Source organism: Bombina bombina, chromosome 1, assembly GCF_027579735.1.
Source record: "Bombina bombina isolate aBomBom1 chromosome 1, aBomBom1.pri, whole genome shotgun sequence".
In the NCBI taxonomy this organism is placed as follows: Eukaryota; Metazoa; Chordata; class Amphibia; order Anura; family Bombinatoridae; genus Bombina; species Bombina bombina.
The window spans coordinates 1,149,392,867-1,149,917,570 of NC_069499.1; the positions used below are offsets into that span (position 1 = coordinate 1,149,392,867).

General features: G+C 39.0%; 4 protein-coding genes across 4 annotated transcripts in view; 2 read left to right on the forward strand and 2 right to left on the reverse strand.

The window, feature by feature from the left end:
- Nucleotides 1-137,320, forward strand: part of WNK4 (WNK lysine deficient protein kinase 4) — a 247,970-nt gene extending 110,650 nt beyond the window's left edge. Inside the window, exons 2-21 of the mRNA XM_053699477.1 lie at nt 35,408-35,580; nt 41,476-41,696; nt 42,010-42,167; nt 67,887-67,975; nt 69,780-69,999; nt 72,871-73,228; nt 74,212-74,351; nt 74,569-74,645; nt 81,631-81,772; nt 82,661-82,777; nt 87,536-87,712; nt 95,280-95,334; nt 96,574-96,729; nt 100,194-101,113; nt 111,586-111,667; nt 117,273-117,972; nt 118,636-118,838; nt 119,348-119,445; nt 130,194-130,253; nt 132,289-137,320. Of these exons, the coding sequence (XP_053555452.1) occupies nt 35,408-35,580; nt 41,476-41,696; nt 42,010-42,167; nt 67,887-67,975; nt 69,780-69,999; nt 72,871-73,228; nt 74,212-74,351; nt 74,569-74,645; nt 81,631-81,772; nt 82,661-82,777; nt 87,536-87,712; nt 95,280-95,334; nt 96,574-96,729; nt 100,194-101,113; nt 111,586-111,667; nt 117,273-117,972; nt 118,636-118,838; nt 119,348-119,445; nt 130,194-130,253; nt 132,289-132,291 (4,149 nt within the window). The 3' untranslated portion in view covers nt 132,292-137,320. The remainder of the gene's footprint in view (nt 1-35,407; nt 35,581-41,475; nt 41,697-42,009; nt 42,168-67,886; nt 67,976-69,779; nt 70,000-72,870; nt 73,229-74,211; nt 74,352-74,568; nt 74,646-81,630; nt 81,773-82,660; nt 82,778-87,535; nt 87,713-95,279; nt 95,335-96,573; nt 96,730-100,193; nt 101,114-111,585; nt 111,668-117,272; nt 117,973-118,635; nt 118,839-119,347; nt 119,446-130,193; nt 130,254-132,288) is intronic.
- Nucleotides 137,321-227,542: 90,222 nt separating this feature from the next.
- Nucleotides 227,543-230,237, reverse strand: LOC128641662 (cytochrome c oxidase assembly factor 3 homolog, mitochondrial). The gene is made up of 2 exons (XM_053694197.1): nt 230,005-230,237; nt 227,543-227,860 (listed from the first exon to the last, which is right to left on the reverse strand). Exons 1-2 carry the CDS (start codon nt 230,201-230,203, stop codon nt 227,757-227,759), a joined length of 303 nt encoding a protein of 100 aa, XP_053550172.1. The 5' UTR covers nt 230,204-230,237; the 3' UTR covers nt 227,543-227,756.
- Nucleotides 230,238-247,220: 16,983 nt separating this feature from the next.
- Nucleotides 247,221-486,218, forward strand: CNTD1 (cyclin N-terminal domain containing 1). The gene is made up of 7 exons (XM_053717997.1): nt 247,221-247,386; nt 290,024-290,099; nt 295,883-296,057; nt 325,269-325,431; nt 389,577-389,721; nt 454,068-454,164; nt 486,050-486,218. Exons 1-7 carry the CDS (start codon nt 247,221-247,223, stop codon nt 486,155-486,157), a joined length of 930 nt encoding a protein of 309 aa, XP_053573972.1. The 3' UTR covers nt 486,158-486,218.
- Nucleotides 486,219-520,024: 33,806 nt separating this feature from the next.
- The window catches only part of BECN1 (beclin 1), a 59,032-nt gene continuing 54,352 nt past the window's right edge, over nt 520,025-524,704 (reverse strand). The window contains exon 12 of the mRNA XM_053699489.1: nt 520,025-520,889. Within this exon, the coding sequence (XP_053555464.1) occupies nt 520,721-520,889 (169 nt within the window). The 3' untranslated portion in view covers nt 520,025-520,720. The remainder of the gene's footprint in view (nt 520,890-524,704) is intronic.

The window sequence follows — 524,704 nt, forward strand, 5'->3', positions numbered from 1 at the left end:
GTGCCCAGTATATATGTACTGTATATTGGCTGTCACATGATACAGGGCAAGGAAATTTGAATTAACTTTGAAATTTGCTAGAAAATATTCTACTGCTCAAATCAAAATTCAAAGTCTTTTTATTGTATTTGTCAATTATTCAATGCTATTGTATTTAGTGATCCTTTAATTTCCTCTTTTTCTCTCTAACATTCCCCATCCCCCTCTCCCCTTGACTCACATTTTGCTGACTTTTTCTTTATAAACTTTCCCTTTCCTTTCCCCTTATCTAGTTGTTGTCACTCTCCTTCTTTCTGTTTCTCAATATGTCCCTTTAAAGGGACACAAAACACTAAATAAATGTTAGATGTATTCAGAGCAAAGGTTGCCCTAGGAATAATAAGCAGACACAGGTTATAATAAATATATATGGTTTAGATATTGAAGTAATGGGTTCCCTCACATGGAAACCCAGGTTACCCTTATCTTATCTCCTCTGCTTCCCTTTATTTCACTCCTTGTTTTAAAGTTTGTCACATTCATTAAAAAAAATGATAGTGACGCTGACAGAATCCCTGTCTTTCAGTACTTCATGGGATTAACATTTACTTGACCATGGCACATGACGGTTACAGCTGTTATGGCTATCAGGAGATAACAAGATAGGGACAGCACAAAGAAGCGTAACAATTACAAGAATGGGAAACATATCACAAAGACCTAGTCTGACCATACACTTTGTATAATAATAATTTAGTATAATGAGAATCAGGAGCAGGATGGTACAAGCTAAGTCCTAGGTTCATTGTTAATTATTAAAGGGACAGTTAATGCAAATTGTACATGTTCTAATTCTTTAGAGTATGTGATTTTTACATTACTGACCCCATCTAACTATGTGTTACCTTAGCAAGTTAAACATGCTGGTAAAACACTGCTTGACACTTGATTGGTGAATCATGTAACTGCTGCTGTTGATTGGCTCAGTGGAGGTTTACTGTACGTATTGCATCGCCTGACTGCAACTTTGACTATGTGTTTAACCCATTTGTAAAATGGAAGTAAAATGTATTCTCTATCTGAATAATGAAAGAACAATTCTGTTTCATGTTCCTTTAATATATTATGCTGTGTATTATAGTGCTAGTAGATGTAATAGATGACAGGGCTCTATAAGTCTGCAGTATTCTATCATAGGTCAGCTAATAATAGAGAGCAGTGTATATTTAGTCCTCTTGGTATGAATAACCATAGTGTATTTCTTACATGGGTGCCTCCTGTAGGAAGCTTGATACCTAAAGTGTTGCATAAAAGAATATTCAGTGCTGCACTTCTGTTTTTAGTATGTTATGCCTATGAACTGGGTCCTGTAACAGTACTATAACAATTCTAGTTCATTTATCTCCTTGCACAAAGGTTCTATCGTTCTATGTCTAAATATAACTTTATATTGACAATTATAATGTATATAACAAATGCAAAAGGCCAGAAAGTGTCCTCAAATTCAAAGTACACCTACAACCAAGCTGTAGGTTATTTATGCACCAGTTACCTTTTAACCCATCTTTCCACAGTCAGATATTGTGACAGGTTCCTTCATCTTATGAAGTAAAGCATTATCATAGACTCAAATTAAACACACAAATAAAGATATGTTCAGTCCCTGCAAAGGGGCTTACCTAGGTACACTTCTCAACACAGAATACCAAGAGAAAATATGATAATAGACGTAAAATAAAAAGTCTCTTAAAATTGCATACTTTGCCCCACAAGGCAGTGAACTTGTCTACTCGCTCTCACTGACAGTGATGTGTAATCCTGCCCACTGCTCTCGCACAACAAATTGCACAAGAACAGAGGTTATCAGTCACCCAGACTGGCATCAATTAAATCCACTACCTCAGAGGTTCCTTAAAATTGCATGTTGTATCTGAATCATGAAATAAAAAAAAATGGGTTTTAATATCCATTTAATAAAGAGTGAACAAAAGTTCAAATCCCACAAGCTATGAAACTTTTAAGCAAATTAAATGTACTCATTTCACATGTTCATTTCTGATTGCAATTAATTGTTTCGGGCATTTAAAAAAAATATATATATATATTAAAGAGACGTGAAAAATAAACGTTTTATTCATTGTTCGGAGACAGAATATAATTTTAAATAACTTTCCAATTTACTTCTATTATTTATATTGCTTCATTCTTTTGGTATTATTTGTTAAAGAAGTAGCAAAGCACTACTGGGCGTTAGCTCAGTGTATTGGGAGAGCCAATACAATGAGGCATATATGCGCAGCCACCAATCAGCAGCTACTGAGTTTACCTAGGACTAAATTTCAACGAAGGATATAAAGACAACAAACAAATGAGATAATTGAAGTAAATTTGAAAGTTGTTTAGAATCACATGCTCTATCTGAATCATGAAAGAAATAAATTAGGGTTTATGTCCCTTTCATTAAAAATAAAGCAGAATTTTATGAAATCACACCCACATCATGAAGTAATATTTTTGGTTAGGTGAAAAAGTTAACCCCTTAATGAAGAGCAACATACCCTGTACGTTGCTAGTCTTTCTATGGGGGTGTCACTTTCTATAGAGCGGTCTCGCCACCAGCAGTGAGACCGCGCTATTTTAGCAAGCCTTCCTGAGGGAGGTTCCAATAGTGTGGCAAGACCCGCACTATTATAGCCACATAATTCCTTAACGACCAGCGAAGCACAGGGTACATCGTGGTTGTTAAGGGGTTAAGGATATCTCTACATATTATCTGGTACTGTGGATATGTCAGTGCATGTGAAGCTGGTGTACTTAGTGTATGTACAATTTCTATGGTCTTACTAACAAGTGTTTATAGTACTGGGGGGGGGTCTGTGTTTTTCCATGTTCACATAATCAATTTACACTTCCACCTTTATATACAAAATAATGAAAAATAATGAAAAATAATGCATTATATTAGAGGACCAATTGACAAACAAAATAATATTGGTGATTACTTAATTGACCTCTCTGTGACTTCTTTACTGATCAGGTTTCCCAGAATAACACAAACATACAATTATGCAGATACGCACGTGAGTGAAGTTGTTATACTGAAATATCAACACCATTAACAATGATTATCACAGTTCATTGCTGTCTGTAATCTTTACATCTTTCCAGGTGGAGAAGGTTTTTACAAAGGGTGTAGTAAACTTACACCTACTCATGCAGTCCTAAACATCCTCCCCGATAAATGTCTACTGTTTCCTTTGTGTTTGGTTGATGTATTTCTAATAAATCTAAAGTAAGAATGAAACTTAAAATACAGTCATAAACATTTCAAGTTTGACTATTATGTCCCTTTAAAGGGAAAGTAAAGTCAAAATTAAACTTCATGATTTGGATAAAGCATGCTATTTTAAAAAAAACTTTTCCAACTTCTATGATGATATCTACCTTGTTCATTATGGTATCCTTTCTTGAAGAGTAAATCAAAGTAGGCTGATAGGAGCTTAGGAGAGTGTATGCATCTTTAACAATCTATAGCAACTGTGTTTGCAACTATGTATAACATTGCTATAAACATTGTTGCAAACGCTCCTGCTAAATGGCTAAAGACATGCGCACACTGCTGATCTCACCTAGGTTTACTTTTTAACAAAGGAAAACAAGAAAACAAAAAATTGATAATAGAAGTAAATTGGAAAATTGTTTAAAATCATATATATTTCATTTTGGTTTTACCATCCCTTTAATCTAGTACAAACATTTTTTGTTTTCTTGCATGCATTGGAGACTGTTCTATTTCATTTTAGCCGCTTTTAAATGACATTATCATCATAGCTACACAATTCTCATAAACACAATTGTTTCCTGGTTTATAAAATAATAATAATTGCAATTAACTGTTTGGCCAATAAAAAGTTGTTATAACTGATATTAATTTAAAAATGCATGTGTGATGAATTATTATTAATGGTAAATAAAAAAATAATGATCAATATTTAATTAATTAGCCATCACTTTGTGCTTTTGCTTTGGGCATCTTTTTCTTCTGCAAAGATTTGTGAAACACTAGTTTTTTTATATATATATATTTTTCTCCATATTCACAATTTTGATAGCTTGACATTCAAATAGAGTAGAAAATGATGCCTCAAGTTATTGATTAAGCATATCATGTTTTCTCAAGGCAAAATCATATCATTTAAAATGGGGCTAATATTTGCTGCCCTTTTCTCACTGAGAGATGAGATCAAATGCAGGTTTTGCCTCACTGTCATAATAGGAGGGTCTAATTTCCACTATTGGATCCACGTGAGAGGGTGTGGAATACCTCCCTTTAAACATGTTTGTCTTGGATTGCTGTAAATCTCATGTGTTCACTCCATTGTTTAAATTATATCAACATTGTAATTTATATTACAGAGAGCATATATAGAACTGGTGCTCAGGGCTTCCTTGTGCCTCGTGAGAGACACATAATGGTCTGTAGCAATGGGACATATTTTGTTGGCTTGTGATGGCTTGTTGCTATTGTTAGTGAGACCAAAGAAAACATTCTATTAAATCGAATGAAATGAAAGAAGTTTCTTCACAGTAAATAAATTGCAATGAGCATACAACAATAGTGTACCCCAGATGACAGCTATTGATACACAGGTTTTTGAAAGGATTTCCAAAATTTGTGAAATGACACAAAAGTCAAAAATAGTTAATATTTACTAGTACTCTGACATTGCAGAGCAGGGGTCAGGAACCTTGGCACCCCAGATGTTTTGCAACTACATTTCCCATGATACTCAGCCAGCCTAAAGTGTCTGAGCATCATGGGAAATGTAGTTCCAAAACATCTGTGGTGCCAAGGTTGCTGATCTTTGTTGTAGAGGGATAAACTAATCAGAGCAACCAGTAAAAAAACAAACACATTTATACTGCATTTCAGATCAGCTAAGATATTATTTGATATTAAAAAGGTGAAAATCTACTGTCATGAGTGTAAATTATCTGAGCCTACTCTCTTAGTGCCTTGAGTAAATGTCTATGATATCATATAGATGTAACCATTCTGAGTGAGCACACATTCACTGCCCAAACAGCCATAATTCATTTTATGTGGCATTATCTTGGAATCAAGCAAGCAGCAAAGTAATAATTCAGTATAGCTACTTGTTCAGTACTTTTCTTGACAGTATATAACAGCCAATCAGGGCATGGTTTCAGGTCTTCACGTATGTGAGAGCACACACGCACATACACACAAACACACACACACGCACATATACACACACAAACACACGCACATACACACACACAAACACACACATGCACATACACAAACACACACACGCACATACACACAAACACACACGCACATACACACAAACACACACATGCACATATACACACACAAACACACACATGCACATACACACAAACACACGCACATACACACACACACACGCACATACACACACAAACACACACATGCACATACACACATGCACATACACACAAACAATCACAAACACACATGCACATACACACATGCACATAAGCACATACACACACACAAACACACACATGCACATATGCACATATACACACATACACACACAAACACACATGCACATACACACATGCACATACACGCACATACACACACACAAACACACGCACATAAACACAAACAATCACAAACACACACATGCACATACGCACATGCACACACACAGACACACGCACATACACGCACATACACACAATCACAAACACACACATGCACATACACACATACACACAAACAATCACAAACACACACATACACACATGCACATACGCACATACACACACACAAACACATGCACATACACACACAAACACACACACGTACATACACACAATCACAAACACACACATGCACATACGTACATACACGCACAAACACACACATGCACATACACACATACAATCACAAACACACATACACAAACACACACACATACAAACACACACATGCACATACACACAAACAATCACAAACACACACACGCACATACACACAAACAATCACAAACACACATGTACATACACACATGCACACATACAAACACACACATGCACATACACACGCACATACACACAAACAATCACAAACACACACATACACATACACACATGCACACACACAAACACACACATAAACACACACACAAACACTCGCACATACAAACACACACACGCACATACACACGCACATACAAACACACACATGCACATACACACACAAACACATACACACAAAGACATAAAACCCCCAAAAGATCCTCTTTCGTGATGCAGATAAAGCACACAATTTTAAACAACTTTGTAATTTACTTCTATTCTCATATTTTCTTTGTTTTCTTGTTATCCTTTGTTGAAAAACAGATAGGTAAGTTCAGGAGCATGCTCATGTCTGCAGTACTATATGGCAGCAGTTTTGCAACAATGTAGTACATTAGCAAGAGCACTAGATGGCAGCACTATTTCCTGTCATGTAGTGCTTCAGGCATGTACACGCTACCTACCTAGGTATCTCTTTAACAAAGAATAACAAGAAAATGAAGCAAATTTAATAACAAAAGTAAAGTGGAAACTTTTTTTTAAATTGTATTTTCTATCTGAATAATGAAAGAACAATTTTTGGGTTTCAAGTCCCTTTAATGTGTGCTGGTTACTAGTTGGAAAAAAAAATCTGCGGCTTGAGTTGTCAATTTTTTACTATTTATTTCTTAGTTCCATTGGATTAAAATTTTTGTTCTGAGTTTTCATTTGTATTTTCCTGGGATAATGCCATGTTGGGTTCCAGGTCCTCAAAAAAAAACCCATCTGTAATGTTTAAAACTGTTTGCAATGTCTATATTTCCCTATTAACATTTAAAATAGTATGAAAAAGTGCAATTAATCCCATTATTGTTCCAAAACCTTGAACATTCTTCAAATCCTAACAATCTGCCCATACAAGTCTTTCTTAAAGTAATTTAACTTCATTGCCTCTTCACAAAAATGCTCCCAATTATAACTTAATTTACAGATGTTTCATTGCAAAATAAGAGTTAATACACTGTTATGCATAGTGATATTAAGTGAACCACACAAAATTAATGTATTATTATCTTTCTATGGAAAATGTCAAAGACTGAATATGAACGGAGGATATGCTAGATTTGACTAGTTAAATTATGTTGTTTGTTCGCAGTTGAAGATGAAATAAAGAAACAAAACACAGGAAATGTATATAGGAAGCAGTTAGATGTATGCCTATGTACGTAGTAGAATGTTGAGACATGCAGTAGAGTTCAAAAATCAAACTATACTAAAATAGTGAAGGAGCACTTTCTCAGTACATTAGGCAAAACATCTTAACTAATCAAAATTAGTACATTTATGGCTAAATTACTTTTAAAATGTATGTGTATCACAATAGAAGCATTCTTTCTTTTTTTCTTTTTTTTAATATGGTAAGTATGAACCAGTGAGTCTGACAACATCAGTAGGAAAATAGAAACATTAGAGAAGTTAATATAATAATCTTATTATAAATAACGCAGGGTGGAATAAAATTGTCAGTATGCAAATTATCCTAAGATTGAAGAATCTCCAATATTTGAGGCTACAACAGGTAGGAAAATGGTGTTTCAAGCAGGTCTTCTCTGCCTACATCTTCAGTGTTTCTAAATTACCTTACTCTACACTTAAGGATTATTTGTAATTGTCACTTGGGATGATAATGCCATAGGTGAGGGAAGGCAGCCTTTATCCCTTCCAAAATCATCCTAAACAAGTGCCAGTTCCCACTTCAGATTCAAGTATCAGAAAAGGACAAAACATTCTGTCTCTTCTATCTATAAATCAAGTATTTCCATGGTAGCATTTGATGCCAACATGTTGTGTTCTAGGCCCCCCTCGAAGTTTTAATTAACTCTGTACTTACAAAAGTAAAACATTATAGGATCTATTTATTAAAGCCTAAATAGAAGTGCCACACAAAGGCCTTTTCTATGTAATGAGAATTATTTTGGAACAATGATTCCTCTCTACAGTATCCTCAAGTATTTCTTTGTTGCAGCCATTTTATTTATAATAGGTTTTATTGTCATAAAAAAAAGATAAATCACTTTCACCTAGATTACGAGTCTTGCACTAAACAGGGTGCAAAACGAACGCAGCAAAAGTTGTGTTATTTCACCCTCCATAGCACTGCCATTACAAGTTTCTGAAAAGCCTCCTTGTGCGTGCGATATGGTGGCATTAAGCTCCATACTGCACAAAAGCCAAGGGCTGCTTTGATGTGTTCGTGCACGCTTTCCCCCATAGACATCAATGGGGGGAGAGTGTTAGAAAAAAACCCTGAAGTGCGGAATGGCGATTGCCGTAACGCAACCCCATTGATGTCTATAGGGAAAAGAAAGTTACATTTAAACCTAACATCCTAACATAAACCCCTAGTCTAAACACCCCTAATCTGCTGCCCCGACATTGCTGCCACTATAATAAAGTTATTAACCTCTAATCTGCCGCCCCCGACATTGCCGGCACTAATAAAAGTTGCTAACCCCTATTCTGCCACTCCCGACATCGCCACCACTAAATAAAGTTTTTAACCCCTAAACCTCCGGCCTCCCACATCTCTGCAACTAAATAAACCTATTAACCCCTAAACCGCTGGTCCCCACATTGCAAAACACTAAATTAAACTATTAACCCCTACACCTAACACCCCCTTACTTTAAATTAAAATGACAATATAACTCTATTTAAATTTAATAAAAACTTACCTGTGAAATAAATATAGACCTTACATTAAACTATAAATTAACCTATAATAACTAATGTAATAAAATAAAAAATACTACCAATTAAAAAATCTAAATGACAAATTTAAAATACCTAACATGAAAAAAATTTAAAAAAATCTAAATTGCAACTAAAAAAAACAAATCCTACGAAAAATGTAAAAAATCTAAGTTTGCCAAAAATAATTAACACTAAAATCACGAAAAATAAAAAACTAAGATTACAAAAAAAATAAACAAAATTATCAAAAATAAAAGAAATACACCTAATCTAATAGCCCTATAAAAATACCCCCCCCCAAAAAAAAAAACCCTAGCCTACAATAAACTACTAATAGCCCTTAAAAGGGCCTTTTGTAGGACATTGCCCTAAAGAAATCAGCTCTTTTACGTGTAAAAAAATACAAAGACCCCCCAACAGTAAAACCCACCACCCAACCAACCCCCCAAAATAAAAAAACCTAACTATAAAAAAAAAAAACTAAGCTACCCATTGTCCCTAAAGTGGCATTTGTATGGGCATTGCCCTTAAAAGGGCATTCAGCTCTTTTACAAAGCCCAAAGCCCTATTCTAAAAAAAAAAAAACACCCAAAAAAAACAAAAAAAAAAGCTTAACACTAACCCCAGAAGATCTACTCACGGTTTCTGAAGTCCGGACATCCATCTCCATCCAGACGGCGAGGTCTTCATCCATTCCGGGACGTCTTCTATCTTCAACCCGGTGGTGCGGAGCCATCCTGGAAGCCAATGCCATCCTGTGCGGAGTGAGTGTTCTCTTCATACGGTCGCCACCGTACACTGAGGTGGAATGCAAGGTAGCCGTTTCAAAATGGTGTACCTTGTATTCCTATTGGCTGATTTGATTCTTCAAATTCAAGTCAGTCAATAGGATGAGAGCTAATGAAACCCTATTGGTTGTTCAAATCAGCCAATAGGATTCCAGTAGGTCTCATCCTATTGGCTGTTGTGAACAGTCAATATGATTTCAGAAGCTCTGATCCTATTAGCTGATTTGAATTTGAAGAATCAAATCAGCCAATAGGAATGCAAGGTACGCCATTTTGAAACGGCTACCTTGCATTCAACTTCAGTGTACGACGGCGACCATATAAAGAGGACGCTCCGCGCAGGATGACATCAGCTTCCAGGATGGCTTTGCTCCGCGCCACCGGGATGAAGATAGAAGACGCCCCCGGTATGGATAAAGACCTTGCCGCCTGGATGAAGACCTCGCCGCCTGGATGGAGATGGATGTTCAGACTTCAGAAACCATGAGTAGATCTTCTGGGGTTAGTGTTATTTTTTTTTAAATTTTGGGTGTTTTTTGTTTTTTTTTAGATTAGGGCTTTGGGCTTTGAAAAAAAACAGAATGCCCTTTTAAAGGCAATGCAAAAGAGCTAAATGCCCTTTTAAGGGCAATGCTCGTGAAAGTACCCCTTTAGGGGCAATGGGTAGCTTAGGTTTTTTTTAGAGTTAAGTTTTTTATTTTGGGGGGATTGGTTGGGTGGTGGGTTTTAATGTTGGGGGGACTTTGTATTTTTTTACAGATAAAAGAGCAGATTTCTTTAGGGCAATGCCTTACAAAAGGCCCTTTTAAGGGCTATTGGTAGTTTATTGTAGGCTAGGGGTGTTTTTATTTTGGGGGGGCTTTTTATTTTTATAGGGCTTTTAGATTAGCTGTTATTGTTTTTATTTTTGATAATTTATTTTTTTGTACTCAGTGTTTTTTATTTTTCATGATTTTAGTGTTAATTATTTTTGGTAAACTTAGATTTTTTTAATTTTTCATAGGGTTTTTTTTTTTTTAGTTGTAATTTATATTTTTTTATTTTTTTTTTCGTAGTGTTAGGTTTTTTTAAATTTGGAATTTAGATTTTTTAATTGGTAGTATTTTTTATTTTATTAGAGTAGTTATGTAAGGTTAATTTATAATTTAATGTTAGGTTTATATTTCTTTCACAGGTAAGTTTTTATTTATTTAAATAGAGTTATATTGTAATTTTAATTTAAAGTTAAGGGGTGTTAGGTTTAGGGGTTAATAGTTTAATGTAGTGTTCTGCAATTTGGGGGCTGGCAATTTAGGGGTTGATAGGTTTATTTAGTGGCGGAGATGTGGGAGGCCCAAGGTTTAGGGGTTAATAACTTTATTTAGTGGCAGGGATGTCAAGGAGCGGCGGAATAGAGTTTAACAACTTTATTATAGTGGCGGCGATGTCGGGGTGAGGGGGAATAGGGGTTCATTTATTATAATACTGTTGGTGATGTGGGTGGGCGGCAGATATGGGGTTAATAACTTTATTGAATAGTAGCGATGTGGGTGGGCGGCAGATTAGGGGTTAATAGGTTTAATATAGTGTTTGCAATGCGGGAGGGCGAAGGTTTAGGGGTTAATAGGTAGATTATGGGTGTTAGTGTACTTTGTAACAGTTTAGTTATGAGTTTTGTGAAACATTTTTGTTACACAAAATCCATAACTACTGCTCTCAGATGGCGGTATGGATCGTGTCGGTATAGGCTATAACGCAAGCTTTTTAGCCTCACCGCACAACCTGTAATACCGGCGCTATGGAAATCCCACACAAAAATGACATTTTTTGGAGTGTGGGATTGACATTGTGTTACAGGCTACAATGCTTGCGGTACAGCTATACCGACACGACTCCCAATAGTGCATTACTGATTTTACACTGAAATTGCCATTTTTTCAGCTTTAAAAGCTGCAACGCAGAACTCGTAATCTAGGTGTTTAGAAAGCCACTTAATTAAAGACAATTAAACTATTTTGTAGGAGTTACATTTGAAATTTTCCACTTTAAATGGATATGAAATCAAAATGTTTTCTTTTTTAATTCAGGCAGTGCAGTTATTAACTTTTCTTCATTCCCATGATATTCTTTGTTCAAGAGATACCTAGGTAGGTGTCTGGAGCACAACAGGAAATAGTGCTGCCATCTAATGCTCTTTTAAATGTATAACATTCTTGCAAAGGTGCTGCCATATAGTGCTCCAGAAATATGAAGGCTCCTGAGCTTACATCCCTGCTTTTCAACAAAAGATACCAAAAAAAGTGAAGAAAAATTGATAATAGAAGTAACTTAGAAAGTTGTTTAAAATTGCATGCTCTATCTAAATCATGAAAGGATTTTTTGGGGTTTCATATCCCTTTAAATGAACCTTTTCCTATTTTGAAGCTGTGCTTCATCTCAATAACAGTCAAATAACAGCATTTTACATAAGCATTACATTCTTAAGCTAAGATTTTATATATAAATAGTTCAATTGTTAAAGGGATGTTGTACTAGAAAGATAAAAATCTATATTAACATTATAACAATTTGTGAATAAATAAATTGTATATAAAATGATTTGCACCAAAACACATCAATATAAGTGATACATATGTTTCAAAGTCCCCTCACAGATCCAGTAGATAGCAGAGTATGTATAAACATTTCTACCATGAACCAATGGTGTAGGAATCATGACTATTACATTGTAAACTCATTTGGATAATGTCATGGAAATTTTGTAAACATTTATTGTCAATATATATATATGTAGAAGTTCACAAAGTTATATATTTGCAGTATTTCAATAAGACCGTCAGATTTTAAACAACTGATATATAAAACATACATGAATACCGTATTGTGTGTATTAAAGTAAGCTATGAGTTTAGACCAGGAAAAAAGCTTTGTCGCCCCTGATTTTAAGAGAGTCGCTGTTTCTACCAGAGATTTCAGGACCTTTACAGGTGCAGCCTGTGATTGGCTGTGTTTTCACATCTGAAAATGCACCATTGTAAAATGAATTGTAACTGTAAGTTAAAGGGACACTAAACCCAAATATTTTCTTTCATGATTCAAGTAGAGAATACAATTTTAAACAACATTCCAATTTACTTCTATTATCTAATTTGCTTCATTCTTTAGATATCCTTTATTGAAGAAATAGCAATGCACATGGGGGAGCCAATCACACAAGGCATCTATGTGCAGCAACCAATCAGCAGCTACTGAGCCTATCTAGATATGCTTTTCAGCAAAGGATAGAAAGAGAATTAAGCAAATGAGATAATAGAAGTAAATTACAAAGTTGTTTAAAATGGCATACTCTTTTTAAATCACAAAAGAAAAGATTTGGGTTTCGTGTCCCTTTAAAACAAGATTAAGGGACTGATTTATCAAGCTCCGTGTGGAGCTTGATGCCCCTTGTTTCTGTCGAGCCTTCAGTTATGAAGCAGCGGTCTCAAGACCGCTGCTCCATGGGGTCAATTTATGAAGCAGCGGAAGCTGCTTCCGACCCACTCCGCTTCAGTTCCTAAGACCACTGCTCCTTAACTCATCCACCACCTCTGAGTTGGCGGACAGCAATCAGCCCGATCAAATATGATTGGGTTGATTGACACCCCTGCTACCCCTGCTAGCGGCCGATTGGCCGCGAATCTGCAGGGGGCGGCATTGCACCAGCAGTTCACCAGAACCGCTGGTGCAATGATAAATGCCGCTCGCACTATAATAAATATACCCCTACAACTCAAACATCCTTAGAAGATTGATATATTTTGCTGGATTTATATATTTAGGCTTCACTGCACCAATGCTCCTATGAGGACGTGCTGTGCCTTGCTCCTGTGATTATCGCTCCATGTATTTATATGGAAGTTTGCTATCTTATTTCTATACTACAACCTCTGCTGATCCCATGTGTATATGAATTTGTAGTCTCCATGTACCTGGCTGCGTCATGCTGAATATGCCTAGATTCATTATGATTCCAGAGACTCTAAGGTAAGAAAAAGATCTATAGTTCCTACCATGTTCCATTGAAGCTGTGTTACAAAGGTTTGTAGCAAAACCCTTCTGAAAGTGTGTGCCCAAACAGACAATGATAAAAATACAATCACAGTCAGTATATCACTAGCCTAGGGGTGGCAATACATGCTGCATGGCAATGGATTTCTTAAAGGGACAGTGAAGTAAAAATTAAAGTTTCATGATTTGGATAGAGCATTTGATTTTAAACAACTTTCCAGTTTTCTTCTGTTATCAAATTTGCATTGTTCTCTTGGTATCATGTATTGAAGAGTAAAACTAGGTAGACTCGTGCACACTCTTAAACTCTTATGAGCCTGCCTAGTTTTACTCTTCAATAAAAGATTCCAAAAGAACACAGTCAATTTGATAACAGAAGTTTGAATCATGAAAGATACATTTTGACTTTACTGTCCCTTTAACATGCCACCTTGGGAAATGTACAGAGTTTGCATATTTGCCTTAGCTAATCAGTTCTATAGTAAAGCATTTGAACTGGAAGGACGTTTAGCAATGGAGAGAAATTTGAATACATAATGAATCTAATCATATACTTTTTACTTTTCCTTTATTTTGGAGCTCCTAGTCTTTGTTGGCTATTGAACCTCTATCAAGCACCTGCCTCAGTCAGATAAAGAGTTTCCTGCAGCTGGGATTGTCTTCCAAGCCAAAGTGTTTGTGTATTTATCAGTTACAGCAGCACACTCCTCTGCTGTGGATTAAATGTGCCAAATGTGCCATGCTTATAAGCAAACCCTGCTTATTCTTTTAATAATGAATCATTTGTTTTTGTACTTATTTAAGGAAGACTTTGTAGAAATTACAATTTTGGAAACAAACAAGTTAATTTACATATATGAAGATAACCCATTTGTTTGAGTAACTTAGAGAAAAATGTTGTTTGTGTGAGTTAAAAAATAAATAAGCATTCTGACACAGAAATGTTGCTGCATATCAGATCTCACTAAATCCCTTCTCATTAATTTATATAAATTTAGTTTTGTTCTGTGTTCTTCAAAAATACATATCATGACATTTGAATAACACTACAGGTGCCCTTTAGCAGACAGGGAAATAATTATAAAGAATGATGCAGCTTTCCAAGCTCCAAAGATTCTCTTATCAAAGTGTATTGTAGCGTTGTTGAAGAGAGGTGATCATTAGATAAGATGAACTGGCTTAATTCTGATGATATTGTCAAATTCAGAATCATTATGGTCAGCGCAGGTTACCATTCTGTCATGAATTGAATATTTTGAATATGTTGTTTTAAAATACAATATTTAGATATGTTTTTATTGCATAAATTGATATAGAAAAAGCAACATGTGTTTAAACATGAATATAAGCGTATTCATATGTTATTGTGTTTCAATCCTTTACCATTTGTAAATTATATTTACATTCACAAACCTGTGGTTTCATGTTGCTATAAGCTGCATTAAAGGGACAGGAAACCCCAACATTTTCTTTCATGATTTGGATAGAGCATTCAATTTTAAACAACTTTCCAATTTGCTTCCATTATCAAATTTGCTTCATTCTCTTGTTATCCTTTGCTGAAGGAGCAGCATTGCACTACTGGCAGCAAGATGAACACATCTAGTCAACCAATCACAAAATACAAATGTGTGCAGTCACCAATTAGCAGCAGCTCCCACTAGTGTAGGATATGTGCATATTCTTTTTCAACAAGGGATGCCAAGAGAACAAAGCACATTTGAAAATAGAAGTTCATTTAAAAGTGTCTTAAAATTACATGCTTTATCGGAATCATGCACATTTAATTTTGACTTTCCTATCCCTTTAAATGTCACAATAAATTTGCTTTGTATACAGCTGTGTAACAAAAAAAACAACATTATGAAGATGCAAATTTAGCAGTGCAGCTGCATCTAATTAAAATCCATGTCAACAGTGCCCCAGTGCATAAACAACTCATATGTCAGGTTATGATGTCTGCCATATTAGAAGCAGAATCATAAAACAAACTGAGCAATGTATGATACTGTGCTGCATGATTTTTTTCACAAGCTATAAATAGATTATTAATTAGAATGTAAACTGTTTGGGGTAGGGATTTATTATTCACTCACTTTGTACTATTTGTTCTTTCCATATTAAAATATTATTTGTATTTTCACATACATCACAAGTGACAACTTTATATGGAACTTAAATTTAAGGTCAATTTTCATGTGAAAGTGCCTGTTTTTTTAAAAAAAATATTAAAAACAGGGGCACTTTCATTCATGAAAATTGACATTGCACCGGATTTTAAAAATACTTAGCTTTTTCTTCTGAAACGCCGGATCGCCATTCTGAAGCTTTGCCCTGTCTGCATCTTACTCAGCAATGACGAAACCGGCTTCCTCCAATCATGGCGTTGCCTCAGGCAATGATTCCCCGGGGGGGGGGGGCGTGATTGGAGGATGCCGGAATCGTCATTGCGGACGTATGAAGAGGCTTGCGATGGGCTGGTGAAGCACTGGAGCGGCTTCAAGAAGAAAAGGTAAGTATATTTTAAGAAAACGGGTGAAATGTCAATTTTCATGAATGAAAGTGCCCCTGTTTAATAGTTTTTTTTTAAACCGGGCACTTTCACATGAAAATTGACCTTCACTTTAAATGACAGAATATTGAGAAACCAATTATGCATTTTTTTAAGGAGCCAGGGAAGAATTACACTCTCAAACCCTTGTTTCTCAACTTGTGGTTTGTGTACCCTGGGGGTACCTTGAGCATTGGTAAGGGGTATTCCAGCCCTGGGCCTTTCATTAGTTTAGCCGTGATGCAGGTAATGTAAACATTTCATATATCACAGAAATCAGTGTTTGTTAGTTCTACCATTTAAGCACCCCTGACATGCTAGATTCTAATTTTCTGCCTGGGATAATCAGCTGCTAACTGACTGACTCACCTGTACTCAAAAAGGAAAAACCTTAGAATGTAACCACTTAGTGATTGCTCTGCATCATGCACAAATAATAATGCTGGTGACTGGTAGGAGCCAAGGCAACAGGCTCCCAAACCACAACTGGTCCGGGCAAATGCCATGTATGTCCTATGCTTAGTACGGAAAATCTGATTTTGAGGTGGGCACATACATGGGCAGGACAGGCAAAAAGGTGGGTTTGGAAAAAGCTGGGGAGACATAGGGCAAAAGACAGGAATGATTGATAGGGCAAGATAAGGGAAGACATTATCTGCAAATATGGGCATAAAGAAGGACAGTGGGAGAGAAAACAGAAGAGGAAGGTAGACAGAGAACATTGGAAGGGATATACAAACAAACAACAGGAAAGAGATATTGAAAGTGGAAATAGTGGAAACTATTAAACTGTGCAAGGAATGAAAAATGAAAAAGAATGAGAAAATCTAACTTCTACTAATCCAGTTGCTGAATGGGACGATTCTGCAGGTATATTAGTGTTTTTCTCTATGTGTGCTTACGTTCTACTTAAACCTTTATATGAGAAGTATTTCCTGTTTGTTGACTCAGGGCTCAGGAAGACTGAGGGTGTTTAGAGAAGAGATCTAGAGTAGAAATGTTCTGTTTATTTATGTATTAAACATGGGTACAGGTTAGTGTCACCTAGAGGCCACTAAAACCTTGTGCTGCCAGATGGCAGAAGCGTGACCAGGGAGGACACATACAGAGATATTTATTTTTCATGTTGTATGGTGACAATAAGAAAATAGTCTACTTGCCATGATTTACAGAATAGCTTTTTATTAATCAGTGTGCCTGATGCACGGTGACAGACATGCATACCAGTAAAATGGATCTCACAATACCAGTGTGAGCAGAGTAAGGAGCCTCTTTAGGTCTGCTTGAAGTATTTCAATAAATGGACATTAAAAACATCCTTTAAATATGTGGATATTAGTATATGTCTGCAATTAAGCATTACATTGTAAAATGTTTTATAAGCATTAAAAAGTTTATTTTTTCATTTGCAGTTTTGCTGTCATAGAGTAGCCTAGGTCAGGGCCAAACCCTTTGAGCATTCTCTGAATATGTTTGTGCTATATGTTGTGCTACTGTCAATCAGAGCCAGTTACTAAGCAACTGCACTGATCAAGCAATCACTGTGCTGTATTACCAGCAAGGCCGAAACCTACAGGATATACTCCAGCCTGTCTTGGAGAAGTGGAAAAACATATTTTTCCAAAGTACTTTTTTTTTCTTTGCTTCATTTAATATTTTATATGTATTTAACTTTCAGATTTGGCTCTTAAATGCCTTTTTTATTCTTTAAGGCTATCTGATCTGTTTCATAATTTATGTCCCAAATTATCTAAAAGTACAATATACATTCCTTAAATGACTTGGGGGGAAAAGTCTATGCCTAACTAGAATATTATCTTGAGTGCTAATACTAAAATACCAGAATACTAATACTATGATTAGAATACTAGCATTGCATTACATCATTTAATTAATGTGAACCATGTCCAAGATGTAGCTTTACAATGAGCCTCATTTATTTAAAGTAAAAGTAGCTGACAGAGTCCTCAACTTTTAAACCATTGTTAGTGAATCCTCTAACTCTATTGTAACCCTGTAAGTGTTGCTGAATTAATTTAACCTACATGATCCATTTTTTAACTCCCAACAGCTGTGATCAAAAACAATTGTCACGGATAAATGCTATCACAGAAGGTGAAAGCAATATTCCAGCAGAATGGTTCATACTGAACACTGCCTGACATAAAGATAATATATATCATTTACAAAAATTACACTAAATAGAATCCTTGCAGATGTTGTGGACAAAAATAACAGTACAGAAATTTCAGACACATGCCTTTTCTTGAGGAATAGTTGAAATTAGTATTAGGTAGGAAGTGAGCGCATTGTGCTTGCAGGGACATGAAACCCACGATTCAGATAGAGCACATAATTTTAAACAAATTTAATTTACTTTTATTATCTAATTTGTTGTCTTGGTATCCTTTGTTGAAAAGCATTCCTAGGTAAGCCCGGGAGCTGCTGATTGGTGGCTTCACATATTTTTCTCATGTTATTGGCTCACCCATATGCATTGCTGTTTCTTCAACAAAGGATACAAAGAAAATAAAGCAAATTAGATAATAGAAGTAAATTGGAAAGTTGTTTAAAATTGTATTCTCTATCTGAAGCATGAAAGAAAAAGTTTGGGATTCATGTCTCTTTAACTATATACTGAGTCAACCTTATAAATATACAACTTAACAAAGAAGAAGAATATTATTATTATTATACTTTATTTATGAAGCTCTAACATATTCCGCAGTGCTGTCCATGGATACAATTAATTTAAATAAAACAATGATATAAAACTTGTAAGAGACACTTTACTATGCTCCCTTCACTTGACAACTCGACAGGGAAAACATATATTAATACCAAAACACTTAAAGCTAATTGTGCGGCCCTAGACACTTTAACCCTATTTGATACTTGGAGAATAGCACACCCTACGCAGAAAGATTATACGTTTTTCTCGCACCCACAACGCTCCTATTCTAGGCTGGATTATGTTATGTGTGGCCAAATGCTCTTAACTCAGTTGAAACAGTCTAAAATCACCCACACCCCATGGTCGGATCATAGCATGGTATTGACGGTCTTTAATTGGCCTACTAGACCCAGGAACACATTGAATTGGAGACTTGATGAGTCCATCTTGACTAACCAGACAACCTTAGAAGGTCTGATTCAAGCATCCAATGAGTTTTTCTTGCTGAATAAACCATAAGATACTTCAGTGGTAAATAACTGGGAGGCGTATAAGTGCTTTATTAGGGGCCACCTGATACAACACACCGCAGCCCTTAGAAAGATGGGAGCGGCTACACTCCTATCCTTGACTGATACATTAAGTACTGCAGATAGAAGACATAAAAGAGACCCGACTTCAGAGCAGGCACTTGCAGATCTTACCTTAGCGAGGGAATGCCTGAATAACTACCTGACACAGAAAGCACACTTGAGAGCTCTCACCACTAAGGCAAAGTTTTTTGCCGAGGGCAACAAAGCAGGGAAGCTATTGGCTAGGATGCTTAAAAAACAAAAATATACTTCCTTTATAAAGTCCATTATACACCCCTCGGGTAAACTAGTCAGTACACATGAGGATATAGCAGACACCTTCGTTTCCTATTATTCCAAACTCTATAATCTTCACCCTAACATATCCCAGGAGAAAGTCACTAATATAACGAATTATCTCTCTACCGTTAAAACCCCGAGAATTTCGGAAGACGATAGGCACAAGTTAGATTCACCAATAACATTACAAGAAATCCAGAACATTATTAAAGAACTCCCCAGTGGCAAATCGCCCGGACCAGATGGCCTAACAGCCAAATTCTATCAATTATTACAGCCTCAATTGAGTACACCATTGCATAAGTTATTCATTTCGATAGATGAGGGTGGGAGCTTTACTAGTTCCTTATTAGAGGCAGTTATTACGGTCATACCCAAGGCTGATAAATCGAGTACTCTGGCGGGTAACTATAGACCTATCTCACTCTTAAATTTAGACGTGAAAATATATGCTAAAATATTAGCTAATCGTTTAAACACCATTTTGCCTAAAATTATACACCCAGATCAGGTGGGGTTTGTTAGAGGACGGGAAGCGAAAGATAATACCATCAGAGTCCTATATTCTTTACAAGCAGCGCATAATAATAAAACACCCCTAACACTCTTGTCAACTGACGCCGAGAAGGCTTTTGACAGGGTCAACTGGCATTTTATGTGGGAGACCCTGTCGAAATTCGGCTTTCCCGCTGCGTTCATATCCAAGATTCAAGCACTGTACTCGAGCCCACAAGCTAGGGTCCGGGTAAATGGGACTATCTCACAGCCGTTCCACATAACTAATGGTACCCGCCAGGGTTGCCCGTTGTCGCCACTCTTATTCGCAATCACTATTGAGATTCTTGCTACTAAAATCAGGGATAACATGGACATAATAGGTTTACAATATAATCATATCACCCAAAAATGCTTGCTGTTTGCAGATGATATCTTTACGCTACAATCACCTTCCTCTACTATCCCTGCACTAATACAGACTCTGGACGAGTACGGACAGGTTTCCGACTTCTCTGTTAATATGGAGAAGTCGGGATTACTACTGGTAAACACACCTCAACAGGATAATGACTATATAAGATCACACACAAAGTTTCGGGTTACGGATAAGCTTAAATATCTAGGTCTGACAATCCCATGCAATTATCTAGATCTATTTAAAGTTAACTATATTAGTCTCCAAGGCTCGGTGAAAAATCTTCTAGAGGGTTGACATAGACAAGGCCATTTATCATGGAGAGGGAGGATAAATACAGCTAAAATGATGGTGATCGAAGTATTTGTTTCTGTTTCAGACGCTACCAATGGCTGTGCCTAACTCCTACTTAAGATCCCAACAAAGAATGATTAATTCATTCATCTGGTCATATAAGAGACCCAGGGTTTCCCAGAGCACTCTCTACTTGCGGAGAGAGGACGGTGGACTGGGCGCACCAGATATTATGAACTACTACAGAGCTGTTCATATGACTAGAGTGATCTCCTGGTCTCATGCTTGTCATTCGGCTCTATGGGTACAAATTGAAAGCTCGCTGCTCCAGACTGACTATATGAGAGATCTTGCTTGGTTGCCCAAAAATCAGAGGCCGATACTTGCTTACCAAAATAGCTATATCCAGGCCACATTGGATGTGTGGGATTACGTGATCACGCATTCTTCAGGAATTTCCTCTCCGATCTCACCCTTGACCCCATTATTGGGGAATCAGATTTTTTTTCAAGACGTGACTTTGGATCATACTAATGACAAGGAACATTTAAGTAGTATACCCGTGTACTTAGTGTTGGAATCAGGTGAAATCAAAGATAGATCAGTATTATGTGAGGAGTTGGGAACTCCTTTTCAGAACTGGTACGCGTACTTTCAAATACGTCACGCACTTTACAAAAGTACACATAGAAATATTGTGTCAAGACAACTGACGGCATTTGAACGACTGTGTATAAACCCAGATATTAAAAAAGCACATCTTTCAATATCCTACAAATTACTTAGAGGCTCTTTTCCAGACAAACAACCTGCTTTTGTAGAGAGATGGTCTTCGGAGCTATCAGAGACTATTACTGACGATGACTGGAAGCTTTGCTTCAAGATGACACACTCAGCTTCTCCATCTTTGTTTCTGTCCGAAATGAACTATAAAATCCTTGCACGTTGGTACCTGACACCTCACCGTCTTAGGTGCATTTTCCCCTCAGCTTCTTCTGCATGTTGGAGGCGGTGCGGTGGGACGGGTACTTTACTACACATATGGTGGGAATGCCCCCTTTTGACTGCGTACTGGACACAAATAGAACACACCATTTATAAGATCATAGGCCTCCACGTAGTTCTTAGCCCCAAACTTATCTTACTGAATATCACACCGCCTATATTTTGCTCCTACCGCAAGAAACTACTTCAATTAATGCTTACATGCGCAAAGAGACTAATCCCAAGGCTTTGGAAGACACAAAAAATCCCCACTCACTCACAATGGATCGCTGACATTAAACACATCTTGACTTTAGAAAAGCAACACTACTGCTACTTAGGCAAACAGGAATATTTTGCGGACTTACTCTTTATCTGGGAGCAAGGTCTAGTACAACTTGAATAAGTGGACCTGTTATAAAATAAGAACCTTCGATTCACCCTATATACTCTCCCCTTTTTCTTCTTTTCTCTCCCCCCCCCCCCCCTTTTCTTCTCCTCTTCTCTTCTTTACTTTCTTTCTCTCTTCTTTTCAAATCTTGATTAAAAATTTTGGGCAATATATTAGGAAATTAGCTATTAGTTTAAACTTAATAAAAATAAAATTGTTTGGGATCATTTGAAATATTCATATAATTATACTGTCATTTTCTGATCGTATCTTTGTCAATGACTATGGATGTTTTACTGTTATATATTGCAATTGAAACCCAATAAAAATTATTGAATCAAAAAACTTGTAAGAGACAGGACAACCGTTACAAACACATACAGGAGGAATTGAGGGCCCTATATCCATGGGAACTTACACCTTAAATTGTCCTACATATTATTTGAATATACAGGATAACCATTAGCAAATGGTGATATATCTAGGCTCCAGTTTTCTTGTGGCAAAATGTGCCTTATGGCTTTTAACCCTATTGGTATAATTCTGTGACCTTTTTGGTAGCTGAAATAATGTAAGAATTTCTTGTGTGAATACACAGTGCCATTTACTGTATTGCTTTTTATATAAAAAAAAAGCGGGAAAATGTAAAGAAGGGTATATCACTGAGCAATTTAAACACATTACATATTTACAAGAAGATTTTGATTTATTCTCTTTTTCACATTTCAAGCAAGAAAAACATGTCCCACTCACTTTTCACTCTTAATAAATGAGGGTGTGTATCCAATTTAGCTTACTATTGAGGTCAGAATTACACTTGTATTTGTATCAACTTCATCTTCAGTTTTTTTTGTGAATTTCATTTTGTACTGGGCTATGGGATTTGGCATCAATATTATGGAAACTATTGGGCGCCACCATTGCTATTAAAGTGTACCTAAAACAAGATCCATTTAGTTGGCCACTGGCAGCTGTGTTGGCCTTGGCAGCTGGCTGTCACCTAGGTGCCTCTTGATACCTCTTCCAAAAGAACAGGGCATTCCAAGAGAATTGGACACCATTACAATGAGTCTTGTGTAGGTATACTGTTGTGTAATGAGGAATTGGAAACATTGATTGCTTCCTGCTGACAGACGTTGTTCGTCATACTCTACCTCATTGCTCGAGATAAATGACAAAAGTCTTTATTTTAAAGGAAAGGTAATTGTGAATTGTAAATGAAACTCATTATTATGGATTAATTTTAAAGTAGCTCTTTAAAAACAAAAGAAATCACTATGATTGAGAACATCACATTTTTGTTTTGTGCAGGTGCAAATTATGGAAGTATGTTAATATATGGCATGTTGTAATTTATGTCTACTGTTCTTCATCATAAGTGCAATTAAATAAAGACATTGTACGTACATTTAAAGGAACATGGAACCCAACATTTTTCTTTCCAAGTTACTTCTATTATCTAATTGGCTTCATTCTTTAGATATCCTTTGTTGAAGAAATAGCAATACACATGGTTGAGCCAATCACACAAGGCATCTATGTGCAGCCACCAATTAGCAGCTATTGGGAATATAGATGAAGCAAATTCGATAATAGCAGTAAATTGGAAAGTTGTTTAAAATTGCATGCTCTTTCTAAATAAATGAAAGAAAGAAAATTGGGTTTCTGTCCCTTTAATTTGAATGTTAAAGTAATGATAAACTTTCCCCTTTGTATAAACAGATTTGGAATGTTAGCAATATTTTAGATGGAGTTTAATTAATCAGATGTAGATAAATTTTAACTTACTTTGTAATGTAGCACTGAAATTCTAATACCCTGCACTCTGGCTGCCCACTTCAAAAGTATGTTTTTTTTCTGAGCTAATGGTTTGAACTGTTCTCCAATCGGAATTCTAGCTACAAAAAAAAATTGTGTGAGTACCGTATGGCTAGAGCGCTGATTGAAGAACAGTTCAAACTGTTAGCTCATAGAAAGAAATTACTTTTGAAGTGCCGAAGCATAGCGTATTTGAATTTCAACATTACATTAAAAAGTAAGTTATTGCTCATCCTCATTACAACTGAGGAATTACACAACTTACACAATTGTAACCTATAATCTTTTTCAAGTGGCATTTCAAAAAGTTGTGTTTGTATGTCACAATTTATTTGTATTAGGTTGCCTCTGTGTGCTAATGTGTTGAGTATCTGTCAGTCTGTTTGTGTAGTATTGATAATTATTCTCTAATGTTTCTTAAAGCAATATGATCTGAACACCAGACAGTATACCATCTTGTAGAGCTCTCTGTAGATTGTAAATCTCCTCACTATAGTATGCAAGGATGGCATTGTTCAAGGTATCTGCTCATCATTGTCAGGTTATAGGTGTGAGCAAAACTATCAAGTCAGAATATAATATAATGGGCTACACTATTTGAGTCTATTATATAGAGAAATCTATGGATAAGCTTACACACTTATAACATGGACATTAGATATCAAAATACTGTCTACTTATTAAGTGGTTCTATCACAATCCCTTATTAAATATATTAAAATGTGCAGAATTACTATATGTTTTGAAGTGTGGCTATTTGACATGAAATGTTTGGTTGGGATTAAACACTGAATGCATAAATAAATCATGACAGTGATGTCACCAAGACCCCAGTGTGGCAGTAGCAATGACCATGAAACATGAATATCACAGGCAACGTTGCCTCCAGGTAGCAAATGTCCAATAAACCCTTGAAAGCCAGAAAGAAAGATGCTTTTGGCACCAAAAGGATAACTCTTATTCCCAATCTGTAACGCTAAGCATAAACATAACCTTGATGATGTATATATATAAATATATCATACCATATGTGTGTCTATATTTCGTATGATGAAGGTGTTCATTGGGGTGTCCCAATATATTTCAGTTTTTGCATATACCAGTGTGTTTTTGCGTATAACTATATGTTTAAAGGGGATCATATATTTCTCTGTTTCTCTATCATGTTTATTACACTGCATATGTCTCTATTAATCTGACTATAAAACTCTTTGTATGTATATGGCCAGGTTTGTCATTAGACAGAGTATAGGCTGCTGCCTAATCGCATTTCGCTAAGAAAGACTACTGCCTGACTATTTACAACACACTGCTTATTTCCCTATGCATTGTGGGCTATGTAGTTGCCAGTTGGCTTCTAAGTAGAGAGAATTAGAGGCTGCTCTATGCAATTTACAACCCACAACCAATAACCCATGGGTACAAGTGAGGAGAAATACCAGAGATGGAAACCTGAGATGAATAATTGTCTACCTACATGCATTAATATCATTACCATGTGTATAATTATGCTACTGTGTGCTACTGTCTGATATCAGTGTGTCCATGTGCGTATCAGTGCATCTTTTCTGTTTCAGTTTGTTTTCCTGTTCTAGGGGGTCTGACTTCATACTTTTATATATGCATATTTCTTTAAATTCATATGTCTGTATTTTTGCTAGTGTATGTGTCATAGCAGTCATAGCAGTGGACTATAAAGGACTATAAAGGATATTAATATCTTTCTGTCAATCTATTTTGAAGTGTTCTGGTGCCAATGTCTTTGTGTTGTTTCCCTGCAAGTTTATTTTATTTCTCTGTGCACAGGTACTGAAGATTGTTTTCATGTATCCTGTGATCTGCCTCCCTTTTTCTTGATTGCTGATCTTGTTTTTTCCTTCCGTATGAAGAATCATTGCCAGAATACTGGAAGGTTAATGTTCCACCTTAATGCCATGACTCCTTTTGGAACATACTAACAATACCTACAGAGATCGTTCCTTAGAAGAGAGTCCAATGCCTACGGCAAACATAGTTACTGGCATGTGATTTTTTTCTTGTCGGATTATCAAAATTGTTATATAGTTTGAAGCTCATTCACAAACTTACAAACTCCATATTCAAACCACAAAACATGAAAACATCAAGTTGCGTCTTAAATATCATTGACAGTGACAGTGACCTAATAAAATGTAACAGAACCTAAATTTCCACGGAGGGCAAAAAGATTTAGAATTTCAGAAATAGCATTGTTTGTAAAAAAAAAAATGTAACCGTTGATTAAAAAAAAAAAACTGCTAAAAGTAATAAACAAACTAAATGTCCACTAAAAACTATTGCATTGGCTGCAAGATGTAATAAAGATCATTTGTTAAAAGCTGCTATTTTAAATAATAATTTGCATTTGCCAAAATAATACAATTACATTTTGGGCTAGATTACAAGTAGTTAGCACATGTGTAATATTAAAATATCGTGCCCGCTTTAACTTGCACACGTATTACAAGTTGAAAGTAGACACGACCGCACAAGCGCAACTAAATTTGCACTAGCCGCGTTAGCTTGAATGAAGATCTTGCAATAAACACTACATAAATAAATTCAATTTAACAGTTGCACTCATATATACACTATCTAATAAAATTATTCACATATTATTAAAAAAAAATGATAATGGGGGAACTTCCGGGCAGCGGCAATGTACAGTCGCATAGCTGCATGCTGCTACAGCTTTTCTCTGATAATTTTAAAAAATCTACCCTTCTGCAGATCAATCCATGTAACTATTTACAAGAACTGTTTTATATCTTGGAAGCCACAACTTTTTATACCTAAAGTTATAGGAATCGTCTGGAGCTGTTATAAGAACTCTGCCTTTTCTATACCCCCGGCGAGGCGCCCTCGGCCCTGTCATTAAGCTGCACTGAGTGTGCTTTACTGAATATATACTGCATCTAATCTGCCTGACTACAGTTTTATGTGGAAGACCATGGAGTGCGCTATTGATATTTTGAGGGAGCTGAGTCACCTACTAGCGGAACATCACGCTGCATTTGAGAACATTTTACACACAGCATTCAAGCTCAAGGGCAACCACCTGTCCCATGCAGTCACCCAACTTGAGCCTGTTCTAACGGAACGAGAGAGTGATAGCATTTTGGGACCCCAGCACTCCACTTGCACTCAGAACAGCAGCGAGAGACCAATAGAACCCAGCACCAAGCTGCCCGTAGTGAAATATGGGAAGATAGTCAATGCGCACATCAGTGTTTCTGTGAGCATTGCTGCCGTATCATGGATCATTCACAGCGATGTAGTTGTAAACCAACAAACCATTTCATCTAATCAGAGAACTGAACTATATACACTCAGAGGAACCCCGATTGCACACCGCCTCCAAGGCCAAAGAGCGTCATGGCCACAATCGATCCTGCCTTCAAATGTGTCTTTACCCATGGAACTATTGCAATTCAAATGGAAGACAGGCATCGTATTGACCGCACTGGGGAACTATTTTCCTATGTTACCTGCCGGCGTGGGGTAGATATGGAATGCACTTCATGGGGCTCTTACTTATTCCCTGCTCTGTTAGAGTGTTCTGATATAAGTTCAGTTTGTGTTAAATAATCACATAACTGCCTGTTTCTTATTGTTTTATAATCTCCCACTGGGACATGCTCATACTTTACATATAGCCCTGCTCTTTTAACGTTCACAGCAATAAGCTTCTACAGTCGCTTTTTTTACTTATACCCTGGAGTACAGGATAGCCTCTAAGCTCTACTAATATTCCTAGAGCTCTAGTTTAGCATTTTGAACTGACGAGTGTTGCCAGCGGCTGGGGCAGCATGATGTCTACTCTTTTTGCCAATAAAGTTCGATACTGGAGCTTTGGAAATAGCCTTTACACTTTAACAAACTCTAAAGTCCGCACCTATAAGCTTTACATCTTCTTTTATGAACATCTAAGGTATAACATTATTGTATTGTCTGTAGCTAATCCTGTACTGTGGTATGATTGTAATATCCTGTAGAAGACTATTTAACCCCCTCTGTGCTGGTGGCAGATGAGTCTCTCATACTATAAATGTGATTCTTCTACTTGGTTGGGCCCCTTCCATGTTGCCTCTGACTCCCTTATATGCCTTTTAACTCCTGTAGTTAACTCTCTTATTCCAAGTGCCTCTCCACTCCATATTAAGCATTAAAAAGTTTTTTTTAGCTAACATAGCAGAGCCCTATGTATAACCTCTTAAATTACTTGTTGCAATGTTACCTTGTTTACACAATTTATAAAACACAAAAAATGTCTTCTTGGGGACCCAAGAGTGGTCTCTCTTATTTCAGACATACCTACTTTAGCATTGTAGATCAGACTATGTCGGGGGGTCCAAGAGTGGTCTCATGAGTTTATTTTGTAGGTATACAGGAATATTTGGCAAATAACATTTTTATTTCTCTTGTCTTATGTCATATAAATGTGCAATGTATATCGCTTTTGTTTTAGATAAGCTGTTAGCTTTGAAGTCACTTTTTTAACATTTCTTCTTTATCCAGTGCATTATGACATTCAATATTTGTATGCCTTGAATTAAACCACAAAAAAAATAATAAAAAAATTATAATAGTTCAAAGGTATATGGTATATGACAAGGTGTTTGAATGGAAAGGGCTATAACTGATATATACATACCTATATGTATGTATATATTATATGTGTATATATGTTTATATGTGTTTACATGTATATACATATATACAAAAATAAACATATATATATATATATATATATATATGCACACATATGTCCCTTTTTACTCAAATACCTGAAAACATATATATATATAACACTATCAAAATCCTTAATATTCTGTTAAAAGTGTGCTAAAATGCCTCATTTCATAACAATTAAATAAAATTATTCTAGGGTCAACCAAACTTCTGGCATTATCTTGTTGTGAGAGATCAAATTTAAATTTGCTACACAGAGCATATGTTTGTGTCAGGTGTGTGTGCACGTGACATACCTGTATATGCAATGGGAGCATTCTTTTACCAGAAGCGCTTTTGCAAACAAAATGTATTGCACAAATGCTTCTTTTATGTCCCTAGACCTGGACTTGCATAACATTTCTTTACCTCTTTTAATTATTACACTGGAAATTATAGTTAAAACTATTTCATACATTTATTTTGTTAGTTACTTAGGGTGTCAACCCCACATCTAGCTGAGCTGAACAACTCTACAAAGTCTACTAATTCCTATGATCATACTATAACACCCATCATTATAAGTTTTATAAGCAAACTTAACGTCAGCGTGTTCCGCAAGATACATAATGGTTTAAGCATTATGTAATTATGCATTTCCTTTTTTTTTGTTAAGTTGTCATATTGCAGTGAAGCCCTGGCTTGTTCATTGTTAGATTGATTTATGGGTTTTAATTACATACACCAGTTGTTTAACATGTTGAAATGCTAATTCTGCCTTCATAGTTTTTTAATTAACTTTCAGAGTTGTAACCTAAATTTCCTTGGATCTAAAGTTTATTAAAAAAATTCTACTAGAGATATTTTCATTCATAGGGGCCAATTTATCAAGCTTCGTATGAAGCTAAAGACCGCTGCTCGTTAACTTGTTCACCTGCACTGAGGCCACGGACAGAAATCAACCTGATCTAATACAATTGGGTTGATTGAGACCCCCTGCTAGCGCCTGATTGGCTGCGAATCGGCAGGGGGCGGCATTGCACAAGGAGTTAACAAGAACTGCTGGTGCAATGAAAAATTTATCAATGTGCAGCGGACATGATACGCTACATCGTATCATGTCCGCTCGCACTATGATAAATCTACCCCATAGACACCATAGGCTAGATAGCAAAATTATTACTGCTATTGTGCGCTAACATCACTCAGTTAAATTAATCATTTTTGCACTCCTATTACAAGTTGAAAGAAATATATTCACTCTCGAGCAAAAATCTAGGTGCGCTAAAATCTGGATGACAATTAGTGCACTAAATTTCTCACCTATTAGACTACTAAGAGGGGGTGCTAATAAAATTCATGTTGGGTATCGCTCAAGCCCTAAGATGAAGGTGCACTAAACCAAAGATCAAATAGTTGAGTCCTTTATTTACTATTAAACTATGATATTGTATTTAAATATATGTTTAAAACACTGCACACATAAATACATGCATATGTACACACACAATATATATATATATATATATATATATATATATATATATATATATATATATATATATATATATATATATATATATATATATATATACATAATACACACATAATCACATTGTCTGTCCAATACATGGCTGCCATGTCATCACAATGCTAGTACTGCAGCTTTCTTTTTCACAGATTCATTGGTCCATCCTTTGACTGACTCTTTTTTGTTCTAGGATTGCATATGATGTAAACATTTTTATAACTAGGATTTCTACAATGTAAAATGACAAAATCAGCTTGTTGATATTTAGTGTAGAAACTCAAATGAAAGTTGTATAAATATTTCATTAAACATATGCCAAAAGCATATTTACAAATACTTATAATACAATCAGGGCACACTAAGTTAAAGGACCAGTCAACACAGTAGATTTGCATAATCAACAAATGCAAGATAACAAGACAATGCAATAGCACTTAGTCTTAACTTCAAATGAGTAGTAGATTTTTTTTTTCTGACAATTTTTAAAGTTATGTCTTTTTCCACTCCCCTGTACCATGTGACAGCCATCAGCCAATCACAAATGCATATACGTACCATGTGACAGCCATCAGCCATTCACAAATGCATACATACTTATTCTTGCACATGCTCAGTAGGAGCTGGTGACTCAAAATGTTTAAATATAAAAAGACTGTGCACATTTTGTTAATGGAAGTAAATTGGAAAGTTGTTTAAAATGGCATGCTCTATCTTAATAATGAAAGTTTCATTTTGATTGAGTGCCCCTTTAAATACACAAGACGATCATTTATTGTGTAAAAAAATATTGTTTATGTTGCCCAAGGCCTAAATGAATTTACAAACTCCTCTCAATTATAAGCTCTCATTCACCACAAAGGTCTTTGTGGTATAATGCTTGTCTGAAATACAGTACTTCTTTACCTGATAAACAAGGCCTCACATAACTCATATAGGGCTAGATTACAATTGGCGCACTAACGTTAGCATGGGCGTGTGTGTGTATGTATGTAATGTATGTATATATATATGTGTGTGTGTGTATGTGTATGTGGGCATATATATAGATATATGTATATTTACATGTGTATTTATGTATATATATATATATATATATATATATATATATACATACATACAAGCACATATAAATACATATATACACATTTTGGAGCCCTTGCCACTCAAATACATTAAACTGCCAAAAGCATTTTTAAATAAATATTATATTTCATAATGTGTTTTAACTATGTATTTAATGTACATATTTCACATTTCAATGTTCTTCACATACAGGAAAATGTTCTTTGTATATTTAAATAGATACTCCTATATATATGTATGTAAACCTATACCTGTATATATTCATATAGATATATACGTATAAATATATATTTTACATTAACATAATCAGATATGTATTGAAATATATATTTAAAATAAAAAATAAAATGTTCTTGTATATGAAGAACATTGAAATGTGAAATTTTAATAACTACTGTTAGCTATAGCACTGTAGATTTAATATGGTGTTTTTTCTTCTGCGCTCTCCATTGAAATCATTGAAGAACATTGAAATGTGAAATATGCATAACTCACTTTGAGTTAGCACTGTAGGTCTAACACCGCATTGGGTTAGCGCACATGAAGAATTAGTTATCTTAAGGCACGTTATGTAAATATTGACTATAAAATATTGAAAAAAAATATTAATAATAATTATTAAATAGTTAATGAAAAAATATACATATACAATATATTCAAATTATTTTTTAGAATTTTTAAGAACATCTATAATAATTGTTTACATTAAATATAAATATTTTTCAATATTTTATATTTAACAAAGACATAACACACCATAATATAACTCATGTTGGGTTAGCGCACATGAAGAATTAATGTACTCCTGTTGGGTTTCTGTGCGCATAAAAATTATTTAAAAATATTAATAATTATTGTAAATGATTCATTATTATAGATGTTTTTAAAAATTCTAAAAAAATTATTTGAATATATGTATATTTTTCAGTAACTTTAATAATTATTAATTATTATTAATATTTTTCAATATTTTAAATTTAATATTTACATAACACGCCTTAAGATGACTAATTCTTCATGTACGCTAACCTGACACCATGTTAGACCTGTACAGCGCAAAACCCAAAGCGTGTTATGAATATTTTACAGTACATGTTCTTCACATAGAAAAAAATGTCATTTTTATTTTTAAATATATATTTCTAAATATATAAATATATGTTATGATGTTAATGTAAAATATTTATCTATATGAATATATATACAAGTATAGGTATATATAGATATATATAAAAATATCTATTTAAAATAAAAATAACATTTTCCTGTATGTGAAGAATATTGGAATGTGAAATGTTAATAACGCCTGTCAGGTATAGCACTGTAGATTTCATAAGGTGTCAGGTTAGCGCATGATCAATAACTGTACATCCTTTTTTCTTTTGCGCTCTCTATTAAAGTCTATGGGGAGAATAAGTTAACACGGTCACAATATCCGAAGTCCTTTAGTTAGCGCAAACCAGGTTTCACTTGGGTGCAAAATTTTAACTTTTTATTTGTAATGTAAGCGCTAACTTGTGAGCACAAAAAAATTACTTCTACCGATGTTAGCTGTAAAATTGTAATCTAGCCCATAATGATTATAACCTGATTAAAAGTTGTTGTTTTTTCTAACAATTGTTTATCAGAGAAAAATACAATGAAAATATATTAAATGCTTGTGCTTAGGAGAAAGAATGTGTCATTGGTTAAAAATTGTAAATCTGGTGCCTGTTGTCCAAGATTATTATTGTTTAAGAAGGGAAGAGGGGGTCCTCACATAGTAAATCTTACAAAATCTTGGTACAGTGACATTTCATGAGTGTTAAAGGCAAAATAATATATAATAAATGTGACCCGTGTGATGTCTGCTGTGATAGTAGTATAGATTAAAGCTGAGTAACAAAAAAGAGGGTGAGGCCTATCAATGTGACAATAGTTCAACACATAAAACAGATGTTACTCACCAAGACAGCAACATCTACAGATATATGTAGAATACACACATATGCTACAGGAAATGCTCACTCATAGCCTCAATGTGCAGAAACACTCATGGTGATTCAAATGTATTACAGGACAGGCACACTCCTGACCTCACATAGTATACTGTACATCAAACATAATTTTGACCTCTATATTGCACATTATACTGTAGATCAGACAGACTCCTGACCTTTATATACACATACTATAATGCAGATCTGTACATACATAGTATACTGCAGTTCAGACACACTCCTGACCTCTATATGCACGTAGTATACTGCAGATCAGATACACTCCTGACCTCTATATAGACATAGTATACTGCAGATCAGACACACTCCTGACCTCTATATAAACATAGTATACTGCAGATCAGATACACTCCTGACCTCTATATTGACATAGTATACTGTACATCAAACATAATTTTGACCTCTATATTGCATATTATACTGTAGATCAGACAGACTCCTGACCTTTATATACACATACTATAATGCAGATCTGTACATACATAGTATACTGCAGTTCAGACACACTCCTGACCTCTATATGCACGTAGTATACTGCAGATCAGATACACTCCTGACCTCTATATAGACATAATATACTGCAGATCAGACACACTCCTGACCTCTATATACACCCCTGACCTCAGTATACACATAGTATACTACAGATCAGACACACTCCTGACCTCTATATACACATAGTATACTGCAGATCAGACACACTCCTGACCTCTATATAAACATAGTATACTGCAGATCAGATACACTCCCAACCTCTATATACACCCCTGACCTCAGTATACACATAGTATACTGCGGATCAGACACACTCCGAGCCCTGACCTCAGTATACACATAGTATTCTGCAGATAAGACATACCTGACCTCTTTATATACATATTTTTGTCTAGACCAACTAGGTTTGTTCCTAAGGCAGCAGGATTTAGGGGTGGAGCAGTAAGTTTAGTGGGGGAGTTCTATGGCATGATGCCTTCTTCACACTCTTATGCACTCCAAATATTTAATGTATTGATCAATTTATTACAGATCAATAATTACCCAAAATTGTTGGGGTTAGGGCTATTTTGGTTTCCCAGTGCCTATGGCAGCACAAAAATCAACTACACCACTATGTCCATGACTACTCTTCATGTTCTCCTAAATTGTGCAGAACAAGCACACTCCAGGACTAATACTTCCTTCTGTATAAAAATATCTAATGCAAAACACACACAGCTGTAATTTGCTCTATAAACAGATTTAGCACAGAACAGACACAAAAATCATTATATGTATCTAAATACAGACACATGTACTACTGAGCCTAGACACTAGTCACTCCTTCAGAAGCTCTTAGAGTATAACAGTATAAAGAATAAAGTAAGATGGTTGAATGTCACCAGCTAGGGGGGTTCTAATTTAAAGTTTACTGTCCATTCATAGAGGACTGGCTGTATAATTGGACCAGGTGGGACAAATAGACCCTGGTGTCATCTTTGAGACTGCTGACTATGGCCTGGTATGAGTTGAACCTCATATCCAAAAGAGTGATATTAGAATTTTAGAGGTTATGGATACTTTTATCATTTGACATGTTTAACAACAGTCCTATAAGAATTGAACAGACTGATGAAAGTGAGGAATTTTATATAAATGAAAAAAATCAGATCATGTCCATATAATCAGAAGAAAGGTATTGTGGCTGATGTTAATATAGTGATCCTAAAGATATATAGTTCTTTGTAATGTTCGTAACAGTGAGATCATATGGAAAAAGTTAATCTCAAATTAGGTGGAAATTGATAGTTTTGAAAATGTGTAAACTGAGGGGTTCCAAATCTATTCAAGTTGTCCTGCTTCATTGCCCAGTAGGGATAACCCTAAAACCAAGAATGTGGGTAAGAATTGGGCTTTCTTATTTTATAAGGAGACTTTTAGTTTTAATGATTAATAGGGAATAATGTGAAATAATCAGATTCCAATCTCTTTTTTTAAATTTTTGTCTACAGACACGGAAGTTAACAAAAGCAGAGCGTCAGCGGTTTAGTGAGGAAGTGGAAATGCTGAAAGGACTTCAACACCCAAACATTGTCAGATTTTATGATTCCTGGAAATGTTTAGTGAAGGGCCAAATCTGCATAGTACTGGTCACCGAACTCATGACGTCAGGCACACTGAAGACGTAAGTAAAGCCTTATCTCTAAAATGTTTGGTCCTAAAGTTTGTTGTAATGTTGAATAGCTAGTATTGACCCACTGTTCATTTTCAAAGAAAGTTATGGTGATACAAAAATATCATCCCTGGATTTTAGAATCAGTGCTTTAAAACTATTTTGTGATATATATTGGTCAAATACTCTAAAATCTGACAGTATGACCTGATCCATTATGACATATGTTTAAGAGACACTAACTTTAGCTGTACAAAGGTTTACCTTGACATCTAGTAAAATCCTCTGATTGTAATCTTCAGAGAAATACCTCTCTGGTCGACACAGAAAGGCTGATGGACAAGTGTAAATCTATGGACTATAGACGGTCATAAAATGAAAATGAAGATGTCCATGTTTAAAGGATTCTACAAAAAAAGGTCTTTAGTAATATTTAAACCATTAAGGTACTAGATATTTTATTTTATCAATACAGGATTAAAAAAAATGCTAACAATTTCTAATAATTGTGACCCCACATTTCTAAGTCATTCTTTGAAACGATCCACCAATAAAAACAACACACCAACTGATTGGGATAGAAAAGGCAGCAGCTTATATATTAAACCAAACCATTAACAGCTTAACATTTTAACTTTTCAACACTTAACACCTCAGTGCTTGTTTTACATCAATCTTCCTTTCTGTTAGACCACCAAGTACCAGCCATTATCCATCAGGCGTAAGCCTCAACAGACCATAGTAAGCACCCCGCCACTGCTGCAACAAAATTTCCCACCTTAGCTAATACTTAGGGAGGGAGGGCGGGAAACTCTTCCTACTGTGCTGCTCCTGAACAAACTACTGACGTTATTTCCTGCCAGGGGTTTTTAAACCCCCCCCCCTCTAACCCCCACTCCTTGTCCTACCATTCACCTCCTGAACTCCTATCAAGTGGAGTCATATGTGACCTCTTTCCATTGCTGTCATCCGGGCTTTTCTTTACAGATGGCCTCTTTATGGTACACTGGCAATCCTGACATCTGTCTTGATTTTATTTTTTATTTCACAGATAAATACGTATTTAATATTTAACCCTCATTTCCGTATTCTTGAGGTGAAGACCTATATTTCTGGGGTTTATGATACACCCATGTAGTGATTGTATTTTAAAGTCTTTTCAACACTTTAATGAACAAAAGCCTTATTAACCTTCCTAACAAATTTGTATTCAGCTTTACCGTTTAAGACTTGTGTCCCATGTGGTTCATGAAACCCTCATATACGTATAATCATAGTAGATATGACCTCTTAGTAGTGGATGTGATTCCTCACTATCCACAGGTTAAAGGGATACTAAACTCAATTTTTCTTGCTTTCATGATTCAGATAGAGCAGGCAATTTTTAGCAACTTTCTAATTTACTTCTGTTATCAATTTTTCTTCATTCTCTTGCTATCTTTATTTAAAAAGCAATAATATAAAGCTTAGAAGCCAGCCCATTTTAGGTTCAGCGCCCTGGCTAGCACTTGCTTATTGGTGGCTACATATCCCTGCCTGTGTGTGTGTATCTGCCTATTACTGCCTGAGTGTGTGTGCCTATCTATCCCTGCCTGTGTGTGTATGCCTATCTATCCCTGCCTGTGTGTGCATGTCTCTGTCTATTACTGCCTGTGTGTGCATGTCTCTGTCTATTACTGCCTGTGTGTGTATGCCTATCTATCCCTGCCTGTGTGTATATGCCTATCTATCCCTGCCTGTGTGTGCATTTCTCTGTCTATTACTGCCTGTGTGGGCATGTCTCTGTCTATTACTGCCTGTGTGTGTGTGTGTGTGTGTGTATGCCTATCTATCCCTGCCTGTGTGTATATGCCTATCTATCCCTGCCTGTGTGTGCATTTCTCTGTCTATTACTGCCTGTGTGGGCATGTCTCTGTCTATTTCTGCCTGTGTGTGCATGTCTCTGTCTATTACTGTCTGTGTGTGCATATCTCTGTCTATTACTGCCTGTGAGTGCATGTCTTGGTCTGTTACTGCCTGTGTATGCATGTCTCTGTCTATAACTGTCTGTGTGTGCACGTCTCTGTCTATTACTGTCTGTGTGTGCATATCTCTGTCTGTTACTGTCTATGTGTGCATGTCTCTGTCTATTACTGCTTGTGAGCGCATGTCTCTGTCTATTACTGCCTGTGAATGCATGTCTCTGTCTATTACTGTCTGTGCATGTCTCTGTCTATTACTGCCTGGGAGTGCATGTCTCTGTCTATTACTGTCTGTGAGTGCATGTCTCAGTCTATTACTGTCTGTGAGTGCATATCTCTGTATTACTGTCTGTGTGTGCATGTCTGTCTATTACTGCCTGTGTGTATAGTATATTTGAAAAATGAACAAACAGCTATTACAGCTGTGCAAAAAATCTCATAGACTTTAATAGTAAATTTTGTAAAAAAAAAATTCTTATAACTTTTCTAAATAATTGTAATAGACCCCTAAATATGTTACAAATACACCCAGTGACATATTGCAATCCTTTAGAAAATATTACCTGATGACTTTTCTGCAAAGTTCATCTTTAAAGTCTATTGGAAGTTTTGTAGATACATTTTGGATAAGAATTTAAAGGGATTGATATGCATTAAACAAATAAATATGCATAGCTATAAGAAAAGTATAAATATAATGGCAATTAGTAAAAGATATAAAGATATTTTTTATATAATATCAATATATTTGGAAAAAACATTTTAGTAGAAAAATGACACATTTAAACGGACAGGAAAGTCAAAATTAAACTTTTATAATTCAGGATACACCAAAAAATGTTAAGACAATTCTATTATTCTTGTTCTCTTGGTATCCATTGTTGAAAAGCATATGTACATATCCTTAGCAGCAGCAATGCACTACTAGGAGGTAACTGCTGGTTGGCTGTAACACACATTTTTCTCTTGTCATTTGCTCACCAGATGTGTTCAGCTAGGTCCCAGTAGTGCACTGCTACTTTGGAGCTGACCTCTAAATGACAGAGTGACATGCAAGGTCTAGGAGGGGGACTTTAGAATCTGTGAGGGGGCGCATTTTGGAATTTTGCCCTGGGAGCCAGATTCTCTAGAAACGGCCCTGCCTTTAAGTTCTACTTTTATCTTTTATTTGGGAGTCATTTAATGTTGCCAGCTGTGCTACACAAATATAATAGTGTGGGATCATGCTCAGAACAAATGGCCCCGCAGCTCCTATCATGTGGCCATATCAGACCTCAGATCAGACCTCTTTTGCCTTCAGCTCCTGTCAGTTATATCCCCATATAACCTCAGAGCAGGCCCTATTAATAAACAGTCCGGTTTGTTTATATAACTTTTACTTGACTGGCACTTACAATACTGGGTTGCCCATTTAAATTAGCATTGGTCAATTGCCTTAAACATGAGGAGCAGTAGATCAATATTACAGAAGCTTTATGGGCCACATGTAATTTATTGGCTATTAAACGCACCGATAAGCATATATTTCCTAAAGATGTCTAGTGAGGCCCGGCCAGGTTTAGATAAAGCTGGCACTATTTTTTTGCCCATACAGCAGAATTCACCAGAGCACACATTCTTAGTTCTGCTTGTTCCCAGGAGCCTAAAACACTAGAGGGCCATGTGTAGCACATAGGCCACCAGTTGGCCATACCTGAGTTAAATCATGGATACCTAGCAACCGGGCTCTTGTTCACCTGATGAGGCCTATAAAGGGATCTGGGAGACAGGGTGTTGACGCTTAGGATGGGCTTGGGAGACAGGGTGTTGACGCTTAGGATGGGCTTGGGAGACAGGGTGTTGACGCTTAGGATGGGCTTGGGAGACAGGGTGTTGACGCTTAGGATGGGCTTGGGAGACAGGGTGTTGACGCTTAGGATGGGCTTGGGAGACAGGGTGTTGACGCTTAGGATGGGCTTGGGAGACAGGGTGTTGACGCTTAGGATGGGCTTGGGAGACAGGGTGTTGACGCTTAGGATGGGCTTGGGAGACAGGGTGTTGACGCTTAGGGTGGGCTTGGGAGACAGGGTGTTGACGCTTAGGATGGGCTTGGATCCTCACTGCAATATTCAGTGCCCCCAGTGTTAAAACCCTTAGCAATACTGGTAATGTAATTGCATATTTGCCAGTTTTATATCAGGCAATATAAAGTGAGGACTGAGGATTTACAATATAATTTACCCATTAGAACTTAATAAGCTAAATGTGCTAAATAGGGATCAGGGTATTGTTTGTTTATGTTAATAAAATATTTATCACAAATTAGTTCATTGAGATTTAAACATTTTTTTTTATTTATTGACAAATTACACATGCGAGAAAGCTACAAGCAGAATAATGTAACTATTTTAACTGGTCTACGCTTATTTTGTACAATTAAGGATGAAATAATTGTTAACAATTCCACCTGAAATACAATAATTGCGGTGATTTTACACACTATACAGGAAAATAAAAAAAATGGACAAGTTCATTTTAATAATATTGATCACATTAACACTTTACCCACACATTTATTTATTTTTTCCAATTAATTTTTATTAGTAGTTTAACATAATTATACAGACATTTACTTTGTCATAATTCATACAATGTTTATCCAGGTATATTTGTGCAAACAAAGGAAACAGATAGAAGGAAAAAGAAAGTGCATTATCAATAATCAAACCATAAACAATATTTTATATCGGAGGAGTTGGTACCTTTTCCTTCCTTTCCCCTAACTTTCTTTCCCCTTCCCCTTATACATTCATATCCATTCTTCTCTGAGCCTACTTTCCATTATATACAGTGTATTTTCAAACCTTGTAATAAGCTCTCTCTGGAACTCTCTATCTTGGTTCTTAATCCAGAATTTCCATTTTTCAAAAAACCTGCTAACATTTACCTCAACATTATCCCAAATATCATTTTGCTCAATCAAGAATTGCTTCTGTACTATATTTTTCAATATTTTAAGTGAGGGTGCCCTTTCGCTTTTCCACCCTTTTAAAATCAAATTTCTACTTAGAATTATAAGCATTACTATAAATGTTTTACATTCTATTACTTCTGTTTTCTTAAAACTTAAGAATATAACATGTTCTGCTTGTAGTAACAACTGCATTTTGCAAATTTTGTTAGCCCAGAATGAAACCATTCTCCAAAATCTTTGTAATTTGGGGCATAACCATAAGCAGTGAATTAAATTAGCCTTGTCCTTTTTGCATTTCTCACAGTTCATTGAGATTTAAAAAAAAAAGGGAAAACCCTCCATCATAAGTACAAATTAAGAAACTAATTGATTTTAAAGCCTATTCAAATATCCAAAATTTCACAGGAACTGCTCTGCTACAGTTTCTTGCATCCATCTATTTATACATTAAAGGGACATGAAACCCAAAGTTTTTCTTACATGATTCAGACAGAGAAAACATTTTTTTAAAAGATTCCAATTTACTTCTATGATGAAATTTGTTTTGTTCTGTTGTTATTCTTTGTTGAATATATATCTAGATAGGTAGTAGTGTGCACATGTCTGGAGCACTACATGACAGGAAATAGTGCTACCATCTAGTGCTCTTGCTAATGTATAACATTGTTGCAAAACTGCTGCCATAAAGTACTGAAGACACGTGCTTCCTGCTTTTCAACAAAGGATAGAAGTAAATTGGAAAGTTGTTTAACATTGTATGCTCTATCTCAATCATGAAAGAAAAATTTGTGGTTTAATGTCCCTTTAATTTTCATAAACATATGCGCTGATATTTAGGTGTTTTTGTTTATAGCATTAGGTAGCTGGAGTCTATATTTATGACATTACCTAATTTGTACCCACACTGTGCTTTCTGGATATAAACAAATCATTTTACTCAAATTTTTTTTAAAAAAAAGCCTTTTTTAAAATTGCATGTTTCTTATTCAACAGCTACTTAAAGAGGTTCAAAGAGATGAAATTAAAAGTTTTACAGAGGTGGAGCCGCCAAATCTTAAAAGGCCTGCACTTTCTCCACACGCGTAGCCCTCCTATTATCCATCGAGACCTCAAATGCGACAACATTTTCATCACCGGACCCACCGGCTTTGTGAAGATTGGTGACCTGGGTTTGGCTACTCTAAAAAGTGCTTCCTTTGCAAAGAGTGTTATAGGTACGGCCTATGGTCAGACTGTGCAATTAGCAATAACTCAGCAGACAGAATAGATATTGTATAGGGTCAGTAAGTGGGGGATATCACCACAGACAGTTTGTATATTATAATATCTGGAGGAGAATATGATTCCAGGCAAGAGTACGTAGTTACTGATAAAGTTAAACTGTGTTAGTATAATTATATGATAAACAGAGTTAGTATTTAATAGATTTCTTTTCATATTGTTTGCGGAAATATATGGACTGAAGATTCCTGTCTACTCTTGAGTTTTGTGGTACTAAATATTTGCTTTTTCTTGGTTCTTTTTTAGGTACACCAGAGTTTATGGCCCCAGAGATGTACGAGGAGAAATATGATGAAGCTGTGGATGTTTACGCTTTTGGAATGTGCATGCTTGAAATGGCTACATCTGAATATCCGTACTCTGAATGTCAGAACGCTGCTCAAATCTACCGCAAAGTGACCTCGGTAGGTTTTAATCTATACATGTATTATGGAAGCTTCATCTTTATAAACAGTATAAACCACAGGTTACTTTTGGCTTTGATTTCTATCAACCACATAAGAATAGCTGCTGTTTGAAACATAGAAATAAAGGTGTCCATTTATCATTGTGCGGATGGACATGATCCGCTATAGCGAACCATGTCCGCCGCACATCGATAAATGCCGACAGCATACGCTGTTGGCATTTATCATTGCACCAGCAGTTCTTGTGAAATGCTGATGCAATGCCGCCCCCTGCAGATTTGCGGCCAATCGGGGGTGTCAATTAGCCCAATCGTACATGATCAGGCGGATTGCTATACGCCGCCTCAGAGGCGGCGTATGAGTTAAGGAGCAGCGGTCTTAAGACCGCTGCTTCTTAACTCCTGTTTCTGGCCAGTCTGAAGGCTTGCGCGGAAACAAGGGGAACAGGGGACATTCGTCCCTTGTTAAATAGACTCCAAAGATTTAAACGGCAGATAAAAGCCATATGCAGAATAAGTCTGCCCACAATTTCCTAAAAGTTAGTAAAACCACCCAATTAGATGCACTTCATAGATTTATGTGATGTTTTTATGATTTTATGTATGTGAGGGTGAGGCATACATTACAATAGGAATCACAAAAAAATTATTTTTAAAATTTTTATAAAATGAATAAATGAAATACTGAAATAAAAAACTTATTATAATAATAATAATAAAAAAAATGTTTTGTTTAATCACATTAAAAATCGTAAGAAATTTGTTCTGCAAAAACTTTATTTTATAAGAAAAATGTAAATTTCTATTGAATTTGTGCAGGAAAGAAATGATTTTACACGCACAGTAGAAATTGTAATAAAACTACACTGCACATGCAAAAAGCTCTGTGAAATTTGTGTATACAACATGAAATTCATGGTGTATTATTTTCCTTATTGTAAAATGAGTTTCCATGCCTCTGCTAGTGGGCTGAACAGGGGCGTTCTTTGGCTGAAATTTCTCCTCCAGGTCTGGCATATTCTATAAATAATTGCCCCCTGCACATCTCACTATTTTTTCAGAAAAAATAAAAAGTAGCAAGATTGTGTCAAAATACACAAAGACTATACTACTTCTATTTTAAGGGGAAAACAATTTTACAGTACACCATCCCTTTAAGAGGCACACACTATGATTCTGTGTACAATAATGTAAGATATAAAGTCATCACCCCACAGGAATAAGTGTATAGTTTTGTGATGAAAACAGTTTTAGAATTTTGCCCGGTTTTGAGGAATGCTGAAGTCCAGACACGTGTTGTACAGGTTAGCAGTACTGAAAATCATGTACATTCCCATAAATATATGCGTAAGGGTTCTTGGAAAAACATATGTGACCACGTACACTACCGGCCAGTTTTCACACCACTTTTATGTTGTAGTACTGAATTAGAACAACAACTAAAACAAGACTCTTGTATGAGTCAGCTTTTCCTATGTAACATAAAAAGACTGTACAATGCTAAGTATAGAATAAAATAAAATATATATTCATTGAGCAAATTTAATCAAGTAAATAATTTGTACTGGTAAATTATTTTTTACTTGTTTCTGAAACTGTGTTGCAAACTCTGCAGTCATAGAGCAGCAATTGGAGCTAATAATTGTTGCCAGCAGATATATGCCTCTTGTCATTGGTTCAGCTTGTTCCCAATAGTGCAATGCTTCTCCATCAACAAAGAATAGAGAGAGAATAAAGCAAATTAAATAATAGAAGTAAAGTGCAAAGTTGTTAAAAATTGAATGCTCCATCTGAATCACAAAATAAAAAAATGTAGGTTTCATGTCCCTGTAAAGGGCCATTTTAGTGATAAAATGACATACTCTAATTTGTTAGCAATGCTGTGTTTAAACTGCCACTGATCCAAGCAGCAACGCTACTCACCTTACCCAGCTGAACAACTAGCACGGCTGATTGGATCAGTGGCAGTTTCAACTCTGGACAAGCAGTGCTCTGTAGCTCCTTTGTGGTACATTACCTATGTGTTTAAACCATTTGCAGGGGTTAAACACATAGGGCTTGATTACAAGTGGAGCACAAAAATATTAGCATTATTGAGCACTAACACCGTCCAAGTTAAATCAATAGTGATCCTATTTTTTTTTTTTTGCTCATATTACTAGTTAAAAGTAAAATGTTCTGGAGGACAGATAGTGTGGTAGTGATTCTCCTCATGGACTTCAATGGGGTGAGCTACAAAACCCTGTTCTGGCTTTTGCTTGTGCACTAACCCGAAGGTACGCTAAGCCAAGTGCACTAAAGCCAAAGGTGGGTTAAATACTGGAAATAGTATTGTTATTTTTATTAAAAATGCGGTATATACATCTATCTATATTTAAAATACATATATCTATAGCTATATAGCTCTATATATATAAAATGTTCTTCTGAGTGAAGAACAATGCTATGTCAAGTATTTCTATTATAAAAAACAAAAAAATGGTGTTAACATTGTTTTAAAGGAATATGGTATATGACAAAGGAATGGCTCAAATGTGTATATATATATATATATATATATATATACACATATGTGTGTGTTTGCATGCGTGTATAAATGTGTATGTGTAAAACAATAAAGTAATCAGATGTAGAGGGATGGAATGTCTGCAATTAACTAGCGCAGTGTGATTTTTAGTCTTGCTACATATTCTGTGTTAAGCACGTTCTTGTCCTTGGGATAATGTGCTCAAATGCAGGACTAATTTTCTTGCAGTTCAGTTTTATATTGTTACTGGAAAAGCCATTTCATAGGTCATTCTCTGATGAGAGTTTGCCATAAGAAACGTATTTGTTCCCAGAATACTGTAGAACTCATTATGTTCATATTAATTAAGTCAGGAGAAAAATGGCTGCTTAATCACAAGAATAAATAGTTGAAATACAATGTTAAAGATCATGGCCACCCTTAGCATTTGCCTGGGCCTTGGACAAGAAATTTGTGGGGCCCCTATACCAATTTCCTAATTCCCCTCCTCCTGTATATCCTGCTGCCTCTTCCAACATTCAGTTTGTCCTATATAAAAGCATAACACTATATATTACCTCTCCGGATACCATAAACACTTCTTCCTAAACTAAATGCTGGGTGCGTGTACATTTCAGCTTCTTCTACCTTCACCACTCGTGACAGTGCAGGGTCTGGTGCCCCTCTTGCCCTGCCCGAAGGGAAGGCCTGTTAAAGGGACAGTAAACTAATTTAAGGCCAGATTACGAGTTTTGCGCAGTCGATATCAGGGTTATCGCGGCTGTTTGTGTGCGGCGTATCACAAGTTGAAAGGGATTGCGAACTCGTGAGGGCAATCAGAATTTATGCTACAATAATTAAAAAATATTTTAAAAAATATTGCTTAAAAAAGTTATTAGGGCTCAAAGATATGAGGTCTTAGGTGTTAGAGGCTTTAACATATAGATACATACAGTACATGTCTAAATATGTATGTGTATATATATTTATATGTGTCTACATTGCGTGCGTTGGTATTACGAGTTGAGCGCAAATATCGCGCTGTGAAAGCGCAATTTAGCACTCCTCTTGTCATCTGGCCCTTAGTGTCCTGTTATTGATCAACTCAGAGCCTTCACCTCATTGCCCCCACTAAATCCAGATTACAATTGATCTATTTTTATTCCATCTACTCAGGATGCTTCTCCAATCAAAGAGCTTGTGATTGCAAGAGATCAGAGCATGGTTCTGCAGCGCATAGCCCAGGCCAGACACTCTTCTGACTATTATCTGATTACAGAGGTCTCTGATTATATTAGCTGCCCTTACTGAATATTTACAGAGGCCATGCTGAGGCTGATTATACAAGCACACTAATTTTTTACAGAAAATGAGGACAAGCTTCTTTTTACCCTCTTGAACTTTCAGAGCAAAATTTGCTCCATGCAATGAAGTATCTTTTGGTAAACATCTGACTGCAGATACCCTTAGACATACACAATATTTCATGCAACTATAAATTTGCTACTAGACCACCAGATTGCAACTGGGTCCATGGAAGCCAGGGCTTAGGGTTCAACATTGGGTAAGAAGAGTTAAAGGGACAGTCTACTTGAAAATTGTTATTGTTTAAAAAGATAGATAATCCATTTATTCCCCATTCCCCAGATTTGTATAACTAGCACTGTTATATTAATATACTTGTTTCCTCTATGATTACCTGTATCTAAGTCCCTGAAGACTTCCCCTTATCTCAGTGCTTTTTACAATCTTGCATTTAGTCAATCAGTGCTGGTTTTTGTATAACCGTTATCATTCTCCATGAGAATGACCACAATGTTATCTAAATGACAATCAGGCCATGTTTATGATGACTGAATAAATACCAGATACTGCACAAGTAAGGGGTATTGGACTTTTTCGAGGAACAATCGGGTCTTAAATGGACATGAAACACAAACATGTTCTTTCATAATTCAGATAGAGAATACAATTTTAAAACAAAAATTCCAATTTGCTTTATTCTTTTAGTATCCTTTGTTGAAGACATAGTGATGCACATGGATGAGCCAATAACATGAGTCATCTATGTGCAGCCACCAATCAGCAGTTCCTGAGCCTATTTAGAATGATGCAAATTAGATAATAGAAGTGAATTGAAAAGTTGTTTAAGATTGCATGCTATTTCTTAAAGTGAAGGTAAACTTTGATGAATGAAAGCCCGGTTTTTAAAAATACTATTAAAAACAGGGGCACTTTCATTCATCAAAGTTTAGAAAGCAGCCGTTTTGTTTAAAAACTTACCTTTCTTCTTTTCATAGCCGGAGCAGCTTCCCCCACACAGAGATCATCTCTTCACACGCCAGCAATGACTAATCCGGCTTCCTCCAATCATGGCATGGCCTTAGGCAATGATTCCCCTGGGGGAAAGCAGTGATTGGAGGAAGCCGGATTAGTCATTGCTAACGTGTGAAGAGAGGATCTCCGGGTGGGGGAAGCTGCTCCGGCTGTGAAAAGAAGAAAGGTAAGTTTTTAAACAAAATGTCTGCTTTCAAAACTTTGATGAATGAAAGTGCCCCTGTTTTTAATAGTATTTTTAAAAGCTGGGCTTTCATTCATCAAAGTTTACCTTCACTTTAACTATGAAAGAAAATATTTAGGTTTTATGTCCTCTTAAGGAGCAGGTGCACTTACTGTTTGTTTCAAAAAACAATTGGGGAAACTTTTTTTAAATAACCAGAGGTCTGATCTCTGGTTAATTGCGCTTAGCGCAATGTGCTCTGGCGAGATCGCAGGAGCATTAACCAGCTACTTCTAATGGCTGGTTGTTTAACGTGCATCCGTAAACGGGCAAATTTGCCCCTTTTCAGACGCACGTTAAAATATCTCTCCATTTGTAATCTATCCTTAAATAGTGATCTTTCATAAAGCTTTGTGTCCCTTTAAGTGAGTGGGAGATGCAGACTGACAGAGGGGGAAATGGAGTTAAAGGAAAAATGAATGTCAGACTTGACAAAAAATAGATTCGAGCAAGGCTTATAGGGTATTTAATACTGAGATACACCATGTAAATGAAGAAAGAGGCAAGCAGGGCAAAGGCAGGTGAGCAGGGCAAGGATTATTATTATTACTATTATCAGGTATTTGTAGAGCGCCAGCAGATTCCGCAGTGATAGAGTGATAGATCAAGCATAGACCAGACAGTCAAGCAAGCAAAAGAGAGAGCTAGATAGGAGAAAGTGAGAAGATAAAGTCAGCTAGGAGTTTAGCAGTAGATAGATATGGGAAGTATCTCCCTATTGTGACCTATCACAAGGTTATGTACCCAGATTAATTCATTGTCGGAAAAAAACATATGTTGCCTTTATAGACTGGAATGACACCTTATCTTGCATAATTCTTCATTTACGTTTTCATCAGTTATGTATTTCTTTTGCAATATTTATATTGGTTGCACCACTTTAGTACATGTAGGTAAATATTGTTTTTATCCTTCTTTTCCATATAATTTATCTGCAGGTCTGAACATTTCCACCAAGTAAACATTTATTCATGTTTTGATGTAAAACACTGGTGGACAAGTGAATTCTGCCCCCTGGTAATATTTTTCCAGAGCTGCCTCTCTGGCCCACAAAGAGGTCCCACAGTCAGTCTCACATTTGATTTTCTCAAAGGCTTTTCCAAAACATTCATGCCTCAGGCAGTAATGTAATTGCTTTTTAATGGAATGGAAACTTCAAGACTATGTATTTCGATGTAATCAGTTTAATAGCTTGCAGTATGTAGAGGACGCAGATCCATGAGGTTGCCGGGCGCTTGAAGGAAAGTGGCGAGGACCAGTTTCATGCTGATCCTGAATGGAGCTGGCAAAGTCACAAAATAACCTCTGTAAGCAGTTTAGATATTCTACTTTGTGGCTCCTGAGAATCACAGGGCTGAGCCAGTTCTGTGTGTAATTGTTTGTGTGTCACAAGACTGAGGTGTACTGTGGAACAGTGTGAAACACAAAGACCTGGGAAGACGCTATGGATAATCCCTTAAAGGGACAATCTACTCCAGAATTTTTATTGTTGTAAAGATAGATAATCCCTTTATTACCCATTTCCCAATTTTGCATAACCAACAATATTAATATACTTTTTACCTCCGTCATTACTGTACCTTGTATCTAAGCCTCTGCAGACTGCCCCCTTATTTCAGTTCTTTTGACAGACTTGCATTTTATCAGTGCGTTCTCATAAGTAACTCCATGGGCACGAGCACAATGTTATCTATATGGCACACATAAACTAATGCCCTCTAGCTGTGAACAACTGTCAAATGCTTTGAAATAAGCACGGACTTAGAAATTAGCACATGAGCCTACCTAGGTTTAGCTTTCAACAAAGAATACCAAGAGAACAAAGCAAATTTGATGATATAAGTGAATTGGAAAGTTGTATAAAATTGCTTGAATCATAAAAGTTTAATTTTGACTAAACTGTCACTTTAATAGTCTACTGAATGAATATGAGGATTTAAAAAAAAACAAAAAAAACAGGAGACTCATAGTAGGAATCGAGTAAATAATTTTCTTAAGATTAGTGGTGAGAATAAGAAAGAGTTATGACGAGGGCAGACTGACCAGCATGCAATTGCTTTTAGTAAATATTGGTTCTACGTAGAATTGATACCTTTTAACATGTTGCTCAGTATTTTCTCTAAACTGTTGAGATTGTTGAGGTTTAAATGTATGAGTTTAAATTAGCTAAAAGGCATTACATTAGCTAAACATTAAATAGTATTCACTAAAGGGACCTGAAACTCAACATTTTTCTTTCATGATCAAGATAATGGGGCAAATGTATCAAGCTCTGCAGTTATGAAGCAGCGGTCACAAAGACCGCTGCTCCATAACCTGTCCGCCTGCTCTGAGCAGACGGACACACATCGCCGGAAATAAACCCAATCGAGTACGATCGGGTTGATTGGCACCCCCCTGCTGGCGGCCTATTGGCCGCGAGTCAGCAGGGGGCGGCGTTGCACCAGCAGCTCTTGTGAGCTGCTGGTGCAATGCTGAATATGGCGAGCATATTGCTCGCCGTATTCAGCAAGGTCTGGCGGACCTGATCCGCAGTGTCGGATCAGGTCCGCCAGCCCTTGATAAATAGGGGCCAAAGTGTACAATTTTAAATAACTTTACAATTTACTTCTGTTACTTTTGTACAAATTTGCTTAGTTCTCTTGTATCCTTTGTTGAAAAGCATACCCAGGTAGACTCAGGAGCAGCAATGCACTACTGAGAGGTAGCTGGTGATTGGTGGCTTTACACCTATGCCTCTTTTCATTGGCTCACAAGATTGAGCTAGATCCAAGTAGTGCATTGCTGTGCTCGAAATAAGCAAATAAAAAGGGCATAAAACAAATGTGGTTGACCCCACGGTGCCTAAATGGCGGATAAGGTACTCACACTTTCCGAAGCACAAACAAGTGCTATTCACACAGGCAGGGCTATTGTAGTGGCCCTGCTCACTAAACATCCAGCAGATGGTATTGGAATAATAAAAGCGACTCCAAAAATGCTCAAAATGTATGTTTAAAAAAGTATATATTTGTTACAAAACAAGTTGAACAAAATAAGAACAATGAATAAAAACATTAATAGCACATAGAATGCAACGCGTTTCTCAGGGTCTACTGCGCTGTTTGCTCAGACATTACTGTGCTCGAGCTGACTTTAACTAAAGGATACCCAGAGAACGAAGTCTCTTAAAATGACATGCTCTATCTAAATAACAAAAGTTTAATTTTAACTTTTGTGTCCCTTTAAGTATGTTTCTTTGGCTTTTGCATTATAGGGAAAATGTCCCTTCTGATCTTGCAAAATACATGTTATGGTCACAGTCTAATAAAATGATGGCTTATGTGGAGAAAGAGTACATTATAAGGTAGTGATAGAGCAGAGGTGAGGGAACTTATAGCAGCAGTGGCCAATATGGTATTTAAAGGGACAGTCTAAAGATAGATAATGCCTTTATTACCCATTCCTCATTTTTGCATAACCAACACTTTTATATTAATATACTTTTAACCTCTGTGATTACCTTGTGTCTAAGCCTCTACTGACAGACCCCTTATCACATGGCTATTTATTTATTATCTATTGACTTGCATTTTAGCCAATTAGTGCAGTGCCCTGCACATTTCCACAGGCGTGAGCACAACGTTATCTATATGGCACACATGATTAGCAGTATCTTGCTGTGAAAAGCAAATAAAAAAGCATGTGATAAGAGGCTGTCTGTAGTGGCTTAGAAACAAGCAGACATTTAGAGGTTTAAATGTTATAACTTATAAGTATATTAATATAACCATGTTGGTTGTGCAAAGCTGGGGAATGGGTAGTAAAGGCGTTATCTATCTTTTTAAACAATAAGAATTTTGGTGTAGACTGTCCACTCAAGGACCATTTATTCTACATCTGTGCCCTCCATACTGATTGGCTTCATTTGGCCACAACTACAGTGTTTACATTTATTTTTTCTTATTAATTCAGGCTATGTATCAGTACATCTTTTGTTGTTATGTATCAGTACATGAATTGATATAAATGACAGGTTAAAAAGAAAAACTAATTATAAAGGGACAGTAAATACTTGCAACTCCTGAGTGGGATTTGAACTATCTTTATAATAAGCTTGAGTCAGTAATGCAACAACAAAAAAACACAAAGAAAAATTGATCAACCAATATATTCTGATAAAATTCTTATCCCTACCAACCACAAGAAGAAGCTATATGTTCTAAAATAGGTTTTGATACTCAAATGGCAGAACAAACATAATACGTTTTGAGATTTAGAAGGTTCTGCACAAATAAAGAAGAGAGCTGGAATGATATAAACACATGGATAAAACAAATATCTGTGAGGCTTGTAACACTCTATACACATGAAGGGGAGCCCATAAAGTGTTTAGATAACTGCTGCTGCTGATGAAAATGATACACGTGATATCTGGAAAGCTCTGATTTGTGACAGGGAGACCTTTGTGTCTTGAATATGGTTGGTAAAAGAAGAAGAGTTTCTGAAGATCTGGAAGTTATTTGTATTGTTCATTGTTCTTTGTTATGGCCTGATAGGTTTAGAATGTTCTGTGCAGGTTAAAAAGAGATATGACATTTGAAAAGTTCTGTACATCTGGAGAGCTCTGTAAATATCAAAAATAGATAACTGAGGTTAGGGAATAACTGAACAGGCTGAATTAAAGGGACACTGAACCCAAATTTTTTTCTTTCATGATTCAGATAGAGCATGCAATTTTAAGCAACTTTCTAATTTACTCCTATTATCAAATTGTCTTCATTCTCTTGGTATCTTTATTTGAAAAGCAAGAATTTAAGTTTAGATGCCGGCCCATTTTTGGTGAACAACCTGGGTTGTTCTTGCTGATTGGTGGATAGATTCACCCTCCAATTAAGCAAGCTCTGTCCAGTGTTCTGAACCTAAAATTGTCTGGCTCCTTAGCTTAGATGCCTTCTTTTTCAAATAAAGATAGCAAGAGAACGAAGACAAATTGATAATAGGAGTAAATTAGAAAGTTGCTTAAAACTGCATGCTCTTTCTGAATCATGAAATTTTTTTTTGGATTCAGTGTCCCTTTAAACCAGAGTATGTATAATGCTGTTCAGTATTGAAAAAGAAACCTGTAGTCAATTAAAGGGATATTAAACAGTCTGTTTCATTGTTGTAATAAAAAAAGCACTAAGCAGTCGCTTATACCTAATAGAAATTGTTGCAATATTCATCTATTTAAATGGATTGTACCTTTTATTTATTTTTCTAAACTTCCCTTTTTCCATGTACATTGCTTCCAGTCATAGCCCTAGAAGGAGGCTGTGGTCTGCACAGGAAGCTTATCATGCATGATATCATAAAACTTCCCAAGTTGGTTTAGCATTAAGTGAATAGTGAGATTTTCTCATGCTCAGAACTGGCAGAATGAAACTTAAGTTTCAAAAATGTCTCCTCTATTATCACACTAAGGTTAGGGGCTACAGTGAGAAATTCTAAGTGCTTATTTTTCCTTTGATTTAACATATTTGTTTTTGTTTAATAACACTTTAATGGAAGATCATAAGATTTAGAAATTTGATTAAACAGAAAAGAGTGTTTTATAATTGCTGAGAAAACATATTAAGTTTGGAAAGTTACATACAAACAGATAAGAAACATTTTGGCCTAGATAACAAGTGGAGCACAAAAATATTAACGTTAATATCGCTCAATCTGTAGTGGTTCTTCTTTATTGTTCAAGCGATAGGCTAAGATGTGCTAACACCTACATGTCAGATAGCGCATGTGCAGTAAATTCCTCACATAATAGACTTCTATGGGGGCACGTAGGAAAATAAATGTTAGATATCGCTCAAGCGCTAAGCAGTTGGTATAATAAGCAGAAGGTGTGCAAATACAGTTCTTCTAATATAAATACTATTAATAATAATGTTTTACAGAGGTATTTTGCATTGAACAGGAACATCACACACAATTCACCACTTGTAAGAAGAAAGCAATGAGTATAGAAAGAGTTAAATAAAGTTTTAATTGTGTTAAAATTCTTTGGCTAAAAAAAATGAACTATCCACTTATAATACTAGATTTTTTGCACTATGTCTCAAAAATGTTATGTGCACAAGACGAATATAATTCTTAGTATTTGATGCTATTCAAAAGAAAAGATTTGGATTTCAACTCCCGGTAAGATAAAAACAGTAGTCTTTATTCAAGCAAGTTAAAAAGGCATTATAGTAGAGGCTTCAGCTGAAAGAGCATAAAGCGGATCTTACGCGTTTCGGCCGTTGGCCGTAATCATAGATCTGATCCTCCTTACTGGAGGTATGCTTTTAAGGGGGTATTAGCCCCTCCTATTTTTAAAAAAGATGAATTAAAAACAAAAGGTTAACATTTCTATATAGGTGCTCATCTAGTAAATATACAGACAAAAAAGCCGAAAATTAATTCATGGTACAAAGTTCACATTTCATTATAAATATGGAAATGTTGGTAATGATGGTATCAACTGCTTGTCGTTAGAACCACTAAAACTTACTTGTATTAATAGGGTTGATTAAATCATAGATTTAAAGGAGTAAAAGTATCCAATATGTGTATAAAAATACAATCATGAGTTCAATCACTATGGGGTACAATTAATGAGCGTTGTGCATATCTTACCCCAAGCACGGTCTCTCTATATATATATATTTATTGGATATCACTTTGTGCCTTCAAATATATTCTAACAAATCTAGCACTTTCCCTAGCTAAGACTTTAGAGGATTTCCTCAAGGTTAATGATGTGGCTAAGTGAGCAGATAATTTATTAAGTGGGCTCTAAAGCAGTAGCCTTGCTTATAGTATATAAGTGAGGAAACGCCAAAGGTTACACATATATATGTAATAGTTAAGTGTAGAAAAGATAAAGTAGCTAGATACTTAAGTAGTAACCAGAGGACAAGCAATTGAATGGATGTAAAGGAAATATAAGTTAAACATAAAATATAGAAAAGGGATAGATCAAAAGAAATCACTCCCAATAATTGATTATGTCAAATTGTGAGTTAAAGCCCTGGGGTACCAGTGTTTGCAGTTTGTATATTCAATACACTTCCTGGCGCCCCAAGAGTGTGTTCCTATTCCCCCCTCTAACTGGAGTGGGTACAACTTCTATGGCTTTCCACTTAAAAGTGTCAACCCTTTGTTGATGTTCACAAATGAAGTGTTCAGCGAGGGCGGAGCAATTTTGTTTATTTTTTATATAACCAAGGTGTTCCCTTACTCTTGTACGGACATCCCTGGTGGTGAGACCTACATATTGTTTGAGGCATAAATTGCAGATAACAAAATTACTGGAACATTTAACGCACCCTTTGGTGGGGAACATTTCATTTGTTACATGGGACTGAAAATGAGAGCCTTGAATGATGTAATCACACGCTTTGCAGCGTGGATGTCCACATCTGTATGTTCCTGAACATTGTAGCCATGTACTATTGCTGGTAATTTTAGGGAGCATACTAGGTGAAATCATATTGGCTAAAGTAAGGTTTTTAGCATAGATAAAATTACATCCTTCATCTATCACTGATTTAAGCGTATCATCCCCATATAAAATGGGGAGATATTTTTTGATAATATCACAAATTTTGTAAAATTGGTTTGAGTATTTGGTTACAAAATTTAAACTAATTTTTTGTTTCTGTTTGCCTATGTGATCATCAAGGAGACTGGTCCTGTTCACATTTGCTATATCAATTCTTGCTTTCTCTATAATTTCTTTAGAGTATCCTCTATCAACAAAACGTCTGCTCAGTATCTCAGCTTCTTGTTCAAAATCGGATTGTTCTGAGCAGTTTCGTCTTATTCTCAGCATCTGTCCCTTTACTATGCCTTTAAACACGTGTTGTGGATGATTACTATCGGCATGAAGTAGCTGGTTTCCTGAAAAGGGTTTCCTATATAGTTTAGAGACTACACGCTTTGTAGAAGAGTTAGTAGAGAGGATCAGATCTAGAAAGACGACCTCATCCTTATCCCAAATATGGGTGAATGATATACCTTTATCGTTTTTGTTTAGGTAGCTTACAAATAGTTTTGCACTTTCTTGATCGCCCCTCCAAATCATAATCAAGTCGTCAATGAATTTTCTGTTAAAAACTATTCTCTCCTCGAAGGGACCCCCACCCGAATAGACATGGGACAGCTCCCACCAACCCATAAATAGGTTTACGTAGGAGGGGGCAAACTTAGCTTGTGGTTGTAATAAGGACCACAACATTATTGTCGTGAGATTTCAAATGTAGCCCCTGGACACCCATCTTGACACAGGTGAGACATTGCAGTTAGGGCGAGAGTAAGATCTGGTATTAGCCTTAGAGTTAGGGCTAGGACAAAGCAACATTGCAGGCCTCTCTGGCACCTAGAAGTGTTGACAGGATTTGCCCAGTGCCCACAGTATTGATGCGCAGCGGTAACATTATATTACTGCTGACATTGAGACCTCAGTAATATCTTAGCCATATTACTATTATTATGCTATTGTCTAGTTTGGGAATCTGTGTACAAAGGAAGAGCTAAACTCTACAGTTTCACAGACTTTTTTCTAGGTGAGGAGACCTATAAGGTTCTAATGAATATGTACACAAGAAGAACATACTTGATGTACGTAAGATGTAGATACTCAACAGCTGTGCCATCTTAGTAGAACTGTGAGGTTTTATGTATATTGATAGAATAGCGCAAAACACATGAGTGGAAAAATGCAGAGCTGCAGAGAGAAAATGGCATTCTTTTGTTTCATAAGCTTTAAATTATTCCCATGTGTCCTGCGCACCTGGATGTTGAGTTCCTATAAATTGCAGCTGTGATTCCTCTGCTGTTTGCTGTACTTACAGATTTGCCTGTTTTGCAGAACCAACACAAAATGTAATACAGTCATTTGTCAAAAAAAAAAAAAAGAAGAAAAAAAAAGTGGATTGAATTCAAATGCATTGTTAAATCTTAAAATAAATTATTTCTCTGAGCCAACAAAATTAAAAATATGTATGCAGTTAACTCTCTTAAAGCAGTAAAAGAAATATTTGTCAGCCTTTTATTTTAAATTATTATTCTTATAGTTTATGTGTAAAGCTCGTAAATCTGTATCATTTTAAAAATCATGAAAAGGGCAAGCTATGCACAAAATATTGTTCTTTATAGTCGGATTAATTAATTAAACATCTAATATTTACAGTCTGGTTATGGAAGACACTGAAAACTTAATCATACCTTCATACACTTTGTACTTAAAGGGACATTAAACACTAAGGTCCAGATTATGATTGATGCGCTAATAGTTGCGCGGAAGCAAAAAGGGGGTTATTGTGTGTGTTTGCGCACATCAGGTGAAGCGCTTGTATTACAAGTTGAAAGTAAACGTGAGCGATTGATCATAATTGAATTTAACGCGCAACGGGAGACCTCTGGTTAACTGTTTCGTGAAACAAAAAAGTGCCACAAAGCACATCAATAATACAGTACAAAGTACAGTTACAATCATAATAACACTGTCTGATTAAAATTATTTGTTTTTAAAAATTGCTCAAAAAAAAAGTTATAAAGGCTCAAAGATATGAGGCAGAAGAAAAATAAGGCAGACAAAGGGCTTTAACATAGAGATACATACATATACATGCCGCAAACATAAGTTAAAGGGACACTGAACCCAAAAATTATCTTTTGTGATTCAGATAGGGCATGCAATTTTATGCAACTTTCTAATTTACTCCTATTATCAATTTTTCTTCGTTCTATTGCTATCTTTATTTGAAAAAGAAGGCATCTAAGATAATTTGGACAACACTTGTTTATTGGTGGGTGAATTTATCCACCAATCAGCAAGAACAACCCAGGTTGTTCACTAAAAATGGCCCGGCATCTAAACTTACATTCTTGCTTTTCAAATAAAGATACCAAGAGAATGAAGACAATTTGATAATAGGAGTAAATTAGAAAGTTGCTTGAAATAGAATGCTTTATCTGAATCACAAAAGAAAAAATTTGGGTTCAGTGTCCCTTTAAGAAGCAAATCATCCACCACCTCTGAGGTGGCGGACTGCAATCATCCCGATCAGATATGATCGGGATAATTGCCATCCCCTGCTAGCGGCCGATTGGCCGCAAATGTGCATGGGGCGGCATTGCACAAGCATTTCACCAGAAATCCTTGTGTAATGTTAAATGCAGACAGCGTTTGTTGCTGGCATTTAGCAATGTCAGGCGTAGCGGATTATGTCCGCCCGACATTTAATAAATCTACCCCTATGTATGTATGTATATATTTATATATATGTAAATATGTGTGTACATATGTATTTATAATATGTGTATGTATGTATTTACTGACATATATACACATAAACACATAAATACATATTTACACATATATAGACATATATATAAGTGCATTGAAGCCCTTTGCAAAAAAAAGGCATATTTATGCAATATTTAGATTTAATAAAGTGTTATACTGTGTATTTACTGTAAATATTTCATAGTCCAATGTTCTGTATATAGCAGAATATGTTCTAAGTATTTTTAAATAGATATTGCTATATATATATGTATATATCTATACCTATATATAATCATCTATATATATATAGGTATACATATTTATTTTACCAAAATACCATCATATATATTTAGAAATATGTATTTAAGAATAAATAGAACATATTCTGCTATGTGAAGAACATTGGAATGTGAAATAATAATATTTCTATATCGGGTTAGCACACTTGAGAATATGTGATCGGGTTTGCACGTGAGAAGGGTGTTAGTTTTTTTCCCACCTTTTTTGCTCCATTGACTTCTAGGGGCGATACGTTAACACGATCACGATAATCTAAGTTCGGCTTTTTGGCATTGGGTCAGCGCACAAGCGAAACCTTTTTACTTTCAAATTCCACCCCCCCCCCTGTATTATGTGATCATCATCAGTAAATCACACACTCAGACGCAGACATTAGCACATACATATGAATAGATGCTTTTTTGCAATACATTTTTATTAGCAGAAGTGCTTAAAGTAAAATGTATCACTATTCCTGTGAATGTTTTTAATGCACACAATGGATACAAAGTATATTTCTGTTCCTGCTATCAGATAAGGTGATAAAGCAATTTGAGTTACTGATAGCTTTTACTGTGCATGGGGCATAGGGAGCATACTTTTGTATGCCCTGTTCTTTCACGTACACACACTGTACCTGCTCATGAAGCAACATGTATTGTGTGGGTAATGATACAAGTTGCACCATTGCTAAAGTAATAAGCATCACCACCAGCTATGTGAGGGCATGCACAGTGATTTATTGCATGGGTCATACGTATGTTTTATTATAATTCAGACAGGAATGCCCCTTTGATTGTCATTACAGTCACTGTCATTAGTAAGCTTTGGTCATAGAAGCCTGGTCCTTCACATGTTACTGTTATTGCTAATGCTTAATTCTGTACATGTCACATTAGGACTCTTCAGTTATAGAAAAGACTTGTCCCCTAAATGAAATCACTACCATTGAGCACATTCATTATGGGAGAGATTATTCCATTATACATGGCGCTTTCTTTAGTACGCATTGGATATAGGAGAGACAGGTCCCCTAAACATGTTGCTCCAGGTAATAGATTTCATTGCTAAGAGGAAAATACTCTTAAAGGGACATTAAACAGCTTTTGTTTTTCCTGTTTAAATTGTGCTTTGCGCCCCCCTCCCTAATTATGCAGCCTAGCTTTTCAAAGTGCCACACATAGCCTAATCCAGCTATTTCATGTGCACCTTTTGGAAATCAAGGTTCCAGAATTTGCCTTTTGGCCTCTCTAGGGAGCATGGTATATTATTATTTTTTTACACAAGTACAAGAGCTTTTGAATGTCCCTTTAAATTGGTCACCTTAGAACAGTACTAATTAGCAAATCCTAATCCTAAGTATTATTTATTTTTCATCACACGGTATCACTGTTATTGCATAACCATAAATCATTTTTTTTTACAAGGCTATAAAGAATTCATTTAAATTAACATTAAGCATTTTTTTAATAAAGATAATTGTCACAGGGTCACTAATTTTCTAAGAGTAAGGTTAGCTAATGTCTCTGTATTGGGATATTGCATCAAATAGTGGGCAGCGGGAGAACACGCCCTGCTGCTCTCCAATGATCTCCTGCTTCAGCATCCATGAACTACACTATTAACCGCTTGAACACAAGCTGTGCATTCATCCTGAGTCTGAGAGTGCCAGAAAAAACAAACCAGCAAGCAGGACGAAAAATATTGTTTACAGGCCCATACAGACTGTGCTGTTCTGAGAATTAGTAGAGGCCAAGTGAGGTGCGGAGAGTTTTGAAATAATTTGTAATTGGATCGTTAAGCATCTTATAGAGGCAAAAGCGTCAGAACTCTTTCTCAATCAAAATAATGTATTTAAAAATGGAAGAATTTTGCACATTCTGCATTACCTCAAAAATATGTTTATGTGACTTGTAATATATGACGCTTGACTTTCCTTTTATTTGAAGTAAATATGCAGAAATGAAACACTCTTTGATATTTAATTGTACATTTTCTTTTCTTTTTTTTCTTTCTTTTTTTAAATAAAAGTGTTGTTAAATATGTTTTTATTATAAATGCCCACCTTTTGTGTTGCGGCCTGCCCCTCTTGGCAATACCACCATTGAAGGCATGCTGTCAAGTCTTGGTAATGCCGACTAACAGACCGCACACTGTATATCTAGCCATCTACACATTTCTTTTGCAGTCGAACTTCACATGCAGTGTGTCTGCCTTTCCCTCTGAGGCTGTTAGAGTGTCGCAAAGAACATGGGTACTTATTACTAGAAGGAAAATTTGCTGAGAAATAAAACATTTTGGGCTAGATTACAAGTGGAGCAGTACTTAGCGCTCCTGCTTAAACGTAAATAAACATTTATATATATATGTCTAAGGTTTAATTATTTACATGAATTATTAATGGGTTTCAATATTTTATATTCAGTAAATACATAACGTACCTTAATATGACTCATGTCAGATTAGTGCATATGAAGAGTTAGTTATCTTAAGGCACGTTATTGAAATATTAAATATGAAACACTGATATAAATATTAATAATAATTAGTAATTACTATAGATACTGTAAAAATATATATATTTATATATATTCAATGTATTTTTTAGAATATTTTAGCACATGTAATAATTGTTTACATGCATTATTAATATATTTCAATATTTTATATTTAATAAATGCATAACTCGCCTTAAGATAGCTCATGTCAGATTAGCACACATGAAGAATTAGTGTACTCCTGTCGGGTTATCGCACATAAGTCTGACATGAGTACACTAATTCTTCATGTGCGCTAACCCGACAAGAGTCATATTATGGTACCTTTTGTATTCATTAAATATAAAATATTGAAAACCATTAATAATTAATGTAAATAATTATTCTAGATGTACTAAAATATTCTAAAAATACATAGAATATACAGTATATATATATATATATATAACTGTATCTATAATTATTAATAATTATTATTCATATTTTCTTCAATATTTACTATATATAGTATTTCAATTCTGTGCCTTAAGATAACTGCATTAAACCTAAAGCGTGAAAACCCAAAATGCGTTATAATTGCGTTAAACCTAAAGCGTTAAAACCCGAAACGCGTTACGCATATTTTACTTTAATATGTTCTTTATATAGAAAAAAAATTAATTTATATTTTTAAATATATATTTCAATTTGTATATCTGATAATAGTAATGTAAAATACATATCTGTATATCTGTATGAATAGATATATAGGGATAGATAGATAAATAGATAGATAGATCAATAGATAGATGTATTTTTTAAAATAAAAATAACATTTTCCTGCATGAGAAGAACATTGTAATGTGAAAATGTTACAGTAAATACACAGTAAAACACATAATTAAATATATAATTATTATTTATTTATTATTATATTGCTTGCGTGCAAACGTTAGAGCACCACTTGTAGTCTAACTTTTATTAACTTTTGTAATTTGACTTTGTTTTGTTTTTTCATTTATTTAAAAAAAAAAAAAAAAAAGCATAAATACCATTTAGGCAAAATATAGATTAAGATGCAACTCTTCAGAAATACTTTCTTTTATCTTCAGTCTTTAGATTGTAAGCTCTTTTGATCAGGTTCCTCCTCCTCTTGTGTTTGTGTTGTGTAATTAATTTTATGTATCCCAGTACAACATAATTATAAAAAAATATAATATTAATAATATCGTTATGTTCTCACAACTTAGCAGAGCTCTCAAACTTATTAGAGAAGGAACATAGGTCTACGTTTGTAGGTGCCATAGCTTATGTGAGATCTGGTGTTACTGTCACCTTCTATAACCAACTCCTGTTACTGTAAACACATGGTTTCTATATCTTCATCTCTGAGTAGCAAAGGTTTGCTGAAGCTGTTGCTTGTTGGTATTATTTAAGGTCTGGAGCATTTATTTGCTTAATTGCTTGGATCATCCAAACTGCCTGGAGCATCAGATTTCCCTATTGCAGATCCTCCAATAACCTTGGAACTTGATAGGTCACATATGATTCTAACTGACTATCCCTCTGTAGTGCTATCACCCCCGTGTAGTGTGTACAGGCACAACTGCATCTTTACCCCTTGTGTAAAAGTTAAAAAATCAGGGGCAGCATATGTATGTAGCCACCGATCATCAGGTTTGTTCACCTTAGCAGTGGAAGTGCATTGTTGTTCTAGAGTTGACTTTAGCTGAATGTTTAACCCCTTTGCACGGGTTAAACAAATAGTAATAGCCAAACAATAGTGCAATTATTAAAGGGGCAGTGCACTGTAAATATTTTCCCTTTTTTTATGTAACCTACAATCTATTTTACCTATGCAGTGTATTAAATTGCTTACAAATAACTAATTTATCTTTATTTTGTAATTTAAAATAGTTGATTTTCCTTTTGAATCCTCCACCTTTACTAAGAATTTCAATACTAAAGTAATGGCTAAAGAAAAGCTATGTAAACAAAATTATTCAGAAGAAATTAACCTCCCAATGTGGGTGAGAGAGAGAGCCCTTATCTGCTGCTTTCCTGAGTATACTGTCCTTTTAAATGTGATAACACATTCAATTTTATTATTCCCCATAAGTTCTTCTCTGTGAAAAGAAGCTGCACCCAGGTGGTAAATCGCCATAGAACAAGTAAACAAGTTATTGAGCGGGTTGTTCGTTCCTGAGATCGCGCTTCTCTCTGTGTGTAATATATCTATCTCCCTTTAAACTATTGTTATATACCCAGAAATACAATGTGCATTTTACAGAATGTCTATTTATTTTCATATGGTTCAGTTCTGTAACATGTCATTTTATATTCAGTTATTGCTAGAAAACACAACTAACTATTTCCCTGTAGCCAAACCATAACTCAGTGTCATGTTGTATCTGATTATTGAATAAAGTTTTATTTGTTCCCTAAACATTTAAGCACAGTGCACACTAGACAAGTACATGCCAAAATTCTGTCTGTTAATCTTTTTGACAGAGGGTGCAAACTAAAATAATCCCAATTAATACAGAGAGATGGTATTTTCCTGCTACCAAATTGGTGATACAAATCCATTTAGCTATGCTTGGTCCTGATGATGCTGTCTGCCTGCGGTTTCTGGGCAGTTTTAAACCTTTCCGCAATGAAATAATTGAGATAATATAAATCAATTTTGGAGCTAACAGCTGCTTGCATTTGTTTTTAGAGCCTGTAGTCTTAGTTACTGTGCAGATAAAATACATTTGTCACAGGAAGCGTGTGTCCAATCTGCAATATGCTAGGGGACCTGGGTGAAGGGATTTCAAGTTCAGAGCTGTACTTATTAAACTTGAAGCAGTAGGACAGGAAGAAATGTGGACATTTATGGTCGTGTGGAAGTATAGTGGTTTGAAAGGGCAAAAAAGACAGAGGACAGCATTGATTATAGTTTGAAAGAACCCCATGGAGAAACACATCTATCCAATTCTTCTTTTTCCCTATGCTACTGATTTACTAAATTTTGAAAAGCTCCCATACATCTTGGTAAATCAGCTCTATAGGCTAGAATAGGAATATGGGGGATTTGCATTACCATATACCTTTTAAAGAACCACTAAATACAGTAGAATTGCATAATTAACAAGTGCATAATAACAAGGCAATGCAATTACACTTAGGGGTCAATTTAATAAAGTCTTGCGGACATGATATGCTGTAGTGTATCATGTCCACCAGACATCATACGCTGTCCGTATTCTGCACTGCACAAGCAGTTCTAGTGAACTACTTGTGCAATACCGCCACCTGCAGATTCGCGACCAATCGGCCGCTAGCAGGGGGTGTCAATCAGCCGGATCATATAGGATCAGGCGGATTGCTGTACGCAGACTCAGAGGTGGCGTATGAGTTAAAGAGCAGCGGTCTATAGACCGCTGCTTCTTAACTCCTGTGTCCAGCGAGCCTAAAGGCTCACGCGGAAACAGGGTGAATTGGCCCAATTCGGCCAATAATAAATTGACCCCTTACTCTGAATTTCATAAAAGCAGTAGATTTTTTTCTGACAAATAAATGTTTTCTCCCATTTGCCAGCCCCCTGCATCGTGTGACAGATATCAGCCAATCACAGACTAGTATGCGTATACCCTGTGAGCTTGTGCACATGCTCAGTAGGAGTTGGTGCCTCAAAAAGTGTACCTATAAAAAGATTGTGCAAAATTTGATAATTTAAGTAAATCGGAAAGATTCTGAAAATTATGTGCTCTTTCTGAATCATGAAAGTTTAATTTTGACTTGAGTGTCCCTTTAGTTGATATAGACAAGTGGTTCATACCACATATATAGGGGGATATCTATCAAGCCATCAACTTTGTTGTATTTGACGGCACCAATACGCTTGCCTAACCTTGCCTAACATCGCTGCAGCGGACCGGAATACGATCTCCTTATTTATAAAAAAAGCCGGCAAAAAGCCGCGCACCAAGTACGGGGCGATGAGCAGCGGACTGTTGTTAACTAACAGTTATCGATCTCGCTGCTATTCGGCTTTTTACCAACTTTATTTATATCCTGTCACTAAACGCTGCCACTAGACCCCACTGCAACTAAATAAAAGTATTAACACCTATCCCGCTGCTATCTTATAATAAATTTAAACTTACCTGTAGAATTAAATTAAACTATATTAAACTATTCATTAACCTACCCTAACTATTATACTAAAATTACATTAAACTACCAATTAAATGAACTATATTACATATTAAAAATACCCTAAACCTACTCAAATTATTTAAATTTACAATTAAAAATTACTAAATTACCACAAAAAAAACGCTGTTACAAAAAATTTAAAAAAAAACACAGTATCAAAAATAAAAAAGAATTACACCTAATCTAATAGCCCTATCAAAATAAAAAAGCTGCAGAGACCGTATTGAAGAGGAGCTCCTCGTCAGATGTCTTCAAGATGGACCCGCTCCGTACCGGATGTCTTCTGGATGGACCTGCTCCGTGCCGGATGGATGAAGATAGAAGAGGCCGCATGGATGAAGACTTCGCCGGCTGGATAAAGATGGAAGAGGCCGTCCGGATGAAGACTTCTTGCCGCCCGGATGAAGACTTCTTGCCGGCTGGATGGATCCTTCAAGCGGAACTTTAAAAACTGTAAGTGGATCGTCGGGGGTTAGTGTTTTTTAAGGGTTTTTTGGGTGGGTTTTATTTTTAGAGTAGGGTCTGGGCAAGTAAAAGAGCTAAATGCCCTTTTAAGGGCAATGCCTATACAAATGCCCTTTTCAGGGCAATGGGGAGCTTAGATTTTTTAGATAGGGTTTTTATTTGGGGGGGGGGTTGGTTGGTTGGGTGGTGGGTTTTACTGTTGGGGGGTGTTTGTATTTTTCTTTACAGGTAAAAGAGCTGATTTCTTTGGGGCAATGCCCTGCAAAAGGCCCTTTTAAGGGCCATTGGTAGTTTATTGTAGGCTAGGGTTTTTTTTATTTTGGAGGGCTTTTTTATTTTGATAGGGTTATTAGATTAGGTGTAATTATTTTTTATTTTTGATAATGTGGTTTGTTTTTTTCTGTAATTTAGTGTTTTTTTATTTTTTGTAACTTAGCGTTTATTTTTTGGTAATTTAGTAATTTTTAACTGTAAATTTAAATAATTTGAGTAGGGTTAGGGTATTTTTAATATGTAATATAGTTCATTTAATTGGTAGTTTAATGTAATTTTAGTATAATAGTTAGGGTAGGTTAATTAATAGTTTAATATAGTTTAATTTAATTCTAGAGTTAAGTTTAAATTTATTATAAGATAGGGATGTTGTAATTTTAATGTAAAGTTAGCGGGTTGTTAGGTTTAGGGGTTAATAGCTTAATTTAGTTTATGGTGATGTGGGGGTCTGGCGGTTTAGGGGTTAATAGGTTTAGTTAGTGATAGTGATTTGGGAGGCCAGGGGTTTAGGGGTTAATACGTTTATTTAGTTGCGGTGGGGTCCGGGAGCGGCGGAATAGGGGTTAATACGTTTATTTAGTTGCGGTGGGGTCCGGGAGTGGTGGGATAGGGGTTAATAACTTTATTTAGTTGTGGTAGGGTCAGGGAGCGGTGGAATAGGGGTTAATAAATTTTATGTAGGTTGTGGCGATGTCGGGGCAGCAGATTAGGGGTGTTTAGACTCAGGGCTTATGTTAGGGTGTTAGGTGTAAATGTTACTGGTTTTCTACCATAGAAATCAATGGGATATCTGGCAGCATCGAACATAAGCTTTCGCTGCTTTTAGACTCCCATTGATTTCTATGGCATCCGTGGCCTCCAGGGTGGCGGATTGAAAACCAGGTACGCTGGGCCGGAATAGCCACGAGTGTACAGGTTAACTATTTTATAACTTTTAAAAAGTGTCAAATAGTGTCGAATGTGTATTCGGAACATCTGTAATGACATAAGCATCGATCTGTGTCGGATTGAGACCGGCGGATCGTATGTTAGGTCACAGATTTCAACGTTTGCCGGTCTGTAGGATTTGATAACTAGGTTGAATCAAGCTCGGCACAATTACACTGTGGAATTCCAGTGTATTTGCGGTTGACGGCTTGATAGATATCCCCCATAGACACTACATACACACACTATTCAGCATGTTAGCATCCTTAAAATCTCCCTAGTTTTATAAATTGCTAGGATGCGCACAGTTTAACCCTTTGCAATGCTGGAAGCATTGTATTTACCTTTAGTCTCATGCAATACTGGAACATGTCACGTAGGTAGGTGTCATTAACCCCTTGCAATGCACTTGAATTTGGAAAGTGGCTTTAACCCCCTGAAACAGTTGAAGTCTTGAATTTGGTGTCTGTAACCTGTTGGTACATTGAAATTAGTCAGCAAGTAATTCACTACAGATTTGGACTATTTGAAATTATCAAGTTGTTTTAACCAAATTCTATAAAGTCAATGTGTGGCTTTAACACCTTGAAACGCTTATGCCCTACAGCAGCAAATGCTTACTGTTTACCTAAATGTAACCCTGTTTTAGGCAGATGTTGCACCCAATATACACTGCAGCTGGGTTATAGGTTGAAACAAACACAAAAAAAGTAACACATTTCACACGAATATGCACATACTCATGTCCTGCACAAAATAAATGAACAAAGGTGAGATTGCACACAAGACATAAGTGAACTTCTGTGAGGAATCAAATTTCTTGCTGAATGTTTTTTTGCCTAAAAGTACCTTATAAGGCGTGTAACTCATCTATATACCTAATAAAACATGAGCTACTGCTTGCATTTAACTATGTGTTTAACCCCTCCAGAGGCGTTAAACATATATATATAAAGTCAGTTCCAGAGCAGCAGTGCACTACTGGGACCTAGCTGAACCTATCTTTTGAGTCAATGACAAGAGGAATATGTGTGGAGCCACCAATCACCAGCCAAATCTCAGTAGTCTGTTGTATAGCTCTTAAGCCTACCTAGGTATGCTTTTCTACCAAGGATACAAAGAGAACAAAGTAAATTTGATTATATAAGTAAATTGAAAAGTCTCTTAAAATGTTCTCCTTTGTATGAACCATAGAAGTACAGTTTTGACATTCATTCCCCTTTAACAGAAAAAAACGTTGCCATGTGACCCTCAGTTATTTAGCTATATTCAGTTTAAAGGCCATACAAGTTGCATTTACCACAGGCAGCAAGACTTACATTTCACTTTATGCCTTTGCAAGAACCATGGGCCTGCTTCATGTATCATGTTACTTACTGCAAGCTCTAGCATATGCACATATGCAGACACTCGCATACATACATATATATACACACAGACACACATAAGGAATTTGTTTATATTACTATATATGTGTATGTATGTGTATATATATATATATATATATATATATATACACATACAAATAACTATCTATGTATCTAAAATTAGGTTTAGCTGTAAATAGATGTGTATATCTGTTACTAATAATCCTGTGTTTTGATAGTGGGACCCATAATGCCCTAGCACATCAGTGTCTGTGAGAGGAACGCAGGGCGAGTTGTTGTTCCAGGCCAGCTGCCCAGCCAGGTTAAACCACCATGTCCTAACTCTCTGCTTATTTTCATTCTTTGCAGGGCATGAAGCCAGACAGCTTTTATAAAGTTAAAGTCCCGGAACTTAAAGAGATCATTGAGGGCTGTATACGCATGAACAAAAATGAAAGGTAAACCAGTCTTATCTGTAGCTCAGCCTGAGCTTGTTCCTAGGGAAGATGTATAATATAGTAGTTATAGAATCACATACATTTATGCACATGAACTTATTATGTCTTAGAAAGTGCATAAAATACAATCTATAACTTAAAGGGACATAATACTCATATGCTAAATCACTTGAAACTGATGCAGTATAACTGTAAAAAGCTGAGAGGAAAATATCACCTGAGCATCTCTATGTAAAAAAGGAAGATATTTTACCTCACAATTTCCTCAGCTCACCAGAGTAAGTTCTGTGTAAAAAGTTATACTTCACCTGCTCCTAGCTGCAGGTAAAAAAATTTAAAAAAATGAAGAAATGAACAGCAGCCAATCAGCATCAGCAGTGCTGAGGTCATGAACTCTTACTGTGATCTCATGAGATTTGACTTAACTCTCATGAGATTTCTTAGTAAGCTTCCTTTACCTGATTGGTGAAATAATATGAGAGTGCACGATGCTCATCCCTTCAGATGTCCCAGGACAGACATACTAATATGCTGCTTAGAAATCCTTTACAATGGGAGGTGGCTACTGAGAAACTTTTGATGTAAAATATCTTTCTCTTTTTCATAGAGATGTTCAGGTGATATTTTCTAATCAGCTTTTTACAGCTATGCTGCATCACTTTCAAGTGTTTAAACATTTGGGTATTATGGCCCTTTAAGTCAAGGACTTCTTTTCATTCTTTACTTATCGAATGCTGCTTGTCAATTGACTCACAATGATGTATAGCTTTGTCTAACTTAACCCTACAGTTTAAATGTCCAATAAATAAATCCAGATTTATCAAACGGACCAGAATTTTAGTTTTTTTTTTTGTTTGATAATGTGATTATAAGTGATAGCACAATTGCATTCATTTAACTAACCCCTGAAAGGCACTAAGCATATATTGTTAAAGAGCCAGTAAAATAGATTGTTATAGAAAATATTTAGTTATGCGTAGTAAAATAACTTTGCAATATACTATATTTATTTTTACCCCTTTTCATGTAATTTAGCTCTGAAAATTGTGCATTTTCTAATTCTCAGAAATTGAAATGAACGCTGCTGACTTCCCAAGGCTACATATCTTTGCATAAGTGTTTGGCTATTGAAAACAATTGCAGTAAAAAGGATGTTAATTTTAAAAGGGACAGTAAAGTTAGAATTAAGTCTTCATTATTGAAATAGAACATGCAATTTTCAACAACTTTCAAATTTACTTCTATTATACAATTTGTTCTCTTGGTATCCTTTGTTGAAGAGTAAATCTTGATAGGCTGAAAGGACTGAAAGGGTTGTGCAAATGTCTTTAGTAGTCTATGGCAGCAGTGTTTGCAACTGTGTATTAACATTTTTTATAAATATTACAGAAACCACTGCTTCCAGATAGCAAAAGAAACGTGCACGCTCCTGAGCTCACCTAGGATTACTCTTTACGTTGGAAAGGAGTTTAAAAATGCATGATCTGGGTTAATTTTGACTTTACTGTCCCTTTATATTCAGTTCCAGAGTTGCAATGCACTTCTAGGACCTAGCTAAATACATCTGATAACTAATGACAAAAGGCAACACCAGCTAGCTCCCAGTAGTGCATTGCAGCTTCCTAAGCCAACGTAGGTATGCTTTTTAACAAATGATACCAAGTGAACAAAGTATATTTGATAATAGAAGTAAATTGAAAAGTCTCCTAAATTGTATGTTCTATCAGAGTAATTAAAGTGTAATATCGATTTTGTGTCCCTTTACCAGTAATAAGAGCTGACATAACATTAATGAAACCTATAGGTACACTATCCAGGACCTCCTGGAACATTCCTTCTTTCAAGAGGACACCGGAGTCCATGTTGAACTGGCTGAAGAAGACGATGGAATCAAACCAGCCTTAAAACTGTGGCTGAGGATGGACGATACAAAGAAACTTCATGGAAAATATAAAGATAATAATGCCATTGAGTTTCTCTTTGAGTTGTGCAAGGACATTGCGGAAGAGGTAGCTCAGGAGATGGTAAGTGTAACTGACTGATAGACATTGACCAAACTACTGCCCATACATATTACTCTTTCATGGAAATGTCTGAACTAAGCTATCATGGGAACAGTTGCTAACATATATACACAATAAAAAATAATGATATGTGGTCCTTTTGGTCTGGTCAGATTTTGAACACATATGGATTACTCTTTTTGATACAGTTTCATTCAAAGCTTCCTTGAAAAATTTAGATTTTTCCTAATTTTGTACCAGCAAAACAATGAATTCTATTAACATTCACTTGCATAAAGTCAGTCAGTAACATTTTAAAGAAGAGTACACCTGGGATTTTGCTGATTTCAAGGCTGCTTTATGTTATCTACAATGGATTGGTTTTGTATTAACACTTCGCTTCCAGCATCCTATTGATGTGATATGAGTCTAGCAGTTCCTCATTGTTGAGAAGAATAGTTATTGATTTAATGTTATCTATCAAGTTCCACACAAGCTATGATTACAAATATTAAAGCATTGAAATCTTACAAGTCTTAAAGGCACATTGAACTATAGATTCAGGTTCATTTTTCATTCATTTTTCCTGTTTAATTAATGTGATTCTGTCAACTGTGTTTACTTAAATCAGTGCAGGATCTCATTTACATCTGACTCTTAAGGAGTGCTCTAAAATACCATACTCTGCATAACCAATAAATGTTTTTTAAGTTTTTAAAGAATCATGTGTTGGAGAACCCAGATTGTTCATATTAAAAGAACATGAAACAATTTTTTTTCATTTAAAGGGACAGTCTATACCAGAATTTTTATTGTTTTAAAGGACAGATAATCCCTTTATTAACCATTCCCCAGTTTTGCACACCCAACATGGTTATATTAATATACTTTTAACTGCTGTGATTACCTTGTATCTAAACATCTTTTGACAGCCCCCTTATCACATTACTTTTTATTTATTTATTGTCTATTGACTTGCATTTTAGCCAATTAGTGCTGTGTTGTGCTGACTCTTAAATAACTCCACAGGCATGAGCACACTGTTATCTATATGTTCCACATGAACTAGCAATCTCCTGTTGTAAAAATAAAATAAAAAAGCATATGATGAGAGGCTGTCTCTAGTGGCTTAGAAACAGGCAGAAATTTAGAGGTTTAAATGTTATAAAGTATATTAATACCTGTATAACAATGTTGGTTGTGCAAAGCTGGGGAATGGGTAGTAAAGGTATTATCTATCTTTTTAAACAATATCAATTTTGGTGTTGACTGTCCCTTTAATGATTCAGAGGGAGAACACAATTTTAAACAACTTTCCAGTTGACTTACTTTATCTAATTTGTTTTGTTCTCTTGCTATCCTTTGTTCAAAAACATACCTAGGTAGGCTCGGGAACTGCTGATTGGTGGCTGCACATATATGCCACATGTTATTGGCACACCTATGTACATTGATGTTTTCATCACAAAGTTGTTTAAAATCGTATTCTCTATCTGAATCATGAAATAATTTTTTTAGGTTTCATGCCCCTTTAACAGTGCATATAATAAAATTGCCTTTAAAGTGATGGTAAAGTCATCTGTTGTGCAGTACATTATCCTTTTTCTTTTACCTTAACTAGCACATCGATGTGCTTATATAAATAAAAAACAATTTATTCACTCTGTAATGATGATTTTATTTCCCCTCCGTAGATTTTTTTAAACAGCCTCTCTATAATTTTTTCACCGGTGCAGCTTTGATTGACAACGCTTTTAGCCAATCATCAGCTCACCATGCGCCCTATGTAAAATATGAACCGCACGCTCCCGGCATCTACACTAACTCTTTGCTACTTACTGCGCATGCGCACTTCTTACGCTAACTGCGCATTGCTATCTGAGAATACTCAGCTCCTGGTTTTAGCCGATGTAAGTAAACAGTAAATCATTCCTTTCGTAATGATTCACTGTTTGCTTTCATTTCTCTCATCAGCCAGATATTTTTCGATGTCTATATGTTTCAATGTTTGCTTTAATTTCTACCATCAATAATTTCTCTCTTCATATATAAAATAATTGTAAGTATTTTTTGCCCAAAAAATACTTACAATTATTTTATATATGAAGAGAGAAATTATTGATGGTAGAAATTAAAGCAAACATTGAAACATATAGACATCGAAAAATATCTGGCTGATGAGAGAAATGAAAGCAAACAGTGAATCATTACGAAAGGAATGATTTACTGTTTACTTACATCGGCTAAAACCAGGAGCTGAGTATTCTCAGATAGCAATGCGCAGTTAGCGTAAGAAGTGCGCATGCGCAGTAAGTAGCAAAGAGTTAGTGTAGATGCCGGGAGCGTGCGGTTCATATTTTACATAGGGCGCATGGTGAGCTGATGATTGGCTAAAAGCGTTGTCAATCAAAGCTGCACCGGTGAAAAAATTATAGAGAGGCTGTTTAAAAAACTCTACGGAGGGGAAATAAAATCATCATTACAGAGTGAATAAATTGTTTTTTATTTATATAAGCACATCGATGTGCTAGTTAAGGTAAAAGAAAAAGGATTATGTACTGCACAACAGATGACTTTACCATCACTTTAATGTCACTTTAAGTGGAACCTTATCTTATGGGCATAACACTGAAATGTCATTAATTTGTTCAGTTCATGTGATCAGACAAGCATAACTCAGGGGTGGAAAATCACAGCCTGATTTTATTTTTAAGAACATGGACCTCTAATGTGTTTACCTATATCTCCTGTATTATTTTTTTCTTCTAAATATATAATGGATCCCTACAATGGCTCCTTTGTATTAGGTATTTGTGTCTACCTGGCATTTAAGGAAGTTAGTATTAGAACTCATACCTTATATATAACAGACTTGTTTTGTGGAATGTTTAGGTGGTGTTGAACTTTGTGTGTGAAGCTGACTATAAGCTGGTTGCTAAGGCCATTCGTGATCGTGTAATGTCCATAAAAAGGAAGCGAGAGAAAGTGAGAAGAGCCCAGGAAGAGCTGAATAAAAAAGAGGAAGAGAAACAACAGAACATCCTTAAACTTCTTGAGCAGCTCAGAGATGCTCAGAGCACCTCTTTGACCTCTACCTCGGATACAGCTGCCACAGCCTCCTCCTTCCCTGCAAACTCTGACTCTGCTGATTCTGTATCCATTGGGGCTTTCCTCCCTGAGCCAGAGGAACCAGAGGCTGATCAGCATCACCCCTTCAACTTCAGGCACACATGCTACTCATCTGCCACATGTAAGCACTAACATGTGGGGGGGGGATAAATATATATATCCTTAGTTAGATTATAAGATAAGTATACGTTTCTTGACAGTGATTTTTTTTTCTAGATTATTTAAATGTTAATATTGATGGACATAGTAGAATAATCCAGTTGGAGGAAATGTGAAGTGCTACACTTGGGGGGGAACCGAGCAGCATAGTAAGAGCTGATCTGTACATGAGGTGTAGTTGAAAGCATTAATACCTTCTTCAACTTAAAGGGACAGTCTAGTATTAATTAAACTTTCATTATTCAGATAGGACTTTTAATTTTAATCAACTTTCCAATTTACTTTTATCATCAAATTTGCTTTTTTCTCTTGGTATTCTTAGTTTAAACTAAACATAGGCTAATTTCTAAGCCTTTGAGGGCTGCCTCTTATCACAGGCTTTTTAAATCTCTTTTCAACACAAAGAGACACAAAGTACACGTGGGCCATATAGATAACACTGTGTTCAGGCACAGAAAGTTATTTAAGATCTAGCACAATACAATGCTAAATTTAAGACAATAGATAATAAACAGTCCCAGTCATGTGATCAGGGGGCTGGAAGAAGGTTCCTAGATGCAAGGTAATCACAGAGGTAAAAAGTATATTAATATAACTGTGTTGGTTATGCAAAACTGGGGAATGGGCAATAAAGGGATTATCTATCTTTTAAAACAATAACAATTCGATGGTAGACTGTCCCTTTAACCTAAGGTTGTCCTTGACCCATATTTGTAAAGGACCAGATATTTATTATTCTATAACCAGCAAGAAACACATTAGCTTGTTGAGTTCCATTTTTCTTATTGTTGTATCTTATAGATCACTATGGTAATTGAAGCATAAATATTGTTCCCATTGCTTATGACAGTGTTTCTCAATTCCACCACAGTGTTAGAACTGAGAATTATAAGCTCAATAAACAGCTTGTGGATGCTTTGTAACTGGTTAAATGTTTCCCTCCAGCTGACTGTGAGACAGATGGATACCTCAGCTCCTCTGGATTTATGGAATCTATGGATGGATCTCAAAGACCCTCAAATGATGTCTCATTTGAGGATCCCAACAGCCCCCCCAGCACCCAGCCAGAAATCTGCTTTCCTGGGGTAAGTAGACAAAAGGGAATACTCTCTAGATTTGTATTTTATCCCTTTATCTAACAAAGAGGAAAACAGTGCTTAGGTTGTCAGTATTTATTACAATTAGAGATAGATGTTATATTACCAACATGACATTTTATCAGGATTATTCTGTGGTTGGTGGATGTAACAGGATATCTAGATACTAGTTATATTCATGTTATTTTTTTGTTTGTTTATTCAGAGTATTGCTGTGACTGTGAATCCAGAGCAGCTGCCATCTTCTGGGTTACCCAGTGATGTCATCTCACCTGTGGACAGGTGAGCAAAGCAACTCCCCAATGCATCAGCAACAGAGCTTTAAACCATCATGCATTGCCAATACAATACTCCCCCACTGCTTTATTCCATAATGCATTGGTACCATGTCTGAGGTAAACTCTATTTTTGTTGAAAAGCTTGTCAATAGCTTTTTATTCAAAGTAATAAACGTCTTTGTTACTGACCAACAGCAAAAGAAAATTGTTAAGGCTATGTATTATATCACCTGTCGTTATATTATCTTTACTGGCCACGATTACCCATATTTACACTCAAACACACATGAATAAGCACGTGATTTACACTCACACACACATGAATAAGCACGTGATTTACACTCACACACATGAATAAGCACGTGATTTACACTCACACACACATGAATAAGCATGTGATTTACACTCACACACACATGAATAAGCACGTGATTTACACTCACACACACATGAATAAGCACGTGATTTACACTCACACACACATGAATAAGCACGTGATTTACACTCACACACACATGAATAAGCACATGATTTACACTCACACACACATGAATAAGCACGTGATTTACACACACACACACATGAATAAGCACGTGATTTACATACACACACACATGAATAAGCACGTGATTTACACTTACACACACACATGAATAAGCACGTGATTTACACTCACACACACATGAATAAGCACGTGATTTACACTCACACACACACATGAATAAGCACGTGATTTACACTCACACACACACATGAATAAGCACGTGATTTACACTCACACACACATGAATAAGCATGTGATTTACACTCACACACACACATGAATAAGCACGTGATTTACACTCACACACACATGAATAAGCATGTGATTTACACTCACACACACATGAATAAGCATGTGATTTACACTCACACACACATGAATAAGCACGTGATTTACACTCACATACACATGAATAAGCACGTGATTTACACTCACACACACACATGAATAAGCATGTGATTTACACTCACACACACACATGAATAAGCACGTGATTTACACTCACACACACACATGAATAAGCACGTGATTTACACTCACACACACATGAATAAGCACGTGATTTACACTCACACACACACATGAATAAGCATGTGATTTACACTCACACACACACATGAATAAGCACGTGATTTACACTCACACACACACATGAATAAGCACGTGATTTACACTCACACACACACATGAATAAGCACGTGATTTACACTCACACACACACATGAATAAGCACGTGATTTACACTCACACACACACATGAATAAGCACGTGATTTACACTCACACACACATGAATAAGCACGTGATTTACACTCACACACATGAATAAGCACGTGATTTACACTCACACACACATGAATAAGCACGTGATTTACACTCACACACACACATGAATAAGCATGTGATTTACACTCACACACACACATGAATAAGCACGTGATTTACATACACACACACATGAATAAGCACGTGATTTACACACACACACACATGAATAAGCACGTGATTTACACTCACACACACACATGAATAAGCACGTGATTTACACTCACACACACATGAATAAGCACGTGATTTACACTCACACACATGAATAAGCACGTGATTTACACTCACACACACATGAATAAGCACGTGATTTACACTCACACACACACATGAATAAGCATGTGATTTACACTCACACACACACATGAATAAGCACGTGATTTACATACACACACACATGAATAAGCACGTGATTTACACACACACACACATGAATAAGCACGTGATTTACACTCACACACACACATGAATAAGCACGTGATTTACACTCACACACACATGAATAAGCACGTGATTTACACACACACACACATGAATAAGCACGTGATTTACACACACACACACACACGAATAAGCATGTGATTTACACTCACACACACACATGAATAAGCACGTGATTTACACTCACACACACATGAATAAGCACGTGATTTACACTCACACACACATGAATAAGCACGTGATTTACACTCACACACACATGAATAAGCACGTGATTTACACTCACACACACACATGAATAAGCACGTGATTTACACTCACACACACATGAATAAGCATGTGATTTACACTCACACATGAATAAGCACGTGATTTACACTTACACACACATGAATAAGCACGTGATTTACACTCACACACACATGAATAAGCACGTGATTTACACTCACACACACATGAATAAGCACGTGATTTACACACACACACATGAATAAGCACGTGATTTACACACACACACACACGAATAAGCACGTGATTTACACACACACACACGAATAAGCACGTGATTTACACTCACACACACACATGAATAAGCACGTGATTTACACTCACACACACATGAATAAGCACGTGATTTACACTCACACACACATGAATAAGCACGTGATTTACACTCACACACACATGAATAAGCACGTGATTTACACTCACACACACACATGAATAAGCACGTGATTTACACTCACACACACATGAATAAGCACGTGATTTACACTCACACACACATGAATAAGCACGTGATTTACACTCACACATGAATAAGCACGTGATTTACACTTACACACACATGAATAAGCACGTGATTTACACTCACACATGAATAAGCACGTGATTTACACTCACACACACATGAATAAGCACATGATTTACACTCACACACACACATGAATAAGCACGTGATTTACACTCACACTCACACATGAATAAGGACGTAATTTACACTCACACACACACATGAATAAGCACGTGATTTACACTCACACACACATGAATAGCACGTGATTTACACTCACACACACACATGAATAAGCACGTGATTTACACTCACACACATGAATAAGCATGTGATTTACACTCACACACACATGAATAAGCACGTGATTTACACTCACACACACACATGAATAAGCACGTGATTTACACTCACACACACATGAATAAGCATGTGATTTACACTCACACACACACATGAATAAGCACATGATTTACACTCACACTCACACATGAATAAGCACGTGATTTACACTCACACACACACATGAATAAGCATGTGATTTACACTCACACACACATGAATAAGCACGTGATTTACACTCACACACACATGAATAAGCATGTGATTTACACTCACACACACATGAATAAGCACGTGATTTACACACACACACACATGAATAAGCACGTGATTTACACACACACACACATGAATAAGCATGTGATTTACATACACACACACATGAATAAGCATGTGATTTACACTCACACACACATGAATAAGCATGTGATTTACACTCACACACACATGAATAAGCACGTGATTTACACACACACACACATGAATAAGCACGTGATTTACACTCACACACACATGAATAAGCACGTGATTTACACTCACACACACACATGAATAAGCACGTGATTTACACTCACACACACACACATGAATAAGCACGTGATTTACACTCACACACACACATGAATAAGCACGTGATTTACACTCACACACACACATGAATAAGCACGTGATTTACACTCACACACACATGAATAAGCATGTGATTTACACTCACACACACACATGAATAAGCACGTGATTTACACTCACACACACACGAATAAGCACGTGATTTACACTCACACACACATGAATAAGCATGTGATTTACACTCACCCATGAATAAGCACGTGATTTACACTCACACACACATGAATAAGCACGTGATTTACACTCACACACACACATGAATAAGCACGTGATTTACACTCACACACACATGAATAAGCATGTGATTTACACTCACACACACACATGAATAAGCACGTGATTTACACTCACACACACACATGAATAAGCACGTGATTTACACTCACACACACATGAATAAGCACGTGATTTACACTCACACACACATGAATAAGCATGTGATTTACACTCACACACACACATGAATAAGCACGTGATTTACACTCACACACACACATGAATAAGCACGTGATTTACACTTACACACACACATGAATAAGCATGTGATTTACACTCACACACACACATGAATAAGCACGTGATTTACACTTACACACACACATGAATAAGCACGTGATTTACACTCACACACACATGAATAAGCATGTGATTTACACTCACACACACACATGAATAAGCACGTGATTTACACTCACACACACATGAATAAGCATGTGATTTACACTCACACACACAGATGAATAAGCACGTGATTTACACTCACACACACATGAATAAGCACGTGATTTACACTCACACACACACATGAATAAGCACGTGATTTACACTCACACACACATGAATAAGCACGTGATTTACACTCACACACACACATGAATAAGCACGTGATTTACACTCACACACACATGAATAAGCACGTGATTTACACTCACACACACACGAATAAGCACGTGATTTACACTCACACACACATGAATAAGCACGTGATTTACACTCACACACACACGAATAAGCACGTGATTTACACTCACACACACACATGAATAAGCACGTGATTTACACACACACACACACACGAATAAGCATGTGATTTACACTCACACACACACATGAATAAGCACGTGATTTACACTCACACACACACGAATAAGCACGTGATTTACACTCACACACACATGAATAAGCACGTGATTTACACTCACACACACATGAATAAGCACGTGACTTACACTCACGCACACACATGAATAAGCACATGATTTACACTCACACACACATGAATAAGCATGTGATTTACACTCACACACACACATGAATAAGCACGTGATTTACACTCACACACACACATGAATAAGCACGTGATTTACACTCACACACACATGAATAAGCATGTGATTTACACTCACACACACATGAATAAGCATGTGATTTACACTCACACACACACATGAATAAGCACGTGATTTACACTCACACACACATGAATAAGCATGTGATTTACACTCACACACACACATGAATAAGCACGTGATTTACACTCACACACACATGAATAAGCATGTGATTTACACTCACACACACACATGAATAAGCACGTGATTTACACACACACACACACATGAATAAGCACGTGATTTACACACACACACACATGAATAAGCACGTGATTTACACTCACACACACACATGAATAAGCACGTGATTTACACTCACACACACACATGAATAAGCACGTGATTTACACTCACACACACATGAATAAGCACGTGATTTACACTCACACACACATGAATAAGCATGTGATTTACACTCACACACACACATGAATAAGCACGTGATTTACACTTACACACACACATGAATAAGCACGTGATTTACACTTACACACACACACATGAATAAGCACGTGATTTACACTCACACACACATGAATAAGCACGTGATTTACACTCACACACACACATGAATAAGCACGTGATTTACACTCACACTCACACATGAATAAGCACGTGATTTACACTCACACACACACATGAATAAGCACGTGATTTACACTCACACACACATGAATAAGCACGTGATTTACATACACACACACATGAATAAGCACGTGATTTACACTCACACACACACATGAATAAGCACGTGATTTACACTCACACACACACATGAATAAGCACGTGATTTACACTCACACACACACATGAATAAGCACGTGATTTACACTCACACACACATGAATAAGCACGTGATTTACACTCACACACATGAATAAGCACGTGATTTACACTCACACACACATGAATAAGCACGTGATTTACACTCACACACACACATGAATAAGCACGTGATTTACACTCACACACACACATGAATAAGCACGTGATTTACACTCACACACACATGAATAAGCACGTGATTTACACTCACACACACATGAATAAGCATGTGATTTACACTCACACACACACATGAATAAGCACGTGATTTACACTCACACACACATGAATAAGCACGTGATTTACACTCACACACACACATGAATAAGCACGTGATTTACACTCACACACACACATGAATAAGCACGTGATTTACACTCACACACACATGAATAAGCACGTGATTTACACTCACACACACACATGAATAAGCGCTACAGCATATGTTTTACTACCATGCAGTAATTGCAGCATATAATGCATCACACGTGCTGTATCTGAATATAGTTTGTCACTAGCACAGTGTCAAACTTTTGAACTCGCCTATGTGCATTTGATTTAGTCTGTAAATAAAATTAAAAAAAGCTGGGACACATTATTTTCTTTAGTGATGCAAGGATGTGAGCAGTTCTGTATAAACCAGCTTTGCTTTGTAACTAATTTAATATTACAATTTCTTGTTTGTCTTGTTATATAAAGAATTTATAGTTTAAAGGAACATAAACCCCCCAAAAACTATTTCATGATTCAGATCAGAACATACACTTTTAACAACTTTCCAATTTACTTCTATTATCAAATGTTCTTATTATCTTTTAATGAAGAGCAGGAAGGTAAGTTTGAGAGTTTGCTCGTGTCTGCAGTACTTTATGGCAGCAGTTTTGTAACAATGTTATACATTAGCAAGAGCACTATTTCCTGTCATGAAGTGCACCCTAACTATCTAGATATCTCTTCAACAAGGAATAACAAGAAAACTAAGCACATTTGATAATAGAAGTAAATTGGATTTTTTTAATTGTATTCTTTATCTGAATCATGAAAGAATAATTTTGGTCTTAACGCCCCTTTAATCAGTGAAATAGAGAGCTAGGTTTTTTTTTTCTAATGCTTTATTAATCAGCTTTTGCATTTCAAGTCAGGTTCTGTGATTGAATGACATAAATAGTATTCATATTTCTTTGACACCCCAGCTATGCCTCGGATGTGGCATCGGGTCAAAGTGATGGCTATGATGGTCTTTCAGCTGGAGAGCGAAGTGTTAAGTCACCTGTTAAGAGAACAGCTGCCAAACTCCTCCGGCGTAAAGCAAGATCCAGACTTCGTATTATCAACGTAAGTGCATTCCCACTTCTGAGACACTATTTTTCATTGCTGAGAACAAAGCTCCACAGAATTACTGTGAAACTGCGATCAAAAGCCTCAGTAATTCACAGAAACACTGTTAGCTGGCTTACAGTCATATTTACCTGGAAACATATCAAGTGTTCTCTGCTAAAATAGACGCGGTACAAAAGGGAAAGGTCTTAAATTATGAATTAAGTGTACTTATGGTGCTGACATGTTTATGGGGTTGTTCCCTCCATGGACCACACTGTACTGAATGCAGTGACATATTAAGCGCGCTAGTTTACTTTAGGGCCAAAGTATTTAAACAGCAGTGACATGTTTGTAATCAGTATCTTATAGCTGCACTATTTCATGCAGTCTTGTGTAACAGCTGGTTTTATTATTATTATGGATATAACTTTACATTGATGCATTTAATCCCACGCTTTACCATAACCCTGTCTATGTCAGCAGGTGACATTCTAAATGATGCTGTTTTCAGGTTGATATTAATATTATGTCAAAAACTGAAATAGTCGCTCTTTGGAACAGTGACATTTCAAGGCTCCAATATTGCAGCAGTCGTGGCCTTTAAAAAGGTCATTGTCACTGGGAACCTTTCGGTTTTTCTTTTTAGGAATGTCAACCCATTGGTTATATTGTGGCAATAACGTGGCTGCAGAGATTTTGCCTGTGCAGGGTAAATTCCAGCTATTATCTAAGGGGTTAACAGTAACCATCATCCCTAACTCCAAACCTAACCTTAGATCAAAATCATCATGTGCAGTGAATTCTCAGTGTACTTGATATTACAGCCAATAGCACAACGCCAAACTGCATTTTGCTTCTAATATAAAAATGAACAATGTTCTTCTTTCCCTCTGATTCCTTTAGATTTCAGATAAAAGTGATCGAGTTGTGGAGTGCCAGCTGCAAACTTATAACAACAAGATGGTAACATTTAAATTTGACCTGGATGGAGATAACCCAGAGGACATTGCTGCAGTAATGGTAAGTATGGGTCATGTGATCACAATGTACATGGTAATAATATTGTCTCACAGCAAATCAATAGCTTGCAATTCATTACTACACTGTCTGTGAGACTTACATAAACTTGCAAACTGTTGGCATGCCCAGCATGGAACCTGCTGCTGTTGTGATGCTGACTGTACCAAGATCCTGCTGGCACTGACATGCTGGTGCAAGACTTTTGAGGTTCACAATCACGACTGAAGGATAAAAGGCTATTAAGTAGACAAATGACATGCTGTAATTTGTTACAAAATGTCATTTTAAGACTAGCAGCCCTGCAATGCTATGTTTAACCCCCACAAATGGCTTTAAAGTGAATGTAAATTTTGATGTTTAAGTGCCCGGTTTTTAAAACTTTGATTAAAAACAGGGGCACTTGAATTCATCAAAATTTACATTTTACTCCTGTTGTGACAAAAAACTTGCCTTTTAAACTTCACAGCACCTCCAGCTTCCTCCGGTCTCACAAGCCATTTCTGATGTCAGAAATGATTGATAGGTCATCCTCCAATCACAGATTCCCCCCCGGGGGATTCAGTGTCTGATTCACTGCTGTGATTGGAGGAAGCCAGATACCTCATTTTAGACCCAGGAAGAGGCTTTGAAACAGGTGGAGGAAGCTGGAGCTGCTGTGAAGATTAAAAAGTAAGTTTATTTTCACAACAGGAGTGAAATGAAAATATTGATGAATTAAAGTGACTCTGTTTTTAATCAAAGTTTTAAAAACCAGGCACTTTAGCATCAAAATTTACATTCACTTTAACATATAGTAGAGCAGATCACTGCTGGTCCAGAGCAGAAACCGCCGCTGATCCAGTCAGCAGCGGGAATTAAACACATAGCACTGCAGGGTTGCTGGTCTTAAAATGGCATACTCTAATGAATCACAGCATGTCATTTTTTTTTACTATAATGGCCTTTTAATGGGATTTTACAAAGTACAAGATTGTAATATAAAATGTTTAATTATGTTTAGTTAAAAAAAAACTTAAAACAATATACTTTCATTATGTATTTTGGCTCCTTTTCCTGTAATTTAAGTCTGAAGATTGTTAGTTTGCCGTATTCCACTGACTTTCCATAAAGTAATCGGCAATGCCATGTTTAACTTAGGTTTTACCTTATCTATCTTTCCTGTTGAGGACAATAAGAGATAGATATAAAACAGGCAATAAAAGAGACTGTTCAAACAAGGCTGTGTGGAACATAGGATCATCTAAATTGTTTCTACACAGTCTTATTTGCACAAACAAAGATAAATAGAAAACTAGTTCACACATGGCAATGCACATTACTTTATAGAAACTAAATTAAAGTACTTTATTGAAACAAAACCTTTACCTGAAACCTGAAACAAAACCTTTACACTTATATTATCAATATTTATACAGCTAATATTATTGTCAAAATGCATCTACATATTATTCTAAGGCTAATCTATGCTTTGAATACATCATTATTTCTAGCATGTGTTTACTGTTTAATATCCCTTTAAAGGGACATTAAACATTAACAAGCATTATTAAATTACTAGAATCATTTTTTTGCATAAAATAAAATGTAAAACTCTTAGTTTTAATCTAACTAGGTTTAAAGTTAGAGTTAGGGTACATGCTAGGGTTAGGTTTAGGGTTAGAGTTAGGGTCAGAGCTAGGGTTAGAGTTAGGATCAGAGCTTGGGTTAGATTTAGGGATAGAGTTTGTCTTAAAGTTGGGTAAGCTTTAGGGATAGGGTTAGGTTTAGGGATATAGTTTGTCACAGAGCTGGGTTAGGTTTAGGGATAGAGTTTGTCTCAAAGTTGGGTAAGCTTTAGGGATTGGGTTAGGTTTTGGGATAGAGTTTGTCTCAGAGCTGGGTTAGGTTTAGGGATAGTTTGTCTCAGAGTTGGGTTAGGTTTAGGGATAGAGTTTGTTTTAGAGTTGGGTTAGGTTTAGGGATAGAGTTTGTCACAGAGCTGGGTTAGGTTTAGGGATAGAGTTTGTCTCAGAGCTGGGTTAGGTATAGGGATTGGGTTAGGTTTAGAGATAGAGTTTGTCTCAGAGCTGGGTTAGGTTTAGGGATAGTTTGTCTCAGAGCTGGGTTAGGTTTAGGGATAGAGTTTGTCTCAGAGTTGGGTTAGGTTTAGGGATAGAGTTTGTCTCAGAGCTGGGTTAGGTTTAGGGATAGAGTTTGTCTCAGAGCTGGGTTAGGTTTAGGGATAGTTTGTCTCTGGGCTGGGTTAGGTTTAGGGATAGAGTTTGTCTCAGAGCTGGGTTAGGTTTAGGGATAGTTTATCTCAGAGCTGGGTTAGGTTTAGGGATAGAGTTTGTCTCAGAGTTGGGTTAGGTTTAGGGATAGAGTTTGTCTCAGAGCTGGGTTAGGTTTAGGGATAGAGTTTGTATAAGAGCTGGGTTAGGTTTAGGGATAGTTTGTCTCAGAGTTGGGTTAGGTTTAGGGATAGAGTTTGTCTCAGAGTTGGGTTAGGTTTAGGGATAGAGTTTGTCTCAGAGCTCGGTTAGGTTTAGGGATAGTTTGTCTCAGAGTTGGGTTAGGTTTAGGGATAGAATTTGTCTCAGAGCTGGGTTAGGTTTAGGGATATATTTTGTGTCAGAGCTGGGTTAGGTTTAGGGATATTTTGTCTCAGAGTTGGGTTAGGTTTAGGGATAGAGTTTGTCTCAAAGTTGGGTTAGGTTTAGGGATAGAGTTTGTCTCAGAGCTGGGTTAGGTTTAGGGATAGTTTGTCTGAGAGTTGGGTTAGGTTTAGGGATAGAGTTTGTTTTAGAGTTGGGTTAGGTTTAGGGATAGAGTTTATCACAGAGCTGGGTTAGGTTTAGAGATAGAATTTGTCTCAAAGTTGGGTTAGGTATAGGGATTGAGTTAGGTTTAGAGATAGAGTTTGTCTCAGAGCTAGATTAGGTTTAGTGATCACCGGGGCTTCCCGTTACATACGGTGACGTCACGCGCAATGATGTGATGACATCACCACACAACTTTATTTAAAATTGTCAATACAAAGTGTAGGGAAAGGGGGCATGCTGCTTAGAAACCTGTATCTCAGTTAGGATCAGAGCTTGGGTTAGATTTAGGGATAGAGTTTGTCTTAAAGTTGGGTAAGCTTTAGGGATTGGGTTAGGTTTAGGGATATAGTTTGTCACAGAGCTGGGTTAGGTTTAGGGATAGAGTTTGTCTCAAAGTTGGGTAAGCTTTAGGGATTGGGTTAGGTTTAGGGATAGAGTTTGTCTCAGAGCTGGGTTAGGTTTAGGGATAGTTTGTCTCAGAGTTGGGTTAGGTTTAGGGATAGAGTTTGTTTTAGAGTTGGGTTAGGTTTAGGGATAGAGTTTGTCACAGAGCTGGGTTAGGTTTAGGGATAGAGTTTGTCTCAGAGCTGGGTTAGGTATAGGGATTGGGTTAGGTTTAGAGATAGAGTTTGTCTCAGAGCTGGGTTAGGTTTAGGGATAGTTTGTCTCAGAGCTGGGTTAGGTTTAGGGATAGAGTTTGTCTCAGAGTTGGGTTAGGTTTAGGGATAGAGTTTGTCTCAGAGTTGGGTTAGGTTTAGGGATAGAGTTTGGCTCAGAGCTGGGTTAGGTTTAGGGATAGTTTGTCTCAGGGCTGGGTTAGGTTTAGGGATAGAGTTTGTCTCAGAGCTGGGTTAGGTTTAGGGATAGTTTGTCTGAGAGTTGGGTTAGGTTTAGGGATAGAGTTTGTTTTAGAGTTGGGTTAGGTTTAGGGATAGAGTTTGTCACAGAGCTGGGTTAGGTTTAGAGATAGAATTTGTCTCAAAGTTGGGTTAGGTATAGGGATTGAGTTAGGTTTAGAAATAGAGTTTGTCTCAGAGCTAGATTAGGTTTAGTGATCACCGGGGCTTCCCGTTACATACGGTGACGTCACGCGCAATGATGTGATGACATCACCACACAACTTTATTTAAAATTGTCAATACAAAGTGTAGGGAAAGGGGGCATGCTGCTTAGAAACCTGTATCTCAGGGATCTAAGCAGCTACAGATCACCTAACCTTTCCAATGGTATAAGTCTTGGGGATCTGGAAAAATAAAAAAGTTTAAAAAAAAGTTTTTGAAAATAGTAAAAAACAATAAAATATTAAATTCAGCTTAGCACTCAATAGGTTAAGAGTTGGGTTAGGTTTAGGGATAGAGTTTGTCTCAGAGCCAGGGTTAGGTGTAGCATTATATCTACGTCAGAGCTACAGTTACATTTAGGGATAGAGATTGTCTCAGAGTTAGGGTTAGGGTCAGAGCTAGGGTTAAGTTTAGGGTTAGATTTTGTTTTAGAGCTAGCGTTAGGTTTAGGGTTAGAGTTTTGGATGGAGCTAGTGTTAGGTTTAAGGATAGAGTTTGTCTCAGAGCTAGGGTTAGGTTTAGGGTTAGAGTTTTGGTTGGGGCTAGGGTTAGGTTTAAGGATAGCATTAGGTTAAGAGCTATTGTTAGATTTGGGTTTAGAGTTAGGGCCAGAGATTGGGTAAGGTTTAGTGCTGGGTTGAAGGTTGCAATTGCCTCGGGGATCCAAAAGATTAATAGGAGTTTGCACCCTATTAGCAATTTTTCTTGCTAAGTTAATGCAGACATGCTGTGTTCAATGTAAAATTGTGCTTGTAGAATTTATGGCAGCCTTGATATTGTCTTTGGGGTAGATCACAGATGAAAACCTGCTCAGTTATCCTACCAAAATTATCCTAATGTTCTGCTGCATATAGATGTATCTTATAGTTTCTTCTCAATCTCCTTGTTATTCCCAGGTAAACAATGAGTTTATTATGCAGTCTGAAAGAGAGAGCTTTACCAACAGGATTAAGGACATTATCCACAGGGTGGAAACTCTGCTTAAGAAAGAGCCCAATGAGAACAAGGATGAAGAAGATGGAGAGGAGTTGGCTGATAGTCCTTCAATGTCTTCAGTTCCTCCTAACCTCCAGGTATGACTTTTACCGATCTAGTAAGTGTAATGGCATGAGAGATGCTATTTATTATGATTCAACAGATACATATTTTTATCCCATGACCAACTTTAGGAGCATTTTAAAGAGAAATTGTATGTAACGGTTTTCTATCATGTACAATATATGAAAGAGCAACAATTAAAGTATAATAATTATTGCTTGCATTAAAGGAACAGTTATAATTTAAAAAAAAAAATAATATAGAAGGAAATGCATGTTTCTCCAACATAGGTGTGTCCGGTCCACGGCGTCATCCTTACTTGTGAGATATTCTCTTCCCCAACAGGAAATGGCAAAGAGCCCAGCAAAGCTGGTCACATGATCCCTCCTAGGCTCCGCCTACCCCAGTCATTCTCTTTGCCGTTGTACAGGCAACATCTCCACGGAGATGGCTTAGAGTTTTTTAGTGTTTAACTGTAGTTTTTATTATTCAATCAAGAGTTTGTTATTTTGAAATAGTGCTGGTATGTACTATTTACTCAGAAACAGAAAAGAGATGAAGATTTCTGTTTGTATGAGGAAAATGATTTTAGCAACCGTCACTAAAATCCATGGCTGTTCCACACAGGACTGTTGAGAGCAATTAACTTCAGTTGGGGGAACAGTGAGCAGTCTCTTGCTGCTCGAGGTATGACACATTCTAACAAGACGATGTAATGCTGGAAGCTGTCATTTTCCCTCTGGGATCCGGTAAGCCATGTTTATTACGATTGTAAATAAGGGCTTCAAAAAAGGGCTTATTAAGACTGTAGACTTTTTTTGGGCTAAATCGATTGATTATTAACACATATTTAGCCTTGAGGAATCATTTTATCTGGGTATTTTGATATAATAATATCGGCAGGCACTGTTTTAGACACCTTATTCTTTAGGGGCTTTCCCAAAGCATAGGCAGAGCCTCATTTTCGCGCCGGTGTTGCGCACTTGTTTTTGAGAGGCATGGCATGCAGTCGCATGTGAGAGTTAAAGCTTCCAAATTTGGTGTGCAATACTTTTAAGGCTTTAAGACACTGTGGTGAAAATTTGGTGAATTTTGTACAATTCCTTCATGTTTTTTCGCATTTGCAGTAATAAAGTGTGTTCAGTTTAAAATTTAAAGTGACAGTAACGGTTTTATTTTAAAACGTTTTTTGTACTTGTTATCAAGTTTATGCCTGTTTAACATGTCTGAACTACCAGATAGACTGTGTTCTGAATGTGGGGAAGCCAGAATTCCTATTCATTTAAATAAATGTGATTTATGTGATAATGACAATGATGCCCAAGATGATTCCTCAAGTGAGGGGAGTAAGCATGGTACTGCATCATTCCCTCCTTCGTCTACACGAGTCTTGCCCACTCAGGAGGCCCCTAGTACATCTAGCGCGCCAATACTCCTTACTATGCAACAATTAACGGCTGTAATGGATAATTCTGTCAAAAACATTTTAGCCAAAATGAACACTTATCAGCGTAAGCGCGACTGCTCTGTTTTAGATACTGAAGAGCATGACGACGCTGATATTAACATTTCTGAAGGGCCCCTAACTCTGTCTGATGGGGCCAGGGAGGTTTTGTCTGAGGGAGAAATTACTGATTCAGGGAACATTTCTCAACAAGCTGAACCTGATGTGATTGCATTTAAATTTAAGTTGGAACATCTCCGCATTCTGCTTAAGGAGGTATTATCCACTCTGGATGATTGTGACAAGTTGGTCATCCCAGAGAAACTATGTAAAATGGACAAGTTCCTAGAGGTGCCGGGGCTCCCAGAAGCTTTTCCTATACCCAAGCGGGTGGCGGACATTGTTAATAAAGAATGGGAAAGGCCCGGTATTCCTTTCGTCCCTCCCCCCATATTTAAAAAATTGTTTCCTATGGTCGACCCCAGAAAGGACTTATGGCAGACAGTCCCCAAGGTCGAGGGAGCGGTTTCCACTTTAAACAAACGCACCACTATACCCATAGAGGATAGTTGTGCTTTCAAAGATCCTATGGATAAAAAATTAGAAGGTTTGCTTAAAAAGATGTTTGTTCAGCAGGGTTTCCTTCTACAACCAATTTCATGCATTGTCCCTGTCGCTACAGCCGCATGTTTCTGGTTCGATGAGCTGATAAAGGCGGTCGACAGTGATTCTCCTCCTTATGAGGAGATTTTGGACAGAATCAATGCTCTCAAATTGGCTAATTCTTTCACCCTAGACGCCACTTTGCAATTGGCTAGGTTAGCGGCTAAGAATTCTGGGTTTGCTATTGTGGCGCGCAGAGCGCTTTGGTTGAAATCTTGGTCGGCTGATGCGTCTTCCAAGAACAAGCTACTTAACATTCCTTTCAAGGGGAAAACGCTGTTTGGCCCTGACTTGAAAGAGATTATCTCGGATATCACTGGGGGTAAGGGCCACGCCCTTCCTCAGGATCGGCCTTTCAAGGCAAAAAATAAACCTAATTTTCGTCCCTTTCGTAGAAACGGACCAGCCCAAAGTGCTACGTCCTCTAAGCAAGAGGGTAATACTTCTCAAGCCAAGCCAGCTTGGAGACCAATGCAAGGCTGGAACAAGGGAAAGCAGGCCAAGAAACCTGCCACTGCTACCAAGACAGCATGAAATGTTGGCCCCCGATCCGGGACCGGATCTGGTGGGGGGCAGACTCTCTCTCTTCGCTCAGGCTTGGGCAAGAGATGTTCTGGATCCTTGGGCGCTAGAAATAGTCTCCCAAGGTTATCTTCTGGAATTCAAGGGACTTCCCCCAAGGGGGAGGTTCCACAGGTCTCAGTTGTCTTCAGACCACATAAAAAGACAGGCATTCTTACATTGTGTAGAAGACCTGTTAAAAATGGGAGTGATTCATCCCGTTCCATTAAGAGAACAAGGGATGGGGTTCTACTCCAATCTGTTTATAGTTCCCAAAAAAGAGGGAACGTTCAGACCAATCTTAGATCTCAAGATCTTAAACAAGTTTCTCAAGGTTCCATCGTTCAAGATGGAAACCATTCGAACTATTCTTCCTTCCATCCAGGAAGGTCAATTCATGACCACGGTGGATTTAAAGGATGCGTATCTACATATTCCTATCCACAAGGAACATCATCGGTTCCTGAGGTTCGCATTCCTGGACAAACATTACCAGTTCGTGGCGCTTCCTTTCGGATTAGCCACTGCTCCAAGGATTTTCACAAAGGTACTAGGGTCCCTTCTAGCTGTGCTAAGACCAAGGGGCATTGCTGTAGTACCTTACTTGGACGACATTCTGATTCAAGCGTCGTCCCTTCCTCAAGCAAAGGCTCACACGGACATTGTCCTGGCCTTTCTCAGATCTCACGGATGGAAAGTGAACGTGGAAAAGAGTTCTCTATCTCCGTCAACAAGGGTTCCCTTCTTGGGAACAATAATAGACTCCTTAGAAATGAGGATTTTTCTGACAGAGGCCAGAAAAACAAAACTTCTAGACTCTTGTCGGATACTTCATTCCGTTCCTCTTCCTTCCATAGCTCAGTGCATGGAAGTGATCGGGTTGATGGTAGCGGCAATGGACATAGTTCCTTTTGCACGCATTCATCTAAGACCATTACAACTGTGCATGCTCAGTCAGTGGATTGGGGACTATACAGACTTGTCTCCGAAGATACAAGTAAATCAGAGGACCAGAGACTCACTCCGTTGGTGGCTGTCCCTGGACAACCTGTCACGAGGGATGACATTCCGCAGACCAGAGTGGGTCATTGTCACGACCGACGCCAGTCTGATGGGCTGGGGCGCGGTCTGGGGATCCCTGAAAGCTCAGGGTCTTTGGTCTCGGGAAGAATCTCTTCTACCGATAAATATTCTGGAACTGAGAGCGATATTCAATGCTCTCAAGGCTTGGCCTCAGCTAGCGAGGGCCAAGTTCATACGGTTTCAATCAGACAACATGACAACTGTTGCGTACATCAACCATCAGGGGGGAACAAGGAGTTCCCTGGCGATGGAAGAAGTGACCAAAATCATTCTATGGGCGGAGTCTCACTCCTGCCACCTGTCTGCTATCCACATCCCAGGAGTGGAAAATTGGGAAGCGGATTTTCTGAGTCGTCAGACATTGCATCCGGGGGAGTGGGAACTCCATCCGGAAATCTTTGCCCAAGTCACTCAGCTGTGGGGCATTCCAGACATGGATCTGATGGCCTCTCGGCAGAACTTCAAAGTTCCTTGCTACGGGTCCAGATCCAGGGATCCCAAGGCGGCTCTAGTGGATGCACTAGTAGCACCTTGGACCTTCAAACTAGCTTATGTGTTCCCGCCGTTTCCTCTCATCTCCAGGCTGGTAGCCAGGATCAATCAGGAGAGGGCGTCGGTGATTTTGATAGCTCCTGCGTGGCCACGCAGGACTTGGTATGCAGATCTGGTGAATATGTCATCGGCTCCTCCTTGGAAGCTACCTTTGAGACGAGACCTTCTTGTTCAGGGTCTGTTCGAACATCCGAATCTGGTTTCACTCCAGCTGACTGCTTGGAGATTGAACGCTTGATCTTATCGAAGCGAGGATTCTCAGATTCTGTTATCGATACTCTTGTTCAGGCCAGAAAGCCTGTAACTAGAAAGATTTACCACAAAATTTGGAAAAAATGTATCTGTTGGTGTGAATCTAAAGGATTCCCTTGGGACAAGGTTAAGATTCCTAGGATTCTATCCTTCCTTCAAGAAGGATTGGAAAAAGGATTATCTGCAAGTTCCCTGAAGGGACAGATTTCTGCCTTGTCTGTGTTACTTCACAAAAAGCTGGCCGCTGTGCCAGATGTTCAAGCCTTTGTTCAGGCTCTGGTTAGAATTAAGCCTGTTTACAAACCTTTGACTCCTCCTTGGAGTCTCAATTTAGTTCTTTCAGTTCTTCAGGGGGTTCCGTTTGAACCCTTGCTTTCCGTTGATATTAAGTTATTATCTTGGAAAGTTTTGTTTTTAGTTGCAATTTCTTCTGCTAGAAGAGTTTCAGAATTATCTGCCCTGCAGTGTTCTCCTCCTTATCTGGTGTTCCATGCAGATAAGGTGGTTTTACGTACTAAACCTGGTTTTCTTCCAAAAGTTGTTTCTAACAAAAACATTAACCAGGAGATTATCGTACCTTCTCTGTGTCCGAAACCAGTTTCAAAGAAGGAACGTTTGTTGCACAATTTGGATGTTGTTCGCGCTCTAAAATTCTATTTAGATGCTACAAAGGATTTTAGACAAACATCTTCCTTGTTTGTTGTTTATTCCGGTAAAAGGAGAGGTCAAAAAGCAACTTCTACCTCTCTCTCTTTTTGGATTAAAAGCATCATCAGATTGGCTTACGAGACTGCCGGACGGCAGCCTCCCGAAAGAATCACAGCTCATTCCACTAGGGCTGTGGCTTCCACATGGGCCTTCAAGAACGAGGCTTCTGTTGATCAGATATGTAGGGCAGCGACTTGGTCTTCACTGCACACTTTTACCAAATTTTACAAGTCTGATACTTTTGCTTCTTCTGAGGCTATTTTTGGGAGAAAGGTTTTGCAAGCCGTGGTGCCTTCCATTTAGGTGACCTGATTTGCTCCCTCCCTTCATCCGTGTCCTAAAGCTTTGGTATTGGTTCCCACAAGTAAGGATGACGCCGTGGACCGGACACACCTATGTTGGAGAAAACAGAATTTATGTTTACCTGATAAATTACTTTCTCCAACGGTGTGTCCGGTCCACGGCCCGCCCTGGTTTTTTTAATCAGGTCTGATAATTTTTTTCTTTAACTACAGTCACCACGGTACCATATGGTTTCTCCTATGCAAATATTCCTCCTTAACGTCGGTCGAATGACTGGGGTAGGCGGAGCCTAGGAGGGATCATGTGACCAGCTTTGCTGGGCTCTTTGCCATTTCCTGTTGGGGAAGAGAATATCCCACAAGTAAGGATGACGCCGTGGACCGGACACACCGTTGGAGAAAGTAATTTATCAGGTAAACATAAATTCTGTTTTTTGCACCATTTGGTAAATGTGAAATGATTGAAATTTGAATTTAATTCATTTTGTAGTTCTATTAAAGGGACAGTCAAGTCCAAAAAAAGTTCATGATTCAAATTGGGAATGTAATTTAAAACAACTTTCCAATTTACTTTTATCACCAATTTTGCTTTGTTCTCTTGGTATTCTTAGTTGAAAGCTAAACCTAGGAGATTCATATGCTAATTTCTTGTACCTTGAAGGATACCTCTAATCTAAATGCATTTTGACAGTTTTTCACCACTAGAGGTTGTTAGTTCATGTGTTTCATATAGATAACATTGAGCTCATGCATGTGAATTTACCGACGAGTAAGCACTCAATGGCCTCTATTTATCAAGGTCTGTCGGACCTGATCCGACAGTGCGGATCAGGTCCAACAGACCTCGCTGAATACAGCGAGCAATACGCTCACCATATTCAGCATTGCACCAGCAGCTCACAAGAACTGCTGGTGCAATGCCGTCCCCTGCAGACTCACGGCCAATAGGCCGCCAGCAGGGGGGTGTCAATCAACCCGATCGGGTTGATCTCCGGCGATGTCTGTCCGCCTGCTCAGAGCAGGCGGACAGGTTATGGAGCAGTGGTCTTTGTGACCGCTGCTTCATAACTGCTGTTTCTGGCGAGCCTGCAGGCTCGCCAGAAACACGGGGCATCAAGCTCCATTCGGAGCTTGATAAATATGCCCCATTGGCTAAAATGCAAGTCTGTCAAAAGAACTGAAATAAGGGTGCAGTCTGCTGAGACTTTGATACAAGGTAATTGTAGAGGTAAAACCTGCATTATTATAACTGTGTCGGTTATGCAAAACTGGGGAATGGGTAATTAAGGGATTATCTATCTTTTAAATCAACAAAAATTCTGGTGTTGACTGTCCCTTTAATGCACAAATGCTTCTAGACCATATAAATAACAAAAATACTATCAAGACAGTGTTGTATGAATTGCAAAATAAAATACTGATTAGCAGAAAACCTAGATTTTGATTTGTGTTGTCTTTTCTGCAATTGTTTGGGAGAAACATTTCCAGCACTTGTTAGTTGTAATATATTAGTATAATTACCATCAGTACTCATTGCGGGTAAAGAGAATAACTCATTGTTATAGCTACAGTAGTTGGGGTTGAGGTCAGATAAAAGGATAATTAAAGATACTATATTTTATATTAAAGTTTCTAAAGTCATAAAAGAATCTTACAATGTGATGTGTTTCAGACTTGCATCTGGTTTTAAAGTTAAAGGGACGTGTTTTTTTTTTATATTTTTTTTTACAGCATTTTCTTATTACACAAATACCTAAAGGTAACTGTGTGTCTAAACCCCACTAAAGAGTTAAACACATAACTAAGCTCCCATGATATATTGAGAGGATTTAAACTGTGTGCTTTATTTTTTTCCACGGCTAAAAGTATAGTTTTTACCTGTAGTGCAATAATAATAATAATAATGAATATATATTTGTATTAATATGTGCCTTTTTGTAAGCCTGTCCTCCAAACTATTGTAATTAAAACTATAACAATTAATTTATTTTTTTTCTTGCATTGAAGTGTTTCAACCCATTCTCTCTCACTTTTCAGGCTGACCTTCAGCTTCAAGAGTTATCTCGCTCTTTCTCCTCCTCATCTCTGAGTGGTAAGTACAAGGGCGATCAGCCGGATTCTGCTGGTTGCAGGCTCTGAAGGTCTATAATGGCAAATTATTTCTTACAGCAGAAATAGGTTATAGTCATAAAAGCAATGAAGTTAAAGTCAATTTAGATAAAGATCACTTTATAGAACAAACTGCAGATTTTAATCAGAGATTGTAAGCTATAACATCAGGTGTGAATGTTAGTGATATATTTACTAACAACAAATTGTACTACAGAAGTAAAGGAATCAATAACCTATAGTGTCACCTTCAGTAATACAAAATGTTTGACACTGAGTATACAGTGAGGTAGCAGAAACATAGATTAGAGTGATTCAGAAGCAAACACACACATAAAATATCATATGTACACTAATGTACACAGATACACTCAAATGCCATTATGCATGGTCACACATATGCACTCACATTCACAAACTCAGAACATATGCTTGTAAAGGTATACTAAAGCCACATTTTTTTTTCTTACATGATTCAGATAGAGCATGCAATTTTAAGCAACTTTCTAATTTACTCCTTTTATCTATTTTTCTTCGTTCTCTTGCTATCTTTATTTAAAAAGAAAAACTGCAAAGCTTAAGAGTCGGACCATTTTTGTTTCAGAACATGGGTTATGCTTGCTTATTGGTAGCTAAATGTAGCCACTAATAAGCAAGCTCTAAAAGGAGTAAATTAGAAAATTGCTTAAAATCGTATGCTCTACTGAATCATGAAAGAAAGAAAATGGGTTTAGTATCCCTTTAAGTACCCACACTGATGTGCATAAACATACACAAACACACAATAATGCACACAAGCGCATAATGATACACATAAACACACAATGATACAAATGTACACAAAACATACATTGTTGCACATAAATATACACTGATACTCACAAATACACACTCCCCGAAACAGAATCTTCATAACTGCACTCACTATTTTAGAATAAATATATAAAAAAAAAAACACTAAAGGTTCAGTCACACAGTGAATGTACATTTCAGTATGGGGAATTTTACCACAGTATATATGTAATATGAATTTCCTGTGTGCTTAGCATGAGCCTTAGTGATTCCTATAGTAACTTGGTGCTAAAGTTGTTGCTGTAGGACTGAAAGCCTTCTCATTTTTTGTTGAACAGTACAAGTTATGTGATGGTCATTTAAGGGTCACTTATGTTTGAGATGATGCTCTCTAATAACTTTAGTATTAATATTTATTTTTTTCTCTAAGATCTCGTCAGTACAAGCCCTAACAAAGGAATCCATTCCCCAGGTCAGAACTACCAGAGCAGCCCTGTTCTTGACAATGAAGTGTTTGGCTCATCTGGACCTTTACACATGGCACCTGATCTTGGGTCTACAACTCATCTACCACCTATGTCCATAGGTACAGTATAGCTGCTCACTCATTTCATTGGTTAAGTCAGCAGGGTCAGACCACCATAGAACCAAACTGACAGTGACATGTTTAATGACTTTATCTGCCTTAGTACCACATACCTGTTAAGGCTGTCCCCCATGACATCCCAACTGCAGAATGCCATCCCAAAGGAATCCCAGTCTAAACCTCCTGAACATAAGAATTCTCATCAACGCAAGGCACCAACCCATCTAAATGGATCCTGCATCCATACATTTCCCTATCTAAATTGGTAGCTGATGCTAATGAATAAGTTTTCACTGATTTAGATTCCATCATTAGAAAAACATTCCAAATGCTATGGAAAAACTCTGCAACACTTGAATAGTTAAAGGGACAGTAAAATCCATTTTGCATGTTTATGATTCAGAGCATGCAGTTTTAGTAGATTTTCTATTATACTTTGATTATCAAATTTTTATATGCACACTATCTGAGGCACCAGATACTACTGAGCATGTGCGAGAGCTCACAGTGTATACGTATATAAGTCTGTGATTGGTTGGTGGCTTTCACATGATACATGGGGCCAACAAATTGAAGTAAATTTTGACATTTTTCAGAAAACAATCCAATGTGCATTTCAACTTCAGAGAAATTGATATTGCATTGTCTGTATAATATGCAATTGATGAATATGCAGTTTTACTGTATTTAATGGTCCTTTAAATTGGAGACACTCAAAATGTCACCTGTAGACTAGGCAAACCCTACACCTATCCCATCCCCTAATATTTTGACTGTGGCATTTTTATAGTGAGAACAAGATTATATCACAAATAGAATCTTCATTGTGAACATAAGAAAATATATAACATAATTTGTGATTATCCTTGTTCTCTTAGAGGTATATGATTTACTCTGTGTTTGTAAATACTTTTCTTATCAATAGACTTTTGCTGTCGTAAAAGTATCCTACATATTAAATAGTAAAAGCTGAACAAAGCTAATATTGTTTCCTATGTTTTCCTCCCTACTTGGGCAGATGATCAGGTGCATGTGACTTGCAGGTAACTGGTGACCATCCCATGTGACTTGCGTTTTATATATAATGTAATCAATTTTAATCTTATGCCAGGTCACAATGTCAGCCTTGCTTGTCCCATGACAAGGAGCTGGAAATCTCCCCATATACATAATGTACTTAGCTTAATGGGACAAAACTTTTTCATTCAGCTTACTAGCAGCATTATTTATCTTATGACATAATCAAAAGACATCGAGCCAGCACATTGGTAATAGGATTCAGGATGTTTCTCAGTCAGCTGTTTTAATTGGTGGTGGCAAACACTGTAAAGGTAAATGCTTATGTATCATTTTTACCCATAGATCTATGTCACTGAATCTGTATATGAAAGAAGTTGGAATCGAATATTTGTTAATTAGATATGTTTTACACACTGACATAAAGAACTGACCTGCTAACAACAAATAGATAATCCCTACAGTTACAGCTTCCTCTTATTTTTTACAGAACAGAAAACTGTACTACAAATACCCCTAATTCCCTTTATATTTGGTATATCTATTTGTTTATTGTGATAGTTAAGGATTTATGCAGTCCATCAGAAAGCATTTCCAGTTTGTATGGTTTGGGAACGTATCTATTTCACTAGTCTTGATAGTCCAATGAGAAAAGCATGTTTAATACATGTTTACCCAATCTAGGTGTAATGAACCTTGATTTTACACTTATATTCCTTATGCAATTTGATCGGTTTAACTAATGCAACTACCTAAATCATATACAAAGTTTTGCATTGGAAATTATAATGGTTTGAAATTGGGTCGGGAATGGCCAAAAGTGCTTTAAACTAGGGTTGCACCAATACCATTTTTTTATGACTGAGTACAAGTACCGATACTTGTTTTTTTTAAATACTCGCCGATACCAATTACAGATACTTTTTTTTAATGTCATGTGACAGTTTACCAAGCACAATACAGACTAATTATTTAAGATTCCTTCTTTTAAATTATAAAGGACTGTAATTCAAAAGACATTATAAAATAATAAAACAGTTTTATTTGTCACAAAGTTCACTGAACAGGTTTATAAATAAAAAATATTACAATAAAATATTACATTTAAAGGGGTGATGCAATTGGGTTGTAGGGCTGTTATATAACATCAATCTTACATTTGTATGGAGGTTGAACAGTCTTTCACTTTCCACACTACTGCATGGTGCAGAAAGATATTTTTGGGCCATTTTAGCCAGAGCTGGAAATCTCAGAATATTAACTGCCCAGTACTTCAGGGGTTTGTCTGATCTCTCCTATAATAATACAAATAACAGCAATTTGTATTGGCAGAACAGTAGTAAACAATTTTTAGTTTAGTCTCCACTCCAGCTTAAAATGAAATGGGAACATGCAGTTTGAAAAAAACGCCACAAAATAGTATATGGGTAGGAAGTGGAGGTATCGGTTTAAGTATCGGAGCATTTGCACAAGTACAAGTACTCATGCAAATACTTGGTATCGGTACCGATACCGATACTAGTATCGATATCGGTGCATCCCTACTTTAAACAGATAAAAGTTTTAAATAAAAATGAAAAAAAAAAATGCAAAACTCATGGGAAAGTTGTTTTGTGAGATCTTGATATACCGTTGTTAGAGAGTTTAATGGAAACTATATCATGGGTAAAGGTGGTGTGATATATACTAGAACTCCCTGTTGTCTAATGTTTTGAAACATTAGACAACACTTTAATAATACTTTGCTTTCCCCTAGGGAATCCACAGTCATCACATTTACAGAGTTTAAGTTCTTATTCAAGTGTTGAAAAGCCAGAAAATCATAAGAACAACCCCCCCCCCCCCCCTTTGGAAGATGTTTTTTGTTATCATCACCTCACTAATGAAATAACTCATTACAATAAAATCATTAATCTCCTTATTTCTGACATTATACAAAATCACCCACAACATATTTATTATCAAATGTGCCATGTCATTCATTGTGCACTGCAATAACAAGATCTATAGTCTCTAATAGTCCACTAATAAAGGTATATTGTATTATATGTATATTTGCAACAAACTACTATTTGCTGTTACATGTTATAAATAGGAACAATTGCTTCACACTGCAGTTACTCACCATCAGAACGTCACTGATACCCATGTACTAACCCAAGGAAAAATACCCCAGTATCTGCTTCTTCTAGCTACCATCAAAATCAAATGCTACCACCAAGTTTATTTATACCTATCTATTAATACTTTAGAAACATAGAATCAGCCAGTGGAACGTGGCCTTCTCTCACTATAATTGTATATAACATGAATTACCCACAAAAAGGTGTAGGTCCAGCTTTGAACTTTGTGATAAGAAATCGTTTTCAGTGTCTCATTTTTGAATGGTTTTACAGGCAGAAGACCTGCACGCTATGCTGTCTAATCTGTATCTGTTTCTTGTGTAGGTTCACCTTCATCAGCCAGCAGAACGTGGCCTTCTTTTGGAACAGCCTCCAGTCAAGCAGTACCATTTTCAACCAGCTATTCTTTGCCAAGCTCACAAACCTTTCCACCCATGGCCTTCAGTTCCATACAGTCTAGCAACTACCTCTCTTCTCTCCCCCAGCACATGATGCCTACTTCTTCAGCAGGAACTATGAACTCCCACAATCTTGTGTATCCTAACTTAATGAGCTCTTCAATGAATCACCAGAATCATTTTCAACAAATGCTCAACAGTGGGATGGTGCCTCAAAATATGAACAATTCAGTGCCTGGTCATGCAGCTTCTGCTCAGTCAGGAAACCAGTGGTCTGCCAATGCGCCTATGTTCTCCTTGGCCAATGTCCTTTCCTTGGCTATGAGCATGGCACAGACATTGTTACCAGTGGCATCTCCTTCCACTACTCAAACACAAGGAATTCCACCTGGAGGACCCATTTTTCCACAAGCAATTCCTGGTCATGTTCAATCTCCTTTAATGTATCCAACAAGTTATTCTCAGCCTCAGAGTCCAGTTAAACCTTCACATGGTCCTTGCCCTTTCTTATACCCTGGCTCCACACACTCCAGTGCTATGTTCAGTCAGAACATGCCTGTCCAAACATTTTCCAACAATAGTGGCACCTACTCTCAGCCCTTCTCCAACCAGGACTCTGCTCAATACAGTGGATTTTTTGCTCAGCAAATGCCACCTACAGGAACACCAGGATACCCACTGCCTCCTGCTCAGCAGATGACGCTGCCACCTTCTCCAGGACTTGCCCGGGACATGCCAGAGTTGCAGCCTATGCTAGGAGGATTCACCGAGGTGTCTCCTGCTTCTCTAGGAAATCAGACTTCTGAGGCTGCAGGATCTGTCGTGGGACAGTCTATGAACAAACCTGTAAGCATTAGCTTTTAATCTGTTAGGGATTAGCAAAGGTAAAATGTGATTAGTTCAAACAAACTGTAGATCTTCCCTAATCAAACTGTCCTAAAAGTATAGTCCCATCAAAAAAAAAATCCCTTATAGGTGTCACTATCATTAGTACAATTTAACTTAAAGAGGCACTAAGCCTTCAAATATGTCACTTTGGTCGAAAGAGACACCGACCCTAAATTTGACTGCCATTAAGACATTTTGCCAATTTAAGCAATAGCCCATAAAAGATGTGATTGTCATTAGTATACTTTAAACCGCTGTTTATTAATCCCAGTCCTCAAGGAGTACATGTTGAGTGAACTACTGAATAGCCCAAGAAGATAAATATTTTAAATCTGACCTGTTAAGGTTCCTTGAGGGCTGGAATTAATAAACATTGTTCTAATCATATCCTGCACTTAGAACGCTTTGGCCTAAAAAAGGGAATCACCCTTATGTGATTAGAATAATTACTTCTTGGTCCTAGGAGACACTGTTATCCTAAATATTTTACAGCCAATTGGGAGAGGACAGTGGGATTTTAACCATTATACATTTTACTGATATTTTATAACGTGTATAAATATTGCTGCTTAAATATACAGTAACTTTGTTATTCATCTCTGCAAGCTTTCTATTAAAATCCAGTTAGTATAAATAGTAGCCTTTATGACATATAACTATTAAATAATGTAGAAAAAAAGGTAGACATGGTAAAATTATTAAAATATAGTGACTATTTCTAAATATATGTATATTTTTTCATACCAATAAGAGATATAAAAATATAAGAGTTTACATAATATATTAAAACATAAGTAAATATACATATATTTGTGTAATGTTATGTTTATTTTTTTAAGGAGAAACATATTTTACAGTATGTTTAACTTCTTTAACCCTTTACCATATCCTGGGGTAGCAGAGAACAAAATAATGGAACACTAACAGATCAGGATAATTGTAGGATAATTTTCTTATAAGTAATATAGTATGGTCAAGCTTTTACTCACTTGAAATTAATTTCTTTACTCAGTCCATTAACTTATTTGCCTCACAAATTATTGCCAGATACATGTTATTTCCGTGTGTTAAAGGGACAGTATACTTCAAAATGTTTATAGTTTAAAAAATATAGATAATCCCTTTATCACCCATTATCTAGTTTTTCATAACCAACATTGTTATATTAATACACTTTTTGCCTCTGTGATTACATTGTATCTAGCTGACTGCCCCCTTTATCTCAGTACTTTTTACAAACTTGCATTTTTGCTGGTTCCTGCATAACTCCATAGGAGTGAACACAATAGTATCTATATGGCATGGCACACATGAACTAGCACTGTATGGCTGTAAAAAGGTAATAACATGCATTTATATAATAGATAGCCTGCAGTGACTTAGAGATAGGCAGCATTAGATGTTTAAAGGTTATACAATATATTAATATAACAATGTTGTTTGTGCAAAGCTGGGGAATGGGTAGTAAAGGCGTTATATATCTTTTTAAACAATAAACAAAATCAAGTAGACTGTCCCTTTAAGTGTGTGAGAGCAGCTCATTTTATGGAGGAAAGCCTAATCTCTTCAACATTATCATATTTATCAGGTTTGTACCATATGGATCTAATCTGTTATCTCGGCCAGTGTTGATGATGTCATAATTGTGTAATTTAAGGTAAGGCACATTTAGCCTTGCAGCTATTGAATGCTGAATTCCTCCATGACTGAGAGCTACTTTTCAGTATTGTTTTCCGCATTTTTAGTACAAAAAGTTTATAAAACATTTATATTTAATAAAGGTTAAGACGTATTAAGGGAACATGGAAGTGAAAAACATTTTAATGAACTTTAGAGTCAAGGGTGTCTGTAAAACAATGTAACATATATATAAAACATTGTATTCAGAATTTCATATATTCCTTCTTGACAAATATATTCATTAATATAAATGAACCCACAAATAGATGATTTTATTATGAAAGCATAAATTACATTTGTGAAAAATATCAACAAATGTGTAGTGGTGATACATTTTGTAGCAATAGGGGAAGCTATTTTAAAGCTTTTAGAACATCAAGTCCCCAGAGGGCTACCCTTAGTATCTGTGGGGTCCTAGGCAAGACAAATTTGTGGGGCCCCTCAGCCCAGTGCCCTTATTCTCATCCCTCTGTATGCCCTGCCCCCCTGTATGGCCCACCCCTATCCCAACATTCAGTGTTACTTATATAAAGAATCAATAGAGATTATACAATTTTAGGAGCTAGTAAATCATTTTCTATAGGAATGTATATAAAGGAATCCAAACTGTCTGAATTCGAGCCTTGAGTTACAGGATGATAAAATGCCTCATTTAAAAGATAGGACTCTCCTCTTTTAAATGAGAGGTCTTGTGTCTATTTTTCCAAGAAACACATTTTAATTTGTTACTTCATATTATGATTAAAGACAATCAGGCCCATTTATCAAGCTCCGTATGGAGCTTGAAGGGCCGTGTTTCTGGCGAGTCTTCAGACTCGCCAGAAACACAAGTTATGAAGCAGCGGTCTAAAGACCGCTGCTTCATAACCCTGTCCGCCTGCTCTGAGCAGGCGGACAGGAACCGCCGGAAATCAACCCGATCGAATACGATCGGGTTGATTGACAGCTCCCTGCTGGCGGCCGATTGGCCGCGAGTCAGCAGGGGGCGGCGTTGCACCAGCAGCTCTTGTGAGCTGCTGGTGCAATGTTAAATGTGGAGAGCGTATTGCTCTCCGCATTTAGCGAGGTCTTGCGGACCTGATCCGCAGTGTCGGATCAGGTCCGCAAGCCCTTTGATAAATGGGCCCCAATAACTGTAAGTATATTTTTGGACATGCGATACATTTTTAGCACCCTCCCTTGTGGGTTAATATTGGCCACGTTAAAAGGGCAATTAAGTCAAAATTAAACTTTTCAATCATCCAGATGGGCATGCAAATTCAAAAAACTTTCCACTTTACTTCCATTGTCTAATTATTTTTTGTTGTCTTGGTATCCTTTGTTGAAAAGCATACCTAGATAGACTCAGTAGCAGCAATGTACTACTGGGAGCTTGCTGCTGATTGCTGCCTGCACGTACATGCCTCCTATCCCAGTAATACATTGCTGCTCCTTTAACAAAGGATACCAAGAGAATAAAGCTAATTTGATAATAGAAGTACATTGGAAAGTTGCTTAAAATGGTATGTTCTGTCTGAATCATGATAGAAATCTTTTGGGTCTCATGACCCACTTGAAAGTGGCCACTCCTCTGTAAAATAAAAGGTTTGATAGGTGTCTGAATTCAGTTTTAGCAAACAGAAAGAGGCAGAGCTTTAGTATTCCTCCTTTGTAATATATAATGGTATATAATGGAGACTTTCTCCTCAGTGTTCTTCACAGAAAATGTTGCCAGCCGAGTGGCATTACAAAGTAGCTAGGTAGGGGCAGTGTAATACTTACAAATATATCCAAAGCACAAAATAATTGCATAATGTAACAATACTTTATTTAATGACTCTTTGTGCAATAAATAAATATTGAAACATTTGAATATTAGCTCATTTTAGCTTAATATTGGCTAAAATTTTAGCCGGGTTCTCTGTAAAATCAGCTGGGAGGTGCACCCATTAAATAGGCCTGAGAAGAACACTGCTCGCTTTTCCAAAGACTGGCGCTCCTATAGTGTGCAAGGGACTGAGGTAAGACTCAGATTAAATAAAAACTATATGTTTCAATTGTCTGAGGCCGTAGCTATTGGGAGTTTGTATTGTGAGCTTTTAGTGAGATAATTTGTGTGTCAAATCTTCTTAGTAACATGTATGTGCGCTGTATTGTTATGTCTTACGTCGTATGCTAACCACATTTTTCATTCTCTTGCCCTTTGGAAATAATTTCTTAAAGTACTAGAAAGGTCAAAATTTTAATGTGTATAAATGTGTTTTAATTTAATATAGAAGCATTTTTGCAAAATACTTCCATTAGCAAAAATGCCTCCAGTAAAAATAACTGTTTTTCTGTGGCATATGCAGATACCCTGTGAGGGCCTTGCACCAGTATTCAACCCCAGAGAGCTGACAGGGGTGTGTATTTCTTCTGTGAGGACATCATTAGTGTCATACAAGCCACCACTGACTCTCTGAGAACGTGTGATGTTTAAATATTGGAGCACGGCCCTCACAGGATATGTGTGTATGCCGCAGAAAAAAATGGAAATAACTTTTACCAGAAGCATTTTTGCTAATGGAAATATATTGCAAAAATGCTTCTATTTTACATTGAATTGCACCTATGCACATTTCAATTTTGACCTTTCTATCCCTTTAAGTATAGAAAAAACACTAAGAAAGTAACAATTCTAAAACAAGGAGGCAAGCAGACACTTTTGCTAAACAAATACAGCTCAGTAACCCCCTATACTATGATTCAAGCCCTTAGAGATATTTTTGGCGGATAGCTTTAATTTGGCATAAAGATTCATTTTCCCCAAGATGGAATCAATTTCCAAAATGTAAAAAACTGGGGGAAAAAATGAAAAACAGAACAGATATAATGTTTGCACAAATGATGTTTTATTCACTTCCATGTCCTTTGATTAACACATATATGTTTTTCCAATATCTTTTGTCAATGTCTCTTTATTAACCTGTCATTAAAGGGATAGAAAGGTCCAAATGAAATGTGCATGGGTGCATTTTAATTTGAAATATAAGCATTTTGCAATATAGTTCCATTAGCAAAAATGCTTTTGATAAAAGTTATTGCTGTTTTTCTGCAGCATATGCACATATCCAGTGCAGTGTGAACCAATATTCAACACCAGAGAGCTGGCAGTAGTCTGTATTGCTTCTGAAGACTTCATTTGTGTCATACAAGCCACTGCTGAGTCTCTGAGAAGGTGTATTGTGTGAATACTGGTGCACGGGCCCTTACGGGATATGTGCATATGCTGCAGAAAAACAGTAAGAACCTTTACTGGAAGCATTTTTGCTAATAGAAGAATATTGCAACAATTCTTCTATTTCACATTGAAGTACACCCATGCACATTTCATTTTGGACCTTTTTATCCCTTTAAGAGCAAATTTTCTAAGTGTTACAATGTACCAAAGACATCTGTTTTTATTTGCAACAAGTTCAAAAGCATTCCTCTTGTATTTGTATGTATGTTCAATGTTGCTTCTTTTTATCTCTTTATAACAGACTAAGTATGCTGGAAGGGGGCACTGCTGCTGCTATGGTGTTTAGGTTTAGGCGTAAGAATATGGGCAGTTGGAAAAAATGAAAACATTAGATTGTAAGCTCTTTGGAGCAAGGAGCCATGGGACGAATTTTATCTATCTGTCTATCTGTCTGTATGTCTGTCTGTCTATCTAATTCATATAAATGAACAAGTATTATTTAAAATGTTAAAAGTATTATTTTTACAAGGAAATACAACTCCCTAATTCACTGGATTTGCCCTCTTCCAGATACATTACATCCTTAGGCACTCTTTTTGTAAGTGGGCGTGGTTGAATAACGGGCAGTGCAGTGGCTGCTGCAATCTCTCTTCTAAATTTCATAACCAGTGTTTGTGATTGGCAGTGTTGCCTATATACTTTATTATTTATTATATCTAATTTTTCAATATGACATATTTTGTTCTTTTTTATATATATTTTATTTAGACCAAGATCTTACATCAATTATGCCTATAACTTGCCCACTTATCTTAAAAAGTGACTAAGTGAACTGCATTGGCTATATTTAAAAGAATGTCATTTTGACACTGTTGTTTGGACTGAAATATAACTTTATTAAAATGGAATCATTGATAGAGGTTACTTTTTCCGACAAATCCTTTTTTTTTATACAAATAAAAGATAAAAATATGCCAGTTGTGGCCTTTGTTTAATATTATGTATATCTCATAAGTGGGCATTTAATATGCACAACAATGTCAGTTATATATGACATCATAAAAATAATGTTTTATAGATATGTATATATATATATAAATATATATACATGCATACATTATTTCTACTAAATATATATATTCTATAGTAAATATCATAATTATTTATGACCTGAAGTTGTGAAATGTTAAAATTGAAAGATAGAGCCCCTCCTGATAATCTAATATCATCATTTATTGGAAAATAGATTCCCTTAACTTAATATTAACAACAATATGAGCCTGTTGTTTTTGTGTACAACAAAAAGTGCCCAGTGACCTAGAGAGAGGCCATAAAACAAAATCTGCAACTTAGGTTTTCAAAATGCCTAAACCAGTTATTTGATATGAAGCATTTGCTGTTGCAGAATTTGCTTTTTGCGTTTTAAAACCACTGGTAAAGTAATAGCTTGATAACAGCCCTAATTTTAAAGAGTTTGGAAAAGCTAACCAGCTCCTGTGTACTCCATGTGATCTTTTTAATCTTCAGCCTGTATATCCTGAGATTAATATGGCTTTAGAGGTTTTCCCCCACTGGAATGTTCTTATGTCAGTGAGCACAAGTCACTCACAGAGAGGTCTGTCCAGCTTCTTGGGCCTCTCTAATTTTCTTTTTTATTCTAAGCAGCTGATTGACCAAAACTCTGTTCTTGAATCAGCATAAGGACTAGTGACTTTATAAAGGCTGTGCCCAGTGATATAGATTATGTTTATAGGTACTTTAATATGGGTTATTAATGAATGATTATTCTGGTAACATGGCTCCTAATGTCTACAGGTGACCTTAGATGAATGGATCTCAGGGCTTAACAAATTTGTGAGTCAGGGAGCCAAACTCGCAGAATTAAATTTTTTGGCCTTAAAGGGATATGAAACCCAAAGTTTTTCTTTCATGATTCAGATAGAGAATGCCATTTTAATTAACTTCTTAATTTACTTCTATTATGATTTTTTCTTTGTTCTCATGGTATAGTTTGTTGAAAAGCAGGGATGTGAGCTTAGGAGCCAACCCATTTCTGGAACACTATATGGCAGCAGTTTTGCAAGAATGTTATCCATTTGCAAGAGGACTAGATGGCAGCACTATTTCCTGCCATGTAGGGCTCCAGGTGCCCACCTAGGTATCTCTTCACAAAGAATATCATTGGAAAGAAGCAAATTTGTTAATAGAAGTAAATTGAAAATGTATTTAAAATGATATGCTCTGTCTGAATCACAAAAGAAAATGTTTTTGGGTTTCATATCCCTTTAACTGTCTGTTAACTCTGTATACAAATCTTACTTCTGAAATGTGTTTCTGCTATAAATATATCAACCACGTATTAAGCTCTCATATCAATAGCCTTTAACCCATTGGCTGCTTTAGATGGCTGTAAAGTTTTGTCACATGTAATGATCTCTGGTCAAATGACACACTATTAATAAAACCAGGCCTTTTATCCTATGGCGACCCCTAAAGAGCACTACTAAAGACTCTCTATTATACATCAAGACACTTTACAAATGAATAAGTCACAGACCATCAAGACCTTAAGAGACAAATGCATTAAACATCACAGGAGACGCATATTCCTGCTAGGTTTTGGTCTTATTCTACTCTCAACAATATGAGATGTATCAGTCATTAAAAATACCTCAAACCTGGCTACTCCTAAAATTTACAGATTCTCCTCTTTTTCTGTAAATGAATCAATAAAACACACAGCAAAATAGGAGAGCGCTCTAAGAATAGCCTGACGCTAGTTAAAGTGCGGAATGAGAAGGTGAAGGAGTGTATTATTATTATTATTATTAATATACTTTATTTATGAAGCGCCAACATATTCCGCAGCCCTGCCCATGGATACAATTCATTTAAATAAAACAATACAAGACTTGTAAGAGACAGGATAACATTTACAAACACATACAGGAGGGATTGAGGGCCCTATTCCCGTGGGAACTTACAATCTAGATATATAAATATAATTATAAGTATAATGGAGGGAATAAAAAAACAATATAATAATTAGATGCAAAAAGGAGATAACATATGTTAATAAAATTGAATTTGGTCTTGTTCTACCACAGACTATCAGTTTTCACAGTGATGATTTAGGCTCTCACTTAAAGGGATACTAAACCCATAGTTTTACTTTCATGATTCAGATAGAGCATGCCATTCTAAGCAACCTTCTAATTTACTCCTATTATCAATTGTTATTTGTTCTCCTGCTATCTTTATTTGAAAAAGCAGGTATCTAAGCTAAGGAGCTGGACGATTTTTGGTTCAGCACCCTGGATAACACTTGCTGATTGGTGGCTACATTTAGCCACCAATTAGCAAGCACAACCCAGGTGCTTTACCAAAAATTGGCCGACTCCTAAGCCTACATGCTTGCTTTTTCAAAAAAAGATAGCAAGAGAATCAAACAAAAATGATAATAGGAGTAAATTACAAAGATGCTTAAAATTGCATGCTCTAACTGAATCAAGAAAGAAATAATGTGGGTTTAGTGTCCCTTTAAGAATTATGGTTGCAGGATTCCTTAATAAGAATTATGAAAATCTGATAATCCATTTTAAAAGGGGCTGCATTAGGATTCTGTACTTTTTATGTTTATCTGTGTTAAAGGGATAATCTAGTGAAAATGAAACTTTCATGATTCACATAGAGCATGCAATTTTAAGCAACTTTCTAATTTACCCTTATTATAATTTTTTCTTCATTCTCTTGGTATCTTTATTTAAATGTAAACTTAGGAACCAGCCCATTTTTGGTTCAGAACCAGGGTAGTGCTTGCTGATTAGTGGCTACATTTAGACGCCAATCAGAAAGTGCTACCCAGGTGCTGGACCAAAAATGGGTTGGCTCCTAAGCTTACATTCCTGCATTTTCAATTAAAGATAGCAAGAGAACAAAGAAACAATTGATAATAGGAGTAATTTAGAAAGTTGCTTAAAATTTCATGCTCTCTCTGAATCATGAAAGTTTAATTTTGACTAGACTATTCCTTTAAGCAATTATTGAGACATCCCAAGTCTATCATGCTCCAAATAACCTTCAGAATCCATATAAAAGTCAAAATCTATTGTGAGAGATCTGATTCTCATTAGTGGATTGCTGGTATTGTAAGTAAAAATAAATGCTGAACAAATTATTAAAATCGAATACACAGATTCTCTTTTTTGCACTAATGTCCCTCTTATGGGTTAAACACATAGCTAAAGCCCCAATGAGGAACCACAACTCATTGCATCTCCAGAACAAGACGCGGTTGGTGATTTCCAGCTACATGTGTATGCCCCTTCTAATGGGCTTTCTGATTGTGAGTTAAAGACATAGCAGGGGACATTAGTGAAAAAAATGACATACTCAAATGAATTAGACAATTTCACATTCTTACTACTGACATCAGCATTGGCAGTTGTAACACTAGCTGCAGTGAATTCCAATAAATAGGCACAACCTGAAAATGTACAAATCCTTTCAATTTGTAAGTGCAAAAAAGAATACAGTTTTTCATGTTTGCTAAAGGTTGTTTTTTAAAAAAAGATACAGAAGATGCTACAGATATAACAGCAGAATACTACTCAAACATACTCTGTATAACATTAGGAGATCCTTACATACCAAATGGATACGACGAAGAGAAGATGTGAAGAAAGAAGGAAGGACTGGTGCTACAAGAGATGAACAGTACAAAATGATGCATCTGAAAAAACAATTACAAACATACAAATGACAGCCGAACTCTGGGAAAAGTTTGGTTCTTTATGTATATGCTTTTGGCCCTGTGTTTATATATAGGTTTGTGCACTTGTGTAAGCCTAAGAAATGGGTTATATTTGGCAAAAACATTACTTGCTTGTTATTTTGTTTTAATCAACATAAAAAATAAATTCCAATGTCAATGCTCACATGAAAACTCAACCATTTTCTAGAATGAAGCAGGAAACCTGCTCTGAAGTAGTTAGTTACAGTCTTAAATTGGTGTAGCTGCTGAGCATTTAGAATATATATATAAATAGACTTGAACCTGGGACATACATATTCAAGAGCTTATATGTTTTAAAATGATACAAAAATTGACGTTTAACTGTTTTGACACAACAATATGCAAATGTGAATCCTAACATAGAATGGAAGAGGTCAGCTAATTAGTCTTTGTGTGAGAATATCACAGGTTCTGAGGACAAACAAATTGTTTTATGTAACCAATAGCTCTCAAGACAAGAGTGGTATCAATACAAGTTCTTTAGCCTGTTCATTTGTCATCTTACTATAATTTGTGGACATTAAACCTAGGTGTTAGTTGTGATACATAAGCATGGCACAAAGTGGTAATTGATAGTAGAAAAAAAAGTTTTTGCCATAGCTCAAAGGGATATATATCTCTGTATTATCACGCAGAGTGGTTATTGATGGCACATATACTCTAATCGGAAAGGCTGTGGTTGTCTAATTTGCAAGTCCATGACTATATTCTGCATTTTAGTGATTTATGGATTTATTTCTGTGTCTGTCTTTCAAGGTGCAACCTGTAGCATCTGAATCCAGCCTTCTGCCACCTGTATCCCCAACCAAGGCCATGCCAGCCAGTGTCATCACCAACAGTAAGTCATTGTACAGCACTGGGTATGTAGAACATCAATCTGTGGATGTGTTGTGGTGATATGCAGCACATATGGTAGTAGCCACATTCTTTGGGGTCAATTTATCAAGCTCCGTACAGAGCTTGATGCCCCGTGTTTCTGGCGAGCCTTTAGGCTCCCAGAAACAGAAGTAATGAAGCAGCGGTCTAAAGACCGCTGCTCCATAACCTGTCCGCCTGCTCTGAGGCGGCATACAGAAATCAACCCAATCGAATATGATCGGGTTGATTGACACCCCATTCTAGCAGCTGGTTGGCTGCGAATCTGCAGGGGCGGCATTGCACCAGCAGTTCACAAGAACTGCTGGTGCAATGATAAATGCACCTGTCTGCATTTATCGATGTACGGTGGACATGATCCGCTACTTCGTATCATGTCTGTCCGCACTTTAATAAATATACCCCATAATCTCTATTAACTGTACAGATCTGAAAAACAATTAAGAGACCACTGCAAAATTATATCAGTTTCTCTGGTTTTACTATTTATAAGGATGTGTTGAGTAAAATGAACATTTTAGTTTTATTCTATAAACTACTGACAGCATTTCTACCAAATTCCAAATAAAAATATTATCATTTAGAGCATTTATTTGCAGAAAATGACAACTGGTCAAAATAACAAAAAAGATAAAAAAAAATCAGACCTCGAATAACAAGTTCATATTTATTTTAAACAACACAATACTAATGTTTTAACTTAGCAATATTTGGTGGAATAACCCTGATTTTCAATCACAGCTTTGATGCTCTCCACTAGTTTCTGACATTGCTGTTGGGTGACTTTATGCTACTCTTAGCTCAAACATTCAAGGAGCTTGGCTTTGTTTGATGGCTTGTGACATCCATCTTCCTCTTGATCACATACCAGAGGTTTTCATTGGGGTTTAGATCTGAAGATTGGGCTGGCCATGACTGGGTCTTGATCTGAGGGTCCCCCCTCCACACCCTGATTGACCTGGCTGTGTGGCAGGGAGCATTGTCCTGCTGGAAAAAAAACAATCATCAGAGTTGTGGAACATTGTCAGAGCAGAAGAAAGCTTTCTTCCAGGATAACCTTGTACGTGACTTGATTCATGTGTCCTTCACAAAGACAAATTAATAACAATCTTTTTTTTTTTTTTTTTTGGAATTTGGGAAAAATGTTGTCAGTAGTTTATAGAATAAAACAAAACTGTTCATTTTACTCAAACTCATACTTATAAATAATAAAAAACAGAGAAACTGCTCATTTTCCAGAGCTGTATCTCAACAAAGGATTCAATATAAAATGGGGGTAATATATCAGTTTTGATGTAGATATAATGAATTAAAGAGATATCAGCCTACAGAAAATATTTCTCAAATGGTGTAAAACTGAAATGTGAATAAACATGTTCCGTAGCATGACACAAATACATTTAAATGATTATATCTGCTTTAAAGGGACATAAAACAATTTTTTTCCTTTCATTATTCAGGTAGAGCATGCAATTTTTAAAAGCTTTCTAATTTACTTCTATTATCAAAATTTCTTCATTCTCTTGGTATCTTTTTTGAAAAACAGTGACGTAAGCTCAGAATGTTCCATTTGCAAAAGCACTAGATGGCAGCACTATTTTCTGCCATGTAGTGCTCTAGAGACCTACCTAGGTATCTCTTCATCAAAGAACACCATGAGAACAAAGCAAATTTGATAATAATTAAAGGGACAGTAAAGTCACAAAAAATCTTTCATGATTTAAATAGGGCATGTAATTTTAACCCCTTAATGACCGAGGATGTGCAGGGTACGTCCTCAAAAAAAAGGCAGTTAACGCCTGAGGACGTACCCTGCACGTCCTCGGTGTGGAAAGCAGCTGGAAGCGATCCTGCTCGCTTCCAGCTGCTTTCCGGTTATTGCAGTGATGCCTCGATATGGAGGCATCCTGCAATAACCTGACATGGCCATCCGATGCAGAGAGAGCCACTCTGTGGCCCTCTCTGCACCGGACATCGATGGCCGGTATCGTTGGTGGGTGGGAGCCGACTTGGGAGGCGGGTGGGCGGCCATCGGTGTGCCGTGTGACGTTGAGGGGGGCGGGATCGGGGGCGGGACCGTCGGGGGCGCGCACGGACGCGCGTGCACGGAGGGTGGCGGGCGGGCGCGTGCACGGGGCGGGAGCGGGTGGGAACCGCTACACTACGGAAAATGAATTAAAAGTTAAAAGTAGCATAAGCACAACAAAAAAAAAACACAAAAAGAGATCGTGGAGGGGTGGGGGGTTGGTTTTTGTGTGGGGGGAAGCTACACTACAGAAACGTTAAAAAAATGTACAACAAAAACATTTTTTCTTATAAACTGGGTACTGGCAGACAGCTGCCAGTACCCAAGATGGCGCCAATTAAGTTAGAGTGGGAGGGTTATAGAGCTGTTTGGGGGGGATCAGTGAGGTTGGGGGCTAAGGGGGGACTTTTACACAGCAGCATATTTAAATATGCTTTTAAAAATACCACCAAAAAACAAATATAGCTTTTATTTTAGTACTGGCAGACTTTCTGCCAGTACTTAAGATGGCGGGGACAATTGTGGGGTGGGGGAGGGAAGAGAGCTGTTTGGGAGGGATCAGGGGGTCTGATGTTTCAGGTGGGAGGCTGAGCTCTACACTAAATCTAATATTAACCCTGCAAGCTCTCTACAAGCTACCTAATTAACCCCTTCACTGCTAGCCATAATACACGTGTGATGCGCAGCGGCATTTAGCGGCCTTCAAAATACCAAAAAGCAATGCCAAAGCCATATATGTCTGCTATTTCTGAACAAAGGGGATCCCAGAGAAGCATTTACAACCATTTGTGCCATAACTGCACAAGCTGTTTGTAAATGATTTCAGTGAGAAACCTAAAATTGTGAAAAATTTAACGTTTTTTTTAATTTGATCGCATTTAGCGGTGAAATGGTGGCATGAAATATACCAAAATGGGCCTAGATCAATACTTGGGGTTGTCTACTACACTACACTAAAGCTAAAATTACCCCAAAAAGCTCCCTACATGCTCCCTAATTAACCCCTTCACTGCTGGGCATAATACACGTGTGGTGCGCAGTGGCATTTAGTGGCATTCTAATTACCAAAAAGCAACACCAAAGCCATATAAGTCTGCTATTTCTGAACAAAGGGGATCCCAGAGAAGAATTTACAACCATTTGTGCCATAATTGCACAAGCTGTTTGTAAATAATTTCAGTGAGAAACCTAAAGTTTATGAAAAAATTTGTGAAAAAGTGAACGATTTTTTTTATTTGATCGCATTTGGCGGTGAAATGGTTGCATGAAATATACCAAAATGGGCCTAGATCAATACTTTGGGTTGTCTACTAAAAAAAAATATAGACATGTCAATGGATATTCAGAGATTCCTGAAAGATATCAGTGTTCTAATGTAACTAGCGCTAATTTTGAAAAATAATGGCTTGGAAATAGCAAAGTGCTACTTGTATTTATTGCCCTATAACTTGCAAAAAAAGCAAAGAACATGTAAACATTAGGTATTTCTAAACTCAGGACAATATTTAGAAACTATTTAGCATAGGTGTTTTTTGGTGGTTGTAGATATGTAACAGATTTTGGGGGTCAAAGTTAGAAAAAGTGGGGTTTTTTTCAATTTTTCCTCATATTTTATAATTTTTTTTATAGTAAATTATAAGATATGATGAAAATAATGGTATCTTTAGAAAGTCCATTTAATGGCAAGAAAAACGGTATATAATATGTGTGGGTACAGTAAATGAGTAAGAAGAAAATTACAGCTAAACACAAACACAGCAGAAATGTAAAAATAGCCTTGGTCCCAAACGGACAGAAAATGGAAAAGTGCTGTGGTCATTAAGGGGTTAAACAACTTTCCAATTTACTTTTATTACCAATTTTGCTTTGTTCTCTTGATATTCTTAGTTGAAAGCTAAATCTAGGAGGTTCATGTGCTAATTTCTTAGACTTTGAAGACTGCCTCTAATCTGAAAGCATTTTGACAGTTTTTCACCACTAGAGGGCGTTAGTTCACGTGTTTCATATAGATAACATTGAGCTCCGGCACGTGAAGCTTCTAAGAGCAAGCACTGATTGGCTAAAAATGCATGTCTGTCAAAAGAACTGAAATAAGGGGGGCAGTTTGCAAAAGGCATAGATACAAGGTAATCACAGAGGTAAAAAATATATTAATATAACAATGTTGGTTATGCAAAACTGGGGAATGGGTAATAAAGGGATTATCTACCTTTTTAAACAACAAAAATTCTGGTGTTTAGTGTCCCTTTAAGTAATTTGGAATTTTGTTAAAAAAGTGTATGCTCTGTCTGAATCACGAAAGAACATTTTTGGGTTTCATATCCATTTAAATTCTAAATTATTAACCCCAAAGCAATATGCAGCTGTCCTCTCTGGCAGCCAGTGGGTTGATAGTCACAGGTCCCTCTATACTCTGCATGGCATGATACATCAAATTAAGTGAAACAAATTTTTTAACTGCCAAAACATGGATGAGATTTTAAATTGTATTTAATGGAATGTTTTAACTCCAATTTAAATCATGTGATCACATGTAATCACCATCTTTATGTTGTGTAGTAAACATTACTGGAACTACATGACCCCAGAAGTACCCCTAGTTTTTTAGAGAATCCCAAGGAGATGTAATCTCATTCACTGTAAGAAAACAGTAGAGGAACTTCAAGCACATTCTGAAACATGCTATTCCCCTTTTTGTCATATAGCATAATAAATGTAACAATACCTATGTTTGCTAGTTGGTAGAGTTCAAATTTAGCTCCATATGTTGATAAATTGGTTACAGTAAAATAAATGGTCTGTTACTATACAGACTGACTGCCTCATGTACCCAATGCAAAATGTCAGGATTGTAATGTTACAGGCAAATAATTTATTCATGTTTAGAATTACATATAATTTAGCTGTTAGGGAGTTTATCACTGATGGTAGTTATTCCAAATGGCAAAGAAAATGTTCTACTGAATTTCTTAATAAATGCATTTATTTCAGTGTAGTGTTTTATTATGATATGCATTTATAAATATAATAGTTTCAAATAAATTAAATAAGAAATTAAATAAAATGATATGTTCATGTGAAATTAACTTCTTGAATTTCACCCGAGGTTATAAAATTGTTAATGTCTTATGACCACTCTCATCGGCGCCAATATTCTTCTTGCTGTGTTTTAGCCCAAGGTTATAGGATTTTTTTTTATTTGCTGCATCAAAGGTTTGTGCCTAGGGCTGGCATCAAAACCTAAAGGGTGGAAGTGGTAGTTTTCCACCATTTCAGGCTCTCAACATATTGAGATTGCCCTACTTGGCCTTTCAGTGGTAAATTATGGGTAAAGTCGTCATGTGACACCATAGTACGAAAGACTACTATTCAGATGCAATAGCACTAGTATTTAAATATGCTAAAAAATGTGAATTAACAGTAAACTGGAGACAAGAACTGAAGAACTAATTCAATGTGACATTTACAACAGTTATCACCTTTTGTTTACATTGTATCCCAAGAATGTTTTAAGTTTTCCCTTTTCTCTTTCATTCCACAGATAGTCAATCAAAGGTCGTAGGAAGGTTTCAAGTAACAATGTCCAAAGAACCCAGTGAAAGTAACAAAGAGTTAAACAACAGTCCTGAAACATCCCAGACATCAGATAAAACTTCTTTAGACACGTCTGAGATGTATGAGACTGCATCCTCTGACACAGACATCACTACCGATGAAGATACAGAGGAAAATGACTTCTCAGAACCTGAGATCGCAACCCCCAGTGCCTTGGATGTGGCTGTAGAGGATAATTATAGGCAAGACAGCGGTTCTGAATCTGAGACCTATAAGCAGGATTGGCCTGAAAATTATGGTGATGATAAGAGAAATGGATTCACCACTGCTAGAAACAGCCTAGAAACAGAAGAAATAAACATGTGTGTTCTTAACAACAATTCCACCACAACAAACGGTGACATTCAGCACTGCAGCAACTCCAGGAAAGAGTCTCATAGTAACTCTAGTTTGATGGTGAATGGAGAGGTCACAGAAGACAAAAACAAAGTAGCTGCCATATTTGATGGAAAGGATATGGACAGCAAGTCTTCAAGTGACGGGGAAAACACAGAGAAGACACCTCAACAGATCTCCACAGTCCAGGTCTGGTTGCATTATACAAGAGGTATCGCCTACCTTAGCAGCGATGACACTGAGAGTGAAGATGAGGAGATATTTGAGGAGCTACAGCAACTCAGACAAAAGTAAGCTTGGGTTGAAACTTTTTTTTCTGGATTAAAACTAGATAGATAGATTTTTCTACATTCTGACTTTTATCTCATTATTAAAATTGTAGAATCTCACAGAAGTTGTTTTTTTTAAGCTAGGTATAAGTCTGACATCCATAAATACGTTGCATGTACTTTTTGTGTTTTGTTCCTTGCAGGAAATGATTTTATTATAACAGGACATCTTTATAATACAAAGTAATAAAATTAATATGGTTAAGATTGCTATGACTTATTTACAGTAAATTAACAGTAAAGTGATTTTGTTTTCTTTATTGCATTTTTGTTTAGGTACTAATTTTATGTAGTAATTTCACTGTTTACTAATAAGGCAATGGGAATTCTCAGCCAGTAACTGAAATGTGCCCAACTGTGTGTTTCTATGTAAAGAAAAAACTTTATCTTTTTTCATATTTTTTATTGTAATGTCCTTTTGAGTATAAGCATTCTACAATTACAGTATGAAGAAGATCTATGCACACAGGTTTCGTGGGGAGTTATGAATTGTTATAAAACAGCAGTACACAAGCTTATTATGTAGCAATAATTAATAAATGCCACAGTGCTAAACTCGTTATGAGTGACAATCCATACAGCTGTACAGAGAGTGATCTATAGATGTTTTGTCCTCCTGTGCAGGCACATGTCTGAGGTGCAGCTGTTACAGGCTCTACAAAAGAAGGAGATTGAAGAACTGTATTGTAGGATGGGCAAGGTGCCTCCTCCAGGGATTGTGTCTCCAGCAGCCATGTTGTCCAGCCGACAGCGGCGCCTCTCCAAAGGCAGCTTCAACCCTTCCAGGAGGAACAGCCTGCAAAGACTGGAGCTTGTGCCAGCGTCAGGTACAACTAGATGGCACCTATTTGAAGACAAGATTACGTTTTCTGATAAAAGTAACTTTTGCAACAATGGTTCATACAACTAGTCTTTACTTATTAGAGCAGCCAACTCCGGTTGCTTTAATATTTAGCATATATACCCTATTAGCTCACAGTGCATTCCATACAGTGTAATATCAGACTGCTAGGAGCTCCTCACGTTGCTTCAAGGTATTATGTGATTCTGTAGACCACATTTACTAAATAATGGGGATGTGAGGTTTAGTGAATTGGTTTTGTAAAATAATATACTAGATGAAGAGGCAGGAGAGGTTTTTAATGCATTGTCCTCAAAAACCTACACCTAGTAACTTAATTTGCAAGGCAGTGGCATCTAGCTGGTTATTGGTGCCTGCATACATTTGTCTCTTGTGATTGGCTAACTAAATGTGTAAAAAAATTCTAAGCTTCTAGCTCAACTGTGCAAACTAAATTCTGATGTCTAATATAATCTCCATATTTTGTATTCTCAGGAATTATAAGGAAGAATTCAGTTGGCGGCAGTAGCACTGGTTCGCAAGAGCAACGTTCCAACAAAGGGGTCATGTTCTCTGGAGACGTTACAAGAATGGTGAGGAAGATGAGAACAGGTGCAGTGAGCTTAATTCAAAAACTGGCACAGTTTAAATCACAGTGGCATGTGTATAGAAAGGAAAACTGTGATGTTATATTTCTGCAATAAACATGGTTAATGCTTCCATACCTTAGAATTAAACATGTGTAGCCAATCAAAACCAGGAACAGGACACTATAGATGTAGCTGGCATTCACCTAGATTACGAGTTTTGCGCTAAACAGGGTGTGAAATGAACGCAACAAAAGTTGCGTTATTTCACCCCCCATATCGTTGCCATTACGAGTTTCTGAAAAGCCTCCTTGTGTGTGTGATATGGTGGTGTTAAGCTCCATACCGCACAAAAGCCAAGGGCTGCTTTGACGTGCTCGTGCATGCTTTCCCCCATAGATATCAATGGGGAGAGAGTGTCAGAAAAAAAACTAACACCTGAAGTGCGGATTGAAAAATCTCCGCAACGCAACCCCATTGATGTCTGTGGGGAAAAAAAGTTATGTTTAAACCTAACACCCTAACATAAACCCCCGAGCCTAAACACCCCTAATCTGCTGCCTCCGACGTCCCCGACACCTAAATAAAGTTATTAACCCCTAATCCACTGCTACCCAACATCGCAGACACTAATAAACATTATTAACCCCTATTCCGCCGCTCCCCAACATCGCCGGCACTATAATAAATTAACCTCTATTCTGCTGCTCTCGACATCGCAACACCTAAATAAAGTTATTAACCCCTAATCTGCTGCTCCCGACATTGCCGCCACTAATAAAAGTTATAATAAATATATTAATCCCTATTCTGCTGCTCCCAACATCGCAACACCTAAATAAAGTTATTAACCCCTAATCTGCCGCTCCCGACATCGCCACCACTAATAAACATTATTAACCCCTATTCTGCCGCTCCCCGGCATCGCTGCCACTATAATAAAGTTATTAACCCCTAAACCTCCGGCCTTCCACATCTCCGCCACTAAATATACCTATTAACCCCTAAACTGCCAGACCCCCACATTGCAAAACACTAAATTAACCTATTAACCCCTAAACCTAACACCCTCCTAACTTTAAATTAAAATTACAATATAATTCTATTTAAATAAATATAAACTTACCTGTGAAATAAAAAAAAACTTACATTAAACTATAAATTAACCTAACATAACTATTCTAATAAAATTTAAAAAAAAATACCAATTAAAATATCTAAATTACAAATTTTAAAAACCTAACACTATGAAAAAAAAAAAAAATCTAAATTACAACTAAAAAAAGACAAATCCTACGAAAAATTTAAAAAATCTGTTTACAAAAGAAATCAGCTCTTTTACCTGTAAAAAAATACAAACTCCACCCAACAGTAGAACCCACCACCCAACCAACCCCCCAAAATAAAAAACCTAACTCTTTAAAAAAAACCTTAGCTACCCATTGCCCCTAAAGGGGCATTTGTTTGGGCATTGCCCTTAAAAGGGCATTTAGCTCTTTTGCATTTCCCTTAAAATGGCATTTAGCTCTTTTTCAAAGCCCAAACCCTAATCTAAAAAAAAAACCACCACAAAAAATTAAAAAAAAACTAGCACTAACCCCAGAAGATCTACTCACGGTTTCTGAAGTCCGGACATCCATCTCCATCCAGGCGGCGAGGTCTTCATCCATCCCGAGGGCGTCTTCTATCTTCATAACAGCGGCGCAGAGTGGAGCCATCCTGGAAGCCGATCCCATCCTGCACGGAGCGTCCTCTTCATATGGTCATAGCCGTACACTGAAGTTGAATGCAAGGTAGCCATTTCAAAATGGCGTACCTCGCATTCCTATTGGCTGATTTGATTCTTTCATCGACTCCATCAGAAACTAAATAAGCTCTCAACATACTTCCATTCTCTCACCCCCTCAAACGCTCGTAATCAACCACAACCCACATAGCCATAAATTTACCTCTTTCACCCCTGTTACTGAGGAAGAAGTTCCGGCACTTATACTGAGCTCTCACCTCACTACCTGTCCTCTTGACCCTATCCCCTCAAAGATGCACCCCTCCATCTCTTCTACCCTTACCCCTATACTCACGCATATTTTCAACCTCTCCCTCAGCACCGGTATATTTCCTTCATCTCTGAAACATGCACTGGTCACACCTATCCTCAAAAAACATAATTTATGCTTACCTGATAAATTTATTTCTCTTGTAGTGTATCCAGTCCACGGATCATCCATTACTTATGGAATATATTCTCCTTCCCAACAGGAAGTTGCAAGAGTCCACCCACAGCAAAGCTGCTATATAGCTCCTCCCCTAACTGCCATATTCAGTCATTCGACCGAAAACATGCAGAGAAAGGAAAAACCATAGGGTGCAGTGGTGACTGTAGTTCAAATGAAAAAATTACCTGCCTTAAAGTGACAGGGCGGGCCGTGGACTGGATACACTACAAGAGAAATAAATTTATCAGGTAAGCATAAATTATGTTTTCTCTTGTTAAGTGTATCCAGTCCACGGATCATCCATTACTTATGGAATACCAATACCAAAGCTAAAGTACACGGATGATGGGAGGGACAAGGCAGGTACTTAAACGGAAGTTACCACTGCCTGTAAAAAACCCTTTCTCCCAAAAATAGCCTCCGAAGAAGCAAGGTATCAAATTTGTTAAATTTGAAAAGTATGAAGCGCAGACCAAGACTCCGTCTTGTAAATCTGTTCAACAGAAGCCACATTTAAAAAAAGGCCCAAGTGAAAACCACAGCTCTAGTAGAATGAGCTGTAATCCCTTCAGGAGGCTGCTGTCCAGCAGTCTCATAAGCTAAATGAATTATGCTTTTTAACCAAAAAGACAGAGAGGCTGCTGAAGTCTTTTGACCTCTCCTCTGTCCAGAATAGACAACAAACAAGGTGAACGTTTGATGAAAACTGTAGTAGCTTGTAAGTAAAACTTTAAAGCACAAACCACATCCAATATTGTGTAATAGACGTTCCTTCTTTGAGGAAGGATTAGGATACAAGCATGGAACAACTATCTCTTGAGTGATGTACTTGTTAGATACCACCTTAGGAAAAAACCCAGGTTGGTACGCAGGACTACCTTATCCGTACGAAGGACCAGATAAGGAGAATCACATTGTAACACAGATAACTTGGAGACTCTACGAGTCGAGGAATTAGCTACCCAAAAGGAACTTTCCAAGATAAAGATTGATATCTATGGAACAAAAAAGGTTCAAACGGAACTTCTTGAAGAACCTTAAGAATCAGGTTTAAGCTCCATGGCGGAGCAACAGTTTTAAACACAGGCTTGGATCTAACCAAAGCCTGACCAAATGCCTGAACGTCTAGAATACCTGCCAGACGCTTGTGCAAAAAAATAGACAGAGTAAAAATCTGTCCCCTTTTAAGGAATTAGCTGACAACCCTTTTCTCAAAAACATCTTGGAGAAAAGATAATATCCTGGGAATCCAGACTTTACTCCATGAGTAACCCTTGGATTCATAACAATCAGATATTTACACCATATCTATGTTCAATTTTCCTAGAGACAGGCTTTCATGTCTGTATTAAGGTATCAATGACTGACTCGGAGAAGCCATGCTTTGATAACATCAAGCGTTCAGTCTCCAGGCAGTCCATCTCAGATTGATTCTATTTAGATGGTTGAAAGGACCCTGAGGTAGAGGGACCTGTCTCAGAAGCAGAGACCGTGATGGAAAGGATGACATGTCCACCAGATCTGCATACCAGGTCCTGCGTGGCTACGCAGGCGCTGTCAAAAACACCAAAGCCCTCTCCTGCTTGGTCTTGACCTCCGGAGGAAATCCCACTCCCCCGGAAGAAAAGTCTGACGACTTAGAAAATCCACCTCCCAGTTCTCAACACCTGGGATATGGATAGCTGATAGACAAGAGTGAGTCTCTGTCCAGTGAATTATTGTAAGACTTCTAACATTGCTAGGGAACTTCTGTTCCCCCTTGATGGCTGATGTAAGCCACAGTCGTGTATATTGTCCGACTGAGTATGATGTACCTCAGAGTTGCTAACTGAGGCCAAGTCTGAAGAGCATGGAATATCACTCCCAGTTCCAGAATATTTATTAGAAGGAGGGTCTCCTCCTAAGTCCACTATCCCTGAGCCTTCAGGGAGTTCCAGACTGCATCCCAACCTAAAAGGCTGGCATCTATTGTAACAATTGTCCCATCTGACCTGCGGAAGGTCATACCCTTGGACAGATGGACCCTACATAGTCACCAGAGAAGAGAATCTCTGGTCTCTTGGTCCAGGTTTAACAGGGGGACAAATCTGTGTAATCCCCGTTCCTCTGACTGAGCATGCATAGTTGCAGCGGTCTGAAATGTAGACGTGCAAACGGTACTATGTCCCTTGCCGCTACCATTAAGCCGATTTCATTCATGTACTGAGCCACCGAAGGGCGCGGATGGGATGAAAAAACACGGCAGAAATTTAGAAACTTTGACAACCTGGACTCCGTTAGGTAAATTTTCATTTCTACAGAATCTATCAGAGTCCCTAGGAGGGAAACCCTTGAGATTGGGGATAGAGAACTCTTTCCTTGTTCACTTTCCACCCATGTGATCTCAGAAATGCCAGTACTACGTCCGTATGAGACTGGGCAATTTGGATGTTTGACGCCTGTATCAGGATGTCGTCTAAATAAGGGGCCACTTCTATGCCCCGCGGTCTAAGGACCGCCAAAGCGACCCCAGAACCTCCATAAAGATTCTTGGGGCTGTAGATATCCCAAAGGAAAGAGCTACAAACTGGTAATGCCTGTCTAGAAAGGCAAACCTGAAAAACGATGGTGATCTTTATGCATCACAATGTGAGGATAAGCATCCTTCAAATCCATTGTAGTCCTCTATTGACTCTCCTGGATCATAGTTAAGATGGTACGAATAGTTTCCATCTTAAATGACGGAATTCTGAGGAATTTGTTTAAGATCTTTAGATCCAAAATAGGTCTGAAGGTTCCCTCTCCTTGGGAACCACAAACAGATTTGAGTAAAAACTCTGTCCCTGTTCATCTCTTGGAACTGGATGGATCTCGTACACAATGTAAGAATGCCTCCTTCTTTATCTGGTTTGCAGATAATTGTGAAAGGCGAAATCTCCCCTTTTTTGGGGGGGGAATCTTTGAAATCCAGAAGATATCTCTGGGATATAAATTCCAATGCCTAGGGATCCTGGGCATCTCTTGCCCACGCCTGGGCGAAGAATGAAAGTCTGCCCCCTATAGGATCCGTTACCGGATAGGGGTCCGTTCCTTCATGCTGCCTTAGAGGCAGCAGCAGGCTCCTTGGCCTGCTTATCTTTGTTCCAGGTCCGATTGTCTCCAGACCGCCTTGGACTGAGCAAAAATTCCCTCTTGTTTTGCCTTAGAGGAAGAGGATGCCACACCTGCCCTGAAGTTTTTAAAAGGCACGAAAATTAGACATTTTTTTTTTTTTTTTTTTTTTTTTTTTGGCCCTTGATTTGGACCTATCCTGAGGAAGGGCATGACCTTTTCCTCCAGTGATATAAGCAATAATCTCCTTCAAACCAGGCCCGAATAGGGTCTGCCCCTTGAAGGGAAGTTAAGTAGCTTATTTATTAAAGTCACGACAGCTGACCATGATATAAGCCATAGCGCTCTGCGCGCCAGTATAGTAAAAAACAGAATTCTTAGCCGTTAGTCTAGTCAAATGAACAAGGCATCAGAAAACAAAGGAATTGGCTAGCATAAGCTTGTCAAATATATTCATCCAATGGAGTCGCTTAACTGTAAAGCCTCATCAAGAGACTCAACCCAGAACGCCGCAGCAGCAGTGACAGAAGCAATGTATGCAAGGGGCTGCAGGATAAAACCCTGTTGAATAAACATTTTTTATCCATTGGATCTAAAAAGCACAACTGTCCTCGTCAGAGGTAGTGGTACGCTTAGCTAGAGTAGAAACTCTTCTCTCCACCTTAGGAACTGTCTGCCAGAAGTCCCGTGTGGTGGTAACTATTAGAAAACATTCTTCTAAAAAATAGGAGGGGAAGAGAACAGCACACCTGGTCTATCCCATTCCTTATTAAAAAAATTTTAGTAAACCTCTTTAGGTATTGGAAAAACATCAGTACACACCGGCACTGCATATTATTTATCCAGTCTACACAATTTCTCTGGCCCTGCGATTGTACACATTCATTCAGAGCAGCCAAAGCCTCCCTGAGCAACAAGTGGAGGTTCTCAAGCATAAATTTTAAATGTAGAAATATCAGAATCAGGTTAAATCATCTTCCCTGAGTCAAAAAAAAAAAATCACCCACAGACTAAGCATATTGTGAGGTAGTATCATACATGGTTCTTAAAGCGTCTGTATGCTCTGTATCTACCCCCAGAGCTAACTGCTTTCCTTTAATTTCAGGTAGTCTGACTAATACTGCTGCCAGAATATTATTCACCACCTTTGCCATGTCTTGTAAAATAAACGCTATGGGCGCCCTTGATGTACTTGGCGCCATTTGAGCGTGAGTCCCTGAAGCGGGAGTCGAAGGGTCTGACACGTGGGGAGAGTTAGTCGGCATAACTTTCCCCTCGACAGAATCCCCTGGTAAAAGAAACGCTATGGGTGCCCTTGATGTACTTGGCGCCATTTGAGCATGAGTCCCTAAAGCGGGAGTCAAAAGGTCTGACACGTGGGGAGAGTTAGTCGGCATAACTACCCCCACGACAGAATCCTCTGGTGATAATGTTTTTAAAGACAAAAAATGATCTTTATTGTTTAACATGAAATCAGTACATCTGGTACACATTCTAAGATGGGGTTCCACCATGGCTTTAAAACATAATGAACACAGAGCTTCCTCTACGTCAGACATGTTAGAACAGACTAATAATGAGACTAGTAAGCTTGGAAAACACTTTAAATCAAGTTAACAAGCAAATATATAAAACGTTACTGTGCCTTTAAGAGAAACAAATTTTGTCAAAATTTGAAAAACAGTGAAAAAAAGGCAGTAAAACAAACGAAATTTTTACAGTACATGTAATAAGGTAACAGAGCATTGCACCCACTTGCAAATGGATGATTAACCCCTTAATGCAAAAAACAGATAAAAAAAAACGACATAGACGTTTTAAAAAAAACAGACACAACAAACTGCCACAGCCAACAGTGGGAAGCTTCAGTTAACTGTTTCTATGCAAAATTTAAGCCAGCCATGTGGAAAAAACTTAGGCCCCAATAAGTTTTATCACCAAACATATGTATCTCTATTAATAAGCCTGATACCAGTCGCTTTTACTGCATTTAAGGCTATACCAACATTACAGTGTTATCACCAATGTACGTTAAAAAACGATTAAACATGCCAGCAAACGTTTTAAAACACATTTTTATAAGAGTATGTATCTCTATTAATAAGCCTGATACCAGTCGCTATCGCTGCATTTAAGGCTTTACTTACATTACTTCGGTATCAGCAGTATTTTCTTAGTCAATTCCATTCCTATAAAAATATTTTACTGCACATACCTTATCTGCAGGAAAACCTGCACACCATTCCCCCTCTGAAGTACCTCACTCCTCAGAATGTGTGAGAACAGCAAATGGATCTTAGTTACGTCTGCTAAGATCATAGAAAAACGCAGGCAGATTCTTCTTCCAAATACTGCCTGAGATAAACAGCACACTCCGGTGCCATTTAAAAATAACAAACTTTTGATTGAAGAATAAACTAAGTAGAAAGCACCACAGACTCTCACGACCTCCTATCTATGTTGAGGCTTGCAAGAGAATGACTGAATATGGCAGTTAGGGGAGGAGCTATATAGCAGCTTTGCTGTGGGTGGACTCTTGCAACTTCCTGTTGGGAAGGAGAATATATTCCATAAGTAATGGATGATACGTGGACTGGATACACTTAACAAGAGAAAAACCTTCTCTTGATCCAACCTCTCCATCCAACTACCACCCTATTTCCCTACTCCCTCTTGCCTCAAAGCTTCTTGAAAAGCTAGTATATGCACGCCTATCCCATTTCCTTACATTAAATTCCTTCCTCGACCCACTGCAATCTGGATTTCGTCCCCATCACTCCACAGAGACAGCAATCGTTAAAGTTACCAACAACCTACTTACAGCAAAATCAAAAGGCCACTTCTCTCTGCTTATCCTCCTTGATCTGTCCGCAGCCTTTGATACTGTTGACCACCCTCTTCTGCTCCAAACCCTCCACTCCTTCGGCATTTGTGACACAGCCCTCTCATGGTTCTCTTCCTACCTGTTAAACCGTACCTTTAGTGTAGCCTTCTCTGGTGCCTTCTCTGCCCCATCACCACTTTCTGTTGGGGTAGCACAAGGCTCTGTCCTCGGTCCCCTTCTCTTCTCAATCTACACGTCATCATTAGGTTTCCTAATAAAGTCCCATGGGTTCCAATATCATTTGTATGCAGACGACACCCAAATCTACTTCTCTGCACCAGACCTATCTCCTTCCTTGCTAACCCGTGTCACTGTCTTTCTCACATCTCTTCCTGGATGTCTCTCACTACCTCAAGCTAAATCTCTCCAAAACTGTGCTCCTTATTTTCCCTCCTTCTTCCAAAATCTCCACCCCCAATGTCTCTATAACTGTCAACAATGCCCTCATTACGACAACTCCCTCATTACCCCTACCCTGCATGCCCGATGTCTTGGGGTCACACTTGACTCAGATCTTTCTTTCACTCCTCACATTCAGTCCTTGGCTAAATCCTGCCGCTTCCACCTTAAAAACATCTCTAAAATTAGACATTTCCTTACACAAGACACAACTAAGTTTTTAATCCACTCTCTCATCCTTTCCTGCCTCGATTACGGCAAATCTGTCCTCTCTGGTCTCCCCAGCTGCCGCCTAGCTCCTTTACAATCCATAATGAATGCCTCTGCCAGGCTTATCTTCCTTACACGTCGCTCTTCATCTGCTGCACCTCTCTGCCAATCCCTTCACTGGCTTCCTCTTGCCTCCAGGACTAAACACAAAATTCTCACTCTGACATACAAAGCCCTCAACTGCACTGCTCCCCCCCTATATCTCAGACCTTGTCTCCATATACTCTCCCACCCGTCTCCTTCGCCCTCCGCTCATGACCACCTACTCTCCTCCTCTCTTGTTACCTACTCACACTCCCGCTTACAGGACTTCTCCAGACTGGCTCCCATCTTGTGGAACTCTCTGCCTTGCTCCACAAGACTCTCCCCTAGTTTTGAAAGCTTCAAGCGCTCCCTAAAGACTCTACTGTTCAGGGATGCATACAACCTACACTAACCTTTCTTTATACCAGTTCCTCTCCTCCATTGCTATCCCCTTGAACACCCTTAGCATGTAAGCCTAAGAGCCATGCTGTTTGTAGCTCACCTTCTTTAGAAGTGACTACAACAGAGCGACTCTTGGCAGGGCCCTCTACCCGTCTGATCCCTATAAATGTTTCCTTGTATTCCGCTTATGTTTATACCACTGCCAAATCTGTTGGTGCTCTAAAAATAACTGATAATAATAATAATTTCGTTTATTTTTTTTGTAATCTTAGTGTTTTTTATTTTTTGTGATTTTAGTGTTAATTATTTTTGGTAAACTTAGATTTTTAAAATTTTTTGTAGGATTTGTTTTTTTTAGTTGTAATATAGATTATTTTTTTTTTCGTAGTGTTAGGTTTTTTTAATTTTTTTTATTTAGCTATTTTAATTGGTAGTTTTTTTAATTTTATTAGAATGGTTTTGTTAGGTTAATTTATAGTTTAATGTTAGGTTAATTTATAGTTTAATGTTAGGTTTATTTTTTTTTCCCAGGTAAGTTTTTATATTGTAATTTTAATTGAAAGTTTGGGGGTGTTAGGTTTAGGGGTTAATAGTTTAATTTAGTGTTTTGTGATGTGGGGGCTGGCAGTTTAGGGGTTAATAGGTTTATTTAGTGGCGGAGATGTGGTAGGCCAGAGGTTTGGGGTCAATAACTTTATTTAGTGGCAGCAATGTCGGGGAGTGGTGGAATAGGGGTTAATAACTTTATTTAGTGGTGGCGATGTCGGGGTGCGGGGGAATATAGGGGTTAATATATTTAAATAGTGTTGGCGATGTGGGTGGGATGCAGATTAGGGGTTAATAACTTTATTGAATAGTTGCAATGTGGGTGGGCGGCAGATAAGGGGTTGATAGGTTTAATATAGTGTTTGTGATGCAGGAGGGCGGCGGTTTAGGGGTTAATAGGTAGTTTATGGGTGTTAGTGTACTTTGTAACATTTTAGTTATGAGTTTTGTGAAACATTTTCGTTACACAAAACTCATAACTACTGGTCTCAGATGGCGGTATGGATCATGTCAGTATAGGCTGTAATGCAAGCATTTTAGCCTCACCGCACAACCTGTAATACAGGCGCTATGGAAATCCCACGCAAAAACTTAAATTTTTTTAGTGTGCGGGATTGACGTTGCATTACAAGCTAAAATGCTTGCAGTATAGCTATACCGACACAACTCGTAATATGCGTTCCTGGCCATTACGCTGAAATTGCCATTTTTTAAGCGTTAAAAGCCGCAACGCAAACCTCGTAATCTAGGTGAATGTTAGATATGGGTGTTTTAAGTTTGCTGAAGAATGTATGTTGCTACAGCTTTTATAGTAATGCAGTTCATCTAGGACTAATTTGACTTTGGAAAACATCTATAGCTTCTATGATGAAAAGAAATGTACTATGTTTAAATATTTCTTCTGGGTTTTTTTTCTCACCTAGATTACTACAGGAGGTTTTCACAGTGATGTTTGTGATCAGGATGAAAAGGGAAAAGTTAAGGTAATTAATAGAATGCAGTTTACCATAGCTGTTTTACAAAGTAATATGTACCAATATTTTATACTCTCATTGAGTAGTGGGGAGAGAGTGGAAGCATTGAGACAAGTGGAAAATCAAATTAAAAGAATATGGAGCTTAGATAAATTTAGAATGCTATTGCTCAATTCCGTGCTCATGGATTTTAAACCACTTTAGCCTGTATCTCAGTCCTTTCATATACCTATTTGAAACAGGAGAAATACATATCTGTGGGCAAAAATAGTTACCCAAATCCCCATAGCAAAAGGTCACAAAAAATTGTGCGTTCTGTTCCTTTCAACGTGGCATGAAAATTTGGTCACAATTACACTTGCCTTGAGGGTGCACAGTCGTCCTTATACCAGCCACAAAGCAGGATAATAGGTTCAACAGATTAAATATTAATCAAGTACTGCCATGGATTTAGCATCGGTACCCTATGTTATATAATATTTGGTTTTGAGTACGTTAGAGAGATCCTGTCTTCCAACATATATATACCCCAAACATAGTAAACTTTAATCACAAACCTCACTATGCACTAAACACATATAGCGAACCCTATATAGCAATTTAGTTTAATTGTGCACCCTAACCAAACCCACTACATAACATCATCAGCCTCGTCTATGCACAAAAAGAGTTCCTCCCTTCTCACTACTGTCAGTATAGTGCTTTTCCTGTGTTCTCAATGCTCTTAAACAAATATGATGGTTTAATAGATGTTGTGGGATGATTGTCAAGACTGTGTCCACTCTTTTGAGGGAGAGTTATGTAGGGAAGCCACAGTAACCATTGTTAGGGTTAATTATGGAGGAAGAACGCAGGAATTTATACTTATTGGGTAGTAACACTGTTAGCTATATAATGGTACTACTATTATTGTGGCTATAGTGAGAATTACCTTACATGCAATTAGCAAGCTGTTAAATAATTACAGTGTGACTATGATGTTATCATTTATGTTGACCCAACTGAAATAGAGTGACGCTTAAGCCAATCACTGTTGGAACACATAAAATTGCAACCAATAAAGGGCTGTAGTTGGCAATCAAAGGAGAGGCAGAGTTGTCATTAGTTTTAAATAAAATTGGCAGAATTTAGGGGAAATGAAATCACACTTTCTAACCATAGATCTAATCATGAAAAGTGTATATTTTTGAAACCATTTTGAGGCTTCAAAGTTTTCAGCTTTGATGTTGTTTTTCTGCAATTGTACATGTGACATCACCAGCACTAACTAGTCATAAAAAAATAATGTCTGCTATGCTAAAAAAAGAGCCCTAAACTGTTCTTAATCCTCAATATAGTTAAAAAAACAAAAACTGGGCTAATACCTAAATAAAAATATTGTAATAAAGATACAACATAAAAAATAAAAACAAATAGTGTTTAAAATGACAATAAAAATATGTAGGTAATTCTGAGAAAATGGACCTTCGAAAGTCTCTTAAAGGCAATGTAGTAAAGTAGCAATGTATCTCTCTGGAGGCTCCTTCCTCCTCTAAGGTCAGATAAAACCAGGAAAAACGTTTACATCTGTAGGTAATAAAAGGAGTGCCATATAGTGTGATACTGTAACAAGTAACTGAAAAATACAGGCAAATCTGCACAGTGTACTCACAAGGGAGTTGACACTAGATTTGAATGAGTGCAATATAGACAAGCTGGTATTCTCCAGCTGACTGCAATCACGGTTTAGCTGCTGCACTCAACAAATCATCTGTGCAGTAGCTAAATTGGGATTGCAGTCAGCTGTTACAGTATCACACTATATGGCGCTCCTTTTATTAGATACTAACTGGCCATGCATGAGAGCTTGATTGACAGGGGACAGTACTACAAAGGATGTAGAGGTCAGTAATTTGTGAGGCTTAAATGCAAAAAAGGTACTTTTATTTATTTATTGTTCATTAATAGATTTATGGGGAAATAATGTCCTATTAGTATGTAATTTAAATGATCATTATATAGGCTTTCAACTAAATCTTTTTCTTTCTTCCTTTCTTTTTCTTAGTAAAGCCTTCAAAGAACAAAACACTTGAAAATAAGTAATAACTGAACTACCTCAGCGGACTTATTTCTGCCAAATGATGATACCCAAGGGAACTTGCAAGGACAGTGGCTTAGTGAGCAAAGTATATGGCAAGATCTGTTTTCTAGGGCTGTATGTAACGCACTGAGAGCCAATGGTGTTTATATACATACTATTATGGGTAGGAGAAGCTGTATCCTGGACATTTGAATAGAATGGACAGTTTTAGAAGATACGTTCTTGTGCCAACTATTTGTGTCCAGTTTTAAGAAGCTATCTAGATATCTTCAATAATAACAATGGCAGAGGGAGATTGTCAGTGACAATATTAAGCCTTTGACAGCCAACAGCTTATTATCTTTCATTAGAAGCTCTGTAATTATAGTCAGTGGGTATAGCTTTCATGCACTTTGGACTTCTTTAGTAGAAATCTGGAAAGTAATTTTATACCTGCCAACATCATCTGCCTTTTCCATGTGAATCTACCATTAACTTGAGCTTGTATTGAACTATAAAGCTTTATTAAGTTGAACACAAGAAACTTAAGAGATGTGGCCTGGCCTATTATAGGCTGAAAATGATGACTGTGAAATGGAGCAGCAGTTCTCAGATCTTCATGGATGAAAAACACGCCAGCAAGGCCTGTTTGGGGGATTATTTTATTCTGCAGCTGAGAGCAAAAACATTTTCATACTTTGGTTCAGGTCTCTACAGTTTGTAAAGATACCAAATATGATAAAGGGGTTTGATGATAAGTTGTTTGCTTGATCATGCAGCTGTAAGTAGCACTGCTAAGCAATGTGAAAAAATTAGGTTGAGCAATATAAAGTTGCCTTTTATATATATATATATAATATTTATAGTTTTACAAGGCCCAACCATATTGTGTCTTGTTGACTCATCCATTTAGCGGATGACATAGGCTGCATTTAATATGCAGGAAGCCCATAATGTTCAAAAGCATCATGTATATGGAGATGGGTATATGATTGTCAAAAGCTGGACTCATAACTTCTGGAGAACCATTTTATACATGATTGTGATAAATTAATGTGCACAATTCATCATACATATCAGACATATGTCAATATTTGTGGAAAATGCATATATTGTCCTTAAGTAGAGAAATAGGTGTTTTAGCCTTACGAATTGAAAACAAAATGCCTTCACAGTGGATGATGGTGGGTTGCATGCCTAGCAGCCCACTGTGACTTATTATTAACCATTGTATGTTCCAATGTACCAAACCCCCGGAAATTAGATTTATGAGAAATGTATGTTTCAAAATGCTTTGTGATGACAAATCACTGTATATACTTGAATATTATATTATTTTCCCCTAATTTTTAGCAACTGAAAAAATGTATTGTCACATCGAAAATCTCATCTTATTTATCTTAGCACATTATTGTGTTTTGCACAGGTGGGGCCTTGGGGTTACACTTTTTATAGTTTTGGTAGCGGTAGTGCACAGTCAGGGTACAAGTCTGGGTGGTATATTTAAAGGGACAGACTTTTAATAGATAAAATTTAAATATGTTTGATTTCTGTTTTTTAAAATATGTAGACATGCAAAGTTTCATAGATATTTTAATTGTACTATTAAGAGGTTTCAATTTTAAGGAGGTAGGTACCCCCAACAGAAGGTGCAGCAAAACCTTTTTTTATTATTTATTTTTATTAGAAGATAACATTGATTGAAACATTATTGTCACAGTCACTGGTAATGAAATATCTGACATAGGTTACGGCAGGTGCAGAAAAATGTTATTAGAACTTGCTCTCAGATAATATGATACTTTATTCAATAAAATAATAATAATTTTTATATAAATATATATATATTCTAGTTAAAAAACGATTAAATATTGATTATTAAAGGGATATAAAAGTGCAAAAATATAATGCTCTAATATGTTGGAGTATGCTTATTGCAATATTGCTTGTATATTATTGTGTGTTTATCCCTGCAAAGGGATTAAACACATAGTTAAAGTGAGCTTCAGAGCAGTAATGCACTACTAGGAGCTAGCTAAAAACATCTGGTGAGCCAAATAGTGTAGCCACCAATTAGCAGCTATTTTCCAGTAGTGTAGGATATGTACATATTATCTTTGAACAAAGGATACTAAGAGTACAAAGTAAATGTGAAAAAAATGACATGCTCTATCTGAATCATGCAAGTTTAATTTTGACTCTCCTATCCCTTTGAACTAACTTACATGCAAAACCCTTATAAGGGTTAAACAATGAGATCTAAAATAACCATGTTGCTTATTGCTAAAATATATGTCCTAAAAAAATATAGAATATCTATGAAACATTGCATCAATAAAAAGGGTAAAATACTGACTTTGTGCCCTTTTAATATTAGAAGATGGCAATGCTGCTCAAATGATAGCCATGAAGATAGTATTCCTGTATGACAGAAAAGAGAGGGACAGAATAAATGTGGTACAAATGTGATTGAGAAGAGTTGAAAAGAAGAGGGAGGAGGGAAGCACATGCTGAAAAGGTAGGAAACAGAACAAAATGATAGGGAGCAGGGAAGGTGAGTGTGGGGAGAGGAAGAGGAGGAACGATACAGAGAGAGCAAAATATGACAGAAGCTGGACACGTAGCTAGAAAGCAATACAAGTAATATATGTTTACTTGATTTCATTAGTGAAAGCCAACACTAGTAATAGTGAAAGGGTTGGCTGCTTTCAACCATCTACTTGTGAATTATGTCTTGAGAGTGTTCAGGAACTGTTCTTATGCAAGGGACAGCGCTTAAGCAAGAGAGAAGAAGATGACAATTTATCAATGCAAGTGCACAAAATGTCTTCAAACACCTTCAGAACACACATTTTATTTATTCACCTTCTGATACAACTAAACATCTAATGAGGTCATGATGGTATCAGCTATGGCAGAAATACATCTAAATCCTCCCTATCATCAACACATCTACACTTGGGTCCTTGGACCTTTAATCATATCTAATCCTGAAATTATTCCTTAAAGAAATTGCAATAGGACTTAAAGCAGAGGAAAGAGACATGATTAATAATTGATTTCAGGACTTACAGCAGCGTTTTTATGTTATTTCCTATATCTAACATCTACAATTAAACCAATTTTCAGGATTCTTTGTGTGTCCAAAGTCTTGGTGCTTCTCTTCTCCAGGTTAAAGGGATATTAAACAGTATGAGATTATAATACAAAATGTTTAATTATGTGTATACAATCATTTATTTTGTCACCTTTTCCTGTAATTTACCGTTGAAAATGGTTGATTTTCGGAATTCTACTGAGTTTCCATAAAGTAATGGGTGCCGCCGTATTTCCCTGTATCTCACCTGCTGGGGACAATTAGGGGCCGATTTATCAATGTCTGTCCGACATGATACGCTGTAGCGTATCATGTCCGACAGACATCGCTGAATGTCGACAGCATATATCATTTCACAAGCATTTCTAGTGAACTGCTTGTGCAATGCCGCCCCCTGCAGATTTGCGGCCAATTAGCAGCTAGTAGGGGGTGTCAATCAGCCGATCGTATAGTATCGGGCGTATTGATGTCTTAAGACCGCTGCTTCATAACTGCAGATTCCGGCAAGCCTGAAGGCTGGCACGAAAAAAGGGGCATCTGATATAAAGCACACAATAAAAGAGACTGCCCATACAAGGCTGTAAAGGAACATAGTATCTGAAAGGCCTTGTTTGCACATAGACAAATAGAAAACGAGTGCAAACATGGCAGCGCACATCACTCTATAGAAACTAAAGTACTTTATAAACACTAAACCTATGTATCTAAATTTACGTATCATTCTTAAGCTAATATTTGATTTAAATACATCATTATGTCTAGCATGTACTGTTTAACATCCCTTTAAGTATCACAGAAAGGGACCTTATCTGGGATCAGCCAGGGCTTGCAATTTTATACAGGTCCTTTCTGAGGTTTTCACTGTAAACTATCAGCAATCACTGTCATTAACTAACTATTGCCCCACACTAGAAAGTAAAAAAGGGACACGCATGTTTACTGGCGCTAATCTGTGGGCTTTACAAAAGAGGGCTTCAATAATAGGGGAAATGTTTGAAGTTATAATTAAGAGAAAAAAAAATCACCACTCAGTTGATTGTGTAGAAATGCCTATTTCTAGAGGTTGAAATGTAGGTATAGACATTATTACTTTCATATCAGAAAAAACAAGACAATATTCTTACAAATGCCATAAGTTCACAACAGACGAGAGCACGGATAAAACACTTTTACAATCAATAAATTAACAAAAGATCATTTATACCACTGACTGGTAAACGCTAAAGTGGTTGTGATTTAATTATTTGAAAAAATATGAATATCCATCCAACATATTGAAAGGTGACAAAATCTACATTGTGGAAAAGAAGGGGCAGGCATGTCTGCAAACATAAAAATCCTACCACAAATAATATGATCAGAAGAGAATTAGCAATAACATTCTAAGATAACTTCATGCATTTCACATCCACAATGTTTATGTGGTTTCCAGGATTTGCCAAGCCCTGATATGGCTGTATTTCTGTTAATAATGGGTCATGTGACCCTCAATACAAAACCACATCACTGTCATTTCACTTCAGTTTTAGATGGAATTGACATTGTTTATTACACAAATTCACTGTCATTTAGTCATTTTCTGTCTGTGACTGCAACTGGAATTTAATTTAAAAATGAATATAACTTAAGACATGTTGCTGTATGTTTAAAAATTAGTCACCATGTACACAATTTTAGCTTTAGCACTGTAACGTGTAACCAAGGCTGCTCATGTATTGTATAAATGTATTGAAAAATATATAAAACAATGAATAAATATTTTACACATGCAAAAATGTATTTTTATGTAATTTTAGCAACTCAGATGCTTGTAACTGGATAGTTTTAATTTGTATAATTAAAAATAGAATATATCAAAATGTTTTGGGTAAATTACGTTAGAATATTTTGTTTTATTAAAGACAGGTCATACATTTTAAAGAGTTGATGTGTTTTTTTTTATATGTTTTCATACATATTGGGCTAGATTACAAGTGGTGCGCTAACATTTGCGAGTGAGTGACCTCAGAATATAGCTTGCGTGTTAATTTGCACACGTATTACAAGTTGAAAGTAAATGCTCAAACGCAATCAAATTAAATGTACATTGGGTTGGCGCATCTGAAGATTTTGCATAAAGGATAAGTGCTAAAAAACAGTTGCACCAAACGAAACATAAATCTATGAAACTATACTGTAACACTCATAAACACTATCTGATGATTCATATAAATTTTAATTAAAAAAGTTATAAGGGTTCAAAGGTATATGACCATGTATGTGATTGCAAATATATATCTATACTAGTCCTAAAGCCTGTGTACGGGGGGCCAAAATCTCCATCCACTTGGATCCCCTCTCCCTCCTTCCCCTTCCTTGCCATTCGCAACTTTTTTTTTTCTGTAGTGCAGCGGATTTTAGGTCTAAAGCGGTGTCAGGTTAGCGCACATGCATCATTAGTTATCTTAAGGTACGTCATTGAAATATTAAATATAAAATATTTTTTAAATAAATATTAATAATAATTAATAATTATTATAGATAATGTAATATATATATATATATATGTGTATTTTTTAGAATATTTTAGGCGCATTTAGTATTTATTAAATATAAAATATTGAAAAATATTAATAATTAATGTAAATAATTATTATAGATGTACTAAAATACTCTAAAAAATATGTAGAATATATAAATATTACAGTATCTATAAAAGTAATTAATATAAGTCCTGAAGTCAGCGCACTTGTAAAACGTGATCTAACCAGCACGTGCAAAAAGATTACTTCTAGCGGTGTTTACGCACAAGTGGGAACACTACATACCGCTCCACTTGTATTTTGTAATGAAGAAGTTTAATATTTGCCTTCACACTACCAGGACCACAATTTCTGTCTGTCCTTCAGGGACAGCAAGAAATTTAGCTTTGTAGAGAGGAGGAATTATGATGTCCAGGGATTTTTTAGCATTTGTCTAGAACAGGGGTCGCCAACCTTTCAGGCCTCAGGCACCACTAAACTCACAATTTTGAATCCCGTGGACCACTATTTTTTTTAAAAGGTACAAACCTCTATAATGTTTATATATATATATATATATATATATATATATATATATATATACAGTATATATATATTAAGCAGTATATATACAGTATATATATATATATTAAGCAGTATATATACAGTATATATATATATATATATATATATTAAGCAGTATATATACAGTATATATATATATATATATATATATATTAAGCAGTATATATACAGTATATATATATATATTAAGCAGTATATATACAGTATATATATATATATATTAAGCAGTATATATACAGTATATATATATATATATATATATATATATATATATATATATATATATATTAAGCAGTATATATACAGTATATATATATATATATTAAGCAGTATATATACAGTATATATATTAAGCAGTATATATACAGTATATATATATATTAAGCAGTATATATACAGTATATATATATATTAAGCAGTATATATACAGTATATATATATATATTAAGCAGTATATATACAGTATATATATATATTAAGCAGTATATATACAGTATATATATATTAAGCAGTATATATACTGTATATATATATATATATATTAAGCAGTATATATACAGTATATATATATATATTAAGCAGTATATATACAGTATATATATATATATATATATATATATATATATATATTAAGCAGTATATATACAGTGTATATATATATATATATATATATTAAGCAGTATATATACAGTATATATAAATATATATATTAAGCAGTATATATACAGTATATATATATATATATATATTAAGCAGTATATATACAGTATATATATATTAAGCAGTATATATACAGTATATATATATATATATATTAAGCAGTATATATACAGTATATATATATATATATATATATATTAAGCAGTATATATACAGTATATATATATATATATATATTAAGCAGTATATATACAGTATATACAGTATATATATATATATATTTAGCAGTATATATACAGTATATATATATATTAAGCAGTATATATACAGTATATATATATATATATATATATATATTAAGCAGTATATATACAGTATATATATATATATATATATATATATATATATTAAGCAGTATAACCATAGCTAAGTTTACATTATGAGGCCCATTTATCAAGCTCCATATGGAGCTTGTGGGCCCATGTTTCTGGTGAGTCTTCAGACTCTCCAGAAACAGCAGTTATGAAGTAGCGGTCTAAAGATTGCTGCTCCATAACCCTGTCCGCCTGCTCTGAGCAGGCGGACAGGAATTGCCACAATTCAGCGAGTATGAGTGGGTTGATTTTCACCTCCCTGTTGGCGGCCCATTAGCCGCGAGTCTGCAGGGGGCGGCGTTGCACCAGCAGCTCTTGTGAGCTGCTGGTGCAATGCTGAATACGGAGAGCGTACTGCTCTCCGCATTCAGCAATGTCTGTCGGACCTGATACGCACTTTTGGATCAGGTCCGACAGACATTTGATAAATAGGCCTCTATGTTTATATTTACACATTTAAGAATACCTACAGCAATCTTTAGACTGCTGCTTCATAACTGCTGTTTCTGGCGAGCCTGCAGGCCCATCCGGAGCTTGATAAATGGGCCCCAAACAGTCCAGCTGAAACAAGGCATATAGTTAGTGAGTCCACAAACAGTGCACAAAGTGTAGGTATACAGCAACTTACAAGTTATCTCACATAAAAGAAAATATATATTAGGCTAGAATGACAATCCTGCAGCACAAATGGAGCTGGTATAGGTATAATAATTATCTTTTGGCAACAGAATTACAATTAAAATTAATTTTGTTTAGAATCACTGAATAATAGAAGCTTTTTATGTTAATCTGTTCTTGCAATTTAAATAGCTGGCTTTACTCTTTGAAACCACCAGACATAATGTTAGTACCTAAGTATTGGCTTTTATGTTTATAGAGAGATAAGATAAATAGATGTGCTCTTCCTGCTTGATCAGCTTCTTTGGGGCCACTGCGCCCCATACAGTAAATACATTAGGTAGGTGATTGTCATTGTTACCTACTAATGACAGGGGTATAAAGCCCCACATTGGATAGGAGGGTGCCCCACTTCTAAAGTAAGATTTCATACCCCTCTGTGTTTTATGGGGGGATGAGGGCTCTAAAAGTGCCTCCTCCTCTAACACTGTGCGGGTGTAAACTTGGGGCAAAATTTGAAGGGGTTGTTACTGCTCATTTAAAAGAGGGTATTTCCCCTATTTCACATAAGGGATCTGATACCCCTTTAATTAAATCAGAGGGGGGATAAGTGATCTGTAGTAGCCCTTTCCTAATCACTAGATATCACTTTGTTTCTATTGGGCCAGGTGATCATTGTATATAGGGGATTTTTTTAGAGCAAAAATGCAACAAACAAATATCAGAACAAATACAGGTATTTGTGCATTACCCTTTTATTGTCTAAGACCGTGGCCATTTCAGCATTTGTTTGCATATCCCCAGTATGTAGAGGAATTATTTGATACCCCGTGCTATTGTGCCAAGAGAGAAAAAAAGCTTTTTTGAAACCACATTCGATCCATTGGCACAATAGTAATAAGCTTGAAACAATACCCAAATGTCCTTCAATTATCAGGCATGGACAGGGATTGCCATCTCCTGATATAAAATAATCAGTAAATCAGTCTATCCATTAATCTTCATAAAACTGACCTTCACTCACCCAGCTGGGTCCTTAAAAAATTCAACAATTGGTTCTTAATCAAGGGGATTCCCTTGAGAAAGCCATAAGTAATTGGAGATACGTATGTTTAGAGTGATACTATCTCACGAAGGCACTGATGATAGAAAGTGCTACGAGGCGGCAAAATATTCCAAGGGATCCACCACTATGTCGAGCGAGCCTGTCAAAATATTCTAAGCTCCCAACATAGCGGCATCACAGAGGCATTTACTATGTATGCCATATGTCGGCGATGCTGGCTTTAGATAACACCCAGCATCGCCGCCTACATTGCGATGTATAGTAAAGGATCCCTGGAATATAAACCTCCACAACCCCAAACGCAATCTAACCCTTTTCTAACTTACACCTAACACCTTACACCTGGTTATTTGAGGCTATACATAATCTTTCAAGTTGTTTTTTGTTTTTTTATTGAGGTCATACGCACAAACATAAAAGCGATTCATATAAATTAGTTCAAAGTTGTATATATGAAAAGATACATAAAAAATGTTAAACAAATATATCAAGTATTTTCATGTAAATTAAGAGCTGACAAACCTCAAAAGAAAAGAAAAAAGGAAAGCCTACAACCATACGAGTAGTGAAGTAAGGTTGCCTGGAATGGGTTCACATCTGTAATATCTAACCAATCTCACTGACGCTCCAGGTCTACGATGAAATCAAATGCTCAGAGTATATTTCCATGTTTTGCTCCGACTTAAAGGGACAGTCAAGTCAAAATTAAACTTTTATAATTCAGATAGGGCATGTAATTTTAAACAACTTTCCCATTAACTTTTATCATCAAATTTGCTTTGTTCCCTGAGTTGGATTTTTGAAAAGCTAAACCTAGCTAGGCTTAAACTGATTTCTAAACCGTTAAAAACCGCCTCTTAGCTCAGAGCATTTTGAAAGCTTTTCACAGTTAGACAGTACTAGTTCATGTGTGTCATATAGATAATATTGTGCTCACTCCCGTGGAGTTATTTAGGAGTATACACTGATTGGCTAAACGGCATGCGTGTCAAAAGCACTGAGATAAGGGGGCAGTCTCCAGAGGCTTAGATACAAGGTAATCACAGGGGTAAAAAGTATATTAATATAACAGTGTTAGTTGTGCAAAACTGAGTAATGGGTAATAAAGGGATTATCTATCTTTTTAAACAATAAAAATTCTGATGTAGACTGTCCCTTTAATGTTGGGTAGTTCTAGTACAGCTGGCAAGCTTCTCAACTCCATTTCCAGAATCCAGTTTCATGCAGAACTGTGCGTAGAAGTCTTTTAGTAGACTCTCTATCTCATCAAGAAGTGTAGGAGCAGTGGTCGCTTAAACTTAAATCTGGAAATAAACTTCTTATCTGAGGTTTGTTTAAATATTCAGATACTATAAAGCGAGTCTTATATATCTGGACAGTAATGCAGCATGTTTCACTGCCAATAACCCAGAATCTTCTCAATCCTTGGAGGGGTGTGGCAGCCCAAACAGCACCAGTGAGCAGACAGGCCTCCCTGTCTCGTGGTCAGTCCCCATGCAGCTTAGCGGAAGAGAACATCCACCTTCGTGATATATACTCACAAACTCTCCTGGGGTTTCTCAGGGCCCCTCAGCTAAAAACCCTGCTATATTAAGAAATGTTAAAAGGGAGACAACCCCTAAAAGCCCATATAGAATAAGGAGCTTCAAACAAACACATCCTTCCTCATCAGCTATAGGCTCCACCCCTTTTTCAAGTCAAGTTTTAATAAATATATATTAAGACTATATAGCGCCTATACAGTTTTACTGGAAACTAAATATGTGCATAGCAAAACATTTGTTTTTCCAAAAGATTTGGTTTGGATTTTTCAGGCAATTCTGGTCACTCATTCTTTTTCAACTCCATCATGATACCCACTTTCCTCATTTTCTCACACACCTGCTCCATACAAGTTTGTAGTTAATAGGTATCCTTGGAGACTCAATTTAGAAAAGGACAGGAGCAGTAGAGGTGGTGGCATCAGACTTATTGAGCTAGGTAGGCCTTCTGATACACAACCCCTAAAAATATACCTCCAAGGGAGGAGGGGGACAAACACGTTCCTAGAGTCCTTTGGACACAGCAGCCAGCATTTCCTTAAGGATTAGTCATTGAGGGATAATGAGCACTACAGAGTAGGAGTGGCAGCAGAGTTACTGAACTAGGCAGGCCTCACAGTACATAAACTTCAAAAATACACATTCAAGGATGAGGAGAAAGACATGCATAAAGTAGTTTGGACACAGCAGCCAGAAGTTCCCTACGGATTTGGCATTGATGGATGATGAAGAAGATGAAAAAAGTGTGTTACTGTTGTGCAGAAAACAACGATCTGCTAAAGGTCCTGATAAAATACTTTTAATAAATATGTGCATACATACACAAAGATTTTAAATAAATCCAAAATATAAAATACAAATGCAATTGTAAAGATGTGTGTCTATTGTAAAGGTGGGAGGGAATTTGGATCTTTGTTCTAATCTTCAAAGGACTCGTAAGGTACATGTAGAGAGATAAGCAAACAACATGTGCAGATAAAACAAACAAGGTGCCCTGGCCACCCGGAATATGCATTTACTGGGACACTTGAATTTAAAACCAAGTTTACTTCTCCTGACGGCATAGTCATTACTCTGTCTCCTACAGATCCATAGAACCAAGGACCCCAACCAAAGAATAAACAACCTCCTTATGTAACGGTACATAGTTCTCTGCTTCTGACGTATCAAAGCATAAAAGTGTATATTAAAGTTTAAAAATGCTTTTCTGAGCAGTAAATACATTGATGGATGATGACCACCACAAAGCAAGTAAGGCAATAGCAGTAGTGGTAGCAGCAGCAGCAGTTGACTTACTGTACTAGGCGAGCCTCACAGTACATAAACCTCAAAAATACACCTCCATGGGAGGAGGACAAACACATGCCTAGAGTTCATTGGACACAGTGGCCAGCAATTCCCTAAGGAGTTGGCACAAAATATCATGACCACCAAAGAGCAGGCAGGTGCAGTAGTGGATAACATTTCAAAATCAATCATTGTCAAAGCTGAGGGCAGGGTAACATAGCTTTGGAATGTTAAATTAGAGAAAAGCCATTTGCTTCATGAGCTGCTGTGACAATTGTGTTCGCTGAGGGTTCAGTATATTGCCAGTTAATGAAAACACTCGGTCACTTTACACGCTGGTAGGGGGACAAAAAAGAAGCTCCAGAGCTACTATAGCCAGTGCAGGCCACACAATCCTCTTGTCATCCCTGTAGCTCAGAGGGTCTGCTGTAGGGGAAAAGGGAGGTTTGCCAAGCCTTTGCCATTTCTGAGGCAATCGTACTCCCTTTTCCTGAGGGGGCTTCAGTGGACTGACTACTGCCTCTAACCAAAATGCAGGTACTCCACTCCAGCAATGTTGTGCTGCTGCATCTGCTGGATGAAAAAATATATATCTGTCTCCTGCTGTTGCACTTCTACCTCAGAAAGAATGCCCCCCCCCCCTTTAGTTGACCACACAGATCCTGTAAATTATTTAAACAAATTAAATAATCAAGAATTAGTGAGTAATTTAAGGGGTGATTGTGCCCTTATCCAGTAAAAAAAACAAAAGCAAAACAACATCCTGAAGCTCTTTAGTTATTTAATAACTACGCTATTTATTCTAATTTCCTTTCTTTATGCCCTATGATGGGAGTCTGTTTCTTGCAGTTTTAAATATTAAATCTTTGTCCTTACATTTCTGGAATCTGATAATCACATGCCTCATAATTGTCTTAGCGTTTAGTACTATACGCTCTTTATATTTATGAGGTTTATAGGTTTTTTTTAAATATATTTAAAGAGGTTTTGTAAAAATTCAAATAACTGTTCATTTGGATTACATTGGTATTCCTTTAATCCTCAGGTTCATTCTTCTGGATCTGTCTACTAAGTCTGACAGTTTATTTTGTGTATATGTTATAGTTTTTTTTGTAGTTTAAAGGGACATAATAGCGAGAGGGGGACCCCCAAGCGCCTACCAAACTGGAGGCAGAGGAAATAGCACTACGAGTAAATATACTAAAATATTTAATAACAATATCTAAAAACAATGTAAATTATGGATCCATGAAGAGCAATAAAAACAGTAAACAAATTAAAAACAATGTGCAAAGAAAAATGGTCGAGAGTAGATATTCAGCAGTAGATAATCAACAACAGACAATTGTCACGTATCCAAAAAAATGTGTAGAAGTGTAGAAAAATTACAAATATAAAATAAAAAATACAGAATCAAAAAATCATCGTGAAAAAATGTCTCAAAAGAGAAAAAAGAAAAATAGTGTCTTGGTGAAAACAGTCCAGTGTATTCAATGCTGTGAATTGCAATTCAGTGAAAAAATTGAGAAAGTTGAATATCTACTGTCGACCATTTTTCTTTGCACATTGTTTTTAATTTGTTTACTGTTTTTATTGCTCTTCATGGAGCCATGATTTACATTGTTTTTAGATATTGTTATTAAATATTTTAGTATATTTACTCGTAGTGCTATTTCCTCTGCCTCCAGTTTGGTAGGCGCTTGGGGGTCCCCCTCTCGCTATCTGACTCTTATTGGTGGTTACTAGGTACACCCCTCCCCCAAGCTAAGGGTAATAGAGTAGGCGCTAGTCCCATCCCTTCTACACTCTAAAGGGACATAATACTCATATGCTAAATCACTTGAAACTGAAGCAGTATAACTGTAAAAAGCTGACAGGAAAATATCACCTGAACATCTCTATGTAAAAAAGGAAGATATTTTACCTCACAACTTCAAGTTATACTTAGCTGCTGCCCAGCTGCAGGTAAAAAATAAATAAATGAAGAAATGAACATCAGCCAATCAGCATCAACAGTGCTGAGGTCATGAACTCTTTTACTGTGATCTCATAAGATTTCACTTAAAGGGACAGTCTACACCAGAATTTTTATTGTTTTAAAAGATAGATAATCCCTTTATTACCCATTTCCCAGTTTTGCATAACTTACACAGTTATAATAATATACTTTTAACCTCTGTGATTATCTTGTATCTAAGCCTCTGCAAACTGCCCCTTTTTTCAGTTCTTTTGACAGACTTGCAGTCTAGCCAATCAGTGCCTGCTCCCAGATAACTTTTCGTGCACGAGCACAGTGTTATCTATATGAAATACGTGAACTAACACCCTCTAGTGGTGAAAAACTGTTAAAATGCAATCTGAAAGAGGTGGGCTTCAAGGTCTAAGAAATTAGCATATGAACCTCCTAGGTTAAGCTTTCAACTAAGAATACCAAGAGAACAAAGCAAAATTGGTGATAAAAGTAAATTGGAAAATTGTTTAAAATTGAATGCTCTATCTGAATCATGAAAGTTTATGTTGGCCTAGACTGTCCCTTTAACTCTCATGAGTGTTCATACTGATTTGCTGCTTAGAAATCCTTTACAATGGGATGTGGCTACTGAGGAATTTTTTAGGTAAAATATCTTTCTTTTATACATAGAGATGTTCAGGTGATATTTTCTAGTCAGTTTTTTACAGATATGCTGCATCACTTTCAAGTGTTTCAACATGTGGGTATCATGGCCCTTAAATTTGATGTTTAAGAGTTTCCATATCTGTTCTCAATTTATCATTTATTTCCTCTAAATCATTAACTCTGCTTTCAATTTCATTTATTTATTTTTTAAAGGTAGCAATCTAATTTTTAATGCAGTCTTTTATTGAGATTATATCCTCCTTAGTTGGAAGTTTGCTTATATCTGTTTTTGTAAATAATATATCTGTCTCTTTTTTCAGCATTGTCTTTCTCCATATAGGAGTCGTTCGAGTCATCATTATGTATTCCTTCTTTTCCTATGACGCCCCAGCTTTGAAAAAAGGCATTCAACTTTACATTAGGAGATTTGTTATGTTTAGAGGTTTTATTTGGCTTTTGGGCCTTTTTAAACGCCATTTTATTACATCTAGACCTTTCCTTCTCCCTTTTCTTTCTCTTCCTTTCTTTTTCGTTCCCCCTTTCTTATCTTTTTATTAATAAGCTATAGGGTAGAGCTTCAGTAATGCTTTGCTGTTTTAAATATTCCTAAAATTCGATAAAATGGGGTACTGTATATATATATATATATATATATATATATATATATATATATACACATACACACAGTATATATATATATATATATATATATATATATATATTTACGTATATACACAGTACTGTGCAAAAGTCTACCATTAGATTTGTTGTTTTAGCAAAGTTTTAATGACCATCCATATTTATGTTGTGGTCCCTTTATTAAGATACTGTAACATATCTCAGCCTAATGTCACTATCCCTTTAAGACTTCCTTCTCTGACTGCTGCATTTGGGCAGTATATACATTCAGCTTGCCTGCCTGATTAATCATTCATGCACCTGATTACCTCAGCCTCTTTTTAAGCCTTCTCAGGTCTAATGTGCTTTGCATTAACATTGAAGTGTGATCCTGAACAACAGAGGCTTGTGTCAGTTTCCTGCTTGAACTTACCAACTATTCCAAGATACAGCAATTTCTTTTACCTATGCTAAATATCATCAAACCGCAAGTATCAAAAATATCTCCATTCTGTTTCCTGGACACAGCTACTTAACAATCTCTGAACTTTATTATAAATCAACTATGCTTTTGCTTACCATCACTCTCTAATTACAATAACATCATCTTACTCAGAACTTTATAACTATTTCTGTGCTTCTAGTTGTCATTGCTGAAATAACCTGCAACAAACCTAGTTTGATCAAACAGTAATTAATGCCTGAGACTTGTAACTTGTCTATCACTTGTGCTGCTCTGATTATACTGATATACAGCTTTACATAATATAATGAACTGTGAACCTGCAACAAACCTTGGTTTGCATTTATATGCACAAAACAGTAATTAATGCCTAAGACTTGCAACCTGTTTATCACTTGTGCTGCTGTGTTTAACCCTGACATACAACCTTATAAAACATTATGTACTGGGAACCTACAACAAACCTTAGTTTGCCTCTAAGTATCAAACTTCTACCTGTTTACTTTGGAGCCTGAACATTGCTATATATTTCTCTCATTGAATCCTGCAGCTACTCCTGTTAACTAATTATAACTCACAGTGAAGCCAGAATATATTGTAAACAGATATTGCACTCTCCATTAATTCTTCAGTGACTTCTAGCAACTATGAATCACAGAATATCATCTATCCATGTCCAGGATACTCTTCCCCGGGTCAGGGGTCGGTGTGACCTCCCTTGGCACTAAGCACATCTTGAACTCTTTTCTGGAGACTGTCCTGCAGTTATCTTCTGGTATATTATACCAGGCTTCTTTCAGCACTTTCCAGAGTTCTTTTATAGATTTAGGTTGTCTCCCATACTGCCTCTATAATATTCAGGTCTGGACTCTGTGGAGTCCAGTCCATGACTGTCAGTGTTTTATCAGGTGTTTTTTTCTCCAAATATGATTTCACTGCATTAGCATTGTGCTTGGGATCGTTATCATGCTGAAAAATAATACTATTCCCAATAAGTCACTTTCCAGAAGGAATGGCATGATGAATTAAAACCTGCCTGTACTTTTCAGCATTCATGATACCATCAATTCGAAAAATATTGCCAAAACCACTGGCAGAAATGCAGCCCCAAACCTGGACAGACCCTCCACCATGTTTCACTGAAGGCCAAAAATCATCCATGTCTCTCCAACTCTTCTCACATATTGTCGATGATTGGACCCACAAATTTAAAATTTAGATTCATCACTCTATAATACTCTTTTTCACTGATCTTCATTTCAGTCTTTGTGAGCTTTAGCATATCTTAGCCTTTTCACCCTGTTCCCCTTCCAAAAAGTGGTTTCTTGGCTGCTACTCTTCCACAAAGACCAATCCTTTTTCAAGCTTCTTCGGATTGTAGAATGGTTAACTTGGGATCCTGATAAAGCTGCCAGATGCTGAGCAAGGTCCTTGCTGGACTTCTTCTAGTCTCTAAAAGAAACTCCGAAAAACTTCTCATAAGATTTTGAAAGTTTTTTTGGTTTTCAAGTACTTTTTTTTCCCTTGACCTCTCCTGATTCTTCAAAATTCTTTAAACAACTTGAATACCACATTTTGAGTATCCAGTTTGTTTGCTGATTTCCCTTTGAGAGTGGCCTTGTTGATGCAAAACTATGATTTTATGTCTGTCAAATTCTGTGATATTTGGCATTTTGAATGGTATAATATGATTGAAATTTAGTCTTATTAGTTAGCTTCCAATTAATTAAAATCATACCACATGTGTATGTAATGCTCAAGCATGTCTTGCACAAACCTGGTTTAATAGACATTTTACACAGCAGTCATTTTGACATGAAATATTAGGACAAATACAGGTGTAAGAAATGACATTAATTAGGGTTCCATTCCATTTAGGTTTACGAGAGCCAGGTTCCTGCTATTGCTAAAGTGTAAGGGGAGGTCAACATTTTTCTGTTTTTTAATACTGCATACAGATATCTAGTATGTTCTGGTCATATTGTAATAAAGAGACTGAGAAATAATTATATATGATCATTTTAAAATTGCTAAAACAACAAAACTAATGGTGGCCTAAGACTTTTGCACAGACAGTACTATGGATAATTAAAAGTTATGTTTTACCTTTAAGTCCAGTGGGTGCTGGCTTTTTTGGATCTCTGCATTTTTTTGACATATGCACTCTGGCAGATGCAAATTTGTAGGCAAGGAGTGCAATTCCTAGCTGGACATTATATATATATATATATATATATATATATATATATATATATATATATATATATATACAGCATATATAGTGGATATAAAAAGTCTACACACCCCTTTTAAAATGGCAGGTTTCTGTGATGTAAAAAAAATGAGTCAAAGATAAATCATTTTTCCACTTTTAATGTGACCTATAAACTATGCAACTCAATTGAAAAACAAACTGAAATCTTTTAGGTGAAGGGAAGTAAAAATAAAAAAATAAAATAATATGGTTCCATACTTTGTTTGAGCACCTTTTGATTTTATTACAGCACACAGTCTTTTTGGGTATGAGTCTATCAGCATGGCACATCTTGACCTGGCAAGATGTGCCCACTCTTCTTTGCAAAAACACTCTAAATCTGTCAGATTGCGAGGGCATCTCCTGTGCACAGCCCTCTTCAGATCACCCCACAGATTTTCGATTGGATTCAGGTCTGGGCTCTGGCTGGGCCATTCCAAAACTTTGGAATTGGAACTGTTCATAATTCCCTCTACCTTGAATAAGGCCCCAGTTCCAGCTTAAGAAAAACAGACCCAAAGCATGATGCTACCACCACCATGCTTCACTGTGGGTATGGTGTTTTTTGGTGATATGCAGTGTTGTTTTTGCGCCAAACATATATTTTAGAATTATTGCCAAAAAGTTCAACCTTGGTTTTATCAGAACAAAACACCTTTTCTCACATGCTTTTTGGAGACTTCAGATGTGTTTTTGCTAAATTTAGCTGGGCTTGGATGTTTTTCTTCGTAAGAAAAGGCCGTCTACCCCAAAGCCCAAACATATGAAGAATACGAGAGATTGTTTTTACATGTACTACACAGCCAGTACTTGCCAGATATTCCTGCAGCTCATTTAATGTTGCTGTAGGCCTCTTGGTAGCCTCCCAGACCAGTTTTCTTCTCGTCTTTTCATCAATTTTGGAGGGACATCCAGTTCTTGGTAATATCATTGTTGTGCCATATGTTCTCCACTTGATGATGGCTGTCTTAACTGTGTTCCATGGTATATCTAATGCCTTGGAAATTCTTTTGTACCATTCTCCTTACTGATACCTTTTAACAATGAGATCCCTCTGATGCTTTGGAAGCTCTCTGCGGACCATGGCTTTTGTGTAGGACGAGACTAAGAAAATGTCAGGAAAGACCTACTAGAACAGCTGAACTTTATTCAGGGTTAATCAGAGGCACTTTAAATTATGGCAGGTATGTGATGACTCTTATTTAACATGGTTTTGAATATGATTGCTTAATTCTGAACACAGCTACATCCCCACTTATGCAACCACATTATTTTAGGTTTTTTTTGTTTACTTCCCTCCACCTTAAAGATTTCAGTTTGTTTTTCAATTAAGTTGTGTAGTTTATAGGTCACATTAAAGGTGGAAAAAGTTCTAAAAATGATTTATCTTTGTCTAATTTTTTTACATCACAGAAACCTGACATTTTAAAAGGGGTGTGTAGACTTTTTTTTTTTTTATATAAATTTTATTGAGGCTTTCAACAGGTACAGAAATATGCTGATGTACATCAAATATTAGAAGTGACAGTATGCTAATTACTACATCATGAAATTAACTAAACAGTAAGAAAATTAGAACAGCAAGTATGTTATTGTACAAAACAAAGTTAAAACCTCTTTCTCCAACATAGGTGTGTCCGGTCCACGGCATCATCCTTACTTGTGGGATATTCTCTTCCCCAACAGGAAATGGCAAAGAGCCCAGCAAAGCTGGTCACATGATCCCTCCTAGGCTCCGCCTACCCCAGTCATTCTCTTTGCCGTTGCACAGGCAACATCTCCACGGAGATGGCTAAGAGTTTTTTTGGCCAAGACAAAATTGCTTAACATCCCTTTCAAGGGCAAAACACTGTTTGGGCCTGATTTGAAAGAGATTATTTCAGACATCACCGGAGGAAAGGGCCACGCCCTTCCTCAGGATAGGTCATTTAAGGCTAGAAATAAGCCTAATTTTCGTCCCTTTCGCAGAAACGGACCAGCCTCTACTTCTACATCCTCTAAGCAAGAGGGTAATACTTCTCAACCCATACCAGCCTGGAGACCGATGCAAGGCTGGAACAAGGGTAAGCAGGCCAAGAAGCCTGCCACTGCTACCAAAACAGCATGAAGGGATGGCCCCCGATCCGGGACCGGATCTGGTGGGGGGCAGACTTTCTCTCTTTGCTCAGGCCTGGGCAAGAGATGTTCAGGATCCTTGGGCACTAGAAATAGTTTCTCAAGGTTATCTCCTGGAATTCAAGGAACTACCCCCAAGGGGAAGGTTCCACAGGTCTCAATTATCTTTAAACCAAATAAAAAGACAGGCATTCTTACATTGTGTAGAAGACCTGTTAAGTATGGGAGTAATTCATCCAGTTCCAATAAGAGAACAAGGGATGGGGTTTTACTCCAACCTGTTCATAGTTCCCAAAAAAGAGGGAACGTTCAGACCAATTCTAGATCTCAAGATCCTAAACAAATTTCTCAGGGTTCCATCGTTCAAAATGGAAACCATTCGAACGATCCTTCCTACCATCCAGGAAGGTCAATTCATGACCACGGTGGATTTAAAGGATGCGTAACTCCATATTCCTATCCACAAGGAACATCATCAGTTCCTAAGGTTCGCTTTTCTGGACAAGCATTACCAGTTTGTGGCACTTCCATTCGGATTAGCCACTGCTCCGAGAATTTTCACAAAGGTACTAGGGTCCCTTCTAGCGGTTCTAAGACCAAGGGTCATTGCAGTAGTACCGTACTTGGACAACATCCTGATTCAAGCGTCGACTCTGTCAAAAGCAAAGGCTCATACGGACATCGTCCTAGCCTTTCTCAGATCTCACGGATGGAAAGTAAACATAGAAAAGAGTTCTCTTTCCCCGTCAACAAGAGTTCCCTTCTTGGGAACAATAATAGACTCCTTAGAAATGAGAATTTTTCTGACAGAGGTCAGAAAATCAAAACTTCTAAGCTCTTGTCAAGTTCTTCATTCTGTTCTTCGTCCTTCCATAGCGAAGTGCATGGAAGTAATAGGATTGATGGTTGCAGCAATGGAGATAGTTCCTTTTGCACAAATTCATCTAAGACCATTACAACTGTGCATGCTCAGACAGTGGAATGGGGATTATACAGACTTGTCTCCGACGATTCAAGTAGATCAAAGGACCAGAGATTCACTCCGTTGGTGGCTAATCCTGGACAATCTGTCACAGGGAATGAGCTTCCGCAGACCAGAGTGGGTCATTGTCACGACCGACGCCAGTCTGGTGGGCTGGGGCGCGGTCTGGGAACCCCTGAAAGCTCAGGGTCTATGGTCTCGGGAAGAATCTCTTCTCCCGATAAACATTCTGGAACTGAGAGCGATATTCAATGCTCTCAAAGCTTGGCCTCAACTAGCAAAGGCCAAATTCATAAGGTTTCAATCAGACAACATGACGACTGTTGCATATATCAACCATCAGGGGGGAACAAGGAGTTCCCTGGCGATGGAGGAAGTGACCAAGATAATTCAATGGGCGGAGGATCACTCCTGCCACTTGTCTGCAATCCACATCCCAGGAGTGGAAAATTGGGAAGCGGATTTTCTGAGTCGTCAGACATTCCATCCGGGGGAGTGGGAACTCCATCCGGAAATCTTTGCCCAAATAACTCAATTATGGGGCATTCCAGACATGGATCTGATGGCCTCTCGTCAGAACTTCAAGGTTCCTTGCTACGGGTCCAGATCCAGGGATCCCAAGGCGACTCTAGTAGATGCACTAGTAGCACCTTGGACCTTCAACCTAGCTTATGTATTCCCACCGTTTCCTCTCATTCCCAGGCTGGTAGCCAGGATCAATCAGGAGAGGGCTTCGGTGATCTTGATAGCTCCTGCGTGGCCACGCAGGACTTGGTATGCAGACCTGGTGAATATGTCATCGGCTCCACCATGGAAGCTACCTTTGAGACAGGACCTTCTTGTTCAAGGTCCATTCGAACATCCGAATCTGGTTTCCCTCCAACTGACTGCTTGGAGATTGAACGCTTGATTTTATCAAAGCGTGGGTTTTCAGATTCTGTAATAGATACTCTGATTCAGGCTAGAAAGCCTGTAACTAGAAAAATTTAACATAAAATATGGAAAAAATATATCTGTTGGTGTGAATCTATAGGATTCCCATGGAACAAGATAAAAATTCCTAAGATTCTATCCTTTCTACAAGAAGGTTTGGAGAAAGGATTATCTGCAAGTTCTCTGAAGGGACAGATCTCTGCTTTATCTGTTTTACTTCACAAAAGGCTGGCAGCTGTGCCAGACGTTCAAGCGTTTGTTCAGGCTCTGGTTAGAATCAAGCCTGTTTACAGACCTTTGACTCCTCCCTGGAGTCTTAATCTAGTTCTTTCAGTTCTTCAAGGGGTTCCGTTTGAACCCTTACATTCCGTAGATATTAAGTTATTATCTTGGAAAGTTTTTGTTTTTGGTTGCAATTTCTTCTGCTAGAAGAGTTTCTGAGTTATCTGCTCTGCAGTGTTCTCCGCCCTATCTGGTGTTCCATGCAGATAAGGTGGTTTTGCGTACTAAGCCTGGTTTTCTTCCGAAAGTTGTTTCCAACAAAAATATTAACCAGGAGATAGTTGTACCTTCTTTGTGTCCGAATCCAGTTTCAAAGAAGGAACGTTTGTTACACAATTTGGACGTAGTCCGTGCTCTAAAATTCTATTTAGAGGCCACTAAAGATTTCAGACAAACATCTTCTTTGTTTGTTGTTTATTCTGGTAAAAGGAGAGGTCAAAAAGCAACTTCTACCTCTCTTTCTTTTTGGTTTAAAAGCATTATCCGATTGGCTTATGAGACTGCCGGACGGCAGCCTCCTGAAAGAATCACAGCTCACTCCACTAGGGCTGTGGCTTCCACATGGGCCTTCAAGAACGAGGCTTCTGTTGACCAGATATGTAAGGCAGCGACTTGGTCTTCACTGCACACTTTTGCCAAATTTTACAAATTTGATACTTTTGCTTCTTCTGAGGCTATTTTTGGGAGAAAGGTTTTGCAAGCCGTGGTGCCTTCCATTTAGGTGACCTGATTTGCTCCCTCCCTTCATCCGTGTCCTAAAGCTTTGGTATTGGTTCCCACAAGTAAGGATGACGCCGTGGACCGGACACACCTATGTTGGAGAAAACAGAATTTATGCTTACCTGATAAATTACTTTCTCCAACGGTGTGTCCGGTCCACGGCCCGCCCTGGTTTTTTTTAATCAGGTCTGATGAATTATTTTCTTTAACTACAGTCACCACGGTATCATATGGTTTTTCCTATGCATATTTCCTCCTGTACGTCGGTCGAATGACTGGGGTAGGCAGAGCCTAGGAGGGATCATGTGACCAGCTTTGCTGGGCTCTTTGCCATTTCCTGTTGGGGAAGAGAATATCCCACAAGTAAGGATGACGCCGTGGACCGGACACACCGTTGGAGAAAGTAATTTATCAGGTAAGCATAAATTCTGTTTTTTATAACAAGTACTTTCCCATACATGAGTAATATGATAAGATATGTAGGGATGTTACATAAGATTCAAAAGCTTGCAACTAAAGAAAACTGCAGAATGTACTCACAAAGGAAATGGTTAAGGTGCGGCATAGGCAAGAGAAACCGCATGGTTAGCCCTCCTAGTGTAGGAGGTACATTATGTTATATCGGTGGGGGAGGTAGTTTTTGGAGCGCAGCAGGTACCCTATAAACTAATTATATATTGGGTTGATGTTATATCTATTACAAGAGATTACCAAGCTCTGTATTCATATGGCTGGCATAGCTTATAGAGCTTATTTGATATGTGTTGCATAATGAGACCATAAATAATAATAGCAATGCAGTTCCAGCCTGCACTAAATACATTGTCAGAGACTTCAAAATGGTACTATATGTCCCAGTATGTCTATGTCCTCACCGGCAGGTTATGAAGTTACTCACTACGCCTCATATTATGACGTCCTAACACTCGATAGGATACTTATAAACTAAGTAGCTAAACCTATTAGCAAATGGAATGTAACTTCTCCCAGTAGTAGACATACCAACTTGGATTGTTTAGCAAATATAATGAGCACTATATTGTGTCACTAGATGTACTGTGCAAGCAACACATACAGTCTGGTTAGTCTAAGATATGGTAGATTACCATAAATAGGCGAGCTATAGGTATAAATAAAAATGGGCTATGTGAATTGGGATGGGATTTTTGTAATATAAAACACACTTAACTATAAGAGACTGCTCCTAGAGTGCTATGAGACTTTGTGACTTGGGTTGGTGTGGGAGCAGATGACACACGCTATATAAATTAGATGACAACACTGGGGAAACATCATTACCATAAGGGGACGAAACAATTAACCCTTATGTAACAACTATATTGCTAGACATAATAATTGTTAAGGCGCAGCCCCGGCCGCTGGCTACACCTGTACTATAGGGGTATAAGACTCAACAATCAGAGTATAGAGTCCCCAAATGAGTTCTGGTAGGTATTAGTAAAAATATGGGGATAATGAGTGTTTAACACGAGTGGCAATGCTATTAACCCATCATTTATCTATAAGAGGAGGCAAGTTGCCGAAAGAAAAGCATTATGTGAATACTAAAGGGAACAGAGCCTCAAACAAAGAAAAGTAAAACAATGCAAACAGTTGTACATATAAACTGGTGTCCATTACTTAGTACGATATCAAGCGTTTCAATTGGAAAGGGAAATCCCAATGAAGGCAGGAAAATTTCAAAATAAGTTCTAGATCCGTCTAGATGATATGTTTTCAACAAACTGCAACTGTGGAAGAATATCCAGGAAGAAAAGGAAAAGGAAATACATTTTTTTTATAAACACAGACCTTAGGGAAATCTGACTTGCTGGCCTACTAGATACTGGGAAGTTCGTGATCATTGCGACAATAATTAGTGTGGCAACCAAATAAATATTTCCAACCTAAGATTATCATGAATTGGTTGTCACAATATGAAACAGTCAATATAAATGTCCCAAGCAAACATTGATCTTCCAGGGAACAATGTCTCTAAGCCAATGTATCCAATTCCTCTCTTTTGATGTAGGCTAGAAATCATACACCGAGGCTTCAATATTTCAGGGCAAGTAAAGCTTAGTAAAGATATCAGGGCACTTTTCATCTTGTTTTTTATGTGGCAGTTCCAAGTATACTATTAACTCGACAGTTTCTTGGCCATGCTTTCTGGTAGGGTGCAGGACATCTTCGAGCATAGACTGTCTACTCGGGGAATGTCAGAGGCAAAATGGGTAAAGCACTGTCCATCTCTCCTAAGTCTAGCTTCTGTTTTTTCGGTTGGCGTGGATGTTCAGAAGTATAGTCCTCCAACCTGATGTCTAGGTATTGGGGTGTGATTGGGAATGAGGTGTGCATTTGTCGTGCCGAGTCGCAAGCAGCCGCTGTTAACTCAGAAGCACTATGGGAGTCAGGGCTCAGTATCGGGTACTGTTCTGTGTTCCAGTCATAGGCAGTTGTAGAAGGCACCGGGGGTAAGTGTAGTATAGATCTAAGGTTGCTCTCCAACCTGAGGAACTGCTGCGTAGTTAGCGCCAAAATAGCTGATTCCCAAGCTGCAACTGCCTCCATGCTGTGTGGCTATGGTATGTAGTTTCTCCAACAGTCTCGTTCCAAAGAGTTCCCGTGGCAGCTGAGAGGGCTGCGTGTCTCTATATAGTCCCTAGTCCCCGCATTTAGGCCCCCTCCAGAGAAAGTGGCTGTGATAGGGTAGGTCTTAAATTGGAAAATGTACCTTCTTGAAGAGACTGAATTGTAGGCCCGCTTCCACTGAGAGTAGGATCTGTTCATCCAAGGGATTCTCTGCTCTTTTACTCCAGATGCTGAAGTCTCCAGAGTCTTTGGGTCACCCAAATTATTAAAGTATAGGAATCTGAATGGTCAAAAAAAAATATTTTTCCAAGAAATATAGTCGGAGCTAACATGATATGCGACCGTTCAGCTCCAAAGTTGGCTCCGCCCCCCGGGTGTGTAGACTTTTTATATCCACTGTATGTCAAGCTAGGAATTGCACTCCTTGTCTACAACTTTGCATCTGCCGGGGTGCATATGTCAAAAAAATGCAGAGATCCAAGAAAGCCAGCACTCACTGGACTTAAAGGTAAAAAAATAACTTTTAATTATCCATAGTTAAAAATGGGGGATAGTCATGACATTTTGATGCTGTACTAGCATCTTTATCAAATATCCCAAGGTGAAGAGGGTGATGCTTCAGGGTAGGTGCACCATCAGCGTGATGCCCCAAGGAAGATATGTTTGAACTGGCAGTGCTGCCACAATTTATAGCCCCTTCTGTATGAGCAGTCTAATTAGGATTGTTACAGCTGATTGCGTATCCTGTTCGCGCTATAGCGTGAGACATCCACCACGTTGGTAGTTACAGCTGATTGGAGTGTTGTATTTTGATCCCCGCCAATTGTTGCAGCATAAGTGCCTCATGGCTAATTAGCATATGAATCATTGTGACCATAGGTCTATGCCCCATGGCGTGCGTCAGACGAATCAGATGTCTCTATCGATCAATGAGAATGTGTATAGATATTACACACAAACTCTTATGTCCCTGCCATTGCTGGGAGACTGTATTCTGGGATAGTGTTCCACATCTTGCGGAGTGTTCCGTTAATCATTACACTTTCCTCTTTATTACGTTGATCCTAGTCTGTATATATGGTTAGACAGAGTACTTTTGTCAGTCTGCAGGAAATAGAAGGATAGACACTGGTGATACACACAAACTCTGGTAATCCTGTCACTTGACGAAGAATATAATTCCAGTTCGTGCCCCACATCTAGTAGATTCTTCCATTGGTCTAATCTCATAGTCCATATTTGATATTGAATGGTGGATGTCAAGCTATGTAGAGCGCAATGTCCAGTGTAGAATGCTCAAGACGGAGGGCTAGTGCCACTGTATATGAGAAGAGGGGAGAAAAATATAAAAACATTTATAAAAACATGTGAATGTCCCCCTGCACCTAATAGGAGAAAGATGAATAATCAGGAGAAAAAAGTAATCATACAATCTTTGAGGAGTACTTCTGGCTCATAAATCCTTATTTAACCAATAAATGGCCCAAAGTCAAGTTTTATGTCTGGACTCCAATTGTAGAAGCATCCTGGCATGATCACCCCCCCCCCCCTCTTCTGTGGCGGGGCATGATCAATCACCATGCAGCGCAAACTAGACAGGTTGTGTTTGTGTGTAACACTTTGTTGTGTGTAACAAAGTGCCGTGCCACTGGGAGGTCGGATTTGCCTTTCTTTATGGCCTCTTTGATCGAAAATCTATGGTTCGCCATCCTGTCCTTGAATGGGGTGATGATTTTGCCCACATAGAACAGGGAACATGGGCAGATCAATATGTAAATGACAAAAGTGCTATTTCATGTAAGGCAATGCCGTATAAAAAAAGTTTGTTTTTATGCAGATATTGTGGGGGGGGGGGGTGAAAATTTTTTTTCTTTATTGTGGCTTTTAATCTCCACTAATCATAAAAAAATCATAATTTATGTAGGAACTTTACTGATAAATTCAATTCCTTCAGATTGGCTAGAGTCCATGAGCTAGTAACCTGTGGGATATACAATCCTACCAGGAGGGGCAAAGTTTCCCAAACCTCTAAATGCCTATAAATACACCCCTCACCACACCCACAATTCAGTTTAATGAATAGCCAAGTAGTAGGGTGATAAAAAAATGAGTAAAAAAGCATACAAAAAAGAGGAACTGGAAAAAATAAAAAATCATAATCACCAGAAACAGGGTGGGTCTCATGGACTCTTGCCAATATGAAAGAAATTAATTTATCAGGTAAGTTCTTACATAAATTATGTTTTTTTTCATGTAATTGGCAAGAGTCCATGAGCTAGTGATGTATGGGATAGAAATACCCAAGATGTGGAAGTCCACAGAACAGTCACTAGAAATGGAGGGATAAAATAAAAACAGCTATTTTCCGCTGAAAAAAATAAATCCACAAAAAATTAATTTTTCTCAAAAATAGAAAGGAAAAAAATTAAAACATTAGCAGAAGAATCAAACTGAAACAATTGCCTGAAGAACTTTTCTACCAAAGACTGCTTCAGAAGAAGCAAATACATCAAAATGGTAAAATTTAGTAAATGTATGCAAAGAAGACCAAGTTGCTGCTTTGCAAATCTGATCAACTGAAGCTTTATTCTTAAAAGCCCAAGAAGTGAAGACTGATCTAGTAGATTGAGCTGTGATCCTCTGAGGTGGGGAATGTCCTGCCTCAAAATAAGCTTTATGAATCAAAAGCTTCAACCAAGATGCCAAAGAAGTGGCATATGCTTTCTGACCTTTCCTAGAACCAGAGAAGACAACAAATAGACTAGAAGTCTTCCTGAAATATTTAGTAGCTGCAGCATAATATTTCAAAGCTCTTACAACATCCAAAGAATGCAAAGATTTTTCAAGAGCATTCTTGGGATTAGTACACAAGGAAGGAATAACAATTTCCCTACTAATGTTGTTAGATCTCACAACCATAGGAAGAAATGTAAACGAAGCCCGCAAAACAGCCTTATACTGATGGAAAATCACAAAATGAGACTCACAAGAGAGAGCAGACAATTCGGAAACTCTTCTAGCTGAAGAGATAGCTAAAAGAAACAACACTTTCCAAGAACGTAGTTTAATATCCAAATCATGCATAGGCTCAAAAGGAGGAGAGATTGATTTTATTACAAGACCAGAGACTTCATATTTGCATAACTTTCTTTTACTACTTGTGTGCAGCTTTAAAAGTACATAGAACACATAAACAGTTAAAATAATACAGAGAAAAGAGAGTCTATATAGCTAGCCAATGAGAATGCTAGGTTAGAGACTAGAGAAAAAATGGACCAATCAGAGGACCCATATTGACCATAAACAGACCAATGTGCACCCCATCTTCCTCTTTCTTTTGATGCTCAGCAACAAGATAAGTGTGCATTATTATTCTCTGATATACATAATAATATTGTGGTCATTATTTATATTTATGTTTTCCTTTATTATCCCTTTTTCCTGTTTCCTTTTACACACTCCATTTCCCTTTTTTCCTTATAAATCCGTTTTATTTTTATTTTAGTTTTTTCTGCATTTTATTCTCCTGTAAACAGTTTTTTCCCTCTGCTCATTTTTCACCTCCCTCAATCCGCCCACTTCTGTTATTATTATTATTATATTTTCCTCATCCGTTTTTAATTTCCTCAGTTTTCTCTCTCTTTACTTGCCTTAGTCCCCCTTTGCTCTGTGTCTCTACGTCCGACGCCATCTTGTGGGCGTTCGTTTCGGGATGTCACAGCCCATCCTCTTCTTCACCTCAGAAGAGCTGTCGATGCCTCCTCCATCACCGGCTTATGTAAATTCTGGCTACTTGCCTTAGTTTCAGTTTCTGTTTCTGTGTTTCTGAATAGCTAATTTCGTTATCCATTTTTTTTCTAGGTTTCTACTGCCCTCCGGTGGTCTCTTTACATATCAACCTTCAAAAACATTTTAAACATTTTTCTGTCAGAAAAGTTTCTTTGTTAGAAAACGTTTATTCAGTTAAATAAGAAACATTTTCTAGAATATTAAATTATTAATTTTTTTTTTTTTTTTAAAGTAATTTTTATTAGATTTTTCATATGAGATAAAGAAGTACAACATTAGTACGACCAAAGCGCACTATTTCAGTAATAATGACAAAAGAAATGGATACATAAGATAAACACAGTGTATACATTAATAGATTAACTAAACATCTGTAACCTCAGTACCTGAGGTAAGGGTATGACAAAATTGTTCACTTATGTCAGAAGTAACTGAAGAGAGGGAGAATGGGAAAAGGAAAGAAGAAGAGAGAGAAAGAAAAAAGGGGGGGGGGATCATCCTTAAAAGAGGAGAGGGGGGGGGGGTGGGGATACATCCATGAGAGAGGGGAGGGAGAGGGGGAAGGATAGGGTCTAAGGCCATGGGAACAGACCTGTCATGATCACCAAATAGACCTAGATAGGTGTGGGATGATGTACCGACATTATTGAGTGAGGGTTTAATAAGCTAAGTCTTAAAGCTAGGGAGCCAAGTCGTGTCAAATCTATCTTTCCATTCTGCCCAAATCAGTTCGAAGAGGTCAACTTGACCCCTGGAATAATAGATAGGTTTTTCCATGGCGTAAATGTAGGCCATGGTTTGGGTGATGTCAGACCAGGATGGGGGGCTAGTTCTTTTCCAAGCTTTAGCTATATTAAGTTTGATAGCTGAAAATAAATATATGCTCAGGGAAGCATAGTGTCTAGGGAGCTTGCAGGTACCTATGTGTAGTAAGGCGACTTCTGGTGTATTGGGAAGGGAGATGCCCATAGTCCTAAGAGTTGAGAAACACTTATTCCAAGTGGGCCTCAATTTGGAGCAAGTCCACCAAATATGTGTCATGTCTCCTACTCTACCGCAATCTCTCCAACAGACAGGAGATGAACCAGGGAAAATTGTGGCTAGCCTAGCAGGCACAAAGTACCATTGTGTGAGGAGTTTGATATAGTTCTCATGCATAGTGACACAGTGGAGAGTTTTGTTTGTGAGGAGTAATGTACGGTGCCACTCTTTGGTGGGGGCACAGAACTCGAGTTTTCGTTCCCATTTAGTGACATGGGTAGCTTTGTCTGTAGGAGATGCGCCTTCCATAATGGAATAGTGGAAAGATAGCGGCTTACCCAGTCTCAATCCCTGTTGCCATCTGGCTTCCCAGATGGTTAGTGGTCTAGAGAGAGATGATTTAAAGCCCCAGCTAGTCAGAAAGCTGAGGACTCTTGTATATTCGAAGCGCATATAGCGCGGGGGGGGGTGCTGAACCGCCAATGTGGGAAAAGGATATAAACGAGTCTTGGGAAGATGAGGACCATAGGTCAGCCACCTTCGCAACACCAAGTCTCAGCCACGTTGAGGAATGGGAGTCTGGGAGGCCAGATAATAGGCCAGTTAATGAAGTGATAGGGGATGGGTGGGGGGCCACCTGGGAATAATGTCTCAGGAGTTCCCAGGAGGCTAGGCATTCTCGGACCACCTGATTCTCAATGCCTAAGGTTTTTCGGCAGTGTGGAGGGGTCCAGATCAGGTCCCTCAGGGTAAGATCGAAGGGTAGGGAGGCCTGTTCGATTGACCTCCATTTGCTATCAGAATCTTTTATACCCCATTGGGAAATGTGCGTGAGCATGGCGGCCTCATAGTATCTAAGTATGGACGGGGAGGCCACTCCTCCATGCATTCTGGGGTATTGTAGGAGTCTGTGAGCTACCCGCGGAGGTTTGTTTTGCCATATATACTTGGTACATGCGCCCTGAAACTGAGTGAGCAGGGCTCTGGGTACTCTAATAGGGAGGCAGCGCATGATGTATGTTAATTTTGGAAGAAAGCTCATTTTAAGGGCTGTTATCCGACCTAGCCAAGATATGGAGCGGAAATTCCATTTATTGGACAGAGTGTGCAATTCGGTTAAAAGGGGCTTATAATTATTTAAGATGAGGTTGGGGATGGAGTTGGAGAGTTTAACTCCTAAGTGGGAGACATACGTATTGTTGATAACAAATTTGTATGTGTCTCTTAGCGAATTAGTGACAGATTCCGGGAAACCTTGAGTGTAAAGTACGGTTTTAGATTGATTTAGCCTATAAAAGGATAGGCTACTGAATGCATCTAGTGTAGATAAAAGTTTAGGAATCTCACTGAGGGGGTTTGCGGAGAGTATGGTGGTGTCATCTGCGAACAGAGCCACTTTGTGGACCGTTCCGTGTAAGATAACTCCAGATATCTCTTTGTCAGCTCTAATGGCAGCAGCGAGCGGTTCAATGACCAGCGCAAATAGGATGGGCGATAAAGGGCAACCTTGCCGGGTGCCATTTGAAATAGGAAAGGGGGAGGAATGGAATCCTAGGCCCTTAACTGAGGCCGTAGGGGCCGAGTACAAAGCTTGTATTGCTTGAATGATGGAGGTCGGGAAGCGAAAGATCTTTAGAACTTCCCATAGGAAGTCCCATCTGACCCGGTCAAATGCTTTCTCAGCATCGAGAGAAAGCACTGCAATTGGTTTGTTGAGTCTTTTGGCTTCCAGAAGGATATTAAGGATCCTTCTCGTATTGTCGGGACCTTCTCTTCCAGGGATGAAGCCAACCTGGTCAGGGTTAATGAGTGAGGGGAGGAGTCTTGCGAGTCTATTCGCGAAGATTTTTGCATATATTTTAACATCGGTATTAATCAGAGATATGGGCCTATAGCTAGTGCAGAGTGTTGGGTCTTTGTTGGGTTTGAGAATTGTGGTGATGGAGGCCTCTAGGAACTCTTTTTTAAATTGTCCTTCGTCTCTAGCCAGGTTGAAGAACCTGGTCAGGATGGGGACAATCTCCCGGAGGTATGTTTTATAGAATATTGCGGTAAAGCCGTCTGGTCCAGGGGCTTTCAGGGGCTTTAGATTTTTAATAACGAATTTAATCTCTTGGGACGTGACCGGGCCATCTAAGCTATCAGTGGAAGCTTCATCTAGTGTGGGTAATCCAAGGGAGCGTAGGAAAGGGCCTATAGCCTCTGGTGGGGCTGGGTGGAGTGAGGTATCCTTTTGGATGTTATATAGTGTTGAGTAATACTTATTAAACTGCTGGCCTATCTGTGACGGAAGTTTGTAGGATTGAGCGTCTTGTTTGATTTCATGAATGCGAGAGTTACTAGTGCGGTGTCTTAATTTATTCGCTAAGATTGTGTCAGCTTTATTACCTTTAGTGTAGAAAAGCTGTTTCAGTTTGAGCAAATTATTTTGGGTTTTGGTGTATTCTAGCTTGCATATATGTCTCCTTACATTTCTGATCTCCTCCATGATTTGTATGTTATCTGCTGTATGCCTCTGGGATTCAAGATCCCGGAGTTTATGATGGGCTTGAGACATAGAAAGGCCTGCCTGTTTCCTCAAATGGGCTTGTTTTTGAATAAAGAAGCCTCTAGTGGTGGCCTTAAAGGCTCCCCACAGAGTATCTTCCCGGATTCCGGGCGTGTCGTTAGTTCGCAGAGTGAAGTTTATCTCTTTCCTAAGCTCCTCTCTAAGGGGGATGTCGGAGAGAAGGGTGTGGGGTAGTCTCCAGTTGGGTCTGGACCTAATGGTGTTCTGTGACTCTATGTCCATTAAAACCATGTCATGATCTGACCATGGGCACGTACAGATCGTTGTGCGAGAAATAATGTCTAAGGAGTCTGGGTGACAAAACATGTAGTCTAATCTAGAGTGTGTGGAGTGGGGTATAGAATAGTGAGTATAATCTCTGTCCCGAGGATGTAGAGATCTCCAAACATCAAAGAAATTAAATTGTGACATGAGCTCTCGGAATCTGCGACTAACAGTCTCTGGGCAAGAGGGCCTTTTTTTAGACGGTTTTGTTTGTCTGTCAAGGCCACCATCCCACACCATGTTCATGTCACCCGCCACTATCACTCTGCCCTGTCTCACTAGGTCAACTTTATGCAAGATTTTCTTCAGATATCTGGGCTGGAGGGTATTAGGTAAATATACAGATACTAAGGTGTAAGTGACATGGTCTAGGTTGCATATCAGGATAAGGAATCTTGCTTGTGGATCTCTGAATTCATAAATCGGTTCGAAAGCCACTCCTTTGTTAATGAGGATGGCGACACCTCTGGCTTTCTTAGAGTAAGAGGCTGTTTTTACTACGGGATAATCCCGAAATGACGGGCCAGGGGAGACATCTCCTAAAAGGTGCGTTTCCTGAAGAAAGGCGACATCCGCCTTATGAAATTTTAGTGTTCTAACCAGTAAACTGCGTTTACCAACAGTGTTTAGACCCCTAACATTCAGTGTTAGAAACCTGAGGGGTGCCATTTGTGCACTCTAAAGCTCGTAAGGATGGGGTAGATGGGGAAATCGGTAAAGGAGATAAGGAGTATGAAAGGGAAAGTAAGAGAAAGGGGACTGGTGGAAATAGTCCACCTAAGTGGGACCCAAGCGTGGGTTCCAAAGTCTGGGGGGGGAGCTAAACCAAATCAACAAAATGGGCTATTGAACATATAGCCCCGCTCTCCAAGAGAATGCAGGGAGGCTAGTCGTCTGCCCGGACCGCCACAACATGCATGGAAATTTTCCATGTGGGCGCTGGTCAATTTCAAATCTGGCGGTCTAACCAGAGGCCAGCCAACCTGCATTGTTCTGAACAAGTTAACACAAACATTTGTATATAGATAATAAGTGTTAGCAAAAACTGATTAGCATATGAGCATGAGTCCAGTGGGGTATCAGGTAGGTGAGGCTTGAGGCCTCGGGATGTGGTCAGGTGGATTAGGTTTTTGACGTTTGGGTCTCTGCTCTTTAACAGACCAAATTGGGGCTGAGACACGAAGCTTGGATTGGGTAGCTGCCTGAGGTTCAGCAGCAGGTTGTAGTCCCCAGTTAGCTAGAAGTGCACTGCCTAACGAAGGAGAGGAGACAACATGAGATTGATTGTCCTTTGTCACTATTAATTTAGTGGGGAATCCCCATCTATATTTGATGTTGGCCTTCCTAAGTTGTGTAGTGACAGGAGCATACAATTTGCGCTGTTGTAGCGTATGCGATGAGAGATCAGGCAGGAGTTGAATATCTTTGAAATCATCGGGTAGGCTGGGTTTGCCATAAGATGCCTGCATCAATCGATCTTTGAATTTGAAGTTATGGAAGCAGACCACCACATCTCTCGGTTTGTCAGAAGACATTGATCTCGGCCTCAGGGCCCTGTGAGCTCGCTCCATGTTGTGACTATCCCCCTCCAGGGGGCCAAGCAAAGCAGTGAAGAGGTTTGTGAGAAACTCATGTAAGTTCCCCGGCAAGACTGACTCGGGTATACCTCTGAATCGTATATTATTTCTTCTGGCCCTATCTTCTACATCTGCCAGCTTTAACTCGAGTTGGGAGATTTGTTCTGCAAGGTTCTCAGCATATGCAAGGATGTTGGAGTTGTCTGTGGCTAGGTCATCATGTTGTCTCTCTAAGGTGTCGATCCTGTCACCCATCTCTCCGATATCCTTCCTGAGTTCAGCTGAGCTCCTCTGAATTTCAGCTGTGATGGATTTGGTTTGGGCTGCTAGCATCTTTTGTAGTGTGCTCTCTGTAATGTAGTGATTTAAGTGGGCTCCAGAGTGGGAGCTTGACTGGGAGTCCTCATCTTGGGATTCTGGGTCACTCATTTCCTTCCGCAAAGGGAGAGAGTCTTTAGGGGGTTGAGAGAAATGGTCGAGCACCGTTTTCTTGAGTGCAGCGGGAGTTCTAGGGTTTCTTTTAGATGCATGAGGCATGGCTAGTGTTTCTTTGGGGAGTAATTGTTGATTTGAATGGTAGACCACTTTGACCACCTTGACCACTGTGGGACCTGAGAGAAAAGTTGCTAACACATAGGAACTGACTCGGAAGAGTTACAATCACAAAGGAATAGTGTTTCAATACTGTAATACATTAGTGAGATAGAGAGAGCGGGGCCAGGTACAACCCATAGGAGTTATTCACACTTAATACATGACAGTGATTGTCTAAGCAAGCTGTTTAGAATAAATTAGTTCAGTAGCCTCCTAGAGGAGATGAAAAAGGGGGGGGAAGGGGGAAGGCCCCAGGATTCCCCCACGCACCTCAGGGAGTGGGATACGACCAAAAGGAAGGGAGAGGGGTATGGGAGATGACCAATCCAGACAAGCTGGATCGGAGCGGGTGAGGTGCGATAGGGGAGCCAGAAAAAACAGACCCTATCCCCCGCCCCCCCTGTATCAGTGTGCCTAAGTCAGAGGTTATAAATCTAATCAACTAATAATAGTACAGTGGCAACACAGCGTTTTTATGTAGAGACAAATAAAATCAGATAGTATAATTTCTAACCTGTAAATTGCAGATAGCAGATTTACTGCTGCGGGTAGGACCTATAGGAAAAAATGGTGGTTAAACAGACAGTTAAATAGAATAACACTCCACTTTGAGCTAAAAGCCCAAAGGCACACAGGCTGGCGCAGCAGCAATAGTTTTGCACAATAGTGGGACAAGTTGTCACAGCGGGATGGATATTGAAGTCTCACTGAGGATATGTTGTTTAAAAGTATCTGCTGAGAAACCAACAAACAATGACAGCAGGGTCAGAGAGGCAGACTATCTAGATATACGGTAAATACCAATCCAATATAGCTCTTGATGGAATAACTCCCTATGAGATAGAATCCTCGGAGTGCTTTAATGTCTTACATATGGGGTATGCTGGTAGAGTTCTTATTAGACCCTTTTTTGTTCCCAGTGTTCATGAGGGATATAAGTAGTTAGCACCAGAATAATAAAGGTTAGGCCCAGAGTATGATGAACTGAGCAGTTCTGACTTCAATCTGCGGTCTGCTTATGTTGGCATGTATTTTGAGATTGTAAATCTTGAATTAGTTGGTTGATAGCAGCCAAAATAAATTGGTGTCTCTTGGTTTAGATGGATATTTATGTAGGTCTGAACATAAACTTGTCGAGGGGCGTAAGGTTTAAACCCTCGCTATTATGGTGAGAAGGCAGTAGTTCCCAAATATTTTAAGAGTCTAGAGGCACACGGCAGAATTGTGTTATATATATATCTGATGCCTAGCTTTTATGTTGTACTGAGAAGGCACTTATTTACTTCACTGCCAAAAAGCAATCTTAGAGTATACTGCCTGAGCCTGGCCTGGGTTAATAAGGCAGGTTTAATTCTGGCTTCAAATGCTCAGCGCACTCAGACCCTATGTGAGAGCAGAATTGACAGGTGATGAATGCCCTAATGGGTCCTGTGTGAGATGCTTCGATATTTAAAGAGAGTAGTTCTGCTGTGTGTGTTACTGTCACTTCCCCTGAGAGGGGTATCGCATGCAGAGAAGGCTGTATCGGCCACAAAAACAATAATGGGGTATTGGTAACTCACACACCTCCAGTAGGCTTTCACCCCAGGCTGTGCATTAAAACATTACATATAAAGGCCCCCAAGCATTAAGTCAGAGAATGTGGAGTGTGTAAAGGTGCGGTCTCACCAATTTATGAGGGGCAGCTGTTTGGTAAATCCTCCTCAGCAAAGTCCACAGTCCAGCCACCGGGGTCAGATGAGAGAAGGGTGCATCCGGTGTAACACAGGGCCTGAAGTGCGTCCCAGGCACACACAAAGAGCCGGTATGCCACCCGCTTCCCAGCTGCTTCAGTCCAGTGACTCCACAGAGAGTCAATTGAGGGGAGTTCCTCTGTTGCGGTGTATCCAAAGCGTATGGGCCTCAGGAATCTAACAGGCCCCGTGGATGGATGGTGCGAAGGCCCAAAATGGCCGCCGTTCGCGCCCTTCTGGGCTGCCTTACCGGGTGAGTAATCCTCAAACTGCACTCGGAGGTGAAGCTGGTTTCCCGACACTTCTCTTACTATGCTGCCGCCTCCTCACAGCGGCAGGTCACATCAGCCAGGCTCCGTAGCGCCCTCAGGTCTCAGTTCGGGCCTCTCGCCCTCCCACGTGTAGCACCTCCTGGAGTCCCTCTAAGCAGGTAAGTAAGAGTCACTCAGTATCCGACAGACACCGATCAAGAGGTAGGTGCTCCGGAGCGGGTCCCCGTCCCTCCGGAGCAAGGTGAAGTGCAAAGCTGGAGGCAAGGCAGGGTCATCCAGGGCGGGCTATATCTTGAAGCAGAGGATACCCAGGAGCCGGTCTTTATATTCCGGCCAAGTTGATGAGGGTTATGGCCCTTTCCTAGATCTCCTGTTGGAAGTAGTTGCTAGCCCTCCGGAGCGGAGCCCCGACCCTCCGGAGAGCAGATCCTCCCTCTGTCACAGTCAGAAGCGCCTTAGGCCAGGAGGCGATGAAGTGTGAGGGCTGCAAGTAAAAAGCCCGCATAAACTTTTAGTAAAGTCCTGAGTGTTCAAAGTTGGTAGGGTTAATAATGGAAGAATAAAACCAGAAATTTCAGTTTTATCTGTTAGGTAATTAAAGTTAACTATTTTTCTGGACAGAGCTTCTAGCAAACACGTCTTATCCCTGCAGTGGCTAGCTCCGCCCCCCTAAATTATTAATTTTATTGTATTGCTTAAAGGTTCAAGTCTTTATTATTTATTTTTTTAAATTAATTCCTTTTCATTTTTTCAAGTGTTTTTTTCACTCAATTATTTCATTATGTCTCTTGACAATTCTTCCCCTATTCCCCTAACAGAGCAATTTGTGCAGAAAACGATTGATAATTCCTTAGGAAAATTAATGTCTCATATGACTTCTCTTATGGCAAAAACCTCTGCAAAAAAGCAGTTAAAAGAAAAGTTCCTTCTAGCGCTGTACAAATAAGCAAAAAACTTGTGAGTAAATCCAAACATACTCTTGCAGAATCCAATCTTCCTTGCGGTAAAGGAAGTAAAACATCCGCCAAACGACCACTTAGTCCCAACGGGCATAAAAAGGGAGTTTTAATCCAAAAATCCAAACTCACTTCTAAAGACAAAGTTTCAGATTCCTCCATCTCATGTAATTCTGATCATTTTTCTGAGGACTCAGATAATTCCACATCTAATAATTATGAATCAGACTCTTCTTCTGATTCTGAACCTAAATGTAAAATATTTAAAAAACATTAAAAAAAATTTAAACACTTAGATGAAGATGATTTTAATTTCACAGATGCCCTAGGCAACCCCAGTTTTAATGCAGATACTTAGCATCACCCTCGGTCCTCTGAGTGGTTTCCCCCCATGGAAATTGCAACCTTTGTGGATTTACAACTTAAAAAAACCTAAAGAAAAGGGCTAGAAACAATATGAGAGCTGAATGCCCTAGACCTTTACTCCCCCAAAATTGTAACGTTACCCCAGATATAGATCCTAAAATTCTTAAGTTTATTGGATCCCCAGGATATAAAATTAAGAAAGGCTTAGATAAAGCCTGGAGGAATTGCCAAGACAAACTCCTTGATTCTATTGGCCCTATTACCAAACTTTTTGAACTATCTGAAGAGGCCGTGTTAAAAGAATCCCCTATGGATCCTTCTCTCGTAAGGGAGTGGGTTCAATGTATTATTTCTTTTGTTGGCAACACCAACTCTGCTATAATTGTTGAACGAAGAAAAAACATTCTTCAGAAAATTGATTCAAAATTTTTTGATTTTGCGCTCAATGAACTTCAGTCTGACAAAGATGGTCTCCTCTTTGGGGATGCCTTTTTGAAAGACTTGAACCTTTATTCTAATACCTTCTCAACTCTCAATAAAGTTAAAATATCTATGAGAAAAATTATGTATTCCCAAAATTTCTCTGACAGGGCCAGGAAAGGTAGAGGTCGCTTTCCCGGCCGTACCACACATTTATCCAGAGCTCACTTTCAGCAAAATTATTCCCCTCAATTCCAATCTACCAGATATACCAGCGAAGCCAACTCCGCTTACAATTTTTTCCCACAACATTCCAGACCATGGCATCAAAGAGGTCAACGCATCCGATCACAATCTGGCCCTCCTACAGGTAAAATTTCCTCTTTTCCCTTCTCCTCCTTCTTTCCCACTAAAAGTTGGTGGAAGAATAGCTTTCCTTGCTCACAATTGGAATCTCATAACTTCAGATCCTTGGATCTTAAAGACAGTTCAGGGGGTTCAAATATACTTCATATCTCCTCCTGTCCAAATATAATTTCCAAAACCTATTCATTTCTCTCAAAAAGACAAACTTTTGGTTGAAAAAGAGATAGAAAATCTTTATCAAAAAGAAGCAATCTCTCAAAACTCAGATCCTCACCTCGCTTATTTCAGCAACATATTTCTAGTAAAAAAGAAAAACGGTCAGTTCAGACCTGTTCTAAATCTAAGAAATCTCAATGCCTATGTTGTTTACAACCACTTCAAACTAGAAGGGATTCATCTTCTAAGAGACTGCCTTTTGGACAACGATTGGCTTGTCAGGTTAGATCTTTTGGATGCCTATCTCACAGTTCCTATAGCTCCGGAACATTGGAAATATCTGACTTTTTCTTGGGAAGAAAAAATCTGGAGTTTCAATTGTCTTCCTTTTGGCCTATCCTCCGCTCTATGGATTTTTACAAAACTTCTCAAACCAGTAGTTTCCTTTCTGAGACTCAGAGGAATTTGTTTAATCATCTACCTGGACGATATTCTTCTGATGAATCAGAATTTTATTTCTCTTCAAACCAAATTATCCATGACAATAAATCTCTTAGAAAATTTAGGTTTCCTTGTAAACAAAGAAAAATCAATCCTATCTCCTTCCAAATCTCTAATTTTTCTTGGTTTTCTTATAGATACAACGAAGGCCACTTTAAGTTTGCCCCTCTCAAAAATAAAAAAAAATCAAGAAAGAAATTTCCAAAACTCTCAACAAACAATTTGTCTCAGTCAGACAGATAGCCAGGATAGTTGGGTTACTTTCATTCTCTATTCAGGCTATCTTTCCGGCCCCCCTTCATTATCGCGAACTCCAAAGGTTAAAAATCTCTTATCTTCAGAAAGGTTTTTCTTATTCTCACCTCATTCCATTACCCTTGGAAACCATAGAGGAGCTTTCATGGTGGCTTTCCCACATGGAAGCCTGGAATGGGAGAGCTATTTTTGGGAAATCCCCAGACTTAGTCATAGAGTCCGATGCCAGCCTATCGGGCTGGGGTGCTCGTTGCGGTTCATCCATTATCGGAGGGAAATGGTCCGCAGAGAAGAAAGGTCTTCATATAAATTGTTTGGAACTTTTAGCCGGATCTTTTGCAGTAAAAAGCTTTGTAAAATCCCTAACTCCTACTTCTATTCTTCTCCGGATGGACAACATTTCAGCGGTGAGATATCTCAATCGATTAGGTGGCACAAAATTGAGAAATCTTTCAAATATTACCAAGGATTTTATACATCTTTGTCTAGACAAGAATATCTCTATCAAGGCAGAGTATATTCCAGGTCTTTCCAATTCAGCGGCAGACTGGGGTTCTCGTTTTCTCAAAGATTCCAGTGATTGGAGAATTCTCAGGAACATTTTCCTTTCTATTCAAACCCTTCGTGGTCCTTTTTCTTTGGACATTTTTGCTTCTAGTCTCAACCGACAACTTCCCCTCTATTTCAGTTGGCGTCCAGATCCCGATGCATTGGCAATAGATGCTTTCCTTCAAAACTGGCCGAATCAAGGAGCTTATGCTTTTCCCCCCTTTTCCCTGATTGCTCGGATGATTTCTGTGGTTCGCAGGAACCTTCTATCTCTAACTCTCATAACTCCTCTGTGGCAAACTCAAGCTTGGTATCCTTCTCTTCTAGAGATGTCCTTCAAGCCTCCTCTTCTCCTCCCTGTTCTTCCAGATCTTCTTCTAGACCCAGAAGGCAATCCACACCATCTCATTCTTAATCAATCTCTCAAATTAATAACTTGGTCGATTACGGGGAACTCAGAAATCTCCTCAAACTTTCGGACTCAGCTAAAGCTCTCATGCGGGATTCATGGGCCCCAGGAACCCACAAATCTTATCTTTCTGCATGGTCCAGATGGTCTGGCTTGTGCATTCTTAGGGGTCTGGATCCCTTCAGCCCTTCTAACTCAAATTCTTAATTTTCTATCTCATCTCTTCGACCTAGGCCTTGCATTTAGGACTATTAATCTTTCTAGATCTGCTATTTCTGCTAGACATGACTTTATTAATAATCTTCCAGTTGGAAAGAATAATTTAATATGTCATCTTCTCAAATCTATTAGATTAAAAAGACACCCGCCCCAAAACATAATTCCTTTTGGGATGTAGATGTAATCTTTTCTCTTTTTAAATCTTGGCCTTCTAATGATCTTCTTTCATTAAAACAAATGTCAGCTAAACTAGCTACTCTTCTTTGCCTTATCTCTTTTCGCAGGGTTTCTTATGTTTGGGCTCTTGATTTCAACTCTAAATCCTTTTCTCCTGAAGGTGTTACTTTCCTCATTTCCCGCAGAACTAAGACCTTATCCTTGTCTATCTTATATACTTGCTTTCCTAATGAACCCTCTCTTTGTGTTGTGTCTTGTCTCAAAACTTATGAAGCTAAAACTTCTTCTCTTAGAGATTCTTCTAACAACCAACTTTTACTATCCTTTGTCCCTCCTCATGCTCCTGTCTCTCCTACCTCTATTGCTAGGCGGATTAAATGGGTTATGTCTGAGGCTGGAATTGATCTTTCCTTCACTGCTCATTCAGTTAGAGGATCAGCCGCTTCTAAAGCCCTTTTAAAATCTGCTCCTTTACAAGAAATTTTGAAGGCAGCAGACTGGTCCTCCGACTCTACTTTCAAACATTTCTACTTTAAACCCATTCAACATGCTTCGCTAAATCTTTTACAATAATTGCTTTAAACATGCAAATATGAAGTCTCTGGTCTTGTAGTAAAATTTAGATTATCCTAGCTTTGTGAAGGAATAATCTAGATTTTATTAAAGACACAGAGACGAATATTTCCCACCACTTCTTCTATCTTCTCCCAACCCATACTGTTATTTCACCTGTATATCTAATGTTATATATATTTTAGTTACCAACTACTCAAACATCCCTAATTATAAACTCTCTTTTCTCTGTATTATTAACTGTTTATGTGTTTTATGTACGTTTAAAGCTACACACGAGTAGTAAAATAAAGTTATGCAAATATTCGTCTCTGTGTCTTTAATAAAATCTAGATTATTCCTTCACAAAGCTAGGATAATCGGAATTTAACCAAATTAAGATTCCAAGCAGGAGAGATTGATTTAATAACAGGCTTGATACGAACCAAATCCTGAACAAAACAGTGAATATCAGGAAGCTTAGCAATATTTCTATAAAATAAAACAGAAAGAGCAGAGATTTGTCCCTTCAAACTACTTGCAGACAAACCTTTATCCAAACCATACTGAAGAAACTGTAACATTCTAGGAATTTTAAAAGAATTCCAGGAGAATTTATGAGAAGAACACCATAAAATATAGGTCTTCCAAACTCTATAATAAATCTTTCTTGAAACAGACTTATGAGCCTGTAGCATAGTATTAATCACAGAATCAGAGAAACCTCTATGACTAAGCACTAAGCGTTCAATTTCCATAGCTTCAAATTTAACAATTTGAGATCCTGATGGAAAAAACGGCACTTGAGACAGAAGTCAGGTCTTAGAGGAAGTGGCCAAGGCTGGCAACTGGACATCCGAACAAGATCCGCAAACCAAAACCTGTGAGACCACGCTGGTGCTATCAGAAACACATACAATTGTTCCATAATGATCTTGGAGATCACTTTTGGAAGAATAACTAGAGGCGGAAAGATATAGGCAGGTTGGTAAAACCAAGGAACTGCAAACGCATCCACCACTTCCGCCTGAGGATCCCTGGACCTGGACAGGTACCTGGGAAGTTTCTTGTTTAGATGTGAAGCTATCAGATCTATTTCTGGAAGACTCCACATCTGTACAATCTGACAAAATACATCTGGATGGAGAGACCACTCCCCCGGATGTAAGGCCTGATGGCTGAGATAATCCGCTTCCCAACTGTCTACACCTGGGATATGCACCGCAAGAAATTAGACAAGAGCTGGATTCTGCCCAAGAAAGTATCCGAGATACGTCTTTCATTGCTAGGGGACTGCGAGTCCCACCCTGATGATTGACATATGCCACAGCTGTGATATTGTCTGTCTGAAAACAAATGAAGGGTTCTCTCTTTAACAGAGGCCAAATCTGAAGAGCCCTGAAAATAGCACAGAGTTCAAAAATATTGATTGGTAACCTCACCTCTTGAGGTTTTCAAACCCCTTGTGCTCCCTAACCTTGAAGACTTGAATCTGTTGTGATAACAGTCCAGGTAGGACGAACAAAAGAGGCCCCCTGAATTAAACAATGATGGTCTAACCACCAAGTCAGAGAGATTTGAATGTTGGGATTTAAGTATATCAATTGAGATATCCGAGTATAATTCCTGCACTATTGATTCAGCATACAAAGCTGTAGAGGTCTCATGTGAAAACGAGCAAAGGGGATCGCGTCCAATGCTGCAGTCATGAGACCTAAAACTTCCATGCACATAGCCACTGAAGGGAATGATTGAGACTGAAGGTTTCGACAAGCTGAAACAAATTTCATTTGTATCTTGTCTGTTAAGGACAGAGTCATGGACACTGAATCTATCTGGAAACCTAAAAAGGTGACCCTTGTCTGAGGAATCAAGAAACTCTTTGGTAAAATGATCCTCCAACTATGTCTTTGAAGAAGCAACACTAGTTGATTTGTGTGAGATTCGGCTAAATGTAAAGACTGAGCTAGAACCAAGATATCGTCCAAATAAGGAAACACCACAATACCCTGTCCTCTGATTACAGATAGAAGGTCACCATGAACCTTCGAAAAGATCCTTGGAGCTGTTGCTAGGCCAAATGGAAGAGCGACAAATTGGTAATGCTTGTCTAGAAAAGAGAATCTCAGAAACCAATAGTGGTCTGGATGAATCGTAATGTGAAGATATGCATCCTGTAAGTCTATCGTGGACATATAATGACCTTGCTAAACAAAAGGCAAAATAGTCCTTACAGTAACCATCTTGAAAGTTTGGACTCTAACAAAACGATTCAACAACTTCAGATCCAGAACTGGCCTGAATGAATTTTCTTTCTTTGGGACAATAAATAGATTTGAATAAAACCCCAGCCCCTGTTCCTGAAACGGAACTGCTATTATTACCCCTGAAAGCTCTAGATCTGAAACACACTTCAGAAAAGCCTGAGCCTTCACCGGATTTGCTGGAACGTGAGAAAGAATCTTCTCACAGGAGGTCTTACTCTGAATCATATTCAATACCCTTGAGAGACAATACTCGGAATCCACTGATTTTGAACAGAATCTGCCCAAATGTCTTGGAATAATTTCAATCTGCCCCCCACCAGCTGAACTGGATCGAGGGCCGCACCTTCATGCAGACTTAGGGGCTGGTTTTGGTTTCTTAAAAGGCTTGATTTATTCCAACTTGAAGAAGGTTTCCAATTGGAAGCAGAGTCTTTAGGGGAAAGTTTTGTTTTCTGTTCCTTGTTCTATCGAAAAGAACGAAAACAATTAGAAGCTTTAGCTTTACCCTTAGATCTTTTATCCTGAGGCAAAAAACTCCCTTTTCTATAGTGATAGTTGAAATAATTGAATCCAACTGAGAACTGAATAAATTGTTACCTTGGAAAGAAAGAGATAGTAATCTAGACTTAGATACCATGTCAGCATTCCAAGATTTGAGACATAAAGCTCTTCTAGCTAAAATAGCTAAAGACATAGATTTAACATCAATTTTGATGATATCAAAAATAGCATCACAGAGAAAATTATTAGCATGTTGAAGCAATCGAACAATGCTAGACAAATCAGGATCTGTTTCCTGTTGTGCTAAGCTATCCAACCAAAAGGTTGATGCAGCCACAACATCAGCCATAGCAATGGCAGTCCTGAGAAGATTCAAGTTTCCTATCTAAAGGATCTTTAAAAGAAGTACTGTCTTCCACAGGAATAGTAGTACGTTTGGCAAGAGTAGAAATAGCCCCATCAACTTTGGGGAGTTTTTCCCAAAACTCTAATCTAGCCACTGGCAAAGGGTACAACTTTTTAAACCTAGAAGAAGGAATGAAAGAAGTACCAGGAATAATCCATTCCTTAGCATTCACATCAGAAATAGCATCAGGAACTGGAAAAACCTCAGGAGTAGCCACAGGAGGTTTATAAACAGAATTTAAATGTTTACTAGTTTTGATATCAAGAGGACTAGACTCCTCAATGTCCAAAGTAACCAACAATTCTTTCAATATGGAACGAATATACTCAATCTTGAAAAGATAAGTAGATTTGTCAGTGTCAATGTCTGAGGTAGGATCTTCTGAATCAGAGAGATCCTCATCAGAGGAGGATATTTCAGTATGTTGTCGTCATTAGAAATTTCATCAAATTTATGAGAAGTTTTAAAAGACCTTTTACGCTTATTAAAAAGGTGGAATAGCAGACAAAGCCTTCTGTATCGCATCAGCAATATAATTTTTCATATCAACAGGGATATCATGTACAGTACATTAGATGTTGAAGGTACAACAGAAACTGTACTAGTACTGATGGAAACATTTTCTGTGTGCAAAAGCTTATCATGGCAACTGTTACATACTACAGCTGGAGATATAATTTCAGCTAATTTACAACAGATACACTTAGCTTTAGTAGAACTGTGACCAGGCAGCATGGTTCCAACAGTTGCTTCTGAGACAGGATCAGATTGAGACATCTTGCAAAATGTAAAAGAAAAAACAACATTAAAGCAAAATTTACAATTTCCTTATATGGCAGTTTCAGGAATGGGAAAAAATGCAAACAGCATGGCCCTCTGAGTATATAGAAGGCAAGAGGCATATAGGAAGTGGGGTTAAAAATAAACTAAATTTTTAGAAATGACGCAACATAACAGACGCAACCTCGTGCAAGGAAAACCTGGCGTCAACTAAGACGCCGGAAATGACAAACTTGCGTCATCAAAGACTTACCTTCGCGACAAACAATTCTCGCGCCCAGAATGACGCAATAAATAACAGCATTGTGCGCCCTCACAAGCCTAATTTTACCCACAAAAGAAAAAACAGTCCATTTGAAAAAAAAAAGCACTATACCCCAGGTAAGACAAATAACTTCCTAAACATGCTTCCCAAACCGAAACTGACAGTCTGCAAAAGGAAATATACATAGACCTGACTCATGGCAAATATAATTAAAATACATATATTTAAAACTTTATATAAATACATAAAGCGCCAAACCATAGCTGCGAGTATCTTAAATAAGAAAAAACATACTTACCGAAAGACACCCATCCACATATAGCAGATAGCCAAACCAGTACTGAAAAAGTATCAGCAGAGGTAATGGTATATAAGAGTATATCATTGATCTGAAAAGGGAGGTAGGAGATGAATCCCTACTACTGATAACAGAGAACCTTTGAAAAGATTTCCCGTGAGGAAAACCATAACATCAATAGGCGATACTCCCTTCACATCCCTCTGACAAACACTGTACTCTGAGAGCATTAATCCGCCCTTTTTTATTTATTTAATATCTTCTGAGATTGTTTATATGACTTTTTGGCTATTCTATTTATCATGTTATTAATTGGTGGATCTTTATTCATTTTCTTTTTAAGTAAGCCACTAGTAACTGGGGCTCACTGCATTGGCCTTTTCCTACTCCAGCTACTCTGCGCCCCTTTGCATGCTCCAGTGGCGCCTTCAAGCATCTATGGTACTGGACTGTCATTGTGAGGCAAACAGGTCCCACTCCTATCCCTGTGCTACCACCAGACAAACCTCTCTGGTCCGACCCACCTGTGCAACCAAGACCAAAAACCTCCCAGTCTACGCCGCCTCGACATTCACCATAAATGCCTACTCTCACGAGGTAAGGTATTAACCGTGCTTATCCATGTCTGTCTTGTGTTGCTTTTTTGGGGTTGCAGCTCTCCCTAGTGTGGCCTGACTGCTAGGTTACAAAGAGCTAAAAAACCCGAAAAATCTCTCTTTCTTTACAAATAAATTAATCTTGTAAAGACTGTAAATTATAAAAAGACCTACCTTGTGTCTGTGGCATATCCCAGGACATACTTTACATTTTTTATAAATAAATGGTCCACTCAACTCTGCCTAATTGACTACCAATGCCAATGTATTAACTGGAAGCCATAACATGGATAGCCCTCTGCTTCTACAAGATATGTTCCACCATATGCAAAGTCGGTTCTGAATATGGAAGAAGGCGGCTGCTCATGGCATTGAACTCTTTTCAGAGCAGTATCTTTCTGATTTTTTACACAGGATCATGAGTATTATTAGCTTATTCCACCATACATAACTTATGAAAAAGTAAAGAAATATAAATTAATTTATTGCAACAGTCTACGCGTATTGAACAAACAGGTTAATGTCAAAAGCTGTATTTAAACCTTTTGGTAAACTAGATTGTAAACAAAAAATGCAAAAAAAATACCACGATGACTCAATTTAGCTAGTCTGTCAACTCCTCTCCTTAGTACAGGTATATGATCTATACCCTGAATAGTTAAAAATGTAGAAAAAGCAGTGAAGGGCAAAGCATAACAGCAACAAGCAACCAGGGGCGGAAACGGGTATTATCGAACAGGGGCAGATCCCAGAGGCAGGGGAAATACATATGAATAATGTAATTAATCTCTTATCTAACAGCTTTCTGAAGATGAGACTGATGTCCTTTCAAAAGCATTACATTTTGAGCCAGTGAAGTGAACCATTTTAATCTTTTCAATACTATATTAGACATAAAAAGATTTGTTGGTAACCTTGCATTGAGAAAACATTTTTATAATATGGACATAGAAGATTCTCAAGTCCCTGGTGATTCTATGCCAAATGAGTAATGATCAGGAGCAAGATATTTTTGATAATTTGGATGATAGGAGTATTGATTTGGGTAGATTTAGACAAAAACAATTCTTTCTATCCTGTTTTTTATTTGATGTTATTAAAGTTTTTTTGTGTACTGTTCTTCAAGCTATAATCCATTCATTCCTCTTGTTTATACAAGAGCTTATTCTGTGGAGGGTTCTTGATTGCTAGGAGATCAGTTTGCTGGACAACTTTGAGATTCCAGACAGCCTTTATTGCACCTGGAGGTGCTTATTGTTTGTGAGTACCTTTATCATCTTAATCTTATTAGATCTTTTTTGACTGTACTAGGCCATTATGGCACCCTTGTTAATTTATTGGAGAATCTTCCATCAAGGTTTGGCCATGACCTTATACAAGGCGCTGCCTCTACGTGAGAACTAAAGCAAAACTTTTTTTGGCTAGTTTACAATACTATCATTTGTTGTGATTTTAGAGATCTTTTATGGATTTGTTTATAATATCACTAATTGCCTTTAAAATTCTGGTCAATCCACCTGGATCAGCCTATGGGGGTGAAACGCGCGTAGGCGGTGGCTATGGTTTGCCGTTGGAAATGTGACTTTGTTTACATGTGAACACTTTGAGGGGAGCCCTTCACTGTGGATGTGGATGTGGAGATGTACCTTTCATTGGAGCCGCAGCACACTACTTACAAGCACATCTATGACCTCCGAGGAAAGGTATACTTAAATACAGAGGAGATTTAACTGGGCTGTTGAATTCTCTGAGCTCTGCTGAGCTTTCACTTCTGCCTCTTGCCAGGATTTGCCTTATAACTGTACGGCTTGTCTCTTTGCTGGACCTGGCTTGCACATGCTTACAAGCTTTGCCTGCTTTTTCGCATCTCCTTCTGTGTGCTGTTTCTCTTTGCAGGGGTGTGTGGATTTCCCCTACTCCGTATCTCATATATAGGAAATGGCTCCAATCTTCTATATCTGTTCTGCTGCTTTGCTCCACATTTTTATGGGACTCTGCTGTGGTAGTGTTCATACATCCCCAAGTTCCCCTACCCAGACGATGCCTGTATGATGCAGGGTCTGGTGTAGCAGGGTGTTGAACACTTCTACTTTTACTTGGAGTCTACTTGAAATATTTGATTTTTATGTATTTTGTACTTATATATTTCGGGATATGTGTGTTATGTTGATGGCAGAGTTCACCGATTCTTTTTTCCAATTTGTGTAATAAAATATGTTTAAAGTTTTTTTATCATCACACATTGTTGTGTACTGTTCTTCAAGCTATAATCCATTCATTCCTCTTGTTTATACAAGAGGAATGTAGGTACTTGTAGTTAATTGATTTAATTTATTTATTGATAGTGTAGTGTTAGGTTTAATTGTAACTTAGGTTAGGATTTATTTTACAGGTAATTTTTTAATTATTTTAACTAGGTAGCTATTAAATAGTAAATAACTATTTAATAGCTATTGTACCTAGTTAAAATAAATACAAAGTTGCCTGTAAAATAAATATAAATCCTAAAATAGCTACAATGTAATTATTCGTTATATTGTAGCTATATTAGGGTTTATTTTAGAGGTAAGTATTTAGTTTTAAATAGGAAGACTTTAGTTTAATATTTAATTTATTTTGTTAGATTAAAATTATATTTAACTTAGAGGGGTGTTAGGGTTAGGGTTAGACTTAGCTTTAGGGGTTAATACATTTATTAGAGTAGCTGCGAGGTCCGGTCGGCAGATTAGGGGTTAATACTTGAAGTTAGGTGTCGGCGATATTAGGGAGGGTAGATTAGGGTTTAATACTATTTATTATAGGGTTTTTGAGGCGGGAGTGAGGCGGTTTAGGGATTAATACATTTATTAGAGTAGTGGCGAGGTCCGGTCAGCAGATTAGGGGTTAATAAGTATAGGTAGGTGTTGGTGACGTTGGGGGGGGCAGATTAGGGGTTAATAAATATTATGTAGGTGTCGGAGATGTTAGGGGCAGCAGATTAGGGGTACATAGGGATAATGTAGGTGGCGGCGGTGTGCGTTTGGCAGATTAGGGGTTAAAAATATTTATTAGAGTAGGGGAGACCTCGGTTTAGGGGATCATAGGTAGTTTATGGGTGTTAGTGTACTTTAGAGCACAGTAGTCAAGAGCTTTATAAACCGGCGTTAGCCCAGAAAGCTCTTAACTACTGACTTTTTTCTGCGGATGGAGTCTTGTCGGTAGAGGCTCTACCGCTCACTTCAGCCAAGACTCTAAATACCAGCGTTAGGAAGATCCCATTGAAAAGATAGGATACGCAATTGGCGTAAGGGGATCTGCGGTATGGAAAAGTCGCGGCTTGGAAGTGAGCGTTAGACCCTTTCCTGACTGACTCTAAATACCAGCGGGCGGTAAAAAGCAGCGTTAGGAGCCCTTAATGCTGCTTTTGACGGCTAACGCAGAACTCTAAATCTAGGCGTATGTGTTTTTTTTTTTTTTATTATAATTTTTATTGAGGTAAAAGATGGCATACAGAAATATCAACAAAACATACCATTAATGTCATCACTATAGACATAGTGTAAAACTGGATATACAAGGAATGCAATAGAAATGTTAGCATTAATAATAACATCAACTAGCAAGATGACCAACAAAGGGATCACTGAGAATACTATACAGAATCATAATACAGTTATGCCGATATAAATTGAAGCCTTCTCTTCTAATCAAGGGTCATGTTTGGACCCCCTTACCAATTGGGGTTTTTAGCAGTAATAGGAGGCTACCTGAAATAAGGAAGACCACTTATGGGTCTAACACTCTTTACCTCAAATTTTGAACTATTTGAATTCTAGCCTCTCAGCTGCTAGAGTAAAGAATAAAATAGGCAAGTGAGATTAAGAGGCTCTTTTTACCAATCTTTCGCATGGCTATGTTACGAGGTGAAATATATAGGTATGCTGCAATGTATTATGGCGAGTCTGGTTAGGATGCGGTATTGGCGAGAAAAACCGCGTAGTTAACCCTCCTGTTGTAGGAAGTATATTATGTGGGGGGGGGGGGGGAGGTGGTGAATTAGAAAGTTAGGGGTCAAATAATTAACCTAAAGAGTGCACGTATAGCAAAAAGGAGTAAGCTAGGTGTGTACTGGTCTAGTGTAGATTCTCATATACAGAAGTGCCCAATCTGGAGTACTCAAATTGCACTATTGCAGGCAATTTAGTTCCTACACGACACATACTACAGCCCCATGTTACATGATAAACGCAGGACCAGCCTGCCCTAAGCATATACATTAGTCTGGATTAACAATAGGGTGACTATAGAATATTGAGTGAGGATCGCTACAAATATGGGAGTGATCTCTCTCCGGATAAGCTATGAATCTGAGATGGCTAATGTAGTTTCTAATAGAGTAGGCGTAGATCAGTATATAGTGAAACTAGAGCTATGGTGAAAAGTAAATAACCTTCCACATTCCTAATGTAACCTATCTCCACCACCTGGGCACGGGCCCTATGTCCAGGCGGCGGACAGAACTCTTAAAGTAGTCTAGTAACAGAGTAACAATCATTAGTAGTATTGTAGAATTGCTTGTAAAAAAAAAGAGTACAGTTGTTCATTGGTAACCAGAAATCAAGCAGTAGATTCATTATCATGCGTAATGCTGCAATAGCACATAATATGTATTTGAATATGTATGCAGTATAATAGAGTTCAAGCCCTGTGTCCTAATTGCCAGGAACATAACAAAGGAACCAAGTTTAACTGGAAAAATGGCAAAAAGCTGGATAAACCAATTATTATATGCCGTGTATGCTGAACATGCTAAGGAGTCTTTTGTAGGGAGAAATACACTAGCCTAAACTTTCCAGAGAAGTGCAGTAATGTGCCAGCCTTCAGAATAAACAAGTAGCTATTATCACAGTATACTACAATATTCTCTAAAATAGAAAATTATTTTGAAAGACACTAAGGTGCCATACAGTAAAGGGATTATAGTCCCAGAGGCAGAGTGTGGGGAAACAAAGGATATTGAGCACAAAGCATTTTAGTAACCAGACTGTGGTTAAACCATCTGGTGATATAAAATGGCTATTACTTCAATTGCCTTGGAGTGTTAGTGTAAAGCCAAGTTCTGCATTGTTGTTTGTCTAAACATATAAAGCACAGCTGATATAGGTTTGTGTAGTATAAATCAGATATAGAGATAGTGATTCTGAGTAATTTTAGAAAAAACACGGTGGAACATATAAGCAGAATATCATTGACAATGTTGTGCTGGGAATATAAGCACTTAGTGCAGCATTATGTTCAGTGACATACAAATTGTTTCTGAAATCTAAAGGTTAGCAAGCCGACACACAGACAGTAACATATAGTAAGAATAATGTGGTTGATAGACAATAAGGAGCTAGTAAATACATTATAATAAGGTGTACAAACGTTGCTGTCAACTTACAAGATAAACTAATTGGCATATATTAGAACAGAGTTTGGTGCGTCAGCTGAGTATCATATAGACATAAATACCTAAACAAACTGCGAAAGAAAGTATGTCCGTAGCATGTAAACCTGAGTATGCCCATGTCCATCACACAAGTATGCCGCTTATATGGTGATTAGACAAATGCAGTTCCACAATTATTTTTAAATCCTGTGAAAAAAAAAAGATAAACTAAAAAACAAATGGTAAAGCATAGACAAAACAAACGTGGCAAATAAGACAACAGTGCCTCTCAACTTGTAAGCTGTATCTAATGACAGGATAGGCAGAAAATAATGGAGAGTAAATTTAGCAGTAGCGATAGTTTTGTTTTTAGCCAACTCCGACTCTAGATATTTGTACTGAAAGCTACAGAGACAGTCACCCCACTCCAAGTCTGCTGGTGACCTGAGACCAAGCAATACGGTCTGAAGCTTTGCCTCCAGGGTCCCATCTTAATGTCAGTATGTGCATACAGCGATGATATCTAATGTGTTCAGCGGGTTGTAATGCAATATAGCCAGAACTCTGCTCCGAGATCTCCACGGCAGAAATATTTGCAGACCGGATAGACCGCTGCAGATGCGACTTTGTCTCCCTCTGATCTCGAAAAAGAACCATGGCCTGAACTCTCTTAGATGTTTGAACCCCCCCTGCAGGGCCCAATGTAGGGATTAGCTGTTCAACGGCGTCACCAGTATCTCTGATCTTCAGTAGGTCGGTATTGTTTAAAGTTGAACTCGTGGTCACAAGGTTTACTTCCACCACATCGGGCTTCAAAACAGTAGGAGACAAATCTGTTGACCGATCGGTATAATTACTTGGACGCTGGGGATCCGCAGCGCAATCACCCACAGCATCTGCCAAAGACAGATCAGGGAGTAGGTTCAATGGAGGTGTACAGGCGTCGCTAAATTTGAATGCCCCATAAAGCGAAAGTTCCAGTGCGGCATGGTGTTCCGCGAGTATACAACGTAGGGCTTCTATTAGGCTTTTAGCTCTCTCCATAATGATCTCAGGTAACAGGCCTCTAGGGTATCACAAGGTGGGGTATTTGGCTTCAATGTGCAGTATAGGCCCAAAGCATCTAGAGTTGCTAGACTTCAAAGATGGCCGCTGTATATGCAATAGGAGAACAAGCTTCAGTTCTTGGTGCGGCACAGCTGCAACGGAAAATACGTTTAGTGCTTCCCAGACATCAAGAAGGGGTTTAGAAAGGCTTCATGGGTTTGTGTAAGGCTTAGCTGGATTCCAAATGTCCTACAGGATTGATTATAAATTTGGTATTGCCGGAGCCATGTAAATGTGCGACCGCTCCTGTGAGCTGCTGGCTCCGCCCCCTATGTTTTTTTTTTTAATTGTAACAGTATTTTTTTTATTTTATGTAATTGGGGTTAATTTAGGGGGTGTTAGGTTAGGGGGCTTAGTAATTAAATTAGTTATTTGCGTTGCAGGGGGTTTGCGGTTTAGGGGTTAGTAGGTTAATTAGGTTTATTGTGATGTGGTGGGTTTAGGGGTTAGTAGGTTAATTAGGTTTATTGCGATGTGGTGGGTTGGCGGTTTAGGGGTTAGTAGGTTAATTAGGTTTATTGCGATGTGGTGGGTTGGCGGTTTTGGGGTTTATATGTTAATTAGGTTTATTGCGATGTGGGGGGTTGGTGGTTTAGGGGTTTATATGTTAATTAGGTTTATTGCGATGTGGGGGTTGGCAGTTCAGGTGTTTGTTAACATTTCTTGAGTGCGTTTAGGTGATTTTTTTGTTAATACTTCGTACGGGGGTTAGTTTCTTTTGTTAATACTTCGTGCAGGCGGTTAGCTTTTTTTTTGTTAATACTTTGTACGGGCGGTTAGTTTTTTTTGTTATTTCGTGCGGGCACTTAGGTGTTTTTTTTCTTCCTTTTTGCTTTATTTGGCTATGCTGCATCTAGGTGGATTCTTTTGGATGCGCGCGCAGCCAACATTCACTTGGATGCGTGCACAACTGACAACGTTACAAACTCGACGGACGCATTACAAACGCGATTATAGTATAGATATATACACACACATATACTGTACATACACACACACGTATAATATATATATATTTCTATTGTGTATTAACTAGGAAAAAAATTCATTAAAAAATAATGCAGTAATGTGCAGTGTGGTGCACTCAATGCTAGAAAAATAAATAAATTTAATTAAAACTTTGCTTTTCCCAACAAATGCAGATGTCAGACAGGAGCCCTTTATGTCCAGCAACGCCCCAACTGCAATATAAAATGATACAACTCTTCAACACTAAACAATTACAGAAAAATGATAAATCCCTGCTCCCTTGAGTACAAAAAAAATAAATAATGCAGTATGTGCTGTTAAACACAAAAAATTGGATCCTACGCACAAAGGGTTTATTTCCTAAGGAAAAAAACAGCACACACAATGAGGCCCATTTATCAAGCTCCGTACGGAGCTTGAGGGCCCGTGTTTCTGGAAAGTCTTCAGACTCGCCAGAAACACAAGTTATGAAGACAGCTGCTCCATAACCCTGTCCGCCTGCTCTGATGAGGCGGACAGGAATTGCCACAATTCAACCCGATCGTGTATGATCGGGTTGATTGACACCTCCCTGCTGGCGGCCGATTGCCCACGAATCTGCAGGGGGCAGCGTTGCACCAGCAGCTCTTGTGAGCTGCTGGTGCAATGCTGATTACGGAGAGCGTATTGCTCTCCGCATTCAGCGATGTCTGTCGGACCTGATCCGCACTGTCGGATCAGGTCCGACCAATGGCGGATCCAGGGGGGGGGCAACGGGGCAATTGCCCCCCCCCCCGAGAATATGAGAGAGGGCTTCTATTCCGCCGGCTCATACCCGCAGTCCCGCACCCACTATCTATTGATAGTGCTCCCTCTGCCCCAATGATTACTTCTTAGTGCCAAATTGCCAAAGCGAGAGTCAGCAGTGCACCCTGACCCAATGGCAATAAACTAACACGGCCCAGGCAGCTACCAGTCCAGAACTCCACAGAATATACTAAGTACAGCAGCTGCTGCCGGGCTGCCCTGAGCTGCTCATGATGCTCAGATAACGCGCAGTCACCTGCCAAGCGCTCACGCTGATTGGTCACGACTCAGAACAGGGAGTACCAATTGATTCGCCAATCAGGTTGCGCGCCTGTTCTGCAGACCCACGTCACTCACACAAGACAAGAGCAGCACTAAATGAACGCCCGCCGCCGCGGCCCTATTATAAATTCAGGTACTTTAGTTTAAATGGCTGTAAATTTAGCCACTGATTTATCTTTCAAACGATGAGATTTTAGTGAGGCTCTGGGTTTTAAAAGGGAATCAGGGGAAAAAATATGGTCCTCCTGACGACGTATGATGATACAGAAGTGCTTAGGGATAGTGTAATGTTTTAAACACAGTAGCAAATACTAAATGCCCCCTCACTCTTAAAGACTTAAATGGCTCTTGTTTCTCATCTTTCTGTAAAATTATTTCATATGCATCTGTCTTGTGAAAAGATTTGTGGGTCCATTTTTTTCTCTTTCCCCTTAACTAAGACAAATTAAAGCTTAGCAGAAATGACAATAAAATTTACATTTTTCCAGTTTGATGAGATACATGATGTATCTCATCAAACTGGAAAAATGTAAATTTTATTGTCATTTCTGCTAAGCTTTAATTTGTCTTAGTTAAGGGGAAAGAGAAAAAAAATGGACCCACAAATCTTTTCACAAGACAGATGCATATGAAATAATTTTACAGAAAGATGAGAAACAAGAGCCATTTAAAGGATTACTTTCTGTTATAATTTTTAAGCTAAACAACTAACATATTAAAGTTAATAAACATTAATTAAAACCTACTGACCTATATTTTCTCCAAAACGAAGTTTCATAACGTTCTAAAAGTTATATCTTTTATTCGCCGATGATGTCACGTTATCCTGCCCACTATTTTCAGCACTGCATGTTCAAAATACTTAAACCAATAACTTTGTGTTTAAAGCGCCATTTTGAAACCTAGCTATTGTAAGCGGATTGGTACAGAGCAAAGGATACCCACGGAGTGGGTTTGGAAAACAATTAAATTTGCAGACAAGATTTCTGATATACGGTAGAGATATGTTAATGAAATGCTATTGATAAAAAGCGTATTTGGGGTAGTTAGTTAGTAACAGGCATAGAAAATATTTACTTACAGTGGCCCTTTAAGTCTTTAAGAGTGAGGGGGCATTTAGTATTTGCTCTACTGTGTTTAAAACATTACACTATTGATCCCTAAGCACTTCTGAACACTTGGCATTTTTAATGGCAGCTAATTGCTTTATATAAAATAATAATTATGCTATACTAAACTAAAGCTGGATTATATATTTGCAGTGCACAATAATGTATACAGCGCATGGTTCGCAACACAGGTGTGACCACTATATCAGCATTTAGCTTTTAGTTCACTTCTTTCGGTAACTGCTAGGACATTGTTGAAAATCTTTATTCATATTTCTGTGGGTGCTAAAATACATTCTTCACTTGACTCTCCAGGGGCTACATTTTTGCATCTGTTTGCTTATTCTCAAGAGAAAATGAATATACATTTAGCCTTTAGTTATCAAATGTTGCTCTGCATTTACGTAATGATTACTTGGTTTACTTCATGGCTGATTTCTTGTAAAGCGTGTGTCTCCTGTGCACTGTTTCCATAAGCATTTGAATTGTTTTATCTGTAGCTGAGTTAGCTCTATACCTGTGTCTTAGTGTAAATTCATAACCTTAACAATAACTTGTAATATTCTTAATTATTTATACATTTAGAATTGAGCATGTCTTATATTCACAATACTAGATCAAAAATACAGTCAGCAAATGGTTCATAACACTGGAATTAATTTAAAGAATGAATGCTATATTTTACAATGTATAATATATGCAGCACAAATGCTTTTATATATATATATATATATATATATATATATATATATATATATATATATATATATATATATATATAATATCACTTTAGTATAGTGTTGCAGTGATGTCCTCTAATTATTCTGTGATGCCATAACTATAAAAAAGGATGTTACATACTGTGGTTAAAGGGACACTGGATTCAATTTTTTTCTTTTGTGATTCAGATAGAGCATAACATTTTAAGCAACTTTCTAATGTACTCCTATTATCACATGTTCTTCATTCTCTTGGTATCTTTATTTGAAAAGCAAGAATGCCATTTTTGGTGAACAACCTGGGTTGTCCTTTCTTATTGGACAGCAGCAATAAACAAGTGCTGTCCAAGTCTGAACCAAAATTTTCATTTCTCTAACTATCTTTTGTATCCATTCTTCCCCTCATTGTAAACTCTCCATTTGTCACCACCTCATCCTGTCTTGGTGCCCAATAAAAACTTGCTTCCATATAGAATAATCACTCATCATATTGTGTGATTTTATTTTTTTTAAAGCTTATAAGGTAATACAGGAGTCTCTCACATACATAACCCTTCATGGTGAGATAAACATCTCTCAAGGTAAAATATGTGTTTATAAAATTCTTTGAGGGACCTCCTCAAACAGACATCACTTCTTAGATCATCTGACTTGAGCAGGGAGCTTTAAATAATCGAGCCCTAAATATTAATTACATTGACAATAACATTTAACCCTCCTATGTGATTTATTTATATATGGTGCTATATAGCGCTGTCTGTTTTTTGCTTATATTCTATATTCTCTGTTATCACTCTATACTGTAGTGTCCAGACTGCCAAGTAACAGCAATTATGCAATACTGTTTATTTGGGCATTCGTCTGGAACAATTTATTTAAGATTATGACCCTGCTTTTATTATTTGATTTGAATCCTATATATTGTTTGTGGCGGCGGACAGAAAATAATGAGTGCTTATAGAACAGACTATTTTATTTAACCTATCGTACAGCTCTAACCTTATTTAAAAACAGTCACATTTGTCTTTCCAAATTATGGATTTAAAAAATTAGAAACAGGTGACATTAAACCACATATAACTTTATTATTTAACAGTTTTGTAGACTTTTTTATCAGGAGTTTGTATACTGATTATAGAAGAGAATATTCACAGACAAAATCGTAACAAACCATACACAATTATGGTCCATAGGAAAGCATTGAGAAACCGCTGATGTCGAACGGGGAGGAGAGGTCACCAGTGCCAATCGAGCCCGGCGCTGGATTAAGGTAAGTTACTGAAGGGGTTTTAACCCCTTCAGCACCACGGTGGGGGCACACTCAGGGCATTATAGTGTCAGGAAAACCGCTTTGGTTTTCTGACACTATAGTGATCCTTTAATTACATTAGAAGGCTAGCTCTATTGTGCTTTAAACAAGGTGCTGTTGCATTTAAGTATCATGATATAACATAATGGATGTGGGCATGATGTCCTAGCAAACCAATTTTTTTACATGTGTTATTTTGTGCTTTATTTGTAGAAAGTGCAAAATGAGCCAGAAAAGGGTGAATAGCAGGACTATTGATTCCTTCTTCAGTACTAGTGCAAAAAAGTCAACAGGAGCACAGCCTGTACTAGAAAGCACTTCAACTATAGAAACTGACACTAGCTTCCCTTCGTGTTCTGGTACACACGTAGAGCCAATACCTTGTCAAACTGATTCTGTGTTGCCACTGTCTGTTGATACCCCACCTCAAACTGGCAGTATCCTAATGAATGACATTGGCACACATCTTGGGAAAACAATTGATGATTTCACCAAATGCATGTTACTGGAAAATCCATGGCAACCTCCTCCTGGATATGAGCTACCTTTCTCTGTTCAGAACATAACTTCCAAAAATGGAGAAACTCGGACAATCAAACGATACTTGTCAAAACAACATATTGACAGTTTTCCATGGCTCGTATATTCAGCTGTTAAGAAGGGTTTGTTTTGCAAGTACTGTGCGTTATTTGCACAACATCGCAAAGGTGGTCATAACAAAGGCATGGCACTTGGAAAATTGGTAACTGAGCCCCTTACAAATTTTAAAAAGCTTAAGGGTAAGGAAGGAGATTTGGAAGTCCATGCAAGACTTGTTTATCACCAGGAGAGTGTAATCGAAGGAAAAGCATTTTTAAAAACCTACCATTCCCCTGACAATGAAATAGTCAATCAAATAAATTCTCATCGTCTTCAGAAGGTGAAGGAGAACCAAGAGCGAATTCGTCCTATCATTGAGTCCATTATATTCTTGGGTAGACAAAATATACCTCTGCGTGGCCACCGAGATGATGGTGCATTAATGGATGACTCCACCCCGGACGTGAATGAAGGGAACTTTCGGGAATTGCTGAGATACCGCGTTTCATCTGGAGACAAAATGTTAGAGAAGCACCTCCTTACTGCATCTTCACGTGCTACGTACATTTCAAAATCCACACAAAATGATTTAATCAAGTGTTGTGGTGATGAAATCTGCAATATCATTGTTGGTAGAATTAAAGAGGCTTGCTATTTTAGTGTAATATTTGATGAAACTACAGATATTTCACATATAGAACAACTTTCACTTAACTTTAGATATGTCTACAATGGATCTATTCGTGAAGATTTCATAAAATTCGTAGATGCCTATGAATTTGCAACTCAGAGTGAGTCAGGATTGGATAATTCAGATTCAGAACTAAGGCTTACAGGACAGGTTTTAGGCCAGATGGTAATTCAACTAATCAAAGACCTCTCCCTGGACATCACTCATTGTGTTGGCATTGGAACAGACAGTTGCAGTGTTATGTCTTCAGAGGTGGCTGGTGCTGTTTCAGAAATTATTAGATCAGCACCCAACAGTTGCAGATGTCCTTGCTACAACCATTCTCTGAACAATTTAATTTCAAAGTCATCACAAGTTTCAGAAGTTCGCAACGCAGTAGCAGTGGTCAAATCAACCATTTCATTTTTTAATCAATCAGCAAAGCGTCATTTTGTTTTAAAGCAGGAGTTAGGCTCTCAACTGACCAGTCTTTGTGAAACTAGATGGGTGGAGCGCCATGATTCTCTAATAAGATTTCGGGATGGACTAGTTAAAGTGGTGAGTGCACTATCAGCAATATCTCAATGGAAATGCTCAAGCTCTAGTTCATCAGCCTCTTCTCTCATCCATTCTCTGTGCAGTGCAGAATTTATCTTTTCCTTGATTTCACTTATCAATGTTCTGAAAGTAACCCTACCTCTGAGTCGTTTTCTTCAATCTCCAACACTTGATTTGACAAGCGCATCTGAATGTCTGAATGTCACCATGAGAACCCTGGAGAATATGCGATGTAACGCTGATCATACTTTTTCCACTTTGCATATGGAGGCTACAGAATTGGCCTCAGAACTTGGAGTGGAACTAAAATTGCCATGTCTTGTAGGAAAACAAGTGCACAGATCAAATTACAATGCAGGATCAACTGAAGAATTCTACAGGAAATCTTTGTATATTCCTTTGCTGGATAACATTATTAACGATTTAAAAGCTCGTTTGCCAGAAAACTCGATGCAGTGTTTCCAGATTCAAATATTGATGCCATCAGTACTTGTAAAAAACAAAATCGAAACCATGGATCCTGTTGCTATCCACTCATTATCAAACCGTTTCCACCCTCTTCTAGCTGATGGTAGCCAGAGGATAGTGGAGACATTACTTCAGGGAGAAATTTGTCTCTGGCTCACAAAGTGGAAAAGCGAGTTATCCCAAAAAAAGGAAATTCCACAAACAGTCCTTGAAGTTTTAGATGTGTGTGACCAGGACCTCTTTCCAACCATCAGAAGTTTACTTCTGGTCTTGGCAACTCTACCTGTAAGTGTGGCCTCTGCAGAGAGATCATTCTCAACCCTCCGTCGTGTTAAAACATGGCTTCGGTCACGAATGTCAGAAGACAGATTAAATGGTGTCAGCCTGTGGAAGATAATCTCACCCCTGTAAAGGAGAGAGGGAATTTTTAGGACCACAACTGCAGGCTTAGGAGTGTTGTGAAAGTATCAGTGATTCTGTGTAGGTGAGGGAAGGCAGCAAGGTTCAGAATCATTAGATACAGTTCACTTTTATTATAAGGATAGGTGTGACAATGGCTGAGACCTCAGAGCGTATAGCCCCACTCAGTATTGACAAACTGGTTCCCACATATAACAACATGCAATTGCAAGTTAAAGTTTTAGACAGACCATATCTAATCATAATTGGCAGCAGACATAGTGTACAACTTTAAGGCAACAAATAGAGCTAATGAGATATAGGCAGCAGTTAGGTATTGAGACTGAACAATTAAGAATATAGGTAGAATAGAGCGTTTTCGTAAGTTACTGCGGTATGAGTATGAAGGAAGCGCTTTTGAGACTTACTAGTAGTAGTAATGGGTGAGGTCTGTCCGGACAGAGCGAAGTTCCCCTGCAGAGTTTGGGGAAATTGCAGCGTGTGCGATGGCGTGTGACGTCACCGCTTGCCGGTTCCGGTCCTGTGTTTGGTAGAGAGGTGAGCAGCGTCTGTCTCAAAGGTTGCAAGGAGGTTAGAGGGTGAGAAGCTGGATTCAACAATCAAGCAATTTGGTATGAGTAGGAGGGAAATTTAAACTGCTTGTTGGGGAGGAGTTATGTAAGTGTGAAAAGACACAGCTATACAAAGGATAAGGCAAAGAACTTAGGCAGTTATGACAGGACCCCCCCCCCAATGATCAACTCCGGGGATCGAGTCCAGGACGATCAGGATAACGTTCATGGAACCTGGCCACCAATCGGGGGGCAGAGAGATTGGAAGCCGGTTCCCAGGAGTCCTCCGAATCAGGGTAGCCCTTCCAATGGACCAGATACTGAAGCTGCCCACGAAAACGTCGGGAGTCCAAGACATCTTGTACCTCATACTCCAGGGTGGCATCCTGTAGATGAGGAAGTAGAGGAATAGAAGGATCATGGTGACGAAGTTGTCTATAAGGCTTGAGGAGAGACACATGAAAGGTAGGATGGGATTTCAGATTTGCTGGTAATGCGAGGGTAACAGCGTTCATATTCACAATTTTTATGATGGGAAATGGTCCAATGAAGCTGGAAGATAATTTCCTGGAAGGAAGGGGTAAATGTAGATTACGTGTTGATAACCAAACGTAGTCACCTACTCTATATTTAGGCGAGGAAATCCTTTTTTTATCAAAATGGAATTTATAGCGATCCTTGGCGATGCGAATATTTTCAGCAGTTAGTGAAAAAGATTCACTAATAGTGTTGATGAGGTCATTCACAACAGGACAGCTGTTGCTGTCCATAGAATCCCATTCAAAAGAAGGATGGAAACCATAATTAATGAAGAACGGTGTGAACTTTGTAGAGGAATGGATGGAATTGTTGAAGGCGAATTCTGCGTATGGTAGTAGTTGGGTCCAGGTATCTTGTTTAGCTGAAATGAAACATCTCAAATATTGTTCAATGCACTGGTTTGTCCTTTCAGTCTGGCCATTAGTTTGGGGATGGAAAGAGGTACTGAGACGTCTAGAAATACCCAATGAGTGACAAAGTTGTTTCCAGAATTGGCTGGTGAATTGAGTTCCCCTATCTGAGGTGATACTATTCGGGAGTCCGTGATACTTGAATATATGATGTATCATTAAGGAAATGGTTTCAGAAGAAGTTGGCAGCTTATGGTAGGGCACGAAATGTGCCATTTTACTAAATAGGTCTACGACTACTAATATGGTGTTATTCCCTTCAGAAATAGGTAGGTCGACTATGTAGTCGATTGCTATGTCCTTCCAAGGACGGTCAGGAGTCGGTAATGGGATCAATTTTCCGTAAGGGGGAGTCCTCCCTTTTTTTGTAGTTTCGCAGATTAAGCAGGTTTTAACGTAATCCTCAACATCAGAGAGGCAGGTAGGCCACCAAAAGAATCTGGAGACTAATTCTTGAGTTTTCTTTATGCCCATGTGTCCAGCAGATGGAGAATCATGTAAAGTTTTTAAGACTGTTGCTCTGAGACTGTTGGGTACATAGATTTGTTGTTGATAATAATACAACCCATCCGAGTGTAAATCCAAGACCTGTAATGGTTTATTTGAGTCAGCCTGTTGTGCTGATTTGAACTGAATGTTTTGTTCTGTAGTTAAAGCTAGGAATCTGTCAAGAGGAATTAGAGGTGAAAGGTTTGGATGTGACACTTGGTCCACCAAGTGTCTTGAAAGGGCATCAGCCTTCTTGTTCTTGTTTGCAGGACGGTAGGTGATAAGATAATTAAATCTAGCCAAGAATAGGTTCCATCGGACCTGTCGTGCGCTAAGAGTCCTATTAGATTGTAGGTATTCTAGATTTTTGTGATCCGTGTAAATCAAGATTGGAAGAAGGGTCCCTTCTAGAAGGTGTCTCCATTGTTCCAATGATGTTTTGATTGCTAACAGTTCTTTATCACCTATTGGGTAGTTTATTTCAGCTGAATTAAGAATACGTGAATAGAAGGCAACAGGATGCAGAGGATCTTTTGGAGTCTGCCTCTGTGAGAGGATTGCTCCTAAAGCATAATTAGATGCATCCACTTCCAAGATGTACTGCAACTCAGAATTAGGGAATTGGAGGATAGGGGCCGTAGTGAAAGCTTTTTTTAAGAAGTTGAATATTTCTTCTAAATCATCGTTCCATCTGAAGTGTGTGTCAGATTTGGTCAAGTTAGTTAATGGTCTAGTCAAGTCAGCAAAATTTTTAATAAACTTTCTGTAGAAATTGGCGAAACCCATGAACCTTTGTATATCCTTTTTACTTTTTGGGGAAGGCCAATTTTGAATTACCGATATCTTATCATTATCCATCTGGATACCTTGGGGTGATACAATATAACCTAGAAATTTAATTTCTTTGGAGTGAAATAAGCATTTTTCTAGTTTAACATAAAGAGAGTTCTCTCGTAACCGTGTTAATACTAGGGTGACATGTTTGATGTGTTCAGTAAGTGAGGTAGAGAATATGAGTATGTCATCCAAATATATTACCATAAATAAATCCAAAAAATCCTTGAAAATATCATTTATGAAGTACTGAAAGGTAGCCGGGGCATTACAGAGGCCAAATGGCATCACAGTATATTCAAAAAGGCCGTAACGAGTACGGAATGCTGTAAGCCATTCATGACCCTCCTTTATTCGTACCAAGTTGTAAGCCTCTCTTAGATCCAATTTAGTGTATATAGTAGCATTTTGTAATCTATCAAGGAGTTGAGGAATTAAAGGCAGTGGATAGCGGTTTTTTATCGTACGCTTGTTTAACTCTCTGTAATCAATAATGGGTCTTAGGGATTGATCTTTATTTTTAACAAAAAAGATACCAGCCCCAGCTGGGGAGGTGGAAGGACGTATAAAGCCTTTCTTCAAATTATCTGCCAAATAAGTTTTTAGATGTTGTAACTCAGGATCAGAGAGGGGAAATATATGGCCGTAAGGTATATCAACACCTGGTAGGAGATCTATAGGGCAGTCATAAACCCTATGAGGGGGTAGATTCTCTGATTCTTTTTTGTCAAAGACATCAGCGAATGTTATGTATTCCTTGGGGATTTGTAAAGGAACATCAAGTAAAATTTGTTCATGATGGAGACACAAATTTTTACAATAAGGAGAATCAAAGATGACATGTGAAGTTGACCATTGTATAGTGGGATCGTGTTGTTTAAACCAACTGATACCAAGTATAATGGGATATAGAGGTGAGGGTATAACATCAAAAGTAAGAAACTCTGTGTGTTGGTCATGTGTGGTGAGCCTTAAAGGTATGGTGTGGTATAAGATGGGTCCTGATGTAATTTCATTACCATCAATAAAACGAAGTACACTAGGCACCATTTTCTTAACTAGTGGAATTTTATTTACAGTAGTGAATTGGTAATCTATATAATTGTGGCTGGCACCAGAGTCAAGGATTGCTTGTGAGTTGAGTCTTTGCTGATCCCACTGTAATAAGATAGGAAGGGAGCAATGATTAGATTGTGTTTGTTTAGCAGATAAACATATACTTGTGGTGTTCATCTTACCCTTCCTACGCTGTAATTGAGAGCAGTCCTTTACAGAGTGATCGATCCCTCCACAATACATACAGAGATCTAAAGCTTTTCTTCTTAATTTTTCCTGTAGAGTTAATGGACCTCTGATGAAACCGAGTTCCATAGGGATTTCAGAGGCTTTTGTAGTTGTCTTAGGTGGATGCAGAGTAGTAACTGTTTGTTTAGTGGATGTTTCTAAGTGTGACTTTTCTGAGCGTCTCTCTCTGATGCGTCTATCTAATGTGATGCTAGCATCTATTAGGAGTTCTAAAGTCTCTGGGAGGGGTTGTCTGGCTAGCTCATCCTTGAGAGTATCTGAGAGGCCTAGGCGGAATTGATTGCGCAAGGAAAGGTCATTCCACTGTGTATCAGGGGACCATTTCTTAAACTCTGCGATGTAGTCCTCCACAGGCCTTTTATGTTGTCTCAGAGACCTCATTGCTGTCTCAGCAGACAGCTGTTTGTAGGGATCATCATAAAGCTGTCCCATTGCTTTAAAAAACTGATCAAATGAGTACAGCAATGGGTCATTGGTCTCAAAAAACAAATTTGCCCATATACGTGGTTCGCCACGCAGATAGGAGATTGTGGTGAGAACCTTCAAATGATCATTGAAGTATGTTTTGGGTTTTAATTGGAAATATAAGGAACATGAGTTTTTGAATTCCCTAAATTCTGAACGAATACCACTAAATGTTTGTGGAGGATTAGGTTGGGGTTCACTAGAACTAATACGTGTAGTGAGGGTATCAATTTTTTCATTGATGTATTGCTTTAGGGCAGAGTTTTCTAATTGTAGTGTATTTAACCCTGTTGTAAGGTTATCTACAGTTTGAGTTAATTTCTCTACATGAGATAATAAGGCTGCTGGGTCCATAGTATAGGCTTGATTGTTATTGTCAGCCTGTGGAAGATAATCTCACCCCTGTAAAGGAGAGAGGGAATTTTTAGGACCACAACTGCAGGCTTAGGAGTGTTGTGAAAGTATCAGTGATTCTGTGTAGGTGAGGGAAGGCAGCAAGGTTCAGAATCATTAGATACAGTTCACTTTTATTATAAGGATAGGTGTGACAATGGCTGAGACCTCAGAGAGTATAGCCCCACTCAGTATTGACAAACTGGTTCCCACATATAACAACATGCAATTGCAAGTTAAAGTTTTAGACAGACCATATCTAATCATAATTGGCAGCAGACATAGTGTACAACTTTAAGGCAACAAATAGAGCTAATGAGATATAGGCAGTAGTTAGGTATTGAGACTGAACAATTAAGAATATAGGTAGAATAGAGCGTTTTCGTAAGTTACTGCGGTATGAGTATGAAGGAAGCGCTTTTGAGACTTACTAGTAGTAGTAATGGGTGAGGTCTGTCCGGACAGAGCGAAGTTCCCCTGCAGAGTTTGGGGAAATTGCAGCGTGTGCGATGGCGTGTGACGTCACCGCTTGCCGGTTCCGGTCCTGTGTTTGGTAGAGAGGTGAGCAGCGTCTGTCTCAAAGGTTGCAAGGAGGTTAGAGGGTGAGAAGCTGGATTCAACAATCAAGCAATTTGGTATGAGTAGGAGGGAAATTTAAACTGCTTGTTGGGGAGGAGTTATGTAAGTGTGAAAAGACACAGCTATACAAAGGATAAGGCAAAGAACTTAGGCAGTTATGACAAATGGTTTGAGTTTGCTTTACATTCACAGAGATGTTCCTGTGAATACTGACCGAATCATTGAGCTGTTTGCAAAGCAAGGAAAACGAAGACTTGAGCTAATTCTGTAATTTGTTATTTAATGTAAAAATGTTATGTGTCTGTTGCTTTTAGTGTTTGGAAAGTGACACTGTTATCAGTATATTTCTACCTTTTTGCACATAATTGTGTATGGTTTGTTACCATTTTGTCTGTGAATATTCTGTTCTATAATCAGTATACAAACTCCTGATAAAAAAGTCTACAAAACTGTTAAATAATAAAGTTATATGTGGTTAAATGTCACCTGTTTCTAATTTTTTAAATCCATAATTTGGAAAGACAAATGTGACTGTTTTTAAATAAGGTTAGAGCTGTACAATAGGTTAAATAAAATAGTCTGTTCTATAAGCACTCATTATTCTCTGTCTGCCACCACAAAAAAATCTGGAAGTGCCCCTCCCGAGACCAGGCTCTGGATCCGCCACTGGGTCCGACAGACATTTGATAATTGGGCCTCAATGAGAAATAGCTGACAGAGCACACACAACTGCAATGCCCAAAAGCTGAAGTGAAAGTGATTAGAGATGGTTTAGGCTCCCCTAGGTTATAAGTCTATTGCACAAGCCTGTTTGGCATTTAATGCCTGACTTGCCGTCCCTCACATTAATCATTTAGTAATGCTCTGTCAGGATTGGATAGGGGAAGCTGTACACATAAATGGTCAGACCCCTGTACATCACTGCAAAGGAATGAGTTCATTTGTTAAACAATCTCAGCTCCTTCCCTAAGTTCTCTGCACCTTTTTTTGGCGCAGAAAGTGCCAAATGAAAAACTAAACAAAAGGAAGTAACAAACATGAAAATGTTTGTTACTCACCCATTTCGGTCCCCCAAGTTCCATTTTAGACATTATGCAGAGGACTAGGCCAAAACTCGGACAAATATGTATTCATTTGCAACTGAATGCACATCTACTGGAAACACGTGGAAACCTAAGCCTGTCAACATTAAAGGGACATGAAAACCAACATTTTTCTTTCACGATTCAGTTAGAGAATACAATTTTAAACAACATTCCAATTTACTTCTGTAGAATAAAAAGCAATGCACATAGAAGAGCCAATCCCATGAGGCATCTATGTGCAGCCACCAATCAGCAGCTACAAAGCCTATTTACATATGTTTTTAAACAAAGGATATCAAAAGAATTAAGCAAATTAGATAAAAGAAGTAACTTGGAAAGTTGTTTAAAATTGTATGCTTTTTCTAAATCCTGAAAGTAAAAATGTGGGTTTCACGTCCCTTAAGTACAGGCCTGCATACTTAATAGAGCTGAGAAGAGCTCTATCTAGAGTGAGTATTGAATTGACAAAGGATATAGGGGCCAATTTATCAATGTCCGCCAGACATCGCTGAATGCCGACAGCATACGCTGTTAGCATTTAACATTGCACAAGAAGTTCTGGTGAACTGCTTGTGCAATGCCGCCCCCTGCAGATTTGCGGCCAATCAGCCACTAGCAGGGGGTGTCAATCAACCCAATCGTACACGATCAGACAGATTGATGTCTGCAGACTCAGAGGCGAAGGACCAGTTAAGGAGCAGCGGTCTTAAAGGACCAGTAAACACAGCAGATTTGCATAATCAACAAATGCAAGATAACAAGACAATACAATAGCATTTACTCTGAATTTCAAATGAGTAGTAGATTCTTTTCTAACACATTTCAAAGTTATGTATATTTCCACTCCCCCTGTACCATGTGATAGCAATCAGCCAATCACAAATGCATACACGTATAGTCTGAGTTCTTGCACATGCTCAGTAGGAGCTGGTGACTCAAAAAAAACTGTAAATATAAAAGACTGTGCACATTTTTTTTAATGGAAGCAAATTGCAAAGTTGTTTACAATTACATGCTGTATCTGAATCATGAAAATGTAATAAAACCTGAGTGTCCCTTTAAGACCGCTGCTTCATAACTGCTGCTTCCGGCGAGCCCTTGATAAATCGGCCCCATAGGGGTCAATTTATTAAAGTACAGTTTGACACGATTTAGCATATCGTGTCCGCTGCACATCGATAAATGCTGACAGCATACGCTGTCGGCATTTATCATTGCACCAGCAGTTCTTGTGAACTGCTGGTGCAATGCCGCCCCCTGCAGATTCGTGGCCATAAACCTATGTCTGATGATTTAGCTACATTTCTGATGGTTCAGTTTCCCATTAGGCTAATAATTTATATAATAAAAAAAAAACACATAAAGAAATTTGAAGACCACAAGCTAGGCCAATAAAAGTGGGCAATGATTCCATATTATGAAATACAGCACTATTTTTGGACAAGATTTTGCAGCCATTGGTTTTAAAGTCAGAATTCTATTTGAAAGATCAATATTTTATATCAAAATTAAAAACATGGCATTCTATTCTCATTAGATGTTACTAGCTTATATACCTCTATAAAACATAATTCTGGGATTGGTTTAGTTGAGAAATTGTTGCATCAAGATACCAAGTATAGTGAACAACAGATAAAATCTATCGGCTAGATTTGGAGTTTTGTCGGTAAAGACCCGCGTAGCTAACGCCGGCTTTTTTCTGGCCGCACCATAAAAATAACTCTGGTATTGAGAGTCCACATAAAGGCTGCGTTAGGCTCCAAAAAAGGAGCGTAGAGCATATTTAACGCAGCTTCAACTCTCGATACCAGAGTTGCTTACTCAAGCGGGCAGCCTCAAAAACGTGCTCGTGCACGATTCTCCCATAGAAAACAATGGGGCTGTTTGAGCTGAAAAAAAACCTAACACCTGCAAAAAAGCCGCGTTCAGCTCCTAACGCAGCCCCATTGTTTGCTATGGGGAAACACTTCCTACGTCTGCACCTAACACCCTAACATGTACCCCGAGTCTAAACACCCCTAACCTTACACTTATTAACCCCTAATCTGCTGACCCCGCTATCGCTGACCCCTGCATATTATTATTAACCCCTAATCTGCCGCTCCGTAAACCGCCGCTACTTACATTATCCCTATGTACCCCTAATCTGCTGCCCTAACATCGCCGACCCCTATATTATATTTATTAACCCCTAATCTGCCCCCCACAACGTCACCTCCACCTGCCTACACTTATTAACTCCTAATCTGCCGACCGGACCTGAGCGCTACTATAATAAAGTTATTAACCCCTAATCCGCCTCACTAACCCTATAATAAATAGTATTAACCCCTAATCTGCCCTCCCTAACATCGCCGACACCTAACTTCAATTATAAACCCCTAATCTGCCGACTGGAGCTCACCGCTATTCTAATAAATGTATTAACCCCTAAAGCTAAGTCTAACCCTAACACTAACACCCCCCTAAGTTAAATATAATTTACATCTAACGAAATTAATTATCTCTTATTAAATAAATTATTCCTATTTAAAGATAAATACTTACCTGTAAAATAAATCCTAATATAGCTACAATATAAATTATAATTATATTATAGCTATTTTAGGATTAATATTTATTTGACAGGCAACTTTGTAATTATTTTAACCAGGTACAATAGCTATTAAATAGTTAAGAACTATTTAATAGCTACCTAGTTAAAATAATTACAAAATTACCTGTAAAATAAATCCTAACCTAAATTACAATTAAACCTAACACTATACTATCATTAAATTAATTAAATAAACTACCTACAATTACCTACAATTAACCTAACACTACACTATCAATAAATTAATTAAATACAATTCCTACAAATAAATACAATTAAATAAACTAGCTATAGTACAAAAAATAAAAAAGAACTAAGTTACAAAAAATAAAAAAATATTTACAAACATAAGAAAAATATTACAACAATTTTAAACTAATTACACCTACTCTAAGCCCCCTAATAAAATAACAAAGACCCCCAAAATAAAAAATGCCGTACCCTATTCTAAATTACTAAAGTTCAAAGCTCTTTTACCTTACCAGCCCTGAACAGGGCCCTTTGCGGGGCATGCCCCAAGAAGTTCAGCTCTTTTGCCTGTAAAAAAAAAACATACAATACCCCCCCCAACATTACAACCCACCACCCACATACCCCTAATATAACCCAACCCCCCCTTAAATAAACCTAACACTAAGCCCCTGAAGATCTTCCTACCTTATCTTCACCATACCAGGTTCACCGATCTGTCCTGAAGAGCTCCTCCGATGTCCTGATCCAAGCCCAAGCGGGGGGCTGAAGAGGTCCATGATCCGGCTGAAGTCTTCATCCAAGCAGGAGCTGAAGAGGTCCATGATCCAAATGAAGTCTTCATCCAAGCGGGAGCTGAAGAGGTCCATGATCCGGATGAAGTCTTCTATCAACGGCATCTTCAATCTTCTTTCTTCCGGATCCATCTTGCAGACCTCCGACGCGGAACATCCTCTTCTCCCGACGCCTACTAGCCGAATGACGGTTCCTTTAAGGGACGTCATCCAAGATGGCGTCCCTCGAATTCCGATTGGCTGATAGGATTCTATCAGCCAATCGGAATTAAGGTAGGAATATTCTGATTGGCTGATGGAATCAGCCAATCAGAATCAAGTTCAATCCAATTGGCTGATCCAATCAGCCAATCAGATTGAGCTCACATTCTATTGGCTGTTCCGATCAGCCAATAGAATGTGAGCTCAATCTGATTGGCTGATTGGATCAGCCAATCGGATTGAACTTGATTCTGATTGGCTGATTCCATCAGCCAATCAGAATATTCCTACCTTAATTCCGATTGGCTGATAGAATCCTATCAGCCAATCGGAATTCGAGGGACGCCATCTTGGATGACGTCCCTTAAAGGAACCGTCATTCGGCTAGTAGGCGTCGGGAGAAGAGGATGTTCCGCGTCGGAGGTCTGCAAGATGGATCCGGAAGAAAGAAGATTGAAGATGCCGTTGATAGAAGACTTCATCCGGATCATGGACCTCTTCAGCTCCCGCTTGGATGAAGACTTCATCCGGATCATGGACCTCTTCAGCTCCCGCTTGGATGAAGACTTCAGCCGGATCATGGACCTCTTCAGCCCCCTGCTTGGGCTTGGATCAGGACATCAGAGGAGCTCTTCCGGATGGATCGGTGAACCTGGTATGGTGAAGATAAGGTAGGAAGATCTTCAGGGGCTTAGTGTTAGGTTTATTTAAGGGGGGTTTGGGTTAGATTAGGGGTATGTGGGTGGTGGGTTGTAATGTTGGGGGGGGGGTATTGTATGTTTTTTTTTTACAGGCAAAAGAGCTGAACTTCTTGGGGCATGCCCCGCAAAGGGCCCTGTTCAGGGCTGGTAAGGTAAAAGAGCTTTGAACTTTAGTAATTTAGAATAGGGTACGGCATTTTTTATTTTGGGGGTCTTTGTTATTTTATTAGGGGGCTTAGAGTAGGTGTAATTAGTTTAAAATTGTTGTAATATTTTTCTTATGTTTGTAAATATTTTTTTATTTTTTGTAACTTAGTTCTTTTTTATTTTTTTATACTTTAGCTAGTTTATTTAATTGTATTTATTTGTAGGAATTGTATTTAATTAATTTATTGATAGTGTAGTGTTAGGTTAATTGTAGGTTATTGTAGGTAGTTTATTTAATTAATTTAATGATAGTATAGTGTTAGGTTTAATTGTAACTTAGGTTAGGATTTATTTTACAGGTAATTTTGTTACTATTTTAACTAGGTAGCTATTAAATAGTTCTTAACTATTTAATAGCTATTGTACCTGGTTAAAATAATTACAAAGTTGCCTGTCAAATAAATATTAATCCTTAAATAGCTACAATGTAATTATAATTTATATTGTAGCTATATTAGGATTTATTTTACAGGTAAGTATTTATCTTTAAATAGGAATAATTTATTTAATAAGAATTAATTAATTTCGTTAGATTAAAATTACATTTAATTTAGGGGGGTGTTAGTGTTAGGGTTAGACTTAGCTTTAGGGGTTAATACATTTATTAGAATAGCGGTGAGCTCCGGTCGGCAGATTAGGGGTTAATAAGTGTAGGCAGGTGGAGGCGACGTTGTGGGGGGCAGATTAGGGGTTAATAAATATAATATAGGGGTCGGCTGTGTTAGGGGCAGCAGATTAGGGGTACATAAGGATAACGTAGGTGGCGGCGCTTTGCGGTCGGCAGATTAGGGGTTAATAAGTGTAGGTAGGTGGTGGCGACGTTGTGGGGGGCAGGTTAGGGGTTAATAAATATAATACAGGGGTCGGCGGTGTTAGGGGCAGCAGAATAGGGGTACATAAGGATAACGTAGGTGGCGGTCGGCAGATTAGGGGTTAAAAAAATTTAATCGAGTGGCAGCGATGTGGGGGGACCTCGGTTTAGGGGTACATAGGTAGTTTATGGGTGTTAGTGTACTTTAGAGCACAGTAGTTAAGAGCTTTATAAACCGGCGTTAGCCCAGAAAGCTCTTAACTACTGACTTTTTTCCTGCGGCTGGAGTTTTGTCGTTAGATGTCTAACGCTCACTTCAGACACGACTCTAAATACCGGAGTTAGAAAGATCCCATTGAAAAGATAGGATACGCAATTTACGTAAGGGGATCTGCGGTATGGAAAAGTCGCGGCTGAAAAGTGAGCGTTAGACCCTATTTTGAGTGACTCCAAATACCGGAGTTAGCCTAAAACCAGCGTTAGGAGCCTCTAACGCTGGTTTTCACGGCTAACGCCAAACTCCAAATCTAGGCCTATGTTTGGATTTATTAAACATTGTATTCAGGTGAAAAATATTTATGAAAGGGATTCTTTTTTTTACAGTATGATGCCACCCGGTGGTGATAGATAGATGACATGTTTGGCATTTGGTATGACAACATTGTAAATGAACTCAAAAATTCAGTAGACGGATTCAAATTTACACTAACGTTTGAGCCCTGATATTAAAAGCATCATGATAATAGCAATATTTTTAAAAAGGGATCAGTCTTGCGATTGACAGTGAAATTTTATAAATGATTGAAATGGGTGTTTAAATGCAGCCTCACCAAGAGGCATTATATTATACATTTCTGAGGGAAGCAATGCTTCTCTGACACTGGCAAAAAATGTAAAAGCAACATTGCTACATGCAATTGAAGGTATTGAATGGCAATACAATATACAAATTTCAACCAAAACTAAAGGCAGCCACCTATTAGCAAGCGCTATCCAGGGTGCTGAAACAAAGATGGGCCAGCCACCTATTAGCAAGCGCTATCCAGGGTCCTGAACCAAAGATGGGCCAGCTCTTAAGCTTACATTCCAGCTTTTTCAAATAAAGATACCAAGAGAACAAAGAAAATTTGATAATAGGAGAAAATTAGAAAATTGCATACTCTATCTGAATCATGAAAGAAAAAAACTGGGTTCAGTATCAATAAAAATGTCCTGTACACAAAATCTTTTTCATAAAAAAAGCCAAAAAATAAAAACATGTTTATTTAAAACACTAAAGTACTTTAAATACATATGATTATGATAGTATGTTCTAGTATAATGCATACATATAATAAACTGCATACATGTGTACAATATGCCCACAACCCCACAGCTCATATAGGATGATTATTAAGGGTCTTTTTTTTGTTTTTTATTAAGAGGACAGTCTACTCCAAAAAAATTGTATGGTTCAAAAAGATAGATAATCCCTTTATTACCTCTCCCCCAGTTTTGCACAGCCAACATGGTTATATTAATACACTTTTTACCTCTGTGATTACCTTGTAAGACTGCCCCTTATCTCAGTGCTATTTACAGACTTGCATTTTAGCCAACAAGTACTGACTCATGAGTGACTCCACGGGAGTCAGCACAAAATTATCTATATGGCACACATAAACTAGTACTGTCTTGCTGTGAAAAGCTATAAAAATGTACTGAGATAAAGGTGGCCTGCAGAGGCTTAGAAACAGGCAGAGATTTAGTGGCTTAAAGGTTATAAAGTGTATTAATATAACAATGTTGTTTGTACAAAGCTGGGGAACGGGAAGTAAAGGCGTTATCTATCTTTTTAAACAATAACAATTTTTGAGTAGACTGACCCTTTATCAAATGTTATTGCATACATAGAGAATATATAGGTGTTCCAGGGGAGTTACCTGTATTTTAATGGGGAAACATTAGGTGCACCTTTTCACTCACACCTCTCGTCAGCCTTTCAGTGGCAAGAGTTGCAACTGTAAGAAATCTACTGAATGTACAGTAATACTTAGTTTACATATGTCTTACTTGAATTGTTACTACACAGAAACCATTTTAACTTCAATTGAACACAGACATCTCCACACAGTACCTTTCACTGCATTCCTTCACCCCCCTCTCTTTCCTCATCTTTTGAAGTTCATGCTATCTGCCTCTTCTCCACTGTAGCTCTTCGTATTGCAGTTATCTATCGGTCTCCTGGACCAGTATCACAATTTCTGGACCACTTTGAAGCCTGGCTTCCACATTTTCTCTCTTTTAATGTCCCTTCTCTCATCTTAGGGGACTTCAACATACCCATTGATAATCCTAACATGGCTGCAGCCTCTAAACATCTATCCCTTACCACCTCTTTTGGCCTGTCCCAGTGGACAACATCTCCAACCCACTGCGAAGGCAACTCCATAGACCGCGTCTTCACTAATCTCTGTGCCGTTTCCAACTTCCTTAAAGGGACAGTCTAGGCCAAAATAAACTTTCATTATTCAGATAGAGCATGTTATTTTAAACAATTTTCTAATTTACTTTTATCACCAATTTTGCTTTGTTCTCTTGGTATTCTTAGTTGAAAGCTTAAACTAGGAGGTTCATATGCTAATTTCTTAGACCTTGAAGGCCACCTCTTTTCAGAACGCATTTTAACAGTTTTTCACCACTAGAGGGTGTTAGTTCACGTATTTCATATAGATAACACTGTGCTTGTGCACATGAAGTTATCTGGGAGTAGGCACTGATTGGCTAAACTGCAAGTCTGTCAAAAGAACTGAAATAAAGGGGCAGTTTGCAGAGGCTTAGATACAAGATAATCACAGAGGTTAAAAGTATATTATTATAACTGTGTTGGTTATGCAAAACTGGGGAATGGGTAATAAAAGGGATTATCTATCTTTTAAAACAATAAAAATTCTGGTGTAGACTGTCCCTTTATCTTCCCCTTTCCTCTCTCTGACCACCATCTACTAACTTTCTCTCTTACTCTACCTGCTACATCTTTGCAAGCCCCCAATAAACTGCTACCTTACAGAAATTTAAAGGACTTGGATCTCACAGACTTTTCCACGCAACTGAATCCTCTGCTCTCTGACATTTCATCCCTCTCCTGCCCAAACCTCATGGCTTTACATTATAACTAGTGATGTCGCGAATAGTTCCCGGCGAACATAGCATGTTCGCGTTCGCCGCGGCGGGCGAACATATGCGATGTTCGGTCCGCCTCCTATTCGTCATCATTGAGTAAAACTTTGACCCTGTACCTCACAGTCAGCAGACACATTCCAGCCAATCAGCAGCAGACCCTCCCTCCCAGAACCTCCCACCTCCTGGACAGCATCCATTTTAGATTCATTCGGAAGCTGCATTCTTAGTGAGAGGAGGGACAGTGTAGCTGCTGCTGATTTAATAGGGAAATCGATAGCTAGGCTAGTGTATTCAGTGTCCACTACAGTCCTGAAGGACTCATCTGATCTCTGCTGTAAGGACAGCACCCCAAAAAGCCCTTTTTAGGGCTAGAACATCAGTCTGCTTTTTTTTCCCTGTGTAATCTAATTGCAGTTGCCTGCCTGCCAGCGTGTGTCAGACTCACAGCGTATAATGTGCCCACTTGCCCAGTGCCACCACTCATATCTGGTGTAACAGTAGTGTACATTTAAAAAAAAAACAACACTTTTTTGACTGTGAAATAATAGCAGTCAGTTTCCTTCACACGTGTGCGTTTCAGTGCCTGCCAGGGCACAGTGTCACCCCAGTGCAACTCATATCTGGTGTAACAGTAGTGTACATTTAAAAAAAACAACACTTTTTTGACTGTAAAATAATAGCAGTCAGTTTCCTTCACACGTGTGCGTTTCAGTGCCTGCCAGGGCACAGTGTCACCCCAGTGCAACTCATATCTGGTGTAACAGTCGTGTACATTTAAAAAAAACAACACTTTTTTGACTGTGAAATAATAGCAGTCAGTTTCCTTCACACGTGTGCGTTTCAGTGCCTGCCAGGGCACAGTGTCACCCCAGTGCAACTCATATCTGGTGTAACAGTAGTGTACATTTAACAAAAACAACACTTTTTTGACTGTGAAATAATAGCAGTCAGTTTCCTTCACACGTGTGCGTTTCAGTGCCTGCCAGGGCACAGTGTCACCCCAGTGCAACTCATATCTGGTGTAACAGTAGTGTACATTTAAAAAAAAAAATACAATTTTGACTGTAATAGATTGAATAGCAGTTAGTTGTCTGCAAGCGTGTGTGTCAGGCCTACAGCGTCTACTCTGCCAACTTCTGCCAGTGCACAGTGCCACTCATATCTGTTGTCACAGTAGCTTGCACGCATAGTACCACTAATCGAAAAAAAAATGACAGGCAGAGGCAGGCTACCCCGCAGGGGCCGTCGTGGTCATGGTGCTGTGATTCCCTTTGGCCCTAGAATAATGCCCAGTGTTCAGAGGCTACGTACCCTGAACTCGAAACAGTTCTGAGGACATAGTTGACTGGCTAACACAGGACACCCAATCTTCTACAGCTTCCACTCGGAACCTTGACGCACCATCCTCCTCCAGCTTAGCTTCGGGCACCTCTCAAGTTACCACTCGCCCGGCTGCCGCCACCACCAACACTAGCACCACAGCCGCTTCACTTGATCTGTCAGAGGAGTTATTTACACATCAGTTGGAAAAAATGAGTGATAGTGATGCGCAACCATTATTGACAGAGGATGTAGATAACAGGGATATGTCTCAGTCAGGCAGCATTACACACATGGACGTACGGTGTGATGATGATGTTGTACCCGCTGCTGCTTCCTTTGCTGAGTTGTCAGATACAAGTGAAGCGGTTGATGATGATGATGCGTCCGTGGATGTCACGTGGGTGCCCGCTAGAAGAGAAGAAGAACAGGGGGAAAGTTCAGATGGGGAGACAGAGAGGAGACGAGTTGGAAGCAGGGGGAGGTCGTCGCAAGGAGCTAGTGGCACAGTCAGACAGCATGCATCAGCACCCGGGGTCAGCCAGACAGCACGCCAATCAACGCATGCTGTTGCCACCACCAGAATGCCGTCATTGCAGAGCTCAGCAGTGTGGCATTTTTTGTGTGTGTCTGCCTCTTACAACAGCGATGCCATTTGCAACCTGTGCCAAAAGAAACTGAGTCGTGGGAAGTCCAACACCCACCTAGGTACAACTGCTTTGCGAAGGCACATGATCGCACATTACAAACGCCTATGGGATCAACACATGAGTACAAGCAGCACACAAACTCAAAGCTGCCATCCTCCTCCTGGTCCCGCATCTTCAGCCACGTCTACCACTGCTGTCCTCCTTGCCCCCTCTCAACCATCCGCCACTCAGTCTCTCGCCTTGAGCAGTTCATGCTCATCTGCCCACAGTCAGGTGTCTGTCAAAGACATGTTTGAGCGTAAGAAGCCAATGTCACAAAGTCACCCCCTTGCCCGGCATCTGACAGCTGGCTTGTCTGAACTCTTAGCCCGCCAGCTTTTACCATACAAGCTGGTGGAGTTTGAGGCGTTCCAAAAATTTGTAGCTATTGAGACACCGCAGTGGAAGGTACCTGGCCAAAATTTCTTTGCACAAAAGGCAATCCCCAACCTGTACTCGATTGTGCAAAAGGAAGTCCATCTGACCACTGATACCTGGTCTGCAAAGCATGGTCAGGGCAGGTATATCACCTACACTGCGCATTGGGTAAACCTGCTGACGGCTACCAAGCATGGAATGCGTGGCTCTGCAGAGGAGTTGGTGACACCGCCACGACTTGCAGGCAGGCCTGCTGCCACCTCCTCTACTCCTCCTACTCCATCCTCTGCCATAACCTCCTCGGCTGAGTTCTCTTCTGCTGCTGTGTCTTGCTCCACATCAACGGCACCCCCCCAGCTCCCCAGGTACTATTCCACATCCCGGATACGGCAGTGTCACGCCGTTTTGGGGTTGACTTGCCTGAAAGCAGAGAGTCAGACTGGACCAGCAGTCCTGTCCGCCCTGAACGCACAGGTGGATCAGTGGCTGAATCCGCACCAACTGGAGATCGGCAAAGTGGTTTGTGACAACGGAAGAAATTTGTTGGCGGGATTGAAATTGGGCAAGTTGACACATGTGCCGTGCATGGCACATGTGTGTAATCTGATCGTACAACGCTTTGTGCATAAGTACCCAGGCTTACAGGACGTCCTGAAGCAGGCCAGGAAGGTGTGTGGCCATTTCAGGCGTTCCTACACGGCCATGGTGCACTTTTCAGATATCCAGCGGCGAAACAACATGCCACTGAGGCGCTTGATTTGCGACAGCCCAACACGTTAGGATTCAACACTCCTAATGTTCGACCACTGGAGCGTGCCCTGCGAAGAGTGCTGGATCAGGCCGTAGATTAGCGTGAAGAGGAAGAGTTGTGGTCACCATCACCACCAGAAACAGCCTTATCAGCATTGCTTGCTGGACCTGCGGCAACGCTGGAAGAGGATTGTGAGGAAGAGGAGTCAGAGGAGGAATATGGCTTTGAGGAGGAGGAGGAAGACCAACCACAACAGGCATCACAGGGTGCTCGTTGTCACCTATCTGGTACCCGTGGTGTTGTACGTGGCTGGGGGGAAGAACATACCTTCAGTGAGATCACTGAGGATGAGGAACAGGACATGAGTAGCTCGGCATCCAACCTTGTGCAAATGGGGTCTTTCATGCTGTCGTGCCGGTTGAGGGACCCTCGTATAAAAAGGCTGAAGGAGAACGACCTGTACTGGGTGTCCACGCTACTAGACCCCCGGTATAAGCAGAAAGTGCCTGAAATGTTACCGAATTACCGCAAGATGCAGCAGTTCCAAAATAAATTAAAAAGTATGCTTTACACAGCGTATAAGGGTGATGTCACAGCACAACGGGAATCTAACAGGGGAAGAGGTGAAAGTAATCCTCCTCCTCCCACGATCACGCCAGCAAGGACAGGACGCTTTACAAACGTGTTGTTGATGGAGGACATGCAGAGCTTTTTAAGTCCTACACATCGCCACAGCCCTTCGGGGTTCTCCCTCAGAGAACGACTCGAACGACAGGTAGCAGACTACCTCGTCTTAACTGCAGATATCGACACTCTGAGGAGCGATTAACCCCATGACTACTGGGTGTGCAGGCTTGACCTGTGGCCTGAGCTATCCCAATTTGCGATAGAACTTCTGGCCTGCCCCGCTTCAAGTGTCCAGTCAGAAAGGACCTTCAGTGCAGCAGGAGGTATTGTCACTGAGAAGAGAAGTAGCCTAGGTCAAAAAAGTCTAGATTACCTCACCTTTATTAAGATGAATGAGGGATGGATCCCGAAGGGACTGACAGTGGGCGATACATTCAACTAAAAAAGGCCTGATGAGATGAGCTGCCTTGGGCTAAAAATGGTCCACACGCTGCTGTATTTTATCTCTGAATTCCCGATGATTCGCGTGACTTATCCGCCACCAACTAGGCTTCAAGCCGCAATGTTTTAGGGCACTTTCTGCCTGGGAAACAAACATCAATTTTTCTGGCCGCTGCTACAGCAGCGGCTGCAACAATACCTAATTTTTCAGGCATGTGTACATGCCTAATTTTTCTGGCCTCTGGTGCTGCACTGTGGCTTCAAAAACCAAACCAAAAAAAGGCACATAACAGGGATTAAACTGATAGGAATAGTACTACTTAACACACCTTATAATAACGCAGAGAGAGGAGTCTGAAGAAGAGGAGTCAGAGGAGGAAGGTGGCTTTGAGGAGGCGGAAGACCAAACACAGCAGGCGTCCCAGGAGGCTTGTTGTCACCTTTCGGGGACACTTGGTGTTGTACGTGGCTGGGTGGAGGAAGAGACCTTCAATTACATCAGTGAAGACAAGGAACGGAACAAGGCTAGCTTGGTATCCAACCTTGTGCAAATGGGGAGTTTGCGGTTGTGCAAATGGACTGTTTGCGGTTGTTTGAGGTGCGTTAAACGTGGAGTTTGGTCTGTCACTGTGAAGCGGGCGTAACCCTTACACTACCTGATCGATACAACATCATACCTGATGTTTTAAAGCACGTTATTCCAAACAATTTAGGAATGTTAGGTGATTTATGCACTTTATGGATTAAAACCAGACTCTGCATCAACTATGTAATTTTCCATGGGAGTTTTGCCATGGATCCCCCTCCGGCATGCCACAGTCCAGGTGTTAGTCCCCTTGAAACAACTTTTCCATCACTATTGCGGCCAGAAAGAGTCCCTGTGGGTTTTAAAATTCACCTGCCTATTGAAGTCTATGGCGGTTCGCGAACATTTGCAGAATTTTAGGTTCGCGACATCACTAATTATAACTCGGCACTAAAATCAACACTTGACAAAGCTGCACCCTCCACTGTTCACCATACATCAATCACTCGACAGCAACTGTGGCACACCAAACAGACCAGATATCTTCAGTGATGTTCACGGGCTGCTAAATGACAGTGGAGGAAATCACGCACCTGTGCCGATTTCCTGCATTATAAATTCATCCTTAAGTCCTATAACTCTGCGCTCAGCCTGGCCAAACAAGTCTATTTCTCCTCCCTTTTGTCATCTCATGCTGTTTTCAACATTTAATTCCCTTCTACGTCCGCCTGAACCCCCACCCAATACCAACCTCACTGCTCAGATTATTGCTGATCACTTCAAAAACAAAATTGATACCATTAGAAAAGATATCTGCACCTCACACCCCTCAAACCCAGCACTCCTACCCAACCCCTTCTATTAACAAAGCTATATGCTACTTCCCTCCTGTAACAGAGAAAGAAGTCTCTGTACTCCTATCTTAGGCTCATCTCACAACCTGCCCACTTGACCCTATTCCTTCACAACTTCTTCCCTCCCTCTCTGCTTCACTAACACCTACCCTAACATCTCTTTAACCAATCTCTCACCGCTGGCACATTTCCTGAAACATTCAAGCATGAGTCAATCATACCAATCCTAAAAAAAGCCCTCACTTAATCTCTCCTTCCCTTCTAACTATCGACCTTTCTCCTTACTTCCCTTTGCTTCAAAATCATTGGAACGACTGGTCTATAATGGGCTAACTAAATTTCTCACAACTAACTCCTTACTTGATCCACTACAATCTGGTTTCCGCCATAAACACTCAACAGAAACCGCTCTTACTAAAGTAACAAATGACCTGTTATCAGCTAAAGCAAAAGGCCACTACTCCTTACTAATTCTTCTTGACCTGTCCGCTGCTTTTGACACAGTCGACCTTCCTCTCCTCCTAAAAATACTACATACATTTGGCATCCGAGTCACAGCCCTCTACTGGTTTGCCTCATATCTCTCAAACCGCTCGTTTTCAGTTTCCTTTAACAACATATATTCTGATCCTCAGTTGGAGTAACGCAAGGCTCTGTCTTGGGTCCCTTGCTTGTCTCCCTCTATACATCCTCCCTTGGAAAACTTATAGGGGGATATTTATCAAAGCGTCAACTGAAAATACGCTTGAATCCCACGTTGTATTTGTCGCAAGATTGATCCGCCATAGTTATCAAAGTGTCAAGATCGTCAAATGTTGAAATTTGTAACGTAATATACACTTCCTCAATCTTAATCCGGCACGGATCAATGCATGCGTCATTACAGATGTTTCGAATTCATATTTGACTCTATTTGACATGAATAACCGTGACATTGATAACTGTTAGTTAACAGTCTGATGCTTATCGCGCCATACTTGACGTGCTTGTTTTTGACCTTTTTTTTTTTTTTATAAATAAGGACATCGTATATGGAATATGGATCCGCGGAAGTGATGTCTGGCGAGCGTATTGACACCGGCGAATGAACCGAGATTGGTGCTTTGATAAATATCCCCCATAGCCTCCTTTGGATTCCAGTACCACTTTTATGCTGATGATACCCAAATCTATCTTTCCTCTCCTGATAGCTCTTCCTCTTTACTCCACCAGATTTCCAACTGCCTCTCTGCAATTTCCTATGTCTTCACACTACCTCCAACTTAATCTGTTCAAAACTGAGTTACTTCTTATTCACCCCTCGAGACAGCCAACACCTGACATTTCTCCAATGGTTAGAGACTCTATTCTCAACACCTCACCCCAGGTCCGCTGTCTTGGGATCACACTTGACTCAGAACTCACATTCATCCCACATATACAAGCGCTTACCAAATCCTGACATTCACACCTACGCATTCCCTCATTTTGTCATGTATTGATTATTGCAATCTACTTCTAAATGGCCTTCCAAAACACCACCTCTCCTCCCTCCAATCTATTATGAATGCTTCTGCTAGACTCATCCACCTAAGTTGCCGATCTGCATCATCTGCTCCGCTCTGCCAGTCTCTACATTGGCTCCCCATACACTCCAGAATACAATTTAAAAGTATTAACCTTAACTTACAAAGCACTCAACAGTCTAGCTCCCAACTATATTTCCTCTCTCATTGTGAAATATTGCCCATCCTGTCCTCTTCGATCAAGCTCTGACTTACGTCTCTCTACTCCTGTTATTTCTGCGTCACACTGCTGGCTCCAAGACTTCTCACATGCAGCTCCTGTCCTCTGGAACTCTCTACCCCACTCCTTAAGACTGTCTCCAACGATGTATAGCTTCAGACGCTCCATGAAAACCCACCTATTCAGAGAGGCTTACCATATCTCCTCCATCCCTCATCCAAGCCAAACTAATACATGAACTGCCTGACTCACTGCTGCAAATACAACCAATGTGACAAGCTACCCCAACCTTATGTCTCTGCACCCTAAACCTGTAGACAATGAGCTCTCCAGAGCAGTGCACTCTTCCTCCTGTACTAGATTTATTTAGTTTTGTTATGTTTTGTGTTTTATCACAAATCCTTGTATAACCCTATCATTGTACTCAGCGCTACGGAATATGGCGGCGCTATACAAATAAATGATAATAAAGTTGGATAAACATGCTTTAAATACGTCCCTTCCCCACAGCAGATTCAAATTCACTGCCAATGTGGGTACATTTTTGCTCAGACAGTCTAGCCAGATTGCCACTCGTCAGGACAGAGGGTGAGTCTATATTTTTTTATAAAATATTGTTTAACGTACGGATTGCAAAACTGACGAGACAAAAAGATAATTTCTCATGAGTCTGTGTCAGTGAAAAAAATAACACAATTCCTAGATATTATGGTTTATAAGGAAAATGGTAGTTTGAAAAATGTGTTAGGGTCCTTAACACAGTCCTGACCACTTGTTGAGGCAAGTGCAGGGCTCCCAGCGGTCCTTCTCGGCGTCTCAAGTCTAGAGACGCCGAGACCAGTCTGACTAGCAGCTGCTGCTCTCTAGGTGCGCATGGCGGAACGCTGCCTAGACTTAAAGGGACAGTCACTAATTGTAGGAACTCCCATCTGGAGTGCGCAGGTGTGGGAGTCCCTAAAAAAGGCTACTCAGTACATCACTCAGTCATTGCTTAAATGGACACTGAACCCACATTTTGTTTCCGTTATTCAGACAAAACATGTAATTTTAAGCAACTTTCTAATTTACCCCTATTATCAATTATTCTTCGTTCGTTTGCTATCTTTATTTGAAAAAGAAGGCATCTAAGTTTTTTTTTGGTTCAGACATCTGCACAGCACTTTTTTATTGGTGGATGAATTTATCCACCAATGAGCAAAAACCCAGGTTGTTCACCAAAAATGGACCGACATCTAAACTTACATACTTGCATTTCAAATAAAGATACCAAGAGAATGAAGAAAATTTGATAATAGGAGTAAATTAGAAAGTTGCTTAAAATTGAATGATCTATCTGAATCACAAAAGAAAAAATTTGGGTTCAGTGTCCCTTTAAGAAGATCATTATTTGCTGGTTCCGGATTCCTATCATACCTGTGTATACCCTGCTCCTGAAGCGAAGTACCCTCTGCTGTGATATCTGTGTATGCTTACCTTGCCGCTGAGACCAAGCACCTCTGCTGTGACACCTGTGTATCCTTACCTTTTTGCTGAGACCAAGCACCTGTGATGTGATACCTGTGTATGCTTACTTTGCTGCTGAAACCAAGCACTTCTGCTGTGATACCTGTGTATGCTTATCTTGCTGCTGAAACCAAGCAGCTCTGTTGTGCTTACCTGTATCCTGGAAATTCCAAACCCCTAATTCTGGTGGATTATTTCCCCAACTTGTGTCAGTTTTTTCATTTGGACTTTTAAAAGAAACCTCAACAACAGTACCCGCTGGGTAGTCTGTGCTTGTTGAGAGACTTGTGCCCTAAGTATTCTTTGCTAAAGACTTTTTTTTTTTTAATAGTTTTTTTTATTTGAGAATTGAAGGCATACATGAAATGTAAAGCAATACACCATTAATGAAATACATACCATATTGTATGAAGTTTCTATACAATTAAATATTCTTAAAAGAAAAATTCACAGGTATAGTGTATTCATCAAATGCCTGATGTTCATTTACCCTCTTGCTGGACACATGAGACCACTTTTGGACCTCATCCATACATAGTCAAAGTATAGAAGTTATTTTTCCCAACAAGAGAGATCACCTTTAAACCTTAAATAACAATCTCATTTTTTAATTTTAACATGAGCTGTAATATATCCCCTTTCTAGCTATTGACAAAGTATAAAATATAAAACTCCCCTAGTTATAAGCATTGGCCATTCTTGGACCACCAGGAATAAAAATACAACAATAGTGGGGAGGGTTTGGGGGAGGGACTTAAAGGATCACTCTTGGACCCTAACTGGTATCCTATATTAAGAGCAGTTGAAGAGCCTGGACCCAATATATAAACATGTGAAAGTGGTCCCTGTAAGGATATAAAATATATAGCCCTTTTTATCTCTGTTTTGAGGAATATAGGTATATGTACATGGATCTCATATAAAAAGAAAATTGATTAACATTCCAGTAGTCTGATAAAAATCTTCATTCTTATTGAGATGCTTTATGATATACTAAAGATTATAAGATCTGGGTATGTTCATACTATTAAGTTAGATTTATTGCTGAGCATCTGCTAGTCTCACATCCCTAGAGGTGAGCTAATCCATATTTATATATAAACCAGCAAGATTCAATAGTTAATAGTTTCTGTAGCTAACTGGGTTGCCTAGTGTTATATGGGAGCAGTTAAGTTTTATAGGGCTCCACAACCTTAACTTTAGCCATCTAGGGCAATTCTGAATCTTGAGGAGTGTTGTGATGGGGCTGAAACTTAGGACCTCATTACATATAACTCAAACCAGAATGTGTAGTTATCCTTATGGCTTTTTCTAGGGTATAAAGGGAGAGTAATAATCCATTGTTTTCTAGGAGGGTAAATGAAGGTATTTTACCGGGAGCTAAGGCATATAAGCAGCCACAATATGATTATATATTCAGGGTAAAAATATCACTAGGTAAAATAGACAGACAATCTTAACATTTAAAAGTCTGTAACCCTTAAGCCCCCTCCTTTCTCAAGAGCTTAGTGACATAAAAATATGAGGGATATAAGTAATATGTTACACTAAGTTCCAGACATGAAACTAGCAGTGAGCATTTGCGATTCCAAGCAGAACTACCAAATCTTGTGAGCTATATACATGTGAGACAAGGTTTGAGCATTTAAACAGAAAGTAAAAATATATGGACCAAAAAACTAGTAAACAAATAAACGGCTATAGAAGTAACAGTAACAGACTTTGCCCTGTAACTATATTCATATTAACGCAGGGCACCTCCACACAGGATTAAACATTAAATAATAACTGTTCTGAATAAGCCGAGGCATAAACAGTCCTGAGAAGATGGATCTAGCCGATTCCTTGTATACATACTCTCACATATGGTAAACAGTCTAGATCAATGCCTGGAATGGGCCCAAACAGACCCTCTCTCCTACCAAACATATTACCTTTACCGACTAGCAAGTCATGGAGAACTCCCGATCTATTATGTCCGCCACTCATAGCCTACTGCGTGTGTAGTGAGACAGAAGTGGGCTTCCGTTGGTGGGAATTGCAGTAGACCTCTTTGTAAATATTAAGCTCCGGATCCACTTTATCTGAATCTGGCTTCTTGAGAAGCAAGGCGATTTCATCCCAGAGGCGCCTTCCCGTGGCTCAACCAGACGATTCAGCCGGATCCTCTGACAGTGGCGTAGTTAGGGATCCCAGGGGCCTCCGCTTCCATACCCCCTTCCCGTAGCGTCGATCTCTCAATAGCCAGACATCAGGGCTCTCAATTGCCACGACAACCTCAAGGTCCCCCTCTGGCTTCTCATTACAAGTTTGAAGTGTGAGGCATGTTGGTAGTTTTCTGCAGGCGTGTGGGACCTCTGCAGAGGGCTCCGGGCTTTTGCAGGTAATCTCCATCTGATCTCGAAGTGGGTCCGCTGTTGGGGGACAATTGTAGGTAGCCAATAGTATAGAATCTAGCTTCCGCTCCAGTTCCATGAAATGATTGCTTATTAGTTGCAGGATGGCATTTTCCCATTTATTTACTGCTTCCATAGTGAAAACAAGGTGTTGCCAGGCCTGTATTAGTTCTCCCGTTTCTAAGACCATTATGTTTCTAGAGTGCCAATTAGGGTCCAGGTCAGCAATGTACAGATTATTCACTGAAGTATCAAATGTACTCTATAACCCAGTTACCTGGGGGGTACTCTTGCGGCAGCCCAAGCCACGCTGCAATGAAAATGAAGACGACAATCTCCTGGGTTGAATAGATCCACGTGGCTTTTCTGAAGAGCATAGGCTAGGCTTGCAGTCGGATATCAGCTCCAAAGTTCCACTGTTAGCATGCAGCTTATATCTATTATCAGGCTAGTAGATTTGAAAAGATTACTAGTAGGTAAATATATAAAAATAGCCAAAATACAACTCTAAAGTCAGGAGCTTCACAGAGACGCGTCCTGCCGCTTCAGAAGTAGCCCCCCCCCCCCCCCCCCCCCCCCCCCTTTGCTAAAGACTTTTGTTTGACTATTATCAGGTTGGATTTCAACCTCATATTGCTTTACCTGTTTCCTTACATTACTTCAGTAAAGTTTGAAAAAGACTTTGTGCTTCCATTCCTGCAAAAGTCAATATATCAGAGTAAAAAATGACTGTTTAAACAGAAAAGATTAAATGGTGCACAAGTAAAGCCCTGCACATATACTAATCTGCTCCCAAACAGCAGACAAGATAAACACAGAATTACACAAGGTAGGATATATGTGTGCACTTCAAAGCTAAGGGCTATACGATCTCTTTCAGACTAATGAGTATTTATCAGACCAATGAGTATTTAAAATAATACCAATAAATATACATTCAAAGACTCCTACATTTCATAATATTGGTATCCAAAGCTAAGGAGCAGGGATAGGCACGAGCCAAGGCTGTGGCAGACATGTTCTAAGGTAAAGACCTTTAGTGAAGGACACCTTGCCTATCCCTGCACATGGGTATATATATCTAAATAATAATGTTTTTACAGAAGGTGTGAACATAAAGGTATAAACATCCATTTTCATTCCTAGAAATGATAGTCAATATATCATAGTGACCAAAACATGAATTAAACTAATTATATAATTTTCAGTAATTAGGGTGGTTAAGGGAATGGGGGTGGGATGTAGTAGTTTCACTTACATGCAGTGGAAATCCGCAGTATGTAATTCGATGACCAGCTGCAACAGGGGCAGCACCATGACCATGGACCTCAGCAGCAACTATAGAATCAGCATGTGTAGACATAACAACAGGGGATTGTAGGGCTTCCAGCACCCTTTGTGCCCCCTTGTGCCCCATAATGCACCCCTTGTGCGATCGGTTTGACACACTTGCAGGGGCAGGAATAATAAATGCTTTGAAGAGGTTAACTATTTGTGATCAAGCTGCTGATATGTATGTTGTTAAGCATGCATTTGTTAGGCCTTCAGAGAGCTACGTTGGTTTCTAAGTCAGTGCAAGGGTTGCTGCGCCTGCAATTGTGCCGAGATGAGAATGGAGTAGATTTTCTGAAATCTGCGCACGTAAGTCCTTACGCCGTATATTGGATACCAAACTGCGCGTGTTTTGTATGTCAGTCTATGGGCCAAAAAACGATGGGCGAAGGCAGAAAAATACGCGGGTAACTTCTAAGTTACGCCGTATATAGGATACCAAACCCGCACAAAATTTGCCGTCGCCGGCTTTTGCGGGCGACCATTTATATCGGATTGCGGCCCCTGTTTGGGTGGATAAACTAAATCTAAGTTGTCAACTGCAGGAGTGTGGAGCTGTATTCTGTCTGAACAAAGTATCCCAACCATTTGAGTGTGTGACATTAAAAGTGACAAGCTACACACTAACTTTTCACTTGAGTAAGATGAAATCTTACTCGAAATTATATCAGCACAGTAACAGTACATACACCATGTTAAATAAGGTCGCAATTAATAAGAATTCAAATGTAAAAATTAGTGCAACTATTCCCTGTATGTAGAGGTTAGATGCTCTTTCCTGCCATAGGGTTACATTTGCACTGTAAAACAAGATGTCATCCTATAGCAAAAAAGGCATGAGAAAAACTGCGACTTTCGTGTCACTTAAATCTGATCCTATACAGAATCAATTGTTCTTGCACAGTAACAGTACATACACCATCTTAAGGAGCATAGAATCTCTTTCAGACTAATGAGTAATTCTCAGACCAATGAATATATGAAAAATACTAATAAATATATGTATTAAATGACTCCTATATTCAAGGGCTCAGGGGATTTATGTTTATATAATACTCAAATAAAACAATCAGAAGATGTGTACTATAAAAAATCAATAATTTATTTGTGTATGCTACACAGTTAGCTAAAAGAAGATAAAAAGTTGGCGATAGCCACAAATCTAAATAAAATACAACATAATTAATACCTAACAACTCCATGTATGACCGGTTATATATGTATACATTAATATTGATATCCACCTTTTATATGTATGCAAGGTTAACTATGCATTCTCAGTTTTGGCAAATCCTTGTGTGTCACTGATATTTAAGTTACAGCACTTTGGTATTTATTAAAAGGTCTCTTTCATAAAAGGGATATGTAAACAGTCTTTGATAAAACTGAAATCTTGATTGTCCTTATCGTAGATTTGTTAAATATAAAAAGTCCAAACACTGTTGTGGACTGAAGGTTCCTGCTGACTCGTTATTCACAAAATTTTCATACAATTCTCCAGTTACTTCAGTTGTTAGATATAACAGATTATGGGCGACTTTATGCAAAGTGTAATCCTTAGATTAATACCACACTATAAACGGGCTGTACACCTCTGTGTGCAGTCATTAGCAGAGCACAGGTGTCTGAGCACAGGTGTCTGTGCAGCTCCGTGTTCTCTGGGTGACGACACTCTCCACATACACTTCTATGGGAAGTAGTTTTACTGTATTTTATACATTTATTTTCTAATTAAAAAGCCTCTATATGCAGTATGGAAGAAAAAAAAAATGTTTATGTCTGCAGACCTCTAATAAAATGTATTTCCAAATAGACAAGTACCTTTTTCTTTCTTCCTTTAAAGTAAGGATGAATTTTGTTCTTATAGTCAGGTGAAGTAACAATGAACACCTTGCAATAAAAAAAAAAGTGCTTTGATTTCTGTACTGCATAACGGGCCTCTCTAATCTACATGATAACCTTCAAAAGCCCATATGGGCCCTTATTTCACATGTGGCTACTCGATGACAATTTTTTTTATTTTCTTTTATTTATTTTACAGTTTTGGCTGCAGCTCGTGTGTATATATATATATATATATATATATATATATATATAAAATATTGTGAATCTGCTGGGCCTGCTAAAAAAAGAACCAATATATCATTTGTGTGAGTCACTCACTGAAATTTGACAACAATAGGGGTTTAAATGTCAGTAACATAAAATGCTCAAAATTGGTTCAGCACTGGGGTGAAGAAAAAACAAACAAAAAAACCACTGCAGTGAAAGGGTTAAGAAACAATTGCTGGCTTGAAATATTGTTGCTTTTTTATGGACCCAGATGGGTGAAGGTCAGTTGTATGAAGATTGATGGCTGGACTGCTTTACTGACTGGATTCATTGGTTTGGTTGACCAATCTCATTAATACAAATCATAAATAAAAGAGAGAAGCGCTCAACCTGGGAACGAACAATAGCATAATAGCTTGTTCTATGGCTAGTTACCACCCTAGAAGCAGCCTCTTTTTGCTCAATATGTGTCTTTCACAGAGAAGAACTTTCCTGTAGCATATCAGTCTGATCCTGACTTAACAGTGCAGTCCAGCCCCGAAATACCAGGCAATCCCTCTCTGAACGAGAGAAACGGCAAAACCCCAGACGTACGTTTCAGCCTATTGTGGGCCTCGTCAGTGAGGTGCAGCCATATCCCTCTAGGCACACTGAGCAACGGGTCCACGTCTGGATTCCCGCATCACACTTAGGGAGACTTCCCCAAATGTCATAATTTGCTGTTTCTCTCGTTCAGAGAGGGATTGCCTGGTATTTCGGGGCTGGACTGTACTGTGGAGTCAGGATCAGACTGATGTGCTTCAGGAAAGTTCTTCTCTGTGAAAGGCACATGTTGAGCAAAAAGATGCTGCTTCTTGGGTGGTAACTAGCCATAGAACACGCTATTATGCTATTGTTCGTTCTCAGGTTGAGCGCTTCTCTCTTTTTATTTATGCAAGTTATGACATTTAGGGAAGTCTCCCCAAGTGTGATGCGGGAAGCCAGACGTAGACCCGTTGCTCAGTGTGCCTAGAGTGATATAGCTGCACCTCACTGACGAGGCCCACAATAGGCCGAAACGTACGTCTGGGGTTTTGCCGTTGCTCTCGTTCAGAGAGGGATTGCCTGGTATTTCGGGGCTGGACTGTACTGTGGAGTCAGGATCAGACTGATGTGCTTCAGCAAAGTTCTTCTCTGTGAAAGGCACATGTTGAGCAAAAAGAGGCTGCTTCTTGGGTGGTAACTAGCCATAGAACACGCTATTATGCTATTGTTCGTTCTCAGGTTTAGCGCTTCTCTCTTTTTATTCATTAATACAAAGCTCTGCTTTTAGAGAAGAATGACAATTACCACTTATCTAAGTATCAGTTCAAATCTAAAAATGTATATCTAACCTCCTCACACGCAAATGCAACAATATCTGTTCATAAAGTCACAAAGAAAAGAACATTATAAATATCACATACCAGTATTTCAAAGTGTTCTTCTCATTCAGTGTGATGCATTTAAAGGGACACTGAACCCTAATTTTCTCTTTTGTGATTGAGATAAGAGCATGACATTTTAAGCAACTTTCTAATTTACTTCTATTATCAAATTTTCTTCATTCTCTTGGTATCTTATTTGAAAAGTAAGAATGTAAGTTTAGATGCCGGCCCATTTTGATGAACAACCAGGGTTGTACTTGCTGATTGGTGCATGCTCTGAATCACATAAAAAAAAAAAAATTGTGTTCAGTGTCCCTTTAAGGCTAAGGAGTGTAGACCTTTAACTATAACTCTGGGTGGAGATTAAAGGGTAGAGTGCGATCTAAAAGTAGATCACAAGACAGCTGTGTGCCTTCCCTTTTCCAGAACGGCCAGTAGTGATAGTATGGGCTAAAAAAAAAACCCTCTCTGTGTTTTCTAGAAGTATATTCCATGACACATTACAGCATTTTGTTTTCACACTTTTATGTCCCTTTAATTAAAAAATCAAGCACATTGCAAATGGGGGGGGGGGGGGGGAGTACAGGGAGTGCAGAATTATTAGGCAAATGAGTATTTTGACCACATCATCCTCTTTATGCATGTTGTCTTACTCCAAGCTGTATAGGCTCAAAAGCCTACTACCAATTAAGCATATTAGGTGATGTGCATCTCTGTAATGAGAAGGGGTGTGGTCTAATGACATCAACACCCTATATCAGGTGTGCATAATTATTAGGCAACTTCCTTTCCTTTGGCAAAATAGGTCAAAAGAAGGACTTGACAGGCTCAGAAAAGTCAAAAATAGTGAGATATCTTGCAGAGGGATGCAGCACTCTTAAAATTGCAAAGCTTCTGAAGCGTGATCATCGAACAATCAAGCGTTTCATTCAAAATAGTCAACAGGGTCGCAAGAAGCGTGTGGAAAAACCAAGGCGCAAAATAACTGCCCATGAACTGAGAAAAGTCAAGCGTGCAGCTGCCAAGATGCCACTTGCCACCAGTTTGGCCATATTTCAGAGCTGCAACATCACTGGAGTGCCCAAAAGCACAAGGTGTGCAATACTCAGAGACATGGCCAAGGTAAGAAAGGCTGAAAGACGACCACCACTGAACAAGACACACAAGCTGAAACGTCAAGACTGGGCCAAGAAATATCTCAAGACTGATTTTTCTAAGGTTTTATGGACTGATGAAATGAGAGTGAGTCTTGATGGGCCAGTGGCTGGATTGGTAAAGGGCAGAGAGCTCCAGTCCGACTCAGACGCCAGCAAGGTGGAGGTGGAGTACTGGTTTGGGCTGGTATCATCAAAGATGAGCTTGTGGGGCCTTTTCGGGTTGAGGATGGAGTCAAGCTCAACTCCCAGTCCTACTGCCAGATTCTGGAAGACACCTTCTTCAAGCAGTGGTACAGGAAGAAGTCTGCATCCTTCAAGAAAAACATGATTTTCATGCAGGATAATGCTCCATCACACGCGTCCAAGTACTCCACAGCCTGGCTGGCAAGAAAGGGTATAAAAGAAGAAAATCTAATGACATGGCCTCCTTGTTCACCTGATCTGAACCCCATTGAGAACCTGTGGTCCATCATCAAATGTGAGATTTACAAGGAGGGAAAACAGTACACCTCTCTGAACAGTGTCTGGGAGGCTGTGGTTGCTGCTGCACGGAATGTTGATGGTGAACAGATCAAAACACTGACAGAATCCATGGATGGCAGGCTTTTGAGTGTCCTTGCAAAGAAAGGTGGCTATATTGGTCACTGATTTGTTTTTGAATGTCAGAAATGTATATTTGTGAATGTTGAGATGTTATATTGGTTTCACTGGTAAAAATAAATAATTGAAATGGGTATATATTTGTTTTTAGTTAAGTTGCCTAATAATTATGCACAGTAATAGTCACCTGCACACACAGATATCCCCCTAAAATAGCTATAACTAAAAACAAACTAAAAACTACTTCCAAAACTATTCAGCTTTGATATTAATGAGTTTTTTGGGTTCATTGAGAACATGGTTGTTGTTCAATAATAAAATGAATCCTCAAAAATACAACTTGCCTAATAATTCTGCACTCCCTGTATATTTATTAAATGATCTTCAACTGCCATTAGCCAGTTATGAGTTTACATAACCAATAAAAAATAAGTTATAATGGCAACAACTTCTAATTATTTAGTGAAATTATTTCATTCAGTACAAATATTTACAGAACAAGCTGCATATTAAAACACTTAGAATCACAGCAGAGGAGATTTCAAAACGTTTAACATAGTAATACTGGCTGATATTAAGCAACCAATCAGTAAGAACCCAGGTTGTGAAAAAAAAAAAAAAAATAGGCCGGCATCTAAACTTACATTCTTGCTTTTAAAATAAAGATAGCAAGCAAATAAAGAAAAAATAGGAGTAAATTAGAAAGTTGCATGTTCTATCTGAATTATGAAAGAAAAAAAAATTTGGGTTCAATATCCCTTTAAACAATTTTAAGAAAACCCACAACCATCTAGGGCAAAAAAAGTATATTATGCATAGATAAAATTTAGAAAGATAGCATCAAAGACTGAAACATTTAAAAAGGCAGGACAACGCTCAGTTATTGACTGAATCCTTTGTTTCAATTTTATTACATAGTGATCTCCTGGTACTTGTAGCAGCCCCTCGTAAGGTTGAACAAAACAGAAAGTTCCTTCTTAATGTCTTATAAGTGTAGAAGAGTGGAATCTGGATGTACCTGGATATACATTCATTATAGATAAATAGAAGAATAAAAAAAAAACATCTGTGATTTGTAACAATAGCAGATATCTTCAGTTGGCAGCTGTTTTTGGATAATTTGCTCGAGCAACTTTTGCTTCATCCTCCAGCTCATCTAAAAACTTTTCCTGGGACACAGAATAAAAAGTGTATCCATCTTAAAATATGTTAAGAAAAATAACCAACTTTATGGGATTATTATTTTTTTTTATCAATACGTGCGTGGTTAATAAAACTATACATACAAACCAAGGCAAAATGCACATAAGAAGAAATCAATGTGTAGAAAAAAAAGCTTCTAAGTCAAATTATAACAGCAGAACTTGCTCAAATCTGTAAGACATCATTCAGCAGTTATTTACTCAGATGCCATTCATACCAGTTTGTTTCAACTAGGATTATGCTACTTCAAATATTTTTAAAGTCAGTCAGCAGTCTCCATTTGGGACTATCAAATGCTGTGTGATACCAATGCCTGCCTAAAGTGCAAACATCTTTTACACAATGACACACCCAGACAGGGCCACATTACATGAGATCACAGGATTTTGTAAGATTTCCAGGGAAATAGAAAATCAAACCCTGTAGTATCGGCCTAGTCCAACTATTTCCCTCAAAATGCAGAGCATCTACAACTGCTTGCTAAGAATTCCTAAGTGTGAGCAAAACCACTGCTGTTCTTTCACCTTCATATCTGGAGATGAGAAATATAAGCCTAAAAGTAGTTTTAATATGTTGTTACATCCTTCCTACAATCTTTTTAAATTACAGATTCTAATTTTGGCCCAAACAGGGCCTTTCACTATTTACAGAATCTCTGCCAAAAAGCTTTGAGCCATTAGCAGAAAATCAAGCCATAAAACTACAAGGTTTAACAACCTTGAGCAGAAAATGTGTCAAGGAAAAACAGAAGCCAACTCATCAAAAACTTGCTTATAAAGCAGCAATCTGATACTTATATGCAGACAATAAACTATTCTATTAGTAAATGAGCAGCACTGGCAACTGCTAGTCTATAAACAAAAGACAGCAACTACATACTGGTTGATTCCTCTAACAGAAATATTTAAAGTGATGTAAAACAAAAGTTATTTTGTGATTTAAATAGAGCATACAACATTTTTAAACAACTTTCCAATTTATTTAAAATGATCAATTTTGCTTCATTTTCTTGGTATCCTATATTGAATGAGCAGCAATGCACTCCTGGAAGCTGAACACATTAATCCAATGACAAGCGGTATATATGTGCAGCAACCAATCAGCAGCTAGTTCCCTGCTACTGAGCCTACCTAGGTATGCTTTTCAACAAAGGATACGAAAAGAACTAGATAATAGAAGTAACTTGGAAAGTTGTTTTAAAATTTATGCTCTGAATCATGAAATAACTATTTTTAATTTGCCAATTAGAGAGAGCATCTATATAATTTGCTTCCATCTCTTGTTATCCTTTGCTAAAAGCTTTATCTAGGAAAGCTCAGGAGCAGCAAATAACCTAGGTGTTTGTGTGTATGTATATATATATCACACACACAAACAAACTAATGGCCATTGGCTCACATGTGTTCAGTTAGAAACCAGTAGTGCATTACTGATCCTTCAACCAATGATACAAATCTGATAATATAAGTAAACTGGATAGTTGTTTAAAAGTGTATGTTCTACCTAAATCATAAAAGAAAATGTTTGGGTTTCATATCCCTTTATTAATAATAGTGCTCTTGTATAGTCTGTAAATAAGTACATCAAACTCAGGGATGTCTTTCCAAAACTGAAATTTAAATAAAAAATAATAATAATAATAATAATAATAATAATAATAATAATAATAATAATAAACGGGAAGGGAAGCAAAGAGACTATAAGAACATTTGTGAGCAGGTTTCTAGTCTATGAAAAACAATTATTTATTCTCTCTAGATTGTCCTCAAACAAAAAAAAAAAAAAATCTAGATACAACATTTGGGTGACAACTTCTCCATCCATTTAAACGCAAAAAAAATATATTTTGGCCATAAGCATCAAAAGAAATAATATATAGAGAGGCACACATTCAGTCTACACAGAATGTATATACATATATACACACACTGATGAAAAAAACATCACTATAATGAGCATGATCAGCATAACAGATATTAACAAATAATGCAATATTAATTACATCCTCTTATAAACACACTTAGCCCTAAAAAAGAAAGCCACTACGATGTTTTAATACCAAACGCACACACACTTTAATACTAGCATCCACTAAGTTCTGAACCAGTTCCTTGTCATCCGTCACATTAAGAAGGATACATATGCCCAGAACGATGCCGCCTATGGTGAGCCCAGTTATAACGTTTCGCCCCCGTAGCTTCTTCACATTTTTGCCCCACTGAGCTAGCTCAGCTTTGCGCATGGAATCAAGCTGCTGCGGCGTTAGTGCCTCTTGCTTTGGGTCTATTCGCTGAGCATACTTAGGTGATGACCCCTGCGAGCTCCCCTTCTCCGCCATGTTCAGTACCTGCGCGAGATTATAACGTCACCAATGTCGCACATATAACAATTTCCGGGTGACGTTGTGATCTTAGATTGTGAGATTCATGTTTTACTATGCAGAAATATAGCGTGTTTTATTACTTTTTTGTATGACTTATGGAACACTTCCTTCGTCAGACTTTTACATCGTTATCTAAAAATAAGCTTATTACCATAAAAAATATGGCCGCCAAACATCCTGAAAGTAGGGAAATGTTTCAAAGTAATGTTTCACTGAACTTTATTATAACCCGCATGACAGTTTACAGACTATTATACTAATTGGATTGTGTATTGCGTTTAAATGTTGTTATGTTTTGTGTAGGTATAGCTATGAGGTTATTGTATCTAAAAGTTTATTTCACCCACGTTTATTTTTTTGGAATGTATCCATTTTGTGTTAGAAACGTAGTAAACGTATTACATACCTCCCACCGTTTCTAAATTCGAAATGTGGTGGGCAGGAGCAGGGATGGGACTGGGAGTAACTTAAAAATCAAGAGACTGATGTAATATAAATTAAAAGTGATTGGCAATTAATCCTAGCGTTAGGAATTACTATTGGAACAAATAAGGCGACTTTCATTCATTAAGTATAAAATACTTCATGCTGAAAGCTCCTTTACTTGTTTCACTGAGGCTGCGTTCGGGCAGCGCTCCAAGCGTACTGGAACTCGCTTGGAGCGTTTTTCTCACAGCGTTTTCTGCCTGGCGTTTTTTTGAGCGCTCTGGTGACGTAAGTCCTAGCGCTTCCAGTGTGCTGGAAAAGCTGCATACCCCCAACTGTCCCGATTTTCGGGGCCTGTCCCCATGTCCCGGGTTGCTAGCCATCTGTCCCGACTTGCCCCATGCATTAAAAAAATAATTAGTGTGTGTATGTGTATCTGCATGTATAAGTGTATACTATGTAGTGTGTGTGTCTGCATGTATACATGTAAGCTATATAGTGTGTATGTATCTGCATGTGTAAGTGTATGCTATGTAGTGTGTGTGTGTATCTGTGTGTGTAAGTGTATGCTATGTAGTGTGTGTATCTGCGTGTGTAAGTGTATGCTATGTAGTGTGTGTGTATCTGCATGTGTAAGTGTATGCTATGTAGTGTGTGTGTGTATCTGCATGTGTAAGTGTATGCTCTGTAGTGTGTGTGTATCTGCATGTGTAAGTGTATGCTATGTAGTGTGTGTGTGTATCTGCATGTGTAAGTGTGCTATGTAGTGTGTGTGTATCTGCATGTATAAGTGTATGCTATGTAGTGTGTGTGTGTATCTGCATGTATAAGTGTATACTATGTAGTGTGTGTGTGTATCTGCATGTGTAAGTGTATGCTATGTAGTGTGTGTGTATCTGCATGTGTAAGTGTATGCTATGTAGTGTGTGTGTATCTGCATGTATAAGTGTATGCTATGTATTGTGTGTGTATCTGCATGTATAAGTGTATATTATGTAGTGTGTGTGTGTATCTGCATGTGTAAGTGTATGCTATGTAGTGTGTGTGTGTATCTGCATGTGTAAGTGTATGCTACGTAGTGTGTGTATCTGCATGTATAAGTGTATACTATGTAGTGTGTGTGTGTATATGCATGTATAAATGTATACTATGTAGTGTCTGTGTATCTGCCTGTATAAGTGTATGCTATGTAGTGTGTGTGTATGTGCATGTATAAGTGTATACTATGTAGTGTCTGTGTATCTGCCTGTATAAGTGTATGCTATGTAGTGTGTGTGTATCTGCATGTGTAAGTGTATGCTATGTAGTGTGTGTGTATCTGCATGTATAAATGTAATCTATGTAGTGTGTGTGTGTATCTGCATATGTAAGTGTATGCTATGTAGTGTGTGTGTATGTGCATGTATAAGTGTATACTATGTAGTGTCTGTGTATCTGCCTGTATAAGTGTATGCTATGTAGTGTGTGTGTATCTGCATGTATAAATGTAATCTATGTAGTGTGTGTGTATCTGCATATGTAAGTGTATGCTATGTAGTGTGTGTGTATCTGCATGCATAAGTGTATACTATGTAGTGTCTGTGTATCTGCCTGTATAAGTGTATGCTATGCAGTGTGTGTGTATCTGCATGTGTAAGTGTATGCTATGTAGTGTGTGTGTATCTGCATGTATAAGTGTATGCTATATAGTGTGTGTGTATCTGCATGTATAAGTGTATGCTATGTAGTGTGTGTGTATCTGCATGTATAAGGGTATGCTATGTAGTGTGTGTGTATCTGCATGTATAAGTGTATGCTATGTAGTGTGTGTATCTGCATGTGTAAGTGTATGCTATGTAGTGTGTGTGTATCTGCATGTATAAGTGTATGCTATGTAGTGTGTGTGTATCTGCATGTATAAGTGTATGCTATGTAGTGTGTGTATCTGCATGTGTAAGTGTATGCTATGTAGTGTGTATCTGCATGTATAAGTGTATGCAATGTAGTGTGTGTGTATCTGCATGTTTAAGTGTATGCTGTGTAGTGTGTGCGTATCTGTATGTATAAGTGTGTGTGTTTGTATCTGTATGTATAAATGTGTGTGTTTGTGTGTATCTGCATGTATAAGTGTATGCAATGTAGTGTGTGTGTGTCTGCATGTATAAGTGTATACTATGTAGTGTCTGTGTATCTGCCTGTATAAGTGTATGCTATGTAGTGTGTGTGTATCTGCATGTGTAAGTGTATGCTATGTAGTGTGTGTGTATCTGCATGTATAAGTGTATGCTATATAGTGTGTGTGTATCTGCATGTGTAAGTGTATGCTATGTAGTATGTATCTGCATGTATAAGTGTATGCAATGTAGTGTGTGTGTATCTGCATGTTTAAGTGTATGCTGTGTAGTGTGTGCGTATCTGTATGTATAAGTGTGTGTGTTTGTATCTGTATGTATAAGTGTGTGTGTTTGTGTGTATCTGCATGTATAAGTGTATGCAATGTAGTGTTTGTGTATCTGCATGTATAAGTTTATGCTATGTAGTGTGTGTGTATCTGCATGTTTAAGTGTATGCTGTGTAGTGTGTGCGTATCTGTATGTATAAGTGTGTGTGTTTGTATCTGTATGTATAAGTGTGTGTGTTTGTGTGTATCTGCATGTATAAGTGTATGCAATGTAGTGTTTGTGTATCTGCATGTATAAGTGTATGCTATGTAGTGTGTGTGTATCTGCATGTATAAGTGTATGCTATGTAGTGTGTGTGTATCTGCATGTATAAGTGTATGCTATGTAGTGTGTGTGTATCTGCATGTATAAGTGTATGCAATGTAGTGTGTGTGTATCTGCATGTGTAAGTGTATGCTATGTAGTGTGCTACTGTGCATTTTTGCTGATTTTAAAGGCCAGAATCTAGAATATTAATGGGGATTGCAGAGAGTAGTTTTAAAGAATTTATTATTAAATGTCCAATTAAGATAAAAATATCTAGCAATGTCTTTGCAAAGGCTAATTAAATACATAGCTCACATAGTCATACCAGTGGTTTGAGCTTGTGTTTGATTTGCTGCCTAAGTGTATTCAAAGATATGACTTTATTTAGAATTTTATTTATATTATTTTAATCTTATGATTTTTTTAAGCCCTGCCCACCATATTTCAAATGTTTTTTTTTTTGGGGGGGTGTCCCTCTTTTGAATTTTGAAATGTTGGGAGGTATGAAGCTGGGACTTTTCAGAGCAAGCTCAGATGCTTGGAAACATGGCAGCCTCCACACACGTGTTGCTGTGGAGGCTGCCATGTTTTTATACATATAATATGATTTTCGTGTGCTCTACAGAATGTAGCCCATTTCTTTTCACTTCATACGTAGTGTATGAAGTGAAAAGAAATGGGCTACATTATCTAGAGCACACAAAAAAATCATATTATATGTATATAAACACAAAAACCTGACGTTCAATCATTGTGTATTTCCCTTACGGGGTGGGCTGGCGATCGTTGTGTGTTAGCAAACTAGATGTGTGGGTGGGTTAGAGATGTGTGGGCGGGGTTCGGGGAATTGCCGATTTTGATCCCCAGAGCCGAGAATGATTTCCCCAGTCTCTTGGCAAACATCGCAACTCTGACCCACCTCTATTCAGTGCAGGATAAGCTACAGGGGCTGAGCTGAGGGCAGCTGAATGGAGGTGGGTCAAAGTTCCGATGTTTGCTAAGAGACTGGGGAAATCATTCTCGGCAATAATCGGCATAACAACGGTATTGTGTAACAGGCAGCTACAAGGGAGCTTAGTAAAAACGTTCGCATGCGCAGTCTATTATTGTGCAGCAGATCCCTTTGCACATGCAAACGTTTTTTCGAAGCTCCCTTGCTTGTGACGTCACCTAGCGCCATGTCATCGCTGGGAGTGAAGCGCCTCCACTAGCTCCTGAGCGCTGCCCGAACGCGGCCTGAGCTGCTCGGGTTTTGTTTGTGAGGTGACGTTTTCACCTTTTAGCCAGTAGCCGTGCGGGAAACAGTGAAAATAAAATATATTTTTTTTAAAAAAGGCATAGTGTTTAGTGTCAGCTCAAAAAAAGTAAATAGACTGTAAAAATTGAGGTTTTACTATTATAAAACTGCTGTTATAAAAGAAAATGGGTTGTGAACGTTTCTCTAAGAAGTTAAAAAAGAATAAAAAACAGAGGCGCCACCATGGCCTAATATAGCCAGTACAGGTAAAATGAGCAGCAATATGAGAATGTGAATACTCACAAACATAAAGCACCCCACTGGTGCTAGTAGATAGCCTGATGAAACAGCCCTGAGTAGGCTGAGAAACTAGTTGCTGTGTTAATAAAGACTTTTTATACTTTTATACACTTGCTATTGTGTGTATTTTTTTCACCTCCTGTGATAAATTATATCGTTGATCCTGGTTCCTGTTGAGGATTGCTGTTTCAAGTCTACTGGGCGACGTTTTGGCTCCAGTTTGTTGAGATTGCACCTGCAGGTGCCCACCATCTTGTAAGTTCAAGCAATTGGTATTATTTTCCCCTTGTCCTGATGATATTGGGCCATGTCGTGTTGCTTTTTCCTTTATCCATAGGCACATATACATTGGAGTGTCAGAGGATTCCTGACTGTCTCTGCGCTTTGGATACAGTGTGCTGAACCACTGAGAAGTGTCAGTCTGCTCTACTAGCACCAGTGGGGTGCTTTATGTTTGTGAGTATTCACATTCTCATACTGCTGCTCATTTTACCTGTACTGGCGATATTAGGCCATGGTGGCGCCTCTGTTTTTTATTCTTTTTTAGATTCCATACTACAGGATAGCCATCCTTTGACAGAGTGCAGCCTCTAACATCTGGGAACTGTCATTACCCTGGACTCATAGACTTTCACATTATCATTAATTGGTTTTGAATTGGTTTTAATATTTTTTCCAATCTATGTTTATATTTTAGTAATATATATATATATTCTCATATATATATATATATATATATATATATATATATATATATATATATATATATATATACGTTGATTGCAGTAGCCATGTTAGTCCAGAGATTTAGATATCAAAATAACAAGAGTATTGCATTGAGCAATGATACTTTTTTTATTGGACTAACTATACATTTATAAGTTGACAAGCTTTCGGAAGAGTTCCTTCCTTTATCAAGTCTGAAGCAATACTGACCAATTCAATGGAATTTACAGATTAAATCTTAAAAAACAGAATAGCTAAGGAGACAGAAAGTGCAGGGAGAGGAGGAGGTGTCGTAAAAATCATGAGGTCCAGTGTAGGAGAACAGACAGGGGAAATATATAGCTATACATAGAGCATATACTGACATAAAGTTATATATCAACATTGAATCAATATCTATAAAGATGTGAAATTGTATATACAGGGGGAGTGCAAAAGTTAAAAAAAAAAAAAGACAAAAGTGTGGACATAGGCTTACCTGTGTACCTATGTATAAAGAATGTGGAATATACAATGTAATTGACTAAATGAAAGTATATTACAAAAAATTTTGATAATGTGTTAAGAATCCAGAGTCAACATTTAGAATTAAACAGGTTGAAGTGCATTTTCATTTCAAAGGTTTTTCTTTCCATGGTGTTTTTGAAGTTGCCTCTGAGAATTTTGATTTTGAGGTTTTGGATGGAGTGGTCAGGTTGGGTGAAATGGTGACCAACAGGGGTGCAGTATTTTGTTTCACAGTGGTTTTTGATTGAGTGTCTGTGTAAGTTCATTCGAAGGTGCAGTTTTTGGCTTGTTTCTCCAATATAGCATCCCATTTCACATGCAGTGCAATGTATCATGTATACCACATTTGCAGATATACATGAATATGCCCCTTTAATGTTATAAGATTTATTATTGTGGTTTGCTGTGCTGCTTTCACAAACGTGTTGACACAGTTTGCAGAGTGCTTTATAGCAGCACTTGGTTCCATTCTGAGTGTTCTTTTTCTCAAGGGGTAGCTTCCTATGTACCAATTTCTGTTTTAGGTTAGGTGGTTGTCTGTATGCCAGGATTGGGGGTTTTGGAAAGATTTTTTTGAGTGTGGGATCCTCTAAGAGTAGTGGCTGTAAGTCTTTTATGATTTTTCGTATCCCTTCCACAGCAGGGTTGTATTTGACTACTAGTGGGATACGTGATATGTTTTTCTTCTCCCTGTATTGTAGTAAGTGTTCACGTGGAGTATTGAGGGCAGAGTTAATTTTTTTATTTATAATCCTTGTTTTGTAACCTTTTTCTCTGAATGATTGGGACAGTGTGATGAGGTGTTTGTCACGGTCCTTGGTATCTGAGCAAATTCTGTGGTATCTTGTAGCCTGACTGTAGATTATGGATTTTTTTATGTGATTGGGGTGGGAGCTGGAGCTGTGGAGGTAGCTGCATCTATCTGTTGGTTTCCTGTATACAGATGAGTGTAGTTTGCCATTTGTGATGGATATTGTTGTATCCAGGAAGCTGACACAGTCTCTAGAAAAGTTCATTTTAAGCTTGATTGATGCATGAAATAGATTAAATGATTTATGAAAATGTTCAAGGTTTTTTTCTCCTTCTGTCCATATGATGAAAATATCATTGATGTAGCGAAAGTATTTGAAGGGTTTGTGAGGGTGAGTGGCTAGGAATCTCTGCTCTAAGTCAGCCATGAAGAGGTTTGCGTACTGTGGTGCCATTTTGGTGCCCATGGCTGTTCCCATGGTTTGTAAGTAGATGGAGTGGTTGAAGATGAAATAATTGTGAGTAAGTATAAATTCTGTAAATTTACTGACTGTAGAAGCACTATATGTCTGGTTAGGGCTGTTGGAGGAAAGAAAGTTTAAGCAGGCATCAATACCATCTTTATGTGGAATATTGCTGTACAGGGATTCCACATCCATTGTCACAAGTATAGTATCCTCTGGCAATTCTGTTATCTGGCTGATTTTGTTAAGAAAATCAGTGGTGTCTTTTATAAAGCTAGTGGTGTTAATAACTAAGGGCTTAAGAATATTCTCCACTAGGCCCGATAGTTGCTCAGTCAGTGTGTCCATGCCTGTTATTATTGGTCTTCCTGGGTTCCCTGGTTTGTGGATTTTTGGGAGCATGTAGAATGTCCCTATGCTAGGGTTAGAGGGCACCAGTTTGTCCAGTTTATGTTGCATGTGTTTAGGGAATGTTTTAATTATTTTTCGAAGTTGCAAAGTGTATTCCTGGGTGGGGTCCTTTTCCAGTTTTTTGTAATAAGTTTGATCTGATAATTGTCTATTTCCCTCTGTGATGTAGTCCTGTGTATTCATGATCACCACTGCTCCTCCCTTGTCCGCAGGCTTAATGGTAATATTTTCATTATTTCTTAAGTTTTTTATAGCGTTTTTTTTCTAAATGTGAGAGGTTATACATTATTTTTTTCTGCTGTGTGTTGAGCAGAGATGCAGTTCCCAACCGGAAGCTTTCAATATAGCTGTCCAATTTTGTGTTGCGTCCTGCTGCAGGTGTGAAGATTGTGTTCTTTTTCTTTTCATTGTAGTCCTCCCTAGTGCTGGTATTTTCTTTGTCATAGAAGAATTCTTTTAGCCGCAATCTCCTGAAGAATTCCTCTAAGTCTGAGTACAGTTGGATTTTGTCTAGATTTGTACTTGGACAGAATGATAATCCTTTACACAGTACTGATATCTCTGGCCCTGACAGGTGGTAGTTTGAAAGGTTCACAATCCCTGACTTTTCTGTGTGGTTTTCTTGGTTGGTGACAGTTTGAGTTTTAAATGAGGTGCTGTTATTGTCTGTTGACGTTTGGTCATTTGTTGTTGTAGTTGATCTGTCACCTGGAGCTCTGTTTTCTTGCATTTGGTGTTTTATTCTGTTTTGTGACAGGCATGCAAGTTTCTTCTTTTTCTTCTTGATAAAATTTTGTTGTTGTGTTTTGTGGAAGTGTTGCATTTCTTTTTTAATTTCTTCATTGCACCCATTATTTTCTTGTAGTTTTTGTAGTAGGAGCTGCTTTTGGTCTTTTATTATTTGCTTTTTGCTGTATAGTTGATGAATTAGGTTATTTCTCAGTTTCTCACTGGTACGTCTGCAAAGTTTTTCAGCATACTCACAGTTATGAGTGGTTGCAAGTGGATTCTTAATTTTCAGTCCATTTGGAATGAGATTCTTTTTTTTTGCAGGATGATAGGAAGTATATATCACTGTTGATCTGTGTTTCTTTTGTGATCAGTTTCATGATTTGCTTCTTTTTATGGCTATATTCAGTATCTTCCATAGTCACGTTGATTGCAGTAGCCATGTTAGTCCAGAGATTTAGATATCAAAATAACAAGAGTATTGCATTGAGCAATGATACTTTTTTTCATGATTTTTACGACACCTCCTCCTCTCCCTGCACTTTCTGTCTCCTTAGCTATTCTGTTTTTTAAGATTTAATTGTAAATTCCATTGAATTGGTCAGTATTGCTTCAGACTTGATAAAGGAAGGAACTCTTCCGAAAGCTTGTCAACTTATAAATGTATAGTTAGTCCAATAAAAAAAGTATCATTGCTCAATGCAATACTCTTGTTATTTTGTTATTTTGATATCTATCTATCTATCTATCTATATATATATATATATATATATATATATATATATATATATATATATATATATATATAGTTTTTTACTATTATCATTTTCAGCATTGTGGTTACTTACTTATGTCCACATTTTAGATTTTTTAGGGTTTTATTTATAGTTTTATTATTGTTGCTATTATCATATTTCTAGATTTAGGCCTGTTTTTTTCTGTCGAGACATTACAAGCACTACCATATCACCTATTATATTGGAACTGAGGAAGCGCCCCCTAAGGGCGTGGTGTGTCCACTGAGTACACACCACTCTCTCCATACATTCTCTAAGAAGTTGTCAGCAGAGAGTAATGAGCATCAGCAAAGAAATCTTTAGAAACTCTGTATGAAGGGTGACTTGAGAGATAATCTGAAAGGATGAAGCATAGGTTACATATGACTGTTGTTGGTTTTGGATATAAAATCCTGTTGAGTAAATGCAACAATGGTGACTAACTTCACTATGCACCTACCAGTGTTTGGGCTGCTGTCAAGGTCTGTTACAGTTACGCTGCCTAGTAGTGCACACACATGACCGCCAGAAACTATAAACGTACATTTTTGGCTGCCTGTCAGCAGTGCTTTTATGCTCCTAGCAGTGTACAAGTCACTACTTTAATACTCAATTGTGTGTCTGTTAAACGCTTTGCTGTTCTTTTCATCCTCTATAGCAGGTGTTTTCAAAGTCTTAGGCAGTGGCCCTCCCCTCTGGCGAACAAGACAGCCTCTATAATAGATGTTACTTTATTTTTTTCTCTTAAAAAGACATTTATATTTATTTTTAGTATTAATTTGTGGAATTTAAATCTGATCCAGAGTTTAGACACAGCTGCCCAACCAAAAAAGTACTTCACTCACATTTCCATTTGCACTTTGTTACTCCTGTATTAAAAGCAAGTCATTGATCAAGACAACAAACTACGGTTTAGTGCCTTACACCTACTGTACATGCCACCCTTTACCTTATTCCATAATGACATGGCCAGTGTGATTGTTGGCTCTTAAAAACTGTTCTGTCTTTTGAAAAAGTCTGCTGCTTTTGATTTCCATAGGATAGTGTGAAGTGTCACTGCTCCCGTACCTCCCCTAATATACTCTAGCGCCCCCTGGGGAAGCTGCCTCATACATTGAAAACCACTGCTATATAGCTATTTCTGTGTTTGCCTGTATTCCTGTCTTAAGTAATAAGTTAGTGTCCTGGGTTCCAGCAGCAAGTACCCTGTGTCCTATATAGAATAGTAAAGTAGTCTTGTATGTGTCCTGGTGTTCAACAGCAAAGCACTCTACATTTAGGTTTCCATTCCATTAAAGTGTCCTGCAGTAAAACAGTCAGTATCCTGCAGCAAAGCAGTCAGTTTACAGGTATCCAGTGGCAAACTGGTTTGTGTCACAGTGTCCAGCAGGAAAGCAAGCTTTTTTTAACTGTCCAGTGGAAAATCAGTCTGTGTCCAGGCAACCAGCAGCTAAGCAAGCTGTGCTTAGATGTCTAGCCTTAAAACAGTCTGGCCTACATTACAAGTGGTGCGTTAATGATAGTGTGGAACGCGATAAGTAATATTGCTGGGCCATGCTAACATTAGCAAGCAACATGATATTACAAGTTATGGTAAAGCATATTGGTTAGCTCGAGTGCAAACTATGCCATCAATGGATATTGCAACCGTGCTAAATTGCTTATATTACAAGCGAAAGTCAAAACCGCTAGAATATTTAGCGCGACTTGAGACCTAAAGTAAACTGTAAGGGTTAAAAAAAAAGAAGTCATGGGGGTTCATTTATTAAGCAGCGCATGCTGCTTTGGAGCCCGATCGTTTGAGGTCCGCCTGAAACGGAAGTTAAGAAGCAGCGGTCGTAAGACCTCTGCTCCTTAACTTCTCTGCCACCTTTTAGGTGGTGGACTGAAATCATCCCAATCCGATCGGAATGATTGACGACCCCTGATAGCGGGCGATTGGCCACCAGTAAGCAGGGGGTGGCATTGCACAAGCATTTCACTAGAAATGCTTGTGCAATGTTAAATGCTGACAGCGTATGCTGTCGGCATTTAGAAAGGTTGAGCGGACATGATTCGCTACAGCGTATCATGTCTGTTCGACCTTTGTTAAATCTACCCCTAAATATGTATTTGTATGTATATACTGTATATGTTTATATGTGTAAATATGTATGTTCACACTTACATACATATAAACACATATACTGTATACACATAAATACACATGTATACATATATATACTTTTGTTTATTTTTATTTGTAAATAAATATATATATATATATATCTGTATATATTCATATAGATATATATTTTACAAAACAATTATATATATATATATATATATATATATATATATATATATAATTAAAAAGTGAAGAACATAGGAATGTAAAGTATTCCTAACACGTTTGGGTTTAGCACAGTTGATCTACAGCAGTGTTGGATTATTAAGTGATCGATAACTGATAGTTTTTTGCCCCAAGGCAGAACATGCTGTGATCTGAGATGTCATCGCAGAAAATGCAGCATGTCTGCAGAAAGAATGGGACACATGGAATATCTGTTAGCACTTACTTAGCAGCACTGCTCTACATTAAACAGTTCTCTTCAAACAGAGCTTTGCTCTGGCTGCACTGCGTAGGGTTTTCTTAACACAGTGCATCCAGCGTAAAGTGCTGTTTGAAGAGAACAGTGACTGGCTCTCTGGGATTTTGAACCCTGCACCTAGCCATTCCCAGTCTGCAAAGCTTTGACTTCTAAATGTAAGATGTTCTTGTGAGCAATGCACCTTTTTATTTCTACCTTGTAATGTTAGAGCAAGAGTAAAGGAAAAAAATGTATTCAAGAAACATTTCTTTAAAAATAACAAAATTTAAATTGAATGTTATTTCAAAATGACCTGGCAGAACATTTTTCACTAAAAAATTCTCATTGCAGAAAGTGAGGAAAAATTCTGCCACTTTTTTGTTGTTGTTGCACGCCCCATAGAAGCTTATGGGGAGAAGGAGTTAGCATTGTCGCTATATCCAGAGTCAGTCTTTCGCTCGCACGTTAGATCGCCATGCTAATTTTTTTCTTCGAGGGCAGTTAGAGTGTGAGCGAAAAAAATATATATACGCCACTTGTAATCTAGTCCTCTGTTTCTTGCAGCCTGTGTCCTAATGTATAGCATTAAAGCAGCCTATGTCCTGGTGAAGAACACCTTGTGCAGGTGACGTGATTCAGTTTACTTACTGATCGGACTGGTCCTGGTTTGCTGTGGCGGCTGTGGGAATACTTCTACATGGGCATGTGTCTGTGGAACTGACAGCTGGTGCTTGTGTGTGTCCACACGTCTGCTATCACAATGCACTGTCCCAGCCCATCAGAAGCTGGGTCCCTCTCAACCCTGGCCTCTGCCACTATCCTCAGTATGAGGCAGAACAGAACCCTTTTTGCTCCTTCCTGTCAGAGTGGTCCAGCCACTGACTGGACCCCTCTCACTCTGCCCCTCACAGGTCCAGCCCCTCACACTGGTTGAATCACTTCCAGTTCACTCTGTCACAGTGGCACAGCGCCTCTCTCAGGCTGACTGTTCTAATTCTCCACAGTAATGCCATATTATCCATGACAACAGGGCAAGATCCATTTTAGCATAGACTACTTGTCCATTTGAGTGGTGTTTTTATAGTGTCCTACCTACTCAGAGCTGGAAGCTAGCTGGTGATTGGTGGCTGCTCATATGTGCCTCATCTAGCTCCCAGTAGTGCATTGCTGCTTTTCAAATAAAGGATACAAAGAAAACAAAACACAATTGATAAAATAAGTAAATTGTAAAGTTGTTAAAAAATGTATGCTCTATCTGAATCGTGAAAGAAAAAGAAAAAAGTGTTGCGTGTCCCTTTCAGCATACATCTTCCTTTTAAATGATAGAGCTCTATCAAATGAGAGTATCTGTGTTTTTGAATTAATAAATTCTTACACATTCACTGTAACACCATTGAGACAGTGAGGCCTACTTATCAAGCCGTCAACTGTGCTGCATTCGACGGCACCAATACGCTCGCCTGACATCGCCTAACATCGCTGCCACGGACCTGAATACGTTCTCCATAGTTAACAAAAAATCTGTCAAAAAGCCGCGCACCAAGTACAGGGCGATGAGCAGCGGACTGTTGTTAACTAACAGTCATCAATCTCGCTGCTCTTTGGCCTTTTCACAGCTTTATTTGTATACTGTCACTAAACACCGCCACTATACTAAACTGTTTAACCCCTATCCCGCCGCTCCCGGACCCCGCCGCAACTAAATAAAGTTATTAACCCCTAAACCGCCGATCCCGGAGCCCACCTCCACTCTAATAAAGTTATTAACCCCTATTCCTCCGCTCCCGGAGCCCACCGCCACCTACATTATACTTATTAACCCCTAATCTGCCATCCCCTATACCGCCGCCACCTACATTATACTTATTAACCCCTAATCTGCCACCCCCTATACCGCCGCCACCTACATTATGTTATTAACCCCTAATCTGCTGCCCCCTACACCACCGCCACCTACATTATGTTATTAACCCCTATCCCTCCGCTCCCTGAGACCACTGCAACTAAATAAAGTTATTAACCTCTAAACCGCCAGCCCCCCACATCGCCATAAACTAAATTAACCTATTAACCCCTAAACCTAACAACCCGCTAACTTTATATTAAATATTAACTCATCCCTATCTTATAATCAATTTAAACTTACCTTTAAAATTACATTAAACTATATTAAATTAATAATTAATCTACCTTAAGTATTATAATAAAATTACATTAAACTATATTAAATTAATAATTAATCTACCCTAACTTTTATAATAAAATTACATTCAACTATATTAAATTAATAATTAATTACCCTAACTTTTATAATAAAATTATATCAAACTACAAATTAAATTAACTATATTATATATTTAAACACCTAACCCTACTCAAATAATTTAAATCTACACAAAAAAATTACTAAGTTACAAAAAACTAACAACTAAGTTACAAAAAATAACAAACACTAAGTTACACAAAAAAATAAACACTAAGTTACAAAAAATAAAAAAGAAATTATCAAAGATTTAAACTAATTACACCTAATCTAAGGGCCCTATGAAAATAAAAAAGCCCCCCCAAAATAAAAAAAACCCTAACCTACAATAAACTACAAATAGCCCTTAAAAGGGCCTTTTGCGGGGCATTGCCCCAAAGAAATCAGCTCTTTTACCTGAAAAAAATACAAATACCCCCCCAACAGTAAAACCCACCATCCACACAACCAACCCCACAAATAAAAGCCTAACTATTAAAACCTAAGCTCCCCATTGCCCTGAAAAGGCCAATCTGAATCAGCCAATCTGAATTAAGGTTGAAAAAATCCTATTGGCTGTTGCAATCAGCCAATAGGATTGAGCTTTCATCTTATTGGCTGATCCATTCAGCCAATAGGATTGAGCTCACATTCTATTGGCTGATTGGATTGAATTTCTTTTTTATTTTTTGTAACTTAGTGTTTATTTTTTTGTGTAACTTAGTGTTTGTTATTTTTTGTAACTTAGTTGTTAGTTTTTTGTAATTTAGTAATTTTTTAGTGTAGATTTAAATTATTTGAGTAGGGTTAGGTGTTTAAATATATAATATAGTTAATTTAATTTGTAGTTTAATGTAATTTTAGTCTAACAGTTAGGTTAGATTAGTTATTAATTTAATATAGTTTAATGTAATTTTATTATAAAAGTTAGGGTAGATTAATTATTAATTTAATATAGTTTAATGTAATTTTATTATAATAGTTATTGTAGGTTAATTATTAGTTTAATATAGTTTAATTTAATTTTAGTATAATAGTTAGGGTAGATTAATTATTAATTTAATATAGTTTAATGTCATTTTAAAGGTTTTAAAGTTTAAATTGATTATAAGATAGGGATGAGTTAATATTTAATATAAAGTTAGGGGGTTGTTAGGTTTAGGGGTTAATAGGTTAATTTAGTTTATGGCGATGTGGGGGGCTGGCGGTTTAGGGGTTAATACATTTATTTAGTTGTGGCGGGATAGGGGTTCATAACTTTATGTAGGTGGATTAGGGGTTAATAAGTATAATGTAGGTGGCGGCGGTGTAGGGGCGGAAGATTAGGGGTTAATAAGTATAATGTAGGTGGCGGCGGTGTAGGGGCGGAAGATTAGAGGTTAATAAGTATAATGTAGGTGGCGGCGGTGTCGGGGCAGCAGATTAGGGGTTAATAACATAATGTAGGTGGCGGCGGTGTAGGGGGCGGCAGATAAGGGGTTAATAAGTATAATGTAGGGGGCGGCAGATTAGGGGTTAATAAGTATAATGTAGGTGGCGGCGGATTAGGGATTAATAAGTATAATGTAGGTGGCGGTGATGTAGGGGGCGGCAGATTAGGGGTGTTTAGACTCGGGTACATGTTAGGGTGTTAGGTGTAAACATAAATTTTATTCTCCCTTAGAAATCAATGGGATATCGGGCAGCAGCGAACATGAGCTTTCGCTGCTTTCAGACTCCCATTGATTCCTATGGCATCCGCCGCCTCCAGGGCGGCGGATTGAAAACCAGGTACGCTGGGATGGAATATTGGCGAGTGTACCTGGTAGTTATTTGATAACTAGCAAAAGTAGTCAGATAGTGCCGAATTTGCATTCGGAACATCTGCAGTGATGTAAGCATCGATCTGTGTCAGACTGAGACCGGCGGATCGTATGTTACGTCACACATTTCTACTTTTGCCGGTCTGTAGGCTTTGATAACTAAGGGGAATCAAGCTCTCCACAATTACGCTGCGGAATTCCAGTGTATTTGCGGTTGACGGCTTGATAAATAGGCCCCAGTATATTATTTTATTTTTCCTTTTTGAGATATTCATCGTATTGGAAGAAAATCAGCACAACCTATCTACAGAGTAGTTTGCTTTGAAACAGGGGCATATTTTGGCCTAGGCAAATAAGGCACTTGCCCAGGGCAGCAGATAGGGAGGGGACATCACTTTTTTGTGGCTATATTTGTAAGAAGCTTACAGTTATTTTAGAACTATTATACAAGTATAAAAGGGAGATTTTGTCCAAAGAGCTTACATTCTAGGGGGTATAAAAGACTGCCCATGGAGCTTACAGTTTAGGGGTGGCTCTGAACCTTTCTTTTATTCAGTAAGCTATTGCCTTTAGTTCTGTTGGCTACCAGAACTTAGAATTGTGTTTGGGGAAGAATTATTTCAAGAAATCTGTGTTTGTTGTTTTTTTTTTTTGTATATTGCAGCAAATAGGGGTGTGTGTACATGTCTGTGTTTCTGTGACTGTGTGTGAACATTTATTTTGGAAATGCCATAAAAAATTTTACTTTATTCCCTGTCCATAAAATATTACGGCTAAAAAAGGCCCAAAACCTTAGAGGGGAATAAGGGGGCAGCAGAATTTTGAGTGCCTAGGGCAGCATAACACCTAAATATGCCACTGCTTTGAAAGGCTGCTATTAAACTTATATCCTTTCATTTTTGGCACTTACATTGTGGCACATTTTCTATTATTACAATTTTTGTCACATTTATTTATATGTTAACTGTGAAAAGCCACTCAAAGCACTTTGCCTAGCTTTGCAGCCAATGCCACAAATGTAAACTGCAATTTCATAACTGCCAGTAGTATGTCAAATTATATCATTTCTCCTTTAAAGTTATTTCTTGAGCACAGAAGACACAATCTTCATGGTCTACATCTCAGTGGACTTTAATGCATATAAGTTTAAACTTAAGTGTCCTTCATAAATAATTAACAAGTAATAGAACACTGATCACTGTGTTATATTATACATCTGACTTTATATGAATGTATAACAGACTGGCATAATGGTGTCAGTCACACAATCTTATTAATATCAAGGTCACATTCATATTCATTTTTTTCTGTTCCATCTTATTGCATTTGTTGGTACAGTTTAAACATGAACAGTTTGCCAAAGGCAACGCACTCTATCCCTGGTGCTGTATATGGGGTGGTGTCGACAGATATCTTAGAGGACATTCTTGTTGACTTGGCAAAGGAGAATGAAGAAAGACTGGCCAATCTCTCTGAATATGCTGGCAGTTTCAAACATCAAAAGGTCATAGGTGAGCTACAGCTTTGGTATTTTTAACATATGTAATATTTTATATTTTGACAAGCATCTGCCAGACTACAGTTGGTATGGTAGTCTTTTACCACGTGGCTTTAGCAGCCTTTAAAGATTGGTTTATGACTAAATACACTTTAAATATTAAACTCTTAAAATAAATATATCTAAGCACTCTCTGGAAGTAAATGGTACACAAAAATGCAATAATATAAATGTATATTAGGTACAGACTCCAGTGATCTCCCAGCAAAAGACACCAAACTCTACTGTTTCACATAATATTTCAGCAGATGAGCATTAGTATAGCAGCGTTACTTACATACAAATACATTTCGCTGCTTGTTTTAAAGTGACTGTCTACACCAGAATTGTTATTGTTTAAAAAGATAGATAATCCCTTTATTACCCATTCTTCAGTTTTGCATAACCAACACTGTTATATTAATACACTTTTTACCTATGTGATTACCTTGTATCTAAGCCTCTGCAGACTGCCCAACTTATCTCAGTTCTTTTGACAGACTTGCATTTTAGCCAATCAGTGCTGACTCATAAATAACTCCACGGGAGTGAGCACAATGTTATATATGACAAAAATGAACTAGCAGTGTCTAACTGTGGAAAACTGAGTGCACTGAGATAAGAGGCAGTTTAACGGCTTAGAAATTAGCATGTGAGCCTATCTAGGTTTATCTTTCAACAAAGAATACCAAGAGAGTAAAGCAAATTTGATGATAAAAGTAAATTGAAAAGTTCTTTAAAAATGCATGCCCTATCTGAATCATGAAAGTTTAATTTTGACTAGACTGTCCCTTTAATAAATGTTTAAACTTTGACTCTTTAATGAAGTGGGTAAAACAGAGTAGTTCTCTTTTTCTTTTTTTTTTTTTTTTTAAATTTCTTTTAGTTTTTATTGTAAAAATGTAACATACTGTCCATTTATTAACATATATTTTTGAATGATTCCTGTTTTAAGAGACAGAATATATTATTTATTTAAAGAGACTGTAAACAATTTGAATTATAAAACAGTAAAACACAGTAAAACGACTCTTGAATATATTTTCATTTTTTAATTTGCCCCCTTTTTAATAGTTTAATTCCTGAAAATGGAAAAGCACAATCTTGCCACAGATATATCACTAATTTGTGTTTGTTGTCTTATCTTTTATGTTAACGCCAAACAATGGAGATTTTCTCAACACAATATCAGTGGCAAATCCTGTAGTTCCTAGACTCCAGTCCAGAGTGGATTTTCTATATAAGGACATTTGTGGATGTAGTTTAACTTTTGAAAATAGATTGCAGCAAAATCAGTGTTAAAGGGACATTACAAATTAAATGTTTTCTTTTATAGTTTATATATTTAAAAAAAAACAATCCTGTGTACTTCTATTAACCACTTTGCTTCATTCACTCGGTATCCCTTATTAAAGAAGCAACAATGCATTGTGTAAGCTATCTGAACACATCAGTAATCCAATTAAAGGCATTTATGCTAAGCCACCAATTAGCGGCTAGTTTCCAGATCCTGTGCCTACCTAGGTATGCTTTTCAACAAAGGATAACAAGAGAATGAAGCAAAATAGATCATAGAAGTAAATTGGAAAGCTGTTCAGTGTACCTTTAATCTATTTTAATATAATACTCTGATGCTGTGTTATTCTATTAGAATACTGCAGAACATCGTAATTACAATATCCCTTTAAGGGCTGCTGAACTTTTACTGTTTTACACTTCTCTCATTTTTTATAATCTTTGAGATTATTGGGATAATTTATCCTTACATCTTTCTTAAAACAAATGGAACATTTATGAAATCAAAATATACATCACATTAATGAATCAACTATACCCTTGCCTAGGATCATATATGGCTAAAGCATTAATTACACAACTATCTCCATAGGTGCCAAACTTACCACCATAAATTTAGCTATAGTAATTCTAACCTCATCCTTACTCTGTATATAGCCAGACCCCTACATATCATACTCACAAGGGCACTAGACAAACAAACAAATCAATAACAAAAAACAAAAACAAACAAACAACCAAAAAAAAAAAAAAGGGAAAAACACCCCCCAACTCCTCCTCCGCTCTAACTAATGGAATTATCTGAGTAATTTTTGACTAAACATCCTTCCCCAAATATATAATGAAATCCATCCATATGCTACTATAAATATCTATCCCATCTGTTTTATAGAATTGTGTGTCGTAGGCCTCCAGGATTGCCTGCCTTACCAGAAAACTTTTAATTTCCCCAATAGAAGGAATTTCATTATTAATCCAATTCTTAAAAATAAGAGATCTCGTAAGAATAATAACCCATTGGATAAATCTATATTTTGATTCCCATTCTTCTTTTTTATTTAAGAAAAGGGAGTTTTCCCCCCGATATTTTAAACTTTTTCCCTGTGATTAGAAAGACTAGGTAATCAATTTTGCTGCATTGTGGCAATCAATTTTAACCCAGAACTGCCTAATCTTAGTACATAAAAATAGCATATGGATAATACCCGGATCCTCCTCCCCACATTTCTTACATTTATTTTCTATCTGGGTATTCAATTCTGATTGCAACAGCCAATATAATTTCCCCTTTAATTCCTATTGGCTGATAGAAATCTTTCAGCCAATAGGAATGTAAGGGACGCCATCTTGGATGACGTCACTTAAAGGGAACCTTCATTTTCCAGCGACGACCGCTAGAAGAGGATGCTCCACGCCGGATGTCTTGAAGATGGACCCGCTCTGCGTCGGATGGATGAAGATAGAAGATGCCGTCTGGATGAAGACTTCTTCTCGCTGGGATGAGGACTTCGTCGGATGGATGAAGATCGAAGAGGCCTCCTGGATGAAGACTTCTTTCCGCTTGGATGAGGACTTTGCCGGCTGGATGAGGATGGATGTCCGGACTTCGATAACTGTAAGTGGATCGTCGGGGGTTAGTGTTAGGTTTTCTTCTGTTAAGTGTGATCAGTCCACGGGTCATCATTACTTCTGGGATATTACTCCTCCCCAACAGGAAGTGCAAGAGGATTCACCCAGCAGAGCTGCATATAGCTCCTCCCCTCTACGTCACTCCCAGTCATTCTCTTGCACCCAACGACTAGATAGGATGTGTGAGAGGACTATGGTGATTATACTTAGTTTTATATCTTCAATCAAAAGTTTGTTATTTTAAAATAGCACCGGAGTGTGTTATTATCTCTCTGGCAGAGTTTGAAGAAGAATCTACCAGAGTTTTTGTTATGATTTTAGCCGGAGTAGTTAAGATCATATTGCTGTTTCTCGGCCATCTGAGGAGAGGTAAACTTCAGATCAGGGGACAGCGGGCAGATGAATCTGCATAGAGGTATGTAGCAGTTTTTATTTTCTGACAATGGAATTGATGAGAAAATCCTGCCATACCGATATAATGTCATGTATGTATACTTTACACTTCAGTATTCTGGGGAATGGTACTTCACTAGAATTACACTGTAAGAAATACATAAAGCTGTTTAATAACTAGAGATTATGTTTAACGTTTTTGCTGGAATGTAAAATCGTTTTCATTTGCTGAGGTACTGAGTGAATAAATGTTTGGGCACTATTTTTCCACTTGGCAGTTGCTTAATCTGTTTTCTGACAGTTTCTGTTCTCCCTCACTGCTGTGTGTGAGGGGGAGGGGCCGTTTTTTGGCGCTTTTACTATGCATCAAATATTTCAGTCAGCAACTCATTGTATTCCCTGCATGATCCGGTTCATCTCTACAGAGCTCTGGGGTCTTCAAAACTTATTTTGAGGGAGGTAATTTCTCTCAGCAGAGCTGTGAGAATTATAGTTTGACTGAGATAAAAAACGTTTATTCTGTAATTTGTTTCCTGCTTTCAGAATTTGTTATCTTTGCTAATGGGATTAAACCTTTGCTAAAGTTGTGTTGTTTACAAGGATTGAGGCTATAACTGTTTCAATTTATTAATTTTCAACTGTCATAGATCTTCTGTGCTTCTTAAAGGCACAGTACGTTTTAATATTATTCTAATTGAATTGTATTTCCAAGTTGCAAGTTTATTTGCTAGTGTGTTAAACATGTCTGATTCAGAGGATGATACCTGTGTCATTTGTTGCAATGCCAAAGTGGAGCCCAATAGAAATTTATGTACTAACTGTATTGATGCTACTTTAAATAAAAATCAATCTGTACAAATTGAACAAATTTCACCAAACAACGAGGGGAGAGTTATGCCGACTAACTCGCCTCACGTGTCAGTACCTACATCTCCCGCTCAGAGGGAGGTGCGTGATATTGTAGCGCCGAGTACATCTGGGCGGCCATTACAAATCACATTACAGGATATGGCTACTGTTATGACTGAGGTTTTGGCTAAATTACCAGAACTAAGAGGTAAGCGTGATCACTCTGGGGTGAGAACAGAGTGCGCTGATAATATTAGGGCCATGTCAGACACTGCGTCACAGGTGGCAGAACATGAGGACGGAGAGCTTCATTCTGTCGGTGACGGTTCTGATCCAAACAGACTGGATTCAGATATTTCAAATTTTAAATTTAAACTGGAAAACCTCCGTGTATTACTAGGGGAGGTGTTAGCGGCTCTGAATGATTGTAACACAGTTGCAATACCAGAGAAAATGTGTAGGTTGGATAAATATTTTGCGGTACCGACGAGTACTGAGGTTTTTCCTATACCTAAGAGACTTACTGAAATTGTTACTAAGGAGTGGGATAGACCCGGTGTGCCGTTCTCACCCCCTCCGATATTTAGAAAAATGTTTCCAATAGACGCCACCACAAGGGACTTATGGCAAACGGTCCCTAAGGTGGAGGGAGCAGTTTCTACCTTAGCTAAGCGTACCACTATCCCGGTGGAGGATAGCTGTGCTTTTTCAGATCCAATGGATAAAAAGTTAGAGGGTTACCTTAAGAAAATGTTTGTTCTGACTGCTTGGAAATTGAACGCTTGATTTTATCAAGACGTGGGTTTTCTGAGTCAGTTATTGATACCTTAATACAGGCTAGGAAACCTGTTACCAGAAAGATTTACCATAAGATATGGCGTAAATACCTATATTGGTGTGAATCCAAAGGTTACTCTTGGAGTAAGGTTAGGATTCCTAGGATATTGTCTTTTCTACAAGAAGGTTTAGAAAAGGGTTTATCTGCTAGTTCTTTAAAGGGACAGATCTCAGCTCTGTCCATTCTGTTACACAAACGTCTGTCAGAAGTTCCTGACGTCCAGGCTTTTTGTCAGGCTTTGACCAGGATTAAGCCTGTGTTTAAAACTGTTGCTCCACCATGGAGTTTAAACCTTGTTCTTAATGTTTTACAGGGCGTTCCGTTTGAACCCCTTCATTCCATTGATATAAAGTTGTTATCTTGGAAAGTTCTATTTTTAATGGCTATTTCCTCGGCTCGAAGAGTCTCTGAATTATCAGCCTTACATTGTGATTCTCCTTATTTGATTTTTCATTCGGATAAGGTAGTCCTGCGTACTAAACCTGGGTTCTTACCTAAGGTAGTTACTAACAGGAATATCAATCAAGAGATTGTTGTTCCTTCTTTATGCCCAAATCCTTCTTCAAAGAAGGAACGTCTACTGCACAACCTGGATGTAGTCCGTGCGCTAAAATTTTACTTACAGGCAACTAAGGAATTTCGACAAACGTCTTCTCTGTTTGTCATTTACTCTGGGCAGAGGAGAGGTCAAAAAGCTTCCGCTACCTCTCTTTTTTTTTGGCTTCGTAGCATAATTCGTTTAGCTTATGAGACTGCTGGACAGCAGCCTCCTGAAAGAATTACAGCTCATTCTACTAGAGCTGTGGCTTCCACTTGGGCCTTCAAGAATGAGGCCTCTGTTGAACAGATTTGCAAGGCTGCAACTTGGTCTTCGCTTCATACTTTTTCCAAATTTTACAAATTTGACACTTTTGCTTCATCGGAGGCTATTTTTGGGAGAAAGGTTCTTCAGGCAGTGGTTCTTTCTGTATAAAGAGCCTGCCTATCCCTCCCGTCATCCGTGTACTTTTGCTTTGGTATTGGTATCCCAGAAGTAATGATGACCCGTGGACTGATCACACTTAACAGAAGAAAACATCATTTATGCTTACCTGATAAATTCCTTTCTTCTGTAGTGTGATCAGTCCACGGCCCGCCCTGTTTTTAAGGCAGGTAAATATTTTTTAATTTATACTCCAGTCACCACTTCACCCTTGGCTTTTCCTTTCTCGTTGGTCCTTGGTCGAATGACTGGGAGTGACGTAGAGGGGAGGAGCTATATGCAGCTCTGCTGGGTGAATCCTCTTGCACTTCCTGTTGGGGAGGAGTAATATCCCAGAAGTAATGATGACCCGTGGACTGATCACACTACAGAAGAAAGGAATTTATCAGGTAAGCATAAATTATGTTTTTTTAAGGGTTTTTTGGATGGGTTTTTTTTTAGCTTAGGGTTTGGGCAATGTAAAAGAGCTAAATGCCCTTTTAACGGCAATGCCCATCCAAATGCCCTTTTCAGGGCAATGGTTAGCTTAGGTTTATTTAGATAGGTTTTTTCTTTGGGGGGGGGTTCATTGGTTGGGTGGTGGGTTTTACTGTTGGGGGTGTTTGTATTTTTTTTTACAGGTAAAAGAGCTGATTTCTTTGGGGCAATGCCCCGCAAAAGGTCCTTTTAAGGGCCATTGGCAGTTTAGTGTAGGCTAGAGTTTTTTTTTGTTTTGGGGGGGCTTTTTTATTTTGATAGGGCTATTAGATTAGGAGTAATTCGTTTTTATTTTTGATAATTTTGTTTTTTATTTTTTGTAATTTAGTGTTTATTTATTTTGTAATTTAGTAAATTGTATTTTATTAATTTAATTTATTTTATTGTAATGTTAGTTTTTAGTGTAAGGCAGATTAGGTTTTATTTTACAGGTAAGTTTGTATTTATTTTAACTAGGTAGTTATTAAATAGTTAATAACTATTTACTAACTAGTCTGCCTAGTTAAAATAAATACAAATTTAGCTGTGAAATAAAAATAAAACCTAAGATAGCTACAATATAACTATTAGTTATATTTTAGTTAGCTTAGGTTTTTTTACAGGTAAGTTTGTATTTAGTTTTAAATAGGAATTATTTAGTTAATAATTGTAAGGTTTATTTAGCTTTATTTTAATTATATTTAAGTTAGGGGGTGTTAGGCTTAGGGTTACGTTAGGGTTACGTCATGGTTACGGGTTAATATATTTATGTAGAGTTAGTGATGTGGGGGTTTAGGGGTTAATAATTTATTTTAGTATATTTTGTTGTGGGGGGCTTGCGGTTTAGTGGTTAATAGGTTTATTATAGCGGCGGTGTGGGTGGATGGCAGATTAGGGGTTAATAATCTTTAAATAGTGTCTGCGATGCGGGAGGGCGGCGGTTTAGGGGTTAATAGGTTTATTATAGTGGTGACAATGTCGGGGAGCAGCGGAATAGGGGTTAATAATTTTATTTTTTGGCGGCGATGTCCGGTGCTGCAGATTATGGGTTAATAATTTTATTTTAGTGTTTGCGATGCGGGAGGGCCTCGGTTTAGGGGTTAATAGGTAGTTTATGGGTGTTAGTGTACTTTTTAACACTTAAGTTATGAGTTTTATGGTACAGCTTTGTAACATAAAACTCATAACTACTGACTTTAGATGGCGGTATGGATCTTGTGGTTATAGGGTGTACCGCTCACTTTTTGGACTCCCAGGCAAGCTTGGAATACCGGCGCTATGGGTGTCCCATTGAAAAAGGACTTTTTTAAAAGTGCGGTACTGACGTTGCGTGACGGCCAAAAAGGTGTGTGGTTCACCTATACCTACGACACTTGTAATAGCAGCGTTAGGGAAAAAGCAGCGTAATGAAGCATTATTATGCTTTTTCACTCATAACGCAAAACTCGTAATCTAGCTGTTAGCTTGTTTTAAAAATGTTGTCGCTTAGATTTTTCTAATTTAGTGCATTTAATTTAGTGGAGGGGGGTTTAGTGTGTAGGTGAGGTTAGTTTAGAGGGGGGGTTAGGTGTTAGGTAGAGTACGGTTAGATTTGGGGTTTGGCGGTTTAGTTTTTTTTACTTTTTTAGTAAGATTTTTTTTTTTATATTTCTAACTTAGGGCCTTGATTTAGAGGGGGCGTTAAGTAAAGTAGGGTTAGATTTGGGGTTTGGCGGTTTAGTTTTTTTTACTTCGATTTTTTAAAAAATATTTCTAATTTAGAGGATTTAGTTTAGAGGGGGGGGCTAGGTTAGTTTGCATTTGGGGTTTACGGCAGCATAGGGGTTAGTATAACGCAATCAACAATTTTTTACTTAGATTTTTTTTTATGTCTCTAACTTAGGGGATTTAGTTTAGAGGAGGGGTTAGGTGCTAGGTAAAGTAGGGTTAGATTTGGGGTTGGCATTCGGTGGTTTAGGTGTTTTTAATTTTTTACTTATATTTTTTTAAATATTTCTAACTTGGGGGGTTAGGTGTTAGGTTAGTTTGGGGTTTATGGCGGCATAAAGGGTTAACTTAGGGGATTTAGTTTAGAGGGGGGTTAGGTGTATGGTTAGTTTGCGTTTGGGGTTTATGGAGGCATTAAACCCCAAACGCAAACTAACCTAACACCTAACCCCCCCTCTTAAAAAATATTTAAAAAAATCTAAGTTAAAAATTAAAAAAATTAATAAAATAAAATAAACTGTCAAATGCCAACCCCAAATCTAACCCTACTCTACCTAACACCTAAACCCCCTAAGTTAAAAATATTTTTAAGAAAATCTAAGTAAAAAAGAGTTGATTGCGGTGGGTATAAGGCAGCATAGGGGTTAAACTAAACCCCCTAAGTTAGAATTATATATATAAAAAAAAAAATTCTAAGTAAAAAATAGTTAATTGTGGTGGGTTAATAGATTCTTGCAGTGGGTATAAGGGCATAGGGCTTAATAGCTAGACACTTGCGATGGATATATGGTGGCATAGGGGTTAAAAGTTAGATACTTGCAGTTGCTATATGGCGACATAGGGGTTAATAACTAGATACTTGCGGTGGGTATATGGCAGCATAGGGGTTAATTAAAGTTATAGCAGGTGGTGTGATAGCTCTCTAGTGACAGTAGGCTATATCCGAATATTCACAAAAATCCCTCAATATTGTGAAAAAGAACAAAATATGTATGATAATTGGTGGATAAGCGCTATTGGAAGGAAGCTGTCTGTCAGTGTAATATAAGAGAAAATAAATGATATAAAGTTAAAAATGATTTATTTGGGCACAATAAAATGTATGTGCAAATATTTCTATGGTAAAATCAAATAAGTTATTACCAAATTTGAACAGACAAGATGCCGGCATCTATATATATATATGAAAGTAGCAAAAACTTGCACTCACTGGTCTTTCTTACAAACCACTCTTTATTGTGACGTTTCGGAGACAGAGTATCCCCTTCCTCAGATCTGTCTCCGAAAAGTCACAATAAAGAGTGGTTTGTAAGAAAGACCAGTGAGTGCAAGTTTTTGCTACTTTTATTCATTTTCACTAGCACCCTGGCATTTTGAATTGGAAGTGAGAGTGCTCTTCTATGGGACTGTATATATATATATATATATATATATATATATATATATATTATAAAGCTGCAATATACGTGATAAAACTGATAAACAATTAAAAACAGAATAAAAACACAATAAATGTTACTAACATGTAGGTAGGCTTAAGGACATAAAAATATACAGGCATTCATCCAATTTTACAATCCTAACAAGTATCGATGCAGGTATATACAGCAGATCGTGTGATAGGGAGAGATCTTATAACAGGTTCAAGGATTAGCAGCACTCCAGAAGATAGAGTAAAAACACAGTCTTTATTCTTGTAAATTTAAAAACGCAAAAAATACACACAAAAATTAGTGCAGTACAGCACAGCACAGCACATCAGCAAAAAGGTTTACATAGAAGGGGAGCGAGGTCCTGACATGTTTCGTGCTATTCAGCACTTAATCATAGGATGATTCCCCACCTGTGTAATGCTCCATTTAACTGGTTTTCAACCAATCAGAATTTTTCAAAAATATACACACCCTCAAAACAAAGAGAGCTAGTATAAATGGTGCATTACAGAGGAAGACAAGAATAATGAAACAAAAAATAACATAACAATGATAAAAAACACTATAGTTATAAAAACAATGATAAATAGAATGAAAAAACATTGTTATTAATTCCTATTATTACAGCTTAAATATAGTTTCAAATTTGATAAGTTTATAACTCTTCATAAATAAATATTTAATTATTTAATTATTTATTTATTTTCACATACTTTGATGTATAGTGAGTGTCAATAATAGGTACTTTGTTTACTCAATTCTGCAACTAGCCTCATATTCAATTAAATCATATTAGTCATATTTAGACTTGAAATATCTATAAATACCATTCTCATAACAATTGATGGTATGATGTGCATCGTAACTATCTGTCTGTAGATCACAACGACAGATGTCTTAAATCACAGATGTTTCAAAAACATAACCATTAATCATTAAATAAAATATAAAAGCAAATAATAATATTATTGTGAAACCTCTGATCATGGGATAAGAACAAACAAAAGGGTGATAGGATATCACTAATACCTCAATAACATGTTAATGTGAAAACATATACAATAAATGCAGGTATTAGATGTACACTTATACAGGCTTTAATCGAGACCAAGACGACTATTTAAAGAATAATGTATATGATTGGTCCAGATTTACCAGACAACGTAGGTTTTCTGTCAATCAGAGGGATTACAATTCAAGTGCAAACACAGACACAGATGGTGAGAGCCGTAACTCTAATAAAAACAGAAATAGAAACAAAAACAAGAATAAGCACAAGAATAAGAATAAGAATGAGAACAAGCATAAGATTAAGTCACATCTAGCGAGTGCTTCGATATCCTCGTCTGAACCAAAATCCATTTTGAAGAAAAAACATAAAAAGAAGAAAAACAAAAAAGTGGTGTTTTCATCCACCGAATTGGACACATCTGACCAAGATTCAGTTTCCTCAGATGATAGTTCATCATCATCTTCTTCCTCTTCTTCTTCCTCTTTGTCTGCCCCTCCCTTACTCTCATTGCAGGAATCATCACGTGAAGATCAAGGAAGGAAAGATGATGATGTCCGCCCTAAAGCAAGAAAACAAGAGATCCCTTTAGGAAAAGAAAAAGGACGCGCAGAGCTGGATCCAGGAGAAGGAAGAAGAGTTTCAAAGAGGGGGTCAAAGAAGAAATAGCACTCTCTGTCATTAATTTATCGGACTTCCAACTTACTGATGATCACATAAATGTTTTGTCTAAGGGCTTAGGTTTTGCCCCAACTTACAATTTTTCAGTTTTTAACACGCTACTTGATGTTAATAAATTTGTAAGGAAGCTAACGTTGCACAAACACTTCCATAACTCTGATCATTGTAATGAAATTGATGATGACGTATTGTCTGAGGATAGAGAAGTACATCCTATTTCTTTTGATCTCAGTGCCATTGGACCTGATATAAATTTAAGTTCAACTTCGAATTTTGATTTTAAGGATATTTGTACTTTGGAACAATTAAAAATTCTGGGAGAAAATGGCACTGAATTCAATGACCTGTGTATACCAAAACCAAAAAAGGCGAGATCTAATTTTTATCCCACTCAATCAAGAGGTCAACATATCAACTTATTTCAGAAACAAGTAGAGAAAGAAATTGTCCAATTAGGCAATCAGAAGACATATACCAATACTCATGACAACCTTACAATCAAGCAAAAGGCAGCAGTTAAACATTTAGAAAGCCAACAAGATCTGGTCATTCGTACATCTGACAAAGGCGGTAATATAGTTGTGATGGGCAAGCAACAATATATCAATGAGGCATACAGACAACTAAATGATGGAATTACATATAGAAAGTTAGCGTCCAATCCAGAAAGAGAATTTTCTAGGAAGCTTGATAGACTACTTGATGAGGCATTAGCATTGGGCTTTATATCCAAAGAAGAGCACACTTCATTGATACCACTCCATCCAGTGACGCCCGTTTTTCACCACCTACCTAAAATGCATAAGGATCCAGTCAACCCACCAGGTCGCCCAATAATTTCTGGGATTGGTTCATTATTTGAGCCTTTATCTGAGTGGATAAAGAAAGTGTATATCCTGCGCAAAAAACAGATGGGGAAAGGGGTTGGGGGATGCCTCTAGCTCTCCTCGATGGGTACCCTAGCGTGCCCAATGTGTAAAAGATATATGCAAAGTAGAGGTGAGCGCCAAAAGAAGGCTGAGGGTACCCTCAGCCTTCTTTTGGCGCTCACCTCTACTTTGCATATGCCTTTATCTGAGTGGGTTGACTCGGTCTTGCAACCTTTGGTGAAAGGTTTGAGTAGTTACTTAAGGGATTCTTCCCATCTACTCACAATAATTGATAATATTAAATGGGATGCTGACTTTAGGTGGGTGGTGATAGACGCGGTGTCACTGTATTCATGTATACCACATGCCTTGGGTATACAGGCTGTCTGTTTCTTCTTGGACAACTACACCAATTATTCAAGAGAGTTTAAACTGTTCTTTTGTGAGACTGTCGAGTTTCTACTATCCCACAATTATTTTATGTTTAATGGCGAATACTACCTACAAATATGTGGTACTGCGATGGGGGCGAAGTTTGCGCCCTCATTCGCGAATTTATTTGTGGGATGGTGGGAACTCGGCAGCCTCTACAGTAGAAATAATCCATTTTTTGAAAATATTTGCACATATATGAGATTTATTGATGATCTCATCTTTGTGGTCAAGGGTGACTTTGTCTTTGAAGAATTCTTGAAATATGTTAACAATAATGACCTCAAATTGAAGTTTACTGGGGAGATTCAGGATAAAGAAATACATTTCTTAGACCTTACTTTGTATGGCTCAGTAGAAACCAATAGGATCATTACAGATACATTCAGGAAGCCAACATCAGGAAATACGATCTTGCACGCTACCTCTTGTCATCCCAAGCATTTAATTCAGTCAATACCGAAAAGTCAGTTTCTTAGGCTTCAAAGGAACACAAATTCTGATGATCTGTTTAACCATCAAGCCAATAAACTAACGGACAGACTAATTGCTAGGGGTTACAATCCTGATACATTACATAAGTCATTGGAAGATGTCAAGAGAAATTTTATCCCTTCATTCAGTAAGGGTAAGAAGGATGCTTTTGATAAAGATGTAGTGATATTTTCTACTGAATTTTCCTTGCAGTTCAATGACTTATGTAATATAATTAAAAAGAACTTACCCATACTTAAAGGGGACAGTACTTTGGCCAATGTTGTTGACAAGATTAAATTTGTGTCAAAAAAAGCACCTACATTGGGCAAGAAATTTTCCCCCAGTATGGTTAATGATAATGTCAGAGATAAAAGTGTGCAATGGCTTAATAAGAAAGGGACTTTTAAATGCTTGTCAAGGAACTGTCACACCTGCCAGCATATTTCTATGGGAATAAACTTCAATAGTTACTCAACCAAAGGCAATTTTAAGATTGATCATTATGCCAACTGTGGCACTACATTTGTAGTTTATCTCATAGAATGCTCTTTATGCTCAGAACAGTACGTTGGTCAAACTTCACGTGCCCTCAGGTCTAGAATAGGGGAACATAAAAGAGACATAAAAACTATAATAAAGATTCTAGTGTAGCAAGACACTTTAATGGCATACATTTTACAGATCAATCTAAGTTTACAGTTAAAGTAATTGATGTAGCCAAAAGACCCATTCGAGGAGGTAATATTAATTCTATCCTTTCCAAAAAGGAGCTTTATTGGATATGGAAGCTTAATACTAGGACACCACATGGCCTCAATAAAGAATGGGACATCAGTTTTTTTGTTGATTCCTAAGCCAGTCTAGGAAAATATATATTTATAAAAACTTATTTCCTTTATGACTATAGATCTTCTGGTGCTATTGTTCTGTAATCCCCTTTGGTAGAGTAGCCTGTATAAGTGTACATCTAATACCTGCATTTATTGTATATGTTTTCACATTAACATGTTATTGAGGTATTAGTGATATCCTATCACCCTTTTGTTTGTTCTTATCCCATGATCAGAGGTTTCACAATAATATTATTATTTGCTTTTATATTTTATTTAATGATTAATGGTTATGTTTTTGAAACATCTGTGATTTAAGACATCTGTCGTTGTGATCTACAGACAGATAGTTACGATGCACATCATACCATCAATTGTTATGAGAATGGTATTTATAGATATTTCAAGTCTAAATATGACTAATATGATTTAATTGAATATGAGGCTAGTTGCAGAATTGAGTAAACAAAGTACATATTATTGACACTCACTATACATCAAAGTATGTGAAAATAAATAAATAATTAAATAATTAAATATTTATTTATGAAGAGTTATAAACTTATCAAATTTGAAACTATATTTAAACTGTAATAATAGGAATTAATAACAATGTTTTTTCATTCTATGTATCATTGTTTTTATAACTATAGTGTTTTTTATCATTGTTATGTTATTTTTTGTTTCATTATTCTTGTCTTCCTCTGTAATGCACCATTTATACTAGCTCTCTTTGTTTTGAGGGTGTGTATATTTTTGAAAAATTCTGATTGGTTGAAAACCAGTTAAATGGAGCATTACACAGGTGGGGAATCATCCTATGATTAAGTGCTGAATAGCACGAAACATGTCAGGACCTCGCTCCCCTTCTATGTAAACCTTTTTGCTGATGTGCTGTGCTGTGCTGTACTGCACTAATTTTTGTGTGTATTTTTTGCGTTTTTAAATTTACAAGAATAAAGACTGTGTTTTTACTCTATCTTCTGGAGTGCTGCTAATCCTTGAACCTGTATTCTATGAAGCCTGCTCGGCTTTCTTCAGCTGGCACCCCGCCACAAGTACATTCCTTCAGACCGGCTTTTTGAGGACTGCAATTGGTTAGCTACCTACACACCTCCTAAGCTGTAGCTACATCACCCCCCATGCAGAGATCTTATAACACACTGTTGCGAAGAAATATACAAACAGTTTGTATATACAATAAGGTTATTAAGCGTTCTGTCAAAAAAAGTCTCCTAAATGTGCACAACAGGTACCTTATATTTATAGATAAAAATTGTACCAAAATACCATCAGATATATGTAAAAATATTTTTATCCATTGACATCTATGGAGGAATACGTTATTGTTCACGCAATATTCTAACCTTGGCTTTTTACACGCATCGGGTTACCGCGCAAGTGAAGACTTTTTTCTTTCAACTTGTAATACGAGCTCTACCTGGTGCGTTCAAAAAGCTTACTTCTAGCAGAGTTAGTGCTCGAGCAGGAGCGTTAAATACCGCTCTACTTTTAATCTGGCCCATTATCTTACTGTAATATCTATTTTATGCCCTGTTGTTGTTATAGGTATTAGTGTAAATTGTATATACCTGAGTAATTTATTAAACAAATTTAGTTATGTGTCACAATTAGTAACTTAAAGTGAGGAGTTCCCAAGTTACAACTGTGACTTAATTTTAGCCGTTCATAGAAACCACTGAGATCAATAGTGAATGATATGAGCCAGCAATATAAAGGCTTTTAGCACTTATCGTTTATAACATAAAGTCATACCTCCAGTCCCAGTATGGTAAGCGTAGCTCTGGTCAGGGTGTTAGATAATTCGACAAGAAGAGAAGGATTGCAGCAGCTGATGTCAAGAGAAGCGTTCCGGAGCTTACCCGGCTAATCTGCAGGGAGAGAGACACTGCTTGAGGGAGTCGGCCGTAGCTGATGACGTAATCGGCTGCTCAGGGACTCCGGTTGCCAGAGGGAGGTTAGTGAAACGGCTGCAGATGTAAGTATAAGTTTCCCCTTATACTTAACTTCTATGAAGAGAATTTGTTAGCGGATGGGAAGTAGAGGGAGGCGGTAGGAGACTTAGATCTCAAAATATTAAGGTTGTAGTGTAAACCACTAAAAGGCTGACAGGTATGAAGATCCAGTGGAGACTTCAATTAACCAGCAAGGAACTGCTGAAAGGAAGTGCCTTTTAAAGGAAGGAGGTGATCTCCTTAAAGGTACAGCATGAACCATAACAGAAGTGAGCTCAATCCCTTACATAGGCCCCCCACCAAGGAAACCACAGCAAGGTTTCATGGACGTGGTCTGTCAGGATGTCGCCGATGGAAAAGCGAGACGAGACGAGGGGCCAAGAGGTTGGAGGCTGGCTCCCAAGTATCATCCTCATGCCCATAACCCATCCAATGGACAAGATAAAATAGTTGACCACGAAGAAGCCGAGAATCAAGGATACTATGAACCTGGAATTCCTCCTGGGAGTCCAAACCCAATATGTCAGGAAGCGCAGTAGGCGTGGGAACATCAGAATTGCAGGGCTTTATCAAAGAGATGTGGAAGGTGGGATGTACCTTTAATGTTGGAGGAAGTTCCAAGGTATCCGTAACTGGGTTGTGTATCGATGTGATGGTATAAGGACCAATAAAAGTCCGTCCCAATTTTTTACAGGGATAGTGCAATTTCAGATTCCTGGTAGACAACCAAACCCGTTGACCAACTGCATACTGGGGACTTCCTCTATTACGTAAGTTGTAGTACCTGCTTTGAGAGGCTTGTGCCTCAAGAATATGAGCCCGTACAGAGGTAAAAATCCGAGAGATGTCATTCACTGTATCGTTTACCTGAGGGCAAGGTGAATCAATCTTGGGTAAAAGATCGTAGCGGGGATGCAGACCATAGTTGATGAAAAAAGGTCTGAAACCCGTGGATGAGTTCACATGGTTATTATGTGCGAATTCAGCTAAAGGTAGAAATGTCGCCCAGGTGTCTTGTTCTTGAGAGCAGTAGCATCTCAAATACTGTTCCACCGCTTGGTTTACTCGCTCAGTCTGCCCGTTCGATTGCGGATGGAAGGAAGTCGTGAGGCATTGTTCCATATGTAGAGCTTTACAAAGGTTCCTCCAAAATCTTGATGTGAACTGCGTTCCACGGTCACTAACTACAGATTTTGGTATTTCATGCAAACAAATAATTTCTCTTACAAAAAGGTCAGCGGTATGTTTGGATGTAGGAAGAGCAGAAGTAGGGATAAAATGGGCCATTTTAGAGAAAAGGTCCGTGACAACAAATATAGTATTGAAACCATTGGATATGGGCAACTCTACAATGAAGTCCATCGAGACTTTGTCCCAAGGTCTTTGGGGTGCTTGAAGTGGTTGTAAAAAACCAATAGGTCGTTGTTTCGAATGTTTTGGGGGGGCACAAATGGCACAATTGGACAAGAAAGCTTGTACAGATTTTCTGATTCCAGGCCACCAATATGAACGGAGAAGGAGTTCAGTGGTTTTGGTTGTGCCCATGTGTCCTGCTAGAGGTGATTCATGAACATTTCGTAGCACCAATTGACGGAATGAAGTTGGTACATACAATTTCATTTCTTTGTAGTACAACCCATCTGTGTGCAAAGTAAGACCGTCTTACAGTCTGTTGATGTCAGAATTTTGAGCATCCTTCAGCTGAAGCAGCATGTCCGCTATCAATCCTAGAAAACATTCTTGTGGGATTATAGTGGTCGGAGGATTTTCAGGAACGGTTTTTGAGTATTGTCTGGAGAGGGCATCAGCCTTTCCATTCTTTTCTCCAGGCCTATAGGTTATAATGTAGTTAAACCTCGAGAAATAAAGGCTCCATCGAAGTTGTCTGGAGGAAAGAGTTTTATTGGTTTGAAGATATTGCAGATTTTTGTGGTCCGTGAATATTATGATGGGGTGGACAGCACCCTCCAGCAGATCCCGCCAATGATCAAATGAGCTTTTAATTGCCAGCAATTCTTTTTCCCCGACAGGGTAGTTAAATTCTGCAGGTTGTAGAATCCTGGAAAAATAAGCAACTGGATGTAATGGATCCGTGAATGATGGCCTTTGTGAGAGGATTGCGCCAATAGCATATTCAGAAGTGTTGACTTCTAATACGAATTGATGATCCATATCTGGAAATCTTAGAATGGGTGCTGATGAAAATTTTTGTTTTAGGAAGTTGAATGCGTTTTGAGCTTGAGGAGTCCAGTGGAACGTGATATGAACTTTTGTGAGTTCTGTAAGGGGTTTAGTAATAGCTGCAAACCCGGGGATAAACTTCCTATAAAAATTAGAGAAGCCTAGGAAGCGTTGAATATCCTTCCTGGAAGTAGGAATTGGCCAGTCGAGTACAGCTTGCACTTTTTTGTTATCCATAGAAATACCCTGTACTGTAATATGGTACCCAAGGAAAGTGACGTTTTGAGTTTCAAAGATACATTTTTCAAGCTTAGCGTATAACCTATTCTTTCTTAACCTGGTTAGAACTTCCTTGACATGAATTCTATGCTGATCAAGGTTTTGTGAATAAATCAAGATGTCATCTAAATAGACAACAATATACACATCCAATATGTCTCTGAAAATGTCGTTGATAAAACACTGAAATGTTGCTGGTGCATTACATAGCCCGAATGGCATTACAGTATACTCATAAAGACCATATCTGGTCCTAAATGCTGTAAGCCATTCATCACCAGCTCTCATTCTGATAAGATTATAGGAGCCTCTAAGATCCAATTTGGTGAATATTGAGGCGCCACGCAATCTTTCTATCAGTTCAGGGATTAGTGGGAGAGGGTACCTATTTTTCCTTGTGCGTTTGTTTAATTCTCTGTAATCTATTATAGGTCTAAGAGAACCATCCTTATTGGTGACAAAAAACATGCCCGCACCAGCTGGCGAGGTACTGGGTCTTATAAACCCTTTCTTAAGGTTCTCGTCTATGTATGACTTTAGATGTTCCAATTCTGGCTTAGATAGAGGATAAAGGTGTTCGAATGGTATAGAGACACCTGGAAGCAGATCTATGGGGCAATCATAGGCCCTGTGGGGCGGCAAAGATTCTGCTTCTTTTTTGTCAAACACATCAGTGAACTCTCGATATTGTGGGGGTAAATTAATGTCAGAATTGGATACAGAGAAAAAAATTGAATTACTGTTTGTGGTATTGGTGTTTTGGTGTTCTGGGAATGTGAAGGTGAGGCGTGACCAATCTATATGTGGCTTATGAAGACTTAACCATTTTATACCTAGGATAACATCAAACATAGGAGATGTAATAACATCTAGAGTTATCTGTTCAGTATGATTAGTATCTGTGTGTAGCTGTAGGGGAATGGTTTGATGAGTGAGTGGACCACTAGATAACAGATTACCATCAATGACCTTCACAGAGACCGGTATTTGCTTGGTGAACAAAGGAATTTTATTAATTTTCACAAAATTCACGTCAATGAAGTTCCCACAGGAACCTGTGTCAATTATGGCTGTAGTCTTGATTTTGCAACGTTCCCACTGTAAAGAGATGGACAGTGTTAAATATGAAGTAGCTGCTATTTTAGAGAAAAAACTAGTCAGAGGTGCAGCACTCTTACCTAGTTTCTGTCTTACCAATAGGGGGCATTCTTTTACCTCATGCTTTGGGGATGCACAGTATAAGCATAGGTTTAGTGTTTTCCTTCTAGACTTTTCTTGTGGAGACAAGGGACTTTTAATAAAGCCTATTTCCATAGGTTGTGGAAGGTCCTTTCCAGGAGAGGGAGAAGGCATAGAAACTCTTTTTGTGATACCCATTCTTTCAGATTGTCTCTCCCTAAGACGTCTGTCAATGGATATGGACACAGTATAGAGTTCCTCTAGAGTGTCTGGTATCCCAATCCGTGAAAGCTCATCTTTAAGCTCTTCACTCAAACCTAAGCGAAAATGATTTCTAAGTGAAATCTCCTTCCACATAGAGTCTCTTGCATACATTTTAAATTGAGTGATGTATGTTTCAACTGCATTTTTATGTTGTTTCAAGACTCGAAGGTTATTCTCAGCTGAGATTTGCCTATAGGGATCGTCATAGAGGGTGGACATTTCAGAGAAGAAAGCGTCCAATTATCCTAGGATTGAATCCTGCTTTTCGAAAAAGGTGTCTGCCCATGCCCTGGGCTCTCCCCTTAAATAGGATATAACAGTAAGAACTCTTGTTCTTTCAGATGCATATGTTTTTGGCTTTAGTTCAAATAACAACATGCAGGAATTTCTGAACTCTCTGAACTGAGAGCGATTGCCAGAAAACTTCTCTGGTGTGGAAACTGCAGGTTCAGGGAGGTGCTCATTTTGATTAGGTTTGGCAGCAAGGGTTTCTCTGAGACAGGCTTTTAGGGCCTGATTCTCTACCTGTAACTCATGGAATGAGTTAGCTAGCATGTCTACCCTGTCTGACAGGCTTTTTATGTGATCCGACATAGTATTAGGATCCATTTGGATAGTATAATTAACAGGACTGACTATGCAGTTCTCAGGAAGCAACTAAACACCAAGTCCTGATATCTTTTGTGGCTGGTTAATTATGTAATATCTATTTTATGCCCTGTTGTTTCCCAGACACAGCAGTTAAGAAGCAGCGGTCTTATGACCATTGTTTCTTAACTGGTCTGCCTGCTCTTAGCAGCGGAGAACAGTCAACCGATCGAATACGATCGGGTTGATTGACACTCCCCTGCTAGCGGCCATCAATCTGAATGGGGCAGCATTGCACAAGCAGTTCACAAGAACTGCTTGTGCAATGATAAATGCTGACAGCGTATGAGCGGATCATGTCAGACAGACCGATGATAAATCGGCCCCATAGAGTGGAATAGAGCATTTATCCGTTATCCTCCTTATATGATTCCAGTAATCATTTCTTTAAAGGGACATAATACTCATATGCTAAATCACTTGAAACTGATGCAGTATAACTGTAAAAAGCTGACAGGAAAATATCACCTGAGAATCTTTATGTAAAAAAGGAAGATATTTTACCTTACAATCTCCTCAGCTCAGCAGAGTAAGTTCTGTGTAAAAAGTTATACTCAGCTGCTCCCAGCTGCAGGTAAAAAAATAAATAAATGAAGAAATGAACAGCAGCCAATCAGCCTCAGCAGTGCTGAGGTCATGAACTCTTTTACTGTGATCTCATGAGATTTGACTTTACTCTCATGAGATTTCATAGTAAGCTTCCTTTAATCTGAATAGGGAAATAATATGAGAGTGCACGAGGCTCATCCCCTTAGCTGTCCCAGGACAGACATACTAATAATGCTGCTTAGAAATCCTTTACAATGGGAGGTGGGTACTGAGGAACTTTTGAGGTAAAATATCTTTCTTTTTTACATAGAGATGTTCAGGTTATATTTTCTAGTCAGCTTTTTACAGCTATACTGCATCCCTTTCAAGTGTTTAAACATTTGGGTATTATGGCCCTTTAATGTACTCTTTAGTAGGAAGTTCTCTCAAATCTACCCTTGTAATTTGTAGAGAATCGTTAAACAAAGGGTTAAAAGCACCTTGTTACAGGGAGTGTGATGTGTTTTGCCCCCTTTAAAAAAAGGGTCCACAGATAGTAATGTTGTAGAACTTTTGGGGACTTTCTCATATTTAGTAGATTTTCATGCAGCCATTATTAAATAAGTACTAGTATATTAATGCAGAAGAAACTAAAAAATCATCCAGGAAAAAACTAAAATGCTCTAGGCCCCTGAAAGGAAAAGTCATATCCTCAAAAATGACAACACCCCATTCATAGGGACAGCAAGCAGAAGTATAACCTTAGGAAGATATAACATTTGTTCAAAATATAAAGTCCATTTGAACTAAGCTGTGCTAAAAGCACAAAAAGTGGTGAAAGTCCACAATCCATTACTCCTGGTAATTACTCTTTTTTGCCACTAGGAGGAGGCAAAGATTCCCAAAAACTGAAGAGCTCTGTAAAGCCCCTTCCACCTTACCAGAAACTAGTCTGACATATAGTCAAGCGAGAAAGGTAGGAAAAAGTAATAAGAGCAAAAAAAAGTGCAAAAAGAAAGCAACCACCAGAAGAAAAAACAGGGTGGGTGGGGTCTTGCCGACTCCACCATGAAAGAAATGAATTTATCAGGTAAGCATAAATTATGTTTTCTTTCATACAGGGGGTTAGAGTCCACAATCTATTACTCCTGGGAAACTAATACCCAAGCTATGAAGTTCCTGAGTAATGAGGGTCAGGATAAGCATGATATATAATCTTTTTTTGTTTTGTTTTTTCACAATACTTATTTTTCATGCAAAACATAAAAAGTAAGCAAAAAGAACCTAGCAGGACTATATCAACCAGAAACAGCATGAAGGACTTTACTACCAAAGACTGCTTTAGAAGAAGCAAAAACATACAAATGGTAGAAAAAGTATGCAAAGAAGACCAAGTAGCTGCTTTTGCAATTTTGATCCACAGAGCCTTTATTATTAAAGGCCCAAGATGTGGCAACTGATCTGGTTGAATGTGGATTAATCCGCTTAGGAGGAGACTGACCCACCTCCAAGTAAGACTTCTGAATCCAAAGTTTAAGCCAAGACGCCAAAGAAACAGCCGTAGCTTTCTGCCCTTTTCTAGAACCAGAAAAATGAACTAATAAACAAGAATTTGGTCTTACATCCTTAGTTATCCTGAAAATAGTACTTCAAAGCTCTAACAACATACAAATTATGGAGAGGTCTCCCCATAGAATTTCTGGGATTAGGACAAAAAGAAGGAACAACAATATTCCTAATGTTATCCGAAGAAACCACTTTAGGTAAGAAATCAAAACTTATTTCTCAAAACTGCTTTATCCTTATAAAAAATAAGATAAGGAGGATCACAAGAAAGGGCAGAAACTCTTCTAACAGAAAATATAGCCAAGAGAAACAAAACTTTCCAAGATAAAAGCTTAATACCCACCTTATGCATGGGCTTAAATGGAGGAGCCTGAAAAAACTTTAAAACAAGATTAAGGCTCCAGGGAGGAGAAATAATTTTATTACAGGCTTAATCCTGACCAAGGCCTGAACAAAACACTAAATATCAGAGCCAAACTCTGACCTATAAGTGAACTGGGGGATAGACCCTTATCCAAACCATTGTGAAGAAACTGCAAAATCCTAGAAATTCTAAAAAAGGCCAAGAAAAACCATGATCCAAACTTCAAGAAATAAAAATTCCAAAATTTATGATAGATATTCCTAGTCACAGATTTACTAGGCAAAATCGAAGTCTCATATACAGAGCCTAAGCAAACGGAAGAGCAACCGTGGGGCAATCATTAGGCCTAGAACTTCCATGCAAAGATCTACTGAAGGGCACAGAACAGACTAGAGATTTGAACAGCTTCAACCTTCTTTGTTCGGTCAAAAATAGACTGTCTATTTGAACACCCAGAAAAGTCACTCTGGACTGGAGAACGAGAGAACTCTATGGAAAATTGATTCTCCAACCATGCTACTGAAGAAACAACAAAAATCTGTTGGTGTGAGATACTGCTAAATTAAAAGTTAGAGCCTGTACCAAGATATTATCCAGCTAAGGGAACACTGAAATACCCTGGGCTCTTATCACAGACAAGGGAGTACCTAGAAATTTTGAAAATATTCTGAGAGCAGTAGCCAGACTAAGGGCCAGATTATAAGTGGAGCGCAATATATCGCTTTCGCCGAAGCGATATTAGCGCTCCACTTTGTAATTCCAGCGCACGCTAGTGTGCACTGGTATTACAAGTTAGGTCAGGGACGGCATCAGAACCTCGCGCAACGATGGTGTAAGTAGCGCATATTAACACATAAATATATATGTATATTGTCATATATAATTTACTGGGAACACACAGTTTCCATAGACCGAAATGTAAAGGCACTTTTCAGTGCCGTTTTTTTTTTTATAACCTTCCACTCCCACCAACTTTAGACCCCAAAAACTGCCTAGTGCAGTTGTTTGTTTTTCTTTTTTTTAAAAAAAAAGCCAAATTTTTTTATTATAAAACTATAATGCCCTCTATTTTGAGGGCATTTGGAGCACTTTTAGAAAACTAACCAGAGATCGGATCTCTGGTTAATTTTTTTGAGCGCTAATTGCTACTGCGAGCTTGTGTGTGGTAATAACCAGTCACTTGTCATGGCTGGTTAATTATCGAGTGCTTGCAAACGTGCAATAATTTAGCACTCCACATGTAATCTAGCCCTAAATGCTAGAGCAACAATCTGAAAATGTTTGTCCAGGAATGCAAACCTAAGAAACTGATAATGTTCCTTGTGAAAAGGAACATGAAGGTAGGCATCCTTTAAATCTATTGTGGACATAAACTGACCTTGATGCACAAGAAGCAGAATAGTCTGAATGGCTTACATCTTGAAAGTAGAAACCCTGAGAAACTTGTTCAGAGCTTTTAAAGGGAAAATCTACACCAGAATTGTTATTGTTTTAAAAGATAGATAATCCCTTTATTACCCATTCCCTAGTTTTGCATAACCAACACAGTTATAGTAATACACTTTTTACCTCTGTGATTATCTTGTATATAAGCCTCTGCAAACTGCCCCCTTATTTCAGTTCTTTTGACAGACTTGCATTTTAGCCAATCAGTGCTGGCTCCTAGGTAACTCCATGTGCGTGAGCACAGTGTTATCTATATGACACACATGAACTAACACTATCTAATTGGTGAAAAACTGTCAAAATGCATTCAGAAAAATGGTGCCCTTCAAGGTCTAAGAAATTAGCATATGTACCTCCTAGGTTTAGCTTTCAACTAAGAATACCAAGAGAACAAAGCAGAATTGGTTATAAAAGTAAATTGGAAAATTGTTTAAAATTACATGCCCTATCTGAATCATGAAAGTTTTGACTAGACTGTCCCTTTAAATCCAAAACTGGTCTGAAAGTATCTTCCTTCTTGTGAACAATGAAGAGATTTGAATATAAATCCAACCCCTGTTCAAAAATTGGAACTGGAAAAATGACTCCCATGGATTCCAGATCTAAAACAGACTGAAAGAATGCCTTCGCTTTTAAAGAAGCCTTTGGAACATGAGACAGAAGAAACCTTTCTCTGGGTGGCCTTACTTTGAAATCTATTCAATATTCCTGAGAAACTATTTTCAGAACCCAGAGATCCTGAACAGACTAGGACCAAACCTCCTGAAAAAAGCATAACCTGCCCCCTATCATAATATCTGAGAGATCGGGAGCTGCACCTTCATGCTGACATGGATGAGGTAGAGTAGGTTTCTTAGATTGTTTATATCTGTTCCAATATGAACTTGGTTTCCATGCTGAATTTGAAGATCCTTGTTTCTGAGAGGAGGAAGAAGATTTTTTTTCCTTGCACTGACGAAAGGAACAAAAACAGTTAGAATCTTTAAATTTACCCTTAGATTTCTTGTCTCGGGGAGAAAAAGCTCCCTTACCTCCTGTCACAGTAGAATAATAGAATCCTACCCAGAACCAAACAACATCTTTCCCTGAAAAGAAAGAGATAAAAGTCTGGATTTGGAAACCATATCAGCTGACCAGAACATTAACCACAAAACCCTTCTATAAAGAACTGCTAATGACATACTCTTAGAATTAATCTTAATTATGTCAATAACTGCATCACAAATGAAAACATTCACAGACTTCTGTAGACTCAAAAGGTTAAGAAAATCTCCAGTTGCAGAATCAAAATTGCTCAGGCTATCCAACCAAACAGACGTAGCTGCAGCCACAAAGGTAAGGCTAACTGCTGATTTAAAATGAAAACATGCTTGATTGAAAACCCTTCTATGAAAGGATTCCAATTTCCTATCCATAAGATTCTTAAAAGAAGAACTATCTTCCAAAGGTATGGTAGTACTCTTAGCCAAGGTAGATATAGCCCCATACACCTTAGGAACTGTTTCCCAAAGCTCAACATTAGAAGCTAGCAAAGGGTACATTTTCTTAAACCTATCTTAAGGATTAAAAGGGACGCCAGGCTTAGACCAATTCTTAGAAACTACCTCAGAGACAACATCAGGGATAGGGAAAACCTCTGGAGACTTAACAGTAAGTCTAACAGACTAAAACTTTAAATCCAAAGTTTAACAGACGCGTCCTCATATACCTTAGGATCTTGAAAACTTTTTGTGTGTGGTAATTATGACCCTTGGGGAAGTCTCTCTAAGGGTGAAGGCGGAAAACCAGACGTGGACCCGTTGCCCATTGTGCCTAGAGGGATATAGCTGCACCTCACTGTCGAGGCCCTCAATAAGGCCCAAACGTACGTCTGGAGTTTGCAATGTCTCTCGTTCAGAGAGAGATTGCCTGGTATTTTGGAGCTGGACTGTACTGTTTAGTCAGGATCAGACTGACATACTATAGGAAAGTTCTCTGTGAAAGGCACATACTGGGCAAAAAGAGGCTGCTCCTAGGGTGGTAATTTGCCATAGAACAAGCTGTTACGCTATTGTTTGTTCCCTGGTTGAGTGCTTCTCTCTTTCTATGTATGTTAAAGTACATAATACCTCTTTTAAAAGGGAACAAATATGATCACTGAAAATCATGATCAGAAACAGACTCCTGATCATCAGATAATATCTACCCCTTTGAGGACAAATCAGCTGAACCAGGATCGGGAACATTATTTAATACAGGCTTAGAGCTAGTAGAGGGTAAATCAGGAATTGACCTTTTACGCTTACCTGTAGGGGACATAGCAGCTAACATTTTGGATAAAAAAATTCTTCAATCCTGGAGAAAATTCTGTAGAACTCCCCTGTGTGGTACAAACAGTAGGAGGGCAGATACCTTTAGAAGCAGGAGAAGCATTAGTCTGATTAGAATGCATAGTAACATTTAAACTAGGCTAACACAGCTGAGCTGGAGGCAGCACATCAGCAAGATTACAATAAACACATTTCATATTCAGCTAGATTACGAGTTTTGCGTTATGAGTGAAAAAAAAGCATCGTTATTCATAACGATGCTTTTTCCCTAACACCACTATTACAAGTCTTGTCAGAATAGGTGTACCGCACACCTTTTTGGCCGTCACGCAACGTCAGTACCGCACTTTAAAAAAAAGTCCTTTTCTCTTGCAAGATGTATCGAGTCCACGGATTCATTCTATACTTGTGGGATATTCTCCTTCCCAACAGGAAGTGGCAAAGAGAGCACCCACAGCAGATCTGTCTATATAGCTCCTCCCCTAACTCCACCCCCCAGTCATTCTCTTTGTCTACTCTAAGTACTAGGAAGGGTAAAGTGAAAGAGGTGATAAAATGTTAGTTTTTATTTTCTTCAAGCAAGAGTTTGTTATTTTAAATGGTACCGGTGTGTACTATTTGCTCTCAGGCAGAAAGGAGATGAAGATTTCTGCATGGAGGATGATAATCTTAGCACTTTGTAACTAAGATTCACTGCTGTTCCCACAGAGGCTGAGGAGTACAGGAAACTTCAGTTGGGGGAACAGTTTGCATGCTAAGCTGCATTGAGGTATGTTCAGTCATTTTTTTCTAGACAGACTGTGATAATTCTAGAAAATGCTGACAATATCCCCATGATGGAAGGGTAAGCTGTATTCAGAGCCTTAGTGGGGAATTACCAGCTTACATGAAGGGCTAAGTTAATACTGGTTGACACTTATAAGAAAGGCTAACGTTTTTTATTAAGTTAAACGTTTTTGAGGGACTTTTGGAGGTTCATTTAGGCTTACTTAAGGGTTATTAACCCACATGGCTAGCTTAGAAACACTTTGGTGTTTTCTTTTAGGCCCCACAGACATCGAGTGTGGTGGGAGGGGCCTATTTTCGCGCTTCAGTTGCGCAGTTGTTTTTACAAAGCAAGACATCAAGCTGTTACACCGGAGGGTCCTGCTGTAATTTGAGGGCCTAAAGGAAGTATTTTCCCCACAAAATCTATCCCTAAGGGCAGGTAGGCGCCACGGCAGAGCTGTGGCAAGGTGCTGATCGTTTTTTTTTCTGGTTTTTGACGTTTTGTCAATCCGGTTTTTGCATTAAGGGGCTAATTGTTTATTTTGCTGGTGGGGCAATCTTATTAAAGCTTTAAGAATACACTGTAAAAATTTCAAAAAGTTTACTGCTTTTTTACACTGTTTTGCAGAATTTGTGCACTTTTTTCTCTTAAAGGCACAGTACCGTTTTTTCTAAGTGTTGTTTTTACTTTGAATAAACTGTTTTCCAAGCTTGCTTGTTTCATTACTAGCCTGTTAAACATGTCTGACATCAAGGAAACTCCTTGTTCAATGTGTTTAGAAGCCATTGTGTGTGGAACCCCCTCTTAGAATGTGTCCCACTTGCACTGATATGTCTATACATTTTAAAGAACATATTGTAGCACTTAAAACTATAGCCCTAGATGATTCTCAGACAGAAAGAAATGAGGTTATGCCATCTAGCTCTCCCCAAGTGTCACAACCAGTAACGCCCGCACAAGTGACGCCAAGTACCTCTAGTGCGTCTACTTCGTTTATGGCCTCAGTTATGAATACTACCCTCACAGAGGTTTTATCTAAACTGCCTGGGTTGCAAGGAAAGCGCAATAGCTCTGGGTTAAGAACAAATGCTGAGCCCTCTGATGCTTTAGTAGCCGTATCCGATATACCCTCACAATGCTCTGAAGTAGGGGTAAGGGATTTGCTATCTGAGAGAGAGATTTCTGATTCAGGTAAGACGCTCCCTCAGACAGATTCTGATATGACGGCGTTTAAATTTAAGCCTGAACACCTCTGCTTGTTGCTCAGGGAGGTATTAGCGACTCTGGATGATTGTGACCCTATTGTGGTTCCAGAGAAATTGTGTAAAATGGACAAATACCTAGAGGTTCCAGTTTACACTGATGTTTTTCCGGTCCCTAAGAGGATTGCGAACATTGTCACTAGGGAGTGGGATAGACCAGGTATTCCGTTCACTCCCCCTCCTGTTTTTAAGAAAATGTTTCCCATATCAGACACCATGCGGGACTCGTGGCAGACGGTTCCTAAGGTGGAGGGAGCTATTTCTACACTCGCCAAGCATACAACTATACCTATTGAGGACAGTTGTGCTTTCAAAGATCCTATGGATAAAAAATTAGAGGGTCTCCTAAAGAAAATTTTTGTTCATCAAGGTTTTCTTCTTCAACCTATTGTGTGCATTGTTCCTGTAACCACTGCAGCTGCTTTCTGGTTTGAGGCTCAGGAAGAGGCTCTTCAGACGGAGACCCCATTAGAGGATATTATGGATAGAATTAAGGCTCTTAAGCTGGCTAATTGTTTCATTACAGATGCCGCTTTTCAACTGGCTAAATTAGCGGCAAAGAATTCAGGTTTTGCCATTTTAGTGCGCAGAGTGTTATGGCTTAAGTCCTGGTCAGTGGATGTGTCGTCAAAATCTAAACTTTTGAACATTCCTTTCAAAGGAAAGACCCTCTTCGGGCCTGAACTGAAGGAGATTATTTCAGACATCACTGGAGGGAAAGGCCATGCCCTCCCTCAGGATAAATCAAATAAAATAAGGACCAAACAAAATAATTTTCGTTCCTTTTGAAACTTCAAGGGTGGTCCCGCTTCCTCTTCCCCTGCTGCAAAGCAAGAGGGTAACTTTGCTCAATCCAAGTCAGTCTGGAGACCTAACCAGGCTTGGAACAAGAGTAAACAGGCCAAGAAGCCTGCAGCTGTCTCGAAGACAGCATGAAGGGGTAGCCCCCGATACGGGACCGGATCTAGTAGGGGGCAGACTCTCTCTCTCTTCGCTCAGGTTTGGGCAAGAGATGTTCAAGATTCCTGGGTTTTAGAAATTGTTTCCCAGGGTTATCTTCTGGACTTCAAAGATTCCCCCCAAAGGGGGAGATTTCACATTTCTCAATTGTCTGCAAACCAGACAAAGAGAGAGGCATTCTTACGCTGTGTAGAAGACCTACATACCATGGGAATGATTCACCCAGTTCCAAAAGCGGAACAGGGGCTAGGGTTTTACTCAAACCTGTTTGTGGTTCCCAAAAAAGAAGGAACTTTCAGACCAATATTGGATCTCAAGATCTTAATCAAATTCCTCAGAGTTCCATCTTTCAAGATGGAGACTATTCGGACTATTCTGCCACTGATCCAGGAAGGTCAATATATGACCACCGTGGACTTAAAGGATGCATATCTGCACATCCCTATTCACAGAGATCATCACCAATTTCTCAGGTTCGCCTTTCTGGACAGGCATTACCAGTTTGTGGCCCTTCCCTTCGGGTTGGCCACGGCTCCCAGAATTTTCACAAAGGTGCTAGGGTCCCTTCTGGCGGTTCTAAGACCGCGGGGCATAGCAGTAGTGCCTTATCTAGACGACATCTTAATTCAAGCGTCGACTTTCCAACTAGCCAAGTCTCACACGGACATCGTGTTGGCTTTTCTGAGATCTCATGGGTGGAAGGTGAACATAAAAAAGAGTTCTCTCTTCCCTCTCACAAGAGTTTCCTTCCTGGGGACTCTAATAGACTCGGTAGAAATGAAAATATTTCTGACGGAGGTCAGGAAATCAAAACTTGTAACCACCTGCCGAGCTCTTCACTCCATTCCTCGGCCGTCAGTAGCTAAGTGTATGGAGGTAATCGGACTAATGGTAGCGGCAATGGACATAGTTCCATTTGCTCGTCTACACCTCAGAACACTGCAACTGTGCATGCTCGAACAGTGGATTGGCGATTATGCAGATTTATCTCCTCAGATACATCTGGATCAGGAGACCAGAGATTCTCTTCTCTGGTGGTTGTCACAGGTTCACCTGTCCCGGGGAATGTGTTTCCGCAGGCTAGAGTGGGTCATAGTAACGACAGATGCCAGCCTACTGGCTGGGGTGCAGTCTGGAACTCCTTGAAAGCTCAGGGTCTATGGACTCAGGAGGAGGCTCTCCTCCCGATAAATATTCTAGAACTGAGAGCGATATTCAATGCGCTTCAGGCGTGGCCTCAACTGGCTGCGGCCAAATTCATCAGATTTCAGTCGGACAACATCACGACTGTAGCTTATATCAATCATCAAGGAGGAACACGGAGTTCTCTAGCGATGATAGAGGTGACCAAAATAATCCGATGGGCAGAGACTCACTCTTGCCATCTTTCAGCAATCCATATCCCAGGGGTAGAGAACTGGGAGGCGGATTTCCTAAGTCGTCAGACTTTTCATCCGGGGGAGCTCCATCCGGAAGTATTTTCCCAACTGATTCAGCTATGGGGCACACCAGAATTAGATCTGATGGCGTCTCGTCAGAACGCCAAGCTTCCTTGTTACAGATCCAGGTCAAGGGATCCCCAGGCAGTACTGATAGATGCTCTAGCAGTGCCCTGGTCCTTCAACCTGGCCTATGTGTTTCCACCATTTCCTCTCCTTCCTCGACTGATTGCCAGAATCAAGCAGGAGAGAGCTTCGGTGATTTTGATAGCACCTGCGTGGCCACGCAGGACTTGGTATGCAGATCTGGTGGACATGTCATCCGTTCCACCGTGGACTCTGCCGATGAGGCAGGACCTTCTAATTCAGGGTCCATTCCAGTGTTAATATTGACGGCAAATTTCAATTTAGTCTTAGTTTTAGTCTTTTGACTAAAATGCCATTTTAGTTTTAATCGTATTTTAGTCATCTGAATTGTTTTAGTTTTAGTCTAGTTTTAGTCGACTGAATTTTCAGTAGATTTTAGTCAACTAAATCCCAGTAGATTTTAGTCAACTAAAATCTAAGGGGTTTAGTTAAAGTGTAATGCGTTATTTAAGCATTTCTCTATCATTTGCAAACTGATTACATACTCCAGGAGTAAACATAATACCTGTTAATATTTATGGTATTAAGGTTTAAACATGCAATATAGACACAGATTTAGCCGTTGTGATATGTAACATCTTTATTAAACTTACAATTAAATAAAACCAAGTTTCATAAAAAAACAGATGGGCAACTTTAAAATATAAAAAAAAAAAAACCTGTAAACTGTATTGGCTAAATTGAAGATATTACCCAATATAAAACCTTTAACAGTTCTCTGTTAATAATTAAAACAAGTATCAAGTAACTCAACACAACAAAAAGTTTCTGCAGATAGCACAGGCACAGCATAACTTAAACCCATACTTGTGGGTTATGCTTATTTCTATAGGAAGAATCAATTGATTGTTCACAGATTCGAAAACGTTTCAGCAACGATATTAGCACTGCTCTAGAACTTTCAAACTCATTATATACTCCTGGAGTAAAGGTTTATTAACCTGTTTTTATTTATGGTATTAAGGTTTGAACATGCAATACAGATTTAACAGATTTAACTGTTGTGGTATATAACATGTCTTTATCTTAAAATTTAATAAAATTAAGTTTTGTAAATTTTACAAAAGAGCAGTAATTAGATATGGATTGATTATAACAACTTGCATAAAATGTTTTTGTCAGCAAATTTTGATTTAGTTTTAGTCATAGTCTTTTGACTAAAATGTCATTTTGATTTAGTTTTAGTCATAGTCTTTTGACTAAAATGTCATTTTAGTTTTAGTCGTATTTTAGTCATCAGAATTTCTTTAGTTTTATAGTCATTTTAGTCTAGTTTTAGTTGACGAAATTAACACTGGTCCATTCAAGCATCCAAATCTAATTTCTCTGCGGCTGACTGCTTGGAGATTGAACGCCTGATTTTATCAAAGCGTGGTTTCTCTGAGTCGCTCATTGATACCTTGATTCAGGCTAGAAAGCCTGTCACCAGGAAAATCTATCATAAGATATGGTGTAAATATCTTTATTGGTGTGAATCCAAGGGTTACTTATGGAGTAAAATTAGGATTCCTAGGATATTGTCTTTTCTCCAATAAGGATTGGAGAAGGGATTATCAGCTAGTTCCTTAAAGGGACAGATATCTGCTTTGTCTATTCTTTTACACAAACGTCTGGCAGATGTTCCAGACGTTCAGGCGTTTAGTCAGGCTTTAGTTAGAATCAAGCCTGTGTTTAAACCTGTTGCTCCACCATGGAGTTTAAATTTAGTTCTTAAAGTTCTTCAAGGGGTTCCGTTTGAACCTATGCATTCCATAGATATTAAGCTTCTATCTTGGAAAGTTCTGTTTTTAGTAGCTATCTCTTCGGCTCGAAGAGTTTCTGAATTATCTGCTTTACAGTGTGACTCACCTTATCTTGTTTTCCATGCGGATAAGGTGGTTTTGCGTACCAAACCTGGATTCCTTCCTAAAGTTGTTTCTAATAGGAATATCAATCAGAAAATTGTTGTTCCTTCTCTGTGTCCTAATCCTTCTTCCAAGAAGGAACGTCTGTTGCACAACCTAGATGTGGTTCGTGCTTTAAAGTTCTACTTACAAGCAACTAAAGATTTCCGTCAAACATCTTCATTGTTTGTTGTCTATTCTGGAAAGTGGAGAGGTCAAAAGGCTACGGCAACCTTTCTTTCTTTTTGGCTGAAAAGCATCATCCGTTTGGCTTATGAGACTGCTGGCTAGCAGCCTCCTGAAAGGATTACTGCTCACTCTACTAGAGCAGTGGCTTCCACATGGGCTTTTAAAAATGAGGCTTCTGTTGAACAGATTGGTAAGGCGGCGACTTGGTCTTTGCTTCATACTTTTTCCAAATTTTATACTTTTGCTTCTTTGGAGGCTATTTTTGGGAGAAAGGTTCTACAAGCAGTGGTGCCCTCCGTTTAGGTACCTGTCTTGTCCCTCCCTTCATCCGTGTCCTAAAGCTTTGGTATTGGTATCCCACAAGTATTGGATGAATCCGTGGACTCGATACATCTTGCAAGAGAAAACAAAATTTAGGCTTACCTGATGAATTTCTTTCTCTTGCGATGTATCGAGTCCACGGCCCGCCCTGTCTATTTAAGACAGGTAATATATTTTATTAATAAACTTCAGTCACCTCTGCACCCTATAGTTTCTTCTTTTTCTTCCTAACCTTCGGTCGAATGACTGGGGGGTGGAGTTAGGGGAGGAGCTATATAGACAGCTCTGCTGTGGGTGCTCTCTTTGCCACTTCCTGTTGGGAAGGAGAATATCCCACAAGTATTGGATGAATCCGTGGACTCGATACATCGCAAGAGAAAGAAATTTATTAGGTAAGCATAAATTTTGTTTTTCAATTGGACTCCCATAGCGCCGGTATTACGAGTTTTGCTGTGAGGCCAAAAAGTGAGCGGTACAGCCTAAAATGACAAGATCCGTACCGCCATCTAAAGTCAGCAGTTATGAGTTTTACGCTACAAAGCTGCAGCATGAAACTCATAAATAAACTGTTAAAAAGTACACTAACACCCATAAACTACCTATTAACTCCTAAACCGAGGCCCTCCTGCATTGCAAACACTATTGAAAGATTATTAACCCCTAATCTGCCGTCCGCCCACACCGCCGCAATAATAAACCTATTAACCACTAAACCGCAAGCCCCCCACAACGAAATATACTAAAATAAACTATTAACCCCTAAACCTCTGGCCTCCCACATCATTACATAAATATATTAGAAATCAGCTCTTTTACCTGTAAAAAAAAAATACAAACAACCCCCCAACAGTAAAACCCACCACCCACACAACCAAACCCCCCAAATAAAATTCTATCTAAATAAACCTAAGCTAACCATTGCCCTGAAAAGGGCATTTGGATGGGCATTGCCCTTAAAAGAGCATTTAGCTCTTTTACATTGCCCAAACCCTAAGCTAAAAATAAAACCCACCCAATAAACCCTTAAAGGGACACTCAATCAAAAGTAAACTTTCATTATTCAGATAGATCATGCCATTTTAAACAACTTCCCAATTTACTTCCATTAACTAAATGTGCACAGTCTTTTTATATTTAAACATTTTGAGTCAACAGCTCCTACTGAGCATGTGCAAGAATAAGTGTGTATGCATTTGTGAATGGCTGATGGCTGTCACATGGTACGTGTATGCATTTGTGAATGGCTGATTGCTGTCACATGGTACAGGGGGAGTGGAAAAAGACATAACTTTTAAAATTGTCAGAAAAAAAAACTACTAATCATTTGAAGTTCAGACTAAGTGCTACTGCATTGTTTTGTTATCTTGCATTTGTTGATTATGCAAATCTACTGTGTTGACTGGTCCTTTAAAAAAAAACTAACACTAACCCCCGACGATCCACTTACAGTTTTTGAAGACCGGACATCCATCCTCATCCAGGCAGCAGAAGTCTTCATCTAAGCGGGCAGAAGTCCTCATCGAAGCCGGCAGAAGTCTTCATCCAAACGGGCAGAAGTCTTCATCCAGACGGCATCTTCTATCTTCATCCATCCGGCGCGGAGCAGGTCCATCTTCAAGACCTCCGGCGCCTAGCATCCTCTTCTTCCGACGGTCGCTGAGAATGAAGTTTCCCTTTAAGTGACGTCATCCAAGATGGCGTCCCATACATTTTGAATGGCTGATAGAATTCTATCAGCCAATAGGAATTAAAGGGGAAAAATCCTATTGGCTGTTGCAATCAGCCAATAGGATTGAGCTTGCATTCTTTTGGCTGATTGGAATAGCTAATAGTATGCAAGCTAAATCCTATTGGCTGATTGGATCAGCCAATAGGATGAAAGCTCAATCCTATTGGCTGATTGCAACAGCCAATAGGATTTTTTCACCTTTAATTCCTATTGGCTAGTTAACATAAATACAAAATTACCTGTGAAATAAAACCTAAGCTAGCTACAATGTAACTATTATTTATTTTGTAGCTAGCTTAGTTTTTTTTTACATGTATTTAGTTTTAAATATGAATTATTTAGGTAATAATTGTAAGTTTAATTTACATTTATTTTAATTATATTTAAGTTAGGGGGGTTAGATTTAGGCTTAGGGTTACGTTAGGGTTAGGTTTATGCTTAGGGTTAGGGTTACGTTAGGGTTAGGTTTAGGGGTTAATATATTTATTAAGTGTTAGTGATGTGGGAGGCCAGAGGTTTAGGGGTTAATAACTTTAGTATAGTGGCGGCGAAATTGGGGGCGGCAGAATAGGGGTTAATAACTGTAATGTAGGTGGCGGCGATATCGGGCACGGCAGAGTAGGGGTTAATAAGTTATTTAGGTGGCGGTGATATTAGGGGCAGCATATTAGGAGTTAATAAGTGTATTTAAGTGGTGGCGATATCGGGTGCGGCAGATTAGGGGTTAATAGTTTTATTTAGGTGGCGGTGATGTTAGGGGCAGAAGATTAGGGGTTAATAACATAATGTAGGTTGCGGCGATGTTAGGGGCAGCAGATTAGGGGTGTTTAGACTTGGTTTTTATGTTAGGGTGTAACTTTTTCTTTCCCCATAGACATCAATGGGGCTGCGTTACGGAGCTTTTTTTTCCACGATCGCAGGTGTTAGGCTTTTTTTTTTGCCGGCTCTCCCCATTGATGTCTATGGGGAATCAAAACACTGCTTGTATTTGTATTTGGGTGAGGTATGGAGCTCAACGCCACCCTATTGCCCACACAAGCCGGGTTTTTAAAGACTTGTAATAGCAGCGCTATAGGGAGGTGAATTAACAACGCTTTTGTGGCGCTCGTTAATTTCCCTATCGCGCTGAAAACTCGTAATCTAGCTGACAGATAGGAAAGTGTTCAGAGGAATTATCTTCTAAAGATGTTTTAGAGACAGACACAAAAAGGCTCCCTGATTAGTGAAGACTACATTAAGTAGAAAACACAACCATAAGGCTATATTCCCTTAAAAAGAGCTATTGGGAAAAACGTACCCCCTCCAAACAAAATGCGTAACAAAACAGCAAGGCCACAGAGGGCTAACCCATCACCAAAAAGGAGGAATAATGTGTAGGAGAACAGAGTACACTAAATAACTGATATTGCGCACAAAAGAGAAAGAGAACTCAGGCGTAAACAATGTGATTAAATATATTAAAGCACGCTAAAAAATACCATTGTGCGCTATCCAGACTGGCCGGCGCACTAAAACCCGGCAAGCCGACATGCACACAGAAGCCGACGTGCACAACCTCACTGAGCCGACACACTAACGCAACATAAAGAAGTATACGCGTGCAAACATTTAAGGGGGAATAGAGCCTTATAATCAGGCCTAGCTCTTGCATAAGGCAGGCTTGGCAGCCTCCTTAGGGTACCCAAGCAGGTGGGCGCAATCTTGAGCGGCAGGCATGCAACAGCTAACGCTGATATTTTTTTTTATTTAGCCAGCCCAGCAATATTTAGTGAGAGTGCCGGTCTATCCCGCATTGTCCCGAGCGCACTGCAGTGTAAAGTTTCAATTTTTTTTTTTTACATAAACGACTTTATATTTGTTCCTTTTCACCGCTTAGGTTACTGGTATTGTCATGTGAGATTTTCCCTCAATGACATCCTGACCCTGCTGTGACATCCTGACCCAGAGCTCAGGTGGGTGGTAAATAATAAACGGCTAGATTACAAGTTTTGAGGTAAGAGCGGCTCGGTTCTGACTTGCAAGTTATTTCCACCGCTCACCTCCCTACAGCACTGCTATTAAAGGTTTTCATAAACCCGGCATTAGCAGGCAATAAGTGAGCGTTGAGATAAATTGAGCTCCATACCGCACTCCAATACCAGCGCTGCTTTGAGCTGGTTTTACGTGCTCGTGCACGATTTCCCCATAGACATCAATGGGGAGAGCCGGCTGAAAAAAAGCCTAACACCTGCAAAAAAGGAGCGTAAAGCTCCCTAACGCAGCCCCATTGATTCCTATGGGGAAAGAAAATTTATGTTTACACCTAACACCCTAACATAAACCCCGAGTCTAAACACCCCTAATCTGCTGCCCCTAACATTGCCGCCACCTACATTATACTTGTTAACCCCTAATCTGCCGCCCCTAACATCACCACCACCTACATTATACTTATTAACCCCTAATCTGCCACCCCCAATGTCGCCGCCACCTACATAAATTTAATAACCCCTAATCTGCCGACCCCAACGTCGCCGCCACTATACTAAAGTTATAAACCCCTAAACCTAACCCTAAGTCTAACCCTAACACCCACTAACATAATTAAAATAAATCTAAATAAAAATTACTATCACTAACTAAATAATTCCTATTTAAAACTAAATACTTACCTATAAAATAAACCCTAAGCTAGCTACAATATAACTAATAGTTACATTGTAGCTAGCTTAGAGTTTATTTTTATTTCACAGGCAAGTTTGTATTTATTTTAACTAGGTAGATTAGTTAGTAAATAGTTATTAACTATTTACTAACTACCTAGTTAAAATAAATACAAATTTACCTGTAAAATAAAACCTAACCTGAGTTACACTAACACCTAACCTTACACTACAATTAAATAAATTACATTAATTAAATACAATTAACTAAATTACAAAAAAATCAAAACACTAAATTAAACTAAATAAAAAAGAAATTATCAAATATGTAAACTAATTACACCTAATCTAATAGCCCTATCAAAAAAAGCCCACCCAAAATGAAAAAAACCCTAGCCTACAATAAACTACCAATGGCCCTTAAAAGGACCTTTTGCGGGGCATTGCCCCAAAGAAATCAGCTCTTTACCTGTAAAAAAAAATATGAACAACCCCCCAACAGTAAAACCCACCACCCACACAACCAACCCCCCGAATAAATTCCTAACTAAAAAAACCTAAGCTCCCCATTGCCCTGAAAAGGGCATTTGTATGGGCATTGCCCTTAAAAGGGCATTTAGCTCTTTTTCCGCCCAAACCCTAAGCTAAAAATAAAACCCACCCAATAAACCCTTAAAAAACCTAACACTAACCCCCGAATATCCACTTACAGTTTTTGAAGACCTGACATCCATCCTCAACGAAGCGGCAGAAGTCCTCATCAAACCCGGCAGAAGTCTTCATCCAAGCGGGCCGAAGTCTTCATCCAGACGGCATCTTCTATCTTCATCCATCCGACGCGGAGCGGCTCCATCTTCAAGATATCCGGCGCGGAGCATCCTCTTCAATCAACGTTTTTTCCAGAATGAATGTTCCTTTAAGGGACGTCATCCAAGATGGCGTCCCTTGAATTCCGATTGACTGATAGAATTCAAATCGGAATTAAAGGGTAAAAAATTATATTGGCTGATGCAATCAGCCAATAGGATTGAGCTTGCATTCTATTTGTTGATTGGAACAACCAATAGAATGCAAGCTCAATCCTATTGGCTGATCGGTTCAGCGAATAGGATTGAAGCTCAATCCTATTGGCTGATTGCATCAGCCAATAGGATTTTTTACCCTTTAATTCCGATTGGCTGATAGAATTCTATCAGCCAATCGGAATTCAAGGGATGCCATCTTGGATGACGTCCCTTAAAGGAACCTTTATTCTGGAAGAGACGTCGATTGAAGAGGATGCTCCTTGCCGGATGTCTTGAAGATGGAGCCGCTCCGCGCCGGATGGATGAAGATAGAAGATGCCATTTGGATGAAGACTTCTGCCTGCTTGGATGAAGACTTCTTCCGGCTTCAATGAGGACTTCTGCCGCTTTGTTGAGGATGGATGTCGGGTCTTCAAAAACTGTAAGTGGATCTTCGGGGGTTAGTGTTAGTTTTTTTAAGGGTTTATTGGGTGGGTTTTATTTTTAACTTAGGGTTTGGGCGGAAAAAGAGTTAAATGTCCTTTTAAGGGCAATGCCCATCCAAATGCCCTTTTCAGGGCAATGGGGAGCTTAGGTTTTTTTAGATAGGATTTTATTTGGGGGGTTTGGTTGTGTGGGTGGTGGGTTTTACTGTTGGGGGGTTGTTTGTATTATTTTTTTACAGGTAAAAGAGCTGATTTCTTTGGGGCAATGCCCCGCAAAAGGCCCTTTTAAGGGCCAATGGTAGTTTATTGTAGGCTAGGGTTTTTTTTATTTTGGGGGGGGCTTTTTATTTTGATAGGGCTATTAGATTAGGTGTAATTAGTTTAAATATTTGATCATTTCTTTTTTATTTTGTGTAATTTAGTGTTCTTTTTTTTTAAATTTAGTTAATTGTATTTAATTAATGTAATTTATTTAATTGTAGACTAAGGTTAGGTGTTCGTGTAACTCAGGTTAGGTTTTATTTTACAGGTAAATTTGTATTTATTTTAGCTAGGTAGCTAGTAAATCGTTAATAACTATTTAGTAACTAGTCTATCTAGTTAAAATAAATACAAACTTGCCTGTGAAATAAAAATAAAACCTAAGATAAATACAATGTAACTATTAGTTATATTGTAGTTATCTTAGGGTTCATTTTATAGGTAAGTATTTAGTTTTAAATAGGAATTATTTAGTTAATGATAGTAATTTTTAGTTAGATTTATTTTAATTATATTAAAGTTAGGGGTGTTAGGGTTAGACTTAGGGTTAGGTTTAGGGGTTAATAACTTTAGTATAGTGGCGGCGATGTTAGGGACAGCAGATTAGGGGTTAATAACAGTAATGTAGGTTGCGGCGATGTTAGGGACAGCAGATTAGGGGTTAATAATATTTAACTAGTGTTTACGATGCGGGAGTGCGGCGGTTTAGGGGTTAATATGTTTATTATAGTGACGGCGATGTCCGGAGCGGCAGATTAGGGGTTAATAATTTTATTTTAGTGTTTGCGATGCAGGAGGGCCTCGGTTTAGGGGTTAATAGGTAGTTTATGGGTGTTAGTGTACTTTTTAGCACTTTAGTTATGAGTTTTATGATACGACTTTGTAGCATAAAACCCATAACTACTGACTTTCAGTTTATGGTACAGATCTTGACGGTATAGGCTGTACCGCTCACTTTTTGGCCGGACAGGCAAACTCATAATACCGGCGCTATGGAAGTCCCATTGAAAAAAGGACTTTTGAAAAGCTGCTGTAGTTACGTTGCGTTACGGCCAAAAAAGTGTGTGGTGCAGCTAAACCTGCAAGACTCGTAATACCAGCAGTAGTGAAAAAGAGCAATAATGATGCTTTTTCACTCCTACCGCAAAACTCGTAATCTAGCCGAAAGTCAGTTCTGTCCAGGCAGTGGTAACGGTAGCGGTGTGGTTCACTCACTCAAATTATTTTTTACCACCGGTCCTCCTTGTGACAGACTTTTACTGCAGTGTGTAACCTAACCCAGCCTCTTCCATAACTAGTAGTGCAGAGGGTGGCAGGCGTAGCACAGGAGGATCAGGTAGTACTGAGGAGGGTCGGTGGGGCATGAGATTGCTATTGAGTGCTATGCTGCCTTACTCGCTCTGGGAGGAGGGTGTGGACGAGCTGGGGAAAGCCACACGAAGTGACAACAGATATGTGTGCAAATTGCGGTGCATGATTCCAGGGTCCCTAGAACACGTTCTGTGAGAGGTAGGTTTGTTTGTCAGTCACCAGTTACCTGCTCTGCATCACTCACATTTTGTATGGTACCCACAGGGCTTTTCATCTCTCTTTTTTTAATTTATTTTTTATTTCACATGGGGTTGGTATTTTCCACAGACTGTTGCCGGTACAAATTACCTAGAACACATTCTGTGAGAGGTTGGTTTACAAATAGCAACCTGCCTGATGCATAATGGCAGCATATGTAAATAGACCCATACATTTGAGGGCTTTCTCTTAACAGCAACTTAGTTGTCCCTCCTGTGTTTATACAAATGTCCAAGCTATGCCTAGAAGTACTTGAATGTGTATGTATTGTGTGTATGTTGTGTGTCTGCATATGTGTGGTGTGTGTATGTTGTGTGTCTAGGGATGTGATGTGTTTATGTTGTGTCTGCACTGATTTGCTATGCTGCACTAACACTGTTTAAGTTGCTATGCTGCGCTACCTCTGTTTGATTTGAATTGAGCCACCAATCAGCAAGCACTACCCAGGTGCTAAACCAAAAATGGGCCAGCTCCTAAGCTTACATTCCTGCTTTTAAAATACAGATACCAAGAGAACTAAGAAAATTTGATAATAGGAGTTTATAAGAAAGTTGCTTAAAATTCCATGCTCAATCTGAATCATATTCCTTAAACAACCAATGGGATGGTATGTAATCGGGAATAGGGGGGCAGCAAAATGTATCCTCGTCTGTGCGGTCAAAAATCCTAGCACCGGCCCTGCTTATAATTAAAAATGAGCCATACTAAATAAATACATATTATGTCCCCAAGCTACAGAGTACAATAGTGTACAAACTATATAGCCCAATTGGCTAAATAAGTGCCCTTAAATAAAAAATTTTTTTACTTATCCATAGGCACCCATCTTCTAACTGGGATCCAGTAGATAGCCAAACCAGTGCTGAAACATAACAGCAATAGGAAATATACGGATGAACCAACAGGAGGAGGCTAAGGACAAGTACCCGTGACACTCATGGAAGCCTTTTGACTAACTCCCATAGGGTGTAATTGTGCCACTACACCACACTTGCAATACATATTTCCATCTAAAAGCAGCACTCTGAGGGGAAATAAGCCTCAAATCAGTCTGAGAATCCCTTTCACAGAAGAACATCAGGAGCACCTTCATTCTTCACCTTCCTTCAGCGGAGGCAAAGACAAGACTAGTTTCTTATTAGGTGGGAGGGGTTTTATTGAGCTCTTGGAGTTTGGGAATCTTTGCCTCCTACTAGTGGGCCGGAAAGAGTAATTCCCAGATGTAATGGATCGTGGACTCTTACCACGTGTATAAAAGAAAAATATGTCCCCTTTAATTGAGGCATACGTATGTACATTACTGTATATAATGTTATTTTTTTATTTTTTTTTACAGATGAAAATAATATCTATTTGCTATATGTTTCAGAGTTGGTTTTCCTCTTGTCAGAACTATGGTGCCAGGACAGCTCTACAAAGTATCAAGCAGTGGAAATATTAGATAGGTGCTATTTCATGTTTATGTTTTGATATATAGTATAAGGCTAATGTGTCTGACAGAAAACAAACCAAAACTGCCCTTCATAAATAAGTTTTAGATCTTTAAAGAGACATAAAACCTCATGATTTAGAAAGAATGTGCAATTTTAAACAACTTTCCAATTTACTTCTATTATCTAATTTGCTTCATTCTCTTGACATCCTTTGTTTAAATGTATCTAAATAGGCTTAATAGCTGCTGATTGTTGGCTGCATATAGATGCCTCATGTGATTAGCTCACACATGTGCATTGCTATTTGTTCAACAAAGGATACCTAGAGATTGTTGCAAATTAGATAATAGAAGTAAATTGGAATGTTGTTTAAAATTGTATTTTCTGAATAATGAAAGAAACAAATTTGGGTTTCATGTCTCTTTAAATATTACAACTGTTTGTCCCTATTGTCTTTCACTGGAAATTAATTTCCTTCTATAAGAAAATATCCACACTTGCTTCATAGAATCAAGTTTGTGAAATATCTTCCGCAATATATCTTTCTATCTATCTTATTTTAAAGGGACAAAAACATTCACGATTCATATAGAGCAGTGATGGCGAACCTTGGCATCCCAGATATTTCAGAACTACATTTTCCATGATGCGTAGGCACTCTGCAGTCCAGTCGAGCATAATGGGACATGTAGTTCTGAAACATCTGGAGTGCCAAGGTTCATCATCACTGATATAGGGGCCGAATTATCAAGCTCTGAATGTTTCTGCGCAAGCCTTCATACTCGCCGGAAACAGAAGTTATGAAGCAGTGGTTTAAAGACCGCTGCTCCATAACTGTTCCACTGCCTCTGAGGCTGCGGTCTGCAATCCGCCCGATCCTATATGTTCGGGCTGATTGACACCCCCTGCTAGCAGCACACCCCCTGCTAGCAGCCGATTGGCTGCAAATCTGTAAGGGGCGGCATTGCACAAGCAGTTCTGGTAAACTGCTTGTGCAACTGTTAAATGCCGACAGCGTATGCTGTCGACATTCAGCGATGTCTGTCGTTGATAAATTGGCCCCATAGAGTGTGCGATTTATAAATATGTCCCAATATACTTACATTATCAAATTTTATAATATTGCTACAAACATCACTGCAAACACTCATACCATAGAGTGCTAAAGACACATGCATGCTCCTGAACTCTTATTACTTTACCTTGGTATACTCTTCAACAAAGGATACCAGGAGAAAAAAAGCTAATTTGATAATAGAAGTAAAATGGAAAGTTTTTTATGATTGTATGTTCTGTCTATACCATTCAAGTTCATTCTTTACTATCGCTTAAACCTTGGTTAATAACCTTCTGAAAAAAATATTCGGCTAGATTACGAGTCTTGCGTTATGAGTAAAAAAGCAGCGTTAAGCCTTATAACGCTGCTTTTTTACTACCGCTGGTATTACGAGTCTTGCAGATTTAGGGGCACCGCACACTTTTTTGGCCTTACCGTAAATCAACTTACGCAATTTGCGTATAGTCTTTTTTCAATGGGACTTCCATAGCACCGGTATTACGAGCTTGTCCTGGGAGGCCAAAAAGTGAGCGGTACACCCTATCCCGTCAAGATTCGTACCGCATTTTAAAGTCAGTAGTTATGAGTTTTACACTACACAGCTGTAGCATAAAACTCATAACTAAAGTGCTAAAAAGTACACTAACACCCATAAACTACCTATTAACCCCTAAACCGAGGCCTTCCCGCAACGCAAACACTAAAATAAAATTATTAACCCCTAATCTTCCGCTCCCGACATCGCCGCCACTAGAATAAACATATGAATCCCTAAACCCCCGCACTCCCGCCTCGCAAACATTAGTTAAATGTTAACCCCTAATCTGCTGTCCCTAACATCGCCACCACCTACCTACATTTATTAACCCCTAATCTGCTGTGCCCAACGTCGCCGCCACTATATTATATTTATTAACCCCTAAATCTAAGTCTAACCCTAACACCCCCTAACTTAAATATAATAAAAATAAATATAAATAAAAATTACTATCATTAACTAAATAATTCCTATTTAACACTAAATACTTATCTATAAAATAAACCCTAAACTAGCTACAATATAACTAATATAACATAACTTACATTGTAGCTATCTTAGGGTTTATTTTTATTTTTACAGGCAAGTTTGTATTTATTTTAACTAGGTAGAATAGTTACTAAATAGTTATTAACTATTTACTAACTACCTAGCTAAAATAAATACAAATTGACCTGTAAAATAAAACCTAACCTAAGTTACACTAACACCTAACCTAACCCTACAATTAAATAAATTCCCTAAATTAAATACAATCAGCTACATTCAAAACAATTAACTAAATTCAAAACAATTAGCTAAATTACAAAAAAACAAACACTAAATTACAGAAAATAAAAAACAAATTACAAGATCTTTAAACTAATTACACCTAATCTAATAGCCCTATCAACATAAAAAAGCCCACCCAAAATAAAAAAAACCTAGCCTAAACTACCAATATCCCTTAAAAGGGCCTTTTGAGGGGCATTGCCCCAAAGAAATCAGCTCTTTTACCTGTAAATAAAATACAAACAACCCCCCAACAGTAAAACCCACCACCCACACAACCAACCCCCCAATTAAAACCTTAACTAAAGAAACCTAAGCTCCACATGGCCCTGAAAAGGGCATTTGGATGGGGATTGCCAGGGCATTTAGCTCTATTGCGGCCCACAGCCCTAACCTAAAACTAAAACCCACCCAATACACCCTTAAAAAATCCTAACACTAACCCCCGATCCACTTACCGGGAGAAGTCTTCATCCAAGCGGCAAGATGTCCTCAAGGAAGCCGGCAGAAGTGGTCCTCCAGACGGGCAGAAGTGGTCCTCCAGACGGGCAGAAGTCTTCACCCAGACGGCATCTTCTATCTTCATCCTTCCGACGCAGAGGGGCTCCATCTTCAAGACATCCGGCACGGAGCATCCTCGTCAATCGATGTCTTCTTGCTGAATCAAGGTTCCTTTAAATGACGTCATCCGAGATGGCGTCCCTTAGATTCTGATTGGCTGATAGAATTCTATCAGCCAATCGGAATTAAGGTTGAAAAAATTGAACTTAACTCCTATTGGCTGATCCAATCAGCCAATAGGATTGAGCTCACATTCTATTGGCTGTTCCAATCGGAATCTAAGGGATGCCATCTTGGATGATGTAATTTAAAGGAACCTTCATTCAGCAAGAAGACATCGATATAAGAGGATGCTCCACGCCGGATGTCTTGAAGATGGAGCCGCTCTGCGTCGGAAGGATGAAGATAGAAGATGCCGTCTGGAGGACCACTTCTGCCCGTCTGGAGGACCACTTCTGCCGGCTTCCTTGAGGACATCTTGCTGCTTGGATGAAGACTTCTCCCGGTAAGTGGATCTTCGGGGGTTAGTGTTAGGATTTTTTAAGGGTGTATTAGGTGGGTTTTATTTTTAGGTTAGGGCTGTGGGCCGCAATAGAGCTAAATGCCCTGGCAATCCCCATCCAAATGCCCTTTTCAGGGCAATGGGGAGCTTAGGTTTCTTTAGTTAGGGTTTTATTTGGGGGGTTGGTTGTGTGGGTGGTGGGTTTTACTGTTGGGGGGGTTGTTTGTATTTTTTTTTTTACAGGTAAAAGAGCTGATTTCTTTGGGGCAATGCCCCTCAAAAGGCCCTTTTAAGTGATATTGGTAGTTTAGGCTAGGTTTTTTTTATTTTGGGTGGGCTTTTTTTATTTTGATAGGGCTATTAAATTTGGTGTACTTAGTTTAAAGATCTTGTAATTTGTTTTTTATTTTCTGTAATTTAGTGTTTGTTTGTTTTTATAATTTAGCTAATTGTTTTGAATTTATTTAATTGTATTTAGGCCGGTGAGGTAACTCAGTTGGTAAATGCCCTGACTACAAAAAAGCCTGTTAAAAAAAGATCCAAGGTCACAGGTTCAAATCCCGGCAGGGCCAACTCAGCCCTTCATCCTTCTGAGGTCGATAAAATGAGTACCATTAAATTGGGTAATAATAACAACTATTACTATTCAGCTGACGATTTGGTTAATTCCTAGAGCGAGCGCTGAAAAAGCGATTTGAGTCCCACTGGGAGAAAGGCGCTATATAAATACTAGTTATTATTATTATTATATTATTTAATTTAGGGAATTTATTTAATTGTAGTGTAGTGTTAGGTGTTAGTGTAGCTTAGGTTAGGTTTTATTTTACAGGTCAATTTGTATTTATTTTAGCTAGGTAGTTAGTAAATAGTTAATAACTATTTAGTAACTATTCTACCTAGTTAAAATAAATACAAACTTGCCTGTAAAATAAAAATAAAACCTAAGCTAGATACAATGTAACTATTAGTTATATTGTAGCTAGCTTAGGGTTTATTTTACAGGTAAGTATTTAGTTTTAAATAGGAATAATTTAGGTAATAATTGTAGGTTTTATTTATATTTAGTTTTATTATATTTAAGTTAGGGGGTGTTAGGGTTAGACTTAGGTTTAGGGGTTAATAAATATAATATAGTGGCGGCGACGTTGGGGGCAGCAGATTAGGGGTTAATAAATGTAGGTAAGTGGCGGCGATGTTAGGGGCGGCAGATTAGGGGTTAATAATATTTAACTAGTGTTTGCGATGCAGGAGTACGGCGGTTTAGGGGTTAATATGTTTATTATAGTGGCGGCGACGTTGGGGGTGGCAGATTAGGGTTTAATAACATTATGTAGGTGTCAGCGATGTTGTGGGCAGCAGATTAGGGGTTAATAAATATAATGTAGGTGTCGGCGATGTTGGGGGCAGCAGATTAGGGGTTCATAAGTATAATGTAGGTGGCGGCGATGTCCGGAGCGGCAGATTAGGGGTTAATAAGTATAATGCAGGTGTTGGCAATGTCGGGGGCGGCAGATTAGTGGTTAATAAGTGTAAGATTAGGGGTGTTTAGACTCGGGGTTCATGTTAGGGTGTTAGGTGTAAACATAAAATGTGTTTCCCCATAGGAATCAATGGGGCTGCGTTACTGAGCTTTACACTACTTTTTGGCAGGTGTTAGACTTTTTCTCAGCCGGCTCTCCCCATTAATGTCTATGGGGAAATCGTGCACAAGCACGTATAACCAGATCACCGCTGACTTAAGCAGCGCTGGTATTGGAGTGCGGTATGGAGCTCAATTTTGCTCTACACTCACTTCTTGCCTTTTAACGCCGGGTTTAGAGAAACCTGTAATACCAGCTCTGTAGGTAAGTGAGAGGTGTCAATAATGTGCAAGTTAGTACCGCACCCCTCATAACGCAAAACTCGTAATCTGGTCGATTGTTTCCATAGTTTTCATAAGATCATTTTACAAATTGTGATCTAGCCTCATACATTTTCATATGATCAATTCAAATAACAAATTATATGCTCTTTATTGGTGCTACCTTCTGCTAAAATTAGGTTCTCCAATTACAATGATTTTTTTTGGATTATGTTCTAGAAAATATTTATTTTTATAAACATTCAAGGAATCTTATCCTGCTTGTAGTTAATGTCACAAGAGACTTTTAGTATTTCCTTTTGAAATAATCACTTTGCTGATCAAGAAGCTCTATGTGTTTGTCAGATTCTGTATAGATATGCCATTTAACGTAATCTTTATTTCAATACTTTTTTCATTGATCAACTCATTAATTAATCAAGGTAATAGGTACCATACAAATATATTTACAAAATGTTATAAAGATCATAAGAGTTTAGCACAATGTTCTAGGTTTTTGTTTCAGGTTCATGATCTTACACATTGAGGAGATGTATAATTCCACTGCAGAATCCAAGAAGGAAGTGGAGGCATCACATTGTAGGACCTGGAACTCAATAAAATCCAGTCTGTGTGACACATTTATGTTACGCATTGTGTCCTGTGTTCAAATCGCTAGCAAGTTATACTTTCACTGCCATGTAAGTTATAGTATTGCTTATTTCTCTTTCTAAAATGTTTTATGGATGTTGCCCTGTGTTACATATTACAATCTGCTTCTTTTTTGGGTGATAGATCAACAATTTAATTGCTAAGGGTTGTGCTTACATATGTATATTATATAATGATAATTTAGCAGTTTATTTAGCTGTTATCTTATTTTAGATACTCGTCTATCCTTTCAATTCTCATTATGGAGCAAACTGGTGCAGTAAAGTCTTAGGACATAATGCTGACCCTTTATAAGGGAAAACTAATAACAATTAATTCCCTTCCCAGATGTGTTTGCTGTTTAAGGGAGTGTTGGTGTGTCCCCTACTCACTTTTGTAACCTATGCGCTCAGTCTGTGTCTAATGCATGCAGGGTCATGCAGCGTCGCATTTGCAGCAGAGTACTCAGGGATTTGTTGATCACAAGGGTTATCCACAGAACATAGATAAATGAGTTACAAAGTCTGTAACAAAAGAAAATGCTTTACCCCTGCAATTATATAGGAACAATTATCCCTTAATAATACAGGAACAATTTTTAACCATTCATACTTTATCTTTATTGGTTTAACTATTCAATCATACACGTTTAAAAACACTTAAACTCTCGATATATCAATATATAGCATAGATGTGTGAATAATACTTCTAAGAATCATGTATCTATATGTGAAACATTATACTTGGTTTGTATAATATCAAGCAGTCAGATATAAACATTTCTCTTGTAAGGTGTATCCAGTCCACGGATCATCCATTACTTGTGGGATATTCTCATTCCCAACAGGAAGTTGCAAGAGGACACCCACAGCAGAGCTGTAATATAGCTCCTCCCCTAACTGTCATAGCCAGTCATTCTCTTGCAACTCTCAACAAGCTAGGACGTTGTAGGAGAGAGTGGTTAAATATAGCTAGTTTATTTTCTTCAATCAAAAGTTTGTTATTTTTAAATAGTACCGGAGTTGTGCTATTTTATCTCAGGCAGTAAATAGAAGAAGAATCTTAGCAGGTTGTAACTAAGATCCATTGCTATTCTCACATATGTCTGAGGGGATTACACAGATGAGGTAACTTCAGCGAGAGAATGGCGTGCAGTTTAATCTGCTATCAGGTATGTGCAGTTATAATTTTTTCTAGAAATGGAAAACACTAGAAAATGCTGCTGATACCGGATTAATGTAAGTTAAGCCTGAATACAGTGATTTAATAACGACTGGTATCATGCTTACTCCCAGGGGTAATACCCTTATGATATTTACAATATAAAACGTTTGCTGGCATGTTTTTTCGTTTTTATATATGCTTTGGTGATAAAACTTTATTGGGGCCTAGTTTTTTTCCACATGGCTGGCTTAAATTTTGACTAGAAACAATTTCCACTGTTGTAGTATAAAAGTTACAGTTGGTGCAGTTAAAATTACAAACTGTGACATCCAGCTTCCCTCAAAGGCCCTCTGAATGCTATAGGACATCTCTAAAGGGCCCAAAGGCTTTCCAAAGTCGTTTATTGGGGAAGGTAGGGCCACAGCTTGCTGCGGCAGTTGGTTGTGACTGTTAAAAAACGTCTATTTCGTTTTTTTGATCCGTTTTTTGAACTAAGGGGTTAATCATCCATTTGCAAGTGGGTGCAATGCTCTGTTAGCCTATTATACACACTGTAAAAATTTCGTTTGATTTACTGCATTTTTTCACTGTTTTTCAAATTATGACAAAATTTGTTTCTCTTAAAGGCACAGTACCGTTTTTTATATTTGCTTGTTAACTTGATTTAAAGTGTTTTCCAAGCTTGCTAGTCTCATTGCTATTCTGTATAAACATGTCTGACATAGAAGAAACTCCTTGTTTATTATGTTTAAAAGCCATGGTGGAACCCCCTCTTAGAATGTGTACCAAATGTACTGATTTCATTTTATGCAATAAAGATCATTTTCTGTCTTTAAAAAATGTATCACCAGAGGAATCTGACGAGGGGGAAGTTATGCCGACTAACTTTCCCCACGTGTCAGACCCTTTGACTCTCGCTTAAGGGACTCACGCTCAAATGGCGCCAAGTACATCTAGGGCGCCCATAGCGTTTACTTTACAAGACATGGCGGCAGTCATGGATAATACACTGTCAGCGGTATTAGCCAGACTACCTGAACTTAGAGGTAAGTGAGATAGCTCTGGGGTGAGACAAAATGCAGAGCATACTGACGCTTTAAGAACCATGTCTGATACTGCCTCACAATATGCAGAAGCTGAGGAAAGAGAGCTTCAGTCAGTGGGTGATGTTAATGACTCAGGAAAGATACCTGATTCTAATATTTCTACATTTAAATTTAAGCTTGAACACCTCCGCGTGTTGCTTAGGGAGGTTTTAGCTGCTCTGAATGACTGTGATACCATTGCAGTGCCAGAGAAATTGTGTAGACTGGATAAATAATTTGCAGTGCCGGTGTGTACTGATGTTTTTCCAAATACCTAAAAGGTTTACAGAAATTATTAATAAGGAATGGGATAGACCAGGTGTGCCGTTCTCTTCCCCTCCTATTTTTAGAAAAATGTTTCCAATAGACGCCACCACATGGGACTTATGGCAGACAGTCCCTAAGGTGGAGGGAGCAGTTTCTACTCTAGTAAAGCGTACTACTATCCCTGTCGAGGACAGTTGTACTTTTTTTTTTTAGATCCAATGGATAAAAAATTAGAGGTTACCTTAAGAAAATATTTATTCAACAAGGTTTTATCCTACAGCCCCTTGCATGCATTGCCCCTGTCACTGCTGCTGCGGCGTACTGGTTTGAGTCTCTGGAAGAGGCTTTACAGGTAGCGACTCCATTGGATGACATACTTGGCAAACTTAGAGCACTTAAGCTAGCCAATTCTTTTATTCTGATGCCATTGTTCATTTGACTAAACTAACGGCTAAGAATTCTGGTTTTGCTATACAGGCGCGCAGAGCGCTATGGCTTAGATCATGGTCAGCTGACGTGACTTCAAAATCTAAGCTACTTAACATTCCCTTCAAGGGGCAGACCCTATTCGGGCCTGGTTGAAGGAGATTATTGCTGATATCACTGGAGGAAAAGGTCATGCCCTTCCTCAGGACAGGTCCAAATCTTGGGCCAAACAGTCTAATTTTCGTGCCTTTCAAAACTTCAAGGCAGGTGCGGCATCAACTTCCTCTAATAATAAACAAGAGGGAACTTTTGCTCAATCCAAGACGGTCTGGAGACCAAACCTGACATGGAAAAAAGGTAAGCAGGTAAAAAAGCCTGCTGCTGCCTCTAAGACAGCATGAAGGAACGGCCCCCTATCCGGGAACGGATCTAGTAGGGGGCAGACTTTCACTCTTTGCCCAGGCGTGGGCAAGAGATGTTCAGGATCCCTGGGCGTTGGAAATTATATCCCAGGGATATCTTCTGGACTTCAAAGCTTCCCCCCCAAAAGGGAGATTTCACCTTTCACAATTATCTGCACACCAGATAAAGAGAGAGGCATTCTTACACTGTGTACGAGTCCTCCTAGTTATGGGAGTGATCCATCCAGTTCCAAAGGAGGAACAGGGACAGGGTTTTTACTCAAATCTGTTTGTGGTTCCCAAAAAAGAGGGAACCTTCAGACCAATTTTGGATCTAAAGATCTTAAACAAATTCCTCAAAGTTCCATCGTTCAAGATGGAAACTATTCGTACCATCCTACCACTGATCCAGGAGGGTCAATATATGACTACAGTGGATCTAAAGGATGCTTATCTTCACATACACAAAGAACATCATCGGTTTCTCAGGTTTGCCTTTCAAGACAGGCATTACCAGTTGTAGCTCTTCCCTTGGGATTAGCTACAGCCCCAAGAATCTTTACAAAGGTTCTAGGGTCACTTATGGCGGTCCTAAGGCCGCGGGGCATAGCAGTAGCCCCTTATTTAGACGACATCCTGATACAGGCGTCAAACTTCCAAATTGCCAAGTCTCATACGGACGTAGTACTGGCATTTCTGTGGTCGCATGGGTGGAAAGTGAACGAGGAAAAGAGTTCTCTATCCCCACTCACAAGAGTTTTCTTTCTAGGGACTCTGATAGATTCTGTAGAAATGAAAATTCACCTGACGGAGTCCAGGTTATCAAAGCTTCTAAATTCCTGCCGGGTTCTTCATTCCATTCCGCGCCCTTCGGTGGTTCAGTGTATGGAAGTAATCGGCTTAATGGTAGCGGCAAAGGACATAGTGCCGTTTGCACGCTTACATCTCAGACCGCTGCAACTATGCATGCTCAGTCAGTGGAGCGGGGATTACACAGATTTGTCCCCTCAACTGAATCTGGACCAAGAGACCAGGGATTCTCTTCTCTGGTGGCTATCTCGGGTCCATCTGTCCAAAGGTATGACCTTTCGCAGGCCAGATTGGACAATTGTTACGACAGATGCCAGCCTTCTAGGTTGGGGTGCAGTCTGGAACTCCCTGAAGGCTCAGGGATCGTGGACTCAGGAGGAGTCTCTCCTTCCATTAAATATTCTGGAACTAAGAGCGATATTCAAGGCTCTTCAGGCTTGGCCTCAGTTAGCAACTCTGAGGTACATCATATTTCAGTCGGACAACATCACGACTGTAGCTTACATCAACCATCAAGGGGAAACGAGAAGTTCCCTAGAGATGTTAGAAGTTTCAAAAATAATTCGCTGGGCAGAGATTCACTCTTGTCACCTATCAGCTATCCATATCCCAGGTGTAGAGCACTGGGAGGCGGATTTTCTAAGTCGTCAGACTTTTCATCCGGGAGAGTGGGAACTCCATCCGGAGGCATTTGCACAACTGATTCATCGTTGGGGCAAACCAGAACTGGATCTCATGGCGTCTCGCCAGAACGCCAAGCTTCCGTGTTACGGATCCAGGTCCAGGGATCCCAAGGCGACACTGATAGATGCTCCACCGTTTCCTCTGCTCCCTTGACTGATTGCCAAGATCAAGCAGGAGAGAGCATCGGTGATTCTGATAGCACCTGCATGGCCACGCAGGACCTGGTATGCAGATCTAGTGGACATGTCATCCTTTCCACCATGGTCTCTGCCTCTGAAACAGGACCTTCTACTTCAGGGTCCTTTCAACCATCCAAATCTAATTTCTCTGAGGCTAACTGCCTGGAGATTGAACGCTTGATTTTATCAAAGCGTGGCTTCTCCGAGTCAGTTATTGATACCTTAAGACAGGCACGAAAGCCTGTCACCAGGAAAATTTACCATAAGGTATGGCGTAGATATCTTTATTGGTGTGAATCCAAGGGTTACTCATGGAGTAAGGTCAGGATTGCTAGGATATTATCTTTTCTCCAAGAAGGTTTGGAAAAAGGATTGTCAGCTAGTTAAGCGTCTGGCAGATGTTCCAGACGTTCAGGCATTTTGTCAGGCTTTAGTTAGAATCAAGCCTGTGTTTAAACCTGTTGCTCCACCATGGAGCTTAAACTTGGTTCTTAAGGTTCTTCAAGGAGTTCCGTTTGAACCTCTTCATTCCATAGATATCAAGCTTTTATCTTGGAAAGTTCTTTTTTTTGGTAGCTATTTCCTCGGCTCGTAGAGTCTCTGAGCTATCTGCCTTACAATGTGATTCTCCTTATCTGATTTTTCATACGGATAAGGTAGTCCTGCGTACCAAACCTGGGTTCTTACCTAAGGTGGTATCTAACAAGAATATCAATCAAGAGATTGTTGTTCCATCCTTGTGTTACACAATTTGGACGTGGTCCGTGCTTTAAAGTTTTACTTACAAGCTACTAAAGATTTTCGTCAAACATCTGCTTTGTTTGTTGTCTACTCTGGACAGAGGAGAGGTCAAAAGGCTTCGGCAACCTCTTTTTCTTTTTGACTAAGAAGCTTAATCCGCTTAGCCTATGAGACTGCTGGACAGCAACCTCCTGAAAGGATTACAGCTCATTCCACTAGAGCTGTGGCTTCCACTTGGGCCTTTAAAAATGAGGCTTCTTTTGATCAGATTTGCAAGGCGATGACTTGGTCTTCGCTTCATATTTTTTCAAAATTTTACAAATTTGATACTTTTGCTTCTTCGGAGGCTATATTTGGGAGAAAGGTTTTACGGGCAGTGGTTCCTTCCATTTAAGTTCCTGCCTTGTCCCTCCCTTCATCCGTGTACTTTAGCTTTGGTATTGGTATCCCACAAGTAATGGATGATCCGTGGACTGGATACACCTTACAAGAGAAAAGACAATTTATGCTTACCTGATAAATTTATTTCTCTTGTGGTGTATCCAGTCCACGGCCCGCCCTGTCATTTTAAGGCAGGTAATTTTTAAATTTAAACTACAGTAACCACTGCACCCTATGGTTCCTCCTTTCTCGGCTTGTTTTCGGTCGAATGACTGGCTATGACAGTTAGGGGAGGAGCTATATTACAGCTCTGCTGTGGGTGTCCTTTTGCAACTTCCTGTTGGGAATGAGAATATCCCACAAGTAATGGATGATCCGTGGACTGGATACACCACAAGAGAAATACATTTATCAGGTAAGCATAAATTGTGTTTTTCTTTGTTTCCCTCTGAGGAAGCGTGAGCGAAACACGTGTCAGGTCACATGAAACAAACTCTTCAGAGAGTTTTTTTAACCGCTTACTCTCTATGATAACTGTTGATTGTCAATATCTTGTAAATGTGTGTTATATTCTGAGATCAGACGTTGTGCTATGTTAGTGAAACAAGTCAGTTAAACGTTAATCTAGCCCCCGCTATAGAAGGGGCTTAAGCAGACAGAATCTATTACACTGAATAGCTGTGCAAAATTTAACTGTGCAAGCAAGGACTTTATAATTACAGATAGAGTATTATCTTATTAGCTTTAATCTTGCAATCTGACATCCCACATATTAACAGGTCCTCTTGTTACAGCATTATTTCTGAATTTATTAATAGCCGGCTGCAAAAAATATTCGCCTAGATTACGAGTTTTGTCGGTAATGCTGTGCGGTGCTAACGAGCAGTTTTCCCTCACCGCTCACCTACAGACAACGCTGGTATTACGGGTTTTTACAAACCCGGAGTTAGCCGCAAAAAAAGTGAGCGGAGAGCAAAATTTAGCTCCACATCTCACCTCAATACCAGTGCTGCTTACGGTAGCGGTGAGCTGGTAAAATGTGCTCGTGCACGATTTCCCCATAGGAATCAATGGGGGAGAGCCAGCTGAAAAAAAACCTAACACCTGCAAAAAACCCGCGTAAAGCTCCTAACGCAGCCCCATTGATTCCTATGGGGAAATACTTTTAATGTCTACACCTAACACCCTAACATGAACCCCGAGTCTAAACAACCCTAATATTACACTTATTAACCCCTAATCTGCCACCCCCGGACACCACCGCCACCTACATTATACATATGAACCCCTAATCTGCCGCCCCCAACATTGCCAACACCTACATTATATTTATTAACCTCTAATCTGCCACCCCCAATGTCGCCGCAACCTACCTACACTTATTAACCCCTAATCTGCCGCCCCAACATCGCTGACACCTACATTATATTTATTAACCCCTAATCTGCCACCCCCAATGTCGCCGCAACCTACCTACACTTATTAACACCTAATCTGCTGCCCCCAACGTCGCCGCCACTATATTAAAGTTATTAATCCCTAAATCTAAATCTAACCCTAACACCCCTAACTTAAATATAATTTAAATAAATCTAAATAAAATCATTAACTAAATGATTCCTATTTAAAACTAAATACTTACCTATAAAATAAACCCTAAGCTAGCTACAATATATCTAATAGTTACATTGTAGCTAGCTTAGGATTTATTTTTATTTTACAGGCAACTTTGTATTTATTTTAACTAGGTAGAATAGTTACTAAATAGTTAAAAAAAAAGAAAGATCCTCTGCACGTCCAGGTCAAGGAACAATTCCAACTCCAGTATAAAAAAGGTCAAAAAATCTTTATTGAATACTCCATAGGATAAAACGTATAACAAACTCAGCAAGAACTCTTGCTGAGTTCGTTATACGTTTTATCCTATGGAGTATTCAATAAAGATTTTTTGACTTTTTTTATACTGGAGTTGGAATTGTTCCTTGACCTGGATGTGCACAGGATCTTTCTTTTTTTTTACATTTGCTTTGGAAACACGGGGATTCCACTTCCACTAGCACGCCCTGGCCTGCACGGGCTCCAGCTGGCCCTGACGTCATCACTACACTGAGAGGAGGAATGTCGAGTAGTGAGAGGCTGAGCGGTGTGGGTTGGAGACGCTGAGGAGGACGCAACCGGGTAATTTTCAAAGCCTAAGAATCTGGGACTATTCTCATACAGCACGGAAGAACACACTGTAAACTTACCTTTTTGAACTTTCTGTATGCATGTTATCACGCATGGTGGATCAGGAAATGCTGCATTGAATTGCAGAAGGTTTCACGGCTGACAGGCTGATAGCGAGTAAGTGCTATGTATCATGCTGGATGCACTGACATAAAGGTTTAGCAGTAGCGGTTTACGGAACTTGCATATACAGCTGTTGTTTACCTTACATGTATGCATGCTTTTCGTACCTGGTGGATCAGGAAATGTTGCATTAAATTACAGAAAGTTATATGGCTGACAAATTGACAGGCTGATAGCGAATAAGTGCAATATATTACGCTGTACTCACTGACATAAAGGCTAAGCATTAGTGGCTCATAGAACTGCCTACAAAACTTTGCTTTAACAGCCCTTTATATTTGGATATTTGGATGTTGATCGTGTGTGGAAATGAGTGCTGCTGTTGAGATGATTTGAATAGTTTTTACAAAAAATCAGTAAAGAACTGATAGAAGGGTACAAATATAGCACTCATGAACGTTGGAAGATAATATAAGAAAATAGAATAAAATATAACTTTTACTAAATATTGTTAAAAACTGGGGGTATACACACAATTTTAAAAGAATATGTATGTCTACTGGAAAAAAGCCCACAAATATTTAATGGACTGTTGGGATATTGGATTTGTCTTGTGAGTAGATAACTGACCTTAATGCTGACCACTAATATGGTGTGGAATTGGCATATGCGAGAGGTAGGTACTTATTGGTTCTCCAATAGTAATCACTGGAAGTATGAATTGCTCAGAAATAGACACAGATACAGATTTCTGAGCAATGCCAATTCCACACCATATTAGTGGTCAGCATTAAGGTCAGTTATCTACTCAAAAGACAAATCCAATATACAGGGGTTTGTTTGTCAAACATTAAGTCCATTAAATATTTGTGGGCTTTTTTCCAGTAGACATACATATTCTTTTAAAATTGTGTGTATACCCCCAGTTTTTAACAATATTTAGTAAAAGTTATATTTTATTCTATTTTCTTATATTATCTTCCAACGTTCATGAGTGCTATATTTGTACCCTTCTATCAGTTCTTTACTGATTTTTTTGTAAAAGTTATGACCAGTACAACCACCAATCCCTAATATAGTATTACCAAAAATATTTGTACAGGGGAACGTTTACTATTTTTGAGTAGTGCCATTGTTTTCTCTTTCTGTGATGATTTGAATAGTTGCTTCATGAAAAACGCTGATTGTTTCAACTGGGCTTATGTGTTTAACCAAAAGCTTCCATACCTCCCTCACACCGCATGTTGCAAAGGTAACAGCCTCCCTTGGTACACAAGTGTCTTCTGACTTTTAATACCTTCTTGCTCTCTTTTTGTTATTAAATAGTTATTAACTATTTTATAGCTACCTAGTTAAAATAAATTCAAATTTACCTGTAAAATAAATCCTAACCTAAGTTACAATTACACCTAACACTACACTATAATTAAATTAATTATAGTGTAGTGTTAGGTGTAATTGTAACTTAGGTTAGGATTTATTTTACAGGTAAATTTGTCTTTATTTTAACTAGGTAGTTATTAAATAGTTAATAACTATTTAATAACTATTGTACCTAGTTAAAATAAATACAAAGTTGCCTGTAAAATAAATATAAACCCTAAGATAGCTACAATGTAACTATTAGTTATATTGTAGCTATCTTAGGGTTTATTTTATAGGTAAGTATTTAGTTTTAAATAGGAATAATTTAGTGAATGATAGTAATTTTATTTAGATTTATTTCAATTATATTTTCTCTTGTAAGGTGTATCCAGTCCACGGATCATCCATTACTTGTGGGATATTCTCCTTCCCAACAGGAAGCTGCAAGAGGATCACCCACAGCAGAGCTGTCTATATAGCTCCTCCGCTAACTGCCACCTCTAGTCATTCTCTTGCAGCTCTCGACAAGGGAAGTAGCATAGAGAGATGTGGTGACTTAGTGTAGTTTATCTTCAATCAAAGGTTTGTTATTTTTAAATGGTACCGGAGTTGTACTGTTTTTTACCTAAGGCAGAAATTAGAAGAAGTGTTTTGCCTGAGGTTTTTGATGATCTTAGCAGGTTGTAACTAAGATCGACTGCTGCTCTCACACATAACTGAAGAGTATGGGAAAAACTTCAGCTGGGAGAACGGCCTGCAGAATCAACTGCCTTGAGGTATGTTCAGTATATTTTTTTCTAGAGAGATAATAAGAAGTCTAGAAAATGCTGACAGTGCCTGATATATTTGAGGTAAGCCTGATTGCAGTGATGTAATAACGACTGGCATCATGCTTGCAGTAAAGGGTAATTTTCATGTTAATTGCTCTAATAACTTAGTATGTGAAACGTTTACATGTGTTATAAGGAACGTTTTTTACTAAGGGTGATAAATCTTTATTTGGGGCCTAGTTTTTCCACATGGCTGTTATTTGACTCCTAGGAGTAGTTTTTTAGGCCCTCTGACTTTCAGTGCATGGTGGGAGGGGCCTATTTTTGCGCTCTAATTGCGCAGTAACTTTTCCACTCTGAGACATCCATCTTCCCTGAAGGAGTCCCCTGACATATTGGACCTCTGTAAAGGGTTTTTGTGCCTACAAAAGTCGTTTTATGGGAAGGTAGGAGCCACAGTAGAGCTGTGGCAGTTTGCCTGTGACTGTTATAACGGTTTTACCATTTTTTGGCTTTGTTTTGGAGCCTGAGGGGTTAATCATCCATTTGCAAGTGGGTGCAATGCTATTTTACCCTAGTACATACACTGTTAAAATTTCATAGAGTTAACTGCTTTTTTCACTGTTTTGCAGTTTTTGTGTTTGTTTTTTTTCCCTTAAAGGCACAGTACTGTTTTTATATTCTGCTTTTTCACATTAATTAAAGTGTTTTCAAAGCTTGCTGGTCTCATTACTAGTCTGTTAAACATGTCTGACATAGAGGAAACTCCTTGTTCATTATGTTTAGAAGCCATTGTGGAACCCCCTCTTAGAACGTGTACCAAATGCACTGATCTTACTATAAGTTATAAAGATCATATTCTGGCTTTAAAGGATTTATCACCAGAGGAAACTGACAAGGGGGAAGTTATGCCGACTAACTCTCCCCACGTGTCAGAACTTATAACTCCCGCTCAAGGGACGCCCGCTCAAGAGACGCCAAGTACATCTAGCGCGCCCATAGAGCTTACCTTACAAGACATGGCGGCAGTTATGGATCATACCCTTACAGCGGTATTGTCCAAACTACCAGGGTTACAAGGAAAGCGAGACAGCTCTGGGGCTAGGAAAAATACAGAGCACTCTGACGCTTTAGTAGCTATGTCTGATATCCCCTCACAATATGCAGAAGCTGAGGAAGGAGAGCTTCTATCTGTGGGTGATTTTTCTGACTCAGGGAAGATACTTCAACCTGATTCTGATACGTCTACATTTAAATTTAAGCTTGAACACCTCCGCGTGTTGCTCAGGGAGGTTTTAGCTGCTCTGAATGACTGTGACACCATTATGGTCCCAGAGAAATTGTGTAGATTGGATAAATACTTTGCAGTGCCTGTTTACACTGATGTTTTTCCAATACCTAAGAGGTTTTCAGAAATTATTACTAAGGAATGGGATAGACCAGGTGTACCGTTCTCTCCCCCTCCTGTTTTTAAGAAGATTTTTCCAATAGATGCCACTACACAGGACTTATGGCAAACGGTCCCTAAGGTGGAGGGATCAGTCCAGTGGCGTCACTAGGGTTGGTGTCACCCGGTGCAGTAAGTTATGGTGTCACCCCCCCCCCCCCAGAAAGCAGACACACACAAAAACACAGGCAAACACACATACAAACACTCAGACACACTTAAAAACATACTCAGATACACACACAAACACTCGGAAACACACTCAGACACACACAAAAAAACACACACACAAAAACACTGAGACACACACACACACAAAAACTCAGACACACACTTACAAAATATGTAAACTGCACTGCATTAATTATAAAGCGCATGCCTAGAGCTGCTCCCTGGCTCAGCAGAGCATCAAATGAAAGATAAACAGAGCACTCTAAAAATAAATCACTAAAGAAAAGGTTTAGGCGCAAACTATGAAAATTCTGCTCTCTGACTCTGTTCCAAGCCTGTCAGTGCACAGCCCTGGGCCGCGTGCCTACCGCTTCTTATGGCCAATCACCTCTGCACTCTGCCCACCCCCAGACCCCCGCCCGCCCTCCTACCTGTTCAGTGTGCACTTAGTGTACCGTAACCGTAATGGTCTGGTGGGCATCATACGTGGCTCCTTCACTTTAAAGACAGTGTCAAACAGTCATGCGGTCAGGTGCCAGGCATCCCCTCATGATTTGCCAGTTCCCGTTTAGAGAGACAGAACAGCAGTGAGTGACTCCACTGCTCCACATGTCACTGAGCAGTGAGCACAGATAGGCAGGCAGGTTTAGGCTAGCAGCGCAACTTTGCAAGCCCCATGGCATGCCCACAACATTCATAGCGAAATTGGGCAGGGGAGAAGCAAAGTACAAACAAGCAAAAGCAGCCGGGAAAACTATTTGTTGAAATTGCAGCACTGGCTCAAGGGGCAAAAAAATTGTGTGTCTACAACTTCCCCAGTCCCACCAATGTTCACAAATAAATGCCAGCCCCTCTAATAAAAAAAATCTATGCATCTCAACATTGTATTTCTTTGAATTTCAATAAAATTAAAAAAAAATAAAAATTTTTTTTTTTTTGGTGTCACCCCTTGGAGGGTGTCACCCGGGTGCGGCCTGCCCCCCCCCCGCCCCCCCTAGTGACGCCACTGGATCAGTCTCTACCCTAGCTAAGCGTACAACTATCCCCGTCGAGGACAGTTGTGCTTTCCTAGATCCAATGGATAAAAAGTTAGAGGGTTACCTTAAGAAAATGTTTATTCAACAGGGTTTTATTCTCCAGCCTCTTGCATGCATTGCCCCTGTCACTGCTGCTGCGGCCTTCTGGTTTGAGTCTCTGGAAGAGGCTCTACAGGTAGAAACCCCATTGGATGATATACTTGACAAGCTTAAAGCTCTTAAGCTAGCCAATTCATTTGTTTCTGACGCCGTTGTTCATTTAACCAAACTAACGGCTAAGAACTCAGGTTTTGCTATTCAAGCACGTAGGGCGTTATGGCTTAAATCCTGTCAGCTGACGTTACTTCAAAGTCTAAGCTTCTCAACATTCCCTTCAAGGGGCAGACCCTATTCGGGCCCGGACTGAAGGAGATCATTTCTGATATTACTGGAGGAAAAGGTCACGCCCTTCCTCAGGATAGGTCCAACAAATTAAGGACCAAACAGACTAATTTTCGTGCCTTTCGAAACTTCAAGACTGGGATCAGCATCAACTTCCTCTAATACAAAACAAGAGGGAAATTTTGCCCAGTCCAAGCCGGTCTGGAGACCTAACCAGGCTTGGAACAAAGGAAAGCAGGCCAAAAAGCCTGCTGCTGCCTCTAAGACAGCATGAAAAATTAGCCCCCGATCCGGTAACGGATCTAGTAGGGGGCAGACTTTCTCTCTTCGCCCAGGCTTGGGCAAGAGATGTCCAGGATCCCTGGGCGTTGGAAATTGTGTCCCAGGGATATCTTCTGGACTTCAAAGCTTCTTCCCCAAAAGGAAGATTTCACCTCTCACAATTATCTGCAAACCAGATAAAGAGAGAGGCATTCTTACATTGTGTTCAAGACCTCCTATTTATGGGAGTGATCCACCCAGTTCCAAAGGAGGAACAGGGGCAAGGCTTCTATTCAAATCTGTTTGTGGTTCCCAAGAAAGAGGGAACCTTCAGACCAATCTTAGATCTCAAGATCCTAAACAAATTTCTCAGGGTCCCATCCTTCAAGATGGAGACTATTCGAACCATCCTACCTATGATCCAGGAGGGTCAATATATGACTACCGTGGACTTAAAGGATGCTTATCTTCACATTCCGATACACAGAGATCATCATCGGTTTCTCAGGTTCGCCTTCCTAGACAGGCATTACCAGTTTGTGGCTCTTCCTTTTGGGTTAGCTACAGCAGCAAGAATCTTTATGAAGGTTCTGGGGTCACTTCTGGCGGTCCTAAGGCCGCGGGGTATAGCAGTAGCCCCTTACCTAGACGACATTCTGATACAGGCGTCGAATTTTCAAATTGCCAAGTCCCATACGGACATTGTTCTGGCATTCCTGAGGTCTCATGGGTGGAAAGTGAACGAAGTAAAGAGTTCTCTATCCCCTCTCACAAGAGTTTCCTTCCTGGGAACTCTGATAGATTCTGTAGAAATGAAGATTTACCTGAAAGAGGCCAGGTTGTCAAAACTTCTAAATTCCTGCCGTGTTCTTTATTCTACTTCTCGCCCTTCAGTGGCTCAGTGTATGGAAGTAATCGGATTAATGGTAGCGGCAATGGACATAGTGCCGTTTGACTGCCTACATCTCAGACCGCTGCAACTCTGCATGCTCAGTCAGTGGAATGGGGATTACACAGATTTGTCCCCTCTACTAAATCTGGATCAAGAGACCAGGGATTCTCTTCTCTGGTGGCTTTCTCGGGTCCATCTGTCCAGAGGTATGACCTTCCCCAGGCCAGATTGGACAATAGTAACAACAGATGCCAGCCTTCTGGGCTGGGGTGCAGTCTGGAACTCCCTGAAGGCTCAGGGCTCGTGGGCTCAGGAGGAGGCACTCCTTCCGATAAACATTCTGGAACTAAGAGCGATATTCAATGCTCTTCAGGCTTGGCCTCAGCTTGCTGCGGTCAGGTTCATCAGATTTCAGTCGGACAACATCACGACTGTAGCTTACATCAACCATCAAGGGGGAACAAGGAGTTCCCTAGCAATGTTGGAGGTTTCAAAGATAATTCTATGGGCAGAGATTCACTCTTGCCATCTATCAGCTATCCATATCCCAGGAGTAGAGAACTGGGAGGCAGATTTTCTAAGTCGACAGACTTTTCATCCGGGGGAGTGGGAACTCCATCCGGAGATATTCGCACAGTTGATTCAACTTTGGGGCAAACCAGAACTGGATCTCATGGCGTCTCGTCAGAACGCCAAGCTTCCTTGTTACGGATCCAGGTCCAGGGATCCCAAGGCAGCACTGATAGATGCTCTAGCAGCGCCTTGGTCCTTCAACCTGGCTTATGTGTTTCCACCGTTTCCTCTGCTCCCTCGTCTGATTGCCAAGATCAAGCAGGAGAGAGCTTCAGTGATTTTTATAGCACCTGCGTGGCCACGCAGGACTTGGTATGCAGATTTGGTGGACATGTCATCCTTTCCACCATGGACCCTACCGCTGAGACAGGACCTTCTACTTCAGGGTCCTTTAAACCATCCAAATCTAATTTCTCTGCGTCTGACTGCTTGGAGATTGAACACTTGATTTTATCAAAGCGTAGTTTCTCCGAGTCGGTCATTGATACCTTAATACAGGCGCGAAAGCCTGTCACCAGGAAAATCTATCATAAGATATTGTGTAAATATCTTCATTGGTGTGAATCCAAGGGTTACTCATGGAGTAAAGTCAGGATTCCTAGGATATTATCCTTTCTCCAAGAAGGATTGGAGAAGGATTTGTCAGCTAGTTCCTTAAAGGGACAGATTTCTGCTCGGTCTATTCTTTTGCACAAACGTCTGGCTGAGGTTCCAGATGTTCAGGCATTTTGTCAGGCTCTGGTTAGAATCAAGCCTGTGTTTAAACCTGTTGCTCCGCCATGGAGTTTAAATTTAGTTCTTAAAGTTCTTCAAGGGGTTCCGTTTGAACCTTTGCATTCCATAGATGTTAAGCTCTTATCTTGGAAAGTTCTGTGTTTTGTAGCTATCGCCTCGGCTCGAAGAGTTTCAGAGTTATCTGCTTTACAATGTGATTCCCCTTATCTCATTTTCCATGCAGATAAGGTAGTGTTACGTACCAAACCTGGTTTTCTACCTAAGGTGGTATCTAATAAAAATATCAATCAGGAGATTGTTGTTCCGTCACTGTGTCCTAATCCTTCTTCAAAGAAGGAACGTCTATTACACAATCTTGACGTGGTTCATGCTTTAAAGTTTTATTTACAAGCTACTAAAGATTTTCGTCAAACATCTGCATTGTTTGTTGTCTACTCTGGACAGAGGAGAGGCCAAAAGGCTTCGGCAACTTCTCTTTCTTTTTTTCTAAGGAGTATAATACGCTTAGCTTATGAGACTGCTGGCCAGCAGCCTCCTGAAAGAATTACAGCTCATTCTACTAGAGCGGTAGCTTCCACATGGGCTTTTAAGAATGAGGCTTCGGTTGAACAGATTTGTAAGGCGGCGACTTGGTCTTCGCTTCATACTTTTTCTAAATTCTATAAATTTGATACTTTTGCTTCTTCGGAGGCTATTTTTGGGAGAAAGGTCTTACAGGCAGTGGTGCCTTCCGTTTAAGCGCCTACCTTGTCCCTCCCTTCATCCGTGTACTATAGCTTTGGTATTGGTATCCCACAAGTAATGGATGATCCGTGGACTGGATACACCTTACAAGAGAAAACAAAATTTATGCTTACCTGATAAATTTATTTCTCTTGTGGTGTATCCAGTCCATGGCCCGCCCTGTCATTTTAAGGCAGGTTTTTTTTATTTTTAAACTACAGTCACCACTGCACCCTATAGTTTCTCCTTTCTCTTGCTTGTCTTCGGTCGAATGACTGGGGGTTGGCAGTTAGGGGAGGAGCTATATAGACAGCTCTGCTGTGGGTGATCCTCTTGCAGCTTCCTGTTGGGAAGGAGAATATCCCACAAGTAATGGATGATCCGTGGACTGGATACACCACAAGAGAAATAAATTTATCAGGTAAGCATAAATTTTGTTTTAAGTTAGGGGGGTGTTAGGGTTAGACTTAGATTTAGGGGTTAATACATTTAATATAGTTGCGGCGACGGGGACGGCAGATTAGGGGTTAATAAATGTAGGTAGGTGTCGGCGATGTTAGGGACGGCAGATTAGGGATTAATAAAATTTAACTAGTGTTTGCGATGCGGGAGGGCGGCGGTTTAGGGGTTAATATATTTTATAGTGGCGGCGATGTCCGGTTCGGCAGATTAGGGGTTAAAAATATTTTTTTAGTGTTTGCGATGTGGGGGCTCGGTTTAGGGGTTAATAGGTAGTTTATGGGTGTTTGTGTACTTTTTAGCACTTTAGTTAAGAGTTTTATACTACAGCGTTAGCCCATAAAACTCTTAACTACTGACTTTTAAATGCGGCATCAGTCTTGACAGGAGAGGCTGTATCGCTCACTTTTTTGCAGACTCCTAATACCGGCATTATGCAAGTCCCATTGAAAATATAGGATACACAATTGACGTAAGTGGATTTGCGGTATTTTCAGGTCTGGCCAAAAAAGTGAGCGGTACACCTGTCATTTCAAGACTCGTAATACCAGCGGGTGTTAAAAAGCAACGTTGGGAGGGGGCGGAGCCGACCACGGACCAGCATGGTCGCATCAGAGTAAAGCTCTGAGAAGTCGTTTGCTGCTGACTTTTAAAATGACAGGCTAGAGGGGGTCAAATGCCGGAATCTGCCCTGTAAATATTATTAGAGGGACCGAGAAAGCAATCCTACCTCGACAGAGGGTCAGCTTTAGCACCGGGGAGGCAGTCTAATCCGACTCCAGCTCAACTGCGGCCTTGAGATCACGGAACGGCGATTCGCGCTGCAACACGCAGTGAGTACAGGAGAGGAAACAGAGGATCCAAGGCCGGTCCCACACTTAACCCCTACAGGATTGGCGGTGGCTGCCTCACACGGCGGATCCTAAGTGAGCAAGCAGGTAACGGGGGGAGAGAACGGTGGGCCCCAGCGCAATTTTCACACACAGAGGGCAAGCTGCAACAGGGCAGAGGGGCGCCATAACAGGAGAGAGACAGACTTGCATACCAAACAGCATGTAACCTACAACAGAGAACCACATCATACATGACATTTGAGCAGGGGAAAAGGGGAGTGAGAGTTATTGATATCTACACCGAACATAGGACATAAAGGTTGCAGCCCCTGGCACAATACCACAACTCCCTGAGAAAAAAAAGAAAAGGAATAAGTTGGGCATATGAAGAACCCTGCAGGTTATTGAAACCCATAGATAAAAAGGGTGGCTCTTGATCCATTTACAGACTCTGAGGTAAAATTCAGTGTACAAAATAACTGCAGAAGCTTAAACAGAGAGACTAACGGCTAGATTTAGAGTTTTGTCGGTAACGACCCGCGTAGCTAACGCTGGCTTTTTTCTGGCCGCACCTTTAAAATAACTCTGGTATTGAGAGTCCACAGAATGGCTGCGTTAGGCTCCAAAAAAGGAGCGTATAGCATATTTAACGCAACTTCAACTCTCGATACCAGAGTTGCTTACGGACGCGGCCAGCCTCAAAAACGTGCTCGTGCACGATTCCCCCATAGAAAACAATGGGGCTGTTTGAGCTGAAAAAAAACCTAACACCTGCAAAAAAGCTGCGTTCAGCTCCTAACGCAGCCCCATTGTTGTCTATGGGGAAACACTTCCTACGTCTGCACCTAACACCCTAACATGTACCCCGAGTCTAAACACCCCTAACCTTACACTTATTAACCCCTATTCTGCCGCCCCCGCTATCGCTGACCCCTGCATATTATTTTTAACCCCTAATCTGACGCTCCGTAAACCGCCTCTACTTACATTATCCCTATGTACCCCTAATCTGCTGCCCCTAACACCGCCGACCCCTATATTATATTTATTAACCCCTAATCTGCCCCCCACAACGTCGCCTCCACCTGCCTACACTTATTAACCCCTAATCTGCCGACCGGACCGCACCGCTATTATAATAAAGTTATTAACCCCTAATCCGCCTCACTAACCCTATAATAAATAGTATTAACCCCTAATCTGCCCTCCCTAACATCGCCGACACCCTTTGCGGGGCATGCCCCAAGAAATTCAGCCGGATCATGGACCTCTTCAGCCCCCTGCTTGGGCTTGGATCAGGACATCGGAGGAGCTCTTCTGGATCGATCGGTGAACCTGGTATGGTGAAGATAAGGTAGGAAGATTTTCAGGGGCTTAGTGTTAGGTTTATTTAAGGGGGGTTTGGGTTAGATTAGGGGTATGTGGGTGGTGGGTTGTAATGTTGGCGGGGGGGGGTATTGTATGTTTTTTTTTACAGGCAAAAGAGCTGAATTTCTTGGGGCATGCCCCGCAAAGGGCCCTGTTCAGGGCTGGTAAGGTAAAAGAGCTTTGAACTTTTGTAATTTAGAATAGGGTAGGGCATTTTTTTATTTTGGGGGGCTTTGTTATTTTATTAGGGGGTCTAGAGTAGGTGTAATTAGTTTAAAATTGTTGTAATATTTTTCTAATGTTTGTAAATATTTTTTTATTTTTTTTGTAACTTAGTTCTTTTTTATTTTTTGTACTTTAGTTAGTTTATTTAATTGTATTTATTTGTAGGAATTGTATTTAATTAATTTATTGATAGTGTAGTGTTAGGTTTAATTGTAGATAATTATAGGTATTTTATTTAATTTATTTATTGATAGTGTAGTGTTAGGTTTAATTGTAACTTAGGTTAGGATTTATTTTACAGGTAAATTTGTAATTATTTTAACTATTTTAGCTATTAAATAGTTCTTAACTATTTAATAGCTATTGTACCTGGTTAAAATAAATACAAAGTTACCTGTAAAATAAATATAAATCCTAAAATAGCTATAATATAATTATAATTTATATTGTAGCTATATTAGGATTTATTTTACAGGTAAGTATTTAGCTTTAAATAGGAATAATTTATTTAATAAGAGTTAATTAATTTCATTAGATTAAAATTATATTTAATTTAGGGGGGTGTTAGTGTTAGGGTTAGACTTAGCTTTAGGGGTTAATACATTTATTAGAATAGCGGTGAGCTCCAGTCGGCAGATTAGGGGTTAATGTTTGAAGTTAGGTGTCAGCGATGTTAGGGAGGGCAGATTAGGGGTTAATACTATTTATTATAGGGTTAGTGAGGCGGATTAGGGGTTAATAACTTTATTATAATAGCGGTGCGGTCCGCTCGGCAGATTAGGGGTTAATAAGTGTAGGCAGGTGGAGGCGACGTTGTGGGGGGCAGATTAGGGGTTAATAAATATAATATAGGGTCGGCGGTGTTAGGGGCAGCAGATTAGGGGTACATAAGAATAACGTAAGTAGCTGCGCTTTGCGGTCGGCAGATTAGGGGTTAATAAGTGTAGGCAGGTGGAGGCGACGTTGAGGGGGCAGATTAGGGGTTAATAAATATAATATAGGGGTCGGCGGTGTTAGGGGCAGCAGATTAGGGGTACATAAGTATAACGTAAGTAGGGGCGCTTTGCGGTCGGCAGATTAGGGGTTAATAAGTGTAGGCAGGTGGAGGCGACGTTGAGGGGGGCAGATTAGGGGTTAATAAATATAATATAGGGGTCGGCGGTGTTAGGGGCAGCAGATTAGGGGTACATAAGTATAACGTAGGTGGCGGTCGGCAGATTAGGGGTTAAAAATATTTAATCGAGTTTCGGCGATGTGGGGGGGGCTCGGTTTAGGGGTACATAGGTAGTTTATGAGTGTTAGTGTACTTTAGAGTACAGTAGTTAAGAGCTTTATGAACCGGCGTTAGCCCAGAAAGCTCTTAACTACTGACTTTTTTCTGCGGCTGGAGTTTTGTCGTTAGATTTCTAACGCTCACTTCAGACACGACTCTAAATACCGGAGTTAGGAAGATCCCATTGAAAAGATAGGATACGCAATTGACGTAAGGGGATCTGCGGTATGGAAAAGTCGCGGCTGAAAAGTGAGCGTTAGACCCTTTCCTGACTGACTCCAAATACCCGCGGTAGCCTAAAACCAGCGTTAGGAGCCTCTAACGCTGGTTTTCACGGCTACCGCCAAACTCCAAATCTAGGCCTTAACCTCTTACACCCAAATTAACAGGCCCAAACTAATCATACATTATAAGGCTAATATGGCATCGAGAAGGCAACAGAAGCCTGAAAAACCACTAAAGTCAAACACCAACACAAACTCCAAAATGAGTACTTTTTTCAAAGCGGTGGTAGCTTCTGACGAAACAGCCCCAACTTCACCTACAACAGAAATGGCAGGGGAGAGAACATACACAGAAGAAAATCCTCAAGATGAGGAAATACCGCTAACCAGGGCTGACATGAAACAACTACCCTCTAAAGACGATTTTGCCACTTTTATGCAACAGGTCAGTCAGTTGATCAGAGATGGGCTGGCAGATGTAAAAAAAGACATTACAGACCTAGGTAATCGGGTCGAACAACTTGAGGACTATGCTGAAGAACTCTCTGAAACCACTAATTTGACATCCTCTCAACTTCAACATCAAACATCAGAAATAATCCAATTACAGAACCAAATCAAAAAAGGATTTGGATAACAGAGGCCGCAGACAAAATCTAAGAATTAGGGGCATCCCCGAAACAGTGGGGCCTACTACCCTGCAACAGTATCTACAGGATCTCTTTCGTTCACTACTGGGTGGCAGCTCTGAGGCGGACATAATGCTAGATAGGGCCCACAGGGCTATGAAACCGAAACCACAACCCTCTGCCCCACCCAGGGATGTCATTTTGAAATGACACTACTATCAAGACAAAGAAAGAATCCTAACAGCAGCTAGGAAAAAATCACCAATTAAACACTTAGAAGCCTCCCTTCAAATATTTGCGGACTTAAGTCCTCTCACACTAGCGAAACGTAGAGAGGTGTGTTTTCTAACAACACACTTAAGAAACCTGGAAATTCCATATCGCTGGGGTTTCCCCTTCTCTCTAAGAGCGTTAAAGGACAACAAGGAGTGTACTTACAGAGATTTGGAGGACCTGGACTCATTCTGTGCGCAACTAAATATTCCCAAGCAAAAGATTCCCGCTGGGACAGGTAAAGACCATGAAGAAGAATCATCACAGTAACAACCACCAAGACCGCAAAGGCAGAAGTGGATCAAAATCCAAAGGAATTCCAAGCCTTCTACAATGAGACGCCCTGGAGGGGATCCCAATGAAACAGCTCCCACATGAGAAGAATAAGGGACACTGCCGCTGGCCCTACCTAAAATATATTCAAAATGTATGCAGACTTTGTTCTACAAGAAGCCGACAGACCAATCACATGAGCAATGGGCAAGAGACTCCATGGACTCAATAGTCTGTATTTCTCTTTTTTCATTGAACTTTATTTGACTAGAAACGTAGTAATACTTTAAATACCTCTAGCTGTTATAGTCTTAAATGCAGGAACAACTGCAGCAGATAGAGTGCTGCTTCCTCCCATTTGTAAATTGGCCATGAATAGGCCTAGCTTAGTTAGATTGTTTTTCATTATGCTGAGAAATCAGCTATTTGTTATAAATGTTACAAAGTTTATTTTTAGTTATGTGCTCTTTTTATTCTATCCACAGATAAGGCTCTATTATATGTCCACTTATGATTGTTGCCACTTCGGGTCCTTCCTGGCCTGCCGGACGGGGGGCGAAAACAAGTTTCACCAAAGGGTAAACTTAGCAGACAAGGTAAGCGGGGATTACAGTCAGACATACACGCACCCACAATGCACAAAACCCTAAAGGTAATTTCCCAAAACACTAAGGGGCTTAACTCCCCCTCGAAAAGATCTATTGCTTTGAGGTGGTTTGCTAGACAAAAAAGCTCTATTATCTTTATCCAAGAGACACACTTCCCTAAGGAAACAGAGCCTAAATTCTCGTCCAGAGACTACCCAACAGGCTACTTTAATTCCCATGACAAGAAAAGAAACGGAGTGGGTGTTTTGCTCCATCGCAATATTCCCTTTAAGTTGAATAAGACCATAGGGGATAAAGAGGGCAGAGTATTAATAGTGGTGGGACTGCTGTACAATAGACCCGTGACATTAGTTAACTCAAATAGGACCCCTTTCTTTAAAAAACTACTCTCTTTAGTATTGGAACATAAGAAAGGAACTTTGATCCTAGGGGGCGACCTCAATGTGACTATAGATCCCTGGCTTGACACAACCTCCTCCAACATGAGTACTACACATAGACCTCCTGATTTAGTATACAAATGTTTTAAACAATTAGGCTTAGTAGACGTCTGGAGGATACAGCACCTCCAGCAACGGAACTACACCTTTTATTCATTCCCATGGGCATCCTACTCCCGGCTAGATTACCTATATATAGACCAATCCAGTGTTTCCCTTATTCTGGACTCAGACATACAGCCAACGACATGGACCGACCACTCAGCAGTATCCATTTACTTAACATGGCCAGAAGCCCCACTCAATCCGTATATTTGGAGGCTAGATGAATACCTTCTACGCCACCCACCAACATACCAATCCCTTTCCACATCACTTAACGAATACTTTACTTTTAACAAGGGCCCTGGAAGTATCACTAGCCAAATTACACAAATTAGAACTAGAACACAAGCAACAACCGAGGGACTCAGATCTCTTATCCTCAATCACCAAAACTAGATCAGAACTCAACGACATACTCACGAGAGAGACCCAACAGAAGGCCTTGAGGTTACAGAAAACTTTCTTTTATGAGGGATCCCTATTAGCAAGGGCTCTTAAGACAAGAACCAGTCAGACCCATGTACACAAACTGCAACTACAGAGCGAGAAAGACATACATGACAGTAAGGGTATTGCAGATGGATTCAGGGACTTTTATGCACACCTCTATAACTTAAAACAAGCTGACTCACAGGCACACTATGAGGAACTACAACAATACTTATTATCAGCTAATTTAAACACTCTCTCACAAACCCAAATGAACAACCTCGACAAGCCTATCTCTCTAGAAGAGGTTCTCTCGGTTGTATCTCACCTCCCCTCGGGGAAAAGCCCTGGCCCCGATGGCTTCACCAATTCTTATTATAAGTCTTTCAAGCAACTTTTAGCTCCCCATTTACTAACATTATTTAGATCTCAAGACGACAAAGGCTCACAATTCTCACCAGAGATGTTATCCGCCCATATTTCAGTTATCTTAAAACCAGACAAACCCCAAGACCAACCAGGTAGCTATAGACCCATCTCTCTACTTAATTTGGATATCAAAATATTTAGCAAAATCATTGCCAACCGCGTTAACACAGTACTTAGTGACATTATCCACACGGACCAGGTTGGATTTACACCACGCCGAGAGGCGCAAGATAACACAATAAGAGCCCTGACACTATCGATGTATGCGAAATATCACAATATACCAGCAGTTCTAATGACAACAGACGCAGAAAAGGCGTTTGATAGGACGAATTGGCACTTTTTAAAACAAACGCTAGAGAAATTCGGTTTTGGAGCCAAAATGACTAATAGAATAGGTTGCCTCTACACACACCCTAGTGCTAGAGTGAGAGTGAATGGCATGCTCTCAGACCCCTTTAACATTAAGAACGGCACACGCCAGGGATGCCCCCTCTCGCCTATCCTTTTTATATTAACAATGGAGGTATTTGCAGCCCACGTACACGCAAATAGTGAAATACACGGTATCCAGATAGGCCCCAATGAATTCAAAATAGCCATGTATGCGGACAATGTCCTCTTTTCAATATCTTCCCCATCTACAACTATTCCAGCCATATTAAAAGAGATTGAAAGATTTGGCAAATTTTCAAACTTTTTAGTGAACCAATCAAAATCTGAAGTTCTAAACATTTCACTTAAGACACCTGAGTTCCAGGGTCTCACGTCGGTCTGCCCATTACGCTTACAGACAGAATCCATTAAATACCTGTGTATACACCTTTCCCCTCGGCACTCAGTCCTTTTCAAGAAAAACTATGAGACATTACTAAACAACATATTTAAGGACCTTAACATTTGGGCGACTAAGCCACTATCTTGGTAGGGTAGGGTACACTCTATCAAGATGACTGTACTACCCAAAATTTTATACATACTGCAGGCTATGCCACTCTACCTGCCAAAATGGTACCTAACACGTTTCCAGAGCCAGTTGAACTCCTTCGTGTGGGGTAAGATTAAGCCCAGGGTGAACAGGAACACTCTCTATAGGTCTACAGATACAGGGGGTAGAGGGCTACCGAAAATTGAGGAATACTACCATGCAGTGACACTTCAGAGAATAATAGACTGGCACGGGGCGACATCACATAAAGCATGGGTATCCATTGACTCCCACACTCTTCAAGTTCCGTTTGTCCGAGTGCTGTGCTGGGTTCCCGCAGACTTAAGACCACCACAATGTAGCCATCTGGAAATACATAAACACCTTTTTAAAGAATGGGAGAGAATAAAAATTACTTATCCTCACATATCATCAAAGAGGTCTCCACTTTTTCCGGTAGTTCTCAACACTGAAATGATTGGAGGTTGGGACAGAGGTTTTAGAAGACTTAAGGAATGGGGTTACACCATCCCATTAAGTAGATTTCTGGAGGGAGGGAGACTGATAGATAGAAACAATCTGGAAACAGTGGCCGACGGTAGATTTTCACATTGGCTTAAATATGCACAACTCAAGCACTTCCTACAAACATCCCCACACAGGGAAGACTTTCTTCGACCAATGACACAATTCGAGAGATTGTGCGACAGGGAGATGGCCGTCCAGGGTTCTCTGGCGGTTTCCCGTAAACTGTTAATAGAACCCCAAGCTCAGAGCCTACCAAACGTTACGTCTAAATGGGCACTAGATCTGCACACTGACATCGACAACAAAGCATGGGGTAACATCTTTCGCAGAACAAAAAAATCATCTACATCACCACAAATATTGGAACTAAATTACAAACTCCTCTCACGATGGTACCTAACCCCGACCAGACTAAACACAATATACCATGACTCATCCCGACAATGTTGGAGGGGTTGTGGTGAACAGGGTAGCATGATCCATATCTGGTGGGACTGTCCTCGAATAAAAAACTTTTGGAAAGAGGTAGAATCTTATTTACAGAAAATAGCGAGAGAGACACTCCAACTTAACCCCAGAATGGCACTTTTAAATTATAACACACATATTACATGTAAGTTGAGATCCCTATTGGTACAGATAGGGCTTAATGGGGCACGATCAGTGATCGCTAGAACATGGAAAACTCCCACTTCCCCGACAATAGAAACATGGATGCCAGATTTTTGTGGGAGGAGGCCTACAACACACTCTGAGGTGGAACTTCAAACACAAGGATTCTAATGCTACACTTAAAAACAAAGGGGGGAGGCAATTCGGTGACTGGTCTGGAGGCCGGGAGGACCTGAAGAGACTTGTTGAGGAGGAATTCGACTGAACTAGGTGAGGTCATTTGACAATGTTTTAGCGTTAAAGTAGTTCGATTTGGATACCTTGGGCAACAACAATCTCAATTAATATGAGCTACTTATAGAGCACTGAAATAGGTTAGTAGTTTATTTGTTTTAATTGTTTTATCTTAGATCAGTATGTTTAAGTATGGATTTAAGAATGTACCATGATTGTTGAAATTCTTTTCTGTAAAATGGAAAAACAAAATTAAAAAATAAAAAATAAAAAAGCAGCGTTGGGACCTCTCAACGCTGCTTTTTAAGGCTAACGCAAGACTCGTAATCTAGGTGATTGTTTGTATCTAACTGCTTGATATAATACAAACCAAGTACAATGTTTCATATTTAAATACATGACTCTCAGAGGTATTATTCACATACCTATGCTATATATTGATATTGAGAGAGTTCAAGCAGACAGAATCTATTACATTGAGCAGCTATGCTAAAGTTAACTGTGCAAGCAAGGACTTTATAATTACAGATAGAGTATTAGCTAGATAGCTTTAATCTCATAATCTGACATCCCACATATTCCTCCAAATCAGCATGAAGGTGCAGCCTCCAATCCAGACTCTTTTGGTAGGGGGCAGACTGAACCTTTTTCAGGAAGCCAGGGAAAAATCTGTTTCAAGATCCTTAAGTGCTGAACATAATTTCCCAGGGGTACTGCGTAGACTTTCAGTCTCACCTTCCTCACCTTCCTTGAGTAAGTTTTTTTCTGTCTCATGTTCCAAAAGATCCTTTAAGGGCAAGGCCTCTCTTGGCATGTGTAACAAACCTAGATACCATAGGAGTAATTACTCCAGTCCCATTAAAGGAACAGAATCAGGAGTTCTATTCAAGCCTTCCCATTGTTCCAAAGAAAAACGGGACTTACAGGCCTATCTTGGATCTCAAGACTCAACAACATTTTTAAAGTTTCAACTTTGAAAATGGAGACTATTAGCACTAAATTGCCTTTAAGTCTTACCTTTAGGTCAATTTAAGTCTACCATAGACTTAAAAGATGCCTATTTCCATATACCTATTCACAGGGATCATGTTAAAATCCTCAGATTTGCCTTTCTAAACAGTAATTTCCAATTTGTGGTGCTATTTCTGTCAACAGTACCAACAATCTTCTCAAAGGTTTTCTGAGCGCAATCTGTAGTGTAAGCTCAGGGCATTGCAGTAGCTCCTTACCTAGTTAGCATTCTAGTACAGAAAATTACAGAACAAAACATGGAAATGGACAGCATGGCTGTAAATTAGGGACCCAGGGAGAAAGAGACTTTTTTTGTTAATTTTAAAATAGAATTAGTTGAAATAGTTTTGTTCTTCACTCAATTAAAAAATGTTTTATATATATATATAATTTCATGTATGGGGGAACCAGCACACACTTTAATGCACAACTTCCGGGGTGCTCTTCAAGGCAACATAGACAATGAACAGACAATGGGAAGGCACTCACCGTTTTCAAAAGATAATCCTTTATTTTCACTGTGAAATAAAGGATTATCTTTTGAAAACGGTGAGTGCCTTCCCATTGTCTGTTCATTGTATATATATATATATATATATATCCATATATATAAAAAAATATATATATATGTTATATACCATAATCGGCATTACGGTAAGGAAGCACACTCTCACTTTAATTAATGCATCCTTAATACACAACAAGAGACTGGCACATGCTGGTCTTTTCAAACGCAGTGTTTATTCTTGTGTAATTTTGGGGGATACTTTCCTTCTTCAAAGGAAGGGGAGCATTCCCCCGAAACAAGAATAAATACTGCGTTCGAAAAGACTCTTGTGCATTAAGGATATATAAATATATATATATATATATATATATATATATACATACAGTATATATATATATATATAATTTACAAAAAAATTATATTTTCTTCTGAGCGAAGAAGAAATCCAGAACAGAGTTTTAGCAGCGTGACCAATTGCAATCTATGGGGAGAGGGATTTAGTGCGTCTAAAGTCTAGAGCACTTTTTACATTCAACTTGTAATATGATTAATAGTGCTCGACAGTGCTAATATTTTTGAGTTCTGCTTGTAATCTAGGCCAATATATTTTTTCTATTTAAGTGCTTGTCAATAAAAGAAGTGTTTTTTATTTATAAAACCCCTTGTGTGCTTTTTTTTGTATTTATTTATTTCTATTACATTTTTCAAAGTTTACATATTAAAGATCAATAATCATTTGTGACACCTCTGGTTAAAAAACAGCAACGCCTTAATAAGCCTGTTAGTATAATACAATAATATATAATTAAATTTAAAATGAAAGTGAAAATAATGAGTGTGTAAGTAATATTTCACAGCTTCTGCTTTGTATTCCCAGTCCGGCCCTGGTGTCACTAAAACCACTCAAAACTAATAGAAAAAGCTAAAGCCCAGTAGGAATTTGCCAACATGAAATTTGCATTGAGGGGTCATGTGGTGAAGCTGATGTACAGATAGGAAGTCTAAGATCCAAGAGTTTCCAGAGAGGATACTCACTGTTTTATTCTGTATGAGTTTCTACAATGTGATGTAAATATTTTGTGTATTGCAGATAATCAATAACAACGCAGTCCTACAGTTTTTGAAATCAGCTGGTTGCACCTATAACAAAGTGGAGGTCTTGGAGTCGGAACTCACCGTGCTAAAGACTCTGAAGTTTCGTATAAACCACCTCTCTCCTTTCACCTATGTAGAAATGCTATTAGAAGTTTTAGGTTAGAGATTCTGTTTATTTCAAGATGTTTATTATTTACAATCACAGACTTTTTATATTTGAAAAAACAAACAAACATATTTTATGCTTACCTGATAAATTAATTTATTTCATGGTGGTAAGAGTCCACGACCTATTACTCTTGGGAATTACCTTCCCTGCCACTAGGAAGAGACATAGATTCCCAAACCCCCAGAGCTCTATATAACCCCTCCCACCTCTATGGCAGTTAGTCTGATGTATAGCCAAGCAGAAAAGGTAGGAATAGAAATAAAGAGAAAAAAATAAAGGAGCAGGGAAAAATAGACGTCCGATAATATAAAAAAAAAATCACCAAAAAAAGGGAGGGGTCTCGTTGACTCTTACCACCATGAAATAAATGAATTTATCAGGGAAGTGTAAATTATGTTTTCTTTCATAAAGGTGGTAAGAGTCCATGATCCATTACTCCTAGGAACCAATACCAAAGATATGGAGAGTCAATGAGTAATAAAAAGATAGGGTGGGATAAGAAACATCTTTTTTTCCATATTGAAACTAAATCCACAACCCTAAAAGTTTGTATATACCTGTATATTTAATTATGCGTTTTTTTTTTTTTTTATGCACTTTAAAACAACTAACAGGCAAATTACACGGAAACAACAGCATGAAGGAGCCTTTCTAGTTTCTACCAAAAGCTGCATCAGAAGAAGCGAAAACATCAAAATGGTAGAAAGTATGCAAGTAGCTGCCTTGCAAATTTGGTCAACAGAAGCTTTATTCTTGAAAGCCCAAGAAGTAGTTAATGATCTGGAAGAATAAGCAGTAATACGATTAGGAGGGGTCTGACCCGCCTTCAAGTAAGCTTAACAAATTAAAATATTTAACCAAGAAGCCAAAGATTCAGCAGAAGCTTTCTGACATCGCATCGCACCTAAAAAGTGAAAAAACAAACTCAAAGTTTGCCTGAAATCCTTAATAACATTAACATAATATTTCAAGGGTCTAACCCCATCCAGATTGTGAAGACGCCTCTATGAAGAATTCTTAGAATAGGATACAAAGAAGGGACAAAAATTTCCCTGCTTAGATTATCTGAGGACACAACCATAGAAAGAAAATCAAATTTCTCTTGTTAAGTGTATCCAGTCCACGGATCATCCATTACTTATGGGATATTCTCCTCCCCAACAGGACGTTGCAAGAGGATCACCCACAGCAGAGCTGTTATATAGCTCCTCCCCTCACTGTCATATCCAGTCATTCTCTTGCAACTCTCAACAAAGATGGATGTAGTAAGAGGAGTGTGGTGTATTATAGTTAGTTTTTAACTTCAATCAAAAGTTTGTTATTTTTAAATGGTACCGGAGTGTACTGTTTTATCAAAGGCAGCATTAGAAGAATCTGCCTGTGATTTCTATGATCTTAGCAGAAGTAACTAAGATCCATTGCTGTTCTCACATATTCTGAGGAGTGAGGTAACTTCAGAGAGGGAATGGCGTGCAGGTTTTCCAGCAATAAGGTATGTGCAGTAAACATATTTCTAGGGATGGAACTTGCTAGAAAAATGCTGCTGATACCGGATTAATGTAAGTTAAGCCTAAATGCAGTGATTTAATAGCGACTGGTATCAGGCTTATTAACAGAGATACATACTCTTATAAAAGTGTAATATAAAACGTTTGCTGGCATGTTAATCGTTTTTATATATGTTTGGTGACAAAACTTATAGGGGCCTAGTTTTTTCTCCACATGGCTGGCTTGAATTTTGCCTATAAACAGTTTCCTGAGGTTTTCCACTGTTGTAATATGAGTGGGAGGGACCTATTTTAGCGCTTTTCTGCGCAGCTAAAATTACAGACAGAGATATTCAGCTTCTTTCTGCTTGATACAGGAAATCTCTGAAGGGCTCTAAAAAGCTTCAAAAGTCGTGTTTGAGGAGGGTAACAACCACAGTACCTGTGGCAGTTGTTGTGACTATGTTTAAAAACGTTTTTTGTCATTTATTATTCCGTTTTTGGTATTAAGGGGTTAATCATCCATTTGCAAGTGGGTGCAATGCTCTGCTAACTTGTTACATACACTGTAAAAATTTCGTTTGTGTAACTGCCTTTTTTCACTTATTTAAAATTTTGCAAAATTTGTTTCTCTTAAAGGCACAGTAACGTTTTTTATATTGCTTGTTAACTTGGTTTAAAGTGTTTTCCAAGCTTACTAGTCCCATTGCTAGTCTGTACAAACATGTCTGACACAGAGGAAACTACTTGTTCATTATGTTTAAAAGCCATGGTGGAGCCCCATAGTAGAATGTGTACTAAATGTATTGATTTCACCTTAAACAGTAAAAATCAGTCTTTATCTATAAAAGAATTGTCACCAGAGGGGTCTGTCGAGGGGGAAGTTATGCCGACTAACTCTCCCCACATGTCGGACCCTTCGCCTCCCGCTCGAGGGACGCACGCTAATATGGCGCCAAGTACATCAGGGATGCCCATAGCGATTACTTTGCAGGACATGGCTGCAATCATGAATAATACCCTGTCACAGGTATTAGCCAGATTGCCTGAAATAAGAGGCAAGCACGATAGCTCTGGGGTTAGACGAGATACAGAGCGCGTAGATGCTGTAAGAGCCATGTCTGATACTGTGTCACAATATGCAGAACCTGAGGACGGAGAGCTTCAGTCTGTGGGTGACGTCTCTGAATCGGGGAGACCTGATTCAGAGATTTCTAATTTTAAATTTAAGCTTGAGAACCTCCGTACATTGCTTGGGGAGGTATTAGCTGCTCTGAACGACTGTGCCACAATTGCAGTGCCAGAGAAATTGTGTAAGCTGGATAAATACTATGCAGTGCCGGCGAGCACTGATGTTTTACCAATACCTAAAAGGCTTACAGAAATCATTAGTAAGGAGTGGGATAGACCCGGTGTGCCCTTTTTCCCACCTCCTATATTTAGAAAAATGTTTCCAATAGATGCCACTACACAGGACTTATGGCAGACAGTCCCTAAGGTGGAGGGAGCAGTTTCTACTTTAGCAAAGCGTACCACTATCCCTGTCGAGGACAGTTGTGCTTTTTCAGATCCAATGGATAAAAAATTAGAGGGTTACCTTAAGAAAATGTTTATTCAACAAGGTTTTATTTTACAGCCCCTTGCATGCATTGCGCCTGTCACTGCTGCGGCGGCGTTCTGGTTTGAGGCCCTGGAAGAGGCCATCCATACAGCTCCATTGACTGAAATTATTGACAAGCTTAGAACACTTAAGCTAGCTAACTCTTTTATTTCTGATGCCGTTGTTCATTTGACTAAACTAACGGCTAAAAATTCCGGATTCGCCATCCAGGCGCGCAGGGCGCTATGGCTTAAATCCTGGTCAGCTGATGTGACTTCGAAGTCTAAATTACTCAACATTCCTTTCAAGGGGCAGACCTTATTCGGGCCTGGTTTGAAGGAAATTATTGCTGACATTACTGGAGGTAAGGGTCATACCCTTCCTCAGGACAGGGCCAAATCAAAGGCCAAACAGTCTAATTTGCGTGCCTTTCGAAACTGCAAGGCAGGTGCAACATCAACTCCCTCTACCTCAAGACAAGAGGCTACTTTTGCTCAATCTAAGCAGGCCTGGAAACCTACCCAGGCCTGGAACAAGGGCAAGCAGGCCAGAAAGCCTGCTGCTGCCTCCAAGACAGCATGAAGGAGCGGCCCCTATCCGACAACGGATCTAGTAGGGGGCAGACTCTCTCTCTTCGCCCAGGCGTGGGCAAGAGATGTTCAGGATCCCTGGGCGTTGGAGATCATATCTCAGGGATATCTTCTGGACTTCAAAGCTTCTCCCCCACAAGGGAGATTTCATCTATCAAGATTATCTGCGAACCAGATAAAGAAAGAGGCATTTCTAAGCTGCGTGCAAGACCTCCTTGTAATGGGAGTGATCCATCCAGTTCCGCGGACGGAGCAAGGACAGGCATTCTATTCAAATCTGTTTGTGGTTCCTAAAAAAGAGGGAACCTTCAGACCAATTTTGGATTTAAAGATCCTAAACAAATTCCTCAGAGTTCCATCATTCAAGATGGAAACTATTCGAACCATCCTACCCATGATCCAAGAGGGTCAGTTCATGACCACAGTGGACTTAAAGGATGCTTACCTTCACATTCCGATTCACAAGAATCATCATCGGTTCCTGAGGTTTGCCTTTCTAGACAGGCATTACCAGTTTGTAGCTCTCCCATTCGGGTTGGCTACAGCCCCAAGAATTTTTACAAAGGTTCTGGGCTCACTCCTGGCGGTTCTAAGGCCGCGAGGCATAGCTGTGGCTCCCTACCTAGACGACATCCTGATACAGGCGTCAAGCTTTCAAATTGCCAAGTCTCATACAGAGATAGTCCTGGCATTTCTGAGGTCGCATGGGTGGAAAGTGAACGAAGAAAAGAGTTCTCTATCCCCTCTCACAAGGGTTTCCTTCCTAGGGACTCTGATAGATTCTATAGAAATGAAAATTTACCTGACGGAGTCCAGGTTATCAAAACTTCTAAATGCTTGCCGTGTTCTTCACTCCATTCCGCGCCCCACGGTGGCTCAGTGCATGGAAGTAATCGGCTTAATGGTGGTGGCAATGGACATAGTGCCATTTGCGCGCCTGCATCTCAGACCTCTGCAATTATGCATGCTCAGCCAGTGGAATGGGGATTACAAAGATTTGTCCCCTCTACTAAATCTGGACCAGGAAACCAGAGCTTCTCTTCTCTGGTGGTTATCTCGGATCCATCTGTCCAAAGGTATGACCTTTCGCAGGCCAGATTGGACCATTGTAACAACAGACACCAGCCTTCTAGGTTGGGGTGCAGTCTGAAACTCCCTGAAGGCTCAGGGCTCATGGACTCAGGAGGAGAAACTCCTTCAAATAAATATTCTGGAGTTAAGAGCAATATTCAATGCTCTTCTGGCTTGGCCTCAGTTAGCAAAACTGAGGTTCATCAGATTTCAGTCGGACAACATCACGACTGTGGCTTACATCAACCATTAAGGGGGGACCAGGAGTTCCCTAGCGATGTCAGAAGTCTCCAAGATGATTCGCTGGGCAGAGACTCACTCTTGCCACCTGTCAGCGATCCATATCCCAGGGGTAGAGAACTGGGAGGCGGATTTTCTAAGTCGTCAGACTTTTCATCCAGGAGAGTGGGAACTCCATCCGGAGGTGTTTGCTCAATTGGTTCTCCATTGGGGCAAACCAGAACTGGATCTCATGGCGTCTCGCCAGAACACCAAGCTTCCTTGTTACGGATCCAGGTCCAGGGACCCAGAAGCGGCACTGATAGATGCTCTAGCAGCGCCTTGGTTCTTCAACCTGGCTTATGTGTTTCCACCGTTTCCTCTGCTCCCTCGTCTGATTGCCAAAATCAGACAGGAGAGAGCTTCGGTGATATTGATAGCGCCTGCGTGGCCACGCAGGACCTGGTATGCAGACCTAGTGGACATGTCATCCTTTCCACCATGGACTCTGCCTCTGAGACAAGACCTTCTAATACAAGGTCCTTTCAATCATCCGAATCTACTTTCTCTGAGACTGACTGCATGGAGATTGAACGCTTGATCCTATCAAAGCGTGGCTTCTCCGAGTCAGTAATTGATACCTTAATACAGGCGCGAAAGCCTGTCACCAGGAAAATTTACCTCAAGATATGGCGTAAATATCTTCATTGGTGTGAATCCAAGAATTACTCATGGAGTAGGGTTAGGATTCCTAGAATATTGTCCTTCCTCCAAGAGGGCTTGGATAAAGGATTATCAGCTAGTTCTTTAAAGGGACAGATTTCTGCTCTGTCTATTTTTTTACACAAGCGTCTGGCAGACGTTCCAGACGTTCAGGCATTTTGTCAGGCTTTAGTTAGAATTAAGCCTGTGTTTAAACCTGTTGCTCCCCCATGGAGCTTAAACTTAGTTCTTAAAGTTCTTCAAGGAGTTCCGTTTGAACCCCTTCATTCTACTGATATCAAACTTCTATCATGGAAAGTTCTTTTTCTGATGGCTATTTCCTCGGCTCGAAGAGTCTCGGAGTTATCTGCCTTACATTGTGATTCTCCTTATCTGATCTTTCATTCAGATAAAGTAGTTCTGCGTACAAAACCTGGGTTTTTACCTAAGGTGGTTTCTAACAAGAATATCAATAAAGAGATTGTCGTTCCGTCATTATGCCCTAATCCTTCATCAAAGAAGGAACGTCTTTTGCATAATCTAGACGTAGTCCGTGCATTGAAGTTTTACTTGCAGGCTACTAAAGATTTTCGTCAAACATCTAACCTGTTTGTTGTTTACTCTGGACAGAGGAGAGGTCAAAAGGCCTCGGCAACCTCTCTGTCTTTTTGGCTTCGGAGTATAATCCGTTTAGCGTATGAGTCTGCTGGACAGCAGCCCCCTGAAAGAATTACAGCTCACTCTACTAGAGCTGTGGCTTCCACCTGGGCCTTTAAAAATGAGGCCTCTGTTGAACAGATTTGCAAGGCTGCGACTTGGTCTTCGCTTCATACCTTTTCAAAATGTTATAAATTTGATACTTTTGCTTCTTCGGAGGCTGTTTTTGGGAGAAAGGTTCTTCAGGCAGTGGTTCCTTCCGTTTGAGTTCCTGCCTTGTCCCTCCCATCATCCGTATACTTTAGCTTTGGTATTGGTATCCCATAAGTAATGGATGATCCGTGGACTGGATACACTTAACAAGAGAAAACATAATTTATGCTTACCTGATAAATTTATTTCTCTTGTAGTGTATCCAGTCCACGGCCCGCCCTGTCCTTTTAAGGCAGGTCTAAATTTTAATCAAATTTCAGTCACCACTGCACCCTATGGTTTCTCCTTTCTCGGTTTGTTTCGGTCGAATGACTGGATATGACAGTGAGGGGAGGAGCTATATAACAGCTCTGCTGTGGGTGATCCTCTTGCAACGTCCTGTTGGGGAGGAGAATATCCCATAAGTAATGGATGATCCGTGGACTTTATACACTACAAGAGAAATAAATGTATCAGGTAAGCATAAATTATGTTTTTGTTCTTAATACTGCCTTATCTTGATGAAAAATCAAATAAGGATAATCACAGGAAAGAGCAGAAAGTTCAGAAACTCTTCTAGCAGAGGAAATAGCCAAAAGAAACAAGACTTTCCAGGAAACAGACTTAATGTCCATTTTATGCATAGGCTCAAATTGAAGAGCCTGCAAAACCTTCAGCACCAGATTCAAGTTCCAAGGTGGAGAAATTGGTTTAATAACAGACTCAATAGGCACCAAAGCCTTAACAAAACTATGAATATAAGGAAGATTAGCAATTTTCTTGTTAAACAAAACCAAAAGAGCAGAAATCGGACCTTTCAAAGAACTGGCAGATAAGCCTTTATCCAAACCATTTTCCTGCTAACTGGCTTTCAAGCCGTAATCAGGATTCCTATCACAGATTTAGAGAAACCCTTGTGCCTAATAACTAAGATTTCAAACCCTGATGGAAAAACAAATCTTGGCAAAGAAGATACGGCTTTAGAGGCAACTGGACATCTGAACCAGATCTGCAAACCAAGTTCTGCTGGACCAGGCTGGATCATTTAGAATCACTGATGAATTCTCCTGTCTGATCTTGGAAATTACTCTGGGAGGAAGTACCAGAGGAGGAAACACATAGGCCAACTGAATGGACCATGGAGCTATCAGAGCATCCACAATCTCTGCCTGAGGATCCCCATTGCAAAATACCTGGGAAGTTTGTTGTTCAATCAAGAGGCCATCAGATCTACTTTTTGAAGACTTTTGGAAGGTTTCCAACATGAGGAACCCTGCTTAGCTGAGGAGGAATCAGATTTTTGCTCCTTACTTTGACGAAAGGCCAGAAAACTATTAGAAGCCTTAAATATACCCCTTAGATTGTTTATCTTGGGGAAGAAAAGCTCCCTTTCCACAAGTAACAGTAGAAATAATGGAATCTAGATCTGCTCCAAACAATTTCTTTCCTTGAAAAGAAATATTCAAGAGCCTGGACTTAGAAACTGCATCAGCAGACCATGATTTTAACCTGATAGAAAGGACAGACAAGGATATGATCTTAACATTAATCCTAATAATATCAAAAAGAGCATCTCAAATAAAGGAATTAGCACTTTTAAGCAAAACTAAAAGGTTAAGAAAATCTTCACCATCAAAATTGTCAGAATTCTGATCAGAAAGACTATGCAACCAAAACGGAAGCAGCAGCAGAAACATCAGCAATAGAAATAACTGGTGTGAAAAGATAATCTGCCTGCAAATAATCCCTTCTATGAAATGATTCAATTTTCTTTCCAAAGGGTCCTTAAAAGAAGTGTTATACTCCAGAGGGATAGTATGATGTTTAGCCAAAGTAGAAATGGCGCCATCCACCTTAGGGACAGCTTTCCAAAGCTCAATATTAGAAGCTGGAAGACTATTCATCTTTTTAAACCTTGCAGAAGTATTAAATGAACTACCAGGTTAAGACCATTCTTTAGAAATAATCCCAACCACAGCCACTATAAAAAACCTTAGAAGATATATAATAAGAATCTAAACGACTGGTAGACCCCTCTCCAGAAACAGAAACATACTTCATTTCTAACATAAGCAAAACCTCCTTTAATATAGAAAAAATCTGATTAATCTTAAATAATAAGGAAGAAAAAGCAGACTCAGAATCAGAGGCCAGCCCTGGTCATCAGAAAAAAAACCCTCACCCTTAGAAGCTTCACTAGCCTAATGAGACACAGGAATATTGCTACTAATGGAAGGCACATCTTATATTGACCTTTTACACTTACTTGAAGACGGAATGACTGTAGCCTTAATAAACTCATTTATGCCAAAAAATGATTTGAGCTGGACCTTCCTGTAATGAACAAACAAAGCAATTATACCTTTGGAAGCAAGTGTAGTATTAGATTGGTCTGAATGCATCAAAACATTAATGGCTAGATTACAATTGGAGTGCAATCTTATTGCGAGGGTTTGCGCTTATTGGGCTTACCACTGGTATTACAAGTTGAAAGTAAATGTGATTGGGTTAGCGCAATTGTTATTTAGGCTAGATTCATTACTGTGTTTTCAGAGCTGTGGTTACCTGTTTGGTGCACAAAACACATAAAAATACATTACAAGTATAGTTACACTTATAACTGTCTAATAAAAATTATTTAAAAAAAAATATTGCACATAAAAGTTATAAGGGCTCAAACATTGAGATACATACATATACATGTCTAATAATGTATATGTATGAATATATATATATGTCTATATATGAATTCATATGTATTTATGTATTTATATGTGTATATATGTATTTACAGACATAAATACACATATAAAAACATAAATATATATGTATACATAAACAGCCATATATATAAGTGCATGAGAGCCTTTTGCCGTTAAAGGGACAGTAAACCTAGAAAATAATGTTATATAATTCTGCACATAGCTTAGCTAAACTTTATGCAACATTATATTGCCAGTGAAATTGGGAAGTGGGTTTTTCAGACCGCCGCTCTTGCTCTACTGAGCGGGTCTGGTTTTCCCCCTGAGCGCATCTGGGCAGCCCGGCCCGATCGCGCCATTACACTCAATGCAGCTCGCTCCCGCTATCAGACAGAGCAGGAGCAGCCTGATTGGAACAGCCAATAGAATGAGAGCTCAATCCTATTGGCTGATTGGATCAGCCAATAGGATTGAAGCTCAATCCTATTGGCTGATTTTTTCACCTTTAATTCCGATTGGCTGATAGAATTCTATCAACCAATCAGAACTCAAGGGACGCGATCTTGGATGACGTCCCTTAAAGGAACCTTCATTCCTCAGTCGCCGTCATAAGAAGAGGATGCTCCGCGCCGGATGTCTTGAAGATGGAGCTGCTCCGCGCCGAATGGATGAAGACTTCTGCCGTCTTGGATGAAGACTTTGGCCCGCTTGGATGAAGACTTCTCCCAGCTTCATTGAGGACTTCTTGCCGCTTGGATGAAGACTTCTGACGCTTCGTTGAGGATGGATGTCGGGTCTTCAAAAACTGTAAGTGGATCTTCGGGGGTTAGTGTTAGGTTTTATTAAGGGTTTATTGGGTGGGTTTTATTTTTAGATTAGGGTTTTGGCGGAAAAAAGAGCTAAATGCCCTTTTAAGGGCAATGCCCATACAAATGCCCTTTTCAGGGCAATGGGGAGCTTGTGTTTTTTAGATAGGTTTTTATTTGGGGGGGTTGGTTGTGTGGGTGGTGAGTTTTACTGTTGGGGTGTTGTTTGTATTTTTTTTTTACAGGTAAAAGAGCTGATTTCTTTGGGGCAATGCCCCGCAAAAGGCCCATTTAAAGGCTATTGGCAGTTTAGTTTAGGCTAGGGGTTTTTTTTATTTTGGGGGGGGGGCTTTTTTATTTTGATAGGGGTATTAGATTAGGTGTAATTAGTTTACATATTTAATCATTTCTTTTTTATTTTGTGTAATTTAGTCTTTGTTTGTTTTTGTAATTTAGTTAAAGTGAAGGTAAAGTTTTCATGTTTTCAAGACATTAATGCATCATTGGCTAACATAATAAGCTGTTCGCTAAATTTATTCCATTTTATATCACTTATTTCTATTTTTTTTTACTATAGTAAGCTGCCTACCGTTAGCGTGTAAACTCCACCCCACCTCAGCTTCTGGATTTTTTAGGCTGTTACGTATAGAGCGGTCCCACCCGCTCTATGCGCATCTCCAAAGCTCGTACACGACGATCGTAAGCATTGCGCATGGCTGTTCTGAGTGCGTTTGGTGCGAGCCGTTCAGTGTCCCTGGGGGTGTGTTTGCGATGTCCAATCAGCTTGCTGGAATTGCTGACAGGCTAAGCGAGTGATGTGCAGGATAGCCTGAGACAGAGTCAGCTGAGAGCGGAGTTTCCGTTATCGGATGTGGCAATTTGTATTTGACTGGTCTCTTGGACATATTTGAGCAATGCCTTCCTAGCGAGGTGAGTACTGCAGTGGTACCTCTGGAGCCGGTATGAGACCGGGTGAGTCCTTGGATGATCGCCAGGAAAAAGTTATTGTGAGCTGTGCACACAGACATTAGTTTGTAGAAGTCCGTGTAAGAATTAGTTAGTAAGGCTTCAATCTGAAGGTCTTGTGAGTAGCACAATTTCAGGATAAGTAAGGTGAAATTAAAGTACAGCACCCAACCCTGACAGCAACATAGCGCTGAAGGAACAACTATACAGTGTTCATTCAGTGCTATGTTGTGCGATTGAGAGATCAGCATTTTTTTTTTTGACCGGACACGTTTGTAACAATATTTGCTGTAGGTGGTCTGAATTAAAGCTACTACGCATGCGCAAACGGGAGCGCGCGCTGGAGTACAAGATGTAGAATTGGACAGTAGCGCATGCGCTTTTTGAATAGTAGGCGGGTGACGTAGATCCACAGCCGCCTAACGGCCAGAATTTCAGTTGGTAGTTTGAAGAACGTGATCAAGAGGAAAAAAAACAAAAAAAAACGGGTTGATTGTTATCAGCTTAAAATATAGCTTTTATACGGCTATAACTTTATTTCTAAGATCATTTCATACAGGTTGATGAATGAAACTCATATTTATTTGTGACATATAATTGAATTCTATTTCAATATATAGGTAAGTTTACCTTCACTTTAATTGTATTTAATTAATGTAATTTATTTAATTGTAGTGTAATGTTAGGTGTTAGTGTAAGACAGGTTAGGTTTTATTTTACAGGTAAATTTGTATTTATTTTAACTAGGTAGTTAGTAAATAGTTAATAACTATTTACTAACTATTCTACCTAGTTAAAGGGACATGCAACCCAGATTTAGAAAGAGCAGGCAATTTTAAACAACTTTCTAATTTACTTCTATTATCTAATTTGCTTTATTCTCTTGATATACTGTGCTGAAAAGCATATCTAGATATGCTCAGTAGCTGCTGATTGGTTGCTGTACATAGATGCCTCATATGATTGGCTCACCCATGTGCATTGCTATTTCTTTAACAAAGGATATCTAAATAATGAAGTAAACTAGATAATAGAAGTAAATTGGAATGTTGTTTAAAATTGTATTCTCTACTTGAATCATAAAAGAAAATGTTTGGGTTTAGTGCCCCTTTAAAATAAATACAAACTTAGCTGTGAAATAAAAATAAAACCTAAGAGAGGTACAATGTAACTATTAGTTATATTGTAGCTAGCTTAGGGTTTATTTTATAGGTAAGTATTTAGTTTTAAATAGGAATTATTTAGGTATTAATAGTAGGTTTTATTTAGATTTATTTTAATTACATTAAAGTTAGTGGGTGTTAGGTTTATGGGTTAATAACTTTAGTATAGTGGCAGCGACATTGGGGCGGCAGATTAGGGGTTAATAAGTGTAGGTAGGTGGCGGCGACATTGGGGTCGGCAGATTAGGGGTTAATAAGTGTAGGTAGGTGGCGGTGATGTTGGGGGCGGCAGATTAGGGGTTAATAACTGTAATGTAGGTGGCTGCGACATTGGGGCGGCAGATTAGGGGTTAATAACTGTATGTAGGTGGCGGCGGTGTTGGGGGAGGCAGATTAGGGGTTAATAAGTATAATGTAGCTGGTGGCGGTGTCGGGTGCGGCAGATTAGGGGTTAATAAGTGTAATGTAGGTGGCGGCAATGTCGGGGGCAGCAGATTAGGGGTGTTTAGACTCGGGGTTTATGTTAGGGTGTTAGGTGTAAACATAAATTTTCTTTCCCCATAGGAATCAATGGGACTGCGTTACAGAGCTTTACGCTGCTTTTTTTTTTTTTTAAATAAGTTTTTTATTGAGGTTATCAGAACATACACAAGACAACATGGCTACAACATTTGAAATGAAAAAGAAATGTTGCATTTGAACAAAAATTATATTATTCATATACAGCTTTTAGAAATAATACTGACTTTCAGAGCTTAATAATATACATCAACAGCAGCAGTCTGTCTCTAAATTATGCCAACCTAAATGAATGTTAAGCCTATGAAAAAGGAACCTCTTTTCTTTTTTTAATGATATACATTATAATGTGGAAACTACAGCTCAAGTTTCTTATGAAAAAAAAATATGCGGTGAGCTGAGTTTTTGAGTGGATCAGAGGGTAAGGGGTATACAGCGGGCCAGAGCCGCTCGAGTGGAAGTAAAGGGTCTTAGTATTAGTCAGTAGTTGCCTGTAGGATAATATAAGAGAAAAACATTCAATTCAAGCAAAATAAAGAACTAGTACATATGCCAATAAACACACATTCTCCCTTTGATAGATGCCCTAGGTAAAGATTAACAGCAAAAGAAAAAGAGAGACAAGCATAGAGATAACAATTCTGCGTCACCTAATATCCATAGGCGGAATCTATGTGAGGTTCAAGAGTAGTATGGAGCCTGCCATAGTAAGATAAAAGCACTAAGCTTGTCTGTTGGGCAAAGTCATAACTAACTTAGCAGTAACATAGGGGAGAAAGTGAGAACATGAATATTATATCTAGTCTTCTGGTAATGAACTATGAATGGTGATGAGCAACTATTAGATGTATATGGACTCTCAGAGTGTTTTGGAGACAGGAGGAAATTATGGCCAATCATGTTAAACCATGGTGCTGTAAAGTTAGTAGGAAAGCTGTGAAAATGTATCTACCCTTTTGCTGAGGAGGTAGAGTAGTAGCATGAGCAGCCACATGAGATAAACTAGTAACCTAGTCTGTTAATATTCCCTATGAACTTATATTAGGTGTAGTAACCTGCAGAACCTAGTGACCAGCAATGCTCAGTGTGGTGGACAGCTAAATTGATTAACTGGCCTAGTATGATAGTGATATAGGCAGAATTGGTTCCCCTCTGGTTTGGCCCCTCACTAGTTGAGGCAAAATAGGAATACAGGAATTAAATGGAGATGAGGGGGAAGTATAAATGCGTGGTTCCATCTTAAATAGAGTTATAGAGCTAAAAGCGCTTGCGAGTGATCACTATGTAAATGTGTGGGAATGGAATATACATAACTAGCTAATGGGTTTTTATAGTTGGCATAGTTTAAACCACCCTTGTAAAGATGTGAAAGTCCTAGCGACCAGATAAACACAAAACAAATTAACTATCAAACTGAAGTGGTCAAGATATATACACACTCATAAATATAACTAAACAGACTTAACATTGAGGCTTCCCTACAAAAGAAAAATAAAGCAAATAAAATAACAACAGTTCAGTTGCCATTAGAGTCACTAGCTTCCAAAACACAGGTGCCGATGTAGGGGAGACAATGCAGAGATAATCAAAAGAGCTCAGCGTATCCTAGGGTTATAGGAAGTCTTTATCCTATTCCTACTCTGCATAGGTTCAGTGTCCCAAGGGTAAGGTTGGACGGGTTCATTAGCCAGTTGGCTTTTGGCTGCAGTATTGCTACAGAGTCAGGGGAGAAATCGTGTGCTCTTACCACACTCCGTTGTAGAGGATCTCTAGCGCTGGTGTCCGGAGTCCTAATTGAGTCCCAAGTAGTACCCGGTAGACCGGCCACATCTCCTCAGGTCATGACTGAGAACAAGTTCACTTTGATTTGAGTCCAGTGAGCAGGAGCGGCAAGAGGAAAAGGACTACAGTCACTCATGTATTGCTGCTCAGCCTGTACGTCACTCGGTTCCACAGCGCCCATGTGGCTGAAGTCATCGGATGGCTCTTGGTCAGGCTGGGGTTCAAAAAAAGGGTCAGTGTCTACAGGCTGTTCGTTGTAGCGTAGGGTTGTAGTGTCTGACCTCTCTGCCTTGTAAGAGCTGTCATCCTCCCCTTTGTGCTGCATACAGGCTAGAAGTGAGAGATGATCAAAATGCCTCTCCATTTTATTTTCTAAGGCAGCTAGCAAGGTCATTATTGTTGCGTAGCGTTCCTCCTCCATGACAGCCGAAGTCATCCGAGAGCCCCCGATAGAAAATTGAACTAAGGGATGTTGTGCTGATAACCCCCAACACTGGGGGGGGGGGATCTGTAAGGCCTGCCGCCATGCACCACAGTAAGGCCCAACTATCCGGAGTGCGTAGTAGAAATGTATCTCCGATGAAAGAAAGGTATCAGGAGGTGCAGAGATTTATACAGAGATCTTCTTAGTTGGAGATATCACATTAGATGGCTGTAATTTGTCGGAAAAACAGCTGATTTATAGACACTGTTTGCTCCGGTTTCATTTATGCTGCCATCCATATTGGTTGCTGGACACGCCAGCTTTACGCTGCTTTATTGCAGGTGTTAGGCTTTTTTTTTAGCCGGCTCTCCCCATTGATGTCTATGGGGAAATCGTGCACGAGCACGTAAAACCAGCTCAAAGCAGCGCTGGTGTTGGAGTGCGGTATGGAGCTCAATTTTGCTTTACGCTGCAATATTGCCTGCTAACGCCGGGTTTTTGTAAACCTATAATAGCAGCGTTATAGGGAGGTGAGCGGTGACAATAACTTGCAAGTTAGTACCGAGCAGTTCTTACCGCATAACTTGTAATCTAGCCGATTGGTAGAAAGGTGTTGAGAAACTTCAGCTTCCAAAGGAGGATTAGGGACAGATTCAGAAGATTCCATAGTGGAAAACACAGAAATAACCCCAAAAACAAATGAGCTCTTAGGGAATGTGTATACAATACCCCCTCCTGAGATCACAGCTATATCACAGAGCCCAAACAACTGTCAATTCAAAAGTAACAAAAAAGAGCCAAAACAAGTGCGCATACGTGCACACCCATGCACACGCATTTGGTGCGCACACAAGGGCACACCCGTGAGAACATGTGTGGCCAAGAAAAACAAATTTAAAAAATATGCGGCTAGATTAGAAGTCTTGCGTTATGAGTAAAAAAGCAGTGTTAAGCCTTATAATGCTGCTTTTTTTTACTACTGCTGGTATTACGAGTCTTGCAGATTTAGGGGCACGCACACTTTTTTGGCCTTACCGCAAATCAACTTAAACAATTTGCGTATAGTCTTTTTTCAATGGGACTTCCATAGCGCCGGTATTACGAGGTTGTCCTGAGAGGCCAAAAAGTGAGCGGTACACCCTATCCCGTCAAGATTCGTACTGCATGTTAAAGTCAGTAGTTATGAGTTTTACACTACAAAGCCGTAGCATAAAACTCATAACTAAAGTGCTAAAAAGTACACTAACACCCATAAACTACCTATTAACCCCTAAACCTAGTCCCTCCCGCATCGCAAACACTAAAATAAAATTAACCCCTAATCTACCGCTCCCGACATCGCCGCCACTATAATAAACATATTAACCCCTAAACCTCTGCACTCCCGCCTCGGAAACATTAGTTAAATATTATTAACCCCTAATCTGCCGTCCCTAACATCGCCGCCACCTACCTACATTTATTAACCCCTAATCTGCCGCCCCCAACGTCGCCGCCACTATATTAAATGTATTAACCCCTAAATCTAAGTCTAACCCTAACACCCCCTAATTTAATTATAATTAAAATAAATCTAAATAAAACCTACTATCATTAACTAAATAATTCCTATTTAAAACTAAATACTTACCTGTAAAATAAACCCTAAAACTGATAGTTACATTGTAGCTAGCTTAGTTTTTATTTTACAGGCAAGTTTGTATTTATTTTAACTAGGTAGAATAGTTACTAAATAGTTATTAACTATTTAATAACTACCTAGCTAAAATAAATACAAATTGACCTGTAAAAAAAAAACCTAACCTGTCTTACACTAACACCTAACCCTACAATTAAATAAATTCCCTAAATTAAATACAATTAACTAAATTCAATAAAATTAGCTAAATTACAAAACCCCCCACTAAATTACAGAAAATAAAAAAACTAATTACAAAATCTTTAAACTAATTACACCTCATCTAATAGCCCTATTAAAATAAAAAAGCCCACCAAAAATAATAAAACCCCTAGCCTGAACTAAACTACCAATAGCCCTTAAAAGGGCCTTTTGTGGGGCATTGCCCCAAAGAAATCAGCTCTTTTACCTGTAAATTTTTTTACAAACAACCCCCCCAACAGTAAAACCCACCACCCACACAACCAACTCCCCAAATAAAACCCTAACTAAAAAACCTAAGCTCCCCGTTGCCCTGAAAAGGGCATTTGGATGGGCATTGCCCCTAAAAGGGCATTTAGCTTTATTGCAGCTCAAACCCCTAATCTAAAAATAAAACCCACCCAATACACCCTTAAAAAATCCTAACACTAACCCCGAAGATCCACTTACAGTTTTAAAGAGCCGACATCCATCCTCAACGAAGCCAGAAGTCTTCATCCAAGCGGCAGATGTCCTCAATGAAGCCGGCAGAAGTGGTCCTCCAGACAGGCAGAAGTCTTCACCCAGACGGCATCTTCTATCTTCATCCTTCCAACGCGGAGCGGCTCCATCTTCAAGATATCCGGCGCGGAGCATCCTCTTCCAACGACGACTACCCAACGAATGAAGGATGACGTCACTTAAAGGTACCTTGATTCGTCAGGTAGTCGTCGTTGGAAGAGGATGCTCTGCGCCGGATGTCTTGAAGATGGACCCGCTCCGCGCCGGATGGATGAAGATAGAAGATGCCATCTAGATGAAGACTTCTGCCCGTCTGGAGGACCACTTCTCCCGGCTTGGATGAAGACTTCTCCCGGCTTTGTTGAGGACTTCTTGCCGTTTCGATGAGGACTTCTCCCGGCTTTGTTGAGGATGGATGTCGGATCTTCAAAACTGTAAGTGGATCTTCAGGGGGTTAGTGTTAGGTTGGGTTTTATTTTTAGGTTAGGGCTTTGGGCAACAATAGAGCTAAATGCCCTTTTAAGGGCAATGCCCATCCAAATGCCCTTTTCAGGGCAATGGGGAGCTTAGGTTGTTTTAGTTAGGGTTTTATTTGGGGGGTTGGTTGTGTGGGTGGTGGGTTTTACTGTTGGGGGCGTTGTTTGTATTTTTTTTTTTTTGGTAAAAGAGCTGATTTCTTTGGGGCAATGCCCCGCAAAAGGCCCTTTTAAGGGCTATTGGTAGTTTAGGCTAGGAGTTTTTTTTTATTTTGATAGGGCTGTTAGATTAGGTGTAATTAGTTTAAAGATCTTGTAATTTGTTTTTGTTTTTATGTAATTTAGTGTTTGTTTTTTTTTGTAATTTAGCTAATTGTAGTTAATTTAGGTAATTTATTTAATTGTAGTGTTAGGTGTTAGTGTAACTTAGGTTAGGTTTTATTTTACAGGTAAATGTGTATTTATTTTAGCTAGGTAGTTAGTAAATAGTTAATAACTATTTAGTAACTATTCTACCTAGTTAAAATAAATACAAACTTGCCTGTAAAATAAAAATAAGCCCTAAGCTAGCTACAATGTAACTATTAGTTATATTGTAGCTAGCTTAGGGTTTATTTTACAGGTAAGTACAGGTGGCCCTCGGTTTACAACGGTTCAATTTACACCGTTTCAAAATAACAACCTTTTCTTTTACAAGATATGACGAGTCCACGGATTTCATCCTTACTTGTGAGATTAAACCTCCTGCTAGCAGGAAGTGGCAAAAAGCACCACAGCAGAGCTGTATATATAGCTCCTCCCTTCCCTCCCCCCCAGTCATTCTCTTTGCCTGTGTTAGTGATAGGAAGAGGTAAAGTGAGATGTTAGTTTTAGATTCTTCAATCAAGAAGTTTTTTATTTTAAAATGGTGCCAGTGAGTACTATTTTCCTCAGGGAGAAATCGTCAGTCTATACCTTCCCAAGAGGAGTGGAGACATCTTATTTTTCTGCCCTGATGTTGATGATCTTAGAAAATGTTATCTAAGATCCATGCTGGTTCCCACAGAGCAGTTGAAGGTAGTATAAAGAAACATCTTCAGTGTGGAGAACCGTGTCATGCTACAAGCAGCATTGAGGTATATTCAGTCATTTGTTTCTGGGGAGACTTGATGCATCAGAACAGGCTGACATTTTTCCATATCTGTGGAGGGCTAAGCAGTATGCACTACATATATGGTAATGGTGTACCTGGAATTCCCTTTTGTATTGACTGCTAAATGTGTCTAATTTATGCTTATGAGAATTATTCTGTATGGGCTAAGCACTGGGAGATGCGGTTGCTGAACGGTCATTGTCATACATCTATCTGACCTAAGGGAGTACAGTTTTTGTCATGCAATTGAGCTTGATATTGGTGCGACATGTTTGTGTAAGAGGGGAACATGGCTATATATTTTTTAATAAAAAAAAACATGTTTGGTTTTTCTAATCCATGCGGGTCTCTGTTACGCCCACGGAGGGCGGGGCCTATTTTCGCGCGCTCAGACGCGCAGTATCATCCGGATCGCATAGAAGCAAAGTCCTGGGCTCCGGTGGGGCCTAACTTGTTTTGCCTATTGAAGGGCTCTAAAAGCTTCCCAAGCAGCAGCAGTGTATTCCGGGGGCAGGTAGGCACCACAGCAGAGCTGTGGCGAGGTGCAGGAGGCCTAAGTAAATAAAAAGTTTTTTGTTATAACTGTTTTATCGATTTATATTGCTGTTTATACATATAAGCAAGTTGGTGCAATACAGTTAAGATATTTTGGGCACATTAGAACAGCTTTTATTGCCACAAACGCTGTTTTAAAGATAACAGAAAAATTGTTGCGCTTTTATTATTTAAAGGCGCAGTACACTTTTTTGTGTTAACATTTTTGCCTATGTAATTTGAATTCAGAGCTCAATATTTCATGTAAAGAACGACTATTATTGCTAATTGCTAGTCTGTTTAACATGTCTGATTTTGAAGAAAGTAATTGTTCTATGTGTTTAGATGCCATTGTGAAACCCCCTCTTACTTTCTGTCCCTCATGTACTGAAAGGGCCTTACAATGTAAAGGGCAGATTTTATTTAAGGAGAGTGTGTCTAGGATGATTCTCAGTCTGAGGAGAATCAGGGTATGCCGCCAAATTCCTCCCAAGCGTCACAACCTTTAACGCCCACCCAAGCGACGCCAGGTTCTTCAACCGCGTCTACTTCATTTACTCTGCAGGAAATGGCTGCAGTTATGTCATCTACCCTTACAGAGGTATTATCTAAGTTGCCAGTGTTACAGGGCAAACGTAGTAGGACAGAAGTAAATTTGAATACTGAGTCCTCTGATACCTTGTTGGCCATTTCCGATGTACCCTCACAGGGATCTGAATTGGGGGTCAGGGAACTTCTATCTGAGGGGGAACTTTCCGATTCGGGAAGTGTGTTACCTCAGACGGATTTGGACGTCATGTCCTTTAGATTTAAGCTTGAACACCTTCGCCTGTTACTTCGGGAGGTTTTAGCAACTCTGGATGACTGTGACTCTATTGTGGTACCACCAGAGATATTGTGTAAAATGGACAAATACTTAGAGGTACCTGCTTACACTGATGTTTTTCCGGTTCCTAAGAGAATTTCGGAGATTATTAAGAGGGAATGGGACAGACCGGGTATCCCGTTCTCACCTTCTCCTAATTTTAAGAAAATGTATCCCATATCTGACACTGTTCGGAACTCTTGGCAAACTGTCCCTAAGGTGGAGGGAGCTATATCTACCCTGGCTAAGTGTACAACTATTCCTATTGAGGACAGTTGTGAATTCAAAGACCCTATGGATAAGAAATTGGAGGGTCTTCTAAAGAAACTGTTTATTCATCAGGGTTTCCATTTACAACCGACGGCCTGCATTGTACCACTGCGGCAGCCTTCTGGTTTGATGCATTAGAAGAGTCTCTTAAGACTGAGACTCCTTTAGAGGATATTTTAGATAGAATTAAGGCTCTTAAGATGGCTAATTCTTTTATTACAGATGCCACCTTTCAGATTGCCAAACTGGCGGCTAAGAATGCCGGATTTGCCATTTTAGAGCGTTATGGTTAAAATCATGGTCTGCTGATGTGTCATCTAAGTCAAAGCTTTTGGCTATTCCTTTCAAAGGAAAAACCCTATTCAGGCCTGATTTGAAAGAAATAATTTCTGACATTACGGGAGGTAAGGGTCATCTCCTACCTCAGGATAGAACTGCTAAACTGAGGGGCAAACAAAATAATTTTCGTTCCTTTCGGAACTTTAAAGGAGTCCCCTCTTCTTCCTCTGCTTCCGCCAAGCAGGAGGGGAATTTTGATCAGGCCAAGTCTGTCTGGAGACCCAACCAGGCTTGGAAGAAGGGTAAACAACCTAAGAAGCCCGCTGCTGCTACCAAGACAGCATGAAGGGGCAGCCCCCGATCCGGGACTGGATCTAGTAGGGGGCAGACTTTCTCTCTTTGCCCAGGCTTGGGTAAGAGATGTTCAGGATACTTGGACACTGGAAATCGTGTCCCAAGGGTATCAGCTGGAATTAAAAAATTCTATCCCAAGGGGGAGGTTTCTTCTTTCACGATTGTCTGTAGACCAGATAAAAAGAGAGGCGTTCTTACGTTGTGTAAAAGACCTCTTTACTATGGGAGTAATTTGTCCCGTTCCAATACCGGAACAGGGGCAGCGGTTTTATTCAAATCTTTTTGTGGTTCCCAAAAAAGAGGGCACGTTCCGACCTATTTTAGATCTCAAAAGTCTAAACAAGTTCCTCAGAGTCCCATCCTTCAAGATGGAGACTATTTGAACAATTCTACCATTGATCCAGGAGGGTCAATATATGACTACCGTGGACTTGAAGGATGCATATCTTCATATTCCTATCCACAAGGATCATCACCAGTTCCTAAGGTTTGCCTTTCTGGATAAACATTTTCAGTTTGTGGCTCTTCTCTTCGGGTTGGCCACAGCACCCAGGATCTTCACAAAGGTTCTAGGATCACTTCTGGCGGTTCTCAGGCCGCAGGGCATTGCAGTGGCGCCTTATCTGGACCATATTCTGATCCAGGCGTCGTCTTAACATCTGGCAAAGTCTCATACAGACATGGTTCTGTCCTTTCTGAGGACTCACGGGTGGAAGGTGAATCTAGGAAAGAGTTAATTAATTCCACAGACAAGGGTTCCCTTCTTGGGAACTCTAATAGATTCCATATCTATGAAAATTTTCTTGACAGAGGTCAGGAAGTCAAAGATTCTGAATACATGCCAAGCTCTTCAGTCCAATCCTCGGCCATCAGTGGCTCAGTGCATGGAGGTAATTGGATTGATGGTGGCGGCAATTGACATCATTCCATTTGCTCGTTTTCATCTCAGACCGCTACAACTGAGCATGCTCAGGCAGTGGAATGGAGATTATGCAAATTTGTCTCCTCAGATAGATCTGGATCAGGAGACAAGAGACTCTCTTCTTTGGTGGTTGTCACCGGATCATCTGTCCCAGGGGACGTGCTTCCGCAGACCCTCATGGGTGATAGTGACAACGGATGCCAGCCTACTAGGTTGGGGGGCAGTATGGAATTCCCTGAAGGCTCAGGGTGTGTGGACTCAGTCGGAGTCTCTTCTTCCAATCAATATTCTGGAATTAAGAGCAATTTTCAATGCGCTTTCAGTCGGACAACATCACGACTGTGGTTTACATCAATCATCAGGGAGGAACAAGGAGTTCCTTAGCGATGACAGAAGTATCCAAGATTATTCGGTGGGCGGAGGCTCACTCATGCTATCTGTCAGCAATCTACATCCCAGGAGTGGACAACTGAGAAGCGGACATTTTAAGCAGACAGACGTTTCATCCGGGGGAGTGGGAACTCCATCCGGAGGTCTTTGCCACCCTTATTCTCAGATGGGGTAAACCGGAATTGGATCTGATGGCGTCTCGTCACAATGCCAAGCTTCCAAGATACGGATCCAGGTCAAGGGATCCTCAGGCCGAACTGATAGATGCATTGGCAGTACCTTGGTTGTTCAACCTAGCTTATGTGTTTCCACCGTTTGCTCTCCTTCCCCGGGTGATTGCACGGATCAAACAGGAGAGGGCTTCAGTAATTCTAATCGCACCTGCGTGGCCTGGCAGGACTTGGTATGCCGATCTAGTGGACATGTCATCCCTGCCACCATGGAAGCTTCCATCGAGACAGGACCTTCTTATTCAGGGACCCTTCCAACATCCAAATCTAGTTTCTCTGCAACTGACTGCTTGGAGATTGAACGCTTGATTTTATCTAAGCGGGGGTTCTCTGATTCGGTCATTGATACTTTGATTCAGGCACATAAGCCTGTTACTAGAAAGATCTACCATAAGACATGGCGTAAATATCTTTATTGGTGCGAATCCAAGGGCTACTCATGGAGTAGAGTTAGGATTCCGAGGATTCTGTCTTTTCTCCAAGAAGGATTGGAGAAAGGGTTATCAGCGAGTTCATTAAAGGGACAAATCTCTGCTTTGTCAATTTTGCTACACAAACGTTTGGCAGGTGTTCCAGACGTTCAGTCTTTTTGTCAGGCTCTAACCAGAATCAAGCCTGTGTTTAGACCAATTGCTCCACCCTGGAGTTTGAATTTAGTTCTTAATGTTCTTCAAGGGGTTCCGTTTGAACCCATGCATTCCATAGATATTAAGTTGTTATCTTGGAAAGTTTTATTTTTGGTTGCTATTTCTTCTGCTCGTATAGTTTCTGAGCTTTCAGTGTTACAATGTGACTCGCCTTATCTTCCATTCTGATAAGGTGGTTTTACGTACCAAACCTGGTTTCCTTCCTAAGGTTGTTTCTAATAAGAATATTAATCAGGAAATTGTTGTTCCTTCATTATGTCCAAATCCTTCTTCTAAGAAGGAGCGTCTGTTTCATAACTTGGACGTGGTCCATGCCCTGAAGTTTTACTTGCAGGCGACTAAAGAATTTCGTCAATCATCTTCATTATTTGTTGTTTTTTTCTGGAAAGCGTAGGGACCAGAAAGCTACGTCTACCTCTCTTTCTTTTTGGCTGAAGAGTATCATCCGTCTGGCATATGAGAAAAGATAAGAAAAGGAAATTTATGCTTAACTGATAAATTTATTTCTTTTATGATATGACGAGTCCACGGCCCACCCTGTCATTTCTAAGACAGGTAGGTTCTTATTTTTATTAAACTTCAGTCACCTCTGCACCTTTGGCTTTTCCTTTCTCTTCCTAACTTCGGTTGAATGACTGGAGGGGGAGGGAAGGGAGGAGCTATATATACAGCTCTGCTGTGGTGCTCTTTGCCACTTCCTGCTAGCAGGAGGTTTAATCCCACAAGTAAGGATGAAATCCGTGGACTCGTCATATCGTAAAAGAAATAAATTTATCAGGTAAGCATAAATTTCCATTTTCCAGTCATGTGACTGCTATTGAAAAGCATTGAGAAGCAGTGCATTTATTAAAATTGCCAGTAGGTGGAGCTGTCCGCTTGTGTTGCAGCAAAGCCAAGCAAGCTGAAATTAATCAGTTTAACCAGACCTGAGCTATCGAACAGATTTCAAAGGAACAAGATCTTCCTGTCTATAAATCATTCCAGATTGGAATGCATAGAAAGAACTGTTTGCAGAAAAATGCAAGTGAAGTCTGTGTTGTGTGATTATTTTATTAGGTTTATAATGCTGTTTAGCAAATGTTTTTGTTCATTTAACTTAGTTTAATTATATATTCTGTGTTGTGTGATTATTTTATTAGGTTTATAATGCTGTTTAGCATTTAAAGTCTTCATTTCAAAGCTTTAAAAATAATATATTAGGTGTTACTTATGACAATTTTGAGAGGGGCCTGGAACCTAACTCCCTCACTTCCCATTGACTTACATTATAAACTGGGTTTCAATTTACAACAGTTTTGATTTACAACCATTTCTTCTGGAACCTAACCCCGGTGTAAACTGATGGCTACCTGTATTTAGTTTTAAATAGGAGCAATTTAGGTAATGATAGTAGGTTTTATTTATATTTATTTTAATTATATTTAAGTTAGGGGGTGTTAGGGTTAAGGTTAGACTTAGGTTTAGGGGTTAATAAATATAATATATTGGCGGCGACGTTGGGGGCGGAAGATTAGGGTTTAATAAATGTAGGTAGGTGGCGGCGATGTTAGGGGCGGCAGATTAGGGGTTAATAATATTTAACTAGTGTTTGCAATGCGGGAGTATGGCAGTTTAGGGGTTAATATGTTTATTATAGTGGCGGCGGCGACGGGGGCGACAGATTAGGGGTTAATAACATTATGTAGGTGTCTGCGATGTTGTGGGAAGCAGATTAGGGGTTCAGAAGTATAATGTAGGTGGCGGCGATGTCCGGAGCGGTAGATTAGGGGTTCATAAGTATAATGTCGCTGTCGGCGATGTCGGGTGCGGAGGATTAGGGGTTAATAAGTGTAAGATTAGGGGTGTTTAGGGTGTTAGGTGTAAACATAAAATGTGTTTCTCCATAGGAATCAATGGGGCTGCGTTTCTGAGCTTTATGCTGCTTTTTTGCAGGTGTTAGACTTTTTCTCAGCCGGCTCTCCCCATTGATGTCTATGGGGAAATCGTGCACGAGCACATATTACCAGCTCACCGCTGACTTAAGCAGCGCTGGTATTGGAGTGCGGTATGGAGCACAATTTTGCTCTACGCTCACTTCTTGCTTTTTAACGCCGGGTTTGTAAAAACCTGTAATACCAGCGCTGTAGGAAAGTGAGCGGTGAGAATAAAGTGCAAGTTAGCACCGCACCCCTAATAACGCAAAACTCGTAATCTAGCCGTAGATGTTTTAAAGTTCTAAATAATATCACCTAGGAGGATAGCAGAAAAAAACAGTGCAGCACTAAAAACATATCAGCAGAGGACACACTATAGAAGGTAACTGTAGACCCAGTAGGAGGCAAAAGACAAGTCCCTTTGCCATCCTTGGGAGGATAGTGGCTTAAATTTTCATCAGAAAAAACTCTTAACTTCGCTCTTGACAAACACTGCACTCTAAGGGGAAATGGGCCTCAACTCAATGTGAGAACCTCTCTTAATGAAGAAATCATCTGCACCTCACCATTCTTCACCTTCCTCAAGTGGTGGCAAAGATAAGACTAACTACCATGTAAGTGGGAGGTGTTATATATAGCTCTACTGTTTGTAAGTGGCAGGAAAGGCAGTTCCCAGGAGTAATGGATCGTGGACTCTTACCACCTTTATGAAAGAAAAAATATTTTCTTTCTTAATATGAGGAGAGTCCACGGCTTCATTCCTTACTTGTGGGAATACAGAACCTGGCCACCAGGAGGAGGCAAAGAAAACCCCAGCCAAAGGCTTAAATACCTCACCCACTTTCCTCATATCCCAGTCATTCTTTGCCTTTTGTCACAGGAGGTTGGCAGAGAAGTGTCAGAAGATTCAGAGTAGTTTCTTATGAAGGGTATCTACCCTTTGAAATGGGACTGGAGTTTTAAGTAGTCTTGTCAGCATCTCAGTGAGAGCATTGACGAAAGTTAGGGTCTGGAGATGCAGGGAGAGCCTTTCTGGGAACACCATCCAGACTTGTATTAACAGCTCCTAAGCAATCAGTGTTGACGAGTTTCACTGCCTGCTTTCATCACTTAAGTCCATGTCAGGAGCGATGCTACAAGACTGTCACACTTGAGAGGCTGTGTTTCTGTTCCACAGCATAGATTCCGGTAAGATTGTTTCAATTTTTACACATTTGGTAACGCTAGAAGACAGGGTCACAGTGTGGCTCCTTTTATCTATATGGAATCAAGGGTTAATATCTCCTGAGGGGGATTATTGAACAGTGGGGATTAATCTCATACATTTTTATTTGATTTATACTGCGTTATGTGTGAGATGTTTTCTGAGGCTCATAGGCTGAGGTTGGAACATACAGGTTACTTTCACTTTAGATCTGCGCAGCTTCACAAGCTTGGTGCGCTTTTCCTTAGCGGAGGCGGTCCTAGGTTGCGCTCCATGTGACCGGGTATTGCCGTAGATTCACTTCCTACTCTCTAACCGTGCTGGTTATCGGAGAGAAGTGGTTTACTCTGTGTGCCTGGGTCATAGGAGGTGGTGAATGCCCCAGCCATTGGGGGTATTAAGGTGCCATTTTTATCTTTTATATAACGTTTGTTATTGTTATATTAGGATATAGCCCATAGCTATGGAGGACTCTGACGTTTTAGAGGGTACTCTCTCTATAACTAAGACTAATGCTTTTTTATATTGTGAGAAGGCCGAGGTATACCTGCCCTCTCAATTATGTTCCACGGGCCTAGAAAAAGTGATTATGTCAAAAAAAGGTTAACATGTTTTATACCACTGAGCCTTCCACCTTTGAGGGGTCCCCGTCCTGTGAGGTGCGCACATTGCTTTCATCTCCTAATACACATGCAGTTTCCCATAGCACGCCTGATCCTCCATCTGGAGGAGGCCTTTTACCTCCAGACTTCATTGTGCAGTTACAAACATCATCTAGTTTATTGGCTATAGCTGATAGACAGTTATCTGATGATGAAGTTCTTTCTAAAACTTCAGAGTGTGAACTTTCTGGGTCTGAATCGGCTGCTTCTAAGCCTCTGATTGCGGAGGAAACAGATTTTAGATTTAGGATGCAGCACTTGTGCTTTCTTTTAAAGGCTGGCTACCTTAGAGGTTCCAGAGGCCAAACTGCCTGAAGAACCTTTAATTCCTAAACTGGATAGTTTATGAAGACAGGGTTGTTCCTCAAACCTTCCCTGTTCCTGTAAAGATGGCAAACATTATTAAGAATGAATAAGAGAGGATTGGTTCGTCCTTTACCCCTTTGTCTGTATTTAAGAAACATTTCCCGGTCCCGGTCTCTCAATTGGAAATGTAGAGTTCCATCCCTAAGGTGGATGGCGCTGTCTCCACGCTTGCAAAACACACTACTATCCCCCTGGAGGATAGTTCATCGTTCAAAGAGCACATGGATAAAAAGATGGAAACTCTGTTAAGAAAGATGTAGTTGCCGCGGTTGCAGGAGCGGCTACCTACTGGTGTGACTCCTTATCTGATTTGATAGAGGTGGACGGTGTCAGGGTGCCAGGAATCAGACTGAGACGAGAAGTGCAAAAATAATCACACCTTTATTAATAGCAAAAAAATAATAAAAAGTCCACAAGACAAATAACAAGCCAGGAATAAAAACCGGAGCTGGTAGTCAGACGAGCCGAGTCAGGAGCCAAAGCGAATAGTCAGACGAGCCGAGTCAGGAGCCAAAGCGAGTAGTCAGTCGAGCCAGAATCAGGATCAGGGAAAACAGCAGAGTCAAGAACAAGCCAGGGATCAGGAACCAGGAGGGACGTCAGACAGCCAGGTAATACACAGGAGCTCTCACAAACAGATCTGAAACAACACAAGGGCAAAGCATACTGAACAAAGGCCCTTTAAATAATAAGTGATGACATCATAATTCTGAGACTGCATCCTGTCTCACACTGATGATGTACACCAGTCTCGTCATAAAAGGAAGTCCAGGAAATGAGCAGCATCACACAGTATGCACCAGAGTCAGCAAGAGAGGTGAGTAAAATGGCTGCCAGCAGCACATGGCAAACAGAGCAGGGAAAAAACCCTGACAGTACCCTCCCCTCAACGACCCTAAGGCTTATTGGGGAAACGGGCAAGGAAGGCACGGAGGAGGGCGGGAGCATGAACATCAGAGGAGGAAAGCCAAGAACGCTCCTCCGGACCGTAGCCTCTCCAGTGAACCAAATACTGTACACGGCCCCTGGACATACGAGAGTCAATAATGCTGCTGATTTCATACTCCTCATGGTTGTCAACAAAGATAGGATGGGGATGAGGCCACACAGTGGTAAACCGATTATAAACCAATGGTTTCAAGAGGGAGACATGAAAAACATTGTAGATGCGTATTGCAGGAGGAAGGTCAAGAGTGTAGGCCACAGGATTGACCCGTCTGAGTATTTGAAAAGGACCAACATAACGGGGAGCCAGTTTATTGGAAGGCACTCGAAGGTTCAAGTTGCGGGAGGACAGCCAAACTCTCTCACCAACCTGGTAGGAAGGCGCGGACAGACACCTACGATCAGGCTGGAACTTTTGGCGCTGCATAGAACGATGAAGGCAATCCTGAATCTGCACCCACGTGAAACGGAGTTGCCGGAGATGTTCCTCCAAAGCCGGAATACCCTGAGACATGAATGAATCGGGCAACAAGGATGGTTGAAACCCATAATTCGACATGAACGGGGATAAGTTGGAGGAAGCATTAATAGCACTATTACGAGTAAACTCTGCCCAAGGTAACAGTTCAGACCAATTGTTGTGGTGATCTGAGACATAGCAACGGAGGAACTGTTCCAGACCTTGATTAGACCGTTCCGCAGCCCCATTGGATTGAGGGTGATGTGCAGAAGAGAAGGAAAGCTGGATCCCCATTTGAGCACAAAAGGAACGCCAAAATCTGGAGACAAACTGGCTACCCCAGTCGGACACTATCTACTTGGGTAACCCATGTAAACGGAAGACCTCCCAGGCAAAAATTGAAGCAAGCTCCTGAGTGGTAGGCAACTTCTTCAAGGGAATGCAATGTGACATTTTAGAAAAACGGTCAACCACCATAAGGATAACAGTATTGCCATTTGAAACAGGGAGCTCGACAATGAAGTCCGTGGAAAGATGTGTCCAAGGGCGCTCACCATTAGCAACAGGTTGAAGAAGACCCACAGGTAGATGTCAAGGAGTCTTATTCTGTGCACAAACTGAGCAGGAGGCAACATACGCAGCAACATCAGAACGAAGACCTGGCCACCAGAATTGTTGACAGACCAAATCATTTGGTTCTTCCCTGGGTGACCTGCGGCTTTAGGATAGTGGTAAGTGTGCAAAAGTTTAGTTTGAAGATTCTCAGGAACAAAACACTTACCACTAGGTTTCTCAGGAGGTGCATTGGCTTGTGCAGCCAGGATCTCCTCCCCCAAGGGAGAAGTCAAATTAGTACTTATGGTAGCCAAAATATGGTCAGGAGGTATAACTGGAGTAAGTACAGACTCCTTCTTGGACAGAGGCGAAAATTGTCGAGAGAGTGCATCAGCCCTAAAATTCTTACTACCAGGCAGGTAGGAGACCACATAATTAAACCGAGACAAAAATAGTGCCCATCTGGCCTGTCGGGGCGACAAACGTTTTGCTTCAGATAGATAAGTTAAATACCTGTGGTCAGTAAGAATGAGCACTGGCACGCTAGTACCCTTGAGAAGATGCCTCCATTTCTTGAGTGCCAAAATTATGGCCAGTAATTCCCTGTTGCCAATTGCATAATTGAGAAGAAACCACACGGATTCAAGTAACCGTCAGGCGTAGGACATTGAGACAAGAGGGCACCTACTCCAGTCTCAAATGCATCGACCTCAAGAACGAAAGGCAGGACAGGGTTAGGATGAGCCAGAACTGGAGCGGCAGCAAAAGCAGTCTTAAGACTATCAAAGGCCTTAATGGCAGTAGGTGACCAATGGAGTGGATCATTCTCTTTACGGGTCATGTCAGTGATAGGTTTGACCAAGGAAGAAAAGTTTTTAATAAACATTCTATAGTAATTGGGGAACCCCAAAAAACGTTGAATAGACCAAAGACCAACTGGGCGAGGCCACTGCAGAACTGCAGATAACATGTCAGGATCCATGGAGAACCCTGCAACAGAGATAACATAACCTAGGAAGGTTACTTGAGTCTGATGGAACTCACATTTCTCGAGATTACAAAACAGGCCATTCTCACGTAGTCTCTGAAGAACCCGTGTAACATCAGAACGATGAGCCTCAAGTGTGGGTGAGTGCATGAGGATGTCATCTAAGTACACCACAACACACTGTTGCAACATATCTCGTAGGACATCATTAATAAATTCCTGGAAAACAGCAGGAGCATTAAATAGGCCAAAGGGCATTACAAGATACTCATAATGCCCGCTCCTGGTGTTAAATGCTGTTTTCCATTTGTGGCCCTCTTTGATCCTAACGAGATTGTATGAGCCTCTCAAATCATGTTTAGTAAAGACCGTAGCTCCCTTGAGGCGGTCAAAGAGTTCCGTAATGAGCGGAATACGGTAAGCATTCTTAATGGTAAGACGATTAAGACCCCTATAATCGATGCATGGTCTTAACTCGCCACCCTTTTTCTTCACAAAGAAGAAGCCAGCCCCTGCAGGAGAGCAGGATTTGTGGATGATCCCCCGCGACAGAGCATTAGCAACATACTCCTCCATAGCACAATTCTCTGCAACAGACAGAGGGTAAACCCGGCCCCGAGGAGGAATGGCTCCGGGTTGCAGGTCTATGGCACAATCATAAGACCGGTGAGGAGGCAACGTACCGGCACGCACCTTGTCAAACACGTCTAGGAACTCTCGGTACTCCTCTGGCAATTCAGATACAGAAGAAGTGCACAAGACTTTAACTGGTTTCTGAAGACAAGTGGAAATACATTGCGGAGACTACGACAAAATTTCGGACCTGCGCCAGTCGAGACAGGGATTGTGCTTTTGGAGCCAGTGATAACCCAGAGAAACCGGAAAATGCGGAGAGTTTATCACCTGGAACTGGAGGGTTTCAAAATGGAGAGCCCCAACAGCCATGGATAACGGAGCAGTTTCATGAGTAACGAGTGCGAAACGGACCGAGGCAAAACAGGAATGGAGTGCTTTGATACAAAAGCACTGTCAATTAAATATCCCACAGTACCGGAGTCAACAAGAGCCTGGGTGACTATGGAAGAGTCCACCCAGGAAAGGACAACTGTGACCAAAGGTTTCTCCTTTAGCGGTTCCGGGGACGAGGATAAACCACCCAAGGTCTGCCCCAGACAGGACCTTAGGTATGAGCGTTTCCCGGCCGTGTAGGACAAGACTTCAAAAGGTGGCCCTGTAACCCACAATAGAGGCTGAGCCCCTCCCTCCTCCTAAAGGCCCTCTCTGCCACGGAGAGACGTGTGAATCCCAACTGCATCGGCTCAGCAGTACCTGGTGACTCGGCACCAGGAGGCATGGGAGGAGAGGGAGGCATGGGTGGGAAAGAACACATAGGAGACAACGGAACAGGAGGCTTCCGCAAGCGCCTTGAAAGAGGGCCTCTCACTTAGTCTAATGTCAATTAGGATCAAAAAAGACACCAATGCCTCGAGATCTTCTGGTAAATCTCTGGCAGCAACTTCGTCTTTAATCGCATCAGAGAGCCCATGAAAGAAGGCGGCAACAAGGGCTTCATTGTTCCAACCTACCTCTGCGGCAAGTGTACGGAACTCAATGGCATACTGAGCAACAGATCTTGTACCTTGCTGAATGGACATGAGTCATTTAGCAGCAGAGGAGGAGCAAGCCGGAACATCAAATACCCTTCGAAAGGAGGCCACAAATTCAGGGTAATTTAAAATCTCCCACAAGGGATTAGCCCAGGCAAGAGCTGTGTCAGAGAGTAACGAGATGAGAAATCCCACCTTAGCTCTGTCAGAGGGAAACGCTGGAGCTTGGGTATATGTTTCCCACAAGTAAGGAATGAATGAATGCTTACCAGATAATTTCCTTTCCTTCTGTATGAGAGTCCACGGCTGCCGCCCATATTCTCCGAAGGGCGGACCTAAATTTTATTTTGTTCCTCTGGCACCATTTATACCCTGGTATTTCTCTTACTGGTCCTTGTTACCTTGGCAGAATGACTGGGATATGAGGGAAGTGGGGGAGGTATTTAAGCCTTTGACTGGGGTGTCTTTGCCTCCTCCTGGTGAACAGGTTCTGTATTCCCACAAGTAAGGAATTAAGCTGTGGACTCTCCTCATACAGAAGGAAAGGAAATTATCTGGTAAGCATAATTTATGTTTTCTCTTTCTCTTTAAAGGGAAATAAAAGGAGAATGCTCTAATGTGTTAGAGCATTTTATGTTTGCACTATTGCATGCATATAGCTATGTATAGCTATAGCTATGTATTCAACCCCTGCAAAAAAGTTAGACAAGTTAGGTTTAGATTGCAAGTGGAGTGCAAAAATATTAGCACTATTGTGCATTTACATTGCTGAAAATTAATGATTAGTGCTTCTATTTTTGTGCTCATATTACAAGTCTGAAGTAATTTTTTGAAATTTTTTTTTATTTATGTTTTTATTGAGGTTATAAAACATACAAAAAGAAGAAAAACAAAACAAGGCTACAATGTAGTCACATTCAGCATATTGGTTGAAGTCTATCTTATATACTAAAGTTTTGACATGTAGTATAGTTTTTTTGAGCTTAAGCAGCAAAGTGGCAAAAAATGTCAACAATATACATCTTGTACATTATAGCATAAATATAAGATATAGCTCTCTATATCCTTTTACAATCTCCAATGCAGTCGCTATGTTTTTTTTTAAATAAACTTATTTTTGACCGTATTTATCTACCTACATTTTTCTTATCGTAGCCATCAGAATCTCCTCCCATACAGCATTTCCGGGTTTCTGATACTTTGACGTATAGAGTGGTCCCACCCGCTCTATATGTGTAAACTAAGCTCATGCACATCTAGCGTCGAATAACCGCGCATGAGCATTCTAAATTCTCTGTCACCATTGCGCATGCGTTAATCGTTAATGGATGCGCTCGCTTTGCAAGTAGGCAATACAAATAGTTGAGCATGCACATAATTAACCATTCCCTGATGACGTCAATTGACGGGAGATTTCATCTGTCAAGATTATCTGCAGACCAGATAAAAAGAGAGGCTTCTTACGCTGTGTAAAAGACCTTTCTACCATGGGAGTAATTTGTCCCATTCCAAAATCGGAACAGGGACAGGGGTTTTACTCAAATCTTTTCGTGGTTCCCAAAAAAGAGGGAACTTTCAGACACATTTTAGACCTCAAGTGTCTAAACAAGTTTCTCAGAGTCCCATCGTTTAAAATGGAGACTATACGAACAATCTTACTAATGATCCAGGAGGGTCAATATATGACTACCGTGGACTTGAAGGATGCTTACCTTCATATTCCTATCCACAAGGATCATCATCAGTTTCTAAGGTTTGCCTTCCTGGACAAACATTATCAGTTCGTGGCTCTTCCTTTCGGGTTGGCCACGGCACCCAGAATCTTCACAAAGGTTCTAGGGTCTCTTCTGGCGGTTCTCAGACCGCGAGGCATAGCAGTGGCGCCTTATCTGGACGATATTCTGATCCAGGCGTCAACGTATCAACTGACAAAATCTCACACGGATACAGTGTTGTCTTTCCTGAGAACTCACGTTTGGAAGGTGAACATAGAGAAAAGTTCCCTAGTTCCACAGACAAGGGTTCCTTTCTTGGGAACTCTGATAGACTTGGTAGACATGAAAATATTTCTGACGGAGGTCAGAAAATCAAAGATTGTAAATACTTGCCGAGCACTTCAGTCCATTCCTCGGCCATCAGTGGCTCAGTGTATGGAGGTAATTGGATTAATGGTAGCGGCAATGGACATCATTCCGTTTGCTCGCTTTCATCTCAGACCACTGCAACTGTGCATGCTCGGACAGTGGAATGGGGATTATGTGGATTTATCTCCTCAGATAAATCTAGATCAAGAAACCAGAGACTCTCTTCTTTGGTGGTTGTCGCCGGATCATCTGTCCCAGGGGCCTTGTTTCCGCAGACCCTCGTGGGTGATAGTGACAACGGACGCCAGCCTTCTGGGCTGGGGTGCAGTCTGGAATTCCCTGAAGGCTCAGGGTGTTTGGACTCAGGTGGAGTCTCTACTTCCAATCATTATTCTGGAACTGAGAGCAATATTCAATGCGCTTCAGGCGTGGCCTCAGTTGGCTTCGGCCAAATTCATCAGATTCTAGTCGGACAACATCACGACTGTGGCTTATATCAATCATCAGGGGGGAACAAGGAGATGATAGAAGTATCCATGATAATCCGATGGGCGGAGGCCCACTCTTGTTATCTGTCAGCAATCTACATCCCAGGAGTAGAGAACTGGGATGCAGATTTTCTAAGTCGACAGACGTTTCATCCGGGGGAGTGGGAACTCCATCCGGAGGGGTTTGCCTCAATGATTCTTAGATGTTGCAGACCGGAATTGGATCTGATGGCATCTTGACAGAATGCCAAGCTTCCAAGATATGGATCCAGGTCAAGGGATCCTCAGGCCGAACTGATAGATGCATTGGCAGTGCCTTGGTCGTTCAGCCTAGCTTATGTGTTTCTACCGTTTCCTCTCCTTCCACGCGTGATTGCGCGAATCAAACAGGAGAGAGCTTCAGTAATCCTGATAGCGCCTGCGTGGCCACGCAGGACTTGGTATGCGGATCTAGTGGACATGTCCTCTCTGCCACCATGGAAACTTCCTTTGAGACAGGACCTTCTCATTCAAAGTCCTTTCCAACATCCAAATCTAATTTCTCTGCAGCTGACTGCGTGGAGATTGAACACTTGATTTTATCGAAGCGAGGATTCTCTGATTCAGTCATCAATACTTTGATACAGGCTAGAAAGCCTGTCGCTAGAAAAATCTATCATAAGATATGGCGTAAATATATTTATTGGTGTGAATCCAAGGGTTACTCATGGAGTAAAGTTAGGATTCCTAGGATTCTGTCTTTTCTCGAAGAAGGATTGGAGAAAGGGTTATCAGCAAGTTCCTTAAAGGGACAAATTTCTGCTTTGTCAATTTTGTTTCACAAACGTTTGGCAGATGTGCCAGATGTTCAGTCTTTTTGTCAGGCTCTATCTAGAATTAAGCCTGTATTTAGACCAATTACTCCTCCCTGGAGTTTAAATTTAGTTCTTCGTGTTCTTCAAGGGGTTCTGTTTGAACCTATGCATTCCATAGATATTAAATTGTTATCTTGGAAAGTTCTGTTTTTGGTTGCTATTTCTTCTGCTCGAAGAGTTTCTGAGCTTACAGCATTACAGTGTGATTCGCCTTATCTTATATTTCATTCTGATAAAGTGGTTTTACGTACCAAACCTGGTTTTCTTCCTAAGGTTGTTTCGAATAAGAATATTAATCGGGAAATTGTTGTTCCTTCATTGTGTCCTAATCCTTCTTCTAAGAAGGAGCATCTGTTACATAACCTGGACGTGGTCCGTGCCTTAAAGTTTTACTTACAGGCAAGTAAGGATTTCCGTCAATCATCTTCATTATTCATTGTTTATTCTGGAAAGCGTAGGGGTCAGAAAGCTACGGCTACCTCTCTTTCTTTTTGGCTGAGGAGTATCATCCGCCTTGCATATGAGACTGCTGGACAGCAGCCTCCTGAAAGAATCACGGCTCATTCTACTAGGGCTGTGGCTTCCACATGGGACTTAAAAAACGATGCATCTGGTGAACAGATTTGTAAGGCTGTGACTTGGTCGTCCCTTCATACTTTTTCAAAATTTTACAAATTTGATAATTTTGCTTCTTCTGAGGCTGTTTTTGGGAGAAAAGTTCTTCAAGCAGTGGTGCCTTCCGTTTAGGTCTCTGTCTTGTCCCTCCCTTTCATCTGTGTCCTGTAGCTTTGGTATTGTATCCCACAAGTAAGGATGAAATCCAAGGACTCGTCGTATCTTGTAGAAGAAAAGGAAATTTATAAAGACAACAATAGTAATAAAATGCGCTATACCCAGAAAAATGTTGAACTTGAATGTATATTTACAATTATGTCCTTCTTGTTGACAAAATGATTGCAATATTGCAAGTTGATCAAATAATAAGAAAGGACAGTACCTTTAGTGGAAGTATGTGAATCCAATAAAACTTCCTGTGCTCAGGGGTGTTTGTCAGTATTTGTCAGTATTTTCATAAAATATTTCCAAGTAGTTAGTTTCTGTAATCCCTTCAATTCCAGGGAAGTCACTGTGCCCAAACCTTGCTGCCTTTAATCCAGCCTGGTATTTCCCAACCAGGGCTTGATATGCAGGAACAAGTATATGTGGAGAGAGAAGAAATGGCGCAAAAGGCAGGACTCAAGTGAAAGCGTTTAATAACACAATATAATACACAAATATATGCACTTACAAGATTAAAATGAATTTGCTGCAATTAGGAGGATCGTGGGTGGTAAAGTTCTTATTGCTTCTCACAGCCGGCTTGTTGTAATCGAGCAATGCTATACTGGAAGTGACTGACAGGTGAATCCGGATGCCGTGTCAGCAAAACCTATGGCTGTTGTGAGTGCAGGATACCAGGACCCTTTGACGTTTTCCAACCTGAATTGTCAGTCCAATACCCTGATGCGTTTCCCCCGGTCAGCGGCCGGGCTTCTTCAAGAGGGGTTAAATGACAGATATGTTGAGAAAAGCGCTCTTTCTATTTGAACTCAATTCGTCCAATCAGAGCTCAGGGGTGTGCACAGGAGCTCCTATCGTATTGCTCCAAGCGTTAAGCTCAATTTGTCCAATCGGAGCTCAGAGGTGTAAACAGCAGCTCCTGTGATATTGCTCCTAATATAGGTTCAGGCAAGCGCTGATACCCGTATGTGTCTAGATAGTAATAGTAAAAGGCAAATTCATCGTATTTACCTTACAGATAAAATTAAGAGTGTTACAACAAAAGTAAAAATATAAATACTGCATTAGTTACATTTCTAAACTTTAACAATTAATGACAATTAATAATATTTGCAATTTATAAAAACCTTTCAACGTTCTACATTAAAAGTTACCGGTATTAGTAAGAACAACGGTTCATTCGCAGTATGCAAACTTTATATGTTAAATGTTGACCAGGGCATCATTAAACCTATTATATATAATATAATTTGAGTGCTCTGAATAACTGAGCGTTTTGCCCTTGCATATCTTGTTGAATATTCGAATGTTTGCAAGGGACATACTGATATTCAAGTGGGGAATACTCAGATTTGTGTGGGATATTATGCTAAGAAAGAATTTTATTATATTTTATTATTGTTATTTTTAATGTTTATTATTATTAATATTTATTATTGATAAATGCTTGTTATGAAAATAGATTAGAGTACTGGTAACAACAAGATCCATGAATTGGTATGTTGAAGAAATATATTAACTTTATAATGAAAAAATATGTATAGTTTAAAAAATTGATTATACATTATATTAAAATATTAAGGGAAAATTATATATCCTCTAAACTTTTAAAAACATATATTGGATTTGAAGTGAATTGATAAATACTGTAAAAAAGTCTAAAAGTAGATTTGATATGTAATTGTTAAAACAGATTAGTTGGAACTATTTTAAATTATTTTAACTGCTAAAAATACGATTTAAATAAAAGCTGCTACATTGATATCTATATTCATACCAAGTGGTTGAAGTGTTTTAAGTTTATAGATCCATTTAGTTTCAAGTCTCCTTAGTTCTAGTAGCCTATTTGGGTTAGAAGGGGGTACCCAGTCTATAACTTGTATTTTTAGTGAACTTGGGTTGCTACCATGGCACTCTAAAAAGTGCCTGGGTACACTATGTTTAAGCAGTTTTTCTTTTATATTATAAATGTGTTTGTTAGTTCTTCTTCTTATTTTACGTTTCGTGCGGCCTACATATAATAGGCCGCACCCACATTCTAACAAATATACCACATACGTGGAATCGCAGTTACTTCTAAACGTTATGTTATATGTGTCAGTCAATTCACTATTTGAAAATGTTGGTGCTTTATTTATATGTTTACACATATTACATCTCGGTTTATTACATCTCATAGTTCCCTTCCATTCTTTCAGCCAATTTCCTACTACTGATTTTGATTCTGCCTTATCTGAATTTTTGTTTTTTACAGATTTGAGTTTACTTGGTGCCAATATATTTTTCAGGCTTTTTCCTTTTTTATATGTAAAAGTAGGTTTATTTTCCAAGTGTGGCCCAAGGATGGGATCTGACTTAAGTAGAGGCCAGTGTTTCTTGAAAATATTTTCCATTTTCCTGGTACCCTCATTATAGGTAGTAATAAATCTAGGTTGATTCATTGTACCTACTTGTGATTTGATTACTGTATTATGTATTTTGGTCCCCAGCATTTCAGTGTTTTCCTCCTTATTGGTTTTGTTACAGATAATTGACATTCTATCCTTGCTTAGTGCTTTAGCCTTAGCTTGCTGTATAATTTCATGATTATACCCTTTCTCTAAAAATTTGTTTTCTAATACAAGGGCTTCTGATTCAAAATCGGCTGGATGTGTACAATTTCTTCTGATACGTAGAAATTGACTGTATGGAACATTGTTGATCCAGCTTTTCTTGTGAGCACTCTTTGCTTGTATAAAGCTGTTGCGATCGGTTGTCTTACGATAGTTTTTCACTGCAATCTTACCTGTGCTATCTTCAAACAATACTAAGTCTAAAAATTCTATTTGGATTTTTGAGTATGACTTGGTGAATATTAAATTATAATTGTTTTGATTAATGAAACTCATAAAGTGCTCTATTTGGTATACCTCTCCCTTCCAAAGGATGATTATATCATCTATATACCTTCCATAACATAGTATATTGTTGGTAAAGGGATTGTTTTCCCAGATAAATTCATTCTCGAATGCATTGACATATAGGTTCGCATACGATGGGGCAAATGTAGTCCCCATCGCTGTGCCCCTACATTTAACATATAAAGTTTGCATACTGCGAATGAACCGTTGTTCTTACTAATACCGGTAACTTTTAATGTAGAACGCTGAAAGGTTTTTATAAATTGCAAATATTATTAATTGTCATTAATTGTTAAAGTTTAGAAATGTAACTAATGCCGTATTTATATTTTTACTTTTGTTGTAACACTCTTAATTTTATCTGTAAGGTAAATACGATGAATTTGCCTTTTACTATTACTATCTAGACACATACGGGTATCAGCGCTTGCCTGAACCTATATTAGGAGCAATATCACAGGAGCTGCTGTTTACACCTCTGAGCTCCGATTGGACAAATTGATCTTAACGCTTGGAGCAATACGATAGGAGCTCCTGTGCACACCCCTGAGCTCTGATTGGACGAATTGAGTTCAAATAGAAAGAGCGCTTTTCTCAACATATCTGTCATTTAACCCCTCTTGAAGAAGCCCGGCCGCTGACCGGGGGAAACGCGTCAGGGTATTGGACTGACAATTCAGGTTGGAAAACGTCAAAGGGTCCTGGTATCCTGCACTCACAACAGCCACAGGTTTTGCTGACATGGCATCCGGATTCACCTGTCAGTCACTTCCAGTGTAGCATCGCTCGATTACAACAAGCCGGCTGTGAGAAGCAATAAGAACTTTACCACCCACGATCCTCCTAATTGCAGCAAATTCATTTTAATCTTGTAAGTGCATATATTTGTGTATTATATTGTGTTATTAAACGCTTTCACTTGAGTCCTGCCTTTTGCGCCATTTCTTCTCTCTCCACATATAAAAGGAAATTTATGCTTACCTGATAAATTGATTTCTTCTACGATACGACGAGTCCACGGCCCTCCCTGTCAATTTTAGACAGATTATATTTTTATTATTTACAATTTCAGTCACCTCTGCACCTTTTAGCTTTTCCTTTCTCTTCCTATAACCTTTGGTCGAATGACTGGGGGTGGAGGGGAAGGGAGGAGCTATATATACAGCTCTGCTGTGGTGCTCTTTGCCACTTCCTGTTAGCAGGAGGATAATATCCCACAAGTAAGGATGAAATCTGTGGACTCACTGGTGCAACGCCGCCCCCTGCTGACAAACGGCCGCCAGCAGGGAGGTGTCAATCAACCCGATCGTACTCGTTCGGAGCTTGATAAATGGGCCCCTTTGTCTTAATTGCAGATAATTAAGAATTCATTTCAGCCCAGATAAATAGGCATAGGAGTTGGTTGTTTGCACAAATAATATAGACAATTTCTGATGTTTTAAATTGGAGTTATATAGGATCAATGGTGACTAAGTAGCTTAATTGTACTGGTCTGAATGTTAGTGGCTCATATCTTGGTATCTCATTGTGGTATTTTAATGTGATTATTGTGAATAAGGTAAATTGTAAAGGTATATTTTTATAATCTTGGTATAGAATATTGTAACAATTTAATCCTGTATAGTTTGATTCATATATGGTTTTCTATAAATATAATTCAATGTGTTTATAAATGTAACTAATATAAAGAATTTAGGAATTTACATTAATTTTAATTGTTTCGTATATGCATTTTATTGGGGGTTTATTTTAAATAATAATTATTAAATATATTGTATTATAACCCAACCATATACTGACATAAGAGACAAGACAACATTTTACAAACAGATACAGAAGGAATTGAGGGCCCTATTCCCATGGAAATTTACAATCTAGAAGGGTAGGAGGTTGAAAAACAGGAGGTAAGGACTGCAAGATTGAGAAAGATATTAATGCAGAGTTAGATGAGGGAAATGTTAGGTAAGTGAAATGAATGTATTACTGAGTTAGGTGGTAGGCTTCTCTGAACAAATAAGTCTTCAGGGAGCATTTAAAGGAAGAAAGATTAGGGTAAAGCCTGACAGATTGAAGGAGAGTGTTCCAGAGGGTAGGTGCTGCATGACAAAAGTCCTGCAGTCTAGCATGGGAAGAGGTGATAGTCGAAGATGCAAGGAGCAGGTCATTGTTGGATCTTAGTGGGCAGGCTGGAGTATACTTCTTGATTAGAGAGGATATGTAGTGGGGAGCGCCATTGGTGAGAGCTTTGTATGTAAGGGTGAGGATTTTGAATTTAATTCTGCTGTGAATGGGGAGCCCATGAAGGGACTCGCAGAGAGGTGCAGCAGATACAGAGTGACAGGAAAGGTAGATTAGCCTGGCAGAGGCATTTAGGATGGATTGAAGGAGGGAGAGGCAGGAAAAAGGAAGGACAGTAATTAGGTTTTTGCAGTAAAGTCAGGAAATAACAAGGGAGTGGATTATTTGCTTTGTGGTGTTAGCGCTTAGAAAAGGGCGAATCTTGGAAATATTGCGTAGGTTGTTGCGGCAGGATGATGAAAGCGATTGGATGTGGGGCACGGAGGATAGATTTGAGTCAAGTGTAACTCTGAGGCAGCGGACTTGGGGCTATGGGGAGATGGTTATTCCGTCGACAGGGATAGAAAAGTCAGAAGTAGGCATAGTGCTTGAGGGGGGATTAGAAGGAGCTCAGTCTTGTACATGTTAATCTTTAGGTGGTTAGAGGCCATCCAGGAAGAAATACCAGATAAGCAGTCACTGACATGAGAAAGGACAGAGGGAGAGAGAGCAGGGGTGGAGAGGTAGATCTGGGTGTCATCAGCATAGAGGTGATATTTGAAGCCGTAACTGTTGATAAGTTTACCCAGTGAAGAAGTATAAATGGAGAAGAGTAGAGGACCCAGAACAGATCCTTGAGGTACTCCAACAGACAGAGGCATTGGAGAGGAGTAATCAACAGCAAAAAGACCTGTGAGAAAGATAAGAGTGAATCCAAGAAAGAGCAGTGTCATAGAGGCCAAAAAAGCTAAGGGTCTGTAGGAGGAAGGGGTGGTCAACTGTGTCGAAGGCAGCAGAGAGGTCAAGTAAGATAAGTATAGAATAGTGGCCATTACTTTTAGTAGAAATAAGATCATTAGTAACCTTGGTAAGAGCAGTCTCAGTTGAGTGTTTAGGGCAGAATCCAGATTGCAGGCGGTCAAGCAAGGAGTTGCTGGACAGGAAGTGGGTAAGGTGATTGTAAACTAGTTTTTCGAGGAGTTTTGATGTTAGAGGAAGCAGTGATATAGCGCGGTAGTTCTTAGGAGAATTAGGGTCAAGGGAGGGTTTTTTGAGTATGGAAGTGACCTTTGCATGTTTGAAAGAAGATGGGAATGAATCGGTAGAGACAGATAGGTTGAAGATGTGAGTAAGGAGTGAGGGTGGAAGACAGGGAGGGTATTAAATGGGAAGGGATAGGGTCGAGTGGGCAGGTAGTGAGGCTTGAAGAAGATAGTAACAAAGAAACTCAATTGTCAGTGGCTGGATGGAAGATGCAGAGGGTGGCAGAGGAAGTAACTGGGCCTGTTGTAAGATTGCAGGTTGGTGTTGGGATGTTGTTTCGGATAGTATGTGTTTTGTTTAAAAAGTAGTCTGCCAGGTCTTGAGCACTAAAGACAGACGGGGGGGGTGGAACAGGTGGGTAGAGGAGAGAGTTAAAGGTGGAGAAGAGTCGTTTAGGGTTTGAGGAAAGAGTAGATATGAGAGAAGAGAAGTAGGTTTGCTTGGCTAAGTAAAGGGCAGAAGTGTATGAATGAAGAATAAATTTATAGTGGATGAAATGAAAATATGTTTTTGCTTGTCTCAAATCTTCTTCAAATCTTGTTTAATTCTTGATTAATTCTTAGTGCTGTCACTTAAAGATGGTTACTTAGACAGATGGGAGCTTAGAGAGATGGAATTCTCTGCAAATGTTTAGACCCCAACAAATACTACCCCTTAGCTGATCTTAAATTTATAAGGCTTCAGCAGACAGCTGGGTTTACTAAATTAATTGATTGTAGACAGGGAGATAAGTGACACCCAGGTGAGAAAATTAAGAACTAGAAATAGATCAAAAGGATATATGCAAGTAAAACAAATTGGGTTTGGATTAATTAATTAAATTAAGCTAAGTTAAGGAATAAAGAAATGCACATGCCGAAAACAGGGTTTAAGCAGTGTAAAACACATCCAGGAATAGACAGTGGTTTTCAAAGGAGACATACCAGAGAACAGGGTTAAAGCAGTGTAAAAAACATCCAGGAATAGACAGTGGTTTACAAGGGAGACATACCAGAGAACAGGATTAAAGCAGTGTAAAAAACATCCAGGAATAGACAGTGGTTTACAATGGAGACATATCAGAGAACATGGTTAAAGCAGTGTAAAAAACATCCAGGAATAGACAGTGGTTTACAAGGGAGACATACCAGAGAACAGGGTTAAAGCAGTGTAAAAAAAATATAGGAATAGACAGTGGTTTACAAGGGAGACATACCTGAAAGTAAATGAGAAATAGCAGGGTTAGTTTAGGCTTAAATAAGTAGCATCCAGTCCTGTTTGTAATTCTTGTAAACCATGGGAGGGGGGGGAGTGGAGTAAGATAAGAGGATGATAAAGCTAATGTTAAATATAATATATAGAACTAAATAGGTCTATCCCTATTGAAATTAACTCTGGATATTGGGTATGGACTCTTTTTGTACTTCATCAGCTATTTTAAAGCATCTCATGTAGAGACGTCTAGGGATTTCAGTGTACTATGTCATTAGTCTTTTAATGAATTTTACACGACCTCTATAAACCATCTAAAGCAATAGTTGTCACCTTGTTGTTAGATATGGGGGAAAAGGTACTTATTATATTCTCATCAGTTGTTATATATCGCTGCTAGATTAGTATATATAAAAATACAAAGGATATAGGAGGCGCTATAGAGCCGTAGGATATATAGAAAGATATATAGATATAAAATTGGCTGTATTAAACCAGCCTTTGGAAATCTAAAATTCACGTACCAAATCCCTTATATATTTAGTAATCAATAAAAGTATAATTTAATCGAGTGGCAATAAATCCTTATAGCATAGACTTAATGGGTGTAAAATAAACCAGAAGGGCAGAGAACCAGGAGTCCTTACTGCATATAAAATACAATTTATTGTCAGAATAAAACTAAATAATCAAATGTAATATTCAGTTAAAACATATTTAGTTAAAACATACGCAATGTTCAGTGAAACATAACCTGTTTTGTTCAATAAATTCACAGCTAAAATACACAGCTAAAATAAAAGTAAAATCCAATACCATTCACACATACAAAAATCAGAACCGGTTAAGCCATTCAAACTATTTCAAACCTCTCAGATACTCGTTAATGAGGATACAAATGATAGCTAGTGGAGAACACCTAAATACGCTTGTGTTCAAATCCTAATGTTATTGTCCCATAGGGATCCCCGGAAATTAATGTCCAGAATGACAATGTGGGTTTATGTTACTTTTCCAACTTTGTGATATTCGAGTCAGCGCCCCCAAATAGGACCGTTATATCTTCAGTCTCTCTTAATTCAAAACTTGGCCCCCGATGGTTTAAAAGTTCATTCCTTACTGTCCTCTTAAACACAGACAGTCAAATATATAAACAAAGCCGGGAGGCTTTCCTACCTCCTTTCAAATGTCCGCCCAAACGTGTCTGCCAACGGTCTCCTTACCTGGCCCGACACTCCGGCTGCTCCTTCAGATGTAAAACAGCGATGATCCCGTGAATTACGTCACCCGGTGTCCGGATCCTGGGTGACCACTTGCGCAAGTGTTAGTTACCACGGTTATTTCACAGGATGCCCTCTGCACTTCTGTACGCCAGGGTACACAGAGTTCTGTCCAGCTCCAATTTTTCAGACGTTCACAAACAGTAGCAGGTAAGTCCTCTACGCGTTTCAACCCCTTTCCTGGGTCTTTTTCAAGATCTTGAAAAAGACCCAGGAAAGGGGTTGAAACGCGTAGAGGACTTACCTGCTACTGTTTGTGAACGTCTGAAAAATTGGAGCTGGACAGAACTCTGTGTACCCTGGCGTACAGAAGTGCAGAGGGCATCCTGTGAAATAACCGTGGTAACTAACACTTGCGCAAGTGGTCACCCAGGATCCGGGCACCGGGTGACGTAATTCACGGGATCATCGCTGTTTTACATCTGAAGGAGCAGCCGGAGTGTCGGGCCAGGTAAGGAGACCGTTGGCAGACACGTTTGGGCGGACATTTGAAAGGAGGTAGGAAAGCCTCCCGGCTTTGTTTATATATTTGACTGTCTGTGTTTAAGAGGACAGTAAGGAATGAACTTTTAAACCATCGGGAGCCAAGTTTTGAATTAAGAGAGACTGAAGATATAACGGTCCTATTTGGGGGCGCTGACTCGAATATCACAAAGTTGGAAAAGTAACATAAACCCACATTGTCATTCTGAACATTAATTTCCGGGGATCCCCATGGGACAATAACATTAGGATTTGAACACAAGCGTATTTAGGTGTTCTCCACTAGCTATCATTTGTATCCTCATTAACGAGTATCTGAGAGGTTTGAAATAGTTTGAATGGCTTAACCGGTTCTGATTTTTGTATGTGTGAATGGTATTGGATTTTACTTTTATTTTAGCTGTGTATTTTAGCTGTGAATTTATTGAACAAAACAGGTTATGTTTCACTGAATATTGCATATGTTTTAACTAAATATGTTTTAACTGAATATTACATTTGATTATTTAGTTTTATTCTGACAATAAATTGTATTTTATATGCAGTAAGGACTCCTGGTTCTCTGCCCTTCTGGTTTATTTTACACCCATTAAGTCTATGCTATAAGGATTTATTGCCACTCGATTAAATTATACTTTTATTGATTACTAAATATATAAGGGATTTGGTACGTGAATTTTAGATTTCCAAAGGCTGGTTTAATACAGCCAATTTTATATCTATATATCTTTCTATATATCCTATAGCGCCTCCTATATCCTTTGTATTTTTATTTTTAATTTCGATATTGTCTAGGGAGGAGGCAATAATTTTAGTGAGGCTTAGTAGGTGTTTGGTCTAGCGCTATTCCCATCCGTGTCTGTCTTAGATTAGTATATATGTATAAATATCTTTTTTGATTATTATTATTATTATTCTTTATATATAAAGCGCCAACAGATTCCGCAGTGCTGTCCATGGGTACAAAAATAAAAGTACAGTACAATATAAAAGACACCAGACAAAGTTTAACAAACAAATGCAGGGGGAATTGAGGGCCCTGTTCCCGTGGGAACTTTCAATCTAGATGGGTAGGAGGGTGAGAAACAGGAGGTGGGGACTGCAAAGGTGAGAATGATGTTAGTGTGGAGTTAGATGGGGGCAGCAATTAGGCAAGTGGAATTCATTTGTTACGGATTTGGAGATAGGCTTCCATGAACAGAAAGGTCTTTAGGGAGCGTTTAAAGGAGGAAAGGTTAGGGGAGAGTCTGACAGCTCTAGGAACTGCATTTCAGATGGTTGGTGCCACACGAGAGAAGTCCTGTAGCCTAGCATGGGAGGAGGTGATGGTAGAAGATGCAAGGAGCAGGTCATTGTTGGATCTTAGGGGGCGAGCTGGAGTGTATTTGTTGATGAGTGAGGACAGGTAGGGGTGGCAGCGTTGGTAAGGGTTTTGTAGGTCAGGATGAGAAGTTTGAATTTAATTCTACTGTGGATGGGTAGCCAGTGAAACGACTCGCAGAGAGGTGCAGCAGATACAGAGCGTCGGGAGAGGTGGATTAGCCTAGCAGAGGCATTTAGGATGGATTGAAAAGGGGAGAGGCGGGAGAGAGGGAGGCCAGTTAGTAGGTTATTACAGTAGTCAAGTCGGGAGATTACCAGGGAGTGGGTTAGCTGTTTAGTAGTTTCAGCATTAAGAAACGGACGATATGGCGTAGGTGGTTGCGACAGGAGGAAGAGAGCAATTGGATGTGGGGTATGAAGGACAGATTGGATTTAAGTGTAACTCCTAGGCAGCGGACTTGGGGTGATGGGGAGATAGTGGTGTCACCAACAGTGATTGAAAAGTTAGGAACCGGGGTAGAATTAGAGGGGGGGATTAGAAGTAGTTCAGTCTTGGACATATTGATTTTTAGGTGGTGAGAGGCCATCCAAAAAGAAATGCCAGATAAGCAGACACTGATGTGAGAAAGGACAGAAGGAGAGAGTGAAGGGGTGGATAGGTAGATCTGAGTATCGTCAGCATAGAGGTGGTAGTTGAAGCCATAGCTACTGATAAGTTTACCCAGTGAGGAAGTATAATAGAGAAGAGTAGAGGACCCAGAACAGAGCCTTGAGGTACTCCAACAGACAGAGGAAATGGACAGGAGGAGTCACCAGAAAAGGAGACAGAAAAGGACCTATTAGAGAGATAAGAGTGGATCCAGGAAAGTGCAGTGTCAGAGAGCCCAAGGGAGCTGAGAGTCCGTAGGAGAAGGGGATGGTCAACGGTGTCAAAGGCAGCAGACAGATCAAGTAAGATAAGTATTGAGTAGTGGCCATTTTTTCTAGCAGAAAGAAGATCATTGGTAACCTTGGTGAGGGCAGTCTCAGTTGAGTGTTGGGAACGGAAGCCAGATTGCAAGGGGTCGAGCAGTGAGTTGGAGGACAAGAAGTGGGTTAAGCGATCGAAGACTAGTTTTTCCAGGACTTTTGAAGCTAGCGGAAGCAGTAATATGGGGCGGTAGTTTGCAGGATAATTGGGGTCGAGGGAGGGTTTTTTGAGGATGGGGGTGACCTTTGCATGTTTGAAGGAAGATGGGAAAGAACCGGTAGTAAAGGATAGGTTGAATATGTTAGTAAGAGCTGGAGTGAGGGTAGAAGACAGAGAAGGTATTATATGTGAAGGGATAGGGTCAAGTGGGCAGGTAGTGAGGTGTGAGGAAGATAATAGGGAACTCACTTCATTCTCAGTGGTAGGGTGGAAGGTGCTGAGAGTGGTGGAGGGGGTTGCCGGGGGCGGAGATGGAAGGTTGCAGTCTTGTGTTGGGATATTACTTCGGATGGTAATTGTTTTGTTGAAAAAGTAGTCTGCCAGGTCTTGAGCACTAAAGGCAGATGAAGGGGGTGGTGCAGGTTTATAAAGGAGAGAGTTGAAAATGGAAAAGAGACTTTTAGGGTTTGAGGCAGGAGTAGATATAAGAGAAGAGAAGTAGGTTTGCTTGGCTAAGTGAAGGGCAGAGGAGTAAGAATAAAGAGTGAACTTATAGTGGAGGAAATCTGATTCAGAGCGGGATTTCCTCCAGGCACGTTCAGCAGCACGGGAGCATTTTTGCAGGTAGCGTGTTTGCTTAGAGTGCCAGGGTTGGAGCTGACGACGTGGGGTTTTGCGTATTTGGGTAGGAGCGAAAGTGTCCAGTGCAGATACCAAGAGGTTCATTTATTTAGATCCGTATGGAGCTTGAGGGCCTGTGTTTCTGGCGAGTCTTCAGACTCGCCAGAAACACAAGTTATGGAGCAGCGGTCTAAAGACAGCTGCTCCATAACCCTGTCCGCCTTCTCTGATGAGGCGGACAGGAATTGCCACAATTCAACCCGATTGAATATGATCGGGTTGATTGACACCTCCCTGCTGGCAGCCAGTCTGCAGGGGGCGGCGTTGCACCAGCAGCTCTTGTTAGCTGCTGGTGCAATGTTAAATACGGAGAGCGTATTGCTCTCCGCATTCAGCGATGTCTGTCGGACCTGATCCGCACTGTCGGATCAGGTCCAACAGACATTTGATAATTCGGCCTCCAAGTGTGGAAAAGTTTTAATTCTTTCTCTCTATGTTATGATATGAGAATATTAAGCGAATTCTAAGAGTTTGAGGTATCTCCCACCATGTTAGTTTAAAGATTTAAATTAGCCGCAAACTTACCTGAGAATATAAGAGTGCATGATAAATGTTAGCCATTACTTTAAAATTTGTTTAGTACTTCCAGAATATGATGTTATCAAATGTCCTAGCTGTAACCCTATTATGTAAAATTGCAAATCAGGGGGAGACTACTGGCTTATATAACAAAAGAGGGGTATAAAAGTCAGTAGAGAAATAGTGTTACCTCCCATACACATACAAAGGTCAAACATTAGTAGAAGACACTTATTGATGTATTATAGGCTGACTTGCCTGTTTCACATACATTAAATTAAGGGAACGGCATTTTATCATTAAATTGAGACCTTAAAACTTCAGACGTCCTCGCCTTGTAAGACTGCCCTGGCCGTATGCAGTATAGTAGCATGGTTATAAGGGTAGTGCTATATCCTTATGTAAAAGCCATTCCATTGTGCAAATACAATATGCTGGTATGTGATGTTTGCCTTATATTATTATTAGGCTTAACTATATATCTGGTCTAAGAAAGCATATTGGACTTAGGATACTATATCTAGAAGTGAGTGTAGCTCTGTAATAATTATTGTATAGCTTCATGGGGGCCTAATACATTGGGCTATACATTTAAAGGGACAGTCTACCATAGAATTGTTATTGTTTTAAAAGATAGATAATCCCTTTAATACCCATTCCCCAATTTTGCATAACCAACACAGTTCTATTAATATACTTTTTACCTCTGTGATTACCTTGTATCTAAGAACCTTCTTCCAGCCCCTGATCACATGACTGTTACTGTTTATTATCTATTGTCTTCCATTTAACATTGTTTTTTGCTAGATCTTAAATAACTTCCTGTGCCTGAACACAGTGTTATCTATATGGCCCATGTGTACTTTCTGTCTCTTTGTGTTGAAAAGAGATTTAAAAAGCACGTGATAAGAGGTAGCCCTCAAAGGCTTAGAAATTAGCATATGAGTCTACCAATGTTTAGTTTAAACTAAGAATACCAAGAGAAAAAAGCAAATTTGATGATAAAAGTAAATTTGAAAGTTGATTAAAATTAAAAGTACTATCTGAATAATGAAAGTTGAATTTATACTAGACTGTCCCTTTAACCTAGTAATATCATATTATGGTAGTTCCAGTAGTAAAAAGAAAAAACAGTTTACCTAGGAAATAGAAACCTGAAGAAGAGGGTACGATCCGGTTGATATAACATACACACAACATCATTGGTGCATTTTAGTAATAGTAACACATATTAGATCTGACATGTAAGTCATCATGTACAGTGTAAAACCAAGGCTTTCAGATGTCAGATGCAAGTGTATATGTCTTTACCCAATGCCATTTCTGCACTGTTTCACTGATTTCGCTTTAACTACCAGGACTGAAGTATGTCCCCATACAACATTGCTTCTTCTGTCTCGGTCTGTCATATTCCCGACAGCAAAAGAACCCAGGCAACACAGCTGGTACGTATACACACTGGCCCTATAGTTGATCCAGACATCACGCTGCTGCATCCTGACGAATGCCTTCTTCGTCTGTAGCAATCTTACGGTCTGCATGTCTAGACCTTCCCATACATGGTTGCATATGGCAGGCTTGACGTCCACTGTTTCCCACTCTATTTCTGCTAGGCTTAGCCATTGGTCACATACATGATTTGTGTTCCACTCCTGGGGTTCTGACGTTTTTCTCCTTGAGCAGGTGAGTGAGAGAAGGGGTTTATCCTTTAATCTCTAAGGCTCTAGTGGTTGTCCACTGGGTTCTCTGAATCGAGTGTATGGTTCAGAGAATGAAGTGTAGGGTTCATGCTGTTCTTAGGCCTCTCCTCTCTTGCTGTCTCTGGTGTAATGGCACACTTAGGGCGAGTGGTTTGAAAAAGATAATCAAACTCTTGTAGTAGCGATTTCTCAAAAGTCACAAAGAGGGCATGCAGTACTGCAGGAACATCCTCCATATTAAAGATTTAAATGTTGTAAATAAAGTCACCTATAACTCTAGTGGATCTTTCTAATGGTCTTGTGTGGGAGGATTTGGTAACGTAGGCCTCAAGAACAGCAGCAACCAACAACACCAATTGGTCTAACCAAGGAGCACAAGTCAGAATGCAGTCATTTTGCATGTTCCAAATTTTTCATTGTATCAACAACTGAAGTTCCCAGTAACATAATTCTGCAATATGAAACAACAAAATAAGAAAGATATAATTAGGACATATGTGAATGTTCCAAAAAAGTAAGGGAAAACAAAATCACACAAAATATTATTTTGAAAAAATCCAATTTCTTTATTTAACTTTCCCACTTCACAGTCAAGGTTACCAGTAGGTCTAAATGAAAAATTGGAATACATAAGCTTTCTATACGAAAGCAAAATAAATCTGACGGGGTGTTTGCCATTTATTTTGGAGTAATTTTCTATGTGCAAGTAGAGCTAAGAGGCTACCTAGGAATGAAGGTTAAACTTAAAAATGTTTGCTCAATAACTAAGAATTATTATTCTTGCACAATTTTTCAATTTTTTTTTTTAAATAAATGCTTAAATCTATTTGAATGTAAATATCCCTTTAAGGGCTCCTGGCTATACACAGGATACAGTTCTCGAAACAAAAAGTAGGCGAGACTGTGTAGGAGAATCACCTGTGAATAATCAGGTAGGCCCTATAAAGAGGATGTCCGGTGTGGACTCAGAATGCCCTGACGAACCCCTGGGACACATGCTCTGGAGGGGGGTGAAACGTGCGTTGGCACTATGTGTATAGCACCTTGGAAATGTTAACAACTGTCTGAGGTCTTTGTGGTAACACATAAAAGCTGAAGTCTTATTCCAGCACTTAATTAAGCTTATACTGCTGCCTCTGAAAATATCCCAATCAACAGGACAAGTCTGTGAACTGTGAACCTGCGCTGAAATAATAGCGCATGGATGTTGTACCTGTGAATTGACATCAGGAATCAACTCTATAGCTTGAGGACAGCTAACAGAAGCGGTGCTTAACTACTGAAGTGTGCAAAGTACTTTTTTTATGTCAGCAATACAGCTTGGTATCTATCTTGGACGTCCTGACAAGGATATACAGAGGTGTGATTGGCTCATTTTCTTTTGGATTCTCCTGGACCAATAGATACAGATTCAGGTACTAGGAACCAATTGAGTTTGCAGTGACGAGCTGGCCACCTCCACTGGGGGTTACGTCACACGCCGAGGAATCACGGATCAGTAAAGAGCCCCATCGCAACTATGCTTTGAAGGAGGAAAGATAAGTACTGTCTTATATCCATACTAACTTTGTATCGGTTTTTGACCTAGTGTGCAGCAGGTTCTGTTGCGGTCTTTCACCTACCGATACCTTCTGTGAATTACCACCATATGGTTTCCTATAGCCATTTTCTATATTCACAGTGGGAACATGGACTGTTAAGTTGTTACTATGTTTATTTGCAGTATGTAATGCCGTTAGCCTGACATTTAGGATATATCTGTGTCTTGTATTTTGACATTGTGTACATTTCTTCACATATATTATCCAATAGCTTGTATCATCTTTAGTTTGCATACGTATGCATAGGGAATTAGATATTTTGTTAGCTTTATGTTACCTTTAGTTTTATTTTAAATTGTTAGATGTTGCTCCAACTACCGCAGCCCGGTGTAACAGACTAATCACTGACTGTGAAGTGGGAAAGTTAAATAAAGAAATTGGATTTTTTCAAAATAATATTTTGTGTGCTTTTGTTTTCCCTTACTTTTTTGGGACATTCACATATGTCCTAATTATATCTTTCTTATTTTGTTGTTTCATATTATTATTCAAGGGTAGCACCTAATATTTATATACAGCAATATTTTCTACTCTCTCTGATTTAAAACTTTTTTTAACATAATTCTGCAGGTTTCAAATATCGTTAGAATCCGAATATTATTCCTCAAAAGGCTAAATAAAATCAGGAGCCTCAACAATGCACGTCCTGCTGCTTCAGCTGTCAGCTCCGCCCCCTGAAGTTATTTTTTATCACATGATCGACAGCATAGGGTGCGTTAACATCTGCATATTGGATAGGGGCACTTCTCTGAAAGTTTGCTTGCTAAACTTAGCCAACTGCTGTATACTGTGCCCAAATGCTTAAAGGGACACTGAACCCAATTTTTTTCTTCCGTGATTTAGAAAGAGCATGAAATTTTAAGCAACTTTTTAATTTACTCCTATTATCAAATTGTCTTTATTCTCTTGGTATCTTTATTTGAAATGCAAGAATGTACGTTTAGATGCCGGCCCATTTTTGGTGAACAACCTGGGTTGTTCTTGCTGATTGGTGGATAAATTCATCCACCAATAAAAAAGTGCTGTCCAGAGTACTTAACCAAAAAAAAAAAGCCTAGGTGCCTTCTTTTTCAAATAAAGATAGCAAGACAAGAAAGAAAAATTGATAATAGGAGTAAATTAGAAAGTTGTTCAAAATTGCATGCTCTATCTACATCATGAAAGAAAAAGTTTGGGTTCAGTGTCCCTTTAATAAGTGTTATTAAAAGAAAAGGTGATGTTACACGGTATTAAACAGTTGACTGTCCCAACTTTTTTTTCATTAGATTTGCAATGAGTGTATCTTTAAAAAAAAAAAAAAAAAAATTCACAAAGTGAAACATCAAATAATGTGTTAATAATGTGTTTTCAATATAGTACAGGGTGAATTTAATTTTCTAATGATTTTTTTTTTTTTTTGCATTTTCCATACTGTCCCAACTTTTTCGGAATTGGGGTTGTACAGAAATACACATATGTAGACATATATATATATATATATATATATATATATATATACTCACATATACACACACATACACATATTTAGACATATACTGTATGCATACAATATAGCCATTTACATTCAAATACCTTGTCATATACCTTTTAACTCTTATAAGTTTTTATTCATATTTTTATGATTTTTTTTATCAGATAGTGTATATATGAGTGTAACAGTTTATTTTAATGAATTTATGTTGTGTTTGGTGCACATTTTTTTAACACTTAGCCTTTACACGAGTTCTACAGTATCGCTAACCAGACAAATTCAAATTTAGTGTGTGCAAATTAGAGTAAAATTTTGTTGGATCAGTTTGCCACACTCCCTGACAACGCAGTCCTTATTGAGTCTTACCACTCTTGATTGGCTGTCAAGCACATAAGAGTGTAGTGTGTGAGGCTTATTATTAAACAATACTATTATTCCTTCTGAGGATGCCTCCTAATTCAATAATCTTTTGGATTTGCGGGCTGAGGGAACTTTGAAAAAAAACAAAAAACGTTTTCTATCCTGTTGGTTCCATTTTTAAGCTAGCATTAACTGGTGCTGCTGACAATAAGGGTAGCTTGCCTTTATAATGTTAAGACGTTAACCCGTTTTTTAACTGAATGAGGTTTATGTGAAGGCCAGTGGGGCAGGTCTATAATATAGCACAATCTCCTTTTGGCCCTAACCTGGAATCTATCAGTAATGGGGATTCAGTTGTTTGGAGCACGTTTGTTCCTCAAAAAGAGCAGTTTCAAACTGGTTTGTACAGCTGCTTTAGCTTAATGCAGAAAAAGAAAGAAAGAAAAGATTTTCTGTCTTGAGTAAACTTAACAACACTGACCTGATCGCTCACCAATGCAGTGAGCTTTAAGGGCCCTTATAATAAAAAATGGCATGCTCTAATCTTTAGAACATGTCATTTTTAGCCTTTGGACCCTGCCGTACTCTGTGTTTCACCCTAGCAAAAGGGGGTTGGCTCCTAAGCATACGTCCCTCATTTTCAACAAAAGATACCAAGAGAATGAAGAAAAAATTGATAATAGAAATAAATTATAAAGTTTTTTTTAAAATTGCATGCTCTATCTGAATCATGAAATAAATATTTTGTGATTTTATATCTCTTTAAACATACAGCACTGCAGGCTCGATAGTCTTAAAATGACATGCTCTAATGTATTAGAGCATGTAATTTTTTTACTATAATTTAACAAATAGAATCACCCAGTGCAATACCACTTAACCCTAACTGCAGCTACCCAAAAACACAACCCCCTTGTTCTTACACATGACTCCCACCCCTTCCATTGCTGCATTCTAATAATAATGTGTGCTGATTATGAGAATGGAATCTGATGAATCAATCTTGATAAATTAAACATATCAAGACTTGCTGGCTTCTGTTTATAATCATTGATATTGGTATAATAAAATAAATGCTGCCTGGCTGTTTAAACAGTCACACTACTATGCAAAATGATCTAACCGACCTTACTAGTTATTGGGTTATGAGCTGCCAGTCTCTATTGGTTTTTAATTATGATTGGCTGGCATACAGAGTGCTCAGTACGCAAAGGTGGAAACTGAGCCTGTATAAGAGTTTGTTAACCCCAGAGTTTCTGGTAATTGCTCTTTCTATAATTTAATTATCTATCTATTTAGAAGATATATTATAAATTATTAATGTTACAACTACATAATTATTACAACTACTACTGCTAGAAAGTTGATACTGATTGGCTCTTTCTTCTTTTTCTGAGACTTTCTAAGATAAATATGGCTTTCAAACTGACAGATGAGAGATGGAACATGGACATTAATGAAGCATTTTCCATACAGGAAAATATACAAATTGAGGGAGAGGATGATTTAATCAATGATGTATTTTCAGTATTTAAGAGCTACAAAAATAAATTAATTAACAGGTTAAGATTAAGTGGGAACATCAGAGCCTAACTACCTACTTAAAGATGGAAATTATTCCTAGAGGGTCAAGGATTAGGCTAGACCCTGGAATTAACTTAAGAGGAGTAGATGATAACAATTAATTCCTTGTTAAATGGAATTAAATTCTTACTAAATACTCTCTGGACCTCATCGCATTAATGATTGAGGAAGATGAAAAGAAGCTAGAGAGCTGTAAAATAGAAGTAGATAGTATATATGAAAAGTTGCATCAATATGAAAATAATTCTTCTTTTGAAAAATTTAATAAAGAGACACAAAAACTCATTGAAAACCTACAGAGTGAAATTAAATCACGTAAAAGAAGGAAACTAATAAGAGACTGGGATGACTACAAAAGGAATAGGATATATATTTATTGAAACAGAGTCAATACTAGTAACTACTATGACTCAGGGACTGACAACTCTGATGCAGACTCTGATGGGGACAACATAACTACAACTAGTAATACCCAACAACACCCTTTAGGCTTGATCTTTTTGAAATTACTAAGGTTTTACACCTTTTTGCTAGGAAACTTGCTTTGAAGAAAATTATGACACCTAAAACAACGGATGATTTTGCTTGTAGAAAAGACAGAGACAACTTAGGCACACTTGAAACACTCATATATGAACAAAGTGATCAAACCCTAGATATCCTACCTAAAACCAACTTTAAGAAAAAGTCCACATACATGCCATCCTTTTCTACCATTCCCAATATTTCTGTATTTATCCAGAACATTTCTGAACAGTTTGCACAGATACAAGCGACTGGAATTATAAATGACAATCTCTCTAATAGAGAACATCAAGCCCTATTTGATCTGAATAACCACAATGAATTGGTGTTTAAACCTGCCGATAAAGGTGGTAATGTTGTGGCGCTAGACCAAGAGTATTATATTAATGAAGCCATGCGCCAATTGCTAGATCCTCAGCAATATCTGCAAGTCACTAGTGATGATTTTTTTAAATCACACAATGAACTACTGTTTATTTTAAATGATGCCCCTAGATCCAAATTAATCAGTGGCCGCCAAGAATTCAGTTATTTGTATAACGCCAAACCTAAGGTACCAGTATTTTACTGGATACTTAAATTATATAAATCCCTAACAAAACCTCCCGCCCTATCCTCTCTGGGATTGGTGGCCCCACAGAAGGGATAAGCAGTTATGTGGATGTTTTCCTGCAACCATTCGTGACTGAGTTACGTACATTTGTTCAGGATTCTACTGACGTGGTTAAAAAATTGGATGGTATTACTGTAACTGATTAAACACTACTAGTATCCCTGTACGTTAAATCTTTGTATTCTTCTTTACCGCACTCTGTGGGTGTTGAAGCAAGTAAATCATTCCTTGACATGAGAGGATACAAAAAACACACAAATTTTCTAAGCCAATTGTTAGAATTCATTTCGGAGAGTAACATATTTTTGTTTAATAACATATACTTTAAACAAAAGCGTGGAACTGCCATGGGTGCCACATGTGCCCCCACCTATTCATGCCTACATTTGGGATGGTAGGAGAATAATATTGTGTTCGACGAACATGCTGCCTGGGTGGAGGCACATGTGGCCCTATGGATACGTTATGTCGATGATATTTTGATTCTATGGGAGGGTGACCAGCAGGAACTCCACAATTTTGTTTCAGTTTTAAATCAGAATGGATTAAATATACTCTTAACTTGTAACAGTGATTATTAGAGCATCACTTTCTTGGACTTACTAATAAGTAAAAAGGATAACACTATCTCGACTATGGTATACCGAAAACCCACAGCTTCTAATAGCCTCCTTCTTGGATCCAGCCATCACCCAGAAAACCTAAAATGGGGAATCCCGTATGGTCAATTTCTACGATTACGTTGAATATGCCCAGACAATTATACATTTAATACTCAGGCTAAAGAAATGGGGGAAAGTACCGACAACTTTGTCTAATAACTGGCATCTCCTGTCTAATGATCCTGTTTTACAGGATCATGTAGGGAATTATCCACTTATGACAGGGCGTAGAACCAACAATTTGAAAGATATGTTAGTGAGGAGTGAATTTGAACAGATAAAAACAATAAATTGGCTTGAATCACATTCCCAAAAAATAGTGTGATGCACGCCTTGTACACATTGTGTTTGTTGCCAATTTGTCGAAAAATCTAAAACCTTTAAAACTTCAACTGAAAAAGTATATAAGATTTGGTCTTTTATGAATTGCTCCACTACAGGTGTTATTTACCTATTATCATGTTCATGTCCTCAATACTACATGGGTAAAACCTACAGAGAATTTAGATCAAGAATGACAGAACATCATGACGATATTAAGGATTTTAAAATCGATAGTCCTGTGGCAAGGCATTTTGCCCAATTCTATGGTTCTAGAGCCGATGATTTAAAATTTGTAGGTATCGAATCAGTTAAACTGAGCAAACGCGGAGGAAATATTGATAGCATTCTCCTTAAAAAAGAAACTAGATGGATGTATAACCTTAAAACTTTGGCCCCCATAGGGCTAAATGAGAAACTGGAATTTGTATTTTTCTTAAACTAAATTGAATAGATTGTCTAAAACTAATTATTCCTCTGTTCCCTCTTTCAGAATCTGTTTGGACTATCTCGGCAAAGAGAAAGGAGGCATCATTATTTTAATTCATTTGAATCTGAAACTATACAAGTCTTTCCTTAAATAAATAATATGTCATTTGATAGTCCTTAGTGCAACTCCCACTTTATTAACTATCTGCATTAATTGCAGATTCATTACAAGTCGAAAGTAAGGAAGTATTAACTGTATATTACGTACAAACATCATATAAAAATTGTTAAATGTACAAGTTGTTTTATATTGTATTATGACCTACATAAGCGTCTAACACTGGACTGCAGTAACCATAGGCAAAGGTATCTGTACACTATGAAGCATAATTGTTCACTTTAGCGGATGAAGACAGCCCAGATAGCCAGAGGATATCTCTGCATGTATTGTGTCATGACCGGCAATAGTCATTAAAACAAAGGATTCACTAAGTTACGTCACAACCCGGAAGAAGCTCCAAGCGACCAGGAGGTGGAGCGAAACGCGTTGTGTCGCTACAAGTCTATGCCGGGGATCCCCTTCAACCCGTTGTCCCTCTGTCGCTCTACCACCTATACGGATTAGGAGACTGTGCTGATGAACTGCATTTGCTAACCGATACAGGTAGTACTTAAGACCGGTGGCGCTGGAAATCTTTCTGGCAGTGGTCTGCCTGTGCATTTGTGCTTTCTTCCTCCTATGGCTCCGTTATGTGGTGAACAACTTGTAGCCTTTGGTGAGGGTACAAAGTGTGGCTCATCTCTACGTATACAACCGGGTTGACTGCTATTAACTCTGCAAGACTTTCCCTGCACTAACAAGCTCATTAAGCTTTAACAACTACATGCTTAAAGGGACACTGAACCCAAATTTTGTCTTTAGTGGTTCAGATAGAGCATGCAATTTTAAGCAACTTTCTAATTTACTCCTATTATCAATTTTCTTCTTCGTTCTCTTGCTATCTTTATTTGAAAAAGAAGGCATCTAAGCTAAGGAGCCAGACAATTTTTGGTTCAGACCCTGGACAGCACTTGTTTATTGGTGGGTGAATTTATCCACCAATCAGCAAGAACAACCCAGGTTGTTTACCAAAAATGGGCCGGCATCTAAACTTACATTCTTGCTTATCAAATAATTATACCAAGAGCCTGAATAAAATTTGATAATAGGGGGCCTGTCACGCCACACCACTCTAGCCATATGTAGGGGCACAGCGTCTCCTTCCCTGCTCATTGTCAGGGGCTGTGTCTGGTCCGGATGCTTGCGGCGCTGATGTCATCGCCGCACGCTCCTCTGTCCATGCCGGTCCGGATTCCTGTGGTGCGAATCCTGCGCCTATGTAAGTTCCACAGCAACGATCTATCACTGCCCAAGTATAGGTGTTACATTAATTGATATATTGCTACTGAACTCTGCTTGTCTGACTACTCTGCCTGATTAACCCCTAATTTGCTGGATTGATATACTGCTACTGAACTCTGCTTGTCTTACTACTCTGCCTGATTAACCCCTAATTTGCTGGATTGATATACTACTACTGAACTCTGCTTGTCTGACTACTCTGCCTGATTAACCCCTTATTTGCTGTATTGATATATTGCTACTGAACTCTGCTTGTCTGACTACTCTGCCTGATTAACCCTTAATTTGCTGGATTGATATATTGCTACTGAACTCTGCTTGTCTGACTACTCTGCTTGATTAACCCCTATTGTTCTGGATTGCCTCTCTGTTGCCAAACCCTGCCTGCCTGACCATTCTAGTGGTTTACCTTTGGACTGCTTTATCGTTGCCGCTGAAGACTATCCTGCCTGTGGTGAGTGCTACTTTTCTCATCTTGCGAACTTTCTCTGCTTTGGGATATTCCTTATCATTCAGGCTCGATGCCGGGATAAGAAGACTACTGGCCGAGTTCGGTCTGATAGTGGAGTATCCCTCGAGCATTACAATGCCCTGCGTTTCTGGCGAGCCTTCAGGCTCACCAGAAACACAAGTTATGAAGCAGTGGTCTAAAGACCGCTGCTCCATAACCTGTCCGCCTGCTCTGAGGCGGCGGGCAGACATCGCCGGAAATCAGCTTGTTCCAATACGATCGGGTTGATTGACACCCCTGCTAGCGTCCCATTTTCTTTGAATCTGCAGGGGGTGGTATTGCACCAGTAGTTCACAAGAACTGCTGGTGCAATGATAAATGCAGAGAGCGTATGCTGTCGGCATTTATCGATCTGCAGTGGACATGATCCGCACTATCGGATCATGTCCGCTCACATCATGATAAATAGGCCCCTAGGAGTAAATTGGAAAGTTGCTTAAAATTGCATGCTCTATCTGAATCATGAAAGAAAACATTTGTTCAGTGTCCCTTTAACTTATCTTCTGCTTTTGCTGCTTGGGACAGTCTTTCTTATTAGCATGCTCAGATCAGTGTGGTGCACCACAGACATTATTATACTCAACAGGTTGGGTTACTAGGCCATAATTAAGATGGGGTACCCTGCATTTTCTCTTTTTAATATGTGTGATTCTTCTTCTTCTTATTATTATTATTATTATTATTATTATTATTAATAAATATGCACTTTTTGTATGCATCTTTCTAGCTTTTGACTTTTTTTCACAGTTTGAATAAGTGTGCTGTTATCCTAGACTTTAGACCCCACTTATTTAGTGTGGTTTGCTCTCTTTTTTTATTTTTGTATACATATATTTTTTTTAGGCTGCACCTTGTTTTAAGATTACACATGACTCCCACCCCTTCCATTGCTGCCTTCTAATAATAATGTGTGCTGATTATGAGAATGGAATCTGATGGATCAATCTTAATAAATTAAACTTATCAAGACTTGCTGGCTTCTGTTTATAATCATTGATATTTTGTATAATAAAAAAAAATGCTGCCTGGCTGTTTAAACAGTCACACTACTATGCAAAATGATCTAACCGGCCTTACTAGTTATTGTCTTATGAGCTGCCAGTCTCAACTGGTTTTTAATAGTGATTGGCTGGCATACAAAGTGCTCAGTACGCAAAGCTGGAGGCTGAGGCAGGTAGTGAGTGAATGTTTGAGCAGCTAACAGGTTGTGACCATAAATGAAGAAGTGAACATGAGCCTGAAGTGTGAGGAAAATAAAAAAAGAAAAATGGCGCTCATTCCAGGAGCAACATCAAGGAAGAAAGTATGCTAGTATGAAGGTAAGTACCTTGAGAGAGACACTTAGGCAAAGCCAGTGGTGAACTCAAGTGAGGATAATCAAAACCTTGCTGGCAGGGAGAGAAATCGTGCAAAATATTTGGGTGTTTTTTTGGAGCACTATATTGTAATGTAGATGTCTTTCATTTAAATCTAGAACCCTGCATAGCAAGATAAACAGCTTTCAAGCTTTAAGTTAATGTCAATTCAGATGAATCAGTGCCAGGTTTTTAATAATCCTATTAAAAACAAGGGCACTTTAATTCATCAAAATTTACATTTCACTTGTTTTCTTCAAATACTTACCTTTTAATCTTCACAGCCGCTCCAGCTATTGCCCCTACAGTCAAAAGCCTCTTCATACGTCAGAAATTATGAATCCGGCTTCTTCCATTCATGGCTTTCCCCCCCCCCCCCCCCGGGGAAACATGGCCTGAGGCAACGTCGTGATTGGAGGAAGCTGGATTCGTCATTTTGGCCCCGGGAAGAGAGCTTGCGACAGGCGGAGGAAGCACTGCAGCGGCTGTCAGGATTAAAAGGTATTTGAAGAAAACTAGTGAAATGTAAATTTTTATGAATTAAAGTGCCCTTGTTTTTAATAGGATTATTAAAAACCGGTCACCGATTCATCTAAATTGACATTCACTTTAAAGGGACAGTCAACACCAGAATTTTTGTTTTTTAAAAAGATAGATAATCCCTTTATTACCCATTCCCCAGTTTTGCATAACCAACACAGTTATATTAATACACTTTTTACTGCTGTGACTATCTTGTATCTCAGCTTCTCCTGACCGCCCCTAATCACATGACTTTAAGTTATTATCTATTGACTTGCATTTTATCCAATTAGTGCAGTGTCTGCCACAACCCACGGGCGTGATCACAATGCTATCTATATGGTTTACCTGAACTACTCTCCCCTGTTGTGAAAAGCAAATACAAAAGCATGTGATTAGAGGCGGCCTTCAAGGGCTTAGAAATTATCATATGAGCCTTCCTAGGTTTCCTCTCAACTAGAATACCAAGAGAACTAAGCAAAATTGTTGATAAAAGTAAATTGGAAAGTTGTTTAAAATTACATGCCCTATTTGAAAAATAAAAGTTTTTTTTGGCCTTGACTGTCCCTTTAAATGTGCCTTTCTAAAATTATTTAGACAAGGCTTCTAAGATAATCTCACCATATATGGATAGAAAGATATAAATGTTTGGTAGAAATTAAAATTGGAAATGTTGGTGTACATTTGTTATGTTTTATTATATTTAAATACATTGAATTTTTATATAAATTATGTATAAATGCTGAATTTACTTTCATTTTTGAGTCTAGAGGCTATAAAAAGTGCCCATTACCTTTTCCCCTCATTTTTCTTGTGGCCAATAATTATTTAAGGGCCTGCAGCACTATGAATAAGAATGAAAGCCTTACTTTAAAATAAAAAAAACAAAACGTGTACTCATTTCTGATCTTTTCAGCCCAAAGCAACAGATCTTCATGCTTTAAATTCCTTGCCACTGATAGTAAAAGTTCTTCATTTATTTATGAATTCTTTAAGAATCCTGATTGGTTAATCATTTTGTCCAATCAGAATTTTGAATGGGTGGGCTAACTTTCAAAGTTGTGCATTTCCATTTTCTGATTGTTTAATGAAGCAGCAGTTTTTTTAGGAGTTCTGGAAATTATAGGTGTAACATTATTTGTATATCTGGGTTCTTCCTCAGACCATCTGCTCTCACATGTCCCCCATCACTCTTAACATAGCACACTGACCCATTGCATTTTACAAGCTGGACCTCATGCACTTTTCTGGCACTGGCTTAGCATCAGCCACAGGCTTGACGCCACCCTCTCTATGTCTCATTGGCTGAGCCTCAATAGGAGGCTATAACTCTCTTCCTCCTGTCACTGGTTGAACTCTACTTACTCTGCTCATTCTCACAAACCTAGCCCAAACAGATTAGGTCCTAAACATTTCACTCTTTGACACTTGCAGTCCCTCTAACAAGCTGAGCCCCACTCACTGCTCCCATATTCACTGGTCCAGCCCCATTAACTGGCTAGGCCTTGCTTCATCTTCCTCTTGCTGACCCTGTCACTGACTCTACAACTGCCTTAAACCCCTTACTTTGCTCAATTTCACAGACCCAGCCCAACAGGTTAGGTAGTAAGCAATCTACTCTGTCACAACTTACATTGACAGATTTAGTAATATTTTAGCACAATTATTGAAAACCTGTTAATTCATTATTGGAAGATCATATATATCCTATAAGCCAGTATTTACCATTCAAGTCTGTGTTTGCATTATTTCATGAGCCAACAAAATAAATTTTTGAATAAAATTTTCCTGGAAAATAAAGGTTTATTCATCGCTAGAAGGTTGAAAACAAACAAACAAAAATAAATAATAAACCGTGAAACATCTTTTTAAAATAAATCCTTTTAGACAAATAAACGTCAACTGTGTCCCCTTTTATTATAATGCAATATTTACTTAGAACTTCCATGAATTTGGTATCACCTAATTACATCTTATCATCTATAGGACACAATGGCAGCACAGTATCCCTAAAGGACTTTCGTGATATGTGTATAAAGGTCATGGATCTTGTTTATTTGTTAAGAAACCCCATCTATGACATGTTACTGAAAGCTTCCGTAGACCTATCAACACCAAGTGACCTGCAGAGGTGAGTTGTTTACATCTCACTATATAATGCACTGAGTTTAGGAGGCATAGTCGCAAAATGATATATATATAATTTTTCACTCAAGTTTATTAATAAATGTGCTTTTTCCAGCTTCTTTTATGAAAGTAATTTTGATTATATTATTTATCTACTCGTATCTATTTATTTATAGAAATTACAGCATATCTCCTCATCACCCTGCCTATTTAAATGGATATAATTTCCATCACACTGCCTAACAATCATAGCCAAAAGTCTGTGGGGGCATACCTCTTTTTTTAAATCCCCTGACTGTGGGTTGTCGGCACCACCCCTGTGCACTTCCTTATGGTTTCTCCAGTGTATTTATGTACTATGACAGACTTCTATGAGGATGAGATGTTTTGCAATCTAAAAGTCTAAATATGTTGCAGATAGACAGCTCCACTGCTGACATTTCAACAGATACCCTGAGGCTTTTTCTTTGTATTGTTGGCCCCTTCAGTACTCCTGGTTGGGGCTCATGTCCCTGAATGGATATATGTTACAAATAATTTTGACATCATATTTTACAAAATACAGCCTTAAGATATAAATAAGAGAGCTGACACATCTTGCAGTTATGTTGATCGTTAGGATAGTTATTTACATTGTTATGGTGTGACTCACAGGATACAAACATACAAAGCATACTATACTTTCTGAGATTCAGAATCCTCCTCAGTCAGGGCTATGCTGCCTCTGCGGGGTCTTCTTCTAGGTATCTAGGTGAAAGCAAAATCATTTTGTGTCAATTTGTCTAACCGATCAAGGAAAAAGTTGCTTAAAGGAACACTAAAGTCAAAATTCACTTCCATTATCTAAATGTGTACAATCTTTTTATTTGCTCACGTTCTGAGGCACTAGCTCCTACTGAGCATGTACAAGAAATCACAGAATATACGTATATATGCATTTTGAAATTCAAGTTAAGTGCTTTTGCATTGTTTTTTTGTTATGCATTTACTGGTTATGATATTCTACTGTGTCTAGTGGTCCTTTAAGGTGATTTTATTGTATTTATAATGTAAAGAAGTATTACAATTGTGTGAGGTGGGTGATATGTTTAATATTACATTAATTATAGGTTAAAATGTTGGGGCACGATTTCATATTCGGCACAAGTTTTGGCGCAAGCGTGGGAACCCGCGCCACCCATAATTGCACCTCACACATCCGGGTATTACATATACTGCGCCGTTAGATACTAAACTGGCGTAAGTAGGACAAACTGGCGATCTTCTGAAATGTGCGCAAATACACATTTTAATAGTCGCAAGAAACTTACGCCAGTATTTTATCCACGGAAAGTGTAAATAAAGAGTAGTTTTATGCAAATTAGGCTAACACACGTAAACATGGACAGATTTTTAAAAAAAATGCGACACGTAATTACGCTATTCAAAATTCATATATAAACCCATGCGCAGCCGCCATTTTCTTCAGTGTGTTTGGATTGTTCGTTGAGCTACAACACACTACACTGGAGTGGAGGATTAGTTAGAGTAGAGAGAGAGGCACAAACAGAGGAGTTAGGTCGTACTGTTGTTTGATTAAGCTTGCACACTTACACATTTTTACTTACTGCACACATTGCATACATACATATACAAAATACACCACACTTTTTTTTCTAACACCTCACACATTTTATTTGATTTTTAAAGTGTGATAGGCTGAGTGATTGTGTGTGATTGAACTGGGAGTGAGTGTGAGTGTGTGTAGTGTGATTTAGTGTGAGGATGGCAGGGAAAGGTAGGGAGGAGGGGAAAGGAGTGGCAGGGAGAGTATTGGAGAGGACAGGAGGAGCAGTGGGCCCCCCATCAGGGAGTAAGTGGAGTGGAGAGAGGGAGAGCTAGAAGGGATGATGGGAGGGGAGATGCCCAAGAGCCCCAGGCACATCTAGGAGAGGGACAGAGGGTGCACATGGGGACAGAAGGGGGAGGAGGGAGAGGATAGGGAGGAACCCACACCAGGGACATCACAGGGAGGAAGCCAAGTGCCCATGGAGGATGAGAGGCTGAGATGTCCCAACTTCTCATTTGATGAAAATGTTGCCCTTGTCCAGACCATCATGGACAATTACAGTGCCCTCTTTGGGCAGGAGAAGGGCAAAGACATTGCCAAAAAGCAAAAAACTGCATGGTTGGCGGTAGAGGATGCTGTCAACAGTGTGGCCCCGCAGAGAAGGACTGTTGAGGGCCTGAAAAAGTGGTGGAATGACTGCAAGAGGCGGGTCAAAGAAAAGATGGGGCCGGAAGTTATGCACCAGAGAGGAACAGGCGGTGGTCCATGAGTGAGTAACATCCCACACACCAGTATTATATGTATTTGAGATATAAGATCCTTTAATATCACACATTCATGTACACAATGAGGAGCATGGTATTTGGCCTACTAAAAAAAATCTACTATTATATTTGACATTACTGCTACTTAACACAATGTAATTCATGATATGAGGTGGAATAGTGCAATACTAACATGTCTCAGAATAACACAGGACACATGTTATAGAGTTTGACATGAGAATCAGTATAGGTCCTAGCATGTATCAATGTATATTGTATGCCCACGTGAACATATATCTGACTGTACTAATCCCTTTCATCCTTTGACTCCTTCACAGAACCTCCTGTCACGAGGATATAAACATCCATTCCACCACCATCAGTCTTCAGGCAACCGCAAGAGCAGTATGCTCCCAGGCATGAGCATGGTTGGATGGCTTCAGTTGAGGACCCGAGAGTGATGCCACCACCGTTGCCATATGACCCCTGGCAAGATTCCTGACCAGAGGAATATCCTCCCTTTGGCTTTAAGGGTGAGCCAAGACAGCCACAAAGGGTCCATGTATTTATCCCCCCCCCCCACACACACACAACACAATCTCATGGCAGTCAGGGATTTTACCCACAGACAATGTCACAGGAAGTGCCAATTGGACAGGCTGAGTGGTCACACACTGGTGGGACTATCAACCAACCATGAGAGCGCCACCATCATCAGCAATTGGACGAGCTCCACCATTGGCAGATGGAAATATAGCAGAATCTACAGCTGCACCTCAAGCACCATCAGATGCAGGTGACCCTGCCCCACATGAACCAGCAGTTGAAGCTGACCCTGCCCCACATGAACCAGCAGTTGAAGCTGACCCAGCCCCACATGAACCAGCAGTTGAAGCTGACCCAGCCCCACATGAACCAGCAGTTGAAGCTGACCCTGCACCTCAAGCAACAGCAGATGCAGGTGACCCTGCCCCACAAGCACCTAGAAGCCCTGCTGCTCAAGAGCCTGTGGATGCATTGTATTCTACCCTGGGTGAGGAATACATTGCACTCCAGATGAGACTCATAACAAGCACAGAGAGCATACAAAGAGGCCAAGAGAGGTTCTTTAGGAACCATGAAAGGTTCACCAGGAGCCAAGAGAGGATACAACAACATAGGATAGAGCTACAGAGGGACATGGCAGCATCGTTAAGTGCAAGTGTTCATAACCAGTCACAGATGATGCAAATTCTCTCTGATATGCAGATGCAAATGGACAATAGATGGAGAGAACAAAATCAACTCTTGGGTGTGTTAGTTGAGCAGTTTACACACCAGCAGGACACTGCCTCCAGCCTATCATCTGTGGCCAGCACACCAGCAGAAACAGCTGAATCTTCTCAAACCAGGAGAACAAGGAAATCCACTATAGTCACCTCAGCTCCCTCATCCAAGAAGCCAAAAAATAAATAAATATTCTTATAGTTCACCATAAATCTTGTCCTCTGTTATTTACCATATAATTGTCATCCGCATCCATGTGAGGTGTGTTTTAGTACACTAATATTGTTAAAACATATAATATGACCTGTGTGGAAAGGCAATAAAAAATGGTAATATTATCATATTTATGACATTTTCTTGTACTATAACTCACATACACAATAGTTATTTATGAAGGGTACATATAGTAATATTCACTTCTAAGATGTAAATCAATGTATCTCACATCCAATATAAATTGACACATGGGTATATATAATAGTGATGTTACTGATAGGGTGTGCATTATCAGGTGTTTTAAGGTTGCAGGTGAGAGGTTGTGTTGTCTGTGATTGGTTTGACACAATTGCAATCCTAGGTTTAGCTTTCAAATAAGAATACCAAGAGAACAAAGCAAGTGTTATACTTAAATCTGAAAGTAGTTTGAAATAACATGCCTTATTTGAAACAAGAAGGTTTTCTTTGGACTTGACTGTCCCTTTATATATTTTGGCATTAATGCCAAGCTGTATTAAGATTAGAATAAATTACACTCCAGTGGGTTCTAAAGAGATGAAGGTAATACAATTATGATTTCCCATTGTTCTCTCCTCCAAGTATTGTTGATTGTTTTGAGAACAAATTTAAAGTAAATAAGCAAGTATATGTCCACAATGTGATAAAGTGATGAGATCTGATTCTACCTACAAGCTCAATCCATTTGATTAGGTTGTGGCTTCAAACAACAAAATCAACTATTTAAAATGCACAAATAAACCTTAAAAAAACAATATCATAGTATACTGTCCCTTTAACCTTGAGATGCTGCTTAAATCTATGTGTTTGTTAAGGCTTCCAGGTAGTTACATTGCTTTTTTAGTCAGTGCAAGGGTTGCTGCGCCTGCAATATCTGGCGAGATGAGAATGGAGTAGATTTTCTGAATTCTGCATGCGTAAGTCCTTACGCTGTATATTGGATACCAAATTGCGCGACTGTTCTATGTTAGTCTATGGGGATACAAATTATGGCCGAAGGGTGAAATATACGTGCGTAACTTGTATGCTACGCTGTATATGTAATACCAAAATCGCGTAAAATCCGGCGGTGGAGGATTTTGCGGGCGACGCTGCATATGTAATGGAGCCCTTGCTTTCTATTTCACTTTTTTTCTTGGAGTGTTCTTGGTGCGGTTAGAAATTTGAAATATTTTCCAAATTTGATTTCTCCTTATCCCTGTGCAGCCTATTAGTATGTCAGACTTGCTATAACATTGTTTGGATAAATTTAGTTAAAATTGTTTTTTTTTTTACAAAATAGTATATTACAAATTGTCTGAAATATTCTGGTTATGGCTATTAACCCCTTAACGACCAGCAACGTACCCTAGTTTTTCTATAGGGCTTGGTTTTTTTAATAGCTTTGTCTTGCCATTTGAGGCGAGACCTCTTTTATTATAGGCAGGAAAACCCTTAACAACCAGCAGCATAAAGGGTACTTCGTGTTGGTTAAGAAGTTAAATGCATTAGTTTTTGTAGGAATGCACATTCATCACGAAAATTGAATTTTCATTTTAACAAGATGAAAATCCAAATGAATGCAACGAAAATAAAGAAAACACATAATTACTAACAAAAATTGCCAATTACTGACAAAAATTAGTTTCCTTTTTTTTTTTTTTTTAAAGTTTGGTGTGGAGAAACTCGAGTGGCCTGAGCAGTGCTCTGACCTCAACCCCACTGAAAACTTTTCGGACTAATTGGCACGCTGATCTCGCTCAACCATCCTGACCTCACAAATGCTCTATTGGCTGAATGGGCATAAATTCCCACAGTAACACCCTAAATTATTTTATAAACTATTCCCAAAAGAGTGACGACTATTTATAGCTGAAAAGGGAGGGGCTTGGAATGGGATGGTCAGGTGTCTACATATTTTTGGTCAAATAGTGTACTGATGACACTTTACCTATGTAACCACACCTCTCTGATGAAGTGTGACTTCTCTCATGAAACGCGTAAGAGGATTGTTTGCTGCACATTTGAAGAGTCCTCTTGTGCTGTGTATATTTACAAGATCACAAGAATAAATCACAACCTGGATTGCTGTTATTTCTTTTGATTAGTGTACAGATGGTAAAATTTCAGGATTATAAGAGTAAGTCTAAGACTTTAGGTCCACCTAGAGTAAAAAAAAGTCTTCAATTAAGTCTGATTTTCCCAATCTTAAATATATAATAAATATTACCGCTGTGAATCTCTCAAATAATATTATTATTATTATCATTCATTTGTATGGCGTTATAAAATTCCGTAGGGCTGGGTACTGAGATAGGGGTGCACAATGACAAAGATTTGTAATAAGATACAAAAAAATAATAGACTAAACAAAACTACTACAGGAGGAGGAGGACCCTGCTCTGAAGAGCTTACAGTCTACAGTTTGAGTCTTAAAGGGCCATAATACCCAAATGTTTAAACACTTGAAAGTGATGCAGCACAGCTGTAAAAAGCTGACTAGAAAATATCACCTGAACATCTCTATGTAAAAAAGAAAGATATTTTACCTCAAAAGTTCCTCAGTAGCCACCTCCCATTGTAAAGGATTTCTAAGCAGCATTTTAGTGTGTCTGTCCTGGGACATCTGAAAGGATGAGCATCGTGCACTCTCATATTATTTCACCAATCAGGTAAAGGAAGCTTACTATGAAATCTCATGAGAGTTAAGTCAAATCTCATGAGATCACAGTAAGAGTTCATGACCTCAGCACTGCTGATGCTGATTGGCTGCTGTTCATTTCTTCATTTTTTATTTATTTTACCTGCAGCTGGGAGCAGCTGAGTATAACTTTTTACACAGAACTTACTCTGCTGAGCTGAGGAGATTGTGAGGTAAAATATCTTCCTTTTTTACATAGAGATGCTCAGGTGATATTTTCCTGTCAGCTTTTTACAGTTATACTGCATCAGTTTCAAGTGGTTTAGCATATGAGTATTATGTCCCTTTAAGGTTTGGAGTAGCTTGTCACGTGGCTTTTAATTGCAGCAGTGAGTCAAGGCAGTTTGAGATTGATTTTGGGTTTGATGAAAAAACAGAGGAGAAATGGTAAGCCTCTCTAATTAGGTGGGTTTTTAAAGAGTGTCTGAAGCTATACAAAGTTGGAGACAGTCTGATGGAGCGGGGTAGAGAGTTCCAGAGGATAGGAGCAGCGAGTGAGAAGTCTTGGAGGTGAGAGAGTGACATAGAGATAATAGGAATGGAGAGATGTAGGTCAGAGTTTGATCAAAGAGGACTCTGTATATAGGGCTAGATTACAAGTGGAGCGCAAATAAGCGTTCCCGCTCAAGCGGTAACATCGCTAGACGGAGACTTTCTGCGCACATCTGGTTGCGCTCGTATTATGAGTTGAAAGTAAAAAGTTACGTGTGAGCAAAACTCGCTGCCCATAAAAAAAAGAAATATTGTGATTGTGTTAACTTCTTTTCTCATAGACTTCAAAAAAGCGCGAAAACTGCAAAAGAAACCTGACACCCATACTTGCGAGCTAACCCGGCCGCTTATATTTAAGAGTGCTAAATCCGACAATAAATATTAATATTTAAACATTCCAATGTTCTCCACGTAGAAGAATATGTTCTATTTATGACTCAGACCAATCCCAGGACAGCTGTTTCGTGGTTTTGCCACTCATCAGCTGGGAGTAGTTGTTCTTGAATTTCCCCCAGAAATGACCTTTACCAAGCAGTGACTCAACCTACTCCCAGCTGATGAGTGGCAAAACCACGAAACAGCTGTCCTGGGATTGGTCTGAGTCACTGTACTAACCCTAGCTAAGCATAAAAGCTGTATAATGCAGCAGTGCTATGGCATAAAGGGAAGTCTGTCTTAAAAAGCAGGCTAAAAGTAAAAAGGTGAGTCATTGTGAACCTCATTTGCATATGTTACCCAGATTCCTTTGCTGCATTGGAAACAGTGTAGTCAGAGAGTTTCTAGGTTTAAAGCAAGTCTTCTGACTTGTTTAGATTTGTAAATGGTTTACACAATGAGTTATTTTCTCTATATTTTGTATTTAGTGGAGGATTTTAAACTCACTTTTCGCCTCCCCATAATCTCTCTCTCTCTCTCTCTCCTCTCATTAAATACTGGTTGTTTAAGACCCGGCGAGTGCATCCTTCATTTATATATATATATATATATATATATATATATATATATATATATATATATATATATTCCTATAGATACAGTATGTATTTTACATGAACAGTATTTTATATATATATATATATATATATATATATATATATATATATATATATATATATATATATATATATATATATATATACTGTATATAGATATAATAAAAAGTATTTTTTTTTAATATGTAAAAAACAAAGAAATGTAAAAAAAAATATTTTCCTGTGATTTAGATTTTAATGTGGTCGGGTTAGCACACATTTACACATAGTACTCTTAAGACACATTATTTAAATATTAAATATTTAAAAAAAAAAACATTATTAAATTACATAATGTGAAATATATAGATATATCCTATGGAGTATTTATGGAATATTTTGCAGTATGTTTAATAATTTTTAATAATTTTTTTTAATATTTAATATTTCACATTAATATTACTACATTTAATGGGGGCTAGTTATCAAGCCGTCAACCTCAAATACGCTAGAATTCCGCAGCGTATTTGTGGCGAGGCTGATTCGCCTTAGTTATCAAAGGCTAGAGACCGGCAAAAGTAGAATTTTGTGACGTAAACTTCGATCCGCCGGACTCAGTCCGACACAGATCGATTCTTACGTCACTCCAGATGTTCCGCACACAAGTGCGGCACAATCTGACTACTTTTGCTAGTTATCAAAAAACTAGCAGGTACGCTCGGCACTTTTACAGCCCAGCGTACCTGGTTTTCAAACCGCCACCCTGGAGGCGGCGGATCCCATAGGAATCAATGGGAGTCTGACCATAGCGAAAGTACAAGTTCGCTGCTGCCATACATCCCATTGATTCCTATGGGAGCTGTCTACACCTAACACCCTAACATGTACCCCGAGTCTAAACACCTCTAATCTGTCCCCCCTACACCGCCGCAACTAAATAAAATGATTAACCCCTAAACCGCCGCTCACGGAGCCCACCGCAAGCTACTCTATACATATTAACCCCTAAACCGCCGCTCCCTGGAACAGCCAATAGAATGCGAGCTCAATCTGATTGGCTGACTGGATCAGCCAATCGGATTGAACTTGAATCTGATTGGCTGATTCAATCAGCCAATCAGATTTTTCCTACCTTAATTCCGATTGGCCAATCGGAATTGAAGGGATGCCATCTTGGATGACGTCCCTTAAAGGAACCTTCATTCGTCGGTAGTCCGTCGAGAAAGAAGGATGTTCCGCGTCTGCGGGATAAAGATTCAAGACCCGGCTTGGAAGATGACCTCGCCCGGATAGAAGACTTCTTCTGCGCCTCTTGGAAGATGACCTCGCCCGGATGGAAGATTTCTTCAGCGCCGCTTGGAGGATCACTTCATCGGATGGAAGATTTCTTCAGCGCCCCTTGGATGATCACTTCTGCCGCTCCGGATGTCCTCTTCGGTTCCATCGCTGCTCGGTTGAGTGAAGACGACTCAAGGTAGGATGATCTTCAGGGGATTAGTGTTAGGTTATTTTAAGGGGGGTTTGGGTTAGATTAGGAGTATGTGGGTGGTGGGTTTTAATGTTGGGGGGGGTTGTATTTTTCTTTTACAGGCAAAAGAGCTGAATTCTTTGGGGCATGCCCAAATCCGACAATAAATATTAATATTTAAACATTCCAATGTTCTCCACGTAGAAGAATATGTTCTATTTATGACTCAGACCAATCCCAGGACAGCTGTTTCATGGTTTTGCCACTCATCAGCTGGGAGTAGTTGTTGTTGAATTTCCCCCAGAAATGACCTTTACCAAGCAGTGACTCAACCTACTCCCAGCTGATGAGTGGCAAAACCACGAAACAGCTGTCCTGGGATTGGTCTGAGTCACTGTACTAACCCTAGCTAAGCATAAAAGCTGTATAATGCAGCAGTGCTATGGCATAAAGGGAAGTCTGTCTTAAAAAGCAGGCTAAAAGTAAAAAGGTGAGTCATTGTGAACCTCATTTGCATATGTTACCCAGATTCCTTTGCTGCATTGGAAACAGTGTAGTCAGAGAGTTTCTAGGTTTAAAGCAAGTCTTCTGACTTGTTTAGATTTGTAAATGGTTTACACAATGAGTTATTTTCTCTATATTTTGTATTTAGTGGAGAATTTTAAACTCACTTTTCGCCTCCCCATAATCTCTCTCTCTCTCTCTCCTCTCATTAAATACTGGTTGTTTAAGACCCGGCGAGTGCATCCTTCATTTATATATATATATATATATATATATATATATATATATATATATATATATATATATATATATATATATATATATTCCTATAGATACAGTATGTATTTTACATGAACAGTATTTTATATATATATATATATATATATATATATATACTGTATATAGATATAATAAAAAGTATTTTTTTTTAATATGTAAAAAACAAAGAAATGTAAAAAAAAATATTTTCCTGTGATTTAGATTTTAATGTGGTCGGGTTAGCACACATTTACACATAGTACTCTTAAGACACATTATTTAAATATTAAATATTTAAAAAAAAAAAAACATTATTAAATTACATAATGTGAAATATATAGATATATCCTATGGAGTATTTATGGAATATTTTGCAGTATGTTTAATAATTTTTAATAATTTTTTTTAATATTTAATATTTCACATTAATATTACTACATTTAATGGGGGCTAGTTATCAAGCCGTCAACCTCAAATACGCTAGAATTCCGCAGCGTATTTGTGGCGAGGCTGATTCGCCTTAGTTATCAAAGGCTAGAGACCAGCAAAAGTAGAATTTTGTGACGTAAACTTCGATCCGCCGGACTCAGTCCGACACAGATCGATTCTTACGTCACTCCAGATGTTCCGCACACAAGTGCGGCACAATCTGACTACTTTTGCTAGTTATCAAAAAACTAGCAGGTACGCTCGGCACTTTTACAGCCCAGCGTACCTGGTTTTCAAACCGCCACCCTGGAGGCGGCGGATCCCATAGGAATCAATGGGAGTCTGACCATAGCGAAAGTACAAGTTCGCTGCTGCCATACATCCCATTGATTCCTATGGGAGCTGTCTACACCTAACACCCTAACATGTACCCCGAGTCTAAACACCTCTAATCTGTCCCCCCTACACCGCCGCAACTAAATAAAATGATTAACCCCTAAACCGCCGCTCACGGAGCCCACCGCAAGCTACTCTATACATATTAACCCCTAAACCGCCGCTCCCTGGAACAGCCAATAGAATGCGAGCTCAATCTGATTGGCTGACTGGATCAGCCAATCGGATTGAACTTGAATCTGATTGGCTGATTCAATCAGCCAATCAGATTTTTCCTACCTTAATTCCGATTGGCTGAAAGAATCCTATCAGCCAATCGGAATTGAAGGGATGCCATCTTGGATGACGTGCCTTAAAGGAGCCTTCATTCGTCGGTAGTCCGTCGGGAAAGAAGGATGTTCCGCATCGGCGGGATGAAGATTCAAGACCCGGCTTGGAAGATGACCTCGCCCGGATAGAAGACTTCTTCAGCGCCTCTTGGAAGATGACCTCGCCCGGATGGAAGATTTCTTCAGCGCCGCTTGGAGGATCACTTCATCGGATGGAAGATTTCTTCAGCGCCCCTTGGATGATCACTTCTGCCGCTCCAGATGTCCTCTTCGGTTCCATCGCTGCTCGGTTGAGTGAAGACGACTCAAGGTAGGATGATCTTCAGGGGATTAGTGTTAGGTTATTTTAAGGGGGGTTTGGGTTAGATTAGGGGTATGTGGGTGGTGGGTTTTAATGTTGGGGGGGTTGTATTTTTCTTTTACAGGCAAAAGAGCTGAATTCTTTGGGGCATGCCCCCACAAAAGGCCCTTTTAAGGGCTGGTAAGGTAAAAGAGCTTTGAACTTTTTTAATGTAGAATAGGGTAGGGCATTTTTTTATTTTGGGGGGGTTTGTTATTTTATTAGGGGGCTTAGATTAGGTGTAAGTAGCTTAAAATTGTTGTAATATTTTTTTAAATGTTTGTAACTTATTTTTTTTAATTTTTGTAACTTAAGTTTTTTTATTTTTTGTACTTTAGTTAGTTTATGTAATTGTATTTAATTGTAGTTATTTGTAGTTAATTTATTTAATTAATGTAATGATAGTGTAGTGTTAGGTTTAATTGTAACTTAGGTTAGGATTTATTTTACAGGTAATTTTGTATTTCTTTTAGCTAGGTAGTTATTAAATAGTTAATAACTATTTAATAACTATTCTAACTAGCTAAAATAAATACAAAGTTACCTGTAAAATAAATATAAATCCTAAGATAGCTACAATGTAATTATTAATTATATTGTAGCTATCTTAGGGTTTATTTTACAGGTAAGTATTTAGTTTTAAATAGGAATAATTTATTAAAGTATAGTGTAGTGTTAGGTGTAATTGTAACTTAGGTTAGTTTTTAGTTTACAGGTACATTTCTCTTTATTTTAGCTAGGTAAGCTATTAAATAGTTAATAACTATTTAATAGCTATTGTACCTAGTTAAAATAAATTGAAAGGTACCTGTAAAATAAAAATAAATCCTAAGTTACAATTACACCTAACACTACATTATATTAGGGTTTATTTTATAGGTAAGTATTTAGTTTTAAATAGGATTAACTTAGTTAATAATAGAAATATTATTTAGATTTATTTAATTAATATTTAAGTTAGGGGGGAGTTAGGGTTAGTGTTAGACTTAGGTTTGGGGTTAATAATTTTATTACAGTGGCGGCGGTGTAGTGGGGGGCAGGATAGGGGTTAATAAATTTATTATAGGTGTCGACGGTGTAGGGGGGGCAGGATAGGGGTTAATAAATTTAATATAGGTTGCGGCGGGTTCAGGGAGCGGCGGTTTAGGGGTTAAACTATTTATTTATTTGCGGCGAGGTGCGGGATCAGCAGGATAGGGGTTAATAACTTTATTATAGAGGGCGACGGTATAGGGGGGGGCAGGATAGGGGTTACTAGGTATAATGTAGGTGGCAGCGGTGTCCGGGAGCAGCGGTTTAGGGGTTAATACATTTATAAGACTTGCGGGGGGGTCTAGGAGCGGCGGTTTAGGGGTTAGTAACTTTATTTAGTTGCGGGGGGCTCCGGGGGCGCCGGTATAGGGGGTAGAACAGTGTAGTTTAGTGTGAGTGCTTAGTGACAGGCTAGCAAGAAAGCTGTCAAACAGCCGAAGAGCAGCGAGATCGGATGAGTGATAACTCTCACAGTCCGCTGCTCATCGCCCCGCGGCTTTTTGACAGCTTTACTTGATAACTTAGGCGAATTTTTTCAGGTCCGAGGCGGCGATGTGAGGCGAGCTTAGGCGGGCGTATTGGGCCAGCGAAGGCAGGAAAGTTGACAAGTTGATAACTACCCCCCAATGTGTGCTAACCCGACCACATTAAAATCTAAATTGTGAAACCTGATGGGCAAAATGCATATTTTACATTCTGAAGTTCTTCACATAAAAAATAATGTATTCTTTATTAGCCCCTTCGCCCAAAGCAACACATATCAACATCGTGCGGTACTTTGTCTATCGCACCGCACAATATATATATAGTATGTCTGAGCTGCAGGAAGCTCCAGCAGTCTCGGCTGTTAAGTTACAGCCGAGAGCTGGAGTTCCTGAGCTCCATGCATCTGTACGCATATGGAACTGCAACACCGATCGTGCTCCAGTTTCATATTAGGACAGATGCCAGATTGTTACAGACGGTGACACTGTACGTATCACCGCCTGTAACGATCATCTGCTGTGTCAGCGGGAGGTGCGAGAGGGATTCTGGGTGGCGGGTGGACGGTCCAGCAGTGGAGGGGGGAGAGAGGAGGAGGGAGTGGGAGGGATGGGGAGCTACACTACACAAAAAAGGGTGTGTGAGGAGTGGAGGATGTCTAACTAATGATCACGGGAGGAGGGAGGTGGGGGGACCACTACACTACAGAAAATGTGGGGGAGGAAATAAAATAAATAATAAAAAGTGTTTTATTAGTACTGGCAGACAGCTGCCAGTACCTAAGATGGTGGGCACTAGTTAGAGTGGAGAGGGTAAGAGAGCTGTTTGAGAAGGATCAGGGAGGTTGGAGGATAAGAGGGGATCATATACTGTAAAAAAATATTAAAACGTATTAAAAAAGATTTCATTTAAAAATAAAATTGCCAGTACCTAAGATGGTATTGACCAGTGGGGGGTGAGGAGGGAAGAGAGCTGTTTGGGAGGGATCAGGTGGGGATCAAGGGGTAGGAAGTGTCAGGTGGGAGGGCAATCTCTACTCTAAAGCTAAAATTAAAATTAACATTACAATCTACCTGATTAACCCCATCATAATAGAAGTGTGGTGCGCAGCTGCAATTAGCGGCTTCTAACTACCAAAAAGCAATGGCAAAGCCATATATGTCTGCTGTTTCTAAAAAATGTGTTTAGTTTTGCTTCGTTTTCATTATTTGAATAAATAATTTGATTTCAGGAAATGTGGGGGGTCGGGGTTTAGGGGTGAATAGGTTTAGCTAGTGTTGGCAATGTCGGGGAACTGCGGTTTTGAGGTTAATAGGTTTAGTTAGTGTCTACTATGCCGGGGAACAGCGATTTAGGGGTTAATAGCTTTATTTAGTTTTTTAGTTAGTGTCGGCGATGTTGCGGGACGGCGGTTTAAAGGTTTAGTTAGTGTTGGCGATGTGGGGAGACGGTGGTTCAGGGGTTAATAGCTTTATTTTGTGTTTTAGTTAGTGTTGGTGATGTTTGGGAACTGCGGTTTAGATTAGAACAATGAAAAATTCAGAATATGAATAAAGAATGGATCCGAAAATTCAAAAATTGATTTATTTATTTTGGGAATTTTCGTTATGGTGCTGATTCGTAAATTCAGATTCATCCGAATCGGCCAAAAGATGGCCGAAAACTAAATTCAGCCGAAACAAATTGCACGTGTCTAACGCTAATCCAACATGCTTTAAATTCGATTGTGCTTAAGATAATGATTTAAGAAATGTCTTGCGGACCTGATCCGACAGTGCGGATCAGGTCCGCAAGACATCGCTGAATGCTGAGAGCAATATGCTCTCCGCATTTAACATTGCACCAGCAGCTCACAAGAGCTGCTGGTGCAACGCCGCCCCCTACTGACTCGCGGCCAATGGGCTGCCAGCAGGGGGTGTCAATCAACCCGATCGTACTCAATCGGGTTGAATTGTTGCGATTCCTGTCCGCCTGCTCAAAGCAGGCGGACAGGGTTATGGAGTAGCGGTCTTTGTGACCGCTGCTTTATAACTGCTGTTTCTGGCGAGTCTGAAGACTCGCCAGAAACAAGGGCCGTCAAGCTCCTTTCGGAGCTTGATAGATAGGCCCCAAAGGGTTTACTTTCGCCTGGTGATACGCACGCTATTTGCAACGAGTGCAAAGAGACACAAAATACCTCTTACTGGTCGTACTCAACAATCAGCGTGCCACTCGTAATCTAGTTGGGAGTTGAGACTGTTGAGTGCCTTATAGGTTTAGGTTAATACTTTGAATTGTATTCTAGAGTGTATTGGTAGCCATTGTAGAGACTGGCAGAGTGAAGCAGCTGTTGTATATCAGCAACTTAGGTGGATGAGTCAAGCTGAAGCATTTATGATAGATGGAGGGAGGAGAGGCAGTGTTTTGGAAAGTATTTTAGAAGTAAATTGCAGTAGTCAATGTGTGACAAATTGAGGGAATGAATTAGTATTTTTGTAGTTTCTTGAGTAAGGAAAGGTTGAATTCTGGAAATGCTGTGTAGGTGTGCTCTGCAGGATTTGTATCAGCTTGAATATGTGGATTAACTGCGAGTTCAGAGTCAAGTGTGATCCCAAAACAGTGGATCTGGGATGAGGGGCTGAGAATAGAATCTCCAACTGTTAGAGAAATGTCAGTTGTTTGATGTCTCAGCGAGTGGGGAATAAGAAACAGTTCAGTTTTAGACAGTTTGAGTTGGAGGTAGTGCAAAGACATCCAAGAAGAAATTGCAGATGGATGAAAAATTTGGGTATCATACGCATATAAGTGGTACTGGAACCCAAATGAGGATATACATTTTCCAAGGGAGGATGCATAGATTGAAAAAAGCAAAGGGCCCAAGACAGAGCCTTGTGGTACTCCTACTGAGAGACGCAAAGGATCAGAGGATATCCTGTTAAAATAAACTATAAACAAGTTGTTTGAGAGATAGGAAGCAATAAGAGGGCTGTGTCTCGGATGCCAAAAGAATGTAGGAATTGTGAGAGGAGAGAATGGTCAACAGTGTCAAAAGTAGCAGATAGATCCACAAGAATTCCAATTATCCTAGCTTTGTGAAAGAATAATCTAGATTTTATTAAAGACATAGAGAAAAATATTTTGCATTACTTTACTACTCGTGTGCAGCCTTAAAAGTACATAAATCACACAAACAGTTAAAATAATACAGAGAAAAAAAGAGTCTACATAACTAGCCAATGAGAATGCTAGGTTAGAGACCAGGGTAAAAATGGACCAATCAGAAGACCCATATTGACCATAAACAGACCAATGTGCACCCCATCTTCCTCTTTCTTGCTTGATGCTCATAACAAAATATCTTCTGAAGAAACAGAAAAGTCCCAACAGTCCAAGTAACAAACATAGGACAAAACTGAATAATAAAACTTGAAGAAACTTTAGAGAATTTTGACTCGAAGAAAGTTCAGGATAGGGGGATGAAGATCCATCTATGTTTCCATGAAGTTGAAGATGTTTTGATTGAAGGAACAAATCCAGATTTAATTAATGACGTTTGAGTAGTTGGTAACTAAAATAAAATATAAATCATTAGTATATAACAAGTAAAATAACAGTATGGGTTGGGAGAAGACAGAAGTAGAGGTGCGAAAATATTTGTCTCGGTGTCTTTAATAAAATCTAGATTATTCCTTCACAAAGCTAGGATAATCAGAATTTTATTACAAGACCAGAGACTTCATATTTTACATGTTTAAAGCGATTATTGAAAAAGATTTAGAGAGGCGTGTTGAATGGGTTTAAAGAAAAATGTTTGAAAGTTGAATCGGAGGACCAGTCTGCTACCTTCAACATTTCTTGTAAAGGAGCAGATTTTAAAAAGGGCTTTAGAAGCTGCTGATCCCCTAACTGAATGAGCTATGAATGCAAGATCAATTCCAGCTGCAGACATCACCCATATAATCCACCTCGCAATAGAAGTAGGAGAGACAGAAGCGTGAGGAGGAACAAAGGACAACAAGAGTTGATTGTTAGAAGAATCTCTAAAGGAAGAAGTTTTAGTTTCATAGGCTTTGAGACAAGACACAACACAGAGAGAGGGTTCAGTTGGAAAATAAGGATAAAAGATAGAAGATGATAAAGTCTTAGTTCTACGGGAAATGAGAAAAGTGACACCTTCAGGAGAAAAAGATTTAGAGTTGAAATCTAGAGCCCAAACATCAGAAACCCTGCGAAAAGAGATAAGGCAAAGAAGGGTAACTAGTTTAGCTGAAATTTGTTTTAATGATAGAGAATCATTAGAAGGCCAAGATGTGAAGAGAGAGAAGATTAAATCTACATCCCAAAATAAATTATGTTTAGGAGAAGGAGGTCTCTTTAATCTAATAGATTTGAGAAGACGACAGATTAAAGGATTCTTTCCAATAGGTAGATTATTAATAAAGTCATGTCTAGCAGAAATAGCAGATCTAGAAAGATTAATAGTCCTATAAACTAGACCCAGGTCAAAGAGATGAGAGAGAAAATTAAGAATTTGAGTTAGAGGGGCTGAAAAGGGATCCAGACTCCTAAGCTAGACCATCTGGACCATGCGGAAAAGTAAGATTTGTGGGTTCCTGGAGCCCGTGAATCCCGCATGAGAGCTTTAGCTGAGTCCGAAAGTTTGAGGAGATTTCTGAGTTTCCCGTAATTGACCAAGTTATCAACCTGAGAGATTGGGTGAGAATGAGATTGTGAGGGTTGCCTTCTGGGTCTAGAAGAAGGTCTGGAAGAACAGGGAGGAGAAGAAGAGGTTTGAAGGACATCTCGAGAAGAGAAGGATACCAAGCTTGAGTTGGCCAGAGGGGAGTTATTAGAGTAAGAGATAGAAGATTCCTGCGAACCACAGAAATCGTCCAAGCTATCAGGGAAAAAGGGGGAAAAGCATAAACTCCTTAATTCGGCCAGGTTTGTAAGAAGGCATCTATTGCCAATGCATCGGGGTCTGGACGGCAGCTGAAGTAGAGGGGAAGTTGACGATTGAGACGAGAAGCAAAAATGTCCAAAGAAAAAGGACCAAGAATAGATTGAATAGAAAGGAAGATTTTCCTGTGAATTCTCCAATTGCTGGAGTCTCTGAGTAAACGAGAACCCCAGTCTGCTGCTGTATTGGAAAGACCTGGAATATATTCTGCCTTGATGGAGATATTCCTGTCTAGACAAAGATGAATAAAATCCTTGGTTATATTGGACAGATTTCTCGATTTTGTGCCATCCAATCGATTGAGATATCTTACTGCCGAAATATTGTCCATCAGGAGAAGAATGGAAGCAGGAGCCAAAGATTTTACAAAGCTTTTTACCGCAAAAGATCTAGCCAAAAGTTCCAAACAGTTAATATGCAAATCTTTCTCTTCTGTGGACCACTTCCCTCTGGTAATGGATGGACCGCAACAAGCTCCCCAGCCCGATAGACTGGCATCGGATTCTATAATTAAGTCTGGAGATTTTCCAAAAATAGTCCTCCCATTCTAAGCTTCCATGTGGGAAAGCCACCATGAAAGCTCCTCTCTGGTTTCCAAAGATAATGGAATGAGGTGAGAATAAGAAAAACCTTTCTGAAGATAAGAGATTTTTAACCTTTGGAGTTTGTGATAATGAAGAGGGGCCGGAAAGATAGCCCGAATAGAGGATGAAAGTAACCCAACTATTCTGGCTATCTGTCTGACTGGGACAAATTGTTTGGTGAGAGTCTTGGAAATTTCTTTCGTGATGTTCCTTATCTTGGAAGAGGGCAAACTTAAAGTGGCTTTCGATGTATCTATAAGAAAACCAAGGAAAACTAAAGATTTGAAAGGAATCAGCACTGATTTTATCCTTATTTACAAGAAAACCCAAGTTTTCCAAGAGATTTATTGTCATGGTTAATTGGGATTGAAGAGAGAGAAAATTCTGGTTCATCAGAAGAATATCGTCCAGATAAATAATTAAACAAATTCCTATGAGTCTCAAAAAAGAAACTACAGGTTTGAGAAGTTTTGTAAAAATCCATGGGGCAGAGGAAAGGCCAAAAGGAAGACAAGTGAAGTTCCAAATTTTTTCTTCCAAAGAAAAGGTCAGATATTTCCAATGTTCCAGAGCTATAGGAACAGTGAGATAAGCATCTGAAAGATCTAACCTGACAAGCCAATAGTTGTCCAAAAGACAGTCTCTTAGAAGATGAATACCTTCCAGTTTGAAGTGATTGTAGACAACGTAAGCATTGAGAGATCTCAGATTTATAACAGGTCTGAACTGGCCGTTTTTCTTTTTCACTAAAAATAGGTTGCTGAAATAGGCCAGATGAGGATTTAAACTTTGAGAAATTGCTTCTTTTTGATGAAGATTTTCTATTTCTTTTTTAACCGAAACTTTGTCTTTTTGAGAGAAATGAATAGGTTTTGGGAATAAAATTTGAACAGGAGGAGATATGAAATCTATTTGGTCTCCCCGAACTGTTTTTAAAATCCAAGGATCCGAAGTTATGTGGTTCCAATTGTGAGCAAAGAGAGCTATTCTTCCTCCAACTTTTAGTGGGAAAGAAGGAGGGGGAGGAAAAAGAGGACATTTTACCTGCAGAAGGGCGAGATTGTGATCTGATGCGTTGACCTCTTTGATGCCATGGTCTGGCACGTTGCGGGAAAAAACTGTATGAGGTGTTGGCTTCATTGGCATATCTGGGAGTTTGGAACTGAGGAGTGTAGTTTTGCTGAAAGTGAGGTCTTCCTTTCCCGGCCCTGTCAGAGAAATTTTGAGAGTAAAGAGCTTTTCTCATAGAAGTTTTTACTTTATTAAGCGTTGAGAAGGTGTTTGCATAAAGATTCAAGTCTTTCAAAAAGGCATCCCCAAAAAGGAAACCATCTTTGTCAGAATGTAGTTCATTAACTGCAAAATCGCAAATTTGTGGGTCTATTTTACGAAGAATATTCTTTCTTCTTTCTACAATGATGGCAGTTACCAACAAAAGATAAAATACGCTGAACCCATTCTCTAACAAGAGATGGATCCATAGAGGTTTCTTTTAAAACTGCCTCTTTAGATAATTCAAAAAGTTTAGTAATTGGACCAATAGAATCAAGAAGTTTATCTTGGCAATTCCTCCAGGCTTTATCTAAACCTTTCTTTATTTTATACCCAGGAGATCTAATAAACTTAAGAACCTTGGGATCTATGTCCGGGCTAACATTACTAGTTTTGGGACATAAGGGTCTAGGGCATTCAACCCTCATATTATTTCTAGACCTTTTCTTTAGAGTTTTCTTAAGTTGGAAATCCACAAAAGTTGCAATTTCCATGGGGGGAAACCACTCAGATGACCAATGGTGATGCAAGGTATCTGCGTTAAAGTGAGGATCGCCTAAGGCATCTGCAAAATGAATTTAATCCTCATCCAGATGTTTTGATTTTTTAGAATGTTTCTTAAATTTTTTACATTTTGGTTCAGAATCAGAGGAGGCGTCTGATTCATAATTATTAGAAGTAGAATTATCTGAATCCTCAAAAAAAATCAGAATTATAAGAGGTAGAGGAATCTGAAAACCTCATCTTTAGAAATAACTTTGGATTTTTGAATTAAAACGCCCTTTTTATGCCCCTTAGGAGTAAGGGATCGTTTAACGGATGTTTTACTTCCTTTGTTGCAAGGAAGATTGGATTCTGATAACATATGTTTAGATTTGCAAACAAGTTTCTTGCTTGCTTTCACAGCACTAGAAGGTGCTTTTCTTTTAATTGCTTTGTTAGCAGAGGATTTTGCCATTAAAGATGTCATATGGGACATTAATTTACCTAAAGAGTTGTCAATCATTTTCTGAACAGATTGTTCAGTCAGGGAATTAGGAGCAGGAGACATATTAAAAAATAAAATGATAAAACACACTTGAAAAATAAAAATAATAATAAAATATATAATAAAATAAATTGAATGACTTGAAAGACAAAACACCTAATCAACAAAATAGAATTTAAATATACTAAATGTATTAAATATAACTGAAACAAAATAAATGTCGATGGAAAAAATTTGAGGGAGAATGAAAGTGAAACCAGGAAGATTACTTCAGTCGATGAAGGAGGAGGCGCTGACAGCTCTACTGAGGTAAAATGAAGGCGGCTGTGACGTCACAAGTGAATGCCCACAAAATTGCGGCGGTCGTCAAGACCAGAAGGAGAGGGGGAAAAAGAAAAACGCAATACTATAAGTAACAGATAAAACAACAAACAGACAAATAGAAAAAACGAACAGGAAAATAAAAATAGTAAAAATCGGAAATTGAAAACAACAAATAATATATATATATATATATATATATATATATATATATATATATATATATATATATATATTATACTAAGAATAAGAAGAGGAAAAAGGAAATATGGAAAACAAAAATTAAAATAAGGAAAAAATAATAATACAATAACGAATAATTTAATATATGTATCAGAGAATAATAATTGCACAGTTATCTTGTTGCTGAGCAGCAAAAGAAAGAGGAAGATGGGGTGCGCATTGGTCTGTTTATGGTCAATATGGGTCTTCTGATTGGTCCATTTTTTCCTGGTCTCTAACCTAGCATTCTCATTAGCTAGTTATGTAGACTCTTTTTTTCTCTGTATTATTTTAACTGTTTATGTGATTTATGTACCTTTAATGCTGCACACGAGTAGTAAAGGAAAGTAATGCAAAATATGAAGTCTCTAGTCTTGTAATAAAATTAGTAAGGAGCAGTGTCCCTTTGCTTTAGCTGATAACAGATCATTTGTTACTTAGTAAGAGCAGTTTCTGTTGAGTGTTTAGGGCAAGTAATTGCGTTAGACGATTATAGACAAGTAAGATCAAAAGTTACATCTTCATATAGAGAGATTTAATTGTCATAACAATTTTCTTTATTGCAGTTGTATATTTCTTTACATCTTTTTTTATAAATTGGACCAATCAAATTCTTTATTGCAGTTGTATATTTCTTTTAATCTTTTTTTAAAAATTAGAAAAATCAAATTCTTTATTGCAGTTGTCTATTTCTTTTCATCTTTTTTATAAAGTGGACCAATCAAATTTGTATCTACATTCAAATTCACTAACTCCACTATATAAATGTTTTGGTTGCTTTTTAGTAGTTTAAATATAACCATATGCTCAACTTTACCAACCTCAATAATTTGCACTAGTAAAAACATTTCTTAAAGAATACATTCACATGGTAATCAACACAAAAAGGAATAATAATCATGAGCTAGGTGTTATAGAAAAGTTCATATTTATTATAATTATTCATGCCAAAAAAGAAAAACTGAATTAATTAGATATATCCAGTTGTCTTCCACCTATAGGAGTTGGGGTTCCAAAGATTCAATTGGTTCTGTCTTTGATCATGATGTGACTTATGAATTTGGGAAAAAGCCATTTTATTTTAAAATCTGGACTTTACTTTGGTCCTGATTCTGGTACTTTTTTATAGTCAGCGATTGTTAAAAAAAAAATCTTAGAAATCCTTCTTTCTCAGACGTAGGAAGAGTTTTTCTCACTTTTTCATTCATATAGTCCAACCTGGTTACTGGCTTACCAGTAGAGATAATAGAAACGGTGTTAATTTTAACAAATATAAAGCCCCTTCATAATGTAATATACCGCAATAATTGTAGATACACAGTCTATTCAGTATTATATTTATACCAGTTAATTTCACTGGTAGAGTGTAGGTGAAGGGGGGTGTTGACTGTCTGATAGATATATAGGTAAAAAAGAGAGAGAAGTTTGACAGTACCCAGCACTCACATAACACTATACATAGAAATAATATGAAAACCGGATTGGTGTCAAGGACTGGTTATTAAAACGTAATTTTTACTATTGGTAGGATAAAAAATGGTAAGGTGTACCAAGTGTATAACATAGAAGTGTGTGGGACATACAATTAAAACTTAGGTTAAAAACAGATCAGGACTGTGTGTGTGAGACACAAAAGCAGAATTACTTCCCTGGGTAATGGTTCAAATAAACCGTTGCACTCAAGGCTCAGAGAATACACGGATTGCTCTCAAACTGATCTAAAAAAGGGGATTGACCCCAACAACAATACCTAATCTGAGCAATACTGGTATCTAGAGCAGGAGAGGAGACGGTTTGTAAATAACTGAATAAGGAGGGCAATTGCCTCAATAATAATAGGTTTGAACGGTCCCAGGTATACACAAATTAGCAGGTCTCACACGCACAGACAACGCCTGATGCGCATTTCGCCGCTAGCACGGCTTTCTCAGAGGCTAACCAGAGTCAAGACACTAGCCCGGTATTTGTATTGTCTTTAACCAATAGAAATTGGTTCTGAGCACACACCTCTAGAAGCAGCCTATCACAAGAGGTTTATCGTAATTGGTTTAGGACTAATCACATGATCGTATCTAGGCAACAGTAGACGCCAAATGTCAGACCAGTAAAAAGTTACATATGATATTCTCCTATAATGTATGTTTTGCGCTGCATTTTTAATTCACTTTAAAATTGTTGATAGGTGTAAGGAGCATTGTGTGATGCGAGTAACCGTTCCATCCTGAAATTATTTATTAGATCGAATTTTGAACCACTAGTGTCATCTCAATCAAGATGGTTACTCCTTATTGGTCAGAGAATAATCCCATCCACCAGTCAAAATCGAAAGTGTCCTATATTAAGAAAATCAGCGATTAATACCAATAATATATTTTCGCTCACACATTTCATATGATGAGATTTGTTTTTTAGAGATCACATGAAGGAAAATATACAGCACCCTGTTAGTGCGGGAAAATAGTTCCTCTCGATATATAGTTTAAAAAAATCTACTTGCGTCTTTCAAATAAAGATATTCAAAGAGTGGTGTCAACACAAATAGCATCTTGACTCTATTGGAACAATATCTTCTTATTGGTGCAGGTAAAATGAGTTGATAATATAACTTAATATCAGAATCTATGTATGAGATTTGTCCAAGAGATCACGTAATGCATGTATTATTCAAGATAGCGAATAATACTAAAACAGTTTTCACAATATTGAGAATTTTGGCATACAAATTATGAATAACTAGTGTTATCACGATCATTCTGATTATTCCTTATTGGTTAATCCCATCCACCATTCAAATTCGTAATTATCCGATTTTGAGAAAATCAGCGATTAATACCAATAGTTTATTTAAATATCATACTTATGTGTATGGATAATTAGAGTATTTGAACATAAAACTGTCCCTGTCAGATAAAGGGTATTACCATCGTGATCAGATAAATCTATTTCAATGCTCATGTAATGAGATTTGTCCTTTAGAGATCATGCAAAGGAAAACTATACAGCACTCTGCTAGTGCGGGAAAAAGTCTTGATATATATTTTTCAAAAAGCTACTCATATCTTTCAAATAAATATATTCAAAGAGTGGTGTCAACATGAATAAAAAACTTGACTCTATTAGAATAATAACACCTTATGGTCAGAAGTGATTATATCATACAAAGTCAAATGATGATATAACTTATTATCAAAATCTATGTAAGAGATTTCGCCAGAGGATCATGTAATGCATATATTAATCGAAATAACAAATAATACCAAAACAATTGTCACAATATTCTAACATTCATGTCCTAATAGTTACATCGGACTAGGTTAGAGTAACCGTAGTTATCAATATATATAGTTTGCCAAGATTAATAATGTTAGGTCGTATTCTTAAACATATAATGGGATCACACTAATGAACCTTTGTAAAGATGTAATTTAGGTTCACGTAAGTATAAACAAATTGGTACAAAAGGATATATAATCCATATACAAGTGCTATGTTGTAAATATACGAAATATCCTCTGTTCAAAATAATAACTTATATTCAATATGATCAGGTAGGATACTACTTGCAAAGGTGTTATTTTATGAACTTGTTCCAGATAGTGAGCAGTAATAAAGTTAAGAATTCTATAGTGTGTAAATACAAGGAGGTTATAGTAGTCACAATCATTATTTATTTAGTACAGTATTTCCCAAAAAGTCGTCTGCTAAAAATATAGGTACTATCATCAGTACTAACATGATGGTTTGTCTTTATAAGGTTTATAAGATTAGTATTAATGTTTCTTATATCGCAGATTATTAATCTTTATACATATTTAAGGTTGCACATTATTCCTTTACAGGAATGCTGCAAATCCATCCTGTTCGTTAATCCCATTTGGTGTAAGAGTATTAAGCCACAAAATCCAGCAACATTCAGATTGGAGCAGCATTTGTTCTATATCACCTCCTCTGATGCCTGGTTTTATAACCTGTAATACGGAGACTTTAAGCAGTGGTCTGGGACCATGTTTCTTTAAATAATGTCTTGCTACCGGAGTGAGTGTTTTATTTTTACCTATATCAGTTATGCAGTTTTTAATGCTCTTGATATGTTCACCTATTCTGGTGCGTAGTTCTCTGGTCGTAATACCAACATATCTCAAACCACATTCACATAGTAAACAATAGACCACATTTTTGGTCCTGCAATTAGCGAAACCAAGCATCCATTTGGTTCCAGCACGTGTAGAAAATTCTCTTTCATCATGTATGTATTCACAGAAACTGCATGAGCCACAAGCATAAGTTCCACATAGTCTTTTGGTGCTGGGTTTTTTCCTAATAAAGTGACTCTGTACCAGTTTATTCCCTATTGTTGGTGCTCTGCGGCGCTGCGCCAGCTGGTGTTAATTCTTCGGCCTATGCTGTGGGCCAAAACTGGATCTGACTTCAAGATACCAGCATGTTTGTTAAGTATTTCATAAATATGCTGATGTTCTGAATTATAGGTTGTAACAAATCTTACAGTATTTTCAGGTTTTGTGTTTTTCTTTTTAGGTAAAAGTAAAGAGTCTCTTGAAGTTCTTTTGGCACGTTGGAATGCCAGTCTTATAATTTTTCTTGTGTAACCTCTCTCCTTCAAACGTAATTTGAGCTCTTTTGCTCTTTTCAGGAAAACACATTCATCTGTGCAATTTCTCCTGATTCTGAGAAATTCCCCCCGTAGGGATTGCTCTTTTTTAGTTTGTGTGGTATGACAGCTGTCATATTGTAGTAAGGAATTTGTTGCTGTCTTTTTTCTGTATAAATCTGTTTTCAGCATATTTCTCTCATCTTTATAGATCATGACATCCAAGAATTTTACTTTTGAGTCACTTATATTATAGGTCAATCTTAAATTTAGATCATTATTATTTAAAATTGATATAAATTCTGTGAATTTATTTGCACTGCCTGTCCAGATGATAAACAAGTCATCTATGTAGCGACTCCACATGCTTATATACTGTGTGTATTGTAACATATCCTCTCAAAAAACTTTTTCACGCTCTCACCACCCCAAATAGATGTTCGCATATGTGGGGGCACAGCTAGAACCCATCGCGGTCCCCTGTGTTTGTAGGTAGAATCTATCGTTAAATACAAAGTAGTTGTGTTTAAGGACAAAATGTAATAATTTTATTATGAAATCATTACGTTCTTTTTTGTCATTAGCTTGCATGTCCAGGAAATATTTAACCTCATCACAGCCTTTTTTCGTGTTTTATAGATGTGTAAAGTGACTCGACATCACAGGTTATTAACAGAGTTTCTGTGTCTACAGTTATATAATTTATTTTCCCAAGTATGTCCATTGTGTCCCTGGTATAGGAAGGGAGGGAAGTCACTATATCTCGTAAGTATAGGTCAAGAAATCTGCTGGCTTTTTCACATAGAATCCCTATACTTGAGACTATGGGTCTGCCTGGTGGTTTTGTTCTATTTTTGTGAACTTTCGGTAGGAGATATAGTGTTGCAATTTTAGGATTTTTTACTTCTAAGAAGCAGTATTCCTTTTGACTGATGGTACCGTTCATTTTGGCTTCTGTTATTAAGCTCTTATAGTTCGTCAAAAATTGAGTTGTTGGATTTGAAAATAACAATTTATAACATTTCTTATCATTAAGTTGTTTGTTAGCCTACTGTATATACTCCTCCTTGTCCTAGATAACTACATTTCCCCCTTTATCTGATGCCTTGATCACCACATCCTCCCATGTTTTAATTTCCAAGAGTGCTTCATTTTCTGCCTTGGTCAGATTAACAGTTTTCTTGTCATCACTAATTTTCAAAAAATCTGTCATGACCATATTTAGAAATACATGTAGTGGTGCTATTTTGTTAATACTTGGCATAAATTTTGATTTTATTCTAAGTTTCTTATCCAAAGTAACCTCAGAGGTCTCTATAGCAGACCCCTCACTCTCGTTCCAAAGTTCAACTAGAGTGTCTAAAGTTCTTAAATCATCAGTAGATCATTTTGAGTCTTAAACATCTTTTTCAGTGCCAGCTTGCGGCAGAATAAGTGGAGGTCCTTGATTAATTCAAACTTATTCAAACTTATCAACTATAAGATCTTAATAACAGAAGCCAAAATGAACGGTACCATCAGTCAAAAGGAATACTGCTTCTTAGAAGTAAAAAATCCTAAAATTGCACAGGGGACCGCGATGGGTTCTAGCTGTGCCCCCACATATGCGAACATCTATTTGGGATGGTGGGAGCGTGAAAAAGTTTTTGGAGAGGATATGTTACAATACACACAGTACATAAGCATGTGGAGTCGCTACATAGATGACTTGTTTATCATCTGGACAGGCAGTGCAAATAAATTCAAAGAATTTATATCAATTTTAAATAATAATGAGCTAAATATAAGATTGACCTATATTATAAGTGACTCAAAAGTAGACTTCTTGGATGTCATGATCTATAAAGATGAGAGAAATATGCTGAAAACAGATTTATACAGAAAAAAGACAGCAACAAATTCCTTACTACAATATGACAGCTGTCATACCACACAAACTAAAAGAGCAATCCCTATGGGGGAATTTCTCAGAATCAGGAGAAATTGCACAGATGAATGTGTTTTCCTGAAAAGAGCAAAAGAGCTCAAATTACGTTTGAAGGAGAGAGGTTACACAAGAAAAATTATAAGACTGGCATTCCAACGTGCCAAAAGAACTTCAAGAGACTCTTTACTTTTACCTAAAAAGAAAAACACAAAACCTGAAAATACTGTAAGATTTGTTACAACCTATAATTCAGAACATCAGCATATTTATGAAATACTTAACAAACATGCTGGTATCTTGAAGTCAGATCCAGTTTTGGCCCACAGCATAGGCCGAAGAATTAACACCAGCTGGCGCAGCGCCGCAGAGCACCAACAATAGGGAATAAACTGGTACAGAGTCACTTTATTAGGAAAAAACCCAGCACCAAAAGACTATGTGGAACTTATGCTTGTGGCTCATGCAGTTTCTGTGAATACATACATGATGAAAGAGAATTTTCTACACGTGCTGGAACCAAACGGATGCTTGGTTTAGCTAATTGCAGGACCAAAAATGTGGTCTATTGTTTACTATTTGAATGTGGTTTCAGACATGTTGGTATTACGACCAGAGAACTACGCACCAGAATAGGTGAACATATCAAGAGCATTAAAAACTGCATAACTGATATAGGTAAAAATAAAACACTCACTCCGGTAGCAAGACATTATTTAAAGAAACATGGTCCCAGACCACTGCTTAAAGTCTCCGTATTACAGGTTATAAAACCAGGCATCAGAGGAGGTGATATAGAACAAATGCTGCTCCAATCTGAATGTCGCTGGATTTTTTGGCTTAATACTCTTACACCAAATGGGATTAACGAACAGGATGGATTTGCAGCATTCCTGTAAAGGAATAATGTGCGGCCTTAAATATGTATAAAGATTAATAATCTGCGATATAAGAAACATTAATACTAATCTTATAAACCTTATAAAGACAAACCATCATGTTAGTACTGATGATAGTACCTATATTTTTAGCAGACGACTTTTTGGGAAATACAGTACTAAATAAATAATGATTGTGACTACTATAACCTCCTTGTATTTATTGACACACTATAGAATTCTTAACTTTATTACTGCTCACTATCTGGAACAAGTTCATAAAATAACACCTTTGCAAGTAGTATCCTACCTGATCATATTGAATATAAGTTATTATTTTGAACAGAGGATATTTCGTATATTTACAACATAGCACTTGTATATGGATTATATATCCTTTTGTACCAATTTGTTTATACTTACGTGAACCTAAATTACATCTTTACAAAGGTTCATTAGTGTGATCCCATTATATGTTTAAGAATACGACCTAACATTATTAATCTTGGCAAACTATATATATTGATAACTACGGTTACTCTAACCTAGTCCGATGTAACTATTAGGACATGAATGTTAGAATATTGTGACAATTGTTTTGGTATTATTTGTTATTTCGATTAATATATGCATTACATGATCCTCTGGTGAAATCTCTTACATAGATTTTGATAATAAGTTATATCATCATTTGACTTTGTATGATATAATCACTTCTGACCATAAGGTGTTATTGTTCTAATAGAGTCAAGTTTTTTATTTATGTTGACACCACTCTTGGAATATATTTATTTGAAAGATATGAGTAGCTTTTTGAAAAATATATATCAAGACTTTTTCCCGCACTAGCAGAGTGCTGTATAGTTTTCCTTTGCATGATCTCTAAAGGACAAATCTCATTACATGAGCATTGAAATAGATTTATCTGATCACGATGGTAATACCCTTTATCTGACAGGGACAGTTTTATGTTCAAATACTCTAATTATCCATACACATAAGTATGATATTTAAATAAACTATTGGTATTAATCGCTGATTTTCTCAAAATCGGATAATTACGAATTTGAATGGTGGATGGGATTAACCAATAAGGAATAATCAGCATGATCGTGATAACACTAGTTATTCATAATTTGTATGCCAAAATTCTCAATATTGTGAAAACTGTTTTAGTATTATTCGCTATCTTGAATAATACATGCATTACGTGATCTCTTGGACAAATCTCATACATAGATTCTGATATTAACCTCTTAAGGACATATGACGGAATTTTTCCGTCATAAAACAATTGAGCAAACTGAAAGCTGTGTCCTTAAAGGGTTAAGTTATATTATCAACTCATTTTACCTGCACCAATAAGAAGATATTGTTCAAATAGAGTCAAGATGTCTATTTGTGTTGACACCACTCTTTGAATATCTTTATTTGAAAGACGCAAGTAGATTTTTTAAAACTATATATATATCGAGAGGAACTATTTTCCCGCACTAACAGGGTGCTGTATATTTTCCTTCATGTGATCTCTAAAAAACAAATCTCATCATATGAGTATTGAAATGTGTGAGCGAAAATATATTATTGGTATTAATTGCTGATTTTCTTAATATAGGACACTTTCGATTTTGACTGGTGGATGGAATTATTCTCTGACCAATAAGGAGTAACCATCTTGATTGAGATGACACTAGTGGTTCAAAATTTGTTTGACCAAAATTCTCAATCGAGTCAAATAAATCGTTTCAGGATGGAACGGTTACTCGCATCACACAATGCTCCTTACACCTATCAACAATTTTAAAGTGAATTAAAAATGCAGCGCAAACATACATTATAGGAGAATAGCATATGTAACTGGTTACTGGTCTGACGTTTGGCGTCTACTGTTGCCTAGATACGATCATGTGATTAGTCCTAAACCAATTACGATAAACCTCTTGTGATAGGCTGCTTCTAGAGGTGTGTGCTCAGAACCAATTTCTATTGGTTAAAGACAATTCAAATACCGGGCTAGTGTCTTGACTCTGGTTAGCCTCTGAGAAAGCCGTGCTAGCGGCAAAATGCACATCAGGCATTGTCTGTGCGTGTGAGACCTGCTAATTTGTGTATACCGGGGACCGTTCAAACCTATTATTATTGAGGCAATTGCCTTCCTTATTCAGTTATTTACAAACCGTCTCCTCTCCTGCTCTAGATACCAGTATTGCTCAGATTAGGTATTGTTGTTGGGGTCAATCCCCTTTTTTAGATCAGTTTGAGAGCAATCCGTGTATTCTCTGAGCCTTGAGTGCAACGGTTTATTTGAACCATTACCCAGGGAAGTAATTCTGCTTTTGTGTCTCACACACACAGTCCTGATCTGTTTTTAACCTAAGTTTTAATTGTATGTCCCACACACTTCTATGTTATACACTTGGTACACCTTACCATTTTTTATCCTACCAATAGTAAAAGTTACGTTTTAATAACCAGTCCTTGACACCAATCCGGTTTTCATATTATTGCTATGTATAGTGTTATGTGAGTGCTGGTTACTGTCAAACTTCTCTCTCTTTTTTACCTACTGGCTTACCAGTCCTGATATGGTTTTATTGTTTAAGATAATCAGGTTTATACTTAAAGGGACATGAAACATTTCTTTCATGATTCAGATAAAGCAGGGTTCTTCAAACCACAGGTCGGGAACCATTACTTGGTCGCAACACCATGTTTAGTGGGTCACAACTTGTGTTTGTGTTGTAGGAGAGTGTGTGGTGTGTATGTGTTGTATATGAGTGTGGGGTGTGTATGGTGTATGAGAGTGTGTGTGTTATTACCATTTACAACACTTCAAGTTTGACTACAATCAGGAATAAAGTATGCGCACATTTTAGTCACTTCGCCAAAATTTTAGCTATTTTGCCTTATATGTTCAGACCAAGCGTAAAAATAGGGTTGTAAAGGTATGTGGTATCATTGCACTGGGTCTTGGGAAAAAAAGTTTTAAACAACTTTCCAATTTACTTCTATTATCAATTTTGTTTCATTCTCTTGATATCCTTTATGCACTACTGAGTGCTAGCTGAACATATCTGTAAGCCAATCACAAGAGGCATATATGTGCAACCACCAATCAGCAGGTAGCTCCCAGCTCCTGAGCCTAGGTATTCTTTCCAACAGAGGTGGGACCAAGTCATTGGTTTGCAAGTCACAAGTAAGTCTCAAGTCTTTGTATTTATATCCCAAGTCAAGTCCCGAGTCAAGACAGGCAAGTCCAAGTCAAGTCTTGAGTCAACAAAGGCAAGTCTAGGTCAAGTCCTCAGCTTTAAGCTTCAAGTGTTCAACAAGTCATTAGTTGGAGTATTAATTACTGTATATAATGTATACTAATTCATATCAGGAAGGTGTTTAAAATAGGTTTATCTTTTTAAAGTTAAATTTGTGAGATTTAAAATTTGAAATTGTCACATAAGGACAAACAGTGAAAAAACAGTAATCTGTAGAAGATGAAGTGAAACAGAAGAGCCACATGGCCTAGTATTGTATGTACTTGTGGGAAGGTGTACATAAAATGTTACACTCACATTTAGTTGAGCACCTCTTGGTGCAAATAGCGCAGGCTGGAATCAAGCAGTCATTCAGCAGACTGACCTCTGGTGTGGCTCCAACCGTAGTGAATCAGGAAACTGTGTCCCAAATGAGTGCTGCACCATATGGTGAGGTGCATGTGATGATAAATGGTATAGCAGCAAGTGGTAAGTTCAAAACTTTATTAAAATAAAATAGAAACAGAAACGCGTTTCTCCAACCAGTGGCTGTTTCATCAGGCTTGGCTGAGAAAAGCGATGCTGTTTTTATTTGATTTTAATACATTTTTATTTGATTTTAATAAAGTAAGTTTTAAACTTACCACTTGCTGCTATACCATTTATCATCACCTGCACCTCACCATATAGTGCAGCACTCATTTGGGACACAGTATCCTGATTCACTACGGTTGGAGCCACACCGGAGGTCAGTCTGCTGGATGACTGTTTGATTCCAGCCTGCGCTATTTGCACCAAGAGGGGTGCTCAACTAAATGTGAGTGTACACTTTCATAGACAGCTGCCTGGACTACTACTACAAAATTGGGTTGTTCATTACAATATACCCTTCTATGATATATGGGACTTCCATCACCATACCCATAACTACACACATATCTTTATACATTTTAACAATTGTCTGATTTACTTTTATTATCACTGATAGATTGTTGTTAAATTGTTTATTATATATATATACTTAGATGTGTATATTTACATAGCAACCTTATATAACCTGGGGCGCACCCTATTTACATTGTCAGTAAAAAACAGTATTTATTGGTAACTGAGAGTAAAAAATTATTATAGTAATAACACAACTGCTAAGTACCCAAAAAGCTCAAACGAAAAGAATTGTTGACAATTCTTTTATTGGGATTTTTTTTTAAATGTAGCAAGTGGAAAAATTGCATTTGATTTGTTTCGGCAAACTTCCTTACTCATAGATGCTTATATATACAATAATCAAGCTCAATATTTAAAACCAAAACCTGCACATAATTGGTTGAACAGATCACATGATATTGATATGTGTAGTTAGTAATTAAGGCGGCATAGTATCCTAAATAGGATCAAATTATATTTGTTGCCATTTAATCAATGTTAAAATCTTTAATAATATAAATTATGCTTACCTGATAATTTCATTTTCATCTGATGGAAAGAATCCACAACTGCTATCATTACTTTTGGGAAATAAGAACCTGGCCACCAGGAGGAGGCAAAGACAACCCAGCCAAAGGCTTAAATACTCCTCCCACTCCCCTCATCCCCCAGTCATTCTGCCTAGGAACAAGGAACAGTAGAAGAAATATCCGGGTGAAAGGTGCCAGAAGAATATAAGGACGCCCCACATAAAATTATGGGTGGGGCGCTGTGGACTCTTTCCATCAGAAGAAAAGGAAATTATCAGGTAAGCATAATTTATATTTTTCTTCTTAAATGGAAAGAGTCCACAGCTGCTTTCATTACTTTTGGGAAAACAATACCCAATCTATAGAGGACACTGAATGCCAACACGGGAGGGTACAATAGGCGGCCCATACTGAGGGCACCAGGCCTGAACCTCTACCCAATAAAAAAAAACGCTTTGTCCGAAGCTGAGAAAAAGAGGAAAATCCACAATGACACTGACTCGCAGTTAGTCCAGAAGCCAAACCAGAGACCGCAAACGGACTCGACTGAGCCAACAGTCCTCCAGGAGACACCATTGCCCAACAGACGGTCCTCCACCGCCACAAATGAAGGGGGCACCAGCCAAAACCCCCAAGGGGACAAGGCAAAGGAGAACAGAGGAAACAGAATGGTCCCCTAATACAAAAAATAACACCTCCAAGAGTGAGCCTAGCTCACAGAAACCCAAAGGGACCCAAACAGGAAAAGGAGGCCATGCCTATACCAATCGAAACCTGTGATAAGACCGGGCACAGAGACAGAACAGATGTCTCATCAACATCCTGCAAGCATGGAATGAAACTGAAGAGGCAAAGTCCTCCCAGTGTCTGACCATAGAATACCAATGCATTTGACCATGAAAAAGTGTGTAATACACCCAGGTGATAAACCCCAAGTTTGAGAACACAGAGTCCATAACAGGACAACACAGAGGGTACTTGCGAGGAAGAAGAAGCAGTCAAGCAAGAAACAGACCACGGACAGAGGGCACGCTACAGGCAACCTAAGTCGCCGGACCTACACACAGGTCCCTAAAAAGGGGAAAACAAAACCTCAATCGAGGCCCCCCAAGAAGGAGAGTATACCCTCAGAAAAATGAAATCAATGGAGCAAGTTGAAAGGAAAATCTATACCGTAGCAGACTGAGCTAACAGAATAGAATCAACAAGCTCACACATCCAGAGGAGACTGCAACCCGAACGCATCGCCTTAGACCGCTCGGCCATCCTGACCTGCAGACCCACACCCAGCTGGATTAACCCAGCCTCAGGGATCCAAAACGGGAACAAAAGAATCCTGAAACAGGTACAGTCATTCCCACAGAGTACAAGTACAACCTGACTCTGAAAACAGACAACAAGGCCATAGACCTAAGGATCTATCAAAATAAATGTCTGGACTCTGCAGACGAACAATCGCCAACATTAAGTGGAAGCGAAAACGTGCTGCAACCTCCTGGGGAAACACGCCACCCCACATGGAGGAACCATAAACTGGGTTACCCGCATGTGCAGAAGTATGATTTGGTAGGGAACTCGCCTCTCGGAGGACAGGACCCCCAGAGGTGGATGGCTCAACAGTCCCTTGATTCCCCGAGCCTGAGGAACCAGGCTCTCTGAAATGGCATACGGAACAAAACTGGTTGACAGGAGCCAACGAGGCCACTCCGGATTCATCACTGGACACAGAATCTGAATCTGAAATCAAAATAGTCTCAGTATCAGAATCCTCCGTAACTGAATCTGAAATTAAGTAGTAAAAACAAAAACGGCACCTGACACCGCCAATGGCTGGGGCACTTACCACCTCCTTTGACCAGACCAATGTGGACTAGAAAATTTCCTTCGCCACACGGTCAGAAATGCGGAAATGATAAAACAGAACGTAGCCACGCCCGAACACAAGGTGAACCGTACAGTCCAAAAAAAAAAGTGCGCCCAACCAAAAGGCTGCGTCACTTCCAAAGGCATCAATGTTCCAACCACGAGCCCAGTAAACATCACACATAAGCAGGTGGAATCACATAACAAACATGATTATAAACCCCCCATGTTCAATAACCCCCCTCAGGAGATATTAACCCTCGATTCCAAGATACTAAAAGAGACTCACTGAGACCCTTATGTATAAGTTAGACCCGCAAGGTGGTAGCCTTTTCGGGAAACATTCAGATTACATTACATTGACAAATAAAGTAAAATTAAATGATCTTACCAGAATCTACACCGTGGTACAGGAACACGGCCCTTTAAGTGTGATGGATAGTAGCATCGCCTCCGCCATGGACTTGAGAGAAGAAAGCAGGCAGCGAAGTGAAGTTCGACAACGCTGATTGCTTGAGGAGCTGTTAATATGAACCGGGATGGTTTCGCAGAAAGAAACTCCCTGCATCTCCAGATGGGAGGAGTATTTAAGCCTTTAGCTGGGTTGTCCTTTCCTCCTCCTTGTGGCCAGGTTCTTATTTCCCAAAAGTAATGAATGCAGCTGTGGACTCTTTCCATTTAAGAAGAAAAAGACTGATATAACCAAGATTTACCAAAACCTAACTAAAGCTTAACTAATATTTCTTTTTCTAATGACACTATGAGTCCACGGATCATCTCTAATTACTATTGGGAATATCACTCCTGGCCAGCAGGAGGAGGCAAAGAGCACCACAGCAAAGCTGTTAAATATCACCTCCCTTCCCTCCAACCCCAGTCATTCTCTTTGCCTACGTTAAAAGCAAGGAGGTGGTAAAGTTTAGGTGTCTGAAAGAAGATTCTTTAATCAAGATTTTATTATTTTGAAGCAGGGCAAGATTGTCCTGCTTCCTCCAGGGGTTTATCTGTAGCCCATGTCAGTCTCTTCAGTAGAGCAGTGGTGGCTTTTAAGCAGTTGGGAACTTGTGGGGTATAATCCTCACTGCGCCTCCCAAATAATTGTTTCTGCCCTATCGGGAAAGCCTGATTAGGATTATTTAGCCTTTTCCTATTTGTCCCACAGGTCCATGTGAGGGAGAGGACCTCTCATACCATGTGAGCTGCCCTGCTGCTGGGCAGATTGTTCTTCAGGTAAGTGCCTAATTTTATTTCTTATGAATAATGTGGCACTTTTTTCAGTTAAACCTGTTTTTGGGACACTAGCAATCCTATTTGGGGTTAATAGGATTTTAGTAGGCAGTATGTGCAGGCACTGAAGACGGATAATCTTTGGAGAGAGGCTCAGATTTATTTTATTGTTCCAGTTCTGAAGGCTCAGATATGGTTAATGTTCAGGTTTCATTCCGGACCTTGTGGGACAGAGTCAGTGTGTTTTTTACTACGGAGCAACGGCTGGCATTGATAATAATTGCGGGCGGCTTCTTTCTAGTTAGATTAAGCCCACGAATAGGAAGGGCGGGCTTCTGAGGCAGCAATTTAGTGTTGCATGCCTTTCCTGAGCTCTTCCTGTTAGTTCCGGTCTGGAGTGAGTTGCTGCGTCTCTGCTTAAAGAGTGATATTATAGCCATTTTTGAACAGCTAGACTTGAGCCCGGATCGTAGTTGAGTAATCTGGTTCACAGGAGGACAGGTAGGCACCTCAGCAAGGAGTCTGAGGGCTATATTAAACTGCTGTTTTTGTGGTAGTCAAAGAAAAAAGAGGAACATTCTCTCGCTTTTAAAATTTAAAGTGACAGTAACTTTTTGTTGGTGTTATTATTTTTCAAACTTAAAGCTGTTGAGTTTATTTTGTTTATAAATTGAGTAAAGATGGATCAAGAGGCCCTGCAAAATGTTACATGTGGCTTGTGTTTTGATTCTAATGTGGAACCCCCAATTCTATTTTGTCCCTCATATATTGAAAGTACATTACATTACATTACAGGGATAGCCTTTTTTTTATCTGAGCCATCATTAGCTAAGGTGGATGCTGTTCAGAGGTCCCCTGTTCAAGATATGCCACAGCTCTCTCTTCAAGTGTCCCAAACATTATCGTCCACACATGCAGTGCCCTGCGTTTCCCCTCACACTCCAGTTGGAGTTACTATGCAAGACATTGCTACCCACATATCCTCTGCGGTAACTGATGCTACAGGGAAAGCGCAAGAGGAAATGTAAGGAATCAGTGAGTAAGGTTTCTGACACAGTCGTGGCTATTCCGAATGTTCCCTCCCAGAAGTCTGAGGGGGAAGATACTTCAGTAGCATCTGAGGGTGAAGTATCAGATTCAGACAGTGTAATTCCTTCTACTGACGCTGAAGTTGTATCCTTCAGGTTTAAGCTAGAACACCTCCGGTTGTTACTTAAGGAGGTTTTGACTTGTGGTCAATCCTAAGAAGTCAAGTAAGTTAAACAAATACTTTGACGTTCCTTCCACGGTGGAGGGCTTTCCGGTTCCAGACCGAGCTACAAAGATGATTGCTCGGGAATGGGAGAGACCTGATATCCCTTTTTCTCCATCCCCAATTTTTAAGAAGATGTTTCCAATAGCTGACTCTATCAAGGAGTCTTGGCAGACGGTTCTCAAGGTGGAAGGGGCAATTTCCACATTGGCTAAGAGAACCACTATTCCCATAGAGGATAGCTGTTCCTTTAAGGATCCTATGAATAAGAAGTTGCAAGGGTTACTAAAAAAGATTTATGTACACCAGGGTTTACAATGGCAACCTGCGGTGTGTATTCCTACCGTCACCAGTGCGGCGGAATACTGGTTTGATGCGTTGTCTGAATCTATTCAGACAGATATTCCCCTTGAGGAGATCCAAGATAGGATAGGCCCTTAAGTTGGCTAATTCCTTTATTACGGATGCTTCCCTACAAGTTATTAAGTTGGGAGCAAAGATTTCTGGTTTTGCAGTACTGGCCCGCAGAGCTTTATGGTTGAAGTCATGGTCTGTGCATGTGTCGTCTAAGTCTAAGCTTTTGTCAGTTCCCTACAAGGGTAAGACTTGTTTGGGCCAGGCTTGGCAGAAATTATTTCAGACATTACGGGAGGTAAGGGTCATTTCCTCCCTCAGGATAAGAGGAATAAGCAGAAGGGACGTCAGAGTAATTTTCGTTCCTTTCAAAACTTCAAGGGTAAAACTTCCTCTCCCTCTGCCAAGCAAGAGCATTCCAAGCCTTCCTGGAGGTCCAATCAGTCTTGGAACAAGGGGAAGCAATCTAAGAAGCCCATTAGTGACTCAAAGTCAGCATGAAGGGTCTGCCCCCGATCCGTGACCAGATCTTGTGGGGGGCAGACTGTCTTTCTTCGCTCAGGCTTGGATTCAGAATGTACCGGATCCCTGGGCGGTGGACATCGTGTCCCGGGATACAAACTAGAGTTCAAAACCTTTCCTACCAGGGGCAGGTTTCTGCTCTCCAGATTATCTGTAGACCAGATAAAGAGAGAGGCGTTCTTACACTGTGTCCGGGACCTTTCCGACCTAGGAGTGATAGTTCCTGTTCCAATGCAGGAACAGGGTCTGGGATTCTACTCCAATCTGTTCATGGTTCCCAAAAAATAGGGAACTTTCAGGCCAATCCTCAGGGTACTGCCTTTCAAGATGGAAACTATTTGTTCCATTCTTCCCTTGGTTCAAGAGGGTCAATTCATGACAACGGTAGATTTGAAGGATGCGTACCTACATGTTCCCATCCACAGGTATCATCACAAGTTTCTTAGGTTCACCTTTCTAGACAAACTCTTTCAGTTTGTGGCTCTTCCTTTCGGCCTTGCCACAGTTCCCTGAATTTTCTCAAAAGTCCTGGGAGCCCTGTTGGCTGTTGGCGGTGTTTTGGTTGCGGGTCATTGCAGTGGCGCCTTATCTGGACGACATTCTGGTCCAGGCACCTTCCTTTCATCAAGCAAGCTCCCACAGGGAGAAGTTGTTATCTTTTCTGCGTTCCCACGGATGGAAGGTAAACTTGAGAAAGTGTACCTTGATACCAGCTACAAGGGTAGTGTTCTTGGGAACCATAATAGATTCCTTATCAATGAAAATATTTCGGACAGAGGTCAGAAAGACAAAGATTTTGGACTCTTGCCTTGCCCTTCAGTCCTCTCTCCAGTCGTCAGTGGCCCAATGTATGGAGGTAGTGGGTCTGATAGTAGCTACCATGGACATCATTCCGTTTGCCCTATTCCATCTCAGACCTCTGCGGTTATGCATGCTCAAACAATGGAATGAGGACTATGCGGATCAGGCGACAAGAGATTCTCTTCCTTGGTCTTTATCTCAGGAACATCTCTCCCAGGGAACCTGCTTCCGCTGACCTTCCTGGGTGATTGTGACCACGGATGCCAGCCTGTTGGGATGGGGAGCAGTCTGGGGTTCACTAAAGGCTCAGGAGACGTGGTCTTGGGAGGTGTCTGTTCTTCCCATAAACATCCTAGAGCTGAGGGAAATCTTCAATGCACTTCTGGCCTGGCCTCAGTTAGCTTCAACCTGGTTTATCAGGTTCCAGTCAGACAACATAACTTCAGTGGCTTACATTAACCATCATTAACTCGGAGTTCCTTGGCCATGACAGAGGTAGCCAAAATTATTCAGTGGGCAGAGACCCACAACTGCTGTCTATCTGCAATCCACATTCCAGGAGTGGAAAATTGGGAAGCGGATTTTCTGAGCAGACAGACCTTTCACCCGGGGGAGTGGGAACTCCATCCGGAGGTGTTTTCCAACTTGATTCTCAAATGGGGTCAGCCAGGCTGGATCTCATGGCATCTCGACAGAATGTGTACTAGAAGAAATTAAACTGGCACTACACTATACATTAGTAAGGTAAATAATCTGTTACCAGATTCCGGTGCTGCCCCTTTAAGATAGATACAACAAAAATAGAGACAGAAAAGACAGGGGCTTATATAGCACTCATCCTTACTTAAACTAGGTTAGAAGTAATTATAAAAAACTTACTTTATTTACATACATTAAAAATGGGGTAAACACCCCTATAATGATCTAAAACCCACTACCAAACAACCACACTCAGTGCAAACCGACAGTCACTTCTCTGTTTCCTGGCCGATAACAGGAAACATCGGCATCAGGTGGCTGAAGTGACTGAGCGGTATGCTAGTAAAGAGGTTTAAAACAAACGCGTTTCGGCTAATGAATAGCCTTTCTCAATGTTACACTTTACAATGTCCGATTGTTTAAGCTGAGGCTCCAGCGTGCACAGTCTTTTATATCTGTTTGAGGTTATCCCTAGCCAATCACAGTAAGCACAGAGAGACGCCCTCACATCATCCAATCACAGTATGTGAACGGCGACGCCCACCGTTAAACGTACTCCGTGTGGCTGAGGAGTTTTCCTTCCAGAATAACCTGCACGCTAATTGGTTATGTTGGCGAGCTAAAGATTTCTTATGTAATGCTGATGCTGCGATGTTATTCTAGTCAAAGGGTTCTATTTATCACAAGATTTATTGTCACAAAAACTATGCGACTGCGATACTATACTTATGTGTTACTTATCGATCTGATCTGGTCGATATCATAATGACATCCTGCAGTAATCATTATGGAGCAAAGGAATACCATTCACAGTCATTTACTCAATCGTATAATACAGAGCAAAGTTCAATCTGTGTTAGGACCTGGATGTGTCTGCCATGTATCAGTTTGACACATTACGTTAATTTAGAAAACGTTGTTAATGTGTATGTTTTCGTTGCTGTATTAACTTAAAATAACGTACTCCTTATGATGAGGTAAAGATCTGGCAAGAAATCATTTATGCCATCATTATGCATATTTTGTATAGTTGCTAATATTTGTGACATATAATTTGTGTCCCAATCTTCCATAAATATAAATCAGTCAAACATCCTTAAAGGGGTACGTCTCCATACTGATACAAATTTGCTCAATAAAATTCATGAATCTTATTCACAAGACATTGTTTATTTATTCCCTTGTGTCTCCAAAATAGATTCATAGATATCAATGAATATATGAGATTAACTATGTAATTTAGTACCAATCCTACATCTTGACTAGAATGTCAGTCTGTTTTTCCATCAGCAGTGTTAGATACAGAAACTATGATCATGAAATCAGATGTATGGTTACATAAAGAGAGTCTACCATCTGAAAATATATTCATTTTATTATATCAATACAGTTAAGACCTGTTACATAATTTATATATTCAGACTAGAATTATAAGTACACGTTAGTGCATCAGCTTGAGCCTGTAGTTAATAATGCCTCTTCTTATGCCATAATTTACATTATTGGTATGTAATGCAAACGGTGATATACATTCAAGGGACATTGTATACAAACTACAAAAGGCTAGATTACCTTAATTTCAAGGAATAATTAACTCACTACACACATATATTTAGATATACACCCAGTAATTGTTATACTCATTCATACCATTGGGTATGACAGTATTAAGATTAAAAACCCATTTGGTTTCCATCTGTAATAATTTATCCTCTGTACTACCCCCTCTTATTCCTGGCTTTAATCTTTCCAAGCCCCAACATTTCATAGCATTGGTCTTCCCATTATGGGATCGTAGAAAGTATTTGGCTACACTTGTAATTTGTTTCTGTTTATCTACATCTCTTTGGGCTGTCCTTATATTGCTGAGATGATCTGTCATACGTGTTCCCATACTTCTTGTAGTCATACCAACGTAATATAAATTGCAACTGCAAGAGATACACACATTAGTTCTCTGACAGTTGATATGTTGCTTAATGTTCCACGTATTACCAAATCTATCCACTATTGATTGTTTTTTAACCATATGCTGGCAAACTGAACAGTGCCCACACGTAATAGAGCCTTTATAAATGGGAGCTTTATTAGCATTTCTATCATAATGGCTTGTTATAAGCTTATCACTGATATTGCTCGCTCTCCTATATGTTACTAAAGGCCTCTCTGGTAGCAGTGGTTTCAATAGTTCGTCTCTAGTAAGGACGTGCCAATGTTTTTTTAGAATGTTGGTGATTTTATCACTTTGTGAGGAATATGTAGTGATACATCTGAGGGGGGTACTATTCTCTTTAACTTTAGGGGTTAATAACTCTCCTCTGTCTTTCAAAAGTGCTCTGTTGTAAGCTCTTGCTAACAATTTTCTAGAGTAGCCTCTTTCTAGTAACCTTTGTCTGAGATCTCTAGCAGCTTTTTTGAAATTGTCAATTGTGCTACAATTTTAATGTATATAAATAAAGTAAGTTTTTTATAATTACTTCTAACCTAGTTTAAGTAAGGATAAGTGCTATATAAGCCCCTGTCTTTTCTGTCTCTATTTTTGTTGTATCTATCTTAAAGGGGCAGCACCGGAATCTGGTAACAGATTCTTTACCTTACTAATGTATAGTGTAGTGCCAGTTTAATTTCTTCTAGTACATGTTTAACCTTATGTGAGAATTGCACTCACATTCTTTTCTCTAAACTTGTGCACACACTTGTATTAGTTAAGAATTATGGCCTGATTGATTTAGGAGAAGAAATGCTCAAATGGGATAATGATATAACTAATCTTACAGCAGAGTTAAAAAAACAAAAGTACTATTGAGAGTAATAATATAATGGAATGGTTGATTCTTTGAAAGATCTAAAAAAGATCAGAAGGAAACAAATTAAAAAGCAGTGGAACATAGGAATGTATAATTTTTATAAAGAGAACAATGTCATTCCTAGAGGTTTACGACTGAAATTGTTCCCTTCTTTCAGTGACTATAAACCTGAATTTAAAATAAAATGGGAAAGTGCTTTGACTGAGTGTTCGCTTAAACTGATGGGATATCTAACAGAACACGAACTAGACAAACTTAATGAGATTAATGAGGGAATTTCTAAACTGTGTGAGGAACTCAAACAATATGAGTCTAATGAGGAATTTCAAAAGTCTTACAACAAAACTAAGGGGGAAGTTGAGAAATTTGCACGTTATATATCTGAGAGGAAAGAATACAAAATCGACAGAGACCTTAGCGACTATTCCTCAGACACAATATATGCATGGGGTCAAAATAAAACATCTAGTCTAGATGTGGATACATCAGACAAAGAAGCAGATAGTACGGATGCAGAAGCGTCCGATGGTGAAACTTTACCCAAAACTATCTTAAAAAATAGAATCGTATCTCATAAAGTTAACAATGTAAACATCCCTTTAGGCGTAGAACAAGAAGGGGTCGCAAGCACAAAACCCAGAACCCGGAGACAAGTCAGGTTCAACCACAAATCACCACACAAGAAGAATTAAATAGTACTGAACTTAACATCATTAACCTTTCCAATTTAACTCTAACTACTGATCAAATATCAGTTCTCAAAAGAGGCCTTTCATTCATGCCCACACCTAAATTTAATAAATTCAAGGCTATAAAAGATACACATCTTCTTACTCGCAAAATTCTCTTGAAAAAATATTTTAGTAACTCTGACCAAGACACCCTAAATGCCAATGATCAAGCAGCTATTAATGACTTAATTGCATTAATAGATGAAGCCATTAGTCCTACTCAAGCAGAAGAAAACACTAGTTGGCAAACAATTCTTAAGGCTAAATCCAAGTTTGTACCCCCTAATAGCACGTGACACAATACACTTACCTTTTTAAATTTAGTTTGTCAAGATATTTTAGACATACATGGTAATGTTGAAGCTATAAATCACAACTTGACCAAGGAAGAATGTATGGCTTTAAAGCAACTAAAGAACATGAAAGGAGTACAAATAAAAAGTAGTGACAAAGGTGGTAACATCGTTATTTGGCCTGATACTATGTATCGTGAGGAAGCATTACGCCAACTAAATAATTCTTCAAACTACAAAACACTTTTGTGCAACCCCACAGATATGTTTTTGAATAGTTATAATTCACTTATTCATTCAGCATTAGCTAATGGCACTATTGATCAAAAGGAATTCAAATTTCTAGAAGTTAAAGAACCTAAAATAGCCACACTTTATTTGCTGCCAAAAATACATAAGGACATACGTAAGCTCCCAGGGAGACCGATAGTATCTGGGATTGGCTCCCTTACAGAAAAGGGAAACAAAAACGTGGATGCAAGGTTAAGATACATTGTAGAATCTCTTCCATCATACACCAGAGATACAATGCATCTACTCAATAAAATCAATGAGATCAGTATTGACACTAACTCAGTATTGGTAACTTGCGATGTAGAATCACTCTACACTAGTATTAAAACATACTGGGGATGTAGAGCGATTTCATACTATCTGAACAAGGACACCAGATAGGATAGGATAGGAGTGAGGAGGTCAAAGAATTTTTGTTGAATATTATAGAGTTTATACTCACTCATAACTTCTTTGTATTCGACGACAAATTCTACCTACAGACCTTTGGGACAGCCATGGGCACTTCATGTGCCCCCCACATACGCTAATATATATCTGGGCTGGTGGGAAGAAACAGTAGTGTTTCATGACAACTTAAAACATCTTACTCTACATGTTTCCCACTGGTCCAGATATATAGATAATATTCTATTCGTATGGAATGGCCCAGAGAATCTTTTAAATGACTTCATTGATATTCTGAATGATAACCCATTTGGATTATACCACCACAGTGGAATTTCTAGACCTTACCATTCATAAGATAGGCAGCTCAATCGAAACAGATGTGTATAGAAAACCCACGTCTACAAACAATATTCTGCATGCAAGTAGTTACCACCATCCTGCCACAATTAGAGGGCTACCAATGGGGGAATATATACGCTTAAGAAGGAATTGTAGCACAATTGACAATTTCAAAAAAGCTGCTAGAGATCTCAGACAAAGGTTACTAGAAAGAGGCTACTCTAGAAAATTGTTAGCAAGAGCTTACAACAGAGCACTTTTGAAAGACAGAGGAGAGTTATTAACCCCTAAAGTTAAAGAGAATAGTACCCCCCTCAGATGTATCACTACATATTCCTCACAAAGTGATAAAATCACCAACATTCTAAAAAAACATTGGCACGTCCTTACTAGAGACGAACTATTGAAACCACTGCTACCAGAGAGGCCTTTAGTAACATATAGGAGAGCGAGCAATATCAGTGATAAGCTTATAACAAGCCATTATGATAGAAATGCTAATAAAGCTCCCATTTATAAAGGCGCTATTGCGTGTGGGCACTGTTCAGTGTGCCAGCATATGGTTAGAAAACAATTAATAGTGGATAGATTTGGTAATACGTGGAACATTAAGCAACATATCAACTGTCAGAGCACTAATGTCATCTACTGTATCTCTTGCAGTTGCAATTTATATTACGTTGGTATGACTACAAGAAGTATGGGAACACGTATGACAGAACATCTCAGCAATATAAGGACAGCCCAAAGAGATGTAGATAAACAGAAACAAATTACAAGTGTAGCCAAATACTTTCTACGATCCCATAATGGGAAGACTAATGCTATGAAATGTTGAGGCTTGGAAAGATTAAAGCCAGGAATAAGAGGGGGTAGTACAGAGGATAAATTATTACAGATGGAAACCAAATGGGTTTTTAATCTTAATACTGTCATACCCAATGGTATGAATGAGTATAACAATTACTGGGTGTATATCTAAATATATGTGTGTAGTGAGTTAATTATTCCTTTAAATTAAGGTAATCTAGCCTTTTGTAGTTTGTATACAATGTCCCTTGAATGTATATCACCGTTTGCATTACATACCAATAATGTAAATTATGGCATAAGAAGAGGCATTATTAACTACAGGCTCGAGCTGATGCACTAACGTGTATTTATAATTCTAGTCTGAATATATAAATTATGTAACAGATCTTAACTGTATTGATATAATAAAATTAATATCTTTTCAGATGGGAGACTCTCTATATGTAACCATACATCTGATTTCATGATCATAGTTTCTGTATCTAACACTGCTGATGGAAAAACAGACTGACATGCTAGTCAAGATGTAGGATTGGTACTAAATTACATAGTTAATCTCATATATTCATTGATATCTATGAATCTATTTTGGAGACACAAGGGAATAAATAAACAATGTCTTGTGAATAAGATTCATGAATTTTATTGAGCAAATTTGTATCAGCATGGAGACGTACCCCTTTAAGGATGTTTGACTGATTTATATTCATGGAAGATTGGGACACAAATTATGTGTCACAAATATTAGCAACTATACAAAATATGCATAATGATGGCATAAATGATTTCTTGCCAGATCTTTACCTCATCATAAGGAGTACGTTATTTTAAGTTAATACAGCAACGAAAACATTAACAACGTTTTCTAAATTAACGTAATGTGTCAAACTGATACATGGCAGACACATCCAGGTCCTAACACAGATTGAACTTTGCTCTGTATTATACGATTGAGTAAATGACTGTGAATGGTATGCCTTTGCTCCATAATGATTACTGCAGGATGTCATTATGATATCGACCAGATCGGATCGATAAGTAACACATAAGTATAGTATCGCAGTCGCATAGTTTTTGTGACAATAAATCTTGTGATAAATAGCACCCTTAGATTAGAATAACATCACAGCATCAGCATTACATAAGGAAATCTTTAGCTCGCCAACATAACCAATTAGCGTGCAGGTTATTCTGGAAGGAAAACTCCTCAGCCACACGGAGTATGTTTAACGGTGAGCGTCACCGTTCGCATACTGTGATTGGATGATGTGAGGGCGTCTCTCTCTGTGCTTACTGTGATTGGCTAGGGATAACCTCAAACAGATATAAAAGACTGTGCACGCTGGAGCCTCGGCTTAAACAATCGGACATTGTAAAGTGTAACATTGAGAAAGGCTATTCATTAGCCAAAATGCGTTTGTTTTAAACCTCTTTACTAGCATACCGCTCAGTCACTTCAGCCACCTGATGCCGATGTTTCCTGTTATCGGCCAGGAAACAGAGAAGTGACTGTTGGTTTGCACTGAGTGTGGTTCTTTGGTAGTGGGTTTTAGATCATTATAGGGGTGTTCACCCCATTTTTAATGTATATAAATAAAGTAAGTTTTTTATAATTACTTCTAACCTAGTTTAAGTAAGGATGAGTGCTATATAAGCCCCTGTCTTTTCTGTCTCTATTTTTGTTGTATCTCGACAGAATGCCAAGCTCCTGAAGTACTGGTCGAGGTCAAGGGATCCTCAGGCTGTACTGATAGATGCTCTGGCGGTTCCTTGGAACTTCAGTCTAGCATACCTATTTCCTCTGTTCTCTCTGCTTCCACGTGTCATTGCTCAAATCAAGCAGGAGAGGGCATCGGTAATCCTCATTGCACCGGCGTGACCTCGCAGGATCTGGTATGCAGATCTAGAGGAGATGTCATGTCTTCCACCTTGGAGAATTCCACTGAGGAAGAACCTTCTACTTCAAGGACCTTTCCTTCATCCACATCTCTGAAGCTGACTGCTTGGAGATTGAATGCCTAATTCTATTTAAACGTGTTTTTTCTGAGTCGGTCATTGAGACCATGATTCAGGCTCATAAGCCTGTTAGCAGAAATATTTACTATAAGATATGGCGTAAATATCTGTATTGGTGTGAATCCAGAGGCTACTCTTGGAGTAGAGTTCGGATTCCTAGAATTTTGTGCTTTCTCCAGGAGGGTCTATAGAAGGGATTATCTGCTAGTACCTTGAAAGGTCAAATTTTTGCCTTATCTATATTGTTGCATAAACGTCTGGCGTACATGCCAGATGTGCAATCCTTCTGTCAGGCCTTGGTCAGAATCAGGCCTGTGTTCAAACCTGTTACTCCTCCCTGGAGTTTTAACCTTGTTCTTAGAGTTCTTCAACAGGCTCCGTTTGAGCCTATGCATTCTTTAGATATTAAGAAGTTATCTTGGAAAGTTTTGTTTCTTGTTGCAATTTCTTCTGCTCGTAGAGTCTCTGAGCTCTCGGCATTGCAGTATGAATCCCCTTACCTTATTTTCCATTCGGATAAGGTAGTTCTGCGTACTAAGTTAGGGTTTCTCCCTAAAGTGGTTTCGGATAAGAACATTAATCAAGAAATCAGTGTTCCTTCTTTGTGTCGTAACCCTTCTTCTCAGAAGGAGCGTCTGCTGCACAACCTAGATGTGGTGCATGCATTGAAATACTATTTGCAGGCCACTAAGGATTTTCGCCAGTCTTCTGCTATATTTGTTGTTTTCTCTGGGAAACGCAAGGGTCAGAAAGCTATGGCTACTTCTCTTTCTTTGTGGCTGAAGAGTATAATTCGTTTGGCCTATGAAACTGCTGGACAGCAGCCTCCTGAGAGAATCACGGGTCATTCCACAAGGGCTGTTTCCTCTTCCTGGGCATTCAAAAATTAAGCTTCTGTGGAACAAATTTGCAAGGCTGCAACTTGGTCCTCTTTACACACTTTTTCAAAATTTAATAAATTTGATACTTTCTGCCTCGGCTGAGGCTTCTTTTGGGAGAAAGGTTCTTCAAGCAGTGGTGTCTTCCGTTTAGGTTGCCTGTCTTGTCCCTCCCTTATAATCTGTGTCCTCTAGCTTGGGTATTGATTCTCAATAGTAATTAGAGATGATCCATGGACTCACTGTGTCATTAGAAAGAAAACAAAATTTATGCTTACCTGATAAATGTATTTATTTCTTGACACAGTGAGTCCACGGCCTGCACTGTATTTTTACAGACAGTTTTTTTCTTTTTTATATAAACCTCAGGCACCATTGCACCTTGTTTTACTTCCATTCTCTCTTTTTCCTTCGGTCAAATGACTGGGGTTGGAGGGAAGGGAGGCAATATTTAACAGCTTTGCTGTGGTTCTCTTTGCCTCCTCCTGCTGGCTAGGAGTGATATTCCCAATAGTAATTAGAGATGATCTGTGTACTCACCGTGTCAAGAAATAAATAAATTAATCAGGTAAGCATACATTTTGTTTTTCTCCCCCAATTCACACTTTTTTACCTAAGTGATCCTAAATTCTTTACTCTACCAAAAAGTACCCAAAAACTATAGTAATTAAAAAATGTTGTGCTGTCATACTTTGAGAGACTTTGAGAGACAGTCAATGTGAGTTAGAGTTCATTTCTTTTAACCCTATTGTGCATTGCACTTGCAAAAGATTAAATTGGCAAAAAGTCTATCAGGCATTTGTGCAAGATGGGGCCGTAGTATGATGCCTCCATGGTTGAAAACACAATCCATCAGAGCACTAAAAGCAGGCACTGCCAAGACCATGATGGCCACTTTAAATAGTGCTAGAGGAGTCTTCATGTTCATAGCCCAGAACAAGAGAGCATTCTGACCTTCTGAGTGGTTTCAATGTATTTTCTTGGTTTCTTGCAATATACTGCAAACAGCCCCACCTCATCTTCAGGCTGTTCAACCTCTTTCTTTTCATCCTCAAAACAAGAAGCAGTAGGCAGATTCATCCTCAACAGCATCTTGCAAGATCAGTTCTAGCAAAGAGTTAGCACAGCAGAAAGTAACACACAAATAATACCATTACAACTAAAGATGGAGTTAGTTAAACTAAAATCTGTTTTTGTTTCAATCATTTAAAGTGTGCCATTACAGGAAAAATCTGTAAAGGTATATGAAACCCAAAGTTTTATTTCATGATTTAGATAGAGCATGCAATTTTAAACAACTTTTTAAATTTACTCCAAATATCAATTTTTCTTTGTTCTCTTGGTATCTTTATTTAAAAAAATGAATGTAAGCTTAGGAATAAGCCCATTTTTTGTGGCTAGCTACACATAAGCCAATAATCATCAAGTGCTACCCAGGTGCTAAACCAAATATGGGCTGGATCGTAAGCTTTAAATTCCTGCTTTTAAAATGAAGAACCAAGAGAACGAAGAAAAATTGATAATAGGAGTAAATTAAAAAGTTGTTTAAAATTGTATGCTCTATCTGAATCATGAAAGAAAAAAATTGGTTTAATATCCCTTTAAAGCATGATAATATTAGCCCTTCACTTTTTGTGAAAACACTTTCTTAACTTCAGGGCTGATAAACATCTGGTGCTCTACCAACTGCAGTCAAAAATCTGGATTCAAGACAGCTGCTTTTATTATTATTATCAGGTATTTGTAGAGCGCCAACAGATTCCGCAGCGCTTTTAGGTAGATTCCAAGGAATCTTTTGGTCAGGGATCACTGCATAAACCAGGCTAGTTAAGAAACAGACCTGAGACTTCAACTTCTCCAAGTGGTGATTCAGAGTAAGAACAGATGGTGATTGTCACCATTTTCTCCCAATGGTTCAAATCTGTTGCCTCTCAGGATGTTCACCAACTCTTTCAATTGATGCTACTCCCTTGATGTGAACAACAGTTCCTTATGCCCAGACTTTTCCAGAACACAACAGATCTTTTGATAATCACATTCAATTACTGCCCGTACCTGTCTCAGTTTGGAGTTCCATCTTGTGTTAAAGGGACAGTCAAGTAAAAAAAAAACGTTCATGTTTTAGATAGGGCATGTCATTTTAAACAACTTTCCAATTTACTTTTATCACCAATTTTGCTTTGTTCTCTTGGTATTCTTAGTTGAAAGCTAAACCTAGGAAGGCTCATATGATAATTTCTAAGCCCTTGAAGTCCACCTCTTATCACATGCTTTTTTATTTGCTTTTCACAACAGGGGAGAGCTAGTTCATGTAAACCATATAGATAACAATGTGATTATGCCCGGGGATTGTGGCAGACACTGCACTAATTGGCTAAAATGAAAGTCAATACATAATAAAATGTCATTTGATCAGGGGGCTGTCAGAAGATGCTTAGATACAAGTTAATCACAGAGGCAAAAAGTATATTATTATAACTGTGTTGGTTATGCAAAACTATGGAATGGGTAATAAAGGGATTATTTATCTTTTTTAAACAACAAATTCTGGTGTTGACTGTCCCTTTAACAGCAGCTGGTATCTAGGACTTCCGGTGGGCGGGCATAGCAGCCAACAGCACAAAGAGCTCTGGCAAACTCATAACGAATTGTTGGCTGATAAAGCCCCGCAATCTGTCTCCTTGATCGATAAAAGCGATCTGGAGCTGTCGGTAGGAGTGTGGGGACAGAGGATTAGTATTTGTTTGGTATCTCACAGCGCTCAAAAGCTGCTATTCCTAATAGCTCCTGGGAGCAAAGGAAACCTAGCTTTCCTTAAATGATAAGTAATGGGATTGGGTGACCCTGGAGCACCTAATGAAAGGCCAAGGAATATAGATAAGGACTAGTGGAACTAAATAATTTGATGCAAATGTTAAAAACGAATGATAAAAAAGCCGATATTGAAATGATTAAAATGTCAACTCTAATTGATTAGACTAGAGAATGACTATTTATTTAAATATATTATTAAAAAATAGTAGGGTAATATAATGTGGTCAATGTGATACAAAAATAATGAATAATAAATAAAGGCAATAGATTATAAGCATGGATCCATGTTAGAAACAGTTAAAACACAATGTTAAAACACAATGTTAAAATGATGAATATGATCACAGGAATTCAATTAAAAATAATGATGCCCAATATACAAATGATAAATATTAATCACAGTACAGCATCGGTAACTGATGACAAGGGTACAATTGATGACAGCAGTACAATTATATTAATATGCCTGTGTCCTCAAACTGATATAAAAGTATTCAATCCTCTGATAAGTTTATGTGGTGATCCCGGTGAATATAGTGATATCACTATATTCACCGGGATCACCACATAAACTTATCAGAGGATTGAATACTTTTATATCAGTTTGAGGACATAGGCAAATTATTTAGTTCCACTAGTTCTTATCTATATTCCTTGGCCTTTCATTAGGCGCTCCAGGGTCACCCAATCCCATTACTTATCATTTGGGGACAGAGGATTGTGAGAGGGACACTTCCCTCACTGCTGAGAAGGAACAGAGGCATCTTTAATTATACAGCGTGGACATTGGCGTCCGCCATTTTGAATCTGAAAAAAAAAAAAAACGCTGCACAACAATCAAACTGAAACTTTAGAGACTGCAAGTTGACAAATGAATGCCGGAGGGTAAGCAAACACAGTGATCCGGTTTGACAGTGTTAATTGTGGTCATAGACGACCGCACTACATAAAACAGTATTTACAAACAGGTTTAACAGTGCACAAAATTTATTCAGGACATAATCTGGGTGAAACATTGACTATTAACTCAGGGTCACATATTGGGTCACATATTGAGAGACACAGCAGGGTCGGCAGAGCCATAATAGGTGACAATAGCTGGATTAATAATACTGAGCAGCTTGAACATACTATTTAATAATACATGAGTATATGATCACTATATATTATCTAGCTGAACCTCTTTATGAAAGTGGACCATTACTTTGCAAGCTCACCAAAGAGCTGCAGGACGACAATGGCTTCTAAATCAAAACAAACAGAAAAAAATCAAAACAAACAGCTGAAGCTCAAAACAGCTTACAGCTTTCACTGATAGAAGAGACAACAGCAGATGTTACACACCCCATAGTAGCTCAAATGACTGCCATATTTCTGCCCAAGATGGTTCAACTGCAAACTGGGGTGGATGCTTTAGCATCTGAGGTTAAACAATTTGCACAGAGACTGGGACATGCGGAACAACGCATATCAGATGTGGAAGACAGGGCTAATGAAACACAAGCTACAGTTCAGCGACTAGACAGGCAGGTGAAATATCTCACAGACAATGTAGAGGACTTGGAGAACCGGCCCCGCCGCAATAATCTGCAGCTGGTGGGACTGCCTGAATCAGTATTAAATAAAGATCTTCTGGATTTTGTGCAAAAACAGCTACCAACTTTGTTGAACATCCCTGCTGAAGCTTTGCCAATAGTGGTGGAGCGTGTGCATCACTCCACAGCTGACCTACAGGCCCTAGGCAAGTAATATTTAAATTGCTCAACTACCAGGCTAAGTCAATCCTGCTGCAGGCCTATCGTCAATTAAAAGACTTACAGTACCAAGGCATAAAATTGTTCATATTCCAGGATTTCTGTATAGAAGTGGCACGTAGGCGTAAAGAATTTGCACCATATTACAAAAGATTGTATGGAGAAGGGGTGTAAAGTGGCTCTGTTATACCCTACAAGAATGAGGCTTCAAACACCCAGCGGTCCAATATTTTTTTGCATCCCCTAAGGAATTACAGCTTTTTCTATCCAGAGAAGAAAGGTTGAAAGGAAATCAAGATGGCTGACTAACATTGTGTAATTCTGGAAGGTCTACGCCAGACTGAATCAGGACAGATTCCAATTTTGAAATGAAGATCAAGAGGCTTGCAAGGCCATCAAACACTTGTCCAGACCAAGGACATTATCCTATATGGATTAGCTTAAAATTTGTTATGGTGCCTGTTGCACTTATGTTAATGTTATTTGAAATATGGTCAAGATCCATTCTAATACCACACAGAGAAGCTGATACAGATGTCTGCATCATTTCTAGACAAATCTTAGATGGACACCTAAAAGATTTCTGGGACGTTATAAACTGTGTCTTGGTCTTGGGATGTCGGAAGGGATATATGGTGGTAATGTATGCTAGCTGCTCTATTCAGATCTGTTTGATATATGATTGTTTGATAACTGTGAACCCTCATGTTTCTTGTTACCTTGAGATTTACATATGTTCAATTGAGCAGGCTTAAAATTCCCTTAAGTAATTGGCGTAAAACTGGGGTAAGATGTATGGGATGTAGGCCGTTACTAATATTGCCATTTCAATGTAGTGCTGTTTGGGGGTTGCTGTTATCTGCAGCCCTAATGCCTGGGGAATTTGTATGCATATTCAGCCAGCTAAGGCCCAGGAATAGTACCATTGATGGACTTAGGCAGTAAATTAAAGATAGTTGTGTGGAATGTGGGGGGGATCACGTCTCCTGCAAAGAGATCCATGATCCTTAGGCACCTCAACACAATATGGGCAGACGTGGCCCTCCTGCAAGAAACGCACCTCACTGAGCTGGAGCATGCTAAATTGCAGAGAAGCTGGGTGGAAAAGGTGATATATACTCCAGATGCGGAAAGGAAGAGGAGAGTAGCGAAACTGTTTAGAAAAGGCCTTAGTGTCACTGTAACCAAAGAGATTATAGATGCCGAGGGTAGATATATTATGATAGAATTGGCCTTCCTAGGCAATAAATACCATCTGTATAATGTATATGGTCCCAATAGCGGGGGGAAAATCTTTTGGAGACATCTGCAAGATACACTAATGGCCACAGCAGAATCGCCAATTATAATTGGGGGAGACTTTAACATAACACAGGAGACACCATTAGATAGATTTAGAGACCCTACTAGACCCCGGGACGAGGCGGTAAAGAAAAGTAAGAACGAGCGTACAGACCAATCTATAATTGCTGACATTAAGCAGTCTTTTAACCTACTAGATAGCTGGAGAGTTCGAAACCCAGACAACAGGGATTATACCTGTTTATCCAAGTCATTTCATATGCTGTCAAGGATAGATTACTTTCTTACATCCACAATGATCAATGCTGGTGTGATAGACGTAGGTATATCTACGATAATGATCTCAGACCACGCTCCAATATGGCTGACATTGGGGGGGGGGCGGACATATCACACAAGACTTCCTGGAAATTTCCCAAATTCCTAGCCCATAGTCATGACTTCAAGACACACTTGCAGACTGCGTGGAATGAATAGATGTGCGTTGCAGGGAGGACTTATACTGGCATGCTTCTAAAGCGGTAATGAGGGGCAAGATAACATCTTACACTGCAACTCACTGTAGAAAAAAAAAAAAACCACTAGAGAGCTTTACGAATAGGGCGACGACCACGTACTATACCTATCTGAATAATCCCACAAACGAAACAAGAACTGCTTATTATGAAAACAAAAAAGAGAGGGATACTTACTTACAGTTATTGGAGGAAACTTATAATACATACAGACACAGGATATTTTATAGGTTGGGGAACAAGCCAGGCAGATTACTATCGAATATAGTAAAAACGTGCACGCCCAGGTCCTATATACAAGCTATGCGCAAGGGAGAGGTTAGAGCGACTTCTGAGATTATGGGAATACTAAGGGAATATTATCAAATATTATATAAAAAACAAGAAGCAGACACACAGACACAGGAACAATTCTGGGATAACATAAAATTACCACAGGTCTCGAAGGAGCATATAGAACAAATAAACGCACCGATAGAGCTGCAGGAGGTGAGACAGGCGATTAAAAATTCACCGGGAGGTAAGGTGGCTGGCCCGGATGGGCTACCCGTAGAATACTACAAATTGTTGCTTGATGAGATCTCACCAGTAATTAGAGATTATTATTATCGGTTATTTGTAGAGCGCCAACAGATTCCGCAGCGCTATAAACAAAGGGGGAGTACAACAAAACAATTACAGGGTAGAGGGCCCTGCCAAGAGTTGCACTGTTGTAGTCAGCTCTTAAGAAGGTGATCAGCTGGACTTTTAGGCTTACATGCTAAGAGGGTTCAGGGGATTGCAGTGGAGGAGAGGAACTGGTATTAGGAAAGGTTAGCGTAGGTTGTATGCGTCCCTGAACAGTAGAGTCTTTAGGGAGCACTTGAAGCTTTTAAAACTAGAAGAGAGTCTTGTGGAGCAAGGCAGAGAGTTCCACAAGATGGGAGCCAGTCTGGAGAAGTCCTGTAAACGGGAGTGTGATGAGGTGACAAGAGAGGTGGAGAGTAGGAGGTCATGAGTAGAGCGAAGGGGACGGGAGGGAGAGTATCTGGAGACAAGGTCTGAGATGTAGGGGGGAGCAGTGCAGTTGAGGGCTTTGTATGTCAGAGTGAGAGTTTTGTGTTTGATCCTAGAGGCAAGAGGAAGCCAGTGAAGCGATTGGCAGAAAGGTGCAGCAGATGAAGAGCGACGTGTAAGGAAGACGAGTCTGGCAGAGGCATTCATTATGGATTGTAAAGGAGCTAGGCGGCAGGTGGGGAGACCAGAGACGACAGAGTTGCAGTAATCAAGGCGGGAAAGAATGAGAGAGTGGATTAAAATCTTAGTTGTGTCTTGTGTAAGGAAGTGTCTAATTTTAGAGATGTTTTTAAGGTGGAAGCGGCAGGCTGTAGCCAAGGGCATGTGGGGTAGGGGTAATGATGGAGTTGTCGACAGTTATAGAGATATTGGGGGTCGAGATTTTGGAAGAAGGGGGGAAAATGAGGAGCTCAGTTTTGGAGAGATTTAGCTTGAGGTAGTGAGAGGACATCCAGGAAGAGATGTGAGAAAGACAGTTAGTGACACGGGTTAGCAAGGAAGGAGATAGTTCTGGTGCAGAGAAGTAGATTTGGGTGTCATCGGCATACAAATGATATTGGAAACCGTGGGACTTAATTAGGGAACCTAGTGATGACGTATAGATTGAGAAGAGAAGGGGACCGAGGACAGAGCCTTGCGGTACTCCGACAGAAAGTGGTGACGGGGCAGAGGAGGCCCCAGAGAAGGCTACACTGAAGGTACGGTTTGACAGGTAGGAAGAGAGCCACAAAAGGGCTGTGTCACAGATGCCGAAGGATTGGAGGGTTTGGAGCAAAAGATAAGTAGAGAGAAGTGGCCTTTTGATTTAGCTGTAAGTAGGACGTTGGTGACCTTAACAATAGCTGTCTCTGTGGAGTGATAGGGACGAAATCCAGATTGCAGCGGGTCAAGAAGGGAGTTTAACGTAAGGAAATGGGATAGGCGTGCATATACTAGTTTTTCGAGAAGCTTTGAAGCAAGAGGGAGGAGGGAAATTGGGCGGTAGTTGGATGGGGATAGCTGTTTTCCAGAAGGCTTCCTGTAGAAAGTTAGATGGCTATTGCAGCAATTGAGTGAAAAGGTCTGTGGGTTTTTTTTCTGTTTTCTGGGAGAGACTGTGTAAAGGGAGAGAGATAAATTGGTTAATGATGGCCCAGAGAAAGTGTGTTAAAATGAGTGGGAGGGTACATTTATGGACATTTTAAGCTAAGGGTCAATCATGCAGAAACCAAAAAACACATCAAAAAACAAAATATTGCAGAGATAAGACAGACATACAAGACAGACAAGGGGTGAAATAAAACCAAACAAATACAGATAAATGGACAAGAGTTGCTTAAACTATGCAAATTATGATTGGCACAGCCTGTAATATATACATTTAAAATGAAAACAAAACAAAAGGAATTATCACTAAATATACAAACACATACAATAAAACAACTTAGTAGGTAAAATATAATGAAGCTGTTTTCCAGAAGGCTACCTGTAGAAAGTTAGATGGCTATTGCAGCAATTGAGTGAAAAGGTCTGTGGGTTTTTTTCTGTGTTCTGGGAGAGACTGTAGAAAGTTAGATGGCTATTGCAGCAATTGAGTGAAAAGGTCTGTGGGTTTTTTTCTGTGTTCTGGGAGAGACTGTGTAAAGGGAGAGAGATTTATATAATCAATAGCTACGCACAGATAACATTCCTAGCCCTTTTTTCACTGATGCACATGTATGTCTGATACCCAAACCCGAAAAAGATCAGGAGATACCAAGCTCATATAGGCCTATATCGCTGTTAAACAGCAATTATAAACTGCTGACAAAGATCATGGCAGATTAGTGAAGATTCTTCCCCGCGTAATACACCCAGATCAGACAGGGTTCATTAAGAATATAACTTTGACCACAAACATTAGGAAGGTGCTGGCGGTTGTTCATCATTACTGGGCGGGAAATAAAGGGGGAGGAAGAGAGGAAATGTCGGACACCTGTCTCCTGTCACTAGACGCGGAGAAGGCGTTCGACAGGGTCGAGTGGCCATATCTGTTTGACACTTTGGGGAGATTTGGCCTTCAAGGCGACTTTGTAAACATACTACATAAAATATATATTACCCCGAAGGCCTCATTAATAGTGAATGGGCAGCTGTCTACCCCCTTCTTGCTTGAGAGAGGTACTAGGCAGGGTTGCCCGTTATTGCCCCTACTATTTGATCTGGCTATAGAGCCAATGGCCATCCGTCTCAGAGATTTGTTAGAGGGCATTGAGCTGCATTCTGTAAAGGTAAAAATATCGCTATACACGGATGACATGTTGTTTGTACGAGACCCAAATAGAGCTATCCCAACAATACTGACAGAGATAGCGAAATTTGGTAGCTTTTCAGGGTTTAAAATAAATGCGGAAAAATCAGAGTTACTTTAGCTGCGTTGGGACTGGGTGGACCCTACATTAGACTCACAGATTAAAATAGTGACACACTCATTCAGATACTTGGGTATCCAGATAGCGGCAGACCCCTCTCAGTGGTAGTCACTTAACATCACTTCGATAGTAAGAAACACGGAAGTGACCTTGAGGAAATGGATTCATTTGCCATTGTCCTTGATGGGTAGAGTGAGCATAATAAAAATGGTAGTCTTCCCCCGTTTGCTGTTTGTGATGCAGGTGCTTCCTTTGCTATTAACCCGCAAGGATATTAACACAATACACTCAGCATATTCGAAATTCCTGTGGCAAGACAAAAAGAAATGTATCGGACTTTATAAGCTTTTTAATACCACAAGCCAAGGAGATTTAAAGATGCCTAATATAAAATGGTACGCTTGGGCAGCGCTTTCCAAATTAGTGTTAGACTGGTTGACAGAGATTGGTAAATTTACACATAGGGACCTAGAGGAAGAGATTGTTGCCCTGTTAACATTAGCATTTCTACCATTTTTTAAGCTAGCACAACTTCCAGACCGGGTCAAGAATGACTTCCTCTCGCTTGGAGGAAAATGTCTAAGGAATGGGGTACAAATACTAAGATACTAAGCTGAAAGTGGTGGTCACTTAACATCACTTCGATAGTAAGAAACACGGAAGTGACCTTGAGGAAATGGATTCATTTGCCATTGTCCTTGATGGGTAGAGTGAGCATAATAAAAATGGTAGTCTTCCCCCGTTTGCTGTTTGTGATGCAGGTGCTTCCTTTGCTATTAACCCGCAAGGATATTAACACAATACACTCAGCATATTCGAAATTCCTGTGGCAAGACAAAAAGAAATGTATCGGACTTTATAAGCTTTTTAATACCACAAGCCAAGGAGATTTAAAGATGCCTAATATTAAATGGTACGCTTGGGCAGCGCTTTCCAAATTAGTGTTAGACTGGTTGACAGAGATTGGTAAATTTACACATAGGGACCTAGAGGAAGAGATTGTTGCCCTGTTAACATTAGCATTTCTACCATTTTTTAAGCTAGCACAACTTCCAGACCGGGTCAAGAATAACTTCCTCTCGCTTGGAGGAAAATGTCTAAGGAATGGGGTACAAATACTAAGATACTAAGCTGAAACCAATTAGGGGAAATGTGGAATTTATTCCGGGACTTTCAGGGGGGCCATACAAGCAATGGGGGTCGAGAGGTCTTACAATGGTGGGGCAATTACTGGACAAGGTAAACAAATGTGTTCTAGCTTTTGACCAGATAAAAGAAACCAGAAAAGATACCAGATACCGCAGAAGCAACACTTTGCATACTTACAAGTTAGACATTATGTCACCTCTTTGATCAGAAAATCAAAAGAAGGTGACACACTCCTTGTATTTAAATAAAAGTTAACATTTATTTTCTTCATTAAAAAGGTATATTTACAGCAGTCAAAGTCTTGTATAACTTGATAGCATGGCACACTGGCTTACGCGTTTCGGGCATTGCCTGTAATCATAGCCTGTTGGTGTGCACTACCAGATTAATTTAAAAAACCCCTTGCTAGATACTGATTGGTTAAAATTTAATTAACACTATCTTAGTTTGTACACAGCATGCATCTACACTATTCTACACTAAACCTAGTAATAATCTATACGTCAATGAGAAATAAGTACTTAACCCCTTCTCATAGAGACTCTAATCTACGGATCAGGGTATGAATGTAAAATGTAATGAGTAGGGGTTAAGTACTTATTTCTCCAACCGGCTTTACACGCTCCTTCCTGGTTGTCGGCAAGTACAGAGGCTGTAGTTGGAGGGCGTCTGACATCACTTCCCCGTGTCCATTCCCACAGCGGCGGAGCAGCAGTGAACATACGGAGGCTTGCTGAAGCAGAGAACCAGACTAGGAAACAAGGCATTTCTGTTTCCACGGAGCAGGATCTCCATAACAGGTACTGTTTGTGAACTATACCTTAAGAATGTATGGATATTACAAGTGAAAGGGGAAAGAAGCGTTATACAAAGCTAACCACCTAGTCTACGTTTGAGCATTAGAGGGTAAATATCCCAGGGTGGTTAAGCGGAGGCTTCAAGCAGAGGCTTTAACCCTTTAATTTATTTTGTATACTCCGGAGGCACTACAGGCTCCATGAATAGCATGTGGATTACATACTGACTACAGAAAGAATGTGATTAGAGACAAGAAGGGGACAGCACACTTTAAACTTTATCCACTACAGCCTCTACAGCATTTCTTAAAAAAGACTGAAAGTAACTTTCGTTGACTGTCTAAAGGAACATTCTTGTTTCTATATAGCAGCACCTGCAATCCTTAAACTTAACCTCTTTGATCAGAACAGATGACTCTATATGGGACACATCGCACTGGGATACGCTGCATTCATTAGCTAAGCAGGGATACAGTTTTATAACATTTCAATACAATCTCCTAGTGGCGGCAAAGTCAGACTTAGCATTAGAAAAGGTTATACAGCAGTGGGGAGAGGGAGACCAGCTCACAATGGAAAAAGAGGAAGTGGTTTTGAGTTTTGAGAGAGCTAGGGCCGCCACGATATCAGCAGATATACGGGAAACACACTACAAATTAATAGGGCATACATCACCCCATGACAATGGGCTAAATGGACAAACCCAGAGACAAACATATGCAGGAAATGTTCACACCCAGACCCAACTTATGAGCACCTGTTTTGGCGTTGCCCTAAATTGGTACGGTTTTGGAAACAGATTGTAATAATTCCACAAAAATAAAGATGTTACTTTTCTGCTCATTGATTAGCAACTAGGTTGCTAGCAATTAAAAATAGGTGTGTTTCCAATTTCTAGCAGTCTAGAGGCAGACTTAACTCTATACTGCTTGAATGTTGGGAAAATATATTATAGTTCTATGCAAACACATTAACATAGTCTTGTTGCTAATGTTGTCCACACATGAACATATTAGAACAGTAAGAATGAATATGACTCTCAAGATTGCTAGCAAGAAAAAAAATACATTGCACATAAAAAATGAAAAATTATAAGATTGTCTGAATTTTGAATTATAAACCTTACCAAGCATTGGCAAAGGATATGAGTGCAAGTGTTCATGACAGATAAGATTAATAAGGCAAGTTTGGATGGTACCTTGACAAAGCAGCTGGTAGATCTGTGGCAGGTAGCGTGTATCTGGCGTACACGGAAGTGTCAGGCAGCAGCTGAGGTGACGTCACCGCCGATCAGCTGGAAGTGAGAGCGGAGCAGCGTCTTCGTGAAGATACTGGATATGCTTAAACAAGATTCTGCTTAGATTCAGAGAGGCTTGACAGAGCAGTATTACCTTCAATACCAAGCAATGAAGGTTATGTGGGTGTGCCTTATAAGGGGGAAGGTGAGTGAAAAGGAGGCTAGGAGGAACGGCTGTTAAAGGAACAGAGTACTGGCTGCAGAATGTGATAGATATTGAGATCCAGTTTCATTGAAAAGGGGTTTTGTTACTGATGGGGAGTGAGGGAGATCCAAGCCACGCCAGACTAGTGAACAACGTGTTACTATTAGCCAGGAAATTAATTTTGAAGCATTGGTTGAGTGATAGAGCCCCAACATTGCAACTTTTTAAAGCGTCACTGACAAAGCAGCTATTTGTTGAACAGGCAGATGTTAAAGGCGACATGTCAGTCCAAATCAGACAATTTTTTAAGAAATGGGAGAAATACATAGTCGCACTGACGGTTGGACTGCAAAGACAGATAGTTGCACCATTCGCGTCCACCACATATATCTTAGAAGAACAACTAAAAGGGAATTGGTGTATATTTTAAAGACAGCAATTACCAGCAACTATAGCTCGGTTCTCAAGGAGAGGGAGTTAAGACCAGTTTGGTTGGTTTAGTGTAGGATGGTTAATTAATTAAAGTTAAAAAGAATGGAGCTCTATTTGATTCTGTTTTATTGGCTTATCATAAGCTTTGGAATATAACTTGCTATTGTATGTATGTAATACACACTGTTAATTCATGTAAAACACTGTATTCTGCATGATAACAATGTATGTATATTTCTGTTGTAAGGTTCCAAGATACTTCAAACAATAAAAAACAGTATTGAAAAAAAAAAACAGCAGCTGGTATCTTTCTTTCTCCAAATTCAGACTGAAAAATGTCTTTTTGAATATTGCACTTTTGTGAAGCAACAAGCTGTTTTTTGGATCATTTTGAGTGAGTCCCGCAACATCACGTTTGTTTCTTTCAAGCCGTCACCCACTACGAGTTGAAGAGTGTGGGCGAAACACTGAAGCCATTGTTTACTTGCCATAGCAGCATCCAGGGATTGCTGCTCCTCTTGGCTTAGGTCATTCCAGAGCTGTGGATCATCAAGGTTGTCCTCATCATGTATGTCTTCTTCTTGTTCAGTGGGGAAGCACACAGTGAAGGCTTTCTTCATGTTGGCCGCATCATCAATAATAATATAGTATAATTTATCTTTAATGCTGAAATCGTTACAAATGGTCTCAAATTGCTCACTTATTAACTATCTTGGGGTTTAATTAAAACAAAAATGAGTTAGGTATTTTAAATATTATTTTGTTTGTCATTCTTCATGGACCATCCTAGGTCACAATTTTGACGTTTAGAATGTATAAAGACTTGGCAAGTCATAGTGCTCAAGTCCAAGTCAAGTCTCAAGTCATTGCTGTCATAATCTAAGTAAAGTCACGTCTTTCTTGATTATGTCAAGTCGCGTCACAAGTCATCAAAAGTCAAATCCAAGCCATACGACTCAAGTCCACATCTCTGCTTTCCAATAAAGGATATCAAAGAGAATGTAGCACATTTGAGAATAGAAGTAAAAAAGTATACAGTTTTTTTAATATTATATTCTTTATCTGAATCATAAAAACAAAATTTATGCTTACCTGATAAATTATTTTCTTTCCTGGCATGAAAAGTCCACAAATCCATTCTAATTACTAGTGGGGATTCAACTCCTGGCCACCAGCAGAAGGCAAATAACACCCCAGCAAAGCTTTAAGTATCCTGCCCACTTCCCATAACCCCCAGTCATTAAGCTGAGGGAATACAGAAAGAGAAGAGGACACCAAGGGTATAGAGGTGCCTGAAGTTTAGAAAAACAAACAAAAATAATAAACCGTCTTGAATGTAGACAAGGGCGGGTCGTGGACATTCCATGCCAGGAAAGAAAATAATTTATCAGGTATCCAATGGCATGGAGAGTCCACAAATCCATTCTAATTACTAGTGGGGACCAATACCCAAACTAGAGGACACAGAATGGAAAGGGAGGGAAAAACAAGACAGGCGGACCTAAACTGAGGGCACCACCGCTTGAAGAACCTTTCTCCCAAGGGAAGCATCAGCAGAGACAAAAATATTGATTTATATATAGAGTAGATTTTGGCTCATTACAATGCCCATAACCAAATTATTAAATGAGGTTTCTTCAAGATGCTAGTTGAGTAGTTGAGTTGGGATACATTTCTTTCAGTGGGTTCAGGTGGTTCTCATTGATTCGTAACACAACAAAAGTATCAGTACATCCCCTAGTGCTAATTTATCTCATGATATAACTTGTTTTTGTATGTACAGGACAAAGTTTGTATCTGTAAAGGAAGATCAAATGCTCCTGGCTACTGGTGTCATTGCTACAAGTGCCTATATACTAATTCAGGGCTCCTGGAATGAGGTAATCTGAAATACATCTAATTTTTACAACATATTCTAATATAAAAGTACTTTGCTTTGACATTATATTTTAAAGGGACATTGTATTCTGGCAGCAATTAAATACAGGACAGTGAAAGGCAAAATAAATACCAGGCAAGCAATATTGAGATACATTATTTTCTTATTGACTTTTGAAATATTTACCTTATTATTGTTTATTTGTAGCGTGCCAGATTCTGCAGCGTTTAAAATTGGCTATATTCCATGTTTTTAAAGTGGTAACAGTTATGCACATTCAAATAGTGCAGTTTTGACAAGCCCAATCAGAAATGTATTTAATTTGCTCATGAATGAGCTCACACAGTTAGTGTGTATGCACAAATACTATGATATTGTTTGCGCATGGCTTGAGCACTCATATCACTTGAAGTGACTGCACCAAGTGACCATCATTGCAGTCCATTCCATGTGAGCACAAAGCAAACTGACATACACTATCAAACAAAGAAAATGTTAACTAGATGGCTTACAAAAAAGCAGGAAATTTAAAACCCTCAGCGCTGTAACAAGTACAGCTAAATTGGTGATTAAATATAAAATATGACTTCTGTCAGAGATAATACTAATATGAACAATTAGTCTCAAAGAGAATGAATAAACGTACTTAAAAAGGATAATTTATTACAATAGGTGAAAACAAAAACACTTTTTGCAAAATACGCTGATCAGCCACTCATACCTAAAAACAAAGTGTAATACCTAACAATTAAAATATGACTTTCAAAATTCATTCATAACAAATTCAATCACATAAAACAATTGATGGAGTCCGGTGTGAAAGTATTGGGAATCCACATCAACAGCCGATTTCTTAGATGCCAAATGGAGCTGGAACGAGAATGATTCCAAATCAAAAGACAAGCAGAGAGCCAAAATTAAGGTGTTCAATTTTACTTACACCGTGTTTTGTTCTCTGCAGTGGTGACGATTCCCTCTATGAGCTGTAGCGGAACCAGGTATGTCTCTTTGGTACAAGGTGCCGGTGTCGAGTGAACCACTTCGCTCAGGAATCCAAAAGAAGTAAATCAACAGAAGCCGGTCTGTAACAGCTGAGTAACGGCTAGTGGGCGGAGCAATGCTTTTTAGCCCGTTCAAGCTCCAGATGAAAGAAATACAAGGGCTTTTAAACCTACAGACTTTCTGATGATTGGTTAAGTGCCAAAAAGTGGGAGTGCCTTGCAGGTAAAGGAGAAATGTTAGTGATTGCGTTTACGTTAATTTTAAGCATTCTGGCTAATATTTTAGTTGAGGTGATGCATTGTAGCTGCATATACAAAGTAAAAATTCATGCATACAAAAATAGACATTTCGGTTATTTAGTTGCACTGACCTACGATATGTATTTTATAGCCAGCATAAGTAACAATTATTAAAAGTATAACGAACAGATTACATTTAACCTTTAAAAACAGGACGATGATTATAACAACTATATCACTTATAGCCTGTGCATAACATATTTTTCATAAAATGTTGTGCTAAATAATTTTAAAAACACCTTATAAATAAAAGAAATTTATTTTCTGAGACCAAAAAATTAATTATACAAGAAAAATTACATATGTCATATAATCATACTCAATTTAATAACCAATCCAAAAAATTATTATAAAACATTTTTTATAAAAAAATTATTATAAAAAAATTGAGAAAAAGTAGAAAATTAAAAAATTAATCCTAAAAATTTGTTAAAAATTGTGAGAAAAATAAATAATACATAAACAATATATTAACACAGCAGAATAACCATACAGTAGTTCTGCGTGAGTGACCTTAAACTCAATAGGGATAACCAATATAAAATGCTTTTATTCTCTAAGGAAGCAGCCTATATCAAAATCAATATTTAGGCCATTAGGTTGTAAAGATTTTAACTCAAAAATCCATTTTGTTTCTTTCTTTATTAATTCAGGCTGTATATTGCCACCTCTCCAATTATTTTTAACTTTTTCTATTCCCATAAAGGAGAAGTGTGCTAGATTACCATTATTACAGGCCGCAAAATGTTTTGGCACAGGTAGATCTTTATTCCTATCCAAATCATGTTTTTCAATTGACCATATATGTTTGCGTATGCGATCACGTAAGGGTCTTTCGGATTCTCCTATATACTGTTTGCCACAACGGCATTGTATCATATAGATAACAAATCTATCCGAACATCTTATAGTGTCCCTGATCTTAAAAGACTTTCCTGTGATATTGGATTTAAACTCCTTTTGTTTCTTGGAGTGCTTACATGACTTGCACGTTAAGCAGGGAAAAAAAACATTACATTTCTTTCCTGTTAGATCATTCTGTAGTGAGCTTTTATTTTTACCTTTATATCTATTTTCAGTAGGTGCTAAAATTGTTTTTAAATTATGTGTCCTCTTGTAAACAATTTGAGGCTTTGCTGGTAATATAGACCCTAATTGTTCATCATTTCTGAAAATCCCCTAGTGTTTGTTTAATATTTTTTCTACTAGAAACTTATTATTACTATAGCCAGTGATAAATGGGATAAAAGTATTATAATTTTTTCTTAATTGTTTTTTATTGTTCGATTTAGTATTACTTTTTACTAGGTCATCCCTACTAACTTCTCTTATTTCACCACGTACCTTTTCAATCTTACTTGCGTCATAACCTCTATCAATAAATTTTTGTTTAGGTTTATCAGATTGAATATCAAAATCTGTCAGATTTGTACAATTTTTCTTAACACACAAAAACTGTCCCTTGGGGATGTTATCAATCCACCTTGGGTGGTGACAGCTGGTGTGGTGAATATAGCTATTTGCATCCACACTTTTGAAATGTGTTTTAGACAAGATTTTATTATTCTCAAGAAAACAATTCTAAGTCTAAAAAACTAATACTTTGCTTACTTTTTTACATGTAAACTTAAGATTTAATTGATTATTGTTCATTGAGACAACAAAATCATCTAACAAATTATCTTCCCCTCTCCAAATAATGAGGATATTATCTATATAACCTTTATATGACACCAGGTTTGCTCCAAATGGGGTATTTGCAAGAAACGATTGTTCCCAATGCTCCATAAACAAATTGGCATAACTTGGAGCAAACCTGGTGCCCATAGCCGTTCCTCTCTCTTGATTATAGAATTGGTTGTCATAACTGAAAAAGTTATGTGATAGAATAAATTTGATTGATTCCAAAAGGAATTCTTTCTGTTCAGTTTTTAAGGTATTATCTGTATCTAAAAAGTATTTCGTAGCTAATAAGCCATCTTTATGATTGATACAGGTGTACAAGGAGGTGACATCACACGTGACAAGAAGAAAATATTCTTGCCAGGAGATGTCTTCTATTAATTTTAGAACATCTGTAGAGTCCTTTAAATAAGAGGATACATATTTTTGAAGGAAAAGATCTAAATATTCAGATAGGTTCGCTGTAAGTGATCCCACTCCCGATATGATAGGCCTACCGGGAGGATTTGTCAGAGATTTATGGATCTTTGGTAAACAGTTAAGTAGAGGAATTTTTGGAAATTTAGGTAATATTATTATTATTATTATTATTATCGGTTATTTGTAGAGCACCAACAGATTCCGCAGCGCTATAAACAAAGGGGGAGTACAACAAAACAATTATAGGGTAGAGGGCCCTGCCAATAGTTGCACTGTTGTAGCCAGCTCTTAAGAAGGTGATCTACTAACAGCTGGACTATTAGGCTTACATGCTAAGAGGGTTCAGGGGATTGCAGTGGAGGAGAGGAACTGGTGTTAGGAAAGGTTAGCGTAGGTTGTATGCGTCCCTGAACAGTAGAGTCTTTAGGGAGCACTTGAAGCTTTTAAAACTAGAAGAGAGTCTTGTGGAGCGAGGCAGAGAGTTCCACAAGATGGGAGCCAGTCTGGAGAAGTCCTGTAAACGGGAGTGTGATGAGAGAGGAGGAGAGTAGGAGGTCATGAGCAGAGCGAAGGGGACGGGAGGGAGAGTATCTGGAGACAAGGTCGGAGATGTAGGGGGGAGCAGTGCAGTTGAGGGCTTTGTATGTCAGAGTGAGAGTTTTGTGTTTGATAATAAATAACTTCTTTCTTTAGTGTTAAGTATTCCTTTATCAAAGGCTCCATTTAATAGCCTTATCATTTCGTCAGTATATTTCTTAGTGGGATCACTTAATAATTTTTTATACGTTTCACTGTCTTTGAGAATATTGTTACATATTGTATGGAAGTCTACAGTGTCTAAGATAACTATACCTCCACCCTTGTCTGCAGGCTTTATGATCAGATCATCAGTTTTTAGTTCTTTTATAATCCTTAATTGTTTTTTACTTAAGTTACTATAAGTTTTATTGATTTTTTCTTCGGTTAAATTTTCAATGTCCCTTAAGACTAATTTCATCTTGTTATTCATTATCTTTAATTAGAATGTTGCCTGCCAATTTTTCTATACCAGACTTTAGAAACCACTTCTTTACTGTGAGTTTCCTAATAAATTTGTGTGCATCGATATATGTACCAAACTTATTCAGTTTACAACTTGGTGCAAAGGATAAACCTTTACTTAATATATCCTCATGGTTTCTTACTTAAATTAAAAATTCCTAAATTTGTACCTGGCTTACTTAAAACTTGATTTTTTTTTGGATCTCCTAATCCCTCCTCTCTTTCCTCTCTGTCTGATGCTCTTCTTTTTTAGAGAATAAAAGGATCCCACGTGGACTGAGAATTAAGAAAGAGTGTGCTTTCAAAATTAAAGATATTGAATTTAAAAAAAGATGTAATGACATTTTAGAACAAGCATCTTTTAATCTTTTACGTCTAATTAAATATTATAGGGGTGAAATTTAAAAAAAATTAGAAATTGAGATAAAAGAATTAGAGATCCAATTAAAAGAGTTTGAAAGCAATGTTGAGTATATAAATAAATGCCTAGATTTAGAGTTCTGCATTAGCCGTCAAAAGCAGCATTAAGGGGTCCTAACGCTGCTTTTGGCCACCCGCTGGTATTTAGAGTCAGGCAGGAAAGGGTCTAACGCTCACTTTCAAGCCGTGACTTTTCCATACCGCAGATCCCCTTACGCTAATTGCGTATCCTATCTTTTCAATGGGATCTTCCTAACGCTGGTATTTAGAGTCTTGGCTGAAGTGAGCGGTAGAGCCTCTACCGACAAGACTCCTACCGCCCATGGAAAGGCTGTAGTTAAGAGCTTTATGGGCTAATGCCGGTATATAAAGCTCCTAAATACATTGCTCTAAAGTACACTAACACCCATAAACTACCTATGTACACCTAAACCGAGGTCCCCCCACATCGCCGCTACTATAATAAATATTATTAACCCCTTATCTGCCGACCGCACATCGCCGCCACCTACATTATACCTATGTACCCCTAATCTGCTTCCCCTAACATCACCGACACCTACATAATATTTATTAACCCCTAATCTGCCCCCCCCCCAACGTCGCCGCTACCTTACCTACACTTATTAACCCCTAATCTGCCAATCAGATTGAGCTCGCATTCTATTGGCTGTTCCGATCAGCCAATAGAATGCGAGCTCAATATGATTGGCTGATTGGATTAGCCAATCGGATTGAACTTGAATCTGATTGGCTGATTTAATCAGCCAATCAGATTTTTCCTACCTTAATTCCGATTGGCTGATCCTATCAGCCAATCGGAATTCGAGGGACGCCATCTTGGATGACGTCATTTAAAGGAACCTTCATTCGGCGAGTAGGCATCGGTTGAAGAGGATGGATCCGCGTCAGCTGGAAGAAGATGGCTCCGCTCCACTCTGGATGGATGAAGATAGAAGATGCCGCTTGGATGAAGATGTCTGCCAGTCCGGATGTCCTCTTCTGCCCGGATAGGATGAAGACTTCTGCCGGTCTGGATGTCCTCTTCTGCCCCATCGGATGAAGACTTCGGCCAGGGGGTAGTGTGGGTGGTTTTTTTACAGGCAAAAGAGCTGATTACTTTGGGGCATGCCCTGCAAAAAGCCCTTTTAAGGGCTGGTAAAAGAGCTGGTTACTTTTTAATTTAGAATAGGGTAGGGACCTTTATTATTTTGGGGGGCTTTTTTTATTTTATTAGGGGGCTTAGAGTAGGTGTAATTAGCCTAATATTCTTGTAATCTTTTTTTATGTTTTGTAATTTAGTGTTTGTTTTTTTGTAATTTAGTTTAGTTTATTTAATTGTATGTAATTGTAGGTAATTTATTTAATTAATTTATTGATAGTGTAGTGTTAGGTTTAATTGTAACTTAGGTTAGGATTTATTTTACAGGTAATTTTGTAATTATTTTAACTAGGTAGCTATTAAATAGTTAATAACTATTTAATAGCTATTGTACCTAGTTAAAATAAATACAAAGTTGCCTGTAAAATAAATATAAATCCTAAAATAGCTACAATATAATTATTCGTTATATTGTAGCTATATTAGGGTTTATTTTACAGGTAAGTATTTATTTTTAAATAGGAATACTTTAGTTAATAAGATTTAATTTATTTTGTTAGATTAAAATTATATTTAACTTAGGGGGGTGTTAGGGTTAGACTTAGCTTTAGGGGTTAATACATTTTTTACCGTAGCGGCGAGGTCCGGTCAGCAGATTAGGGGTTAATACTTGAAGTTAAGTGGCGGTGACGTTGGGGGGGGGGGCAGATTAGGGGTTAATACTATTTATTATAGTGTTTGCGAGGCGGGAGTGCGGCGGTTTATGGGTTAATAACTTTATTAGAGTAGTGGCGATGTCCGGTCGGCAGATTAGGGGTTAATAAGTGTAGGTAAGGTAGCGGCGACATTGGGGGGGCAGATTAGGGGTTAATAAATATTATGTAGGTGTCGGCGATGTTAGGGGCAGCAGATTAGGGGTACATAGGTATAATGTAGGTGGCGGCGGTGTCCAGAGTGGCAGATTAGGGGTTAATTGTGTAATGAAGGTGTCAGCAATAGCGGGGGCGGCAGATTAGGGGTTAATAAGTGTAAGGTTAGGGGTGTTTAGACTCGGGGTTCATGTTAGGGTGTTAGGTGCAGACTTAGAGAGTGTTTCCCCATAGGAAACAATGGGGCTGCGTTGGGAGCTTAACGCTGCTTTTTTGCAGGTGTTAGTTTTTTTTCAGCCCAAACTGCCCCATTGTTTCCTATGGGGGAATCGTGCACGAGCACATTTTAGCTGCTTACCGCTACCGTAAGCAACGCTGGTATTGAGGGTTGAAGTGGCGGTAAATTAGGCTCAACGCACTCTTTTTGGAGCCTAACGCAGCCCCTCAGACAACTCTAAATACCAGCGTTGTTTGGAAGCAGCGGTAGGAAAAAAAGCAGCGTTAGCTACGCGGGTCTTTACCGACAAAACTCTAAATCTAGGCGAAAGAAAAAGAAATTAAAAAGTTGCTTATTAGCACTAAGGAAGAGATTTTGAAAGTAAAAATAAGGAAATATGAGAGGGATCGTGAGGACTATTTGTCCCATATTAATCAACCAAATTGGGACAATTATATCTCCCACAAATGGAGACATACAAAGAAGGTAGAAAATGATAGGAATCCTATAACAACAGATAAAGTGAATAACCATAAAAACCATTATACTGGGTATGAACGTAGAAACTCTAATTATAAGGTTAACTATGATTATCAACAATAACAGGCTTGTTCTCAAGTAAAATACTTTGGGAATCAATCATTAGGTGAACATGGTCCTAAATTTGTGCCCAATTATAGAAATTCAAATAAAACTCCCAATGGTAATATATATGGTTCAAAGAGAGAACAAAGACAAAGTTTTGAATCTAGGCATTTTACCTCACAAGATCAAGCACACCGTTTGAATCAGGTTGATTATAGAAACAATGGGCCTTATACCCATCAGAATGAAAGAGTATATACCAATAATAACCAATATCGAAAATATCAAAATAGAACTGAACATAGTCCACAGGTAGGTAAAAGGCGTAATTCTTATCAAAATTCAAGTAATGACTGGAGGTCATCTAATAGATTTGCACCATTACAAAATGTTAAAAATGATGAACAAATTAATCCAACCACCTCCTCGTCTTTTTTAGGACACGGCCAAAGTATACTCTCAAGTCCATTACCACAAAGGGACTTAAGAAAAAGAAGAGCATTAGACAGAGAGGAAAGAGAGGAGCGATTAGGAGATCCAAAAAAATCAAGGTTTTAAGTAAGCCAGGTACAAATTTAGGAATTTTTAATTTAAGTAAGAAACCATTAAGTAAAGACCATGAGGATATATTAAGTAAAGGTTTATCCTTTGCACCAAGTTGTAAACTGAATAAGTTTGGTACATATATCGACGCACACAAATTTATTAGGAAACTCACAGTAAAGAAGTGGTTTCTAAAGTCTGGTATAGAAAATTGGCAGACAACACTCTAATTGAAGATAATAAATATACGCACACCCAATTAAGGGACAAATCTACTTTCTATCCAAAACAAGATAAGGGTCCGATATTGGAGACATTTGAGAAATTAGTCTTAAGGGACATTGAAAATTTAACCGAAGAATAAATCAATAAAACTTATAGTAACTTAAGTAAAAAACAATGAAGGATTATAAAAGAACTAGAAACTGATGATCTGATCATAAAGCCTGCAGACAAGGGTGGAGGTATAGTTATCTTAGACTCTGTAGCCTACCATACAATATGTAACAATATTCTCAAAGAGAGTGAAACGTATAAAAAATTATTAAGTGATCCCACTAAGAAATATACTGACGAAATGATAAGGCTATTAAATGGAGCCTTTGATAAAGGAATACTTAACACTAAAGAAAGAAGTTATTTTATTTATTACCCAAATTTCCAAAAATTCCTCTACTTTACTGTTTACCAAAGATCCATAAATCCCTGACAAATCCTCCCGGTAGGCCTATCATATCGGGAGTGGGATCACTTACAGCGAACCTATCTGAATATTTAGATCTTTTCCTTCAAAAATATGTAAGAGCCTTATCCTCTTATTTAAAGGACTCTACAGATGTTCTAAAATTAATAGAAGACATCTCTTGGCAAGAAGATTTTCTTCTTGTCACGTGTGATGTCACCTCCTTGTACACCTGTATCAATCATAAAGATGGCTTATTAGCTACAAAATACTTTTTAGAATCAGATAATACCTTAAAAACTGAACAGAAAGAATTCCTTTTGGAATCAATCAAATGTATTCTATCACATAACTTTTTCAGTTATGACAACCAGTTCTATAATCAAGAGAGAGGAACGGCTATGGGCACCAGGTTTGCTCCAAGTTATGCCAATTTGTTTATGGAGCATTGGGAACAATCGTTTCTTGCAAATACCCCATTTGGAGCAAACCTGGTGTCATATAAAGGTTATATAGATAATATCCTCATTATTTGGAGAGGGGAAGATAATTTGTTAGATGATTTTGTTGTCTCAATGAACAATAATCAATTAAATCTTAAGTTTACATGTGAAAAAAGTAAGCAAAGTATTAGTTTTTTAGACTTAGAATTGTTTTCTTGAGAATAATAAAATCTTGTCTAAAACACATTTCAAAAGTGTGGATGCAAATAGCTATATTCACCACACCAGCTGTCACCACCCAAGGTGGATTGATAGCATCCCCAAGGGACAGTTTTTGTGTGTTAAGAAAAATTGTACAAATCTGACAGATTTTGATATTCAATCTGATAAACCTAAACAAAAATTTATTGATAGAGGTTATGACGCAAGTAAGATTGAAAAGGTACGTGGAGAATACTTTTATCCCAGTTATCACTGGCTATAGTAATAATACGTTTCTAGTAGAAAAAATATTAAACAAACACTAGGGGATTTTCAGAAATGATGAACAATTAGGGTCTATATTACCAGCAAAGCCTCAAATTATTTACAAGAGGGCACGTAATTTAAAAACAATTTTAGCACCTACTGAAAATAGATATAAAGGTAAAAATAAAAGCTCACTACAGAATGATCTAGCAGGAAAGAAATGTAATGGTTTTTTTCCCTGCTTAACGTGCAAGTCATGTAAGCACTCCAAGAAACAAAAGGAGTTTAAATCCAATATCACAGGAAAGTCTTTTAAGATCAGGGACACTATAAGATGTTCGGATAGATTTGTTATCTATATGATACAATGCCGTTGTGGCAAACAGTATATAGGAGAATCCGAAAGACCCTTACGTGATCGCATACGGAAACATATATGGTCAATTGAAAAACATGATTTGGATAGGAATAAAGATCTACCTGTGCCAAAACATTTTGCGGCCTGTAATAATGGTAATCTAGCACACTTCTCCTTTATGGGAATAGAAAAAGTTAAAAATAATTGGAGAGGTGGCAATATACAGCCTGGATTAATAAAGAAAGAAACAAAATGGATTTTTGAGTTAAAATCTTTACAACCTAATGGCCTAAATATTGATTTTGATATAGGCTGCTTCCTTAGAGAATAAAAGCATTTTATATTGGTTATCCCTATTGAGTTTAAGGTCACTCACGCAGAACTACTGTATGGTTATTCTGCTGTGTTAATATATTGTTTATGTATTATTTATTTTTCTCACAATTTTTAACAATTTTTTAGGATTAATTTTTTTAATTTTCTACTTTTTCTCAATTTTTTTATAATATTGTTTTTATAAGAAATGTTTTATAATAATTTTTTGGATTGGTTATTAAATTGAGTATGCTTATATGACATATGTCATTTTTCTTGTATAATGAATTTTTTGGTCTCAGAGAAAATTAATTTCTTTTATTTATAAGCTGTTTTTAAAATTATTTAGCGCAACATTTTATGAATAATATGTTATGCACAGGCTATAAGTGATATAGTTGTTATAATCATCGTCCTGTTTTTAAAGGTTAAATGTAATCTGTTCGTTTTACTTTTAACAATTGTTACTTATGCTGGCTATAAAATACATATCGTAGGTCAGCGCAACTAAATAACCGAAATGTCCATTTTTGTATGCATGAATTTTTACTTTGTATATGCAGCTACAATGTATCACCTCAACTAAAATATTAGCCAGAATGCTTAAAATGAGCGTAAACGCAATCACTAACATTTCTCCTTTACCTGCAAGGCACTCCCACTTTTTGGCACCTAACCAATCATCAGAAAGTCTGTAGGTTTAAAAGCCCTTGTATTTCTTTCATCTGGAGCCTGACAAAGGCCCTGAACAGGCTGAAACGTGTTGCTCCGCCCACTAGCCGTTACTCAGCTGTTACAGACCGGCTTCTGTTGATTTACTCCTTTTGGATTCCTGAGCAAAGTGGTTCACTCGACACGGCACCTTGTACCAAAGAGACATACCTGGTTCCGCTACAGCTCATAGAGGGAATCGTCACCACTGCAGAGAACAAAACACGGTGTAAGTAAAATTGAACACCTTAATTTTGGCTCTCTGCTTGTCTTTTGATTTGGAATCATTCTCGTTCCAGCTCCATTTGGCGTCTAAGAAATCGGCTGTTGATGTGGATTCCCAATACTTTCACACAGGACTCCATCAATTGTTTTATGTGATTGAATTTGTTATGAATGAATTTTGAAAGTCATATTTTAATTGTTAGGTATTACACTTTGTTTTTAGGTATGAGTGGCTGATCAGCGTATTTTGCAAAAAGTGTTTTTGTTTTCACCTATTGTAATAAATTATCCTTTTTAAGTACGTTTATTCATTCTCTTTGAGACTAATTGTTCATATTAGTATTATCTCTGACAGAAGTCATATTTTATATTTAATCACCAATTTAGCTGTACTTGTTACAGCACTGAGGGTTTTAAATTTCCTGCTTTTTTGTAAGCAGGTTTTTTTCTGCTTTTGTACATTTTTTTGTGGAGAGAGGGGATTCTCCATTACCCTTTGGCTTATTGGTGTCTCATTTCCCTGCGCAGGGTAACATAAACTGTTGGTTCATTAACTAGATGGCTTGCAGTAATTTCAAAAGTAATTCTATAAAAAAAAACAAAAAAACATAATTTATGCTTACCGGATATGGTGAGTCCACGGAATCATCAAATACTAGTGGGAATATCACTCCTGGCCAGCAGGAGGAGACAAAGAGCACCACAGCAAAGCTGCCATATATGTCACTTTCCTAACCCATAACCTCCAGTCATTCAGCCAAAGGGAAAATGGAAAAATAAGATAACACAAAGGTGTAGAGGTGCCTGAGATTTTAGTTAAAAATAACTTTTTAAAAATAAAGGGTTGGCTGTGGACTCACCATATCCGAAAATAAATAAATGTATCAGGTAAGCATAAATTATGTTTTCCTTCCTAAGACATGGTGAGTCCACAGAATCATCAATTACTAGTGGGAACCAATACCCAAGCTAGAGGACACAGATGATTAGGGAGGGACAAGACAGGTAACCAAAACAGAAGGCACCACTGCATGAAGAACCTTTCTCCCAAAAGAAGCCTCAGCTGAGACAAAAATATCAAATTTGGAAAAAGTATGCAGAGAGGACAAAGTTGCAGCCTTGCAAATCTGTTCTACAGAAACTTCCTTCTTGAAAGCCCAAGAAAAAGGGACAGCCCTAGTGAAATGAGCTGAAATTCTCTCAGGAGGCTGCTGTCCAGCAGTCTCATAAACCAAACGCATTATTCTACTCAACTAAAGAGAAAGAGAAGTAGCTGAAGCTCTCTGAACTTCATGTTTCCCAGAGAAACAAACAGCAAACTGGCGACAATCCTTAGTTGCCTGTAAATAGAAAATAAAAGCACACACAACATCAAAGTTGTGCAACAAATGTTCCTTATGAGAAGAAAGATAAGAACACAGAGAAGGAACAACAATTTTCTAATTAAAGGGATACTGAACCCAATTTTTTTTCTTTCATGATTCAAATAGAGCATGCAATTTTAAGCAACTTTCTCATTTATTTCTATCTTATCTATTTTTCTTTGTTCTCTTGCTATCTTTATTTGAAAAATAAGGCATCTAAGCTAAGGGGCCAGTAAATGTTTGGTTCAGAACCATGGACAGCACTTGTTTATTGGTGCTGTCCAATCAGCAAGGATAACCCAGGTTGTTCACCAAAAATGGGCTGGCATCTAAACTTACATTCTTGCTTTTCAAATAAACATACCAAGAGAATGAAGAAAATTTGATAATAGGAGTAAATTAGAAAGTTGCTTAAAATTGCATGCTCTATCTGAATCACGAAAGAAAAATTTTGGGTTCAGTGTCCCTTTAATATATCTATCCGAAACCACTTAGGAAGAAAACCTAACTAGGCGAAACACACTGCAAAACTGAGAGCTCCAACTTGACTCTCCAAGCAGAAAAGATAGCAATGAGAAACAAAACCTTCCAAAATAACAACTTAATATCTATGGAAAGTAAAGGCTCAAACAGAGCCTACTGCAAACCTTTAAGAACAAGGGCAAACCCCTAAGGGGAGCAACCGACTTAAACACAGGCCTGATGTAGACCAGTGCCTGACAAAAAGATTGCACATCTGGCACATCCACCAGATGCTTATGTTGCAAAATGCAGAAAACTGACCTTTCAAGGTACTGACTGACAAACCCTTCTCCAGACCACCCTGGAGAAAGGATAAAAAATTCAGAAAAAAACCCGCTTAGACAAAACTAAGCATCCAATCTTCAAGCAGTCAGCTTCAGAGATTTAGATGAAGGAAAAGACCAAGAATCAGAAGTCCTTCCTCAGAGGTAGTCTCCAAGGTGGAGAGATGACATTTCCACTAGGTCTGCATACAAGATCCTGCGAGGCCGCGCAGGGGCTAATAAAATCACCGCCGCTCTCATCTGAAAATACGAGTAATGACAGAGGAAAAAGGTATGCAAAACTGAAATCTAAGAAAAACGTCAGAACATCTATAAGAACGGTCTGCGGATCACATGACCATAAACCCTACCTTTGCAACTTGTCGTTCTGTCGAAATGCCCACAGAAGTCAACTCCTGAAACCCCCCATGTGAGGGTCTACCTAGAGAACACTTCCGGATGGAAATGCTCACTCCCCAGGATGAATTATAAGTCTGTTTAGAAGTCCAACTCCCAATTGTCCACCCTTGGAAAGTGGATGACCGACAGCAAATGTGAGCTTCCTCCCACTGAACAATCCAAGTCACCTCCTACATGGCTAAGGAACCCCTAGTTCCTCCCTAACCTAGAGGTGATATTGTCCGACTGGAACCAAGCTAGGGACGACTGAGGTCAAGTCATCAGAGCATTGCGAATTGCTCTTAACTGTGGGGTTCCTTATTTTAGATCTATATATAAGGATAGATTAAAAAAGAATCTGTGGCGCCAACTAGTGGCTGAATCTATGTAGGTCTTAACTGAGAATATGAATAACCAAACAATTTTAAACAAATTGGGTTTTTCCAACTATAATTTTAATAATGGGCTCTATGGGCCTGATCAAATCGTGGGGTTCTAAGATTACAATATATTTATATAGATACGGTAAATATAGAGTCCTGTTAACGGGTACTAATAAGGGGGTTATTTCCAAAAGATGGGCACTGGAATGGTTATTAATGACCAAAAAATTTGAGAATATTGTAAAAATGTCCCTTCTCAGCTCCTTAAGGAGAATACCGACCTACTATACGTTTATAGTATAATCTACCCAATTTAGTAGATTTAGATATTACTAGAAGTAGCAGATCCTTTCTAATATCTTTCAGACATTTTAAAAGACTGTTTATTCCAAGTAATACCATCAGTATCTTTAAAATATTGAACTTCCTAATAGACAGTAGTATAGTCTTTATATAAGTTACAATCAAAAGACGAGTAGCTAAATTTAAAAAGATAGATGCTAAAAATGATCTCAGCAATTATTAAAGACAAGTATAATGATAACATATTCTCAAAATAGTTGAAGAAAATGTAGTCAAATTTAAGAGAAAGTTTCATTAACTTTACAATGATATGGAAATTATATAAGTTGACAAAAACATTTTTTGTAAACAGAATATCTGCAGCAACTTATAAAACCAAACATATGATAAAAGCATTATATATAATTTAAAAGAAAAGTTTATACAATTAGTAGATTATAGTTATATAATCCTTAATTACATAAATGCAAGCAAAGCTGAGTTAACGTAGAATCAACTATAATCTAAGACATTCACTATGAGTGTAATCCTAAATGCTAAATTTATCACCATGATATGTCCCTTTAAATTGGGGGTATAAGTAAACTGCAGATGGTCTGTAAACTCAGAGTTTGAGAAAGGCTTGAAGCCGAAACGCTTTACTCTGAGTTTTGATCCATTCAGGGATCCGTAGTTTGTCTGCAGTCTGGTTTGGAAGCGGTGAAGAAAAAAAGAAACCGGAGTCAAATTGTTTTGAAAAAAACAAGTCCACTAAACACCCGTTTAACGGAAGGAGGACGAAAAGGATTTGCCCGGATTCCACCGTCGATCCGTCAACACCAAAGTTATGGTGTAAGTAACTAAAGACACCTTTTTATTAAAAACTTTGTCATACATCTGACAAGGATCCCTTGTCCTTTCTGTTTTTCTTCTAGGAAAATCAGAAGAAGAAAAAGTTCCATTTTCATTACATGTTTAATCTTGCAAAGTAACCCTAAGATTATTAGGGGGTATTTTTACCACCGCTATTGCGGCAGATTGCAGTAATTGTTTTTAACTTCGAATGTATGCATGTTAATGTATTGCAACATGTTTGCTTGTTTTGTAACGTTTTTATGTATCCAAGTACTTTTTTAATCGAATCATAAAGATACTTATTACTTTTTTATTGAAGAAATTTTGTAGCATTTTTGATACTACACTTAAATTAAATTTGTCATATAATATTTGTTGCATAGCAAGTGTCCCTTTTAAATTACTTAATAAGTGAGATAATTCAGTAAGTGAGAAACGTATTCCATTTCCTTAATTTTTCTAATGGCTAAGAAGGGACATTTTTACAGTATTCTCATATATATTTTGGTCATTAATAACCATTCCAGTGCCCATCTTTTGGAAATCACCCCCTTACAAGTACCCGTTAACGGAACTCTATATTTACCGTATCTATATATATATTGTAATCTTAGAACCCCAAGATTTGATCAGGCCCATAGAGCCCATTATTAAAATTATAGTTGGAAAAACCCAATTTGTTTAAAATTGTTTGGTTATTCATATTTTCAGTTAAGAACTATATAGAGTCAGCCACTAGGTGGCGCCACAGATTCTTTTTTAATCTATATTTATATATAGATCTAAAATAAGGTACCCCACAATGCTAGTAGGTATTTAAGGAGATATACCTATCTGTGAGTGTTTTTTATAGGTTACACAGATTAGCGCTGATACACTACTCCTATTATTTTACAGAATTGCTCTCAACTCCTAGATGTTTAAAGAGGAGAGTAGACACTTCCTAGTCCAAAATCCTTAAAGACCCAGACAGCTTACCAGCCCAGCAGGTTGGCATCCATGTTCACATCACCCAGGAATATCTCCAGAAATACGCACCCGGAGATAGATACTCCTGAAAAAATACTATGGAAGAAAGTCTCTTGTCATCTGATCTAAATCTATCCTTTAAGACAGATCCGAAAGTTCTCCATGTCATGGAAAATAGCAAAAGGAATGATGTCCATGAAATACCATCAGACCAATTCCCTCCATACACAGGGTCACAGAAAAGTGAAGAAAAATCAACTGCAGCTAAATCCAAACTCCCAACCTCCTGGTTGCAAGATGGCTAAGCTATCCACCGGCCACTAAAACTTTTTTTTTTTTTTTTATCTTTTAACAAAGCTAGGCACAGGTCTCTATCATGATGCAGTGATATCATCAACTGTTTAGCAGAGCTCTCAGTAATGAATATGGCATTTCAGATGTTTTGAAATTTTAAGTTACTCCAATGTATAGACAAATAGACAAATTTTCAAAAAGAAGATTATACCTAAAGCTTATATTTAAAACAACAATGGCTTTAAAATGTGCAACAGGAGATTTAGATTAGATATGTGAACATTTTTTTAGAGTGCAATGTCCCTTTAAGACCATAGGTTATTAACAGAAGTGTTACCTAATAATATTTTCTTAATAGAATGAAAACGTATTAAATGAAGCACATTTTTCATCTGAAGGAGTGATTAAAATATGTTTGAAACGTGCTGCAATTCAGGCATTTGTTTTAACATATTCTTTAATTCCTTCTCTGATCTCTTGTGTGGGTCCTTGTCATTCTTAGAAATGAAAACAATTTGTGGACAAATTCTGTGGTTTCAGCTTCTTACACCAGGAAATATGGACATAGACACTCAGTTATGTTTGCTCCTGGAAGGATTGTCAAGAAGCTTTTAACCCCTTAATGACCACAGCACTTTTCCATTTTCTGTCCGTTTGGGACCAAGGCTATTTTTACATTTTTGCGGTGTTTGTGTTTATCTGTAATTTTCCTCTTACTCATTTACTGTACCCACACATATTATATACCATTTTTCTCGCCATTAAATGGACTTTCAAAATCTACCATTTGCTATAAAAAAAATACAAAATATGATGAAAAAATGGAAAAAAACACACTTTTTCTAACTTTAACCCCCAAAATATGTTACACATCTACAACCACCAAAAAACACCCATGCTAAATAGTTTCTAAATTTTGTCCTGGGTTTAGAAATACCCAATGTTTACATGTTCTTTGCTTTTTTTGCAAGTTATAAGGCAATAAATACAAGTAGCACTTTGCTATTTCCAAACCACTTTTTTTCAAAATTAGCGTTAGTTACAATGGGACACTGATATCTGTCAGGAATCCCTGAATATCCTTTAACATGTGTATATATATATATTTATTTAGAAGACATCCCAAAGTATTGATCTAGACCCATTTTGGTATATTTCATGCCACCATTTCACCGCCAAATGCGATCAAATAAAAAAAAAATGTTCACTTTTTCACAAATTTTTTCACAAACTTTAGGTTTCTCACTGAAATTATTTACAAACAACTTGTGCAATTATTGCACAAATGGTTTGAAATGCTTCTCTGGGATCCCCTTTCTTTAGAAATAGCAGACATGTATGGCTTTGGCGTTGCTTTTTGGTAATTAGAAGGCTGCTAAATGCCACTGCGCACCACATGTGTATTATGCCCAGCAGAGAATGGGTTAATTAGGGAGTATGTAGGGAGCTTCTAGGGTTAATTTTAGCTGTAGTATAGTGTAGTAGACAACCCCAAGTATTGATCTAGGCCCATTTTGGTATATTTCATGCCACCATTTCACCGGCAAATGCGATCAAATTAAAAAAAACTTTAAATTTTTCACAATTTTAGGTTTCTCACTGAAATTATTTACAAACAGCTTGTGCAATTATGGCACAAATGGTTGTAAATGCTTCTCTGGGATCCCCTTTCTTTATAAATAGCAGACATGTATGGCTTTGTCGTTGCTTTTTGGTAATTAGAAGGCCGCTAAATGCTGCTGCGCACCACACGTGTATTATGCCCAGCAGTGAAGGGGTTAATTAGGTAGTTTGTAGGGAGTTTGCAGTTAATTTTAGCTTTAGTGTAGAGATCAGCCTCCCATCTGACACATCACACCCCCTGATCCCTCCCAAACAGCTCCCTTCCCTCCCCCACCCCACAATTGTCCCTGCCATCTTAAGTACTGGCAGAAAGTCTGCCAGTACTAAAATAAAAGGCATCTTTGAATATTTAAAAAAAAAAAAAAGAGCATATGTACATATGCTGCTATGTAGGATCCCCTCTTAGCCCCCAACCTCCCAGATCCCCCCTAAAACAGCTCTCTAACCCCCCCTCTGCCTTATTGGGGGCCATCTTGGGTACTGGCAGCTGTCTGCCAGTACCCAGTTTGCATCAAAAAAAGTGTTTTATTATTTTATTTTTATTTTTTTCTGTAGTGTAGCTTCCCCCCCACAGACTAACATCCCACCAGCCATACCGATCTAGCTAAATTAAAAATAATATCCCCCTTTTTCCCCACTTCAAATTCAAATATTTCTGTAGTGCAGCGGTTCCCACCCGCTCCCTCCCCGTGCACGCGCCCGCCCCCGCCTCCCCGTGCACATGTCCGTGCGCTCCCCCGGGCATCCCCGCCCCCGATCCCGCCCACCTCCGCATCATCCAGGGCCATCGATGGCCGCCACCCGCCTCCCACACCGGCGCTCCCACCCACCAACGAACTTAGCCATTAATGTCCAGTGCAGAGAGGGCCACAGAGTGGCTCTCTCTACATCGGATGGCTAAAAATGGTTATTGCAAGATGCCTCAATATCGAGGCATCACTGCAATAACCGGAAAGCAGCTGGAAGTGAGCAGGATGGCTTCCAGCTGCTTTCCACACCGAGGACGTGCAGGGTACGTCCTCAGGCGTTAACTGCCTTTTTTTTGAGGACGTACCCTGCACGTCCTCGGTCGTTAAGGGGTTAAACATTTTTTGAAAAAAAGAGTTATTTGGGAAGGAGTAAATTTGGATATATACATGGCTGTGTTATTTCACTGGGATCTAAAAGAGGTTTGCTTAAAGGATCGAAAATGACGTTAGGCTATAGATCAGAAGGATCTAAAAAAAATTGAAATACAAATCGAAACTATGAGAACCAACTGGGGGCCTAAGTGATCAGAAACATTCATCACAATAGGAATCAGATTTTTAGAAGATTGTTCAATATTATGTTGCTCTGTAGTGTTTAAACCATAACCTCAGATTTATCTGACCCCTTAATAACTCGAGGGAGGAGGCTATTAAAGGGCCATTCTAGAGAAATAATTACTTTCTGCATGTTGTTTAACAATATGGGCACATGAAACAGGGGTATTGCTAAACAATCTAGGTGTAGAAAATAATCTAGTATTCCTTAGACAGTGACCTAAACAAAAGTAATTATGCAACACAGTGGTCATTTAGGTCTCATTGTGCTCTCATTATAACAAACATATGCAACAACATTCCAAGATGGCTACTGCACTACCCGAAGCATATGCCGAAAGAAAGCCAGGAAAAAGAACCGCATTAATAAAATAACAAGACAAAAGAGCCTGCTAGGTAATTATAGCAAACAATGTTAAAGGGACAGTCTAATCAAAATTAAACTTTTATGATTCAACTTTCTTTTATCATTTAATTTGCTTTGTTCTCTTTGTTGAAGGCTAAACCTAGGTAGGCTCATATGCTAATTTCTAAGGCCGTCTCTTATCTCAGTGCATTTTGACAGTTATTTACAGCTAGACAGGGCTAGTTCATGTGTGCCATATAGATAAACATTGTGCTCACTCCTGTAGAGTTATTTATGGCTAAAACGCAAGTCTGTAAAAAGAACTGAAATAAGGGGACAGTCTGCAGAGGCTTAGATACAAGGTAATCACAGTGGTAAAAAGTATATTAATATAACAGTGTTGGTTATCTTTTTAAACAATAAAACATCTGGAGTAGACTGTCCCTTTAAAGAAAATACTGATGATAAATAGACAAATGAAAATGAAAGTAGTCAAATGACAGATTCTTTAAGAGTCCAGTCAAAAGACAAAAATCTAATAAATGCATTTATTATAACCATAGGTAAAGCAGAGAGAGTACATTGCCTTGATGACACCTGGGAGCAGCAAAGAAAGGGGATGTTATGGGGGGTAGTTGCCTAAGGGTATTATACACTGGGAACAAACAACATATTGACAAAGAGCACTCAAGACTTACCGATAGCAGCCGACTTCAGTGAATCACCAGTGCCCTTCACGCTGACAGATCTATAACCAGCTGATAGGGTAATCACTTGTGAGGCTTCGCATGCAAATATCGCTCTTCCATGCTGGTGCCCGGAAAAAGAGTTCCACCATACTCATCCTCAATGATAAATAACAACTTGTGCACTCAGCAATAAGCAAAGTTTAAAATCCAGCGCTTTATTACATCATCATAAAAGAAGACACATCAAGTAAGGTCAGGTGTGTTTCATAAACCGATACATTAATTTTTCAATGACCCAAGGGGTAAAATATTAGTTAACAGCTTTTTATGTAGTATGTGGTGATAGTTCTATAGTACATAGGCTTCAAACTAAAGTAGTATAAGGAATTCAACATGGAAGGATCAGATTTTTGCATGTAACATGTAAAAGGGATAAATATGACTACCTTTGCTTAAAGGGATGTATGAAAAGGGCAGTCACTGCTCTGTAACAGCTACACTGCTCTCAACATATCTAACCCTGGGAGGGTCTAGTGATTGAAGTTATCTCTTCATTGCTTATTTATTCTATATTTTCTCTGTATGAGAGACCATAAAGTTGCTTTCATAGGAGTCCTCTGTTCATAATGCAACTTTTACAATTTATTTCATACTTGTATTGTTTACAGTGCCCATTTATTAACCTGTTTAATGTTTATTAAGGGGGCATATTAAGAACTATGGGCTTTTTATTTGTGGCATTCTTTACACATTGTTGAGCTGGTGTCTATAATAAAAGGACATTTATAAAGCCCAGGGGCACACTGCATTTCTGAACTTGTGTAAAAGTTAAATCCTAAAGCAAAAGTATTTAGGAAAAGTATTGTGAATAAGGGGACTGGGAATTCCAGTTTGAAAACTTATTATTAACCCCATCGCCATTTCACTCTGTCATATATAACAGCTGTTGGAATTATAATGATACTTTCTAAAAAAAATTACCCCAAAGTTACAATCACAAAAGAAATTGCCTGAGTTTACACTTTTTTAAGACACGATGAGTCCACGGATCATAATTACTAATGGGATATCCACCTCCTGGTTAGCAGGAGGAGGCAAAGAGCACCACAGCAGAGCTGCCAAACAGCTCCTCCCTTCCCTCCCACCCCAGTCATTCTCTTTGCCTACGTTAGTGATAGGAAGAGGTAAAGTGAGGTGTTAGATTAGATTCTTCAATCAAGAGTTTTTATTATTTTTAAAGTAGTGCCAGATTGTGCTGCTTTGTTCTAGGGTGTAGCCGTAGTCCATATCAGTCTCTACAGTAGAGCTTTGGTGGCTTTAGAGCAATGGGAACTTGTCAGCCTCCCATGATTTACTTGCTGCCCTTATCCTTTAGTCTGAGATTTTTAGTCAGTCAGAATTTCTATTTTCTCAGGTCGATGTGAGGGACAGGACCTCTTCTGCCTGGCAGCAAAGGCAGCGCTCAGGCTTGAGACAAGGTAAGTGCTACCTTATTTCTGGGGATAAGGACTCAGAGAATTGGAATGGCACATAGACATAAAGGGCTCTTTTTATTTAAGTGGTGCTTTATGTGGGACATCGTTTTCTTTCCTGGGTGAAAGATACTTGGGGCAGCATATGAAAGGGCACTGGGGCTGGAGAAAGCAGTTTGCTGAATTTGAGAGACTTAATTATGACTCCGGTGGTTTCACTGTTTAAAATGTATGGGTTAGGCCATGCCCATGATGGGCAGTCCTTCCGGTTCTGTTTTTGGCGCCATTCAGTAGCGCTACTAGCTCTTCCTCATTGCGCAGTTTTCAGGTCTGTTCTGGAGTCACATGTGAGACATGCGCTTTTAGTACAGACACGGAGTACTTCCTGAATCAAGTGGTTTACAAGCATTTTATTGCGGTATCTGAGAGGAAAGATCATTGTGCAACATATCTTAACGATATTCTGGCAGGTAGGAGCACTTCAGCAGAGGCTGAGGTGCTGAGGTTGGGGCAAGTTAACCATTTTTTTGTGACAAAATGAACTTCTTTTAGTACATAGGATCGTTTTTGTGTCATCCTGCTGCAAAAAAGAATAAGGACCGTTTTAAATTTAAAGAGACAGTAATGGTTCTGTAAAAAATCAATATTTCAATCTAGTTTGCTAATTTTTTATTGATTATTGGTAAATTGTGTGCAAGCATGGACCAAGGGGACTTGCAAGATGTCACCTGTGCTTCACCTGTGCTTTATGTTTTGACGCTAATGTGGAACCACCAATCCCTTTCTGTCCTTCATGTATTCAAAGGACTGTGAGTTATAGGGATAAGATTTTTCAGAGCCTGTCTCCTCTAAGGCAGATGTTGTCCAGGAGTGTAATGTTGAAGGTCAATTTATGCCGCAGCTTTCTCCCCAAACGTCCTAAATTTTACTGCCCTCACAAGCAGTGCCCTGCGGTTCCGCTGTAGTCCCTTTCACTACAAGACATAGCTTCTCTTAAGTCTTCAGTAGCTTCTGAAGGAGAAATTTCAGATTCAGAGGGTTTATTACCCCTGACAGACTCAGAGGTGGTATCTTTCAGATTTAAACTAGAACACCTTTGTCTACTTCTTAGGGAGGTTTTGATTACCTTGGACGATAGTGACTTCGTCTACTTCTTAGGGAGGTTTTGATTACCTTGGACGATAGTGACTCCACAGTGGTGGTTGTCCCTCAGCAGTAAACTGGACAGATATTTTGAGGTTCCTTCCTATACAGATGTATTTCCAGTTCCTAAAAGAGCTACTGAAATCATTACTAAGGAGTGGGAGAGACCGGGTATCCCCTTTTCTCCCTCTCCCATTTTTAAGAAAATGTTTCCAATAGCTGACACTGTTAAGGAGGCTTGGCAAACGGTTCCTAAGGTAGAAGGAGCTGTTTCTACCCTTGCTAAATAACTAATATTCCCATAGAAGATAGTTGTGCTTTCAAAGACCCTATGGATAAAAAGTTAGAGGGGTTGGTCAAGAAAATGTATGTACACCAGGGTCTGCAGTGGCAGCTGGCTTTGTGCATTGCCACCGTTACTAGTGCGGTGGCATATTGGTTTGATACGCTATCTGAGGCCCTCAGGACTGAGACTTCTCTGGATGAGATCCAAGATAGGATAAAGGCTCTTAAACTTGCAAATGCCTTTATTTCGGACGCTTCCCTTCAAGTTATCAAATTGGGAGCAAAGATATCAAGTTTTTCTGTCTTGGTCCGCAGAGCCTTATGTTTAAAACCCTGGTCTGCGGATGTGTCTTCTAAGTCTAAGCTTCTAGCCATTCCATACAAGGGGAAGACTTTGTTTGGACCAGATCTCAAGGAGATTATTTCGGATATCACGGGAGGTAAGGATCATCTTTTCCCGCAAGACAAGAGAAATAAACAAAAAGGACGACAGAGCAATTTTCTTTCCTTTCAAAATTTCAAAGCAAACTCTTTCTCTTCCTCTTCTAAGCAGGAACAGTCTAAACCTACATGGAGACCCAGCCAGTCTTGGAACAAGGGAAAGCAGTCCAAGAAGCCAGTTGGTTATTCTAAGACAGCATGAAGGGCATGCCCACGATCTGGGACTGGATCAGGTAGGGGGCAGACTATCCTTCTTTGTTCAAGCCTGGATTCGGGATGTCCAGGATCCCTGGGCAATAGAAATAGTGTCTCAGGGATACAAACTGGAGTTCAAGATTTTTCCTCCCAGAGGCAGATTTCTAATTTCAATATTATCTGCAGACCGGACAAAGAGAGAGGTGTTCTTACACTGTGTAGGAGACCTCTCCGCTCTGGGAGTGATTGTTCCCATTCCAATTCAGGAACAGGGACTGGGGTTTTATTCCAATCTATTTGTTGTTCCCAAAAAAGAGGGAATCTTCAGACCAATTCTAGACCTCAAGAGTCTAAACACGTTTCTCAGGGTACCGTCCTTCAAGATGGAAACTATTCGTTCCATTCTTCCATTGATCCAAGAGGGTCAATTTATGACAACAGTGGATTTAAAGGACGCCTATCTACATGTTCCCATTCACAAGGATCATCACAAGTTCTTAAGGTTTGCCTTTCTGGACAAACACTACCAGTTTGTGGCTCTTCCTTTCGGTCTTGCCACAGCTCCCAGAATCTTCACAAAGGTTCTGGGATCTCTGTTGGCGGTACTTCGATCAAAAGGCATTGCAGTGGTGCCTTATCTGGACGACATTCTAGTTCAGGCGCCATCCTTTCAGCTAGCAAGATCACACACGGACTTGGTGTTGTCCTTCCTAAGATCCCACGGCTGGAAGGTAAATTTAGAAAATAATTCCTTAGTTCCAAACACAAGGGTAACTTTCCTAATAACCATAATAGACTCTCTGTCTATGAAGATATTTCTGACAGAGGTCAGGAAATTAAAGATTATCGATACTTGTCTAGCCCTTCAGTCCACTCCTCGACCATCAGTGGCTCAATGCATGGAGTTAATCGGGTTGATGGTGGCGGCAATGGATATCATCCCATTTGCTCGCTTCCATCTCAGAGCTCTGCAGTTGAACATGCTGAGACAGTGGAACGGAGATTATTCGGACCTGGAGCAGGAGACAAGGGACTCTCTTCAATGGTGGTTGTCTCTGGATCATCTCTCCCAGGGAACATGCTTTCGCAGACCTTCTTGGGTGTTTGTGACAGCAGATGCCAGCCTTCTAGGGTGGGGAGCAGTCTGGGGCTCTCTAAAGGCTCAGGGAATATGGACTCAGTCAGAGTCTGCTTTACCCATAAACATTCTGGAACTAAGAGCGATCTACAATGCTCTTCTGAAGTGGTCCCAGTTAGCCTTGGCACAGTTTATCAGGTTCCAGTCGGACAACATAACATCAGTGGACTACATCAATCATCAGGGGGGAACGAGGAGTTCCTTGGCAATGACAGAGGTATCCAAAATAATCCAATGGGCGGAGGCCCATTCTTGCTGTCTATCGGCGATCCACATCCCAGGGGTGGACAACTGGGAGGCGGATTTCCTGAGCAGGCAGACCTTTCATCCGGGGGAGTGGGAACTCCACCCGGAAGTGTTTTCCAGCCTGATTCTCAAGTGGGGTTGGCCGGAATTAGATCTCATGGCATCGCGACAGAATGCCAAGCTCCGGAGATACGGGTCGAGATCCACGGACCCCCAGGCGGAACTGATAGATGCTCTGGCGGCCCCTTGGACTTTCAATCTAGCATACCTGTTTCCTCCGTTTGTTCTTCTTCCTCGAGTAATTGCTCGAATCAAGCAGGAAAGGACCCCGGTGATCCTCATAGCACCGGCCTGGCCTTGCAGGATTTGGTATGCAGATCTAGTGGAGATGACATCTCTACCACCTTGGAGACTTTCGTTGCGGAAAGACCTTCTGATTCAGGGACCCTTCTTTCACCCAAATCTAGTTTCTCTGAAGCGGACTGCTTGGAGATTGAACGCTTAATCTTATCTAAGCGGGGGTATTCTGATTCGGTCATAGAGACCATGATTCAGGCTCGGAAGCCTGTAACTAGAAGAATTTACCATAAGATTTGGCGTAAATATCTTTACTGGTGTGAATCCAAAGGCTACTCATGGAATAGAGTTAGGATTCCTAAAATGTAATCTTTTCTCCAAGAAGGTTTGGAGAAAGGTTTATCGACGAGTTCCCTAAAGGGTCAAATCTCGGCATTATCTGTTTTGTTACACAAATGTCTGGCGGATGTCCCAGATGTACAATCTTTTTGTCAGGCCTTGGTGAGGATCAGGCCTGTGTTTAAACCAGTTACTCCTCCATGGAGTCTTAATTTAGCTCTCAATGTTCTTCAAGGGGCTCCGTTTGAGCCTATGCATTCCTTAGATATTAAGTTGTTATCTTGGAAGGTTTTATTTCTTGTGGCTATTTCTTCTGCTCTGAGAGTATCAGAACTCTCGTCATTACAGTATGAGTCTCCTTATCTTATTTTCCATGCAGATAAGGTAGTTTTGCGTGCCAGAATAGGATTTCTTCCTAAGGTTGTTTCTGATTGGAACATTAATCAGGAGATTGTTGTGCCTTCTTTGTGTTCTAATCCTTCTTCTAAGTAGGAAAGACTTTTGCACAATTTGGACGTGGTCCATGCTTTAAAGTTTTACCTGCAGGCGACTAAGGATTTTCGTCAGTCTTCTTCTTTGATTGTGGTTTTCTCAGGAAATTGCAAGGGACAGAAAGCTACGGCTACTTCTCATTCTTTTTGGCTGAAGAGCATCATACGTTTTGCATATGAGACTGCTGGACAGCAGCCTCCTGAGAGAATTACAGCTCATTCCACGAGGGCTGTTGCTTCCTCATGGGCATTTAAAAATGATGCTTCTGTGGAGCAGATTTGCAAGGCTGCAACTTGGTCCTCTCTTCACACTTTTTCAAAGTTTTACAAATTTAGGGAACCTAAACGGAAGGCACCACTGCTTGAAGAACCTTTCTCCCAAAAGCTTTTGGGAGAAAGGTTCTTCAAGCAGTGGTGCCTTCCATTTAGGTTCCCTGTTTTGTCCCTCCCGTGTCATCTGTGTACTCTAGCTTGGGTATTGAATCCCATTAGTAATTAAGATGATCCGTGGACTCATAGGCCTAGATTTGGAGTTTGGCGGTAGCCGTGAAAACCAGCGTTAGAGGCTCCTAACGCTGGTTTTAGGCTACCGCCGGTATTTGGAGTCAGTCAAAAAAGGGTCTAACGCTCACTTTTCAGCCGCGACTTTTCCATACCGCAGATCCCCTTACGTCATTTGCGTATCCTATCTTTTCAATGGGATCTTTCTATCTCCGGTATTTAGAAGTGAGAGTTAGAATTCTAACGACAAAACTCCAGCCGCAGAAAAAAGTCAGTAGTTAAGAGCTTTCTGGGCTAACGCCGGTTCATAAAGCTCTTAACTACTGTGCTCTAAAGTACACTAACACCCATAAACTACCTATGTACCCCTAAACCGAGGTCCCCCCACATCGCCGCCACTCGATTACATTTTTTTAACCCATAATCTGCCGACCGCCACCTACGTTATACTTATGTACCCCTAATCTGCTGCCCCTAACACTGCCAACCCCTGTATTATATTTATTAACCCCTAACCTGCCCCCCACAACGTCGCCGCCAGCTACCTACAATAATTAACCCCTAATCTGCCGACCGCAAAGCGCCGCCACCTACATTATAGCTATGTACCCCTAATCTGCTGCCCCTAACACCGCCGACCCCTATATTATATTTATTAACCCCTAACCTGCCCCCCACAACGTCGCCTCCACCTGCCTACACTTATTAACCCCTAATCTGCCGAGCGGACTGCACCGCTATTATAATAAAGTTATTAACCCCTAATCCGCCTCACTAACCCTATAATAAATAGTATTAACCCCTAATCTGCCCTCCCTAACATCGCCGACACCTAACTTCAAACATTAACCCCTAATCTGCCGACCGGAGCTCACCGCTATTCTAATAAATGTATTAACCCCTAAAGCTAAGTCTAACCCTGACCCTAACACCCCCCTAAGTTAAATATAATTTAAATCTAACGAAATTAATTAACTCTTATTAAATAAATTATTCCTATTTAAAGCTAAATACTTACCTGTAAAATAAATCCTAATATAGCTACAATATAAATTATAATTATATTATAGCTATTTTAGGATTTATATTTATTTTACAGGTAACTTTGTATTTATTTTAACCAGGTACAATAGCTATTAAATAGTTAAGAACTATTTAATAGCTACCTAGTTAAAATAATTACAAAATTACCTGTAAAATAAATCCTAACCTAAGTTACAATTAAACCTAACACTACACTATCAATAAATTAATTAAATAAAATACCTACAATTACCTACAATTAAACCTAACACTACACAATCAATAAATTAATTAAATACAATACCTACAAATAACTACAATGAAATAAACTAACTAAAGTAGAAAAAATAAAAAAGAACTAAGTTACAAAAAATAAAAAAATATTTACAAACATAAGAAAAATATTACAACAATTTTAAACTAATTACACCTACTCTAAGCCCCCTAATAAAATAACAAAGCCCCCCAAAATAAAAAAATGCCCTACCCTATTCTAAATTACTAAAGTTCAAAGCTCTTTTACCTTACCAGCCCTGAACAGGGCCCTTTGCGGGGCATGCCCCAAGAAGTTCAGCTCTTTTGCCTGTAAAAAAAAAACATACAATACCCCCCCCCCCACATTACAACCCACCACCCACATACCCCTAATATAACCCAAACCCCCCTTAAATAAACCTAACACTAAGCCCCTGAAGATCTTTCTACCTTATCTTCACCATACCAGGTTCACCGATCGATCCAGAAGAGCTCCTCCGATGTCCTGATCCAAGCCCAAGCGGGGGGCTGAAGAGGTCCATGATCCGGCTGAAGTCATCATCCAAGCGGGAGCTGAAGAGGTCCATGATCCGGATGAAGTCTTCATCCAAGCGGGAGCTGAAGAGGTCCATGATCCGGATGAAGTCTTCTATCAACGGCATCTTCAATCTTCTTTCTTCGGGAGCCATCATCTTCCATCCGACGCGGAACATCCTCTTCTCCCGACGCCTACTAGCCGAATGACGGTTCCTTTAAATGACGTCATCCAAGATGGCGTCCCTCGAATTCCGATTGGCTGATAGGATTCTATCAGCCAATCGGAATTAAGGTAGGAAAATTCTGATTGGCTGATGGAATCAGCCAATCAGAATCAAGTTCAATCCGATTGGCTGATCCGATCAGCCAATCAGATTGAGCTCGCATTCTATTGGCTGATCGGAACAGCCAATAGAATGCAAGCTCAATCTGATTGGCTGATTGGAGGTGGATATCCCATTAGTAATTAAGATGATCCGTGGACTCATCGTGTCAAAAATGAAATAAATTTATCAGGTAAGCATAAATTTTCTTTTTGTGCTTGATTATGCATGTGGATTACTATGGGTGCATATGAGTGTCTGTGGATGTCTGTGAATACCTCTGTTTGTCACATTTTAGACTTTTACCCTGGGAGCCAGATTCTCTAGAAACTGAAATGTAGGATCAGGAGCAGCAGTGAGCTACTGGGAGCTAACTGCTGATTGATGGCTGCACACATATGCTCTTTTTGCTCACCAGATGTGCTCAGCTAGCTCCCGGTAGAGCATTGTTGTTCCTTCAACAAAGGATACCAAGAGAATGAAGCGAAATCAATAATAGAAATAAATTGGAAATGTATTTAAAATTGTATGCTGTATCTGTATCAATAGAAGTATTGGTTCACTAATGCAATAGTGGTGTGAGATAAGATTTCCTTAAAGGGACAGTCTACTTGAAAATGTTTATTGTTTAATAAGATAGCTAATCCCTTTATTATCCATTCCCCAGTTTTGCAAAACCAACACTATTAATATACTTTTTACCTCTGTGATTACCTTGTATCTAACCCTCTGCAGACTGCCCCCATATCTCATTTCTTTTCAGAATTGCATTTTAGTAAATCAGTGCTCACTCATAAAAAAACTCCACTGAGGCCACCTCCACTGGGATAAGAGATGGCCTTTAAGGGCTTAGAAATTAGCATATGAACCTACCTAGGTTTAGCTTTCAAACAAAGAATACCAAGAAAACAAAGCAAATTTGATGATAAAAGTAAATTGGAAAGTTGTTTAAAATTGCATGCCCTATCTGAATCAAGAGAGTTTAATTTTGACTAGACTATACCTTTAAAGTCTGACAAATGCCATAATAAATTCCAAAACAATGGTACTGTTTAAGATAAAAGTTCTCTTTATTAGGACAAGTTAAAACAAAGTTGCTCACGTGCAGTAATATTAAAAATCAAAAACACTACTTAAAGGCCAGTCTGGCCTTTAAGTAGTGTTTTTGATTTTTAATATTACTGCACGTGAGCAACTTTGTTTTAACTTGTCCTAATAAAGAGAACTTTTATCTTAAACAGTACCATTGTTTTGGAATTCATGCATATCCGACCTGGAAGAGGGCCGGTGTGTACTGTAAAAGGGCAATCCAGCCCACCTGAGGGGACTCCGGGTAAGTCAGCACAGAACGGACGCCAAGACCGGCTTATCATATAGGAGAGGAGTAACGCTGCCAGCTTGGATGACTCACTCACTGATTGGCCGCAACTAAGCACGTGTATCGTGACGTCAGACGCCAAAGGGAAATCTCTAAACCACGAGAGAGTGGAATATCAGTGATCCTGGAGGGCTTACGAGACGGTGTGACCAGAACGAAGTGTCTATATCGGTCAGAAGAAGAGCAGGTGAGAGTGTAATATATCCCTCATATCCTATACAGAAGCCGTTAGCGGTCGGACATCCAGGACCACGAAGCAATTCACGCTACTGTCTATGAAATGCCATAATAAGCCTAATATTAATTATATATACACAAGACATTCTGAAATGCAAATTACTACTTTATTTTAGAAAACATTTACTAATTATATTAAAGTGATGGTAAATTCACTTCCATAACTTCACATAGTATGAAAACTCTTCTCCTAACTAGCATATTGATATGCTTATTTTGTTCCAATGTCAAACCTACTTTTAATACTGAGCATTTTTGTCAGGCTCCGTTACCTGATTCAATGCAGCCTCTCTGAATAATTTTCCCTTAGGCTTCTTTGACTGGCAGCTCTTTCAGCCAATCAGAGCCTCACTATGCACCCCATGTAAGTTAATAACAGCACGCTCCCTGCGCAAACGCAACTGCTAAGCTATTTGCGCAACATAAACAGTAAAGCTACTTACAGTATGTTAACAGTAAGCAGCCTCATTGTTTATGTTGCGCAAATAGCGTAGCAGTTGCATTTGCGCAGTTCAACTTCCAGCCTGAGTTCCAAGCATGGGAGAGTGCTGTTATTAACTTACATGGGGTACATGGTGAGACTCTGATTGGCTGCAAAAGCTGCCAGTCAAAGAAGCCTAAGGGAAAATTATTCAGAGAGGCTGCATTGAATCAGGTAACGGAGCCTGACAAAAACGCTGGGTATTAAAAGTAGATTTGACATTGGAACAAAATAAGCATATCAATATGCTAGTTAGGAGAAGAGTTTTCATACTATGTGAAGTTATGGAAGTGAATTTACCATCACTTTAAGATTATCAGAATGTAATTTTAAAATTGGACCATTGAAACATTTGGCAGACAACTAGTATCCATCCAAAAAAATTCATTATAAATATACATTTGTATTTTTTTTTTCTGCTTTTCAAGGTGTTGGACCATCTACAGTGCATTACAGGAATCACAGTAAGCAGCACATTTGAAATATCATCAGTGATACTGAAGCAATGTGTTGGAGTCACTGATCTCATAAAGTAATATTTACTTGATTTATAAATTAATAACTGAGATACTTCAGAAAGGTTTCTTTTGTTTGACTTATTGCTTAAATTATTGTGTTGTTGGAAACACTTATCTCTGTTCAATAAAAAAAAAGTTACATTCCGATGTCAAGTAACCTTTCCCTAATTTTATTTAACAAAAATACCACTCTCATTAGCTTTTATTTATTTTTAGAACAGTCCATGCAAATTCTTTCTTATACGTGTGTTTTTTTTTATTTGTAGTTAGTTTGGTATTTCAGCTGGCTGTCCAGTAAAATGTATGTAAATCAAAAACCATTTAAAGGAACATGAAACCCAAAATTTTTCTTTCATGATTCAGATAGAGAATACAATTTTAAACAATTTTCCAATTTACTTCTATTATTTAATTTGCTTCCTTCTCTTATCATTTGCTGAAAGGTTTATCTAGGCAAGTTCATGAGCAGCAGAGAACCTAGGTTCTAGCTGTTGATTGGTGGCTGCATATATATATATTGACTGTGATTGGCTCACCCATGTGTTCAGTTAGAAACTAGTAGTGCATTGCTGCTCCTTCAACAAATGATACCAAGAGAATGAAACAGATTAGATAATAGAAGTAAATTAGAAAGTTGTTTAAAAATTGTATTTTCTATCTGAATCATGAAAGAAAATTTTTGGGTTTCATGTACCTTTAACTGACGTAATCTGCTCTGAAGTCTGATTTCAAGATATAGTCCATAAAGTCTTTTGGGGCATGGGACTAAACTAAACTAAACTCTGATATATGGATTTTTGTATAAGATTGCATTTTTTTAAATAATGGGTCCCACTTCCCTCTATGTATGGTGAGAGAGGGCTACCTGCTTCCAAATATTTTGTTAAATATGAATCCATCAGGTGAATGTTGTTGCCATGGTGATCACATTTATTTAGATAAAGAGAAAATGTGTAGGCGCTAGGGATCCCTAAAAGCCAAGTATAAAAGGGGACCCCAATAAGATACCCCTGGTGAAGTAGGTTGGAGGAAAGAGGATATATACTGGCGCTGAGGAGCTAGGGTATCAGGTCTATGAATAGATATGTATCTCAAGTGTCGGTATATATTGGCACAGATATAGCAAATATATCTAGGTTACAGTAAAGACTAGCTCGAAATAAGCAGATTACAATAGTGTCTGGCTAAATTAAATGCCTATCTGACCGTACGTCGTATCTAGGATAAGATGATCAGGGACTAATGTCACTCTCTAAATAATGCAATTGTGTAGGAATCAGATTGTTTGAGAAATAAATAATTATGTTTATTTGAGGTAGCATAAAAAACAGTGCAAAAGCAAAAAACCTATACAATATAAGATAAATAATAAAATCTGGACGTCCAGTATTGATCAATGTATATTAACAAAGTATATTATCAATTGGTAACTTTATATAAAATTAATATAAATAAAATTAATGCTATTACAATTGATACAATAAAAGTAGTTTATGCAATGACAGTTCATAGGCTGGGAAACGTTTATATGCTGTGGAATGTCACAGCGATATGCAAGTAAAAAAAGTACCTTGAGAGTCCTCAACACTCTACGTTTAGAGTAAGGTATCTGAGCAAAAAAGGGACTTTGCTTAGTATGAATGGATCCGCTCTCATTAATATTTTGAAACTTGTTGATGATCGTCAAAGGCAGGTGAGTCCTGAATTTCCAAATGTGCGATCCGTTTGAAGAAGCTGATACCAAGCGGGTGTATTCCGCTGTGAGTCTTGCTCCTTTCTGTGTCTCCTTACCCAATCAGACGTAAGTGCGTCCTGGATTTCCAATTGTGCGATCCGTTTAAGGAAGCTGATACAAAGCGGGTGTATTTCGCTGTGAGTCTTTCTCCTTTCTGTGTCTCCTTACCCGACCGGCAGGCTGCTGTGTTTGTCTTTGGTCTTCCGTAAACACTTCCGGTTTGGTGACGTCACTGAAGTTCCGTTTATTCAGTAATTTCGTATCGCTGAATAGGTGATTCCTGCTGTTTGGGGTTTTCCTGTATTAAATAGTCCCCTTCAGGCAATCAGGATGTGCTGGTGATGTAGTCTTTAGTCTTCCGAATCTATGGAGAAGAAAGGACAATGGGTCCAGTATACCACTGTGTGGCTAGGTGATTGTAGATTTCACAGGGTAAAAAGAGGTTAACTCGTTTGACATGTTTCACCCCACGCTTGGGGCTTTTTCAAGGTTCTTGAAAAAGCCCCAAGAGTGGGGTGAAACATGTTGAACGAGTTAACCTGTTCAACATGTTTCACCCCACGCTTGGGGCTTTTTCAAGGTTCAAGATTTGGAAGACTAAAGACTACATCACCAGTACATCCTGATTGCCTGAAGGGGACTGTTTAATACAGGAAAACCCCAAACAGCAGGAATCACCTATTCAGCGATACAAAATTACTGAATAAACGGAACTTCAGTGACGTCACCAAACCGGAAGTGTTTATGGAAGACCAAAGACAAACACAGCAGCCCGCCGGTCGGGTAAGGAGACACAGAAAGGAGAAAGACTCACAGCGAAATACACCCGCTTGGTATCAGCTTCCTCAAACAGATCGCACATTTGGAAATTCAGGACTCACCTGCCTTTGACGATTATCAACAAGTTTCAAAATATTAATGAGAGCGGATCCATTAATACTAAGCAAAGTCCCTTTTTTGCTCAGATACCTTACTCTAAACGTAGAGTGTTGAGGACTCTCAAGGTATTTGTTTTACTTGCATATCACTGTGACATTCCACAGCGCATAGATGTTTCTCAGCCTATGAACTGTCATTGCATAAACTACTTTTATTGTATCAATTTTAATAGCATTAATTTTATTTATATTAATTTTATATAAAGTTACCAATTGATAATATACATTGTTAATATACATTGATCGATACTGGACGTCCAGATTTTATTATTTATCCTATATTTTATAGGTTTTTTGCTTTTGCACTGTTTTTTATTCTACCTCCAATAAACATAATTATTTTTCTCTTGTTAAGTGTATCCAGTCCACGGATCATCCATTACTTATGGAATATATTCTCCTTCCCAACAGGAAGTTGCAAGAGTCCACCCACAGCAAAGCTGCTATATAGCTCCTCCCCTAACTGCCATATTCAGTCATTCTCTTGCAAGCCTAAACATAGATAGGAGGTCGTGAGAGTCTGTGGTGATTTATACTTAGTTTATTCTTCAATCAAAAGTTTGTTATTTTTAAATGGCACCGGAGTGTGCTGTTTTTCTCAGGCAGTATTTGGAAGAAGAATCTGCCTGCGTTTTTCTATGATCTTAGCAGACGTAACGGAGATCCATTTGCTGTTCTCACACATTCTGAGGAGTGAGGTACTTCAGAGGGGGAATGGCGTGCAGGTTTTCCTGCAGATAAGGTATGTGCAGTAAAATATTTTTCTAGGAATGGAATTGACTAAGAAAATACTGCTGATACCGAAGTAATGTAAGTAAAGCCTTAAATGCAGCGATAGCGACTGGTATCAGGCTTATTAATAGAGATACATACTCTTATAAAAATGTGTTTTAAAACGTTTGCTGGCATGTTTAATCGTTTTTTAACGTACATTGGTGATAACACTGTAATGTTGGTATAGCCTTAAATGCAGTAAAAGCGACTGGTATCAGGCTTATTAATAGAGATACATACTCTTGTAAAAATGTGTTTTAAAACGTTTGCTGGCATGTTTAATCGTTTTTAACATATGTTTGGTGATAAAACTTATTGGGGCCTAAGTTTTTTCCACATGGCTGGCTTAAATTTTGCATAGAAACAGTTAACTGAAGCTTCCCACTGTTGTAATATGAGTGGGAGGGGCCTAATTTAGCGCTTTTTTGCGCATTTAAAATTACAAAATGAATTATCCAGATTCCCTCAGCAGTCCCATGAATACTACAGGACATTTCTAAAGGGCTAAAGAGACTTCCAAAATCGTTTATAGGGAAGGTAATCCACAGCTCTGCTGTGGCAATTTTGTTGTGTCTGTTTTTAAAAAAACGTCTATGTCGTTTTTTTGATCTGTTTTTTTGCATTAAGGGGTTAATCATCCATTTGCAAGTGGGTGCAATGCTCTATTAACTTATTACATGTACTGTAAAAATTTCGTTTGTTTTACTGCCTTTTTTCACTGTTTTTCAAATTTTGACAAAATTTGTTTCTCTTAAAGGCACAGTAATGTTTTATATATTTGCTTGTTAACTTGATTTAAAGTGTTTTCAAAGCTTATTAGTCTCATTATTAGTCTGTTCTAACATGTCTGACATATAGGAAGCTCTGTGTTCATTATGTTTTAAAGCCATGGTGGAACCCCATCTTAGAATGTGTACCAAATGTACTGATTTCATGTTAAAAAATAAAGATCATTTTTTGTCTTTAAAAACATTATCACCAGAGGATTCTGTCGTGGGGGTAGTTATGCCGACTAACTCTCCCCACGTGTCAGACCTTTTGACTCCCGCTTTAGGGACTCACGCTCAAATGGCGCCAAGTACATCAAGGGCACCCATAGCGTTTATTTTACCAGGGGATTCTGTCGAGGGGAAAGTTATGCCGATTAACTCTCCCCACGTGTCAGACCCTTCGACTCCCGCTTCAGGGACTCACGCTCAAATGGCGCCAAGTACATCAAGGGCGTCCATAGCGTTTATTTTACAAGACATGGCAAAGGTGGTGAATAATACTCTGGCAGCAGTATTAGTCAGACTACCTGAAATTAAAGGAAAGCAGATAGCTCTGGGGGTAGATACAGAGCATACAGACGCTTTAAGAACCATGTATGATACTACCTCACAATATGCTTAGTCTGTGGGTGATTTTTTTTTGACTCAGGGAAACATAATTTATGCTTACCTGATAAATTCCTTTCTTCTGTAGTGTGATCAGTCCACGGGTCATCATTACTTCTGGGATATTACTCCTCCCCAACAGGAAGTGCAAGAGGATTCACCCAGCAGAGCTGCATATAGCTCCTCCCCTCTACGTCACTCCCAGTCATTCGACCAAGGACCAACGAGAAAGGAAAAGCCAAGGGTGAAGTGGTGACTGGAGTATAAATCAAAAAATATTTACCTGCCTTAAAAACAGGGCGGGCCGTGGACTGATCACACTACAGAAGAAAGGAATTTATCAGGTAAGCATAAATTATGTTTTCTTCTGTTAAGTGTGATCAGTCCACGGGTCATCATTACTTCTGGGATACCAATACCAAAGCAAAGGTACACGGATGACGGGAGGGATAGGCAGGCTCTTTATACAGAAGGAACCACTGCCTGAAGAACCTTTCTCCCAAAAATAGCCTCCGATGAAGCAAAAGTGTCAAATTTGTAAAATTTGGAAAAAGTATGAAGCGAAGACCAAGTTGCAGCCTTGCAAATCTGTTCAACAGAGGCCTCATTCTTGAAGGCCCAAGTGGAAGCCACAGCTCTAGTAGAATGAGCTGTAATTCTTTCAGGAGGCTGCTGTCCAGCAGTCTCATAAGCTAAACAAATTATGCTACGAAGCCAAAAAGAAAGAGAGGTAGCGGAAGCTTTTTGACCTCTCCTCTGCCCAGAGTAAATGACAAACAGAGAAGACGTTTGTCGAAATTCCTTAGTTGCCTGTAAGTAAAATTTTAGAGCACGGACTACATCCAGGTTGTGCAGTAGACGTTCCTTCTTTGAAGAAGGATTTGGGCATAAGGAAGGAACAACAATCTCTTGATTGATATTCCTGTTAGTAACTACCTTAGGTAAGAACCCAGGTTTAGTACGCAGGACTACCTTATCCGAATGAAAAATCAAATAAGGAGAATCACAATGTAAGGCTGATAATTCAGAGACTCTTCGAGCCGAGGAAATAGCCATTAAAAATAGAACTTTCCAAGATAACAACTTTATATCAATGGAATGAAGGGGTTCAAACGGAACGCCCTGTTAAAACATTAAGAACAAGGTTTAAACTCCATGGTGGAGCAACAGTTTTAAACACAGGCTTAATTCTGGCCAAAGCCTGACAAAAAGCCTGGACGTCAGGAACTTCTGACAGACGTTTGTGTAACAGAATGGACAGAGCTGAGATCTGTCCCTTTAATGAACTAGCAGATAAACCCTTTTCTAAACCTTCTTGTAGAAAAGACAATATCCTAGGAATCCTAACCTTACTCCAAGAGTAACCTTTGGATTCACACCAATATAGGTATTTACGCCATATCTTATGGTAAATCTTTCTGGTAACAGGTTTCCTAGCCTGAATTAAGGTATCAATAACTGACTCAGAAAATCCACGTCTTGATAAAATCAAGCGTTCAATTTCCAAGCAGTCAGCTTCAGAGAAGTTAGATTTTGATGTTTGAAGGGACCCTGTATCAGAAGGTCCTGTTTCAGAGGTAGAGACCAAGGTGGACAGGATGACATGTCCACCAGGTCTGCATACCAAGTCCTGCGTGGCCACGCAGGTGCTATTAGAATCACTGATGCTCTCTCTTGTTTGATTCTGGCAATCAATCGAGGAAGCAACGGGAAGGGTGGAAACACGTAAGCCATCCTGAAGTCCCAAGGTGCTGTCAGAGCATCTATCAGGACTGCTCCTGGATCCCTGGATCTGGACCCGTAACGAGGAAGCTTGGCGTTCTGTCGAGACGCCATGAGATCTATCTCTGGTTTGTCCCAACGTCGAAGTATTTGGGCAAAGACCTCCGGATGAAGTTCCCACTCCCCCGGATGAAAAGTCTGACGACTTAAGAAATCCGCCTCCCAGTTCTCCACTCCCGGGATGTGGATTGCTGACAGGTGGCAAGAGTGAGACTCTGCCCAGCAAATTATCTTTGATACTTCCATCATAGCTAGGGAGCTTCTTGTCCCTCCCTGATGGTTGATGTAAGCTACAGTCGTGATGTTGTCCGACTGAAACCTGATGAACCCCCGAGTTGTCAACTGGGGCCAAGCCAGGAGGGCATTGAGAACTGCTCTCAATTCCAGAATGTTTATTGGCAGGAGACTCTCCTCCTGACTCCATTGTCCCTGAGCCTTCAGAGAATTCCAGACGGCACCCCAACCTAGAAGGCTGGCGTCTGTTGTTACAATTGTCCAGTCTGGTCTGCTGAATGGCATCCCCCTGGACAGATGTGGCCGAGAAAGCCACCATAGAAGAGAATTTCTGGTCTCTTGATCCAGATTCAGAGAAGGGGATAAGTCTGAGTAATCCCCATTCCACTGACTTAGCATGCACAGTTGCAGTGGTCTGAGGTGTAAGCGTGCAAAGGGTACTATGTCCATTGCCGCTACCATTAAGCCGATTACCTCCATGCATTGAGCCACTGACGGGTGTTGAATGGAATGAAGGGTGCGGCAAGCACTTTGAAGTCTTGTTAGCCTGTCCTCTGTCAGGTAAATCTTCATTTCTACAGAATCTATAAGAGTCCCCAGGAAGGGAACTCTTGTGAGTGGAACGAGTGAACTTTTCTTTTCGTTCACCTTCCATCCATGTGACCTTAGAAATGCCAGCACTAACTCTGTATGAGACTTGGCAGTTTGAAAGCTTGAAGCTTGTATCAGAATGTCGTCTAGGTATGGAGCTACCGAGATTCCCCGCGGTCTTAGTACCGCCAGAAGAGCACCCAGAACCTTTGTGAAGATTCTTGGAGCTGTAGCCAATCCGAATGGAAGAGCCCTTGTTCCAGGACTGGTTAGGTTTCCAGCCTTGTCTGTAGCGAGCAACAGCTCCTTCCTGTTTTGGTGCAGAGGAAGTTGATGCTGCTCCTGCTTTGAAATTACGAAAGGAACGAAAATTAGACTGTCTAGTCTTGGCTTTGGCTTTGTCCTGAGGCAGGGCATGGCCTTTACCTCCTGTAATGTCAGCGATAATCTCTTTCAACCCGGGCCCGAATAAGGTCTGCCCTTTGAAAGGTATATTAAGCAATTTAGACTTAGAAGTAACATCAGCTGACCAGGATTTTAGCCACAGCGCCCTGCGTGCCTGAATGGCGAATCCTGAATTTTTCGCCGTAAGTTTAGTAAGATGTACTACGGCCTCCGAAATGAATGAATTAGCTAGTTTAAGGACTCTAAGCCTGTCCGTAATGTCGTCCAGAGTAGCTGAACCAATGTTCTCTTCCAGAGACTCAATCCAGAATGCCGCTGCAGCCGTGATCGGCGCAATGCATGCAAGGGGTTGCAATATAAAACCTTGTTGAACAAACATTTTCTTAAGGTAACCCTCTAACTTTTTATCCATTGGATCTGAAAAAGCACAGCTATCCTCCACCGGGATAGTGGTACGCTTAGCTAAGGTAGAAACTGCTCCCTCCACCTTAGGGACCGTTTGCCATAAGTCCCTTGTGGTGACGTCTATTGGAAACATTTTTCTAAATATCGGAGGGGGTGAGAACGGCACACCGGGTCTATCCCACTCCTTAGTAACAATTTCAGTAAGTCTCTTAGGTATAGGAAAAACCTCAGTACTCGTCGGTACCGCAAAATATTTATCCAACCTACACATTTTCTCTGGTATTGCAACTGTGTTACAATCATTCAGAGCCGCTAACACCTCCCCTAGTAATACACGGAGGTTTTCCAGCTTAAATTTAAAATTTGAAATATCTGAATCCAGTCTGTTTGGATCAGAACCGTCACCCACAGAATGAAGTTCTCCGTCCTCATGTTCTGCCACCTGTGACGCAGTGTCTGACATGGCCCTAATATTATCAGCGCACTCTGTTCTCACCCCAGAGTGATCACGCTTACCTCTTAGTTCTGGTAATTTAGCCAAAACCTCAGTCATAACAGTAGCCATATCCTGTAATGTGATTTGTAATGGCCGCCCAGATGTACTCGGCGCTACAATATCACGCACCTCCCTCTGAGCGGGAGATGTAGGTACTGACACGTGAGGCGAGTTAGTCGGCATAACTCTCCCCTCGTTGTTTGGTGAAATTTGTTCAATTTGTACAGATTGACTTTTATTTAAAGTAGCATCAATACAGTTAGTACATAAATTTCTATTGGGCTCCACTTTGGCATTGCAACAAATGACACAGGTATCATCCTCTGAATCAGACATGTTTAACACACTAGCAAATAAACTTGCAACTTGGAAATACAATTCAATTAGAATAATATTAAAATGTACTGTGCCTTTAAGAAGCACAGAAGATCTATGACAGTTGAAAATTAATAAATTGAAACAGTTATAGCCTCAATCCTTGTAAACAACACAACTTTAGCAAAGGTTTAATCCCATTAGCAAAGATAACAAATTCTGAAAGCAGGAAACAAATTACAGAATAAACGTTTTTTATCTCAGTCAAACTATAATTCTCACAGCTCTGCTGAGAGAAATTACCTCCCTCAAAATAAGTTTTGAAGACCCCTGAGCTCTGTAGAGATGAACCGGATCATGCAGGGAATACAATGAGTTGCTGACTGAAATATTTGATGCATAGAAAAAGCGCCAAAAAACGGCCCCTCCCCCTCACACACAGCAGTGAGGGAGAACAGAAACTGTCAGAAAAACAGATTAAGCAACTGCCAAGTGGAAAAATAGTGCCCAAACATTTATTCACACAGTACCTCAGCAAATGAAAACGATTTTACATTCCAGCAAAAACGTTAAACATAATCTCTAGTTATTAAACAGCTTTATGTATTTCTTACAGTGTAATTCTAGTGAAGTACCATTCCCCAGAATACTGAAGTGTAAAGTATACATACATGACATTATATCGGTATGGCAGGATTTTCTCATCAATTCCATTGTCAGAAAATAAAAACTGCTACATACCTCTATGCAGATTCATCTGCCCGCTGTCCCCTGATCTGAAGTTTACCTCACTCCTCAGATGGCCGAGAACAGCAATATGATCTTAACTACTCCGGCTAAAATCATAGCAAAACTCTGGTAGATTCTTCTTCAAACTCTGCCAGAGAGGTAATAACACACTCCGGTGCTATTTTAAAATAACAAACTTTTGATTGAAGATATAAAACTAAGTATAATCACCATAGTCCTCTCACACATCCTATCTAGTCGTTGGGTGCAAGAGAATGACTGGGAGTGACGTAGAGGGGAGGAGCTATATGCAGCTCTGCTGGGTGAATCCTCTTGCACTTCCTGTTGGGGAGGAGTAATATCCCAGAAGTAATGATGACCCGTGGACTGATCACACTTAACAGAAGAAAGATGATTTAACCTGATTCTGATATTTCTACATTTAAAATTTATGCTTGAGAACCTCCACTTGTTGCTCAGGGAGGCTTTGGCTGCTCTGAATGAATGTGTACAATCGCAGGGCCAGAGAAATTGTGTAGACTGGATAAATAATATGCAGTGCCGGTGTGTACTGATGTTTTTCCAATACCTAAAGAGGTTTACTAAAAAATTTTTTAATAAGGAATGGGATAGACCAGGTGTGCCTTTCTCTTCCCCTCCTATTTTTTAGAAGAATGTTTTCTAATAGTTACCACCACACGGGACTTCTGGCAGACAGTTCCTAAGGTGGAGAGAAGAGTTTCTACTCTAGCTAAGCGTACCACTACCTCTGGCGAGGACAGTTGTGCTTTTTAGATCCAATGGATAAAAATTGTTTATTCAACAGGGTTTTATCCTGCAGCCCCTTGCATACATTGCTTCTGTCACTGCTGCTGCGGCGTTCTGGGTTGAGTCTCTTGATGAGGCTTTACAGTTAGCGACTCCATTGGATGAATATATTTGACAAGCTTATGCTAGCCAATTCCTTTGTTTTCTGATGCCTTTGTTCATTTGACTAGACTAACGGCTAAGAATTCTGTTTTTTACTATACTGGCGCGCAGAGCGCTATGGCTTATATCATGGTCAGCTGTCGTGACTTTAATAAATAAGCTACTTAACTTCCCTTCAAGGGGCAGACCCTATTCGGGCCTGGTTTGAAGGAGATTATTGCTTATATCACTGGAGGAAAAGGTCATGCCCTTCCTCAGGATAGGAATCAAGGGCCAAAAAAGGTCTAATTTACGTGCCTTTTAAAACTTCAGGGCAGGTGTGGCATCCACTTCCTCTAAGGCAAAACAAGAGGGAATTTTTGCTTAGTCCAAGGCGGTCTGGAGACAATTGGACCTGGAACAAAGATAAGCAGGCCAAGGAGCGTGCTGCTGCCTCTAAGGCAGCATGAAGGAACGGACCCCTATCCGGTAACGGATCCTATAGGGGGCAGACTTTCATTCTTCGCCCGGGCGTGGGCAAGAGATGCCCAGGATCCCTAGGCATTGGAATTTATATCCCAGAGATATCTTCTGGATTTCAAAGATTCCCCCCCCCCAAAAAAGGGGAGATTTCGCCTTTCACAATTATCTGCAAACCAGATAAAGAAGGAGGCATTCTTACATTGTGTACGAGATCCATCCAGTTCCAAGAGAGGAACAGGGACAGAGTTTTTACTCAAATCTGTTTGTGGTTCCCAAGGTGAGGGAACCTTCAGACCGATTTTGGATCTAAAGATCTTAAACTAATTCCTCAGAATTCCGTCTTTTAAGATGGAAACTATTCGTACCATCTTAACTATGATCCAGGAGAGTCAATAGAGGACTACAATGGATTTGAAGGATGCTTATCCTCAAATTGTGATGCATAAAGATCACCTTCGTTTTTCAGGTTTGCCTTTCTAGACAGGCATTACCAGTTTGTAGCTCTTTCCTTTGGGATATCTACAGCCCCAAGAATCTTTATGGAGGTTCTGGGGTCGCTTTGGCGGTCCTTAGGCAGCGGGGCATAGAAGTGGCCCCTTAGTTAGACGACATCCTGATACAGGCGTCAAACATCCAAATTGCCAAGTCTCATACGGACGTAGTACTGGCATTTCTGAGATCACATGGGTGGAAAGTGAACAAGGAAAGAGTTCTCTATCCCCAATCTCAAGGGTTTCCCTCCTAGGGACTCTGATAGATTCTGTAGAAATGAAAATTTACCTGACGGAGTCCAGGTTGTCAAAGTTTCTAAATTTCTGCCGTGTTTTTCATCCCATCCGCGCCCTTCGGTGGCTCAGTACATGAATGAAATCGGCTTAATAGGTAGCGGCAAGGGACATAGTACCGTTTGCACGTCTACATTTCAGACCGCTGCAACTATGCATGCTCAGTCAGAGGAACGGGGATTACACAGATTTGTCCCCCTGTTGAACCTGGACCAAGAGACCAGAGATTCTCTTCTCTGGTGACTATGTCGGGTCCATCTGTCCAAGGGTATGACCTTCCGCAGGTCAGATGGGACAATTGTTACAATGGATGCCAGCCTTTTAGGTTGGGATGCAGTCTGGAACTCCCTGAAGGCTCAGGGATAGTGGACTTAGGAGGAGACCCTCCTTCTAATAAATATTCTGGGAGTGATATTCCATGCTCTTCAGACTTGGCCTCAGTTAGCAACTCTGAGGTACATCATACTCAGTCGGACAATATACACGAATGTGGTTTACATCAGCCATCAAGGGGGAACAGAAGTTCCCTAGTGATGTTAGAAGTCTTACAATAATTCACTGGACAGAGACTCACTCTTGTCTATCAGCTATCCATATCCCAGGTGTTGAGAACTGGGAGGTGGATTTTCTAAGTCGTCAGACTTTTCTTCCGGGGGAGTGGGATTTCCTTCGGAGGTCAAGACCAAGCAGGAGAGGGCTTTGGTGTTTTTGACAGCGCCTGCGTAGCCACGCAGGACCTGGTATGCAGATCTGGTGGACATGTCATCCTTTCCATCACGGTCTCTGCTTCTGAGACAGGTCCCTCTACCTCAGGGTCCTTTCAACCATCTAAATAGAATCAATCTGAGATGGACTGCCTGGAGACTGAACGCTTGATGTTATCAAAGCATGGCTTCTCCGAGTCAGTCATTGATACCTTAATACAGACATGAAAGCCTGTCTCTAGGAAAATTAAACATAGATATGGTGTAAATATCTGATTGTTATGAATCCAAGGGTTATTCATGGAGTAAAGCCTGGATTCCCAGGATATTATCTTTTCTCCAAGATGTTTTTGAGAAAAGGGTCGTCAGCTAATTCCTTAAAAGGGACAGATTTTTACTCTGTCTATTTTTTTGCACCAGCGTCTGGCAGGTATTCTAGACATTCAGGCATTTGGTCAGGCTTTGGTTAGATCCAAACCTGTGTTTAAAACTGTTGCTCCACCATGGAGCTTAAACCTGGTTCTTAAGGCTCTTCAAGAAGTTCCGTTTGAACCTTTTTTGTTCCATAGATATCAATCTTTATCTTGGAAAGTTCCTTTTGGGTAGCTAATTCCTCGACTCGTAGAGTCTCCAAGTTATCTGTGTTACAATGTGATTCTCCTTATCTGGTCCTTCGTACGGATAAGGTAGTCCTGCGTACCAACCTGGGTTTTTTCCTAAGGTGGTATCTAACAAGAACATCACTCAAGAGATAGTTGTTCCATGCTTGTATCCTAATCCTTCCTCAAAGAAGGAACGTCTATTACACAATATTGGACGTGGTTTGTGCTTTAAAGTTTTACTTACAAGCTACTACAGTTTTCATCAAACGTTCACCTTGTTTGTTGTCTATTCTGGACAGAGGAGAGGTCAAAAGACTTCAGCAGCCTCTCTGTCTTTTTGGTTAAAAAGCATAATTCATTTAGCTTATGAGACTGCTGGACAGCAGCCTCCTGAAGGGATTGCAGCTCATTCTACTAGAGCTGTGGTTTTCACTTGGGCCTTTTTTAAATGTGGCTTCTGTTGAACAGATTTACAAGACGGAGTCTTGGTCTGCGCTTCATACTTTTTCAAATTTAACAAATTTGATACCTTGCTTCTTCAGAGGCTATTTTTGGGAGAAAGGGTTTTTTTACAGGCAGTGGTAACTTCCATTTAAGTACCTGCCTTGTCCCTCCCATCATCCGTGTACTTTAGCTTTGGTATTGGTATTCCATAAGTAATGGATGATCCGTGGACTGGATACACTTAACAAGAGAAAACATAATTTATGCTTACCTGATAAATTTATTTCTCTTGTAGTGTATCCAGTCCACGGCCCGCCCTGTCACTTTAAGGCAGGTAATTTTTTCATTTGAACTACAGTCACCACTGCACCCTATGGTTTTTCCTTTCTCTGCATGTTTTCGGTCGAATGACTGAATATGGCAGTTAGGGGAGGAGCTATATAGCAGCTTTGCTGTGGGTGGACTCTTGCAACTTCCTGTTGGGAAGGAGAATATATTCCATAAGTAATGGATGATCCGTGGACTGGATACACTACAAGAGAAATAAATTTATCAGGTAAGCATAAATTATGTTATTTCTCAAACAATCTGATTCCTACACAATTGCATTATTTAGAGAGTGACATTAGTACCTGATCTTATTATCCTAGATACGACGTACGGTCAGATAGGTATTTAATTTAGCCAGACACTATTGTAATCTGCTTATTTCGATCACATTTATTTAGACAGGTGACCCCCTCAAGTGAAAAGAGTCTAAAGGGGCTAAAAGAGAATGAAAAAATCATTCTACGAGCTGTGGATAAGGGGGGTGGCATCGTCATCCAAGACAAAATAGATTATCTAAAAAGCAATCTGCTATCTGACTTGGAAACATATGAAATATTGAATGGCGATCCCATACCCCTATTTCTTAATGAATATAGATTACATATTGACCAGGGACGTAAGGATAAGATATTAAATCGGAAGGAATGGAAATTTTTGGCAAATGATGAACCAAATATTGCGATATTTTATCATTTGTTAAAGATGCACAAGGACCAAAAATGTCCACCTGGGAGACCCATTATATCGGGTATAGATTTGTTAACTGCAAAACGTTCTGAATACGTAGATGTGTTCTTAAGACCAATGGTGATAGAGCTTAAATCCCACTTAAGGGATACACCACAGTTGTTACAAATGATAGAAAATATCACTTGGAAACCAACATACAGATGGGCAACTTTGGATGCATCAGCTTTGTATACAATGATTCCCCATGGTGGTGGTATTGATGAAGTAAAATATTTTTAAGCAAATATGAACAATTTCCAGAATCACAAGACTTCATATTAGAATCCAATATATTTATCCTGGAGAAGGATTATTTTTCTTTTTTCAGAACAAATTCTATCTGCAGGAAAAGGGCACCGCCATGGGGAAGAAATTTGCTCCCAATTTTGCAAATCTGTATGTTGGTTGTCTTGAAGAAAATATGATTTATAAAAAAATTGAGTATAAAAATGAACATCTAGTATTCTGGAAAAAGATATATAGATGACAATTTGGTCATCTGGGATGGGGATCTCTCCAGTTGGTCTATATTCACAGAAGAGTTAAATTCAAACCAAATGAATTTAAAATTTACAGGAAGCTCTGACAGAAGTGAAATACATTTTCTGGATGTGATCCTCTTCCATGCAGGAAACACAATAGGCACCAAAGGCTATAGAAAGGACACTGACACAAATGTTTTTTTGGATGCCCCAAGTGGACATCATCCAAAATGGATTGAGAATGTCCCCTTCTGGCAATTCCAAAGAATCAGGAGAAACTGCACTCGTTTGGAAGATTTGGAGGAAGAAGCCACCAAATTAAAAGGATGCTTCCAGGCTAAGCATTTCCGATCTGAAATCATTGAGAAAGCATATGAGAAGGCGAAATGTTTGAATAGAAATTACCTAGTTGGAAACAAGAAGGATATACAGACTACCAAGTATCAGAGTAAGGATACCCAACAAAATATGGCTAACAAGAATAAGAGGTGCTTCAGTTTTGTTACTACCTTCAACACAGGCTATACATAGATTAAAGGCATTTTTAGAAAACATTGTGATTTACTGAAGAAAGATCCTTTGTTAAAAGATGCTATAGAGAACCATCCTGAGGTCATTTTCAAGAAAAACAATTGTATAAAAAATATTCTATCCCCAAGTATAATTAGGGAGCCTAGTAAAGAGAAGAAAAAGCTTCTCTGGTTTCTTTAAATGTTACAGAAAGAACTGTGTATGTTGTAGTCACGTACACCATTCAAAGGAATATAATAAAAACATTGAATGGGATTACAAGGTTAGGGAAATTAGTATTATAAGGAAAACTGAATTGCAAATCAGATCATGTTGTATACGTTAGAGTGTAAATGCCTAACTCCCCTGGGATATATAGGTAGAACTAAGCGCATTTAGAAAGTTAGGTGTTTGGAACACATCAAAAAAAAGGAAATTTATGCTTACCTGATAAATTGATTTCTTTTACAATATACCGAGTCCACGGGTTTCATCCTTACTTGTGGGATATAATCCTCCTGTTAACAGGAAGTGGCAAAGAGCACCACAGCAGAGCTGCTGTATAGCTCCTCCCTTAACTCCTCCCCCCAGTCATTCGACCGAAGGTATAGGAAGAGAAAGGGAAAAACTAAAAAGTTGCAGAGGTGACTGAAGTTTAGAAAAAATAAATCCTGTCCCAAAATTACAGGGTGGGCCGTGGACTCAGTATATCGCAAAAGAAATCAATTTATCAGGTAAGCATAAATTTCCTTTTCTTTTACAAGATATACCGAGTCCACAGGTTTCATCCTTACTTGTGGGATACCAATACCAAAGCTTTAGGACACGGATGAAAGGGAGGGATAAGACAGGAACCTAAACGGAAGGTACCACTGCTTGAAGCACCTTTCTCCCAAAAATAGCCTCAGAAGAAGCAAAAGTATCAAATTTGGAAAATTTGGAAAAAGTATGAAGGAAGGACCAAGTCGCAGCTTTACAAATCTGTTCAACAGAAGCATCGTTTTTAAAGGCCCATGTGGAAGCCACAGCTCTAGTGGAATGAGCCGTAATTTTTTTCAGGAGGCTGCTGTCCAGCAGTCTCGTATGCCAGGCGGATGATGCTTTTCAGCCAAAAAGAGAGGTAGTCGTAGCTTTTTGACCCCTACATTTTCCAGAATAAACAACAATCAGAGAAGATGTTTGATGGAAATCCTTGGTCGCTTGTAAATAAAATTTTAAAGAACGAAGCACGTCCAAGTTATGTAACAGACGTTCCTTCTTAGAGGAAGGATTAGGACACAAGGAAGGAACAACAATTTCCTGATTAATATTCTTATTTGAAACAACCTTAGGAAGGAATCCAGGTTTAGTACGCAAAATCACATTATCAGAATGGAATATAAGATAAGGGGAATCACATTATAACGCAGAAAGCTCGGAAACTCTTCGAGCAGAAGAGATAGCAACTAAAAACAAAACTTTCCAAGATAACATCTTAATATCTATGGAATGCATGGGTTCAAACTGAACCCCTTGAAGAACATTAAGAACTAAATTCAAACTCTATGGCGGAGCAATAGGTTTAAACACAGGCTTGATCCTGATTAAATAAATAAAAAGAGAGAAGCGCTCAACCTGGAAATGAACAATAGCATAATAGCTTGTTCTATGGCTCGTTACCACCCAAGAAGCAGCCTCTTTTTGCTCAACATGTGCCTTTCACAGAGAAAAACTTTCCTGAAGCATATCAGTCTGATCCTGACTTCACAGTACAGTCCAGCCCCGAAATACCAGGCAATTCTTCTCTGAACGAGAGAAACAGCAAAACCCCAGACGTACGTTTCGGCCTATTGTGGGCCTCGTCAGTGAGGTGCAGCCATATCCCTCTAGACACACTGAGCAACGGGTCCACGTCTGGATTCCCGCATCACACTTAGGGAGACTTCCCAAAATGTCATAATTTGCATAAATAAAAAGAGAGAAGCGCTCAACCTGGAAATGAACAATAGCATAATAGCTTGTTCTATGGCTAGTTACCACCCAAGAAGCAGCCTCTTTTTGCTCAACATGTGCCTTTCACAGAGAAAAACTTTCCTGAAGCATATCAGTCTGATCCTGACTTCACAGTACAGTCCAGCCCCGAAATACCAGGCAATTCTTCTCTGAACGAGAGAAACAGCAAAACCCCAGACGTACGTTTCGGCCTATTGTGGGCCTCGTCAGTGAGGTGCAGCCATATCCCTCTAGACACACTGAGCAACGGGTCCACGTCTGGATTCCCGCATCACACTTAGGGAGACTTCCCAAAATGTCATAATTTGCATAAATAAAAAGAGAGAAGCGCTCAACCTGGAAATGAACAATAGCATAATAGCTTGTTCTATGGCTAGTTACCACCCAAGAAGCAGCCTCTTTTTGCTCAACATGTGCCTTTCACAGAGAAAAACTTTCCTGAAGCATATCAGTCTGATCCTGACTTCACAGTACAGTCCAGCCCCGAAATACCAGGCAATTCTTCTCTGAACGAGAGAAACAGCAAAACCCCAGACGTACGTTTCGGCCTATTGTGGGCCTCGTCAGTGAGGTGCAGCCATATCCCTCTAGACACACTGAGCAACGGGTCCACGTCTGGATTCCCGCATCACACTTAGGGAGACTTCCCAAAATGTCATAATTTGCATAAATAAAAAGAGAGAAGCGCTCAACCTGGAAATGAACAATAGCATAATAGCTTGTTCTATGGCTAGTTACCACCCAAGAAGCAGCCTCTTTTGGCTCAACATGTGCCTTTCACAGAGAAAAACTTTCCTGAAGCATATCAGTCTGATCCTGACTTCACAGTACAGTCCAGCCCCGAAATACCAGGCAATTCTTCTCTGAACGAGAGAAACAGCAAAACCCCAGACGTACGTTTCGGCCTATTGTGGGCCTCGTCAGTGAGGTGCAGCCATATCCCTCTAGACACACTGAGCAACGGGTCCACGTCTGGATTCCCGCATCACACTTAGGGAGACTTCCCAAAATGTCATAATTTGCATAAATAAAAAGAGAGAAGCGCTCAACCTGGAAATGAACAATAGCATAATAGCTTGTTCTATGGCTAGTTACCACCCAAGAAGCAGCCTCTTGTGCTCAACATGTGCCTTTCACAGAGAAAAACTTTCCTGAAGCATATCAGTCTGATCCTGACTTCTCAGTACAGTCCAGCCCCGAAATACCAGGCAATTCTTCTCTGAACGAGAGAAACAGCAAAACCCCAGACGTACGTTTCGGCCTATTGTGGGCCTCGTCAGTGAGGTGCAGCCATATCCCTCTAGACACACTGAGCAACGGGTCCACGTCTGGATTCCCGCATCACACTTAGGGAGACTTCCCAAAATGTCATAATTTGCATAAATAAAAAGAGAGAAGCGCTCAACCTGGAAATGAACAATAGCATAATAGCTTGTTCTATGGCTAGTTACCACCCAAGAAGCAGCCTCTTTTGGCTCAACATGTGCCTTTCACAAAGAAAAACTTTCCTGAAGCATATCAGTCTGATCCTGACTTCACAGTACAGTCCAGCCCCGAAATACCAGGCAATTCTTCTCTGAACGAGAGAAACAGCAAAACCCCAGACGTACGTTTCGGCCTATTGTGGGCCTCGTCAGTGAGGTGCAGCCATATCCCTCTAGACACACTGAGCAACGGGTCCACGTCTGGATTCCCGCATCACACTTAGGGAGACTTCCCAAAATGTCATAATTTGCATAAATAAAAAGAGAGAAGCGCTCAACCTGGAAATGAACAATAGCATAATAGCTTGTTCTATGGCTAGTTACCACCCAAGAAGCAGCCTCTTTTGGTCAACATGTGCCTTTCACAGAGAAAAACTTTCCTGAAGCATATCAGTCTGATCCTGACTTCACAGTACAGTCCAGCCCCGAAATACCAGGCAATTCTTCTCTGAACGAGAGAAACAGCAAAACCCCAGACGTACGTTTCGGCCTATTGTGGGCCTCGTCAGTGAGGTGCAGCCATATCCCTCTAGACACACTGAGCAACGGGTCCACGTCTGGATTCCCGCATCACACTTAGGGAGACTTCCCAAAATGTCATAATTTGCATAAATAAAAAGAGAGAAGCGCTCAACCTGGAAATGAACAATAGCATAATAGCTTGTTCTATGGCTAGTTACCACCCAAGAAGCAGCCTCTTTTGCTCAACATGTGCCTTTCACAGAGAAAAACTTTCCTGAAGCATATCAGTCTGATCCTGACTTCACAGTACAGTCCAGCCCCGAAATACCAGGCAATTCTTCTCTGAACGAGAGAAACAGCAAAACCCCAGACGTACGTTTCGGCCTATTGTGGGCCTCGTCAGTGAGGTGCAGCCATATCCCTCTAGACACACTGAGCAACGGGTCCACGTCTGGATTCCCGCATCACACTTAGGGAGACTTCCCAAAATGTCATAATTTGCATAAATAAAAAGAGAGAAGCGCTCAACCTGGAAATGAACAATAGCATAATAGCTTGTTCTATGGCTAGTTACCACCCAAGAAGCAGCCTCTTTTGGCTCAACATGTGCCTTTCACAGAGAAAAACTTTCCTGAAGCATATCAGTCTGATCCTGACTTCACAGTACAGTCCAGCCCCGAAATACCAGGCAATTCTTCTCTGAACGAGAGAAACAGCAAAACCCCAGACGTACGTTTCGGCCTATTGTGGGCCTCGTCAGTGAGGTGCAGCCATATCCCTCTAGACACACTGAGCAACGGGTCCACGTCTGGATTCCCGCATCACACTTAGGGAGACTTCCCAAAATGTCATAATTTGCATAAATAAAAAGAGAGAAGCGCTCAACCTGGAAATGAACAATAGCATAATAGCTTGTTCTATGGCTAGTTACCACCCAAGAAGCAGCCAACGGGTCCACCCAGATGTGGACCCGTTGCTCAGTGTGCCTAGAGGGATATGGCTGCACCTCACTGACGAGGCCCACAATAGGCCGAAACGTACGTCTGGGGTTTTGCTGTTTCTCTTGTTCAGAAAGGGATTGCCTGGTATTTCGGGGCTGGACTGTACTGTGAAGTCAGGATCAGACTGATATGCTACAGGAAAGTTCTTTTCTGTGAAAGGCACATATTGAGCAAAAAGAGGCTGCTTCTAGGGTGGTAACTAGCCATAGAACAAGCTATTATGCTATTGTTCGTTCCCAGGTTGAACGCTTCTCTCTTTTTATTTATGCAAATTATGACACTTAGGGAAGTCTCCCTAAGTGTGATGCGGGAATCCAGACGTGGACCCGTTGCTCAGTGTGCCTAGAGGGATATGGCTGCACCTCACTGACGAGGCCCACAATAGGCCGAAACGTACGTCTGGGGTTTTGCTGTTTCTCTTGTTCAGAAAGGGATTGCCTGGTATTTCGGGGCTGGACTGTACTGTGAAGTCAGGATCAGACTGATATGCTACAGGAAAGTTCTTTTCTGTGAAAGGCACATATTGAGCAAAAAGAGGCTGCTTCTAGGGTGGTAACTAGCCATAGAACAAGCTATTATGCTATTGTTCGTTCCCAGGTTGAGCGCTTCTCTCTTTTTATTTATGCAAATTATGACACTTAGGGAAGTCTCCTTAAGTGTGATGCGGGAATCCAGACGTGGACCCGTTGCTCAGTGTGCCTAGAGGGATATGGCTGCACCTCACTGACGAGGCCCACAATAGGCCGAAACGTACGTCTGGGGTTTTGCTGTTTCTCTTGTTCAGAAAGGGATTGCCTGGTATTTCGGGGCTGGACTGTACTGTGAAGTCAGGATCAGACTGATATGCTACAGGAAAGTTCTTTTCTGTGAAAGGCACATATTGAGCAAAAAGAGGCTGCTTCTAGGGTGGTAACTAGCCATAGAACAAGCTATTATGCTATTGTTCGTTCCCAGGTTGAGCGCTTCTCTCTTTTTATTTATGCAAATTATGACACTTAGGGAAGTCTCCCTAAGTGTGATGCGGGAATCCAGACGTGGACCCGTTGCTCAGTGTGCCTAGAGGGATATGGCTGCACCTCACTGACGAGGCCCACAATAGGCCGAAACGTACGTCTGGGGTTTTGCTGTTTCTCTTGTTCAGAAAGGGATTGCCTGGTATTTCGGGGCTGGACTGTACTGTGAAGTCAGGATCAGACTGATATGCTACAGGAAAGTTCTTTTCTGTGAAAGGCACATATTGAGCAAAAAGAGGCTGCTTCTAGGGTGGTAACTAGCCATAGAACAAGCTATTATGCTATTGTTCGTTCCCAGGTTGAGCGCTTCTCTCTTTTTATTTATGCAAATTATGACACTTAGGGAAGTCTCCCTAAGTGTGATGCGGGAATCCAGATGTGGACCCGTTGCTCAGTGTGCCTAGAGGGATATGGCTGCACCTCACTGACGAGGCCCACAATAGGCCGAAACGTACGTCTGGGGTTTTGCTGTTTCTCTTGTTCAGAAAGGGATTGCCTGGTATTTCGGGGCTGGACTGTACTGTGAAGTCAGGATCAGACTGATATGCTACAGGAAAGTTCTTTTCTGTGAAAGGCACATATTGAGCAAAAAGAGGTTGCTTCTAGGGTGGTAACTAGCCATAGAACAAGCTATTATGCTATTGTTCGTTCCCAGGTTGAGCGCTTCTCTCTTTTTATTTATGCAAATTATGACACTTAGGGAAGTCTCCCTAAGTGTGATGCGGGAATCCAGACGTGGACCCGTTGCTCAGTGTGCCTAGACGGATATGGCTGCACCTCACTGACGAGGCCCACAATAGGCCGAAACGTACGTCTGGGGTTTTGCTGTTTCTCTTGTTCAGAAAGGGATTGCCTGGTATTTCGGGGCTGGACTGTACTGTGAAGTCAGGATCAGACTGATATGCTACAGGAAAGTTCTTTTCTGTGAAAGGCACATATTGAGCAAAAAGAGGCTGCTTCTAGGGTGGTAACTAGCCATAGAACAAGCTATTATGCTATTGTTCGTTCCCAGGTTGAGCGCTTCTCTCTTTTTATTTATGCAAATTATGACACTTAGGGAAGTCTCCCTAAGTGTGATGCGGGAATCCAGACGTGGACCCGTTGCTCAGTGTGCCTAGAGGGATATGGCTGCACCTCACTGACGAGGCCCACAATAGGCCGAAACGTACGTCTGGGGTTTTGCTGTTTCTCTTGTTCAGAAAGGGATTGCCTGGTATTTCGGGGCTGGACTGTACTGTGAAGTCAGGATCAGACTGATATGCTACAGGAAAGTTCTTTTCTGTGAAAGGCACATATTGAGCAAAAAGAGGCTGCTTCTAGGGTGGTAACTAGCCATAGAACAAGCTATTATGCTATTGTTCGTTCCCAGGTTGAGCGCTTCTCTCTTTTTATTTATGCAAATTATGACACTTAGGGAAGTCTCCCTAAGTGTGATGCGGGAATCCAGACGTGGACCCGTTGCTCAGTGTGCCTAGAGGGATATGGCTGCACCTCACTGACGAGGCCCACAATAGGCCGAAACGTACGTCTGGGGTTTTGCTGTTTCTCTTGTTCAGAAAGGGATTGCCTGGTATTTCGGGGCTGGACTGTACTGTGAAGTCAGGATCAGACTGATATGCTACAGGAAAGTTCTTTTCTGTGAAAGGCACATATTGAGCAAAAAGAGGCTGCTTCTAGGGTGGTAACTAGCCATAGAACAAGCTATTATGCTATTGTTCGTTCCCAGGTTGAGCGCTTCTCTCTTTTTATTTATGCAAATTATGACACTTAGGGAAGTCTCCCTAAGTGTGATGCGGGAATCCAGACGTGGACCCGTTGCTCAGTGTGCCTAGAGGGATATGGCTGCACCTCACTGACGAGGCCCACAATAGGCCGAAACGTACGTCTGGGGTTTTGCTGTTTCTCTTGTTCAGAAAGGGATTGCCTGGTATTTCGGGGCTGGACTGTACTGTGAAGTCAGGATCAGACTGATATGCTACAGGAAAGTTCTTTTCTGTGAAAGGCACATATTGAGCAAAAAGAGGCTGCTTCTAGGGTGGTAACTAGCCATAGAACAAGCTATTATGCTATTGTTCGTTCCCAGGTTGAGCGCTTCTCTCTTTTTATTTATGCAAATTATGACACTTAGGGAAGTCTCCCTAAGTGTGATGCGGGAATCCAGACGTGGACCCGTTGCTCAGTGTGCCTAGAGGGATATGGCTGCACCTCACTGACGAGGCCCACAATAGGCCGAAACGTACGTCTGGGGTTTTGCTGTTTCTCTTGTTCAGAAAGGGATTGCCTGGTATTTCGGGGCTGGACTGTACTGTGAAGTTAGGATCAGACTGATATGCTACAGGAAAGTTCTTTTCTGTGAAAGGCACATATTGAGCAAAAAGAGGCTGCTTCTAGGGTGGTAACTAGCCATAGAACAAGCTATTATGCTATTGTTCGTTCCCAGGTTGAGCGCTTCTCTCTTTTTATTTATGCAAATTATGACACTTAGGGAAGTCTCCCTAAGTGTGATGCGGGAATCCAGACGTGGACCCGTTGCTCAGTGTGCCTAGAGGGATATGGCTGCACCTCACTGACGAGGCCCACAATAGGCCGAAACGTACGTCTGGGGTTTTGCTGTTTCTCTTGTTCAGAAAGGGATTGCCTGGTATTTCGGGGCTGGACTGTACTGTGAAGTCATGATCAGACTGATATGCTACAGGAAAGTTCTTTTCTGTGAAAGGCACATATTGAGCAAAAAGAGGCTGCTTCTAGGGTGGTAACTAGCCATAGAACAAGCTATTATGCTATTGTTCGTTCCCAGGTTGAGCGCTTCTCTCTTTTTATTTATGCAAATTATGACACTTAGGGAAGTCTCCCTAAGTGTGATGCGGGAATCCAGACGTGGACCCGTTGCTCAGTGTGCCTAGAGGGATATGGCTGCACCTCACTGACGAGGCCCACAATAGGCCGAAACGTACGTCTGGGGTTTTGCTGTTTCTCTTGTTCAGAAAGGGATTGCCTGGTATTTCGGGGCTGGACTGTACTGTGAAGTCAGGATCAGACTGATATGCTACAGGAAAGTTCTTTTCTGTGAAAGGCACATATTGAGCAAAAAGAGGCTGCTTCTAGGGTGGTAACTAGCCATAGAACAAGCTATTATGCTATTGTTCGTTCCCAGGTTGAGCGCTTCTCTCTTTTTATTTATGCAAATTATGACACTTAGGGAAGTCTCCCTAAGTGTGATGCGGGAATCCAGACGTGGACCCGTTGCTCAGTGTGCCTAGAGGGATATGGCTGCACCTCACTGACGAGGCCCACAATAGGCCGAAACGTACGTCTGGGGTTTTGCTGTTTCTCTTGTTCAGAAAGGGATTGCCTGGTATTTCGGGGCTGGACTGTACTGTGAAGTCAGGATCAGACTGATATGCTACAGGAAAGTTCTTTTCTGTGAAAGGCACATATTGAGCAAAAAGAGGCTGCTTCTAGGGTGGTAACTAGCCATAGAACAAGCTATTATGCTATTGTTCGTTCCCAGGTTGAGAGCTTCTCTCTTTTTATTTATGCAAATTATGACACTTAGGGAAGTCTCCCTAAGTGTGATGCGGGAATCCAGACGTGGACCCGTTGCTCAGTGTGCCTAGAGGGATATTGCTGCACCTCACTGACGAGGCCCACAATAGGCCGAAACGTACGTCTGGGGTTTTGCTGTTTCTCTTGTTCAGAAAGGGATTGCCTGGTATTTCGGGGCTGGACTGTACTGTGAAGTCAGGATCAGACTGATATGCTACAGGAAAGTTCTTTTCTGTGAAAGGCACATATTGAGCAAAAAGAGGCTGCTTCTAGGGTGGTAACTAGCCATAGAACAAGCTATTATGCTATTGTTCGTTCCCAGGTTGAGCGCTTCTCTCTTTCTATTTATGCAAATTATGACACTTAGGGAAGTCTCCCTAAGTGTGATGCGGGAATCCAGACGTGGACCCGTTGCTCAGTGTGCCTAGAGGGATATGGCTGCACCTCACTGACGAGGCCCACAATAGGCCGAAACGTACGTCTGGGGTTTTGCTGTTTCTCTTGTTCAGAAAGGGATTGCCTGGTATTTCGGGGCTGGACTGTACTGTGAAGTCAGGATCAGACTGATATGCTACAGGAAAGTTCTTTTCTGTGAAAGGCACATATTGAGCAAAAAGAGGCTGCTTCTAGGGTGGTAACTAGCCATAGAACAAGCTATTATGCTATTGTTCGTTCCCAGGTTGAGCGCTTCTCTCTTTTTATTTATGCAAATTATGACACTTAGGGAAGTCTCCCTAAGTGTGATGCGGGAATCCAGACGTGGACCCGTTGCTCAGTGTGCCTAGAGGGATATGGCTGCACCTCACTGACGAGGCCCACAATAGGCCGAAACGTACGTCTGGGGTTTTGCTGTTTCTCTTGTTCAGAAAGGGATTGCCTGGTCTTTCGGGGCTGGACTGTACTGTGAAGTCAGGATCAGACTGATATGCTACAGGAAAGTTCTTTTCTGTGAAAGGCACATATTGAGCAAAAAGAGGCTGCTTCTAGGGTGGTAACTAGCCATAGAACAAGCTATTATGCTATTGTTCGTTCCCAGGTTGAGCGCTTCTCTCTTTTTATTTATGCAAATTATGACACTTAGGGAAGTCTCCCTAAGTGTGATGCGGGAATCCAGACGTGGACCCGTTGCTCAATGTGCCTAGAGGGATATGGCTGCACCTCACTGACGAGGCCCACAATAGGCCGAAACGTACATCTGGGGTTTTGCTGTTTCTCTTGTTCAGAAAGGGATTGCCTGGTATTTCTGGGCTGGACTGTACTGTGAAGTCAGGATCAGACTGATATGCTACAGGAAAGTTCTTTTCTGTGAAAGGCACATATTGAGCAAAAAGAGGCTGCTTCTAGGGTGGTAACTAGCCATAGAACAAGCTATTATGCTATTGTTCGTTCCCAGGTTGAGCGCTTCTCTCTTTTTATTTATGCAAATTATGACACTTAGGGAAGTCTCCCTAAGTGTGATGCGGGAATCCAGACGTGGACCCGTTGCTCAGTGTGCCTAGAGGGATATGGCTGCACCTCACTGACGAGGCCCACAATAGGCCGAAACGTACGTCTGGGGTTTTGCTGTTTCTCTTGTTCAGAAAGGGATTGCCTGGTATTTCGGGGCTGGACTGTACTGTGAAGTCAGGATCAGACTGATATGCTACAGGAAAGTTCTTTTCTGTGAAAGGCACATATTGAGCAAAAAGAGGCTGCTTCTAGGGTGGTAACTAGCCATAGAACAAGCTATTATGCTATTGTTCGTTCCCAGGTTGAGCGCTTCTCTCTTTTTATTTATGCAAATTATGACACTTAGGGAAGTCTCCCTAAGTGTGATGCGGGAATCCAGACGTGGACCCGTTGCTCAGTGTGCCTAGAGGGATATGGCTGCACCTCACTGACGAGGCCCACAATAGGCCGAAACGTACGTCTGGGGTTTTGCTGTTTCTCTTGTTCAGAAAGGGATTGCCTGGTATTTCGGGGCTGGACTGTACTGTGAAGTCAGGATCAGACTGATATGCTACAGGAAAGTTCTTTTCTGTGAAAGGCACATATTGAGCAAAAAGAGGCTGCTTCTAGGGTGGTAACTAGCCATAGAACAAGCTATTATGCTATTGTTCGTTCCCAGGTTGAGGTCTTTTTATTTATGATCCTGATTAAAGTCTGACAAAATACCTGAACGTCTGGGACATCTGCCAGACGCTTGTGAAGTAAAATTGACAAAGCAGAGATTTGTCCCTTTAAGGAACTAGCTGATAATCCCTTCTCCAATCTTTCTTGGAGAAAAGACAGAATCCTAGGAATCCTAACCTTACTCCATGAGTAGCCCTTGGATTCACACCAATAAAGATATTTACGCCATATCTTATGATAATTTTTTCTAGTGATCGGCTTGCGAGCCTGAATCAGAGTATCAATAACCGACTCAATGAAACCTCGCTTAGATAAAATCAAGCGTTCAATCTCCAAGCAGTCAGCTGCAGAGAAGTTAGATTTGGATGTTGGAATGGACCTTGAATGAGAAGGTCCTGTCTCAATGGCAGTTTCCACAGTGGCAGAGACGACATGTCCACTAGATCTGCATACCAGGTCCTGCGTGGCCACGCAGGCGCTATTAGGATTACTGAAGCCCTCTCCTGTTTGATTCTTGCAATCACACGAGGTAGGAGAGGAAAAGGTGGAAACACATAAGCCAGGTTGAACGACCAAGGTACTGGTAGAGCATCTATCAGTACAGCCTGGGGATCCCTTGACCTGGATCTGTAACGTGGAAGTTTGGCATTTTGTCGAGATGCCATCAGATCCAATTTCAGCGTGCCCCATTGATGAATCAAAGTTGCAAACACATCCGGATGGAGTTCCCACTCCCCCGGATGAAAAGTCTGACGACTTAGAAAATCCGCTTCCCAGTTCTCCACTCCTGGGATATAGATCACAGATAGATGGCAAGAGTGTGTCTCCGCCCATCGGATTATCTTTGATACTTCTATCATCGCTAGAGAACTCCTTGTTCCCCCCTGATGATTGATATATGCCAGTGTCGTGATATTGTCCGACTGGAATCTTATGAATTTGGCTGAAGCCAACTGAGAACACGCCTGAAGCGTGTTGAATATTGCTCTCAGTTCCAGAATATTGATTGGCAGTTGAGACTCCACCTCAGTCCACACACCCTGAGCCTTCAGGGAATTCCAGACTGCACCCCAGCCCTGGAGGCTGGCGTCCATCGTAACTATTCCCCAAGATGGCCTGCGGAAGCACATCCCCTGGGACAGATGGTCCTGTGACAACCACCACCGAAGAGAGTCTCTGGTCTCCTGGTCCAGATTTATCTGAGGAGATAAATTCGCATAATTCCCATTCAAATGACTGAGCATGCACAGTTGTAGTGGTCTGAGATGAAAACGAGCAAACTGGATGATATCCATTGCTGCTACCATTAGTCCGATGATTTTCATACACTGAGCTACTGATGGCCGATGAATGGACTGCAGCACTTGGCAAGTATTTAGAATCTTTGATTTTCTGACCTCCGTCAGAAATATTTTCATGTTTACCGAATCTATCAGAGTTCCCAGGAATGGAACTCTTGTTTGTGGAACTAGTGAACTCTTTTCTACGTTCACTTTCCAACCGTGAGTTCTTAGAAATGACAACACGATGTCCGGGTGAGATTTGGCCAGATGATAAGTTGACGCCTGGATCAAGATATCGTCCAGATAGGGCGCTACTGCTATGCCTCGCGGTCTGAGAACTGCTAGAAGGGACCCTAGAATCTTCGTGAAGATCCTGGGAGCCGTGGCCAACCCGAAGGGAAGAGCCACAAACTGATAATGTTTGTCCTGAAAGGCAAATCTTAGGTATTGATGATGATCCTTGTGGATAGGAATGTTAAGATACGCATCCTTCAGGTCCAAAGTGGTCATATATTGACCCTCCTGGATCATTGGCAAAATTGTACGAATGGTCTCCAGCTTGAACGATGGGACTCTGAGAAATTTGTTTAGACATTTGAGATCTAAAATTGGTCTGAAGGTTGCCTCTTTTTTGGGAACCACGAATAGGTTTGAGTAGAACCCCTGACCCTGTTCCAGCTCTGGAACTGGGTAAATTACCCCCATTGTGTAGAGGTCTTTTACACAGCGTAAGAACGCCTCTCTTTTTGTCTGGTCTACAGACAAAACGTGAAAGATGAAATCTTCCCCTTGGGAGAAAATCTTTAAATTCCAGTTGGTACCCCTGGGTCACAATTTCCAATGCCCAGGGATCCTGTACATCCCTTGCCCAAGCCTGAGCAAAGAAAAAGAGTCTGCCCCCTACTAGATCCAGTCCCGGATCATGCTGTCTTGGTAGCAGCAGCGGGTTTCTTGGCTTGTTTACCTTTATTCCAGGCCTGGTTAGGTCTCCAGACCGACTTGGATTGAGCAAAAATCCCTTCCTGCTTAGTGGAGGAAGAGGAAGCAGAGGGTACTCCTTTAAATTTTCGAAAGGAACGAAAATTATTCTGTTTACCCCTCATCTTGAGAGACTTGTCCTGAGGTAGGGCATGACCCTTACCTCCAGTAATGTCAGAGATTATTTCCTCCAGCTCAGGCCCGAATAGGGTCTTACCTTTGAAAGGAATAGCTAAAAGCTTAGACTTGGATGAAACATCAGCAGACCACGATTTTAGCCATAACGCTCTGCGCGCCAGGATGGCAAAACCTGCGTTTTTCGCCGCTAATTTAGCAATTTGAAAAGCAGCATCAGTAATAAAAGAATTGGCTAATTTAAGAGCCTTTATTCTGTCTAAAATGTCCTCTAAAGGTGTCTCCACCTTCAGAGACTCTTCCAGGGCGTCAAACCAAAAAGCCGCTGCAGTAGTTACTGGAACAATGCAGGCTGTAAGAGAAAACCCTGGTGAACAAATATCTTCTTTAGAAGACCCTCTAATTTTTTATCCATAGGGTCTTTAAAAGCATAACTGTCCTCAATGGGTATAGTTGTACGCTTGGCTAGAGTAGATATAGCTCCCTCTACCTTAGGGACCAATTGCCAGGAGTCCCGTATGGTGTCAGATATAGGAAACATCTTCTTAGGAAGTTAGGAGGGGGAGAAAACGGTATACCTGGTCTATCCAATTCCTTCTTAACAATTTCCGAAATTCTTTTAGGAACCGGAAAAACATCTGTGTAAGTAGGTACTTCTAGATATTTGTCCATTTTACAAAAATTTTTCTGGGGGAATTGTGAAAGGATCAGAATCATCCAGAGTTGCCAAAACCTCCCTGAGCAATAGGCGGAGGTGTTCCAGTTTAAATTTAAAGGACGTGATGTCCAAATCTGTCTGAGATAACACATTTCCTGATTCTGAAAGTTCTCCCTCAGACATAAAATCCCTAACCCCCAAATCAGAGCATTGTGAGGGTGCATCGGAAATAGCCACTAAGGCATCAGAGGGTTCAGTATTTACATTAATACCTGACCTACTGTGTTTACCCTGCAAACCTGGCAGTTTAGATAATACCGCTGTAAGAGTAGTAGACATAACTGCAGCCATATCTTGCAAAGTAAAAGAAGTAGACGCACTAGAGGTACTTGGCGTCGCTTGTGCGGGCGTTAAAGGTTGTGACACTTGGGGAGAATTGGATGGCATATCCTGATTCTCTTCAGACTGAGAATCATCCTCAGGCACACTTTCGTTACCTAAAATATGATCTTTACAGTGTAGGGCCCTTTCAGTACAAGAAGGACACAATGTAAGAGGGGGTTCCACAATGGCTTTTAAACACATAGAACACTGACTTCCCATGTCAGACATGTTGGACAGACTAGTAATAACAACACAAGTCTTTCACAATCTTTATTATATAAGAAAAACAATTCAGCAAAAAAACGAGTACTGCGCCTTTAAGAATAAAAAGTGTACACTGTTTTTTCAAAGTCGCTAAAACATTATGCAAAAAGATAAATTTTGATGATGTGTGAACCTAAAGTGCAACCGGGTATTGCACCACAAGTAATAGGAGAGTTAACCCTTTAATTCGAGTAAGTTAGGCAGTAAAAACGTTCTGCAGTAAAATACAACTAAATTGTTTCTGCACCTCGCCACAGCTCTGCTGTTGCGCCTACCTGCCCCCAAAGACCTGCTAAAACGATCCGGTCCCACTCCGAAACACAGCCTCACAGTCTGGTCCCAACCGGAGATAATGGCTTCCGTTCTCTCCAGAATCTAACTGCGCACTGAGGCGCGAAAATTAGGCCACGCCCATCATGCCTGAAACCGCATGGGAAGCGGTTTAAACAACCGGCCAAGAAATAAATGTGAAATATACATGCCATGTGACCCCTCAGATAAAAATAAAGTCAGCCTTGATAAGCCCTATATTCGTTAATATTAAGCGTTTCCTAGGCTGCCCCAGTGTCTAAAACCACATAGCCCTTAAGTATCCCATGTTTATCTCTAGTAGGGATAATTATACACAGGTTGCTACAGTACCACCCTAACAAGGATTACTGCTCACCCTTTCCCAGCATGGGGAATATGTCAGCCAAATTCTGATATACCAGGTCTCCTCAGAATGTAAATGACTGCACATACCTTAAAGGATTACTTTCTGTTATAATGTTTAAGCTAAACAACTAACATATTAAAGTTAATAAACATTAATTAAAAGTATACACAAAATTGCACAATGTAGCAGACTAACATAAAATGCTAACGGCATATATAGTGTGAACAGTCCGTTTGGAGCACTTAGTGTGTAGCACACGCTCCAACAAAGTTCTTAGGGACCATAACAGCCCACTACAATTGTATAATATCACTCACAGGAAAGAATAGCAAGCTGTATTGTGAAAGCCTCACCACATCTAGCGGTACTGATCCTGTTTTCCCTTTATTGCGAATCATATACTGGATACAATCAACCAACCCTTGATGCTGGGCTGCAGCAAACACAGCAATCAAAAACAGCCGATATCCTTGGTATTAGGTGAAGTCCAGTATTGCAATTCTTTATCCACAAAGACAGACACAGGAACAAACAAGGCTTCTAGAGCTGTACACTCACACTTGCAATCTTGAATTTCTTTGGAGATGATTGGGCAATTTTTCACCATAGACCTTGAAATAAGAACTTGTTTCAAAACTTGCCGGTACAAGGAACGCCAGGCATGACGCGTTTCGCCACTCCCCTTCGTGGGCTAACCTTAGGGCTTCGTCAGATGCAGTTTGTTGTTTAATCCAGCCATTTATAGCACCTGATAATTATTTTACATGCTCCTCCTTTAAACTTTAAAAGGAACCGTCAGCAACATATTCTTTTGAATTTACCAACATTTTTTTACACAATAACAATTGAAGTTATACCAGTAATGTGTACATATATAATTTGCATGTTATTACCTCAAAAGGATTATTTTGGAAATTGGCAACATTTACTAAATACCTATTTAAGCACATAGTTACAAACCCAAATTGGACACAAAAAAGCAAGATATATTTGCTACATACATATCTTGCAATATATAGACAGGGTAATGGAATCCTAAACAAGAGGTGCACATCAATATTGTACATATTACAAAAAAAATTTGTGTATACTCTTTTATGCATATATAAGGTAGATTTCTGTAAGTGTGTCTTTACACTTATGTGCTCATTATACCTTTATGCTTAATTAGTCTACATCACCCCAGGCCTGGTAACACTTGTTATATGTTTGGTTATATGCATGTTTTATTGTGTTTTCAATACACTTTGACTCAATTGGTGAGTAAGGTGTCGTGGACATCTGTGGAGAGAGTTTAATAAAACCACTTTTTCTTTATGGGACTTGAGTGCTGCCTTGTCATTCTTTAATAACCTTGTATATAATGGTTGTTCCTTCCTACTTTATCTGTTTACTATTAACATTTCATCCACCCAGGGTGCTTCCAAAGCCAGGATTTTCAAAGTTACTATTTAATGTAACGTTTCGGGGTGTTACCCCCTTCGTCAGACAATACAAAAAAACAATTTTAATTTTGTATTGTCTGACTAAGGGGGTAACACCCCGAAACGTTACATTAAATGGTAACTTTGAAAATCCTGGCGAGTGCAGGCGGTTTTGGAGTTTTTAGGCAGTGCTCAGCTCACATATAAATAAAGGAATTTCGGGATAGTTATGTAACAGCACATAGGGGCTACAATGATACTCTACTCAAATAAATGCACATTTATTCACACAAGTATTAAAACTTATATAGGGAATTTATTTTAAAGAGGGGCTTCTGGACTTTGAAAAGAGGGGTCATGGGGATCTCCAGGCCTTTTTGATGATCTAAGTTCCTAGAGACCCCTTTATTTAAAACTACATTTATTTTTTATACTATAAGTGCTTAAACTTATACCCCCCAATACACCCACCATTTGCCTTTCCCCAGATGAGTTAGTGCTTTGTGCGGAATGCAAGTACGTTATCATCTGCAGATAAGGTGTTAAAGAGACTCTTCTCTCTGTTTCAAAATTGGTTAGGCATAGTTTCTGGCATTTGTCATCACTGCACTATAACGTAAATAATATGTGAAAAATATCATTTGGAAAAAATATATTTAAGTCTATAGCTAAAATATTTTTTTTCATGCAAATGTATACACAGAGTCAAAAACAAAATAAGCAATGACCAGGATTACAAAATAACATTTATTTCAGTGTTTAATATTTTCAGTGCACATAGATGCTGGAAATATACATTACAAATAATATATTCAAACAGCTAGACATCAACAAGTGTAATACATTGTTATAACAATGTCTGTGTCACCTATTGCTTGGATTTAAATAAAATTATATTATAGGGTTTTTCGGGAAGATTGCAAGGAAAGGACACTTCCTCCCCACCCTTTCTAGCTGGCAGTAGAGAGGGTTAAAAGGCAACCACTGGCTAAATAAATCATGGTTGTTCTTATGCATACATTTGTAATTTACTTATGAATCTGGTTTACTTGCATAATCAAAAACAGAACCATTCCCTATCATTTGTCTCCCTAGACAGGGATATTCATTTCTAAATAAATTACTTAAACTGGTGATGGTCTGTCGGACCTACATGGATACTCAGTTCTTCAGATATAATACTTAATCAGTAAACACAAAATGGCCAGAGTCAAAAATGGCCATGGAATTGTTTTAGCAACCAAAATTAAGATATAAAGGAGCTGTTTTTACCTCTTTGTTGCCAGAAGTTCCAGCCTTTGTCAGCAAAGGGATTAATCATATACACAATCAAAGGGGTGGCTCCAATATCACTTCCTGGTTTTGGGAATCATTAAAAATCAATGTAACTTGAGTGGAAGTATTTTCTAACCATGAGCCCTTTAAATCATCACTTGTTATAAAACTGGGAAGAAACCCAAGCAAGCCCCCACTTCAGATTGGTTAACATGAATTTTAAGGCCTTAGTCCACTGCTCCTCAGAGTTGAACTGTGTCTTAATAGAATAGGATCCTCCACTTCCTCCTGTATCCTCAATTTTCCCCTTTTCCACATCCATCCTAAGAAAATAAATAGTTACTGGGACTCTTGACATTTATGAAAATTATTACACATTAAAAAATTATTACACATAAAGTGACATATAGTCCATGCATCTGTCTACATCCTGATCAATTGAAAATAAAATGTAATGGGCTAATCAATAGCTCCTATATTCCATAGCTATGTACAAAAATAAAATTAGTATAGCAGCTATGCCAGCAATGAAAATGTAAGTTAGAATAAGCGTAGAAGATGCAATGTTACTCACTACTACTCATTGTGCAATACATTACTGTTTAAAAAACCTAATCTAACGAAGGATTTATTATTAAAATCACATTTTGCTATCAATAAGCAAAGCCAGTTTGAAAACACAATGGGAAATAAATAGTGACGGTAAATACAGTTGTGCTCATAAGTTTACATACCCTGGCAGAATTTATGATTTCTTGGTAATTTTTCAGAGAATATGAACACCACCACAAAAACTTTTCTTTCACTCATGGTTAGCATTTGGCTGAAGCCATTTATTATCAATCAACTGCGTTTACTCTTTTTAAAATCATAAATGACAACAGAAACTACCCAAATGACCCTGATCAAAAGTTTACATACCCCAGTTCTTAATACCGTGTATTGCCCCCTTTAACATCAATGACAGCTTGATGTCTTTTGTGGTATTTGTGGATGAGGCTCTTTATCTTCTCAGATGGTAAAGCTGCCCATTCTTCCTGGCAAAAAGCCTCCAGTTCCTGTAAATTATTGGGCTGTCTTGCATTAACTGCACGTTTGAGATCTCCCCAGAGTGGCTTAATGATATTGAGGTCAGGAGACTGAGATGGCCACTCCAGAACATTTACTTTATTGTGCTGTAGCCAATGACAGGTCGACTTAGCCTTGTGTTTAGGATCATTGTCATGTTGGAATGTCCAAGTACGTCCCCCGCGCAGCTTCCGGACTGATGAATGCAAATTTCTTTCATTTAATTGGCAAGAGTCGATGAGCTAGTGACGTATGGGATCTACAATCCTACCAGGAGGGGCAAAGTTTCCCAAACCTCAAAATGCCTATAAAAACACCCCTCACCACACCCACAATTCAGTTTTACAAACTTTGCCTACTATGGAGGTGGGGCCACACAGGTTTTAATATGCAGATCTTGTTCGGATGTCCAGTCGCCAAACTTGGCCACTTCCATTAAGGCCACACCTTCTGTCTCAAGGTCCGTTTTTCCATCAGGATCTTAAATCATTAAATTTGAAGGTATGGAAATTGAAAGCCTAGTGCTTAGTTTCTCTGACTCAGTGATTAATACTATGTTACAGGCTCGTAAATCTGTTTCTAGGAAGAATTATTATCGAGTTTGGAAGACTTATATTTCATGGTGTTCTTCTCATAAATTCTCCTGGCATTCTTTTAGAATTCCTAGAATTTTACAGTTTCTTCAGGATGGTTTGGATAAGGGTTTGTCTACAAGTTCCTTGAAGGGACAAATCTCTGCTCTTTCTGTTTTATTTCACAGAAAGATTGCTAAGCTTCCTGATATTCACTGTTTTGTACAGGCTTTGGTCCGTATCAAGTCTGTCATTAAATCAATCTATCCTCCTTGGAGTCTTAATTTTGTTTTGAAGGCTTTACAGGCTCCTCCTTTTGAGCCTATGCATGCTTTGGACATTAAACTACTTTCTTGGAAAGTGTTGTTCCTTTTGGCCATCTCTTCTGCTAGTAGAGTTTCCGAATTATCTGCTCTTTCTTGTGAATCTCCTTTTCTGATTTTCCATCATAAGGCATTTTTGCGGACCTCATTTAAATTTCTACCTAAAGTTGTGAATTCTAACAACATTAATAGAGAAATTGTTGTTCCTTCTTTGTGTCCTAATCCTAAGAATTCTTTGGAGAAATCCTTACATTCTTTGGATGTGGTAAGAGCTTTGAAATATGTTGAAGCTACTAAAGATTTCAGGAAGTCTTATAGTCTATTTGTTATCTTTTCTGGTTCTAGGAAAGGTCAGAAGGCTTCTGCCATTTCCTTGGCATCTTAGTTAAAGCTTTTGATTGATCAGGCTTATTTGGAGTCGGGTCAGGCCCCGCCTCAGAGAATTACAGCTCATTCTACTAGATCAGTCTCCACTTCGTGGGCTTTTAAGAATGAAGCTTCAGTTGATCAGATTTACTAAGCAGCAACTTGGTCTTCTTTGCATACATTTACTAAATTCTACCATTTTGATGTATTTGCTTCTTCGTAAGCAGTTTTTGGTAGAAAGGTTTTATAGTCAGCTGTTTCAGTTTGATTCCTCTGCTTAGGATTAAGTTTTTTCTTTTCATTATGAAAATAAACTTTTAATTTGGGTTGTGGATTAATTTTATTCAGTGGAAAATGGCTGTTATTATTTTATCCCTCCCTCTCCAGTGACTATTCTGTGGAGTTCCACATCTTGGGTATTACTATCCCAAACGTCACTAGCTCATGGACCCTTGCCAATTGCATGAAAGAAAACATAATTTATGTAAGAACTTACCTGATAAATTCATTTCTTTCATATTGGCAAGAGTCCATGGAGACCCAACCTTTTTATGGTGGTTATGATTTTTTGCATAAAGCACAATTATTTCCAAATTCCTTTGTTGATGCTTTTTACTCCTTTCTTTATCACCCCACTACTTGGCTATTCGTTAAACTGAATTGTGGATGTGGTGAGGGGTGTATTTATAGGCATTTTGAGGTTTGGGAAACTTTACCCCTCCTGGTTGGATTGTATATCCCATACGTCACTAGCTCATGGACTCTTTCCAATATGAAAGAAATTAATTTATCAGGTAAGTTCTTACATAAATTATGTTTTTCCTCCAGTATTTTTTGATAACATACTGCAATCATCTTGCCATCAATTCTGACCAAATTTCCTGTGCCTTTGTAGCTCACACATACCCAAAACATCAGCGCTCCACCTCCGTGTTTCACAGTAGGAATGGTGTACCTTTCATCATAGGCCTTGTTGACTCCTCTCCAAATGTAGCATTTATGGTTGTGGACAAAAAGCTCAATTTTGGTCTCATCACTCCCAATGACTTTGTTCCAGAAGGTTTAAAGCTTGTGTCTGTGCTGTTTGGCGTATTGTAAGTGGGATACTTTTGTGGCATTTGCGTAGTAATTACTTTCTTCTGGCGACTCGACCATGCAGCCCATCTTTCTTCAAGTGCCTCCTTATTGTGCATCTAGAAACAGCCACACCACATGTTTTCAGAGAGTCCTGTATTTCACCTGAAGTTGATTGTGGGTTTTTCTTTGCATCCCGAACAATTTTCCTGGCAGTTGTGGCTGAAATTTTAGTTGGTCTACCTTACCGTGGTTTGGTTTCAACAGAACCCCTCATTTTCCACTTCTTTATTAGAGTTTGAACACTGCTGATTGGCATTCTCAATTCCTTGGACATCTTTTTATATCAATCTCCTGTTTTATACAGTTCAACTACCTTTTCCTGCAGATCCTTTGACAATTCTTTTGCTTTCCCCATTACTCAGAATCCAGAAACGTCATTGCAGCACTGGATGAAAGATGTAAGGGTCTGTCAGGAGTCCAGAAACTCATTGACCTTTTATACACATACACTAATTAAAAGCAAACAGATCACAGGTGAGGATGGTTACCTTTAATAGCCATTCAAAACCCTTTGTGTCAACTTGTGTGCATTTTATCAGGCCAAAATCACAGGGGTATGTAAACTTTTGATCAGGGTCATTTGGGTAGTTTCTGTTGTCTTTATGATTTAAAAAGAGTAAACACAGTTGATTGATAATAAATGGCTTCAGCCAAACACTAACCATGAGTGAA

What these genes read in the sequence shown, in the direction of transcription:
- LOC128641662 (XM_053694197.1), bottom strand. Translation starts at nt 230,203, where the DNA reads ATGGCGGAGAAGGGGAGCTCGCAGGGGTCATCACCTAAGTATGCTCAG. An exon ending in CGGCATCGTTCTGGGCATAT is followed by an intron (nt 227,861 to 230,004) that starts GTATCCTTCTTA and finishes ACATATTTTAAG; the next exon opens with ATGGATACACTTTTTATTCT.
- CNTD1 (XM_053717997.1), top strand. Translation starts at nt 247,221, where the DNA reads ATGAACAGTTTGCCAAAGGCAACGCACTCTATCCCTGGTGCTGTATAT. An exon ending in CAAACATCAAAAGGTCATAG is followed by an intron (nt 247,387 to 290,023) that starts GTGAGCTACAGC and finishes TATATGTTTCAG; the next exon opens with AGTTGGTTTTCCTCTTGTCA. An exon ending in AATGCTATTAGAAGTTTTAG is followed by an intron (nt 325,432 to 389,576) that starts GTTAGAGATTCT and finishes TATCATCTATAG; the next exon opens with GACACAATGGCAGCACAGTA.